Here is a 576,716-nt window from a genome sequence, read left to right as displayed (position 1 = left end):
TAAACCGTTTATAGTCCAAACCGATGCTTCTGCATCCGCTGTCGCCGCGGTGTTGTTGCAGGAGTCAGAATTTGGCAGACGCCCGATTGCCTATGCATCCAGGACCTTGTCCGCCCAGGAATCTAAATACTCGGTGTACGAGCTTGAAGGTTTAGCCGTGTTGTTTGCCCTCGAGAAGTTCCGGATGTATTTAGAGCACGTTAAATTCCAACTTGAAACGGACAACCAGGCGTTGAGCTGGGTTCTGGGTCGTCCTCGTAGAACTGGCCGTTTGGCCCGGTGGGCGATCAGGATCTCTGCCTTTCAGTTCGAAGTGCGCCACATCCGGGGGTCGGATAATATTTTGGCTGATTCTTTAAGCCGTATGTACTCTCCCGAGGGGGTTCAAGATGATCAACCCTTTGCTGTTGAGTCCCTTGCCCTGCCGATTTCTGCGGCGTTTCTGTCAGATACCCCCATATTGTATCATGACATTGGAAAAATTCAAAGAGAAGACCCTTACTTGGGACCCATCATCCAAGATTTAGAGCTAGGTAAACCGGTTGCTCCCTACGAGTTACGGAACGGAGTTCTGTGTTGTACGGCTCGCCATGATAAAAGGATGAAGGTGGTGGTACCTGCCGTTCTCGTGCCCATGATTTTTAAATATTTTCATGAGTCTCCCCTTGCGGGCCATCTCGGGGTCTTTAAAACAAGAGAGAAAATCCGTGAGAATTTCATTTGGAAGGGATTGGATGGTGAAGTGCGCGAATTGGTTAGAGCTTGCAAGCTTTGTAAAATTAGCAAGCCACCGCTGAATACTAAGGTCGGATTTCTATCTTCTTCTCAAGCTACTCGCCCTATGCAGCGTATGTTTATAGACTACGTTGGGCCCCTCCCCAAATCGAAAGGGGATGGTAATAGGTTCATTCTTGTTTGTGTTGATGCTTTCACTCGCTTTACCTGGATGTTTCCTACCAAGCTTGCTACTGCTGACACCACGGTAAGGTGTTTGAAAAACATTTTTTCTTCGTTTGGGCCTTGTCAAGTTTTAGTTTCCGATAATGCGAGGGCTTTTACGTCCAATTGCTTTAAAAAATTCTGTTTCGGCCTTTCTATCTCTCACGTTACGACCTCTGCTTACTATCCTCAGCCGTCGTACGCGGAGAGGGTAAACCGTAATTTGCGCTCTGCGCTTATCGCCTTCCATCATGAAGATATTTGGAGGTGGGATACGACTGTTCCTTGGTTAACCTATGCTTTCAATACTGCTGTTCATGAGGCGCATAAGTCCTCCCCGTTTTCTCTCATGTTTGGTTTCATACCTAACTCACCCTTGTCAAATTTGTGGAATATAAATGATCTGTTGCCGGAGAATATCGATCCTCCTAATGTTAGGGCTACGTGGAAACGTGCTATGGCTAACCTTAAGGTCTTTAATTTAAGGAAGCAGCAACGTTACAATCAGGGGCGAAAACCTGTCAGCCTGGCCGTCGGTGATAAGGTTTTTGTGAAGAATTTTGTACCTTCGAGTAAGCTCTCCCCCCGCTTTTGGGGGCCTTGTACTGTCATTAAATTTTTGACTCCTGTTATATTGCTCCTGAGGGACCCCGTGGCGGAGAGGGTGTTTAGAGTCCACCTCTCTCAAGTCAAGCCTGCCTAAATTGTCGGTGCCATTTGCACCAAGTTCGCCTCGCTTCGAATCACTTGTGGAGGGTTTCCTTAGTTAAGGATGATATCTTGTTGTATTTTAAAATGTTTACCATTGTTAAACGGTATCTTTTGATTAATTGTTCTTGTATTTCCCTTTACCTCACGCCCCTTCCGGCCTTTCTCTCCCTCCCTTCTTGATTTCCCGCCTTACCTCCGCGCTGCTGCCGGGTCCTTATGCGGCCTGGCGTTGTCGACCTACCCCCGGTCCTTCCTTGAAAAGTGCAAAAGGACAGACTTCTGTTGGCTCTGTTATTTTTCCAGTCATTTGGTGCATCCTGTTGCCGAGCTCTCTGAGAGGGCCCCTCGGTGGAGCTGTTGGTACGTCTTGCCCTGGCTGTGACCTGTTTTTCGGCTCCTCATGGACCATGTTACGCCTTCGGAGCCCCTATCTTCGTGCCTATCTGTTCTTATGGCGCACAACTCTTTCTGGTTGCTCACCTGCTGCGACCTAGCTATGTGAAGGACCGAGTGGGAAATTCGTCGCTGTCACTTATTCGCCAAGTTCCTGTGCCGCTTATGAACTTTTGGTGTGGCTCAAATTCCTTCTTCCGAGTCCACTTGTTATTCTACAAAAGTCTGCTCCTAGTAACAGGAAATTTTTAAGGCACAGAACCTCTTTATGTGCATTTCTATTCAAATTTGAATTTGAAGTTTTGAAGTGATTTTGGGAATGTGTTCTCCTTGAACTGGGAGTATTTTCCAACTGCATGGAACTCTTTTTAGAAGAACTGCATTTATATTATATTTTTAAGGTCTACTCTCATCTTCTCCGGCGTCGGCTTTTAGGCGGGGAGGATCTGAACCGTGTAAACTGTGATCCCCCTCCCAGACTATCTTTCTCCAGTGTTTTTACAGTGTATGTGCTTGCAAGCTGTACTATGTATTGTGTAATTTGATGTATTTACATGTATTTTATTTCCTATCCTTGCCCCTCTTATGGAATAAATGTATTTTTGCCCGTTCCGCATGTCTTCAGGGAAATGTAGAAGTATTCTCGCCCTGAAGAGTCCTCCCTCCCTTCCGAGCTCTCTCTATCTCTCTTGCTTCGCGCCCCTCTGCAACTCCCTTCTCTTCTAGAGGGGAGTTTCGGTCCACGTGACCGCTGCTCGGCTCGCGGTCGTTCTCGGCCGGCCGGGCGATTCGGCTGTTGGCACTCTGAGCAGTCTGTTATCTCCTGGGCTTGCCTTCTAGCCCCTCGAACCCGGCACGCTAGCGCGGAGGTAAGAGAGAAAGAGGGATCTTGCTATTGTACTGTCCCCTTAAGATGTCGAAATTTAAGGTGCCTGAGGTAAAAATGAGGCTTGTCACTGTGTAATGATAGGAACTTTGTGCTTTGGATTCGATCTTTATTTAAGATTTCTAGTTGATGTGTTTGATTCAGTTTAAAGAAAGTATTTTCATGGCCGAAACATTCCATTGTGGGGTTAAGTAGGTGTTGCTTTTCTACGTTATTGTAATCCACTACGGATTCTCTATGTGCCTTCGGGCGTTGCGTTGGTTAAGAATTCGGAAGGCCATGCTTAATTTATTCTCAACCTTATTGTAATATTAGAAGGTCTTTCATATTATGTTCGGAAAGTTGCAAAGCGAAACCCTTCACGTATGCATGTGAACTTGTACCTGGTAGAGAGGGCTGGCTCCCTCATTAGTGTTTTGTAATAATTCTGAATGTATATACGGGTATTATCCTCTTAATTGTAAATTGTTGTTACTTGATGTTTTTAAAGCAGTTAAAGTTTCCGAACTTGTAATTAAAGAAGCTTGGCGAGATATCGTTGTTAATTGCTGTTGGTATCTTTCGCTTAATGCGACCTTCATCCAGCCCCTTCGGGCCGCCGCTTTTCCTAGCCCGTACCTGCCGTCCCAAAAACAAAAACGAAAAATAATTCATGCAGTAGAGGGTTAAATGCATAATAATAATAATAATAATAATAATAATAATAATAATAATAATAATAATAATAATAATAATAATAATAATAATAACATGCAGTATTACAACTCATTTTAAAGGGCAAACTCGAAGGACAGCGAGGAGTAGGCAGAAAAAGAACGTCATGTCTCAAGAACATTCAAGACGACTGGAAGACGAACCGTGTTGCTGAAGATCGAAGAACACTGTACATACTGATCGCCAACATCCTGGAGACTGGGCAAGGCATATTGAAGAAGAGGAAGCAAATGAATGTCATTTTTCTTTACGTCCCACGAACTACTATTACAGTTTTCGGAGACATCAAGGTGCCCGAATTTAGTCGCGCAGGAGTTCTTTTACGTGCCAGTAAATCTACCTTGTGCAGTACATAGCACGGAGTAGGAAATAAATTCCAAGATAAGATCGGATTGTTAATCCGAAATTTAGACTTTTTTTTTTTACTCCACTAGGTTCCTCCGCTCTCTCCACACTTGGGAATCTGAGATTCCTCTTCCCCCTTTTTCTGGGACCGTTGACCGGGTTTTACCTGTAACTCTAGGCAGGGGCCCCTACAGGGTGCTACCATCCGGAGCCAGATGGACCCAGGCTTTTTAACAATGTGCTACTCCTCCCCCGCTTCCTCATCACTTACAAGATGAGGCCCCAGGCTTGGGACCGGCAGTGGCGGAGTTATTATTATTATTATTATTATTATTATTATTATTATTATTATTATTATTATTATTATTATTATTATTATATGGATGGACTAGGCAAATTATGTTCCTTATGAACGGCAGAGAAATCATATTTTTCGAAAATGTCCGGCTCCTTGGTTGAAGGCTCAGAGTTGAGGGGTTCACAGGGTTTCGGGTTCGATTCCCGGTGGGATGGGCGTTTTTAAACGCATCTGACTATTTTTTCTGGCTCGGGAACTGTATGTTTGTGCTTGTCCTTGCATTTTTCTCTTCCTATAGACAGAATACACCACATCCCTTCATATAGTGTTGGCGTCAGGGAGGGCATCGAGCTGTTAAACAGATCCAAATTCACCCGTGCGACACAGTTCATACCCGCGACCTCACAGGTGAGGAAAAAGCGGTAGAAGAGAAAGATGTATTGTTTCAAAAATATTTGAAGTTGAAATAAAGTATTATATTCACATACTTTACTATTGTTTTGCTTTCTTCTTGTATACCTATAGGAGCTGCCTTGCCGAGGCGTTCGGTTGACCCGGAAGGGCGTGGGTTCGATTCCCCGTCGGGAAGTCCAAAAGTTAAGAAACGGCATTTTCATTTTCGGAGGTGCACATGGACCTGAGGTTCACTTAGCCTACACCAAAATTGAGTTCCAGGTTAATTCCTGGGGTCAAAGATGGCTGGGCGTAGAGCTGACCACTCTACTCCATCAAGTGCCGAGGTTATGGATAGTGGAAGCCTTTACCTTCCACCCCTCCAGGGGCCTTCATGGCCTGTACGGAGATGACTGCTGTACGTATCAGCGGATGCTTTTCTAGACTAGGGTATATTTTAAGCTAGAGCAGGTGAACAGAAGATGTTGAGATGTGAATATCCAATTGAGCTGCAGGACTGATCACAATGGCAATGACAGGATTTCAAAAGAAGGAAATGAAATGTTACAGCCCGAAGGAGGGAGGATACTCTTGACACACAATAAGAAACAGCTTAACTCGAGAAAAATGTTATGAAAATATATATCACAACGGACAAGTGAGAATGAGACACACGTTTCAAATGTTATCGGGGTAATGACTCAGATAACGCAACAAAGGCTTTAGAGAAAAAGTGAATGGAGACATAATTCTTCTTGCGCATGAATGCCTCTTCCAGAGGAACGGAAATAAAGTAATATAATATTCAAAATGCACACCATCTCTTACCACTAACGTTCTACTTCTCATTGTAAGTTTTCAGTCCAACATCACACTATTTGTGTAGAGTGGAATGAATGCCTTCACCTCACATCATAAGAGAGTACTGTGACCCGAGAGCTTCGTTGCGGTGTTTATTAGCCAGCTTCAATCCTCACCGGCCTCTCGCTTCCAGGCGGAAGTCAGCATGGCAAATCAAATTGTTCGTGATGGCGGTGGTTACTGTTTTCTCTCGAAGACAGAAATTGATTTATACACTTGAGAATTTGAACTTCGGAAAGCATGGAGCCTTCCATAAAACTTTTGGGAAGTGCCCCATCAATCAGAGAACAGCATAAAGTTACTTCAGACCGAGTTGCGAATCATATTAACTCAATATCACGTGTTCCATCCAATAAGAAACATACAAAATATGTCAGACATCAGTTGAGGATTTTGAAGACTGCAGATGCCCCTATACCACGCTTTGTCCAACCTTTCTCGGTGGAAGAAATTTGTATTTCTTTAAGAGAGCTAAAATCTGGAAAAGCTCCTGGACTTGACGGCATTCACCCAGAGTTCCTAATACATTCAAGTCAGTATACAAGGAGTTGGCTTCCTCAGTTTTACACAGATGTATTCCAGACTGGAATGCTACCTCGAGATTTCAATACAGCTAAGGTAATCGCCATACTAAAACCGGGAAAATCAATTGATCTTCCAGATAGTTATAGACCTATAGCACTTCTCAGCTGGTGCTATGAACTGTTTGAAAGATTTATTTACCACAGGATCAGAGCAGGCAGGTTTTAGACTAAATAGAAGCTGTTGTGATCAAGTTCTATCGTTAGCAACATGCACTGAAGCAGGATTTCAAAGGCAAACGAAAACCGGCGCAGTATTTGTTGATCTTACTGCAGCCTCTGACACAGTTTGGAGAGAGGATCTTATATACAAGCTACTGACATCATTAACAACATGCTAAGCGACAGAAAAATTCGGGTCACTATGGGAAATGAAATGAGCACTGTAAGGAAACTAAAAACGGTTTACCTCAGGGATCCATTCTCTTTCCACTACTATTCAACCTCTACATCAGCGATCTTCCAGACACCATTTGTAGAAAGTTTTGCTATGCTGATGATATTGCATAAGCTACTCAACACAGTCAACTACACCATGTTGAGGAAAGCTTGGAAAGCGATCTAGACACCTTGGGAAAATTCTTTAAACAATGGCGGCTTTCTCCTTGTGCCAACAAAACTGAAGTTTCATCCTTTCACTTGAACAACAAACTATCACAGACAAAGCTTAATGTCACCTTTTGCAACAGAGCTCTCAGGTTCAATCAGTTCCCAAATATCTAGGAGTCACCTTTGATCGCACATTGTCTTTTAAGAAACATCTTTCAAATGTTGCGAACAAGCTTAAAACTAGAAATAATATCATACATAAATTGTGTGGATCTACTTGGGGAGCATCGGCAGACATCCTACGCCGTTCATCTCTGGGTTTGGCTTATTCGTGTGCAGAATACTGTGGCCCTGTCTGGCTTAACAGCCCATACACGAAACTCAATGACTCGCAGCTTAACACCACTATGCGTATGATAACCGGCACTATTAGATCTACCCCAATAAATTGGCTCCCTGTACTGACTGGAATTGCACCACCAGATTTACGTCGCTCATGTGCCCTTGTAAGAGAGTTCCAGAAAATTGAGCAAAATCTACACCTTCAAGTCCATCAAGATGTTCCATCTATCAACAGAAATCGGCTAAAGTCACGTCATCCACCCATACGAGATGCTCAAAGCATGCTGGGAAGTGACGGTGGGAATCACAGACAGAACACCTGCTACATAGTTTCTTCCACCAAGGGCAAACAGTTGCAGGGTTCAACTTATCTCATCAAACTCGGATAACCTTGAACCGATTAACGAAAAAACATGGTAGATGTAGGGACTCCTTGTTCAAGAAAGTGACTAGTTCTGAGTGTGACTGCAGGTCCCCCCGTCAGACCACTGATCGCATTGCTCATGAATGTGAGCGGCAAGCTTGGACTGGTGATTGGAAGGATATCATCATGGCTACTCCTGAGGCCGTGGTATGGATCAACGAACTTGATGTACAACTTTGAACATTATTTGCATAATTATGTAAGGTAAGGTAACGGTGTATTCTGCCCGACGGCAGGTCCGAAACTGTGCAGTCGTCTGCCTGAGCCGGAGTTTACGTACGGTAGAGTGGCCAGTACCTTTCCCATCCTCCATTCCCTTACCCCCGCCAACAGCGCGTGGCAACCTATCCAAATCTTGACCACGCCCGATGTTGCTTAACTTCGGAGATCTCACGGGATTCGGTATTTCAACACGGCCACGGCCGTTGGCGCATAAATATTCTACCCTAATATTTTGTTTTATTTATGTATTTAATTAATTGTTTATCACTACATGTCATGTTAATAAATATTAAATAACAACTGTTTTACATCACCATCCCCTCGAAACTCTAACCAGAAGGGATAGGTATGACCCTGAAGTAATCAGCAGTATAAAGGAAAGGTCCATGAAGGGCATGCGAATAAAATAATATATAGAATATCTACCTAAATAAGTACCTGAAGGGGACGGCAGGCCTCCTAGACGGTGATGCCGTCCCTCTGGCCAGGAGATTTGTTACGGTGAAGGAAATGTTCGGAGAAGGTGAGAGGGTTGGTGGCCGTGGCCTTTACTAGGAAATGTTCCGCCATTCGCCGTAGTGTACGAGAGTGGCAAACCACAGAAAACCATACTCAGGGCAGCGGACGGTGGAGACCAGCCCCTCTCCGTCCCCCGAATCCAAAAGCATAGAGCCACGGCAGAGCTGTGCTCACCCTTCCTCTGCTCGATTGGTCGGTCGGAGTTCAGAGCTCTCGGACCATGGCAACTTGTGGTCCGAGACCCACTCTGTATCCGCCGATCCGGGCAGCCGGCGGTGGAAGCCTCCTATGTAGGACAATGCAGTGACGGTGCCCTATGGGAAGTACACTCATATTCATAAAAAACAGAACACCTTGAAGGACTAGAGATAGGAAGTTCATATTCACAAGACATGTTCATTAGTATGTTCTGCAGAAATGATTACCATTTCAGTCAACAAGGTTTAGCATGTGTTCTGTTACCTAGTAGGCACTGGGTCCTCCACGGGCACTGATAACTTGGCCTATGCGTGATGGCATCGACGCGTATAAGGCGCGAATGGCGTCTTGGGGTATAGCCATCCATGCTGCATTCACCTGGTTCTGCAGTTCATCTTCTGTGGTTGGCATTGGGTCACAGCGCCGTACCCATCCTTTCACCATATCCCACACATTTTCGATAGGTGACAAGTCCGACGATTGGGGAGGCCAGGCAATCAATCTGACATCCTGTGACAACAAGAAGGCACGTATTCGTGCAGCAACATGTGGTCGACCATTGTCCTGCTGAAATATGGCGTCTGGAGTGTCGTGCAGAGCGTATGTCTACGAGTTGCAGGATGTCATTCACGTAGGTGAAACTGGTCACAGTGCTCTGGACACGCACCAATTTTGACTTTTTGTTGTTGTACCCAATAGCACCCCACACCATAAGTCCTTTGTATGTTTTGTGCGAATCCAGTCAAGGTGATGCCTCTCCCCCTGTCTGCTGCGAACAGTTTTCAAACAAACAGAACTGGATTCGTCTGGAAACACTATTTGTTGCCATTCGTGTCCCCAGAGACGTCGTTTCATACCCATTGCAGTCTAGCATATTAATGCACATTAGTCAAAGATAGGCGGAGTGGACGATGCCTTGGTAACCCAGACCGTAAAAAACGGCAACGGACTGTCACTTCTGATAGTGTACGGTGTGTTACACTGTTATATTTTTGCGCCAGAGCCGAGGAGGACGCAGATCTATCCTGCAATGCCATTCGGATGAGGTGTCGATCGTCTCGGAGGATGGTCTGGGTGGTGCGACAAGACCCATCTCGTCGTATTCTACGGCCTTCTATGAACCGTTCTTTACACACCCGTTACACTGTCGACACACTTCGTCCCACACGAGCAGCAATTTCCCGGATGGATGCATCCGATCTCTCATGCCAATAATGCGACCCTCTTTGAAACTCAATCATTTGACGGTACGATTCTCGCATACGTCTGCGAGGCATCCTGTACGTCTGCTCAAGTCACACTGATCCATTACCTTAGGTTCATAGCGACAACGAGAGTCGCAGACACATTTTACCAGTCGGTGGTGGTACGCCGAGATATCGATGTGGACCTTGAACCTGAGAGCCGACATGGTTCAAATGCTAATAATTTCTTTAGAACAAACTAATCAACATGTTCTGTGAATATGAAGTTCCTATCTCTCGTCTTTCAAGGTGTTCTGGTTTTTATGAACATGAGTGTATATACCTCCCCTTGTTTTGCCTGTTTTACCTTTTACCTTAAAAAATCACATGTTCCCAGAAGGAAACCATATATTTCATCGATTATTTTGTTCACTGTGTGAGAGAAACTTTGTTAAGGTAGAAGGTGAGCTAGGATAGAGGGGAGAGGATGGAAGAAAATGTCAAGCAATCCGTAGGAAATGTACGTCCGGGAACTGTAAAAGAAAATACTCTGCCTAATCTGTTATAAGTTGTTTCGTGTTTACAGGAACTGACACGCTAATTCATGTGAATGCTGAAGAGAGAGGTGAAAGTTTATTTCGAGTGCAATGCGTTCGTAAAAATTAAATATGCATTGAATTCGCTCACAACTGGCAAGTTGCGCGCATTTCGCAGTTGTGTTGGCAGTAGTATGTCAGACACATTCCAACAGACCAAGACGACCTAGGCCACCGTAGCTTAATGGTAAGAGCATCCTGAAAGTTGTGGGTTGAGATAACACCGGTGTCCAGTTGGCCAATTTTGTTTTGTGCTTAACATCACTTCGACACCGAATGGTCCAGCAGCCCCTTGCAATATACAGCAGATTTGTGCTTCCCGCCACTTCTACTACAGTTCTCAAAAACATCGGTCCCTCTCCTTAAACCGGGGTAATACAACGAGATGTGTGGTTACGGGCTAGAAGACAGCAGGAGTCGTCAGTACCACTATTAACTCGAGTGAACCCGTAAAACGAGCATAGATACGAAGAACACGTACCTTACAACGGGAGGTGCACACACACACATTTGTATAGAGGGAAACTACCTGCTGCATGTCGCGGATGAGCTGAGATGAATTTATATTGCATGTTTTTACGGCCAGATGCCCTTCCAGTCCCTACCTTCATTTGAGGACTTGTGAATGAAACTTGGTTAAGGAGATGGAAGAAATCGGCTTGGCCTGTGAAAAGGAACTATACCTACATTTACCTGTAAGTGAAAATGGCAAAACGTGGTGGTGGTGATTATTGTTTTGAGATAGGCAAACACTCTATATAACACCAGAGAGAAAAAAGTGGGGGGGGGCAGTGGTTCTCAACTTGGAAGCGTGTGTTGGCAACCACGGGGCCCTGCGCTGAGTCCTGGCATTTATTTTACTTACTTGTGCCGGGCTCCTCACTTTCAAACTGTTTTATCCATTCTCCCTTGGTCAACTATTGTTCTTTTCCGATCCGACGGTATTAAGTATCGAGGCGTAGCGAGTCTTTCATTTTCACAACCTACATCACCCTTGCATTGCTTTGGCCGATACCTTCATTTTTCGAAGTGTCGGAGCCCCTTCCATTCCTTCTCTCTGATTAGTGTTATACAGTCTTTCCGGACAGGCTGGTGCGACCCCAGTGCTAGATTATTTCAGCCAACAACGTCACAAAATATTATCGCCATTTCCAACATAAAATACTAGCACTAACTACAGAATAATATTTTAATACGATATTTTAACTCACCCTTTTTCCTACAGTGTAGGAGACAATTCATGTTTGGGATCCAGGGTTCTATTCCACACGAAATGGCGAAAATTTCGTCCATTAGGAAGATGCTTAGAACTTTTTCATTTGCATTATGGGCTATGTCTACTATATTTACGCATAATATGAAACAATACACACGATTAACAGCAGAAAAATTAAATTAAACACACAATATTGATCAAAGTAGAGTGGAACTTAGTATCAGGTGTCTGTTTATAAAATCTGTTTGCTTCGTCCGCTACCCTCGCCGACATTTCTTCACAAATGTATTTATTTATTTATTTATTTATTTATTTATTTATTTATTTATTTATTTATTTATTTATTTATTTATTTATTTATTTATTTATTTATTTATTTATTTATTTATTTATTTATTGCACACTACAGGATTTCTAATCCCAATTATCGTGGGAAATGTTTACATGTATTTTTAATGCTTCGACTTAAGTCTAATAACCTAATATCTGAACTATTCTAATATTATATTTACAATGAGAAAAGAACAGTATCTCACATCTAATCTAATTTAATCTTTACAAGAAAGAGTAAAATAATAATTTTAAAAATAAAAATCGTAATTTTATATCTAATCTATTATTTTCTTCTAGCTCTAACACTTATAATTACATTTATGGGATAGTGCTTAATGTAGAATCTATATATATAAAAGCAAGTCGGGCTGGAGCGATGTATATATAAATATTTAAAAATGAAAAAAGACGTGAATTAATGAGGCACTTCCAGAAATCTCAGAAATTTGAAACTTGGTACGGTGGAAACTGATGCCCCCAGGATCCCTAGAAAAATCGGAAATTCTCAAAATTCCCTGAAGGGGGCACGCTGGGGGGGCTCAAATTTTGGGCTCAGCATAAGAACACAGTCGTATAGTATATCCAAAACGATAACCTATAGGTTTCGTGGGCTTAAAAATTTTCGAGAATTTCCTCATTTTTATCCCCTATCCCCCCAAATCAAAATGGCGGCACAACCTGCCAGACGAAGTAGACAATTGAAATTTGGTGAAATTATAGCTTTTGGTCCCTAAGCGACGGGAAAATTCCAAGATGTTCAAATTTTTCACTTTTTACCCCCCAAAGATATCGAAATATGGAGGCAATTTTAATGACTGTGCAGACATTCCTTTTGAGCTATTTTTTGGCTAAACGGTAAGTCGTATCACAAAACGGATGGCACAATGTCCCTTCAATTCGGAGTGATCTACAACTTTGGTCCTGTGACATTTTGTCGTATCTCTGTCCCTTATACGTTAAATTTGGCCGTATTTCTGGATTGTTCGTAAATTTGGTGATTTTTACAAGTATATTTCATTGTTTGACACACTTATAAGAATGATAGGATCATCACGTTGTGTGCGCACATTGCCACGATTAAGGGACATATGTGTACCAAATTTCATGATTCTAGCTTATACATAAGTAGGCAAAAAGTAATGTAAAATGTTAAAAATGCACCCAAATTTCACCCTATTCAAAATTTGATCTCAATTTACCCCCTTAATATGGGAGATACGAGGAAATGGTTTAGAAACAAACATGTAGAGCGATAAATGCGGCGTCTGACGGCGCAAACCGTTTCTTAATATCATAAACCGTTTAGGAGATATGAATCTCGAAGTGGAAGTCTGCACTTTTCAACGTGCTCATGCTTACCTGTCATCTATATATATAAAAGCAAGTCGGGCTGGAGCGATGTATATATAAATATTTAAAAATGAAAAAAGACGTGAATTAATGAGGCACTTTGTATATTTCATTGTTTGACACACTTATAAGAATGATAGGATCATCACGTTGTGTGCGCACATTGGCACAATTAAGGGACATATGTGTACCAAATTTCATGATTCTAGCTTATACATAAGTAGGCAAAAAGTAATGTAAAATGTTAAAAATGCACCCAAATTTTACCCTATTCAAAATTTGATCTCAATTTACCCCCTTAATATGGGAGATACGAGGAAATGGTTTAGAAACAAACATGTAGAGCGATAAATGAGGCGTCTGACGGCGCAAACCGTTTCTTAATATCATAAACCGTTTAGGAGATATGAATCTCGAAGTGGAAGTCTGCACTTTTCAACGTGCTCATGCTTCCCTGTCATCTTTATATATATAAAAGCAAGTCGGGCTGGAGCGATGTATATATAAATATTTAAAAATGAAAAAAGACGTGAATTAATGAGGCACTTCCAGAAATCTCAGAAATTTGAAACTTGGTACGGTGGAAACTGATGCCCCCAGGATTCCTAGAAAAATCGGAAATTCTCAAAATTCCCTGAAGGGGGCACGCTGGGGGGGCTCAAATTTTGGGCTCAGCATAAGAACACAGTCGTATAGTATATCCAAAACGATAACCTAAAAGTTTCGTGGGCTTAAAAATTTTCGAGAATTTCCTCATTTTTATCCCCTATCCCCCCAAATCAAAATGGCGGCACAACCTTCCAGACGAAGTAGACAATTGAAATTTGGTGAAATTATAGCTTTTTGTCCCTAACCGACGGGAAAATTCCAAGATGTTCAAATTTTTCACTTTTAACCCCCCAAAGATATCGAAATATGGAGGCAATTTTAATGACTGTGCAGACATTCCTTTTGAGCTATTTTTTGGCTAAACGGTAAGTCGTATCACAAAACGGATGGCACAATGTCGCTTCAATTCGGAGTGATCTACAACTTTGGTCCTGTGACATTTTGTCGTATCTCTGTCCCTTATACGTTAAATTTGGCCGTATTTCTGGATTGTTCGTAAATTTGGTGATTTTTACAAGTATATTTCATTGTTTGACACACTTATAAGAATGATAGGATCATCACGTTGTGTGCGCACATTGCCACGATTAAGGGACATATGTGTACCAAATTTCATGATTCTAGCTTATACATAAGTAGGCAAAAAGTAATGTAAAATGTTAAAAATGCACCCAAATTTCACCCTATTCAAAATTTGATCTCAATTTACCCCCTTAATATGGGAGATACGAGGAAATGGTTTAGAAACAAACATGTAGAGCGATAAATGAGGCGTCTGACGGCGCAAACCGTTTCTTAATATCATAAACCGTTTAGGAGGTATGAATCTCGAAGTGGAAGTCTGCACTTTTCAACGTGCTCATGCTTACCTGTCATCTATATATATAAAAGCAAGTCGGGCTGGAGCGATGTATATATAAATATTTAAAAATGAAAAAAGACGTGAATTAATGAGGCACTTCCAGAAATCTCAGAAATTTGAAACTTGGTACGGTGGAAACTGATGCCCCCAGGATCCCTAGAAAAATCGGAAATTCTCAAAATTCCCTGAAGGGGGCACGCTGGGGGGGCTCAAATTTTGGGCTCAGCATAAGAACACAGTCGTATAGTATATCCAAAACGATAACCTATAGGTTTCGTGGGCTTAAAAATTTTCGAGAATTTCCTCATTTTTATCCCCTATCCCCCCAAATCAAAATGGCGGCACAACCTGCCAGACGAAGTAGACAATTGAAATTTGGTGAAATTATAGCTTTTGGTCCCTAAGCGACGGGAAAATTCCAAGATGTTCAAATTTTTCACTTTTTACCCCCCAAAGATATCGAAATATGGAGGCAATTTTAATGACTGTGCAGACATTCCTTTTGAGCTATTTTTTGGCTAAACGGTAAGTCGTATCACAAAACGGATGGCACAATGTCCCTTCAATTCGGAGTGATCTACAACTTTGGTCCTGTGACATTTTGTCGTATCTCTGTCCCTTATACGTTAAATTTGGCCGTATTTCTGGATTGTTCGTAAATTTGGTGATTTTTACAAGTATATTTCATTGTTTGACACACTTATAAGAATGATAGGATCATCACGTTGTGTGCGCACATTGCCACGATTAAGGGACATATGTGTACCAAATTTCATGATTCTAGCTTATACATAAGTAGGCAAAAAGTAATGTAAAATGTTAAAAATGCACCCAAATTTCACCCTATTCAAAATTTGATCTCAATTTACCCCCTTAATATGGGAGATACGAGGAAATGGTTTAGAAACAAACATGTAGAGCGATAAATGGGGCGTCTGACGGCGCAAACCGTTTCTTAATATCATAAACCGTTTAGGAGATATGAATCTCGAAGTGGAAGTCTGCACTTTTCAACGTGCTCATGCTTACCTGTCATCTATATATATAAAAGCAAGTCGGGCTGGAGCGATGTATATATAAATATTTAAAAATGAAAAAAGACGTGAATTAATGAGGCACTTTGTATATTTCATTGTTTGACACACTTATAAGAATGATAGGATCATCACGTTGTGTGCGCACATTGGCACAATTAAGGGACATATGTGTACCAAATTTCATGATTCTAGCTTATACATAAGTAGGCAAAAAGTAATGTAAAATGTTAAAAATGCACCCAAATTTTACCCTATTCAAAATTTGATCTCAATTTACCCCCTTAATATGGGAGATACGAGGAAATGGTTTAGAAACAAACATGTAGAGCGATAAATGAGGCGTCTGACGGCGCAAACCGTTTCTTAATATCATAAACCGTTTAGGAGATATGAATCTCGAAGTGGAAGTCTGCACTTTTCAACGTGCTCATGCTTACCTGTCATCTATATATATAAAAGCAAGTCGGGCTGGAGCGATGTATATATAAATATTTAAAAATGAAAAAAGACGTGAATTAATGAGGCACTTCCAGAAATCTCAGAAATTTGAAACTTGGTACGGTGGAAACTGATGCCCCCAGGATCCCTAGAAAAATCGGAAATTCTCAAAATTCCCTGAAGGGGGCACGCTGGGGGGGCTCAAATTTTGGGCTCAGCATAAGAACACAGTCGTATAGTATATCCAAAACGATAACCTATAGGTTTCGTGGGCTTAAAAATTTTCGAGAATTTCCTCATTTTTATCCCCTATCCCCCCAAATCAAAATGGCGGCACAACCTGCCAGACGAAGTAGACAATTGAAATTTGGTGAAATTATAGCTTTTGGTCCCTAAGCGACGGGAAAATTCCAAGATGTTCAAATTTTTCACTTTTTACCCCCCAAAGATATCGAAATATGGAGGCAATTTTAATGACTGTGCAGACATTCCTTTTGAGCTATTTTTTGGCTAAACGGTAAGTCGTATCACAAAACGGATGGCACAATGTCGCTTCAATTCGGAGTGATCTACAACTTTGGTCCTGTGACATTTTGTCGTATCTCTGTCCCTTATACGTTAAATTTGGCCGTATTTCTGGATTGTTCGTAAATTTGGTGATTTTTACAAGTATATTTCATTGTTTGACACACTTATAAGAATGATAGGATCATCACGTTGTGTGCGCACATTGCCACGATTAAGGGACATATGTGTACCAAATTTCATGATTCTAGCTTATACATAAGTAGGCAAAAAGTAATGTAAAATGTTAAAAATGCACCCAAATTTCACCCTATTCAAAATTTGATCTCAATTTACCCCCTTAATATGGGAGATACGAGGAGATGGTTTAGAAACAAACATGTAGAGCGATAAATGAGGCGTCTGACGGCGCAAACCGTTTCTTAATATCATAAACCGTTTAGGAGATATGAATCTCGAAGTGGAAGTCTGCACTTTTCAACGTGCTCATGCTTACCTGTCATCTATGTATATAAAAGCAAGTCGGGCTGGAGCGATGTATATATAAATATTTAAAAATGAAAAAAGACGTGAATTAATGAGGCACTTTGTATATTTCATTGTTTGACACACTTATAAGAATGATAGGATCATCACGTTGTGTGCGCACATTGGCACAATTAAGGGACATATGTGTACCAAATTTCATGATTCTAGCTTATACATAAGTAGGCAAAAAGTAATGTAAAATGTTAAAAATGCACCCTAATTTTACCCTATTCAAAATTTGATCTCAATTTACCCCCTTAATATGGGAGATACGAGGAATTGGTTTAGAAACAAACATGTAGAGCGATAAATGAGGCGTCTGATGGCGCAAACTGTTTCTTAACATCATAAACCGTTTAGGAGATATGAATCTCGAAGTGGAAGTCTGCACTTTTCAACGTGCTCATGCTTCCCTGTCATCTTTATATATATATAAAAGCAAGTCGGGCTGGAGCGATGTATATATAAATATTTAAAAATGAAAAAAGACGTGAATTAATGAGGCACTTCCAGAAATCTCAGAAATTTGAAACTTGGTACGGTGGAAACTGATGCCCCCAGGATTCCTAGAAAAATCGGAAATTCTCAAAATTCCCTGAAGGGGGCACGCTGGGGGGGCTCAAATTTTCGGCTCAGCATAAGAACACAGTCGTATAGTATATCCAAAACGATAACCTAAAAGTTTCGTGGGCTTAAAAATTTTCGAGAATTTCCTCATTTTTATCCCCTATCCCCCCAAATCAAAATGGCGGCACAACCTGCCAGACGAAGTAGACAATTGAAATTTGGTGAAATTATAGCTTTTTGTCCCTAACCGACGGGAAAATTCCAAGATGTTCAAATTTTTCACTTTTTACCCCCCAAAGATATCGAAATATGGAGGCAATTTTAATGACTGTGCAGACATTCCTTTTGAGCTATTTTTTGGCTAAACGGTAAGTCGTATCACAAAACGGATGGCACAATGTCCCTTCAATTCGGAGTGATCTACAACTTTGGTCCTGTGACATTTTGTCGTATCTCTGTCCCTTATACGTTAAATTTGGCCGTATTTCTGGATTGTTCGTAAATTTGGTGATTTTTACAAGTATATTTCATTGTTTGACACACTTATAAGAATGATAGGATCATCACGTTGTGTGCGCACATTGCCACGATTAAGGGACATATGTGTACCAAATTTCATGATTCTAGCTTATACATAAGTAGGCAAAAAGTAATGTAAAATGTTAAAAATGCACCCAAATTTCACCCTATTCAAAATTTGATCTCAATTTACCCCCTTAATATGGGAGATACGAGGAAATGGTTTAGAAACAAACATGTAGAGCGATAAATGAGGCGTCTGACGGCGCAAACCGTTTCTTAATATCATAAACCGTTTAGGAGATATGAATCTCGAAGTGGAAGTCTGCACTTTTCAACGTGCTCATGCTTACCTGTCATCTATATATATAAAAGCAAGTCGGGCTGGAGCGATGTATATATAAATATTTAAAAATGAAAAAAGACGTGAATTAATGAGTCACTTCCAGAAATCTCAGAAATTTGAAACTTGGTACGGTGGAAACTGATGCCCCCAGGATCCCTAGAAAAATCGGAAATTCTCAAAATTCCCTGAAGGGGGCACGCTGGGGGGGCTCAAATTTTGGGCTCAGCATAAGAACACAGTCGTATAGTATATCCAAAACGATAACCTATAGGTTTCGTGGGCTTAAAAATTTTCGACAATTTCCTCATTTTTATCCCCTATCCCCCCAAATCAAAATGGCGGCACAACCTGCCAGACGAAGTAGACAATTGAAATTTGGTGAAATTATAGCTTTTGGTCCCTAAGCGACGGGAAAATTCCAAGATGTTCAAATTTTTCAGTTTTTACCCCCCAAAGATATCGAAATATGGAGGCAATTTTAATGACTGTGCAGACATTCCTTTTGAGCTATTTTTTGGCTAAACGGTAAGTCGTATCACAAAACGGATGGCACAATGTCGCTTCAATTCGGAGTGATCTACATCTTTGGTCCTGTGACATTTTGTCGTATCTCTGTTCCTTATACGTTAAATTTGGCCGTATTTCTGGATTGTTCGTAAATTTGGTGATTTTTACAAGTATATTTCATTGTTTGACACACTTATAAGAATGATAGGATCATCACGTTGTGTGCGCACATTGCCACGATTAAGGGACATATGTGTACCAAATTTCATGATTCTAGCTTATACATAAGTAGGCAAAAAGTAATGTAAAATGTTAAAAATGCACCCAAATTTCACCCTATTCAAAATTTGATCTCAATTTACCCCCTTAATATGGGAGATACGAGGAAATGGTTTAGAAACAAACATGTAGAGCGATAAATGAGGCGTCTGACGGCGCAAATCGTTTCTTAATATCATAAACCGTTTAGGAGATATGAATCTCGAAGTGGAAGTCTGCACTTTTCAACGTGCTCATGCTTACCTGTCATCTATATATATAAAAGCAAGTCGGGCTGGAGCGATGTATATATAAATATTTAAAAATGAAAAAAGACGTGAATTAATGAGGCACTTCCAGAAATCTCAGAAATTTGAAACTTGGTACGGTGGAAACTGATGCCCCCAGGATCCCTAGAAAAATCGGAAATTCTCAAAATTCCCTGAAGGGGGCACGCTGGGGGGGCTCAAATTTTGGGCTCAGCATAAGAACACAGTCGTATAGTATATCCAAAACGATAACCTATAGGTTTCGTGGGCTTAAAAATTTTCGACAATTTCCTCATTTTTATCCCCTATCCCCCCAAATCAAAATGGCGGCACAACCTGCCAGACGAAGTAGACAATTGAAATTTGGTGAAATTATAGCTTTTGGTCCCTAAGCGACGGGAAAATTCCAAGATGTTCAAATTTTTCACTTTTTACCCCCCAAAGATATCGAAATATGGAGGCAATTTTAATGACTGTGCAGACATTCCTTTTGAGCTATTTTTTGGCTAAACGGTAAGTCGTATCACAAAACGGATGGCACAATGTCGCTTCAATTCGGAGTGATCTACATCTTTGGTCCTGTGACATTTTGTCGTATCTCTGTTCCTTATACGTTAAATTTGGCCGTATTTCTGGATTGTTCGTAAATTTGGTGATTTTTACAAGTATATTTCATTGTTTGACACACTTATAAGAATGATAGGATCATCACGTTGTGTGCGCACATTGCCACGATTAAGGGACATATGTGTACCAAATTTCATGATTCTAGCTTATACATAAGTAGGCAAAAAGTAATGTAAAATGTTAAAAATGCACCCAAATTTCACCCTATTCAAAATTTGATCTCAATTTACCCCCTTAATATGGGAGATACGAGGAAATGGTTTAGAAACAAACATGTAGAGCGATAAATGAGGCGTCTGACGGCGCAAATCGTTTCTTAATATCATAAACCGTTTAGGAGATATGAATCTCGAAGTGGAAGTCTGCACTTTTCAACGTGCTCATGCTTACCTGTCATCTATATATATAAAAGCAAGTCGGGCTGGAGCGATGTATATATAAATATTTAAAAATGAAAAAAGACGTGAATTAATGAGGCACTTCCAGAAATCTCAGAAATTTGAAACTTGGTACGGTGGAAACTGATGCCCCCAGGATCCCTAGAAAAATCGGAAATTCTCAAAATTCCCTGAAGGGGGCACACTGGGGGGGCTCAAATTTTGGGCTCAGCATAAGAACACAGTCGTATAGTATATCCAAAACGATAACCTATAGGTTTCGTGGGCTTAAAAATTTTCGAGAATTTCCTCATTTTTATCCCCTATCCCCCCAAATCAAAATGGCGGCACAACCTGCCAGACGAAGTAGACAATTGAAATTTGGTGAAATTATAGCTTTTGGTCCCTAAGCGACGGGAAAATTCCAAGATGTTCAAATTTTTCACTTTTTACCCCCCAAAGATATCGAAATATGGAGGCAATTTTAATGACTGTGCAGACATTCCTTTTGAGCTATTTTTTGGCTAAACGGTAAGTCGTATCACAAAACGGATGGCACAATGTCGCTTCAATTCGGAGTGATCTACAACTTTGGTCCTGTGACATTTTGTCGTATCTCTGTCCCTTATACGTTAAATTTGGCCGTATTTCTGGATTGTTCGTAAATTTGGTGATTTTTACAAGTATATTTCATTGTTTGACACACTTATAAGAATGATAGGATCATCACGTTGTGTGCGCACATTGGCACAATTAAGGGACATATGTGTACCAAATTTCATGATTCTAGCTTATACATAAGTAGGCAAAAAGTAATGTAAAATGTTAAAAATGCACCCAAATTTTACCCTATTCAAAATTTGATCTCAATTTACCCCCTTAATATGGGAGATACGAGGAAATGGTTTAGAAACAAACATGTAGAGCGATAAATGAGGCGTCTGACGGCGCAAACCGTTTCTTAATATCATAAACCGTTTAGGAGATATGAATCTCGAAGTGGAAGTCTGCACTTTTCAACGTGCTCATGCTTCCCTGTCATCTTTATATATATAAAAGCAAGTCGGGCTGGAGCGATGTATATATAAATATTTAAAAATGAAAAAAGACGTGAATTAATGAGGCACTTCCAGAAATCTCAGAAATTTGAAACTTGGTACGGTGGAAACTGATGCCCCCAGGATTCCTAGAAAAATCGGAAATTCTCAAAATTCCCTGAAGGGGGCACGCTGGGGGGGCTCAAATTTTGGGCTCAGCATAAGAACACAGTCGTATAGTATATCCAAAACGATAACCTAAAAGTTTCGTGGGCTTAAAAATTTTCGAGAATTTCCTCATTTTTATCCCCTATCCCCCCAAATCAAAATGGCGGCACAACCTTCCAGACGAAGTAGACAATTGAAATTTGGTGAAATTATAGCTTTTTGTCCCTAACCGACGGGAAAATTCCAAGATGTTCAAATTTTTCACTTTTAACCCCCCAAAGATATCGAAATATGGAGGCAATTTTAATGACTGTGCAGACATTCCTTTTGAGCTATTTTTTGGCTAAACGGTAAGTCGTATCACAAAACGGATGGCACAATGTCGCTTCAATTCGGAGTGATCTACAACTTTGGTCCTGTGACATTTTGTCGTATCTCTGTCCCTTATACGTTAAATTTGGCCGTATTTCTGGATTGTTCGTAAATTTGGTGATTTTTACAAGTATATTTCATTGTTTGACACACTTATAAGAATGATAGGATCATCACGTTGTGTGCGCACATTGCCACGATTAAGGGACATATGTGTACCAAATTTCATGATTCTAGCTTATACATAAGTAGGCAAAAAGTAATGTAAAATGTTAAAAATAACCCAAATTTCACCCTATTCAAAATTTGATCTCAATTTACCCCCTTAATATGGGAGATACGAGGAAATGGTTTAGAAACAAACATGTAGAGCGATAAATGAGGCGTCTGACGGCGCAAACCGTTTCTTAATATCATAAACCGTTTAGGAGATATGAATCTCGAAGTGGAAGTCTGCACTTTTCAACGTGCTCATGCTTACCTGTCATCTATATATATAAAAGCAAGTCGGGCTGGAGCGATGTATATATAAATATTTAAAAATGAAAAAAGACGTGAATTAATGAGGCACTTCCAGAAATCTCAGAAATTTGAAACTTGGTACGGTGGAAACTGATGCCCCCAGGATCCCTAGAAAAATCGGAAATTCTCAAAATTCCCTGAAGGGGGCACGCTGGGGGGGCTCAAATTTTGGGCTCAGCATAAGAACACAGTCGTATAGTATATCCAAAACGATAACCTATAGGTTTCGTGGGCTTAAAAATTTTCGAGAATTTCCTCATTTTTATCCCCTATCCCCCCAAATCAAAATGGCGGCACAACCTGCCAGACGAAGTAGACAATTGAAATTTGGTGAAATTATAGCTTTTGGTCCCTAAGCGACGGGAAAATTCCAAGATGTTCAAATTTTTCACTTTTTACCCCCCAAAGATATCGAAATATGGAGGCAATTTTAATGACTGTGCAGACATTCCTTTTGAGCTATTTTTTGGCTAAACGGTAAGTCGTATCACAAAACGGATGGCACAATGTCGCTTCAATTCGGAGTGATCTACATCTTTGGTCCTGTGACATTTTGTCGTATCTCTGTTCCTTATACGTTAAATTTGGCCGTATTTATGGATTGTTCGTAAATTTGGTGATTTTTACAAGTATATTTCATTGTTTGACACACTTATAAGAATGATAGGATCATCACGTTGTGTGCGCACATTGCCACGATTAAGGGACATATGTGTACCAAATTTCATGATTCTAGCTTATACATAAGTAGGCAAAAAGTAATGTAAAATGTTAAAAATGCACCCAAATTTCACCCTATTCAAACTTTGATCTCAATTTACCCCCTTAATATGGGAGATACGAGGAAATGGTTTAGAAACAAACATGTAGAGCGATAAATGAGGCGTCTGACGGCGCAAATCGTTTCTTAATATCATAAACCGTTTAGGAGATATGAATCTCGAAGTGGAAGTCTGCACTTTTCAACGTGCTCATGCTTACCTGTCATCTATATATATAAAAGCAAGTCGGGCTGGAGCGATGTATATATAAATATTTAAAAATGAAAAAAGACGTGAATTAATGAGGCACTTCCAGAAATCTCAGAAATTTGAAACTTGGTACGGTGGAAACTGATGCCCCCAGGATCCCTAGAAAAATCGGAAATTCTCAAAATTCCCTGAAGGGGGCACACTGGGGGGGCTCAAATTTTGGGCTCAGCATAAGAACACAGTCGTATAGTATATCCAAAACGATAACCTATAGGTTTCGTGGGCTTAAAAATTTTCGAGAATTTCCTCATTTTTATCCCCTATCCCCCCAAATCAAAATGGCGGCACAACCTGCCAGACGAAGTAGACAATTGAAATTTGGTGAAATTATAGCTTTTGGTCCCTAAGCGACGGGAAAATTCCAAGATGTTCAAATTTTTCACTTTTTACCCCCCAAAGATATCGAAATATGGAGGCAATTTTAATGACTGTGCAGACATTCCTTTTGAGCTATTTTTTGGCTAAACGGTAAGTCGTATCACAAAACGGATGGCACAATGTCGCTTCAATTCGGAGTGATCTACAACTTTGGTCCTGTGACATTTTGTCGTATCTCTGTCCCTTATACGTTAAATTTGGCCGTATTTCTGGATTGTTCGTAAATTTGGTGATTTTTACAAGTATATTTCATTGTTTGACACACTTATAAGAATGATAGGATCATCACGTTGTGTGCGCACATTGGCACAATTAAGGGACATATGTGTACCAAATTTCATGATTCTAGCTTATACATAAGTAGGCAAAAAGTAATGTAAAATGTTAAAAATGCACCCAAATTTTACCCTATTCAAAATTTGATCTCAATTTACCCCCTTAATATGGGAGATACGAGGAAATGGTTTAGAAACAAACATGTAGAGCGATAAATGAGGCGTCTGACGGCGCAAACCGTTTCTTAATATCATAAACCGTTTAGGAGATATGAATCTCGAAGTGGAAGTCTGCACTTTTCAACGTGCTCATGCTTCCCTGTCATCTTTATATATATAAAAGCAAGTCGGGCTGGAGCGATGTATATATAAATATTTAAAAATGAAAAAAGACGTGAATTAATGAGGCACTTCCAGAAATCTCAGAAATTTGAAACTTGGTACGGTGGAAACTGATGCCCCCAGGATTCCTAGAAAAATCGGAAATTCTCAAAATTCCCTGAAGGGGGCACGCTGGGGGGGCTCAAATTTTGGGCTCAGCATAAGAACACAGTCGTATAGTATATCCAAAACGATAACCTAAAAGTTTCGTGGGCTTAAAAATTTTCGAGAATTTCCTCATTTTTATCCCCTATCCCCCCAAATCAAAATGGCGGCACAACCTTCCAGACGAAGTAGACAATTGAAATTTGGTGAAATTATAGCTTTTTGTCCCTAACCGACGGGAAAATTCCAAGATGTTCAAATTTTTCACTTTTAACCCCCCAAAGATATCGAAATATGGAGGCAATTTTAATGACTGTGCAGACATTCCTTTTGAGCTATTTTTTGGCTAAACGGTAAGTCGTATCACAAAACGGATGGCACAATGTCGCTTCAATTCGGAGTGATCTACAACTTTGGTCCTGTGACATTTTGTCGTATCTCTGTCCCTTATACGTTAAATTTGGCCGTATTTCTGGATTGTTCGTAAATTTGGTGATTTTTACAAGTATATTTCATTGTTTGACACACTTATAAGAATGATAGGATCATCACGTTGTGTGCGCACATTGCCACGATTAAGGGACATATGTGTACCAAATTTCATGATTCTAGCTTATACATAAGTAGGCAAAAAGTAATGTAAAATGTTAAAAATAACCCAAATTTCACCCTATTCAAAATTTGATCTCAATTTACCCCCTTAATATGGGAGATACGAGGAAATGGTTTAGAAACAAACATGTAGAGCGATAAATGAGGCGTCTGACGGCGCAAACCGTTTCTTAATATCATAAACCGTTTAGGAGATATGAATCTCGAAGTGGAAGTCTGCACTTTTCAACGTGCTCATGCTTACCTGTCATCTATATATATAAAAGCAAGTCGGGCTGGAGCGATGTATATATAAATATTTAAAAATGAAAAAAGACGTGAATTAATGAGGCACTTCCAGAAATCTCAGAAATTTGAAACTTGGTACGGTGGAAACTGATGCCCCCAGGATCCCTAGAAAAATCGGAAATTCTCAAAATTCCCTGAAGGGGGCACGCTGGGGGGGCTCAAATTTTGGGCTCAGCATAAGAACACAGTCGTATAGTATATCCAAAACGATAACCTATAGGTTTCGTGGGCTTAAAAATTTTCGAGAATTTCCTCATTTTTATCCCCTATCCCCCCAAATCAAAATGGCGGCACAACCTGCCAGACGAAGTAGACAATTGAAATTTGGTGAAATTATAGCTTTTGGTCCCTAAGCGACGGGAAAATTCCAAGATGTTCAAATTTTTCACTTTTTACCCCCCAAAGATATCGAAATATGGAGGCAATTTTAATGACTGTGCAGACATTCCTTTTGAGCTATTTTTTGGCTAAACGGTAAGTCGTATCACAAAACGGATGGCACAATGTCGCTTCAATTCGGAGTGATCTACATCTTTGGTCCTGTGACATTTTGTCGTATCTCTGTTCCTTATACGTTAAATTTGGCCGTATTTCTGGATTGTTCGTAAATTTGGTGATTTTTACAAGTATATTTCATTGTTTGACACACTTATAAGAATGATAGGATCATCACGTTGTGTGCGCACATTGCCACGATTAAGGGACATATGTGTACCAAATTTCACCCTATTCAAAATTTGATCTCAATTTACCCCCTTAATATGGGAGATACGAGGAAATGGTTTAGAAACAAACATGTAGAGCGATAAATGAGGCGTCTGACGGCGCAAATCGTTTCTTAATATCATAAACCGTTTAGGAGATATGAATCTCGAAGTGGAAGTCTGCACTTTTCAACGTGCTCATGCTTACCTGTCATCTATATATATAAAAGCAAGTCGGGCTGGAGCGATGTATATATAAATATTTAAAAATGAAAAAAGACGTGAATTAATGAGGCACTTCCAGAAATCTCAGAAATTTGTAACTTGGTACGAGGGAAACTGATGACCCCAAGATCCCTAGAAAAATCCGAAATTCTCAAAATTCCCTGAAGGGGGCACGCTGGGGGGGCTCAAATTTTGGGCTCAGCATAAGAACACAGTCGTATAGTATATCCAAAACGATAACCTATAGGTTTCGTGGGCTTAAAAATTTTCGGGAATTTCCTCATTTTTATCCCCTATCCCCCCAAATCAAGATGGCGGCACAACCTGCCAGACGAGGTAGACAATTGAAATTTGGTGAATATATAGCTTTTGGTCCCTAACCGACGGGAAAATTCCAAGATGTTCAAATTTTTCACTTTTTACCCCCAAAGATATCGAAATATGGAGGCAATTTTAATGACTGTGCAGACATTCCTTTTGAGCTATTTTTTGGCTAAACGGTAAGTCGTATCACAAAACGGATGGCACAATGTCGCTTCAATTCGGAGTGATCTACAACTTTGGTCCTGTGACATTTTGTCGTATCTCTCTCCCTTATACGTTAAATTTGGCCGTATTTCTGGATTGTTCGTAAATTTGGTGATTTTTACAAGTAAATTTCAATGTTTGACACACTTATAAGAATGATAGGATGATCGCGCTAGGTGTGCAAATTGGCACCATTAAGGGACATATGTGTACCAAATTTCATGATTCTAGCTTATACATAAGTAGGCAAATTGTAATGTAAAATGTTAAAAATGCACCCAAATTTCACCCTATCCAATATTTGAACTCAATTTACCCCCTTAATATGGGAGATACGAGGATATGGTTTAGAAACAAAGATTTAGAGCGATAAATGAGGCGTCTGATGGCGCAAACCGTTTCTTAATATCATAAACCGTTTAGGAGATATGAATCTCGAAGTGGAAGTCTGCACTTTTCAACGTGCCCATGCTTATCCGTCATATATATATAAATAAAATCGTAACGACCGTGTGTCTGTACATTGATTATTTTGGCGAAATTTCCGTACAGTTATCCGTTTCAGGTGTAATAATGACCATCTGCATCATTTTTGGCTTTGGTGTCTGTCTGTTTGTTTGTCTTTTTGTCTCTTTGTCTGTTTGTCTGTTTGTCTGTCCTTCTATAATTTGAAAACTACTAAATATATATTTCCACCAAACTTCATATTTAGTATCCACCTGTCCTTGGGTAGGTTTTAGCGCAAATATCGTTTCTAAATCCCTGAACTGAGTGGGGATTTTTACGAAACCGAAACCGTGAATTTGCACTCCCTCAAAGTATACACAACCGAACTTAATGGAAATCAACCTGCCTTAATGAAAATTAATTTCTAAACCTTTTTTTCTCATGTGCATCATTTCGATAACAGGATTTAGTAAGGGAGATATCATTAACGGACCGTTTTTCGGTACAAATCCCAGCGGACTTAACGCAAGAGCGGGTGCGTGTAAAGCGTACTTCTTACAACTTGAAAACTAACAAGATATTTGAACCAAACTTTATATATAGCATCCATCTGTCCGAGGGTAGGTTTCCTTGGTGTCTGTTAGTTACTTAGTTTGTTTGTTTGTTTGTTGGTCTGTTTGTCTTTCTCTAACTTGAAAACTACTGGATATATTTCCACCAAACTTCATATTTAGAATCCACCTGGCCTTTGGGGAGGTTTTAGGGCAAATATTGTTTCTAAATCCCTGAACTAATTGGGGGTTTATACGAAACCGAAACCGTGATTTTGCACTCCCTCAAAATACACACAACAAAACTTAATGGAAATCTACCTGCCTTAATGGAAATTAATTTCCAAACCTTTTCTTCACATGTGCATCATTTCAATCACTTACAGGAAAGATAGTATGATCAAACTCTACACGAACATTGGCCCGCCCAGTACCCATATATGAGCCAAATGCTATGTCACATAATTATCCGAAAAGTAATGCAATGTAAGATATTCTTACACAAATTTCAACCTATTCAACGTTTCTGATTCAATCTGACCCATGAATAGATTAGATGCGAGAAAATATCATAGGACCAGCAATTTAGATCGCTAAATACTGCTCCTTACGGTACGATCCTTTGTCGATATGACGTACCGTTTAGCAGCAGTTAATCTGTAAATGAAGGTCCGCAATATTGTAAACATTCATATACTTTCGGATGTCCATCTGTATATATTCATTGATGTCGATTTGTAGCGATCGAGAAAGGATGTGTCTGCTATTGTAATCAGTACTCCCTACAACGACTTTGACTGCTGGCAGTAGGAATGGGGTCCTTCTCCAACTCCTGTGTAACTGGCATTAGTAAGGAGGGCCTACCATTTTAATGAATAATTCACTTTTCGATTTGTCTTGCAGAAGGCAAGGGATCATGCAGTTTTGTTCGAAAGTCCCCTACTCTATTGTGTTTGGCTCTAGGCCAGGGTGCCCGCCATTATAAACAAATGTTCCAATCTAAAATTTGACTAGCATTAGGCATAGTGGCCTGCTATTTTCATGGAAACTCACTAATTCTGTGTGACTGGCAGTAAGCTGGCTAGCAGCAGTAAAAAGGGACTGCCATTATAATGATAACTGCACAACTCAATTTTGACTGGTGGTAGGGAAGTTGCCTGGTATTATAATAAAAACTCCTCAACTGTAACCTGTCTGAAAGTAGGAAATGGGTCTGCCATTGTAACTAAAACTCCCCAAAACGATTGTGACCGCGCAGTAGGCATTGGGGCCTGCAATTATAATGTAAACTTGCCAACTCGATTGTGAATGGCAGTAGGCAAGTGAGCCTGCCGCTATCATCACAACTCCGCAACCCTCACTTTACATTGGAAACAACGTATGTGGACCTCCCCATGCTATTTCTCGGATAAGGCTAAGAGACATGCAATTTTAAAACAATCTCATTTGATGAACGCACAGTATTTACGTCGATATCCGTATACAATGTAGAATACCGTAGCGAAGCACGGGTACATTTGCTAGTGTTTATAATACATTTTGTGGTTCAAATCAGCATTACAAATTAGAGAGTTTTCACGGAGATGGTGAAATGTTTTAAAAACAGATCTAGAGGTGCACAGAAGTCTAAAGAATTATTTTTCTGAACTGCACTGTTGTAGACATTGCATAGCCTGTAGAGTAGTGAATTTTTGTGAGTGGTTGTTCTGACTTTTTTTTTTTTTTTGAAAAGCTACATTTATACTTGCATTAAAGCGGGACACGTGGAAGCTCAAGAGGCATAAAATGTCAGAGTTGTCATTAACAGAATTTACACTTTTGTACAGAAACTTCATGTCATCCATTTGTCTCCTCAGTTCCAAGCTTTCTATTTTAAAATTTAGGATAAGTTCGTTGTATGCTATGTGTGGATAATTACCAGGTGTTTTTGAAATGTATTTTAAATATCTCTTTTGAACTTTTTCGATCTGTCTAATATGTATTTTGTTTGCTGGATTCTACACAACGCTTGCGTATTCTACTTTGGGCCTGACGAGAGAGCTGTAGAGGTGTTTACAGGTTTTTAGGAGTTTAAAGGGTTTGACATTCCTCATCACAAATAATAATGTCCTGTATGACTCAACAACTATCTTCTCTATATTTGGGGTGAAGGTAAGTTCTCGGTCTAATAATATACCGAGGTCTTTAACCACATTTACTGGTTTCAGGTCATCGTAACCTAGTTTATAGTTAATGGAAATACACGTTTTATTTCGGGTGAACGACATCGATACACATTTCTCTACATTTAGATATAGTTCATTTTCGTTCGTCCATTGTAGTAAATTACTTAAGTCAGCCTGGAGAAGTTCGCAGTCATTAATGGTGATAATGAATTTGAACACCTTAAGGCCTTCGGCGTATAAGAGAGAGAGTCCGAGAATTGTATTCATTCAGGTAAGTCAGGAACATCCACGTCCCTAGATTAGAGTCCTACTCCGAAATAATCCATGTCAGGGCATTCAGAGGTCTAATTATTATATTTGACACAGCAAGGTTTGGCGTATGAAATGTATGCACCTTCGACGAAAACTTGTCGTCCGACCATGTCGGCATGCCTAAGTAACCGTCAGTTTTTCTATCTCTGGCAGCAAATCATTATTATCACTTCACTAATATCTTCAATATCACTTTGGAACCGTCACTATAAAAATCCACATCAGACTAAATCTCCTCTAAAAGTGTATGATTTCCTCCGGACGCATCTTACGTTCGTACGCGGCAGCCGTGATTCGAGAACGCTGTTTACAACTACTTAGTTTAAAGTATGACTCAAATTCTGGGATGGGTCCTAACTAAAGGTCACGGCCGCTTCTTTGCTCTTCCTTGTCTACCCCTTCAAAACTTCCCATCCCCCACAAGGCCCCTGTTCAGCACAGCAGGTGTGACCGCTTTGGTGAGATACTGCTCCTCCTTCCCAGTTGTATCCTTCGACCCAAAGTTAGCTCCAAGGACACTGCCCTTGAGGTGGTAGAGGTGAGATCCCTCGCTGAGTCCGAGAGAAACCAAGGATTAAGAAAGGAAGATAGAAAGATTGTAAAAGCTCTTTAGGTTAGATTTCATTTCATTCATTATGAAGCAGTTCATCTGTTAATGAAAAATGTATCATCTTGCCTACAAATTCACTTGGCCCTCAATTACGACATTGTATTACGACTTTCAACAACGGCAAGTTTATTTTTTCAAACTCAAGTATTGCTTCATTAAAAGCTACTGTAAATAGATAATTTTAACCACGCCAGAAGTGAGTTGCTTAAATATGGGGGGGGGGGGGGGAAGGGCGTTCCTTATGCCGTTAAAACAGGACAGTACTTCAGTCCTTAAAACACGAGAAATATATATAATAATTAATTACGTGTTTGCCTTTTGCCAGGGCTAACGGCTCTCCGGAAGCGAGTTGACCGTGGGCCATTTGATTATATGCCTTTTAACTATACTTTACTTAAATAGCATATTCTGGAAGACAATAGAAATATTTAAGGGAGAATTTGGACGTGGCATGAAGAGACCGAGGATGGCTGCTGTGGTGACCCTCATTTTGGGGGTCACGTTTCCGGAGTATCCGACGGACTTCATGGCATGTCCAAGGAGTATTTGTCCGATTGCCTTTTATTTTATTTTAGTGTCGTTTTATTTCATTTTGCTGGTTTCTTATTTTATGTCGTTTACTAGATTCTAATGTACTGTCCTTTTGCATCCTGTAACTGGCTTAGGCTGTTCCAAATTTGAACCATGTATTGGGTGGAAACCTGTGAGGTTCAATAAACTACTACTACTACTACTACTACTACTACTGTATAAAATAACATCTCCTAACTGACTGACTGACTGACTGACTGACTGACTGACTGACTGACTGACTGACTGACTGACTGACTGACTGACTCTATTACAGAACTATTTAAAATAGTTTTACTTGAGTCCGAAGGGAATGGCTGACTTCCCGAAACATGTATGCTAAAATAAATAGTTTCCTTTCATTATAAGGTGTAATGAAAAGTAAAGTAAAACTATTTAAAACAGATTCAGACAATAGGGATCGAACAACCATATTAACCTATCATGGTTAAGTTTATCAACAGTGACTAACTGACAGATTCATCAACGCCGAGCCAAAACTAATAGACATAAAGAAATGAATTTTTGGAGATACATTTATATTAGAGTGTAGGTGTTCACTAAGGGAGAATTTCTGGACATTCCGTTGCTAAGGGTGTGAAAATGAGGATGAAGTTTTAAAATGAGCATATTCATATCTCAAAAATAGAACAGTTCAAAGACTTGAAATTTGGTATTTGGAATCTCCTTTAAAAATAAAGAAACAAGTATTTTTTGTGTTTCCGCAAAATCTACTTAAGGGGAGATAAAATTAAAAGAAAAGTGGGTTGAATCCCTTTTATGAGGATACTTATATCTTAAAAATTGAAGATGTTACAGGCGTTAAAATAGGTATTTGGAATATCCTTTAAATATAAAGAAACACGTCTTTTTAGCTTTCTGATAGTCCACTTGAGCGGAGAGGGGCGTAAGGAGGGGGGTGGAAGGAAGTGAAGGAGTTCAAATGATGAAATCTACGCGAGCGAAGCTGCGGTTAACAGCTAGTCCCGTATAATACGGAACACCTGGCAACCCAAGTATTTAATAATATGTCGTAATACTTCGCTGTATTGCATCGAAGTATTGCTGAGACGTCCTTACACTTTCTCCTTTGCATTGTTAAATTGCATTTAACTCACGTATCTTGATCCCAGTTACGAACTTCACTGCTATTATGGTTCGGAACTGACTTCGCTCACAAACTACGAGCTGAATTGAGACGCTACTTTACCACACAAAACTCGAATGGAGAACTTGGATCGAAAAGGAGACAGCTAACCAGTCTGGAGTGTTTCCCAAGTTCTCTAACGGGACAGCCACAAGACTAGAGTGATTACCTCACTGTCAAGACATTGTGGCGTGTTCTATCGACAGTAAAAACTAGGAAATAATGAAGGTTCTTCAGTTACTTCACCCGTTATTTACAGACACGTTCCCGCGTATGTGCAAAATATTATTAATTTATGCAGTATGTCTCTTGATTCCTGGGCAGTAATGCTTAAAAGAATCGATTCTAATGGATGTCGAATTGCAAATAAGCGCATTCTTCGTAGACCTATATGTTTTGGGCTGATGGTCTATGTGGATTAATTTTTAGACATAAATATATCATATAGGTTGGGGGCCATCCGAAATTTTATGTAACGTGACGCGATAAAATTTGTGATGAAGTGTAACCATAACAACCGTGCAGGCAGTGATGGTCAGACAATGTTACCTAGCAACCGTACATGCTATGTCTTATGTTTGGTTGCCATCAGAAATTAGCAGCTGCTGATGAATGGCCATGACCGAGAGATATATTTATGATAATTTGATTTTCGCCAAGTGAAAAGTGGTTTATTTAATTTTTTGTCACTTTACCATCCAGGTATAGTTTCTCCCCCACCCCCATCCGGACTCAGCGATGAATCCCACCTTCACCGCCTCAGGGGCAGTGTCCTGGTACGTGAGACATTTGGTCGGGAATAGAACGGGGAAAGAGGACCAGTATCTCTCCCAGGCGGCCTCCATCATCTGCTATGCTGAACAGGGTCCTTTGGGGGGATGGGAAGATTGGAAGAGATAGGCAAGGAAGAAGGAAGGAAGCGGCTGTTGTTATAAGTTAGGTACTATCCCAAAATTTGCTTGGCATAGAAGTGGAAAACCACTGTAAACCATTTCGAGGATGGCTGAGGTGGGAATCGAACACCCCGCCCCCCATCTCTGTACTCATTTGACCTCCTGAGATTGAGGGGATCTCGTTCCAGTCCTCGTACCACTTCTTTAATTTCGTGACAGAGTGGAGAATCGAACCCGGGCCTCCGGCTGGCTGGCAGCCAATCACACTAACCACTACACCACAGAGGCGGGCCTATTCGGAATTAGCGTCATCAGTTTCCCGATATCATTGCAACCATGGCAACCTGTGTTTTTATATGCTAGGACAGTGGCGTCATCTTCTCACTGTGCGCTTTCTTCCTGTAACTAAGAGCTTGAGAAAATCTGCTATAAAGTGACCCCCGTTCTACTCTTAAGCCCAGAATTAAAATCCTTGAACTGGCCAGAAAACGAACCCAGGACCTTGAAATAGGAGACAGGCACACTACCTCTACACCACAAGGCTGGCTAACTAATAATAATAATAATAATAATAGTATTATATTCACGAGTTCTAGAATGTATTTCATTTTCTCACTATTCATTAGCCTTATCATTATTTTGTGGATATACTCAAATTTCTTTCGATTCAAAAACTGCATCATCTCTTAGCGTTGCCGATAAACACCATGAGGAGGTCAGCATACGTCCGAGTTGGAGAGTTTTCGTCACAATGGTAGGCCCCATGTCCTACTGCAAGTCTCAGTCGAGTTTTGGAGTTTAGATTATAATGGGAGGCCCCCTTGCCTACTGCCGGTCACAATCGATTCGGAGAGTACAAAGGCAGGCCTATTTCCTACTTCCAGTCACATTCCGTTTCTTACTGCCAGTCGCAATCGAGTTGGGGAGTTTTCATTATAACGGCAGGCTCCCTTGGCTACTGCCACTCACAGTCGACTTGGAGAGTACAAAGGCAAGCTCCTTTCCTTCTTCCAGTCACATTCCAGTTGAGGAGTTTTCATTATAATTGCAGGCATCCGTTTCCTATTTCCAGTCACAATGGAGTGGGGAGTTTTCATTACAACAGCGGGCCTCCTTGCCTATTGCCAGTCACAATCGATTTGGAGAGTAAATGGCAGGCACCTTTCCTATTTCCAGTCACATTTCAGTTGAGGAGTTTTCATTATAACGGCAGACCCTCTTGCCTACAGCCAGTTACAATCGAACTGGAGTGTTTCTATTGTAATGGCAGGGTCCCTTGCGTACAGCCTACAGCCAGTCACAATTGAATTGCGTAGTTGCTATTATAAAGGCCGTTCAAATTATGTTGTCGAGGGTTGTTGTTTCGTGAAAATCCAATAACCCATTCCCCGTGAGGCTGCAAAAAACAAACAGACAAAATATAAACTGACCCCGACATAGGCTATTATCGGTGCAAAAACCTAGTATCAATTCAATAATCAAAAAGTACATACGGAAAGACGGATTTATGTATACAAAGGAATTCGTTAATTTATAACTTCATTCACACAAAGAATAAATGAGCCACCTAGTATTAGAAGCCGCCAAATCAATTTACCTGTATTTTCGGCAAACTGCAAAAACAAAAATTTAAAAATATAAAAGTCTTACGGAATATGATTTTTTAAACATTTAAGACACAAAGCTGAGGAAATTTGGGTGTGGTGGTATTGGATAATGAAATTGGATAATGAGAGATTTGAAAAATATAGATAACTCTGAAAGGGGTGTTATTACCTGTGCAATACAACAATAACGTATAATAATTAATGGTTACTAGTTTAAATCAGTTCAACTATCTAAAAACAGAGTTTTATTACCACTTTATAAAGGAAGGTTTTACTTTATTAGAAAAGTTCAAAAAGCATTATGAAAATGAAACTTAGATGTTTACACGTTTCTTGAATCCACGGTACATCTGTGTCTATTTCTTCCTCGTTAACTAATACGTCTTCCTCATTTTCTTCAGTCTCAACTCTTAGACATTCCTGTTTCCCTAAAGCGGAATAAAAACTGAAGCGGCTCGTTATTCCTCCATTTTTCTTCAAAATGTTTTGATCACGATTTTGACACCTCAGCCATCCTCAAATAGAAGGAAAGGCTGCATAGTAGTAGTAAACACATGTCCGAAATTATGGTTGTATTGTATTCCTCGGGGTAACAACTGTCAATAGCCATATTTAACTCCATTGTGTCATGAAATGGATTTGGCGACTTTTGATACTACGAGACCCATATATGGAGTTCATTTATTCATTCAGAGCCAGGACTGAAAGATTTTCCCCTTCGTTTTGTAGACCAACAAGTAAATATTCAGAAGTTACTTCCACAGAGAGGAGTCATTAATTTACAATACCAGATTCTAGGAGACACAAAATTGAAGAGTTTCTGAGAAGGACACGTAGTCAATTCTGGTTAACTTTTCAGGAGAACAGAGAAACTTCTTTAGTTCCCACGGTAAAGAATGGCCGCTTTTTGGGAGCAAGTTTGCCACAGATACGTTCAGTAAACACAATATTTTAACTTCTTCATCATAACTGACTGTCGGCGTTAGAGGCTTCCTACTCTGGAAGTGTTCGGGATTTGTTCGAGGAAACTCCAGAGGATCCACAATTAAAAAATAATGAAGATATAAAGTTGTAAAACTCTCAGGAATATAACCAAGCTTTTGATTTATTAATCCTTGTGTTATGTGCAGCGTTCCACCCTTCTCGTTACATTTCCTGGCAACGTATTTGCCTGTGGTCTGTGCAGAGGGACAGATGAAAAAAAAAAATACTGCACCCGTCAAGAAAAACCAAAGACATCATTACAGGCGCAGTGAAATCAACCCAAATCTTCCGGGTAGCCAGGCCGAAATCGTATTTAGAGATTGGAATTTTAGGCACAAATAAGTTAGAATGTACTGTAAACGTACATTGAACAAGGCGCAAGTGTAATGTAACCGCATTACAGTTATGTCGACGAGTTGCATAAATTTCAGGGGGTTCTGATAGCTCATCTCGTTAATATCCATACAAATATCAATGCAGAACCGTTGTGCGGGTAGAAGACAGTTGAGGGGTTCTGATAGTTCAGATCGATAATATTTATACAAATCTTACTAGAGAACTCTTGTGCGGGTAGAAGACACTTCAGAGGTTCTGATAGTTCAGATCGGTAATATTTATACAAAAGAGAACTGTTGTGCGGGTAGAAGACAGTTTAGGGGGTTGATAGTTCAGATCGCTAATATTTATACAAATCTTACTTGAGAACTGTTGTGCGGGTAGAAGACACTTCAGGGGTTCTGATAGTTCAGATCGCTAATATTTATACAAAAGAGAACTGTTGTGCGGGTAGAAGACACTTTACGGGTTCTGATAGTTCAGATCGCTGATATTTATATAAATCTCACTACAGAACCGTCGTGCGGGTTGAATACACTTTAGGGGTTCTGATAGCTCAGATCGCTAATATCATGCAAGGCATCTTGGATTAAAGCTAAGAAACCCGAGATAACAGTTAAATTCGTATTCGCCAACAAAATTATCTCGAATAATGAGTAATATAATCTGAGTTTAAAATTTCAGTTTGGTCGGCGAAATAGGAAATCTGAGATAATAGCCTTTCAAGATGGCACCTCGTAGACGACTCGAAATTTAACTGAAAGAGAAAATCACAACGACAAGGAATATGGCCAAGATTATGCAATAAAACGTCCTAGATTGATAACAGAACGCGCTACATATTGTACATTCAGGACCACAACATGAGTGAATTTTGAAACACATCATAGGTTCTCTAAAGCTTCGACTCTGTTAGTCATGACCATGATCCAACCAAAGCTGGAATTCCCAACAAATAAGTGACATGAATTCTTGATTACAGCTTATATCCCGCACGGTACACGATTGGGTATAATTTTTAATGAATAATTAAAGAATATTGCCTTCCTTTTAGTGAAGTAAATGTTTAGGCGGTAAACCTTTACCAAACTCTCACCAGCGGAGGTACCGCTGTCTGATGATCATTTGTCGCTAGGGAAGACACTGCGGGCCAGAAATTTCCGGACAACAAAAAATACCCCGATTTTTAAAGAAGCTTTATTGGGTTTAGGTTGGGGGACTGAGCTGGCTATTCCATGTTTATGAGTTCTCCTGCTTTCTGATTAACCCTTTTCTGCTGCGTTCCTCCGGACATACGGTTTTCTCAATGCTACCCCGCCCATTAAATTGCCTTCCTAAAACAGTGTGGCTATGTCAAGAGATAAATTACTAGTTGCTATATTAATAAATAAGATATTCGTTGGTATGGAAATCAATAATATATTGTTAAATATGGATGTCGTGTGTGAAGGTTGCTAATTAAAAGGGGGAGGGGTGATGGAATGTAGAATAAATTCCAGATAATTTTAAAATGTATGTGTTCCTAACTTAAAGAAACGTTGGTAGGAACAGACATTATATTCTTTAGCATAAATAAGTAAATACATATCACAATTTATTTTCATCGAAAAATCCTCCCTTTGCTCGGATTACACTCTTCACTATCTTTTGCACCGTTTCACAAGTTTCTGCAAAAACTGATGAAGATATGTCATCCCGGGCATTCTGAAGAGTCTTCCAGAGAACTTTCTCAGATGTAGGACATATTCTTCGCACCCTGCAATCCAGTTCTTCCTACAGAAGCTCTATTGGGTTTAGGTCTGGGGATTGAGCTGGCCATTCCATGTTCATGAGTATACCTCGGATTTGTAGGTGGTAATAGGTTAGAATGCAACTTAATTTGGTTTGCAGGAAGTGTCATGCAACCCGTTGTACCGTAATGTAGGAAGAGTAGCATAAATTCAGCGAGTTCTATAGGCTGTACCCCTAATGTGTATGCAAATCTCATAGCATAACCGTTGCACAGTGTAGGGTATACTTGTTACTGGCTTAAGTAAGTTTGCATTCTAACCTATCAGCACCTAATAATCCGGACTCTATTCATGAGTTCCTCTGCTTTCTGTTTTACCCTGAGATAATATTTCAGAGTATTGACGTGTATTTGGGATCACCATCTTGCTGCAAGATGACACCATGGTCTATTAGTCGCTTGCCAGATGTTACTGCATTCCTGGAAAGAACGTTGTATAGATTTATTTCCATAGGATTCTAACCTAGAACATTTCATTGCATAATCTTGGTCATAATACAGTCGGGATGCATCTTTTCTGCTGCGTTTCTTTGGACATACGGTTTTCCCAATGCTACTCTGCCCAATAAATTGACTTTCCTAGGAGGGTGTGTCTATGTCAAGAGATAAATTACTAGTTGCTATATTAGTAAATAAGATATTCGTTGCTATGGAAATCTATGGATGGCGTGTGCGAGGTTGCTGCTTAAAGACCACTGATTTTAATTATTTAAAACATAAATTCGAAAATTTATTGACGTCTTACGAAACTGACTTTACGTGTGTGTATGAAAAACAACGACAGTGTTCATTTCCCTTGAACCAATAATACTACTTTACGACTCCTTAACAAATTATGGCTAGTTCTGTAGTCCTGGACTAATAGCGCAATTTATATTACAAAGTGTTGACATTTCTAATTAAGTCTTTCTCCCCGAGAATTTTATTCATATAATAAGTGTTTAAAACGTATGGCTAGCCCTGGACCATTTAAAATTCATAGCATCAGAACGCATTCTATGTTTCACATTGTTTAAATCTCTAATTAAGACATCGTAAAGGCTTTCTCCCGGAAAATCATTTAAATCTAACAGCGACAATAGCAGCGCACTCTATGCTTTAGAGTGTTCAGATTCGTCATTATCTAAATTTATTATTTCTTCCGTAAATTTATAAAAGTTATGATAAGACTGACAGCAGCGCAATGTATCCCTCACAGTGTCAAGAATGTTCATTAAGGAATTAAGAATTGTGTCTCATTTACCTGTTCTTATGCAGAACGTCTTTTGTGCCGTAGTTGGACATAACATCTCGCTGTGTCGAATTATAGTAGAGACGCTACATTGGTAAAATCTTCAGCCAATGGCAGAGCTTTATCATGTTATTCATACTGGTGAGAGTTTCGTAAAGTTTTCTTGCTTTCTACGATGTTAATGATTCTGCCACCAAATTCGATAAACATTCCTTCTCTTGGAACGTCGTAGTAGACTTCTTTCCTCGTTCATCGTCAATAGCGGATATAATTTATGATAAACTATTTGCCAACACAGAACCTACTTAAGAACTTGTTTACTATTCGATAATGGCGGCATAACGTAGTCATTTGTTTTCCGTGCGTCAGTATATGAAACGAGCAAGGTTCAAATCAAGGTTGAAAGGAAAACTTGGTTCCAGTAAATAAACCGAGATAATAAATTCTGTGGTGAAAAGAGAGGTGAGCGTTATCCGAGTTTTGGAAATCTAAGATGACAACAAATGTAAATGAGGTTGGAGAATACGGGTCTTAATGTTTCGAGTAACGCTGTCGTGAATATGCTGTCTAAATTAAATTATCTGGAGAAATTATTTGTATATGGTTCTGATTAATGGAAAGAAAAGGTGTTGAACGTGTTTCTCTTTCAAAGAGTGAAGTGATTATCGAAGTGCTGAAATATCAACATCGTGAAGTAAGAAAGTATAAATATGATGCCTGACTCTGGATGCTCTTGGTTTTATCCCCTCACGTTCTGTACACCAGTCAAGGCTTAGAGCAATACACTGGCACACATATGTAGTATTCGCGCAATAAATTCACACACAGTTCACATTCCAAGTAGTAGTAGTAGTAGTAGTAGTATTTATTCATTCATCATGTCGTTTACATATTTACAGGACTCTGTTTTATATATACATAACTCTTCTAATAACATTATTACTTGAGAAATATTAATCTTGTAACTAAACCACATATATTACAGAAGTAGTAGTATTATTATTAACATATTAATACTTAGAATAAATTGTACTTGTAATTATCTCTTGCACACATTAAATAAATTATTATTATTATTATTATTATTATTATTATTATTATTATTATTATTATTATTATTATTATTATTATTATTATTATTATTATTATTATTATTATTAGAAAAGTGTTAGAAATACTTCCACCTGATGACCAAAAAACACTTCTCACATTAAACTCAAACCAATTTCTTGGAAATAAACAGCCAACAAAACAGGTTTGAGAATCTCTGTAGATAAAACCAAATGTATTACAAACATAAAAATAAACGCACCGGAATATTTGATGAAAGATTTTTGTCGAATGGGGACAGTATCTGGGAGAAATAATTAAAGAATGTTGTTTAGAAATATCTGTTGTAGAAGAAAGGTTACACAAGATGGAAAGAACATATGGCATCATTATGAATTTTAACAACAAGAAAAGTTTGTCTAAAAATCACAAAATAAGGCAATATAATCCAGTAGTGAAACTAAAATGTATTTACGCAAATAAATGTCTGGTTTTAAACCTTTCTTCCTTTTTTACCACTTTTCCCACACCAGTGCACACTGTGCGCACATGTCGATTTGTCCCTGTTTTATCGGCCGGATGCCCTTTCTGGTGCCAACCCTATCTAGAGGGATGTAATCACTACTGCGTGTTTCTGTGGTGGTTGAACTGTGGTGTGTTGTATGAAGATGAAAGTGTTGGGATAAACACAAACACCCAATCCCCGAGACAGAAAAAATAATCAGAGGCGATTAAAATACCCGACCCGGCTGGGAATCCAACCAGGGACCCTCTGAGTCGAAGGCCTCAACGCTGGCCATTCAGTCGATGAGTCGGACATGTCTAGTTTTGAACTACATTTTAGATAAACTTGAAGTACTAGAAAGAAGAATCATGAGAAAAATCGGAGGTACAGTGAAAGCAAGAAAACAATGGAAATTTAGAAGTAATAAGGAGATATCCAAGAACATATAAAATACAACAGAAACAAAAAAAGATATTTCTATTTTTTGAACATATCTATAGAATGGATGATAACAGATTGACAAAAGCGATATTCAAGTACCTCTGGGAGAAAAAGTCAGCAACAAACTGGATACAAGACATTAATAAATACTTAAATAGAATCAAAATAAGAGAAGACTATGAAATGAGAGAACTTTAAATTTTAAATTTTAAGTATAAGAATAAGGGGGGTGAAAGAATTGAAAAAATTGTTGAATTATTTGTATGAGGATACTTAATCTAAAAGAAACTAGCGATTATTGGTATTTGGAATCTCCTTTAAACATAAAGAATTTTTCAATTACCTAGCGCATACTGAAAATCTGATCCTGACAGCCCCTCTGTGGTCTGAAACCACACTGGTTTTCATCCAACTTCCTCTCAACCACTGATCTCACCCTCTCTTCCAAGATACCAGTGAATACTTTGCCTAGTATACTAATCAATGATACCTCGATAGTTGTTGCAATCCTTCCTGTTCCCTTGCTTATAGATAGGTGCAGTTACTGCTTTAGTCCAATTTGAAGGTACCTCCATGATAATCTTATTACTCTATAAAGCCATTTCATCCTTGCCTTTCCACTATAGGTACTTCACCATTTCAGGTCTAATTTCATCCATTCCTGCTGCTTTATGACAATGGAGTTTTATTTACCATCCTTTCCACTTCCTCAAGCGTAATTTCACTAACATCGTTTTCCTCCTTCCCATGAGCTTGGATGTTCGCAACACTACCAGGTAGATTTTCTTTTACGTTGAGAAGATGTTCAAAATATTCCGTCCACCTCTCCAGTGATTCCCTGAGATCTATTATGAGTTCATATGAACTACTCAAAACACTGTTCATTTCCTTTTTCCCTCCCCTCCTAAGATTCTTTATTACTCTCCAGAGTCTTTCCACGTTCTTACCAAAATCTTCCCATTACTTCTTTTCGGATTCAATAACTATTTGTTTCGCTCTGTTTCTTACATTTACGTAGAATTCCATGTCTGCCTTGTTTGTAGCCATTTCTGATAAGCCTTCTCTTTACGTTTACAAGCTACTCTCACTTCATCATTCCACCAAGATGTTCGCTTTTTCCCATCTTTACACACAGCTGTTCCTAGGCATTCCCTTGCTGTTTCTACTACAGCATCCCTGTATGCCACCCATTCTCTTTCTATATCCCGAACATCGTTCAAATTAAAAAAGATACGTATTCTTTATTTTCGGAAAATCCACTTAAGGGGAGGGGTGAATGAATTAAAAAATTAGTTGAATTCCTAGTATGTGGATACTTATATCTCAAAAACTAAAGATGTTACAGACGTGAAAGTTGGTATTTTGAATCACCTTTAAAAATAAATTCGTATTTTTTTCGGAACGTCCACTTAAGGGGCAAGAATGATGGAAAGAAGTGAAAGAATAAGTTGAATTATTTTTATGAGGATACTTAAATCTCAAAATCTGAAGATGTTACAGACGTTAAAACTGGTATTTGGAATCTCCTTCAAAAATAAAGGAGTACTTTCTTTTTTGTTAGTTTTCGATTTGAGAGAAGACTGTTTCACACAGTTCTATGTCGCATGGTCATCTTAGCCTCAAAAGGCAATAACAGAACCGTGAGTTTCTGGGGTAAATGAAACTCAAATTTTCGGTGAGATTTTATACTTTAGGGATTTTCAGATAATGCCTTAGTACCGAGGAAGGATTACTTTTATCAAATTACGAAATCCACGCGAGCGAAACCGCGGGTAACTGCTAGTATATATGTAAGCCTGTCATTAGTGGAGGCGGCTTTCCGATAATCTGTGTCATTACTTGCAATTCCAGACCCAATAACTGTCAACAAGAACGGTAAGTCATGTAGGGGCATCCTAAAGAGAATTTTGAAAGCCTGCTTCATCATGAATTAAAGGTTCTGACATAAGTGTTCCTTCCACACTTCATTCTACTCGCCTTTCCAGTATTTTTCTTTACCACACTTCGCGTCTTTAATATTGTACTCGCTAAAATAATGAAAGCTGTAGCTGTATTTTCTTCTTCCTGACTGTATCAGTTGCAACCTCACAAACAGCTATTTTGGTATGGACACAATGCTGAAGACGTTTGTTAACAAAACTTTATTAACATGTTGAGAAATGTTTTCATTAACATTGTTTACTAACTTTGGTGTGGACTACTGGTGTGCTGCGGGGAATGGATAGGAGTGCTGCTACTTGCAGAGTTCGTGTATTGGCGGTAAGGACAGTTTTGGGCAAGTTGCGGCAGTAGTGGCGAGGGGGTGGGCTCCCCCATTCTGTGGGGAAAACTTTATGTTTTTACTCCATTTTAGCCAGCTGAAACTAGGAATTATGGGAATTATTTTAAAAAGCAATTTGTACAACAAGCTCTGTTGTCTTATCAGCTAATTCTTTCCTTTATTTTCTTTAATTATTAGGATAATTATTGGCGGAAATGCGCAAAAAATGTCGTTCGTCGCGGCCAACCGACTTGCATAGCGCTACAGCAAGTAGTGGAGAGTTTGCATGTGCTGTGACGAAGGGTAGCAAGGGGTATATGGACACTAAGATATGATTTACCTGCTTGCCGCGCGCATTCGACAGTCTGCAAGTCTCTTTAATAGGGTTGCCAGACGTCCCGAATTTTACGGGACAGTACCGTATTCGTGTTAAATGTCCCGCGTCCCGGACAGTTCCTATTCAGTACGGCAATTGTCCCGTATTTTGAACCTCGAGAGAAATACGCCAGTGTTTCCACCTCTGATAAGTATCAAAAGCTTTTCTTCTCTCTTTCAAAGAGGACAGATTTCTTCACTCCTTGGTTTCTTTATCTGGTGTGAGTTCATAGATATTTAAAATTATTTTTATGTTGTTGTTTGCAGTCCTCGGGTTGTCCATCCTGGCGAATAATACGCATAATAGTGGACTGCTACCTGAGGTAGCCTGAGCCCACCGCATGTTCGTGTATTATGTTCTGTTGACATGATTAGGTCTCAGCTGTTCATTTCTGTAAATTTTTCTTCAATGTCATGCGGATATTTTTATGAAATTGCTAAGAATGACGAAAATGCTGTTAACAACCCGTCAAGAGAAATGAAAATATATTGAAATTGAAAAAACTGCTATGAATAATTAAATAAACTATTTTCCTATTTTCCTGGTGTAAAATGGGGAATCACAAAAAACCATCTTTAGGGCTACCGACAGTGGGGTTCGAAGCCATCGTCTCCCGAATACAAGCTCATAGCTATATGACCCAAACTTGACTTGCTCGGTACTTTAAGTTTCAGTCTGTGTATAAATGTTAAGGCATGCTTCAATAAACTGCACTATGATGTCAACAAAATAATAAGCGTATCATTTTGAAACGAAGTTTATGACTTGTAGAATACGAGCCCGTTGATTTCCTCGATCACACGCTTGTCCCGTAGTTTGATTTCGCGTAGCTGACAACCCTGCCCTTTAGTGTCTGTTAATTCCTCAGTGTGTAGTCTATTATTAAATGATCTTTAATTGTATATTCACGCCGTACGTCTATTTAATTGTAATACATGTGTAATATTATTCCTTCGGTGGAAGTTTTATTCTACATTCAATCAAAATCTTAAAAAGCTATTATTTCCGCAACCTTTACCTCTCTGTCGAAATTTGCTCAGAGAGCACCAAGAAACTTAGCACTTTGTAGTTTGTTTTCAGCTTTGAAACATATAACCCCCGCCCGCTATATCCCACAAACCCGGCTACTTTTTGTATATAACTTCATTACAACCAAATATATATTATTTATTTATGTATGTATTTATTATTTTATTTTATTTTCTTCTACATTGTATACAAACAATCCTGTATAAAATTCTGTATATAACTTCATTTCAACTATATATGTATTATTTATTTATTTATTTATTTATTTATTTATTTATTTATTTATTTATTTATTTATTTATTTATTTATTTATTTATTTATTTATTTATTTATTTATTTATTTTCTACGTTGTAACCAACAATCCTGTACACAGCAATCCCGTATATAACTTCATTGCAACCAAATATGTATTATATTATATCTATTTTTATGTAATTATTTTTATTGTAAGCAAATAAATATTAATTTTGTATTAATTTGAAGTAGATACAACTAACATCTGTATATATTGTAATATAAAATATGTATTTATTTATTTATTTATTTATTTATTTATTTATTTATTTATTTATTTATTTATTTATTTATTTATTTATTTATTTATTTATTTATTTATTTATTTATTTATTTATTTATGACACGTATCTGTAACAGAGTTGTACTCCAATTACAACAGACATTACAAAATATAGTGCAATAATATATATTGCAAAACAGAAAAAGATCACACAAAATTAACAACAGATTTTGAAAAATTATAAGAAACAAATTTAGAAGAAAAATGACAAAAACAACAATAGGTTATATATAGATCAGGATTATATAGTGCTGTAATTACTGGCTCATGATTACATAAGCAGGAAGAACTAATACTTTATGTGCGGGCACACACATATGCGAACAGGTCAGGTGTATGATTAACAGTGTAAAAATAGTATCTCGAAGTTTATAGACATTTGGATTATTGACAAAGAGATAGTGTAATGAATTCTATTTTCTTTTTATGAGATGATATTTGTTAAGATTGTTTAAGTATATTCACTAAAGAAAATCACTAAACATTTTTTGAAGTCTGTTAGGGACATTGAGAGATCTACCTCGTGGTTTCTGAATAAGCCATTAAAAAACGTACTACACATCATTACTAATGGCGAATTTTTATGAATTAATATGTTGGATAAGGGATTGTAAAAGTTCGTCCTGTTACGCAAGTTAGATTTGCTTACGTTAACATTTATTCTGGCTAGTAGATCAGTACTATCTATAATGCCATTTATAATTTTCTGTAGAAACAGTTGTTGGTATAATTCTCAGCGAGCGCTTAATTAACATTGTAGTTAAATTCTTCTAATAAGTGACTATATGATATTCTCAACATATATGCTGACTGATTATGCTTCTTGTAATAAATAAACCGAAAGAATTTCTTTTGAAACTTTTCAGTTATATATATTTATATATATTTTTATAACAATATAAGCTAGTAGCTCTTGTATATATTGTATTGTAGAATATTATAATTAACTCGGTATAGCGCATTGTTAATGTACCTCTCATCCAGAAAATACCAATATCAATTGTATAATATAAATTGTATCCGACTCGTTGGCTGAATGGTCAGCATACTGGCCTTCGGTTCAGAGGGTCCCGGGTTCGATTCCCGGTCGGAGATTTTATCCTTCATTAGTTAAGTTAATTCCAATGGCTCGGGGGCTGGGTATTTGTGCTCTTCCCAAGATCCCTGCAACTCACACACTACACATAACAGTATCCTCCACTACAGTAACACACAGTTACCTACATATGGCAGGTTGGCCGCCCATCAACGGAGGGTCTGCCTTACAAGGGCTGCACCCGGATGGAAATAGCCACACGAAATTATAAATTATAATATATAAATTGTAACCAGCTCAAGGAAATTACGAAATGAGGGGTAAAAAGTCCCCTCCTCTATCAAGTCAAACAACACCACCCCTCACCCTACTCGTACAACCCACCAAACCCGCCGAATCTCCTGCCCAGAGAGAAGGCATCCCCTTCTAAGTGGCCTGCCCTACCCCTCGAGGAGGGAAATGAAAATCTCTCAATTGAATTGAATTACACCCCCAACCCCATCACCCCGCTAATGAATCGCGGAGTTCGGATACTGAGCAAGTAAAAGTTGCGGAGTCCGTGAGAGCCGTGTACGAAATGTCCGGGATTCTAATATTTTCCCTAGAAATCCGTAGCGGGGCACGGGTCATGAGCTAGTCGCTAGTATACGTGTAAACGTGTTGTTTCCTGTCCGCATTGGGCAATCGATAAGCCTCGGCATAGTAAGAATACTTGTTGCTTATTCATTGCAACACAGTTTAACGTTATCAACACCGGAAATGACGCCTGGCGTCATTCAGCGTTAGACGACCAGCTAGGAGACTGCATCCATCCACGCCTACGTGATTACTGAGGTATATAAACTAGATTCCTTTGTTCCCAGTAGTAACATTCTGCACTTCAAATGGTCTCTTAAGCAATTACGCATGCTTCAGATGCTATATCGTCTGTTGCTATCGATCTGCTTACCTGCCTTTCTTTGTTCTACAGAGCGCTGAACATGCGCCGATGATGAGTGTCTTAACCCTCCGCAGACCTTCACCTGCGACATAAATCTAGAAAATTTGCATATCACCAGTAATTTATCTAGCCATCGTAAGCACTGAATTGTGATTGCTATCAAGTATGCTTGACTAATGAGAGCGTTAGTACTGCTGAATCATACGAGGATCATATCAGGTCATTAGCACCATGCGGAACCATCACCTAATATCCTGTGTAATTGCAGTTTCTGCACATGGGTGCGTGTGGCTCCGTATGAAAATTGTTGATCACGAGGTTGGTACTACCCTAATTTTAATTGTCCTGATGTTCTCTATAACCACCAGCGGTTATTGGACGGGATGTTTTCAACACCATATATTTTACATTCGCAGTGGAGATTAAAAAATGTTTTGCCCCATCACTTATGAATCGACCCCTAAAATAATAATACAATTACCGAGCGAGTGGGCGCGTGGTTGCATTTGGGAGATAGTGGATTCGAACCTCACTGTCGGCAGCCCTGATGAAGGTTTTCCGTGGTTTCCCATTTTCACACCTTAATTAAGGCCACTGTTACTTCCTTCCGAATTCTTCCTTGTGTTGCCGAAAAACTTCGATGTTCAGTGCGACGTTAAATGATAATGAAAATGAAAATCTACGGTCTGTTTCCAGTCATTCGACCGGGTCAGGAATGGAATGAATGACGCCCCATCTAGCGGCGAGGATAGGAATTCTGACGGCTGCCGAGGCCTGTCGCACTCCTATGGGGCAATGATTAATGAATGACAGATGAAATGAAATGATATTGGATACTGTGCTGGAATGAAAAATGACAGGGAAAACCGGAGTACCTGAAAAAAAACCTGTCCCGCCTCCGCTTTCTTCAGCAAAATTCTCACGTGGAGAGACCGGAATTTGAACCACGGAACCCAGCGGTGAGAGGCTGGCGTGCTGTCGCCAGAGCCACTGAGGCTTTTGATAATAATAATGATATTAATAATGATGATGCCGCCTCTGTGGTGTAGTGGTTAGCGTGATTAGCTGCCACCCCCGGAGGTCCGGGTTCGATTCCCGGCTCTGCCACGAAATTTGAAAAGTGGTACGAGGGCTGGAACGGGGTCCACTCAGCCTCGGGAGGTCAACTGAGTAGAGGTGGGTTCGATTCCCACCTCAGCCATCCTGGAAGTGGTTTTCCGTGGTTTCCCACTTCTCCTCCAGGCGAATGCCGGGATGGTACCTAACTTAAGGCCACGGCCGCTTCCTTCCCTCTTCCTTGCCTATCCCTTCCAATCTTCCCATCCCTCCACAAGGCCCCTGTTCAGCATAGCAGGTGAGGCCGCCTGGGCGAGGTACTGGTCATCCTCCCCAGTTGTATCCCCCGACCAAGAGTCTGAAGCTCCAGGACACTGCCCTTGAGGCGGTAGAGGTGGGATCCCTCGCTAAGTCCGAGGGAAAAACCGAACCTGGAGGGTAAACAGATGATGATGATGATGAATAATGATGATGATAATAATAATAATAATAATAATAATAATAATAATAATAATAATAATAATTACTTATCCTGGAATGCCAAAATAAAACATTACAACACCGTGGTGAATGCCTGTCCATGAACTACAGGGTGGAGAAACTAGAGGTCTTGGAAAGAATAATCCTTTGAAAAATTATGGGAGTTGTCAGAACTTCGGAGAACAAAGAAGTTTACCAGAAGGTGGAAAGAATCTCGCAGATCATGAAGACAAGGAGGCCGGCGTTTCTCGGACATCTGTACAGAATGAACGCAAACAGACATTTGATTACTTCTGGAGAAAAATTACGACTACAGCATGGATTAAGGAAACGGAGAAGGATATGGAAAAGTTAAACATTTGAGAGGTACATCTGTTAGAAAGGAATACATTTAGGACCACAGTGAAAAATTTGGAAGGGTTTCAAGCCGCGCGAAGAACTAAGAAGAGCGGATTAACCTGGACGGATAAAGAACGAGAACAAGCCAGCGAACGCATGAAGGAGTATTGGACACAGAGAAAACTGCGCACGAAGAGAAAGAAATAAAATAGCGTGATCCTAAGTGGTCCATTCGCTTGCAAAATAGTTAATAATAATAATAATAATAATTTTGAGAAAACTCTATTCATAACTAACATGAAGCCAGCACCAAGAGCGCTAAAAGTAAACCAGAAGGTAATGAAATGGATGGATAAGTTTAAATATCTTGGCGAGTGGATACAACCAAACATTTCCGAAAGAAAGAAAGAAGCCTTAGCGTCGCGCATGAATAACATGGAAATGGCTTATCAACTGACCAAAGAGTCCAAAAAGTCCATATCCTTGAAGGAAAAACTCAGACATATTGCACTGTTATAAGACAAGAGGCTTTGAAGAGTATGCAGCGGAATGCCCTGCTATGACCAAGAAAAGCCTGATAGAAAATTTGGAAATTAAGGAAACAAAGATCTTAAGGAAAATTCTTGGTCCAGTTAAAGACAAAGATGACCGGGCGAGTTGGCCGTGCGCGTAGAGGCGCGCGGCTGTGAGCTTGCATCCGGGAGATAGTAGGTTCGAGCCCCACTATCGGCAGCCCTGAAGATGGTTTTCCGTGGTTTCCCATTTTCACACCAGGCAAATGCTGGGGCTGTACCTTATTTAAGGCCACGGCCGCTTCCTTCCAACTCCTAGGCCTTTCCTATCCCATCGTCGCCATAAGACCTATCTGTGTCGGTGCGACGTAAAAAGCCCCTAGCAAAAAAAAAAAAGACAAAGATGAATACAGACGTCAGCATAATCGTGAGCTGTATACTCATGTCCAGAAGATCTCTGATGTCATGCGGAGAAGGAGAATTGCATTTTATGGCCACTTGCTAAGAATGAAATCCACACGATTATTGAACATCCTTACCTATTTCGGAATTTTGTTCAAGGAGGTGGAAAGGGACGCACAGGATACGAGGATCACTTACGAAGATACACAAGAACGCAACCCACTCAGGCGGAAACTAAAAGACAACCAGGGTTTTCAAGAAAGGCCAAAGTTAATAATAATAATAATAATCGTATGGCCTCAGCTACCGTGTGCAGACATTTCAATTTGACGCCATCTGGCTGTCTGCTCGTCAATTTCGACGTTCCGTTTTACTCTAGGCCCACTAGGTGGCAGACCGAGTAAACCGAAACTCTCTTGGGCGTCCATGGCTGAGATTTAATGATTTTTTTTTCGGGTAAACACCAAATGTGTCACCAGAGATCTTTTACATGCCGACATCGTACGTACGACATGGAGTGTCGAACGGACTTTCTTCCGCCCTTCAAAAATCCGACTACCTCTGCCGGGTTTGAACCCGCTATCTTGGGATCCGGAGGCCGACACTCTACCACTGATCCACAGAGGCAGCTAGGCGAAAGTTGAAGATGGGAAAGACGTGGAAGGTGGAAAGAAAAGAGCAAAACCGGCAACGAATGAAGGAGCACTGGGCAGAGAGCAAAGCCCAGAGAAAAAATAACGTGGTCGTTAACAGTCCGTTACGAACAAATAATAATAATAATAATAATAATAATAATAATAATAATAATAATAATAATAATAATAATAATAATAATAATAGACATGATACTGTATAGGCTTTTGGCCTTATGCCGTGTCAAGAAAATACGAGTAAGGTGAAATCCTTTTCATTTCGCAGACAACTGTGCTCTGCATCATCAGAAGAAATATCGACTGTCCACGAGAAAGGCTTCTTAAACAATGACTGTTTAAATTTAGACGTTATAATAGGAGTGGAAATGGTACGTTCATTCGCCACCAGATGGCTCGCAGGACGTGGCGCAGCGCTAGCGTTCGAAGCGGAAGCTGACCGAACCATGAGAACGCTAGCGCTGTGCAACGTACGGGGAGTCATCTAGTGACGAATGAACGTACTATTTCCACTCCTATTATAACGTCTAAATTTAAACAGTCATTGTTTAAGAAGCCTTTCTCGTGGACAGTCGAGCTTTTCGTCTGGTGACGCAGAGCACAGTTCTCTGCGAAATGTAAAGAATTTCACCTTATTTTCTTGACACGGCATAAGCCCAAAAGCCTATACAGTATCATGTCTATAAGTACGGGCCGTGAAAGCATCAAGCAAAGCAAAAGCAAAGTCACCTCCGTACAGGCCAGGAGGGCCCTTGGAGGAGTGGAAGGTAAAGGCTTCCACCATTGTTAACCTCGGCACGTGATGGGGTGGAGTGGTTAGCTCTACGCCCGGCCGCCTTTGCCCCCAGGAATTAACCTGGTACTCATTTTTGGTATAGGCTGAGTGAACCTCAGGGCCATATGCACCTCCGGAAGTGGAGATCTCGTTTCTTAAATTTTACGACTTCCTGACGGGGATTCGAACCCACGTCCTTCCGGGCGAACCGAGCACGCCTTTACCGCCTCGGCCTGGCAGCCCCTGTGAATACTTTTTTAAACTTTAAAAAATGTGTCTGTTACTTTGTTGCAGTGTACTCAGATACTAAATGATTTTAACTGTGTAATCACTCCGTACTTCTATTTAGTTGTAATACATGTGCGATTATTGTTCCTTTGGTGGAAATGTTATTGTATAGTCTTCCCTCTTCTTTCTTTCTTTCTTTCTTTCTTTCTTTCTTTCTTTCTTTCTTTCTTTCTTTCTTTCTTAATCTGTTTACCCCCCAGGGTTGGTTTCTCTCTCGGACTCAGCGATGGATCCCACCCCTACCGCCTCCAGGGCAGTATCCTGGAGCTTCAGACTCTGGGTCGGGGGATACAACTGGGGAGGATGACCAGTACCTCGCCCAGGCGGCCTCACCTGCTATAACAGGGGCCCTAGTGGGAGATGGGAGAATTGGAAAGGATAGACAAGGAAGAGGGAATGAAGCGGCCGTGGCCTTAAGTTAGGTACCATCCGGCATTTGCCTGGAGAAGTGGGAAACCACAGTAAATACTTCCAGGATGGCTGAGGAGGGAATCGAACCCCCCTCTACTCAGTTGACCTCCCGAGGCTGAGTGGACCCCGTTCCAGCCCTCATACCACTTTTCATATTTCGTGGCAGAGCCGGGAATCGAACCCGGACCTCCGGGGGTGGCAGCTAATCACGCTAACCACTACACCACAGAGGCGGACAATTTAGGAATTATTTTTTTTTAATTGTAGAAACGCTGTTGTCTTATCAGCTAGTTATTTACTTTAATTTATTTAATTATTCAGAAAAATACTTGGCGGAAATACGGATAAAATGTTGTTCGTTGCGGCTAAGAGATGGATACAGCGCCACAGCAAGTAGCGGAGACTCGCGCAGCAGCATGTCGGATGTGCTGTGAGCAAGAGCAGCAGGGGTATACATTCGTCAGTCTGGCAGTATCACTCAGTTTACGTGTCTATTGCTTTGTTACTATGTAGTCAAATATTAAATTATTTTAACTGTGTATTCACGCCGTACTTCTATTTAGTTCTAGTACGTGTGTAATTACTGTTCCTTTGGTGAAAGTTTCATTGTATAGTACTGTTTTATTAACCCCACCAACCTGGGCTTAATATTTGGGAAACCAGGCTCTGCCTGTCACAAGTCAGGACAAAGCGTGAGTGATAGAGGAGTAACACCTCTTTAAGAAACCTTGGTCCAGCTGACCTGGCTGGTAGTCCCTCGTAAGGGTCCCTTGCCAGGGTTACGATGAAGACCTCATCGGCAGTAGAGGCGGAGAAGAGGGACGTCGGAACGGTGGAACTGGCGAAAGAGCCAACCCTCCTATTCTGGATAAATAGAACAGGAACTGCTGCCTTGCAGTAGAAGTGGGAACTTCAAAGGCTAAGGGAAGAAACCCCGACACAAAATCAGCCTGGTGCCTCAGGCTTAAGATGGCACTCGGAAGCAAGATTCTTAAATAATCTGATTATAGAAACTGAAGCTAAATTACAAAACCGGACGGTTAACCTGATGCAAAGATGGATAAGATGTGGATTGAAATTAAGAAAATGGCCAAGAACCGTACTGTGTGGAGAAATTTTGCCAAGAACCTATGCTCCAGAGAGAGCAACAGGAAATAAGTCACGGCACTTAAACTGGTAGACTGTCAGCCTTTACGTCTCTATCGAAATTAGCCCAGAGAGCATCAAGAAACATACCATTTTGTAGCTTTTTCTCAATTTTGATGTACTTCCCTCCCCCACCCCGACCCCCTCCCACTTCTAACTCCCAGTCGCCGCTACTGCTGCGCGGAGCGGTAGCAGCTGACAGTCGTGGCTCATTTCATCGTTACTTAAATGTCGTAAATCTGCTTCTGTAGAGCCGGGTGTTCTTGTTTCTGTTTATCAGTTTACGCCACCAAGATAGCCCGGTTTAACCTCCATGTACTCTTTATGGGACTATTTGCGCGATAAAATTTATGCAACCATTATGTGCAAGCAGCTCTACTTGTGCGTAAACCTCGTACAAGAGCAGTAATAAAGAGAGTGCGAGAGAGCGTAAGTGTTAGTGGCTGTTTCTAACATTTCTTGTCATGAAACTTGCAACAATATTCACACATAATATTGTGATTTTCCTTTCACTTACCTTTCCACACAAAGGCGCCTGCCAAGTGCGGCAACCCAACATACATAAACCAGAGTAAGAAGCACCCGGTACGTTAAACTCTACAATAATTTAAACCGAGCCGGCAATTTGTACATTTTACCTCCTGTGGCGATATCGAATTTTCTGTCCGATCTTTTCCTACCTTATCTTCCATATTTCCCATTCTCCGTTGATTGGCCCAATCCGCTTCCCGTTTTCGCCTCTCGAAGAGGGTTCACAGGCCTTCAGGGGGGAAAGGTTGTTATTTTTACGTTTTCTTTCGGGTCGATGGGGTATGTAAGCTTGATGCATGCGTTCCTGTGGTTGGGAATACGTGCTGAAGTATGTCTGTGTTTTGGTACTTATATGAAAAATTGCCTGAATTATTATTATTATTTCAGAAGTTGATTCATAAGTCATGGCAATTTTTAACTCCAGAAACTTCCCCGCATTAAGGCTTATAATAAATGATTAACGTCAAGCGTTGTATACAGCACCGAGTGAGTTAGCTGCGCGGTTTGAGTCATGCAGTTATCAGCTTGCATTCCGGAGACTGTGGGTTCGAACACCACAGTTGGAAGCGCTGAAGATGGTTTTCCGTGGTTTGCCATTTGCACACCAGACAACTGATGGGACAACGGTCGCTTCCTTCCAGACTCTCCCACAGTCACCTTACGACCTGTCTTTGTCGGTGCGACGTAAAAAACAGATATGAAAACTGAATGTACATAAGAGTTAGGAATGATATTTTCAATTCTTTGAAATATTTACATTTCGAACATCGTATTTTTCTGAAGGATGTATCATTTTTATATGAATTGGTAGTTAGATGGTTACCTTACATTCTCGTTGGAGTGTGTAATTTGGGGATGTTTCCCCCCCACAGTGAATCCTGTTAACCAATCAACTGCCATGGTCCCCATTTCGGGTTTATTTTCGTTTCATCAATACTTCGATTGGCTGTGCTGATTTGTTATCTCTACTGATGCTGAAAACCTTTTTAAGCCTGTGCATGAAGTGATTATTGAATTGTTTAAAACATATTACTTGTTTGGTTTGGTTTCATTTCATTCGATCTTTCTTTCTTTCTTAATCCGTTTACCCTCCAGGGTTGGTTTCTCTCTCGGACTCAGCGAGGGATCCCACCTCTACCGCCTTAAGGGCAGTGTCCTGGAGCGTGAGAGTTTGGGTCGGGAGGTGACACTTGGGAGAAGGACCAGTACCTCGCCAAGGCGGCCTCACCTGTTATGCTGAACAGGGACCTTGTGGGGGATGGGAACATTGGAAGGAAAAACAAGGAAGAGAGAAGGAATCGGCCGTGGCATAAGTTAGGTACCATCTCGGCATTTGCCTGGAAGAGAAATAGGAAACCACGGAAAACCACTTCGAGGATGGCTGAGGAGGGAATTGAACCCTCTTTCACTCAGTTGATCTCCCGAGGGTGAGTGGATCCTATTCCATCCCTCGTGCCACTTTTCAAATTTGATTCGATTTGATTTGTTCCTCAAAGTTTCTTCACCTCCATGTTTTTAAGCAGCTACAAGTCATAGTATTATATAAACACTATCCAGGATATAATATTAATTTTCATAGTCTATAGTTCACATAACCGGCCCCGCGATGTAGGGGCAGTGTGTCTGCCTTTTACCCGGAGGGATGGTTCCAGATCCACTCAGCCAACGTCATTACAATTGAGGAGCTATCTGACGGTGAGATAGCGGTCCCGGTCCAAAAAGCCGAGAATAACGGCCGAGGGGATCCGTCGTGCTGACCACACGACACCTCGTAAAATGCAGGCCCTCGGGCTGAGCAGCGGTCGTTTGGTAGGCCATGGACCTTCACGGCTCTTGCGCTATTGGGTCGGTCGGTCGGTCGGTCGGTCGGTCGGTCGGTCGGTCGGTCGGTCGGTCGGTCGGTCGGTCGGTCGGTCGGTTGTAGTTTACATAGGACATTAAGTGCAGACTAGCAAATTCAACGAAAAGGAATTCAAAGAAAAGGAATTTGCTTACTTCGAACATTGATATAGGAATTAGAAAGAGGTTTCTGAAGAAGTGAAAATTGCCGATAACCAGCTGAGAAAGAAAGAGAATAGAAGCTCTTGAAAAGTGGTGCTACAGAAGAATACTGAAGGCGAGATGCGTAGATTGAATCAAAAATGAAGAGATACTGAATCGAATTGGTGAGAGGAGATCGATTTCGCGAAATTTGACCAGAAGAAGGGACAGAATGATAGGACACATCTCAAAACAGCCAGGCTCTGTTCAGTTTGTTTTTGAGGGAAGTGTAGGCGGTAAGAACGGCAGGGTAGACCAAGGTATGAATATGACAAGCAGATTAGAGCAGATGTTGGAAAGAGTAGTTACATAGTAACGAAAAGGTTAGCACAGGATAGGGTGGCATGGAGGGCAGCATCAAACCAGTATATGCACTGATGACCAAAACAACAACAACAACAACAGATTACATCCAAGGTAACATTTTGTTTCCACAACTATTCCTTGTTGCTGTGGAGGGCACTTTTATAGTGATCCCCGCTTGGGGCTGATGATAGACGATAGTTGTTGAAAGTGTGTACTTGATGATATTTTTCCTTGTTAATAGAAGCTTTAGTCCGCCTCTGTGGTGTAGTGGTTAGCGTGATTAGCTGCCACCCCCGGAGGTCCGGATTCGATTCCCGGCTCTGCCACGAAATTTGAAAAAGTGGTACGAGGGCTGGAACGGGGTCCACTCAGCCTCGGGAGGTCAACTGAGTAGAGGTGGGTTTGATTCCCACCTCAGCCATCCTCGAAGTGGTTTTCCGTGGTTTCCCACTTCACCTCCAGGCGAATGCCGGGATGGTACCTAACTTAAGGCCACAGCCGCTTCCTTCCCTCTTCCTTGTTTATCCCTTCCAATCTTCCCATCCCCCTACAAGGCCCCTGTTCACCATAGCAGGTGAGGCCGCCTGGGCGAGGTACTGGTCATACTCCCCAGTTGTATCCCCCGACCAAGAGTCTGAAACTCCAGGACACTGCCCTTGAGGCGGTGGAGGTGGGATCCCTCGCTGAGTCCAAGGGAAAAGCCGAACCTGGAGGGTAAACAGATGATGATGATGATGATGATGAATAGAAGCTTTAAGCCTGGAACTGACAACTGTCGAATATTCAACATTTGTTCGTATTTCTTCTTGTAATTTCCTCATTTCTTCAACAGATTTCATGAGGGTGTACTTCTTGTCGTTCTCTATGTCGACAACAGCCGTGAGTTCAGTTTCATTCAAATTTACAACCTCTTTGGGCGCAATTTCACAGAAATAAGTGAGTGCAGTTTTCCGACGATCTGTTTAAACGCCATTTCTGTGGTGTTTGTAAACATAGTATTTCGTAGTTTTCCGATCAGTGCGAGTTATTTACTCCTGTATATATATTGTTTTTCCGGCCCCGTGGTGTAGGGGTAACGTGCCTGCCTCTTACCCGGAGGTCCCTGGTTCGATTTCCGGCCAGGTCAGGGATTTTTACCTGGACCTGAGGGCTGGTTCGAGGTGAGTAGTATAATAAGCGGGTTCGGGCGCCACCTCCACCTCGGGCTCCCAGAGGCCACCTCCACCTCCACCTCAGCCAGAGGCCTCCCAGATGCCTCCTCCACCTCCACCTCAGCCAGAGGCCTCCCAGAGGTCTCCTCCACCTCCCGCGGGAAATTTGAATTTGTAAACAAAGCCACGTGCTTTTTGACAGCTGTCATCGACAACAACGCATCGCTAACCTCAGTACTGCCATCTTGACGGGCCTAAACCTCAGTAGTGCCAACTTAACCTAACTAGCTCGAGATAAACAAAGCCACGTGTTTTTTGACAGCCACGTGCTTTTTGACAGATTTGTAAACAAAGCCACGTGCTTTTTTACAGCTGTCATCGACAACAACGAATCGCTAACCTCAGTACTGCCATCTTGACGGGCCTAAACCTCAGTAGTGCCAACTTAACCTAACTAGCATGAGGTAAACAAAGCCACGTGTTTTTTGACAGCCACGTGCTTTTTGACAGATTTGTAAACAAAGCCACGTGATTTTTGACAGACAACAACGCATCGCTAACCTCAGTACTGCCATCTTGACGGACCTAAACCTTAGTGGTACCAACTTAACCTCACTAGCGCGAGGTAAACAAAGCCACGTGCTTTTTGACAGCCACGTGCTTTTTTGACAGCTGTCATCCGCCATCTTTAAACCACAAAGCACTGTGCTGCCCTCTATATCGCAGTAGCTGCAAAATTCGTCACCTGTCATCGGCAGTGCTACCATCTTGACGGGTCTAAACCTTAGTGCTACCAACTTAACCTCACTAGCGCGAGATAAACAAAGCCACGTGTTTTTTGACAGCTGTCATCCGCCATCTTTAATCCAGAGAGCACAGTGCTGCCCTCTTTAGCTACTTACCTTTGAAATGTGGTGGCGGATAATTTGAAAAATGCTTTTTTGACAGCAGCCATCTTTGTGCACCATGCTGCCCTCTTTAGCTAGATACCTGTGGTGGCAGGCAATTCCACGTGACAGCAGCCATCTTTAATCAAGAGAGCGCCGTGCTGCCCTCTATGTGGTGGCGGCAAATTGAAAAATTCCACGTGCTCTTGTTTGGAAACAAACTCATGTGCTTTTTTTGACAGCTGCCATCTGCCATCTTTAATCAACAGAGCACAGTGCTGCACTCTTTAGCTAGATACCTTTGAAATGTGGTGGCGGCAATTTGAAAAATTCTATGTGCTCTTGTTGGGAAACAAAGCCACGTGCTTTTTTGACAGCTGTCATCGGCCATCTTTAATCAATAGAGCACCGTGCTGCCCTCATGCGGGGCAATTTCGTCAGCTGTCATCCGCCATCTTTAATCCAGAGAGAACAGTGCTGCACTCTATGTGGTGGCGGCAAATTCCACGTGCTTTACAAACCCATGTGCTTTTCTGACAGCTGTCATCCGCCATCTTTAATCCAGAGAGAACAGTGCTGCACTCTATGTGGTGGCGGCAAATTCTACGTGCTTTACAAACCTATGCGCTTTTCTGTCATCCACCATCTTTAATCTAGAGAGAACAGTGCTGCACTCTATGTGGTGGTGGTAAATTCCACGTGCTCTTGTTTGGAAACAAATTCTACTCGCTCTTCAGCTGTCATCCACCATCTTTAATCAAGAGAGCACCGTGCTGCCCTCTTTGTGGTGGCGGATAATTTGAAAAAATTCTTTTCGACAAGCAGCCATCTTTAATCCAGAGGGAACAGTGCTGCCCTCTTTAGCTACTTACCTTTGAGGCGGTTAATTTGAAAAATTCTTTTCGACAAGCAGCCATCTTTAATCCAGAGAGAACAGTGCTGCCCTCTTTAGCTACTTACCTTTGAGGCGGTTAATTTGAAAAATTCTATTTAACAAGCTGCCATCTTTAATGAAAAGAGCATCGTGGTGCTATCTTGCGAGTAATATTTTACGTCACAGCTGTCATCCACCATCTTGCATTGCTAACCTTAGTGCTACCCTCTTTAGCTACTTACCTTTGACGAGCTGTCACCTGCCATCTTGCATCGCAAACCTCAGTGCTGCACTCTATGTGGTGGCGGATAATTTGAAAAAATCTTTTTGACAAGCAGCCATCTTTAATCAACAGAGCACCGTCCTGCCATCTTTAGCTACCGCCATCTTACATCGCTTACCTCGCTGCTGCACTCTATGTGATGGCGGTTAATTCGAACAAGTTTAATCACGCATCGGGCAAGCTAGAGTAAGCACGTGCTGCTGTGATGACGTCATTGTGCATGTTTAAACCCGTTCGTTGACTAAAAGGTTTAGTCTTCGAGAAACAGTGATAGAGTGTAGAGTGCAAACATGACGAAAACATTAATAGTTGATGTGCAAGGCTTTAAAGTAAATAGAAACAAATTTGTGTTTAAAGAGGTGGCTGTGTTAGATTGCAGTGTGTTGTGGGCTCCCAAACTTGTTAGTTTAGTATTTAGTCCACCGTTCCCTTACTGTTTGCAAACAGATGAAGATAAAAAGCAGACTCAGTGGATTGAAAACAATTTAGGTTTGAAGTGGGAAGAAAAAGGAATACCTTATCGTTTTCTACCTTTAATGATGAATGCACATTTGTCAAGAGCAGATCTTGTTCTTTTAAAGGGTTGTGAAAAGAAAGAATGGTTGCGTGATTTTCTACCATCATCGTGTGAAGTTATCGACATGCATGAATTGGGGTGCCCATCATTTAAAACTCTTCCGAAAGAGCATAGCAGAGAAACAAGTAAACAGTCTTTACAACATGTAGGTATGCTCTTTGATTGGTTGTGTCGCAGTGCATGCCGGGAAGTGAACAACATATGTAAAGTGCAGTGTCGAAATAACCTTAGTGTAAAAGAAACATTTGTAGAGTAAAGACATCATGTCATTTCTAACAGATATTAAGTGTAACGCAGTTGAAAAGGCGATCGTAAAGTTTTATGCATGCAAAAAGAAACTAAACACTTTTACTGAAGAAGAGTTAAATGCATTACCAAAGGCATTTTTGGTTAATGTAGCTGCGAATGCTGTAAAGAAGATTTGGGAAAAGGTGCCTCGTGAGTGGACTCAAGATCCTGTTTTGTCAGAGCTTCAAACGTGTAGTTTACATCATGAACACGTGAGTTTAGCTAGAAGACCTTCTGTGAGACAGTGCCGTACATGTCAACTAATTAAACTGTATCACGGACCTAAAACTAACGAGTTGTCTTCGCTTATAAACACTTATCATGGCTGTGGAGAGAGTAAACAAGGAAAAGGTGAAGAAACGTTCTGGGAGAAAGATGAGGAAGCATGTTGGGCGTGGACTCATCAATAGAGTGATTGATCTTCTTTTCTTCGTGCTTCATCTCCCCTGCAGCCCTAGAACACATTCGCCTGATACGTAGTTACATGCTGCCTGCATAGAGTGTAGCTGTTAAAATCTGCTTCGTAAAGTTATGCTGTGTGTGTATGTGTTATTACCTAGTGCTTTAGCTGCTCAGAAGAATATAGCAGCACTTGCCGTTGTTGGTGCAATAAAACGAAAACTGAGTGTCAAAGACCGTAACATAAACAAAGGATAAAAATGTATGTATATAGTCTAAAATAAATATGAATTGTCAAAACATATTACAGGTGTTGTTTAATCCTACAGCATGTCCTAGTGACTTAGAAGAAAGGAAACGTAGAGGATTAAAAGAAAACACACACATAAGATTTAAAGTACATCCTCTTTATTAATCCATGAATTAAAGCTGTTATTAAAACCAAGCCATTTAACATACAGTTTATTACCACGACGTCGAATAACACGTTCAACTAAATAGTGATCAGGATATTTTGTTTTCTGCAGTTCTTCGATGTAGAATCCTCCTTCAATAGGCTGTCCTCTGAGATCGCGGAGTAAATACGTAACTGGATTAGTAAGCTTAACACTTCTGATTTGAAAAATTTCAGTGCTCCAGTTAGGTGTGTATCCTTTCGCAAAGATAGACTTGTGTTTGCTGATGCGAACGAAATCACCTTCTTTAAAGCGATAGCGACGTGGATCAGCTGTTTTGATTACAAGATGAATAGCATCTAGACGAGGTGTATTCTTTGTAACAAGACGTGGCTTTGTTCCGATAGTGCGATGAGGTGTATCGTTGTAGGTAGATAAAAGTCTAGGTAGCAGATCAATCCAACGATATGAACCTTGCGCTGTAAATTCTCGCCACATCATTGTTTTGAGTGTACGATTAAAGCGTTCTACAACACTCGCCTTGAGATTGCTGAACGTAGAGTAGTGTTGAATGCCAAGTAACTTGAGGTAAGAAGAAAAATCCTTGTTGTAAAACTCTTTACCTTGATCAGTTTGAAGAAGCCTTGGGCAGCGTTTCGATTCTTCAACAATATGTTTAAATGCTTCTTTAACTTGAGCTGCTGTTTTAGAACGCACGGGTTGTGCAAAAGCAAACTTTGAGTACACATCGATAACAGTAAGTAGATACTTATAGCCCTTATTACTAGAAGCATATGGAATCATTTCTACTAAGTCTGCTTGCCAGAGATCATCTTTTCCTCGTGTAATAACGCGTCTGCGACAGTAGGTGCGACGTGCTGGTTTATGTAACTCATGCGCGATGTTTACCTTTACAGGTGAGATCTTCTCTTGACGAGCCATTACAAAATAATACCGGCATAACGTAGTTCTCTTTCTATTTCTAGAATTTCTGATCCGTGACCAGTGTGACCAGCCTCTTGCGATGCTCTTAAAAGTTGTAATCGTTCAGCGAGTAAGTTTGGGTCATTCCAGTATCTTACATCCACATACGGCAACAAAGGCTTGTAGATAACGTCTAGACTACGTGCAGTCGGAAACAGCTTAGAAATAAACTCACGATACTTGTAACTCTTATTCGCATTTACAGCTTCTGTTCTCTTGTAATTACGTCGTGTTGCATCAGTAGCAAAAAGTATTGCTTTATACTTTTTAAGATCATCTTGTAAAATTATATCCTTATCAGGTATTCGTGAGAAAAGAAGTTCTAAGAGTCCTTTCGTAGGTTTATAGGTAACACCTTTTACAATGAGTTTGTTGCTATTAATCTTAACATTTGAATTTCCTATCCGGAAACAGTCATCTTCGTAGCGAATACCATAGGTAGTGTCAGTTTGTCCTGTAAAAAGTTTTTCTATATAAGGTGCAAAGAGAGATCCGTAGGTATCTTGAATAAAAGTTCTAAACTGATTGCGATACTCTGGTGTAATCATAACCTCAGACAAAGATGGTAGATTTTGCGTCGATGTAGTAGGTGTTTCTGCAATAACATCTGTAGTTAAAAACTCAACACGCTTAGATGGTGATGTATCATTAAGTTCTTCTTCTTCTTCTTCCTTATCTTCCTCTTCTTGATCTACATCCTGCTTCTTCTCTTCCGTATCTTCTTCATGCTTTTCTTCTTCATGCTTCTCTTTATGATATGATGTTTGCATAGAAGCAAAACTTGAAGTAGACTGCGGTAATGAAGTAGAATTAAAAATTTCTTTGAGTGGTGTACTTAGTTGTGTTTTTAAAAATAAATCCGTGTCTGCTTGAATACGTTTAAGCTCTTTAAATTTCCGTCGAATATTGTTTCGAGCTTGGATGATATGTTTTGTGATCTCCTTGCTAGATGTTAACATGATGGTGGTTTTTAATCAAGTAGTTACTGTAATTCTGTGTTAATGCATATAAAATGATCGAAACCCATGCGATATCGTCCATGCTGTACATCACTTTCTTTATCAATAACTAAAAAGCTGTAACGGTGTAATGACCAACATTTAGCACACATACGTTTAAAGTCATCGAATGTCATATCAGTGTTAACATGATCGTTATACACATGTCGCATGTTGCGCTCATCTTGCCGAAAAAGCACAATAACATTTGCGTTGTCGCGTATCAACTGCTTGGGCACACGAGAATAGGTTTGGCACAAATAGATGCAATCAACATATTTATGTCGACCCATACTAAAGAATGCACGAATAACGTTTTGCTGTTCTGTTGCGACATCATCAAAGATCATTAGAGAATTAGGAAGCACATCGTCTGGTGATGGTACTTGCTCATGTGAATTAAATTTAAAATATCTTATTCCATCTTTAACTAGATCGTGCATTACAGTTTGTAGAATAGTATATAGCGGCTGATAGAGTGACTTTGCGAAAACGTAAATATTCTCGAAGCGTACACCATTTACAGAAGTAATAAGTGTGAGTAAAAGATTTGTTTTACCGCATCCCGACGGACCTGATATAATACGTCGGACAGTAAAAGGAAACAACGTTCCATGACGTTTTCTTGTAGTTGTACTAGAACTAGGTAAGAGATGTGGTACAATGTCGGTAACAGGTAGCGTGTCTTGCTGCTTTATAATCTTCATGATAACTGAATCATAAAGTACGTAATAGTAATATATATATTAAACGAAACAAGAGGCAACGGTTAGTTTATGATTTGCTCTTGACTAGTAAAGTCGTGTCCAGCATGGTGAAACAACGATATCCAAACGACATGAAGAAGAAGAAGAAAGTAAAAACTGTTGGATGGAAAGATGTTATAAAGGCTGCGCAAAAAGCTATTCGAGGGGAATACAATCCTCGTGTAGCTATTACTAAGGCGTTACGCGCAGCAAGAGCGAGAATTTCTCCAAAGTGCAGAGCAATATTTAGTAAACGTGCGCGAATTATTCCTGTACCAAAACGAGGAGGATTTCTTCCTGCGCTGTTTGCTGGCTTAGCAGCTTTAGGGCCATTGCTAGGTGGTGCTAGTGCTGTAGCGAGAACTGTCAAAGCTGTAGAAGAAGCGAAACAACAGTTGAAAGAGAGTGAACGTCATAACAAGACGATGGAGACAATTGCGTTACGAGGCAAAGGTGTGAACATGAAGCTAGCGCCATACAAGAAAGGGCTTGGTATCTACATTTCTCCAAAAAACGTCTACTGAATGCACTGCCATATCGAGCTCTAACGCATGATGAAGTTTTTACGTTTGCTAAACAACTAGGAATTCATTATTTTCGAGGAGTGTATATGCGCGATCAACTACCAGCACGTCCACGTGAACGTGAAAGTGCCGTAATTAACTTGGACGACAGTCGTGGACCTGGAACTCATTACGTTGCTTATGTAAAACGTAAATCTAAAGTATGGTATTTTGATAGCTATGGAGATTTACCTCCTCCTTTTGAGCTCATACGTTATTTCGGAAGCAGTGCAGACATTGTTTACAATAAAAACCGTGTGCAAAACTTTAATACACGCATGTGCGGACGATTATGTCTTATGTTCTTATATCAAACCCAGACAGTAGAGAAAGTGTATTAGTATCTACGTGATGACGAACAGTGAAAGAACGTTTGCTGTACGTGGAGAAGGACCTGAAACAACCATCTATTTTAATCCGCCAATCGAACTTGGTTATCAGCCGCATAGTCTTGGACTAGTATCGTTTGAAAGCTACAATAAAATCTATAATGTGCGTGATGGTTTAAACAAGTTCTATTACGATGAGTATGTGCTAACACTACCCTCAGGTAGTTATACAGTAGATGATATTCACGACTATATTGAAAGTACGTTAATTGATCAGTTTGGGGAAGATAGTTTTAGTAATCATAATTACAAGTTCTCAATCACTATAAGCAACATTACGCATAAATGTGTTATTGAATCATCATTTAAGATTGACTTCAAATCACAACCTGATTCGATTGGATCACTGCTTGGATTTTCATCGAGGGAGCTCCTACCGAACGTACGTTACGAGTCTGATCAACCTATAAAACTCTTCGATGATTATAATGTGAACATTACTTGTAATATTATTACAGACTTGAATAGTAATCTACAACCTTCGCACGTCCTGCACGACTTTATTGTTACAGAGGAACGTGGATATACTATTTGTGAGAAACCAGCAGTAGTTCTTTATCATCCTGTGTCTGTAAAACACATTAGCAACATTACTCTTAGACTTGTAAATAAACATAATCAGCTTATTCATTTAGATCAGCACGCGTACGTAGCTTACAAACTACATCTTAAACCAGTATGAAAACCATCTATAAAACACGGTGTACATTCCGAAGACATACTACATGTGTGCAGAGACTCATCGAGTTAACAGATACCCATAAGCAGATACTCCAAGATTTAGGATATACACTACTACAACAGAATGGAAGAAATGCTAGACATTACGAATACAGTAGAAAGTCGTGAAGGTGTAGTACGAAGTGAGCTTCATTCCTATCAACCTTTTACGTTTGGATTAAATAACAATGATGAAATTCATTTTATTATTAATCAACAAGATGTTTACACCTTACCGCACGAAAGCTACCTCTATATTGAAGGACGATTAGAAAAGTCTGATGGAAGTGGACCAAGCACTTCACAACTAAACAACCATGCTCTAGCTTTTCTCTTTTCTGAAGCGCGATATGAAGTAAATAATGTTGAAATAGATCGAACGAAGAATGTTGGTATTACAAGCGCAATGAAACTCTACCCTTCTTTCTGTGATGAAGAAAGTAATCTTTTGCGGATGGCTGGATGGTGTCCAAAGGCTACTAACAACTGGATGATTAATGAGGATGGAACTTTTACGGGTATGTTATCACTGAAACATATTTTTGGATTCGCAGAAGACTTTACACGTATTATAATCAACGTAAAACAAGAGCTTATTCTAATCCGTGATCGAAGTGATTACAATTCTCTTAAAGCAGTAGAAACACCTGTAGAATCGAAAATAACACTGCATCGTATACTGTGGCGGATCCCACATGTAACCTTATCTGATCGTGAAAAACTTCGATTGCTCAAGATTGTAGAAAATGATACACCATTACCTATACGTTTTAGAAGTTGGGAGCTGCATGAATATCCTGTGTTACCACCTACAAACAAGCATAGCAGGGCTGTTAAAACATCACGTTTTACTGAGAAGCCCTTGTACATTATTTTTGGATTTCAAACTAATCGTAAATTCAATCACGAAAAAGATAGCTCACTGTTTGATCACTGCAAATTAAGACACGTTAGACTATATCTCAATGGAATTACGTATCCCTACGAAAACATCGACATTAACTTTGAGAAAAATAAGTTTGGGATGCTCTATGACATGTTTTGTAAATTTCAATCATCGTATTATCAGAAAGAAGATCGTCCGCTATTTACACCTCAAGAATTTAAAAATAAAGCACCGATTGTAGTTATAGACTGCTCTTATCATGAAGAATCTATAAAAGAATCTCCAGTTGATATTCGTTTAGAATTTGAAACATCTGAAAACATTCCTGCTAACACAGCAGCCTATTGTCTTATTATTCATATGAGTGATGTTACTTACCATCCGCTAACGAATATTGTTACGAGACTATAAATAAGAATAGATCTTTTTCATTTTCATTAGTGTGTGCTTCGACATCGTACGCTATGGAACAAAACTGCAAATGTGCATGCTGTTTGCATGCTCTTACGCAACATCTTATTTATGTTTCACGGGTGAGTGAGGCTATTAAGATGTTCTATAAACGTAGATCGTCGATGCCGAAACATCTTATTCAATACTTACCACCAGGATTTTTATATACGTACGCTGCCTCTTACGTACATAATTTTTGGGACATCCTTCCTCTACACAGTAAGATGTCAATCGAAGTAGCTTTATGCAGAACTTGTGAACGACATTACAAGCATCGAGGAGAAAATGGTGATGATGATTGGGATGGACCAAATCCGAGGATTGAACACTGTACACAGTGTATGAATGAACTTTCTCTAGTACTTCATGATGATGATGATGATGATTCCGAAAAGGAATAACAGCAAGGTAAGAAGTATATGATCTTCTCTGTAAAGCATAACATACTTAGTATAATATATTTCTAAATGCTTTGTTTAATTTGAATGTTGCAGGAGGCATTTCAGAAGCATACGTTGTTAAGAAGCACACCAACCTTGTCAGCAGCAAAAAACGAAGACTGTTGTAGTACATTTGTAAATAAATATTTGATCGCATTCAAAAATGTTGTACTTATTGCATTGCTTTACTCCGACTTACTCTTAAGAAAAACGATCAGGTCTAAACATGCACAATGACGTCATCACAACAGCACGTGCTTACTCTAGCTTTCCCCGATGCATGTTTAAACTTGTTCGAATTTACCGCTACCACATCCCTTTACATCGACTTACTCTTAAGAAAACGGACAAGTTTAAACATGCACAATGACGTCATCACAACAGCACGTGCTTACTCTAGCTTGCCCGATGCGTGATTAAACTTGTTCGAATTAACCGCCATCACATAGAGTGCAGCAGCGAGGTAAGCGATGTAAGATGGCGGTAGCTAAAGATGGCAGCACGGTGCTCTGTTGATTAAAGAGGGCTGCTTGTCAAAAACATTTTTTCAAATTATCCGCCACCACATAGAGTGCAGCACTGAGGTTTGCGATGCAAGATGGCGGGTGACAGCTCGTCAAAGGTAAGTAGCTAAAGAGGGTAGCACTAAGGTTAGCAATGCAAGATGGTGGATGACAGCTGTGACGTAAAATATTACTCGCAAGATAGCACCACGATGCTCTTTTCATTAAAGATGGCAGCTTGTTAAATAGAATTTTTCAAATTAACCGCCTCAAAGGTAAGTAGCTAAAGAGGGCAGCACTGTTCTCTCTGGATTAAAGATGGCTGCTTGTCGAAAAGAATTTTTCAAATTAACCGCCTCAAAGGTAAGTAGCTAAAGAGGGCAGCACTGTTCCCTCTGGATTAAAGATGGCTGCTTGTCGAAAAGAATTTTTTCAAATTATCCGCCACCACAAAGAGGGCAGCACGGTGCTCTCTTGATTAAAGATGGTGGATGACAGCTGAAGAGCGAGTAGAATTTGTTTCCAAACAAGAGCACGTGGAATTTACCACCACCACATAGAGTGCAGCACTGTTCTCTCTAGATTAAAGATGGTGGATGACAGAAAAGCGCATAGGTTTGTAAAGCACGTAGAATTTGCCGCCACCACATAGAGTGCAGCACTGTTCTCTCTGGATTAAAGATGGCGGATGACAGCTGTCAGAAAAGCACATGGGTTTGTAAAGCACGTGGAATTTGCCGCCACCACATAGAGTGCAGCACTGTTCTCTCTGGATTAAAGATGGCGGATGACAGCTGACGAAATTGCCCCGCATGAGGGCAGCACGGTGCTCTATTGATTAAAGATGGCCGATGACAGCTGTCAAAAAAGCACGTGGCTTTGTTTCCCAACAAGAGCACATAGAATTTTTCAAATTGCCGCCACCACATTTCAAAGGTATCTAGCTAAAGAGTGCAGCACTGTGCTCTGTTGATTAAAGATGGCAGATGACAGCTGTCAAAAAAAGCACATGAGTTTGTTTCCAAACAAGAGCACGTGGAATTTTTCAATTTGCCGCCACCACATAGAGGGCAGCACGGCGCTCTCTTGATTAAAGATGGCTGCTGTCACGTGGAATTGCCTGCCACCACAGGTATCTAGCTAAAGAGGGCAGCATGGTGCACAAAGATGGCTGCTGTCAAAAAAGCATTTTTCAAATTATCCGCCACCACATTTCAAAGGTAAGTAGCTAAAGAGGGCAGCACTGTGCTCTCTGGATTAAAGATGGCGGATGACAGCTGTCAAAAAACACGTGGCTTTGTTTATCTCGCGCTAGTGAGGTTATGTTGGTAGCACTAAGGTTTAGACCCGTCAAGATGGTAGCACTGCCGATGACAGGTGACGAATTTTGCAGCTACTGCGATATAGAGGGCAGCACAGTGCTTTGTGGTTTAAAGATGGCGGATGACAGCTGTCAAAAAAGCACGTGGCTGTCAAAAAGCACGTGGCTTTGTTTACCTCGCGCTAGTGAGGTTAAGTTGGTACCACTAAGGTTTAGGTCCGTCAAGATGGCAGTACTGAGGTTAGCGATGCGTTGTTGTCTGTCAAAAAGCACGTGGCTTTGTTTACAAATCTGTCAAAAAGCACGTGGCTGTCAAAAAACACGTGGCTTTGTTTACCTCATGCTAGTTAGGTTAAGTTGGCACTACTGAGGTTTAGGCCCGTCAAGATGGCAGTACTGAGGTTAGCGATTCGTTGTTGTCGATGACAGCTGTAAAAAAGCACGTGGCTTTGTTTACAAATCTGTCAAAAAGCACGTGGCTGTCAAAAAACACGTGGCTTTGTTTATCTCGAGCTAGTTAGGTTAAGTTGGCACTACTGAGGTTTAGGCCCGTCAAGATGGCAGTACTGAGGTTAGCGATGCGTTGTTGTCGATGACAGCTGTCAAAAAGCACGTGGCTTTGTTTACAAATTCAAATTTCCCGCGGGAGGTGGAGGAGACCTCTGGGAGGCCTCTGGCTGAGGTGGAGGTGGAGGAGGCATCTGGGAGGCCTCTGGCTGAGGTGGAGGTGGAGGTGGCCTCTGGGAGCCCGAGGTGGAGGTGGCGCCCGAACCCGCTTATTATACTACTGAGGTCCACTCAGCTTACGTGATTATAACTGAGGAGCTATCTGACGGTGAGATAGCGGCCCCGGTCCAGAAAGCCAAGAATAACGGCCGAGAGGATTCGTCGTCGTGCTGACCACACGACACCTCGTAATCTGTAGGCCTTCGGGCTGAGCAGCAGTCGCTTGGTAGGCCAAGGCCCTTCAAGGGCTCTAGTACCATGGGGTTTGGTTTGGTTTGGTTTGGTATATATTGTTTTTGATTTATTGTATACCGTACTGTTTTTTAACACTGTCTGTCTAAATACGGCATCTTCACTTCTTTATGGAAAATTAGTAAGGAAGTAGTGCGAAATTTGTTGGACGATGAAAGTGACGCGTCTGAGAAGAACCGGCAGATTCAGGGTCAGATTTGGAAAGTTTGCCAGCTATTTCTTCTCATCATATATCGGAAAGTGATGACGAACCCATCATAACAATGTCACGCCTCCAAATGATTGCATGTCAATATATTTCCTCTCAGATTGATGACACATTGGTAAATCTCCCGAAAAGGCTCGCCAGAATGACACATTTGCTAGTGCATTATAGACACATTATCTACAACCTGCACATCTCATTTTGTTTGTGACATGTTCCAGTTTTGTGTATATATGATCGAAAATGTTGTTATTTTGAATTCAGGAATTACACTTTTTTGAACAGTCTGTACATTTTTCTAATCAAAACATTTATGCAATTTCGTGTCACCACTACAATCCTCAGTGTATTTACGTAGATATGTAAAACTTCGTAGATTTATTTCATATCTTGCCATATTTTGTATTTTATTTAGACAAGTATGTATGTTCAGTTTTCAGCCCTAATGCTGGTTGTATCCTCAACAGCTCTGCCATCAGCTGTCATATATGGCCTAAGCATCACTGAAGAGGCGTACTAGAGAAATGAGGAGTGAGGTAGTTTCCCGTTGCTTTCCTCACCGTGTCAGAAGTTGTTATTACATAACAGTCTGCCAAGCCCACTGAAATGCATGCACCAACCGACCCTATGAGCAACATTTTCACACCATTCATAGCACGGACTGGCTGCATAAGGATTGGCATTACTAGCATCGCTCATACCTCAGTCACTTTCATATTGTCAAATCCGAGGTTAAGACGGAGACAGGTCATTGAAAGTAATAAAATTACTCTAGCCCATACCAGAAGACATAGTGCACTGTAAACACTAGCAAAGGCATTTAGACAAGTAAATGTTGCCAAATATGTCACCACAGGAATTAACATTGTCAGTTTCTAATGTTAGGAAAATTAGGAAATAGTTTAAATTTCAGGAAAAAAGCTGGCAGTTAATGGGGCGATAAAATTGCATTGTTTTAATTTCTAGCGTCACATTATCGCATTCAAGTACTTTTGGAAGGACTGTGGTACTAGATAGACTTTAGAAGCTTCCTTTCTTTTTGTCTTAACTGATTTTACGTTCGCCAATTTAAATTATAATTCGAGGCGTAATACTGTTCTCCAGTGTGGAGGCATCGAACTCGTTCCTCTCGCTTCATACGAGTCTGCTTTATGCTGGTGAGACTGTAATCTCATTGAGCATGCATTAAGCGCGGTTTAGCGAACTTCATATAGCAGTACTAGCACTGGAGAGAGACTCGCAATTCTCAGTCCTCGCTGTTCCATCTCCTAGTCCTTACCATTAACGCCCTCTCACATTCGGAATCAGAGACAAGAAGGAATAAAAACAAATGAGTCATTCTACCAACATTTTAATTCAGTGAGTTAGAGAGTGAGCAAGAAAATGGTTTTGTATCAGAGACCTGTATGACCAAATATGAAGACCATAGGTTAAGTTAAATAATCTAACGCCTGGCTGTATCGGCCAACCACCAAACGTTTCTGTGAAGCAGAACTGTATACAATAACAGAGAATGAAAAATCCGACCAAATGTGCACTGTATATGTTCCCTCCTTTTGGTCTGTATCGAATCTGTTACTTTAGGTATTCCTTTATTTCCCGTAGAATCTTACCACCACCACTACCACCAGCAACAACAATCTCATATCGAGAACACGTTCAAAAATGTTCGTAGTATGGCAAAAGAGACGGATTGGCCTGTAATTTGAGCAATCAAATAATTATGTCTCCTTTTCCTTTCCAAATTGGAATTGTGATACTGGTCTGCTAGGCCTCGAGTACTGCGTCCTCCTTAATAATCTTGTTGAAGGCGTCCTTAAGCCATACTAGACCTTGTTCTTCAAAAAGATTCCATATTGCAAAAATGGTCCAGAAATAATAATAATAATAATTATTATTATTATTATTATTATTATTATTATTATTATTATTATTATTATTATTATTATTATTATTATTATTATTTATTATTATTATTATTATTATTATTATTATTATTATTATTATTATTATTATTATTATTATTATTATTATTATTATTGATTTAAGCCCACTAAGGAGCGCTGATGACTAGTTCTTCCTTGATGCTCTTCTTCGTTCCCAATATCTCTTGAGCCCTGCTGATAATTTCTCCCTTCTCTCCTGTGAAAGGGGCTTCCGACTTCTAGGAACTCTAGGTGGTGGGGTCCAAGACTGTACCATAGCACAAAATTTGGAACGATCTTCTATATCAATGTCTGAAATCCCAGCCGAATCCAAGTGCCTCTGTACTTCATTAAGCCACAAGCTTCCAGTCTTGTAGCTTTTAACCAAAGAAAAGATCTTCTTGGTAAGCCTGTTGCTGTCCATTCGTTGTAGGTGTCCGTAGAACTTAAGCCGACCACTTAAGCCTCCTACGTCGCATGCTGGTATTGGCTGATTCTAACTGTCGATACAGCTCAGAGTTCGATTTAAGTCTGTAGGTTCCATCTGGGAGCAATCTCGGTCCATGAATTTTCCTGAGGATACGTCTTTCGGCTTTCTGTAGATCATCCATGGTGCCTTTTTTGTTCATCAGGAGGGTCTCTGAGGCGTACAAAAAACTGTGGTCTGACAACAGTTTTGTAATGACAGATCTTAGCATTTTTCGAAGTGCGCCTCTTATTATAATGGTTGTGGGATAGTTGGTACGCTGCACTGAGTTTGTTACACCTTTCTAGGATGGATGTACCGTCTCTACCATTGGGGTGGACCCATTCACCAAGATAGCGAAAGCGATTGACTTTCCCAATCGTTCCATGTATGGTCGTCAAAGGGGGGTTTCCGGGATGCCGAGTCTCAAAGTACTTAGTTTTGTCGTATGATATGTGTAAACCTGCCCTCACCGCTATCTCGTGCAGGGCTTCAATAGCAATGACAGCATCCTTAGAGTTGTTGGTTAGGATTGCAATGCCATCTGCGAATGCTAGGCACCTGATCTCAATCTTTCGGGTCCCGGCTCCAATGGTAACTGGTTTGATTTCTAGATTCCTCAGTATACATTCCCAGTTCTTGATGACTTTATCAAGCACTAGATTAAACAGAATAGGTGAGAGGCCATCACCCTGTCGTACTCCAGTTTTTATCTTAAAACTCCGAGATAGTTCTCCCCTGAACTTCACCTTAGATGTTGTATCCGTAAGAGTCTGTTGGATGAGGGTGCGTGTGTTGTAATCAACACCTCGTTCTTGCAGTACGGAGAAGAGTGTCGGGCGGTCGATGGAATCATAAGCTTTTTTAAAGTCGACGAAAACCACAGCGATGTTCATACTCCTTACTTGTTTTAGTTGGAGAATGGTTTTTAGGTTGAAGATCTGCTCGGTACAGGACCGTCCCCGCCGAAATCCTCCTTGATATTCACCAATCGTTCGATCACATTGGCTTTCTACATTGTCCAGTAAAATCCTTGACAGCACTTTGTATGCTACTGACAGCATAGATATCCCTCGGTAGTTGTTGACATCACTGCGGCCACCTTTTTTATGTAAAGGGTGTATGATAGCTGATTTCCAGTCATCAGGGATCCTGCCAGTCTCCCAGCAGTCGATCAAGATCTGGTGTATGGTCTCTGTGATCGTATTTCCACCTGCTTTTAGAGCTTCCGCAACGATGCCATCTTCCCCGGGTGCCTTGCAGTTCTTAAGATGTCCGATGGCATTAGCAACTTGCTGCTTTGTTGGTGGGTTAGATGGGAGGTGTATCTCTGGAGGGTCTTCAACAGGTAATCTTTCCGTGGGCACTTCGCAATTGAGCAGCTGCTCAAAGTAGTTTGCCAAAAGTTCCACGTTCCGGCGGTTACAGGTGACCAACTCCCCGTCCGTATTCTTAAAGTGAAGACATTTTGGTTTATAACCCGAGAGTTCCTCTTTGAAGGCCCGATAAAAGTTTCTGGTGTTGTACATTTTGAATTCTTCATCTAACTTCTCCAGTCTTGACCGATCGTAAGATCTTTTCACACGTCTGATGGTCTTACTCGACAGTTTCCGCATCATTCTGAAATTTTCCCAGTCTTCCTTTCGTTTAGTCGAGTACCACTTCGTCCACGCTGCGGCGCGCTCATCAACTGCAAGATCGCATTCAGTATTCCACCATCTATGTCGTCTCTTCCTTCGAGGTTGTCCGAGGTTATTGGTCGTTTCGCATATGGTGGACTTCAGTTGGTTCCAGTCTTTCATATCTTTCTGCAAGATGTCAGTTGCAAAACGTTCTTTATTCTCCGACAGGAATTGGGGATCAATACTTAGTGGAACTGTGGTAGAAGGTATATTTCGTTTGGGCAGTAATCTGGTCTTTATTTGTGTGAAGAAATTTTCAGAATCAACTTTCCAACCTTTACGAACTCTGACATTCATGATCTCTTTCCTGCATTTTACACTGACTGCAACATGATCGATTTGAAATGATCCTATAGCTGCGTTCGGTGATTGCCAGGTGGTCTGGTATTTAGGCTTTCTGGGGAAAACTATGGACATGATCTTATCTACACATTTCAATTAAGCGCTTGCCGTTGGTGTTTGTTCATCTATGTGCTGTGTAAGGTCCCAGTATATCTTGGTACTGTCGTTCTTTTCCCAGTTGAGCGTTGAAGTCACCTACGAGTATTTTGACATGGTGACCGGGGATCTTACCGATCTCGTCTTCTAGCATCTGCCAGAAACTTTGGGCCTTTTCAGGGTTCTTCTTATTGTCATCATTAACTGGAGCATGTGCATTTACAATAGAGTATCCCTTGTTGCCACATCTTAGAGATAACACAGAGATGCGTTCGCTAGCTGATGTAAATCCAATGACAGAATCCATTATATCACGTCGTACTAAAAAAGCTGTACCAAAAACGCTGCAGCCATGTGTGTTCTTAGACGCTGGTTTCCCCTTGATTACTCTATAACCTTCTGACTCAAAAGCCACATCATCAGTAAATCGGGATTCTTGGACTGCTGTTATTGCAATTTTGCGCTTATGCAGGATGTCGGTCAATTGCTTGAGTTTTCCGGTCTTACAGAGGGTTCCAAAGTGTTTGACAGTTTTGGGTCTCAATAGGTTGGTGATATTGGGGAACTCCGACTTTCCCCGCACGATGAGGTCAGGCTCCCCAGAATCCGAAGGCCTGAATGCGCCACCATTGGTGACGGGAGATTGGATACTCCCTGGGGTAGTGACATCTGCGTCGTTGTTTATCATCGTATGCGAACTAGTAAAGAAATTTACTAGGGGTGAAGACTAAACGCCTTCAGGGTTCGCCACTCCGAATCTTATTCAGGAGCGTTGATTACAATGGGGTCGCCACTCCCAAAGGCATTTTAGAGCTACTGCCAGCAATTATTTAGGCCGCCCCTTACATGGGGAACAGACGCCCTTGCAGCCGCCCCTGACATGGGATACAGACGCTGCTGATGCCAAGCGTACTTATATTATTCCCTAAGCACTGGGCTGCCTCTTCCGCAATCTCCACCATTCAGAAGTCCATCTTCTCTGCTGTAGATTCCGTTGAGGGCTTCATCGTAACCCTGAGCTGGGACCCTTACCAGATGCTACACACCGGGTCAGTGTGCTCTGGGACTCACATAGGCAGGGGCGCCAATCCCTGGGCAGGGCTACCTCCGACGAGGGTCCCTACCTGCTACCTGAATAATAATAATAATAATAATAATAATAATAATAATAATAATAATAATAATAATAATAATAATAATAATAATAAAGCAAGATACATCTAAGATGGTTACAGGTTACAATCATTCAAAACAACAGAAAAGTTATCGAAAATAAGGTTCCTAGAAGGAAACCATAATTTAATATCATCATTGCTAATATTAAAAGTGTATTTAACAGAAACATAAAAATAGGTGCAACGAGTATGGTATGAAAATTAGCCTTTCGAACACAAAATTGATGTCGGTAGATAAGAAATCTGAGAGAAATGAGTATCAGATTGGTGATACAAAGCCGGACAGGTAGATAATTTCAATTATTTAGGATGTGTTTTCTTACGATGGCAATATAGTAAGTGAGATTGAATCAAGGTGCAGTAAAGGTAATGCAGTGAGATCGCAGTTGCGATCAACAGTATTCTGTAAGAAGGAAGTCAGCTCCCGGACCAAATTATTTTTAGATCGGTTGTTTTCAGACCACCCTTGCTTTACGGGAGCGAAAGCTGGGTGGACTCAGCATATCTTATTCATAAGTTAGAAGTAACAGACATGAAAGTAGCGAGAATGATTACTGGTACAAACAGTTGGAATAATGGCAGGAGGGTACTCGGAATGAGGAGATAAAGGCTAAGTTAGGAATGAACTCGATGGATGAAGCTGTACGCATGTGAGGCGAATGGAGGAGGATAGGTTACCTAGCAGAATAATGGACTCTGTTATGGAGGGTATGAGAATTAGAGGGAGACCAAGACGACGATGGTTACACTCGGTTTCCAACGATTTAAAGATGGAGGTATAGAACTAAATGAGGCCACAGCACTAGTTGCAAATAGAAGATTGTGGCGACATTTAGTAAATTTACAGAGGCTTGCCGACTGAACGCTGAAAGGCATAACGGTCTACAATGATGTATGTATGTATGTATGTATGTATGTATGTATGTATGTATGTATGTATGTATGTATGTATGTATGTATGTATGTATGTATGTATGTATGTATGTATGTATGTATGTATGTATGTATGTATGTATGTATGTATGTATGTATGTATGTATGTATGTATGTATGTATGTATGTATGTATGTATGTATGTATGTATGTATGTATGTATGTATGTATGTATGTATGTATGTATGTATGTATGTATGTATGTATGTATGTATGTATGTATGTATGTATGTATGTATGTATGTATGTATGTATGTATGTATGTATGTATGTATGTATGTATGTATGTATGTATGTATGTATGTATGTATGTATGTATGTATGTATGTATGTATGTATGTATGTATGTATGTATGTATGTATGTATGTATGTATGTATGTATGTATGTATGTATGTATGTATGTATGTATGTATGTATGTATGTATGTATGTATGTATGTATGTATGTATGTATGTATGTATGTATGTATGTATGTATGTATGTATGTATGTATGTATGTATGTATGTATGTATGTATGTATGTATGTATGTATGTATGTATGTATGTATGTATGTATGTATGTATGTATGTATGTATGTATGTATGTATGTATGTATGTATGTATGTATGTATGTATGTATGTATGTATGTATGTATGTATGTATGTATGTATGTATGTATGTATGTATGTATGTATGTATGTATGTATGTATGTATGTATGTATGTATGTATGTATGTATGTATGTATGTATGTATGTATGTATGTATGTATGTATGTATGTATGTATGTATGTATGTATGTATGTATGTATGTATGTATGTATGTATGTATGTATGTATGTATGTATGTATGTATGTATGTATGTATGTATGTATGTATGTATGTATGTATGTATGTATGTATGTATGTATGTATGTATGTATGTATGTATGTATGTATGTATGTATGTATGTATGTATGTATGTATGTATGTATGTATGTATGTATGTATGTATGTATGTATGTATGTATGTATGTATGTATGTATGTATGTATGTATGTATGTATGTATGTATGTATGTATGTATGTATGTATGTATGTATGTATGTATGTATGTATGTATGTATGTATGTATGTATGTATGTATGTATGTATGTATGTATGTATGTATGTATGTATGTATGTATGTATGTATGTATGTATGTATGTATGTATGTATGTATGTATGTATGTATGTATGTATGAATGAATGAAAGTTGGTTGAACTTAGAGACCTATCAATGTCTCCTGTTTCACCGACAGGTAATTCCGGAGAGATTAAAATACAAATAAAGCTAATCGATCCAGTAGAACGGACGGACGGAATTGCCAAAGCTGTTTTAAGTGAACTCTTTTAATATAAGATAACAATAATAATAGTAATAATAATATTTATAATAATAATAATAATAATAATAATAATAATAATAATAATAATAATAATAATCAGGGAAAGAATGAAAGTGTTCCAACGCTTCAAAAAATGAGGCATCAGCAAAAGACGAAGACCCACGAAGGGCATAAAAATGAAAGAATCCCTAGATCTCACAATCCTGACATCGTCGGGGTCCGAAGTGAGTGAATAAGAGTTGACCAAAGGAAGTTCAATATTTATTTATTTATTTATTTATTTATTTATTTATTTATTTATTTATTTATTTATTTATTTATTTATTTATTTATTGAGGATCAGCAACGACATGGTACCGTATTACAATGTGCAATTTTTCCCGTTTTTTTAAGGGGTCAGGTATGAAGGGAGATGGTTCATGGTAACAAGGTTTTACGACTGGATGCCCTTCCTGACGTCAACCTCATCAGAAGAGTTAACGAGATGAAATGAATGACGTAATGTATGATATTAGGAAGGGAGCGGGGAAACCCGATGACGGAACACAGCCTACTCCTGTCGAATAGCATCAAGGGGTCTACTCAAGACTTAACGTCTCCATCCGACGGACGAATCACCATCACTAGCGTCATATGTTCTCACTCCATATAAACAGTGCGGGGAGATTTTTAATTTATTTTTTTTTATTTTTATTTTTTTTGCTAGTTGCTTTACGTCGCACCGACACAGATAGGTCTTATGGCGACAATTGGACAGGAAAGGCCTAGGAATGGGAAGGAAGCGGCCGTGGCCTTAATTAAGGTACAGCCCCAGCATTTGCCTGGTGTGAAAGTGAGAAACCACGGAAAACCATCTTCAGGGCTGCCGACAGTGGAGCTCGAACCCACTATCTCCCGGATGCGAGCTCACAGCTGCGCGCTCCTAGCGGAGAAGTTCGTAATTGAATCCAGGCTTTTGGCACGCAATCTAGTCGGCCAACATTCTGATGGCGAAAATTTTTCGACCAATGGGACTCGAACCGGCTAACCATGGATTCACACCGCATAGACATGACGGCATGACGATCATGGCCAACAGGCAGACTCAAGTATTAGACTAAAATAAGAAACATTAATTTACAAAAGACACAAATATATCCTTTCTTCATCCGTTTACCCTCCAGGGTTGGTTTTTCCCTCGAACTCAGCGAGGGATCCCACCTCTACTGTCATAAGGACAGTGTCCTGGAAAGTGAGACAGCGGATCTGGGGGATACAACTGGGCAGAAAGACCAGTACCGCGCCCAGGCTGCCTCACCTGAACAGGGGTCTTGTGGGGGGATGTGAAGATTGGAGGGGATAGGCAAGGAAATGTGAAGGAAGCGACCGTAGCCTTAAGTTACGTATCATCGCGGCATTTTCCTGGAGAAGAAGTCGGAAACCACGGAAAAACAATTCAAGGATGGCTGAGTTGGGAATCGAACCTCCTCTACTCAGCTGACCTCCCGAGGCTGAGTCGACCCCGTTCCTGTCCTCGCACCACGTTTCAAATTTCGTGGCAGAGCCGGGAATCGAACCCGAGCCTCCGGGGTTGGCAGCTAATCACTCTAACCACTACACCACAGAGGCGAACGCACAAATATATACTCAAAATAAATTTTGCAAGCCTCATGTAACTAAAGCGATGATATTTTACAGCCAGAGAATGGGAGATCAGGAAAGAACTGGAAAGAAAAGTGAGGCTAAGTTATATGAGAAATATCACGCCAGAAGGAAGACACGTGTCCGGGTACTTTTGATCAGGTTGTATGTTCTTTCTTTCCTACCCACAAGGGACAAGGTAAAGGCTTCCACATCTCTCAGCCGTGGCTGTCAGGTGGAGACAGTGGTTAGTTCTACGCCCGAGATTGGTCTCGTACTAATTTCTACTGTAGGCTGAATGATCCCAGGGTCATGCATGTCTCCATAAATGGAAGTCTTTCTTCCAGATTCTTCGACATTCTAGGTAACCGAACCCACGTTATTGCAGGTGAACTGAGCACATCTTTTCCACCTTGACTGGACAACCCCCTGTTGCTTTATTCACACATAAGAAATACAATTACACTGCACAAGACTTTGAGTGACATTTTTTGATAACTGTCTAGACGACGCACGCACAGTTGTATGGCTCCCACCACGATCACGTGTTGCAATTGTGAATCGTAAAGCTATTTTTCAGCAAGTGAGAGAATCGATAAATGCACTTGTCAAGCAAACCCTGCCAGGAAATTAACTGTTGTACGTGTTTTGTGAGCTAAGACTTCACTCGTTCCTATTGTATTCTTAAACTTACAAAGAGGTCACTTTAGTGGAGTGAAACATTTGTAATTACTTTCAAGGAAACGTTTTTCTCTGCCTAATAACAACCAGTTCTAACTTCTGACTCTAAAGACAGAGAAAGTCGCAGAGAAAAAGTAATAGACCTGTCGTGTCTTACAAGATTACACAACATGAGAAATAAATATATTTTTATGAATAACGAAAACTGTTGCTATAATAAGTTTTCATAAATGTAATAAAACATTTAATAAAAGCTGTGACTGTAACAGTTTTAAGTATTCATAAGGAATTAACCAACATTCACGCTCTCTCCCCAGTTGGTGGCTATCCGTGACTGGATGAGAACACGATTCAATCATGAAATCATTCGCTCACCAAGCCATATAGTCATTCTTTCATTCAAAAGGTATATTGTAATTGTAGGATAACAGTATAAAGACTTGTGACACAAAATGAGTACTAATTAGGGTTGCCACCTGTCCCGTAATGTACGGGACATCCCATATTTCAGGTGAAAATTTTGCGTCCCGTATTATGAACTGTTGTCCCGTAAAAACGAGGGTTTGTCTTTTTTTGTCTAAATATTTTAAAATCCGTATTTGATTTGAGCGCCATTGAAGTTGAAAGTAGCTTCATTGTATTTTTTTTTTCGAGCCTCAGAAGAAGGAAATCTCGTGATATCTCGCCATTTGTTGGTAAGGCTGAGCGTGCTGGGTTATTTAGCTCATCTTGTGTCGCGTACTTACATACGACTTCCATTCCAATTTCCAACGTGATTGTTCATGTTGTTTGAGACTATATCTACGGAGGCCTCAATTTTGAAATTATCAAAGTTCATTGAAGACATCAGTGTTAAGATGTCAGATGCATTATACTGTATGTACTGTGGATTGATGGCATCAAGGAAGCCACGGCTCTCAATTTAGAAAGACTACGGAAAATAGTATATGACAGGAAGAAATTGCGCACTTTGGTCTATGGGGTCACGGAGATTCGAAAGCGACTAAACGACTAACAACAACAACAACTGTTTAAAGGGTGCAAGTTAGTTTCTTTTACGAATTTCAATAATTATCTTATTATATTAATGAAACTAACGTTTAATTGTCTAATATTTATTAACTGTCCCTTATTTCTGTAAAAAAATCCCGTATTTTAAAGTAAATATCCTTTATTTTTATATAAAAATTTGGTCACCCTAGCACTAATACAACGTAGGGACGGTAAGATCCATGTTTGTTCTGGAATATATAACTGTGTTAAGGTCTAGGAAAAAATAAATAAATAAATAAATAAATAAATAAATAAATAAATAAATAAATAAATAAATAAATAAATAAATAAATAAACTGTTTAAAGAAAAATACTACAATTTAGAAACTGGCTTAAAATCGTTAATAAGTGCAATTGTCATGTTTAACGTACTAATAAGGAAAATAATGCATGTATGAAAACACATTACAGTAAATGATTAATCCCTCCCCAGTTTGAGGTGATCCGAAACTGGGGGATGGGAGTATTTTGTTCTCTTCTAACTCACATTCACGGACCATCGCGGCATTTGCCTGGAGAAGAAGTGGAAAACCGCGGAAAACCTCTTCGAGGATGGCTGAGGTGGGAATCGAACGCCCTCTACTCATTTGACCTCCCGAGGCTGAGTCGACCCCGTTCCAGTGCTCGCACCACTTTTCAGATTTAGTGGCAGAGCCGGGAATCCAACCCGGGCCTACACACCACAGAGGCGGACGTTATTATTATTATTATTATTATTATTATTATTATTATTATTATTATTATTATTATTGTTGTTGTTATTATTATTATTATTATTATTATTATTATTATTATTATTAGCCCGCTTGGTGGCCATGATCATTGTTCCGAGGTATCTGTGGAACAGCAGAGGTGAAAGAAGGTGCTGGGTGGAATAGGTCTCAACTTACGAAATTAAAGTTAATTGAAAACTTTAACAAAGGTTATATTTTCTTTTCAAGATAAATAAATAACAGAATATAACAGGTACCAAGTAGCAGATCAACAAATTAGGAAAGTACAATTTTAGTTCATTACAAAATTTGGGCTTCGAGCCCGACACTCACGAACCTTGAGCTATAAGCCCAACTTTACCTATATACCAAGTTCAAACAAAGGGGCAGAAAACCCCAATCATGCCAAGGAGCACTGGCTCCTGATTACCATATTAAGCCTCCTCGAGGCACACAGAAACCAGATTTAAGAAAGAGCAAACCCGCTCTCAAGGTTCAAGCCCATCAAAGGCCACAACAAACAATACTTCAAACTGCCCTCAAGGCATACTAAGAACAGGGGTAATAAATACCCAACCTACTGGGCCTATTCAATAAAGAAGCAGGTTAATTACATGGCCCAAAATACCAACTTGACTGGAGGCGTAACTTGCACTCCTAATACACTTTTAAAACCTACTTGGCACTAGGCCGCATACACAAGGGCTAATCCCATACTAAAGAAGTGACTTGTATAAGAAGACTTAATTACATTAAGAAAGGAAGAAACGGTTGTGAAAAAAAAGTCACCTCAAAACAATAGGAGTGGGAGCTCGAGAGGGTATAGCACTCTCTATCCCAATTTATAGTTAAAGAGACGAAGTTTTACCAAGTGTTTATTACATTTTAAATATAGGTTACATGAGAAAAGTTTTCGAACCTGCCCCGAAGGTTAAACTGCTGAGCTAGCGAGAAATGAAGTTGTTAAATGGCCATTACCTTATGGATGAACAGCTGCCCGAAGAAAGAGGCGCTTCCCGCCCCCTGATACATAATCACACTAGGAGAGATGTTACTGAAGTGGCCAGGAGACCAGAAAATCAGCAGTTTATATACCCTCGCGGAAAATTCGAGACGTTTCATGAATGATAAGACACACCCACAGCAGTTTACTGGTTACAGAACATAGTTACAGAGCAGGTTGGGGTGGAAAGCCCCGATTGGCCGAAAATTTATTTAAGAAATTCGGGATTGGCTGATTTCAAAACTGGCGAAAAGAAAGGATTAACATTGCCAACTCTCAAACCACAGAACAAAATTTAGCAAAAACAAAACTTATGAATGTTAAATTTCTTCAGGACAGTTCATTCCTTTACACCAGAGTGCGTTATTATAGTTTTTGTAGAGACAACTGTTAGAGAACGTCAAAATTTCTTGATCCGGAGGAAACAAACACAAATCGAAAAAAACACCGTTCAGACACTTCAAAATTACCAAATTTACTGTGGTGACATCTTTCGAGAAACCCTCGGATTAATATAGTTTGTTAAAGTTCAGGCGTTCTCCTGTAGAGGAGTTTAAACTGGCGCAATATTTGAATTTGCATTGTGGAGGTGTACCGCCCGGTACAATCATTAAGGCGTTGATACCAAACGGTCTGATTCACCTGTGGGTGGGGGCGGTAGAATAACACCTACGGTATCCCTTGCCTGTCGTAAGAGGCAACTGAAAGAGGCCCCAGGGGCTCTGAACTTTGGATCGTGGTTTGGCGACCACGGGGCCCTTAGCTGAGACCTAGAATTGCTTCCACTTAGTTATGTCAATTTCATCTATTCTATCCGACCTCCCTTGGTCAACTCTTGTTCTTTTCCGACCCCAGCTGTATTAGAGCACTCGAGGTCTAAGGATTCTTTCATTTTCACGCCCTTCGTGGCCCTTGTCTTCCTTTGGCAGATATCTTAATTTTTCGAAGTGTCAGACCCCTTCCATTCTTCTTCTCTGATCAGTGTTATATACTGTAGAGGACGGCTGCCTAGATGTACTTCCTCTTAAAAAAGAATCGTCACCTCCACCACTAAACGGTCTGACACGGTGGTTAGCCGATCCCGTTGGTCGAAAACATTTTCAGCATCAGCATGTTGGCCGACAGGGTAGGGGAGGTGGTGGTATACAATTTCTAATCACTAGATTGCGTGCCAAAAGCCTGGATTAAATTCCAAACCTCTCCGCGGTGCTCATATGGAGTGAGGGCATATGACGCTGTTGATGGTGATTCCTCCGTCGGATGGGGACGTTAAGCCTTGAGCACACCCTTTGGTGCTACCCGATAGGAGTAGGCTATGTGCCGGCACCGGTTCACTCTCTCCCTTCCTACTATCATATGACACCTAATTCATTTCTTCTTATTAACTCCTCCGATGAGGTTGACGTCAGGAAGAGCATCCGGTCATTAAAAAATCGCCACGACAGATTCATCTCACCTCACACCCGACCCCGTAGAGGAGCGGGACAAGAGTTGAGCAAACAAACAAACAAACAAACAAACAAACAAACAAACAAACAAACATTATTATTTATCCCCCAAAAAATCTTTTCTCAAAAGTTCTTCTAATGTCGTATTTTAATATGTGATTGATTGTGATTGTACGGAGATTAAGGTAGGTAGGTGTGTGTGTGTGTGTGTGTGTGTGTGTGTGTGTGTGTGTGTGTGTGTGTGTGTGTGTGTGTGTGTGTGTGTGTGTAAGTTAGTATCAGTTATTCAACAGGGGAAGTAGAACGCGAGCTTCGCTTGAAAATTTTCGCCATTTCAAACACGCAAAAAAAAGAAAACCTGTTTCTTGTAAAGTACAGGATGACCCAAACGTTCGTTAACATTTGACGAGGCAATCCTTCAGGAAATATTGGAGGTAGAGAGGTAATAATTGACACACATGATTAGCATGACATGGGGTTTTATTGACGCCAAAATAAAGTGCAAAAAATTAGCAACAGATGGTGCTTCATACGTTACACCAGCAAAAATTAGCATAACAACCGAGATTTAGCAAGGACGATGTTCTTTACAACACATGTTCAACATGTCGGCCGTCATTCATCAACAATACCTGCAGTCGAAGGACAACGTTGTGAACAGCACTGTACAGCATATCGATAGGTATGGTGAGATTGCGCCTATTGCTACTACTAAATGTTTTCATTCCTCCCCTGAAGGGAGAGGCGGGCTTCCTAGACGGTGACACCATCTCACAGGCCGGGAGATTTGTATCGAACAAGGAGATGTACGAGAAGGTGAGAGGGATGGCGGCCGTGGCCGGCATTCGCCTTACTGCAGGAGAATGGAAAACTACGGAAAATCATTCTCAGAACAGCCGACGGTGGGGGCCAGCCCCTCTCCGTCTCGCGAACACAGAAGCGTAGAGCCACGGTAGAGCCGTGGTCACTCCTCCTCTGCTCTGCTGGCCGGTCGCAGTGCCTAGCTGTCGGACCACGGACCATCCGTGCCTACTTGTGGGCCGAGACCCACTCTGTACCCGCCGACCGAGAAAGTGCCGTCGGATGTTGTCGTTTAGCATCCCTACTGAGGTCGGACGATCGCGGTAGACTTGCGACTTCAGGTAAGCCTACAACTAATAATCACATGGATTGAGGTCGGGGAACCGAGGAGGCCAAGCAAGACATGCCGCTATTACAGGCGCATCTGACCCCCCTCTCTTACGACAGCTTCTTTTATACCGTAAACGGGCCTCATGCGACAACACTAACATACTATATGCTGTATGCTGTTGCTGTTCAGCGCCATCTGTTGGCCTGTTTCTGCACTCGTTGTTGGTGTAATAAACCCTTTTTTCGGGGGTCCCCGAAAATCGCTGCCCCCGCGTGACCATCGACTCAACCTACATGTCTTCCGACATGCTAATATTTCTAAGAAGAAAGTGATAACAGGGAAGAGTGGGAAGTGATACAAGGAGTATCTACCGGTTTCCGAGTTAGACTTGCTTACCACGGCAAGAGTTTGTGTTGGTAAGGTAGTGTTAAGGTGTGGTATTGAACGGTCAGGGAAAAACCACATAGGCAGAAAGAGAAAGAGCCTACATGTAAAACCTGACATCTTGTGAAAGCACATGCAAGGATGTGGGCTGGAAAGTTCCAGTGGTAGTGTTAGTTGAGAAGAGGTATCATGCACCAGCCATGGACCGTAGTCTCGCCATTCCATCTGCCAGGGGATCAGTCCGTCTGGGCACTGCCGTGACTAGCGCGGGCCTTGCCGGTTGCGGAACCATGCGTCGAGTACCACTACGGCCCGCCGCACAGCGCCACCTCCTTGGGGTCCCTCGTACCCAGTCTCCGATCCCGTAGAATGAGGCCAAGCCCGCCGGGGCGGAGGCCTCCTGGAAAGGGGTGGGTCATGACGCCGGGCCTCCTTCCTCTCTGCCCGCGCCATGGCCCGGTAGACTGGGCAACTGCGATGGGAGGCTGGGTGGGCCCCCGCGCAGTTAGCGCACACCGGCGCCTCCTTAAGTGTTGCGCAGGCCGTGTGGTGGTGATCACCCCCACAGCGGTTGCACCTCACTTGGAGCCCACACCTCTCCTGCCGGTGGCCCCACCTCAAACAGCGAAAACACTGCAAGAGCTGTTGAGGGGGGGGGACGTTTCGATCTCACCTGATAGCCGCTAACCGCTGAGGTCCTCTCGTGATTGGCTCCTCGCTCGGCTGCTCTCCGGGGGCCAGGGATCATCACGCCGATGATCTCGATGTTCGGCTCCCCGATGAACTCCGCGATCGCCTTAAGGAGATCGAATATGCGGAGCGTCTCCTGGCAGGTGAGCTTCCCCCACCGGTTGTACACCACCAGAGCCGGGAGTCTAAGATCGGGGGCGACCACCGAATTGATCGCCACGTGTAGTCTTGCTATGGCTCCCTTGCAGTCGTAGTCGGCCGGCCTCTATGGAACAGATAGCTTCTCCATCATGGTCCTCCTGAAAAAGAAATCCTGAAAGAGAAACAGAAAGCGAGCACTGAAAAGTGCTCAGCTCTGACAGGTGCTCTTTCGAAATTGTACTAACAAGTACAGCTGCCGGAATAGCACTTAGAAAGTACAGATCGCCTGGCGAGGAGAAGGACAGCAGAGCGAAAGGCACGTACTTCCTTCCGCTTCAACGGTCAAGCTCATCCTCTAATGCAACACCGTGTCATCACAGTCTAACCTACGCAGTCGCGAAGCTTGGCGCATTCATCCATACGACTGCAGCGATCCACGTGATCAGCAAGCTAACTGTCAACTGGGATGTGTAAGATGCTGTACGTTACGCGATGTAAGCATGTGGTAATTCTATTAAAGGTGACTGGTTTTCTATTAAATTAACATGGTATTTACAAAAGGAGGTGTGTAGAGCGCAATAAACTACTAAATTGAAGAAAAACAGCAGAGCTATCATTCTTTAGGTTTCCTAAATATCCTGAAAATTAAAGCTTGAACTACTGTTTACGTTTTCGGATAGTAGAACAATATTTTGAAGACGTAGAAATGTAACTCAATCGGAAATCCATCTAATTATAAAATTATATAAAGTTTTAGCGCAATCGTAACCACTAACACGTAACGGTGTTTTAATTTTCCAGATGTAGAAAATACCTTGCAAATAGTAGGCCGGGGGCTGATTTAATGAAGAAAAAAGTTAACTATTTATGCAATAACATAAAATTTTCTAATCATTTTGAAGAGAGCCAGTTTATGTCAGCAAAGAAGAAGAAATTAGCATGGAATGCAGTTCCATTCCAAATAAACCTCCGCAGATTTCTTCAGAACGAAAGTTATTGATTAGAGATTATCAACCTGTGTGAGAAAAGCAGAAATTGTCTTGTAGGAAGTCGAGAACCATTGAGGGAACAGGGCCTGTTGTTAGGGCTTTTCTGTAAGTTTAAAGATGCTCACAAGCTTGGATGTGTACACTGTTAATTCCCTAATAGAAGTACCTGATTTGTACATGAATGGTGTGAAGGTCCAAGACATTACTTGAAATTATTTGTGAAACCTAGATTATAACAATGAAATTGTGCAGTGATGGTTTTCAGTTCCATAAAAGAAACACGAAGTACTTAAAATGACTCGGCTGAGATTTGAATTGATTTTAGTTCATTAGTCTATAATTTTCCTGATTTATGTGAAATTACCAAATTCATTTCAGTAATAGGGTTTCGAAAATGGCTAAGACCTTTAACCACAATAGCATCATCAGTTGTTCCTTCGAAAATAAACTATTGTCGATTTCCTTCGGTATTATTACTACGCTGTAGTAATAAGCAGTCTAGTGTATCAGTTGTTGAGGTAGTTACAGTTTATTTGCGTGGGTTTGAGTGTTGGGTAGAGAAGTTGCATCTGACAGTTGTAGCTTGCTGGCCGCTGCGTGCGCTGGCGTTGTTCCGCCTGTCAACAGGATGCCATTTCATCACTAAGGAGCTTCGTGACTGTGTATATATTAGACTGTGGTGTCACGTAAAGCATGCGAGGACGAGCTTGACTGCGGAAGTGGAAGGACGTACGTGCCCCTCGCTCCGCTCTCCCTCTCCTCGCCAGGCGATCTGTGCTTCCTAAGTGCTAGCCAGGCAGCTGTATTTGTTAGTACAATTCCGAAAGAGCATTGTCTACTGTGTGTACTTTTAAGTACGCAGTGAGCTTTGTCAGGAAGCACTTTTTAGTGCGGTTTCTCTTTCAGGTTTTATTTTCAGGAAACAACAGGGATGACGGAACTGCGAGAAGACCTACCAGAAGGCCACAGGGAAGCAGTGGCGGATATCGTACAGGGTCGTCTCACTGAACGTGGTCCTCCCTGCTCTAATGGTGCAGTATGTTGCAGTACTGACCGGGCCACGACCCCAACAGGAAGGCCTACCTCATCGTCGACCTTTTCACCAGGCTAGAGGGGGCTCCAGGGAAGGACCTCTCAACCGACGCCGTCGAGAACATCCTGAACTGGGCGATAATCATTCGCACCATGGACCCAGGCCAGATCAGCCGCTACGAGAGGAGCTTTTCTGCTTACTTTCAGGTCACCCGACTACCAGGAATGGGAAGCTGCCCCACTGGCAGTCAGGAGGTAGCCACCCAGACGTCACAGGGGACGTATACAGTTGGAACGCGGACAGCCAGGAGGCAGAGGCACAAGCAGGTGGGAACGGACCCACGCTTCTTGGCTCCTCCGGAGCCGAGGACCGAGGACGACGGCGGCGCTCCCGAGTGCTGCGACGGTGCGACCCAGGTTGATTTGCTGTACTTCACGAAGTACACGCAGATCAACAAGGCCGCCAGTCAGGAATGTCCACCATCTGCCCGAGCCACCCAGGGAAGGCCTACCACCCGGGCGCAGACCAGGAAGGCGACCCGGACGGCGGAATGCGGCATGGACACGGACGACCCCGGGTGTTCAGAGGCTACTACCCAGACCCGGCCTGCTAGCACCTCGTTCTCGATGCAGACATCCATACGTGCCCTACAGGACAGGGAATGCACAGAGATGCCAGCAACGAGCGAAGCCGCCGCCAACCAGGAGGAGGGAGAAGACGGCGACGCAGTGGGGCCACCCGCCACCTAGGGGTCGCCAGACCGGGAGGAGGGCCACCAGGGCGAGGCCTCTTCCCCTGCCGACAAGAGACCCTCGGGAAGAAGACGCCACCCCCGGACCAATAGAAATAAGAAGACGCAGGCCCACTAGGAGCGGGCCGCCCAGCCGCAACGCAGGACTGCTCTTTTCTGCCTATGTGGTTTTCCCTGACCCTTAATACCACGCCTTAACACCACCTTACCAACACAAACCTTGCCTGGTAACGCGTTTAACGTTCAAACAGGCTGGTACTCCTGTAGTACCTTTCCCACTCGTCCCTGCTATCTCTTTTCTTCTTAGAAATTAATAGCATATCGGAGGCAATGTAGATTGTGTCAATTACTTCGGGGGCACCCCCGAAAAAATCAAGCTTATGTGGCCATTTGTCTCTGTCGTATTGCTGTCCAGCGCCATCTATTGGTCATTTTGTGTACTTTATTTTTGTGTCAATAAGACCCCATGTCATGTCAATCATGTGTGTCAATTATTATCTCTCCACCTCCAATATCCCGTGAAGTATTGCCTCGTCAAATATTAATGAACTTAAGGGTCACTCTGTATAACTATGGGTTATGATACACGGGCTTAGAAATTCACTCAAAAGGCAGAAAGAAGTGTTACGTGGTGGAAATTTTCTGATCAATCACCTTCCAAAGAATTCAAAATGTCAGCAAATAATAAAGTAATTGAAAACGACACCATCATCTGGAATTATCAGGCACCAACCACAGCTATTAATAATCACCGCCCTGAGGAAGCCTTGGAATAAATTGTATGGAAGTAAACGAGCTCATGTCGGTTAGCCTTCGCAGTGAAACCTCTGCGTGAAGAAGCAGGATCTCACAGACGAAACCATACACTAGCTTGGTTAGAAAAGTAGAAAGTTCTGCTACATCCACCGGATCTGGCCCTATAAATTTTCCACCACTTCGCTCCACTCAAGGGCTTCTTACCTGGACAGAGATTCGAAGACAGAAATGCATTTCAAACAGCGGTTGTGCAATACGGCACCACCGACATACAGCGAAGGAATATTAGAAATTGTGAAGCACTTTAACAGATGTTTTGAATGTTCATGGTGACTGTGTTGAAAAGTAGTGTTCATGTTGCAGAATGATGTTTTTTCCAGATTTTTCGAAATCATTCGAACGTTAATGAAACTGACACAGTATCAGGCCGCTCTTCTGTTGTTGAATCAGAGTTTTCGAGAAAGTGGCTCCCTGGTTTGGGACACATTTCACTCAGGAGATAGTGGGTTCGAACCCTACTGTTGGCGGCACTGAAGATGGTTTTCCGTGGTTTCCCATTTACACACCAGGCAAATTCTTGCTTCCTTTCCACTCCTAGCCCTCTGTCTGTGCGACGTAAAGCAAATAATAATAATAATAATAATAATAATAATAATAATAATAATAATAATAATAATAATAATAATATTAATAATAATAATACCCGTGTGGGGATTTACCGGTTACCTCCATCGGACGCGTCCCATGGGAATCGGGGAAGCTCGCTGGCTCTGCCGCCAGCAGAGTCAGAGGGTAGTAGGGAAATAAAATACCACCGTGAAAAAAAAACTGGTCCCTTGCCAGGGTTACGGCGAAGACTGGTAAATGACCAGAAGCCAGAAAACATCTTGAGGCAACCTCTAGGGCTAACAACCCTAGTTGTAAAAGGATGGGTACCCGTCCACAGCAAAGTCAAGTCAAAAAGCATGATGGCACAACATTTCAAGAAACATACCCCAGGGGGTAAATCTTCGGATAAATCCCTCGTCGTGAACACCACGGTGCACGAGTCTCGTTCGGATTCTAGGGGAGACTCGACATCATGCAAGAGACGAGTCGGGGCGTCTCGGTGTACCCCGAAAAGTCAAAAACTCAGGCCAAAATCTAAAACCTTTCTAGCAACTTTCAACATAAATTCACTTACACAAACTGGCAAGCTGAAAACCCTCACCAAACCTCTTCACGAAAATCAGATATCCATAATGGCCCTACAGGAAACAAGGTACCCAGATGAAGAGATTTTTGAATCCGAAGGCTACCGATTTTTCAAGAGCAAAGTGCAAAGAGGAATCCTCACTGGAGCTGTGATGCTTGGAACCGCGTTTGCTGTTAGAACCAAGATCTTAAATCGGTTGCAAATTTCGAACCTGTGAATGACAGATTGTCTATACTCACAATTAAATGCGCGAACAAAACCTACGCCCTAGTTAACGCACATGCTCCTACAAACGATAAGAACAAGTCTGATCCAGACGAAGTTGATAATTTCTGGGACCTACTGGATGAAAAATTAAAGAAAATCCCCAAACACCATGTCAAGCTTCTTTTGGGTGACTTCAATGCCCAACTAGGTCGTGAACAGAAGTACAAGAAAGTTATAGGAAATTACCCTGCTCACAAAAGAACCAATCCCAACGGCAAAAGACTGGTGTCCATTTGCGAAAATCACAACCTGCAGATCATGTCGACCCACTTTCGCCATCTACCCAGAAAGCAAATGACTTGGCGTTCTCCCGTCCAAGCTCTCGGAGAGTTCCAAATTGATCACGTTGCAATCTCCAGGAGAAACAGCCCTGAGATTATGAATGTGAAGGTAAAGAAAGGCATCAATGTGGCCTCAGATCATTATATGTCTCTTATCAAATTCAAACCAATTCCCGCAAACACAAGGAAGACAACCAAACAGATCACACGCTTCGACAATGATAAACTTCGGCAAAGGTTCGAGGAGTTCCAGGAGAAGACTAGACCAAATGACTGTGACTTTAACAACGCCAAAAGTCTCCTTATTGAGGCCGCCAAAGACGTTGCAGAAATCAAGAGAAGCAAAAAGCATGCTTGGTGGAATGGTACCTGCGAATCAGTCCTCCAAGAAAGACTCAATGCATGGAAACAGTACTACTCTACGAAATCAGAAAATGATTGGGAAACCTACAAAACGCAACGTGCCAAAGCAGCTAGGGTGTTCACAACTGAGAAACGTAAATACGAAAAATCTCTCACTGAAAAGATAGAACAAAACTTTAGGAGGAATGAAAGCAGAGAGTACTACAGAGCCTTCAGACGCAAACTCACTGGCTATAAACCACCATCTCTATGCTTTGAGTGAAACGACGGCACACTGGCGACGTCAAATGAAGAAAATTGCAGCATTCTGGCAGATTACTTCAAGAATTTACTTAATTGCTCTAAACCGCAAAGCGCCATTGAGACCAAGGAACCCTTACTCAGGTACCCAGATTCCAGACCACCCGACAGAGATGAAATCAAGCGCCACATTGCCCGTCTCAAAAATAACAAAGCGCCGGGTGAAGACTCAGTAGTAGCAGAACTATGGAAATATGCCCCAGAGGAATCACTTGATATCTTGCAAAAGCAAATAGAAGAAATTTGGAACGAGACCCTACCCGAAGATTGGAAAATAGCTTTGATCCATCCACTACACAAAAAAGGCAGCATGAAGAACATCAACAACTACAGAGGAATATCTTTGCTACCCGTGACTTGCAAAATTCTATCACTTGCCATCCTGGAGCGTTTGGAAGCACAAGTCGAACATCAAATAGGTGAATACCAAGGAGGGTTCAGAAAAGGTCGCTCAACAGCTGAACAGATCCAAAATCTCAAAACGATCATCAGATATTGTACACTAAGGTCCAAGCAGTATGTGTTTGTCTTTGTGGACTTTAAGAAAGCGTACGACTCCATTGACCGGGAAGTCCTGCTAAACATCTTAAATGAATTTGGAGTTGATTTGAAACTGCTGGCATTAATTAGAGCCACCCTGACCGGTACAAAATCCAAGGTGAAGTTCCGCGGATGTCTCTCGCATTCTTTTGACATCAAAACAGGAGTCCGACAAGGTGATGGGCTATCCCCGATACTCTTCAACTGTGTTCTTGAAAAGATCATCAGAACCTGGCGGGTGAGATTACAGGAAACTAACTACAGTCCATTGAGAATAGGAACCAAATCCAAGGGGATCGCAACAGACTGCTTAGCATTTGCCGATGATATTGCTGTTCTCTCAAACGACATAGAAACCGCTAGAGCTCAAGCTGAAATTTTAAAGGATATTGCGGAGCAAACTGGTTTGCAGATATCGTTTGAGAAAACAGAAGTAATGACTAACATCAAAGAGGCTCCACCAAAACTCCATACAAAATACGGGGACATCACCCGAGTAGACAAATTCAAATACCTGGGTGAGATCATCATGAAAAATGGACTGGACAAAGAAGCACTTCAGGAGCGAGTACGCAAACTGGAAATAGCCTACCAAACATCCCGCACAATCTACAACAAAAAATGCCTTTCCCAAAACACCAAGATACGTCATTATGAAACAGTTCTGAAGCCAGTAGTTCTATATGCAGCCGAAACCCTGTCTCTAAATGCCAACAAAGGACTCCTTGAAGAACTAGAGAAAAAAGAACGCAAAATTGTGAGAGGAATCTTGGGATCAAAGTACAAAAATGGAATCCATCAAAAGAGATCCAACAAGGAAGTCTACAGCAAAATAGAGAAAATTACCGACACAGTCAGAAAAAGACGGGCAGGATTTTATGGTCATCTGAAAAGAATGGACGGAAGAAAGTTAACTAAAGAAATCTTTCACTTTTTTTATTCAAACCCCAAAACCACAATTTCCTGGTTTGGAAATACCAAAGAAGACCTGCAAATGCTACATATCTCAGCTGAAGACGCCCTTAACAGAGATCTCTTCCGCAAGAAAATATTGACGAACGGGCTAAACCGAGACGAGCAACCGAAGAGAAGACACGGTGCCCCTTGGACAGAGGAGCGTAAGCAGGCCCACTCACAAAGAATGAGGGAAATTTGGGCTCTAAAGAAGGCCAAGTTCAGTGTCAAATGCAACAAGACTTAACGTGGTCCTTGATGGCCCCAGCGAATTATATATATATATATAATAATCATAATAATAGAAAAGGTCACCCGAAAATGGGAAAGGGTTATTGAACAAAGTTCACATTAGAGGCTCAAGAACGGCATGAGAGTGAACTGCCTTTCCTTCGCCGATGACCTGGCAAGAAACACAGAGACAGCCGTGGAACAAATAAACACGTTGAAAGAGCAGGCAGAGAAAGCTGGCCTCCAAATTTATTTCGAGAAAACAAAGTACATAACCTATTATTTTTATTTTTATTATTATGATTATTATTATTATTATTATTATTATTATTATTATTATTATTATTATTATTATTATATTTAATTCCATTTTTGAATTGTGTTTAATGAGTAGCCTATCAACTTAGCTCTCAAAATGTATTTTCCATTCGTATTGCACCAAGACAATAAAATAAAATCTGTCAAGAGTTCTACAACAGATTGAAAATATTAATTTCTTCTTCTGCTTTGTTTCAGTCCGCTGTGGATCACGTCACATCACCTTATTTCAAGTGTTTGCATCCTTCAGCTTTAATTCTTTCCCTGTATTCCCGCATTTACTTTCTGTGAGCCCCTCTCTTTCATCAGTCTACGTCTTGCCTGTTTTCAACTTCGACTTTTCTTGGAATCACTTGTATGCTCGAACTTTCTTCTGGAAATAAACACGTTCCTGAATGTCTTCCTGTGTGATCCCTATTTCTGGAAGGGCTCTTTCAACTTCTGTGAACCAGGGTTCCTTGCTTTTCTGGTTTACAAAGTGGGAAAAGGTCCAGTTTGGTCAATCTCTGCGAACTCATACGTGTTATGTGGCCATAAAAATTAACCCTCCGTTTCCGATTTGTGTCCATTATTCTTTCCATATGCAGGTGCAGTTCGTTATTATGCCGTATTATGTACCTACTCCCTTTTTTTCTGATTAGTCCCAGGATCTTCCTCAGGATTTTTCTTTCTTTGGCTTCTAACTTTTCAATCAGACCTTTCCTGCTGCATACAGGGCCTCTGGACGTATGACTGAACAACAATGCCTAAGCTGGCATTTCATGGACACAGATATTTTGCTCTAGATAGCTCTAGATAGGTATCTTGTTGATCCTAGGTGTGAATACTACTTTCACAAAATTGTTAGGTACTATCCATTCGACTAAGTACTTAAAACTTTTCTTCCAGCTTTTTTAGTTCCTTTGGGCTGTCTGAGGACCACGGTGTTTGTGCTTTATCTCTGTTGTTGTTGTTTTCGATTGTTGTCACTTCTGGTGTTCTTAATGGTAGGTTTGGCTGCTGCCTTCTTCATGGTACCTTGACCTTTTCTGTTGGCCCAGCATTCCTTCCTTTTCTTGCTGAACTCTATTTCACGTTTCTCGGATCATTTCCTGGTCTAATTGTGGCTTGCTTCTGTAACGAATGTTAGTAAGGGTCTGGTTTTGATAGTTGAATAGTAGTTAATTCTGTTAATAATGACGGCATGATTAATATTAAGTTCGGCCAGATCCTTCTCTACCTGCTGGATCCATAGCGATCCAGTGGCTTTACCCTTGCTGGCTACTTTGAAGATCGTATAGGACAGCCTCTGGGAATCCATTCTATACAGGTGTCCGTAGAAAGCCAGCCGTTTTCTTTTGATGGCATCTGTGAGGGTTTGTTGGTGCTGGTAGAGTTCACGGTTTGGTTTGAACCATCGCCTTCCATCTGATAGGATCCTTGGTCCTAATATCCCTCCCATGAACTTCCTTTCTTGCACTTCGAGGGCTCTTAGTGGAGTCTTCTTGGTTAGAGACAGGCACTCTGCTGCGTAGAGAACAGACGGTCTGACTATTGCATTGTAGTGTCTTAGTTTGACATTCATCGATAGGTGTTTTGAGGTGTAGACGCGGTATGCCTTGTTTAGTTTGATTCTCCTCTGCTCGAAAGCAACCATTTCATTTATATATTTACTTATTTATGTATTTATTTGCCTGTCCCGAAGTAAATGAAATGGCGTATGGCTTTTAGTGCCGGGAGTGTCCGAGGACATGTTCGGCTCGCCAGGTGCAGGTCTTTTGATTTGACACCCGTAGGTGACCTGCGAGTCGTGATGAGGATGAAATGATGATGAAGACGACACATACACCCAGCCCCCGTGCCAGAGAAATTAACCAATGATGGTTAAAATTCCCGACCCTGCCGGGAATCGAACCCGGGACCCTGTGACCAAAGGCCAGCACGCTAACTATTTAGCCATGGAGCCGGACTGCCCCGCGGTGTAGGGGTGGTATGCCTGCCTCTTACCCGGAGGCCCCGGGTTCAACTCTCGGCCAGGTCAGGGACTTTTACCTGCATCTGAGGGTTGGTTCGAGGTCCACTAAGCCTATGTGATTACAACTGAGGAGCTATCTGACGGTAAGATGGCAGCCTCGGTCTAGAAAGCCAAGAATAACGGCCTACAGGATCCACCGTGCTGACCACAGGACACCTCGTAATCTCAAGGCCTTCGGGCTGAGCAGCGGTCGTTTGATAGGCCATGGTCCTTCGGGGTTATTTTACATTGGGATTTATTTATTTATTTATTTATTTATTTATTTATTTATTTATTTATTTATTTATTTATTTATTTATTGTACAATCTTTCAGAAAGTTATTTCTTCAATTAATTGTAAAGAATATATTAGGTTCAGACGGCATATTTTAAACTAGCAAGGTTGTAAAATATTTGTCTCATCTGGGTGAAAATATTTCCTTCGATAACGTTGATCGTACGTCTTCGAAACTGGCCCATATGCAGGAAGTACAAACAAACAAACAAATCTTGAAGAAAGAAAGAATCGTCTCCTTCTTATGCAGCATTCCAACACGCATTTCAAGACGTCACCCGAAGAATATTAACAATGGCAGTGTACAGCCCGCTCGACGGCTAGCGTCCGGCCTGGCAAGAAATCAATAGCAACATCTCTCACCTGCGGCTCTTGGGCTGAGTGAGTCATGGGCCACAACCGCGTGACATCACCCTTAAAGTTTCCAGCTCATAATCCGGATACATTTAATCTCCTGGATACGCTCTGTGTGTATGGGAAATAGAAGTACTTTATAAAGTCCTCCAAACCTCACGCTTGAACTTCCAGGAATTACTTAATATAACAGAGTGTGTAATTGAAGGAGTGCTCTTCATAAACTCTTAATCTTCCTGTTTGCTTTCCATGAGGCTCATCTCCCAGTTCTCTCCCTCTCTCTACTATTTTTTTTTAAGACTTGCTTTACGTAGCACTGACACAGATGTTATATGGAGACAATGAGATAGGAAAGGCCTAGGAGTGAGAAGGAAGTGGCCATGGCCTTAATGAAGGCACAGCCTCAGCATTTGCCTGGTGTGAAAATGGGAAACCACGGAAAACTATCTGCAGGGCTGCCGACAGTGGGACTCCAACCCACTATCTCCCGGATACAACCTCACAGCTGCGCGCCCTTGACCGCACGGCTCTTTCTACATTTGACAATAGATCCAGCAGAGGAGACGCACTCGCTATGATTTTGTACCCAACGATCATTTTTATTCATATTATTTGAAAGCCGCTAAGTGAAAAACTACCGAGGCTTACGAGATTATATTTACGTGTCTTTTTTTTTTTGCAGATCTAGAGAAACAATAGTGGAAATTAGGGAGGGGTGAGGGGTGTCAGTCTCCCCCAACCCCTCCCCACGCTGTGGAGTAAAAGTAAATAAAGTTACTGAGCAAGTATCTGTGCGGTTTCGGTCACGCAGCTATCAGCTTGCATTCGGGAGATGCTGGGTTCGAACCACACTGTTGTCAGCAGAGGCGTAGCCAAGGGTATATTCTGCCCGAAGGCAGGTCCGAACCTCCGCAGAGGTGTGCCTGAGCCGGAGTTTAATGTACGATAGGGTGGCCAGTTCCTTTCCGCTCCTCCATTCCCTTACTCCCCCCCCCCCCCCGCCGTAGAATTTTTTTACAAAAATAAACAGAAATTGACAATAAACAATAAAGATTCAGAGACATACAAACCAACAAATCTGTGGAATCATTTTTCTAAGAAGTCTCGAAAGTTGGATTTTAGATTGTAAACTGAACATAACATTCGCTGTAAAACTGTTGACCTTGATCATATTGTTCTTGTTCTGTATTGCAATTTGTATATGAACATAATGCACTTGTTCCAGTGTCCTTATAATGTCAAGTCTTGTATGCGAGCACCATCTATCATCATTTTGTAATTATAACCAACCCCTCACCCCTATCGGGCGATCCTGGCTACGCTACTGGTCGGCGGCCCTGTAGATAGTTTTCCGTTGTTTCTCATTTTCACAACAGAAAATGTTGGGACTGTACCTTAATCAAGGCCACGGTCGCTTCCTCCCCACTCCTAACCGTTTCCTATCCCATCGTCACCAAAAGACCTATCTGCATCGGTGTGACGTAAAGAAAATGGTAAAAAGAAGGTTGATTCCATTTCAGCCGTCTAAAGCTAGGAGTCAAACCACTTTGAAGACGTGTGCCGTACGTCGATGGTAATGTTCCGTGGAGGTCGAACGACGTACACCGTACGGCGTTTAGTTCCAGTGCTTAATCCGCTTCAACGTACTCAAACGTTAGCAGAGTGTTCGAACATATTCCGCAGTGCTTGTAGTTCATTAAAAAAAATACGAGGTTGTAGCACGAAGTTGGTACTACCGAAGCAGCTTCATAGCCACATGGTCTCGCGCGGCCGACGAGTAGAACCATTTTTTTTTCTTCTTCTTAATCTGCTTACCCTCCAGGGTTGGTATTTCCCTCGGACTCAGCGAGGGATCCCACCTCTACCGCCTCAACGGTAGTGTCCTGGAGCTTCGGACTCTGGGTCGGGAATACAACTGCGGAGGATGACCAGCACCTCGCCCAGGCGACCTCGCCTGCTATACTGAACAGGGACCTTGGTATGGGATGGGAAGATTGGAAGGGATAGACAAGGAAGAGGGAAGGAAGCGGCTGTGGCCTTAAGTTAGGTACCATCCTGGCATTTGCCTGGAGGAGAAGTGGAAAACCACTCCCAGGATGGCTGAGGTGGGAATCGAACCCACTTCTACTCAGTTGACCTCCCAAGGCTGAGTAGACCTCGTTCCAGCCCTCGTACCACTTTTCAAATTTCGTGACAGAGCCGGGAATCGAACCCGGGCCTCCGGGGGTGGCAGCTAATCACACTAACCATTACACTACAGAAGCGGACAGGGCCATTTTCCATAATTTTTTCATTTCTCAACGATTAGTATGTATGTTCTGTTTTATAAATTTATCATTGGTGTGTGTGAATACGCAACATTTTATGTTTTAATATGCATTGTGAAAATTTTAAAAAAAGTAACTAGAACATTTGTTTTTAAATATTGCACCACTCCCGCGTCCAGGTGGGGATACACGAGTTCCAGACTAGCTCTTAATAACAATTTCATCTGCCAAATATTGCTGGGTTGTGAGTTCCGCGTGAGAAAGAACACCGATGGCCTACGGTAAATCCCAACCTACGTAGATGAACGTCTTCAACACGCTATCAGTCGGTTACCGAACATGTATGATGCCGAAATTTAACGTAAAAATCAGATTGTCATGGCTTGTCAAGAGTTCCGTGCATGTCATCATCATAATCGCAATCAGAATTAGTCATTATTAGCTTATATCTAGTACTTACTCTAAGTAGACATTGAAAGAATTTAATGTTTTCCACTACTCAGCTTTTATTAATAAATTGGTCTAAGTATGATTTGAAATTAAGGTAGAATATCTTGAAAAATTATTTATACACTGTGGCTGGTTTCCTACGCAATCAGCTTTTAAATAATGTACTTATGTTACGTTGGAGAAAACAGGTTTAGGGAAACCTCTAACATAAAAAAGAAATGAAATCAGGCCTCATTTATCTATGTCTTAATCCTGGCCTATCGAAGAATTGTATCATAATTAAGTAGTATCCAGGAAAATTAAATGAAAAAAAAAATAAATAAATTATATAATCAAGTAAAATTATTCAACATAATTGTAAAAATTGGATGCATCCAAATGATTTAAGTAAAACAAGCTGTACGCCCTACTATATACAATGTTCAAACTGGGTTTCAATTGAAAGTGTGAAAACGCAAAGAAAGTGGCCAATAATTAATCAATCAATTAATTAATTAATTAATTAAGATCTGGAATCTTTCCATATTAAACTGGATTGTTCCTTAAAATTACCAAAATTCAATCGTCTGAACCTAAATTCACATGCAATTACAGAAATGCATATCACTCGGCTGAACACTTCACATCAAAGTCCACGCATAGTAGAAAAATCGTGTGAGAAGATTAATGTATGTCCATTAGGGTTTTTCTCTAGTTGAGGTTCCAAATTATTTTATGTTTCATATTTCATCCTAACTGACCTCCATATAAGCAAATCTAAGTCCACTTTAAGTCGTAAGCAATCTCAAATTAATTCCATCGTAAGGATTATATGGCTAAATCATTCAATTATTATTTTAATTCATGGTTGAAATTCAATTAAAGTGCGTATATAACTTAATATAGCATTACCAAGTGTATTTAATTAATCTTCCAACGAATAATACCATAGGTGGAAAAATTGACACATAGGAAGACTCTATCTTCATCTAAAATCCACATATGAAAGACTAAGTTACCAGTGATGTGTTATACTGCTCTCATAAAATCATAAGTTAAATTGCCGTATGTGAGAATGTATGAAAACATTCGTAGGTATGTCAGTGAAGGCCTAAATATTGACGTAGGTGGCCTCTCGGCTCTTCTGATGATCCTACTCACTCAATTAATTCTATACTGATGGCATTGAGATCGTATCCTAATCTGTATTATATATATATATATATATATATTAGGGAATAAAATAGCAATTGAAAACAGTACGTTTCAATACCTATATCTTAGCATGTGCAACCTACACATACTACCATCTCTCGAAGAAATACTATGACCAACTTCCTAAATAACAATAACTATCACCATCAAAAATATACTATCAACTCATATGCTAATTACATTCACAATTTAACATTTCAATTATCGCGTAGCATTCATAATCACAACACTCGTTTCATCAAAATGCGCAACATGTGTGCCATAACCTACACATATATAAATCATTATCATTACTGTCATAGTATCAAAGAACAGCACATCGTAACCTTAAAACTGTGCCACTATATTTTATTGTAAACATTCCCTAAATACGATCTTTACGCATGTTATTTTGTTAAAGCCATCACGCATATAAATATTAGCTTCCTCTTAATACTCTAACACTTCACTGACAACGAATCAAGAAAAATATCACTCACTTCTCCACTACCATATTGACAAACTTACGAACGGCATTCACTGGAATTTTACACCTATGTCTGGGATTTACGGTAACTTCAGATGAATACCTATTTCCTTGTAAGTACACTCGTATATTAACTACGCACACACAATGTCATAATGCACATTATATATTAACCAAAAGAATAAGGTTTTCTACTTACGACACTACTCAAATCGGGACTTAACTTTGCTTATTGGGTATTGACTTCCATCTCACTGTTGATCGTCATGGGATGGTAGGCCTCGCTCCATGGTTCGGCTTAGGTAATCGGGTCCATCTCGTCCTCACAGCTGATTACCGCCCTCCTGGATCATCGATCTCGTGAAGCGTCACCATAGCCAGAGTAGTCTTTGCCTCAGCTTCTTAGAACATCATGGTGGTCTTCATTGCGTCAAGGACAGAATAACACAAGGCATTAGTTGATTTATACATGCTGTAATCTGCTTAGTAGTGCTAATGCGAATAGTATTATGTAATTTGGTACGTCTAATTTGCTTATAACAACTCTAAATATCGTCTTATTTCAACTGCCTTGCTCGCCGAAACGGTGTGAATTTTACGTGCTTTTAGAATTGCACTCTATTTTCCGTTTAATTCAGCTCTCTTGACGTTATGCAGTATCGGGCAAATACAATGTTCCGAGCCCAACCGTGACGTAGTACAGATCCAACTTGACGTTTCCTACCAGCTGGTCTATAATCTCACGTATATGTGTCAAACACAGCTGATGTTAAACGGGTTATCGCAGATTTGATCTTATCTCCAATAATTGATTAAAGAATCCGATAAGTAGCTGGTTTCTTTACTCGACTCCGCCCTTTCTTCGATGTAGTGCTGAATTGAGGTTTGTTCTAATGGAAGACTTTTTTTTCAATAATCGGTTTAAATAATCCGCTCTCGTCATTCTTTCGCACCGCCTTCTAAAAGTGGTTCTTTCCGTGATTGCCGGTTGAATTTATTGTCTCTTCAGCTCGTACCGCTGCTAATTGCTTTATTTTAATTCTTTAATGGCTGGAGCGCCATTTTTGTTCCAAATACTACAACTATAGAACGGTGAAATGGCACAATATATTTATAAAAGTTAGTGGTTTTGCTCCAATTTTGAAAAAAAAATACAAGGTATGCATGCGTAGCTCAAACGTTGCTGAATCCAAATTGGGTTTGTGACTGTAAGTAAGGTTATCAGCTAATTTTGTATAAAAATATGAAAACGCACTAAAATGCTCAGTGTATGATCTAACTTCACCTGCTCAGTCTTCAATGTGTTAAGGAAAAGCAATTTGAACTGTTGTCTTATCAGCTAGTTCTTTCCTTTTAGCCTAGATCTTGAATTATTAAGAAAAATACTTAACGGAAATACGCACAAAATATCATTCGTCTCGGCTAACCGATTTGTACAGCGCTAGCTGAAGCTATACCGCGTCCGGGGAGCCATCTGGTGAAGAATGAACGTACCATTTCCACTTCTGTTATAACGTCTAAATTCAAACCTCATTGTTTGAGAAGCCTTTCCCGTGGTCAGTGGAGTTTTTCTTCTCATGACGCAGTTTTATTTATAGCTTTGAATCAATATGTCAAAACACGTATTTCCTCACTTAAGGGGAGTATCAAAGGCCTATCCTGATAATGCTAAATTTAAAATATTTATATCCCGGTTTCTCTGGAACTGTCCAAGATAAAACAAAATTTTGATAACGTAGAGATTCGGTATTTAGTACATTTACTGATCTCCTTCCTTGGTTCTATATTTATTACAAATCAAGATAAGGGTTTAAAAATTCAAGTTTTAAATTTTTAACAGTTTAAACGTATTTATGATCAAACTATGTGTGATATCTCTACCATTGTAGATCCATATAGAAACAATAATACTGTTCGTGAGATATAAACATTTCAGAGCTCTAGCTTAAGTAGTTTCTGAGAAAATGTCAAATATTCGCAAAAGGCAGGGGGTTTTTTTTAGAAATCGCACCTGAAAGTGTAATGCCACTTACAAAACGTGGATGCTACCATGTTCATTACCACATAAACACCAGATAAGACGTCATATCATAGCAAACAGTGCAGCTAACTTATGCAGCAGAATGTTTACTAAATATCACCCTACATTACCGCCTTCCAGAGCAAATAGTTCCCGATATATCTTGTCTTAACTGAACAAATGCCCATTAAATCTGGAGAAATGGATTGTGCAAAAACTTATTTTTTTAATATTCATGCATACTTGTAGTCATCCAAAAGCAATGGAACATACATCAAACTAGCAAGATACCCGTGCTTCGCTAAGGTATTATAATGAAATTTATAATTGAATGCTTAACGTTTTATATATTATCCGCCGAAATTCGCGATCTGACTCGTTTTCTGAGAGAATCCGCCAAAATTCGTGATCTGACTCGTTTTCTGAGAGATTACGGCAAAATTCCTCCCATTTTTCATTCTTTCCAGCAATCGATTTCGTACTTCCCGGGCTAGATCAGGGTATTCCACTCGGTCAGTTGGGTCCCTAAATCTTTGCCATCTTTTCCTATAAGCATTCTTAATATGGGTCAAATCCTTGAGGAGATCCGGCGTGGTGTCGTCTTGGGTGCCTTGGCGGTACTGAACCCGCGGCCGGACTGCATTCGCAGTCATTACCCGGTCAGGACCCGTTTCCAGAGCGGTGCGCACATTTTGACGACGGTCCAGAACATTATTATTATTATTATTATTATTATTATTATTATTATTATTATTATTATTATTGTTCCGAGGTAGCTGTGGAACAGCAGGGGTGAAAGAAGGTGCGGGGGTGAACAGGTCTCAGGCTACGAAATTAAAGTTGATTTAAAACTTAACTAGGTTATATTTTCTTTGCAAAATCAAGAACTAACAAGAATGGCAGGTACAGAGTAGCAAAGACACTATTCGAGAATGTACAACTACAGAGTTACAGGATTTGGGCTCCGAGAGCCAGACACACAATTGTTGAGCAATTTAGCCCAATTTTACCCCAAAACAAGTTTCAACAGAGGGGCAGAAAACCCCATTCATGCCCAGGAACACTTGCTCCAAATTACACAGTAAAGCCTCCTTGAGGCGCGCAGAAATCAAAATTTTCAAGAGAGAGCAACTCGCTCTCAAAATTCAAGCCTGTCAAAGGCCACACCAAATTCCACCTTCAAGCTGTCCTCTAAGGACATAAACACAGGGGTAATATACCCAACCTACTGAGGCCTATTAAGTGAGAAAAGGTTAATTACATGGCCTCTAAAATACCAATTTGAGGGGAGGCGATCTGCACTCCTAATACATTTGTTTAAAACCTAAACTGGCTCTAGGCCGCTAATGCAAGGGCTAATCCCATACTAAAGAGGTGACTTTAGAAAGAAACAATTTACATTACGTTAAGGAAGAATTGGTTGTGGAAAATAAGTTCACCTCAAAACAATATGAGTGGGAGCTCGAGAGGGTTAAGCACTCTCTATCCCAACTATCCCAATATGTAGCTTAAAAGAGAATAGATACTAAGAGTCTTTACATTTTAGGGAAAGTTTACATGGTGGAAAAGCTTCGGACCCGCCCCGAGAGTTAAACTGCTGAGCTAGCAAGAAAAGAAGTAATGAAACGGCCATTACCTTATGGATGAACTGATGCCCGGAGAAAGAGGCGCTTCCCACCCCCTGCTACGTACTTTACACACAGAAAGATGTTACTGAAGTGGCCTGGAGACCCGAAAATCAGCAGTTTAAATACTCTCGCGGAAAGTTCGAGGCGTTTTAGGAATGAGAACACCCTCCCACAAAAACTTTATTGGCTAGGGTTAAGCAGCATATCCCCGTTGAGGAAGATACACCTGATTGGTCATAAATTAATTAAAGAAATTCGGGATTGGCTAAATACAAAACAAGGGGAAAGAAAGGGGTATACAGCCAACTTAAACAATAACAGAAAGAAATTTAACAAGGAACAAACTTTTGAAATAAAAATTTCTCCAAAAAACAGTTCTTTCACTTCGCACTAGGGTGCACCATTGTAGTTCTTCAGTAGTGCCCTCTAGAAGAGAAAGTTCACACTTCTTACAACAGGTAAAACAAAAATACATCGAAAACGACCCAGTTCAGAAACTTCAAAATTTCCAAGTAGTGACATCTTCTGAGAAACTTGAAAATTAATACAGTAGATAGAGTTCAGACTTCCTCCAGCAGAGGAGTTTCAACTGGCGCAAGGTTTGAATTAGCGGCGTGGAGGTGTACCGCCCGCTTCAGACCTCCCCCCCCCCCCAAAAAGTCCCTCCAGGAGTGACACATGAAATTTGTTTGATAACAAGGTCCAAGTTATGATGCTGATATGGAGATTAATTGCAGAAGAATTTATAAAAATTTTGTAAATTTGGGTTTGTTCCAGTTTCAAAATTCTTGTAGTAGCTTTTGAAGTAATGTCTTTATGTTTGTAGAAGTTGCATTCAGAAGGAAACTTTTAGTTTTTAAAGTTGAGGAAAAATTTTCTAAGTCCACCAGATATTGCGGTAAAATCCAAAAAAGGGTAGTAATGTTGAACTGGAATGTCCATACAGCTGTATATGTACTTTAAACGTTGATCAGTTTGACGGCCAGACCAGCCGCCGCTGCTTGAGTTCAGAGGAGGCCGCTCGGACCCCTCAAGTACCCTGAGATACCGCTCGCCCGCACTATGAGAGGAGTAGTGGAGTTGAAGCACGCCGCGCCCGCGGTGAACATGCAGGTCGCGGGCCAGTTACAGGTTGTGCGCCGCACGTCAGCCTTGGCCGGGAGGAGGACTCCGGCTCGCCGTACACAGGTTGGCCTCACTGGGGAAGGGCGGGCCCGTACCCTGCCTCAGGAGCGGTACGGCGCCGCGCTGCTGCGGGGGCACTGAAACATTAAAGCTCGGCGGCAGAATTTTGTTGGACCATCATCATTTTTTTGAGGGCACAGGCATTGTGGAGTGGTTGAGGGGCCAGCGGCGTGCAGATATTCATGGCATTTATAAGCCACTTTGTGTTGTGGAGCAGGAGACGGGAGCGTGGTAATGGCCGTGGCAAGGACAGGATGGCAGTTTAACAGTGCGGGGAAGGTTTACAATAAATAATCACACACAAAGGAAACAGATTCCAAGAGCAGAAGGCCTTAAAAGTGAAACTCCTCAGAAAAAAATATAACCTTCCTATTTCTTTCAAAATTATATGAAGCAAGTTAACAGAGAGATTACACCGGTTTCACCTGTGACAGGTGAACCCTAAATATCCTCTCGGTGGCTGGATTGCTTAATAATAATGTGACCGGCGTAAGAAAATCGAGAATTATACACGGCCCATGAAATCTGGGGGCAAGCTTGCCCGCGGGAACAAAATTCTTGACCATCACCTGGTCACCTATCTTCAAATTTGTGGGTCTCCGTCCACGATCATATCTTTCCCTAACCTTTTCATGAGACACTTTAAGATTGGCTTTAGCCTTCTTCCAAAGATCTTTAATGTTATCTGGGTCTATTGTCTCAGGTAGAATGTCACTCAGAGACCAGAGGTTAGAGAGCGGCGTGTTGGGAACGAACTTGAACATCAAAGAAGCTGGAGTAAACTTATAAGATTCATGAACCGCCGAATTCAAAGCAAAAGCTAACCAATGCAGGGACGTGTCCCACCTGGAATGATCTTCATGATGATAGGCAATAAGCGCGGACCTGAGATTACGATTAACCCGTTCAGCCAGAGATGGTTGAGGGTAATAAGCAGAAGTTGTCACATGAGAGATGGACAGGTCGAAGCAGAATTTACGAAATAAATTAGATGTGCAAGCCTTAGCATTATCAGACACAATATATTGACACGGACCAAAAGAAGCACAGATAGAATTTAGACAAGTAATGGTGGACTGAGCGGTAGCCAGCTTAGTCGGAAATAACCAGGAAAATCTTGTAAAACCATCTACACATACAAAGATGAACTTGTTGGCATTTCCCTTCGACTGGGGGAAGGGTCCTACATAATCAATATACAGGCGTTCCATAGGGCGCGACGCTTGATGAGGAGACAACAGGCCTACCTTGGTGGACATGGTGGGTTTACTAAGCAAGCAGGATTTACAAGCCTTTACTAGTTCACGGATTTCACCGTCCATACCTTTCCAGATGAACCTTTCACGAATCTTCTCACGAGTTTTAAAGATTCCAAGATGCCCCCCTAATGGGGTCTCATGATAGTACTTGAAGATCATAGGTACAAGAACAGCTGGAACGACAACCTTCATCATCTTGTCATGCCTCGAAGGGCAACATAAAACACCATTCCTCAGTACATAAGGGACGACATGTTCCCCAGAAGAAAGGGTTTCCATTATCGGAGCCAGCGTCGGATCTTCACGTTGATACTTCTCGATATCCCTAAAGAGCATGGGAGCATCTGTTAAGATGGCATTAACATCAGATAGTATGGACTCGGGAGGTGATGAACTGTCGACCGGTTCATGGTTCTCAACGTCGTTGGAAAACATACGGCTGAGTCCATCACCAACAACATTTTCGGTACCTCTGATATGCCTGACATCGAATTGGAAGGCAGAAATACGAATGGCCCAACGGGCTATACGACCAGTACGACGCGGCCTACCTAAGACCCAGCTTAAGGCTTGATTATCTGTCTCCAGGTCGAATTTGACATGTTCCAGATAGAGACGGAACTTTTCTAAGGCAAATAAGACTGCCAAACCTTCGAGCTCATAGATGGAATACTTGGCTTCTTGAGCCGACAGAGTCCTAGATGCATAGGCGATGGGTCGCCTCCCTAGTTCAGTCTCTTGAAGAAGGACTGCAGCTACCGCCGACGACGACGCGTCGGTTTGGACGATGAATTTCTTTGAGAAATCAGGCATAGCAAGGACAGGGGCATTACAGAGAGCTAATTTAAGATCTTCAAAAGCGGCTTGTTGAGAAGGTCCCCACTCGAATTTGATGCCTTTCCTACGAAGAAGGTTTAAGGGCGCCGCTCTATTAGCGAAGTTAGGAATAAATTTCCTGAAGAAATTCACCATACCAATGAACCTGGCGATACCTTTGATGTCCTTGGGAGGTTTAAAATCACGGATGGCCTGTGTTCTAGAATGATCGACTGCAACACCATCAGGTGAGACAATATGCCCTAGGAATGACATGGAGGGCTTAGCGAAGGCAACCTTGGACAACTTAATAGTTAACCCGGCCTTACGAAGGCGATTGAGAACTTCTCGCAGATGATCTATATGTTCTTCAAACGTCTCCGAAAATACGACGACATCATCCAGGTAGTGATACAAGTACTCAAATTTGATGTCGAAGAAGACCCTATCTAGCAGTCTAGTGAGTACAGCTGCTCCCGTGGGGAGCCCGAAAGGCACGCGGTTGTATTCATACAAATTCCAGTCCGTGGCAAACGCTGTAAGATGTTTAGACTCTTCGGCTAGAGGAATTTGATTGTAGGCCTGATTCGGGTCCAAGATAGTAAAGAACTTGGCCTTACGAAAACATGAAAAGCAAGAATGAAGGTCGGGAAGGGGCACAGATTGTAACACCACCTTCCGATTGAGAGCCCTATAATCAATGACAGGCCTGAAGCCACCTTGGGGTTTCGGGACTAGAAAAATAGGTGAAGAATACGCCGACTTAGAGGGCCTAATAATACCATCCTTCAACATCTGATCGATGATTTCTTTCAGAGCCTTCATTTTAGGTGGAGATAGCCTATAAGGTGGAAAACGGACCGGAATCGAATCCGTGACCTCAATTTTGTATTCAATAAGGTCAGTAACACCAAGAGTATCAGAGAACACTTCTGGAAACGACTGACACAACTTACGAATACTATCAGCCTGCTCCTCAGGTAGATGTCTAAGGTCTAACAACATCTCATCCTGGGTAGTCGAAATAGATGAGCATGATGCAGAATTACATTTCAATAATGGGATTTTACAATTAGACGCAAATTTGAAAGTGCACGACCTACTCTGAAGGTCGAGCACTAGACCGGTGTGAGAAATGAAGTCAGCTCCCAATATGATGGGGCAAGACAAGTGCTTAGCCACAAACAATTTGATTTTCCATGTAAATTTAAAAACACGAATTTTGACCTGTAAAGAACCTAGAATTTCCAATGGAGATGAATTAGCCGAAACATATTGGATCGCAGACAAACAATAGTCAGGAAGCTTACAAACAGATTTCAATTTTGAATACCATTCAGATGAAATAATAGAACAAACACTGCCTGAATCTAATAGAGCTGTTATAGGCTCATTATTTAACTCAATTTTGAGAAAAGGCACAGGTGCGGGGGTATCCGCCGCAATCCTAAGACATTCTTTGGGGCATTCAAAAGATGAATTTGAGGACTGAATTTTTCCTGAATTTTCGACCTGTTTACCAGGGGCTGAGCCTCGAGAAGATGGATTAGTCGACTCAGCCGAAGCCACTAGTCACTTTTTATTATTGGCATTGGTGGAATTTGCACCAGAAGTTGAGCAGGAGGGGGTGCTATCCGAATTTGGGCAATTCTTGGCGATATGTGAGAAAGCCCCACATTTAAAACAGCCTTGTGATGAACCAGCTCCATTATTTGCCCTACTAGATTTGATCAATGGACACTTGTTCCGAAGATGGTCAGGCGACCCACAAGCATAACATTTACGAGGTGTGACTGGTCGGCGAGGTGGAGGCCGAGGATTACCAAAAAAAGGAGGGGGTTCTTTCGCGACACGCAAGGAATCGGTGTATCTAACTCCTTCCGCCGAAACAGCCAATGCTTCAAGTTCAGAGAAGGTTTGCGGGCACGCCGCGAAACACAAATATGACCTATAGGATGGTGAGATACCTTCCACAATAGCTTGTACAATCTGATCCTCAGGGAAGTGAAGAGCAAACACCCTAGTATAGAACTTAATATCTTGGATGAAATCTGCCAAGTTTTCATCCAACCGCTGTACACGATAATAGTACTTCTGAATAAGGGAGGACCTTGCCCTAGCCGGGATGAAGTTAGCTAGCAAGTGGGCGTGGAAGTTCTCAATAGATGATTGCTCGGCAATGGCTCTTACTATTTTGTCTGAGAGAATACCAATTGCATAGGGATAGATGATTTGCAAAATTTGACGTGGAGAAAGAGAAAAAACAAGAGCATGGTCCTGGAACTCAACTAAAAACCTTAAAAAAGAAATAACTTCACTGGTGGTATTAACAGAAAACTTAGAGATACCTCTGAGCAACATTGCTAATGGATGAGGCAAGCTGCTGAACCCAGGTGACATAGTAGGCAAAGGTTTAAGTGGCAAAGACGTTAATTCAGAACGTACATTATTCAACGAGGTTCGGCGTTCAGACTCATTGTCCAATGGGGCAGAGGTTGTTTGAGCTGCAACGGTTTTCCTATTGACGTCTCCCTTAGGAGGCTCTACCTCGCTACCTACATTCACCGTGACGGGTTGATCAAGTTTGGGAGGAACATCCCCAGTTAACAATTGGGTACCTTTACTGGACAATTCAGAAAGATTTTCAAGAACCATACTAGCTTCCTTCCTCTGAACGTCATTCAACTTCAGAGACAACAGATCGTTAACCCTATTTGAAAAATGAAATAGCCTGGCTTGCACACGCTTAATTTGATTAGGAGAAGGATCATTTTCTTCAAAAAACTAACTACAGATGCTAGCTCAGTAGTATTGTCAGTGATCGTGGAAAGAGAGTCGTCAATTTCTTTCTCTCCCAAAGTGGGGATGGAAATGGGCAAATCAAGGGACTCTCTAAGCTTATTTGTGTCTACCGCAACCGTGCCTCCAGATTGCACATTTCTAATAGTTAACTCATAGATCAACTCCTCCTTGCGCAAATAGTTGAGATGGAGAACATCGCGAGGGCCGGGCATGATGACAGAACAATTTTGAAAAAGGAAAAATCAAAAATTCCAGCAACTGAGAAAATTGTTAGAGTTCGGATCAAAGCAATGTTTAGCCGTCAAAAGGGGCTAAATTGAGACCCATTCAAACCACGCTGTGCTACCACTTGTTCCGAGGTATCTGTGGAACAGCAGAGGTGAAAGAAGGTGCGGGGGTGAACAGGTCTCAGGCTACGAAATTAAAGTTGATTTAAAACTTAACTAGGTTATATTTTCTTTGCAAAATCAAGAAATAACAAGAATGGCAGGTACAGAGTAGCAAAGACACTATTCGAGAATGTACAACTACAGAGTTACAGGATTTGGGCTCCGAGAGCCAGACACACAATTGTTGAGCAATTTAGCCCAATTTTACCCCAAAACAAGTTTCAACAGAGGGGCAGAAAACCCCATTCATGCCTAGGAGCACTTGCTCCAAATTACACAGTAAAGCCTCCTTGAGGCGCGCAGAAATCAAAATTTTCAAGAGAGAGCAACTCGCTCTCAAAATTTAAGCCTGTCAAAGGCCACACCAAATTCCACCTTCAAGCTGTCCTCTAAGGACATAAACACAGGGGTAATATACCCAACCTACTGAGGCCTATTAAGTGAGAAAAGGTTAATTACATGGCCTCTAAAATACCAATTTGAGGGGAGGCGATCTGCACTCCTAATACATTTGTTTAAAACCTAATCTGGCTCTAGGCCGCTAATGCAAGGGCTAATCCCATACTAAAGAGGTGACTTTAGAAAGAAACAATTTACATTACGTTAAGGAAGAATTGGTTGTGAAAAATAAGTTCACCTCAAAACAATATGAGTGGGAGCTCGAGAGGGTTAAGCACTCTCTATCCCAACTATCCCAATATGTAGCTTAAAAGACAATAGATACTAAGAGTCTTTACATTTTAGGGAAAGTTTACATGGTGGAAAAGCTTCGGACCCGCCCCGAGAGTTAAACTGCTGAGCTAGCAAGAAAAGAAGTAATGAAACGGCCATTACCTTATGGATGAACTGATGCCCGGAGAAAGAGGCGCTTCCCGCCCCCTGCTACGTACTTTACACACAGAAAGATGTTACTGAAGTGGCCTGGAGACTCGAAAATCAGCAGTTTAAATACTCTCGCGGAAAGTTCGAGGCGTTTTAGGAATGAGAACACCCTCCCACAAAAACTTTATTGGCTAGGGTTAAGCAGCATATCCCCGTTGAGGAAGATACACCTGATTGGTCATAAATTAATTAAAGAAATTCGGGATTGGCTAAATACAAAACAAGGGGAAAGAAAGGGGTATACAGCCAACTTAAACAATAACAGAAAGAAATTTAACAAGGAACAAACTTTTGAAATAAAAATTTCTCCAAAAAACAGTTCTTTCACTTCGCACTAGGGTGCACCATTGTAGTTCTTCAGTAGTGTCCTCTAGAAGAGAAAGTTCACACTTCTTACAACAGGTAAAACAAAAATACATCGAAAACGACCCAGTTCAGAAACTTCAAAATTTCCAAGTAGTGACATCTTCTGAGAAACTTGAAAATTAATACAGTAGATAGAGTTCAGACTTCCTCCAGCAGAGGAGTTTCAACTGGCGCAAGGTTTGAATTAGCGGCGTGGAGGTGTACCGCCCGGTACAATTATTATTATTATTATTATTATTATTATTATTATTATTATTATTGATGGTCTGGAACCCACAGCAAAATGCAAGACCGTTACTTGGCGGTAAATTACATCTGCTGCCGTTGGCATTGCTGAAAATGTGACCAGCACCATCGTTGCGCAAATGCGCGAGATTTCTGGCGACACGAATGATATGCTTCCGTCCATTATTGACTTTATTATAGAGGTGAACAATTGCGCGGTCAATGTAATTCCTATTGTTTACTTCAAATGTGTTTACATTTTTATTTATATGTCAGGAGAATCTACTCTAATCTAACTTTATGTTCTCCAAAGGAAAAGATGGTTCTTGAAAACGAACCCAGGAAAGATTAAAATGATAAGTTTATGATGAGAATATGTGCATTATGAACAGTAAAATCAATTGGTCTCAACTCCTTTCTCACTCTGCCGCCGTAAAGTTGATTTACCCCCCACCCCCAGCCCCACCCCTCCCGATAAAAGGCTTGGTTCCTTATGTTTAAAGGAGATTCCAAATACCAATGTTCACGACTATTATCTTCAGTCCTGAGATATAAGTATCCCCATAAAAGTAATTCACATTTTTTCACTTCCTTTCATACTCCCCGCCCCTTAAATGAATTTCCCGTTAAAAGTAAAGTTTCTTTAGTAGTGAAGGATCTTCTAAATATCAATTATCACGACTCTAACATCTTCAGTTTTTGATATATGTGTCCTCATCAAAGGAATTCAACACGTTTTCACCCCCCCCCCAAAAAAAACGCTTCTTTCTTTGTTTTTAAAGGAGATCCAAATACCGACTTTCACGTCTGTAGCATCTTTAGTTTTTATTACTTGTAAGTATCCTCATACAATTAGTTCAATTCATTTTTCAAATCTCTCACCTCCCACCCCTTCATTGGATTTTCCGAGAATACGTGTTTCTTTAATGTGAAAGCAGATTCCAAATACCAATGTTCACGTCTGCAAAATCTTTCGTTTTTGAGACAATACAAATAATTCAAATAATTTTTCAATTTTCCTCCCCCGTTAGGTGGATTTTCAAAACAAAAATACGTATTCCTTTATTTTGAAAGGAGATTACAAATACCAAATTTCACGTCTGTAACATCTTCAGCTTTTGAGATATTATTATCCTAATTAAAGGAATTCAACCCCATTTTCAGTCACTTTTACTCCTCCACCCAAGTGATTTTACAGAAAACAAAAAAATACGTGTTTATCTTCTTTTTAATAGGGATAAAAATACTATTTTTCACTTCGGTAACATGTTAAGTTTTTGAGATATACTGTAGAAATGCTCATTTTGAAATTTCACCCCCTTTTTAGTCCCCTTAAGTGGAGTTTAAAAAAACAAATCGCCTATGTTTCTTTACTTTTACAGGATATTCCAAATACCAGTTTTTACGTCTGTAACATTTTACGTTTCTGAGATATACTGTAGATATAGTCTTTCTAAAAAATTCACCCCAATTTGTCATTCCTGTTTAACTCCCATTAATTTGATTTTCCAAAAACAAATAAATACGTGTTTCTGTATTTTCAAAGGACATCCCAATACCAATTTTCAGGTCTGTAATATCTTCAGTTTCTGAGATATAAGTATCCTCATTAAAGGCATTCAACCAGTTTTTCACCCATTTTCACCCCTCCTATTGGGATTTTCCGAAAACAAAAAAGTACATGTTTCTTTATTTTTAATTAAGATTCTAAATACCAATTTTTACAACTGTAAACTTTCAAAGGTTTGAGATATTGATACACTCATTTTAAAAATTCACCCACTTTTCACCCTCCCATTAATTGGCTTTTCCAAAAACAAAAAAATACGTGTTTATTTTTAAAAGAGATCAAAAGTACCAATTTCCATGTCTGTAATATCTTCAGTTTCTGCGATATAAGTACCGGTAACCTGATTAAAGGCATTCAACCCCTTTTGCGCCCTTTTACACCCCTCCTAATGGGATTTTTCGAAAACAAAAAAATACGTGTTTCCTTATTTTTAAGGAAGATTCTAAATACCAATGTTTACATCTGTAAATTTTTAAAGTTTTGAGATATAGATATATTCATTTTAAAATACCCCCCCCCCCCCCGCCTTTTCACCCCCTTAGCGACGGAATATCCAAAAATCCTCTCGTAGTGAGCACTTACATCTTAATATGAATGTATCCGCAAAATTTCATTTCTTTATTTCCAGTAGTTTTGGCTCGCCGATGATGAATCAGTCAGTCAGCCCTGAAGATGGTTTTCCGTGGTTTCCCATTTTTATACCAGGCGAATGCTGGGGCTGTACCTTAATTAAGGCCACGGCCGCTCCCTTCCAACTCCTAGCCTTTTCGTATCCCATCGTCGCCATAAGACCTATCTGTGTCGGTGCGACGTAAAGCCAATTGGGGAGAAATATGAGGGGATTCTCAAGGACGTGACAAAGAATGACCTGCATCAAGTGTTCGAAGATTAGCAGAAACGCTATACGAAGTGCATTCAAACAGAAGGGGACTACATTGAAAAAGGCCATGTAAACATTGGAGTATAGTAAACAAAATGAAAATCCTCAGCCTGGTTCCTCTCATCCGACCGGGTCAGGAATGCAACGAAACTCCCATCTAGCGGCGAGGATAGGAATTGTACCGGTTGTCAATCCTGTCCCACTCTACTAGGGCAATGATTAATGACTGTCAGATGAAATGAAATGATATCGAAGAGCGTTGCTGGAATGAAAGATGACAGGGAAAACGGGAGTACTCAGAGAAAAACCTATTCGCATCCACTTTGTACAGCGATAAGAGACCGGCACACTGCCGCCTGAGCTACGGAGGCTCCCTACAGTAATCAACATCTGTCAGTCTCAGTCGGTTTTGATCAGCCCTTGTATCAATGTCCAGCAAGTACAGTTCCAACTGGATGTGGAGCTTCGCTGTTGGAGATGGTGTCCATGAAGGATCAGCGCTCAGCTCACTGCACGAATTACTTGATGGAAATGTTAATGTCAGCCTCGCCTTGGACCATGCTGTTCGCAGATGGCATCATCTCAAGCGGCGAGAGTCAAGGACAGGTCAAGGTAGTTTTAGAGTGGCGTCAAAGAATACAGAGAACATGTGGTGTATATTTTTGGACCAGGCTGGACCACAGTATACTGTTCTCTTGGATGGCAAACCGTTAACTGTGATAGAGAAATGCAAGTACCTACTTAATTCAAGTAATTAGTTAATTAACGCTGTGTGTCCTCTGGAGAGCTCTGGTGCAGGTATTTAAAGTTGACGCCCTGTAGGCGACCTGTGCGTCTGTGAGGATGGGGACCTATCTACAATAAATTCTAATGGTGAAGACGACACACGTAGAAGCGTAACGATTGCGAAACGAGCCCACCTGCAAAAACAGAATTCGGGCCCCCTTAAATTAAATGTAAAACCTATGAATAAATATAAATTTATGTACAGCAGGTGGAAGTAATGCAATGTGTTGTCAAGTTATATAAACAAAGATGATATTCGTTATTGTATTTGTAAGATTGTTCAAAAAAATGTTTATTAGATTATATGCTCGATGATGCCGATATATAAATATTATATGCTCGATGATGCCAGAAAACTGAATCTTAATGAGGCTCGTTATAGTTCAAGTTTCATTATGAGACAGGTTCTCCACCAATCAGAGATCAGATGTTGATTATGATACAGGTTCTCCACCAATCAGAGTTCAGATGTTGATTATGATACAGGTTCTCCACCAATCAGAGTTCAAATGTTGATTATGATACAGGTTCTCCACCAATCAGAGTTCAGATGTTGATTATGATACAGGTTTTCCACCATCAGAGTTCAGATGTTGATTATGATACAGGTTCTCCACCAATCAGAGTTCAAATGTTGATTATGATACAGGTTCTCCACCAATCAGAATTCAGATGTTGATTATGATACAGGTTCTCCACCAACCAGAGTTCAGATGTTGATTATGATACAGGTTCTCCACCAATCAGAGTTCAGATGTTGATTATGATACAGGTTCTCCACCAATCAGAGTTCAGATGTTGATTATGATACAGGTTCTCCACCAATCAGAGTTCAGATGTTGATTATGATACAGGTTCTCCACCAATCAGAGTTCAGATGTTGATTATGATACAGGTTCTCCACCAATCAGAGTTCAGATGTTGATTATGATACAGGTTCTCCACCAATCAGAGTTCAGATGTTGATTATGATACAGGTTCTCCACCAATCAGATTTCAAATTTTCATTATGATACAGGTTCTCCACCAATCAGAGTTCAAATGTTGATTATGATACAGGTTCTCCACCAATCAGAGTTCAGATGTTGATTATGATACAGGTTCTCCACCAATCAGATTTCAAATTTTCATTATGATACAGGTTCTCCACCAATCAGAGTTCAGATGTTGATTATGATACAGGTTCTCCACCAATCAGAGATCAGATGTTGGTTATGATACAGGTTCTCCACCAATCACAGTTCAGATGTTGATTATGATATAGGTTCTCCACCAATCAGAGTTCAGATGTTGATTATGATACAGGTTCTCCACCAATCAGAGTTCAGATGTTGATTATGATACAGGTTCTCCACCAATCAGAGATCAGATGTTGGTTATGATACAGGTTCTCCACCAATCAGAGTTCAGATGTTGATTATGATACAGGTTCTCCACCAATCAGAGTTCAGATGTTGATTATGATACAGGTTCTCCACCAATCAGAGTTCAGATGTTGATTATGATACAGGTTCTCCACCAATCAGATTTCAAATTTTCATTATGATACAGGTTCTCCACCAATCAGAGTTCAGATGTTGATTATGATACAGGTTCTCCACCAATCAGAGTTCAGATGTTGATTATGATACAGGTTCTCCACCAATCAGAGTTCAGATGTTGATTATGATACAGGTTCTCCACCAATCAGAGTTCAGATGTTGATTATGATACAGGTTCTCCACCAATCAGAGTTCAAATGTTGATTATGATACAGGTTCTCCACCAATCAGAGTTCAGATGTTGATTATGATACAGGTTCTCCACCAATCAGAGTTCAGATGTTGATTATGATACAGGTTCTCCACCAATCAGAGTTCAGATGTTGATTATGATACAGGTTCTCCACCAATCAGAGTTCAGATGTTGATTATGATATAGGTTCTCCACCAATCACAGTTCAGATGTTGATTATGATATAGGTTCTCCACCAATCAGAGTTCAGATGTTGATTATGATACAGGTTCTCCACCAATCAGAGTTCAGATTTTCATTATGAGACAGGTTCTCCACCAATCAGATTTCAAATTTTCATTATGAGACAGGTTCTCCACCAATCAGATTTCAAATTTTCATTATGAGACAGGTTCTCCACCAATCAGAGTTCAGATTTTCGTTATGAGACAGGTTCTCCACCAATCAGAGTTCAAATTTTCATTACGAGACAGGTTCTCCACCAATCAGATTTCAAATTTTCATTACGAGACAGGTTCTCCACCAATCAGATTTCAAATTTTCATTATGAGACAGGTTCTCCACCAATCAGAGTTCAGATGTTGATTATGATACAGGTTCTCCACCAATCAGAGATCAGATGTTGGTTATGATACAGGTTCTCCACCAATCAGAGTTCAGATGTTGATTATGATACAGGTTCTCCACCAATCAGAGTTCAGATGTTGATTATGATACAGGTTCTCCACCAATCAGAGTTCAGATGTTGATTATGATACAGGTTCTCCACCAATCAGATTTCAAATTTTCATTATGATACAGGTTCTCCACCAATCAGAGTTCAGATGTTGATTATGATACAGGTTCTCCACCAATCAGAGATCAGATGTTGGTTATGATACAGGTTCTCCACCAATCAGAGTTCAGATGTTGATTATGATACAGGTTCTCCACCAATCAGAGTTCAGATGTTGATTATGATACAGGTTCTCCACCAATCAGAGTTCAAATTTTCATTATGAGACAGGTTCTCCACCAATCAGAGATCAGATGTTGGTTATGATACAGGTTCTCCACCAATCAGAGTTCAGATGTTGATTATGATACAGGTTCTCCACCAATCAGAGTTCAGATGTTGATTATGATACAGGTTCTCCACCAATCAGAGTTCAAATTTTCATTATGAGACAGGTTCTCCACCAATCAGATTTCAAATTTTCATTATGAGACAGGTTTTCCACCAATCAGAGTTCAGATTTTCGTTATGAGACAGATTCTCCACCAATCACAGTTCAGATTTTCGTTATGAGACAGGTTCTCCACCAATCAGAGTTCAAATTTTCGTTATGAGACAGGTTCTCCACCAATCAGATTTCAAATTTTCATTATGAGACAGGTTCTCCACCAATCAGATTTCAAATTTTCATTATGAGACAGGTTCTCCACCAATCAGAGTTCAGATTTTCGTTATGAGACAGGTTCTCCACCAATCAGAGTTCAAATTTTCATTACGAGACAGGTTCTCCACCAATCAGATTTCAAATTTTCATTATGAGACAGGTTCTCCACCAATCAGATTTCAAATTTTCATTATGAGACAGGTTCTCCACCAATCAGAGTTCAGATTTTCATTATGATACAGGTTCTCCACCAATCAGAGTTCAAATTTTCATTATGAGACAGGTTCTCCACCAATCAGAGTTCAGATTTTCGTTATGAGACAGGTTCTCCACCAATCAGAGTTCAAATTTTCATTACGAGACAGGTTCTCCACCAATCAGATTTCAAATTTTCATTACGAGACAGGTTCTCCACCAATCAGATTTCAAATTTTCATTATGAGACAGGTTCTCCACCAATCAGAGTTCAGATTTTCGTTATGAGACAGATTCTCCACCAATCAGAGTTCAGATTTTCGTTATGAGACAGGTTCTCCACCAATCAGAGTTCAAATTTTCATTATGAGACAGGTTCTCCACCAATCAGAGTTCAAATTTTCATTATAAGACAGGTTCTCCACCAATCAGAGTTCAAATTTTCATTATGAGACAGGTTCTCCACCAATCAGAGTTCAAATTTTCATTATGAGACAGGTTCTCCACCAATCAGAGTTCAGATTTTCGTTGTGAGACAGGTTCTCCACCAATCAGAGTTCAGATTTTCGTTATGAGACAGGTTCTCCACCAATCAGAGTTCAAATTTTCATTATGAGACAGGTTCTCCACCAATCAGATTTCAAATTTTCATTATGAGACAGGTTCTCCACCAATCAGAGTTCAAATTTTCATTATAAGACAGGTTCTCCACCAATCAGAGTTCAAATTTTCATTATGAGACAGGTTCTCCACCAATCAGAGTTCAGATTTTCGTTATGATACAGGCTCTCCACCAATCACAGGTCAGATTTTCATTATAATACAACTGTTCGACCAATGAGGTAAGGATAGCATCGCACCTGCGCTCGACGCACTAGCTTCGCACTTGTTTCCAAAATCAAACATGTCGGACACACATATTAACATCAATGCACCTTCTACTTCCAATATTCCACAAGCACACGGCACATTCCCGCAAATTCACTTCACCAACTGTGCAATAAACAATTTGTATTTGAAAAAACAACCTAGGTTATGATAACCGTCTATCAAAGCTTTGAAAACATGACATTGTCAAGGTCTCTGCTCCACTCACTCTGCACTCTGTTCAATAAAATCAACTGTCAAGCGACATCTCCACAGATCTTCTTCTTCTTTTCCTGCCGCTTTTCCCACACCTGTGGGGTCGCGGGTGCGAACTGTGTCGCACATGTGGATTTGGCCATGTTTTACGGCCGGATGCCCTTCCTGACGCCAACCCTCTATGGAGGGATGTAAGCACTATTGTGTGTTTCTGTGGTGGTTGGTAGTGTAGTATGTTGTCTGAATATGATGAGGAGAGTGTTGGGACAGACATATACACCCAGCCCCCGAGCCAGAAGAATTAATCAGAAGCGATTAAAATCCCCGGCCCGGCCGGGAATCGAACCCGGGACCCTCTGAACCGAAGGCCAGTACGCTGACTATTCAGCCAACGAGTCGGACAAGCGACATCTCCACAGATATTTATGAATATTTTAAAAATAGAGTTATAATTATCGTAGAGCATACACAGTCGTATGCAACTCACCTATAAATGTAATTAAGACACTCGTATGGATATTATAAAACTAGCTTCGCTCGCTTTATAAACATAGTCTCGTCTTAATTATTGGCATTATAAACTTGTTACATAATGAACTATTATATTACTGTCTCCGTGGTTCAACGGATAAGCTGTTGAGCTGCCAACACAACCGTACACCACTGAGATATTCGTACTGATAGTTTCATTTTTAAGTAACTCTAGAACTATATCCTGTAACCGATACCGAAGTCTCGGTTCTATTAATTTATTCGATTACAACACAAATAAAATATACGAATAAAATTAAATCAAAAACTGTTCTAATAGAGTTCAAAAAATATCGGACCGCACAATTGATAAGTCTTGTCTACCGGGCAGAGAACCCGTTCCAAACTGAGTTGACTGATTGTTACTACACCGACTTCTTGTTGGCATTGTACGTTGTTGTCAAATAAATGTGTGACAGAAGTTCAGTGTTCAACGAAATTTGTGCGTAATACTGAACCCATAATTAAGTTAAAGGGTTCACTACGATCTCAGGTGCACTACACATCAACAAAGTATCATTTTCAAACTAAAATACGATATTTCGGCATCAATTTTCATTGCTGTAATCAAGGATCATGTAAGAGAAATAAGTCTTATGGCGACGATGGGATGGGAAAGGCCTAGGAGTGGGAAGGAATCGACCGTGGCCTTAATTAAGGTACAGCTCCAGCATTTGCCTGGTGTGAAAATGGGAAACCACGGAAAACCATGTTCAGGTCTGCCAACAGTGGGGCTCAAACCTACTATCTGCCGGATGCAAGCTCATAGCTGCGCGCCCCTAACCGCACGGCCAACTCGCCCGGTGCATTAGGAATCATCCTCACAGACGTCACAGGCGTCAACTCGAAAGACCTCCACACAACTAGCCGCCGACCCATCAGAATTAACCAATTAAGGTTAAAATCCCCAACCCTTCCGCGAATCGAACATTCGAACCGGGGTCAAGTTCACAAGCGTTCTCAGACGCCCTTGACATGGACAGTTGTTTTTAGGCTTTGAGCGGTGATTTTTCAAGGGAAGCTCGTTTTTTATTTGTCATAGTAAGAGGCACCAACTCCCAAAAGTGTCACAAGCTATTGCAAGAGAATATTCTCATTTTAGATCCCGTATTGAAAATCAATTGAAATAAAACTTTGTTTTTCACCTATTCAATACTTAACTAGCATACAAAATTAGGATTTCATCCTTATTTTATTGCCAAATTATTAAAGACCTAGTACATGTTTCGCTCGTTTTCTCAGCATTTTCTGCCATATTATCATCACAAGGCTAATTATGAACATTGACCTTGAATTTGTATATATGATTTGTCATTAGCAAATTTAAATGATACAATTTTTAAGAAACCTGATTAAATATAATTATCTTATATATTACGGCATATGGCTGTGATATAGGATATAACAACTATTAACAGTGAAATTTAAACTATTACAATATTGCCGCGTGTGACGTCAATTGTTTGGTCTAAGTGTAACAATTTTTCACATTCTATTAAAACTATTATTAAGCTTTAAATGTTTTATTAAAATCTTGACGAATGAATTGTGACTTCATATAAATTTGAGAAAATGAACTATATTGCACTCTAAAAACAAATTAAAACAATCAGGCGCAATTATCATTGTATTTGTAATCATAATATCTGAAACTCTAATGTGCCGGGTTTTTTTTTTTTTTTTTTTTTTTTTTTTAATAGGTGATGATGTTGCACACTTTGAAATTAACATTTGTTGAAACTTGTTAAATTCAACAGTCAACTATCAACATAAAGCTTGAGAGTGCCCATCAGACCTAGGCCCTGCTCACTCACACAAGATATTCAAATCTTGAATAATATAATAGCAAATGAATAGTTTATATGAAGTGGCAATTGATTCCTCAAGATTTTAATAAAATATTTGAAGTTTAAACAACAAACATTTAAGATAATAATAGTTTTAATAGAATGTCAAAAATTGTTGCACTTAGACCAACTAATTGACGTCACACGCGGGAATATTGTAATAGTTTTAATTTCAGTGTTAATAATTGTTATATCCTATATCACAGCCATACGACGTAATATATAAGATAATTATATTTAATCAGGTTTCTTAAAAATTGAATCATTTAAGTTTGCTAATGACAAATCATGTATACAAATTGAAGGCCAATGTTCCTAATTAACCATGTGATGATAATATGACTGAAGATGTTTAGAAAATGAGCGAAACATGTACCACGTCTTTAATAATTTGGCAATAAAATAAGGATGAAATCCAAATTTTGTATGCTCGTTTAGTATTGAATACGTGAAAAACAAAGTTGTATTATTCTCCGTTTAACCTAACCTAACCTAACCCCATGGCACTTCAGCCTTTGAAGGGCCTTGGTCTACCAAGTGACTGCTGCTCAGCTCGAAGGCCTGCAGATTACGAGGTGTCGTGTGGTCAGCACGACGAATTCTCTCGGTCATTATTCTTGGCTTTCTAGACCAGTCACAACCTACCTACCAGTTAACGGTAAGTTATGCGACTTAATCGGCGAAATCATAGACTGCGAAGGAACAAAATGCACGAAAGAAATAGTGCATAGTATCACTGAAAGGAAAGAGAGTCCAGGTTTGAGGATTAGCACTCACATACGGAGAAATTAAGGATGAAAGTAATACAGTTAAGGAAGTTTGACATTAATTTAAAATAGGCTAATAACTGAGGACAGACGGATAGGACTAATATGTAAATATCATATGGATCGGATGTATTGGAAAAATGAAATGTTCCTCACTAAATTCCGAAGGACCGGGCGAGTTGGCCGTGCGCATAGAGGCGCGCGGCTGAGAGCTTGCATCCGGGAGATAGTAGGTTCGAATCCCACTATCGGCAGCCCTGAAAATGGTTTTCCGTGGTTTCCCATTTTCACACCAGGCAAATCACCTTAATTAAGGCCACGGCCGCTTCCTTCCAACTCCTAGGCCTTTCCTATCCCATCGTCGCCATAAGACCTATCTGTGTCGGCGCGACGTAAAGCCCCTAGCAAAAAAAAATCTGAAGTTACGAGTTACGGATTTAAGAAAGCGGTAATAGAGGAGAAATTCAGGCGCAGGGATTCTTATATATTCAGATAAGAAGATTATTTATGGTGTTATTACTTAAACCTGAAGAAGCAAGGCAAAGGTAAGGAATTAAAGCAGAAAACGAAAGTAGAAGAGAAATACAATAAAAAATTATAGCATATGCCATAAAACACTTTACGGTGTGAAATAATGGGCTACATTCCATCGGTAGTGTTGAAACATTAAGAGCCACGCTTAGTACTATTCGAGAAGATTGTAAACTCCAATGGTATTCCGCAAATATCCCGCAGAATGACAGCTTGACGTCTCTCTCGCCTTCTACCCACCGAACAACCACGAGTTTACGGGAATGATGACGAAAATGCCATTACGTTAGTTCCCTGCTGGCAGGCAACCAGAAACGTTGCCATGGTAACCGTTAGGTTTGTTGTTGTGCAAGGGTGTCCATCAGTCGGCGCAGAGTATGAAACCCGTGGGAAATTGTAATTTTCCCCGTTATTTGAAGAGTAAGCGAAATGATGTAGTTAACAAACTGAATTTGAAATGAAGGGACGTTTCAAATACAGTCTACATATCTTACAGTAAATCAACAGTGTAGGAGAAAATATCAAATAACTCGTTTGATCTCCCTATAAACCCCAAGTCTAATCCGTTATTTTTAAGTCACATTCATATCAAAACCTGCTCCTGAAAGATTACACTCGAAATATGAATTTTGGACGAGCTCTATCCAGCCGTTTCACCGTGATAGTGGAACAGACAAATAAAAACACAGACACGAAAGCTAAAAACCGCTGATACGGCCTAGAGTTGACCTAAAACGGATAAAAACGTGAAAAATTGGCAGCATAAACGAAATTACGGACAGTGGACCCCCTACAAATTTGTTTATATAGATTATTATTCTTATCATTCTTCTTATTATTATTCCTTTCTTCGTTATGCCCGACTAAGGAGTGCGATTTATTCAACTGATGTCGTTGACTTTTTTTCTCCCTCAGTTTCTTTACCTTCTCGCTGTGGCTTTTCCTGCGATCTTCTGACAGGTTTTGTTGGTGGTAGTACTTGGATGGTGCGTAAAGTGGTGATTGTCGACTCATTTTCAGAACTTAGATCTCTCTAATACAATATCATCTGTGATGCATATTTCCTTGAGATCTTTTCCAACTTCGAGCAGCCAATTGTTGTTTTACTTTCATTGATAAGGCAAGGTTCAGAATTCTTTTGTTCAAATTATACATACAGTATATCATACGCCATCATTATAGACCGTTATGCCTTTCAGCGTTCAGTCTTCAAGCCTCTGTGAATTTACAAAACGCCGCCACTATCCTCTGTTTGTAACTAGTTCTGTGGCCTGATTAAGTTCTATACCTCTTATCTTCAAATCATTAGAAAATGAGTCTGACCATCGTCGTCTTGGTCACCCTCTACTCTACTTACTCTCTATAACAGAGTCCATTATTCTCCTAGGTAACCTATCCTCCTCCATTGGCCTCGCATGGCCCCACTACAGAAGCCGGTTTATGCGTAAAGCTTCATCGATCGAGTTCATTCCTAACTTAGCCTTTATCTCCTCATTCCGAGTACTCTTCTGCCATTGTTCCCATCTGTTTGTACCAGCGATCATTCTCGCTACTTTCATGTCTGTCACTTCTAACTTATGAATAAGATATCCTGAGTCCACCCAGCTTTCGCTCCCGTAAAAGAAATTGGTCTGAAAACAGACGATGTAAAGTTAGTTTCGTCCGGGAGTTGACTTCTTTTTTACAAAATACTGTTGATCGCAACTGAGAGCTCACTGCATTAGCTGTACTGCACCTTGATTCAATCTCACTTAACATATTACCATCCTGGGAGAACACATTTACCGGGCGAGTTGTTCGTGCGGTTAGGAGCGCGCAGCTGTGAGCTTGCATCCGGGAGATAGTGGATTCGAATCTCACTGTCGGCAGCCCTGAAGATGGTTTTCTGTGGTTTCCCATTTTCACACCATGCAAATGCTGGGGCTGTACCTTAATTGAGGCCACGGCCGCTTCCTTCCAACTCCTATGTCTTTCCTATCCCATCGTCGCCATAAGACCTATCTGTGTCGGTGCGACGTAAATCCACTAGCAAAAAAAAACTCACATCCTAAATACTTGAAATTATCTACGTGTTCCAGCTTTGTATCACCAATCTGACATTGAGCTCTCTTGGATTTCTTACCTACTGACATCAATTTAGTCTTAGAAAGGCTAATATTCATACCATACTAATTACACCATTTTTTCAAGTTCCAAGATATTAGACTGAAGGCTTTCGGTACAATCTGCCATTAAGACCAAGTCGTAAGCACTGACCAGACTGCTTACTACATCTCCACCTAACTGAATACCTCCCTGCCACTTTATACCTTTCAGCAGATGATCGATGAAAAACACCACAGTATCTGTATTTTGCACTGACATGAGATGTTAAATAGGCATGAAAATTTTCATCGACGGTTCTGTTGTATTAAACTACAGCTGAGGATGCCAAAGTTCCATCCTGAAACCTTAGGCACATGAGGAGAGAGTATAAACAGCTGCGACACACAGCCATGCAAGAACAAGTTCATAGACCTTAATTATTCTGACCGGACTTGTGTTTAAGTTGTTAAAGAAAAGTTTTGCGAGAGGAGTGGATGTTGCAGTATCTGTACTAGAGCGGCAGGGAGGGAGGGTTGTTAATATCCAGTGGGCAGGGTACACACTCAGTGTAGTAAAACAGGAAGCTTAATATCCTCGCAAGCTGCGGATCGTAAACCCGGAGGGCGCTACTTTAATTAGAGAGACGTAAATCAATGTGTTTCTGGCGGGAACACTGCCTGGCAATATGTCGAAGATCGCTGAAAACCGCAATCGACACTTTACAACCTTCCCAGTACACAAAATGTAACACTGGGGGTGAATACACATTGCTGTTTTGTGAGATGGAATGGTTTCTTCCAGCAGTAACTGCTTCATAACCATACTGGGACTTTGCCGATGCCCTAACAAGACTAGATGGACTAGACAGAAGAGTGATTCAATATGTGGTTAAATTTCTACAATAAACTATTTAATTTCTTCTTGGGAAAATGAAATGATCATTGGTGAGGGCGGTAAAATAACACCCACGGTATCCCCTGCCTGTCGTAAGAGGCGACTAAAAGAGAGCGTGGGTTGGCGACCACGGGGCCCTGAGCTCATTCCTAGCATTGCTCCCACTTACTTGTGCCGGGCTTCTCACTTTTATCTACCCTATCCGACCTCCCTTGGCCAACTCTTGTTCGTTTCCGACCCCGACGATATTAAGTTTGCGAATCCTAGGGAGTTTTTCATTTTCACGCCCTTTGAGGCCCTTGTCTTTCTTTGGCCGATATCTTCATTGTTCGAAGTGTCGGATCCCTTCCATATTTTCTCTCTGATTAGTGTTATATAGAGGATGGTTGCTTTGTTGTACTTCCTCTTGAAACAATAATCACCACCACCATCTTTCAATAAACTGTGCAGCGCAATGTTACCTAGCAACCGTGCAGGCTGCGATCTGAAGTATTACTCATACAGATCCATGGCCTGTACACCTCTCAAGGTACCGTTGCTAGGTAAGATCACGTCACACATTTGGTTACATGACACTATTATGTTATACAAGGACACCCAACTCTAATGCTCGGGTGCACCATTCTCGGTAAATATCAGGCGTTACGAAACCGTGATATTGTCATTAACCTGTTGCACCATCGCTAATCTTTGGTTTCAAAACCGCGCTTTCTTGACGCACATTTTTCTCGCTATTATTCACCTCGGAAGTAATTCAGAGTAGTATTCAGGAGGCAATGATATTTTCGACAGTCACATGTCTAGTTTATCCAGTTCCAGCAACGACATTAAAAATATAGACTGCTAATCTGATGGCCATCTTTGAATCTACTTGAACCACTGGTAGCCATGACACTTGCAGGCAAAACATATGCTTACTTCCTCTGAATATGCCATAGAAAGTATCTGCAGAAGTTGTTGTATGATGGAGTACGGTCTTTGAGAGGGTGTGCAAGATTAAACTAAATAAATAAATAAATGTAGGCTATGAATTCAGTAGAATGAAGTCAGGCGAGGTTTGACCAAGAGAGGTCCGGTAGAAATATTAAAGTGGTAAAGCTGGTAGGATACCGTATGTGGAAGGAATGCTACACTCAATCAGGGGACAGGTATTCTCAACTTTAGAATCTGGGGTTACCCCATTTAGTGGCCCCTTACGACAGGCAGAGGATGTCGTAGAGATATTCTACACCGCAACCAACGGACGTATGTGCTGCATGTCACACAGCAGTTGTTAGAAAGTAGCCATAAGTAGCGAAAAGCATAAAACATAACAAACCAGACAAAGAAGAAAAATTCAAAAATTATACCAGAATGACACTGAAGGTATGTCATGAAAAGGCAGTGGTATCTTTCTCTACGCGTGTCAATTCCTCAATGGACTGCTGTACGTATAACATGTCTTTCTGTAGTGAATGACTTTATTGTTAGTGCATGACACCGAATTATCCATTCTTCTACATACGTAATTCTCGTTTTAACCAAGCAAATGCTCACCATATTCACTGCGCTTGTTTCATTATAACATCAATGCAACATTAAGCATGTTTGAAAATGTCGTGTTTATTCTTAAATATAGCTTTAATTTGAAATAACGTATAATCAAATACAGCAGAGACAATACGCGACACTTACGGATTTCGCCTTGCTAAAATGGGAGACAATTCGAGGGTGGCGCTCCTAGTGACTTGACCTGAACAAATCGCGCTAAATTCAAATATCAATGAAAATGTATATACGAAAATGGATAAATAAATTACGTCTAGAAAGAAAGTGTTAATGAGATATTAACTTCGAAGTTGCTAAAGCAATTCTGGATAAATGAATGAAGAATTATTTAAAAGGTTATTATTCAAAGACTGAAATTAGACACATAAACAAGATATGAAATGGGCTGCTGTGAAATGGCTTGATCTTTCATTTATGCATTACATTTTTAGCTTTAGCATTCCTGCCTGAACTTTTACGGTTGGATTTGGTTTTTTTTTTCTCATTTAAAAAACATTTTATCATCGCATTAAGACACTTGTCAATAAAAATATCAGCACATTCCTTACACACATGATGCAAATGAATAAACAATTAAAATCTGGACAATTTTCCTCTTAATATGAAGCCTACTAACAGAAAGAAAATCTATAAAATTCCGGCTTTAATCTGAGAAGATGGATAAAAGAAAGAAAAGTATGAAAATGTTGTCGATAGTGATGATTTAAGGAATATTTACTTACAATTAGAGCAAAAATGTAACATACCCTTGGCTGTATTGTCGAGGATTTCTAAAGTCGCTGGCCTGGAACTGATCTGAACAGATCCTATAATTCTTATATAAGCGTAACGTCCCTTCTTTCTTGTACACCTTATCCAAATCGCTTCTGTGACATTTCAAAACCCACAGATCACACCTACAACAACACATCGGTATTGAAGGTTAACGGCTGCACTATAGAATAAAATATGCGTATTACATTTTATTACAGTTAAAATATGGGTCGAGCAGGTCAGAAGATTATGAAGTACTATAAAAATCTCTGTCACTGGAAGAATATATATGCAAACACAATATTACTTACATGTTCTTGTCACGAGGGAACCTGAAGAACGACCGCGCATTTTTCTCTACTTCGTAATTACTGCAACCAAACACAGCACATACCTTTCCCCTCATGTTGAGAGGAGATATCAAGGAATGACACACGCTACTATTTAATTACTTCAACTCACTGAAAACGCATAAATAACACCAAAACTTCACACAAAAATACACGTGCTCTTATGAGAGAATCAGTACTGTTCAGGTCTATCCGCTAGAGTGAGCTCCAATATCTGTCCCTCGATATCTCGCTCAGTGTCGCGTATTATCTCTACTGTATTTGGTATAATCTCATCAATTCATTGAACTGATAAGGGCTAACTGTCAAGACCAAGAAGTGGCAGCCGCCATGACAGTTGCAGGCATAAGTTAGTTCGCTGTGCTTCAACCAGGGGCGCTGTAACGAGTATGTTTAGCAGTCTATATCTTTCATGTCGTTGAGTTCCAGTTGTTTATGTTTTGTCTGTAACCATCAGCTGTCTTTTTATTTTTAGGACGAATATTAATTAAATTATTTTAAACTTGTGTAAACAAACGTGTTATAAACATTTTTCTCCTTGTCAGGATCATTGTAGTCATGTTTATATCTTCTATTACAGCCCTTTATTTCTAAGATTAATTAATTTGGTTTCGTTAGGTTAGTTTAGGTTATCATCAATATCAGCCGATATGGAAAGGTGAAAGAGAGCGTCAAATTTTAGTGCATTTGAAACCATTCACTTAGATTACTTCTTGGCGAGACAGGATTATTTCTATGAGTTGGGAACTCGAGTTGATTACCTATTAATTGTAACAAGGACTCCAGAGTCTCTTTCTCTCTGTTCATCATCTTCAATATATTGTAGATAAATGATATGTGGTGCCAAGTCCATTTTAACGATAAGATCACGGCACTTGGATGTACGCAATGTGAGGTTATATCGTTCACCCAGGATCCTGGCTATTTTGATATTACGTAGTAAGAACAGTGGCTGAAGATGCCTAAAAAAATAGGCGAAACATGTCCCACTTAAGACATAACAATAATGTAAAAATATTTATGTAAATCAATAAAAAAAACATAATGTATTGAAAAAGTGGACTTTCAAAAACGTTCTTTTAGAAAGGTATACGTTGCTCAAAGGCCTTCCTGGCCGAGGCGGTAAAGGCGTGCTCGGTTCACCCGAAAGGACGTGGGTTCGATTCCCCGTCAGGAAGTCGAAAAAATTAAGAAACGAGATTTCCACTTCCGGAGGTGCACATGACCCTGAGGTTCACTCAGCCTACGCCAAAAATGAGTACCAGGCTAATTCCTGGGGGCAAAGGCGGCCGGGCGTAGAGCTAACCACTCTATCCCATGAAATGCCGAGGTTACGGATAGTGGAAGCCTTTACCTTCCACACCTCCAAGGGCCTGCATGGCCTGTACGGAGATGACTTTGCTTCGCTTTATACGTTGTTCAATACGAACCCAACGATGAGATTTATAACTTGTAATGTTGTGATTAAGTCAAAGAAAAAAAAAACAGGCACATAATTATCGTCAAAATACGGTAAAGCGATATATGATTCGTCCGTCGTCTGAACAGAACATGTGTTGAACAATAATATTACAGCGTCAGGCTGAACTCGAAAGTGGAAAAGAACGCTTTGTTTGAAATCCCAGTTAACTCGCGTTTGGGACAGCGGGAGACATGTTCACATCCGAGTTAACTCGGGCATGGGCTGGAAAATGTTAAAGTAAAAGAGAGGCCATATAAATCTCTGGTAAGACCCCAATTAGAGTATGATTCCTGTAATACCGTGTGTTGACATTTCAGTTTGACGCCATCTGGCTGTCTGCTCGTCAATTTCGACGTTATGGTTCCAGTGTATGGAAGCCACACCAGGTCTACTTGATATGAGAACTGGACAAGATCCAGACGAAAGCAGCATGATTTGTTTTGTGTGATTTCCGACGAAAGAAAGTAGCGTTACGAAAATGTTGCAAACTGGGAGTGGGAAAGTTTGGGAGCAAGGAGATGAGCTACTCTACTAAGCGGTATGTTCCGAGCTGTCAGTGGAGAGATGGCATGGAATGACATTAGCAGACAAATAAGCTTGAGCGAAGCTTTCAAGAGAAATATCATAGTATGAAGATAAAGTTGGAATTCAAGAGGACAAATTGTGGCGAGTATTCATTTATAGGAAGAGGAAATATTTGATAACTTTCCAAGTCTTCGAAATCATACAAGGAAAGACTAAGTAAACAAGTGATAGTGAATCTACCACCTGGCAGCCCTAATTGCAGATCTATTTATTTATTTATTTATTTATTTATTTATTTATTTATTTATTTATTTATTTATTTATTTATTTATTTATTTATTTATTTATTTATTTATTGTGTAGTGGTTAGTGTGATTAGCTGCCATCCCCCGTGGCTCGAGTTCGATTTCCGGCTCTGCTACGAAATTGAAACGTGGTATGAGGACTAGAACGGGGTCCACTCAACCTCGGGAGGAAAACTGATTATATGGGGTTCGATTCCCTCCTCAGCCATCCTCGAAATGGTTTTCCATGGTTTCCCACTTCTCCTACAGGCAAATGGCGGGATGGTACCTAACCTAATGCCTCGGCAGCTTCCTTCACTCTTCCTTGTCTGCCGGGCTGAGTGGCTCAGACGGTTAAGGCGCTGGCCTTCTGACCCCAACTTGGCAGGTTCGATCCTGGCTCAGTCCGGTGGTATTTGAAGGTGCTCAAATACGTCAGCCTCGTGTCGGTAGATTTACTGGCACGTAAAAGAACTCCTGCGGGACTAAATTCCGGTACCTCGGCGTCTCCGAAAACCGTAAAAGAGTAGTTAGTGGGACGTAAAACAAATAACATCATTATTATTACTTCCTTGTCTATCCCTTCCAATCTTCCCATCCCCCCACAAGGGTCCTGTTCAGCACAGCAGGTGAGGCTGTCTGGGCGAGGTGGACGGGATGTTCCCTCGCAACCGTGCAGGCTGTAATGTGATGAACTGATGGATTGCCATAACTGAGAGATCTCTTGTATCAAAGGAGGGCCCATTTCATCAAAATCTAGAGAACTTATAATTTATTATTATTATTATTATTATTATTATTATTATTATTATTATTATTATTATTATACCGTTTTTTCCGACACCTGTGGGATCGCGGGTGCGAACTGTGTCGCACATGTGGATTTGGCCCTGTTTTACGGCCGGATGCCCTTCCTGACGCCAACCTTATATGGAAGGATGTAATAAGTATTGCGTGTTTCTGTGGTGGTTAGTAATGTAATGTGTTGTCTGAATATGAAGAGACCGGGCGAGTTGGCCGTGCGGTTAGAGGCGCGCGGCTGTGAGCTTGCATCCGGGAGATAGTGGGTTCGAATCCCACTGTCGGCAGCCCTGAAGATAGTTTTCCGTGGTTTCCCATTTTCACACCAGACAAATGCTGGGGCTGTACTTTAATTAAGGCCACGGCCACTTCCTTCCGACTCCTAGGCCTTTCCTATCCCATCGTCGCCATAAGACCTATCTGTGTCCGTGCGACTTAAATCTACTAGCAAAAGAAAAAAAGAATATGAAGAAGAAAGTAGAGAACTGATAATTTCATTCGTGGTAATTTCGTAGGCCCTTAGTCAGTTTCTCCCTTTCGATGCACTAAACGCTATACTTGTCGACTTCACATTCCATACACACATCTCTTGAAAACGATTCGTGAGATGCAAATCTACTTGAGTTTCAATTATTGAAAGACATATTTATGATTATTTTATTTTCGCAAAGGGATATTTGACCCATGTTATTTTTCTTGTTTCGTTTTGGCCAACTAAGGACCACGTCATTTCAACTGTTTCCCTTGAACTTTAATGTTATTTTAATGTTGTTATTACTATTATTATTATTATTATTATTATTATTATTATTATTATTATTATTATTATTATTATAAACAATTTCATTCCAAAACAGGATTCATGAACTATCAATACCCTTCCTGTAGTTGTGTCATTTGCAGGACATCGTTCTCGTTACATGAGGGAAAGTCTTGTGTTTTACATTGTAAACGACAGACAAAGCGCCCTCTAATATTGAAGTCTGGTATTAGAGCCCAGGGCCTTAAAACTCAACTTAACGATAAACCCAGCTTGATTATAGCAAAGACTGTGAAAGAAGAAGAGAGATACCCAGTCGATAAGCTGCTGAAACGAGGTAATAACATCCATTTCCTTCCTTGTCCAAACTATAGGGAAGGAGTCCAAATTACTATATTTAAACGGTACATTCTCTGATCATATGGTTTAACGTCAAGAGCGTACCTACTCCTTAAACGTCAAACTTACTGAGAAGAAATGATTATTTGCGAATAATACCTCCCATTAATATACAGTCAGTAATAAATACATATCCACCCGTTAAGTCTAAAAAACCGATTCCGTATTACCTCATAAATAATCTATATATAGCCTACGTATATAAAATAAGAGTTTTGTCTGCACATTGCTCAAAACTTAAAAAGAATTATATTCCTGTATAGGTCGTGACCACAGTAACAAGGAAATACACCTTTTAAAATTTTCCATAATGTCTGTCTGTCTGTCTGTCTGTCTGTCTGTCTGTCTGTCTGTCTGTCTGTCTGTCTGTCTGTCTGTCTGTCTGTCTGTCTGTCTGTCTGTCTGTCTGTCTGTCTGTCTGTCTGTCTGTCTGTCTGTCTGTCTGTCTGTCTGTCTGTCTGTCTGTCTGTCTGTCTGTCTGTCTGTCTGTCTGTCTGTCTGTACGCGTATCACGAGGAAACGGCTGAGGAGAATTTAATGAAAATCGGGTTATAAAGTCGGGGAATAAGTCGCTATAATTTAGGCCATAAATAATTGTATTCACGCTGAGCGAAATGGTAGTTTAAGGGAAGGTTTAAAACTTATTTCGTGGCTGTGAGCTTGCATCCGGGAGATAGTGTGTTCGAATCCCACTGTCGGCAGCCCTGAGGATGGTTTTCCGTGGTTTCCCATTTTCACACCAGGCAAATGCTGTGGATATACCTTAATTAAGGCTACGGCCGCTTCCTTCCAACTCCTAGGCCTTTCCTGTCCCATCGTCGCCATAAGACCTATCTGTGTCGGTGCGACGTAAAGCAACTAGCAAAAAAAAAAAAAACTTATTTCTCAAATATTTATGTTATTATTGGTCGATAAATACTACATAACTAAAGTTATATAGTATTAAATTTTCGATCATTTATGTCTTATACATTTTTAGCGTACCGGTTATGATAACAGAGATATTCATGAATTTGTATTTCTGTTGCTAAATCCATATCAACGCCAAGCCACGAGAAAATGGGTTAACAAAATTTAATGAAAATCAGTATATAGAGTCGGGGAATAAGAAACTACAGTCTAAGCTATAAACAATTTTATTCACCATGGATGAAATGGTAGTTTAGGGGAAGGCGCCTAAAATTTCTTTCTTCTTTCTTTCTTAATTTGTTTACCCTCCAGGGTTGGTTTTTCCCTCGAACTCAGCGAGGGATCCCACCTCTACCGCCTAAAGGGCAGTGTCCTGGAGCTTGAGATTTTGGGTCGGGTATACAATTGGGAGGAGGACCAGTGCCTAAAATTGAATTTTTAAATACCGATGTTATTGGTCCTATCGAAAAGTACTACAAAACAAAATTTATAAAGAATACAATTTCCGATCATTTAGGTTTTATTCAGTTTTACCATACTGACTATGATAAGAGTGGTATTTCAGAGTCGGAAGAAAACTAAATGTGAAGGCCTACAATATCGAAAGCTCATAAAATTGATCAACAATAACATTACATTGACCACTGTTTGTTGTGATATTCTTTGTTTCTTATGCTGTTACTCATCTCCGACAGATGGGATTACTGCTGCGTACCGAGTATAACAGCCTGCCTGAATATTGGCAGGAAATAGCTGGGGAGTTGGATAATTTTCTTCTTTAGCATTCCATTCCTCTGGTTCATACATTTTCTGATACTGCTGATACGTAACACACTGGTTCATTATAGTATTCCAGCTATTCGATCCCTACTCTGATGCTCTGATTGGAATGATCAGTGTGCACACTTAATGTAATAATGGCAGAGGCTCACTTATGACCTGTCTAGAATAACAATTTCGGCCTATTCCAAATGATAGCACTACAATTCACTAAATAACTCAAAATTCAACCCTGAAAAGAGTCGTTTCTTCTTCTTCACTTTTATTAAATTCAACATTCATTTTATTCCAAATTGGCAGCGAAGAGGAGGTAGGGATGGCTTCTTTTAAAATACCGATATATTGATATTGCGATATATTGAAAACTTATTTTCGTTAATCCATATTTATTGCACATAATATATCGGTATATTCAAAAGAGATCGATATATTGCTAATGATAACCCAAGAGTCCAAGACCAACTACAATATCATCAGCCATCAATGCATATATATCAATATTGGTTTATTCTGCCTGTGCACGCGACTGGTTGGTTGAGTTTATCTTGCTCCAGGAATTCGCGGTTTAATGGAATATATCCATCAACGGTTGCTAATTTCAGATGACCACCAGCTTAGGGTTATACTTCCGAAACACAAATATTCATTGACCCCCAGCCACAAGACACAGGAGCCACCAGTCGAGGCATAGGTCCTGAATAAATAGCTTTTGGGGAGAAATAAGTACACCTGTAAAAGAAAGTGAAAAAAATAGTGTCAGTAATGCTTAATGAAGTTCATATAAACCTCGTAAATTAGTAGGAATGGCTGAAAATAGTTAAGAATATGACCCATCATCTACTGTGGAAGTATTTATGGCTTTATCATTGCATTCTGGGAATAAAGATGCCATTGGTATTTTTTCTGGTGAATAACATTAACTCAGACACTTAAGGTGTTAGAATTCATGCTTGAATTAGGTTTTGATGTTTTCTACTTTATTGCTGATATCGCACCGACAGAAAAATGTTCGAGCTTCTGCGTTGTAGAAATAACTTGAAACCCTGCATACCAAATCCAGCATATCCATTGAAGTCCCTGTTTCTTCTTTTTGACAGTGTGCACATATCCTCATGTGCATTAAAAATAATTGGTTAAACACGTCAAATGAAACCTTTATTATACCAAACGTTGATGAGACATTTGCTGTTTTAAGTGAAGTAGTGAATATTGATAGCCGGTCCCGTTGTGAAAGGGTCTGCCTCTTACACACATGCCCCATGTTCGATTCCCAGCCAGGTCAGGGATTTTTACCTGGATCTGAGGGCTGATTCGAGGTTCATTCAGTCTACGTGATTACAATTGAGCAGCTATCTGACGGTGAGATAACGACCCCGGTCTAGGAAGCCAAGAATAATGGCCGAGAGGATTCGTCGTGCTGACCACAGTACGCCTCATAATCTGCAGGCCTTCGGGCTGAGCAGCAGTCGCTTGGTAGACCATGACCCTTCGGAGCTGTTGCGCCATGGGATTTGGTTTGGTCAATATTGATGTTGATACAGAGTCGGTTTGTAAATTTACAACTACGGAGGCCAAATTTTCAGACCTGGAAGAGTTGTTTTATTCAGAGAAGAGATTGTTGCTAAACATTGCTCCAAAGTTATCTAGGAAAGCTCTCAACACCAACAGAGACAGAATGTATCATTAGCAAAAAGCTATGATTCTAAGAATGGAGCTGGATGCCTTACTTGTTTAAACATATTAGATGTGTTATTAGCAAATTTCAAAATTTTCAAACACAAATTACATCGAACCGTTTGTTTAACTACCCTCTTGAAGTATTTCCAAGCCTTGCTTTTTGGAGGTGCCATTCTTTAAACTACTTACGAAATGAATATGTGTAAATGAATATTAAAACAGTAGTAGATAAACTAATATCTCGTACATTACCGGTAAGTTAGCAAACGTTGCTTTTGATCTGAATTCGGTGCAGAGGGTAACAATGCTCTAAACATGTCACATTATCGAATATACAGCAAATTTTTATCATGATTTTACGCAAAATATTTTGGTCATTATATTTGATTCTCTTAATTATCTTGTTTTTCTTGGAACTACCATGATTCCCGTTTTATAGAACTTCAATATAATTTCAAATCCTTGTATTTTGGAAAATATTATAATTTGATATCGAGATATATCGATATTTTGTTTTGATAATAGGATAATATCGCCATGTCAATATCGAAGGCAATATCGATATTTTAGTTTATCGGAATGTCCCTAGGCGTTGCCTACGAGATATACAAGTCCGGGACATAACTACTAATTTACCGCTGAAAAGACGGCCCGACCGTGTTCACGGTTTGGCCGCTAGATATCAGGTTTCTATTCTGCTCTTGGCGGATTTTAACAATGTGATGTACGGAGTAATTGTGATGTTTTGATTTTGTTACGGGGTTACCCGTGGAGCAGAAAGAGGCGAAAGAAGGTGCCGGGGTGAATGGGTCTAACTACAATGCCAAGAATTGAATTTAAAATGTAAACTGAAGGTTATATTTTCAAAACACAAAATTTAACAATTTTACAGGTACAAGTAGCAACCGTTAATCAAGATGGGGGAAAATCTAAGATTCAGAATCATAATACTTTGGACTTTAATCTCCTAGCTTTACATTTGCTGAGCTACTAGCTCAAATTTACAAAAGAGCACAAATTTATACACGGGCAGAAATCCCCCAATTCAAAGAGCACTTGCTCCAAAAACTACAACACCGAGCCTTCAAGAGGCATACAGTAATCTTACTTTGAAGAAGAGCTAACAGGCTCTCAGTTTTCCAAGCCTATTCAAGGCGACGAACTTACAATTTCTGGATTATACAGGGCTATTTAATACCCAACCTACTGGGCCTTCATGGAACAAGAATAACGGCTAACTAAATGGCCCAAACACAAAATGAATGGAGGCGAATACTTGCACTCCTAGATATGAACACTTAAAACCTAAAGGGCACTAGGCCGATGAAAAACGGGCTATTCCCAAACTATGGAAGTGACTCGTATAAGAACAAGTTAAAACATTACAGAAATGAAGAAAACCAGTTACAAAATGTAGTCACCTGAAACCAAGATGAAGGGTAGCTCGAGAGGGCACATCACTCTCTATCCCCGATTTACAGTTAAACATTTTATGAAGTTATTACATTAGCCGGCAGAAAGTTACATTTTTAGAAAAGAAGGTTACATGGTTAACGATTCGGACCTTTCCCTCAGGTTAAACTGCGGAGCTAGCAAGAAATAAAGATGTTATGTGGCCAATACCTTGTCGATGTACTGCTACCCAATGAAAGCGGCCGCCCGCCTCCTGCTTTGACACACACACTTAGTAAGATGATGGTCAATTGGCCAAGAAACAAGAAAATCCGCCGTTTATAAACCGTCGGGAAAAGTTCGAGACCATTCAAGATTAAACTAGACACACCCTCTCAATTTTATTGGCCACTTTAAAAGTTACATTCAAAATCGAAGAAGAAGAAGAAGAAGAAGTAGCAGACTGTGACTGGTAGAAAAATTACAAAAATTGGGGATTGGCTAGATCCAAAACTGGCGGAAATAAAAAGGAAATATTGCCAACCCAAAAACAAATGAACATCAATCAGAAAAAAATTATGAATACAAAACTTCTTTGAATTATAAGTTCTTATACCACCCACCAGGGTGCATGATCATAGTTTATTGGTAGTGTCATCTATGACAGAATGTCTAAACTTCTTGGTGAGTGGAAAACAAAACAAGTAGAACTTCGCACAGTTAAGGAAACTTCACAATAACAAAATTATATCAGATTTTCGTGGTGACACCTTCAGAGTAAAGTTCTAACCAGGTATATTTTCAGTTTCACTGTTTTGCCAATAGAGGAGTTATTTAGGCGCTTAATATGAATGCGCGGCGTTGGGGTGTACCTCCCTGTACAGGCCTCCCCCCCCCCCCAAATGTCCTTCCTAGGGGTGACACAGAAGAATTTAAATTTCCAGTTGAAGAAAATTTTCTAAGTTTTTTTTTTAAGTTGATAGTTGAAAACTTGTTTAACTTCAGTTTTAGAGTGTCCTTGTAGTCATAGAAGGTCAAATACATGTGAATATTTTTGACGGCAAGTCCTGCCGCCGCTGCCGATATCCAGTCGAGGTCGCCCGGACGCGTCAAGTACCCTCAGATACACCTCTGCCGCTACTATGAGAGGGGTAGTCCTGGTGATGGACGTCGCAGATTAGAAGTATTTATACAGTCCCCAGATGAGTTGGCGGTAGAGGATTGGAGTCGGTCTTGCTCCATCAGACCTTAATGAAACTCTCGATCGTTCCAAGATGGCAAATTGAGTAGCCGAAATTGTTGGAAATGTGGGTTTGTTTTAGTTTGTTGTTATCATATGTAGTCTGTGTAATTTTATGAAAGTTGACGATAAATGTTAGTTTCTTTGTAGAATATAAGTGTGCAAATGTATTTATATGAGTCAGTGGACACATAGGATCTGTAATTATACGCAGTAATGTGAGAATCTGCTTGTTTTGATCGTGCTTTTACCCATTAAAAATATGAGTACACTAGGTAGACCAGGTTTTAGTCTAACTATGGCAATGCCTCTCATACAGCTATTTTTAAGTTTCCTACGGAATAGAACATTAAGAGAGAAATGGATTAGGAATATGCATCGTGATTATTTTGAAGTCCATCACAAAACTGTAGCGTGCATACATCATTTTGAGAATAAGTCTGAGGTTAGGGAAGCCATTTCTCTACTTCCAAACTATTCGTGCTCCTCGACAAATACACTGACTGACAGAGCAAATGCAACACCAAGAAGGAGTGGTCAGAACTTTATGCCAATTGCAGGGTAGACTGACGTCACTGAGGTATGCTCATGATGTGAAATGCGCCGGTGTGCTGCGCACGTAGCGAACGATAAATGGGACACGGCGTTGGCGAATGGCCCACTTCGTACCGTGATTTCTCAGCCGACAGTCATTGTAGAACGTGTTGTCGTGTGCCACAGGACACGTGTATAGCTAAGAATGCCAGGCCGCCGTCAACGGAGGCATTTCCAGCAGACAGACGACTTTACGAGGGGTATGGTGATCGGGCTGAGAAGGGCAGGTTGGTCACTTCGTCAAATCGCAGCCGATACCCATAGGGATGTGTCCACGGTGCAGCGCCTGTGGCGAAGATGGTTGGCGCAGGGACATGTGGCACGTGCGAGGGGTCCAGGCGCAGCCCGAGTGACGTCAGCACGCGAGGATCGGCGCATCTGCCGCCAAGCGGTGGCAGCCCCGCACGCCACGTCAACCGCCATTCTTCAGCATGTGCAAGACACCCTGGCTGTTCCAATATCGACCAGAACAATTTCCCGTCGATTGGTTGAAGGAGGCCTGCACTCCCGGCGTCCGCTCAGAAGACTACCATTGACTCCACAGCATAGACGTGCACGCCTGGCATGGTGCCGGGCTAGAGCGACTTGGATGAGGGAATGGCGGAACGTCGTGTTCTCCGATGAGTCACGCTTCTGTTCTGTCAGTGATAGTCACCGCAGACGAGTGTGGCGTCGGCGTGGAGAAAGGTCAAATCCGGCAGTAACTGTGGAGCGCCCTACCGCTAGACAACGCGGCATCATGGTTTGGGGCGCTATTGCGTATGATTCCACGTCACCTCTAGTGCGTATTCAAGGCACGTTAAATGCCCACCGCTACGTGCAGCATGTGCTGCGGCCGGTGGCACTCCCGTACCTTCAGGGGCTGCCCAATGCTCTGTTTCAGCAGGATAATGCCCGCTCACACACTGCTCGCATCTCCCAACAGGCTCTACGAGGTGTACAGATGCTTCCGTGGCCAGCGTACTCTCCGGATCTCTCACCAATCGAACACGTGTGGGATCTCATTGGACGCCGTTTGCAAACTCTGCCCCAGCCTCGTACGGACGACCAACTGTGGCAAATGGTTGACAGAGAATGGAGAACCATCCCTCAGGACACCATCCGCACTCTTATTGACTCTGTACCTCGACGTGTTTCTGCGTGCATCGCCGCTCGCGGTGGTCCTACACCCTACTGAGTCGATGCCGTGCGCATTGTGTAACCTGCATATCGGTTTGAAATAAACATCAATTATTCGTCCGTGCCGTCTCTGTTTTTTCCCCAACTTTCATACCTTTCGAACCACTCCTCCTTGGTGTTGAATTGTCACTGTCAGTCAGTGTATTAATTTAGATAGAATATAATTGATATTGTTTTATTCTGTCAGTGTCTATGTGCTTCAAAGTGTCGAGTGATTTAGATGCAAGTGTATTTTACAATAATCTGTGCTTTGCCTGCGGAAATATTTGGCTGGATCTTGGAGTATAACAAAACTTATAAGTGTGACAGATGTAGCAATCTGTATACTGTTACACAGAAGGAATAGTGACTCGGGTTTGTAACGTAGAGTTTTACACCACCAAAACTTTCCGATTCATGCTGTGGTTATCTGTGATCATGCAGACTGCGCCGAACTGAAGCTCGTCCATGTCGTTAAATATCAATGTTTAGTCAATAGAGTTTTTGCACTCATGTTCTTTAATGGGTAAAAACCTTTAGCGTCTGAACGTTTCATTACTAAGGTTAGTATCATTGTGTGAAGTGCTGTTATGCCATATGTCAACATTATGTTAACATTACCAGGGCCGTTCATTGGGTTAACATAATCATTTCCGGTGTACTTGGGCTGAGTGGCCCAAACGGTTAAGGCGCTGCCCTTCTGACCCCAAGTAAGCAGATTCAATCCTGCCTCAGTCCGGTGGTATCTGAAAGTGCTCAAATACGTCAGCCTCGTATCGATAGATTTACTGGCACGTTAAAGAACTCCTGCGGGACTAAATTCCGGCACTTCGGCGTCTCCGAAAACCGTAGAAAAGTAGTTAGTGGGACGTAAAGCCAATAACATTATTTCGGGTGTACTTCCCTTTCATTGCGTCCTGAATTTAAGAAATTGTCCACCACTTCAAAACTAAGGCAACGAATTATGTTTCACAGTTCTCATGAGGGCGAATAAATAGAGGAATTTCGCACCTTAATTATTCTGAAACATTCAAGATGATGTTAGAAATATCATTTTAACAGTTTTATCATAATATTTTCATATATCCAGCGAAGTAAAATCTAAGAGAAAACGTTATTTGACGAATTGAAATTTCTAAATAATCAGCTTGTTGGTCTCTTTTCTAGTAGAATATATGTGATCCTAGTTTATTATATGTGGTGCGTACTTGTTGGCGAAGCGTTTGCATACGTGTAAAAGTGATTTTCCCTATGTTCTTACATTTATCATGTTAAATTACTGCCGTTTATATAATATGTACGTGATGTTTCCGTGTTAGCCAATTCCAGCAATCCGGCTACTTCGGCGGCCATGTTTTTTTTAATATTACGGTCTGAGGATTGGAGTCGGTTTTGATTGGAGTCGGTCTTGAGAGGAGGTTCTTCTCTGGCTTATAGGATAAATTAGCCTCCAAGTAAGATAATTTTTTTTCGCCGGCTCGTGTAGTGAATTGAGATTTTCCGACTCATCGGGTGATCTTATTAAACTGATGAGGCTAGAAACTTGGACTGTTAGATAGGCAGCGTAGGACTGTTCGTTAAAAGTGAGAAAATGTGTTGTTTTTCATTTGAACGAATATTTCATATTATAGCATTGCTTTTAATCGCGGCATTCCTACTAGCGTCATTGTAATGACCGGTGTTGATTTCAGTTGGAAAAACCACTAAGACAGCCTTTCTGAGGATGTAAAAAGGCACGTGGAAAGTGAGTGTCTGCCACTGTAATGAAAACTCCCCAGCTTGATTAAGACTTATGGTAGGCAAGAGGGCCTACCATTACAATGAATATTCCCTAACCTCCTCTTCACATAAGAAAAGACGTTTGGTGATTTCCCCATTTCGTTCCTAGGGTAACGTTAAGAGCTATGCAATTTAATACAATCTTACTCACAACGTGTACACTACCTAAGCTAGTATTCTGTGTACAATGTAGAATTCCGCAGCGAAGCACGGGTATATCAGCTAGTAGATTATAAAATACTGTGAAAAACGCGTTTCTAATAATTTCGAAGTGATGAGACTACACAAAATGGCGGTGAATGGACATGTCTGTAATTGGTCTTAACCTATCACGTTTTCTATGATACCGTGACCAACCTTTTCTGTCGAAAGAAAATGGCCTCTTGAACCAATCAGGTGCGCAATTCTCTACCGACAGTTAAAGGAGTGGCTGTGGTTTGTACAGTACAGTAACATTTCCTAAAAATGACTGGAGTATTGGACTCTGCTCTACATAAAATGGCACAGTGTTTCTGAAATGGGCCTCACTTAGTGCCACTTGTACCGGTTTTGCATTGTGCGGGGAAGTCCATATGGGGCTAACTGCACATAAAATTTCTGTAAGACGTCGCACAAGATAAGACTATTTAATTCCTAGCTGGTTGCATATGTTCGGGAAAAAGTAGGAGCAGCTGTACCACCCGGTATATCATATACTTTTCTTCTTCTCCTTCTTCTTAATCCGTTTACCCTCCAGGGTTGGTTTTTCCCTCGGACTCAGTGAAGGATTGCACCTCTACCGTCTCAAGGGCAGTGTCCTGGAGCGTGAGACATTGAGTCGGGGGATACAGCTGGGGAGGAGAACCAGTACCTCGCCCAGGTGGCCTCACCTGCTTTACTAATCAGAGGCCTTGTGGGGGTATGGCAAGATCGGAAGGGATAGACAATGAAGAGGGAGGGAAGCGGCCGTAGCCTTAAGTTAGGTACCATCCGACATTTACTTGGAGGAGAAGTGGGAAAACACGGAAAACCACTTCGAGGATGGTTGAGGTGGGAATCGAACCCCCCTCTGACTCAGTTGATCTCCCGAGGCTGAGTGGACCCCGTTCTAGCCCTCGTATCACTCTTCAAATCTCGTGGTAGAGCCGGGAATCGAACCCGCGCCTCCGGAGGTGACAACTAATCACGCTAACCACTACAACACAGAGGTAGACATATCCTATACTACTCACATATTTTGAAAGCATTATGTACAACATGTACTCTGAAAATAATTCTTTACTTCCACAGTCATGTGCACTGCAGCTGTTGCAGTCGTTGGTCTCATCAACATTTTTTAATAAAATGGTTTGTTCTCACATGGAATGTATGCAGGTTGATCGGAAACGACGTGAACCGGGAATATGAGGGTTAGAGGATTGGTCATACTGATAATTTCGATATCTCACGCCGTTGTCAGCTGCTGAAGTTAGCCAATCAGATCGCTTCGCAGGCGAATTCAAATGGGCTTTGCGAGGCGATGTTACTACCGTAGGGGCTGCCTGGCCAAGGCAGTTCATCCGGAAGGACGTGGGTTCGATTCCCCGTCAGGAAGTCGAAAATTTAAGAAACGAGTTTTCCAATTCTGGAGGTGTACATGTTCACTCAGGCTACACCAAACCTGAGTACTGGCTTAATTCCTGAGGGCAAAGGTAGGCGGGGTAGCGTGGCTGCCTCTTACCCGGAGGTCTCGAGTTCGATTCCCGACCAGGTCAGGGATTTTTACCTGGATCTGAGGGCTGGTTCGAGGTCCACTCAGCCTACGTGATTAGAATTGAGGAGCTATCTTACGGTGAGATAGCGGCCCCGGTATAGAAAGCCAAGAATAACGGCCGAGAGGATTCGTCGTGCTGACCACACGACACCTCGTAATCTGCAGGCCTTCGGGCTGAGCAGCAGGCGCTTGGTAGCCCAAGGTCTTTCAGGGCTGTAGTGCCATGGGGTTAGTTAGGGTTAGTTAAATGATGATGATGATGATGCTTGTTGTTTTAAGGGGCTTAACATCGAAGGTCATCGGCCCGGGTTAGTTAAAGCAGCCGGGCTTACGGATAGTGAAACTCTAACTCAACATCAAAATTTAAGACTGCATGTACAGTAGAGATTAACTGTTGAATACCGCTGATTGTTTCGTGTGATTGGTGACGTATGATACGCTGTGTGATTGTGATTATTATTATTATTATTATTATTATTATTATTATTATTATTATTATTATTATAGTGTCATCATCATCATCATCATCTGTTTACCCTCCAGGTTCGGTTTTTCCCTCGGACTTAGCGAGGGATCCCACCTCTACCGCCTCAAGGGCAGTGTCCTGGAGCTTCAGACTCTTGGTCGAGGGATACAACTGGGGAGTATGACCAGTACCTCGCCCAGGCGGCCTCACCTGCTATGCTGAACAGGGGCCTTGTGGAGGGATGGGAAGATTGGAAGGGATAGACAAGGAAGAGGGAAGGAAGCGGCCGTGGCCGTAAGTTAGGTACCATCCCGGCATTTGCCTGGAGGAGAAGTGGGAAACCACGGAAAACCACTTCCAGGATGGCTGAGGAGGGAATCGAACCCACCTCTACTCAGTTGACCTCCCGAGGCTGAGTGGACCCCGTTCCAGCCCTCGTACCACTTTTCAAATTTCGTGGCAGAGCCGGGAATCGAACCCGGACCTCCGGGGGGTGGCAGCTAATCACGCTAACCACTACACCACAGAGGCGGATTATTATAGTGTAATTGTGCATAATATTTAGCTTTTTATTCATGTACATAGATCACTTTTTATAACCATAATATTTCCATTTACTTTATTACGTATTGTGTTCTCTTTATGCATTGCTTATATTTTTCAGTGTGTATCTTACTTTTTCATTCTGACCTTGTCTCTTTCTTTTACCTTTATGCTACGGATTTGTTTTATTTTATTCTATTTTAATTGTTGGACTTTGCTTTCTTTCTTCATTATGTGATGTCCAAATCTGTAATTTTTAGGTTATCTTTGATTTTATAATAAAATAGTACATTTCTTTTATATATATGTATATATCGTCGCTATAAGACCTATCTGTGTCGGTGCAACGTAAAGCAAATAGCAATATATATATTCTGTAAATTACGTAGTTAAGTGTAACAGAGAGCCACGAACCCTAACTTCGCTTAACTCAAATAAATAAGTAAATCAATAAATATTTAAATAAGTACATAAATAAATAAATTAAATAAATAAATAAATACATTTATACTCCACACCTACCGGGGCTAGAGGGCTGTATAGAGATGACTTTACTTTGCTCTATCGTGATTCTTCTTGTCTTATATTTCGTTTCTTCCACTGTAAGTTTTTTCTGTTGGAATCTGCGATAGGTACTTCCATGTTCGGCTTTTGCAACAAGGAAGTATTTTTCACCAAATCTTCAATGAACTTAGATGTGGTTAGACAACCCTTTGATAAGGAGCATTCTAACTGTATATAACAGTCCCAAACTTGCAGTCACATTGCAGAAATTAGTGCCCTCAGACTGCGAAATACCGTACTGATAAAACTTTCTAACTCACCCAGCAGTAACCAATGCAAGAAAAAAGCGCACTAAAGTATTGTTGCGGATTTGGTCTCCGCAGGCGTCACTCTAAAAATGTGAAGTTATTTTAATGTCAGGGTACATATTTTTAATTTTCAATCACAGCATGTTACATGCTTCGTTAGATCCACGTTTAGGTTCTCCCTCCGGGTAAACGTAGAAATCGGCAGTCTGTTTTCATATCAGCTATGTAGAAGATGAACAGAGTGTACCATAACTATGCCGATAAAAATATCATGGATACTCTTCGTGTTGTCCGCTTCTGTGGTGTAGTGGTTAGCGTGATTAGCTGCCACCCCCAAAAGCCCGCGTTCGATTCCCGAATCTGCTACGAAATTTGAAAAGTGGTACAAGGGCTGAAACGCCTGGGGAGGTCAACTGAGTATAGGGGAGTTCGATTCCCACCTCAGCCATCCTCGAAGTGGTTTTCCGTGGTTTCCTACTTCTCCTTCTGGCAAATACCGAGATGGTACTTAACTTAAGCCACGGCCGCTTCCTTCTGTCTTCCTTGCCTATCCCTTCCAATCTTCCCCTCCCCCCTAAAAAGGCCCCTGTTCAGCATAGCAGGTGATGCCGCCTGGGCGAGGTACTGGTCCTATCCCCAGTTGTATCCCCGGACTCAATGTATCACGCCCCAGGACACTGCGCTTGAGGCAGTAGAGGTGGGATTCCTCGCTGAGTCCGAGGGAAAACCCTTCACTGGAGGGTAGGCCTAAACGGATTAAGAAAGAAAGAAACAAAGAAAGAAAGAAAGAAAGAAAGAAAGAAAGAAAGAAAGAAAGAAGATGCTCTTCGTATTATGTAAAGAACGATGGTGTAATCGGATTTGCGAAGAAAGTTCTTTTTGAGAAAATGAGTTTTCTTTGTTACTTCCGGGCGCACGATTCAAATTGACGAACTTGCCGTATTTACTATGTCAGAGAACCAGCCCCTGTCTGTTGCTGTGCGTCATAGGAGGGAAGGGAGGGGAAGGGAGGGGAAGTGGGAAGTGGGAGACTAGGATATGCGCGACACACCACGAAAAAGTCCAAAAGTCACTACTACACCAATGCGAACTGTGCATCGTGGTGGTGGTGGTGGGGGGGGGGGGGGCAAATGGAACATCTACTGTAATCAAACCATTGTGTGTAGTGTTCCTTCGTTCATTATTTCAGTCCATATACAATGCTGTGAGTGAAAGAATACACAATCGTGGAGCGGCAGGTTGCACCTACTACTACTAAAAAGTTTTCATTCCTCCCCTGAAGGGGGAGGTGGGCCTCTTAGACGGTGACGCCGTCTCTCAGGCTGGGAGATTTGTGGCCGTGAAGGAGATGCTCGCAAAAGGCGAGGGGGTTGGCGGCCGTAGCCTATACTAGGAACTGTCCCGGCATTCACCTTAGTGCAGGAGAATGGAAAACCACGGAAAACCATTCACAGGACAGCCGACGGTTGGAGCCAGCCGTGAGGTCCAGCCCTGTCTCGTCTCCCGAATGCAGAGGCGTAGAGCCGCGATAGAGCCGTGGCCACCCATCCTCTGCTCAGTTGGCCGGTCAGAGTGCAGAGCTGTTGGACTACGGACCAGCCGTGGCCAATTATGAGCCGAGACTCACTCTGCATCTACCAACGAGGTTGCATCTTCGAGCGTGTTAAATAATAGAGAACGTTACAGACGAGAGGAGAAACGACCTGGTGCATTCCTTGACTGACAAGTGTGTCTTAATTACAGTGTGTCCTTGTACTGTATGTACAGTTATGACTGTTTAATACACGAACTGTGGATATTGTCTGTAAGAGACAATGACAATCCTATGCGAGTCGAATGAGGAAACTTGTGCTTACACGCGGAGCATTATCTCTCTTTCTATCAGACAGCCACTTCCCCGCACAGCAGCGGCTTGTGTGGACTTCTAATCTTTACAGTTACCTCCTCCCATTGTCTCCATGGCTAAATGGTTAGCGTGCTGACCTCTGGTCACAGGGGTCCCGGGTTCGATTCCCGGCAGGGCCGGAAATTTTAACCACCATTGTTTAATTTCTCTGGCACAGGGGTTGGGTGTATGTGTCGTCTTCATCATTATTTCATCCTCATCATGACGCGCAAGTCGCCTACGGGTTTCAAATCAAAACACCTGCACCTGGCGAGCCGAACATATCCTCGGACACTCCCGGCACTAAAAACCGTACGTCATTTCATTTAATTTCATTTCATACCTCCTCGCAAGTACTACGGGTACATCTATTCTGAGGACGTCTCCAAATCTATAATCATGATTTTCCTGGAAGTACTTTCTATAAAAGTCATGTTTTACCTTATTGGCAAGATTAGAATGTTTTTCTTACAAATGAGTTCGCACGTAGTTTTAACGTTATGTTGGTTTCTTCCCCCGGAAATGTTGTCAGGTATTGCATTACCACGGTGTCCGTTCTTGCCCCTATTATCCACGGGAGCTTGGCGTATAGTTGCCAATGAAGTTGGCCGATGACCTGTATGTTAGGCCCTTTTAAACAACAAACTGTTTTATTCTTTATGGAGTAGAAAGATACTAAATGCATTTGTATAAATAAGCATAAGTTCTTTGGCTATCATTACACGAAAAAGCAGAAGTGCTATCTCGTTTCAGTGGTGCTCTACTTTTAGATCGCCTCCTTAATGGTGATTTTCGACCAATTGGCTCCATTAATAAAGTGTCTTGCAAATATTTAGAACGAGCGTGAAGCAAAGTTTTCAAACAAAATTTGTTCAAAATTCAAACAAAATTAGCCGTTCAGTACATTTATGTTTTACTAGCAAGATACCCGTGCCTCGCTACGGTATTATACTGAAATTTATAATAGAATGCTTAACTTTATATATAATCCGCCAAAATTCGCGATCTTACTCGTTTTCTGAGAGAATCCGCCAATATCGCGATCTGGCTCGTTTTCTGAGAGATTACGGCAAAGTTCCTCCCGTTTTTCAATATTCCTTTCCACCAATCGATTTTGTACTTTCCGGGCTAGGTCCAGGTATTCCACCCGGTCAGTTGGGTCCCTAAATCTTTGCCATCTTTCCCCATAAGCATTTTTAATATGGATCAAATCCTTGAGGAGATCCGGCGTGGTGTCGTCTTGGGTGCCTTGGCGGTACTGAACCCGCGGCCGGACTGCCGGTCAGCCAGGACCCGTTTCCAGCGCGGTCCGCACATTTTGACGACGGTCCAGAACATTATTATTATTATTATTAGGGTGGGTGATATTAGTTGAATTTAAGTCATTATTATTAGCCAGCCCCGTGGTGTAGGGGTAGCATGCCTGCCTCTTACCCGGAGGCCCCGGGTTTGATTCCCGGCCAGGTCAGGGATTTTTACCTGGATCTGAGGGCTGGTTCGAGGTCCACTCAGCCTACGTGATTAGAAGTGAGGAGCTATCTGACGGTGAGATAGCGGCCCAGGTCTACAAAGCCAAGAATAACGGCTGAGAGGATTTGTCGTGCTGACGACCCGACACCTCATAACCTGCAGGCCTTCGGGATAAGCAGCGGTCGCTTGGTAGGCCAAGGCCCTTCAAGGGCTTCAAGGGGTCTTGTCTGGTATTATGATTTATTATTATTATTATTATTATTATTATTATTATTATTATTATTATTATTATTATTATTATTATTATTATTGATGTTCTGGATCCCACAGCAAGATGCAATAACGCTACCTGGCGATAAATTACATCTGCTGCCAATGTCGTTGCTGACAATGTGACCAGCACCATTCTCGCGCGTAGGCAAGTGCGCGGGATTTCTGGCGATACGAATGATATACTTCCGTGCATTATTGACCTTATTATAGAGGTGAACAATTGCACAGTCAATATCATTCTTATCGTTTATTTCAAATGTGTTTAAATTTTTATTTATATGCCAGGAGAATCTATTGTAATCTAACTATAAGTTCTCCAAAGGAAATGATGGCTTTTGAAAACCAATCCAGGAAAGATAAAAAATGATCGGTTTATGATCAGAATAAGTATATTATGAACAGTAAAGTCTATTGGTCTCAACTCCTTTTTCACCCCACCGCCGTTAAGTTGATTTACCGCCCTGCCCTGCCCCCCCCCCCTCCAAGAATAAAGAAGGCATGTTTCTTTATGTTTAAAGGAGATTCCAAATACCAATGTTCACGCCTGTTACCTTCAGTTTTGAGACATGAGTATCCTCATGAAAATAATTAACTTTTTTTCACTTCCCTTCACACTCCCCCCCCCCCCCCCTCCCAAGTGAATTTTCCGGCAAAAAATACTTCTTTAATAGTAAAGGATCTTCTAAATACCAATTATCACGACTCTAACATCTTCAGTTTTTGAGATATGTGTCCTCACAAAAGGAATTCAACTCCTTTTCATCCCCTCCCCCAAGATGATTTCCCTCAAAAAACGCGTTTTTCTTTGTTTTTAAAGGATCCAAAAACAAATTTTCACGTCTGTAACAACTTTAGTTTTTGTTAGATTTAAGTATCCACATACAATTAATTCAATTAATTTTTCAATTCCTTCACCTCCCCCCACCCCCTACATTGGATTTTCCGAGAATATGCGTTTCCAAAATTTTAAAGCAGATTCCAAATACCAATTTTCACGTCTGCAAAATCTTTCGTTTTTAAGATAATAGTTTCTTCATACAAATATTTCCAATAATTTTTCAATTTCCCTCCCCCCTTTAAGTGGATTTCCGAAAACAAAAACTACACATTTCTTTATTTTTAAAGGAGATTTCAAATACTAAATTTCACGTCTGTAACGACCGACTCGTTGGCTGAATGGTAAGCGTACTGGCCTTCGGTTCAGAGGGTCCCGGGTTCGATTTCCGGCCGGGTCGGGGATTTTAACCTTCATTGGTTAATTCCAATGGCTCAGGGGCTGGGTGTTTGTGCTGTCCCCAACATCCCTGCAACTCACACACCACACATAACTCTATCCTCCACCACAATAAAACGCAGTTACCTACACATGGCAGATGCCGCACAGCCTCATCGGAGGGTCTGCCTTACAAGGGCTGCACTCGGCTAGAAATAGCCACACGAAATTATTATTGTTATTACGTCTGTAACATCTTCAGTTTTTGAGATATCAGTTTCCTAATTAAAAGAATTCAACCCCATTTTCAGTCACTTATACATGTTTCTTTATTTGTAATAAAGATAAAAATACCATTTTTTACTTCTGTAACATGTTACGTTTTTGAGATATACTGTAGAAATGCTCATTTTAAAATTTCACCCCCTTTTTTAGTTCCACTTAAGTGGAGTTTCCAAAAACAAATCACCTATGTTTCTTTACTTTTACAGGAGATTCCAAATACCAATTTTTACGCCTGTAACATTTTACGTTTCTGAGATATACTGTAGTTACAATCATTCTAAAAATTCACTCCAATTTGTCACTCCCGTTTAACACCCATTAATTGGATTTTTCAAAACAAACAAAAAAATGTTTCTTTATTTTTAAATGAGATCTCAAATACCAATTTTCAGGTGTGTAATATCTTGTTTCTGAGATATAAGTATCCTCATTAAAGGCATTCAACCGCTTTTTCACCCTTTTTCACCCCTCCTATTGGGATATTCCGAAAACAATAAAATACATGTTTCTTTATTTTTAAAGGAGATACTGAATACCAATTTTTACATCTATAAACCTTTAAAGTTTTGAGATATAGATACACTCATTTTTAAAAAATCACCCCCTTTTCATCCCCCATTAATTGGATTTTACAAAAGCAAAACATACGTGTTTCTTTATTTTTAAAGTAGATGCCAAATACAAATTTTCAGGTCTGTAATATCTTCAGTTTCTGAGATATAAGTATCCTTAATAAAGGCATTCAACCCCTTTTCCACCCTTTTCACTCCTCCTATTGGGATTTTCTGAAAACAAAAGTATGTGTTTCTTTATTTTTAAAGGAGTTTCTAAATACCAATTTTACATCTGTAAACATTTAATGTTTTGAGATTTAGACACACTCATTTTGAAATTTCACCCCCCCCCCCCCTCCCCCATTTCACCCTGCATTAATTGGATTTTCCATAAACAAAAAATATGTGTTTCTGTATTTTTAAAGGAGATCCCAAATACAAATTTTCATGTCTGTAATATTTTCAGTTTCTGAGATATAAGTATCCTCATTAAAGGCATTCAATCTCTTTTTCATCCTTTTCGCCCCTCCTATTGGGATTGTCCGAAAACAAAAAAATATGGGTTGCTTTATTTTTAGAGGAGATTCTAAATACCAATTTTTACATCTGTAAACATTTAAAGTTTTGAGATACAGATACACTCATTTCAAAACTTCACCCCCTTAGCGACAGAATATTAAAAAATCCTCCCTTTTTTTATTTAGCTAATATATTTACAACCAGTGTTTCATCTCCCTTAGCAAGCACTTACATTCTAATATAAATGTATCCTCAAAATTTCATTTCTTTATGTACAGTAGTTTTGGCTCGGCGATGATGTGTCAGTCAGTCAGTCAGTCAGTCAGTCAGTCAGTCAGTCAGGACATGTTCTTTTATATAGATATACTTTTCACCACGAAGTCTTTTGGTTTTCTGCATTTTATAACTACAGTATATTGTTATAAATAAAACACAGTCTGTGTTATTATTGTATTATTTGTTTTCACTTCAGGATAACCCAATAAATGCTTGCGTGCACACACACAGTTCTATTCAACCATGAATGACCACAGTCACTAATTGCTCCTATTTACAAGTCTCTGTCCTCTTCACACCGCAGATAGTCCGGCTCATTGGTATTACCTGAGACACAGTAATCCTGATTGACAGGCTCATCTTACTTTCACTTCTCCTCCAAGTCCAATTATCACACACAACAGCTGCTTGCAGACAGCTAGGTTTGAATACAGGCCTACTGACCACACATGATGACTGTACCTTGGTTCAACTCCAGAGATAGTCTAGTAATCCACACAGTCAAACACAGTGAACAAATAAACAGCAACAGCTAAACAGTGTCAAACAGCAGGACAATATTCCTCACAACAATGACCATTAACACTGCTGCAATTCTTCTCACATCACTGTTTCACACACAGACTCCAAAGCAGTCTACAACACATATACACATTGTGTAAATTTTGCATTCCTTACCCTGGGAGGAAGCTTGGTTTGGTTGGTAGCTACTTGGAGGTGGTTCAGAAACAGGGGTTGGTTGGAGGGATGTTAGAGAGGGAGACGGTACCATGTCATATCTTCTATTGTGGAGAGAGGGCACAGAGGGCAAGTTGGGGTGATTGGATGCCTACTGTCCATAAGAGAGCTACTATTTCTGGTTGGTTTTTGGCGGGGTGGGGGTGGGGGGGTTGCTGGCCGGGCCTTTCACTGTCTGGAGTACGTGGGATATGAATCACCACAGGTGTTGCAGCATGGTGGTTGTCAGTGATTTAGTTGGAACAAAATATTTACAGGAACTCACCTTATTAATTCAGCAATTTCCAAATGGACTCGTATTGGGCGTCAAAATCAGCGCCCTCATGTTTCTGACAAGTTGTTTCATCAGCTGAACGTCTCCCTCGTAGCCATGACTTGACATATGGTTGTGGGTTAAATATATGCACAAGAGGTCCAACGCTGCTTATGAAAATAAGTCCGCTTGATCTTGCAACCAGCAGCCTATATCTCTTTTCGGTGTGGATCTCATTCATGGTACTGAAAGCTCTTTCAGCTTCTGCTGAAGAGATGGGAATGGTCTGTACAGTCTTGATTAAAGGCATAAGCTCCACTGGAATTTCCTTGGTCTCGACATACTTTCCAAAAGCATTAATGTATCTCCTCTTGTCTGACATGTGGAAAAAGTCACAAAGGTTGCCAACACTCTCATCACCATAGCAGATATCCAAAGAAGAAGTGGAGGGCCAATTATTTTTGTATAATACCTTTGAATCACTGATAACTTTTGTCATTCTCTCATGTCTCTGCTGACTAGAGCTGGAACCTAGATGAGATGATGTGGACACATTTTCCATAAGCCTGTTATTTAAATTGTTCACATGACTTCTGAAAAACTGCTTTCTGTCAATGTTTAAAACTTTTTTAGAATCATGTAATCGTATGTTTCTAAACTGTTTGTTTTCTGCTGCTTTAGGAACTGTTCTGTAGTATTCTCCAGAAGCTGTTACACATAGATTCAAACACTTTTATAGTGCGCTTGATTGCATTTTGAGCCTCTGTCAGAGTTGTTTCTCTTTTCTGCAACTCTAATGACAAATCAGCTAACTCAACAAGAGAATCATACATAATTGCACCATTTTCTAGAAATCCTACACATGTTAACATATTTTCTAGACCTTGGAATTTTGCCCTTTCTTTGGAGTCTCTCTGGTGGTCATTTTTGGCCTCAATAAAATGTTTTACTAGTGCACTGTAGTTTTCCCAGACAGCTTTTACAGTTCTCTGGCTTGATGCTACCCATCTTATTGTAAATATTTTTCCAATCTTCTTAACTCTTCGTTCCAGTAAAGTAGCACAAATGTTGAGTTCCCTTTGATTTTTGGGAGACATTCTGTATAAAGAATACAATTCGTCAAAGAAAGAATGGAAATGGTTAACACCAGTAAGTTCATTTCTTGTATCAGAAACGGCCAATTCCAAGCGATGGCTTAAACAGTGCCAGATTACTACATCTGGAAATAACTTTAAAAACTGTGCTCCAACTCCATTTTTTTTTCTACCTAACATTACAGAGGCCCCATCACATGCTAGACCAACTAAATTTCTATCCAAAAGTTTTCATTCATCCCATATGAAGAAATATTCTTCAATATCTCTCGAGTAATAAGATCTGCTGTAGTTGATTCAAGTTCTATCAAGTCCCAGAAAACGAAACAACTTCAGAGTTATCTGAAAGTGCACATCTCAAACATAATACTGAAACAGATTTTACACTAACTGTTGCTGATTCGTCAATCATAATACCGATTCTCCTCTGATTTTCTGTTATAGATTTTGCTATTTTATTTCTCATTTCCTGTGAAATGTGTTCAATAATATTAGCACAACAAAAATTTGTATGAAGAACTCGTCCCATATGTAAACCATTTAATTGCTGAAGTTCAACATAAGCCTGTAGATCTACAAAGGGTCTATTTCTTTTCGCAATTGAGTATGCTGTTCGAAATACTGGAACGGTGGTTTCTAGGTATTTGACATTCATAGTGTCCAAGCAACTTTTTATTAGATTCTGATTTTTGTAACATAGTTTTTTTTTTGTGTGTGATTCTGAATTTTTGTGCTCAAATATTTTTTTCCGAAGACTTGGTTGTTGTTGATTAATATTACTTCCGTTGGGGTGAACCTTGCATTCTACCCATACTTTCATTAGCTTACGTCCTGCCCCTTTAGAAACTCCTAATCCTAATTTACTTTCCTCTTTACATATATTGCAGCCTAAATTTTTATTTTATGCAAATAACCACTTGATCTCTGACAAAAAATAATGGTGCTGAGACTCGTTCCAACAGTCTGGTAAACCTTGTTTTTGGTAGCTGGGTCCTTGAATTTTACAGTCGATGGTAGAAGGTGTAGAACCATAACCTAGATTCTCCCTCGAATCTACATCACATGTTTCAGCAACATTTAACCCAGGCTCTGTCTTTATACTCACGTCTTTAATGAAACTAATGTTCTTGGAACTCCATTCAGTTTCGTTTTTACTTGAGCCATCACACAACTTTTTATTATTCTTTGATTCTTCTTCATCCTTCGCACGCTTTTTTGAACCCAGCCACTTCAGTAAACTTATGGCCACACTCACAACTCACTTTCACAGCCACTGGAAAACTTGGAAGGTACTACGGGGCTACTGATGTTCATTAACTGCAGAGAGATTCCATAATATCTGCTTCACAGCAACTCATTGAGCAAAACATAAAATAAAACTTGGATTCACACAAACATAACGAGTGGAAGAAAGTTGTTGTGCTCACTTCCCGCTCTCTGAATCCAATAGCAGTGTAGCCAACCTTAAAGAACCAGAAAACCGCCCCGGAGTATAAAAGCGACCGTATCTCATGAACATAAAACCGTAAGGTTCGATATTAGTCCGCTAGAGTACACCCATGACATTTCAGCGCTATGTATAGATTATAAGATTTTCTTACTGAATGTAGAAATGTTACGTCATTCTAAAGCGGGAAAATATTTTCCGGAACGGCGTTCCGGCCCGTTCCGGTCCAACTAAACCACTGGTGGTTGTGCAGTATTGCTGCATTTCGGGGTGGGATGCCGCTGGAAGCAGTGCCCACGCATGCTATGCTATGTTGATTTATAGGTGAGACAGTGCTCACAGCAGATGGGTTGTGGTGAGATGGCTCGACCTTATGGTGATGCCTTCAGATGGTGACGCCGCTCGCGAGAACACGATCAATGACTTCGTTGGTGGGTAATAGGATCCGCACCATGCGTGTGGCACCAGAGAGATCCTTAATTCAAAAGGTCTTCCTGTCTGGAATACCCTTGGTGTTTAGTTCCTCAATGATCACCTCTTCCATTATGGAGGGATTGACCCCACAGATGAAACAACTTAAGAGGTTGTGTCGTGGAGGTGGGGGTAGAGTTTTGATGGTGGGGAAGTTTAAGCATTGGAGCGGGGAGTTGGAATCCAGTGGTGCCGCACCGATAGAGTGGGTGGTCCTGTGGGCTATGTTTTCACCATTAACCTTTATTATTATACCGTTGGAGGTGCTACTAATATCTGCCATTTCTTCCTGCTGCATGTTGAAGAGCTGAAGAGTTTTGGAGATTTGTGCTGGCGAACGGAATTCCAGGGTGGGATTCAGAAGTAAAAGTGAATGGGTGCCTGAAGAGGTAGGCTGGAGCAGATGGGGGTTGGAGATGGGGTGACGAGTTATGGAGGTAGGGAGTGAGGTTGAATGGGATGGCAGAGGCCAGAGGAGGCGAGGTGGACACACTGTCCATGATGAACAAATCCGATCATGGGGTGAAGCTGGGGCCACTGCTAGGCAGCGTGAGGCATGTGTGTGTGTGTCTGTGTGTGTGCGTCTTCCTACTGGGTGGCCAGCATCACAGGGAGGTCTCGAGCATAGTAGTTCAGGTCGACATATGACATGCGACGGCTGTGGCTGTGTCACTGCTGACTACAATAGACAGTGCTTCATGTGAAGGTGGTTATAATGGTGGTGGTGGTGGTGGTGGTAGCAATGTAATTAGAATATGGGTACATGATGTACGAGAAGAATACTTACTACATAGAGGAAAGCCATTCAGCCCAGCTGGCTGAAGGTTGGGGGTGGTTGGTAGATGGGAGAAGAGGTGGGTGATGTAAATCTGGGGAGGGAGGCAGGGGACCCACACAGTTAAGTACACCCTCCAACTGGAGTAGATATCCGGAGATGATACCTCCAAACAGTTACTTGGTCGACCTGGTGGTCCATGTTTTCAAACAGCAATTAATTGAGGAGCGTTTTTTCAAAACTTGACATTTGCAGCAAATGTATTGTTCCTATTGTAATGAATCAACACATTAATATCACACAGGTTAAATTAAAGTTAAGTCTTACAAAACAAAGTCTACTCAGGAAATGTTTTTTTTTTTTTTTCCACCTAGAAGCATATGCATGAAACATTTCAAATTTTCGTCAACGTTAGTTCCAATAGAGATAAGCATGATACCTGAATAGAACTTGTTGAAACATAAGGTGGATGAGGTAAGATTAGAAGATAATTTTCTCAAGTTTTTTCAAAAGTCGATATATGCAAATATTCTGGTAAAATGGAATTTCACAATAATACCCTACCTGAATGATATACTTTTGTTTATGGAATTATTTACTTATTTTTATTTTTGTTATTTTGTGAATAATATTTTTTGAAAATATATTTATTTATTTTTGAGCTCCATTGTCATACATTTTTTTAATATAGGCTACTTGGTATTGTAAGATTACATAATATTATTAGATTCTAATATACTTAACATCAAGCAGTGTAACAAAAACAAAATAAGGTATTAACCTATAATATCAATCCTATTGTAATGAATGAACACATTAATATCACACAGGTTAAATTAAAGTTAAGTCTTACAAAACAAAGTCTACTCAATTAATATTTAAGAACTCATCAAAACACATAGCCATCAGAAGGCTGTTACTTGTCTTCTAACACGACCCTGTAGAAATCCACAGCATCATCCGGTATTTCAAAAAACTTCAACAGAGCTTGAACATCCTTCTTCTTTTCTTTGCTCACCATATTTTTCTTTGGTAAAACAGAGGATTTTAGCAATACTTCATGGCTGGATTTCATTTTCAGAACTTCAACTTCCACTGGGTATACGAAGTAGGTATCCTATACTGATACGGAGACTCTTTTATGTCTCTTATTATATGTGATAACACGTTGACTATTCATTTTAAACGGCAACCTAGCTCGTAGTACCTTCTGTGAACTCTATCTTAGATCTTTGATTTCCCAGTCCCTGCTCAGAATTTTAAGGGTGCCATGCTTGTCTATGATATCATAGTATTGTTTGGGAGACAGTATGTTTTCCCGTCTTCTGTAAGATTTCTCAATTCTACCGAACACTCTGTCTGGAGCCATGTAGCTGTGTCCCCGAATAGGGAAGAAATGTAGAATATTACTGAATAATGTGCTTTTTTCCAAGAAAGCAGTAAGTGTGGCCAGGATGACACTGTTTTTGTGTTGGCTGCTACTTCTTTTTCAGGTTAAAAAAAAAAAGTCCAACAAAGCCGAAGCAACTTGGTTGCAACCTCTTGAATATTCTGTTTCTAGCCAAGTACAGAAAAATATGTCTTCCTTTCTCTGCTCCTTTGAGTGAATCATGATGCAGAGATTGTATAACCACACTTGTCTAGCATAGAAAACCTCACTCACTGATAACTTCGGAATTGGTTGATTCTGTTGCATGTCAAAACATATCTTGATGACACCTGGGTTTTCTTCTTTCGTTATTTGATAAAACCGCTTTGTACGAAGTTTATGCAATCTATAACTTGTCCTCAGTTCATTATTCTTCTCTAGGCATGTTTCTGTCTTTATTTTCATCAGACTAATTTTACAAGTGGAGCAGGTATCAGTGTGAGGAGTTTTGAAGGACAGATTGAAACACTTATAGAATATATACTTGTATTTTGACAGGGAGCACAGTTTCAATCCAGAACTTGTCCTTTCTTCACAGAATGTCCTCAACATCTTATTGACTGAGAGATATGACTGTAAATATCCTCTTTTAGACTTTCCACTGCCTTGATGGCTCTCTGCATTTATACCTTTTGATGTGATTCTTAATGGCAACCGTTATGTCCTTGTGTTCCTTGCCTGTTCTGTCACCACCTCGATTCTCCTTAGGTAACTTCCCAGTATGATGGAACCTACTAGCCAGATAAGATAATCTGTCCTTTGGCATTCCAGAAATTCCTTGAAAAGTTGCAGCACAGACAGGAAATATTTCACCAGTTTTCTTCCTAATGCTGCACTTCACAGAAACAGTTTTCTTCTTCCTAGCACTTTCACTGTTCACTACCCTGTGCTGAGGTGTGGAAATGTGCATAATAGAAACTTGTCTTGATCGACCTTGTTTAAAGAAGTCACATGATGATGGAATTCTGTGATATCTTCATAGCAGAGTTCAGCAGCTTTGCATTGTTTCATCGTTTTAGTTTCTGTACTTGTGGGCAAGTCTTTGAGTCCATGAATGCATTTAATATTAGGTTCGTTTTTAGTTCTAGCCAGCTTTCCAGGTACTCTCTTTTTGTATCTAGACTTTCTCCCACCGACACATTCCTGAACTGGCACACCAGCTTCAGAATCTTCAGATTCATTATTCATACTGTTGTAGAGTGAAATAGTTCCTCGCACAATAACTTGCTTAAAACTTCTCAAGAAGTGAGTTTTATTCTGTCGACGACGACAATGAGGGCTAATCGCGGGAACATGTGGCATGCAGTTCCAAGAATACATCCTTTCAATAAAGGAGTCCGGCGTTCCATTGTTCCACAGAATAACACTTCCGATTATGCATGAGAATGCCACGTGATTAATAGTTAACTGCATTTATCGAGTTGTGCTTTAACTTTCCGAGAGCATATATCGACTTTTGCAAAAACCTAGTGATTTCAACCACTTCTATACACGGTAAATATCGACTTATGCAAAGGATGATTGCGTAGGATGGTGAGCAAGGTCAAACTGATAACATTAGCAGGCATAACTCAATTTTGAAAATGTTTACATTTATCGAGTTTTGAAAAAACATTCCTCAACTGTTGTGGCCGCTTTTGATATGGGAACTGTTGCTGGACTACACAGAGTTGCCAAAAGGTCACTTCATTACTGCAGTGTCCGACTCGTTGGCTGAATGGTCAGCGTACTGGCCTTTGGTTCAGAGGGTCCCCGGTTCGATTCCTGGCCGGGTCGGGGATTTTAACCTTCATTGGTTAATTCCACTGGCCCTGGGGCTGGGTGTTTGTGCTGTCCCCAACATCCCTGCAACTCACACACCACACATAACACTATCCTCCACCACAATAACACGCAGTTACCTTCCACATGGCAGATGCCGCCCCCCTCATCGGAGGGTCTGTCTTACAAGGGCTGCACTCGGCTAGAAATAGCCACACAAAATTATTATATTATTACTGCAGTATATTGTTTCAAAATCATCGGACTCAGTCCAGCAAAACTTCAAGATTACATATATTTGCAACAAAATAGCAGCAAGCTTTACGTGATATACAGCCCACACATACTGTATCAGTTGTTCATGCGCCATCTGCTATTAATAATAGCTTTAGGCCATACGAAAGTTAGCATTAATTACAGAGATTGTGTGTTAAATAGAATTACTCGTCTGTACAAAACTGTGTGATTACTTTTTCTCTGTTAGGGCACATAATCACCAGTATCTGTCGTATATGTGATCACACCATTCACATACCCAGGAGTCATGGTAAAACTTAGTTTTGCGTATAGCAATTGAGGCTTTCTCGGCGGTGCTACAAATCAAGTCAGTGTTTTCCAGGCTTGTAGGCCGTGGTCCACGAGCATGTGATGGTCCTGACGTTTCACTGAAGACTGCATTTGGCATTGTCAAGTGTTCCGAATGACTTTGATAAAAGTGAAACTCTCAGTGGAATGGAGTGGTGGTGTAATTTCTCATTATATATGGCACGCTGCTCATCTATTGGTCCACCATTCTGGAGGGGCAGTCGCTGATTGGCTGTTTTTCAGCCAATGGTTGAAGCATTAAAGAGCCCGATTTCCAACCAATCAGATTCTTCATAGAAAAGCTGAAGAACATGCAGTCAGAAGTCAATGACCTGCTTATCAGCTTCAACCTGGTCTCAGTCTTCACTTAAGTACCTACATATGAGGCCCTGGACCACATCGCTCAGATTTTTCCCGAGGACATTACCAACTTGTTTAACCATTGCCTCCCCACAAGCTACTTCCTGTGGAATGACAATTTCTATGAACAAATTGACAGTGTCACCATGGGCAGCCCTCTGAGTGTGATCATCACAAATTCCTTTATGGAAAAGTTTGAACAAACAGCACTCGAAATCGCACCACTGAAACCTAAGGTGTGGCTGAACTTTGTAGATGACACCTTTGTGATCTGGAACCATGGAAAGGAACAATTACAGCTGTTTTTACAGCATTTACACCAATATTTAGTTCACTATGGAGACAGAAAACAAAGGAAAACTTCCCTTCCTCGATATCCTGGTAATGAAGACTGCCAATTTCAACTCGGTGTACCACACCTTGCGCCCTTATTTTTTACTCTCTACATAAATGACATTAAAGGTATACTTAAGAATACTGAATTGCTTTTGTTTGCTGACGATGCAAAAAAATTTATGCAAATTAATTGTCCACTTGATTGTTTAAAATTTCAAGAAGATCTACATCATCTGGAAAAGTATTCAAAATGGCTTGAAACTTAATCAGGAAAAATGTAAAATAATGCCATTTTTTAAAAACAAGAAGAAAATATCATTTCAGTACAAATTTTGTAATAACAACATTCTAACTCCTGTTTCACAATTTAATAACCTTGGTGTTATATTCAGTTATAACCTATCATTTAATGAACATGTTGAAAATATTTGTAAGAAAGCATTTCAAAGACTGGGTTGCAATACTAGATATTCCAGAGAATTTTCAAACTTAGCTACCTATCAATTGTTGTATGTATCTATGGTACACCCCATACTAGAATACTGTACACCTGTATGGAACCCTTCTCATCAGACCTCTATCCATAGATTAGATTCAGTACAACATAAATTCTTTGTTTATATTCATTTAGAGCAGGATTCTCATATGAATATGTTGATTATACAGCCCTACAACATCTTTAAATCTGCATAGCCTGTCACAACACCATAAATTCCTGGATACTATCTTCATTTTTAAATTGCTTCATTCCTTGGTGAATTGTCCACAACTCCTTGAAAAAATTAACGTACATGTACCAGACAGACGCACAACGTTCAAGAATACATTGTCTACAAATTGGCATAGAACTAACTATGCATTCACTGGGCCAATTGAACCAATGTCAAGATCTGTAAACAAAGTGGATATTGATATATTTAACTGCTCATTGTCAAAATTTAGAAATCACTTACATAATCTCCAGAATTGACTATTAATTTCCTGTGCTTACTTGTAATATGATCTGTGTATATATCTGTACATACTTTTCTACTTATACTCCACTGAACTTTCTTTTTAGGGTGTTTTGTTTTGTTTATTTTTCTCTATTGGTGTGTAAAATGGTATTACCATTAATAAAATATTATTACTGCAAGCCAACCAACACAGACTGCTAACCTCAGAAGATGTCCAATCACTACCCATGACAAAAATACAGAGAGATTAAGACACTAGCCGACCGTGCTAAGAGAATTTGTCACCCTGAGCACTTAAACGAGGAGCTCAGCTACTTCAATATGGCCCTACTTGCTAACGGGTACAACCCGACTTAGCACACTGGGGTGAAATGCTGGCAACCAGGAATGAGTTAGCTGGAAAATTTATAATGTCCAATAACGGACCATTTATGTTGGTATTATACATTTACTCATTCGGGACAAATATTTCAGGTTCCCTATGGGAATCAACATCTATTCACCTGATGGCCAGGCAGGCATCAATTTTTGGTAATGAGACAAAGTCTTTCATAGTGCATTGGCACTCCAAATATTCTATGCACTAGCCATGTATCTTGGTGGGTGTGCTATTTACCTACTGATGAGCCCGACTTAGCACACTGGGGCGAAACGTTGGCAACCAGGAATGAGTTAGCTGGAAAATGTATAATGTCCAATAATGGACCATTTATATTGGTATTATAAATTTACTCATTCAGGACAAATATTTCAGGTTCCCTATGGAAATCAACATCTGTTCACCTGATGGCCAGGCAGGCATCAATTTTTGGTAATGATACAAAGTCTCTCATAGTGCATTGGCACTCCAAATAGCCTACGCAGTGGCCTCCACGGTCTGACTGGCATCGTCCTCCGGGCCACCAAACCAGGCCTTTGGACGATGGGCAGAAAAATCTTACACACCTAGGAGTAATGCCCCCAGGTGAGAAGATTGGTAGTGTATTCGCCCCCAAAGGGAGTTAAAGCGAATACAAGAAAGAGAGAGTCCCAAACACGGTCAAGTAAAAACAAACATAACACAGCGTAAAGTCACCAAAAGTAGAAAAACACACTTACCGGAAACAGAGAAGGGAAGCGGCTTAAGGCCGTGGTCCCAAATACCAAAAGGGGACAGTGGCTGTGCTCCATTGAAAACGGTGAAATGAAAAACAACACCTTGGTAACACAATATGACTTTAATTTGTAAGGAATTAGATATAACAACTTCAAGAGAAAAGTAAAAATCCTAACGGAAGTTAAATCCTATGAAAACTTGGAATTAATAGGGAAAAGAAAAATGGTTTGCCAGAAGATAAATCCGATAACATGTTGACTTTAAATCAATTCAGAAAAGTAAAGTGATTTGCAACAAAATAAATCAGATAACATGTTGACTTTAAATCAATTCAGAAAAGTAAAGTGATTTGCAACAAAATAAATCAGATAACATGTTTGACTTTAAATTAATTGAGAACAGTAAAGTGATTTGGAACAAAATAAATCAGATAACATGTTTGACTTTAAATTAATTGAGAACAGTAAAGTGATTTGCAACAAAATAAATCAGATAACATGTTGACTTTAAATTAATTGAGAACAGTAAAGTGATTTGCAACAAAATAAATCAGATAACATGTTGACTTTAAATTAATTGAGAATAGTAAAGTGATTTGCAACAAAATAAATCAGATAACATGTTGACTTTAAATTAATTGAGAATAGTAAAGTGATTTGCAACAAAATAAATCAGATAACATGTTGACTTTAAATTAATTGAGAATAGTAAAGTGATTTGCAACAAAATAAATCAGATAACATGTTGACTTTAAATTAATTGAGAATAGTAAAGTGATTTGCAACAAAATAAATCAGATAACATGTTGACTTTAAATTAATTGAGAACAGTAAAGTGATTTGCAACAAAATAAATCAGATAACATGTTGACTTTAAATTAATTGAGAATAGTAAAGTGATTTGCAACAAAATAAATCAGATAATATGTTGACTTTAAATCAATTCAAAAAAGTAAAGTGATTTGCAACAAAATAAATCAGATAACATGTTGACTTTAAATTAATTGAGAATAGTGATTTGCAACAAAATAAATCAGATAATATGTTGACTTTAAATCAATTCAAAAAAGTAAAGTGATTTGCAACAAAGTAAATCAGATAATATGTTGACCTCCATACCTTTCTACCAAAAGTTACTAATAACTAACATAAAATGTGATCGATCACCAGTATAAAATAAACTAAACTAAATTCTAATTCCAGTAAACAAGACTACGGTTCAGCTAGATGCTGAGGTGATCACTTTGTCTTCGTCACCTTGAGTAATTAACACCATTACCACCAAGGGGCCATTCCAAAGTTAAGTAATAATATATCAAAGAAATTTAAACACGCGCCCCAACCAAATGAAAAAGAAAGATAAATAGGTGGTGAAAATGGTTTAACGAAAAACAAATATCATCAACAAATTACACTAAAACCAATAACATCGACTGAGAACAACGCAAAATGCACGTGTATTGGTTCACTCAATCCAGTTCCCAACAACAATCATATCAACATCCCATCGCTAAGGTAACACAAAACAACCTAAAGCCTCCTTCCCGAGCAAGGAGAAATAGAACCCCAGCAAGGTAAAATATATCCCGAAAAACACATAGCGGTAAAAAAAGGTACAAATCAGAGCAAAAAAGCACACTGAATTACAGACAAGAAACCCCAGAAAGAAAAAAAAGATGATAAGTTCAATACCTTGGAAAAGCCACCTTGGTTCACAAGAAAATATTACAATACAGGCCAAAAAACGAACATTATTAAATTTAAAATTAAATTTGCCAACCAGTTCACCATGCATTTTTCACGCTCCGAGGATTGGTTAGAAGAACACATCATTCAGAAACACATGAGCACTCACGATGCCAAGTCCGAATTCGATGATGTTGTTGTTATTGCTGTTGTTGTTGTTATTATTATTATTATTATTATTATTATTATTATTATTATTATTATGTTTCCGTTGTTTCCATTTTCACACCAGGCAAATTCTGGGGCTGTACCTTAATTAAGGCCACGGCCGCTTCCTTCCAATTCCTAGGCCTTTCCTATCCTATCATCGCCATAAGATCTGTGTCGGTGCAACATAAAGCAAATAGCAAAAAAAATTATTATTATGCTCGACCTGATTAAAGTACCTTTGGCATACATGAACACTTTTCTTCACTGGGTATCAGAAAATAATTGCACAGGTACATACCTTTTCCAGACACCAACATTTCTAAAGTGCAAACCTGGTCATTGTTGATAGTGTTACCACGAGACCACTCAACTTGATCTCTCCATGAAGAATGCAGAAGAAGCTTTTTATGAAAAATAAAGTAGTTGGAGTATATGGTAGAAGGTCAACCGCAAACATGACAGGTAAGGATCCCTGTTGAAGGTGAAATTCACCCAGGATCTAGTGTAAGATCCCATCCTATAGCGCAGAAAACGTTTCCACTAATACACATCATGACTTCTCAGTTCAAACTAACTCTTGGGCACGCTAGGCAGTCCAGTCTCGCCAGGGAGCTCCCAGCGTGTGCACACCTAAGCAGAGGCATTGCACATACACAATGCGAGAGTGAACGCCGCTTTACGTGAAATAATTAGAGTTCTTTGGCTTAAAACCGGTTGACACGAATTTCGATAGTTATCATACCAATCCAAAAAGGTTGTTGGGGAGGTTCTATATTGTTAATACTGTCACAATGGTATGCACTAGCCATGCATCTTGGTGGGTGTGCTATTTACCTACTGATGAGCCCAACTTAGCACACTGGGGCGAAACACTGGCAACCAGGAATGAGTTAGCTGGAAAATTTATAATGTCCAATAACAGACCATTTATATTGGTATTATAAAAATATCCAGCGAGCACTCCATCCCAGATGTCCAACAACCAGGGAGAAAGAAGAGGGGTGGCTGGCAGCTAAAGATTTTCTGCCATATATTGGGAAAACAACTGACAGAATAGGTAGGCTACTGGAGTCCCATGGGATGAAAACCATATATAGGCCAATGAAGAAAATCCAGGAACTACTTAGGTCTGCCAAAGACAAGTTCCATCCTCTCTCCACAGCAGGTGTCTACAAGATCCCGTGCAGTTGCGGCCAAGTGTATATAGGCATTACAAAATGCAGCATTGCCACATGACTGAAGGAGCACAACAGACATAGCCGGCTGGGACAAGGAGATAGATCATCAGTTGCTGAACACTCGCTGCTAGCAGGCCATGATGTACAGTACAGTGACACCAAAATGCTGTCAGCTGCTGTGTCCTGTCACACCTGGCTACAAAGGGAAGCCATTGAAATCCTGAAGCACACCAACAGCTTCAATTGTAAGGAGTAATCTGAATGGGTAAATAAATCCTGGTTTTCAGCCTTGAAAGCCTTAAATCCTAAAGGACATGATGGCCGACACAGAACAGAAAAAGTGGGTGATCTGTTGCCTGTCTCTGACAAGGCAGGTTGATGTACATAAGTCTCCTTAATGTTTCAACCACTGGCCAAACAACAGGCAATCAACGACTGCCCCTCCAGCATGGCTGACCAATAGGCGAGCAATGCTCCGTAGCCTGCACTATATAATGAGGTGGAATTACAACACCACTTGATTCCAGTGAGAGATTCACTGCTATCAAAGTCAGTCAGAACCCTTGATAATGCCGAACGCAGTCTTTGGTGAAACGTCGGGACTATCACATGCTTGTGGACAGCAGCCTACAACCTCAGAAAACACCGACATGATTTGTATAGTTTTGCATATCTCATATTGAAAGCCATGCACAGCCAGTCATGTCACTATGTGTCGCAGTTCATAATTTTCCCTCATCCATTTTTTGGTCATCATTGCATTTGTTAAATAGAAATCTCGCCATATGTCCAATCATTTTTAATGTAGCTCCATTAGCAATCTTCCGTAGCTGGTTGTGAATGGTAACTGCATTGCAAAACAAAGTTCCCCAATCCAAAAGGTTCCATTGTTAATACATACACTAATCTACTGTAACTTATTCATTTGGCTTTCCTGAGATACTTTATCTTTGGAAATATTTGCTCTCTGTCATCCTCATGTTTATGGAGGTGCTGTGATGTTCATCTGACAATTAGTTACTAATATAAACACTAGAGTACACAGGCCTGCAACAAAAAAATAAAAAAACATTATTCCTTTAGCACAGGGTTTTAAGGGTGTCTAAGCCAAATTTCTGTGTGCTGAATTCAAATCAGCTTACTATTTTCTCCGATCACATACAGTTTTCTTGCTATACAAAAAACAAATACAGTACCATTTGAATAATTTCAAATATATAAGTATAATGAATAATACATGAAACCATGCAACAAACAATTGGCTCTCAACTGTACAGATAGGACAGTTAAACATTAGTCACAAAACTTAAAAAATACCTTAAGAGAACTATTTTTCTCCTACGCTTTGCTGAAAATGAACACTGAATATACTTGCGTTTGTGGTCCTGACAAGGGTTATTGAATACTAGCAGCAGTCAGCCATTTTGGAAATGTCCCATTGACCCTGGTACCTCACTTCCATTTCTTTTATTTATGTCTTGAAGGAATCATTCACTCTGCTCCCCACTTCATGCTCCTAAGTTTTCAGGGAAATTACTGAAGATGAGAATGAAGAAAATGTAACTTGAAGTGCCTCGAAGTTTTCGAGCATGACTTTCACAATACGCTCACACTGATCATCTTTAACATTGCCCAGAAATGTGTTGATAATATCCTTGAATGAGTTCCATGCCTGGAGCTCTAAGTCAGTCAAGATATTTTTAAAATTTACATCCTTCATACTACACCCCTATCCTCACATACATCCTGGAAACTGCTACATTAACAAGAAAGGACAACTCAAAACTCCAAGCAGCAGAAATGAAGTTCCTTTGCACAATGATCCAGAAGACCAGGAGGGATAAAATCAGGAATGAAAAAGTCAGAGAAAACATAGGACTAGAAGACCAGAAGATCCAAAAGGCAAGATTGAAGTGGTTTGGTCATGTGAAAAGGATGAGTGCCAACACGTCTGCAAGAAAGGAGTATGAAAGAGAAATAAGGGGAAAGAGACCAGTGAGCAGACCTAGAGAAAAATGGACAGACTGAGTGAAGAAGGATGTGGAGGAGAGAGGTCAAGATTGGGAGCGGATTGTGAACGAAGAATGGTTCATGGACCAAACAAAATGGAAGGGGCTCGTATACCACACCTGGGAAACTGGAGTTGGTCAATGATGATGATGATGATGATGATGAAGACATCCTTGAGTTGGCGAATATGTGGCCCACCGAAAACACCTTATCTCACTTTTGATTTGGACAGCATTGGAAATTTCTCAATGAGGTATTGGGAGGAGGGAACACTTTTGTCCAAAGTTTTGACAAATTGTCTCATTGTCCCTAATTTGATATGCAAAGTGGGCAATAAAACCTTTTTGCGAGTTAATTAGTGGGAGATTTGTAACATTTTTTTATACCTGACACTGATTATTTTCTTCCCAGCCAAGCTGCAATTTCCCAATGTCTCTCTCTGGTTCTAGAGTCCAACTCACACAGGAAGCATGGAAATGTCATATTTGTTGTCCCAATAAAATACCACACACCTTAAGATCACTGCACACAGACCACTTGTGTTCATTATATTTAATTTTTTCTAGAAAGACAAATTTTGATACATTTTTTTCTTAAGAGATGTTGAATGAGCTATTGGAACTGAAGCAGGAATATTTTCATTGTGCAGAAGAACACCTGTTAGATTTCTTTCGCTTGAGTCTGTGAATAGATGCTCATCTTTTACTACATAAACTGATCTGAGGTGTCCAATCAAGCCAGCAGGATCAGAACAGTACACTAGTTCGCCTTCTTTCACAACATAGTTTATGAAATCTTCTTCATATAGTCTGTACGAGGATTTTTTTTTTTGCTAGGGGCTTTACGTCGCACCGACACAGATAGGTCTTATGGCGATGATGGGATAGGAAAGGCCTAGAAGTTGGAAGGAAGCAGCCGTGGCCTTAATTAAGGTACAGCCCCAGCATTTGCCTGGTGTGAAAATGGGAAACCACGGAAAACCATCTTCAGGGCTGCCGATAGTGGGATTCGAACCTACTATCTCCCGGATGCAAGCTCACAGCTGCACGCCTCTACGCGCACGGCCAACTCGCCCGGTGTACGAGGATTTAATCTAAGCTTGGGGTCACTTAATAACTTCTTTAAACTCTCTTTGAAAATAGCTATCTTTTTCGAATACTAGTACTGTTGTTTTAAAAGAGCACATAATTCATTATAAGTTTTATCTGTAGGTAGTGTCAGATCACTCAAACCCTTCAGTACTTTATACGCCTCCTCTCCAACTAGTGTTAGCAACACTGCTACTATCCGGTCATCATTAACGTAATTCGTTATGAAATACTGTTCCATTCTTTCTTAGTAGGTATACCAATCATCTCTGCAGCAGTGATATTCAGATAATGACCCAATACAGTTACCTGAAACAAGCATGGCACTTGACATGTGTCCACTATCGATCACAATTTCAGTTTCCGCATTTCCAACTGATGAGGTCATAATCTGTGTGCTTTATTTTTGCTTTACGCTGCACCGACACAGATAGGTCTTATGGCGATGATGGGATGCGAAAGGGCTAGGAGTGGGAAGGAAGTGGCTCCGTCTTCAATCTTTCTCTAGCATACTGCAAGCCTGCACAATAATATTACGTTGTCTCTCAGGAAAATTACTTCAGTACTTCTCAAATTTAGAAGAATCCAATAGCTTTGACATCTCTATGATAATTTGTAACATCTGAAGCCATCTTTTTTTTAGTTTTGGCTCAGTTAATTTATATTTGTTAGGTTGTTCAGTGTGCAAAACTGGAAAGCATTGAAAAGGAAGCCGAAGGAGCACCATGCGTTTCTATGTCGAGTGCTGCAATGGCATATATTGGAGGGTATTTGGTAAGAGTTGTCGAAGACCACATGCCATGTCAAGAGTGTGTTGATAAAATCAGTAGTATCCAGAGTCATCTCCACTAACGTCATTAATAAAAATCAAAGACAGAGGTGGTCTCGGGTATCCAAAGCCAAGTTTTGTTTCACTGCTGATGAAACTGGGGAGTGTAACGGACGAAATTATATCGGTAACGCAGGGCAGTCCAAAAATAGCACAAACATTAACCGAAATACTCTTGCCACATGTTGCTAAAAATCCTATTCTACAGTGTGGGAAAAGTGATCATCCTGAGGAACTAAGCAGAATAATACTGCAGAAGTTTCTGCGCCCCTCTGTCATTAACTGCCCTAATTGCATGACAGATGAGTATTGCCGAGAATACTTCTCAAGAAGAAAAACAATTTATGAGAAGAAAATATCAAGGAAAATGGTTAAAGTAATTCCTTTACACTGAAAATCTACAGTGCGGTAGTAAAAATATCTAGTGCAGACCTTATATCCTTTTAAATGCCAGACATAAATTATGACAATTATGTGTATTATCTGAAATGAAAATCCACAGCTGAATTGAACTCCTAGGGTTAAAAGGTGAACATTTATTATTTTCTACTTCATTCTGCTCAGTAATGTATATAATATATAGGAAGTATAGTGTAGAGGTAAATATGTGCTGGTTTTAACTCCCGTTCGCAATGCTAGTGAGTGCTGGTGTGAGTTGGTATACTAGCACTGCAGTGGTCAAGACGCGCACTGCCAGGCGGACACTGTTTCTGGAGAGCACTGTGAGTGAGCGGGCTTTGTATTCCTTGTAGGCTAAGCTCACTGTAAGGAAAGCTGAGTAGGATATAAAAAAATTAACCCAGATTTCTACCAAAATGATGATTATTTGCTAAACAAGTACATAGTTAAATTGAAATAATAAATATGATAGTTCAACCTATTCAATACAAGTAAATAAGAGATGTAGAGATTACATTCTTATTTAATTAAAAGTGGAAATGGTACCGGTTTTGACCCCAGTCTGGGTCATCATCAGCCGATTATAACTTGAAAAACAATGCATAAGTAAGAAAGAAGTTAACGGTCAAGTCCACACAATATCAGTTGAAGAGGCAATATAAAAATGACGGGGGTAGGCACTGTAAAATTCAGACGAAGTGGAATGTAAGACACTTAAAAGAAGTAATGCGTAATCTTCCGAGCATCAGCACGGCACATGCAATATTTGGCACTGTCTCACAATGTTCACGAAAAGCAGAGAACAGTTAAATGAGCCAGACTGCATACACCGTCAGGCACAAAGTCACAACACAATCCAAATATGAAGATCTAAAGTCATGAAGAAGCCGAAGACGAGCAGCTCAGCCGAAGTAACTTGCAAGCTCCAGAAGATCGGCGCGGTGTTTACAACGTCAAGTGCTGTAGTTTCATACACTGACGGAGATTGAAGGATAGATTAACGATCAAGTATTTGCTTAGTTCACGAAAATATACCTATATATATATACTTATAATACGATTCAATAGAATTGAATACATAATTATGATCTTGAAGATTTTTAGAACAGTTGACGTGAAAAAACAATAGTGAATAGAAAAAATGGTAAAAAGCGCAATACCGGAAACAAATGAAAACGTGTATGCACAGTGCGCTATTTCTTGAATATAAAAAAATTCAGGTCGTGATTGAAGTAGTCAAAGTTGGCGGACACAAGGCATGAGTTTAAATTTGAAAGTGAGGGCCCATAATGAAGGTGGCAATGTAGTTTTTTTTGGGGGGGGTGAAAATAAAAATAGGATAAATTAATAAAGAAAGAAGATTAGTGGATAAGAAAAGATTAAAAGGGTTTAAAGTATAAAGATGGTGAGAAAGGATAAGATAGGGATGAAGGAGGGGTATGGCGGAGAATCTGTTGTATTTAATGGCGTTGATATATTCGGAGTATCTGAGGTTGAAGTTGCGGCCAGTTTGACAGATGTACGAGGAGCTGCAGTTGTTACATTTGAATCTGTATACTTACATTCCACTTCGTCTGAATTTTACAGTGCCTACCCCCATCATTTTTATATCGCCTCTTCAACTGATATTGTGTGGACTTGACCGTTAACTTCTTTCTTACTTGTGCATTGTTTTTTGAGTTATAATCGGCTGATGATGACCCAGACTGGGGTCGAAACCGGTACCATTTCCACTTTTAATTGAATAAGAATGTAATCTCTACATATCTTATTTACTTGTATTGAATAGGTTGAACTATCATATTTATTATTTCAATTTAACTGTGATACTTTCAAATATGGAACAATGAAATTTTTATCTTTAAATGCACAAGCTAACCAAGCTAAACAAAAAGCCTTCTCTTACATGGGCCTTAAGATCAAGATCGCTAAATTAGGAAAAGATATAGACTTCCTAAAACAATGCATTTCCTATAATCTTACCCCCAAATTTCTTCAATGTTGCGTCAGGAAAACCCATTCTTCTCCTCACATATTAAAAACCCAAAGAATAACCAACAAAATTTGGTTAAAAAACGAAATTCGTTTCTTACACAAGAAAAAATCGTATTTAAACAACAGATTATATGAAACACATCTAGAAATTGCTAATCTTCTCCCGAGTGCTCAATGGAACCTCTTCCTAGCTCAAGTTGACAATAAATTATTTCATGAATTGTCAATTAAGCAACAAACCCTTGAGAAAAAGCTCAACATTCTTAAGAACATTTCCTCACATAATTATCAGTTTAAGAAAATTATCACACCCTCCTTTGGACAATTCCATCCTCCTATAGTCAATTTATCTAAAACAATTCTGAGTGATGATGAAAAATTAATTCTTTCGAAGGGCCTCAAACACAATTGGCCCAACCTCAACACTTTCAATATAGCCACCAATTTAATCATTGAATCTGAAATAGCCATTAACAAAATGCCAACAGAAGAACAATTCCTATGTATGAGCCTGCAGGCTCGTTGGAATTAATTGAAATAAATGAATGAATGAAATGAAAACAAGATGAAGTCAGATATGAAGTAAAAAGAAAACTTGAAAATATCTTCATCAATAATAACAAAAACACTTCTAATAATAATAATAATAATAATAATAATAACCTCATTATCACCAAATCTGATAAAGGCAACACCACCGTCATAATGGAAAAAACCAACTACATAGCTAAAACTAAAAATTTCTTCAATGGCTCTTCTTTTTCTATAGTAATAAAAGACCCAACCAATAAAATCCAATGCCTACTCAAACAAACCTTAAAAAACACTTCCTTTCTCCTCACTGATCAAGCAAAAACTAAATTAATTAACATGAACCCAGGCCTACCCACTGCCAAAGCCCTCCCACAAATTCATAAAACTAACATTCCCATCCGTCCAATAATCAATTACAGACCCAGTCCCTTATACAATACTTCTAAATTCATCCAAACATTTTTACTAAAAAAACTTTCTATTTTCATCCAACAAATCTATCAAAAACACTTCTGAATTAATCGACAAATTAAAGAACTTTGACATCCAACCAAACTTTTCTCTCCATTCTTTTGACATCGTAAACATGTACCCTAGTATTCCAATTTCCAAATTATTCCCCATAATAAACAACTACTTAAGCAAATTCAGTAATCTGAGTAAACTAGAAATTCAAGACTTCATGTCAATCTTAAAATTGGTTCTCAACAATAATTATTTTACCTTTGACAACACCATTTATCAACAAGATGGTTTAGCTATGGGCTCACCAGCTTCAGGCATTCTAGCTGAAATTTACCTTGACTTCTTAGAAAACACAAAAATTAATAATAATCATAATAATTTCTCTAACATCCTCTTTTGGGCCAGATATGTCGATGACACATTAGTAATTTTAAATGAAGAATCAACCAACGCAGCCTCTATACTTCTTCTCCTCAACAACATTGACTCTAACATTAAATTCACCCTCGAATCCGAACACAACAAAACTCATAATTTTCTAGACTTAACCATTACTAGACATCCTTCTTCTTTATCTTACAAAATTTTCAGAAAACCAACCAAAACTGCAACCGCAATACAACAGGATTCTTCGCACCCTCAAGCACATGAACGTGCTACTTATAACAGCCTAATTTTCCGTGCCTTCAACACCCCTATGTCTAAAAAGGATTTAAATAATGAATTAAACACCATCCATAACATCGCTAAATTCAATGGCTATAACAACTCCTTCATAAACCGTATCATCAACAAATTCAAACACCGTCCTAAAACTACTTTATCTAAAGAAAAAACCAAACCCACTGCATTTTCCACTTTCACTTTCACTCAAGAAGCTTATAAAATAACAAATGTTCTTAAAAAACATAACATGAAAATTTCCTTTAGAACCAATAACAGAAATTTTGATATATTACACAACTCTAAATCACTAAATAAATCTAATGCTTTTTCAAAATCTGGAGTATACAGATTCAAATGTAACAACTGCAGCTCCTCGTACATCAGTCAAACTGGCCGAAACTTCAACATCAGATACTCCGAACATATCAACGCCATTAAATACAACAGATTCTCCGCCATAGTACAACACATACATGACTCCAAGCACAATTTCACCAATATTGAAAAAAGACATGAAAATACTTAAAATCATTAACAAAGGGCCCCTCTTAAACACTACTGAAAATTGTTTTATTCACCTTGACCAATACTTCAACCCCAATTTCAACTTAAACGACATTTCTGAAAAACCCAACATCCTATTTGACTTCCTAATTCTTCTTCTCAAAAATTCTAAATTTCAAAACCTGAATTCAATTTTCCACGCCTTACAAAGTTCCTACCCACATTTTGTAACTCCAGTAACCCACCCTCCTAACCCACCATAAACTACCCCTCCTTCATCCCTATCTTACCCTTTCTCACCACCTTTCAACTTTAAACCCTTTTAATCTTTTCTTATCCACTAATCTTCTTTCTTTATTAATTTATCCTATTTTTATTTTCACCCCCCCCAAAAAAACACTACATTGCCACCTTCATTTTGGGCCCTCACTTTCAAATTTAAACTCATGCCTTGCGTCCGCCAACTTTGACTACTTCAATCACGACCTGAATTTTTTAATATTCAAGAAATAGCACACTGTGCATACACGTTTTCATTTGTTTCCGGTATTGCGCTTTTTACCATTTTTTCTATTCACTATTGTTTTTTCACATCAACTGTTCTAAAAATCTTCAAGATCATAATTACGTATTCAATTCTATTGAATCGTATTATAAGTATATATATATATAGGTATATTTTCGTGAACTAAGCAAATATTTGATCATTAATCTATCCTTCAATCTCCGTCAGTGTATGAAACTACAGCACTTGACGTTGTAAATACCGCGCCGATCTTCTGGAGCTTGCAAGTTACTTCGGTTGAGCTGCTCGTCTTCGGCTTCTTCATGACTTTAGATCTTCATATTTGGATTGTGTTGTGACTTTGTGCCTGACGGTGTATGCAGTCTGGCTCATTTAACTGTTCTCTGCTTTTCGTGAACATTGTGAGACAGTGCCAAACATTGCGTGTGCCGTGCTGGTGCTTGGAAGATTACGCATTACTTCTTTTAAGTGACTTACATTCCACTTCGTCTGAATTTTACAGTGCCTACCCCCGCCATTTTTATATCGCCTCTTCAACTGATATTGTGTGGACTTGACCGTTAACTTCTTTCTTACTTATGCATTGTTTTTCGAGTTATAATCGGCTGATGATGACCCAGACTGGGGTCGAAACTGGTACCATTTCCACTTTTAATTAAATAAGAATGTAATCTCTACATCTCTTATTTACTTGTATTGAATAGGTTGAACTATCATATTTAATATTTCAATTTAACTGTGATCCTTTTCAATACAGAACAATGAAATTTTTATCTTTAAACAAGTACATGGCACTTATTTTAATCATATGCACAAGTTAAACCTGTTGCCATTTATTGATGGGTGCAGTATATTTGTATCCATCTCTTGGCACAGGCCAGAGCAAAGTGTAGCTTCCACCGAAGTCCCAGTCTCATCCATGGCTGTGACAATATGGAAGCTGCTGGGGTATGGGTGGTGCTGAGTAATGACCTTTGGGGCACAACTAGTGTCCGAGTGTTATGAAAGGTGTTGCTCATAGGATCAGTCGTGCTGCAGTGGCACCTTCTGGTCCAGTGAGGAAAGCAATGGCAAACTACCTCACTCCTCATCTTGCCTAGTACGCCTCATTTGGGCTCTGCCATTGGTTTTTGCAGGTTCCCTATAACTGCACAGCCTTTGGTGGTGCTATTTGAGGATCCAACCAGCCTCTGAGCTGATGACATAACGGACAGACATGCACAAGTATGACAAGTTTTTCACATATAATTGCAGAAGGTAATGATTGTTAGAGTCTTCATAAATAATACACTATACCTGTTTCTATAAATAACAGTGTGTGAGGTGTTGGAATTGAATTAATTACCTGATGACAGATTTCATGAGACACATTTATACAGTTAATCTAACTTGCAGGATTTATGAGAGGAATGATATCCAGTTAATCTAACTTGCAGGATTTATGAGAGGAATGATATCCAGTTGAGCTATATAATGATAGTAGATATTAATCTAGAAGAGAGCTCATGATGTGATTGACTTAATACTTATCTTTTTGCTGATGCATCCATGAAAACCAGTTCCTAAATAATAAATTTATCCCCATCCTAAATATTATAAATATTTAAATACCTAAGACCTGAATAATTTAATTGTTAAATAATTAAAAGAACATATAAATTTAGGAAGGGAAGTGATTGATGCTGAAATGAATGATTTCCTAGGAAGATCTGTAAATATTTTTATAACCTTAACTAAAGCAGGAATACAGTAAAACCTCTCTATAACGGACATCTTCGGGACCGAAAGAAATGTCCGTTATGAAGGGGTGACCGTCCGAGAGAGGTTATGAAACTGGTACTATTAAACATAAGTTGGAACACAAAAACTAATGTATTGTATGTGTTAACAATTCCCGCAAATGTACCATTAACTGTATACTGTATACAGTATTGTACAATATACTGCACTGTACCCACATGAGAAAGTTGTAGATGCGCTGCTGCAGCTGTGATGTACTGTAATAAAGAGACAAAAACACTTCTATGGAAACCTCTATTGAGCACACTACACACTGTTACCATTCACCATGTTAAAATTAAGAAGAACATACGAGTTTTTCTAACTTTAAATCAATATGTGGATGTAGCAATTTCTAGCACAGTACAGTAAAACGTTAGCACTTGAAAAAATCCTTCATGTTCGTTTGTTTTTTCCATTTCCGTTTAGCAATGATATTTTCACTATGTGCAATTAAATCCTGGGCCAAACTTACACTTTTTTCATCATTTTGTTTATAATAGAATTCTTCCAGTCGCTTAACAAATCCGAGAGCCTCACTGTACGAGGTTATTGGCAGCACATTAATTTCCATATTTTCTTCAAAGTCGTCATTAGCATCACCTTCACTCCCGCTTTAGCCAGAATCTTCATTTTTGTCCTTCTTCCCTTGGATTGACTGAAGAATCGTTTTCATGTCTCCACTCTCACACTGCTGGAATATCTGAATCAATTTTGATATAGGTGTTCACTTGTACACTGTAACCTGCTGCATTAATTAACTGTTGTGTTGTTTCCATGCTGTCAGGAAGGGTATCATAATCAATTTTGGAATGTCCACCACTAGCAGGAAACCCAGCTTTCAGAAAGCAGTTACAAATTGTTGAGGCTGTAATGTTTTTCCATGCATGGTTATTCATGAAATTGGTTGTAGAACATTCAGTCCCTTTGTCAGTGTTTGAAGGGTTACTTCATTCCTGTTAAGTTCTGATACTATGTGCTTCATCACTAACTGTCTGTACATAACCTTGAAGTTCTGGATCACTCCTTGGTCAAGCAGCTGAGAAATGGATGTTACATTTGGTGGGAAAAAGACAATCTTCACATTTTGTAACTTTATTATATCTGGATGTGATGCTGCATTATCGAAGAATAACAACACTTTTCGCTCCTGGCGTATCACTTTTCTGTCCAATTGTCCTAGCCACTCTGTCATTATTTCTCTGGTCTTCCATGCTTTCCTATTCGCTTTCAATTCAATGCCAAACTTTGTAACGTTCATATTCTTAAAACACCTTGGTTTTGCAGTTTTTCCTATCACAAGGGGCTTCTCCCGTTCTCCACTCATACTTACACATAACAAGCCCGTAAGACGTTCTTTCGCAACTTTTCCAACAGTACAATGATTTCCTTTGAAACACAAAGTTTTGTCGGGTAAAGCACGGAAAAATAATCCAGTTTCATAGGCATTCAAAATATTTTCCGGAGTATACCCGTCTATGATTGAAGGTATTTTTCTTGCCAGTTTTCAACAATCTCCATATTAACACTGGATGATTATCCACAAATCACTCTGAAGTTGATACCATGTCACTTTCTGAATCTTTCTAGCCAGCCATTCGAGGCTTTGAAATCTCCAATACCTAATTCTGCCATGAATTATAACGCTTTTGCTTGTAACATTGGTCCTGACACAGGGACTTTCTGACTTCTTATTTTAGCGAATCACTCTAGCGTTGCCTTGTCAATGAGAGCTCCACTACCACTTTGAAACAGTTTAATGCGCTGTTCGTTGTCATTTAAATGCCATTCTTTCACTAGTTCCTCTTGCTTTTTCACAATTTCAGCTGCATCTTTCCAATCTTGAACACTTCGGACAGTTTACGCACACCACACTTCTCACGTTCATGATAGTCTATTATGCCTACCTTTTCTTTTAGAGTTAAAAACTTCGTTGGAGCCATGTTTACACCAACTTACTAACATAAAACTGAACATATCAAAAGCCCACGAGTCAATGAAAAGTAACCTGACAGTGAAGGTACGAATTCCAGTGCTGTCAAGCATGTCAGATCACACAACTTCCGGAAGTGATAGCATAGCTTAGTGTTGCCTTCCAAGAATACGTACAGCCTGGACCAAACGTTTCGGTATCTGCCATTCTTGGAAGTACCGCTTGTGCAAAAAGTAAACTAATAGATACTGTACAGGACACAAATACAGTACTTTTTTTAAAAGAAAGTGTCCATTAGGAGAGGTTTAATTGGAGTTTCTCGTGGCTATGGTGTGTCTGCATCCGTAATAAAGGGTGTCCGTATAAGGGGGGTAAATTACTCATACACTACATGGTATTTAATTACGGACCTAGAAAATCGTCCGCCAATGAGGGGTGTCTGCCAGTGAGAGGTGTCCATTAAGGCAGGTTTTACTGAATTAACTTTTACACAAATGAAAAATGAAACAATGATGTGATTTCAATTTACATGGGTAAAATTTTTCAGAATAATTCCAATTTTCTATTTTCCATTGTACATAATTATTAATATTTTAACATAATCAAAAATCTTTGATGAAAAGATAGAAGATAATTAATCAATTTTAAATGAAGATAGTCTTTTTATGACAAGGATATTTCATTCTTTTCTTCAGTTTTCTAGATTTCTTTAATAAATGGATGTGATGAAATGTTATTGGTATTTATATTCATATGTTAGTGTAAACATTATAGTTGCATAGTCATCTTTAGTTTAAGATTTGCAGGACTATTTTTACAAGAAACGTTAGTTGACACAGTAGAGACATCCATCGGCATTATCGATAGAGGAAATAGCCGTCAAACATAATATCAATTGCAACTCCTCTGAATCCAAAACAACAAGACAAAGTTTGATTGGAAACTAGATATAAACGAGCTAGTCTGGATTTCTTTGTGACCCGCCCTGGATGCAGGAACGGTGCAGTATATCTCAAAAATGTAACATGTTACAGACATAAAAATTGGTATTTGAAATCTCCTGTACAAGCAAAAGAACATGCATGATTTGTTTTCTAAAAATCCACTTAAGGGGAAATGTTAAAGAGGGTGAATTTTTTAAATGAGTGTATCTCAAAAACCTAACACATTACAGACATGAAAATTTGTATTTTTGATCTCTTTTTTAAAAAAAAGTAACACTTTTTTTGTTTTTGGAAAATTCACTTAAGGGGGTGTAAAAAGGACTGAAAAAGGGGTTGAATTATTTTCATGGGGATACTTATATCTCAAAAACTGATGATGTTACAGACATGAAAATTTGTATTTCATGTATTTTTGTTTTTTGTTTTTGAAAAATCTACTTAAGGAGGTGGGATGGTTGAAAAGAAGTGAAGAAAGTGTTGAATTATTTTTATGAGGATACTTATATATCAAATACTTCAGACATGAAAATTTATCTTTGGAATCTCCTTTGAAAATAAAGAAACAAGTGTTCTTTCATTTTCAGAAAATCCAATTAAGTGGGGGGAGGGGGGGGGTGTAAATTAATTGAAAAATGTGTTGAAATCTTTGTATGATGATACTAATATCTCATAAATGAAGGATGTTACAGACATGAAAATAGGTATTCGGAATCTCGTTTAAAAATAAACATGTATTTTGTGGTGGTGGGGGAGAGTCAACTTAAGGGGGGTAAAGGAGTTGAATTATTTTTATGAGGATACAAATAATAAGTGGACTTAAAACAATACTACCCCTAAGGGGTTTTGAATTATGAAGTTAAAATTTCAAATAATATCGTAGGTGTTAAATAAGAAAGGGTTTGAATCAAATTTCAGCGCTGAGAGAGTTAAATGCGGGTTAAGATCTGAAAACAAATATATCCATTTCTCCTTCCAAACTGGTTTAAACGTACGAAGACAAAATTCCAAATAGCGGTATATATTTTAAACCTTAGGTGTGAAATAGGAAGTATTTTTAATCGTTCCACTCCTAACGTGTTAAAGGAGGTTAGCTCAGTAAATTAAATTATTCATTCCTCCATAACGAGAAGGGTCTTCTTTTATGTCCTAAGTGTAAAATATTGTATACTTCAAAATATTTCTCCCCTGAGGGGTTTAGATGCTGGTTGACTCTCAAAAACACAATATACATTCTTCCAAAACTGTTTCAGGCACAAACTTAAATCTTTTTATGAAGGGTGTTCTTCTATATCTAAGATGTTAATAAATATTTTTAAATATTCACCCCTTAAAAAAGTATTCATTCCTTCATTACTGTTCGATGTACAAATCAAAATTTCACAGATTGGTCGCTTTCACATCCTAGATGTTAAATAAGATAGGGTTTTAAACATTCAAATTCTTCTGTTGTTGTTGTTTGTCCAACCCTTGTCCCGTTTCCCTACGGGGTCGGGTATGAGGTGAGATGAATTTGTCGTGGCGGTTTTTTATGACCGGATGCCCTTCCTGACGTCAACCTCATCAGAGGAGTTAATGGGAGATGAAATGAATGACGTGATATATGATAGTAGGGAGAGGGTGAAACCCGGTGCCGGCACATAGCCTACTCCTGTCGAATAGCACCAAGGGGTCTGCTCAAGGCTTAACGTCCCCATCCGACGGACGAATCACCATCAACAGCGTCATATGCCCTCACTCCATATGAGCACTGCGGAGAGGTTTGGAATTTAATCCAGGCTTTTGGCACGCAATCTAGTGATTAGAAATTGTATACCACCACCTCCCCTACCCTGCCGGCCAACATTCTGATGGTGAAAATTTTTTCGACCAACGGGACTCGAACCGGCTAACCTCGGTGTTAGACCGTTTTAGACTTCAGCGCCTTAACGATCATGGCCACCAGGCGGGCTATTCAAATTCTTCTGTATAGAGTACAAATGAGTGTTGGATCAGAAAATAAATAATCATTCCCCCAAAACCGTTTGACATTTGACTGACAATATAATTAACGTTTAAGTCTATTTGATTAAACTGTTCACATATTTTACTAAGTGGTGAATTTCTTCAACTAACGGACATAGAACGTCCGCAGTAGATTCATTGCCACGTCCTCAAATTAGTTAACTTTACACTGAAGTTCACCTTAGAAGACCTCAATGTCTTCAATATTATTCCCTATTTGAGGAGCATGTTCTTGAAAGATATCTTTTGTGCCATTTTCAAACTGCATCCTCATTACCATCCACTGACATACTCCTGTATTATTTTTTTTAATACCATTGAAACTCCATTTTTTTAATATTGAGGTCCTCTGCTGTAGAACAGCCTGTATCTAAGTACCACGTCTCCCTTCTCACTTATTCCCAGAATGGCTATGTCTTTTTCTTTCATGGAGTTGACAAGTTCTTCTGTCTTATCATTCAGGTTTTTTCAAATAGTTGTTTTGAATGAGTTTTGAATAAATACTTATGAAGGTCGATCAAATACAAACAGGATTTTTGTTCCTGAACATCAACAATTGGTAGGATTGGCCCCGCACTTCTGCTATGCTTAGGCGGGACTGTTAAGAGTGGGGAGAGTGTACTGTTAGATATTTCCTGCCGCTATGTCAGTAACGCTCATGATGTCAGAGCAACAGGTGCACCCCTCCACTGTGCAACACATAATTATAAAAAAAAATTGCTCGTGAAGGAGTTACAGTGGCGAGAATTTGCCAGAGACTTGACTGCACAGTTTGATGATCAAACATTGTCAAGGATGCGTGTGTGTAAGGAGTGGCAGAGGAAAGGGGAGGCAGCACCAGTGAAACCCAAGACTCGACTGTCAGCTGGCAAGGTACTTGCAACAGATTTTTTCAATCAGTGAGGCATTTTGCTGATTGATTCTTCTGCATGAGCGATGCACAATCAATGCTGCTTTCTACTGCGAGCTGTTGAATAAGGCAAGGGTTGCATATCGCCACAAAAGACGAGATCAACTGATTCGATAATGCTCAGCCCATACTGCAACTCTAACTGTCTCCAAGCTACAGGAAATGCACTGGACTACACTTGATCATCCTCCTTACAGCCCGGACTTATTGCCCTGCGATTTCCATTTGTTCAGACCACTTAAGAAGCTCCAGGAGGGCAACGATTTGAAGATGACGAAAGTGTGGAAGACTTTGTGCACAATTTGTGAATTTTTGTTTCAAATTGGTTTATACATATCTGATTTGTGAAATTTCTCTATGGTTAGTATTAAGCTGTCTTTACTAATTATTCCAATATACTGTATTGCTATTTACAGCACTTTATGTAAATTTTGTCTAATGCGTAGAGTATTTCTTATTACTGTTTTCCTTTTGCTGACAATATTAATTAATGCTGTTGAAATAAATAAATAAATAAATAAATAAATAAATAAATAAATAAATAAATAAATAAATAAATAAATAAATAAATAAATAAATAAATAAATAAATAAATAAATAAATAAATAAATAAATAAATAAATATTTGAATTAGAACTCACCATGTTTTCAGTGAAAAATCAAACCCTTATACCTTTCTTTTGGAATACCAATATAAATGGTCCGTTATTGGACATTATACATACCATGGAGGCCACTGCATAGGCTACTTGGAGCCACCGGCTAAGATCCTTGAAAGAATCTTGGATAAATTAATAAGACACAGAGTAGAGGGAAAATTGGCAGAACACCAGTATGGATTCAGAAGAGGCAGGTCCACATTTGACCCAATATTTACATTGCATCAAATGATGGAAAGGTATTGGGAAATGGAAAGGACATGGTAGTAACGTTTCTAGATATTGAAAAGGCATGTGACAGTCAAGGTACGTAGAATACAAGGTAGGGATCACGAGAGAGGTGCGCAGTAGCAAAGCAGAGCTGTGACGTCACGCAGGACCCTCGCGTTGAATCTGCATGAATGAGGTAGAGGTATTTCGAATAAGATTCGCTGTGCACGCAGAAGCTAGGAGCTAATAATACACGATAGTAATATATCTGTGGTATATAAGAAACCGTGTGTGTTTATTTTATGTGATAAAACGTAAAAAGCAGTAATAGTGTACACTTTTCAGTATGCTTTGTCATGCCATTGCAGTCTGCACAAATCATAGCAGGCATGTGAAGGAACGAAACATACACTTTAAAGCCACTGGCCTAAATAAATGGTGACAGAAGTAATCAAGACATTATCGAAAGCTATCTTTCTCAGCTTCGGAGGGTTCGGAAGGCTTTATGACCAACCTCTTCCGACAGCTGTGACGCGAAACGTGAAATAATTGCTTCTCAGCCTCAGTGCTTCCGATGCGATAAGAAATTGCAACTGTTCTCTGGAAGATTATGAAACATTACGCCCAAATATGTTACATGCTATTGATGATCTCGATCAAAACTCTGATATCGTGTGCCAGTCTAAGGCCAGCATTGAGCCCACAACATCCTATTCTTTACCGGAGGATGAGCAAGGGTTCGTTAAATCTCTTGAAGCGCTTGTGGAGCAGCTCGAGGACAGTTGCGAAACGAAGGATCGTGATGAGCTGCTTGAAAACTTCACTGGCTATATAGCTTTTAGGGTAAAGAAGAAGTACCTCAATATAGAAAGCAATTACAGAGAGAAAACAGCTCAAACTACAATGGATGGAAATTACATTTCAAAAAGAGTTCCTTTGTTTTTTTGCCAGTTGTACATTGCACCAACAAAGATAGGTCTTATGCTGACGAGGGGACAGGAAATGGTTAGGAGTGGGAAGGAAGTGTCCGTAGCCTTAATTAAGGTATAGCCCCAGCATTTGCTTGGTGTGAAAATGGGAAACCACGGAAAACCATCTTCAGGGCTACCGACAGTGGGGTTCGAACCCACTATCTCCCGAATACTGGATACTGGCAGCACTTAAGCGACTGCAGCTATCGAGCTCGGTAGTTTCAATTTTACCACGGGAAAGAACTGAAAGAGGGTTCTAACATCATCACACCATCATACACCTTACGGATATCCTGAAGAAGAAATTCCCCGAAATTTATGGGCTTGCAAGCTGCTTCATGAGAAGCTGTTCTTTTATTCAAATGGACACTTTAAACAAAAGTAAGACATTCAAGAGACTGGGTTTCAGTTAATATAATACTGATAAAGAAAGAAGAAAAGCAAAGAAATTCCACTGATGCTATGGATATTAGTGTGTTTGATTTTTTTTTTTTTTATCAGCATTATTCTTTGTGTATAACATACCTGTTATTTTTTATGACAGGCAATTTATTATGTTGTATATGAAACCAGTGCTAAGAATGTTAATGTACAGGCTCATTAATTTATATGGCCTATCCAATGTTAACATGGAATTTGTCATCCTGGCACTTGGAAAACATTTACTGTACTGTTTATGTTGTGGATAGTTTCCTAACATTTGCTGTTTGTGTTGTTGACAGTGTATACAGTTTCCCAATATTGCTTGTAGCAACGGACATATTTTTTGCAGTCATCAAGCTTTAATGTTCGAGTCTGTAACAATTAGAGCTCCTTGTTATTGTTATCATAGGTGTTGAGAACATGAACATGTGGAATGGGAGTGGAATGCCTTTTCTGAGGTGATGTTAAAATATCAATGAAGTTCTCTTATCTCTAACTTGTGGCTAAAACAGAATAGTTTACAGCTGTGTATTAGCCTACCTCATACAGAAGATAAGGTGCTGAGGGTTCACGTTGACGTCATCAACGGCCAAGAGTGGTGGGGAGACCTGCGCGTGATCCCTACCTCTTACTCTAACTACCTTGTGTGACAGTGTTCCAAGGAAATTTGGTATGGAAAACATTGACAGAGGCACAGATTGGGAATGAAACAATGCAGATGGTGATAGCATTGTACCAAAATTGTGAAAGCTGTGTTAGAACCAAAGTGGGTCAAACTGAATGGTTCAGAGTTGAGACAGGCTTAAGACAAGGAAGTGTATTGTCTCCCTTACTCTTCATTGTCATCATGGATAGAATTCTACATAATATCAAAGAGAAGATGATAGGCTAGCAAGTTAAGTCTATGCTCTTTGCTGATGACATTGTAGTTTGGGAAGATAATGAAGAGGAAGTACAGGCACAAGTTGATTCATGGAATGAGGAGATAAGAAATTTTGGAATGAAGATTAGTACTGTGAAAAGCAAGACTTTAATCATGACCAGAGGTAACAGAAAATCCAGGGTAGTGATAAAAATAGGAAATGAACCTCTTGAAGTAGTGAAAAAATTTTAATATTTGGGCAGCATGATGTCACAAGTTGGAAATTCGGATGGAGAAATTGATTTAAGAATACAGCAGTCTGCAAGTTTCTACCAGTGTGTGAGAGACATTGTATGGAACAAAGATGTGCTAATGAAGTGCAAGAAGGTTTTATACCTATACTGACCTTTATACCTATACTACCCTATGCTTCAGCAGCCTGGATGTTGACTAAGTGGAACCAAAGTAAAATACAAGCAGTTGAAATGAGGTTCTTGAGGAGCATACAAGGAAAGACAAGACAAGATAGAATATGAAATGAGGAAATAAGGAGAAGCATGGGAGTGTGTAAACTTCAAGAAGAGAATGATATAGCAAATCTGGAATGGTTTGTACACATGATGAGAATGCCAGGAGAGAGAATTCCGAAGAGAACATTCATGAATACAGAGACTGCAAAGAGGCCTAGGGGACGGCCTAGAATGAGATGAAGGAGCTTTGTTGTGGACTGTGTTGCAAATAGAGGAGTCGATAGCAATAAAGTATTAGAAGTGGAATGGTGCAAAGATCGAGTAAGGTGGAGGGCTTTGGTACACTACCCTACCCAGAGAGAGTCTGGAAAAGGAAATGGATGAAGGAGGAGAAGAAGAAGAAGACAATTGACTTAAAGTTGTACTGACACAGATAGGTGTTATGGCGATAATGGGTTAGGAAAGGGCAAGGAGTGGGAAGGAATCCGCTGTGGCTTTAATTACGGTATAGACCCAGCATTTGCCTGATGTGAAAATGGGAAACCAAATAAAACAACTTTCAGGGCTGCCAGTTATTCAGTGAAGATGTCCACCTCAAATAACTTGTGAATCGTTTAAGATACTGACATTCTGTTTCACTTTTGTTAATGGTATTAAAGAGCTCATAGTTGAACATGCACGAACATGTTACTGTGATCCTCATCGGTGACCTTTTCTCTACCGGGCGCAAACTTTCAACACCATTCTGCGACATACTAACAAGACATTACACTTTCTCTGTAAACCTCTACCAGCAGCTGATGAATTTCAGCCGCAGTTACATTTCGCCCACAGAAATTGAATAAATGAGCAGATATCTCTGCAAGAACAGTTTTCCAAACGAGTCACCATTTGTGTTTAACTACAACTAGAGCTGTAGGTGGCGGGTGGCTGAAACTCTGTATAGTTGCCACCCGCATGTATTAGAATTACTGCACATTACTAACTTCTCTATAATAGACAAAACTCCAGGAATATCAGCCTTGTAACCTTTGTTTTTGCTCATCCCTCGTACATGAATTCACCAGTTGTTTCAATTCATTTCATGTTTGCTTGCCAGTATGCCATTGTCAGTGTAGAGCAAGGGTGAGGCACCTACAAATCTGCAGTTACTGGTGCCATGCACAAGATGAACAGGAGTGGCGGCAAAGCTGACCCTCCAGTTCCCTCCTCTAGAAAGTTTCAGAGATTGAATTCTGTATTTGTTTTCGATGTGATTCTTCTTGCTTGTAAATTTCACAAGCATAAAGTTCCATGTTACTTTTTTTTCAGGTGTAGGATCGAAGTCATCAGTTGCCAGTACCTCATCCCTGAAAGTAGTAGAACCTAATGATTCCTCTGATTCCAGATTACAATCATCGTATGAGCTGGATATTTCATTTTCAGTTACAAATGAAGGCCTACATTTCTTCACCTTTCTCTCATTGAGACAGCTGCAATTCGGTTACCTTCTCTTTGCATTACAAGCTTCAAACTCCTGATGTATTTCTTTTCTTTTTACAAGAGTGTCCAACAAAATTCTGGATTTTTTTTAGGTTTCCTTCTCATAGTTTTCATTCTAGGACCTGCGTTTGGAAACTGCAGTGACGATTCTTCCAATTTCTGTGTTTTTGAAAGGTTGAGGACTAGATTCACCTGGTAGTGTAGGTCAATATGTGTCTAGTTGTGACACAATATTTGTAACAGATTCTTCTCTGTGGGTGGCACCTTTTCCTGAAGATTAGTGACATATAAACTAAAATACTCATCATCATGATATAAACTCCTCTTCAATGGACAGATTCCAGTATTTTGGAATCTACTTGTTATGGTTTGTGGGATAAATGCCAATGGAAATGATGAATTTAATTTATCAAACTCAGGTGAAATATTTACGCAAATGTTACTCGGTAAACAAGGTGAAAAGGATTGCAGACAGAATAGGAATGGGAAATTGTTGGGATAAAGAGACTCAAAATGAATTGAAGATGCTGAAAAATAGGGCATAGGGTGATTTTTGTGCATTCATAGGCATACTGCTGCTGTGTTTATATTATTTTAGTGACTCAAAGACTGTTTCAATTATAGAGGATGTAGTTTGCAGATTTTGAGTGATGATGGTGGTGGTGGTGGTAATGTAAGAAGGACAACTCTTCTTCTTCTTCTTCGTCTTCTTCTTCTTCTTGGCCTTTTCCCAATTACTTGGAGTTGGCACTTCGTGAGGATTTGGCCACCCTATGTAGAGGGATATATTCACAACTGTCTGTTTCTAAGGTGGTTGGCAGTGTGGTGTATTGTGTTACTGGGCATTCACAAGAATAAACTTCAAAAAGAGAAAGATCATGAGAATCACTGGTTGTTGTGCGGAAAGACTATGGAAGAGGCACATCTGTTGAAAAGCTGTAGGGACCAAGATTCACTCAGTATAAAATATCTTGATAAAGAATCTAAAGCTAAATTGGTAAAAGAGGAAGAATTTCATACAATTGTCTCATTATTAAACAAAGAGTGGATTGTGCTGGGAAAGACAGCAACATTATTTTGTATCATAAGAAATGTGTGACAAATGAAAATAAAAGAACTTGAAATAACCACAAATGGAAATAATGAAGGGTAGGATGTATATTTGTCCTCTAGTTTGACACCACTGAAGTTACAGATGGCAGTGATTCAGAGTTAGTGGCATGAATTCTACAGGACATCTGATTCAGAGCTGTCCCTCAAGTAATCAATTCGTTACAGTTTGCTGTGTCACTCTGGTGCCAGCTAAAGCTCTAATGGCTGCTGCAGAATATGGCGGTCTTCTTGAGACGGTGCCTTCCTGTGACCATTGCTGCCAACACCGATGCAGTATAACACTGTTTAATATGTAGTCCCCCCCCCCCAAAAAAAAGACTGATAACATAAAGTGGGTATATAACACTTCTTAGATTTAAGTATGTTTAATGTAGCAAAGTGACAGTAATAAGAATTATTTAAATACATGTATCAAATACGTTGATGTAAAGATTAAGAAGCAATGATACAGTACTGTACGCTATAGAAGAAATTATTTCTTCCTGCATTCAGTCAACTGAGTTCTGTAATCTATCCCTAAAAAGCGAGGAACAAGTGAAATGGCCAACGCTTATGTGACATAAGAAAACTAACAAACTAACTTTCTGAATGTGAAATAATGTTCCCAGCTCTGTTTATGTTTCAAATGAATAATTTACACTGGTCTACAATGATTTTGCTACTGAACAAAAACAAGTATACCAAACCTAATTTGAGTGTGCTAGTTACACATCTGAAGTCTGGTTTCTTTTTTTCCACCACATCACAATACATTTAGATACCTTTTATTTATTATTATTATTGCATGTTTAGTGAGATAATATACATGGAAGTCATGACCTTTCTGAAGATTTCATTAATTAGTTCTCAGGTACTGTGATCAATATGGTCTAAGCATGATTGCTGGTTCCTACAGTGATCAATCGCATGCCAGCGTAGTGGAAAAGCAAAGGTCTCAAAATACTTTTTTTTTTTTTTTTTTTTTTTTGCTAGGGGCTTTACGTCGCACCGACACAGATAGGTCTTATGGCGACGATGGGATAGGAAAGGCCTAGGAGTTGGAAGGAAGCAGCCGTGGCCTTAATTAAGGTACAGCCCCAGCATTTGCCTGGTGTGAAAATGGGAAACGACGGAAAACCATTTTCAGGGCTGCCAAAAGTGGGATACTTTTAACCGAGTGTTTAGTGCTTACTACATATTGTACATGTGTATCTTCTTATAAATGAATTTAAAATAATGTACTACAACAAACTGCAAAGAATATATGAACTAGACATAGTTTATATCTCTGACTCTGCAGTTCACATATCTACTGAATATTAAGATTTAGAATTAATGTTAAAGTCCCATAACTCAAAAGTCTGATATGCTATGATAAATCTGATTACAGATCTGGAATCAGCATATTAAATTCAGTATGAGACACTTGAAATTTTCTCAGCAGCAGACAAAAGTTTTTTTTTTTTGTAGACTGGTGTTGTAAACAAAGATGTATAATGTGCTTGGACTGCTTGGTGAGTAGAGAAACTCTTCCTGCCTTAAGTTTATCCTGTTTGTTGGTGGGAGTTAAGGATGAATTACCTTCAAGACACCTTTACAGTTGCAGGAAGTGTAACAAATGCCTGCCCTACCTGCATTTTCCTTATCCTTTCTTGCAAAAATATACTAACCATGCCAAATATAAAGGCATGCTTGCAATAAATGGTCTAACCCTCATTTTGCTTGAAGGGAGAAAGTTTGAATTTTGTAAATGGAACAAAAATGATAATACTGGAGTAATTTTATCTGGTATATTGTACATCAAATCAAAGTTTACTGAACCAGGAACACTCATACAGCACCCCTTCTCGAAGTATTTAAAGTTTAAAATACCTGCTGTGCGCGAGATTAGCTGACCACAGCTGACGAATGAGGAGCGAGCTCGGTGCTGGTCAGTCAAGGACAGGCTACGTCATATAGAAAGTTCTATAGTTCCATGTTTGATAACTCAATAAATAAAATTAGCATCATGATTTGAACTTCATCACCACATTGTAACCGTACAACAGGGTTACAGATTCCATTCAGTATTTATTATTATTATTATTATTATTATTATTATTATTATTATTATTATTATTATTATTATTATTATTATTATTATTATTATTGTTATTATTATTATTAACCCGATTCATTAGATTTTATATTCTGTTTCGCATCACTTAGACTGTAATAATTAGGTATCACGTATATTATTGTATTTAATCATAGGTTAAGTGAAATTTGTTTGTAATTATTCTGTATTGTAGTAAGTGAGATTTGTTGGTTTCATATTGTCATGCTGTGGCTTGTAACTCTGGCTAGATGAGCTGGCATAGTATTTTGCAATCGAGGCTATGTTTAACTGTGCAAGTAGATTTCCCGGTGACGCATTCAGCCTAGTCATTCTCAATCCGCTTGGGTACGCTTAGACAACACATGACTGATGACATCAGTGCGTGGGCACGTGATTGCGACCAAGTGTCAGTATTCGCCAGCTACTGTATGTTGAAGTGGAAGGGATGAACAGTGAGTAGGGAGATGAGTCGTCACCGCGAGGTTATATATAAGTCGATGCAACGGTGGGGAGAGGTATTCAGTTCATAGTATTCAGTTCATATTATTCAGATCATATCGTTCAGTTCATATCGTTCAGATCATAGGTAACAGTCAGATGTATCAAATGGAAGAAGTGGTCTTAGTGTGATGGTCAGAGCTAAGAGTTGTGTTTGAAGAAGTAATAATCGAGGAAGTCTACAAGTGGTGGTTGTATCCGAGCAGAGACGGGTACTATGCAGATAAAGAAACATCTTCTTGTGAGGATGGACTTCACAAGATGTTTCAATAATATTTTCCAATTTCTTATAATATATTGAGTGGACGTAATTACATTGGAGCCCCCTACACGCGTACATGGTATGTAGGCCAACTCCTTGTTATATAAGAAGATAACAGCAGATGGCTCCCGACTTCAGCTCAGAGGTTTTCCCAAGAATTTCAAGTTCAACAGCGGTGTATGCCGACATCAGGTAATTAAAGCATCAGACATGTTATGCATTCATAACATGAAGAACAATGTAATCAGCGGCGATATCACATCTCACTTCAAGTTCATGCCAATAGCTTTTTTTGTTTAAATTAAATTTTCCTTTTATTTGTACCGCAAATCTCACGATATATTTCTTTTGTTAAATTAAAAGACGTCAATGATTGTTCATTGTGACGTAAATTATAGTCATAAACTCAGTTTTATTTTAATTATAATAAGTGATTCCAGTTCCATGTACAATCCTCAATTGTGGAAATGCAACAGTAATTTAATATTTTCCTGATCCATATCCCTGTATATTGCCAGATATGTGAGTTTATCACCTCACGCCTTGAGATAATTGATATAAGAGGTATGCTCTACCGAATTTTGTTGTTTTTCTTAAAAAAGCAACTGGCGCTCAAACAAATGTCATTTATATTGTGTGGAAGATATGAAGGTATAAGAGTAGTGGTTGGAGTAGTCACAACGTAGCCAATGCTAAACTATGCATAATTACCAAGTCAATACGGATCAAATAACCATATTACGGGAGATTGCCATCATAGCCTTAAGGGGCTCACTGATAATTCTAAGAAATCACTGTTACAATTAGGTTACCTTCAACATTTCTCAAGTACAATATATCTATTTCTCTTCTAAAAATAAATGTAAAAGTATACTTTGTCACAAGGCAGCCTCTGCATGAGAGGAAGTATTTCATAAAATAAATAAGAGTTTGTAAACACAGCTCAAAAGCTGATTAACATTTATTGTACATTAGAGTTGAATAGACTTAAAACCAAGAAGTTTCAGTGTCGAGAAATTACTTTTTCGTACAAGTGGCTGAAAGTCATAACAAAACTATCTGTAGTATTCGACATAACAAAGTGGTCTCAGTGAACAAAATGTAATTTACCTTCGTAAATAAGTATCCCATATTATCACATGTGAACGCAACTAAATTCACATTCTGTAAAGATCAAGTGTCATGTTACCATAGAGTGTGAGCGGAACTAAATTCATACATCTGTACTTAACATGTTGTAGTCTCACCGACTTGTAAATAATTCTGACAATAGTAGGACGTAATGAAACTTCTTATGAATTTGTGTCCTCTTACTTTACTTTGAATTTATTTACAACTGTTCCAAGTGAAATGTTTCTTTTGAAAATCTTTAAAACTCTGTCAAGTGAATTTTGCTTTTGAGTGCGCATTTAATCCCATTAACATTCAAGCTGCAGAATAATCTCTCTATTTTCACAGTGCCATTATAGTAAAGAAATGTGATAGATTCTATTGACATTTCTTTACTCCCTTCATGGGAACCCTTCAAAACCATTCAATTTAATTTCAAACTGCACCAATAATCAGTTGAGTGTACCCAATCGTACCGAATGAGTGAACCCTGGAACTTAGACTCCCAGATGGTCTGCCAGAACTTCTAATTGTTGTGGGAATTCACATGGTCCCATGGTACAGAGAGCTGACCCATGGTGGGGAAGGAGTACTAGCAGTGAGGGACCTCGCCTGCCACAACACAAAGAACATTCACTCCTCTTTTCCAACTCGGCTGTACGAAAGGTGATATGCAATTTGTCTTTTTTTATGAATAAACAAACAGTTCAATTTAGAAAGTTTCTTTCAAAACCTCTCTCTCACTCTTTTTCTCTCTCCATACACATTCCAAGCATGGACTGTACATGCCTTGCGTAAATCCATACTCTCCAAGATAGCTAAAAACAGGCACTCCTGAAACAACACATTCAGGAGAATCTTTTCATAGATATTTTAAATTGTTTTATTTCAGACTAGCAATACAGTAGCTCAACGAACTTAAGGAAAGTTTTATGCTCAATGTGGTTACATCAGTTTTATAACATGTCTACCCGAATTTGTGATAAATAACATGAAATACTCTTAATTCTGACAATACATAATACAGTATACATAATGAAAGTGTTATTACAAACAAATGCAATAATCAGGTAGGCCTACAGGTACTTAATCCTGCACCATAACCATAATCAGGAATATCAAACAGTGTATCTTCATCTTCTTGCATGATTTGCATGATACACAGGAGCTATGTAATCTAGAAAGTAGTGATGGGCAACACACTCGCTCGAGACTCTCGAGACTCTCGCGAGAATCTCGAGACCGCTCCTCCTGTAACGCAAGCTGTGCGACGTACCAATAACTACGACTGTAAACTTGATAATAGGCCCTACATCATTGGCAGTTATTGCGTGAAATAACGTTCTCATACGAAAACGTGTGAGCCAGTACATTTTGTCAAAAGCCTGGAAAAGAGCTGCATGTTCAACTATGAACACCTTAATACCATTAACGAAAGTGAAAACCGAATGTCAGTATCTTAAACTGTTCACGACATATTTGGGGTGGACATCTTACCTGAATAACTCTGCATAATTAAGTGAATAGCTGTAGATAGGATGTACACCTACTCTGGATACTAGAGGCGTGCATTATTCGAACTTGAGACGGGGAAGATGTGCTTTGCTACATATGCAACCCCCATTACACATGAGTGGACCGTGTAAACTACCGAGTTTGCTCCAGTTCTTTCAGCAGGGGTGATGGGAAACACTCTCGAGACCGATTCTCGTGTGCTGCGAGCTGTGCGACGCCACGTCCAAGTAACTACGAATGTAAGCTTGATATTTATCATCAGCAGTTCTCATTATGGAAAAGTATGTGACGATAAATTTTGTCAAAAGCCTAGGAAAGCACTGCATGTTGAACTATGAGCTCCTTAATACCATTAACGACCGAGCTCGATAGCTTCAGTCGCTTAAATGCGGCTAGTATCCAGTATACGGGAGATAGTAGGTTCGAACCCCACTGTCGGCAGCCCTGAAAATGGTTTTCCGTGGTTTCCCATTTTCACACCAGGCAAATGCTGGGGCTGTACCTTAATTAAGGCCACGGCCACTTCCTTCCCACTCCTAGCCCTTTCCTGTCCCATCGTCGCCGTAAGACCTATCTGTGTCGGTGCGACGTAAAACAACTTAAAAAAATACCATTAACGAAAGTGAAGACAATGCAAGTATCTTAAACTGTTCACGAGTTATTTCAGGTGGACTTCTTAGCTGAATAACCCGTATAATTTGTTAATAACTGTTATTAGGATGTAAAGCTACCTGGATGCCTCACAATCGTTGTCGGCAGGGTAGCTTCTTGTGATTCAGACCGGGCCGGAGGTGTTCTGTGACTATTCCTCTTCATTTACGTTACCGGTATGTGCTTTTATGTGTCGGATCATCCCAGAAGTATTTCTGCCGACGTACGGTATTTTACTTCTTTTGAATAAACAACACAGCGGGCCTGTGCTATGTGGCATCTCTTCAATATAACCGACAACCACGGACATCGTCTTCAAGTTGTCGCGTACAACTAGACACAATTACACACTGCACTGTCATATAGCGAAGTACCTAATTATTATTAGAAAATACATCGCAAATATATCCCAGTGGTAATGGTCACTTTTGCCTGCTGCCATTTCTTGATGGATACAGTACTTCTGTATCCATCCCTTGGCACAGGCCAGAGTAAAGTGTAGCTTTCACCGAAGTCCCAGTCTCATCCATGGCTGTGACAATATGGAAGCTGCTGGGGTATGGGTGGTGCTGAGTATTGACATTCAGAGCACGACTAGTGCATCTGAGTGTTATGAAAGGTGTTGCTCATAGGGTCAGTCGTGCTGCAATAGCACTTTCTGACCCAGTGAGGAAAGCAATGGCAAACTACCTCACTCCTAGTCTTGCCTAGTACGCCTCATTTTGGTGCTGCCATTGGTTTTTGCGGTTTCCTTATAACCGCATAACCTTTGGTGGTGCTATTTGAGGATCCAACCAGCCTCTGGGCTGATGACCTAACAGACAATGGTCACTTACAGTAGTGTAATAATGACAGCATACTGATGTGGGCAAGTTTTCCTCCGTAAACAGGACCATAAGGGATTGGAATAAATTACCTGCAGCAGTCTCTTCCGGTATCAAATCGTTTAAAATGGTGATTAGTGCCAGTGTAAAGTGAAAAAAAAAGCTTTAAACGATGGACACTGAATTTGTGTTTTTCTGCTGGATTTAGAATGTTAAACTAGTAGTATTTCTTCTAATATTTTTTTTCTCCATGGAATTGCTTGCTGTACTCTTGTTGTTGTAGTTGTTGGGCAGTTATGTTTTAACTTTAATGTCACTTGTAGTGTTAAGCTAATAGTAAGTTCAACCTATAGTATTGTAAGCCATAGTGTTAAGTAATGGAAATACTTAAGTTGTGTGTGAATTTGTGAATAATGATGCTGGATTTAGAAAGTTAAACGAATAGTATTTCTTGTCATATTTTCTTTCGTTGTTGTTGTTGTTGTTGTCGGTGTAGTTGTAGGGTAATGATGGTTTAACTTCACTTTATTATCACGTGTAACGTTAAGCTACCGGTAGTAGAAAGCTCAAACTATAGTATTGTAAGCGGTAGCGTTAAGCATTGGAAATGCTGAATTTGTGTATGACGATGCTGGATTTGGAATGTTAAATTAGTAGTACGGGGTACTTCGTGTAATATTTCCTTTCCATGGAATTGCTTGTGTATTTTTGTTGTTGTTGGATAATTATGTTATCCTTACATATGATGCGAATACTCTATAACATTGTAAGGAATTATTTCCTTCGTCACCAAAATATCGGTAAACACAAGCAGTGGTACACCTACCTGTCGAAAGAATTGGAGCAAACTCAAGCATTTTAGATTACACATACTACTCATGCGTAATGGTGGTTACATATGCAGCAAGGCGCATCTTGCATCGTCTGGAGTTCCTCTAGTATCCAGGTACGTGTACCTACAGTAGCCGTCAGTTTCTGTACTTAACCTATTCATTCATGTACTTACCACTGCATACAATGCCAGAAATCGTATCCTTTGCAATTATGTTATACTGCGTCAAAATAAGACCTCGCTAGAAATTAGAGAAATGAACGCCCTCGTCGCTTGTTGACACGTATTTACGAAGTGGAGAAGGTGGGTGGTTTGCTAATGGAATACTCGACGAAAACAACATTCAGCTCCGTTTACCTGTAAGCCTACGACACGCTGCTCGCCACACAATGCGGGGACAACGCTCTCGAGATTTCTTGCGAGAAATAGAGTCTGCGCTTAGTCTCGGGAAATCTCGAGATCTCGTCTCAGACTGCCCGTCACTAGTCGACAGGGTTCAGGGTAGCTTCTTGTGATGCAGACCGAGCCGGAGGTGTTTTGTGTGACGATTCCTCTTCATTGACATTATGTGTTTGTACGTGCCGGATCATCCCAGAAGTATTTCTGCCGACGTATTTTACTTCTTTTGAGCAAGCATCATAGTGGGCTGTGCTATGTGACATCTCTTCAAAATAACCGACTTACGTTGCGTTTCGGACATCGTCTTCAAGTTGTCGCGTACAACTAGTACAATTTGACATTGCACCGTCATATATCGAAGTACCTAATTATGACGGGCATACTCTATAACCTTCTAAGGAATTATTTCCTTCATCACTAAAATATCGGTAAACACAAGCAGTGGTCATATGTTATTGAATGTGGGGTCTGATAACGCTGTACACTACCAGTCGAAAGAATTGGAGCAAACTGAAGCATTTTAGATTACTCATTCCACTCATCCGTAATGGTGGTTGCATATGCAGCAAGGCGGATCTTGCCCCGTCTCGAGTTCGAATAATGCACGCCTCTCGTAACCAGTTACGTGTACCTACAGCAGGGGTGTAGCCAGGGGGGGGGGGGGGGGTTACTGGGGGTTAGAACTTTCACAAAAAGAAAATAAATAGAAACTGACAGTAAACAATAAACTTCTTTTATGTGATCAAGATAAACTCCCTGCAATCTACTGCTTGTTGAGAGTGTTTGCCACCCTACCTGTCACCACTGCAGCCAGTGAGAGATCATTTTCAACATTAAGACGCCTTAAAACCTACCTCAGAAATACCACAAGTGAAAGTCGACTCAACGGGTTGGCTCCCTTGAACATTCACAGAGACATAGTTGTAAAACCAACAGATGTGTTAAATTTATTTTCTAGGAAGCCTCGAAAATTAGATTTTAGATTGTAAACTGAACATACCGTTTGAGATAAAACTGCTGACCTCGATCATATTGTTCTTGTTCTGTATTTTAAAGTAAGAATTTTGTAGTGTATTGCAATCTGAATATCACATACAGTAATTCACTCTTGTATCAGTATCCTTATGACAGTCATGCATGCGCGTACCAGACACGAACAAGCACAAGCACTTTCATTATGTTATATCTTAATTTTGTAACTGTAACCCCCCCCCCCCCATTGGCCGATCCTGGCTACGCTACTGACCTACAGTAGCCGTCAGGTTCTGTACTTAAACCACTCATTCGTGTACCTACCTGTGCATACAATGCCCGAACATCCATGTTTGTTGTTTACAAGCAACAGCAACATTGACACAATGAACATTCTGGAGTTCGTATTCACATATTTTCAGAGACATGTATTTTCACGTATGAATTATACTGCGTCAAAATAGACCTCGGTATAAATGAACACCCTAGTCGCTTGTTGACACACATTTATGAAAATGAGAAGGCCCGTGGTTGGCTATTCGCATATTCGGAACAAACAACATTCAGCTCCGACAACCAGTAGGCCTACGACACGCTGCTCGCCGCACATTGTGGGGACAACGCTCTCGAGATTTTTCGAAATTTCTCGCGATAAATAATGCCTGCGCTAGTCTTGAGAAATCTCGAGACCTCGTCTCAGACTGCCCATCACTACTAGAAAGTCTACAACATCCTTGACTTTGGCTGGAGTACAGACCTGGGTCCTTTGAACTTTTTTTTTTTTTTTGCTAGGGGCTTTACGTCACACCGACACAGATAGGTCTTATGGCGACGATGGGATAGGAAAGGCCTAGGAATTGGAAGGAAGCGGCCGTGAGCTTAATTAAGGTACAGCCCCAGCATTTGCTTGGTGTGAAAATGGGAAACCACGGAAAACCATTTTCAGGGCTGCCGATAGTGGGATTCGAACCTACTATCTCCCGGATGCAAACTCACAGCCGCGCGCCTCTACGCGCACGGCCAACTCGCCCGGTGGTCCTTTGTACTTACATGGTAGCTGTTCAATACAGAAATATGGTTTACCAGGTACCATACTTTCTTTCTGAGATACACAGAAACATGCTCAGTACTTAAAAAGTAATCTACATGCTGATTTACAACATGTAACCTCACTTAATAATATATTTTGCTTGGAATCAAATACTGTTCTTTTAATTATCTTTTACAGTAAAGGAGAAGCAGTGATAAACATGCCATGCATCATCTTTCCATCCATTGATATGGAATGTAAATTGATGCCACTTACCTCTTTTTCTTCTCTACAAGTCCCAAAGCTTTTATCACATGGTAAGTACCGGTATATATGACCTGGCACTAAATATTTATGTGCTGTTATATTAAATCTTCCAGTCTGAACTAAATACATCCATGTTTGTTGTTTACAGGCAATAGCAACATTGACACAATGAACATTCTGGAGTTTGTATTCACATATTTTCGGAGACATGTATTTTCACTTATAAATTTTTAATAATACCTAATAAGTTACATTAGAATGCTTATTGTAATGTTCAAAACAATAGCTGCTCTTGTTGAATGCATTGTTTTAATCATAGTTCACCACCACACTACACAATGTTGGTGCTAAGCCTTCAAACCTTCCTACACTTAATTTCTGCATTCTGACAAAGGCTCTCAGGTTAAACACTAAAATTTCCACCCATTGTATTTCCTCTAGATGATCGTTCCTGATGACAGGCCATTTGGGAATATTTACTATACATGCTGCTCAACAGATAGCAGCATTTAACTCGCTTTTTAAATTTTGTTGGTTAGACTGTTTTTGTGAGCAAGTCTTCATATGTAATGTAGCAGGATTTCAGCCAAGTAAATGTTTACCAAATTTACAAATGACAAGTTTGTGTTCCCTTCTCTTCCCCCATCATGTGACAGCCTTTTGAAATTAAGAACATTGAAAGTCTCTCTACTCGCCAAACACACTGCAACAGTGGGTGTGGCATAATATTGTGCAATCGGATAATAACTTTTGTGAGACTGTGTTCCTTTGTGTGAATCCCCTTTTAAAATAAAAGGAATTTGATACAAAATGAAAGCTAAAAGCAAGCTCTTTCTTATGCCAGAGAGCAGTATTTGTGCTCCAACAGAAGGGAATTATAGACCAAAGATGATGACCATGATAGTGCAGTGACAAAAGAAAATTTACTCTACAGTGTTCAGTGACATTACAAAACATCATTCAGGAATGCTGAAATTTTTTTTCATTTTTGTTTTGTTTGATCAGTTTTTCTTTTGTATAATATTGTATATACTTGTCCATTATGTAAATTCCATCCGCGTAATAATAATAATCGACAAAAGTACAATACCAATATTTGTCTCATATAATAATGGCAAATACAGACATTTTAATGTACATTATCTTCTCAGAAGTGCTGTGCAATTAATGTTACCGTACTATACAAATATTTAAAATCAAACCCCTTTTTTTTATTAGGTATCTGCAACGTGCACCACAAGTCTTGTTGTGTGTAAAAAGGTAAGTTAAATCTTTCCTTTTACAACTACAGCCATGCAGTGGGTTCATACTGTACGTAAAATAGTTGCTGGAATGTGCCAAAGACCTATCAGCTTTTGTTGAAATAATGTTAACACTAGAAAGACCAACCTGTCATTTTGACGGGTCGCAATATTTTATTCGTCAGTAACTTTCACAATTGAGGTTTTATGACATTGAGGCTATATGACTTTTCACCAATATTAACATTGTATAAACCCTGAAAGTTTGAAATTTCTGTATTTTCTGAAAAGGATTTACAAGTTATTTTTACTAATAGGACTGGTATCCATCATTTTGACGGGTGTGGTTTTACTGTGATTGAATTATTATTAACCATTTTTTCTAAGCAAACAATATTTTGTGTTAATGGTTAGTGTAGGTTTTATTTATTTTAATAAATGTTTTGTGTTATAACAGTGTTCTCACTTTTATTTCTAGCATTTCTTTTTTTTTTTTCCTGTGATTCAATATCAGGCCTTTCAAACAAGTCAACATGTACGATTGAAAGAGTTTATCACATCACGATGTAGTTTATTTACTAAGAAACATTTCAGATTGCGATTCTGAAGTGAAATTGATAAGTAGATGAACTGGATAAATTAGAGGAAAATGAAAGCAATACAACTGGTGCCAGCGATGTTCCTCTACGCACAGCAATTTCGTACCTTTTGAGGACTCAACTGATGATTCTGATGACTACGTTTATATCAAAACTCAGGACATTCAACGATCTACTACCGAGCTCGAAAGCTGCAGCTGCTTAAGTGCGTCCAGTATCCAGTATTCGGGAGATAGTAGGTTCAAACCTCACTGTCGGCAGCCCTGAAGATGGTTTTCTGTGGTTTCCCATTTTCACACTAGGCAAATGCTGGGTCTATACCTTAATTAAGGCCACGGCCGTTTCCTTCCCACTCCTAGCCCTATCCTGTTCTGTCGTTGCCATAAGACCTATCTGTGCTGGTGCGATATTAAAGCAACTTGTAAAAAACGATTGACTGATGCAGAGCCGTCTGTGTCTACTGCACCATCAACCATGACTCAAGCACATGACAACCTGTCCAAAGAAATATCGTGTACACACTACCAGTGCCTGGAACAACCAAGATATCAACAGATGAAAATACATGGATGGTTATTGCTCCTGGCAAAAGTCCTGGGAGGTGAGACACACAAAATGTTAGGTGAGAAATATCCAGACCAATTGGATATATGAAAACTAATATCTTAATTGGAAAAGTTTCATATCCATGGCATCTTCTTGTAAATGATATGATTGGAAACATCAAATCATGCACTGAAAGACATGCTCGTGAAGACCTTCAGGATGACAATTGGATGCTGGATATAGGAACGTTAGAAACTGTGGTAGATCTTTTATATGCAAGGGGCACATACGTTGCCAAGAACTTTCTGATAAAGTCATAAATAGAAATGTGTTTACTGAAATAGTGAGGTTTCTTAGATTTGATGACAGAAATAGCTGCCAGGTAAGACTAAAAATGACTGTTTTGCAGCAGCACTGCCAATGTGAACACCATTTGTGGACAACTGTCGATTGTGCTACAAACCAGGTGATTACATCAACATGTATTGCAGCTCTAGCCTTGCAAGGTCCATTGTCCCCTCATACAGTATATGAGCAACAAGACCAATAAGTTCAGTATCAAATTTTGGCTTGCAGCAGACTCCAAATAAAAGGTAAACATATTTCCATATCTAGGCAAGAATGAAGAACAGCCATTGACTAACTTCTTGTCAGAGCATGTGGTGCTAAGACTTTTAGAATCATACGCAGCCAAGGGAAGAAATAATTACCTGCGACAATATCTTTTTTTTTTTTTTTTGCTAGGGGCTTTACGTCGCACCGACACAGATAGGTCTTATGGCGACGATGGGATAGGAAAGGCCTAGGAGTTGGAAGGAAGCAGCCGTGGCCTTAATTAAGGTACAGCCCCAGCATTTGCCTGGTGTGAAAATGGGAAACCACGGAAAACCATCTTCAAGGCTGCCGATAGTGGGATTCGAACTACTATCTCCCAGATGCAAGCTCACAGCCGCACGCCTCTACGTGCACGGCCAACTCGCCCGGTTCGCGATAATTTCTCCACATCTAAGAAACTTGTAGATGGACTAAAGTGCAAGAAAACAAGTCTTGTTGGTACCTTGAAAAAATTAGAAGAGAGGTGCCTGCAATGGTCAAAAGCACTGCTGGTACCTTGTACAACAAAGCTGGTGATATAATTCTAACATCTCACCAAGGCAAAGTGAAAAAGGTTGTCCTCATATTGAATGCACTCCATGAAAACATACAAGTTAATGAACCTTCTCCTAAAAGACTACCAAACACAGAGAAATTTTACAATGGAACAAAATGTGGTGTGGTCATCTTGTATCAGATGGAAAGGCTCTATACAGTGAAGTATGGCTACAGGAAATGGGCCGTTCACGTCTTTCTCAATGTTTTAGATATAACAGCTGCCAATACCAGCCTTTTATACAGAACAGTAACAGGTGAACAAACTGCTCCACCAAAAGTACAAGGGGCAATCAAATGAAAACCAAACGCCCACTACAATGTGACCATGGAATGGTGTTATTCAAAAGCAATTACCAAAAGCGTTAATACATTTATCCAACTGGGAGACGAGACGATCAATTCCAGTTTTGTAGAAAGAGGTAGGACCTGATGGATCCACTCTTGCACTTCCTCACCTGAATAAAACCGACATCCACGAATGTCTTTCTTCCTCCATGATTCGTTGGTTTACCTGGATGAAGCCATCAATCCACCATATCACATCAGGAGTAATGGCCTGATGGGCCTGTCATGGGCACGCATCATCTTGCAGTGATCTCCTATTCCACTCGTGCAAACTCGTCATGGACATGCAGTGTTCGCTATACACAGCAGACGTGACGATGAGTTCTGTATACTCCAGCAACCTCAGCCACCAGAAAACGAACCACACTTCTCTGCTTGCCTCCCTCTCTACAGCTGGACGAACACATAGACCAGTCCACGCACCAACAAAGACATAACCCAACAACTGCGTGAACTTGAGAGTTGTCACTATGCAGTTCTCCTACTACAGCGATGGCAGTATCAATACGTAACAACAGTGTTGCCGAATGTGTGTTATGGTGAGTGTTCGGTCTTCATTTGACTGCCCTACATACATCTCCAAGTTGTCTGAGGAACTTGCAGCACCTTACGTTACCTCCTACAGTCCATTACTTGGCTGTTTCAGAAGTTGGAAATATTTGAAAACCATCCAAAATTGTAGATGCAAGGGCAAGAAGAAATCAACAAACAACTGTGTGGAGTGTAAAAAAAAACCTGTGTATGGTCCACGCACAGGCCAAATTCAGCACTTGTGAGTCAAGTGTTTTGATTCTGCATGTGGATTTGATTAATGTTGGAATGTTCGCTTAATTTTTTGTGTCAAATTTAAATGAGAAATTGACCAAAAATTTGACTGGATCATTGTTCTTATTGCCTTAAAGCAGCACTTACATATTTAAAAAAATCAGTCAAATTGTGATTTAAAGTCATTTAAGGCAATATGACTTTGATAATGTGAATTACTGTTTAAGAATAAACGACCATCGAATTGGCAGATGGTCCCCTTCTAGGTATATGGGAAACCTTCATCCTTCTACCAGGTGTATGCCTAAGACTTTTCCAGTTTCACTAAGAGATGGCGCCAGTGAACTGTACGCAGCGTATGAATTTGACACATAGGCCTACATCAGTTTGTTCGTCTGACATTAACCTACCAACACACAAAAGTTGACTCCGACAAACACTACCATCTGAGTTGTATCATTCAGTGATCATGTTGATGTATATGCCTGAGAAACAACATTGATTTTCTCATTTAAGGCTGTGGAAAGTCATTGTTTGCTGGTAGAACCATATGGTGAACCCGCTCCATCCATGAGAACATGTGAAACATGGTTTTGACAATTTAAACGTGGTGATTTCAATGTGAAAGACAGCGCGCACTCTGGTAGACCACAAACAAGACCACCAGCAAGTGCAGGCATCACTGGATGATGACCCAACTCAGCAGCAATTGGCACAAGCATTAAACATGTCACAAGAAACAACCAGCAGACATTTACGAGCAATGGGGAAGATCAGTAAGCTGAGTAAATAGGTCTCACATGATTTGAATGAACGGCAAATGAACTCTTGAAACCTGGCAAAACTGTTAATACACAACGCTATTGCCAACACATGATTAATTTAAACCACGCATTGATCGAAAGACGATCAGAATGGGCCAGAAGATATGGCAAAGTGATTTTGTTACATGCAAAACCAGTGAAAGACACCTTGAAATTGCTTGGATGGGACATCCTTTTGCACCCGCCGTTCAGCCCTGACCTGGCACCATCTGACTATCACCTCTTCGCATAAATGGGGTACGTGCTCTCAGAGCAGCAATTCATCAATTTTGAGGAAGTTAGAAAATGGCTCGACAAATGGTTTGCCACAAAAGACAAGCAGTTTTTCTGCCATGGTGTTCATTACTTACCTGAAAGATGGGCAAGGTGTGTAGAAGCCGACAGCGAATATTTTGAATAAACAAAATATGAATTTCCATTGAATATTATGTTTTTCTTTACCGCAAAAGCAGCAAAAACTTATGCATACACCTGGTAGTGTTAATGTCGCTTGGTTCTCTTTAGCGCAAAACCATTCATTTATTCTCTGTATTCTATTTATTTAAGTAAGGACTGTAAGCAAGACTTTTAATAGAATAATTCATTTATTGACAAAAGATGCGTCTGTTATTCATATCCAAATATACAATGCTTTTCCTGACTCACAACCAGCTTTGCACACACAATACATTTATTAGGTTGACACAAAAATTCATAGCATTTCTTTTTCATTGTGTGGCAAAGTTCTTTTTTTCCACACCTGATTTACAAGGGGGATACAAATTGATCTATAACATATTCCCCTGCATTACCAATGACTTTGTGCCAACAATGGGGCAATATTTTAATCCCATACCCAAAGATATCTGCTGGAATGGAGTTCAAGAGTTTGTCAAGCCAAGTTTGAAGAGCATTATCATTATCGAAGGAGTTTCACTGGATATTACTGAGTACAGAATGGTAAAGGTGGAAACTGGAGGTTACAACTTCTTCCCAGTTGGTTTTCATGCATTGTAGCTGCAAGGCATATGAGCTGTTGGCAATAAACATTATCATGACACCAACCTTGTCCTGTCAGATGCTTAACATTATCTTCTGTGGATCAACATCAGCTTTTAGAAGAAAAATTGCTTGTTTCTCCTTAGGGATCCATGATTCCTTTCTTCTTTAAATGTTCATGTAGAGGCACTATTTCTCGTCAACACGGGAAAGAATGATATGGTTCCTGAGCTAACCGATAATGAACAAGCAAAGAAGCACAGTTTGTTTGTTCCTCCTTTTTCTTTAGAGTGTACAGTATCCACACACTCAATTTCTGATCCTTTTCTATGGAGTGCAGAAGTCGACTGATGGTTGACCAGCCACAGTTAATTCATTTACCAATTTTCTGTCTGAATGATGTAATTCACGTTCCCTAATAGCATTTTCCTAGTACATGGTGCAACCACTCATCCATCTTAACATTTTCAATTCTGCCACTTCCATCTTTCTCTCTTGTGATCGGCCAAGTTTCTACACTATAAAGCATCGCAGGTCTCACCATAGATTTATAGAGCTTTCCTTTCATCCTGCAACTGACCTTTATATCACACAGTATTCCGCTCAATTCCTTCCAGTTCATCCATCCATTATTTACTCTGTGTTGTATTTCAGCCTCCAGACCTCCATCACTTTGTACGTATGAACTCAGATATTTAAAATTCTCGACTAATGGTAGTTCTTCCTCTTCAGGTTAACACATAGATCTTGTGCTTCTTTAGTACACATATATTCTGTTTTCACCCTGCTGATCCTCATTCCTCTTTCTTTCATAGCTTTCCTCCACTCTTCATGTTTCTCTTGTAGTTTCCTTCGGGTCGGTTCGCAGAGTAGAACATCGTCGGCAAACAGCATACTCCATGGCGCCACTTTCTTTACATCTTTAACCAGCACATCCATTACCAGATCAAAGAGATATGGGCTGAGAACAGATCCCTGACGTAGTCCTACTCTCGCTGGAAATTCCTTTGTTGTACCTACACTGCTCCTAACTTGTGCCGTCACACCTTCATACATCTCTTTCACCAAACTCACGTACTTTTCTGGCAGACCTTTACTTGTCACACTTCTCCATAGCTCTTGCCTGGGCACTCTGTCATAAACCTTCTCTAGATCAATGAATGCCATGTGTAGATCAGCCTGTACCTCTCTGCTCTCTCCATCAGTTGGTTTTTCTTCTCTGTTCAACTCAAATAGAAGGATATGTCAGAACTGTTTGTTTTGTTCCATTTCACACTCCATTATCTATAGTCCACAAATTACACTAACATTCTTCAAATCTGCAAAATTCAAAGCATATCTGCAAGCAAAACATCACTTCAAATGGAAAAAATAAACAAACTCTTAGTAACTGCAGGGCTACAAGGCCACAAACATGATCAACTTTTACATCAACCTGATATTATACAGATATTTTGTATTTATGCAAGCCAATTTTTCCATTAAACATGATTTCACAATTGCAACTAATGGTTCTGGGTGAGGATGGTTGGGTTTGGTGAAGCTTACGTGCTGGTCATTTGATCTCTTTGTGTCTGTGATGCTCTTTTTTAAACAGTTTGACACTTGCAGAAAGGTTTAAAGTCAAAGTAAGCAATCGTTGGCAAGTACATCACAGGTTTGAGGAATATTAACATTGGAGAATACAAATTTTAATTTATTACAGTTCATTCTCCCAAATGAAATGAATTTGTTAGCAATGAAGTACATTACCAAACAGGTTAACAACTAACATTTTACTAATATACATCATGTCCATCAATTATTGAACACACAGTGAGTAATGCAGCACCGTTATTCATACTTTATTATGGTGTACATTTTCTACCTCTTCCCATTTAGGAATTACTCCCTTTTCCAGTGGAGTTTCCATCTTCCCTAATTTTTCACTTATTATGGTCTACATTTTCTACCTCTTCCAATTTAGGAATGACTTCCTTTTCCAGTGGAGTTTCCGTCTTTCCTAATTTTTCACTTAACTGTTTCTCCATCTCTGTCCCTTCATACATTGTTACCTGCTGCAAAGCTTTCTGTATTCGAGCAAATTCAATTCGTCTTTTGGACCACTGGTATCGACAGAAGAACCTGAAATAATACAGTCAAAAGAGGTGCTTTTAATATTACAAGAAACAAAAGTACCTATACTGACAAATATGCTAGAGTGAAAGGTGAAAAAATAAGTTCTTAGCTCAAATAGTTCCGGCAGTAACAGGGGCTTGTAATCTTTAACTATACAAGGAATAAGGTTTGGTTGTTACACGAAGGATCAAGGGGTGCTTCTGAGGTCCATTCTAAAAAATATGTAATAAACCTGGATTCTACTGACATAAATTATGAAACAGCATTTAATGAATAAAATTTGTAAGGAACATTTCAGTATAAAATATTGAACTGAAATTCAACTCACCCAGATATTGGTCAGAAACACAAATCAATCAAGAATATCTTTCATGTATGCAATAAATTTCATTGTTAGCCCTGTATTGATGGATATGACTTGCTTTTTATACTAATTTTAATTTATTCTTCCACCTAATCAATACATATGCATTGAATAGGTGGAAGAAAAATTAAGATTTGTAAAAAGTAAGAAAATCTTTCTTGTCACTCAGTGCTATTTCCGGGCTCATATTTTAAGCAGATTAGGGTTTTATTAATTCTGTCACAGAGGTGTCTGTCAAGGAATGTCTCTTATTATAATAATCATCTTTATCATTAACATCATTTGACTACAAAATTAAATTCACCCAAATATTAGTCATAAACGCAAATCAGTCATGAATTTCTTCGTCTGAAGAATCAAAAATATTTTGTTCCACACCATCCTTCTCTTCCAACATTCTGTTTATTTCTTCAACACTAAATTTATTTTCAATCATGTTGTCTTTCAGCTTATACATCACCCAAGGATGTATGAAGGGAATGGTTGAATTCCTGAAACATGTTTGGTTGAATAAATAATTTTCTTTCATTAATAAGTGTATTGACAAGGCTGATTCAAATATAACTATTTTAAATATTTCTGTACAACTTTCAAACTAGTCAATACGGATCAAACAGTCATTTTAACCTATCATGGTTAAGTTATCAACAGTCATATGAAAGCTCACAAAAACAATCAGTGGAACAGTGTTCAATGAAGCCTTTCGGAACCTATAACAATCGCAAAAGCTGTTGACATGAACAACCAACTTGATGAAGCTCCATCTTTCAAAACAAGAATAAGCTCTCTCTTTTTCCTAACATTCTTCCCCATCAAATGGGGTCCACTATTCAGCTACATTTTAGCCATTTGGCCTGTCTAGGATGTATCAAGGGTTGGGGCCCAGAGCACACATATCTTCCATAAGTTGTCAATCCACCGCTTTGGCGGTCTCCCTCATGGTCGGCGTCCACCTGGGTCAAGCTGGAGGGCACATTTAATTACAGAATTGTCGTTTGTTCGCATGACATCACCATAACACTGGAGTTAAGCCTCTCTTGGGGCCACACGATGTCTACACTGCACATCTTCATTTCTGACATGGGCCAAGAGTCATCCCCAGTGACCATCGCAACTTCTTCATTTCCATAATATGGAGGATTTGTCCACGCTTCCTTGTCAAAACAGCAACAATCTATTCCATAGAGAACAACTGGTCTTATTAATGTCTTGTAAATTTTAGCCTTCAGGTATTTGGGCATCTTTTTATTGCAGAGGACACCAGTTACCTGTCTCCACTTGGACCTTGCTGCGCGGATTCTCATCCGTGTGTCTCAGGTAGCATCATTATCTGATGTGACTAAAGATCCAAGATATTTAAAATGGGTGACTTTTTGTAAAGTCTGGCCATTGATGGTAATGGCGCCATTAGTTTGGGGGCCACATTCTAGATATTCTGATTTTTAAAATGTTGAGTCAAAGCCCATTCACATCTAGCCCCTGTTTCCAGTTTTCCATCTGGTGCTGAACTGCAAGGCTGCACTCTTGAGTGAAATTACATCATCATCATCATCATCAGCATATAGGACTGTACAGAGATGGGGATACTGAATGTTAGCTGTTACCATATCCGTACAAAGGTTGAAGAGTACAGGTAAGAGGGATGAACCTTGATGAATATTTGACAGTGATGTTAAAAGGCAGTGAGAGCCCAGCTGAACATCGAATCATGCTTGTAACGTTACAGTACAGAAGTTGGATCCATCCTACTTAATACCCCTGGAATTCTGTGGCTGCAAAGTGCTTGCCGTATGAGATCATGTCGGCCCCAATTAAAAGCTTTTTTCATGTCTAAAAATGCTAAATGAACAGTCTTCTTCTTTTCTCAGTACCTTTCCATCAACAAACATGTGGCAAGGATTACATCTGTGGTACTGCATCCTCTGACAAATCCACACTGATCTGGTGTTATGGCAACAATACTTCTTAGTCAATTATCCAGTACTCTTCCAAATATCTTCAGAGTATGGCAAAGAAGTCGAACTGGCCAGTAATTGCTGCTTACTGTGACATCTCCCTTCCCTTTCCAAACTGGCACAGTTGTACTGGTGGTCCACACACTGGGAAGTTGGCTGGATAAATTTAATTTTTATTATGGTATTAAAACAGCTGGACATAACAGAGAAAAAAAAATGAGTGCAGATAGGGCACTGATCATCTTCTTTCACAATATTATCCATCTACTCTTATATCTGTCACAGCCTCGGTCCCGACCCCCGATATATACTTGAGTTTCTACTGTTGTAGAAACCACAAGTATTGCAAGTGATAGTAAACAGTGCAATTACATTCACTGTACCCACCAACAATGTACAATATTCCTGAAAAAAATGCAATTGTGAAATTACAAAGTTTGTGCAGGAAATTCCAGGTCGACTTATGGGTTTCGGATTGTTCTAAGTTTGGATCTGTTGGTTGAAACTTTATTTTGATTAGACGAGGATTCAATCAGCCTCTGTACACATGCAAATAAACCCCACATATGTCTTTCTAAATTTGGGGGTGAGAAGTTGGAGTGCACGTATTACTTGTGTTAAGGCTGATACAGTGCTCTTGAGATACAGAAATCTGGAAGTTGATATTTTTTCTGCCCAATCTGTAGGCAACTCTGCTCCTACCACAAGCGAGAAGTGTGCCGCATATATAATATACTGCATCAGTTGCGTGGCATCAGTTTAAGTAGTAGGTGTTCTGTGGTAGCATATGTTTAAGTTGGCTGGTGCGAGTTCTTGTCATATAATACCAATATAAATGGTCCGTTATTGGACGTTATAGATTTTCCAGCTAACTCATTCCTGGTTGCCAGCGTTTCGCCCCCCGTGTGCTAGGTTGGGCTCATCAGTTGGTACCTAGCACACCTGCCAAGATGCATGGCTAGTGCATATCGTGGAGGCCTCTGCGTAGGCTACTTGGAGCCATCGGCCGTGCCAATGCACTATGAGAGACTTTGTCTCTTACCAAAAATTATTGGTATTATAAATTTACTCATTCAGGACAAATATTTCAGATTCCTTTTGGGAATCAACATATATATCATTCTTGTCATATGTCGTTCACAGTTAAAGAAAAGCCCCATATTAATGAAGAAGCAAAGCAATTGATAATCGCACTACAGGAAGAAAGCATGATTTATGATTGGAGAAAAATATTAACCTCTTCTTGAATAAACAGTAACTGTTGGGCATTTCGTGGACAAAAACCAAAGTTTCCAAAACCAAAAACAGGATACATAATATGTAAAAAAAAGTTTGGATGTGAAATACATCAAATGAAAGCAATAGCAAGGGAATTAAACATTACAGGTTGTAAGTCTAGCCCACGTCTGTTCAGTTTTAAACAAAATTATTTCATATAAAGGCCAAAAGCAGACATTTATACAAGTGGAGGCACATGCTTCCCCTAGTGCACTGTCACTGCATTGTCCTACATAAGAGGCTTGCAGTGGTGTCTTAACGGCGCACTAGCCGCCAGCGTCTTGGAAAGGTGTAGCAATCCAACTGATGAGCCCACTGCTACACTGGGGTGAAACGCTGGTAATTTCACAATTGAAAAAGCCAGCTTAATTTTTTTAAATTATTTCGGTTTTCCTATTGTAGGAGAACTAGCATTGTGCAGAATCTCCCCACCAATTATGAGGAAAGGATTGTGGAATTTCCACTGATTTGTTTGTTATCAGCTTGCAACAGAGAAATTCGTATTTACTCCCGCAAATTGGTAATGCACACCAGACTACTTTGAAATAATTTTATAATTTATTGTAATGTAGCATTTGTTGCTTTCAATATAAATCTTCTTCTTCTTCTTTTATGACCGCATAGGATCATTTTAGTCAGTCGATTGTTCAGGTCTCTTTGAAGGGATTGTTCAAGCTTTGCGGTCCTCCCAGTACTTCTTCAGACGCTCCAATCTTCGTGTCCTTTCCTCAGTTGAAAATATGTGTGTTGGTTTGTTTCGTGTAAGGGTAAAGCGGAGGTTTGTATTCTTGAGTTTTATATTCAATTTTATCTCATTTGTGGTGTCTTTCATTGTAAGGCCTATTTCCTTCAGATCCTCTCATACTTCTCTGATCCATTTACTTCCTGTTGTGGTATTTTTTGAGACGAGATTGTGTTGTACTACCAGTAGTTGTTTCAGAAGTTTCGAATCCTGCATCCTTATGATACGTCCAAAGAATCCCAGTCTCCTCTTATGCATAGTATCTGTAATGGGTTCTAGCTCTTTGTACACGACTTTGTTAGGTATTATCTGCCACTTTCCATCTCTGGTATTTTTTGTTGATGCAGGTTCTTCCAATCCTCCTTTCAATTTTCTGAAGTCTGTCAGTCTTTGAAAGTTTATTCAGGTGAAAAATGTTTCTGCTGCATATGTAGCTTCAGGTTTTATAACTGTATTGTAGTTTTATTTTTGCATTTACTGATAGACATTTCTTTTTGTAGATATCCCATGTTAATTTTTGTGCTTTATCTAATCTATGTTCTTGTTTGGATTGAGATTTTTTTCATTTAGGTTATGTGTTATTACTTCTCCAAGATATTTAAACTGAGTTACTATTTTGATTTTATTACCATTTATGGTAACTTCTTTTAGTTGTGTTGGTTTTTGGGGCATAATTTCTGTTTTTTCAAATAATATTTTGAGGCCAATTTTATTTGCAATGTTTTGAAGTTCTTATATCTGTGTTTTTGATTATTTTATGTCCACTGCTAGAAATGCTAAATCATCGGCGAAACCCAGGCAATTTGTTTTGATTTTTCGGCCAATCTTTATATTAGGGGGACATTTCCTAAACCATTCCCTCATTACAATTTCTAGAGCACAATTAAATAATAGTGGTGAGAGCCCATCTCCCTGCCATAGTCCAGTTTTAATTTCAAATGTCTCTGATGTTTCAGCCCTAAACTTCACTTTTGATTTGGTGTTAGTAAGAGTAAATTTTATCATGTTTATTAATTTAGGGTGTAGTCCAAGGTGTCTTAAAATTTTAAACAGAGATTCTCTATGGATGCAATAGTAAGCTTTCTTGAAGTGTACAAATGTTATCCCCATATCTCTGTTTCTTCTCCTGTTATAGTTCATTATCAACTTAAGACTCATGATCTGATCAGGACAGCTCCTCGTTTCAATATAAATATTTGACAAAGCTAAACAAATATTTATTTTTGTGGCTTTGTGAGATGCGTGAAAAACTATGTCTGACATCATGAAGACTGATGTAATGTCGAGTCGATGTATAGTTGTCATAGCTGCAAATCGTTATGGACGAAAATATTAGACAATAGAACAGTACGTATATTAAGAAATTATTATACAAATACAGAATGTATCATAAATACACTGACAAAAAAAAAAAATCAGGGATGCTCTTCATGTTAAGAACGAAGGTGCAATCGGATTGGCAGAGAAAATTAGGTTACTTTGTTACCTCCGGGTGCGCGATCCAAACTGAAGAACTGGCCATATTTCCTATGCCAGAGAGCCAGCCGCTGCCTATTAATACGTCAGAGGAAGGAAGGGAGACAGAGGTAATGAGTGACACACCACACACCCTGAAAGACCAAAGGTCACTACTACATCATTGTGAGCTATGCATCAAAGTACGAGGGGGGCATATTGAACATCTACTATAATCAAAGCATTGGGCGTATTGTATCCTTCCTTCAGTATTTATCTTCAAGCATGTTAAATAACAAAGAACGTTACTGTGGCCAACAGATGAGAGGAGAAACGATTTGGTGCATTCCTTAATTGACAAGTTGTCCTAATTACAGTGTGTTCTTGTACTGTGTTTACAGTTACGGCTGTTTAATAAATGAACTGTGGATTGTGCCGTAAGAGACTAGGGCAATCCTGTGTGACTCGAATGAGGACACTTGTGTATACGCGTCCACCATTAACCATACATCCCACTTTCCCTCTCTCCCCTTCTCTTTCCTGAAGCACAGCAGCAGCTTGTGATCTGGCATAGCAAATACGTTGGGTTTGGCAATTTGAAGTTGTTGTGGGTTTAGCTTTTATGGGTATGTACTTAGGAACGAGCTCTAATTCTAGACATTTTTTATTAAATGTAATTGATTTGTCAATGTTCATGATTTTAATGGTCATGATAGAAAGGTGTCAAATTCAACTGCCAGGAACGTCATAACGAAAACAACATAAAACAGCTCATCACTGAAGTAGTGTTTGGTGACAACGGACTTAACATCGGCAGTCTAGATAATTACGTAAGTTTTTCATTATTTAATAATTGTATATATATATATATATATATATATATTTTTTTTTCTTTTGTCATTACTGTTTCACGTTATCACTAGTCTCTCTATCATTGACAAGTTTACGCTACGTAAACAATACTGTACATATATAAGCTTGTTTTTAAGTGATTTGATAGAATCTGAGGATGTTCTTGTAGAACGAAACATGTCATTCTTTGTATGTTAGTGTGTGTTTTACAGATAGATGTTTATAGTGTTTTAATTTACATTGTATTTGCTGTGTGTTTGACAGACTGAAAAGCCTTTGTTACATTTAAGTCAACACTGGAAAACATGGCATCATTTTTAACAAATTTTAATTCAGTGCAGTTATTTTACGTATTATTTTTAAACTTCCACTTGTTACCACATTTTTAAAAACAAGACATTCGCAAAAATCTATACACATTGTACCTCTTATTTAAGTATAAAAACAATCAGGATCCTGATCTATCTTTCTTTTAGGTATGAGATTTTTAGGCTGATGATGCCCTTAACATGGGTGAAACATGTCCCTGTATGTAATATCTTAAGAACTATATCTTAAATTTAAATAAAAAACACTTATGTATTGAACAGGTGGAATTTTTAATCTAATATTATTGTTTGATTTTAAGTACATTTCAATACGGAACATAATATGAGATTTATAACATGTAATACCATTACTATATGTCAAATTTTTTTCATACTATAACACTCTCCGCTCCAATGCAACTTCCAACAGCACTTCCAAAACATCGTTTAAAAAAAAATTAAAATAAAATTTAAAAAAGCTAACAGTCACATTTCAAAGCTGACACTATTACACAGAAAGCTATCACTGAGGACAGAATCAGCCATACTAATTCAAAGACACATTCATATTTGGGCCCATGAGATTTGGAATCTGACATTTGAGCAACAAGAGCAGCAACTCCGATGTCTGCTGCTTTGCCACATTTACCTCCACCTGCAGTATATCATCCTTTAATATAGCATCAGTGAATTTTTTTTTTTTTTTTTTACAAGTTGCTTTACGATGCACCGACACAGATAGGTCTTACAGCAACGATGGGACAGGAAAAGCCTAGGAGTGGGAAGGAAGCAGCCGTGGCCTTAATTAAGATACAACCCCAGCATTTGCCAGGTATGAAAATGGGGAACCACAGAAAACCATCTTCAGGTTTGGGGTTCGAACCCACTATCTCCCAAATATGGATCAGTGTTAAATAGAACATGTATGACTAATGGAATTCAAGGAAACTTTACCCATTTCTAAGCTTGTGCTAATAATTTCAGCATTTAAGTGATAGACATCGTTCTCAATAAATATTAGATCTCAATAATCAATAACGAAGTCATCAACTGTTGATAACACCACCAACAAACGCAAAAAATGAAAAGAAATAAAAAGCAGCCATGACATAACTTACATTCATCAATCAGTCACATGGAAGTTACATTATAATACAGAGTGGAACACTATCAACATTGATAGATGCATTAGTTAATGCCAATTGTTAATGGTACACTTCAAGAATAAACCATCATAGGAAGATGATACTTCGTCAAAAAAAAGGAAACCACAATTAGTCAGAACATGAATGAACAACAGGAGTGGATAACTTATCACCAAACAGTATTTCTTCTTACACACATGGCTCTGGCAGTACATTCCTGAACTTAGTTAAATGGGAAATTACCGGGCTGAGTGACTCAGATGGCTGAGGTGCTAGCCTTCTGACCTCAACTTGGCAGGTTCAATCCTGGCTCAGTTCCGTAGTATTTGAAGGAGCTCAAATACATCAGCCCCGGTGGGTATTTTTACTGGAACTCCTATGGGAATAAATTCTGGCACCTCGGCATCTCCAGAAACCGTAAAAGCGTAATTAGTGGGACATAAAGCAAATGACATTATTATTATTATTTATTAAATGCGAAATTTTACAACTAACCACTGATTAAGTGACAAAAAATAATAATTAGAAAACAAACACACAAAGGAATAACAGCTAACACAGTACCACAACAAAATATGCTGTTAATAGGGTGTATAGTTACCCCTAACGGCCACACATGCTTCGCAGCGACGTGGCATGCTCTCTATCAGATGGTCCAAGAGTTCTTGTGGCAGTCAATTCCATTCCTCCGATAGGGCAATGCGAAGGTCTTGGAGGGTCCTTGGTGGAGGCTGACGGGATACAATTTGCCTCCCCAATGCATCCCAGGCATGTTCTATAGGATTCAGATCTGCAGACCTCGCTGGCCGGTCCATGCGATGAATGTCTTCTCCAGCCAGAAATTCATCCACCAGAGCAGCTCGGTACGGTCGGTCGTTATCATCCATTAAGAGGAAGTCTGGACCAACCGCACCTCTGAAGAGTTGAACATGTGGTCTCAGTACTTCATCCTTGTACCTCCGAGTGTTAACAGTGTTCCTCAGACCACCTATGATGATGTGCAGGTCTGTACGGCCAATCAACATGATGCCGCCCCACACCATTACGCCACCACCACCAAAATGGTCCCGTTCCACGATGTTCCTGTGGTTGTATTGGCTACCCGGTTCTCTCCAGATTAATGTGCGACGGGAATCATTCTGCAAACTGAAGTGGGATTCATCTGGGAAGAGCACATGCCTCCATTCATTCATGGTCCAGTTTTGATGTTGACGGCTCCACAGTAAACAGGCCCGTCTCTGTGCTGGAGTGAGTGTGACGCACACCGCTGGACGTCGGGCAAACAGCCCTGCTGTTCTAAGCCTCCGGTACACAGTTTGCTGGGAAACAGCAACCCCTGAGACGGCTGCAAGCTCCGTCGACAATTGTCTTGCAGGTGCACTCCAATTTCGTTAGGCGGTTAAGGCCAGATATCAGTCCTGCTGTGGGTTGGTTACCCTTGATCGACCTAGTAGGGCCTACGACTAACATCTCCCGTGTCTCGAAATCGTCTCCAAAGCCTGGAAATAACACTTTGTGGCACATTCAAGGATACGGCGATTTTGGTCTGTGTCTGGCCTGCTTACAGGTGGCCGAGTATTCTACCCTGCAAAACGGGGTCCAAATGGCGTCGTTGTGCCATTATGCTGTCATCTTCACCACGAGGCTACACTCCGCACACTACAACAGGGCAAACACGACTGAGAGAATATGGGGCGCAGGCACTGGCTGTGTTTACCTTGCGGTTACATGGCTAGTCAAAGCAGGGAACACTCTTTTCTTATACATATTGAACACATAAGGCTGGTAGGTGCATATGTCGTGCGATTTGTGGTCTATTTCCTGTTGCCCTGCTTACTCATAACTTATGCTTAACTTTTGGACACTAGTGTATAAATGATATGAGTGGAATCAGACATAAGGCTTTTTGCAGATGATGTTATTCTGTAGAGAGTAATAAATAAGTTACAAGATTGTGAGCAACTGCAAAATGATCTCATAATATTGTGAGATGGACAACAGGCAATGGTACGATGATAAACAGGGTTAAAAGTCAGGTTGCGAGTTTCACAAATAGGAAAAGTCCTGTCAGTTTTAATTACTGCGTTGATGGGGTGAAAGTTCCTTATGGGGATCACTGTAAGTACCTAGGTGTTAATGTAAGGAAAGATCTTCATTGGGGTAATCACATAAAGAGGATTGTAAATAAAGGGTACAGATCTCTGCACATGGTTATGAGGGTATTTAAGGGTTGTAGTAAGGATGTAAGGGAGAGGGCATATAAGTCTCTGGTAAGACCCCAACTAGAGTATGGTTCCAGTGTATGGGACCTTCACCAGGATTACTTGATTCAGGAACTGGAAAAAATCCAAAAAGCAGCTTGATTTGTTCTCAGTGATTTCCGACAAAAGAGTAGCGTTACAAAAATGAAGATGAGCTGCTCGACTAAGTGGTATGTTAGAGGTAACTATTCTCATCTTAGAACCCGTATTGAAGATCAGTTATGATGTACTGTAAAAATACAATGGTTTATTACAATTCACCTATTCAATACATAATTAGCGTAGTTAGGATTACATCCTTACTAAATTGTTATACATGGTACATGTTCCGCTCTTTTTTCTGAGCATCATTAGCCACTATAGTTACTCTAGGTTGATCAGGATCTTGACCTTGAACATTGAAATAATTTATGCTACTTTACAAACAACAGAAAGGGAATCTGCCACCTGGGTGACTGCCCTAAATGCTGATCAGTACTGACTGATTGAACTTTTACTCACTGTTAATGCATCCCACTCCAACTTTACAAACATGTTTGTAAAGCAACTATAGTGGCTGATGGTGCTCAGAAAAAAAGCGAAACATGTACCATGCATAACAATTTAGTACAGATGTAATCCTAACTAAGCTAATTATGTATTAAATAGGTGGATTGTAATAAACCATTGTATTTTTACATCATAAGTGGTATGTTCCGAGCTGTCAGCGGAGAGATGGCGTGTAATGACATTAGTAGACAATAAATTACAGTGGTGTCTTTAAAAGTAAGAAAGACCACAATATGAAGATAAAGTTGGAATTCAAGGGGACAAATTGGGGCAAATATTAATTTATAGGAAGAGGAGTTTGGGATTGGAATAACTTACCAAGGGAGATGTTCAGTAAATTTCCAATTTCTTTGAAATCATTTAAAAGGCTAAGAAAACAACAGACAGGGAATCTGCCACCTGGGTGACTGCCCTAAATGCAGACCAGTATTGATCGAATGAACTTTTACTCACTGTTAATGCGTTACACTCCAACTCTCGTGGCCCCTATTATACCCATCCTTACTTGGTGACAACACTTTAAACTACTACTACTATCTTCAATGTCCAGTATTTACTGAGTAGTAACATGTCTTTATCACAATGAGCTCTCAGCATTCCAGGTGTGTCTAGGTAAGGCATTATAATTAACAACATAATGCATTAACACAACTACAGTAAGAAAGTAGTAATATATGATTTACCAGTAGGTAAATGATATGCCAACGAAAGATCCAAATCCCACATGTGAGGCCATTCCAACTCTGCTGGTGAAAAGGAAGTACGTAAGGCCAGTTGCAATACCTCCACTAATACTGTACAGGAAAGTGTTTCTGAAGCAGGGTATTTGCGACACATCTCTTCCAAAGAATACAAAACTCTGAAAGAACAAAACATATAATCAGGTATATATAACACTTTGAAAAAAAAATAAACATATTTATTTATGTATGGTACATACAACAAAGACAAACAGAAAAAAAATGTCAGAAATGGTCTAAACGCTTCATCATAACTATTAACCCTCAATAATATGCAAGAGATAAAATGAACGAGGTTATCGAGTTCAGTTCTTCTCAGCTTTAAATTATCATTTAAAAAGAGTAAAATCCCAGTAAAACATTCTTCTAGGAATTGTGTATTAATCGGGACTGCGTTAAGACATCCAATCATATTCAAAACTTTCTTTTTCTTTGCTTCTTCTTTCTTCGATTTTGGCCATCTAAGGACCATGGAAGTAACCCTGTGCATTCATCCTAATCCTTTGTTTCTTGACTTCCAATAGTTCCTCCTCTCTTGTGTCCAGATGTTCCTAGGTGGGGGACGTTTTTCATTATTCTCTTCCCCAGTTTTCGTTTGTATATTCTGTAATTTTCTGAATCTAACATATTACTGGCTGTATACCTGGTTTCCTGAAGAGCAAGTATTAAGATTTTCTGGTGATCTAGAATTTTGATTAGTTCTTTCAGTTTTCCAAATTTCAGAAGTGTAATAATATTTAGCGAGCCAAAGAAGTATTTTTGTTATGGTCTCAGTTTGTTGTTAGTTGATGGGTCACCAGTAGAAGGCTTCGACTCCTTCTTGCATGCTGTTCTGGGCTCTCCAGAATCTTTAGGCCCAGTTGCACGGCATACTGCCATGGTGGATTGACATTTCCGATTACCACCTGGAGAAGTTATCATGCAAAGGTTACGTGACTTTCTTGGGGAACGGTTTGTTGACCATTCCAAGATTAAAACTACGGTTGTAAGCCGTTGAGTTTATTTCTCAGCCGCACCTCACATGGTGTACATACGCTGACCACACCACCACTCAATGCGAGAACAGACGTGTGGATTTAAGTTTTAATGGCAGTTCATCCACCTCCTTCGCCATTGGAACTGTTGACTCCTTCATTTGATGGATTTTAGTGACATTTCCTTCACTAAGGATTATTTTCCGCCACCCAACACTCGGTGTTGAGTTTCTGGCAGTACGGTCTACTCCATTACCGTAGCAGGGTATCCTAGCCAGATCTTTTTCCTTTATTAAAGAAAGTTCCAAATTTCAACTTTTTAAAGATTTAAACAGAATTTAAACATTTCTGACTGTGATTTGATAGAATCTAATGATCTTTCAAGAACGAAATGTCATTCTAGTTTAATGAAGTTTCTTTTTCAAGTATAATTCTGTTACCATACATATTCTTTTTTTAAGGTAGTTTATAAATTTATTTATTCAAAAATTAGTTTTGGCAGGAATGTTACCAGACTCCAAATCAAGGGAATTAATCGTTCTAGATTAAAATCCCTGCAGACGGCCGGGAAATGAACCTGGGGCCCCAAGGACTGAAGGTCAAGGTGCTGACCACCCAAGCGTCGAGTCGGACTATATGGCAAATGAATGAGGGCTAAAAAATGTTGATTGTTCATCTAGATTAAAGTTACGTTGATAATGAATGAGGCTACCATGATTCAATTGCTTGATTCTTGTAGTTGCATGTACTGCTACATTACTTCCACGTCACGGTTCATCGTTTATACAGGTTATTTACTGAAAGGCATAGGAAACTGAATGCCATATAAATGGCACACTCAACTGAAACAAGTCTCTGTGAAAATTAACAAAATGCACCCCAGCTGCAAGTAGCCTCTCCGTGAAAATTAACAAAATGCACCCCAGCTGCAAGCAGCCTCACATACCGCGCTCTCTCTCTCTCTGTGTGTGTGTGTGTGTGTGCGTGCGTGTGTGCGTGTGCGTGTGTGCGTGTGTGTGTGCATTTATTTATTTTTTTAATGAGGGTAGAGGGGCAGGGGAATCACCACTGGTTAAGTTCACAGCTTACACTTGTTTATTTTGCTGTAGCTGGTGATGACATCTATTTTTGTTCAATTGTGGGAGTGATGCCACATTTGAGCTAATGGCAGTGGCTTTTGATGCAAGTGGTATGAAAAATGTTGCAAGCTATTAGAGGTAAGACTTATATGATTCACCTTAGGAGGTGTGTTACATTTACAGAATTGATAGACATGAATGACAGTACTTGTGCTGTGCAAATCCTCAACCCCAAAAGAGTACTAGACCACTCCAAGATTAGAAACCACAAGGTGGCAGTCACCTGTTGATTTTAGGCACACCCTGACTGACACACACTCCACGGTTTGATCTCATAAACCTTCAAGATCAAAACAAGGGTTGGACAAAGTGATGGACTTTCCCACTTCTCTTCAACTGTGTCCTTGAAGAAGTTGTGAGAGAATGGCACAAGGAACTGGTCAACATGTGATTTAAGAGTGGGGTCTACCTGGGTTGCAAGAGGGAAGGGCTGGCAGGAGATTGTCTGGCCTTTGCAGACAACATGGCACTGATCGCCAAGTCAATTTTCTCCGTAGACAGGCAGTCGAAGCAGGACTATGAGTAACAATGGAGAAAGCCAAGTACTTCACCAAAATCAAAGAGGTTAAAACAGAGATGTCACAAGAACAGGGTAAAATCAAGTGAGAGGAGAAATATAAGTACATCGGCGACTAGATTGAAACCATCTTGTCAGAGGAAGCAGCACTCTCCGCAAGAGTTTAAAAAACGCTGGAAATGGCCTATTGACTGACTCGAAACACCCACAACAAGTAATATCCATCATGCAATTTGCAACTGAAACACTAGGCCTACAATACAGTCATCTACACGGAAGCCCTATATGCCCTGGGGGAAGTGTCACTAAATAGAAAATGCTTGACTGAAAAACTAAGTCAGAAACACCCTACACTCAGTACAACAAGATGGAAGAATAATGGAGATGTCACAATTTAGAGTTTTACTCCCAGAGAGAAGGGCTCTCTATCACCATGCCAGGAAAAAAAAGAGACTAGATTTCTATGGCCATATGGCAAAATTGTTTCCCAACAGAATGACCAACTGCTGGTTCACCTTCTGGCAAAACAAGAAAGTCTGTACCACCCAACTGACGAAGACTGAGAAGGACATGCATCAACTGGAGCTGACAGATTTACAAAACAGGCAGGTTGTAAGAAAGATCCTCAACACAGAGTATGGTTTTCAGAAAAAAACCTTCGAAGAAGAAAGGTACTCCCTGATCAGAGGAAGGAAAGGAACTACACAGGGAGAAGATGTGACAATACACAATAAAGATCAAAGCCCAACAGATGAGAATTTCTCTTTTAGAATTTGCTTCACATCGCTCTCATACAGATAGGTCTTATGGCAACGATGGGATAAGAAAAGCCTAGGAATTGTAAGGAAGCGATCGTGGCCTACCATGTTTGCCAAATCGTGGATATCAAACCACATTCGGAGGCTCTGCGCCCGGGATGATCATCTCTGCTCACATCCAAGTTTCCCTTCTACTCCTTTGAACAGTTATATAGCTGTCATTTTTGAAGATGTGATTGAAATTGGCTGTTTTCTTGCATTCTGCATGGGTTAGAACTCTGCATGATATCTTGGCATGACAAAGTACCTCCTCGTTAGTGATGTGGTCCACCCGTGGGATCCTGAACATTCTGCAATACACCCACATTTCAAATGACTGCCATTGGTTCACTGATGAAGCCTTAAGTGTCCAGCCTTTCACATCTTAAAGCGGCACAGAACCCTTTACCATAGAGGACTAACAGAATGAAAGACCTATGAAATGTGGTGAAATTATGGATTTAAAGGTTCTGGTGACTGCTGAGGCTATTTCTTGACGAATGCAGCAATTTTGCATGTCTCATGGCAAGGTTAGAGCAAAATGTAACTTCCACTTAAATCCCATTCTCATCCATGGTTACCACAAAATGGAACCTGCTGTGGTATGTGTGGTGCTGAGTAACGACATTCAGAGCACAACTGGTTTGTCTGAGAGATAGGAAATGTGTCACTGATAGGATGTCATGCAGCAATAGCACTTTCTGGTCCAGTGAGGAAAGCAGAGACAAACTACTTCACTCCTCATCTTGTATTGTACGCCTTATTATGGCGCTGCAAGTAGTTTTTGCTGTTTCCCTATAATCTTCTGCAGTGCTATTTGAGGATCCTACTGGCGCTGGACTGATGACCTAACCTAACAGTGTCTGAAGAGCCCTTTGGTCTTAAGAATACAATCAGAAGAAAGAAGAGGTCTGTTAAAATGCTCAGTTTGTTCATTGTAGACTGAATAATGTACAAAACATACACATATCATGAAAAATGTACTTATGTAAGCCTAATAAGTAGGTTAAAATTAATTTCTACGGCACACTCTAGTGTTTAAAGAAACTCAATAGGACCTAAACACAGTAGTAACAGTAGTACCACTGTGTTTCAACTAGGGCCTACTTTATTTTTCGGGCCGGCAAGGTGGCAGGTTCAGGTATTATAATTATTATGTATAGGCCTAGGTACAAATCACCTGCAACGAAAGCAGTTTAAATCTTTGAGAACTGATACTAATCCTGGTTCATTACATGAATAATTTAGCTTTCAATTATAATTATGAATAGGCCTATTGATTTATTCGAGAAAGGAGGTGCATATGGACTTATACAGATTAGATTCAGACTAATATGAGAGAAGAGCTTTCATTAAAAAAAAAAGACTGACGTTTACCGAGATATATAGCAAATACGAGTGCACCAATTGTTAAACATAAAAGTATAAACAATGCATGAACACAGCCGACTTGCAACAATGTAAATAAACAATCTACGCTTTACTTACTCTGCTGGGTTCATAGTCGTCTGACATTTTAGGATGACAATGCTTGATAGTGTAGAAAAATACTAAATAACGTAAGTTCTGATGTGTCCTTCCAATGTCAACGCCAACACTTATTTCTATTATGTATTCGAAAAAATAACTAGAACATTCACACACATTTTCGAAGTTCGGTTTACCATGCGTATTCTGTTCGTGTTCATTTATATGCTCGTCATTTGTTTGTCATCCAACGTGCAGCTATCTACCGCTAGTTTTGCGAAATAACGGTCCGTTGACAGCAGTAGGGGATATCTTGTTTTTTGCAATATACGTAATTTTATGAATTATCGACGCATTTGTTGTTCTGTAACATAATAAAATTGGTAAGTGTTGACTCATTACTATTACGTTGATATGTGTCATGATTCTTTAAATACTGAATATGTTAAAACATCGTGTGTTAATGTGTTGTGTTTTACTGTAGGAATAAGGTTACTTACAATTAGGGATGATTGTATTTGTTTAGGTGGGTTTTCCGACGGAGCGCCCTGTACTCCCTTGCCATGCAATGGAGGGGCGTGTCGTTGACCCATACGAACAACAACTGTATGCAGTGTTTGAGAGCTGTGATGAAGGACAGAAGGGGAGCTTGGATAGAGATGGTCTTGAGCAACTTTGTGAACAGCTCCAACTGGAAGAGCAAAGTGTGGAGTTGATAGAATGTTTATTGGGGAGTACGAAGACTTCGAAGAGGGTTACCTTCCCCGAGTTTCGAGATGGCCTTCTTACATTGCTGGGAGAAGGTCAGAGGACAAGGGACTCAGGAGGCAGGGGTTCACCTGGTAAGCAACAATACATGTTTGTTTGGTTTTCGTGGGTATACATTCTTTTCCCTCTTGAACTTGTTAAACTCTGTATAAGTTACTTGGTACAAGTTTTAAGCTGAACACTTCATATGTTTAACTCGTTATTAGTTATAAATTTACCTTTCAAATCCTAAATTTGAATGAGCATACTAATCTCAAACAATACTGTACTTGAAGAATATCTTGTATGGCATTTTTATTTCATACGAGTGCATTCAATCACGAGTACTAGAAGACTCGCTTATCCTGACCACTGATATTTAAATGTATGCACATACACATAGGTACTGAACAAGTGGCTGCACAGTTTGGGTCACACAGCTATCAGCAGCTTACATTCGAGAGGTAGTGGGTTCGAACCCCACGGTCGGCAGCCCTGAAAATGGTTTTCTGTAGTTTCCCGTTTTCACACAAGGCAAATGCTGGGGCTGTACCTTAATTAAGGCCACTGATGCTTCCTTCCCATCCCCTATCCCATCGTCGCCATAACGCCTATCTGAGTTGGTGCGACGAAAAGCCAATTGAAAAAACAACCACACAACACACAGTTGATTGAAGTCTAACTCCGCATGCTTTAAACAGACCAGTGGTGGTAAATTAATATGCACAAAAATATAAATGAAGGTTGCTGAAACGAGACCAGTATTTTGACATATCAGGTAAATTATAGTTTTGATGACTGCAGTACCCAGTATTCATCATGACTTTGAAATGGCACTCACCGTCCAAAAGTTTTACTGTTGGGACCACCATTAATTGTCCTGTTTGATACTGGATATATCAAAGTTTTGAAACAGTGTGTTAATAGAAGTGAGATATACTTACATTTTTCTTCTCCTTTATTTAATGATTTGTACTGTACACTTTCTGTTAGTAATAATGTTATTGGTTTTACGTCCCACTAACTTTGATGGTTTTTGGAGTAAACTTTCTGTCTTAGTACTAATTGAAAATAATTATTTGGAAAACAACATTTTCCATGATTCCTGAAGACATCATCACCTATTTCTTCATCGGTGCTTTGGACAGCTGCTTAGGGCATTTCTGCATGCTAGAAGAGACCTTTGTAGGTATTCTAAATTACCGTTGAGGGTGGTAGCTCTACCAAGCAAGTGGCTGTGCAGTTTGGGTCACGTAGCTATCAACTTGCATTTGTGAGACAGTGGGTTCGAACCCCACTGTTGGCAGCTCTAAGGAGTATTTTCCGTAGTTTCCCATTTTTCTATCAGATGAATGCTGGGGTTGTACCTTGATTATGGCCATGGATGCTTCCTTTTCACTCCTTGTTCCTATCCCATCGTTGCCATAAGACTTATCCGGGTTGGTGCGACGTAAAGCAGGTTGCAAAAGAAAAGAAAGAAAAAATGGTAGCTCTCTTGTAATAATATCCTAAAATAATAATCGTATGGCCTCGGCTGCCTTTTGCAGGCATTTTGATTTGACGTCATTTGGCTGCCTGCTTATCAATTATGACTTTCCATTTTACTCTAGGCCGACTAGATGGCAGAGTAAACCAAATCTCTCGTGGTAGATTATGCCTGAATTTTAATGAATTGTGTCGGATCAACACGAAACGTGTCACCAGAGATCTTTTAGCCTACATGCTAACATCATTGAAAATGGTGTGTCAGAATGGACTTTTGTTTCCACCCTTCAAAAATCCGACTATCACTGCCGGGTTTGAACCCACTGTCTTGGGATCCAGAGGCCAAAACTCTACCACTGATATACAGAGGCAGCTGTATAGCCTAATGCAATGAAAATGCAAATATTTCTGTACATGTGTAGCATCAAAATACATAGACTATAGCAAATAGACACCAAAGCCCATGCCAAGCTTGTGTTGCACGCAAGCCTACAGTAATTAACAAAGTCATAATCAGGTGATTATTTTTTATTTATGTATCGTGTGACTTTTAGTGCCGGGAGTGGCCGAAGACATGTTGGGTTCGCCTGATGGAGGTCTATTTGACACCAATGGGTGACCGACGAGTCTGGATGTGGAATGATAATGAGGTAGGGAGAGGGTGAAACCCAGTGTCAGCACATAGCCTACTCCTGTTGAAAAAACCAAGGGGTCTACTTAAGGCTCAACGTTACTATCCGATGGACGAATCACCATCTGCAGCGTTGTATACGGTGCCCTTTTTTTCCATATGAACACTGTGGAAAGTTTTGTAATTGAATCCAGACTTTTGGCATGCAATCTAGTGATTGAAATTGTATACCACTTCCTCTCCTACCTTGCCAGCCAACATTCTGATAGTGGAATTTTTTTTTCACCAATCAGACTCTAATCGGCTACCATTGCGTCAGACCATAGAGACTTGACACCTTAACTATCATGGCCACCAGACAGGCTGCGTTGATCATGATGATTTTTGTTTTGGGAGGCCAAACATTGAGGTCATTGGCTGCAGATCGTAATCTGTTGGTCTCTGTGAAGTATGGTGTATGTCTACTCCTTTGTACCGTTTCCTGATAATGGTGCCAGGGATGAGGTGGTATGAAGTTATATGGCATGTTTTATGGCTGGATGCCTTCAAAACGTCAAGCTGATTTGGGGAGCTAGTGAAGATAAAATGAATGATGGTGAATGAAATTTGATAAGGAGGTGGAGGGAATCGATTGTGGTCTATGAATAGGTACTATTCTGGCATTGGCCTGAAATAAAAAATGGGAAACCGCAGAAAACCATTCTCAGAACAGCCATTGGTGGAGTTTGAACTCACTCTTCTTCCGAATGCGGAGCTTGGCTCCATAGTCATAATATATTAACATGCATGGCCACTCCGCTAAGTACGGTATTATGAAGTGTGGTACTAGATTGAAATGAAATGACAAGATTATGAATAACCAAAGGAGTTGCCCATGTAGCTGTAAGCTTGAATTCGGAAGGTGTAGCTTTGAACCCCCCCAGCAGTTCGAGATATGTGCCTATTAGCTTACATTCGGCGGATAGTGGGTCTGAGACCCATTGTTGGCATACCTAAAGTTGGTTTTCCATTTTCTTACCAGGCAAACGCTGGGATTGTGTGTTAATTAAAGGCCCAGTTGCTTACTTCCCAGTCCTAACCCTGCCCTATCCCATTATCATTTGAGCCAGAGCAACATAAAATAAATAACAAAATTAATCAAACTTGCTTTAAACCATTACTGGTGGCAAGTTTCATTTTCAGTGTTATTCCTTATTCACACTAGACAAATGCCTTATCATCATCATCAACTAGCAGAAGAATAAAGATAAAAGTTACATTCCAAGCAACATGCACGTGCTTCAGTAGGCATATAAAAGTGGATTCCATTGCACCAAAGCCACAAACACAATTAATTACGTAGGCAGATCATTGTTCGAGGCAGCAAAATAACTTCTTGCAACTAAAGTTATCCCCACAGAAATGTATAGGTTACAAATATTATAGAACTACATTAAAAACCGAGACCTCAAGCTCCTGAAAAAAAAAAAAAAAAAGAAAGCTATATTACAGATAAGATATCTACGGGTGTCAAAAATTACTCCCTCTAGGCTGGTGTGCAAATTTGTCTTAATACACATCTGCATACAAAATATCACACTACCAACCAGCATCGAAACATGTAATACTGAATACATCCCTTCATGTAGGCCGGGGTTGGCATCTGGAAGGGCATCCAGCCATAAAACTAGGCTTAATCCATATAAGGCTGACCCCAGATAATTGGGAAAAGGCCAGGAAAGAAAAAGAAGTAAGGGTTAAGCCTGTGTTGCTGTCACCTCGCCCGCTATCCATATTAAATCTGGTAATGTTTCTACAATCCACTATCTTTCCTGGCCTTTTCCTAGTTATCTGGTCGGCTTAGACCTTTCCTATCCTTTCGTCGCTGTAAGACCTGTTTGTGTTAGTGTAACGTAAAGCTAATAGGAAAAAAAAGAAACATTAGGATACTTGAGAAAAATTAAATTGTTAATGTTTGAAAGTACTGTACTTTTTGACTGCTTTTTGCATGTAAGCCCACCGGGCTGAATGGCTCAGATGGTTAAGGCGCTGGCCTTCTGACCCCAACTTGGCAGGTTCGATCCTGGCTCAGTCCGGTGGTGTTTGAAGGTGCTCAAATACGTCAGCCTCGTGTCGGTAGATATACTGGCACGTAAAAGAACTCCTGCGAGACTAAATTCCGGCACCTCGGCGTCTCCGAAAACCGTAAAAGAGTAGTTAGTGGGACGTAAAACAAATAACATTATTATTATTGCATGTAAGCCCTTCAGTTAATTAAATGTGAACATTATGGTTCTTCCTTGAGAATAGCTTTATTTGAAGAATTCTGCAAAATTTCAAGTGAACCATTAACTTAAATTATAAAATTTGAGCCAAAGAATAAGTTTAGCTTGATTCTTTGTTTATCCATTGTCCAAGAAAGTAAATAGTGAAACTCAAACACCGTGTGAAGTACAGATCAGTATTATGCAAATATGCAATACTTGCTATGCTGACGGGAAGATGAACCTGTAAAAGCAAAATGTTAATGAAGGGCAGAAAGGAAAAGAAAATGAAGAGTATAGAGTAAGAATTGCTACCTAAGAGAAGTTAATAACGTTATTTACTAGACGGTGAGTATCGCCATCTGTATCTCTGATATCTAACATTGAGTTAAAATTGAAATAATTGATAAATAGGTTGAATCTATTTATCAATTATTTCAATTTTAACTGTAATATTCTTCAGTACGGAACAATGAAATTTTTAACTTTAAATCTAACATTGACTCATTCATTTCAGACATCTCTTAATTGACTAAGACCATTAAATGGTTGAAATACTGGAGTGAAGGGACATAAACAGTACCAGATGTAGTTCCCAATATTTTGGAGTTGCTAACTTATTTCAGCTCTTTCTGAAATGTTGAATGATGGTTGGTGAGTTTTCTTTTCACCACCATTTTGCAAGAGACATCATCTTCTAGAACTTGAACTTATCAATTAGCATAACATGCCCATTTGCAATAATTGCAATTTGCAATAATTTTCTATGGTTTTTAATAAAAGCATGGTTTATGTTTGTGGGTTACTGTAGTCACGTCCTAGTTCGTGAACCATGGGCAACGGCTGAGTGGCCTAGTAAGTGGTCCTGAGAGTCGGGATACCAGTTACTATGGAATGGGAGTGGGCATCTCGGACATATTCTGAGTCCTGGCCCTCCTTGTGCTCAGGCGGCTAGGACTATATAATCCACCGGTGGTCCATAACCCGTTAGAGGCGAGATCCTCACTTGGACTATGTGTAAGTAGGGTAGCATCCTGCATCATGAATCTACCGAGCTCAGAACAGTTTAAGCAAGCCTCGGAACTATGGGAGTAACGGAGTCCCACTCCCATTTGACAGGCGAGGGACTCCTTGGAAACAACTTGGCGAACGAAATGGAATTCGATGGGGAGCTATCAATATTAATGGGGCTTATTTAAGAAAGAAGGTAGAACTGGCTGTGTCAGCAAAGAGGATGAATCTGGATGTGCAGGAGTAAGTGATATTCGGGTAAGGGGAGATAACGAGGAAGATATAGGAGATTATAAAGTGTACTTGACGGGTGTTAGAAAGGGAAGGGCAGAGTCTGGGGTAGGGCTCTTTATCAGGAATACCATTGCACGGAACATAGTTTCTGTTAGGCACGTAAATGAGCGAATGATGTGGGTAGATTTGTCAGTTGGAGGAATTAGGACTAGAATTGTGTCCGTGTATTCACCATGTGAGGGTGCGAATGAGGATGAAGTTGACAAGTTTTATGAAGCATTGAGTGACATCGTGGTTCGGGGTCAACAGCAAGGATAGAATAGTGCTAATGGGCGATTTCAATGCGAAAGTTGGGAATAGAACTGAAGGATACGAAAGGGTGATTGGTAAATGTGAGGAAGATATGGAAGTTAATGGGAATGGGAAGCGTTTGTTGGACTACTGTGCTAGTATGGGTTTAGCTGTTACGAATACATTCTTCAAGCATAAGGCTATTCACCGCTACACATGGGAGGCTAGGGGTACCAGATCCATAATAGACTATATCTTAACAGACTTTGAATTCAGGAAATCTGTTAGGAATGTACGAGTTTTCCGCGGACTTTTTCGATGATACAGACCACCACCTGATCTGTAGTGAACTAAGTATATCTAGGCCTAGGGTAGAGAAAGTGAAATCTGTCTGCAAACGAATAAGGGTAGAAAATCTCCAGGACAAGCAAATTAGACGGAAGTACATGGATATGATTAGTGAGAAGTTTCGAACAGTAGACAGTAAGCAGGTTCAGGATATAGAAAGTGAATGGGTGGCATACAGGGATGCTGTAGTAGAAACAGCAAGGGAATGCCTAGGAACAACTGTGTGTAAAGATGGGAAAAGGCGAACATCTTGGTGGAATGATGAAGTGAGAGCAGCTTGTAAACGTAAAAAGAAGGCTAATCAAAAATGGCTCCAAACAAGGGCCGAGGCAGACAGGGAGTTGTACGTAGATGAAAGAAACAGAGCGAAACAAATAGTTGTTAAATCCAAAAAGAAGTCCTGGGAAGATTTTGGTAACAACTTGGAAAGGCTAGGTCAAGCAGCAGGGAAACCTTTCTGGACAGGAATAAAGAATCTTAGGAAGGGAGGGAAAAAGGAAATGAACATTGTTTTGAGTAATTCAGGTGAACTCATAATAGATCCCAGGGAATCACTGGAGAGGTGGAGGGAATATTTTGAACATCTTCTCAATGTAAAAGGAAATCATCCTGGTGGTGTTGTGAACAGCCAAGCAAATGGGGAGGAGGAAAATGATTTTGGTGAAATTATGCTTGAGGAAATGGAAAGGATGGTAAATAAACTCCATTGTCATAAGGCAGCAGGAATAGATGAAATTCGACCTGAAATGGTGAAGTATAGTGGGAAGGCAGGGATGAAATGGCTTCATAGAGTAGTAAAATTAGCGTGGAGTGCTGGTAAGGTACCTTCAGATTGGGCAAAAGCAGTAATTGCACCTATCTATAAGCAAGGGAACAGGAAGGATTGCAACAACTATCGAGGTATCTCACTGATTAGTATACCAGGCAAAGTATTCACTGGCATCCTGGAAGGGAGGGTGCGATCAGTGGTTGAGAGGAAGCTGGATGAAAACCAGTGTGGTTTCAGACCACAGAGAGGCTGTCAGGATCAGATTTTCAGTATGCGCCAGGTAATTGAAAAATGCTACGAGAGGAATAGGCAGTTGTGTTTGTTTTGTAGATCTAGAGAAAGCTTATGACAGGGTACCGAGGGAAAAGATGTTCGCCATACTGGGGGACTATGGAATTAAAGGCAGGTTATTAAAAGCAATTGAAGGCATTTATGTCAACAATTGGGCCTCAGTGAGAATTGATGGTAGAATGAGTTCGTGGTTCAGGGTACTTACAGGGGTTAGACAAGGCTGTAATCTTTGACCTTTGCTGTTCATAGTTTACATTGATCATCTGCTGAAAGGTATAAAATGATAAAATGGCAAGGAGGGATTCAATTAGGTGGAAATGTAATAAGCAGTCTGGCCTATGCTGACGATTTGGTCCTAATGGCAGATTGTGCCGAAAGCCTACAGTCTAATATCTGGGAACTAGAAAATAGGTGCAATGAGTATGGTATGAAAATTAGCCTCTTGAAGACTAAATTGATGTCAGTAGGTAAGAAATCCAACAGAATCGAATGTCAGATGGGTGATACAAAGCTAGAACAGGTCGATAATTTCAAGTATTTAGGTTGTGTGTTCTCCCAGGATGGTAATATAGTAAGTGAGATTGAATCAAGGTGTCGTAAAGCTAATGCAGTGAGCTCGCAGCTGCGATCAACAGTATTCTGTAAGAAGGAAGTGAGCTCCCAGACAAAACTATCTTTACATGGGTCTGTTTTCAGACCAACTTTGCTTTACGGGAGCGAAAGCTGGGTGGACTTAGGATATCTTATTCATAAGTTAGAAGTAACAGACATGAAAGTAGCAAGAACGATTGCTGGTACAAACAGGTGGGAACAATGGCAGGAGGGTGCTCGGAATGAGGAGATAAAGGCTAATGTAGGAATGAACTCGATGGATGAAGCTGTACGCATGAACCGGCTTCGGTGGTGGGGTCATGTGAGGCGAATGGAGGAGGATAGGTTACCTAGGAGAATAATGGACTCTGCTATGGAGGGTAAGAGAAGTAGAGGTAGACCAAGACGACGATGGTTAGACTCGGTTTCTAACGATTTAAAGATAAGAGGTATAAAACTAAATGTGGCCACAACAGTAGTTGCAAATCGAGGATTGGGGCGACGTTTAGTAAATTCACAGAGGCTTGCAGACTGAACGCTGAAAGGCATAACAGTCTATAATGATGATGTATGTATGTATGTATGTTTAATAAAAGCCAGTAAAGCCTCTTCCTTGTTTGTTCTTGTAGCCGTGGTAGTGAAAGGAATGGTGAGAGAGCTGAGTAACGGATTGAGTAAACTACACATTGATCATTGATAAAGTGGCCACCGACCAAGTTGGCCGTGCGGTTAGGACCGCACAGCTGTGAGCTCGCATCCGGGAGATAGTTCGAATCCCACTGTCGGCAGCCCTGAAGATGGTTTTCCGTGGTTTCCCATTTTCACACCAGGCAAATGCTGGGGCTGTACATTAATTAAGGCCACGGCCACTTCCTTCCCATTCCCAGGCCTTTTCTGTCCCATCGTCGCCATAAGACCTATCTGTGCCGGTGCTATGTGAAACAAATAGCAAAAAATAAAATAATAAAATAAAGTGGCTCTTTTGCTCAGTTCTCAAACCTTTATTATTATCTGTATCATCTGCACACAGTTTATTGTTCAGTCATGAAGTCATACATGTAAATCATAACTGAGCATATAGGGATCCAAATCATAGTCATACACATGGTAGATTTTGTTGACACAACGAGATGCCTTGCGTGGTGCTTTATATGATTGTTAATCATTTGATCCTAAGTCATGGAAACTACTGTTTTACATGGAACCCAGTTAAAGCACATGTATTTCCAGTTTGAAGATCATTCTTATATTGCTAGAGGTTCAAACTAATCTTTGTGAGTTGTAAAAAAAGAAACTGTAAACTCTTCATCCAGAGAATAATCATAGCGCATGGAGTGCTCATAAAATATTATTCTTGGGAAAAATTTAGATGTTAGATGTTGACAATTTCGTCCTCTGTAATTGCGGACTTGGACATGATATGTAACAGATTGTACAGTACAATACACACTGAATATTTTTTCACGGTAGTACTATAACAAGGTTGTGTAACGATCTGAAACAGTGTGAAACATTTGATAGTAATAACAGTTGTCAACAGGCAGAGCAGTTTTTATTCTGGAGACATGAAAGAACCAGTTTCAACTACTTCTCCATTAATACTGAAAGTTCCATATGCAGATGTACGAGGGTAGCCCAGAAACTAATGCACCCCATTTTTTTTTCTTCAGCAGTTATTTACTTAACACAATGAAACTTATACACAAGAAAGAATGATGTTTCTTCTACACTCCCTATTTTGCCACATAATCTCCTTCCCGTTCTATGGCCTTTGACAAGCGAGACACAAGGGCATGTATGCCCTGTCGGTACCACTTTTTGTTGTGTTCACGAAGCCATTTCTTCACTGTGAGGATCACCTCTTCATCATCCTCAAAATGTCTCCCACGAATGGCATTCTTCAATGGCCCAAACAAGTGAAAGTCTGAGGGAGCTACGTCAGAGCTATAGGGTGGATGGGGTACACTGTCCAACCCTGTTTCGTGACGTGTTCTGACGTCCTCAAACTTTTGTGAGGGTGTGCTTTATCGTGTAGAAACAAACCATCACGTGGGTTGTTGTGATGTCCAAGTAGCTGAAAGTGCTTCTTGAGTTTGTTTAATGTGTTCACATATGCCTCAGAATTAATGGTGGTGCCTCTCGGCATCACATCAGTGAGTATGATACCATCACATTCCCAAAACACAGTGATCATTAGCTTACCAGCGGAAGCAGTCGCTTTGAATTTTTTCTTCTGTGGAGACTCAGGATGGAGTCATTCCATCGATTGCCGTTTTGTTTCGGGATCAAAGTTGTGAACCCAGGTTTTACCACCTGTCACAATCCAGGACAAGAAAACTTCCCCTTCATCTTTAAAACATTGTAGCAACTCAGAAGAAATGTTTTTCCTGAGAGTTATATGTTCCTCCATAAGATGGCATGGAACCCATAGTGAACAGTTTTTTGTGTAATCAAGAACACTGATGATTCCACTCACATTTCCTTTGCTGATTGACAGCTCCCACACCAAATGCTGAGTCATTCTGCATCATCAGTATGCTGCATTTCTTGGTCCGCAGTGAGAAATTCAGTGACGGCACACTGCTTGTAACGTACATCACTTACAGACGCCATGTTGAGCCATTGCTGCAAGTACGCTATCTGTAGGAAGAAACGGAAACTTTGTGCGCGCACTCTGAAAACTTCCAAGAATTCATATCTAAAGTTTTGCATTCATACCATTGTTGAGGACTGTGTCATCTGTGTTTTCGGCAATATACAAGTGACTGAGGTATAAGCAATGCTAGTAATGCCATTCCTTATGCACCCAGTCCCTGCTATGAATGGTGTGAAAATGTTGCTTATAGGTTTGGTTTTTACATGCATTTCAGTGGGTTTGGCAGGCTGATGTGTAATAGTAACTTCTGGGTCAGTGACAAAAGCTACAGGATTTCCCCAGTTTTCATCTTCAGTGACGCCTAGGCCATGTATGACAACTGATGGTGGAGCTGTTGATCCAACTGGCCTTCGTATTCACCCTTAGATGAATCATAAGGGATGGGAGAAACGAACAAGTGATGAAATAGGATAAACACAGTGACAGGTCAGCATTGGAAGAACAACAACAACAAAGGAAATCAGGACAAACATGATAACACAAAAGGATGAGGACTGTGTCCATATCTTTGTACATCTTCATACTGAATGAATGCTAGGCTGAGTAACTTAGGCAGCATAGCACTGGGCTTTTGAACCCAACTTGGCAGGTTCGATCCTGACGCACTTCGACGTCTCCAAAAACTAGAGCCCTGCACAGATACGGATATCCGCTCAAAGTTAGTATCTTGGTGGATACAAACTGTATGGCAGTGCAAGTGATAAATATTATTATGGATCCATACTGAAGATACTATACTGTAGGATGCTAATTAGTTTATTAATAATATTACCTATTCAATACATTAAAATTTCTAACAATTAGAAATTTATCATTATTACCATAAGAATGCGAGACATGTTTCACCTTTTACAGAAGGCATCATCAGTCACTGTACCTCCTCAAGGTTAAATCAGGTACCTGATTTATATTTAAAATATAATTACTAAGAATTAATATTAACATATTTACAGTAGGAGCAAGGCATATAACAGCGTTCATCAGCAGAGGACTGACTTGAAATTCTGACACTACCCTTTTTGAAATGTTAGGAAATGTAATTACAAAGATTTATTTTGACATATTTACATGGGAGGAGTCTAAGAAAGAAGATACAAGTAATCGGCACAAATGAGTAAAACAACAATATCAGCCATTGGCTGCTGATCATTAGTTGTGACAAGGGTACAATACTCAGTATTACTATGTATTACAACTTATCAGCCGTTGGCTGTTGGTTGCTAGTTGTGTAAGGCACATAATGGCGTCTAGTAGCGGTGGTTCGACATGAAACTTAGGAAAAGTAATTACTAAGATTTATATTAACATATTTACATGGGAGCAGTCAAAGGAAATAGAATGCAAAAGTCCCGCACCAGTGCGTATAACTATTTTTCTGCCGTTGGTTGATGATCACCAGTTGTGACAAGGTAACTACACAGTGTCTAGCCGCAGTGTTATGGTTTTAGAATTCAAAAATTATATTGTTTGGAATGCTAGGAAAAACATTCCAGCACTTTGAGGGATACCAAATGAGGTCCCATTTAGGAGCGTAGTCGTGAACTGAAAAATTTATCTGGTTGAAGTCCCAGGTTCGAGAAATTAGGCTCTCGATAAGCAAATGGTGAATTTTACTGGCGTGAAAGGAAACCTGTTAGGAGTGTCTTAAATTGTTTAGGCTTAATTAAGGTGTAGTTGAAAAGAAAGGTCGAAAAAGTACATAGGCGCATTGTGAGTGACAACAATGGCAGCCGTTACTTGTTAATAATGTTGTTACAAAGGAACTTGTTCTGGGGTTTTTAGAATCACTCGCCTAAATTTTAGTTTATATTTTATAGAATGCTATGTAAAAATGTTCTAGCGTGAGAATGGTTCATTTAGACCTTGATCGGAGGTAATGTCGTAAATTTGAAATATGAAGAACACCAGGTCGAAATCTTTGGCTTTTGATGCTGGCCTTGTGAAATAAAATGTTCATTTAACATTTGACGTAGTCCCTAGCGAAGGAATTATATACTAAAGTACACTACAACTGGTCGGAGTGTCATGGCTAAGGAAGAGTCATCATCAATCTTTCGGTGAAGAGAAGTTGTAGTGGCCCAACATGATGGTGTTGGTGCGTGCTGGATGCTAGCGTGTTGATCGTAATCTGTGGTGGATGGTGTGGAAGCCAAGTGTTTGTAGAATGTCTGTAATTGAGATAGTATTAATGAATTTAATGTTTAAAAAGATGATCTAGGCTGTAAAGATGAGTAAATATTAGTATCAAATACCCGATAGGCCACTGAGGAGCTACTTGCTCGGGTTGAGTGTTGTCGGACTAATGAACTAAGCTTGGCTAGTACTCCGCGCGTTGTGTTTGTGAGGTCATAGTGGAGGGGGAAGCGCTTGGGAGGGAGGAGCTATGGGCTTGTTGTCGCGCAGAGGAGAGTTGACGGAAAGGTGGGAGGTAGAGTGGAGGGGTGCGTCTGCATATGTGTTGGGAGTGTTGGCTGATATGGTATTAGAGATTTTTATAACAAAGTTGGGTGGGGGGGGGGGGGGGGTGTTCGGTTCTGAAAGTTAACAATGGGTAATGTTAATATCCATTATTCTTGGGGCTGTTAAGATGTTATTTAATTTTTGTTGGGTGTTATCATATTTTTTAAGGTCTCTCCGTTCCTACTTCTCGTATTGTATCCATGAGGCCGTAGTGGAGGGGAAAGCGCTTGGGAGGGGGGAGTTATGGGCTTGTTGCCAATGTGTAGAAGAGAGTTGATGGGAATGGGGGAGGTAGAGGGGAGGGGCGTGTCTGTCAACTTGTTGGGAGAGTTAAATGATGTAGTGTTAAAGATTTTAAAAAGTTTGTCATCTTGGAAATTCATTTTTTGAAGCATATTGGGAATTTGGTCATAAAGGGGGATTTTTGTGTCTATCATTCAAGTTTTTGTCTTTGTTGAAGTGTTGGTCCAGAAAGATGTATAGGTTCTCAAATTTGGTCATTAGTCTGCCTTTCTTAATTCTTTTTAAGATTTTTAAATCATGTTCTATTGTGGTTAAGTCGTGGTCAGTGTCTCTCATGTGAGTACTTATTGCAGAAAATTTATTATGTTTTTGGGTGTTGAAGTGTTCTAAATATCGAGTTTGGAAGCTACGGCCTGTTTGTCTGATACAAGAACAATTACATTGTGAACAACTGAGTCTATAAATACTCGAGCCTGTATAGTGGTTATTTTTTAGGTTGACAGAGTTTTTTTTTACAAAATATGTTTTGATTTGTGTTCTGCGTTTTGATAGCGATATTGACTTCAGGTTTTTTTAGGGGGTTGGCTATCTGATGGATAACTGGATTAGTATATGTGAAAGTTGCGAACTTTGGTTTACTGGGGTTTATTGGAGAAGGTTGTGTTGTTTGTTTTAGTTTTACTTTGTTAATAATTTTATTAATCATCTTGGTGTTGAAGCCGTTGAATTTGGCTATTATTTTCTTTTATGTAATCAAGTTCTTTTTTAATTGTTAGGTGAAAGGGGAATTTTTAAAGCTTTATATATTAAACTGTAATATGAAGCTTGTTTGTGGGAGTTGGTGTGCAGTGAATTATTATTGTTAGCGGAGTGAAGGAGGGTTTTCTGTAGATCTGAAAATCAAATTTATTGTCCATTTGTGTGATATTGATGTCTAAAAAGTTAATAGAGTTCTTGTTCTCATCTTCCTTTGTGAATTTTATATTGTTGTCTAAAGTGTTTAACCCTAGAACACTAACCCTTCGTAAATTTTACAACGGTAGGTAGCAGAACGGTATAGTTTATTGCCTCTTGCATGCCGCTATTTTTTTGTATCTGATTTTTTTGAGCAGTTATTGACTGTGGCATGTGCGATTGTCGATATCTTTGCTCATTCTTGTAATAATTGGGTGGGTGTCGTCATATTGACGAACGGTTAGTGATAGTGTGAACTTATAAATGGCCTAACAGCTAGGTCATCAGCCCCTAATGGTACAAGGTGCAACGAAATTAAAACTAAAACTTCAAAATGTATCCACTGACTAGAAGCTAAAAGGAATGATGATGAAAAAACGATAGTGAAACAAAAATGATCACTGGATCCAATCCACAATGTCTTGATTATTGGGATGATGCTTATTATCTAAAGGGGTCGAAAATCCAGGTCACTGGCCCTTTATAATGGTACAAATCACTGGTAAAGCAGAACCATGGTGTTCCTCCTATAGTGGTACTAATCACAGTTAATGCAGATCCATGGTATGTCAAACACAGTGGCACCACTCACAGGTAACACGAACCTATGGTGTTTAGCACATAAGGGTACTATCACAAGCAACACAGACCAATGATGTTCTTCACATAGTGGGACTAATCACAAGTGCGGATATTCCCGTGATGTTCCTCACTTAGTGGAATTAATCACAGGCCACATATATTCATGGTGTTGCTCACCTAGTGCTACTATTCATAGGCATTTTAGACCCCCGGTGTATGACACATTATGGTAATGCCCACAGGTAACACATCCCATGGTATCGTTCACATTTAATGGACTACTCTCAGATAACGCAGACCCGTGGTTTTCTTCACATAGTGGTACTAATTATGGGTGCCAGCCAAACCCGTGGTGTTTCTCACATAGTGTTAGTAATTGCAGGCAACGTAGACCCATGGAGTTTCTCAGAAAGTGGTACTACTTCAAGATAGCGCAGACTCATTGTGAACACAGGGGAACTAACATATTGCAGCGCAGCATTGTGGCACATAGACATTAGTCTGCGCAGCCAAATGCCCCCACAACCCCCCACCTCCCACCTTGGTGGAATACACATAATAGTACTAACCACAGGCCGTGGTGTTCCTCGCATAAGGGTACTACTCCTAGGTAACGTAGACCCATGGTGTTCCTCATATGGTGGTACTAATCGCAGGAAAAGTCGACCCGCAGTGTTTCTCACATAATGGTACTCATTACAAGTAGTCTCATGGTTCAAAAATCATCATTCCTTGGTCGCCCCTTTTAGTCGCCTCTTACGACAGGCAGGGGTTACTGTGGGTGTATTTTTCATCTGTGTCCCCCACCAACAGGGGGTTGTGTGTTTGGTCTGCGAGAGCTATTTTATTTTGCTTAAGTCCACCAGCTAGCCGGTTAGGACCCCCTATCCACCACCTGGGACGCTCCACGTGGAAGTATCACCTCTCCCCCTGCTACGCCAGTGTACAGTAGTAGGTTCGTGGATTATTATTTTAAAAGATTTAAAAGAACTTGGAAATTTATCGGACATTTCCCTTGATAAGTTGTTTCAGTTGCTAATTCCCCTTCTTATAAATGAATATTTGCCTGAATTTGTCCTTGAATTTCAGTTTTATCTATTATGGTCTTGCTTACTTTTAGAAGCTCCAGTCAAGCTTATATACTAATGTAATTCCATGCCATCTCTCCATTGGCGGCTTGGAATATACCGTGTAGTAGAGCAGCTCATCCCCTTACTCCCAAGTCTTCAGTTCAAAATTTTAGTAAAAGAAGAAATTGGCGTTCTTTTGGTGTTCCAAGAGTTTCGTAAGGAAATATCCAAACTCATGGTGTATACTGGTGGCCATAATTTTGGAAACTTTGTAAGAAATATGGTCATTTTCATTCTTTCAAACACTTAGTTCTTTTTCTCCAAATTGAAATAGCATATAACACACCAAAAATATAAAATAATTCATACTTCACCAAAAAGGGTATTTAAGAATCAACATTTTTTCCTATCTCATCATTGCCATAAGACCTATCTGTGGCTGTGTCTGTGTGATGTAAAAAGGAAGTTCTATGAGGCTTTGATTCCACGAGGCACTGTGTACCCTTATTGATGACCCAAAACCAGTTGTTGATAATAGCTTCAATCAGCTGTACTGCATTGTTGGAATTTCTTTTTGACACTAAAATTTTCAATTTTGACCACAAGTCTTCAACTGGATTAAAGTCTGGGGTCTTACCATGCCACTTTGCTCTTCTTAAACCATTGAATCCAATAAAAATATGTGTAACATTGCACCTGTGGCTACATCATCATCATCATCATTATTATTATTATTATTATTATTATTATTATTATTATTATTATTATTATTATTATTATATTTGGTTGATTATCTGATCAATGATCAATGTTTCTGACCATAGTCAGGGTTTACCATTCCAGATGTTATCTGGAAGGATGATTGATGAATGATGAATTTGTGGAGTGGGTCTTTAATGGAGTGGTTTCCCGTTGCCTTCTCCATCGTATGCCGTTGGCCATCTAGTGGCTCTTCCGCCTTTAGAGCAATTTCTCACTCCAAGGGCAAAAGAGTGCCCTTCCTTATATCCGCTCATCCGCCCTCCTAGGAGGCGTTGGCACTTGATAGAACACCAAAGCAACAACTGATACACTGCAAAAAGTTGACAGAAAGATACTCAGAACAATCATTAATAAAAAACATCAGGTGGATGGACAATGGAGATTATTGCCTAATGCAGTGGTTTATAGGGAAAGTGAACCTATAATAGATACGATGAGAAAAAGAAGAATTGCCTTTTTCTGTCATCTTTCTATATTAAATGATAATAGGATAATAAAACAACTATTTAATTACTTTTGGAAAAGTAAAACAAAAAATAATTGGTTTAAAGAAGTTCAGAATGATTTAGAAGAGCTGAATATTACAATGAAGCAAATTGAAAAGAGAGAAGAAAAAAGGATTCTCAAGAACAAACAAATAAGATTGTCATTAAAAACTGTACAACACAAACAATATGCCATATCTGATGAAGAAAGGGCAGCCAGGTTTTGGGAAAGGAAGAAGATGATGCATGCTAAATCTTCAGTTAATTCTTTGTTAACATAAATGTATTTGGGTTTGATTTAAGTGCTCCAATGTGGGCATAAACTATGTAAATAAATAAATAATAATAATAATTATTATTATTATTATTATTATAATTATAGTCATCGTCATTATCATCATCATGGCTTGTGTTTTATATTTGAGCTTGCATTCAGGAGATGGTGTCTTCGAACTTCACCATTGGCAACCCTAAAGATGGTTTTCCATGGTTTCCCATTTTTACACCAGGTAAATCCTGGGTGTGTACCTTAATTAGGGCCATGGCCATTTCCTCTCTTTCCCACCCTTGAGTCTCCAAAAATGTTTGATGTGTTAGTGCAACTTTAAACTACCAGCAAAAAAGTATGAATACTTGGCTAGATCAAGTGAGTTTAAAACAAACAGAATCTATGTTGATCGTATTAAGGCGGGTACTCACTAGGAGGCTGCAAAGTGCAACGCAACGGTTGCTGCAACCATATTTTTCTAATGAGTATGCCTTGAGGTTCGTTGCAGCAACCGTTCGCAGTACGGCGCGCTGTGATCCATCTGGTTGTTGGTATTCCGGCGAACACAAAGCGGCGCAGTGTGTCCCGACACAGATAGGTCTTACGGCGACGATGGGACAGGAAAGGGCTAGGAGTGGGAAGGAAGCGGCCGTGGCCTGAAGTAAGGTACAGCCCCAGCATTTGCCTGGTGTGAAAATGGGAAACCACGGAAAACCATCTCCAGGGCTGCCAACAGTGGGATTCGAACCCACTATCTCCGGAATACTGGATACTGGCCGCACTTAATTGACTGCATCTATCGAGCTCGGTATAAGACCTATCTGTGTCGGTGCGATGTAAAGCAAATAGCAGGAAAAAAATTACTTATGACTTGCTTGAATATTCTGAAGAGATACTGCAAGTTGGTGAAGCCGTCACCGGTGGCCAAAAATCTCAAAGTAAGTGCCAATTTATCTTGAACAGATATAGCTTTCCTAAATTTCGTGTCCCTTGTTTTTATTTTAGGTTCAACCAAATTTAATAAATACTCGAAATCGGTCGGTGATATACGAGTGAAATTCTTACAATATCCGCTTATTTCTTGCGATTTCAAATCCAGAAGCAAATTGGAATTAACTTTACCTTTGTAAAAGTCACCTTGCCACCAACGACTGGGATGTTTACAGTCCTCGATTAGGTAATAATAATAATGGCATATGGCCTCCGGAGAGGCCTGGTGTAGGTCTTTTTCTCGTAGACGGTTAGGCGACCTGCATGTCTGTGAAGATGACCTAGGATGATTTCTAATGCTGAATACGTCACACACACACCCACACCTCCTGAGCCATTGGAATTGACTAATTAAGGTTAAAATCCCCGACCCGGCCGGGAATCGAACCCGGGACCCTGTGGACCAAAGGCCAGCACGCTAACCATTTAGCCATGGAGCTGGACCTCGATTACGTAATGCAGCAGAATATACACAGCACTTATGACGAGTACACTGGACGACATGGTTGCATGTGTCACAACGAACGCTGCGGAGCTGCTGGTGATCGCATTGAGGTTTGAAGAACGTACACATTATACAAGGTTGCAGCAACCATTGCGTTGCATATTGCAGCCTCCTAGTGAGCACCCGCCTTTAGAGGAACCTATAACATATCTGAATGTTATAGAAACTAATGCAATGATAAGTTCTAAAATTATGTGACTGAACAGTATAATTTAGTATATTTTCTGTACTTTGAAATATCTGTGAAGATGTAAGTTCATTAATGAACACTGATAAGTGTCCAGAATATATTGTGATTTTGGCAAAATGAGTATTTCAACATTTTGTTGTCAAAGCATTGATGATGTCCCTTCAGAATTAATTTTGTCATCTTGGATATTATCTTATAATGTGAACTGTAAGTTTGTTTGTTTAATTTTTTGGATTAATGCATTTTTTTAATGTTGGTGTCAGGATAAGATACATTAAGAAGTTTTATGCTTTGCACTGAAGAACCGTGTGGTGTATTTGCAAAGATGTCAAGGAGTTTGTGAGTATTGCAAATATGAGGAGAGCACTGAAAGAGATATCAGAATGTTACTTCTGGAAATACACTTAAACACTTTAAACATCCTGGCAGAATGGATGGTTTAGAAGATGAATTTTGGAGAGGGACATTATATCTGAGTGGCATAGTTACGGAACTGAGTTCTCATCAAGGCAGCCATGGTTTGAATCCCAACCAGTGCATGTGGGATTTTTGAAATGAAACGTCACGTCCCTCTGATTCAGATTCCACATAAAGCTGAAGGTCATATGGCTACGATCACAATATCAACAGTCACTTAACACTTTATAAACCAATTGTGTGTTATCATGGATTATGTATCTGTGAAAGTGTAAAAACAACAGTCACTACAGTTGATGTTGCATATTTATGTTTCATAGCCAGGCTGAATAGCTCAGGTGGTTAAGGCGCTGGCTTTCTAAGTCCAAGTTGGCAGGTTCGATCTGGGCTCAGTCCATTGGTATGTGAAGGTGCTTAAATTTGTCAACCCCATTCATTAGATTTACAGACACATAAGAATTCTGGCACCTCTTCATTTCCGAAAACTGTACAAGTAGTTATAATTCCATTTTTATGAGTTTCGACTTGACAGTTAACCAGATGTCAGGCATTGGTGCCAAATTGTTACTAGTACAAACAGCTGATCCACGACACACAGCACGAACAGAAATGTATATACTCGAATATAAGTCCAGAATCAATTATTCTTTGTAACATCTTATATGTATTTATGTTGGGTATTCAGCCCGAAGGCTGGTTTGATCCTCTGCAGCTCCGCCAACAGCTGTCATAAATAGTCTAGGCGTCACTGAGGAGGCGTACTAGGGAAATGAGGACTGAGGTAGTTTCCCGTTGCTTTCCTCACCAAGCCAGCCGTTGCTATCAGGGGCGGCTCTTCAGGTGAAGTGCCACTTCACCGCTTATTTTTACCATGATGAATTGCTTAAATTGATTTTTCTTATGACATTTGTTGGTTTTATGGAAAGAAAATGTTTTATTGTATGGCGTTTGGAGCACCTCATCACCTGATGAGAACCAGGGGAACTTGTGAAAGCGCCGGCTGTCGGCCACAGTACGGCGCGTGAGACTGAGTGAAGACGAGAGATTCCGCAGCTGCCTCTACCTCCCAAGTGCTCCCTCCTAGCACTTGGCCTTGGCGGTTGCCATGACAACCGTGACATCACCCGCTTACTTTCCACATAGCGGAATGTGCTAGTGAAGTTGCCGGAAGAGCGGAATGTTTCATCTTCCCTGTGTCATCCTGTGTGAAGTACGAGTACTTACGCATCGTGGTTCATTCTTAGTGTTGTGCTGTTTTATTTAAATATGTATCCTATTTATGACATAGTGTGCATTTTATTATAAACACCATTTTCACGTTGGAGAAACGAGATCAGAATGAAGTTCTACGTTTTGATCACTGCAAATTTGTGCTACAAAAGAAGTGAAACATTCTGGTAAATCTTACAATCTTAGTTTCAAACGATAGTGGTTTAAGGAATTTCCATGGTTGTGCTCCTCTCCAGCTCTACAGAAGTTGTTTTGTTGGGCCTGCTTGCCTTTTATCAATAAAAATAACGTTTCGAATAAAGAAGGATTTTCAGCCCTTTTGAACATAACACGTTCTTTACATAAGCACTCAGACTCTGCAGAACATAAAATACGGCAGCTAGATTTCAAGACATTGGAAACAAACGAAAATACGATCTCTGATGTCCTGAAGGAAAATGCCAGACTGTATAGTAATCGCCACGTAACGAAATACCCCAGAAAGTAAATATCGCCGCCCGATGCTCTTCTTTTCTCTTTTTTGTAATGGCTGATCACTGCTGCCAACCTGCCTGGTTACATATTAAAATCACCAGACATAACCATAACACACTAACCTCAATGTAAACACCGATAATAAATGTTTCCCTACCCTAGTAAATGATAAAAGTTAAGATGAAATAAATCAAGATATTCATAATTAAGTCGGTTTCCACGCTCAATGAGAAATTTAGGAAATAAACACCCTTTCTCACTCAAATTAATGTTACATATATCTGTCTTTATTTTGATATGCAGTAGGCGTACTATAACCATATTCTTGAAAATAGGGGCGTTTTAAACGATGCAATTTGTTTAATAAGTCTTTGCAGTGTGATTTTCGAAAGTCCAATGACTTCCCTTTCTTTTGCGCGAACATTTCCTTCTCTCTTCAATACCGGTAACCAGTAGCCTAAGGAGAGAGATTGGGCATATTTTCAGCCTGCAGGCTGGTTATATCTTCACGGTTATCAGGAAACATATAGGAATACTAATGTGCCAAGCTACGTGAACGGAAATTAGGTCAGCTTCAAGCTCACTGCAGAATTGAATATTAGTTCTACTATCTACTTCTATCGTTTTCACATACACCGAGGTGCCAGTATTTCGTCCCGCAAGAGTTCTTTATGTACCAGTAGATCTAGACATGAGGCTGGAGTATTTGAGCACTTTCAAATACCGCCGAACTCGAATCCGCCAACCTGAGCTAGTCATACATTCTCTCCTTCACTCGCTTAAAATAATGTTAAACATTTCCTGCCTTTATTCTGATTCTGATGTATGCATTACTATAACTGCATTCTTAAAGGAAGGGGGGAGGGAATATAGATTGAATAATTCATTGCGATTTCTGCAAGTTCACCACATAAGACATATGTCCTTCCTTTTAATAATAATGCTAACAGCTTTACATCCCACTAAGAACTTTTACGGTTTTCGGCATTTGGCATTTTAAACATATTTTCAGCTTACAAGTTGGTGTATCTCAAGCTTTCAACATTACGGAAACCAATGTACAGGAGCACTATGAGTCAAACAACATTACCAGATTTTTACATATATATTGGCTTAAATCACATGAAGACAGGTTGTGATGCAAGAATTGGATAGGAAAGAGGGCTAGGATTTAAAATGTAAATAAGCGTACAGACACAGCACTAGCCTGAAATGAAAATGACGGGCAAAAAAAAAACTTCAGACCTGCTAACTGTGGGGTTCGAATACATCACCATCTCCTGAAACCAAGCTAACAGCAATGTGATCAAACTGCACAGCCAGTTCACTCAGTTTCCTATGACGCGTAATAGGCCTACCACATGGGCGACCCACTTACCTGTATATGGATCTTCAATTCTTCAATTATACATGTATGCAAAAACATTATGCACCTTAGTAAGAGGTACTTCCGTAGTTGGTTCTCTGATTGGTGCACGTATAACAAATATGTTTGGGAAGAAATACTTTTATTTTATATTTATTTATATCATAAAGAAGTCATGTTGTCATAGCAAAACGAATATGCAACGAAGAAATGAATCCGAAGAGATAAGCATTATTTACTGCATTAAATATTAGTTTATTTACATGTTAAGCGATATGTAGTAGTAATAATAATAACAACAACAAACGTGTGCAATAAGGAAAAAGGAAATAAATACAAGTAAATATAAATATAATTTACAACATTTAGAGCCATTCCATGGTCACTGAATTACAAAGCAGGGGTATGAATAAACAAACATAATAAACATGAATACTAATATTTAAAAAGCAAAAAGCAAAGTCATCTCCGTACAAACCATGAAAGCCATTGGAAGGGGGGAAGGTGAAGGCTTCCACTATCCATGACGTTGGCACTTGGTGGGGTGGGGTGGAGTGGTTAGCTCAACGCATGACCGCCTTTGCCCCCAATAGTTAACTGGTACTCATTTATCATACGCAAAACATTCCTTCCAAATTAAGTTAAACCTCTGTCACTCATTATTATTATTATTATTATTATTATTATTATTAATAAATTGCAAATGGGAAATACCCCGGTGGCAACGGTCACTTACAGTAATGTGATAATAAAGTTAACATAATTACCCAACTACAACAAACAAACAAACAAACAAACAAACAAACAAACAACAAGAGTACAAGAAGCAGATATATGGAAGGAAAATATAACAAGAATTACTGCTAGTTTAATATTCTAAATCGAGCAACATCATATACAAATTCACACACAACTTAAGTATTTACAGTGCTTAACAATTTGGCTTACAATATTATAGGTTGACCTTACTACTAGCTTAACATTATAAGTGATAATAAAGTGAAGTTAAACCGTAATTACCCTACAACAACAACAACATTACAACAAGCAAGAAATACTACTAATTTAACTTTCTAAATCCAGTGTCATTATATACATATTCACACACAACTTAAGTATTTCCGGTACTTAACACTACAAATTACAATACTATAGATTGAACTTACTACTAGCTTAACACTACAAGTGATAATAAAGTTAAATCATACTACCCAACAACTACAACAACTCAAGTACAAAAAGGAATTCCATGGAAAAAAATATTACAAGAAATACTACTAGTCATTCTAAATCCAGCATCATGTACAGTTTCATACACAATTTAATTATTTACAATACTTGCTACTATGGCTTACAAAACTATAGATTGAGCTTACTACTAGCTTAACGTTACAAGTGATGATAAAATAAAGTTAAAAACATTGTTAAATAACCAAGAACAACAACAATTACAAAAACATGAGTACAGCAAGCACTTCCCTGGAAAGAGAATACCACAAGAAAAAGCCTCCCAGTTTCACAATCGAAACCAAGCAGAAAATCACAAATTCAGTGCCCGTAATTTACAACTTTTACTTTTCATTTTACACAAATGGTCTTCTTAAATGACTTGATACCAGAAGGGAATCTATCAAAGACTGCCGCAGGTAATTTATTCCAATCCCTTATGGTCCTGTTGACGAAGGAAAACTTGCCCACATCCGTATGCTGGTTTCTGGCCCTAATTTTATGCTTATGATAATTTCTCGATAAGTATGAGAGAGGTTATAACCTATTCCTAATACAACTCCAAGCAGCCCTTCCCGTATAGCTCTTATAAAGACCACACAGGCGAGCTCTAGTTCTTCTAGATTCAAGACTTTCCCAATTAATGGTATTCCTTCTATTCCCAGTTACGAAACGCATCGCTCTTCTAGGGTGGTGAGCACATAAATAAGAATTCCAATGAAAGTATTTTCCTTCTGGACCTTCATGCCAGACAGATATTTTTTTTTAAACAAATTTTTTTTCACTATAATATGATTTATCTATAGAGCAAAACCGCTATGCAGTGTGCGAATCATAGCAATCGAGATGGAATTGGTAATGTACTATGTATCTGTAGAGCCTATATACGACTTTTTACAATTACTTCTAAAGTGAATTTCAGCTGTGTGACAACGCTGAAAAGACTGCAGAGGGTTTTCTACACTTTCCCATTTTCACACATTGATTCAAGAGTCTGTATTGACTTGTGACAAAACCACTGTATTCTTCCGAAAACCACTGATAGGGACAGGTTTGGTTGTGATCCACCGAAAACAAATTATAATGACCGGTTAGGTAGTGATCCATCGAAAACCACTGATTGTCGCAGGGTTAGGTTAGGTTCGACAGGATTTGTAATTGAGCGACTGTTGTCATTGAAAAAACTGTCGTGACGACTGAAGGCAATAAACATAAAACTGAATCCATTGGTCTACAAAGTTTTCATTCAGTAGATACGCTAGGAACTGGCGAACCAAAACCGTACATACAAAGTTTACAGGAATCAACAAAACAGGATATTAATTCGTGGTACTCACTGTTCTTTAAAGAGAAGAAATATCCTGTCAACAATAGCTGCAGTGAACATGCTTTTTCACTATTATTGTCTGGCCCCATGGCTAAATGGTTAGCGTGCTGGCCTTTGGTCACAGGGTGTGGGTTTGATTCTCGACAGGGTGGGGAATTTGAACCACCGTTGGTTAATTTCTCTGGCACGGGGGCTGGGTGTATGTCGTCTTCATCAACATTTCACTATTATTGTGTAAAATAGAAACTTACTAGTTTTGACAAGTACAGTATGTTCAACAGCGACTCCTGAATGATGACGGGCAGGATGTCCAACCTCACTAATCTATGTTCCAGACTATTTCTACTTAAAAAATTGTATTTGTCCTTTAATGTGATTTTGCAATTTTTGCTGAATATTTATGTGGCTGAAATGAAGGTGGATAAGCTACATGGTCTCCTTTATACAGGAAGAATGTATCGTGGAAATTAAACTCAATTTCGGTTTCATGTACATTACAGTTTCTCTAAGATATATTGATAGTAATTCAGTCATGTACGACGACGATGTATTTCATGGTAAAGACAGCTGCCTCTGTGGATCAGTGGTAGAGTGACGGCCTCCGAATCCCAATATAGCGGGTTCAAACCCGGCAGAGGTAGTCGGATTTTTGAAGGGCAGAAAAAAGTCCATTCGACACTTCATGTCGTACGATGTCGGCACGTAAAAGATCTCCGGTGACACATTTGGTGTTTACCCGACAAAATTCATTAAATCTCAGCCACAGACGCCCAAGAGAGTTTCGGTTTACTCGGTCTGCCATCTAGTGGGCCTAGAGTATAACGGAACGTCAAAATTGACGAGCAGACAGCCAGATGGCGTCAACTTGAAATGTCTGCACATGGTAGCTGAGGCCATACGATTATTATTATTATTATTATTATGGTAAAGACGAATTACTTTGCAATGCTATCTATCTTAATGGTAATGTACTATGTACCTCTACTAGTGTAGGCTACTGAGTGCATGATTCGAAGCAGTGTATCGATTCATTCAAGTGTCCGAGTGAATCGATTCACAGGAACGGCAAGCTCACGGCACACAAATCATGCACAATCACGGCTCAGTGAGCCACACGACACACACGGCTCCTTATAGGCACACTGGACACTGGCGGGGAGTCGAGCTTTCGCTGCAGCGAGCCACAGTGAATCATGGCTCACTGAAAGAATCGTACGCAGTCATGGATCAGTGAGACACAACACACACACGGTTCATTATCGGTACACTGGACATTGGCGGGGAGCCGAACTTCCTCTGAAGCAATACATACAGAGTCATGGTACACTGAAAAAATCGTATGCTATAATGGACTCTCGAGCTCAGCTCATTTGAAAATAATACCTATTCGCATCCACTGTCCTTTTCTTACAGGGAGTTTTAAACAATACATGGATTTATTTGCAGTGTTAAAAAGATAGAACACAATTCCAAAGTACCTAGGTTGTAAGTAGGTAGTCAATTAGGTTATTCTAATTACTGTATTAGTTTAATCAATCAGTATCTTTATAACTAGTTGACGTTCAACAATTACTTAAACTCAGCTCTCTAGCCTCCACACCTGGCTGAGTGGCTCAGACGGTCGAGGCGCTGGCCTTCTGAACCCAACTTGGCAGGGCCGAGCTCAGTGCGGTGGTATTTGAAGGTGCTCAGCCTCATGTCAGTAGATTTACTGACACATAAAAGAGCTCCTGCAGGACTAAATTCCAGCACCTCGACGTCTCAAAAAAAAACCTAAAAGTTGATAGTGGGACATAAAGCCAATAACATTATTATTTAGCCTACCCTATGACTATGAGTCATGCTCATGACCACTCGAAATTGTCTGTTTTATATTTGGAAGAACCACTCGGTATTCTCTTAGTTTGTATGTCGCATCATTGCACAATACTTCAATAATCGAATCACGAGGTTACCGATGTGCGTGGACAGTGAGTATGTAAGTAGACTGATGCAATAGCTTAAATAAATGATGTTTAATCAGAAAACCAGTGGGCTACTGTACATCTCCTGTAGCCTATACAAAATATGACGATTTTAAAAAAGCCTCTGCTGATAGAAAAAGACATTTTCAAAGATGACCGAGTTAGCTGGCCGTGCGTTTAGGGTCGCGTAGCTATGAGCTTGCATTCGGGGAATGGTGGGTTCAAATCCTACCATCGGCAGGCGTTAAAATGGTTTTCGGTGGTTTCCCATTTTCACACCAGACACATGCTTGTGCTGTACCTTAATTAAGACCACGGCCGCTTCCTTCCCACTTCTAGCCCTTTCCTATCTCTTCTATCCTCTTTGTCGCCATAAGACCTATCTGTGTTGGTGCGACGTAAAGCAAATTGATTTATATTTAATATGTGGGCTACTTATTGTGGACACAGGTATTTTTATATGTAATTCTCTCTATATATATATATATACAGTATATGTGAGTTGTGACTTTCAGAGAACTGTGGAAAACCATTAGATAGTGTATAAAATTTAAGTTATGTCAGTATTTTAACAGGCGTACAATGTTTACATCGTGTATTGGTGACAGAGTGCTGTCTCCCTCTCTCTCTCCCCCCCTTGCCCGCTCCTCCTCACATTGCGCCACAGCAGTTCTAGATAATTCCACTCCGATTGGACACTGATCCCCACCTGCACATCTATACCGCCCTGTAACTTGTAGATACACAATTCCCACAATTTTGAAATGTAACTTCGTTATATCAGAAAGGACGGGGCAATCAGAAATGTATTATTTCCCAGCAAAGTTATAACATTCTTAATCTCATGGAATGGCTCTTACAATGGTACAGCTAACTCCTCGGCTTCTCTTCTTTCTTTCTTTCTTTCTTCTTCTTCTTCCTCATCTTCCTCCTCTGATTCACTGCTTCCATGATGAATGACTAGTTCCTCCACTTCAGGAAGACCTCTCACCTCATTATTGTAGAACTCGACAATCTTCTTCTCAGTGTGTTTCACTTCATTTCTCCACATCTCTGCTGTCACCTATAAGATATATTGAAGTATCACAATCTGACAAGTATATTATAAACTCCACTTGCCTATATCCAATAAATAACATTTCCACTTGGCCTACCTGATCAAGAGATTCTTTCCACACAGCTGTAGCTCTGTCCAATCCGTGACCAGGTCTTGAAGCCACTGTTTTGTTATAATACTGTTTTGCCACAGACCATACAAATTCGATGGCATTGAAAAATGAGTGGTATGGAGGAAGTCGTAAGACAGTATGGCCTTCACTGTGCAGCATCTCGTCAACAATGTACCTGGTTTTAAAGAAACAGAGAAATATTGTTATGCATACATGAAAGTCAAATACACGAGTGTAAACAACATTATCTAAACTTATGTTTACGTGCTTCTGTACCTCTTTAAGTGACTTCGATTCATATTACACAACCTTTGCAGCTCATCTTTTGTAGCATTTTCTGGTGGAGAAACTCCATTCTGCCTTAACCATGACTGTAAATTAAAGGAAAAATAAAAATTAATTTCTGTAACATCATTAAACATCATTCAGTAGAAGGAAATATTCAATTAAGTATAATTACCACTAATTGATCCTTCCTCCATTTCGTTGTTAGTTGATGCTCAACAAGCTTACAGTGATATGGTGCATTATCCATTACAATAACACAGGGTCCTATATTTCTTAATCCTACGATTAATTGCGTCTTCACCCACATCTGAAATTTCTCGCTGTTCATAGCACCATGGTAATCCTGATTTCTCTTCAAGTTTGTAGCAAATATCAAATCAGCACCTGTAAGAATTTTAAGTTTTAGTATGAAGTTATTTCTTCTAAAAAAAGTATTCCCTAAAAATGAGATCACCCCTCTTCAAGGATAGGCCTATTAATAAAAATTGTGATTTCTGTTGAATGATACAAAAAGCTGTCTGATTTTAAGTGAAACCAACTACTGTGTAGCAAAGTCACCTGATGATGAAGTCAATTAATTACTACTTACACTACTTTATCGTAACATCTCTCATGAATGTATCTCCATTAGTAGGCCTATATCTGGATTAGAAGTCCACGATCACTTGCATTAAAGATATAAGTATAAACACCCATTTCAATACCTTAGAACAAATGTAATTGCTGCGAACACTGAACCTATATCAGGCAGTAAGAAATAAGAAGCTTGGAAGGTGTTTAACAGTCAGGTATCAAGCACTGATTCAGGTGGAGATTGTCGAATGCAGAATAAACATAATAAATAGGCCTACAATACAAGTAATTTACTGATACAAATATCCAGTAATATATGAAAATACACTGAGTAAGTTTTAATTGAAATACCTCTCTAAGGTTAATCATTGGCCTAAAGTGAATACCTGCAAGTCTTTTTAATAACAGTGGAGAAGTCAAAATCAAAAACCACGTACAGAGCTCAATGAGCGGTAAGTTATAATGCCACTTCCGACCTAGTGCCAGTCAATTTCAATCAATCAGTCACCACTGATCTGCACTTAGGACAGTCGCCCAGGTGGAAGATGTAGTTTCAGGGATAGGCCTAGTATTTTCTTCAATAATTGCAAAGAATTTGGAAATTTATTGAACATCTCCCTTGGTAAATTATTCCAATCCCTTACTCCCTTCTTAAAAAAAAAACAAATATTTGCCCCACTTTTCATCAACTTTATCACTGTACTGTGATCTTACCTACTTTTAAAATACCACTGAAACGTATTCGTCTACCAATGTCATTCCACACCACCTATCCACCAACAGCTCGGAATATACCACTTAGTCCAGCAACTTGTCTCCTTTCACCCAAGTCTTCTCAGCCCAAACCTGACAAAATTTTTGTAACGCTACTCTTTTGTCAGAAATCACCCACAACAAATCGTGCTTCTGTCTTTTGAACTTTTCCAATTCTCAAACCAAGTAATCCCAGTGAGGGTCTCATACACAGGAACTGTACTTAAGTTGGGGTCTTATCAGAGACTTATGTGCCCCCCCCCCCATCATCCGTACTACAAACCCTAAATACCCTCATAACTATGTAAAGAGAGATCACCTCACTACAATAAAATGAAGTAAAATAAAGTAAGAACATACCAGGTACAAAGCCATCCTTCGTTCCAGCATGAACAATAACCAGTCTTCCTCCCTCAGACACAGGTCGACGAATTACTCCTTGAACATCATGTCCAGATTTGTGTGGTTTATTCCAGGAGTATGTGGGTGATCCTGAAAGACAAATGCACAATTGAAACCAAAGACACCTGATGAAGATAAATTATTCCAAGATTTTTTTAATATAAAATGTAATATATAACATATATATTCACCATTCATAAAAATCCAAGTCTCATCCAAGAAAACAACAGGTTTTGGTTTCTCACTGTCCTTATTACGCATGTATTCCCTCAGAAAACAGGATGTCTTAAAACAAATGTCTTCATTTTCTCTAACATACGCATAGGGATCACCTTTACTCCACACAAACCCCATGGCCTTCAAAATTCTTCTTAATGATGTTTCGGAGCCCTTGTACAAATAAGTGTCATAATTTGCTTTCATGTGGTCGAAAACCTTTCTTACAGTTACGACTTCTCCTGTGGGAAGAAAAAAGAGAGTTACAAGGGACTCAAAAGAGCTGTATGGCAATACATGCACAAAACATTTCTGGGAGCTTATCTCACCTGCGTGCCAATTTCTATAAATAATGTTGCAATAGATTCCTTATGAAGTCACCTTACCTTTATGTAATTTATCATAAATAAACCTTGCTATCGCTTCCTTAGAAAAACTGTCTATGCCGGTCACTGGATGTTCACGCTTTCGGCGTTTACCTGGTGTAGAAAATTCAACTCCCTTCTTGAAATTTCCTATTACTTTTCGGACTAAACCGAAACTACACTGTAAGAATACACACACAGAAATATATTACATACACATATACCGTAAGTCAACATGAATACACAAAGGTTAAGTCTACGAACCGTATCAAAGTTGACACAAGACATGGTATAGGCCTAGGCCTACATGATCAGGTTAGGTTAGGTTAGGTTCAGAATGAAATACTGCTCCTTTTCAACTGATTGTCATTATGCCAGAAACTTATCATAGAAACAAGATAAAAACGAACACTTACCCCATTTAATAATGCAACTCTTGCCATTAGCTTCGTATCACTACGACTGATACCTTCTTCGTCGTCTTCCTGTTTCAATTGCTCGTAGCAATGTACAAGCATTTCTTGACCTGAAGCTTGTAAAGGACGTAACCTTGGTTTCCTTTTCGGAGGAGTTTTTGCAGATTTTTCTTCCTTCTTAGACATCCCAATCGAATTCTGTTCGTATAAGTATGGGACGAAATAGGAACGTAATTAATAAAATGATGTGCTCATCATTTCACACAAACTATGTTATTAAATGCATTATCCGAACATGCCACAATTCTACTTACCTGGTATTAGCCAAATAGATTTACAATCCCACAGAAAAAGAAAATATGCTTTAAATATTCTCGCAAATGTATCGCTAGTGACTTTAGAGGCAATGCAGTGGCAACACGCAATTCACGCTAGAACAGTGACTGAACGTTGCCAACGTGCCAGATTAACGGTAACAGTAATAATAATAATTATTAACGGTAACAGTAAGACGTCGTATCGGCAAGTAGGGTCCCTAAACTGTATGGTTACCGACACTGAAAAAGACCCAACAGCAAGAAAAGTACCTATAAATCAATACCTTAATATTACAGGGGAGAAAGGGTAAGGTTGCACCCTTAGTGTACGTCCTTACACGCCCGGGACTATATATTGTAATTGTACAGTTCAGTGAAAATGTACATTTAAATAGGCTTTTCCTTCAGTTGGTAATTGATGCAGTGCTCTGTTTAAGTAAGCAAGAACTAGCTTTTCGTGGTAATGACGAAACATTAAATTCAATAAATCGTGGTCACGTGCTGGACCCTCCGCCAGTCACAGGTACGAGTACAAAACAACCTAAAACAACACATAGTTCCTAAATCTTGTTCTCCACTGTGGTGTAGTGGTTAGTGTGATTAGCTGCCACCCCGGAGGCCCGGGTTCGATTCCCGGCTCTGCCACGAAATTTGAAAAGTGGTACGAGGGCTGGAACGGGGTCCACTCAGCCTCGGGAGATCAACTGAGTAGAGGTGGGCTCGATTCCCACCTTAGCCATTCTCGAAGTGGTTTTCCATGGTTTCCCACTTCTCCAGGCAAATGCTGGGATGGTACCTAACTTAAGGCCATGGCCGCTTCCTTCCCTCTTCCTTGTCTGTCCCTTCCAATCTTCCCATCCCCCACCAAGGCCCCTGTTCAGCATAGCAGGTAAGGCTGCCTGGGCAAGGTACTGGTCATCCTCCCCAGTTGTATCCCCGACCCAGAGTCTGAAGCTCCAGGACACTGTCCTTGAGGGAGTAGAGGTGGAATCCGTCACTGAGTCTGAGGGGGAAAACCAACCTTGGAGGGTAAGCAGATTAAGAAAGAAAGAAAGAAAGAAAGAAAGAAAGAAAGAAGTTCCTAAATCTGTCGCTTGAAACCAAAGAGGTAATAGCTCTTCACCATACTTTACAGCCACGAGCCGCCACTGGTTGCTATTACATATCAGTCTGCCAAGCCCACTGAAATGCATGCACCAACCGACCCTATGAGCGATATTTTCACACCATTCATAACAGGGACTGGCTGCATAAGCAATGGTATTACTAGCATCACTCATACCTCGGTCACTTTCATATTGTCAAAGCCAAGGATGAGACTGAGACAGGTCAATGAAAGTAACAAATTTGATATAGCCCATACCAGAAGACATAGTGCACTGTAAACACTACATCTCGCCAGCAAAGGCATAACATCTTATATAACTCGCATATAATTAACAAAACACACCACATATTTAGGATAAGGCTATAAGATAAAAATATATCAATGCTCGAACAGGTAAACATGAAAGAATGGTATGGTGGAAGGCGAACAACTTTATGCCCATGCCTTGTGGCTGTTTCATCCACCACATAAACTGGGTATTAGGGCTTGTTTTGTTTTACAAGATGCATGAGATCTCCCCTTCCTCATGACAGTGCAAACCAAAATATTGTACTCCTTCAGCCTCTCAATCAACTCATTATTTCTGGCCGCCATTGTTGGTTCTTTGTCAAGAATGACCGAGTGAGCTGACAAAGACCGCTAAAAGAACTGAGCACAATACAACACACAGCTGATAGCACGTAGTTTCAGTAGACAACACTGTTAACCAGAAGTATATTCTAACGCGCTCTATCTGATCAATCGGCTGCCTATGATTGCTGTTTATTAATTCACTTTGCCTCTGCCAAAAGGCAGCGCTCAAATGTCAAGTCGAAACTCATAAGAACTGAAATATAGTGGGACGTAAAATCATTATTGTTGTTATTGTTGTTGTTGTTGTTGTTCCAGGATATCTGTGGAACACAGAGAGGTGAAAGAAGGTGTGGGCTTAAATGAATCTAACTACAATATCAAAAATTAATTTAAAACTTTAAATAAAGGTTATATTTCTTTTAGAATCTCAAACTTAACAAACAATATTTTCAGGTACTGGTAATCAGGTACAAAATAGCAACAGAGATACAAAATAGAAAACTCAAGGATAGGTAGTTTACAAGTTTTGAGCTTCAGGTTCCAAATTTACAAGTTTTGAGCTTCAGGCTCCAAATTTACAATTTGCAAATGTTGCGTAAGACAGATAAGGAGAGATATCTCCCAATACACAGTGTTCACGAGCACTTGGCTCCAACAGTAACAATTTATGGCCTTCCAAAGGCACCTCTCAATATTACAGTAAACTTAGAAAAGAGCTTACATGCTCTCCAACATTAACCAATTTCTTACAGCCTGCTTAAGGCAACATTACACAAAACCTTGCAATCTCTGGCCTCTCTACGCACAATTTAAAATTTAACATTTTTACACAGGGGTATCTATTACCCAGCCTACTGGGCCTTCGTGGAAAAAGAACAGGTTAAATTAATGTCCTGAACACAAATTGAATGGAGGCGTACACTTGCGCTACTAGAAAATTTAGTATAAAACCCTAATTGGGCTCTCGGCCTGATGATCCAGGAGCTAATTCCCAGCTATGCGGTGACTCGAATGAAGGTTAATTTAATGCTTTATGGAAAAGAGAAACACTTACAAAATCGTAGTCACCTCACGATAAATTAAAGGGGAACTCAAGAGGGTAACGCACTCTCTATCCCCAATTTACAGTTAAAGACTTTTATGAGGTTTACATTAGAAAGAAGACTATTACATTTCAGTTTGAGATGGTTACATAGTTAAAGTTTAGAACCTTCCCCTCGGATAAGTTTGCGTAGACAGCTAAAAAGATAGAAAATTGGTAGCCATTACCTGGGCTGGTGTTCTGTCTGCCGAAGAATGAGCATCCCGCCTCCTCTCTTTACACACACACACACTCAGAACTTCGACGATCAGTGAGACAAGGTAGCCAGAAAAGCCTGAGCTTATATAGCTGAGGGGAGTGTTCGAGAGGATTCTGGACTAAATCCGGACCCACCCTCTCATTTTTATTTGCAGAATCACAAGTTACACCCAAAAACCAACAAGAAGCTTGTGATAGGCTGAAATGAAATTTCCGAAAAATTGGATTGGCCAGACACCAAAGCTGGCGGGAAGAGAAGGAAGTGTTGCAAACCTTGAAATATATAAAAAGTAAATGAAAGTTAATTTCCTTGAGAAAACCTATAAACACAAAATTTCCTTCAATAACAAATTATTCCACCTTGCACTAGAGTGCGTGACCTCAGTTTTTGTAGAGACATCTATGGAGAAAAGTTCAAACTTCTTGATGCACACCAAAACAAAATAAATCCAATCAATTTAGGAAACTTAGAAATGACAAACTTCTCAGTTATTCAGTAGTGACATCTTCTGACTAATGTCCCAACTTCATGCAGTAGCAGTTTCACGTTTTATTTGATAGATAAGAGTTCTTTAAAGCGCTTCTTTTGAATGTGCGGAGTTGAGGTGTACCTCCCGGTACAATTATTATTATTATCCTGTTCCATAAATCAAGACCAGTTTTTTTTTTTTTTTTTTTAATCTTCTACTTTTCTTGTTTACATTTGTCTTGAAGATTTGAGAAAACTCAATATAAGTTAAAACCAGAGTATTGCAACAATATGAAATAATAAATCCACTCTCCAATCAAACAGTTGACCGGGCGAGTTGGCCGTGCGCGTAGAGGCGCGCGGCTGTGAGCTTGCATCCGGGAGATAGTAGGTTCGACTCCCACTATCGGCAGCCCTGAAAATGGTTTTCCGTGGTTTCCCATTTTCACACCAGGCAAATGCTGGGGCTGTACCTTAATTTAGGCCACGGCCGCTTCCTTCCAACTCCTAGGCCTTTCCTATCCCATCGTCGCCATAAGACCTATCTGTGTCGGTGCGACGTAAAGCCCATAGCAAAAAAAAAAAAAATCAAACAGTTGTAAAAGAATTGTGTGTAAAATTAGATCAAAACTCTCTGTAGTACTGAGAATCTGAAGTCACATTTATTGGGCTGAGTAGCTCAGACAGAAGAGGGTCTGGCTTTCTGACTCCAAGTTCGAACCTGGCTCAGTCTGGTGGTATTTGAAGGTGCTCAAATACCCTGGCCTCGTGTCTGTAGATTTATGGGCATGTAAAAGAAGTACTGTGGGACAAAATTCTGGCACTTTAATGTCTCCAGAAAAACATAGAAGTAGTTAGTGTGATGTAAAACTAATAACATTAATTAAGTATTGAAGTCAGATTCAAGCTAGTTCAGTTTTGTAAGAGAATGGCATTCTCAGCCTATCACTTAAGAAGCTCAAGCTTCTGATATAACATTTACCGAGCTAGTTGGCTGTGTGGTTAAGTTCGCGCAGCTGTGAGCTTGCATTCAGAAGATAGTGAGTTTGAACCCTACTGTCGGCAGTCCTGAAGATGGTTTTCCATGGTTTTTCTCACCAGGAAAATGGTGGGGCTGTACCTTAATTAAGGCCGTGGCTGCTTCCTCCCCACTTCTAGCCCTTTCCTATCCCATCGTCACCATAATACCTATCAGTGTTGGTGCGATGTAAAGTAAATTGTAAACAAAATTATGTAACATTTAAGTGCAAGAAACAAGGTTAATTTCTTTCCCTCTGCTCTTCAACTTATCGTCCCTGGAAAGGCATGACAAAATATTAATTTTCCAGGAGTTGATAAAGACAATTAGCAAGTTAAATACTTACAGTTTAGGCAGTTTTTTTATTCTACTCCAGAAATGAATTTTTCACCTTATTGTATCAGGTCGGGTATTTATTCAATCATTGTAAACAGGAACTTATTTTAAAATTTATGAATGTTGCTTATGATTGTTTGCAGGTCGTTATCAAGTGCATTGTTTAACAAAGTGATCCTCTTACGATAGCATTTGTAGCGCTTACAATATTTTGGAGGGATTGGTTTAAAAGAATGGAATGCATGAAAATAATAAGAGATTTTCTTAAATGATTGAATTAAGAAATGTAAATTTAAAAAAAAATTACTTTCTTCACTACAATAAGAGAATGAAAGTGGAAATTTACCCTGATAACAGTGCAGAATTTAGAAAGTAACATTTTTATAAGTCCTCCTTATTTGTTTATGGTAATATCACTGAGTTTGGAGTTGCAGATAAGGTTTAGATACTCGTTGTGACACATTGTATGTATGTATTTAGTCTCCGCACTTAACTCAACACCCTGTCTTGTGTCACCTGCTAATCTCCTTGTTGGATATCACCCATCAGTCGTCAGAAGTACACTCAGTTTCTGCAGCAACTCACTAGAAATTTATTCTCAAGAAAACTACTATCATGGCATGGCATGTGGCCTCCAGAGAGGCCTGGTTCATGGGCTTCGAGTTGACACTGTATAGGCGACTTCGATAAAAACCCTTGTATTATTTCTAATCTTCTTTCAGTTGGAGCCTAACTCTTTTACAATACTTCTCAAACTGATACAGCCTCCTTGGAAACCAATCCTCTCTCCACACACTGGTCATAATTTGTTTTCTGAAGAATGTAAAATTCATGGATTGTGTGTCAAAATCTTAAAAATCTGATACAGTTTTTTTCTCTTTCTGTGTTTTTCATGGTGTTCCAAATGGAGTTTCTTCAGTCTGGTACCGTCTTTGTTCTACTAACTTTTTTGCTACTTGTTTAACGTCACACTAACACATTGAAGGTTTTTGGCAACGGAAGAATGGGAAAGGGCTAGGTTTGGGAAGGTAGCGGAAGGTACAGCCCCAGCATTTTCCTGGTGTGAAAATGAGAAACCATGGGAAACCATTTTCAGGATTGCCGACAGTGCAATTCGAACCCACTACCTCCCGAATGCTGTGCGACTATAACCGCATGGCCAACTTGACCGATTAAAATTCTCTTGACCGACCTCTACAACACATCATAAAATTATGAACACTGAACAATCTCGCGTTTGTCCTATTGTTGCAAACTTCAGGTTAGAATTTTCAGCAGAATAATTCATTTTGTGCACAGATGGTAGGAATATGTACTGACAATGAACTGATTTGTTTAGCTACTGGCCATACTTGCTCAGTCAAGTCTGTCACAAGAAGCAGCCCCTCCTCTTCCCTTCCTGCCCCTCTTCTGCATTTCACTGGTATACTAGCTGTCAATCAACATGCGATAGGTCCACCAGCAGGCTTTGCTTTATGTTTCAAGTGCCAAATAGATCTGAGGCAGTTACAAAACGTGTACTACAGCAATGACTGGCAGTGGACATGAACAGTGAAAACTGACTCAACTCACGTTCCCTCCAGAATTAAAACATCTCGCTTACGATAATTACAAGATTCTAACTCAAGCGCTTAAGATGTAATGACTGGTGCTTATGATAACGTGGTGTTCGGTATGGTGGTTACGATAATTTCTTTTTTTACGTTGTTTTTATCCTCTAGATTCATTTGACGCTTGCGATACTTTGCTAGCATGTGCATTGGAGTCCGTTTGAGTATAATTATCGGAACCTCAATTTTGACAAAATTTTGTTTATGATACTTTGCCTTTCCAAGGATGATATACATCTCAGACCTACCTCTCACTTGCTAGAAAGTTTGTATATACTGATGATCTTGCTGTAACTATGATCTCTAACTTCTTTGATACCTGGCGATTGAAATCAAACATAACTAAGACTGTGGTCAGCTGCTCTTACTTATTCAATAAGCAAGACAGTTATGTTCCCCAGGTACAATTTAATGGGCAGCTAATTGGGTTACAAACTGAAAATTTCCAAATGCAGGACATTGCTCAGCAAGAAGCACACTTAAAAAAAACCCTGACACCTTCAGTCGATAACAAAATGATACATATATTACAAAGAACTTTTTCTTGCATAAGGAAATACTTTTCATGATCAGTCCTTGCTGCTGTTCTTTTACTTGAAGCTGTATTTTTGGTAGAACTCCAGTGGCTACTCCGCAAGGATTATTACATAATATATTACTTTAAATGCTGCTATTCTCATCTAAAAATGATTGTGGAAGAGAGATGTGTTCAATACGCTTGCCAGGGACCAATCCCCCTGCCGCTAGAAGTATATTTACTTTTAAAACCTAAAGCAGTGGTCCAGACACCATTATCCATTGCTTCTTCCAAGGATCACGGGCATTGGCCGACGTTACCAACCATGGCAAGCGAAAAAAGACTAAAGAGGCCCGCGAAGTTTGAAAGTGTCATGGCGTCGGATGGTAACCTTACACTTTCTTAATTCCTCCTTTAATCTCGAGGCTTACGGCAAAAAATAAAGGTCATTTATTAGCTTTAACGTATTTTTCACATCCAGGCCAATTTCTATCATGAGAACAAAAGGGGTCACACTCCCTTCGGGAGGCTCTTTTCTATTGTCACTGCGCATACTGTCCGCCCGGCAAGGAAAAAGGTATAGCCACATCAAACCAACATGCAACAGTTGGCAGCATTGCTATTCTACTCGCCTCTACTTACCTCAGCGCTACTAGTGGAAACCTAAGTATTAAACAAAAGACAGTCACTTCACGCCTGCCACATAGTGTTGCCTCGTGTTTCTAACATTACAGAGTAGCCTCTAGAGCTTTGCTGTATTTTTCAACGGAACTTGCTTTTGAAGAAAGACTTGAGTTATTTTCTTGAAGCACATGCTTATAAAATTCTTCACACAACATATCCTTGAAATTGAACTTCACAGGTAATATTCCTTTCACTGATTCTAACAAGAAACAGCATTTTTTTTTTTTTTTTCCCCTTATGAGTTAAAGCAGAGAAAAGTCAAGAAAACCTTCCTAGTTACTAGGTGAGAGGTTGATAAGCGAACAAATTAATTTGAATAAAGCATATCATAACAAAGGGTACACTTCTTATCCTAACAGTCGTGGTTTGATGTCAACATCATTAAATCATATTGAATAAGAACGCAACATGATGGATGCCAGTACCGGGTGAAAGGCATCCGAGAACCCTTACAGTGATTAGGGTAGCATGCCTCAGACCATTCTCCATGTCACTATGAACTACTCAATTTGAAAATTAAATGGGACATCATTGGACATACATGAGACCAGGGACGAAGTAGTACAGTGCTTAGAAATACTGTACATTGATCAGGAATCTAATTCGCCTTTCTATTGTTTTATGTACTGTACATGTGTGTCGTAAAAAGTATGCTGGGACCTGGACAATGACAGTTAGGGATTAGAGTAAAATTCAAGCCAGCAATATGAAATACCTAAGAAGTATGATGGGAAAGACAGAGTGAGAAACTATTTTAAAAAGGAAGTCGAAGTAGAAAACCTAATGAGAGAATTGAAAGGAATAAATTAGGATGGTTTGGACATGTGAAGAGGATGAATGAGAAAAGAACACCAACACAAATTATGGAGATGAAGTGTGAAGGAAAGAGAGTGAGAGGCAGACCTAGAACAGCGTGGATTGATTCAGTAAAAGAAGCACAAGAAGAAAAAACGTGGACTGGGACAAAATGATGGAAGAGGAATGGTGGAAGGAGAGAGGAAAGTGGAGAAGTGACAGGAGCTGGATAAGGGGAAAGGAGGAGGATGTTTGTAAATATGTAATTTAATTTATATCCTTATGCCATAAAATATTTATAAATAATGTTATTTGCTTTACGTTCCACTAACTACTTTTACGGTTTTTGGAATTAAATATTTATAATTACTACTGATAATAATAAAAAGTATAAGAAAATTAGAATGCAACATGTTCCTTGTTGGTCGAACATAATTTATGAATTATAACACAAAAGTTGTGGTGTAGGCCTATAGTATTTTTGTAAGAAGGAATATTATCTCTACATCACTTTGATAGACTCTACCATGCAGAAGTGAAAACAAGCTGGATGAACTCAAGGCATTTTTGGATAAGATGAAAGTTGTAGGGATGAGAGGAGTGAGATTGATTGCTTATCTAAACAGGTTGGATTACAAGAGGGTATTTATTGTGACTTCCTCTTGCTATTTAGTTTATTTTTAGTTATCATGGATTATTGTAGAAGTGTGTTTATTTTGCAATCTCATGAAAATGTTTAAATAGGTAAAAGCTAAGTTAGAGGCTGATAAATTCATTGGATGACCCCCTTAAAACTAAATTGAAAACTAACACTTCACATGATACAGTTTATCTTGCCTTCCCTCTCCTCTAAGCCATTTTAATTTTTTGTTAATGCCTTGTTTTAGTGTTGTGCTGTGTTTTAGTATTGCCCTATGAAATGCCAATAAGTGTAAAAAAATTATTTTGATTGAGCTCCATATTTTTTTTTTTTTTTTCTATTTCAGATGTGAGGTCCTTAGAAAGTGAAGAATCTGAAGGTCTGTTCTGTATTAAAAAGATATATATTTTATCCATTTTTAAAATTCTAGTTATCTTTTAACAAGCTGCTGCAAGCTTGAAATTTAAATTAAAAAAGAAAAATTATTTGGTGGCAAACTGCTATCATTGCATGACATATATTACGAATTCACTAAATTTAAAATTGTTGACTTGGAGCTAAAACAGAAATGCACCTGGTTGCCAATTGCATCAACATGTTTTAACATGGAGGCTAGCCCCTCCAAGTTTCCTTGAGTAACTTTTTCCCCCTTCTGTTACCAGCAGGATTAGAATAGTGTGATCTCTCAAGTCTTTAAGTTTGCCACCTTCTTGTCACTCTTTCCTTCGCTGATGCCCTCACTCCCCTGGGATTGGAACTTTTTCTTCTGTGACAGAGAGCATTTAGTTGTCATGAATACTCTGGTGGCTGTCAATCAATACAGCAGGCTGTAGGCAGCTGTGGACACAGATATTAAAGTGAGGTTAAGAATATCTTAGTAAACAGAATAAATACATTACAAGATAGAATTAAATTACCAAATGTTTAATACAGTGGATCTCTATCACAGAACAGTTTATCTCCTATTCTTTACGTACAGTGTTGACTTTTTTTTTATGGGGTGGCAGTGTGACTACTTTCATAATTCTCCCTCGTGTAATAATAATAATAATAATAATTGTTTTGGGGTTTCCGTGGAACGCAGAGGTGAAAGAAGGTGCCGGGGTGAATGGGTCTATCTACAATGTCAAGAATTGATTTAAAACTTTAACAAAGGTTATATTTTTTTCATTAAAAAAAAAACCAAACTTAACAAATTTCCACAAGGAAAAAATAACAATCAGGTACAATGCCAAACTAGAAACCAGATGAGGAAAATCCAAGATTCAGAACCTTAACCCTTTGGGTTTTAAGCCCCTAGATTTACAATATTACAAATGGAAGAAGAATTATTTGGTTAAGGGCAGAAATCCCCTAATTCATGGAGCACTTGCTCCCAAAATCGAATATCCAGCCTTCCAGAGGCACTCTTTACAATTACAAAATTTTGGAAAAGAGCCTCTCAGTTTCTCAAGCCTACTCAAGGCAACATCAACTCCCAATCTCTGGCCTTTCTAGGCACAACTTACAATTTGAAACAGGGGTATCTCGTACCCAAAAGAACAGATTAAGTAACTGGCCCGAAACACAAAATGAATGGAGGCGTGTACTTGCACTCCTAGATATGAACACCAAAAAACCTAAGGGGCTCTAGGCCGATGAAACAGGGGCTGTTCCCAAACTACTGAGGTGAGTCGTATAGAAATTACATTAACCAATTACAGTAGGAAAATAGTTAGAAAACGTAGTCACCTCAAACCAGGATAAAGGGTAGCTCGAGAGGGTATTTCACTCTCTATCCCCGGTTTACAGTTAACGATTTTATGAAGTTTTTACATTAGCTGGAAGAAAGTTGCATTTTAGAAAAGTTGTTACAACATACTAAAGAGTCAGACCTTTCCCTCGGGTTAAACTGCGGAGGTAGCAAGAAAGAAATAAGTTAATGTGGCCATTACCTTGTAAATGTTCTAGCTGCTGACGAAAGAGGCCGCCCACCTCCTGCTTACCACACACACTAAGAATGACGACGATCAGTTGGCCAAGAAACATGAAAAGCCGCAGTTTATAAACCCTCAGGGAAGGTACGAGATCATTCAAGATGAAACCAGCCACACCTTCTCATTTTAATTGGTCCATTTCAAAGTTACACTCAGAGTCGAACAAGAAACCTGTGATAGGTTGAAAATTAATTACAGAAATTTGGGATTGGCTAGATTCAAAACTGCAAGAACTAAAAAGGAAATATTGCCAACCCAAAAATAAATGAACATCATTCAGCAGCAAAAACCTAGAAATACAAAACTTTTTAAAATTATAACTTCTTACACCTCGCACCATGAGGAAAGCAACGTTAAACTACCTCACTCCTCATTTCCCTAGTACGCCTCTTCAGTGATGCCTAGGCCATCTATGACAGCTGATGGTGGAGCTGTTGAGGATCCAACCAGCCTTCGGGCTGAGGACTAAACATACACACACCTCGCACCAGGGTGCGTGATCATAGTTTTTAGTAGTGTCATCTGTGGAAGAATGTCCAAACTTCTTGATAAAGGCAAACAAAACAAGGAGAAATTCACTCAGTTTAGGCAACTGCACAATAACAAAATTACATCATATTTCTGTGGTGACATCTGCTGAGTAAAGTTCTAAGTTGGTGTAGTTTCAGTTTCACTGTTTTGCCAATAGAGGAGTTTGTTTAGGCGCTGAATTTAAATGCACGGCGTTGGGTGTACCTCCCGGTACAATAATAATAATAATAATAATAATAATAATAATAATAATAATAATAATAATAATTGGTACTAGTAAGGTTGTCAGTGTACTGACATTTGGTTCAGAAGGTCTTGGGTTTGAATCCTGGCAAGGCTGAGGATTTCATCTGTGTATGGTTAATTCCTTAGTTTCTCTGTCTCGGGGACTGGGTGTTAAGGTTCATCTTCATATACTTACATCATCATGGATGCATACATACATACATACATACATACATGCTACCAACTACTGCAGAAATACTCAATAGTGAATTAATCCCTCCTCGTTGCGTTGGCACCAGGAATAGCATCTGGCCATAAAAGGGCCAAATCAACATTGAGTGCTGAACTCAAGTCATTTGGAAAAGGAAGAAGAAGAAATAAGTGTTGATATGAATTAACAATCTTGTTTAGCCCCTTGAAATAATAGTTACCACCATTGAGGATAGTTGAGCATTTTTAACAATTTCATCATTGAAATGTGCATGTAGGAACTGATATAATAATAGTGTATAACTAATACAGGTGGATATGAAACCTGGACATTAGGGAAACAGGAAGAAACTAAACTTGAGGCTGCTGAAATGTGGTTTTAGAGAAGAATTACAAAAACAAGTTCAATGGATTAAAGAAAAAGATCTTGATTTTAAAAAACGTAAGATAGGATTGATGTTTATTAAATGTGATAAAGAAGAGGAAAACAAAGTTCCCTGGATACATAATGAGACATTGCTCTTTTCCCCAAACCATCATTGAAGGTAAAGTACTGGGAAAGAGGCCCGGGGGATGACCAAGGATGTCTTACATCAGGAACTTCATTGGTGAACTGGTATGTGGTTCATATAGCAACATGAAGAGGCTAGCAGAAGATCGTCAGATGTGGCTACAGAGACAATGCATTGCCTTTAGTAGTTGATGAACTAATACAGTATAATGTTGTATGGCCTCAGCTATTGAAATAAAAGTGTTCTCTGTTGGCTGAGTTAACTTTTGTGTCAAATTTGATGTCTGTTTTCTTCACTATGTCACACCTCTGCACTTCGTTGATGCTCCTATCAACAAAATTGAAACTCTATGTAGATAGAGTAGAATGTGGAATTAATGTAATTAAATGAACAGCTAATGTACTCACCAGAGTTATGTACATGCTGGCATAGACAACATAGCTTGTCTTCAAAGATCCATTGACCTCAGCCAAATTCAAATCCATTATCATGGGTATGAGAGTATGTTGCTTGATTTTCTTGAAAATATCATGCACAAGAATTGACTGTACATGAAATGTAGGAGACTGCCTGTTTTCCTACCCCTCCAGCAGGTCCAATCCTCATAGTATGAAGAAAAGCATCTTTCAAGCATTTTTTGAAGCAGTTGTCTGACTAGGGCTACCTGCAATGGGATGAAGTAAACCATACAGCCAGCGACTCAGTGCTGAGTGTTGGGCAGCTGTAAATAACCTGACTCTCTAAAGGAGTCAACGGCTTTGGATGTAGAGGAACTCCTGTAAGTGGGTGTTAGTTGCCCGCTGAAATCCAGCATGCAGTATCTGTTCTCCATATTAGGGGCAGCCTCATTGAAACCTGGTAATTAAGTATAAAATGCCTTTAATAATAGCCTGGTTGAGGCATCAAAGGGAATCAGGGTCAATGATCCACTGCCTGACTTAGGAGCTCCCTGGATAAGAATGATGGAAGAAGAAGAAGAGGATAAGGATGACGGAAAAAGTGAAGTAGAAGGAGAGGATCAGGATCACAGAAGAAGAAGAAGGAGATGATAAGGATCACAGGAGAAGAAGAGGATAAGGATGATGGAAGAATGAGATCATCAGGATCACAGAAGAAGAAGAGGAGGAGGATAAGGATGATGGAAGAAGAAGGAGGGAGGATCGGGTTCACAGAAGAAGAAGAAGAAGAAGATAAGGATGATGGAAGGAGAGGATAAGGATCATAGAAGAAGAAATGAATAAGGACGATGGAAGAAGTAGAAGAAATAGTGAGAATGGGGATTTTGGAATGAAATTCAGTAGTTGCAGTCTGGGTATGCTTGGGGTAGTTTTAAGCTATTTGCCAATTTAAGCAGGGTGCATTAGGTCTCAAGTATCTTCATTAACATGATGCCTATTTAAAAATTCTACACTGCATAACAAGAGTGGTACAAATTTTTTTTGTTTGTCAATAACTTTTTTAACAAGTTATAGGCCTACCATTTTTAAACTGAATGTAATTCTACTAATGTACATTTTTGAGTTAAGAAAAATAAATGCAGTATAGTCTGTTGAAAGACCGAGAAGAAGGTGGATGGATCACATTTGGAAGGACATTAAACAAGCTGGATTGGATGTGGTGGAAGTAATGGAGCAGGAAAAGTAAAAGGACAGAAAGGAGTGGAGGAGGCTTGTTAACCACACCCGGGCGACTGGAGTGGGACATTGATGATGATGATGATGATGATGATGATGATGATGATGATGATGATGACGATGACGATGATTATAGACTACATCATTTCATTAGTGCAAGATAGGTGTAGTTTACTGGAAGATCAAAAAATGAAATCTCATATACCCTCATTAATATTAATGCTATCGAAAACCACTATACACTGACAATAGGTGTAGAAAATATAATTTCTTTCTACCAGCTTCTATCGAAAACCACCATACACTGACATTAGGTGTAGAAAACATCATTTCTTTCTACTAGCTAGTTTAGTAGATCATTTACCCTCATTTTTTATTTACCCTTTGCACTCGGCAGACAATGGACTTGATAAAAACTAAATACCAGCACCTTAATGTTTCACTGGTATATTTTTGCTTCCGTCCATATGAGTGGTAATTATTACTGGTCTGAGACTGGACTAGGAGCCCCACCCTGTACATGCATAGTCATTTACACCACACTACCAGACAGGACACACCTATTGATAACTTAGAAGGACCAAACTATACTGCACTAATTACATGGCCATTACATCAATGAAGTATGTGGGTCACGTGCCCATATGTGAGCACACACAAGATTGCACACATTATGAGTTGGTTTTTTTTTTTTTTTTTTTGTTAGAATGTTGGAAAGGAACAACCAAGTGGCAAATGAAGTCATGTATACAGGGCCGAATTTAACTACTGCAACTCCTCTAGCCCCAAATAATTTTTTGCCCCACTTCCTTAATTTAATGAGACAAAATTGCAATTACTGTTAGTTTTATGTAATGAATTAAGGCTGATTCCAGAGAATGGTCCACCCAAGTAGGAGAAAGTAAAGTTTAAAATAAAACTCAACAATTTGTTTTTATGATCGATAAAACATGGCATTTTATTAAGTTTATTATATGTATAAATTTATTGATGTCTTTCAGTTTTTAATTGTGTGCTTAATTGAACCTTTATGTAGAGGCTAAATTCATTTGATATTTCTCAATATTTTTAGGAATGCCTGTTTATTATGATGCAAAGTTATGTAAATAATAATAGTAAATTTTAATTCTAATGGTTTTACTCTTCGTACAAAGTACTTATTTAGGTTATTAACAGTTTATATAAGGTGTAATAAAGCAACAAATTTATTGCTGCAGGCCATGTAAACATGCTTCGAAAAAGGTATAAATGTTTCTGTAGACAAAAAGTGTGTGGCTCAGTTTGAATAAAACTTAGTATGCAAAGCCAATACTGCATACCCTTTCAAGCTGTTATATCATTCGTTTAAAATTTCAAGTGGATTCATATGAAGCTGATAGTAAAATACGTCACGTGTTTACGGCATTCTTACAAACAGGCGACCAGGAATTTTCCCGTTGCCCACAGGATTCAGTTTCTGCGTCACATTCACTTGTAAAGGACGTATTTTAGAATAGCAGTTGGTGTTCACACTGAGGTGATATTTAATAATGCCGCTTACTCACAAGGAACATTGTAAACGTCCTGCCCAGTTATGTGTACGCTGCCAACAGGTATGAGATTTATTATTTATAAGTTTCATATTCCGTATTGATTGGATTCAATGTAATAGACAAGAAAAATGTTCCACCGATCAATACATTTATTGTGGATGAACTACTACACTAGTACCGGTTTCGACCTATCTTGGCCATCATCAGCTAGCACACAAATTTACAGTCATGGGATAAATTACAAAGAAGTTACTTAAGAGCATCCGGATGTCTGATAAAAAATGGAAGTAAAATATATTGCAGTATGTTGCGTTAAAATAGCTCTGATTAAAAGTAGTGATGGTTAGAATAAACTAAAACCTATTGATTGAGCATGGATATGAGTACATAAACACATTAAAATATATATGCCACATCATAAGACACTAAAAATATATAGCACATTAAACACATTAAAACATGGTATATTTTAAAAACGTCTATTAAAATTTGAGTTCATGTTGCGTTGCATTCATTCTTCAATCCTCTTGTAGTTCTTGTGTTGATTAAGTTGAATATCGAGAATGTTCTGTGGTTGATATACTTTGTATTGGTATGTTATAAGAACTCTTGTCAGTAAAATTTGAAAATTAAGTTGAAGTAGCAAGATAGGTTTTAATATCAGAGTAGTTGGTGGTGACACTTCTCTCGTCTATGCACGTTATATGGTCATTATCTGTAAAGAAAAGCTAATATGAGTATAGCGTATGTATGAAGGAATGCCTGGATGTATGTGTGAAATGAAAAAAGTACTTACTGTTGTTGCTGTGGAGGTTGTGTACCGATATGTTTGGATATTTGTTGTGCTCTGCTGCGAGTACGTCTGGGGCTCATGTGAGCTGTGTGGATGGATGTTGGTGGAGGGGATGGAGGAGTGGCTATTGTGAAGGTAGGGGCGGGGTTAGGTTTGTGATTCGTCGGTTTGTTATGACATATGTTTACTAATTTGAGATAGTCGTTTTTTTATTGCAGGAATGACTTTGTCAAAAATATACCATGTTTTAATGTGTTTAATGTGCTATATATTTTTAGTGTCTTATGATGTGGCATATATATTTTAATGTGTTTATGTACTCATATCCATGCTCAATCAATAGGTTTTAGTTTATTCTAACCATCACCATTTTTTATCAGACATCCGGATGCTCTTAAGTAACTTCTTTGTAATTTATCCCATGACTGTAAATTTGTGTGCTAGCTGATGATGGCCAAGATAGGTCGAAACCGATACTAGTGTAGTAGTTCATCCACAATAAATGTATTGATCGGTGGAACATTTTTCTTGTCTATTACATTGAATTCAATCAATGCGGAATATGAAACTTATAAATAATAATACGGAAGCCAACCAGGCAAAACGTAATGCATACAAATACCAAAACCTAAAAATCAAGCTAATGAACGCAACCAAAAGCATTGCCTTCTTGAAGGAATGCCTTTCAAACAACTTAACACCGAAATTTCTCCAGAAATACAATAACAAACATAGACGAACTGCTCAGACACGCAAAACACTAAACAAGACTAATGAAATTTGGTTAAAAGAAGAAATAAAATTCCAATATCGTAAGAAACAACATCTCAATAATGAACTTTATTCAACACATCTCAAAGTATCCCATGAACTCCCACATAGCTATTGGAATTACTTCCAACAAATTTCTAGAAATAAAATAGAAGATTTAGCCATAAAGAAACAAAACACATTAAACAAAAAACTGGAAACACTGAAACAACAAAGCAAACTGAAACCACTAACCATAACTGAAAATAAAGATCCTTCCCAACATAAATTCCATCCACCCGTAAAAAATCTCACACTAACCGTATTTGACGATCTAGAGACGGCCATGTTGAGCAGGGGACCCAAACATAACTGGGGTAATGCATCATCCTATCAGAATATAATAAATGCCGTTACTGAAACAGAACTCGCTTTACAGAAAATTCCGTACGATATACGAGACGAAGTTAGACACGAAATCAGTAGAAAGATCCCGCAATATATCAATAATGTTCACAATAATAACCTGAACATGAATACCGCCAATAAATCGAACCTAAACAAACTCAAAAACAAAATAAAACAGAACAATCTACTAATAACAAAAGCCGACAAAGGCAACACTACGGTCATTATGGATAAGAATGAATACATAACTAAGACTAAAGAATGTTTCCAGGACAACACTTTTTCAATTAAACGCCGAGATCCAACCAATAATATACAAAGAAATTTAAAAAATCTACTCAAGAACACACTTTATTCTCACCGAAACAGAATCTGCTAAACTTATAACTATGAACCCCCAATTACCATCCGCAAGGGCCTACCCTAAAATACACAAAGAAAATGTACCCATGAGACCGATTATAAATTATAAAGCCAGTCCAACCTATAAGTTATCACAATTCATTCAGAAATTGTTGAAAAAGCATTATTCATTTTTAGCAAACAAAACAATACAAAACTCAATAGATTTTTGCAATAGAACCAAAGAACTAAACATTGAAAAACATCATACCCTTACTTCATTTGATATAACAAACATGTACCCTAACATTCCTATTAAACAAACAGTCAAAATAATTGAATCTAACCTGAAAAAACCATAGTAACTTGAGCACCTTAGAAATAGAAGAATTCGTGATTCTGCTTAAATACGCCTTAAACAATAACTACTTCAATTTTTTCATGATACCATATATCAGCAACAAGGATTACCAATGGGATCTCCTGCTTCCGGAATATTAGCAGAAATATGTATCAACCACCTAGAACACACGTCAATTAATAAAATAGATAATATATATTTTTAGTGTAGATTTCTCGACGATATCTTCGTAATTATAGATAATAGATTCACTGATGCAAATACTATACTAGACAAACTTAACAATTTAGACCCCCAAATTAAATTCACTAAAGAAACAGAAAATAACCGTACCTTGAATTACTTGGACTTAACAATAACCAGACATGACACTCACTTATCTTACAAGATCTATAGGAAACCCACACACACTTTAAATACCATAAAGAATGACTCCGTTCATCCCAACACACATAAAAAAGCAGCCTATTATAGTATGATACATAGAGCTTTCAATATCCCAATGACAATAGAAGATCGAAATAATGAATTAAAATTAATCCACGACATAGCCAAATACAATGGATACAGCAAAGAAATGGTCAACAAAATCATCCACAAAATAAAATCCCAACCTAAAACTAAATTAATCAAAACAGCCAAACCGAAAAAAGATTATGTTCTATTTACCTTCAACAACACCAATATATATACTATAACTAATATCTTTAAGAAGCACAACCTGAAAATAGCATTCAAAACCACACACAACTGCACCAACACTATACACAACACCAAAACAGTCAATAATAATAATAAATACAACCAATCAGGTGTCTACCGCATCAAGTGTAACAACTGTGACACAAGCTACATTGGACGTACAGGTAGAAACTTCACCGTCCATTATAATGAACATGTAAATGCAGTAAAGCACAACCATTTCTCATCAATAGGCCAACATGTAGAAGAATCTAAGCACAACTTCACAGACATCAATAATGACATGATGATATTAAACATAAACTCTAAGGGCCCCCTGCTCAACATAACCGAAGATTTCTATATTACTTTGGATCAATACGCTAACCCCAATCATAACATTAACGACATTACAGAGAAAACCAGTATCATTTTTGACAAAGTCATTCCTGCAATAAAAAACGACTATCTCAAATTAGTAAACATACGTCATAACAAACCGACGAATCACAAACCTAACCCCGCCCCTACCTTCACAATAGCCACTCCTCTATCCCCTCCACCAACATCCATCCACACAGCTCACATGAGCCCCAGACGTACTCGCAGCAGAGCACAACAAATATCCAAACATATCGGTACACAACCTCCACAGCAACAACAGTAAGTACTTTTTTCATTTCACACATACATCCAGGCATTCCTTCATACATACGCTATACTCATATTAGCTTTTCTTTACAGATAATGACCATATAACGTGCATAGACGAGAGAAGTGTCACCACCAACTACTCTGATATTAAAACCTATCTTGCTACTTCAACTTAATTTTCAAATTTTACTGACAAGAGTTCTTATAACATACCAATACAAAGTATATCAACCACAGAACATTCTCGATATTCAACTTAATCAACACAAGAACTACAAGAGGATTGAAGAATGAATGCAACGCAACATGAACTCAAATTTTAATAGACGTTTTTAAAATATACCATGTTTTAATGTGTTTAATGTGCTATATATTTTTAGTGTCTTATGATGTGGCATATATATTTTAATGTGTTTATGTACTCATACCCATGCTCAATCAATAGGTTTTAGTTTATTCTAACCATCACTACTTTTAATCAGAGCTATTTTAACGCAACATACTGCAATATATTTTACTTCCATTTTTTATCAGACATCCGGATGCTCTTAAGTAACTTCTTTGTAATTTATCCCATGACTGTAAATTTGTGTGCTAGCTGATGATGGCCAAGATAGGTCGAAACCGGTACTAGTGTAGTAGTTCATCCACAATAAATGTATTGATCGGTGGAACATTTTTCTTGTCTATTACATACAAACAGGTATGAGAATCGATGAAGAAACACAGAGCGTAGAAAATACTTCAGGGCTTATCAACAGTTACTTCCTGTTCTACAGGTCCAACAACACAAACATCAACATCGATTGCAAAGCAGAGTACGCCAGCGTCTGGTTATAAATACAAACAAACATTGGGGAAAGCTGTAAAGCGTTCGGAGCAGGCTTTACCAGTGAGTCCGCGGAAGAAACGGGAAGTTGTTTCTGCGCTGAGTGTAAAATGTGTATGTTCATCTACCTCCGGCAAGCACAGGAAGTCTTCACTTCCAAATCAAGATGTTCATATATTTCTCAATCCAGATTATATCAGTTGGCCATCTCCTCGAGCAAGAGATTTATCTCCATAAAGGAGAGTTATGGAGATATATATTTTCTTTTAATGAGTCATGTGCGACACAATGCAAGGCACACACTAAGTTTTTAAATAAGAATACCCACATCACGCAATCGGTCGGTCTTCTTTTTGTGGACTTCGACCAAAGTACATTTCTGTGCACTACCAGGAACACATGATATTCATTATGTGGATCCATTCAAAAATATATAGTTCAGCCAAGAAAATATTATTCTGAAACTACTACCAAACACTCTCTACATCCAGACTACAAGATTGAAGCAGATGACAAAAATCCATCCCGTGATACGGCTTTTGAACTGGGTGACTTTGTACTTGGTAAATACAGCGGAAAGAAACATTCAAAATAGTAGGTTTGTACCATAATTGAAAGTAATGGTGATCTTTATCTTGTAACCAATTTTTGCAAGTGCAACGATGAAGATGAACTATTTTCTGAACCACCGACGAAAGACGAGTGCTTTTTAAATGTAAGTGAAATCGAAAGAAAATTACTGGTGACTCGTTTTACTCGTGGGAAATAGTATTTTGATGAGTCTATGTCAGAAGCAGAATGAACAAAAGTGTTTTCATTTTAATATATTTTTTTCTGACCAAGCTTTCATTCAAACTGTAGGCTACTTAAACGTTGAATGTTCAGTTGTTTTTAAATATTTTAGTTCAGTTTACATTCACTGTTATTACCGTTAAATAAATGTGTGACAATTCATAAAAACACTTTACTGTATTAAGTAGGCCACATGTCAATACCAGAATCTGTAGTTATATATTATTATTATTATTATTATTATTATTATTATTATTATTATTATTATTAAAATTATTATTGTTGTTGTTGTTGTTGTTGTTGTTAGGAGGAGGAATGAAGCTTGTAGATTTATGTGACGGATAATCTCAGTATCATAAGCCATGGGACCTCAAATTTTATGCAAAATCCCAACCACCGGACGTGACTTTCACCTCAAAAATCACACATGCATTAATTGGGACTCGAAACCAGTCCGTCTTGATGGTTCCACGCAGCTTGACCACTACACCATCACACTCCTTCTTTATTATTACTTTCTGTGATATTTAATATACACATTATCATTCAGTGATCGTATTTAATGTAGAGTTTAAGATTTATTAGCCCCTCGTGCCATGTCACTATACCACTGATTCGCATGTACAATCACGCTGCGCTGTCGAGTAAACACGCAACGATCGGCTTTAACTATATTACGTAGACATTTCGCAACTTACACATTTGGTTTTTTTTGCAAAATGTACCTTTGTCCTTCTTGTAAACAATATCTTGACATTATCAGTAAAAATTGCCATAATTTTCAGAATTTAGAAAAAACCTGAAGGTATGTAAAATCAAAAGTCTGTTCCATGTAAACACCGATTGCTACGTTTAAAATTTTATAAAATCACAGACATCAGGTTTACAACAATGAAATTTGTGGAGGTTGTTAAGTATCATGTAGATGTTATTATGCATAAATCTCAATTAGTTTTGATGGTAAGTTTACCGGGCGAGTTGGCCGTGCGCGTAGAGGCGCGCGGCTGTGAGCTTGCATCCGGGAGATAGTAGGTTCAAATCCCACTATCAGCAGCCCTGAAAATGGTTTTCCGTGGTTTCCCATTTTCACACCAGGCAAATGCTGGGGCTGTACCTTAATTAAGGCCACGGCCATTTCCTTCCAACTCCTAAGCCTTTCCTATCCCATCGTCGCCATAAGACCTATCTGTGTCGGTGCAACGTAAAGCCCCTAGCAAAAAAAAAAAATAAAGAAAAGATGGTAAGTTTCATATATATGTTAAAAAGAAATGTGCAAATGTAAACATGCGACACCTGGAATTGGCCTTAAGTAATACAGTGAAATGCCTCCAAAGTAAAATAGCAGACATTAACGTCATTAAATAATAATCATCCAACTGACAGAGCAGACGGCTGTCAACTCTGCACAGTTCACTACCCCGTCTTTTAATCATTGACATATAATCATGATGAGAGTGGAAATTCTCATGTTCCGTTAACTGCTGATTTCCATACTTCCAATCATTGACGTCACTTGTTGCAAATTCGGATGTCCCTCCAAAAGGTTTACAAGGAGCACAAAATCAGATCGTTGGCTGCAGGAATAAACCAGATATTCACGTTTCATAATGTCTCCATTTAAAAGCTTTCTTTCAATAAGCACGCTGTCAAAAATGGCTAATTATCTGGATACATTCACATAGAATTACAGAAATTGTCCTGATTCTGTTTGACTCTAACTTAGTAATCTCCAGTAACACTATTCATAAGACAAAAATAAGGGAATCATTTGGTTTAAAAATACCTTCTCTTGATACTACAGTAGATCGTTTTCATGATTTTCACTTACAGTTCCACCAGCAAAGCAATAGAAATGCAACTCTTCAAAGTTCTCTATGCTGGTACCATCATTTTTATTTTTGTCATTGCATGAGAGGAAGTGGTTTGAGATATAGTTTGGACCCTGTGGAAAAACAAGTCTTATTTTTGTGTTTGAGAGAACAATTCAGATTCCCTCCTCTTCTTCTCGTCTGCTAGTCTGCAATGTCTCTAGGTAGTGTTGATTCACCGCCCGCTTGATTAAGTTGCACCCCGAAGTCATCCTGATACTTGTACACAGAACCTAGGGAGCTGTGTATCAACATTATGGTGGTATTTATAATATTATTACCTACAGCTTTCACATAAGCAGAATGAAAATTCTGTTATTCATGTCGGAAGCTTTCGCTTTTGAATAATACAAAAGTGCGCGCATTCGACAAACACGTTTTCGAACTAATAGACATTTTAAGTTTTGCCGCCCCATAAATTTGTCTCCCAGGTCCTTAAAACCCATGTCTAAATGTGGCTCTAGGTAGTATATTTTTTTGTATATTTCTGGATCTGTCACTGTTTTGTTCCTTGTCATTACTTATGTTGGCCCATTGATATCCACTCCTCCTCTTGCGCTTGTAATGTATTCCTGGTCTTTTAACACTTGTATTCATTCTTTAGCATTTTGCCTCTTCCTTTTCTTTTCTTTATTTGGCTTTCTTCTTATCCTACTCTTCCCTCATTAACAATGAAGATCTGTCCAGAGTGTTGATGCCCATCCTCCTGATGAAGCTTGGAAGCAGAAATAAGCTCATTGGGGGCAGAGAAGAAATTGATGTATGTTGAAGAACTGGGATTGATGAGAGGAGAGCCCATCTCTTTGAAGGCAACAGTGTCTGTAGACGTGGGGATTTTCCATGTCTCGTCTTTCTGTTGCTCCCTATTCCCACAATGACCTGTCATTGTGTTTGTTTTATTATTATGTTCCTGTTCTTATTTATAAGAGTGTTAAAATACAAGAGATCAGTGTTATTTGATTTATTTACATTTTAAAGAATTTTTTTTTCCTTGCATATTTCCAGCATTCTTCTGTTTGATAAGGCCATTAAACACACACATTCATTCATTCATATATTCATTCATCATTTTACAGCTCCAGTTTCCCGGTGTGGTGTACAACCAGCTCAGGGTTACCCATGCTGGATTGGCGTTGGTGTAGGGCCAGACTAACAAGGTGTTCCCCGATTGCCTGAGAGGTGGCTGTGCTCTTTATTCTTCATCACAATTTCTACCCTTCTATTCTCACCTTCTTAAATTTCATTCATCTTCCTGTCTGGCCACCCTCTCTGCCTCAGGTGGAACAGGTTAGTACGGAGATTTTATCCTCCCCCAGTAACAAATTTCAGGTCGTGGCAAGGTGATGCATGGCTACTGGGAGAGTAGTTCTTAGCGACCCCCTCCAGATACCGGGCACCCTCTGGAGTATATAGCCTTGCCTTCAGTACAACTCCTTGGCTCTCCCGAAGGTCGACTTCATATTTCTGGTGTACTCGTGGGACCAAAAACGGAACCTCTCTCTTCTCTTCCTTCCTTTTCAGAGGGTGGCACCCTTCAGAAAACAGCATCCAAGATAGGTAAAACATGTAGGCGGTATAATCCAGTTCCAGTAGATTATATAAGTGACAAACGTCTTCCTCGATTCCTGGTTGCTTCCAGGGTCAATGGTAAAAGTTTCCTTGACGAATGTCCTTTTATGATAAGCAATTCACTCGAAGAAATTGTTGCTGGTGAAGTCAACGAGACACACAAGCTCCGCGATGGATCCGTACTTATCAAAACATCTACGGCTGAACAGTCCAGACGGCTACTTAAAGCCAAGTTATTTGCAAAGGTAGAGGTGAAAATCGAGAAGCACCAAACCCTTAACTCCTGCAAAAGAGTTATATTCCATAGGGATTTGGTTAAGTCTTCCGCTGATACTATGATCCGGTACCTAGCACGTAGGGGTGTAATCGACGTGAAGAGGTTGAAGGTGTGTGGGTGATAAGCTATACTCGATATGGGTGCTTTCATCCTTACCTTCGACGCCAAGACCGTACCTGAACAGATAAAAGTGGCAATGTATCGTCTGACTGTTCGTCCATATATTCCAGCACCAATGAGGTGCTATAACTATCAAAAGTTTGGCCACACCTCATTGTGTGGGAAGTACGAGCATGCTGGGGTTGACTGCACACCACCACCTGTGTGCGTCAACTGCTTGGGTGCACATGCTCCAATCTTCAAGGAGTGCCCCGCATTCAAGCAGGAGAAGAAGATCCAGAAGATAAAAACGCTGGTTAAGCTATCTTATCCAGACACCCGGAGGAAGTTCATGGCTGCTCCGTAGCTCTCCATCTCCTTCGCTGAAAAGGTCGCAAATGTGCGGATCACTCCACAGAGTTTTGTACAGAGCACTAGTACTGAAAATGCATCGAAAAGTCAAAGCCAGCAACAAAATGTAGTAACTAAAGAAACTGGAGTTTCACTACGTGAAGCATCGAAAAGAGCGTTACTGCCGACGTTGCCTGGGATGGGCCCTTCCCAGGAACGTTCGGCTGGGAAGTCCTCCCCCAACAGGGCAGGAGGAAAGACTTCCCCAAATAGGGCTGGAAAGTCCAGCCCTCCTTCCAATGACCAGACCACAAAGGAGGAGAATGTGAAGCCACAGACCTCCTTTCAGAAATTGGAGAAGAAGCCTTCTCCAACTCAATCGGGGGTCACAGGATCCCCGAAGAAATCCGGCAAACCATCTGCCAGTTCTCCTCCAAAAAAAGACAGAAACGGTGGGCAAGAGCGAGAGTCCCTGACACCCTCTTGCTCGATCGCTTTCTGGAGAACCTAGCTCTCCCAGGAAGAAGGCCCACTGTTCCCGATCCATGAGATCACCATCCGTGGAGTGCACAGTCACCGCGTCTCCGTCTTCTGAGGAGACAGTGGTGAGTAAACCACTCATTGTCGTGGATGGTGATGATAAAAAGGATACCAACAAAGACTGCGGAACCTAGGAGGTAATGAACCAAATAAAGGGCAAGAAATTGCTCTGAATTCGAAGTTTTACCTATCCACACAATGGCACTGTTGCAATAGAACTGCAGTAGTTATCACTGTCACTTAGCTGAGTTACGTCACTTCATATCCGTCTATGCGGCCTCCATAGTTTGCCTACAGGAATTACATAAAATCAGCTTCATGGTCCGTATCGCACTTCGACTAGGTGGAAAATAAATACTTAATTGTGAATGCCTACAGGAATCTCGTTTGAGACCTGGACACGACGCGACTATGAAAGGATATCGTCTTTATTCCAAAGACAGAGTAGCTGTGGATGGCGCAGCAACTGGGAGAGTTCGTACCCTAGTTCGCTCCGATATCTTCAGTGAATAAGTACCACTCTGTACTCAGCTAGATGCAGTTGCAGTTCGCATTCCATTACCGGTAATGACAACGGTGTGCAACATGTACCTTCCACCGGACTATGATCTGGAAATGCGTGCACTACAAGATTTAATTGCTCAGTTGCCTCCTACTTTCCTCATGCTGGGAGACGCGAACGCCTATCTGGGATTCTCCGTCTTTCTGTGCTAGGGGGAGGATGTTCGAGCAACTGATCAACCTGTTTGATCTTTGTGTGCTTAATACAGGGGAACCGACACATTTCAGCATCGCACACGGCACATTCTCACACTTGGTTGTCACTTTGTGCAGCCGTGTGCTAGTTCCCCTGCTACGGTGGCACATTCACAACGACCTCTGTGATAGTGACCACTTCCCGATAATTCTATCTCTCTTGAATCAAAGACAGTCCGAAGTACCCAAGCGCTGGTTACTTCGGTGGGCAAATTGGCCAGAATTTTTGAAACGCACAGTGATGGCCGAAGATATGCTGGAGTCTGTTGACGACCATGTTTCTTCCATGACTACTGGAATTTTGACTGCTGCAAAGGAAACAATTCCATCCTCGTCCGGTATTCGTCACCGGAAACAGGTCGCATGGTGGATGGACGAAATTGCAGCAGCATTACTTGATTGCCGACGGGCTTTTAAGCACTATCGTCGGAATCCAACGATGGCCAACCCTATTGCATTTAAGCATCTGTGCGCGAAGGCCCGTTTCTTGATTCGAGAAAGTAAGAAAGCTATGTGGGGAAAGTATGTGTCTTCCATGATGGCACAGACCCCGTCATCATAAGTGTGGACAAAACTCCGCCGTATTGTCGGTGTACAGAATGTGCCCTCAGTCCCCGGTATCTCCATTAATGGAGATATTGTTACAATTCCTTCAGTCATTGCCGACCACATTGCATCACATTTTGCAGATACGTCCAGCTCTGGGAGATACGACCCTGCATTTCTACCAATTAAGCACGAAGCAGAATCACACCATCTTTCTTTCGCCTCTAGTGCTTCGCATCCTTACAACGTGCCTTTCACGGAGTGGGAGTTGTGGAGTGCACTCACACTATGCAGAGACACGGCTCCTGGACCGGACAAAATCCATAATCAAATGCTTAAGCTATTTGAAACGATGGTTAACCGGCATCTCGTGTGGGTCATGGAAAAGGAAGGTCTCTTGTCTAACTACCAGTGTGGTTTTCGCTCTCATTGGTCTGCCACTGATCATCTGGTCGGACTGGAGAGTGCCATTCAGGAGGCCTTTCTCCAGAAGGAACAGCTAGTCGCTCTGTTTTTTGACCTGGAGAAAGCTTACGATACTACCTGGCAATATGGAATTCTCTCCACTATACACCAGTGGAGATTTCAGGGAAATTTGCCAATGTTTATTGAGAACTTTATGTCCCTCCAGGTCTTTCAAGTCCGTGTAGGGAATGCCTTTTCTCAATATTACGTTCAGGAAAATGGAGTACCTCAGGGATATGTACTGAGTGTCACGCTGTTCGCAATCGCCATCAACAGCATAGTTGCCACTGCTGAGCCTGCAGTCCTTCCATCGCTGTATGTGGACGACTTAGCTCTACATTACAGCTCCGGAAGGATGGCGTTTGCTGAGAGACAGCTACAGCAAGCTGTTAACCGAGTCGACAGATGGGTCCTGCAACATGGTTTTCGATTTTCAGCAGCGAAAACCTCAGTTGTACACTTCTATCGTCGTCGGCTTGTACATCCTCAACCAGAACTCCGCTTGCGTAACAGTGTCTTATCAGTGGTAGACACCTGCAGATTCCTGGATCTCCATTTTGATTTGAGACTAACGTGGCAGCCCCACATCCGTCAGTTGAAGGTTGCCTGCATGAAGTGACTTAACATGCTTATGTTTCTCAGCGGCTCTTGTGTCCATTTGTAATGTTGCTGAAGTGTGTTGAGGTAGTCCTTATACCATATTTTCCAGAAGTCTTGAGTCATTCTTTGTATATGTTTCCATTTAGAGAGACTATTGATTGAGCAAGGTTTGAGATCATGGTCGGGATGTGCCCTGAGTTGCTCACCGATAAGCAATGTGATGGAGTGAGATAGGATGAATCTGTCGGATCATTGCTGAGTCTGGATAAAGGGCGACTGTTGAGCCAAGCTTCAACCTGTGAAGATAGGGGAGTGTTGTTGTTCCCATTGTTCTTCGAAGATGATATTTAAATGCTTTTACCATGGATTGCCAGGCACCTCCAGATTGAGGTGCAGATGGAGGGATGAAGTGCCAGGTAATGCCTATTCCTTCTGCGATCTTCACAATTTCTTTCTCTTGCTTCCCATCTTGTTAGAACTTCTGAAATTCTTTCAATCCCCTCGCTGCACCAATGAAATTGGTGCCATTGTCGCTGTAGATATTGGCAGGACAACGTTGACGTGAGGTGAAACGACGTAGTAATGCTATGAATGCATTTGTTGTAAGATCTGAGATGATTTTGATGTGCAAAGCTCTGATCAAAAGACATATGAAGATCCAAGCATAAGCCTTTCCTGTTGTCTTGCTTCATTGTGTGGCTATCCGTATTAGGAATGGGCCAGTGTTAGTCTACTCTGACATTCATAAAGGCTCTAGTAGGTGTAACCCTAAATCTTGTGAGGTTTGCCATTTTCTGTTGAGCTGCTGATTTTCTCAGTCTGAAGCTTGTGTAGCATGAATGAGTGCATTTCTTAATGACTTGACGAATCCTCAGTATCCAATATCTCTGTCGTAGTGATGAAATGAGTAGATGAGGTCGTGTGTGTAGTAATCTCACATGTTCACTCAGGCAGACATGTTTGGTGTAATGATGTTCAGGAGGAAATATAAGTTGATGCTTTGCTTCGTATGGAATTGGTACGTTTTGTAGTATCCTCCGACTCAAAGAAAACCATTTTGGTCCAGAATAGGGCTCAGACTCTTCAGTGTACTATTTGCACAACAGTCTTGCCTTGTTTGAGGCAGTGTATTTCTCTTTGATAAGAGACAGATTGTACGATTTTGGTACAGATATTGAATGCATTACTTATCTCTTGTGGTTTCAGTGGTGATGTATCGCGCTCACTGCGAGTCTTCTTGCAATTGGAAGAGAATCTGAGACACTGACCAACTGTTCTGACTGTTTAAGGATGAGAAGCCATTCAGGAATGTATCATTGTGTTGTATGACAAAAAATGATGTTATAATTCTTTGGTCAGGGATCTTCGAAGTGTCGCATCCTGATTGTGATGGCCATGACACAGAGTCTAGACACAGCCAGCTGGGGCCTTCCCACCATAGTGTACTGTCTTGAAGAAGCAATGGCTGTACTCCTTGTGATGTAAGATCTGCAGGATTGTCCTGTGATCCTACATGACATCAGTGGGAGGCTGGTACAGTGTCTTGAATTTCGGCCACCATGTTTGCCACGAATGTTTTCCATTTTGTAGGGCATGCGTGTTACCAAGCCAATACAATTGCTGAATCAGTCCAAAGTAGTACACCATCAGGGGGTAGTGCATAGGGTTTCAAAAAGCATTTTCTTGGTGAGGCGAGCCAAAATTAGGTCACCACATAATTTGAAATGGGGGATTGGAATTTGTTTAGAGGTGCAACCCTTGATTTTGCACAAAGATGTCTTGTGAGAATCTCGGCTATGTGGTTGACAGATCTTATGTACAAGGCAGCCCCGTAAGCAGTCTGTGAAGCATCGCAGAAGCCATGTATCTCGATGTTCTTCACTATCCCTTCATTGAGGACCAGTCTTGGAGTTTTAAAATTATTAAGTAGTGATATTTGTTGATATAGGTCAATCCAGGTATCATGCAAATTCCCTTGGAGTTGATCATCCCATCCTGAACCTTCTTGCCACAGGTGTTTCATGAAGACTTTAAAGAGAAGAACTATGGTAGTTATCAGCCCTAGTGGGTCGAATATTGATGATATTATGGAGAGTACTTCTGATAGAGTGATACGATGATTGGAGTGTGTCGTTACTCTGTGGGTTTTGTGCCTTAGTGTTAGTTTGCATTAGTTGATTCCTCATTTTGATTGTTTAGGTGTAGCAACATGTGCTGGTATTTGTTGCATACCTTACATGCGGTTACTGCAGTGCTTGATATCCTTGATCAATTTGAACCTTTCATCAGAACTCAAATTGAAGAAATCAGGACATTTGTACAGTCTGTGCTCTTCTGAGCAGATGTAACATCTCTCTGCTGTCAAAATCTATGATTGTTGTTATCATGCGTGGCACTGATTTGGGGCATTTGTTAAGATTGGCTGCAGGTGGTTGGGTAGAAGACCAGAGTTGTAGTGTCTGACAGCATCTCTCCAAGAAGCTAATGGGCTCCTCATTTTTAATTGCATCGGAATGAGAATTCTCCTTTTCAAATTCTAACCTTAGATTTTTGTCTAGTTGAGAGAGTAGGAGTTCATTAAGAAGTAAATCTGGGATACTTGGCTGGGTGTTTATGGCATTAAGAGCCTCTATACTGCCCTTGAAAGTGTTGATCAGCTTGCATATTTACTCTCCATTGAACCTATTTTATTTGAAGCTTCCGTAATTTGCCTAATATGTTCATCTGCAATTAATTTGGGTGAATGATAACGATTAACTAACCCCCTGTGGGTGGGGGATGCAGACGAAGAATTCACCCACGGTATCCCCTGCTGTCGTAAGAGGCGACTAAGAGGGGCGACCAAGGGATGATCAAATTAGAACCATGAAACTGCTTGTGATTAGTACCACCACGCGGGGAACACAATGGGCCGCTTTTACTTGCGCGTAGTACCACTACGTTGGGTACCAAATAGGATTGTGATTAGTAGCACTATATGAGCGACACCATGGGATGAGAAAACCCATGGTTCCGGCTTCCCACCACGGGATAGTACGAGTCCCTGTGGTTAGTACACTTATGTGATGAACACCATAGGTTTGCGTTGCCTGTAAATTCTGCCGCAATGTGCGAAACAGCGTAGGTCTGTAATACATGTGCGAATTTCATTACCTGTGAGTAGTACCATAATGTGTGGAATACCGCGAGTCTACACTACTCTTGATTAGTACCACAACATGACAAATACCATGGTTCTACCTTCCTAGCTATAAGTACCATTGTGAGGGGCCGCTGACTTGGATTTTGGACCCATTTTGACTACAAGTATCATCGATTCAGTATTGTGCTATAGAAGCAGTCCCTTGGTCAGTAATACTATTGTTCTATGCCAGCTTCTGGGCATGTGAGGCACTGTGGGTTGGTTCCACTGATCGTTTTAAATTCCCACCCATCCATCCCATCCATCCCATCCCAACCAATCCAGTCCATCCGTCCGTCCGTCCATTCATTCATTTTGAATTGTGGTCAGTGGATGTTTTTGGGCTTTTAATTTGTCATTTCATTTCATCTCATTCCGTACCGTTAGGGGCCGATGACTAGATGTTAGGCCCCTTTAAACAACAAACATCATCATCATCATCATCATCATCATCATCATCATCATCATCAACGATTGGCGTGAGAAATGCTGATGTTTCTTATGCTGTCCTTGGCTTCGTCTTTCAGAGAGGAGAGCAAGTAGGTGGAATTTCTCTATGTTTAATAGGTCATTATTGTGGAGCACCAGGCCTTCAAAAGTATCTATGAAATGCAGCCAGGTAATTAGAATCCCACTAAAGGTGTGGAGATTTATTTTTGGTTCCATGGTTCATGTTTGTGGGTTACTGTAGTCACGTCCTAGTTTGTGAACCATGGGCAACGGCTGAGTGGCCTAGTAAGTGGTCCTGAGAATCGGGATATCAGTTGCTATGGAATGGGAGTGGGCATCTCGGACATATTCTGAGTCGTGGCCCTCCTTGTGCTCAGGCAGCTAGGACTATACAATTCACCGGTGGTCCATAACCCGTTAGAGGAGAGATCCTCACTTGGACTATGTGCAAGTAGGGCAGCATCCTGCTTCATGAATTTACCGAGCTCATAACACTTTAAACAAGCCTCGGACCAATGGGAGTAATGGAGTCCCACTCCCACTTGACAGGCGAGGGACTCCTTGGAAACAACTTGGCGAACGAAATGGAATTCGATGGAGAGCTATCAATATTAATGGGGCTTATGGAAGAAAGAAGGTAGAACTGGCTGAGTCAGCAAAGAGGATGAATCTGGATGTGCTAGGAGAAAGTGATATTCGGGTAAGGGGAGATAATGAGGAAGATATAGGAGATTATAAAGTGTACCTGACGGGTGTTAGAAAGGGAAGGGCAGAGTCTGGGGTAGGGCTCTTTAACAGGAATACCATTGCACGGAACATAGTTTCTGTTAGGCACGTAAATGAGCGAATGATGCGGGTAGATTTGTCAGTGGGAGGAATTAGGACAAGAATTGTGTCCATGTATTCACCATGCGAGGGTGCAGATGAGGATGAAGTTGACAAGTTTTATGAAGCATTGAGTGACATCGTGGTCAGGGTCAACAGCAAGGATAGAATAGTGCTAATGGGCAATTTCAATGCGAGAGTTGGGAATAGAACTGAAGGATATGAAAGGGTGATTGGTAAATGTGGGGAAGATATGGAAGCTAATGGGAATGGGAAGCATTTGCTGGACTTCTGTGCTAGTATGGGTTTAGCTGCTACGAATACATTCTTCAAGCATAAGGCTATTCACCGCAACACATGGGAGGCTAGGGGTACCAGATCCATAATAGACTATATCTTGACAGACTTCGAATTCAGGAAATCTGTTAGGAATGTACGAGTTTTCCGCGGATTTTTCGATGATACAGACCACTATCTGATCTGTAGTGAACTAAGTATCTCTAGGCCTAGGGTAGAGAAAGTGAAATCTGTCTGCAAACAAATAAGGGTAGAAAGTCTCCAGGACGAGGAAATTAGACAGAAGTACATGGATATGATTAGTGAGAAGTTTCGAACAGTAGACAGTAAGCAGGTTCAGGATATAGAAAGTGAATGCGTGGCATACAGGGATGCTGTAATAGAAACAGCAAGGGAATGCCTAGGAACAACTGTGTGTAAAGATGGGAAAAGGCAAACATCTTGGTGGAATGATGAAGTGAGAGCAGCTTGTAAACGTAAAAAGAAGGCTTATCAGAAATGGCTCCAAACAAGGGCCAAGGCAGACAGGGATTGGTACGTAGATGAAAGAAACAGAGCGAAACAAATAGTTGTTGAATCCAAAAAGAAGTCCTGGGAAGATTTTGGTAATAACCTAGAAAGGCTAGGTAAAGCAGCAGGGAAACCTTTCTGGACAGTAATAAAGAATCTTAGGAAGGGAGGGAAAAAGGAAATGAACAATGTTTTGAGTAATTCAGGTGAACTCATAATAGATCCCAGGGAATCACTGGAGAGGTGGAGGGAATATTTTGAACATCTTCTCAATGTAAAAGGAAGTTGCAAACAGCCAAGCTCATGGGGAGGAGGAAAATGATGTTGGTGAAATTATGCTTGAGGAAGTGGAAAGGATAGTAAATAAACTCCATTGTCATAAGGCAGCAGGAATAGATGAAATTAGACCTGAAATGGTGAAGTACAGTGGGAAGGCAGGGATGAAATGGCTTCATAGAGTAGTAAAATTAGTGTGGAGTGTTGGTAAGGTACCTTCAGTTTGGACAAAAGCAGTAATTGCACCTATCTATAAGCAAGGGAACAGGAAGGATTGCAACAACTATCGAGGTATCTCATTGATTAGTATACCAGGCAAAGTATTCACTGGCATCCTGGAAGGGAGGGTGCGATCAGTCGTTGAGAGGAAGTTGGATGAAAACCAGTGTGGTTTCAGACCACAGAGAGGCTGTCAGGATCAGATTTTCAGTATGCGCCAGGTAATTGAAAAATGCTACGAGAGGAATAGGCAGTTGTGTTTATGTTCCGTAGATTTAGAGAAAGCATATGACAGGGTACCGAGGGAAAAGATGTTCGCCATACTGGGGGACTATGGAATTAAAGGTAGATTATTAAAATCAATCAAAGGCATTTATGTTGACAATTGGGCTTCAGTGAGAATTGATGGTAGAATGAGTTCTTGGTTCAGAGTACTTACAGGAGTTAGACAAAGCTGTAATCTTTCACCTTTGCTGTTCGTAGTTTACATGGATCATCTGCTGAAAGGTATAAAATGGCAGGGAGGGATTAAGTTAGGTGGAAATGTAGTAAGCAGTTTGGCCTATGCTGACGACTTGGTCTTAATGGCAGACTGTGCCGAAAGCCTGCAGTCTAATATCTTGGAACTTGAAAATAGGTGCAATGAGTATGGTATGAAAATTAGCCTCTCGAAGACTAAATTGATGTCAGTAGGTAAGAAATTCAACAGGATTGAATGTCAGATTGGTGATACAAAGCTAGAACAGGTCGATAATTTCAAGTATTTAGGTTGTGTGTTCTCCCAGGATGGTAATATAGTAAGTGAGATTGAATCAAGATGTAGTAAAGCTAATGCAGTGAGCTCGCAGTTGCGATCAGCAGTATTCTGTAAGAAGGAAGTCAGCTCCCAGACGAAACTATCTTTACATCGGTCTGTTTTCAGACCATCTTTGCTTTACGGGAGCGAAAGCTGGGTGGACTCAGGATATCTTATTCATAAGTTAGAAGTAACAGACATGAAAGTAGCAAGAATGATTGCTGGTGCAAACAGGTGGGAACAATGGCAGGAGGGTACTCGGAATGAGGATATAAATGCTAATTTAGGAATGAACTCGATGGATGAAGCTGTACGCATAAACCGGCTTCAGTGGTGGGGTCATGTGAGGCGAATGGAGGAGGATAGGTTGCCTAGGAGAATAATGGACTCTGTTATGGAGGGTAAGAGAAGTAGAGGGAGACCAAGACGACGATGGTTAGACTCGGTTTCTAACGAGTTAAAGATAAGAGGTATAGAACTAAATGAGGCCACAACACTAGTTGCAAATCGAGGATTGTGGCGACGTTTAGTAAATTCTCAGAGGCTTGCAGACTGAACGCTGAAAGGCATAACAGTCTATAATGATAATGTATGTATGTAGTTTTATATTCCTAGGCATGCCACGTATGACTCAGTGAGCACTTCAGCATTTCCTGTCATATTTTGTAGATTGGTGGACTTCCTTAATTTGGCTTCCAGCAAGTCGATTGTGTCTTTGAATTCTTCTTGCTGGATCGTGTTACATTCCTCATTTTCTTCATCATACGACTCTAGTTGGCTTTGAATTTGCTTGAATTCTTTCTTGGTGGAGAGCAATCTGTTTAATTTAACCTGAATGATTTTATTTCCGACTCAGCAAAGTGTTGAATGCGAGTTACACAAGCCCTCAAGGTTGCTCGTCTTTTGGTTAATGTTCATTTGTTGGATTCTTCCATATTTATAGAATATCGTGGGGCTATAAAATGTGTAATTGTTGGATAAGTTATTACAGTGTAGTGAATAATAATTATTCTGAGGTAACACTAACTTTCTGGATGAACGGAAGAGTAGGTGGGAACTAATTACAAGATTTTATAAAAGTTTGTGAATTTGTCAATAGATGGTAGTAGCCGGGGTAGTTGTGTCAGTGGATGATTGTAGACCTTCATTGCAAGCTGATTAGAAGTTATAACTTTGGGCAAAATGTAGTGCTAGTTGTATCATAACCTAGCTGCGAGTTGCTTGAGAAGTTGTAACTTTGGGCGAAGAGTAGTGCTAGTGGTTAAGTGCTAGGTTCACTTTGGTCAAGCATCTAATATTCGTTCGAATTTGATCAGAATCTTAAAATTGTATACTTTAGTGACTGTAATCCAGTGGTTATATTAATTGCCTTACATAGGATGCTGGATTGTAGGAGTTTGAGGCAAATTTATCCAGGCTGTGAGGACTATAAAATAAATGTGAACTAAACTTTCCAACATCTTGTATTACAATAATGCACTTATTTTATGCATTTGCCAACTTACAAGATAAAGTTTACTATAAGGATTAAATTTACTTAACACCGAATGTGGGGCATGTTCTGGGAGAAAGGATTGGAATAGGCTACTTGGCCAACACGCAATTTCATTTTAATGATTCTGTTGCACATATAACTGATGTCCGCCTGCACATCAACAGTAATCTCCCTTAGCCTTTGGCAGTCCCCTGCCACATCAGCCAGGCAGCAGTGTTTTGGTGAATTATGTGTCATTTCCTACACAAAGGCTTCACCAAGCCTGCTAAGGGAGAACTCTTCCGACCTTAGCCATTGGTTCGTTCGCCTCGTTAAAAATTCTCCTGGGCATAACCGAGAGTGGTAGAAAATAAACATTTTCCTGCACTTTTATAAACAATAACAGATCATTTTTAACGTGTTAACTATGGACCACGTCATTTCAACTGTCTCTTTCCTTGGGCTTGTTCCTTTCTTTCTCGTTTTCTGGAAACCATACCATGCTCGAAGTTCCTTCCTGAGATGGACACGCTGTAGGATGTTATTAAAGGTGACCTCAAGGTTTTTGAGATCTCTTTCTACCTCAATGAACCAGGCCACTTCCTTTGATTTTCTTGTCCTGAAATTAGTTGATGATCCAATAGGCCAATCTTTGTGGGTTCATTCACATCACATGTTCATAAAAGTTAATCCACCTTTTCTTTCTGGATGGTGTCAGTTTGCTCCACATGGGTGTATATTTTGCAGTTGTGCAGTCTGCTGTATTCATCATCATCATTATTAGTAGTAGTAGTAATACATTATAATCAATATGTTTTTCTTTATAGAGCGAGAAGTTTCTCCCAAATTTGTATTTGGGAAGAAAAAATATGGACGTCGGTCCCGTCCAGAGAGTACAGATCAGGAGTTGGAACATGATAGCTCTCTGGAGGAATCGGAAACTGAAATATTTGTAGCTGTGGGAGGTGACAACAAGGAGATTATTATGGTAAGATGACGAAATTTTCTTATTGACTAGAAATGTTCTTGAAGCAGTTATGTAGAGGAGCCTGTGTCTCACTGGGTTGTTTCATTATTTCATTATTTCAGTTGTATATTGGTTCACAGCTTCCTTAAGTTCCAGGAAGATTTGTTGTAAATATTAATCCATAGCACCTGTACCGTGATGTAGGGGTAACAGTAAGACAAAACCAGGACAAACTTGAAAACACAAAAGGACCACCATCTTCACATGGATAATTTCCTCATCAGTCTCAGTTCTTCTGAATCCTTGTCTTCTCTTCCCACGACAGTACTGTTTCCGCTTCTCAGTTTCATCAACAGTTACTGAGAATTTTGACAGTTCCTCTGTTTTGATGTGGGAAGTGTCAAATAAGTAGGAAGTATCACATGCACAGGAGAGTGGAAGAGACAAAAATATTGGACATGAATGCAGGAACTAGGAACAGTATTCAGAAATGATTCTTAATGAAAAAAATGAAAAAAAAAATGAAAAAACTTTGTCAAATTAGAAATGTTTGTGAATGAAATCATATAAATGTCAGCCAAAGATGTTAACAAATGACACAAAATCCTAGTACAAACAGTAATCTTCAGGACTCCCTAATCAGTTATTTCAGCTGACCTGTCTGCATGAACTATGATTTATAAGTTAAAATATTATAGATTCCATCCACATCATGTATATCTAAGTACTGTCTTCTGCCTTTGTATTACTGGAGTGTATATACATAAATTATTTCATTCCTTTATATAAGTGTGTGATTTTAAATAGAATAATTTAAAGTCTATGTTCATTTCTAGTGTATACTGGAAAGTGTGTTCAGTTTTAATATATTCACTTTTTTATTTTGTGAAAACTAATGTACATCTTCTTTCTGCAGAGATCAATCTCTGAACCATCTCCCACTGATGACAGTCAGCATCCAAAAAAGAGGAAAACAGGTGCTGAGAAGAATCATACCCTGAAAAAATCATCATCAGAGTCCAAAGTCTCAAGTATGTTAATTCCTTGAAAATTATCTTCATCACTGTATATTTTGCTTCTTGTGCTATGCATATATTTTCATTATAGACAGTAATGGTTTTCACTGTTGGAGATATTTCATGTATGAGGTGAGTTTTGGTATTATTGTTCCTTCTACTCTTAAAATTATATTTTTTTCATGTTTTTTTTTTTTTTTTCCGTCCATGATTTAGGAGAGCTACTGCACACAAAATCTATATTAGTAATAAATTTATAGAGCCACAGAACACAAATCTATATCAGTAATAAATTTATACTTTTACTAGCATTTGTACCCGTTCTTCATGTGGGAATTTGCAGTGGATTACATGTTTCCTGTAGCCTCCGTGACTCAGGTGGCAGCGTGTTGGCCTCTCACTGCTGGGTTCCGTGGTTCAAATCCTGGTCTTTCCATGTGAGATTCGTGCTGGACAAAGTGGAGGCAGGACAGGTTTTTCTCCAGGTACTCTGGTTTTCCCCTGTCTTCATTCATTCCAGCAACACTCTCCACTATCATTTCATTTCATCTGTCAGTCATTAATCATTGCCCTAGAGGAGTGTGACAGACTTCGTCAGCCGGCACAGTTCTTATCCTCGCCGCAAGATGGGGGCTTTATTCATTCCATCCTGGACCCGGTCATTGACTGGAAAACAGGTTGTAGGTTTTCATTTTCACTCCGGTTTTCCCTGTCATCTTTCATTCCAGCAACATTCTCCAGTATCATTTCATTTCATCTGTCAGTCATTAATCATTGCCCCAGAGGAGTGCAACAGGCTCGGCAGCCGGCACAATTCTTATCCTCGCCGCAAGATGGGGGCTTCATTCATTCCATCCCTGATCCGGTCAATGACTGGAAAACAGGTTGTAGGTTTTCATTTACACTTTTCCTTCAGGAATTCATACGAAGTAACTTGGCTCTATTCACACGTTTAATGTGACATGTTAAATGATATTTTCCTACAAAAGCGCGTGGCAGTAACGTGAAATATGATGAAGCTGGAGCAAAGTGAAGAGAGAATAAGGATGATTTCTGAATTTATTGTACGGTACAGTTCGTGGTCCGAAGTTGTGCGAAATTCACCGTGGTTTTCAGCTTACACATTGCATCTCTGGCGCTCCGACGTTGATGATAACTCTCTTAATATCTGCCCTATTGAAAAGAGTAAAATGGCTCTTTAGTTTTTCCCATTACCCACCTTGAAGTAATGTACACAACATGTCTCACAGGACTTGGACTGAAAATCCAATTTATCATAATAATCTGCAATATTATCCATCATACGATAAATACATACATCGCATAAAGAAATGGAAATAGCATATTTTGGGACATTTGTTATATACAGTCTTTTGAATGACCTAATGTTAACAAAAATATTTGAGAATTATCTTCCTATATATACCAACTCCATGTGATTACCATAACATCATATGCACCTGATGACACAATCCTGAGTGAGTAGATTCCAAATACATAGTTTGGTAGAAGCAAGTCCAGTAGTTTTTCAGTTTTAGGATTAATAATAGTAATGTTATTTGCTTTATGTCCCACTAACTACTTTTATGGTTTTTGGAGACTCTGAGGTGCCGGCATTTTGTCCCGCAGGAATTCTTTTGTGTGCCAGTAAATCTATCAACACAAAGCTGGTGTATTTGAGCACCAGACTGAGCCAGGATCATACCTGCCAAGTTGCAATCAGAAGGCCAGTGCCTCAACTGTCTGAGCCACTCAGCCCAGCACTTTTACGAATATACAAACTGATAGGTAACGAGACAAACTGACTGACTGACACCAAAGGAAAAAGTTCTACCTCATGTTTCCTCAGTGTTCAGTTACGTTATATAAGGTTAATTTTCAAGCCAAGTGAAATATTGTGCATCCTCTGATTTTCTCCTCTTATGGATCCCTTGAATAACTGTATGTCTGTGAGGGTGTCTGTCACTAGCTGCAGAGCATGAAGCCCATAGAAAATAGTAATTTTCTCCATCATTTAAAGAGTAAGCAAAATCATGTACATAACGAGGATTATATAAAATGAAAAAAGTGTACAGATTTTACTCATAATCAATAGTGTAAAAGGAAATTGAAAAAAAACTCTTCTGGTCTTCGTATAAACCCCGTAAATATGAAGCTTGGTGAAGATATAACCAATAGTCGTCGTCATCATCATCATCATAATTTCTTCGCTCCAGCAAGCCGGATGCGGTTGTGTACGAGCTTCCTCCAGTTTGTTCTATCCATCCACAGATGCTGCTCATATATGCGACACCAGTTCACATCTCTAATTTCAAGGTCCTTCATTATCTGTTTTTTCCAAACATTATGAGGTCTTCCTCTTGGTCTCTTCCCAGGAACATTGTGGTCAAAGTATGTTCGAGGAGTCCTGCGAGGGTTCATTCTTTTCATGTGACCATACCATTGTAATCTCTTCACTTCTAGAGTCTCCAGCAAGCTTCTTTCCAATCCAAGCTGTTGCCGGATATCCACATTCCTTGTTTTATCCATTTTTGTTTTTTGTAGACAAGAACGGAGGAACTTTATTTCTGTTGCCTGAAGACGACTCTTTATTGGTCCAGTAAGTGTTGCTGCTTCAAGGCCATACGTCAGTATAGGTACTAGATATATTTTGTACAAGCTGATCTTGGAAACTAACGGAAATGTTTCATCCCAAAGTATTTGACATACAGCGTGATAGAATTTGGAAGCTTTCTGTATTCTGTTATTAATCTCTTGATTTTGGGTATTGTCCGATGCAGAACACTACCTAAATACTGGAAGTTGTCTACAATATCCATCTCCTCATCTCCAATTCTTAGATGAACAGTTGGAGAGTTTCTACTCAGAACCAAGCCAACTCTTTTTGTTTTGCTGATTTTGAGACCTAAGGTTGTAAAATGCCTTTGCTGGCGAGATGTAGTGTTTACAGTGCGCTATGTCTTCTGGTATGGGCTATATCAAATTTGTTAACTTTCATTGACCTGTCTCAGTCTCATCCTTGGCTTTGACAATATGAAAGTGACTGAGGTATGAGTGATGCTAGTAATACCATTCCTTATGCAGCCAGTCCCTGCTATGAATGGTGTGAAAATATCTCTCATAGGGTCGGTTGGTGCATGCATTTCAGTGGGCTTGGCAGACTGATACGTAATAGCAACGGCTGGCCCGGTGAGGAAAGCAACGGGAAACTACCTCACTCCTCATTTCCCTAGTACGCCTCTTCAGTGACGCCTGGGCTATTTATGACAGCTGTTGGCGGAGTTGCAGAGGATCAAACCAGCCTTCGGGCTGAATACCCAACAAACATACATACATACATACAAGGTTGTAAAAGCTTTATCCCAGAGATCTAGTCTAGTATGTACTTCTGCTTCGTCTCACCCCATACCATTACATCATCAGCAAAAACCAGGGCATTAGTTGTTGGATCCTTTCTCTTAACCGCTTTTAAAACTTCATCCATTGTGATTATGAAGAGAAGCGGTGAAAGACAACTTCCTTGCTGGACTCCACTCTTCGTTTTAAACCAACCAGACTAACTGGCCATGCTGTTAGGGGCACGCAGCCGTGACTTGCAGCTAGGAGATGGTGGTTTCGAACCCCACTGTCAGCAGCCCTGAAGGTGGTTTTCCATGGTTTCCCCATTGTCACACCAAGCTGTACCTTAATGAAGGCCATGGTCATATCCTTCCCACTCCTAGACCTTTCCTATCCCATCGTCGCCATGAGACCTATCTGTGTCGCTGCAACGTAAAGCAAAATTGTAAAAAAACTGTTTTGGTTTTCCTATAAAACCCAAAACCCCCACTTTATTCAGTGATTTTTAAGTGATGTGCATATCGAAACCTGCTTCTGGATGAGTGAACTTGAAATATGAAGTTTGGTCGATATATAATCAATAGTGTAAGAGAAAATAAAAAAATAAAAAATCTGGTCTTTGTTTAAACTCCCAGTCTGTTCAGAGATTTTTAAATGACATGCATATCAAAACCTGCTCCTGGATGAGTAAACTCTAAATATGAAGTTTGGTCAAGATCTATTCAGCCATTTACCTGTGATGGTGGAACAGACAGCCAGACAGACAGACAGACAGACAGACAGACACGAAAACTAAAAACTACTGATGTGATCTTGATTTGACCTAAAACAGATAAATATATCAAAATATGCAAAATTGACATTACAGACATTACAGACAGGGGATTCCCTACAACTTTATTTATAAGATTACCTTGTGGAGAAGGGTTTAGGTGAGTATATTGGTAATTATACAATATTTAGAGTTTTCAACAGGAATGTGCAAAGTATTGTGAATTGGTCTGGCGTTCTAGGGATATTCTGAACATCTGGTCTGGCATTAAGGAGGTATTTCATTAGCATAAATCAAAATTAAGTTAATTAATATTCTACATTTTCTGTTTATTTATTTTAAAGTATATTTTTTGCATTTTTCAACATCTGTTTTGTATATACACTATACTGATACGATCTTGAGTTGACCTAAAACAGATAAATATGTCAAAATATGGAAAAATAATAACTCTTAACTGCTTGTCCAGTTCATTTCTTTGCTAATTTCCATGAATTACAGCTGTTTGATGCTTTAAGACCCCAGAAATTCAAGAATAGATACATCTGTAGAAGAAATACTAATATTTTGTGTTGCGTTAAGAGTCACAAGTATGTGCCTTTATTAATTTGCACTTTGTATGTTGGCTAGATGTGTCTCTGTCATGGAGTACTCCAGTCAATGATGCTGGCAGTGAGAACAGTGCACCAACCAGTTTGGGTCCTATGGGTGACAGTGAGGAAGAATGCTTGCGAGCAGCCTGGGAACGTTTAGGTGTAGGTCGGGATGGATTTCTGGACCGTAGCGAGCTGGCACTCGTGTGCGAATGTATTGGCATGGAACGGGTTGCAGAGGAAGTGAGTATGGCTTAATCTTTATTTATTTTACTTGATTTTAGAACTGAAAATCTGAAATAAATGTTTGCACTCAAAAGCGGGTTTATGGATTTGTGAATCAAATCTTTGAAGAAATCTGTTGGTGTTAATGATAAAAATTCATAAATTATTTTGCTTACTTAGGACTCTTACATACAGTATGCAGAAAAACAAACAATACTGAAATCACACGCATACTGTGAACATCAAATTACGTTATTATTTCATGCAAGGTGACGACAGCAACATGTTTGTAACTGCATGTGTTCAGAATGTGCACCCTCACGTCTCACACATTGTTCTTTTTTTTTTACGACGCACCGACACAGATAGGTCTTATGGCGATGATAGGACAGGGAAGGGCTAGGAGTAGGAAGGAAGCAGCCGTGGCCTTAATTAAGGTACAGTCCCATTATTTGCCTGGTGTGAAAATGGGAAACCACGGAAAACCATTTTCAGGGCTGCCGACAGTGGGATTCGAACCTACTATCTCCCGAATACTGGATACTGGCTGCACTTAAGAGACTACAGCTATCGAGCTCGGTTATTATTCATAAGGTACTGTAGATTGCCATTTAAGAATATCATATTTGGGTTTTTTCCATATTGACTGTACAGTAAAGACAAATACTATATTTCTCCAAATCCAAGACAATGGATTTTTCTCAGAATCTCATGTGAAAAATTAAGGGTGGTCTTGCATTCGCGAACTAACAGTAATGAACAACGCTGTCAACTACCACGGTATATCATGCTGCTTCTTTTCACCTGCCTGCGTGCAGACATACACAAAACTCGACAATCAGTGATCGCCTCTTTATTATATATCACTAGTTGCTGCAACCGGTCGTACAATACCTCTGTGTAACGTCACTGGATCTCAGGAAATAGTGAAGAATGACGTTCTGTTAGCCTCTACAAAAACGTTTCTCAAATCTGCAGAATGGCATCAAAACTTGTGAATTCTTAGAAAGGCCACGTCTACTCAATTTGCAGACTTATAATACGTCTACTGTAACTGACGCTTAGTTAAATTGAATTTTATAGACAGCAGGAATAATTTTGTGACGATTCTCATATTATAAAGATATGTGGAACAGGTATTGCTGGCAAATTCTCAACGGGTTCTTGATTATATTATGATGCCAATTTTAAGTTAATGATTATTAAACACCCGGAAGTGTAGAGTAATTGTGCAGACGCAAGAAAATACGGCATAGGCCTAACTAAAGCTAATATTCTGAGTTATTGTGAAGACAAAGATAGCTAAAAAAAATTCATTCAGTGGCCTGCAACAAGGATGTTTTAAAGAAGTTGAAGATGAAATTGTGGGGTATGTGCACGAAAAATGCAAGGGCGGTATGCCCGTACCACGGGTCAGCATGGTCATTCGTTGATCTTCAACGTCCGCGGTTAGGCCTGTACATCGCTAGCCACTGAAGATCCCTCAATGAAATGGCGACTAATGAAGTGATCACCCACCATGCCACACAACATATTCATGCCACTCTGTACCTGAAAATCTGCCTGTTGTACTCAGTGGGGATTACCGATACTCCAGCAATGTATTTCATGGGGATTAATGGTTCCATTGTTGTGAAACCGCGCTTTGTCCATAAATATGATGGCCGTCAAAAAAAAGGCAAGATCAGTGTCCACATGGTGAAGGGATAACACTAGCACTAGTTGCCACAGTACGCACTTGAGAAGCTACTGTACAGATGTGGAACCAGAGTTAACACTTTCACACGATTCAGAGGGGGTAGACACTTGAACCTCAGAACTAGTGTTAGTCAACTCATTCCCTTCAAGCAAGCCAATGATTATGTCCAATATTCTTGAAAACTGTACTAATAAAGATTCACATTCCTGCCGCTCTTTTGCCGGCAAATTTAGAGACAACAAATCCCTAATTCTGTCCAGGTAATGTAATAACTGGCCATGCGAGGGCTCAGAAACACAAAAAGACACAAAAATGGCATTAAATTCTGCCAATTTATCTTTAACCACGGCCAAAGACTCACGCAATTCGTCTGCAGTTAACTCTGGAATGGTTACAGGTAAATTAAGGAACTGTTTCAATAGGCTTGTGTCATCTGTGACATTGCCTGTAGAATTCAGTTTGTGGATACGAAGTTCATAAATTAGTTCTGACTTTCTCAAATTGAAAGGATTAGGAACAGCACCTGCCATCCTGACAGGTAGAAACAAAATTTGAAGGCGATTTACGAATTTCAAACTTTAACCTTTTTTAGTTTAGGTACAATCACCGTTCACTTTTCTTTCGTCCGCAATCAACCATGCTCTGCTACCAATATGTAACCGGTTTCCAGTGGTTACATGATACACAGTAAAGAAAAGTGGAAAATGAAACCAATTGCACGGCACTTTAAAACCTTAACGTACAATAAACATCAGATGAACTGCGCCAATACACACAAAATACATGTCAGGTTGGGCAATGTGACATCTGTAGTAAAGGAACGTGGAGCGGGTCTGGGCAAACCTACCGGGGCCATAGAGATACGAAAGTTGTGGGTTTCCAGAAAAATCAACGGTGATCTCTTAATTCAAGATATTATTTTCCGAAACAAACATTACAAGGTAATCGAAACCGACTTTCAAGGTATTACGTCGTGTTACGTACATTTAGTACGTGTTGAAGAGATGTTAAGTACAGAACAAAAATGGCCATCCAGACACCAGTGAGATCCAAAACCACAACCTCCCGATTTCACGTCGGTTGCTCTACCAACACGTACTAAATGTACGTAACACGACCTAATAGGTTGAAAGTCGGTTTCGATTACAATGCGGTCGTAAAAATTCAGTATTCATTACAAGGTAAATTTTGAACAAAATTCATCTCTCCAAACAATCCAGTTACCGATACATGTTTTACGAATACAAGATTAGATGTTGTTTGACAAGAGCTTTGCTATTAGGGCAAGAGGTCAACTAAATATATCTTTGCATAATCCAAGTTCTACAATACAATTTTGAGGATAAGAGGAAATACAATATGTAAATGGAAGTTAATGTGCTTTCTAAGACATCTGAAAAATAGTGTGGCGGGTCTGGGCAAGTAGGCCAAACTCCTATGTGAAAAGACAAGCAAACATGAAATGTAAATTAAGGCGGAACTGAAATCAACAGTGCTTACCCCAAGGTAGCCCATCTCGGAAGCGAGGATACGCTGACATGCGTCTGATCGCTGGACTGACGAGAGAACAAAAGACTGCGAAATCTTGCCTTGCTCTCGTAAAAAAGGGAAGTCTGGCCTTGTTGTGATTACTGAGTGACCAGTCAGAGCACAGGAGCTTGCCTGTTGCCACCCAGATCCACCAATCAAAACTCTTTATCAAGTCGTGATGTTTTCACCATATTTCCAGAACATAGGCAGACACTAATCGCGAACTTTCCATCTTCCAGAATTGGAAAGGACATGCATCTAGAATCGACAGGGGCCAACACACCCTGTTCCAAAAGTCCGCATCACCACTTTTCCGGAATGTTACAGATATCACAGAACAATAATTTACAATCTAGTAGTTACTTAAGTAGACAAAGGGAATATAAACAAAACATTCCACAATGATCTTTTACACCACACAGGCTATGTAGGTTAATGGAATATGAACAAAATATTGTACCACAACATTCCACATCATACAGTAAACATTCCTTAAAAATTGACTCTGCACAGATCTCAGAATACAATCTATGAATGCCAGAGAAATTGACTAGAACACCTAATTGGGATGGACAGAAGCATGCAGTTGCATCAAAATCTTCATTGGTAGGCCTATGGTCCAGCAGCAATTCAAAATTAAAAATTAACTGGCATCTGGTCTGCATTACCAGTTTTCAATAGTAAATATGAATTTCTCCAGCTCAAATCCATAACAGATCTGAGGAAATTCATGATCTTTCCTTCATACGAGTTACTGACTGGAGACATTGCAAAATACTAGTTTAAGAAAAAAACTGAAGTTACTTGGTTCAAAAACACCCATGAGCCATCCACAGCTGTGGCCGGTGGACCACCTGGTATATATAAATTATATGAAATGTTACTCATTTGATACAATGTCAGGGAGAGTGAAATTTGCATAGATGTTCCTCATAGTTCATAACAAGTCATATTTTCAAATAATTCAGCGAAGTAGTAAAAAAATTCCTGCAGTAATAAAACCACAAAAAATAAGCGCTGTTACCAAGCAATGCTGCTTGATACTATTGTGTTGGGTTTCTCCCTGTTGTGGCAGGCATACCATATTTTGAGATGAAGCATTTGGCAACTCGGCTTCTTGTTTTGTTTTGTTGGTTGAAAGTGAAGGATTTTATTGTTTGATGTACAGTAAATTGTGATAATCCATTATTTAAATGTGCCTGTGGAATGTGTATTTATCGACCAGGTAGCTATTCTTCACTATCCGACTCCTTGGCTGAATGCTGAGTGTCGCACTCTTCGTTTCAGGGATCCCGGCTTCAATTCCTGGGGATTTTATACTTGCCTGTGTAATTCGTCTGGCTTCGGGACTGGATACTTGTGTTTATCCCCAATACTTGTTTCTTCATACACCGTATTTTCTCACTAATTAACGCACCTTTTTTGACGAAAAATACAGGCGAAAACTTCGGATGCTTAAATGGAATTGAGATATTTAAAAAATTATTTACAATTCATTTACATTTAAAAGTTACATCAAGTATAAAGGCCGGTCTCCACTGATTAACGTACAGCAACATGTTAAATGTTAAAACAGTTAAATGTTAACTGGTGACACCATCAATATGTTAACTGTTAAATACTGTTTCATTTAACATTGTGTCCACATTTATAAACGTGTTAAGCTTGACTTCACCAGGCGAGTGGCTCATACGGTTGAGGCGCTGGTCTTCTGATCCCAACTTGGCAGGTTTGATCCTGTTCAGTCCGGTGGTATTTCAAGGTGCTCAAATACGTCAGTCTTGTGTCGCTGGATTTACAGACACGTAAAAGAACTCGTACGGGACAAAATTCTGGCACCTTGGTGTCTCCAAAAAAAAACGTAAAAGTAGTTAGTGCGACATAAAGCAAATAACATTATTATTTAATTTGACTTCCTTTTGTTTATATACAGGTAGTTCAACATATCAGTTTGTAGTAATAAATTCAGGTGGTGTCTTGTATTTTCAAACAGAGACAATAGACTCAGATGAAGAGGATTTGACCTTTATTATTGACACTGTTGCTTCTTACAAGTTCTTGAGAACGAAGGAAAGGAGAACGTGGGTTGACAATATCTCAATAAAAGGCACAATGTTGATGACATTCTGAAGAGCTAAAAGTAGAAGACACGTTTGGATTTAAAAACTTTCTGAGAAAGTCTGAGCATGATTTTAATGTAGTTTTGGAAAAAATACTTCCTACCACAAGAAAGGAGGAGACACAGTTACAAGCAGCTATTCCACCTACCTGCATCTTGGGATAACTTTGCGTTTCCACACAGTATAAACTTTGTCCACGCCCATCCCCAATTTCCGACTTTTCTGAACCTTTTGCTATTCTTGACTGCACTGGGAGCGGAGGGAGTTTAGGGTTGGTTTTTTTTTTTTTTTTTTTTTTTTTTTTTTTTAGTGCACTCGCGGGAGCAGTTATAGATAATTTTGAGTTCCTTGAAACTGTCGACTTCCCTCACTTTATGTCGGTATTCCTTCGATGAGAAATTCTATAAAGAAGGCCTTTCTATTATATCATTAATTAAGTCCAGAGTGATCTCCTCACTTCACTCCATTTCTGATTGTTATAGCGGAGAGAGAATGACACTGGTGCTACTGTATTTGAAGCTTGTAACTATAATCCTACTTTTTTGCTTTTTCACGAGAAGCATGGCGTTTAAGCTATCAGTTGGCATGGAAACAGCACGGAAGTTGCCCAAGCTGTGCCGACATCTCACGAACAACGAATTGACTTGACATTTTTTCCACTTGGAGCAAAAAACACGCCAAAAGTTTTAACCTCAACATTCTGAGTTAACATGCAAAGTCAGTTGAAAGACGCAATGATATCATACATGTCAATTCTAACATGTTCGATTTAACATGTCAGTGTTAAATGTTGATCAGTGGAGACCGGCCTTTGTGTCCACACAATTGGTTTAAATAATTTGTGGTTATCGTCAAAACTGTCCAACGCAAGAAGGGCCGGGTATCGAAGGAGGGACCCTGCTAGATTTCCCCAAACCGTTCATGTCCAGGCTCGTACGAATGACGTGTTCATCCACCCTTTTTCTTGGATACAAACGTGAATTCCTAGCAGAAATTTTACTTTAGGCATTGTTTTTTGTTTTAGATCAACTTACAGTGCAAGCTTTCTGCTATCACCTGTTACAGCAAGCATTGCAGTACACCATTGTTTTTCACTTCCGGTAGTGCGTACGATCAAGACCTACTTAATATTGTAGTTGGTCTTGGTTCGATAACACTCGATGTCCCTTTCTTATTGTTTGTTCGACTTTGTGGAATATTGAAACGGATTGGCGTCTCGCCTGCGGTTCCTATTTGGGAGAGCAAATATTCCTTCACTTTCCGCTTTTCACTCACAAAGCAATGAAAATCAATTACGTTTTGGTTAAAAGCATTTGGCATTTTTTGGCATAATGTTCTTCGTCGAAGAGAAAGTCTATTTCCAGTCTCGGCTAACCTTCAGATCCGAGACACTGATTCCATGTGCAGCAGCTATTTCTCATTCTTTAAAATACAGCATTTTGTGAGAAACGGCATATCCAATGTTGCATAACAACGTCATATTTAAGCAGATCCTCCTCTACATTCAGAAAACTGACGCTGTTTGGTATGCGAAATGCTTTGTGTGAATTGTTGGTCGCTTGAAGTGCACTTCTCTGTCACCGCGGTAATGCACGTTGTGTTTGGACACAGAATGCTTGTGGCCCGCTCTCCTATTCCTGTATGTTTCAGCGTAATTGATCACCGCAAGTTTATATGATGCAGTATTGCTTGAATACTTACTCACTGTGGGCTAACAAACAATTTTGAGATCACAGAAAACGCATGTCCCATTTCCAAAACACTCATAAAATTATGTTTGTACCAGACTGGAATAGAGCATCACTAGTCACTCCCATGCGGATTCTCTCACTGAACAAGTGCAGTGGTATTTCCTACCCACTGATAACAGCACGTTGCCCAGTATATGGAATGCCCAGTTTTGCAGTAGGAAGGCTGCTACCTGAGTAATTAGTATCTTTATGTCGAAACGCATCCAGAGCTGCATGATGCATGTCCAAAGAAGTGGGTGCGTCAAATACGTAAACATTTCTTTTTTCTCCACTTTGAACCCAAATATATTGGGATGCATAAATTATTGAAGGACGTCAATTATGCGAGAAAATACGGTACGCACAGCACACCAGCATGCGTGGTGGCCATGATTGTAAAGGCAACAAGTCTCTATAAACTGACACTGAGCTGGTTCGAGTCCTGTTGGTGGGGGGAGGGGAATCATCATCATGATGTTGGCCGGCAGGTGAGAGAGGTGGTAGTATGCAATTTCTAATCACTAGATTGCATGCCAAAAGCCTGGGTTCAATTCCAAAGCTCTCCACTAAGTTCATATGGAGTGAGGGTATATGATGTTGGTGATGAGTGATTCAACGATCGGATGGGAACCTTAAGCCTTGAGCAGGTGCATGTGCGCGCGTTCACACACACACACACACACACACACACACACACACACACACACACACACACAGAGAGAGAGAAAGAGAGAGGTAGAGAGGTACAGGCACGCAGGTCGCCCATCATGGGCGTTAGCTAGAAAGGCTTGTACCAGGCCTCTTCGGAGGCCACATGACATCACATTGCACCGTACTACCAATAACCACAGAAACACACAGTATTGAATACAGTACATCTTTTTTTTTTTCATACGATTGGCAGGAAGTGCATTGGGCCATAAAACTGGGGTATATCATGCAGTTCACACCTGCAATCCCATGGGAAAAACCAATCATAAAACAAGAAGAAGCTAAACTTCACTCTGTGGTTGCTATCACGGGAGACAGTAATTGTCTTTTCTCTTCACTTTCTTTTATAATATACAGTACACATGAGCATAGGCAAGAGGGTAGTGTGAAGTTATTAAACCAGTACGCAAATAAGTACGCAAATTTTTTCAGAATTAGATGGCTAAAAGTTGGAATGCGGGTATTATTTGTATCAAGGTCGGTACATTGCTCCTGATATACAGAAATCCAGAAGCTGGCATTTTCCCTGAGGGAATCTATATCCATATTATCTGATAGCCTGGCAAGTTTCAACTTTTGTAAAGGAGACAAAGTCTCTCTCATAGTGCATTGGCACTGCCGTTAGCTTCAGGTATGCACTAGCCATACGTCTTGGTAGATGTGTATCCCTGTAGGTGGGGGCGATAGAATAACACCCACAGTACCCCCTGCCTGTCGTAAGAGGTGACTAAAAGAGACGCCAGAGGCTCTGAACTTACGAGCTTGGGTTGGCGACCACGAGGCACTTAGCTGAGTCCTGGGATTGCTTCCACTTACTTGTGCCAGGCTCTTCACTTTCAGCTATCCTAGCTGACCTTCCATGGTCAACTCTTGTTCTTTTCTGACCCCAACGCTATTAGGTTTCCGAGGGCTAGGGATTCTTTCTCGCCCCTTTCATGGCCCTTGTCTTTCTTTGGCCAGTATCTTCGTTTTTCAAAGTGTCGGATCCCTTCCATTCTTTCTCTCTGATCAGTGATATATAAAGGATGGTTGCATAGTTGTACTTCCCCTTAAAACAATAACCACCACTACCTCCACCACCACCACTACCACAACTTGGTAGATGTGTGCTATTTACCACCTGACAAACCCAAAGTGGCACACTGGGATGAAACGTGGCAACAGGATTGAGTTGGCCTGAAAATTTATAATGTCTAATAATAATAATAATAATAATAATTATTATTATTATTATTATTATTATTATTATTATTATTATTATTATTATTATTATTATTATTATTATTTATCGTATGATGAATCTATGTGCACACATGTATATAGTTCAGGGTAAATGTGCGTAGTCACAAGTCCGTACAGTACTATGACTCTAGACGTAGCATTTTGACCCAATCAACTGCTTCATCCGATGTGCGTAGGTTTAACCACTACACTGCCCTACACGTGTCCCCCGGGTGGTGCTAAGAAAGCAACAGTGATAAGATGAGACTATACTGTCGGAAATGACCTCTCGGTCAAAGAGCGAACAAGAAGGAGATGTGTGGTCCTTTTCAGGACCTTCAAGTTCGTAGAATTGGACCATCGCTGCGCATTTGTCAATTGTCTAATAATGGAACCATTATATTGGTAGTGGAAAACAGATAGCTGGGATGTGCAGTCATGAGTGAAATTTGGAGGTAGAAAGCAAGAGCAAGAGCGTTAAAAATTATGGGTTGTAAGGCTTGCTGTGGATGGCTCATGGGTGTTTTTGAACCTAACTTCAGTTTTTTTTTTTTTTCTTAAACTAGTATTTTGCTATGTCTCCAATCAGTTACTCGTATGAAGGAAAGATCATAAATTTCCTCAGATCTGTTATGGATTTGAGCCGGAGAAATTCATATTTAATCTCGCAAACTGGTAATGTAGACCAGATGCCAGTTAATTTTGAATTGCTGCTGTACTATAGGCTTACCAATGAAGATTTTGATGCAACTTGTTGCATCATGATTTTATATTGTATTGTTCTACAGTATTTTTCTCAATATAAATAATTAACAAATTTATAAAAAAAACAAAAATCTCCCTCCCTAAAATTAGGGTGGGGGGATTATTAGTGCTTATACGGTTTGTATATTTAAAGTGGTGTAGGTTCAAGCTGACTCGTGATTTCTGCAAGAGTCGAGTCGAGTCCTTAGCTGAGATGTCTAGGCCTAACGTGTTCGGTGCTTACGAGTTTCATTAACAAAGGAAACCTGTTCAAGGAATAGGAAATTCTGCTAGCATTTATTAACTGAAGTCAGTTATCATGCTTTCTGTTGATTATAATTTCCTTGTTTATTTATTTATTTATTTATTTATTTATTTATTTATTTATTTATTTATTTATTTATTTATTTATTTATTTATTTATTTATTTATTTATTTATTTGTTTCTTTATTATTTATTTATTTATTTATTTATTTATTTATTTATTTATTTATTTATTTATTTGTTTGTTTGTTTCTTTATTTGTTTGTTTGTTTATTTATTTATTTATTTATTTATTTATTTATTTATTTATTTATTTATTTATTTATTTATTTATTTTCTTGAACATGCTTGAACGTGACCTTCTCTACATGCTAGAACTTTATTCGACATCAACTTAATCAACTTATAAATAAAAGGCTTAGTAGTATGTTACATCCTCTTTTTTTTGTCTTTTAGGTGGTCCAGCAGCTGTTTGAGAAGCTGGATATTGATCGAGATGGGCGAATCAGTTTTGAAGAGTTCTTACTGTTATTCCGTAGTGGGGGTAGTTGGTCTGGTACTGTTACAGTACCGCCAAGTCCGAAGACTTCTGGTCGACTGCGAAATTTTCAACAGTTGTCGGGTGCATCTGAGGAACACCAGCCTTTGAGCTCTCTGGATCCAAATAATGCAGGGTAAGTCTTTAATTAATCATAGTGATGGTTCACTCAATGCATTCAAGAGTTCAAAGTTCCTTGCTGGTATATCAATGCAGTTGTACTAAGGCACCATGAATTGGTGTGTATGTAGAGCAGGGTGGTTGTTTTTATTTCTGTATGGAACATAGTGAACATATCAAATTAAAACATACACTGAGTGGCCAAAAGTCACGGGAAGGGGTGTCCCGTTAGAAAATATGCCGTGTATGACCCCTGGGCGTTGCGGCATAGCTGAGTAGTTTGTCACAGACGCCAGTGTCGTGAAGTTGGCAACACGTTACGAGTTAACCGACTTTGAACGTGGGATGATCATTGGCACATGGTTCATGGGTGATTACACATGAATTTGGGTTTCCGAGGTCAACATTGTTGAGGGTAGATCTTCAATATCGCAGAAAGAATATTACCAACCGCGTAAACCACCGCACAGGAAGACCACAGGTGTTTCACGAATGGACATCATGTCGCCTCCGCAGAAACATACTGGGCGCTCATTTGGCTACTGGGAGTCAGATCACAGCCCAGTTGAATGTTGAGAGTCAGGAACCCATTTCTTCCAGGACTGTAAGGAGGCAGCTGCACCGCATAGGCTTCACCAGCCAACAACCAACTCGTGGCCCTTTGCTGACACCTCAACACAGAGCTCAACGATGTGCATGGGCTCACAAACATCAGCAATGGACCAGTGGCGGCATGCGGTATGGTCCGATGAATCCTGGTTCCAGTTGTATGGAGCTGATGGGTGCTTGAGAGTGTGGTCTTCGCCCCATGAAGCTATGGATCCTGCGTGTCAACAAGGTTGTGTCCAGGTGGGAGGTGGCTCATTTCTTGTCTGGGTGGCGTTCTCATGGCCGCAGTTAGGCCCCACTGTCTGGCTGCAGGGAGCGCTGACAGGTGCACCTTTTGTGGACATTCTTTCAGACCATCTGAATCCCTTTCTGTCCCTAGAGTACCCTGATGGAGATGCCATGTTTCAACAGGACAATATGTTCTGTCACCGCTCTGTGGTGGAATGCAGGTGTTTGGAGGAGCACTCCAGTGAAGTTACGACCATGTATTGGCCCACCAGATCAATCACTATCAATCAGTCACTACTGATCTGCATTTAGGGCAGTCGCCCAGGTGGCAGATTCCCTATCTGTTGTTTTCCTAGCCTTTTCTTAAATGATTGCAAAGAAATTAAAAATTTATCGAACATCTCCCTTGGTAAGTTATTCCAATCCCTAACTCCCCTTCCTATAAACAAATATTTTCCCCAATTTGTCCTCTTGAATTCCAACTTTATCTTCATAGCGTGATCTTTCCTACTTTTAAAGACACCATCTAAACTTAATCGTCTACCGATATCCTTCCACGCCACCTCTCCACTGACAGCTCAGAACATACTACTTAGTAGAGCAGCTCGTCTCCTTTCTCCCAAGTCTTCCCAGCCCAAACTTTGCAACATTTTTGTAACGCTACTCTTTTGTTGGAAATCGTCCAGAACAAATCGACCTGCTTTTCTTTGGATATATTCCAGTTCCTGAATCAAGTAATCCTGTTAAGGGTCCCATTCACTGGAACTATACTCTAGTTGGGGTCTCACCAGAGACAAATACGCCCTCTCCTTTACATCCTTACTACAACCCCTAAATACTCTCATAACCATGCACAGAGATCTGTACTCTTTATTTACAATTCCATTTATGTGATTACCCCAATGAAGATCTTTCCTTATATTAATACCTAGGTATTTACAATGATCCCCAAAGGGAACTTTCACCCCATCAATGCAATAATTAAAACTGAGAGGACTTTTCCTATTTGTGAAACTCACAACCTGACTTTTATCCCCATTTATCATCATACCATTGCCTACTGTCCATCTCACAACATTAACAAGGTCATTTTGCAGTTGCTCACAATCTTGTAACTTATTTATTACTCTGTACAGAATAACATCATCTGCAAAAAGCCTTATCTCTTATTCAACTTCTTTACACATATCATTGATATATATATAATAAAACATAAAGGTCCAATAATACTGCCTTGAGGAATTCCCCTCTTAATTTTTACAGGGACAGATAAAGCTTCACCTACTCTAATTCTCCGAGTTCTGTTTTCTAGAAACAGAGCAACCCATTCAATCACCCTTTTGTCAAGTCCCCCGATCTTAATCTTGAGCTTTTATGGGATGCTGTCAATGCTGGTGTACACTCCATGAACCCCGCACCAACTACACAAGACCAATTGTGGATAGCAGGGCAAGATGCGTGGGTCCAGATTCCTCCAGAATGATTCCAACACCTTGTAGAGTCGATGCCTTTCTGTATTGCTGCCGTTTTGAAGTCTCACGGTGGAGCAACTCATTATTAATATCACATTCATTGTCTTGCCGTGACTTTCGGCCACTCAATGTGTCGTTGTCGGCTTTAACTCTTTTCTGAGTATAATCTTCTTCCGTGTCGCTTCATTCCTAACTCAAGGCTGTCTGTGGATGTGTTTACGGTGACTAAACAGTCCAATCTTAGCATATAGTAGATATTTGAAATCAGAAGTGTTTAATAACAAGGAAGAAAACAATTTACTCCCACAATAATTTTCTTTTATAAAGGACAGATTTTAAAATTATGAGAACCTGGCAGTTTGTAAATCAGTTTTTAGTTGAGTTTCTAAATACACACTGCAGATTATTAGACAAGTTTGAGAAGAAAAAAGAAATACAGTTTTTATAAATCATCACAACAGTTTTTAAGGATTTTGTCTGTATTAAGTATTATGCAGTGATGATAAAAGGAGGAGTGCCATCCGATCTTCAGCAGAATGTTGTTATACCTATTCCCAAGGACGGTGCTGACAAGTATCGTTATAATTGACTTGATTTTGTTATCAGTTTGTACATCGCCGTCGTAAGATTATTTTTTTAGAGTGATAATTTTCTAGAACTCTTATTAGAGTGAATGAAAACTACCCCACCATTAGTTTAGTATCGCAAGCCTGTAAAATTTTAGCACGTATTATTCACAGTTGAAACTGAGTTGGGAGAAGATCCGTTTGTCTTCAGAAAAGAATTTAGGAACATATGAAGCAATCCCGATTTTGTCTGATCGTAAAAGACCGAATTAAGAAGGAAAAGCCCACATACATGGTGTTCATAGATGTAGAAAAGGCATTCGACAATGTTGATCGGACCAAGCTATTTGAGTTTCTGAAGGTGATCAGGTTTTGATATCGAAAACAAAGAATTTTCTACTAGGTGTATAAAAATCAGTCTGCAATGATAAGAATCAAGGGCTTAGAAAAAGAAGCAGTAATCCAAAAAGGAGTGGGGCAAGGCTGCAGTTCGTTTCCCCCTTCTTTTCAGTGAAATGAAATGGCATATTGCCCGTATTTCCCAGACAGACTCAGCCGGTGAACAAGAGTCCCAGAGGTGGACTGTTCGCAAACTGGCTTTGCTTATTTTTAGGCACAGTTTTAAGGAAACAGGGACTGACGACAATGGAAAAGGCTTGACATTTATTACAAATAGCACTCCTTTAAACAAAGTGAAACAAAATATTATAATGATAATATAATATTATGATTGGACATCAGCTGTTATCCATCCAATCCACAAGAAGGGAAGCAAAACAGATCCCAGCAACTATAGAGGAATATCACTCCTTTCAGTATCGTATAAAGTCTTTTTCCAAGATTCTGGAACAGCACATAACAAGACAACTGGATAAAGAATTAGGAGAATATCAAGCAGGGTTCAGAACTGCAAGGTCTTGTGCTGAACAGATACAAAATCTGAAGACCATCCTTCAATATAGCAAGAAAAGATGCCGACAGTGGGTAGCTATCTTTGTCGACTTCCAGAAGGCATACGACTCCGTGGATAGGATCACACTCTTCAACACCTTAAGAGAACTGGTACTAAACGAAAAAGTTAATAGGTTGGTGCAAGCCATCCTGCACAACACCACTTCCAAAGTTAAGTTTAGAGGTCAATTATCAGAGAGCTTCGCAATCAAAACTGGGGTAAATCAAGGAGATGGTATCTCATGCATATTATTTAACTGTGTCCTGGAAAAGATCATAAGAGAATGGACCAGGTCATTACCTGAGAACACTGGATTAAGGATGGGGTTTAAATCAGACAACCTGAGGATTCCATGCCTGGTCTTTGCTGATGACCTTACTTTATTAGCAAACGACATGCATGAGGCCACTATGCAGCTTCACACACTGCACTCTATAGCAGCTAAAGCGGGCCTCATGATCAACATTGGAAAGACCGAGTTTATGACCAACATCAAAGATGCCCCTACAACAATGGGAGTCAGTGATACAAAACACATCAAGAGAGCTAAAAATGTGAAGTACCTCGGAGAGTGGATATCAGAGGACCTAAATGAAACGATGGCTCTTGAACAAAGGAGATTCAAATTAGACAAGACCTACCATGCCTGCAGAAAACTGTATGCTTCAAAGCATTTATCAAAGAATGTGAAACTGAGACACTATAATGCAGTAGTCAGACCATCAGTCGTCTACGCAGCAGAATGCCTATCCCTAACTAGAAAGACCCCATTGAGAGCCCTGGAAGTGCAAGAACGGAAATTCCTGAGAAGAATAATAGGGCCAAGGATCCTACGAGATGGAAGGCGATGGTACAAACCCAGCAATGAGCTCTACCAGCATCAAGAAAACCTCATAGATGCCATCAGAAGAAAACATCTGACTTTGTATGGACACCTATACAGAATGGATCCTAATAGATTATCCCATAAGATCTTCAAGGTTGCTAACAATGGCAAAGCTACTGGATTCCCATGGACCAAACAAGTGGACAAAGATCTTGTAGAGCTTAATATTAATCAAGCCGCCATTACTGACAGAAATGCATACCGTTTAATGGTCAAAACTAAACCTTTCCTAATATCCCGTACATCAGTTAGCCACAAAGGAGCCGGGAATTGGTCAGAGGAGCGCAGGAAAGAATTCAGCAATAAAATGAAGGAATACTGGGCCAACAGGAAGGCTCAAGAGGCCACTAAGAACACAATCCAGTATGCTAAAAGGGGCAGACGATGACAAAAACACAGCTAGAACACAAGCACCATGGTCCATAGATGGCCTAAACGCAAAGAAGAAAAAAATCTTGATGTTCTTAAATGTTATCTTCTCGTAAGACAGTTTTGTACAATTCTGACTATCTGGTCCTTCCACACTGAAGCCTGATTTACACTGAAATGTAAATCAAAATCAAAATTAGCCTCATCTGGCCTGATGAAAACAAAATTATTGAGGATGTACTTCATCTTAACCTCATTGAATTAATTAATTTAACAAAACTTGCTAGTACGATATCATAATTCCAACTCAGGAAAATAGAAATTTTTCTTCAATCAAAAGTAATTTTAAAATCTGGAAAATAATGTTGAAAAATTTACATCATGATCTCATTTTAATTATTAGTAATTCCCATATAGTTAGAGTAATTTATGACCCAAATTTAAATAAATTACATTCTCAACATTTTTTAAAAAATATATAATTTTAATCAATTATGTTGATTCGAGATTTCTCAAGTTATTTCTATAACCTTTGATAAATATTCTTTCTATGAAAATCTTTCAAAATAATTCAGAATTATTTCTGCCATTTATAAGTTAACGTTACACAATGGTTTAAAAATATGTTATAATGTTTAAATATTTAATATAACAACTTTTTTCATACGAGGTTGAAATAATACGGGCCTATTCACTTTTAATAGCACGTTAATGTAGAGTATTCTTAATTATCGTATAAAATTTTCTAAACATAATAAATTCAACTAAATAAATCAGCACAAACAACGCCGAAATAACCTAGACCCATCGTGATGAACACGCGGTCTGGTTAGAACCACATTTTAATAAATCACAGTAAAAATATTCCTAGCTACTGCAATCACTCCACACTCACACATGATACACAAATTTATTTACATTATTTACAATCGAATTCTAGAATTTTAATTTTATGTTCTGACTTTTAGTCATAATCCTATCAATGGAATATTCAGATGATAGTGTTTGGTAATGTTGTCGTAATGTTCGACAATCAGTAGCACGTGATTGAATATTGGCAATCACTTTTAAAAGAACTAGCAGGATTAATACAATGTTGAACACATAAAGATTCTTTTTACTATTCAGAAGTAATAGATAACAATTATCACCCACATTACTAACGTGGTCTATGAGTAGTGATAAATTATTTTTATCCCTAAATCTGATTAATACTATTTTACACGTGCTCAAAATTCACAGAACACGCGGTAACCCAAGACACGCACTTCTCCAAATAAATCCATAAATTAATCCTACAGGATTTTGCTGTATTCCATGCTCATGATTCATCAACAGAGTACACATTAAATATATCACAATTACAATAAATATTATTAGCACTCAAGACCATTAATTTTTCATTTAAAATATTTTATTATCATCAGTGGTGTATGCCACAAGTCTGAATTTAACACTGAATTTGATGAGACTATCCTGTATAAGTCCACAGAAATGCATAAGATAAAAAGCACATTGAAATTTTGTTGAATAAGACTCAACAAAATTCTGTCTCGCACGAGTTTACAAATCCAAGATCATTTTAATTAAATTATTTTTTTATCGGAATGGTCCATTATTTTTATATACTAGGTTTAAGTATTTGCAGGAAATTAGAATGAATCTCAGAAGACATTCCATAGCTAACTACGCTAATAGAAACCAAATAACATTCATACTCAACGTAACAACACTACCGTGACACCATAAGAATGAAGAATGAAAATATTGCAATAATGCACTAATCTAATAGAAATACTAATGCAAATGAAGAGACACATATTACTTCTACATAGATGGACAGTAAAATGTTACAAAAATGTACTTAAATTTTCGATGAGACTCGATCTCTCCAGATGATTGAAAACTGATCATGTGCTGATCGTCCTGGTCGTATTCTCCCCCATGTTAGAAAGTGCCTACATTTAGCATGACATGATGACAGCAAAGTCCATTTTCCTAGATGAATTACTTGCTCCTCTTGAAAATAGGCAAAGCTCCTGTTGTAGCTGGATATTGTGAATTGTAGAGGTCCTCTTCTCTCTTGAAGTTCCAAACGTAGCTGAAACTGACACAAACAGTTTTAGGAAAAATTGTCCCCCCTTAACTTTGAAGCTCACGAAAATCTGCAGCATTACGGAGTCAGAAGTAAAGAGAGATTTTATGCATTTCACTCGGGCTTATATTCCCTCAGCTAAGGAGGTGTGACCCTGTCCTGACACTTCATTGGTTGTCATGACGTTCGATGATTTGCTGTAATAATTTCCAGAAATTACTGGTGCTCCAAGCGAACTCTGACACGTGCTCGTATACGGCAGCGATCTTGAAAAATTCCTGGCTGGCCCCGTGACTAACATTGTCGTTGTCGATTGCTGGCTGGAAAAATCAATAGTCTGGCCTTGCCCAAAACTCGTCGAACTGCTTCTGGGAACGCGAACGCAGCTATTCATGAATAAAACTTGACACTGCACTCCCACTAAAATAATGATGTTGGCCATTGAGAATACCTAATAAAATGCTTACTACGGGCCAAATTTGAAGGGGTCAGTATGGCTCTTAGTGCCGGAGTGTTCGAAGACATGTTCAGCTCACCAGGTGCAGGTCTTTTGATTTGACGTCCGTAGGTGACTTGCACGTCATGATGAGGATGAAATGATGAAGATGACGCATACATCCAGCCCCCATGCCAGCGAAATCAACCAATGATGGTTAAAATTCCTGACCCTGCCGGGAATCAAACCTGGGACCTCTGTGACCAAAGGCTAGCACGCGAACCATTTAGCCATGGAGCCGGACTTCATTTCAGTGTTTATATAAAACAGATGATAAAGGAAATCAAAAGAGGAATTTGGAAAAGATTTGCAAATGATTTTGTTATTTTATCTGAGTCTGCAGAAAATCTGGAGATATTGCTGAATGGTGTGGATAGAGTCTTGGGAAGGTGTACAAGGTGAAAATAAGCAAGTCAAAAGCAAAAGTAATGGAATGCAATAGAATGAAGTCAGGTGATACAGAAAATATTAGATTAGGAAATGAAGTCTTGAAGGATGTAGATGAATATTGCATACCTGTCAACCCTTCCAATTTACCCAGAAACTTTCCGTTTCTTTTTTAACTCGTCTTCCGACTTTCTGATTTATTTTTTACTTCTTCCTATTTTTTACCAATATAACCTCCAGTACGGTCAATACTCATCCCTTTATGTGCTTGTGCAATTTTCAAGTGTATTTATTTGATGCTTAATTTTTTGAGTGTATCGTGGTTTCCGTTCACTACAGCAGCGTGTGTGCTTTACAGCTGAGAATTTAGGATGGAAATCGTCCTACAAGCGAGAGAGGCTAGCGACTCCCTTAATTGGGACGAAAGAATGAATTTGTTACTTTTTTATTCTGTGGTTCATGCGCTGTTTTCTCTGCATAGTTTCGTTCGAGTTGTACGCCACGAGTTTTTTTCTTGCGGTTCTGTGCTTTTCTTCCTGTCAAAGGCATATGTTAATAATGTATGAGACATATTGATTTGTTTCATATGTGCTTGTTTTGCATATTTCACTGTATTTGTGTTCATTCTTAGTTCATAATTTTAATGATTTGAATGTATTTCTGAGAGTTGTCTTTGTGACAATTTCTGGTATTTTCTCTTCACATTATGGCCACAAGACCTATAAAATTGAATATCCTTTCATTTTATACTCTAATAAAATAAACTATTAAGCATTTTCTTCCATGTTTGTTACATTTTTTTGTAACCATTTTTATGTTTTCTTAGTTTAAGATTTTAAATTTAATGGTCAATTTGTATTGCAACAGTATACCGGTGACCAAATTACAATGGAAGATTAAAAAAAAAAAAAAAAGATTTCACCATCATGTTGGGCGCTTTTGTATCCAATGTGCTTTATTTTATTAGATAGGAAAATTACAAACTACTTGTGCTCGATTGTTGTTTGGCTTGGTTTTATTAGGTTTTTCAAACAGTTTGACTGATCAGAGTTGGTGAACTGAAAGAATTTTCAAAGGAAACTGATGAAGTTTCCCAAGTAAAACTGAATGTAAAGTTTTGAGATTTTAAAGTCGCGTACCGGTAATTAATGTCTGAAGCAGTCGAACTTACCTGCCTCTCACCCGGAGGGCCCGGGTTCGATTCCCGGCCAGGTCAGGCATTTTTACCTGGATAGGCGGGCTGGTTCCCAGTTCACACATTCTACGATTACCTTTAATTGATGTATAGACAAGAAATGTGCTTTTCCACCAATCAATACTTAATTTATTGTGAATAGATTACACTAGTACCAGTTTCGGCCCTTAACGGCCATCATCAGCTAGTACATGATTAGTTTCCAGCCATTAGACAAAATCACAAGTTGTTATTGTGTTAGACATCCGGATATCTAATGGGGGATGGAAATGCAATATACAGTAGCATGAAGTTAAAATATCTGTGGTCAAAGGCAAAAAGTTACAATAAGTTAGAACATGAGTATACGGAACATATTAAAACACATGGGCCCAATATCAAACACTTAAAAAGTTTTAACACACTAAAATTCGGTATGTATAGGTTAGACACTCATTAAGTTTTAAGTTCACGTTGCTTAGATGCCATTCTTCTATCTTCTGTGTAGTTCCCTTTCTTCTATGTCATGTTGGTTTAGCTGTGTGAGGTAATCTTCGAGAATGTTCTGAGGCTGATATGTGTCATGTTGGTATGGACCTTTGTCATGAAAGAAATTTTGTGTGTTATATAATCCAACTGTGATGTACTAAAAATGACTCCATTCATCCCAATACATACAAAAGAGCAGCCTATTATAGTATGGTATATAGAGCTTTTAACATCCCAATGACAACAGAAGACCAAAATAATGAATTGAAATTAACCCACGACCTAGCTAAACATAAAGGATATAGCAAAGAAATGATCAACAAAATCATTCACAAAATAAAATCCCAAACTAAAACTAACTAAAACAGCCAAACACAAAAAAAGATTATGCCCTATTTACCTTTAACAACACCCATATACATTCCATAACTAATATTTTTAAGAAGCACAACATGAAAATAGCATTCAAAACCACGCACAACAGTACCAACACTATACATAACACTAAAACAGTCAATAATAACAACAAATACAACCAATCAAGTGTCTACCGTATCAAATGTAACAACTGTGACACAAGTTATATTGGACGTACAGGCAGAAACTTAACCATCCACTATAATGAACATATAAATGCAGTAAAACATAACCATTTCTCATCAATAGGCCAACATGTAGAAGAATCTAAGCATAGTTTCACAGACATCAATAACGATGTGACGATACTAAACAAATTCTAAGGGCCCCGTGCTCAACATAACCGAAGATTTCTATATTTCTTTGGACCAATACGCTAATCCCAATCATAACATTAACAATATTACAGAGAAAACCAGCATCATTTTTGATAAAGCTATTCCGGCATTAAAGAATGATTACCTCAAAATATTATTATTATTACCACAAAATAGTAAACACACGCTCTAACAAACCAACGAATCACAAGCCTGACCCCACTCCTACTTCCCCAATAGTCACTCCTTCTTCCCCTCCACCTACATCCCCCTCCACAGCTAATATGAGCCCCAGACGCACTCGTAGTAGAACACAGCAAGACTTCAGACATATTGGTACAAGACCTCCACAACAATAGTAAGTACTCTTTCCATATACACACCAGGCATTCCTTTATACACACACTATATTTATATTAGCTTATCTTTACAGACTACAACCACAAAGGAACATAGACGAGAGAGGTGTCACCACCAACAGCTTCTAAATTCAAACTCAAGACCTGCAGTTTATTATATTTAAAAAATTTACTGGAGTACATCACGGTTGGATCATATAACACAAAAAAAATTTTTCATGTCAAAGGTCCATACCAATATGACACATACTAGCCTCAGAACATTCTCGAAGTTCACCTCACACAGCTAAACCAACATGACATAGAAGAAAGGGAACCACACAAAAGATAGAAGAATGGAATCTAAGCAACATGAACTTAAATTTTAATAAGTGTCTAACCTATACATACCGAATTTTAGTGTGTTAAAACTTTTTAAGTGTTTTATATTGTGGCCCATGTGTATTAATATGTTCTGTATACTCATGTTCTAACTTATTGTAATTTTTTACCTTTAATTGAGGTGCTATTTAACCCTTTGAGAGTCAGGTTTCTTAGTCCACTGCACACCCCAAAATTTAGGTTATTGCACGTTTGCAAAACAACCCTCAAGAGGCATTATACTTTAATGAAACGAATAAATTTAGCACAGTATGTTAACAAGACATCAAACAACTAGTTTGAGCACAAAAATTGTGAAACATCATTTTTAGTAATGTTTTTTGGTATGATAATCCTCAAAACAAGGTACAGGGAACAATTTTTTACTTGCTTACTTAATCTGCTTACCCTCCAGGGTTGGTTTTTTCCTCGGACTCAACGAGGGGCCCCACCTCAAGGGCAGTGTCCTGGAGCGTGAGACATTGGTTCCGGGGATACAACTGGGGAGAATGACCAGTACCTCACCCAGGAGGCCTCACCTGCTATGCTGAACAGGGGCCTTGGTGGGGAATGGGAAGATTGGAAAGGATAGGCAAGGAAGAAGGAAGAAAACGGCCGTGGCCTTAAGTTAGGTACCATCCCGGCATTTGCCTGGGGGAGAAGTGGACGACCACGGAAAACCACTTCCAGGATGGCCGAGGTGGGAATCGAACCCACCTCTACTCAGTTGACCTCCCGAGGCTGAGTGGACCCCGTTCCAGCCCTCATACCACTTTTCAAATTTCGTGGCAGAGCCGAGAATCGAACCCGGGCCTCTAGGGGTGGCACTAACACACTACACCACAGAGGTGGACAACAATTTTTTGAAAATGTCAATTTCTGAAGAATTTTTCGTCAGTGAAACATTCTGAATTCCTGACTTACTGCCATTGAAGCTAAAGCGGTTGGCGTGAATTGGTTATAGTCTCGTCTTCCCAAACTCTGTGATTACTAGGCGCTTTATTTACGTTCGTTCTCTTCGGACGTGGCGGCTGTAAGACCTCATCCTCAATTTCATTTAAGTCATCGCCACTTGAATTATTTCCAGATATACCTCCTCCATCGTCTTCATTACTGTCTTCAAATACTGAACAATCCCTTTCAGTATTCATAAGAATTTCACGAACTGTATCGTCGCTTGTAAGCAAGTCAGCTCAACTTCGCGCAGCCATGTTCAACTGTTTGCAGTTGACTTGCTAAAGCTAGACATTTGCTTAAAAACATTTCATTTCCAGCGCTCCCAGTGGTGATAACCTAACAACTTCAAAATAGAGCCAACAGATGTAGGGAGCTATCCGTTTTTCAATCTTTGTCCAAAGACATACAGTTACGAAGATATGTCACTTCAAATTCCGACACGCAATATATTGCGCCGTAACCACAGCAGCACTTACTGCTACACGCAATATATTGCGCCGTGACCTTCAAGGGGTTAATGGTGAGATGGCGACCCTGATCTAGAGAGCCAGGAATAACGGCTGAGAGGATTCGTTACACTGACCACGTGTCACCTCATAATCTGCAGGCCTTCAGACCGAGCTTCGGTCGCTTGGTAGGCGGAAGGCCAATTGAGGCTGTAGTTGAGTTTAAGGGTGTTTGTAAGATTATAAGATTTTTTGTGATGTTTAGCCACATTGTTGATGGTTCATTTCTTCCCAGATTTTCCGTTTTCCCATGTTGTACTTTTTTTAAATTCGTGGTCCCTCCAAAAACGGAGAATCGAGGGTCCATTTTACATTGTTTATTTTTTCGATATATTTGATTGATTTGCTTTAAGGCTGCTGATAACCTACAGTTAGGTTGAAACTAGGCCTAGTCCCTGAACATAAATGTAATGTGAAACATTGTACAGTTTGTATTGAAAAGGGTGACCTTAAAATATTTAAATACTATTGTATGCTAGTAATAACCGCAGACAGAAGAAAATTGCCACTGTACGTTATTTTCAAAAGAAAAATTATGCTTAAAGTGAAGTATCCCAAAGGCATTCATATACTGGTTCAAGAGAAAGGATGGATGGATACAGCTCTTGTCCAGGACTGGGTCTGTACGGTGTGGGAAGCATGGCCAGGGGCACTGCTTCGACGCCCAGCAATGCCTGGAATGCTAGTGCGGGACAGTTTCCGCAGACACTTGGTGAAAGACACGAAGAAACGTCTTCAGGAAATGAAAACTGATCTCGTAATTCCTGGTGGACTCATACATTATCTTACAGCCCTTAGATGTTTCCACCAACAAGCTCTTCAAGGACAACATTAGTAAATTGTATGCCGAATGGATGGCAGGAGGGGAGCTTGACTGATGCCAACAGGCAAAATAGAGAGGCTATCAGTTGAACTCGTGTGTGGTTGGGTTATGCGGGTATGGGTTATGGTGTCGACAGACGTTATTGTGAAGAATTTCTTGAAGACGGGCATTGCAGATGCGTTGGACGGAAGTCAGGATGATGCAATATGGGATGGTGACCAGAATGATCATGTGAGAGAATAGCTCGGAGATTGAAGGCAGTGACAATGAATAGGGGAAGTATGCCAGTTGTCTTGTTTCAATAGCCTAATGCAAATTTTACATTTTTTCAGAAATACGATCTTTCGCACACAAATCCCCGCATATATCATATACCGAAAATGTTCATACTTATCTTTTTGCAAAAAAAGTGCGAGTTATATTCAAGCAAATACGGTAATGTACCATATGTATGTGTAAAGTAATCCCATGATTTATATGATTATTTAAGAATAAATCATCATAATCATCATCATCAATGTCCCACTCCAGTCGCCCAGGTGTGGTTAACAAGCCTCCTCCACTCCTTTCTGTCCTTCCACTTTTCCTGCTCCATTACTTCTGCCACATCTAATCCAGCTTCTCTAATGTCCTTCCAAATCTGATCCATCCACCTTCTCTGCCATTGGTTGTGGCATCATACGCAACCGTTAACCCAGCTTAAGGGAGATATCCTTCACTTGAGTAATTCTTGTCTGGTGAATCCACGTTGCGAGGGTGGGTATCCTCCACATCAGTAGGCCGGTGTGAAGCAGAGCTAAGTTCAAGCAGGGACCCACAGCGTATAACGAGGAACCCATGCCCAGGGTTACGGGTGAAGACCTTAACAGCATCTTAGGCAGAGAAGGAGACCTTCGGAATAGCGAAGATGGTGGATGAGGCAACCCATCCTCTCTGGGGAAAATTAGAAGAGGAAACCACTCCCTTGTGGAGAAGAGGGATCTTCAAAGCCTAATGGAGTAAACCCTGAAAGAAAATCCTCAGATGCGTTAGGCTTAGTAGGTTAGCAGATGAGTAAATTTGTACTTGCTTTCAACTACAATACAAGCCTCGGATGGGAGTTTAAGAATAAATGTGTCTTATGAACTATCATTAGAAGCACACCAGTATTCATGTGACGTAAAGAAGCTTAAACTATTAGATTGATGTTTCTCTTCATGTGTATTTTCAAAAAATAACATTTATTACAGCTGGTGAAACAGTTTGTTAACTTTAAAGATTTGGTGGTCTATTTTATGTATTCATATTCATTGGCTAATAAAAACATCTGTTCTCTTCTACAATCCCCGTGTGGGTAGGGAGGGTATAGTAACATCGCGGTATCCCCTACCTGTTGTAAAACGTGGCTGAAAGTGGCACCAGGGGCTCTGAACAGTGGAACATGTGTTGGTGATCACTGTTTCTCCCGTATTCAACTTAAGTTCTCTTCTGACCCTGACAGTATTAAGTTTGTGATGCCTAGGGAGTCTGCATTTTCACGCCCTTTGTTGCTTTCCCTTTTGCTGATATCTTCATTTTTCAAACGGTCTGACATTTTCCTTCTGATTAGTGTATAAAGAGAATGGTTACCAAGTTGTACTTCCTATTAAAACAACAATCACCACCACCACCACCACCGCCACCACCACCACCTATTCTACCTACAAACACAACTTTCTGGGGAACTTCTTCTTTAACCAAATTATACCTAACATTTCAGATCCCATTATGTTACTTGTGTTTGTCCAGTGCAAGCTGCATTCTTACCTGCCACCTTACTGCTGTCCATGTGACATTGAGCTATCAGCACTCTGTAGTATTCATTCTTATTAAAATTGCAACAGTTTCTTTGGATTTTTTTCTTTGCAGTCTGTCAGTATGAGCTTTTAATTTGTTGTATTCTTTCTCTAGTATTGTAAGTTCAGATGCTGTGTTGGAGGCGTGGGAAGCTGCAGGTGTGCCAAAGGCTTCAAACCTTCTTCACAACCTGGGTCTTGGTGAGCCTCAACAGCTGAGTGTGTCTGAGTTGGCTGCAGTGCTAGAGGAGGAATTAAGAGTGATGACTGATGAGAGAAGAAGTAGGAGTGAGGAACAGGGCTCTATGGATGTGTCTTGTAGTCCTCACGAGACTCTCCTACAGGCCACTCTAGTGCTCTATCAGCTGGAAGTGCGCTGCCTCAAGTAAGTGTTCATTCATTTTGCAACCCAATGAAAATGAAAACAGGAATGATAATAAAAACCCATAAATAGCACAAAATGAGTTCAAGAAGCAAACAACTTACCATTGAGCAGTGGCAGCATTAAATATACTAGCGTGGAGGGCACAGAACATAAAGAGGAAAGGGCAGGATAATAACTAGCTACTTGAGGTGTTGCCAGGTTAACAACTAACTACTAAATGAAAGCAAAATTAAATTTCAATAAATTGAACTTTATTTAAAGATTAGGAAAAATTTAAAAAAGTTGATGAATGAAAACTGAAGACCAAATAATTGAATTGTAAATAACCTCTTTGAATTATGGATAAAAATCAATTCTTAAAGCAATAAAACTATGAGTGCGCATTGGATAACAATGTAAAATAATTTTTATATAGTAATAAATAAGTAAATAGAAGAACATATACCCCATAAAAGAAAAATATTCTTATTATTCAATTCATTAAAATAAGACAAATGTCTATTTTTAAAATAATTAAAATCTTGAAAACACACTCAGATTACAACCGACAGCTTGCATTAGAATCAATAAATGATAAATGTTAGAACGGGTCTGTGCTTTAGAAAATTCATTACACCAGTGACCAGTGTTTTTGTAAGTGGGTGTACTACAATAAACCTCACTAAACTGAAATTTGTTTCTAGACCCTCTACACAAGGATTTGAATCGTCCTAGAAACACGGAAACACACCGAATATTAAAAGCAGTGATAGCCAACCAAATATTCCACACGTAAATAATAAAAGAACACAAGAGAGAATAGCACGAACCCCAAAATGAAAAAATATTTCCCAAATTATTTACAAATTATGAAGGGAAACACAATTAAAATTCCACAGAAAAACAGAACAATGGTCCACACGAAGCATGCAGCTTCCTAAAACCAAGCCAACATCCGACTTAAAAACAACAGGCAAGGCCCACACAAAATTAGCGTGCCGGAGATAAGATAAAAATATGACATGCAATAATGAAAGAAAGAAAGAAAGAAAGAAAGAAAACACGGACGCGAATTGTCTGAGGAGGGCAAAAGTAAGTATCATCAAGAAATGGGGGAAGCAAATTTCAGTTTCCTACAACCTCGATGTTACAATAATATAATTATAATATTTTGAATTTAACATTTCCTCCAACCAAATATTAATAGAGGATTTAAATGCCGGTTATTAAATTTTAATTTTAGGAGGCTCTGGAAAATGATAATGCCCGAATGAAACCGGAAATAAACTATCGCATTAAGTAATTAAACAATGATCCATTACGAAAACAATACTAGCACAAAACGACTTTCAAAACATTGATAACAGTGCAATGGATACCACAAATATGAACCAAGAAAAGTAGAAGGAAATCCACCAACTAAATTAATAATAATAATAATAATAACTTTAAGAAACAGAAAAAGGTACCACAACGATAATCTCAATAAAATAAAAGGAATGGAAAAATTTGCCTCTCAGCCGCGCATATACCAATTAATTTCCAGAGTTACTCCATTATAATAATTTCGATATAGAACTTTACAAAAATCTCGTTAGGTTACATTTTAATAATTTGAAGGTACAACTTATATCATTAAAATGTCCGATGTAGAAGATATTCCAGCTTCATTTAATGAATAAACGGTGGTCGACACATATCCATAAACTATAGGCCTAACTTCAATTACAGATAGCTTGTTACACACATCCGGCAGTAGAACAGTTTTGAAACAATTAAGAACATACTTGTACTTACATCCTTGGGTGTACAATTTAATATACGGTAATCCAATAGCTTACATTCCCCCTTCATATATTCCGGTCACACAAATACAGGACTGTGAATATGAAACACACTAAAACATAATTACGCTACAACTAAGGCAAATGCCTTAATTTCACATGGCTATTAGCCTGAAGTATCATACTCCATTCCAACAACTTTCAACCGCATCTTGTACAGGACAGCTTTACCCAATGCGTCAGTCATGGCGGTCAGCCGGCAACAGACTGGCGTGCAGGCGAGCAAGCTGTGCATCACTCAGTTCAAAGGAGAAGTGCGCTTGCGCGCTCGAATCAACTAGCTTATTGAGCAAATCAAAAAAATCGAAGGACCGACGTAACAATGGCAAAATATGCATTTTAAATAGGCATAGTTCAGGCACATAAATTAACGGCAATTCGAGCAATGGCCGAGAATGGTAGATAAAGTCCACACACACAAATACATATGTCCAACAAATGAGGGTAGCGTAAATTCTTGTCACAGATAACTCCCCTCCAAAAGCCAAAACATGGGGAGGTGAAGGGTCAAGACGTTGGATACAATATTATATGATACAATTTCAGTGTCCAAAGTAAATCTTCACACGTTGATTACAGAGGTGATAGTCCAACATATTAAGTACAGTAAACTCGGAATGGTCTTACTTGGTTGAAGGATAGCAGAACTTCACCATATACTAGTGGATAAACACGTTAAGTATGACCAGAAGAGATACAACTGGGCCAGTGTTACATCACACACCACACAAGTTGACAGTACATAACGTAGTTTAATCACGCCAGCACATAGCGTAGTAAGCAACCATAGGTGTTTCACACACTAGTTCTCCGTTCAGCAGGTGCATGGGTGTAACACCGCGTGATTAAAACTGAAACACCACACACACACGAGCAAAAGCGAGGGACCGAGTGCATATTTACAGACCACAATGAAACAAAATGGTTTCCAAGACACATAAGGGACCACAAAATTTTTCTAACTAGGGTTCCAAGACACTTTTGTAATATTTCAGTATGTTTCGAGGGATTATGCAAGTTCCACACGCCTAAAATTACCAGAGATAACTCCTCCAATTTTGAGCTGAAGTTGAACGCAGATGTAACATCGTTAACGTAACTATGTCAGACCACATTGTTGGTATTGGCATCTGAAGGATTACCAAAATAATGAAATGACTTTACATTATTTGTTGCTTAGTAAGCTAATATACACTAATTTTCTTGAAGTACCAATTTATGTGCTGTAGTATTAACAATCCAACCTTTAAGTAAGAATTAAATATTAAGAAAATGGAAAAGAAACTTAACTGAAATATTCCAAGACTTCAGTATACTAGTATCGAGACTAAACGCGAGAGATCAAAGAAATAATTTATAATGTTTAAGATGGCTCATGGAATCCAGTGGCAAGTTACAATAGTTTTAGTCGCAGCAAATTAAGTAAAATACAATAGACTCAACAAATTAATAGGTCGAAGACCATTATAGTTTACACATTCATTTACATGAAATACTAGCATTCTTCCACACATTAGATAATTCCACAAGACAGTACAGATACCAGAAGGATCCCAAGACAATAAACAGAAAAGATAATTGACCAGTGGTTACAAGGAGGTAACAATGGAAAAGCATATTACTAGAGGGATGTAGCAGTACACATACCGACAAACCATCTATAGAAATCAAGTAACCCAGAACATGAAGATTAGGAAAACAGGTCACAAAGACACAGAAAATTTACAGTAAACAGAACCATCCGTAACCATAACGCAGAGACCACACGGATAATCGACAAAGAATAAGAAGCAAGCAATGGCAATAACTGGAGACTTTGCATGCATAATAATAGATGGTGGGGAGATCTTAAAGTGTGTCCGCAAGAGATTACCATGCAACCATTACCAAGGTCAACAACCATATGATAGCCATCAGTTACAGTCGGGACGATAGGGAACAACTGACAAGACATGGAAATGACATTACATCAACCAGAACCAGCTCCACGCAGCATAATAAGGCCAAAATTCAGGGAAAATTACATCTCCATATAAGTAATCTTTGAATGTACTGAGCACAGGTGTATTATCACAACCATAAGTGTTCTAAAGAACCTCTGGATAACCCAGGACTAATAATATGGTGGCAATACAACAATCCACCTGTGTGATCATGCCAATCACCACAGACACCCTACCAGCCAGTCGGAATACACGGGATATAATGAAACGTAAACGATGAAGAAATGATAGGTTACATGATGACAAAGCGCATGAGTCAATCAGTTGGGTCCCATACCCCAACGACAGACAAGGAATTTAGGAACTGTCCCAGAACTACCCCAAATGATCCCATACTCACTGGAATAGAACCCAGAACAGTCAGATGACAACCAGGCAACAATACAGAATTGCAAAAACATGCAGGGTAGAGCCAGAAACAACAGGATTACAAGAGTTTAGGGTACTAAACCAGATAATGAACTAGCAAAGGCACCAACTAAGGAATACCTTATGTAAATAAGCTAAGTTGGAAGAGGTTACACAGAGACTACCACCAGGTGCAAGGAAAATTTCTCGTACACAAATTTTTCATAATAATACCAGATCACATACAACATCTGATCCACAGATACAAATCAAAAGAGACATAAGCTCTCATATCACTAGATCTCAAATGAAGACATGATCGGTTCAGTGTACATTCACGAAATGATAAGAATTACAAAATACACTCCCATAACCCATAGAAAATGAACAGGAAGAAAGATTTAACGCAGAAGGTTAATTTTAGAACAGATTCCACAGTTATTAGGTAACGAGCAGAACGAACACCCACACGACAATTGCGAGACCCATAACCAAACTCCGAACATGAAGACACAGTAAAAACGAAGGGTCGTTTCAGCAATAAGCCAGCTGTACTCCACACCAGAACTCAGAAATGAACCTACACAACCACCATGAAGCACCAGCAACAACACGTAGGCATAGCAACAAGAGACAAGGACAACAAAGAATCAACACATGCCGCAACCAACCAGGACTAGCAATGAAAAATCAGGAAGAATGAAAATTTCACTCAAGCACATGGCCAAAACTGACATCATTAACCAGCACCAGAAGATCACACACATGTGTGACACTAGTCACACATCATAAGCATCAGAGAATGAAACCCAGAGCAAGAATTTAGTATACAGACATCCAACAGAAAGTATGCAAGGGGAAGAAGCTAATCCACAATGACCACAATTAACCAGGTCAAGGAAATCACAGATTCACAAAGAAATTAAGACCACACCTCATTACAACAAGACCACATGAGTGAAGTACATGCACATAGCAGAAGAAAATGAATAAAGGGGAATGAGTAGTACCAAGAGAATTAAGACATGAATCACATGAGCTACAGAAATTAATCACTCCACAACAGAACTGACGGAACTACCTGACATGGGCACATCAAATTAAAAAGATAATATAATCTCAGATGAACCATGCAGACCTAGCCTATCACCGTTCAATCAGGAAACGCTTTTCAGAGCACATGACAACAAGAACACTGCCCAAGGTTACACTAATAGCATTAAACACAACAGTTCCAAGTGAGATTCCCATCGACACAGCATAATCACATGACATACTCTTTCAAGAGATCAATACAGACACACATCAACACCATATCAAGAACGGGAACATGCACAAGGCCACATAAGGCAAAATAGGAAGAAACTCCCACAGCACATGCCCCAGATATGAACCTATATACACAAGCAAGAATTATCAACAACATGAAAACTCACAATAATAACACATGACAACCTGGACAAGGCAAGGCAGTAGAAATAAAGGTGGAAGGAGAGAGTCACCATGGGTCAAGATTGTAAATCAATTTCACATGTTCAGGCCAAACAGCGATGTGGGTACACAGTCACTGAAAGAGAAAATGTAATCACAATACAAATTTGTAACACTCAATCTGGACCACGAGTGAAGCTGAAATAAAAACATCATTTAGAGATTAAATTAGGTTACAATAGCAGCTCCAACACCCAACACAATTAATCCAATTAAATCCCTCCAAGGACAGGCACTGCAATTCCAAGAAAACCTACAGTACAGCAAGAGGGTGCAGATAACAAGATCAAAGAACTTCATTTCATTAGGTTAAATGTGGAAGAAATTTTCAATTATTTAAATCTGAAAGCAGATTAAGTAAAGATTTCACAATAATGATTAATAAAAGTGAGAATAATCTTCAACTTACCCCTACATGGCAGGTACAGAATAAGCAGACCCCAAAACCCAACAAGATTCCATGACCACGGGATATGGTAAATAAAACAAGCTTCAAGAGCACAGATACCGAGCCACTCCATACTCCAAGGCCAAGAAGGCAGCAACAAGGAAGTCTCGATTACACATGAAACAAACATAGAGAGGAATTACTTGGGTCCATTTCAGTTTTACAATTTTTTCTTTTTTTTTTTAACTTAAAAGGTTGGTCACTTTTGGCAGCTAACAACCTTGACCTGGGCAACTATCAAGTTGTTTAGAACAACAACCACCACAGCGAAATGCTACCACAACACTACTGCAACCCGATGAAGATAAAAACAGGAATGATAATAAAAACCCATAAATAGCATAAAATGAGTTCCAGAAGCAAACAACTTACCATTGAGCAGCGGCAGCATTAAATATACTAGCGTGGAGGGCACAGAACATAAAGGAGAAAGGGCAGGATCATAACTAGCTACTTGAGGTGTTGCCAGGTTAACATTGCTAACTACTAAATGAAAGCAAAATTAAATTTCAATAAATTGAACTTTACTTAAAGATTAGGAAAAATTAAAAAAAAAAAAATATTGATGAATAAAATTTGAAGAACAAATAATTGAATTGTAAATAACCTCTTTGAATTATGGATAAAAATCAATTCTTAAAGCAATAAAACTATGAGTGCGCATTGGATAACAATGTAAAATAATTTTTATATAGTAATAAATAAGTAAATAGAAGAACATATACCCCATAAAAGAAAAAAATTCTTATTATTCAATTCATTAAAATAACAGAGATGTCTATTTTTAAAATAATTAAAATTGTGAAAACACACTCAGATTACAACCTACAGCGTGCATTAGAATCAATAAATGACAAATGTTAGAACAGGTCCATGCTTTAGAAAATTCATTACACCAGTGACCAGTGTTTTTGTAAGCGGGTGTACTACAATAAATCTCACTAAAGATTTATAGAACGCATAATTTACAAGTTCAAACACCAGCCCAGGACTAAGTTACAAAAAGAAGCAACTAAAGCAAAAACCTATGCAACATTCCCGTTTAAAACTGACATTTTCCGACTAACGAATATTTTTAAGAAGAGAAACATCAATATTTCCTTCAGGACTAACAACAGAAACCTTGATATTTTTCATAATTCTAAATTGGTCAATGTATCCAATCCGTTTGATAGATCAGGCGTTTATAGGTTTCATTGCAATGACTGCTCGAGTGTTTATATCGGACAAACCGGGAGATCATTTAATATTAGATACAACGAACATATTAATGCCATTAGGGACAGGAAATTTTCAGCAATAGGCCAGCATATACAAGAATACAAACATAATTTTCACGGTATTAGCAACGGTTTGGACATTATTGAAACAATGAACAAAGGCCTACTGTTAGACCTGATGGAGCAATGTTACATTACATTAGATGAGTATTACAATCCTAATTACAATCTCAATGATCTTTCGGAGAAACCTACAATTTTATTTGATATGCTTATTTTAGTGATAAATAACTTAAAAACACCTAAAAATCAATTGGTACACAAAACATTACGCAGCACGCTGGCTTATTATCCCCAGCAAAGCCCACGTCCCCCTGACATACAGTCCCACGCTACCGTATCCCTTCCCCTACCTAACACGCCCCGCCTAACAGCTGACGCTTGCTGGCAGTCGCTTGACACTTCACAATCCAGTTCCTCACAAACACCACACGCAGTTACATCGAGCTACAGGTGAGTTTCATACCTTATTGTTCCCTTCTTTTCTAAAGCACCGCTTCTGATTTTCGGAATTCCAACACTAAATTCACAATTCGTTCTCTATTTTTAGGTCGGTGCTGGTTCGAGATCAGTATTAACCTGTCCAATTCCACCTGACATTGAAACAATTTTTCAAGATCTCAGCCATAAACATACAACCTCAGCTATACATTATTACATTTTTTGAACAATATTATGAATGCAGAGTTCAACTAGATGTTTTTACAACAGTCACACAAAGACTGTGATATTTTTAAAAAAGGAAGAAAAACTTGTATACGATATTAATATTACAATTATATATTGTGAGGGACTGTTTTACATAAATACGTACAACTCGCACCTAATCAAAGAACAATGTTCTAGAAATTATGTATTCAACACGTCAGATGTTATTGAAGGACTGATAATAAATTTTATAAGGAAATCCTTGTACTTTTCTAGGCCTGTTACAGACATTTTAAACTATTAACAGATTTTTTGACATACAAGATAATATTGTGTTTTAAGACGTATTTAACTTTCTAAAGATTAATTGGTCTTTGCTACTTAGTCACATATATTTTAATGTATATATATATAAATGTAAGACTCGGTAATCAGAATAGTGTGCTCTGTATATATTTTATATTGTACTAATAGTTTTTTATATATTCTTCCAACATACCTTGCAGTTATTTTCTCAATGGCTGATGATGACACGCGAGATGCCGAAACCGGTACCATAATGTACCATATTGGTATAACCATAATGTACACCATAATGTTTATAATAAATATGTGATGTCTTAATTGAATCACTATATCAGTGTATTGAATAGGTGGAAACCTTTTATCTTCAATAAGCATTGTAAAGCTGAACTGCTGTCAAGGATAGAATAATAGAAATGAGTGAAGAAGTTTCGGAGCAATTGGAAGCTAATGTGCATAACTCCCAGATATGCAGTATGTTTTAATGAAAGCATGGATGTGATCTTACAAAGGTGTTTTCTTCATTTCCTTGCAGAAATGTGATGAGGTAGAAATTAGTTAAATTGTTGAGCATACGAACTACGACAACATGGGAAGATAATGAAGCTAATGGAGGAAGTGAAGTCCATTGGCAGTATTAGTACTTTGGATTTTTATATATAATAATATTTATCTTTTTATAATTCGTTTTAAGTTGCACCAACACAGATATAGGTCTCATGGCGACGATGGGATAGGAAAGGCTTACGATTGGGAAGGAAACCGCCGTGGCCTTAATTGAGATACAGTCCCAGCACTTGGTTGGTGTGAAAATGGTAAACCATCTTCAGGGTTGCCAACAGTGGGGCTCGAACCCACTATCTCCCGGATATAGGTGCGCGCCCCTAACCGCGCAGCCAACTCACCCGGTAATAATATTTAATGACGAAGTGTGTTAACAGTGGGAGCTTATTATTTATTTACAAATAATAATAGGTATTCTCAAAACTTACATATTTTAAAAATGTATTTTTTGCAGTATTTGCAAAATACAACCACGGAACATGCAATCAAATATATTTACAAGATATATATCTAATAAATAAATAAATAAATAAATAAATAAATCAGTAAATGAATAACATATTATGAAACATAGTTTGGAATTTGGGAGGGGGGGGGGGGGGTGTTATAGGTTGTAGCCATTCCTTAAAGGAAAATAGCAAGTGGCACAGTCAACAGTTGATAATAAACCAGACTTAAAATGGCACACTTGTTGGAAAAGGTTCGCCAACCCTGATGTAGGCCATAAATAATTGTACTCACGCTAAGTGAAATGGTATTTTAGGGGAAGGCGTAAGATTTAATTCTCAAATATTCATGTTATTAGTGGTCATATCGATATAAATACTACATAACTAAAGTTATATAGTATTAAATTTCTGATCATTTGTGTCTTATACATTGTTACCGTACCGGCTATTATCACAGAGATATTCATGAATTTGGATTTTTCTTACAAAGTCCATATCTGCGCCAAGTCGCAAGAAAATGGGTAAACAGAATTTAATGAAAATTGGTATGTAAAGTTGGAGAATTAGGAACTACAGACTATGCTATAAATAATTTTATAAGAGGCCCTAATGTCACAAAGTCAAAAGAAAACTAAATGTGAAGGCCTAGCATATAGAAAGCTCATAAAACTGTTCAACAATAACATTACATTGACCATTGTTTGTTGTGATGTGCTTTGTGTCTTCTGTTGCCACTCATCTCTGATAGACAGGATTACTGCTGCGTACCGAGTATTTTTTTAAAATTTACCATACATAGCACCGTCACAGATGGTGGGACAGTGGGCGACAGTGGGATAGGAAAGGGCTAGGAGTGTGAAGGAAGCGGCCTTGGCCTTAATTAAGGACAGCCAAAATGGGAAACCACGGAATACCATCTTCAGGGCTGTCAACAGTGGAGTTCGAATCCACTATTTCCTAGATTCAAGCTCTCAGTTGCGCGCCCCTACCACATGGCCAACTCGTCCTTTCATACCGAGTGTAACAGCCTGTCTGAATATTGGCGGGAACTAACTGGGAGTTATATAACTTTCTTCTTTAGCATGCCATTCCTCTGGTTCATAAATTTTCTGATACTGCTGGTACGTAACACACTGGTTCATCTAAGCATTCAAGCTATTCAATCCGTACTCTGAGGTACTTATTGGAATGAGCAGAGTGCATCTTTAACGGAGTAAGGGCAGAGAAGTGTTTACGGCTGTCTGCTGCCTGGTCATTCCAGCTCTGGAACTTTGGACTGTTAGATCGGCACCGTAGTACTGAATGTAGGATGCTAAAGGGTTTATTGTGTCACCTATTCAATACATTATAAATTTCTAAAACACTTAGGAATTTATTATTAAATCCATTTGAGACATGTTTCGCCCTTCGTTGAGGGCATCATCAGTCATAGCACCTCTTCAAGGCATAAATCAGGTACCTGATTAGTAAATAAATTGTAAACATTAAGATACATTACAATGGGAAAGTTACAGTTAAACAATATAAGTTTATAGACACACTAGTCGGCACCAATGTGTAAAATCACTGGGTATTTTAGCAGAGTCCAGCAGTGGTGGTCCGAAGAATAATTGACGCTACTCATTAGAAAATTATAGGAAATTATAAAGTTTATACATATATTTACATTTTAAACAGTTAGGGGAGAAAGGGTATAAAGTATCTGGCGTCAATGTTCATGGCACAGGTTGACAGGGTAACTGTACAGTAAATTTACAATATCCATTTGAACAGTTGAGAAATTACAGGCTTATACACATATTTACAAGAGCGCAGCTTGGTGAGAAAGGATATAAAATGTCTGGCATCAAGTGCGTCCCGTTGTTTTAGTTGTTGGTTGACGATTGCAGCATTAACATATCAGTAATATGCAGAGTGGTCCAACCTTATTTTATAATCACAGGGGGCAGGGAAAAATATTCCACCGTTTTTTCAAGAATATCGAATGAGGTTCTATAGGCGTAGTCATACTGGAAGTTGTCTGGTTGAAGTCCCGGGTTCATGAATATGGCTTAATAAGTACGGTGAATTTGGTCGGCATGGACGGAGACTCATAGGGTGTCACTGAGTACATGGTGCATTTGAATGGCAACAATGATGGCAGTTATTTGTTGGTAATTGTATTTAGTGGGAGTATGTTGCAGGCTAGAGTCTTTCGCTTTTTAGTTCTGTTAACTTCATGTAGCTTTGAATACTATGTGAAAACATCAGTGTGAGATGCTAGTGAGACTTTAAATTGATATTATTCCGTAAATGAAAACATTTAGGACCTCGGGACGAAGTTATTGTTTTGTGCTGCTGGCCTGGCGAAATAGAATGGAGTTGCTTATGGTATAATCTGCAGTGGAGGGATTAAAATACATTACTACAGAGCCAGAGCGCCATAGCTGGGACAAGGCATCTTCTTTTTCTGTTTGTGAAGGGGAGCTGTTGTGGCATGCCATGTTTGTGCCGGTGTAGGCTGGATTCTAGCATGTTGTTAAAAGTTGTGCTGTATGAAGTGGAAGTTATCTGATGTGTCACTGAGAAGCCTTTTGTTGGTGAGTGTTGATTGACTATGAAGGAGGCTCAGCCGGTGATACGTAAACCCTTTAGCATCCTACATTCATTATCTTCAATACGGATTAACAATGATATTTATCACCTGCAAAAACCGTAGTACTGTTTGTTAAAAGTGAGGAAATGTGCGTTTCTTCATTTGATCAAGTATTTTATACTATAATATTGCTTTTAATCACTACTTTCTTACTGGCGTTTTTATAATGACCTATGTTGACTTAAGTTAGGAAAACCACAAAGTCAGTCTTTCTGAAAATCCCGTAGCGAAGCACGGGTACATCAACTATTCCAGTATAAAACTTCAAGTACGAATCTTTGTAACGTGTCAACCTTATTAAATCATCATCATCATCTTCCTTCCAAGTATTGGGCCATGTGTCCCGTTACGGTCTTCCATTTTTCTTTTTGCAAGACTTGAAAGCAATCAAATGTCCTTCCGACGGGTTGCTAGCCTGAAGGAAGTAAGACCGTTGGTGGGGCTGCCACCTCTCAGCTAATGGACTAGCTGAAATTACAGCATTTCCTCCGTAATTGATGTAATGGTTATACCGCCGTGACTCGGTCGACAGGGCCTCGTCTGTGGTAACAGGTTTGCTCATCCCGGGAAGGTGAGGTTGGCATTTGGGTAGGAGAGGTTATGTCATCATCATCATCATCATCATCATCAGCATCCTTCCAAGTATTGAGCCATGTGGCCCGTTACGGTCTTGCCTTTTCTTTCCATCGCTTCATTGGACGTCCTATAGATCTCTGTCACCGAGCTCGATAGCTGCAGTCGCTTAAGTGCGGCCAGTATCCAGTATTCGGGAGATAGTAGATTCGAACCCCACTGTCGGCAGCCCTGAAAATGGTTTTCTGTGGTTTCCCATTTTCACACCAGGCAAATGCTGGGGCTGTACCTTAATTAAGGCTACGGCCGCTTCCTTCCCACTCCTGACTCTTTCCTGTTCCATCATCGCCATAAGACCTATCTGTTGCAAGTAATCAACTTCATTTTCCGTATCAAAATTTAATCACTAAGTTTTACAATATTTAAAATTCTTCCACTGTTTTGATACTTTTTTTGCCTTTTGGCAAATTTATTTGTCAACAGTACATGTTTCGTTCCTTATTTAGGAACATCCTCAGCTGTTATTGTAGCTTAGGTGAATTGCTAAGATTTTAAACACGTTAATTTGCAGGTACATTGATTCACTTAAAAACTACTAAAAATACCAATGAGAACGAATGATTACATATTTGGTCAGCTTAAAAACTATGTCTATTAATTTGAATAGTTGTTAAAAATCTCATTTTGTTACATTAAAATGTCTGTTTGCGGTTAAAAGTTTTAAAAATGTTTGACTTCGTTACACTGTTCAAATTATTGAATGTTTTATCTTCTGTTCCTTCCAGGTAAGTTGTTATATATTATGAGTTTGCTTATGGTGCCTTTGATTGAGTCTAATGTGGAACTTTGAAGCTGATTGCTGATCAATTTTTGTGAAGGGAGCTTCGTTTCAATTTCTAAAATGAAATAAAATAAGGAAATGGGAATTTGTTAAAAAAACATGTGTCTTTACATAATAACTAAATGTATAAAAAAGTTCTTTACCTTACTATTGTTAGACTCCAATTCTACTGTGACCCTGGAGGGACGTTTGTTGCTGCTTTGCGTCTTGTATAGTAATGGTGTGTGCGTTCCGTAGTATGCTCCTCCTTACGGTGAGGCAAGGTTGCGGAGAGGGGAGGGGGCGTGTCGGTTACTGTCACGGCATCAACTTTAGAAGGGCTAGGGAGAGGGGATGTACAAAATGGTGGAGGTTCGGTCTTATTTATCCTTTTACTATTTGTATTGCGTCTTTTTCCTAAAGTTTCAAGACTTGATAGTGTCCCTTCAAATATAGGGTTTCTAATGTCAATAGTTTCATTGAGGTTATTGTCCTGATTGCTTTTTTGTTCTAAATAAATGTATAGATTTTCTAATGTATTAAGGAGAGCTCCTTTGTTTATTTTATGCAATATAGTTAAATCCTGGTCTATGGTTATGAATTGATGTCCGGTTGAATTCATGTGTTGGCCCATCGCGGAAATTTTTTTATGTCTTTCAGCGTTGACATGCTCCTGGTATCTTACAGTAAAACTGCGCCTTGTTTGTCCGACATAACTTTTTTTGCATTGGTGACACTTCAATTTATAAACTCCTGATTCAGAATGTTTGTTTTTTCCTAGGGAATTAACACTATTGTAATTAAATAATTTATGCTTTGTGTTATTGCTGGTTGAATATGAGATCTTATAATTATATTTTCTAAACAAATTGGTTACTGTGTATAAGTTAGGGTTATTGAACGTGAACTTGGCGTATTTATCTTTCTTTTTTCTTTTGGATTTTAGGTTAGTTTGTAATTTCTGTTTGAATTTACCGATTATTTTGTTTATTATTTTTGGTTCAAAACCGTTGTATTGGGCTTGTTTGCGAATAAAGAGCAGTTCTTTTTCTCTTTCTGTGTGTGTAAGGGGTATATTAAATGCTCTATATATGTAACTGTAATAAGCTGACCTTTTTTGCGATTCTGGGTGTAATGAGTAGTTCTTTATTGTAATGGGAGTAAAAGTGGGTTTTCTGTGTATCTTGAAGACAAACTCTTCCTTTTCCGTGTTACATTTATGTCTAAAAAGTTAATGGACCTTTCTTTTTCTTTCTCTAATGTAAACTTTATTCTGGAATCAAGTGTATTTAATTTATTGAGGATATCGTCACTGTTATTCTCTCTTCGATCTGTTACGGCAAAAGTGTCGTCCACAAAGCGTATCCATAAATTGAGACCTTCTATTTGTCCTATTATTTTGGTATGTTCGAGGTAATGAAGATAAATATTTTCTAAAATGCCCGAAGCAGGAGCACCCATTGGGAGGCCTTCTTGTCTATATATTTTTTTATTGAAAGTGAAGTAATTGTGTTTAGTAACGAATTTAAGCATATTAATGAAATCTTCTACTTCTGGTATGCCGAGTTGTTTATGTTCTATAAGATTCTTCTTGATAATTTTTATTGTTTCGTCCACTGGAATATTTGTATACATGTCCTTGATATCAAAGGAACATGTTACTTGATGAGGTGTTAATTTAAAGTTTATGAGTACTTTGCAAAAGTCTACTGAATTTTTTATTGGTGTCTTGTTGTGAAAAACATAATGTTTGGTTAGGAATGTGTGTACGTATTGTGATGTTTTATAAGTAGGGCTATTGCGGAAGTTTATTATAGGTCTTATGGGAATTCCTTCTTTATGTAACTTTGGTAAGGCTCTTGCTGTTGGAAGGCCAGGATTCATGTTTATCAGTTTTTGGACGTCTTGTTTACTTAAAATAAAGGTTGCGTTTCTTAATAGTTTTTTTAACTCTTTCTGAGTTTTAGTTGTAGGGTCTCGATCTATTTCCGAAAAAGTGCTATTATTGAAGAAAGTTTCTGTGGGTTTTTTTATTTTTATTTTTTTATTATGTATTCCTCATTATCTAAAAATACTGTTGTCCCTCCCTTGTCCGCTTTGGTAATTACTATTTCCTCTTGTCTTATTTTATGTGATAAACTTGAAGTAGGTTTATTTCTGTTATGGGAAACTATTAAGCCTTTTACTTGGTTCGGAATTTTCTTTTTTACCTCGTGTCTGACGTCATTCTGAACTTCGTTAGGGAGTTTTTGTATAGCTGTTTCTACTTCTGCAATGGTAGTTATTAGCTCTTTTTCTTTGTTTCTACCTATCCAATTGAAATTATGGCCTTGACTTGGGGTTTTCATTTCCTCCTCAGTGAGATTAACCTTAGAAATATTCTTAACGGGCAAAGGGTATTCTTCCAATTCATTTTCTGAATTTGAAGAGTAATCTTTGCCATTTTCATTTTTTATATCGGCATTTTTTAACGATGTTAATTTGTTATTAAGGGTTTCCTGTTTTTTTACTTAAAATGATATCCATTTTTTCATGGATGTATCTTTGAAACGAATCCCACTCTAAGAGTAACAGTAGTGTTGGACTTTGGAGATGTGCCAAATACATTTTACCATTGAGAAATGCTTTCTTTCTATAAAGGTATTTTATTTCATTTTTTAGCCATATTTGATTGACTCTCTTTTGTGTTTCAAAGTGGTGCCTGGAAGGTACATGTTTCTTTTGGGTTTTACTTAGAAGTTTAGGAACTAGGTTGTCTTTAAGACATTTCTTTAAGAAATCTATGTCCTTATACTCTGCATGGCCTTACTTCTAAATTGAAGTTTCTCAGAACAAATGAGCATCGCCTTTCCTCTGTTGCCAGCGCGCTACGCCCGTGAGAACAGCTGATGCAATACGACCGCGGTAAAACGCCCTTGTAAAATGTAATATCGTACTCAGAAAAACGAATGAATATGGATTGAAAACAAATTCACAAAAACTACACTTACTAACAACATCTGACACTAAAAGAGAATAGATTATTAAGAATAAAAGAGAATGAGGAAACAACACATCACTCACCGCTAATGACTGGCAAAGGAAGGAGGTTACGGTCTATAAAGGGAACAGAGTCACTAGAACCCTCCAACAATATGAAAAACACACTAATTACTGAAGGAAAATGCAGAAGATCGTGAACCGTACCGAATAGCATACACGCTGAGCGAGATAGGTTAACCACGTGGTGAATGTAAATATTAGAGATGGCAACTAAGTTTCGAGATCGTGCTCTGCCGATATGAATCGATATTAATGACAGCTTGGGATTGGTTGGATGTCTATGCTTCAGCGCATAACCACCAGACAGAGCCAAAATCTGCCAAAACGTCAATTTAGAAGTAGAGCCGTACGGAGTATAGTTAACTTAGCTACCTTCACCTTTAGATTAAAATAGATGTTGCCTTGTTTATTTGCCTTGTTGTCCTTAGAATTGCAAGTAATCAACTTCATTTTCTGTATCAAAATTTAATCACTAAGTTTTACAATATTTAAAATTCTTCCACCGTTTTGATACTTTTTTTTGCCTTTTGGCAAATTTATTTGTCAACAGTACATGTTTCGTTCCTTATTTAGGAACATCCTCAGCTGTTATTGTAGCTTAGATGAATTGCTAAGATTTTAAACACGTTAATTTGCAGGTGCATTGATTCACTTAAAAACTACTAAAAATACCAATTAATTTAAATGATATTAAAAACATTGTAGGGGTTAGTGTGTTAATGATATGAGAACAAATGATTACATATTTGGTCAGCTTAAAAACTATGTCTATTCATTTGAATAGTTGTTAAAAACTCATAATATATAACAACTTACCTGGAAGGAACAGAAGATAAAACATTCAATAATTTGAACAGTGTTACAAAGTCAAACTTTTTTAAAACTTTTAACCGCAAACAGACATTTTAATGTAACAAAATGAGATTTTTAACAAGTATTCAAATGAATAGACATAGTTTTTAAGCTGACCAAATATGTAATCATTCGTTCTCATATCATTAACACACTAACCCCTACATTGTTTTTAATACCATTTAATTTCATTGGTATTTTTAGTAGTTTTTAAGTGAATCAATGTACCTGCAAATTAATGTGTTTAAAATCTTAGCAATTCACCTAAGCTACAATAACAGCTGAGGATGTTCCTAAATAAGGAACGAAACATGTACTGTTGACAAATAAATTTGCCAAAAGGCAAAAAAAGTATCAAAACAGTGGAAGAATTATAAATATTGTAAAACTTACAGACCTATCTGTGTCGGTGCGACGTAAGAAAACAACTAGCAAAAAAAAATAGATCTCTGTCCTTTTGGTTGATAGCGTAGGATCTCCTTTGGTAGTATTCCAGATTCCATCCTTTGAACGTGACGTTTCCAGTTTTCTTGGTAATCATAGATGTAATTGATTACTGGTTTCACATTCAGTCCCTTAAGCACATCTTCATTTCTTATACGATCCCATTTCGTATAGCCTGCTGTTCTGCGCATGAACATCATTTCACGTGCTGTAATTCCGGAAATGTCTTGAGTTCTTATTGTTCATGCCTCACTGCCGCAGCGAAGGGTTGGTCTGGCTAAAGTGTTATAAAGACGTAAGCGAATGTGTTTTTGGACAAGAGATGGCTTCATGATATGATATGATATGATATGATATGATATGATTCATGTTGTTCTGGTAAATTTGGTTATTTTTGCAGAGATATCAATTTCCCCTGGGGTAGATAAATTGTATCCCAGATAATTGAATTTTGTTGACTCTTTCCAAAATTTTATTATCTAAACAGATTTTACTGGGGATAGGGTCCGTCCCCTTAAAGGCCATTATTTTGCTCTTTTGTGGTGAAATGATCATGTCGAATTTTTAAGAGACTTCCTGGAGATTAAATACTGACCACTGAAGATCATCTGATGATGATGCTACCAATGCAACATCATCAGCAAAAGGTATGGCATCTAGATGTGTGAGATATTTGCTGACTGGGATTGATCCATGCCTTTCATGTCACCATTCCTGTATTATGTTGTTCTTATAAATTATGAACAACAAAGGAGAAAGTCCACAACCTTGTCTCACACCTCTGCTGATCGGTTCCCATTCAATCTGATGATTCCTGTTGTTGTGGTAAATTTGGTTATTTATTGCAATAAGGTTGTCACTGTACATGTTGTATATGTTATCTATTAACTGTTGTGGGACATTATCTTCTGCTAAGATATTAAGAAGTCTGTTCCTGTTAATTAGGTCAAACCGAGCTCGATAGCTGCAGTCGCTTAAGTGCGGCCAGTATCCAGTATTCGGGAGATAGTAGGTTCGAACCCCACTGTCGGCAGCCCTGAAGATGGTTTTCCGTGGTTTCCCATTTTCACACCAGGCAAATGCTGGGGCTGTACCTTAAGGCCACGGCCGCTTCCTTCTCACTCCTAGCCCTTTCCTGTCCCATCGTCGCCATAAGACCTATCTGTGTCGGTGCGACGTAAAGCAACTAGCAAAAAAAAAAAAATTAGGTCAAAGGCTTTCTTAAAATCAACAAATGCTATGTGAGTTTCCAAGTTAAATTCTCTGCATTTTTCTACTAAGATTTTCAAGGTAAAGTAAGCATCAGCACATGAGCGTCCCTCTCTAAATCCATGTTGTTCATCACATTTTCATAATACCTGAATAATTTTTCTTTGACAATATTAGAGTAAATTTTGTAACCTGAGGTGAGTATACTTATCCCTCTGTAGTCCGGCTCCATGGCTAAATTGTTAGCGTGCTGGCCTTTGGTCACAGGGGTCCCGGGAATTTTAACCATAATTGGTTAATTTTGCTGGCACGGGGGGCTGGGTGTATGTGCTGTCATCATCATTTCATCCTTATCACGACGCGCAGGTTGCCTACGGGTGTCAAATCAAAAGACCTGCATCTGGCGAGCCGAACTTGTCCTCGGACACTCCCGTACACCATTTCATTTCATCCCTCTGTAATTTCCACAGTCTTTCACACTGCCCTTCTTATGAAGAGGAATAACTATAGCTTTTTGCCAATCCTCTGGTGGTCTGTTGCCACTCCAAATTAAATTGATGAATTTGATAAATCATTGCTTAAAGATGTCACTTGAGTACTTGAATAGTTCTGCATTTATTGAGACTTCTCCAGATGTTTTTTCATTTCTAAGTTTTCTGAGTACTAGTTCCAGTTCTTTGAGTGTACTGGTTTCTGAAGACTTGTTAAGAGATGTTGGCAGAAGAAATGGCTCACTATTTGAACCTCTCCATAGGTTCCGAAAATAAATGAGCCACTCCGTTAGAGGTATTGCATTAATGCGTATGTCTTCTTTTACATCATTATTCAGTTTCATGAGTATTTTATAGGTCTGTGGTTGTGATCTTGTTATATCAGTCTCCAGGTGTGAAACAAAGTTTTCTCAACTCTTTCTGTGCTTTTTTCCCGCACTTCTGTTTTTGCTATTGCTTTCTTGTGGTGATACTATATTTTATCTTCTAATTTAATAGTTGACAAACAAAAATTTATAAACATTTATTTTGTCTGAAATAACTTTTTCAATTTGTTCATCCCAGATTCTTAATCCCTTTTTGCTCTGCCATTTTTTCTTAACTCCCAAACTCTCAAAGGCAGAGTGCTTTAAAATTGAACACAAATTAGACCACTCCATTTCCACGTTGTCACTAATGGGTGTCATCTGTGTAAGATTATTAAGTCTGTTCTGGTACAGCCATTTTATATTGGGGTCTCTTAATAGGTTAACCTTGTAAGAAGTTTTAATTTCTTTTATACCATCTAGGCCTCAGACGAATAGGTGCTACTAATAGATAGTGATCAGTTTCCAATTCAGGGCCTCGATAGACTCTTGTATCCAAGACTAAATCTGCCAGTTTACCATTACAAATTATATAATCTATAATCGATTTCTGATTTCATGCAGACTACGTGTACTTGGGCTGTCCTTGTGTGGGAACATTGTGTTCATGATCTTTAACTGATTGAAGACAGCAAAATATATTAATTTTGTTCCATTGTTATTACGGGTTGTTTCTCCATGAATTCTGATGTGTTTCTGAATTTTCTCATTACCAACTCTGGCATTGAAGTCTCCCAGTAATAGTAGCATATCTTGTTTGTTAATTTTATTGAGACTATCTTTTGCAGATCATTATAGAACCCATCACTTTCTTTTGAATTGCCCTCCACTGGAGCGTATACCCCTATAACTGTAAGTTAACCCCTGGATAGTGGGATATTCCTTTCATTCCAAAAAGTGTAGCTATCTTAATCTTTTGTGTACCATGAGCAGTACACCCGCCTGTGCTCTAGTATCTTTGTCAACCCCACTATAAAACTGTAAATAATTTACTGTCTCTTTTGATCCCTGAAGCTTTCTTTTTGTTTCTGAAATTGCTGCAATTAAAATGTCTTTTCTTGTGAGAATGTCATCCAGCTGGTCATCTTTATGTGAGATACCTTGTACATTCCAGGTAACACATCTAAAAGTATTTTTGTTCTTCCAATCTTTGTCCATTTCACTGTCCTTTTCTTTGCCAGGCGAGGTAATGTATTCCACATAAAGTTAATGTTGGATGTTATACAGAACAATAACAAAAGGGTTAATATGCCAAGTTCTTCATGGTATAGATAAAATATATATAAATTGTATAAAATTTCATAATTTTAAAATATTCACTGTATAAGGAAAATTTTATCTTCTAAGAATATAAATGACTTGTTTATAATAACCATAGCAACTGTCACTAATCCTTCACAGCACTATAATTTTCATATTTTCCACACACACACACACACACACACACACACACACACACACACACACACACACACACACACACAAAAAACCTATAAAATTCCGGACACCAGTAAGTAGTAAGTGTATATTTCAAAGATGACTTTTAAGTTTCATAACAACAGCATCAAATCTATATCAATTCGGCAAAAACAATTATAATAGTACTAATACAAAGCTCTTCATATATGTAATGATACTAAAAATACTGGACACACCATGGTATCCAGCGCTGCCGCCTGAGCCACAGAGGCTTCTTACAAGGCATATATTAAACATTATTATGTTCATGTGGCGTGCCACCAAAATAGTGTTCTCTCTGTGAAAGTTGTAGAATTTCATTGGTATTTTTGAAAATTAAAATCACAAAAAACATATCTCCCTCCAGTTTTTGAGGTTAAAAAATGCTAAAACAGTGCATGCAGATATGGTATTTTGTCAAGTTGCTAAATAGGGAGGGAGAAGACGAACAACAAGAGATCCATAAGGTCGCTGAACCTGAGGATGGGTAGATTGGTAGAAGCAGGAAGTGCCCTGAAACTGAGGAAAGGAGAAAAATCATCAGGAACAGATGGATTGTCAGCAGATGTGATAAAAGCAGCAGGAAAACATGATATGCATGGTGGCTACACTGAACACTAGCAGCAATATAATACCAGATGATTTGGAAGAAAGGAATTAATACTGTATATCATTATTCAAGGAAGGAAGTTGGAGGAAGGTCATATATAGGCAAGAAAGAAGATAGCATATCACTATTACCAAAAAATATAGCCCCTAGGTATTTACTTATCAATATGTACCAGTATGAAGAAATAATTAGCATTGAGACAAGTACATGTTACAGACCAACATAAGGAAGTGCACCAACTATAAAGGGATTACTCTGCTGTAACAATGTCATAAGATAGTGGAAAGGATCATAAATGAGAGATTAAGTGCAAAACAGAACACCATTTTGAAGAACAACATGGTTGGAGATGCAACAGAGGGGCAGTAGATGTTATCTTTTCCAGTAGGCAGAAAATGATAAGTATTGAGAAAGAGGGAAAGAACTTATTGTTATGTTTTTAGACTTACAAAAAGCTTATGACAGCATGCTGAGAAGTAAAATATGGGATAGCCTTGATGAAGTAAAGGTTCCAAAAATCTCTACCTTGGAAGATTTAGATGATGTATGAAGGTTGTGAGAGCAGTGTGAACATAGCAGTTCACTGCCCCACTACTCTTCATCATGCTCGGATATATTAATCGAGGAAATTAAAGCAGTGGATGCTGGAGATTAGAATGCATTTGTTTTTGCTGATAATTCTGCCATCTGGGGAGAGTCAGGGCTGCAGATACAGAGGAGGTTGGATTGTTAGAGCAGCAAGTTTATAGAGAATATAAGTTCTCTGTGAGCAAACAGAACACAGGGGTAATAAAAATGAGTAGAGCCTTCACTCACTGTAAGCTCACACATGAAGAGAGAATTGAATGTGTGAAAAACTTAAGCTGTCTTGGAAGTATTGCCTCCAATAATAGAAAACTAAAATTAGAAGTACAAAATAGTGTGTCCAAAGGATCTGACAAGGTAGTTCTTTAAGATCATAACAGACAATTTTCAAATCTTACCTGCTGCTAATCATGGCATACTGCTTGGAGAGTTGTGTATTAAACAGGAGACATTAGTAAATTACAAGTACGTGAAATGAAGTTTCTAAGATCAGCTATGCAGAAGACAAGAAGGGATGGAATCAGGAATGGTTACATACGAAGGGATATGCAGTTAACCTGACAACGGAGGAAAGGCAGAGCTGCATGGCTGAAATGGTTTGGTTATGTAAAGCAAACACAGGAGGCACAGATTCCTGTGAAGTATTTAGAGAGTATGGTGTCTGGAAAAAGAAAAAATGTCCCAGAAAGATATATTATGTTGACCTTAATTAACATTTTATTTTGTAACTGATTACTGTTAATACAGATTACAATGAAGTTTGTAGCGATTAACAGAAAAAGGTGGTTGGACCAAGTTAAAGATCTAATAAAACAGAGGGAGAGACAATGGAATATGTAATGAGAGAATTAATTTACAGTGACAAGAAAACACATGGAGACATGTCATTCACACAAATCTTACCTGGCCGCTGGTATGATCTGCTGATAATGAGGATGATGGTGATGACCTTGGAACGATGGGTTTTAATTTTCCTTTCACTGGTCAGTAGCGTAGTGTTCATTTTTTTCATTCTGCTTCAGTATTTACATGTGTTATTTCTTCTTATACTTTTATCTGTAACACTTATTTATGTTTACTAGTTGGTCACTGATTTCCACTTATTTCATCTTCTTTAGTCATGGTTCGCCTTTCAACTTTCTTACTTGAGTCTTTGTTCACTGAATGTGTTTTAACATCGTAGATCCTCACTGGAGCACATGAGTGCAGAACGAGACAAACTACGGGGAGATATTGCTGATGCCAATGAACGTGCCTCTCTGCTGGCTCAGGAGGTCGATGATCATCACGCACGTCTCGAGGAGTCCACTCAGATGCAAGTCAAGTGAGTATACATCTTACACAGGAATTCATGTATTCAGATAAAACTGTTTAAGTCAAATATATTGAGTGCCTATGATAAGCGAGAAAATATACAATGTTGTTAGGTCATTCTGTAAACACCTGGTCTATTTTGCAATTTTTAAATGATATTCAAGAAAAAAACAATCCTGATGCGTGATTTGAGGGAAAAATGCCTTTAAAGTTTTAATTCTAAATATAGCGGAACCTTGATTATACATTCCCAGAAACTACGTTTTCCCGGATTATTTATTCAAATTATGTAGTCCCACGAGCATTCTAATTAAATCGTATTCTAAAAATCCCACATTATCTGTTCCGTGAAGAAACTATTTCCCACATCAACCATCCAGAAATTTCAGTACCATCAACACTGAATCCTCGATCAAGTGATTCTCAAGAAACAGTCTCCACAAAAAGATGCCTACAGCATACCTATGGATCTTGGCATTAATCTTCTGCCATTGCAGTAATTAGAGCAAGTACTGTACTATGAAAGCAATCATGGCGAACTTACATAAGGGACTATCTTCACATCGCATTTGGCTAGTATTATTTAGGGAAACCTTGGAAATCATAAAGCAGAAAATGGTCTCAACAGTCGTATTCCAACAATTCTACTTGAAAACGGAACAAGTTTCATCAAATGATCGTACTTGTAAAACATCTGCATTATGTTCAGGTTAGATGTTACTTTTGACTGATTTATTTTTTATTGTATCGCCGAACCGGTTATCGATACTTCTCTCAGGGAACTATATAGTCACTGGGCTTTCAGACAGAAATCAAAATTGCTCCTTCGTAACACGAATCTGGTAAATGCAAACTCGTGTCCTCATCCTGAGGTGGTGCAGCTCTTTTCAGGTACACTCCCATTGGAGGTGAGCTGAATGTACCATTTCAATCAGTCAATCAATCAATCAATCAATCAATCAGTCAATACTGATCTGCATTCAGGCCAGTTGCCCAGGTTTCGGATTCCCTGTCTGTTGTTTTCCTAGCCCTTTCTTTAATGATTTCAAAGAAATTGGAAATTCATTGAACATGTCCCTTGGTAAAGTGATTCCAATCTCTTAACTCCCCTTCCTATAAACAAATATTTGCCCCAATTTGTCCTTTTGAATTCAACTTTATCTTCAAATTGTGATCCTTCCTACTTTTAAAGACACCGCTCAAACTCATTTGTCTACTAATGTCATTCCACGCCATCTCTCCGCTGACAGCTCGGAACATACCACTTACAATGTAAAAATTACAAGTATTTATTTATACACCCACCTATTCAATACATAAAATTCTTTATGATTCGGATTTAATCCTTGTTACAAATTCTGTCTTTGGAACATGTTTCGCCTGTTTTTCAGGCATCATCAGCGATCATAGTGCCTCAAGGTTAGATCAGGATCCTGACTCTAATCTTTATATGTTATTTGTAATTTAAATTTTAACATTGTATATTGAATTTCAATACGGGTTCATAATGAAAATGATTACTTGCAACATACCACTTAGTCGAGCAGCTCGTCTTCTTTCTCCCAAGTCTTCCCAGCCTAAAGTTAGCAACATTTTTGTAACACTACTCTTTTGTCACACATCACCCAGAACAAACCAAGCTGCTTTTCTTTGGATTTTTTTTCCAGTTCTTGAATCGTGTAATCCTGGTGAGGGTCCCATATACTGGAACCATACTCTAGATGGAGTCTTACCAGAGACTTATATGCCCTCTCCTTTACATCCTTACTACAACCCCTGAACTCCCTCACAACCATGTGCAGTGATCTGTACCCTTTATTTACAATCCCATTTATGTGATCTTCCTTATATTAACACCTAGATACTTACAAAGATCCCCATAAGGAACTTTCACCCCATAAACCCAGTAATTAAAACTGACAGGTCTTTTCCTATTTGCGAAACTCACGATCTGACTTTTAACCCCGTTTATCATCATACCATTGCCTGCTGTCCATCTCACAACATTATCGAGGTCATTTTGCAGTTGCTCACAATCTTGTAACTTATTTATTACTCTATACAGAATAACACCATCTGCAAAAAGCCTTATCTCTGATTCCACTTCTTTACTCATATCATTTATATATATAAGAAAACATAAAGGTCCAATAATACTGCCTTGAGGAATTCCCCTCTTAGTTATTACAGGGTCAGATAAAGCTTTGCCTACTCTAATTCTCTGAGATCTATTTTTCTAGAAATATAGCAAAGTCAATTGTGATACAGTCCATTTGACCTCCTGAATCCAAGATATCTGCTATATCTTGCTGGAATCCTACAAGTTGAATTTCAGTGGAATAACCTTTCCTAAACCCAAACTGCCTTCTATCGAACCAGTTATTAATTTTGCAAACCTGTCTAATATAATCAGAAAGAATGCTTTCCCAAAGCTTACATGCAATGCAAAGTCTAACATTGATAAACTTACTTTTCATCAGTTATTTCAATTCTGAGCAAAGGGAGGAAAAAATGCCCAGAAACAATGAGTTTGGAAAGGATGTGATCTCTAAGGCAGTTAATGTAACATTTTTATGTAGAACTAGCTGTGTATCTTTATCATTGACGGGTTAGTTTTTTAAAAATTGGAACAGTATTGCCATCTAGTTAAATAGAATGGCAGCAGAAGAAAGGGAACACCACTCAGCTAACGACAGGTGTACCAAGCTCGATAGTTGCAGTCGCTTAAGTGCGGTCATTATCCAGTATTCGGTAGATAGTGGGTTCGAACCTCACTGTCGGCACTCCTTAAGATGGTTTTCCGTGGTTTCCCATTTCCACATCAGGCAAATGCTGGGGATGTGCCTTAATTAAGGCCATGGCCGCTTCCTTCCCACTCCTAACCCTTTCCTGCCCCCTTATCGCCATAAGACCTATCTATGTTTGTGCGACGGAAATCAGCTTGTTAAAAAAAAAATAGCTAGCCTGTTTGGAAGAGGAGGGAGGTCATCTTGCCGTGATGACCCAGAACCAAGAAAGTGGGGAAAGGATGCTTGAAATCACATGGATATAGTGGAATTGAATTTGAACGCACATGCCACCTCATGCACCACTAGGGACCCAGGGTGCTGGCGAAAAGTAGGCTACTGGTCAAAGACGGGTATTGTCTCGTTGAACATACATATTGGTCTACCTTTGGTCAAAATTAAAGAATTACAAAAGGAATTTTAAGCATGCGACATCTCAATTGCCACATTGAGTTGCGACTTACTGGTTCTGGGACAATGAAAGTACAACTACTAACTTCTGATGATACAGTGATGATCTGCTAATCTGGTAGTGAGAAAAGAGAAGCTAGAGTAGGTTTTATGGTGAACAGCCGAGTCATCAGGAGCATAATAGTTTTCCAACTGATCTTGGGTCACATTGCAGTTGCACTGTCAGTGGAGCAATCAAGATCTGCATCATTTCAAAATATGCTCCTGTGAATCCAAAGACTATTCCTACACCCAGCTCGAGCATGTTCTAGACTAGATTCCACAAATGGACTTGGTCATCTTGGTTGGTGACTTTTGACACCCACATTAGTTCAGACAAGAACAGTTCGGAAGAAATAATGGATCGGTTTGGCCATGGAAAAATCAACAACAATGGACTTCATTTTTTATCCTTTGCCTCTTGTAATAATCTATTGTTAAGTCCTCTTTCTGTTGCCACCTTCTCCCTCACTGACCTGCCATTGTGTTCCTTTTCTTGTTCCTCTCTCTCCATATAGATGACTATATTTCGTGTAGGTTATACCATAATGTAAAATAAAACAAAAATAATTAAAAGTTAAGGCAAGATATGAATTATAGATTAATGATTTTGACTGATGACAGTCTCTAGCAAGACTGAAACCAGTGAAACTTTGTTAAGAAGTTTTTCAAGGGACTGCAAAAAAATAACTTCTTAAGCAGAAAACTTCTTAAAAGGGGTAATGCCCAAAAACTTATTCTGTACTTTGAAATACATGTGAAACACACAGCCAACAGATTTCCTTGTTTGTGAGCAATACCAAAATAGGCCGATATATAAGAGCTGCTAACAGAAAGCCACAATATAAAAATTTGATTATCACGACAATATTTTTAGAGATAAAGTAAAATAATTGAATATATCATATGAGTAGCCCATTTGCAAAACCCGCTATATGCACTATAAGAACTTTTTGGGTATTGATGAAAAATCTGTATAAAGTATCATAAACCTGATAGAAAGTTGATTCCTTTTCCAAAAATTCACAAAAAAATAACTTGAAATATCTATATAGGAGCCCATAATCTCATGAACGTAGGAAGTCAGCTATTTAAATATTGATTCCACACATAACTGGTTTTGCAACTGTATAATGCATATAGCAGGTTTTGCAACTCAATGGGTAGCCATTTTGTTTTTCTGATAGTTTGCAAAACCTGCTATTTTATGATGATAAGGACTTGCAAAAGGATAGAGACGGGCTTAAAAACACAAATATTAGTGAAAAAATGTTTTTCGACGATATATTACCTGTTGAATAACATCCATTAATAAATTACAACCAGTTCACAAACTAGTTTCAAAATTAAACAGGAATAATGTAACATAAAATATGACGAGTTGAAATCTATTGACTTCAAAACGTGTTAGTTAAACAGTCACTTTGCAAAAACTTGCAAATTAAATAAAATAGTCTTTCATATTGAGACAAAACAAGAAAAACTTGCAAACTAAATAACATATTCTTTCTCATTGAGACAAAATAAGGAAAACTTTAATTGTTCATTTGGCCGATAATAATACCCATCAGTGTGAAAACATCAGGTGAGCATCCAATAAATCCTTGCTTATGTGAAATCAACATCCTCTTCCTCCATTAGTTCAAAATCACTCTGACTGTCGTCTTCACAATCGTCATCCATACAGCCTTCTTTCGTAGCAATAACATCGGCTGCAAGGAGCGTATTGTAGAACTGCAACTTTTCATTTTCACCCCAGTTTCCACCAATGTGGAGGCACAAAAGTCGCCTGATATCCTTCAGTTTTGCTGCCTTTACTTGAACAGTTTCTTCAACGTTTTCAATACAAGCGTTTTGCCTGATGTTTTGTCCCTTCCTGCAAAGACTTTTAGGTTTACAAATGTCAGTGTTGTACAACGGATCGCCTTGAACTAACGTAATGTTCTTGCTTTTGCCACGCGTGATCGTAATTTTCTTTGACTTCTGGAATTTGAAATACCATTGCCCTGGCTGTTTGAGGATTCCATCACAGTAGGATTTCCAGTTACGGACTGAACAACTTCGACCCAAATGGATTACGGTAACATAGCTCTCTAACACTTTTGTGTAATCCTCTGGGCTCTCGATCACATCCCTTTGCCTGAATTCCCTCTCCAATTTGCCGAAAACTCTGTCTGGTGGAATGAATGAGTGCCCAACAACAGGGAACCAAATCTCAACAGCTTTAACATGCTGAGGAGCTTCAAAAAGCAGCCAGTGAGACAACATTCCGAGCATTGCTTTATTTTTATTCTGACCGCCGTATCCGTCAGAAAACAAACGTACAGTTGTAACCTCATCTAAAGCAGAGTTGCATAGTCTGTGAAGCTGTGCTGAAGCAATTTGGTTACATCCCTTGGGATACTCATTTTCGGTCCAAAAATAGCTAAAAGTGTTGCTTTTATTTTGTGGTGATAATGATGAACGCTAGCAAATGGTGAAATTTTAGAGGGAGAGTTGGTGGGAGTAGTAAGCTGCCTCATCTGGAGTTTCTGACACTCAGTGTTAGTGCATTTTTCACTTCAAGCCGAATCTTATCGTAGAAAGCATTTGCTCGTTTCTCATGTATTTTTAACTGGAATTTTAAACCATCTCTCTTCTCTGGAGATATTTCTTGCAAAATCTTGTTCTGAGTGCACATGCAAGTAGAGCAGAGCGATCCAGCCACCCAATCGATGCGGTAAAAGGTACCCGTAATTTGCATGCAATCGTAGCTGAGCAGAAAAGAAACACAGGTTCGAAGTTGCAGAAATGAGTGCATGGAAAAGTATCTGGAGTATTACATGGGAGTGATATAGGCGCAGTAGCAACGCTAGCACATCTTAACGTTTCTTTCCCCGCGAGAATTTTATTTCATGTCTCCTCATCCTCAGTGTTAGTGCATTTTTCACTTCAAGCCGAATCTTATCGTAGAAAGCATTTGCTCGTTCTGCTATGTTCTAATAATGCGATGTAATAATTACGAGTGACGCGATAATACAATGTTTAGCTCGTATAAAGGTAAAATTAAAAACTTTTAATTTTATGCCAACACATGGTATTGCAATGCCTCTGTGTGCCTCCCACCAACACCCAGTTGGCTATCAACATTCGTTCAACTTCGTAGACGATCGGGATCTTTCGGCTGGCTGTTTGGCAGCATGTGTATCAGCTGGCTGGTGGCAAGTCGGCTGTTTCCTGCATAGAGTCGGGAAGTTGTTTTTGTTCACCTCACTAATAATGGACGTGGAAAATCTTATCAGTTTAGTTCAAAAACGTCATTTCCCCTACGACAAGACCCATATTGCAACAACGTAAGAGAGAATGCCTGGAAGGAAATAAGCAAGGAAATGAACAATCAAACAGGTTAGAATGTTGTGGACAAATACACTTTACGGTTTTTAAATGTTTAGGCCACCTCGATTAACGACTTCACCCTGTCGCGGCCCGCAAATTACTGCATTAAAGTTTTATCAAACCATCCATTGCGTGCTTTATGTTTCCCACGTAGAATCCTGTTCAGTTCTATTCTGCTAGATGGAACGGTGGAGTAAATTCAACTGATGAGTTTGATTCAATTCCACAAGGTGAGAGTGAGCATCTGGTGTCCGTGTTGTCATAGCATGACGTTGTATGGCCTTGGCAAGCCCGCACAGGTTCCGTGACACCAGAGACACACTGCGAGCGTGCGAACGGTCTAACACAGGGTGCAACTTGCGCGGAGACTGGAGGGTTCTAACCATGGGCTGCTTTGAGCGGACGTTTTCTATCTCAAGGGTCTCTAAAATCTGAACTGTTTAATCGGGAAATATATTTACAACAGAACACTTTAAACAGAAAAATTATACATATATCTTATGCAACTGATCAAGGGACCAAGAACATCACACTTCTTAGGTGGGAAAACTTCTTATGCGAGAACTTCTTAACTGAGTTTCACTGTAGTTTCATCAAATATATGTAACATTTTTAGGTTACAAAAAATAGTATTGAGTATGTGGAAACTTTTTAGCTTTTATTTTCAATGCAGAATAATATGGAATTTATTACCTATGATAAGGTGATATCAAGCATTAATCATGAAAAGTCGTTAAAATACCCTATGATGGCTGTTCTCACAATTGAGTTTGGAAAACATATAGCAGTCATTTTGACTGTTCTGATGATTCTAATGTTAAGATACACTTTCTCAAGAATTGTGGACTTTTAGACGGTCTTTCTACTTGATCTACATAATGGAATGATGTTTCTGTTTCTGAAGATGCTGAAGTTTCTTGTTGCAGTAAATGTGGTATAACTCCCTTTGGGTGGGAGACACAGATGAAGGTTACACCCACAGTATCACCTGCCTGTCGTAAGGGGAGACCAAGCGATGATGATATTAGAACCATGAGAATACTTGTTATTAGTACCACTACGTGCAGAACACGTGAGAACACTACAGGCCTGGGCATTGCTGGTGATAAGTATAATCGTATAACTTCTACCGGTTGGTTCCATTGTCTTCAGAATATGTCTGCGTTACCTGTGAATAAACCACATTATGAGAAACATCATGGGTTCCATTATGTGAGGTACACCCTAGGTCTCTGTTGCCGGTGGACATTGTCATAATGTGTGTCTACATTGTCTACGATTAGTACCACTATGTGAGCGACACCATGAACATACGTGGCCTGTAATTAGTTCCACTAAGTGAGGAACACCATGGGAATACCGGTGCCCATGATTAGTCCCACTATGTGTTGAACACCATGAGTCTGTGTTGCTTGTGAGTGGTGCCCTTATGTGCGAAACACCATAGGTTCGTGCTGCCTGTGAGTTGTGCTATTGTTGAAGATCCCCAGGTAGTTCCACGCAGTTTATGAAGGATGTTATTTCGAGACTTCAACTTTTGTGTTAAGTTCAGGAGGTGTTGTTTGAAGGATAGTGTACGGTCCAAGATGACACCAAGGTATTTTGGGTTCCAGTTATGACGAAGAATTCTCCCTCTGAAACTAACATTCAGTTTCACGTTCGCCAAACGATTATTTAGCTCTTTCCAGTCTAACTGCGAGCATAGCTCTCAGCGTCCGAAATTACGTTCAGGCCGCGCTGCAGGCATAGCCCGTAGTAAGGTTTGACACTTCACTAAAAATTGAGAACGAGCTATGCACGCATTCTGGTGGTTACACCATTTTTCTTCATGTATTAGTTACGAGAGTATTTAAGCAGATGGCAGTATTATATGTCCAAGTCTAAGAATTTACGATATTTTTGAACAGCATGCATCAGTAGATGTTGTCATTCAGTGAGCTTTAAGACATGGCTTCTCGTTGCAAACATGTGCTTGACGAAAGTGATATTTTCGATATTTTATGATATATTATACGTTTATGTGCAAATGAACATATTATTGACATATGAATCTGAAACAACTTCTTGCATTTCGTTATGATTGGTGTTCGTTTTACGGCCTAGCGTGTGTTCCCGCGTATTTCATATTTGCGTGAATACGTAAGATTGTCTACATATTAGTAAAGTTGTCTGTTTAGAAGACTTATTTTCTCTTTCTCAGAAGTCTTTTGTGGTAAATGGAACAATAATTTTACATTTGAGTAAGTTTTAACAAAATTTATCAATTAAGATAAAGTTTCGTAAGAGCTACCATTTTCATTATTGTAATTATTACTATTATTATTATTATTGAAAAATTTTTGTTTTTATATCGTACTCATTAATGTTGTTGTTTTGTAATTGCAATGCACATTTTATATTAGCGAAATAGGGTAAATATAACTGTATTTCAGAAAACTGTACTTGCTTAGTTATCCATCAGACCTTTCCTCCATTCGCAAAACATGGTATAATATATTAATAATTTTAAAATCTCAAGTGATAGTTGACATGATACAAAGAGCGCTTTTGAAAATTAAATGCTCAAACAAGTACAAAGAAAAAAGAATCATGCCAATATCTCCTACAGGTACAGAGATATAATGTTTTAAAGATCCTTAAAAATGCCCAGTCCAGAACGTTTGTTAGGGATATTAAGGCCCAGACTGGAATGGGTTAAATGGAAGCAAGACACTTCTGTTTTACTCACACTGGGTTGAAGTCTCCAGATTTTGAAGTAATTTTCCAGTAAAGACAGGTCTTTGGTCAGAATCTCTTCAGTCTCTTCATGGTGACTGTTGAAGTCCACTATATAAATTGCAGGATATTCTGCAGTTTGTAAGACAAAATCGGGCCAGGGTGTCTTAGGTGGCTTATAAACATTTGTTATAGTGAATCATGCACTTGTATGACAACCATATGTATTTCTTCCTTCGCATTAACAGAAATTAGTGAAGCCTCGTTTAGGTTGCTTCGAACGTATGTAGCAATACCGTATACCTCGTGACAGAGATGCCAGCTTTTACGATTCAATCGTAATAATTACGAATTACCCATCATAATTGCGCCTTTACGAATGACACACCACAAATTACGATTTTTTGTTGATTTAAAAATCTAAGTGTGTGAGGTGTTCAAAAGGATACACAAGGAATGACATTACAGCTTGAATTCTCAGAATATTCTTTTCAGATTTGTCAGTAAACATTTATAATCTCTCTCCCCCCCCCTTGCTTTCCTGTCCCTTGTTTAAGAATATTTCAAATTCTCACGCACCGAATGCACTGTGTGCTTCCAGTACCGGAAAAATATCCGCCTGTTAAGTGGTATATATTGCGGAGATGTCACTTCCATGCAAGTATTTGAGTTGTTTTGGCGGCAAGGTGGTGACAAACTCAGTTTCATTGTGAATACTGTGTGCGTGACTGTTGAAGTATTTATTGCGATTTTGGTTGCTATTCTAGGATATCCTAATTGTTGGTTATGAAATGCAAAAAGTTTGAAATAAACAGTGAAGCGCGATTTTTGTGCAGGAAAGTATGTGTGGTGACATTACCGTGACTAGTGACGTTAGTAAGAAATCAAAAATAGTTCAAAAATGTAGGGAGGAATACTCAAAAGATGGCCCTGTTTAGTGCGTTCCTCAAAATCACCTTCACACGTGTTTTGTAGTGTGTGTAATCGCGATTTTTCAGTTGCGCATGGTGGACAAGACTTTACAGAAAAACAATATATATACAAATCTCCACCTTATCAATACAAATTTATTTTACATTAAGCAAGTAAATATAGTCAAATAGTCAAGACTAGTTTCGACCCCTAGGGGGCCATCCTCAGTTGACATGCAATAAAAATTGTATTGTTCATAAAAACATCACATATAGTGGTAAAAGTTTGGACTAATTTAGACTGATCATTAATGTTGGTATGTCTAATGCATGACTAGTGTGCGTCGTTCATGAAGACACATATCACCTTACTGCTACTACCATCCAATTTCTAGGTTATATAATATGGAACACACATATGTTTGTGTAACTCAACAGTGGCAAGTTCAACTATGTACACAATTGGCTATTGATTAGTCACCTGAAAGTACAGAACACTGGCTTGAACATTTCTGATTGAGATATCAATGCAACACCTTACTTGCATACATCCTATAAGCTAAATTCAGTTTGTAAGGCCCATTACTTCTGATTGAAACTTAGTATGAAGTTAAAATTTGAATAAAAATATTTGCTAATGCAGACATTAAAATGTTGTTAAAATGGGCATATAGTCAAAAACAGTGGTATGTATGCCACACATGTCTAGTTAAAAATACATTACATTGATGTTATTTATGTGCGGTACAACATGTACACTGATTAGGAATAAATGAGGTTTGTATATATAGTGTTCCAACAAAATGGATCCATAAAAATATTAGTAAAGACAATTGGTATTATAATGATCCGCTGCAGATCAGGTAATGCTGTTTATTTGTCTGGAGATATTATTGGCAGCTACAGATGTTGGAGTTATTGGAAAAGTTAATGGAGCATGTTTTCTTCCGTAGTCGCGATGTTTATAGTTGGTGGCATTAGTCAAATATGTTGAAAGTTATGCGTCTTGGTGCACGTTGATTTGTCCTGGGAGCTTATATGTTGTAAAAAACAAGGTGGAGTATCTGGAAATAGAAATAATAGTGTGATAATGTTGTGGATAGAAAGTGTAATAGTGAATCGTATGTCGTTTTACTTACGTAAAATGTTGGAACCGTGCGTTCTTTGTAGCTGCCTGTTGGGATCTGATACGTGTAGCTCTGAGATTGTAGTTAGCGGCGGTAGAGGGGAGGTTTGGGGGGATGGGTGGAGTGTTAGTGATGGGAGTGGGGTTGGAGGGGAGAGGGTTTTGGGGCGGTTGATTTGAACATATCGATTTTTGTTTACTTATTCTTTTGATGTAGAAATCTTTTAATAAGGGAATTACTGCATGGAAAAGAATATTGTTTCTGTCTATACTTTCATTTAGGTTGGAGTTTGGATTCACGTATTTGTCTAAATTTATGTAAAATTCTTCTATTATACTGAGCAAGGGACTTTTTGGATTCATGTTAAGGATTTGCATGTCGTTCTTAATGTCCGTGAAATTATGTTTTTGATCGTCAATATGCTGACCCATAGCTGAGAAATGTCTGTGTTTGACGGCGTTTACATGTTCATTATATCGTATTAAAAAACTTCTACCGGTAAGTCCTATATAGCTGGCTCGGCAGTCGTTGCATTTTAGGCGATAGACTCCTGAGTGATTGTATTTATTTATGTTATTAACTGATTTGGAATTGTATAGTATGTTGGTGTTATTGCGTGCCGTTTTATATGCTATTTTTAGGCCTTGTTTTTTGAAGATATTTATTATGGGATGTATATGGTTATTGTTGTAGGTAAACAGTGCATATTCTTTTTTATTTTTAGTGATTCTGGTTAGCTTGGTTTTAGGTTGGTTTTTGACTTTATTGATGATCCGGTTTATCATTTCTCTTTTATATCCGTTTTGTTTTGCTATTTCATGGATTGTGTTTAGTTCTTTATTTAGATTTTCCTTTGAAAGTGGAATGTTGTATGCTCTATGAATCATACTATAGTATGCAGCTCTTTTATGAGCATATGGGTGGGTGGAGTCTATCTTTATTGTATTTGATGTGTGGGTAGGTTTTCTATATATATTGTATGTTAGGTGGTTGTTATGTCTGGTTATGGATATATCTAAGTAGTTAATAGTATTGTTGTGTTCAGTGTCCATGGTAAATTTAATGTGGGGATCTATTCTATTTAGTTGTTCTAGGATTATGTTTTCATTAGTATGTCTATTGTCCATGATTATAAATGCATCATCGACAAACCTGCACCAATAGATGATATTTTCTATTTTTTTAATTTCTTGGTGTTCTAAGTAATCCATATATATATCAGCTATTATGCCTGATATTGGTGATCCCATGGGTAATCCTTTTTGTTGATAGATAGTGTCATGGAACTTGAAATAATTGTTATTGATAGCGAATTGTAAAAGTTTAATAAATTCATCTATTTCCAATTTGCTTAGCTTACTGTGGTTATAAAGGTTGGATTCTATGATAGTGATAGTTTTTTGTGTGGGTATATTGGGATACATGTTTGTTATATCATATGTTGCTAGCTTGTAGAAGTGTTCTATTCTTATATTCTTAGTAATGTTGCAGAAATCTATTGAGTTTTTTATGGTTTTGTTTGCTTGAAAAACGTAATGTTTTTTAAGGAATTTTTGTATGTATTTGGATAATTTATAAATAGGGCTTGGTCTATAATTTATTATGGGTCTCATAGGAATATTGTTTTTATGGATCTTAGGATAAGCTTTAGCTGTAGGTATCCCTGGATTCATGGTGGTTAATTTTGCAGTTTCCTGTTCGTTCAAAAGAAAATTGGTGTTTTTTAGGAGAATTTTTAAGTTTTTCTGGATACTGTTAGTAGGATCTTTAGTCTTGATTTGAAAAGTTTCATCTTGAAAGCAGGTTTTTGTTTTTGTTATATATTCCTCTTTATCCATAATAACTGTAGTGTTTCCTTTATCTGCCTTTGTTACTATTAGGTTATTTTGCTGGATTTTATTTTTGAGTACCTTAATTTGTGTTTGGTTTGTGATATCTTGATTCTGAGGTTTTTGAGTGATCTTATCAACATATTGTGGTAGTGTTTTTTTAATTTCATATCTAATTTCATTTTGTTTTTCTTGGGGTATTTTGTTTAGAGCATCTTCTGTTTCAGTAATAATAGTGGCTATGTTTTCAAATACTGAATTGTTTTTCCAGTTATGTTTTGGTCCTTTGCTCAGTATAGTTGTTTCTTTTTCATTGAATGTTGTGTTAGTTAGGTTTTGGAGTGGGGGATGGAAAATATGTTGGTTGTTATCTGTAGAAACAGTAATATGTTGTCTATACTGTGTATGGTTGGTTTGGTTTAGTGATGCCTTGAGTGCGTTAAGTTTCTTGTTTAAGGTATTCTGCTTCTGTATGGCTATGTTTTCTATCTTTTCGTTAGTTATTTGTTGGAAGTTGCTCCAGTATGTGTGTGGTAGCTCATGTGAGGCTTTAAGGTGTGCTTCATACATTTGTATGTTGAGGTGTTGTTTTTTCCTATACATGAATTTAATTTCTTCTTTAAGCCATATTCGATTGGTTTTGTTTTGGGTATTTTGGGTTTGATATGTGCTTCTATGTTTATTATTATATTTCCTAAGAAATTTAGGAGTTAGATTATTAAGTAGGCATTGTTTTAAGAAAGTGATGTTTTTGACAATATTTGTGATCTTAATCTTCAGATTTTGGTATCTGTGTGCCATTTTTCTTGCCTGGTTGGCTTTTCTACTGTTATTTATAAGTTTCATTTCCGTATTGATGGATATTACTTTACAGAAAAACAATATATATACAAATCTCCACCTTATCAATACAAATTTATTTTACATTAAGCAAGTAAATATAGTCAAATAGTCAAGACTAGTTTCGACCCCTAGGGGGTCATCCTCAGTTGACATGCAATAAAAATTGTATTGTTCATAAAAACATCACATATAGTGGTAAAAGTTTGGACTAATTTAGACTGATCATTAATGTTGGTATGTCTAATGCATGACTAGTGTGCGTCGTTCATGAAGACACATATCACCTTACTGCTACTACCATCCAATTTCTAGGTTATATAATATGGAACACACATATGTTTGTGTAACTCAACAGTGGCAAGTTCAACTATGTACTTTCAGGTGACTAATCAATAGCCAATTGTGTACATAGTTGAACTTGCCACTGTTGAGTTACACAAACATATGTGTGTTCCATATTATATAACCTAGAAATTGGATGGTAGTAGCAGTAAGGTGATATGTGTCTTCATGAACGACGCACACTAGTCATGCATTAGACATACCAACATTAATGATCAGTCTAAATTAGTCCAAACTTTTACCACTATATGTGATGTTTTTATGAACAATACAATTTTTATTGCATGTCAACTGAGGATGACCCCCTAGGGGTCGAAACTAGTCTTGACTATTTGACTATATTTACTTGCTTAATGTAAAATAAATTTGTATTGATAAGGTGGAGATTTGTATATATATTGTTTTTCTGTAAAGTAATATCCATCAATACGGAAATGAAACTTATAAATAACAGTGGTGGACAAGACGTCGGTCGTATACACGTGGCTAGCAAATTACACATGGATAATTGGATACAGTCAAGCTGAGGGACACAAACAAGAACGTTTTTGCTAAATCCTCGGAAGATGAAAGCTCGGTAACAAACACGGAGTTGTTGTTTACGACATTTCTTGTGGAACACAAGTTGCCTTTAGCCTGCAGTGACCATGTGGGGCGTTTGTTCTAGAAAATGTTTTCCGATTCGAAAATAACTTCAAAGTACAGTTGTGGGAGAACAAGAATGGAAGCACTAGTTAAAATTTTGGCTTCTGCAGTTGAGGGAAAGCTAACAGAGTTAACGTTTATATGTCAGCCTTTGAATATGTTACATCTGGTTGAATTGTATGTTGTTCATTGATATATCAATGATGTGTAAGTTAGTGATATCTCGGGGAAAATAATCTCCCCCCCCCCCCCCCCCGGTGCACTAAGGGTTGCATTACTAATTGTTTTTCTTGAAAGTTGGCATCTCTGTCGTGATAAGTTGCACCAAGAGCAGTATATCCAGGAATTCGATCTCTGCTTCAGAATGCTTCTTCGTTTCCTGAATGGCGACAATGTCGATGCTATTGTCCAACAGGAATTTTGACAGATAGTCACACTTTGCCTTGCTAATGCTCTCGACATTCAGTTGTAGGAGTCTGATAGATGGACCAATATTTCTTGTTAATGAGTTCTGAGAAGAACTGTTTCTATTATTTCGTCGAAAATATGTCATTGGCAGGAGATCCTGTGGATAGTCTGGCTGCCTGTTTTCACTGTTGCTCATTTAGCACCACCCAGGAGGCACATGTAGGGCAATTAGAGGTTAAACCTATGGATCTGAGCAACGCTACCACTTTGCGATCTTCAGCCCTGGGTTTGGTGTATTCAAGTGCTGAGTATTGTGCACCTGTTCGGATGAACAGTCATCATACAAGGCTTGTTGACACCCATCTTAATACCATAATGCGCATCATATCTGGCGCAATCACATCTACTCCAGTTCATTGGCTTCCGCTGCTAACTGGTATAATGCCACCTGATCTACGCCGATCTAATGCCCTTTTGAAGGAATTCCACAAGATCTCAAGAAATCCTAGACTACCCGTGAATTGTGACCTGCCACTTCTGAATCTTAATAGACTAAAATCATGCCATCCAACTCTGTGTGATGCTGCTAACATGGATGCTAAAGATTTTAAATCTCTTGATGAGTGGAAAAGTAGATGGGAAGCAGCAATGGATGTGCGCCTTCATACCTTCTTCTCAGGTCCCAGACTTCCAAGTGGATCCCACCTACCACGCAAGACCTGGACTGCCCTGAACAGAATCAGAACAGGACATGACCGGTGCAGAGCCGCTCTCCACAAGTGGAAAAAGCTACCTAATCCAGACTGTAGCTGTGGAGCTCCACACCAGACTATTCGTCATATCGTCGGGGAGTGTGAGATTCGAGCCTATCACGGTGATGAAGATGACTTCCTGCTGGTATCTCCAGATGCTGTACGTTGGATTGAAAAACTTGATATACAATTGTGAAGCACAAATTACTTTGTTTCTCAGCTGTAAATATGTATATGTACTACTGATATTGTCTGTATAAGCCATACGTTAAATAAAATGTGCTATTGTGTGTACATACCATGTGTCTACATTACCTGTGATTAGAACCACCATAGGAGGAACACCATGGTTCTGCTTTACCAGTGGATAGTACCATTATGAGGGGCCGGTGACCTGGATTTTGGACCCATTTAGATAATAAATCATCCCAGTAATTAAGGCATTGTGAATTGGATCCATTGATTGTTTTTGTTTCATGATCATTTTTTCATCATTCGTTTTAGATTCTAGTCAGTGGATACATTTTTAAGTTTTAATTTTCATTTTGTTGCATCTGGTACCATTAGGGGCCAATGACCTAGCTGTTAGGCCCCTTCAGACAACAAACATTATCACCATCATCATCAAATGTGGTAATGACCAAGTTCTGAACTGTTGTTTGGAAATTATTAAAAACCAGTGATTTATCTGTTGCAGACTGTTGGAGCAGCGCCATGCTGAGCAAATCAGACAAGTGACCGAGCAGTTGGGCCTGGAGAGAGAGCAGCTTACTTTGCAAAGCCAGGCCTTGGAGAGACAAGTGGCTGCCCTTCAGGATGAGGAATCTCGTATTCGTAACGAGCTGGCAACCCTTCTGGAGGTGAGTAACATACAGCAGGTAATCCTTATCTTTTTGTAATACTGTCTTATATTGCACATAATAATATATCATGGTAACTTAATTGATAATGATTTTCTCATAAGAATTCAATGTAATTATCATCATTATATTCCACCTTCTTCCTGGGTGTGGCAAAATTCTCTGTAGTATCTGATGGAAAGGAGAACAAACAAATTTATCAATATGTATATTAGTGAGAGAAAGTTTGCAAGGAGAATAAGAATTTATTTAAAGAATAACACAATAACAGACAGTGGACAGAAGGATTTTCTTCTTCTCCTCCTCCTCAAGTTATTGAGGTTAGCACTTAATGTGGATTTGGGCCACCTTTATAGCTGGATGCCCTTCCTGACACCATTCTGTGTTGAATGTTCCATATTGACTACTTATAACACACAAACACCCTCCCCCCCTCCCCCCTCCCCCAATAATTGTCATTTTCAAAAGTAGGGGAGGGTAAAATAGGTGAAAATTTCACATAATATAGGTTAGGCTAGCATGGTTTAACAGCACATAAAGGAACATCTGCTGCCTTTACATCAACTCACAAAATATTTAAATCTATACTTTATTTACACAGAATGTCATATTAGCACATTTTGAACAGTTTTGCATTAGCCCGTCTCACATTAACATAGCTGACTGGTCATGTGACTAATGCCACTCAGAGTTCAGGGCTAAGCAAAGTCCGAAGTCTTGCAACAAAGCAGCAGAATTCTACCACTTTTTCTGTATAATCTAATGGAAACTGCTGGCACAGTGATTTCCTTCTTAGTAGACTTAGTCTATTTCACTGCATAAAGCATTCTGACCTACCTGTACTCGCTTTAATATCCTTCCCAGTAATTGTGCAATTTTACGCACTTTAAACTGCATTATTTCATTATTTACAATGCTCTCACTCCAGAAATTTTATGTCCACATTTTCTTGTTTTTTCTTTCTTCTTAGAAGAAGAAATTAGATTTTTTCACTTTTCATTGTTTTGTGTTATAGGTCACAGGGTGTTATTGGCAAATAAATATGGTATTCACTGAGTTTCTGTGGTGGTTGATAGTTTGGTGTTTTTTATATAGATGAAGAGAAGGGTGTTAAGCAAGAGGAAATAACCTTTCTTCTTCTTCTTTTTTCTTTTGCCGCATCCGTCATTGGATGTTGGCGATCAGTTTGGCTATCTTAGTTTTGTTGGTGGCTGCGTGGAATAGTTTGCTCAAACCACTTGCGGAAGTTCACCAACCAAGATGTGCAGGGTCTCCCAGGACCTCTCTCTGCCTTGATCTTCCCTTGTAAAATTATTTGGAGCAAGGTGTAATTTTCTGGGTGCCTCACAATATGATCAAATTAGGAGAGCTTCTTGTTCTTACCCTTACACAGTTCTTTTTCTTTACAGGTCCTGGTCAATACATCCTCATTGAATATTTTGTCTACCCGGCTGATAGGAAGCATGTGTGGTAGACCCACATTTCAAATGTTTCTAATCTTCTCATGGTGGGTTTTGTCAGTCCAGGACTCTACTCTGTACGCCACAATGGAGAACACATAGCACTGTGCTATCCTAACCCAAAGCTGTAATGATAGTTCTCTGCTACAGAGCACGTGATGGAGGCTTGTAAATGCTGCCCTGGCCTTCTCAATGGGGGCGGCTTTTATTTCTTCAGAATGGTCCCAGTGTTCATAGACGCTGCCTAGGTACATGATTTTCTCGGCCCTCTGTATCAGAACTCCGTTGACCCACAGTCCGGGATCTATGACAGAGCCCTTGCTGTCAATCATCTATTTGGTCTTCTTGAAGTTCAAGTTTAGACCAAGATTTTTGCATGTCTCCACCACTTTTGACAAGATATGCTGCAGGTTCTCTGCACTGTTGACCATAAGGACAGTATCTAAGATGAAATTCTAAAAGAATTTAATTGTATAAAGTCCACCTGTTCAATACACGTTTGCCAATTAATAAATGTGCTACCTCAGACTACAGGGGTAACACAAAACAAGGCACAAACAGAGTTAAAAGGGGAAGGTAAGAGCAAACTACACAATATAAGCAATCACTACACACTCGGAAAAACAGTAGCTGGCATTACTCGGATCTCCAACAAAACATGTATGTAAATATCAGTAGGGCCAACTAGTGAACAACAAATCGGGAAGATGAAAAGGCTGGGAACCTACCAAAGGCATGGACATGGCTTAGATAGCGGATTCCGAAATAAATCATCGTGATCCTTAGATTTTAAAAATATTATTTACAAGATAGTTTTACGAATACATTCCAAGTTATGAGCTATAAGTTCAGCGATATACATAGGTTATTTCGTAGCAGTGTAAATTCAAATTTCAAATCCACTATACATCTAGTTACCAATGCAGTAGTACAATGCAATTTACAGGTTATCCAAAATCTAGCGTACCTCAAGTGATACAGAACTACCAGAGGGAGATGATGTTAAACTACAATATACATATTTTAGTGAAACAAGAAATGGGAATGCCTCGGAAACGAACAGGTAAGTCCAGCTGAAAAACTAAGGCGTCAAAAGTAACTAATTTGGTGAATCTAGGCGAGGTTAGGGCGGACTCCTGTATGAAAAGCAAATCGGAACATTACGGAAATTTTAGCAGGAACGGAATTCAAGAGTGCTTACCCGAGGAGAGTGCCATCCCAGAAGCCGGGGGACGTCAACCAGATAGGCTGCTCGCAGTTAGATAAACCGAGACCGACAGAATTCAGGATACAGAATTAATTCGAACACTGCCTCGCTCACTATATATAGGAAATTCCGGCCTTGGAGGCAGCCAATCAGCGTGCACGAGTTCCCTATCGCCACCTAGACTCACCAATCACAACCTTACTTTCGATCGCGAACTTTGACTAACATTCTAGAATACGCATTATCGCGAAAGTCGTATTTTTCCAGAATAGACAGAACACATTTTCTAGAACACATACCAACAAGGTAACACACCCTGTACAAAAGTTATGTAACTTTCTGAATCTTTCCAGGAACTATAGACAGAATTCTTCTATTTACAAATGCCTATGTTACAACATTATACAGTACAGGTTAGGTCAATAAAAATAAAACATCATATCATATTTTACAAACAAAGTCTTAAAAAAAAAAAATACATTCCACTTGCATTACATAGTTCACTTGTAACAAAATGGTATGTTTAAAAAGCTACATAGTTGTTTATAAAGCTACCTAGGACATGCCTAGAGGTCATCATCAGCTAAAATAACATAAAGTAGAACAACATATAACAAAAACAGTGATACATAAAAAAATTCAATATCAAAATATACTCAACAAATACCATGGAAATCTGTGTTAAAAATGTACATAGATTCAAACTTGGACAAATTTAGTAGCAAGTGTGGGTCCAACCGTACTTAATACAATATTGGTTGGCTGGAGGAAATACTTAAAAAATTGTGAAGGCAGTTGTTGTTGTAATTTGTCATACTTCTGGAAATGGAGAGAAGTTTTGAAAAATCCGTTACATTTCTTCACGGGGAATACAAGTATAGCCCTGCGTTTGTATACAGTAGCGGCGACAAAGGGGGGCGAGGGGGGGGCGGAGTGGTTGCCACCACCCCACTTTGTGGAGAAAACATTACATTTTAATTCCATTTTAGCCAGCTGAAAGAAGGAATTATTGGAATTATTTTTTAAAAATGTATGAGCCTCATTATCTTAACAGCTAGCTCTGTAGTTTATTTTCTTTAATTATTAACGGAAATACGTACAAAATGTAATTCGTCGCGACTAACCGATTTGTGTAGCGCCTCATTTAAGTAGTGGAGATGTTGCATGTGCTATGAAAAAGGGTGTCTTTTTGTCGAGATCAAGGACACTGAGGTATGAATCACCGATTGTCCCATGCATTCATTCGTCTGGCAGTCTCTTTATCGTCTGTTAGTTTCTTAGTGTGTAGTCAAATACTAAATAATTTTTAATTGCATAATCATGCCGTACTTCTATTTAATTGTAATACACGTGTATATTGTTCCTTTGGAGAAAGTTTTTTCTGTAGTCTGGTATTGAATCAATATCTCAAACTGTTATTACTGCACTTAAATTGGTAAAACCTTTTACCTCTTTGTGGAAATTCACTCAGAGAGCATAAAAAAATGTACCACTTTGTAACCTTTCTTCCAGTTTACATGCATATACCCTGCCCTGACCCTTCCCCGCCTTCTATATCCCACTAAGCTGGGTACTTTTTTTGTCTGTAATTTTGTTCCCCCCCACTTTTAATTCCCAATCACCGCTACTGTTTGTATAGATCAGGTTTTGTCGGTGTTGACCTCCACACAGACTGGCGACAGGGCCCTTGCTCAGAATCATGTATTTGGTCTTCTTTAAGTTCAAGTTTAGACCAAGGTGTTTGCATGTCTCCACCACTGGTGACCGTCGCCAGTCAGTGTGGTAGTCGATGTGAGCTTGCGCAAGAGACCTAATTCAAGAGAATACAAAGACCACTGTATAATGAGACTGATGAGCACTGCACTGAAAATCCTCCTATGGATATTTCACCAATGTACCTGCAGAAAAAATTGTGAAGAGAGATGTTGTAATTTGTCATCTATTCTGGTGGAAGTTCATTTGGCCCTAAAGCTTTTGCAGTTTTCAACCTCTTCTTATTCAAACAGCGTCATATATCCTAACTTAACCGTACTATACGTATGATGAAAACACACTTCAAGCGCCAGTAGAGAAATTATAATTTTCTCGCTATAAATTTTCACAATAGCCTTTCCGTAATTTAACCAGACACAACAAAATGTAAACTAACCTCTGAAATAAATTAATCACTCTGTTATATCTCGAGGTTTTTCCCATTCTTACTTAATTGCAGTATTTAGCCTCAAAATTAAGTGGTAGTTTAGTCAGCCTTAATTTTTAACGAGTTAACAACCGTTACATAAAATCAGCTTCATGGTCCGTATCGCACTTCAATAGATTCACAATGAAGTATTTATTTATTTTCCACCTAGTCGATACAATGATTGCTTAAGGCAATTTTTAATGGTCAAAAGTGGTACATGTTTCGTATATTATCAACATCTTCAGCCACATAACACTGTTTAGATGAAAAATATATAAAATTGACAAAGTCAATGCTTAAAGCATTACTTTGCCTTAAGCAATCATTGTATCGACTAGGTGGAAAATAAATAAATACTTAATTGTGAATCTTAACAACCGTTATCGGACACGTTATTTACGCATTTATTACGAAAATATGTTCTCTTTCATTTCAAATTTTCTTTACAAAACAGCTGACAACGGGTATTACTAATCGACTCAACATCGCCTTCGAATGTCGACGAGATAAATCGCTAGTGCACATAGCGAGGAAATGATGCCGAAGGTAATCTATCGCATGCTGGGGTGTATAAATATTGGTAACGGAAAAAATCGTGCGCGCTTAATCGCTTGTAATAACGGATGCGCCAGTGATAGGGTTCTCGCTGTAACCGAAGGACGATACACAGTTTAATATAGGAATTTTGAAGGGGCAGAAAAAAGTCGTCGCTATAACGGAGTTCTCGTTATATGTCGAACTCGCTATAGCGGACTTCTACTGTATTTGCTAGGAAAGAATGCAGATAGGCCCATGGAAAAACGACATCAGGGATAGCCGCCATCAGTGACAGGATAGGAACCTATGATATCTAGGTGGTGTAGCTTCCCATTCCTAATGTGGAACGAATGAATTTGTAAGTTACTTAATATAACATTTATTTTGTTCTGATGGATGTCTATAGATAGTACTGACCTTCTGAGCCCGAATTAGCAGGTTCCTAACTCATTCCAGCTCACCCAGATATAACAGCCTAATGTTGATAGATTTACTGGCACATAAAAGAACTGCAAGACAAAATTCCAGCACCTTAGTGGCTCTGAAAATCTAAAAATTAGTTAGTGGAATGTAAAACCAATAACCAGTAGTTTCAAATAACCCCATTTAGGACTTTGCAAAGTACTTGGAGGCTTTGTTTGTCTTGCTGTGTGCCCATATTTCTGCCATCCTTTTGCCAGGGCTTCTTTTCTCTCAAGAGTCCAAGTTGTTCTGTTAGTTTCCTTTGGTTTGTCCTCTTGGTTAACTTGCCATTATTTTGTGAATTTTGGATCTAAAGATCTGCCTGTTTTGGATGGCTTCTTGTGTAATTGCTGCCAGTTTAAAGGCTGCTTTTTTTATTTTATAGTATCTGTATCTGCTTTACTCCTGTTTTTGTAGAATTTGACCATTTGTTTTATCAGTCTGTAAATGTTCATTTTTTTCATGTTATTAGTATTATTATTATTATTATTATTATTATTATTATTATTATTATTATTATCTTTTTGTGGTTTCATGTTTGTCTTTCTGTTGTTCCACCTTCTCAGTTCCTAAATCACAAAATATCATATTTCGATATTGGCTGACGTATTATTTTCTGTTCTTCAGGAGAATAAAGCCATGGACAAGGAGAACCAAGGTCTGCTTGAACAGTTGTCAGCATCAAAGCAGGCACAAGCTCAGCTGCAGGAAGAGGTTGAGTCTATGGCCACTCTACAGCAGAGGGTATGCTGCTATTCTTAAGCACTTCAGATAAATTAGTAATATAAGCATTACTAATTGACTTTTCATCTTGCAGCTGAGTGAATTGGAGGGTTCCCATGAACAAGAGCAGGTTCTGCCCCTGCTCGAGAAAGTGAATGAATTGCAGGCAGAGAACACAAGCCTTCGGGATCGCATCGATGAGCTCACTGTTGAGATGGAAGACATGACTGTTAGATTGTCTGCTTCTAAACTCAAGAAGTAAGTAACAATGTAATTATTCTTCTAGATTTAGTGACCTATCATCTATGAAAATCAACTTTATCCAAAGGTACAGTTGACGGAAGTCTCCCCAAAAGAAGAAGAAGAAGAAGAAGCCTATATTGGTCCCTAAGTTCCATATTTATATATTAAACTCCCTCACTTATTAGACCTCCATGGCTTTAGCGATAGGGAAAAAGATAATTTGTCAAAGAAGAACAAGGTTTCCATTTCATAGCAGAGGCTTTCATAGAGTTACAGTATGATGGGGAAATCATATTTCACAAGTTAATGAATTGATGACACTGATACCATAACTTCATTTTCATAATGACCTGTGTTTTGTAAAAAGATTGGTGCTAAATGAGTTGGTTTTTTTTTTTTTTTTTTTTTTTTTTAAATATATATATAACATGAGAAACAAGAAATGTAGTTTCACTGCAGCTTTCAAATTAAAAGCGATGTATTTTACAGAAAAGCAAGGCGTGAAGTCAGCAGCCACAGTATATAATGTGCAACCTATTGGTGCAACCAAAAAGAGAAAACTGAAAACAACAAAAGTGCGCAGTCTTTTCATGATACCAAAAATATCCTGATATCGATACTGAAGTGCGGGAGTATGTAACTAATTTGAGAAATGATGGTTTTGCAGTAACTCATGATATGATTCAACTAAGAGCATTTAAAGCAGGAAAAAAAGTTGTATTTCCGTCTGCATCAATAGATGCACTTTCTGTTACCAATTTTTATAACTAATCTTAAGGAGCATCTTTTATGGGAGGAAAAATTTATAACAGAAAAATTCGATGTATTAAAACATGTAGCATCTGAATGTGAAATAACTATTACCATGAATAGCGGTATAGCTAATCATTAGCGACTGTAAACGATGTATTGATGGTCTCACTACAAATGAGTACACATTTGGTCATTGGAGCAAACACTAGCATTACGTTTGTAACGAAATACAGATGGCAAACAGCGCTCTGTACCATAACTTAAAATTGGAAATAAAGTACAGCAATATTGGGGGAGGAAAAAAATTTACTAGCTTGCTGTTCAAGTTGAATATTTTGAATTATTCCTATCCATTACTAAAACATTGTTAATCAACACAACCGACTATTGCAGGCATTCTGTGTTAGTAGTTAAGTGTATCTTGTGCGCTTTAAAAAGAATCTGTTGTGATTGGAGTTTTTCATGCTTAAAACCTGAAATTTGAATATGACTACTCCATCCTTCATTTAATTACTCATTATTGCCAATCGTTACAAAAGGCACTTGGAAAGAAACCAACCAGAAACCTATCGATGTAGAAATAAGGTTAAGAAAGTGGGAATGTATAGGACACGCATTAAGTAAACAGGACTGAGCCTTTGAGAAGTCTGTCTTAGAATGGAACCCAATAGCAAAGAGGAAGTGTGGAAGACCTAGGAACAGTTTGAGAAGAACTGATTGGAATTGAAAAAACATGGGATGACGTAAAAAAACTGGCTGCAGAACGTACCAAATGGAGAACCTTCCCATATGCCCTTTATTCCAAAAGGGGAAATAGGAATTAGATTAGATTAGACTGCACACGTTATAAAAAATACTGCGTACTGTCATCCCTGTTACACATATGCTATAGAAATAATTGCTATCCTTTGCAGAAAGTGTATGGTATTGTGAGGTGAGTACAACTGAGTCTCCAGCCATTTGATTTCCATTTATTAGTTTTATTGCATACTGCAATCCATCCAGTTTTAAGATTTCAAATATTACTACGAGATTTGTGGGGAAATGAACTGCATCTATTTAGTGAGAAAATGCTATTTTTCCAAAATGTTAATGGGAAAATTGAAGGATATCCTTTATGCAGTGGTGTCTATTGTGTATGAATAAATACGATATGTAGGTCTAAAAGTCGTGTTCATCCATTTACCATTATGTAGACCTAAAAGTCATGCATTCATCATTTACCATTATGTAAGCCTAAAAATTGTGTTTGCCACATGAAATGGAAGGTTCCCTCATACAGGATCTCCTCCCTACTCTTTTGTGGCTTTAAAAATTGAACAAAGCGGTCTGATATACAGGTAAATATTGTATTACAATAAAGAAATTGTTTAAACTTGTGTAGCATCTAACAGACTTCTTAGAAGATGAGAAATGTTTGGTGTTGAATTTAATATGACGGGGAAAACAAAACGAACAATGAAGGCATTCAGCTTGACTCCATATTATTCCAGTAGAAATGTCACCGAGGTATGATTTTTAAAATGGCTCTGATTTATTTTCTTAAAGTGAATCCATTTATACAGATGGCTTTATTGTGAAACTGCTTGTGATAGGTCGAAATATTGTTGATTTTAATTCCTTAAGTGTTATGTCTTCTCCACTTTGTATTACAGTGTGGAGGTTTGGACGCTCACAGCCGTAATAATTAAACGGTTAAATACCTTTGAGCTCTGGTGTTATCGCCGTATGCTCAGAATATCTTGGTTGTAACACGTAGCAAACGACATTGTTATGCAGCACGTGCCAGTGGTCCAGTTCATCATCATCTGGCTTATTTAGAGCAGCTGTTAGAAGGGAGGCCTGGACTAGATTCACCGCTAACGTCCATAGAGGATATGGCACTTCCAGAAGAATATACAGAGCAAATTGGGTTCACAGTAGGATTCCTTCACCTCTAAGCTTTCAGTCGGGAGATGTTGGGTTCAAACTCCTCAACTGATAGCTCAGAAGATTGGTTACCATGATTTTCTGTTTTCACATCAGGCTAGTGTTGGGCTGTATTAAGCATCACCAGCATGACAGAAAATCTGTTGGTCTGATGTTAAATCTGTAACAAAAAAGAATAAATATTCATAAATTTCTCATCTAACTCCCATCATTTTTAGTTTGTTGCTGTATTGGTCTTTGATAATCAGATTTGCCCTCTTGCATCCATGAAATAATTTGTAATCATTTGCATCTTGGATAATAGTTTGAACCCTAGGACTTAAGTGTTAGTTTCAAAATGAAGAGTAAATATGCACAGAGGTAGGCACCATATTGGAAAGTCAAGGCACATATCAAGAACAGAAAATATTGTGAACTTTCCAGGTAGCATGAGGTACAGCCTTAAGATATACAGTGAGCACTCTTATCTCAGATGCCCAACAACCAAGGAGAAAGAAGACGAGTAGCTGGCAGCTAAAGCCTTTCTGCCGTACACCAGGAAGATAACATAGAATAGGGAGGCTACTGGAGTCCCATGGGGTAAAAGCCATATATAGGCTAACAAAGAAAATCCAGGAGTTGCTAAAGTCTGCTGTAGACAAGCACCATTCTCTCTCACACAGCAGGTGGTGTCCGTAAAATCCTGTGCAGCTGCGTCCAGGTGTTCATAGAAACTACGAAACGCAGCATCGCCACCCAACTGAACGAGTACAACCGGCACAGCCTGCTGGGACAAGGAGAAAGGTTATCATTTGCTGAACGTTCTCTGCTATCAGGCCACCACATACAGTACAGCAACACCAAAGTTCTGTCAACTTCTGTGCCTTACCCCACCTGGCTTCAAAGGGAAGCCATCGAAATCCTGAAGCACACCAACAGCTTCAACCATAAGGAGGAATCTGAATGGGTCAACAAAGTCCTGAAAATCTTCAATCCTGAAGGACATGGTGGCCGGGGCAAGCCAGAGAAAACAACGGGTAATCAGTTGCCTGTCCCTGCATAGGCAGGTCAACCAATGCCGGGCTTCACACTGCTTCAGTCATTGTACAAAGAATAGTCAGTCAGCAACTGCTCCCCCTCACCGTGGTGAACCAATAGGAGAGCAGCGCACCATAGCCTGTGGTTAGAAAAGAAGCTGGGATTGAGATATTGTTAGATCGGCTCAGCAGGTTCAGACTGAGGTGGTTTGGGCATGTAGTGAGGATGGAGCCAACAAGGACAGCTTGGAGAGACATGTGGCAGGAAAACGGATGGTGGAAAGATCAAGAACCCACTGGATGGATATTGCAGATCTGGGAAGGACACTGGAGGACATCATTAACAATAGAACTTACCTCAATATTACAGAGTGGAAGAGGCTCACCAACATATCTGGGAAACTGGAACTATAAAACAATGATGATGATGATGATGATGATGATTGTATGCAAATTAAGAGATTGCAATACAGTTTAATACCCAAATCTTTTATACCGTTTATCCTTTCCACCTCATGGTTATTTATTTTGTATTTAAAATGTTTATACTGGTTATCCCAGAAAATGCAATTGTAAAACATTTTGTTCATATAAAATGGAAGTCTGTTTGCTGTGCTTCAGGTATAGGTATCATGCTTTGGATATTTTTAGTTTGTCAGTAGTTTTAGGAATATTTCTTTCCTCTTTTCCAGATCAGCACATGTGCAGTGTGATCCTTTGCCTGAAGAGGGCAGTAGTAGTTTAGTCGGAGGTGGTGGCACCAAACGACGTGGTGATTCTCCCCTAGCCTTACCTCCAGAGGAGAGTTCGGAGGAGGAAAGCCCACGACTTGGCAAAGTACGCCGTTGCTGTCGTGGAAATGGAGATCAAGGTTGTCGTGAAGAAACTCTTGATTCTGTCAACATAGAAGGTAAGGATTGTTCTCAGTATCCCAAGATCGCAGGTACAAACTTTGTTGAGGTTGTTGAGATTTTGAAGGGCAATTAAAAGTCTGTGGGATCATGTCGTACAATGTCGATATGTAATAGTTCTCTGGTGATGTATTTTGTGTTTATCCAATAAAGTTAATTAAAATTCAACAATATATCACGTGATTGAATTTCAGTTTTCCTGTTTTTTGATAGAATAAAATGAAACCTCAAAATTTACATGCATGCAGCATAAATAGTAATAATAGATCTTAATGCCCCCACATTGTAGATTAGGCTACGCAGTTATTACAAAGTGGTTCAAATATAATTGTCTCTACATTTTTTTAGAGAATCTTTCTATGAACTCACTTGTTTTACGTATTATCCTTTGAAGTAATCCTCTTCGGTTCCTACACTTTCTTTTTTTTTTCTTTTTTTCCCCCGAACATTCTGTCAAGTTTCCCTTTTTTTGAAGTCTTGTAACTTCCAATTTATTGTTATATTATTCATGTATCATTATGATGCTTATATGTATTACCTAGTATATATTTTTACAAATATGTTGCACAAAATGAAAATGTTTAAACTATTAATTGAAAAGTATATACCCAGCCAAAAAAAAGTAAAAGGGGGTCCAGTATGCGATAACCTCAAATTTTGTGCAGTGAACACATGACTTTTAGTCTATAAAGAGCTATAAATTGTACATGTAAACATACCACACTGCTCTTTAACAAACCTATGAATGTATTTGAGTTATACTGGCTATTTTCGTTGGAAGGTAGTATTTCTAAATGTAAAAAGTCAATAAATGGTGAACACGACTTTTAGGCCTACATATCAAGTAAATATGATCCGTTTTAGTTACTCATATCACGTCATTTGTTTCATCTCATTAATTCCTCTGATGAGGTCAATATCAGGAAGGGCATACGGTCGTAAAAACTCGCTATGAAGATTCGTCTCACTTCATACTTGACCCCATGGGGAAAAGGGATGAGGGTATCGTATTATATTATGCAATATTGATACAAAATAACTCAATGGCAGTCATTTGTCTCTGTCAGTTTAGCAGTAGGCCTACCTCACAGTAAACCTGATCACTGCTTTCATTTTAATTGTCTTGCGCCGACCGGCGTGTTGTCATTCCAAGTAACATCCTTTTCACTGCCATCTCATCATCCATGCACTGCAATTGAGACCGAGAGGATTCGAGGTCCCGTCTTTTTCAACCTTTTAAAAATAGTTTCGTTCCCGACTATACAGGCTGAAGCGAAATTCGCGCACTCGGGCGTCGCAGCGCGACTCCTCACATGCCAGCAATAAAAAAATGTATCTCACAAAAGTTCGTCCTGTGAGTATATCCGGCAGAAAAAGAATGTTGAAAAGTGGCAATCTGGCAACACTGTAACCACATGTAGGGTAACTACCTCTGTCAGCACATACTAGCCGTGCTGTACAGTTGGTGCAGTGGGTAAAGTTTTGGGTTAGCATGCAGGAGCTCAAGGGTTCCATCCTGGGTTGAGGCGCACTTTTTTATTTGCTAATTTCCATCGGACACTACATACTGTAATACAGTAAGACAACGTTTCTTAGGTCACATGTATCCTACATTTACAAAATTTTGTAAAGCTGAACATGTTGTAACGCATCTAGTAGATGAAGAGGTGCGAACAAATTCACGTCCACGACGTGGAAAGGGCGTATTTCAAAGCTGACCAATGAAAACGAATGTTCATCCATTTCTGGCTAGTTGCTTTACGTCGCATCGACACAGATAGGTCTTATAGCGATGAAGGGACAGGGAAGGGCTAGGACTGCGAGGGAAGCGGCCGTGGCCTTAATTAAGGTACAGCCCCAGCATTTGCCTGGTGTGAAAATGGGAAACCATGGAAAACCATCTTCAGGGCTGCCGACAGTGGGATTCGAACCTACTATCTCCCGAATACTGGATACCGGCCGCACTTAAGCGACTGCAGCTATCGAGCTCGGTATGTCCATTTCTAGGATCGTAGTGTGTAAGTGCAAATGGTTTCTAGAGGGCGCGCTGCAATCGCTGTTGACGATTAAGATGCCAGATACCATACCACCTGGACTACATTTACGAAATAAAAAACATACGCCTCAAACCAGGCTCGACCCCCTCGACCTCCTGCATGCTAACCCAGAACTCTATCCACTGCACCAACTGTACAGCGCCACTATTGTGTGCTGACAGAGGTAGTTACCCTACATGTGGTTACAGTGTTGCCATATTGCCACTCTTCAACGTCCTTTTTCTCCCGGATATACTCGCAGGACGAACTTTTGTGAGAGACATTTTTTTATTGCTGGCATGTGAGGAGTCATGCTGCGACGCCCGAGTGCGCGAATTTCGCTTCACCCTGAAGAGTCCAAACTGTGTGAAGCTATTCCCAAATGGTTTCTGGAGATTGTTTCTGATATTAGCAGCTGGTGTATATGTAGCAGAAGCCATTCCTGAATAAAGCCGTGTTGTTGAAAGCGTGCCATACCACCAGCTGATAACTAGCGTATGTTATGAGTTGTATTTCTAAATGTAATACATAGTGACTGGAAGCATTTTTTTGATACCTGTGGCTGTTGAAAGCTAGACCCTTATTTTTAAGTATATTTTGTACTTGTTCTCTACATTTATCACATCAGGATTTACGTAAACAGCTGTAAATGAGATAAGAGAGACCGCATTGTTTGGGTTAGGTATGGTATCGCCCGGATAGTGCCAAAAGTTCCACGACGGAAAGAATAAAAATAAATAACAGGAAAGTTTTCCGCATTTACGGTTATCTACAAGTGTGGAATGTTTAATTTCGTATGTTCGTTGTCTCCCATTTTTTTTTTATTAATGCATACCCTAGTATGGTTTTTTTTTCTGCATCTCCAAAAATCGTTAAAAGTAAGTGGGGACATAAAAGATCAATATTATTATTTGTTTGGTGCGTTGGTGAGTAAAACAATTGTGATTGTTTTTATCACGTTTTAAACCTATTTCTCTCCCAAAAAACCCTATATTGGCCCGAGTTAAAGATATTAAATGATCACTTTGTTAATGATCTCACCTGCATATATTAATAGGTCTAGCAACAACCGTGAATATTTCTTAATTAAAGTAAACTTGTTTCCTCATCCCGAAGTGGTGCAGCTCTTTTTTAGACAGGCCCCCCAGTGGAAGGGAGTTTCATGTACCATTTTTACCGCAAATCAACCTTCCTGCTATTCACATACCTGCCGACCCTTCCTATTTACCCGGAAACTTCCCGTTTTTTTACTCGTCTTCCGATTTTCCAATTTATTCTTCTTCCTATTTTTTTTACCAATATAACCTACGGTACGGTTAATAATCTTCCCTCGGATAAAGGATAAATTCTTATGTGTTTGTGTAATTTATGCAACCTTATTTTCAAGTGTATTTATTTGATGCTTTATTTCGCGAGTGTATCATCCGTCGCCTTCATGTATCGTGTTTCTCGCTCACCACAGCAGCGCGTGCGCTTTACAGCTGTGGATTCGGGACGGAAGTCGTCCTACAAGCAAGAGAGGCTAGTGCGTGCTAGCGACTCTGTTAGTCAGAACAAAAGAACGAGTTTGTTATTGCGTGGTTCACGCGTTGCTAACATCGTTTCTGCGCATAGTTTCATTGGAGTTGTAGGCCACATGTTTTTTCTTGCGGTTCTGTGCTTTCCCCCCCCTGTCAAAATTGTATGTTAATAATGTATGAGACACATTGATCTGTTTTGTATGTGGTAGTTTCGTATATTTCTGTGCATTTGTATTCATTCTTACTTCATAATGTTAATGAGTTACACGTATTTCAGGGAGTTGTGTCGGTGTCAGTTTCTGGTATTTTATCTTCACGTTATGGCCAAAAAACATAACAAATGTTATCTCCAAGTGTTCAGAGATACTCGTAACATTAAATTTCCATTCATTTTACAATCTAATAAAGGGAACTCGTATTATGCATTTTGTTGCGTATGTCGGTGTGATTTAAATATGATCAATCGTATGTATGTGTCATAAATGGGAATGATTAGGTACATTTTCTTGTAACTTTTTTATGTTTTCTTAGTTTAAGATTTTAAATTTAATGGTCAATTTGCATTGTAACTGTAGATATGCATGCCTTCTATCCTGTGCTTTTTTCACCTAGACTGTGGCGCAGTACATGTGATGAAATCCAAGAATTAAAAAATCTTCCTATTTTAAAGATCTGAATGTTGCCAGGTATGTGTTCATAAATCTCTGGTAATACGGTACTGGGAATCAAACTCAGGCTCCTGAGAACGGAAGCTAACTGTGCTAACCAATACGCTGGTGGACATTCTTAACTACAAAGCACAATGTAATAATTTCTTGTGGCTATTTCTAGCCGAGTGCAGTCCTTGTAAGGCAGACTCTCCAATGAGCGTGGGCGGTGTCTGCCATGAGTAGGTAACTGTGTGTTATTTTGGTAGAGGATAGTGTTATGTGTGGTGTGTGAGTTGCAGGGATGTTGGGGACAGCACAAACACCCAACCCCCGTGCCGTTGGAGTTAACCAATGAAGGTTAAAATCCCCAACCTGGCCAGGAATCGAACCTAGGACCCTCTGAATTGAAGGCCAGTACGCTGACCATTCAGCCAAAGAGTCGAACACCACAAAACAGAGACATACATACATGACTGATGTGCGGGTCGGACACGAAACTATTCACCTATTTGTGCAATGTCATCAGAGCTGCAATAGGCCTACGCAACGGAGGCGGACATTTCTTAACTATGAAACAAACATGTACCGCATGACTTCAACGCGTGTTTTCATTGCGTGGGTCGTACAGACGAAACTATTCATAAATTTGTGTGATGTCATTAGAGCTGCATAAGGCTTGTAGCCACTTCAAAGCGGAATCGTTGTTCTTCTCTGACGAATTACATTGGAGGGGTCTTGTATGCGAGATTTATTTTTTTCATTTTCTTCATTTTGAAAAGCCATGCGGGTTCTAACACGCGAGGGGGTCTAATACACGAGTAGGTAAGGTAAGGGTTGTTCTGCTCGAAGGCAGGTCCAAACCTCCACAGAGGTGTTCCTGAGCCGGAGTTTTACGTGCGGTAGGGTGGCCAGTTCCTTTCCGCTCCTCCATTCCCTTACCCCCCACCAACAGCGTGTGGCAACCCATCCAACTCCTGACTACACCCAATGTTGCTTAACTTCGGAGATCTCACGGGATCTGGTGTTTCAACACGGCTACGGCCGTTGGCAATACACGAGTAAATACGGTATTAAAGATTTTAAAAAAGCTGAAGTTATGAAATGGGAATTTTTTTATTAACGCATTATAATTAAAAGCGGCTGCTTCTTCTTCTTGAATTAAAGCTGTCAGCGAGCATCAGTGGTTGAACACCTTGGGAGACAATATTGTGTAGTCTAAACATCTCTGGCTGCATGTTGCGGATCATTTTTGTCTTCTTACGGCTGACCCTGAGTCTATTTCTCTCCAGTGATGATGCACTTCATCGTTCTAAAGCTGCCTCAACCTCTTCATGCGTTTCACCAACCAGAATAATTTTATCCACGTATACAGTAAATAGTAGTTCTGGTTTCAGTTGTTCTGTCAAGTAGCCAATGACAACGTTGAACAGAATTGGACTCGGTGCTGATCCCTGATGCTTGCTGACTTCAACAGGAAAACTTTCAGAGATACCTGACCTAGCTTTCAGTTTGATGTCCTGAATTTGCTTCACATACTACTCAGGAACATTTTAGTGTCACAATGCCACCCTGATGATCTCTCGTGGAACGCGGTTAAAGGCTATCTCCAGGTCGATGAACACGATGTGCAGTTCCTTACATAGTACACGGTGCTTCTCCATCAAGATTCATAGAATCTAAATTGCATCACTTGTTTCTACTACTGTAGATGTGAAACTGCACCATTTTGATGTATGTTTTTGATATTTCTGAAGCTGTTTATTATTACACGAGAGTGTTGGTGCTGGAGAGTCTTGGTAGTGAGGATATCCTTTTCAGGATTTCCCATGAAAATTGCCATAGGAGGGGGCCATCCTGGTGCCCATAGCATTGCCTCTAATCTTGTGGAGATTCATCAGTGATAGCTTTCTCCTGTGGAATCACAAAGCAAACCTGCTTCAATCATTCTTGCACCACCTCAACGCTAATAATTATAGTGTCTATTTCACTTGACAGTTCTCCCCGACTTTTCTCACTTTCCTTGATGTTGACCTCCACCTATGATGGCATAATTGATACCTCTGTTCATCAAACCCACCAACCATCACCAGCACCTCCACTACAACTGTTTTTACCCATATCTCATGTAACGATAAAATCCCGTTCAACCTTGCCATCTGGGGCAAACAGATGTGTTCTACCCCCTTAAGCCCGTGCCTCATGCACTAACATCCTGAGGAAGGACTTTCCAGCTACGGGTTACTCCACCCGATTGGTTGACCACCAGATATCCTGAGCCATGAACTCTGTGCACAGACTTCCCAAGCAATCTAACCCATACCCTTCCATACTGCATATCATCCTAGTCTCTGCAAAATCAATCACATTTTAAAACAGGTATTATTCAGTCTTCTTTCATCCTCGCCCCACCACCATGATCTTCCAAAAAATCACACTGTCACAAACCTCAGAAACATTCTCACTCACTGTGAACCACACTAACCACCTTCTGGTTATTTCCCTTGTGAACACAGCAGTGGCTACTACTTATGAGTCTATAGCGTGTTGAGGCTGAGAGTTCACGCTGTAGTTCCACTAGTATGATGCGTTTGATGCAGTCTCTCCGAACTTGTCCAATTGTATACCCGCACAGATTCAGCTTCACCTGTCTCCATACCTATACATACTGCTGTATGTGTATACTCTCGAGATGTCAATTGGCTTGCACTGGCATTGAACTCACGTGTTCACCACGTGGGTGGAATGAGTCTTGATGAAGACCACAGCCGAAAACTTCGGACTCTTGTCTTTCTTTTGCTACACAGTAAGCTGCTTCTTTGCATCTGTTTCTTATATGCATATGTGTGTGTATTTTGCTCCTACTAGCTTTCTTACCTAAGCATTTATAACACTTTATTGAGTCATTTTAATCAATATTTATTTTAAAGTTGAAAATTTTGTTGTGGCAGGCCTCCAGATCCACCCAATGATTCACAGTGTTACTGGAGTTGAAGCTGACATTGATGTGGAGGATTCAGAGAATGTATTTGGTGAACCGGGATACAGGGTTGGTAAACTTATTGATATTCTGAGCTTAATATATAGAGTAAAAATGTATGATTGTAAAGTACTTTCAGATATTCTCTCATGGACAGAATGCTGACTGTTTATTTTTGTATTGTATAATGATTCTTCTCTTCATCGTACCCAGATTTAAGGGTGTATCTCATTAATTTACTGCTTAAATGAGTACAGTAAAATCTCATTAGTGCGTTCCTCATTAAGATTTTTTCTGGCTTAGTACATTGTAAAATCTAAGTCCCAGTTCCCATCATATTAAATCTATACAAAATACCTCACTTATAGCATCATGAATTTTTGCTATTAACGCTTAGTATGATTACATTTTTCCCATCCCTCAAAATGTTCTTTCTCATCCCTTGTGAATGGAACATGATAACCAATTCAGGTAAGAGCCCTCAACCACAGGAGGCAGGTTGGGGAAAGTTATGGAATAACAGAAAAACGCCTTGAATTTCTGAACTTCACAAGGTGATTTGCACCTTCAGAAATAAATAAATATAACCTTCAATTTCTAAATACATGAAACAAGAAACCAGGAAGATTTTATGTATGAGGCCTCAGGAAAGTAGTTTTACTTGTTGGTTAGCAGCAAGATTGCTGAATAACTTAGTTAGCCTGTTTGTGCTTGTATTTTGCAGAAGGCTGAAATTTTTTCTGTGTTGAGTGGTACAGTGAAAATGAAATGGCATATGGCTTTTAGTGCCGATAGTGTCCAAGGACATGTTCGGCTCGCCTGGTGCAGGTCTTTTGAAGTGACTCCTGTAGGCGACCTGCGCGCCGTGATGAGAGATGAAATGATGAAGACAACAAACACACCCAGCCCCTGTGCCAGGGAAATTAACCAATGATGGTTAAAATTTCCTATGCTACTGGGAATCGAATCTGGAATGCCTGTGACCAAAGGCCAGCATGCTAACCATTTAGCCATGGAGCCGGGCAGTGGTACAGTGAAATGTAATGAATAATGTAATGATAGCCTACCAGTAGATAATGAACATAATAGAGAATAGTTGACTAGTGTGGTGCATATTATTTTTGTGATAGCCTAATTATTATGGACCTAGAAAGGGTGAAATTGCTTACTAGTGAAGACAAAATTAAAATCCTTTAGGAATTAATTCTGTATATTAAGCGCGAATGTTAATACTTGCACTTTCGATTGTGTCCGTCTGAACCAATGCCAAGTAATGCTGAAATGTTATCGTGTTCAGGATGGCAACCAGAGACATTCTTTTGCACATGGGCAAGTGTAACTTCAATTTCTAAATACAAGAAACCAGGATGATTTTGCCGTGAATGACCTGCATAAGCAGAAACACACCAGAAAGAAGAAGAAGATGATTTTATCTATGAGGCATTCATAAGATGTCTAGGAATTTCACTAACTGATGAGTGGGACACAAATATCATCTCACTATTTTCATTCAGTTATCTTTTGGCCTGCATAAACTAAAAGTTCTGTATGTTTCAGTTCACAATATAAGTAGCACAGTAACAGACTAATTCATGGTCAGAGTATGTGATCAGAATACAATGTTTAATAGCCCCCTGGTTGTAAGATAAGGCTTAAACTATTTGTTTTAGAAAGTGTGTGACCTTTAATAATACATTGATACTCTCATCGACCCAGGTGCAGATGTTTTTGTATTTGTTGTCTCGTGTTTTTCACACTTTTTAATACACTGTTATTTTATAAGCCCTTGTTCTCTTATGTTTTTCTCACTTTATAATACTCTCCTCTCGTCTTCAGAAGTGGTAGATACAGCTTTCACTGTACTCTTACATATATGACGTAAAATGCACATCACAAAAATCTCACATCTCTGTTAGATAGTTTTTATTTGAGTATTCAATAGTTACATTTTCTCGTTTAACACGCTCTCTTTCCTTGTCACCTGCAGAAACATGTTTATGAGGTTTTACTGTAGTACTAAACCCCCAATATACAGTTCAATCAATTTATGGAAGAAAATTGTTGATCCCTTGGGAAACACTAAATTGGAGATTCATGATTGTTTTTCCATAACTTTAGTGAGTGCTTGTAGCAGATTAATTACTCAAGTGGTGAAATAAGCACCTAGCATCAGTTATATAGTAAGTAATTACTGTGATATAGTTCATTTGATTCACTCAATTAGCATCAACAGAGTCAGTACTACTACAGTTACAGATGTATAATAAATAAAAGTTGTCGATCAATTAAAAATATTGATTGGTTAACCAAATGCCTTTAATTAGTTAATCGGCAGATTAATCGAATTTTAATCACATTCATACTGTGTAAGTTCAAGGAAAACAACTGGCATAATATAATTTTATAATTTGATATGCTATAAAGAAGACATGTTTTATATTTAAAATTTTAATTGTATTGGTGGCATGGAAGTAATAAAAAAATCAAAAAGCAGTTAATATTTTTAATATATTCCAATATTGATTATTTAATGATACAAACATTTGAAACTGTGAAATTGACAGTTACTTACAGCCACCTCTCTTTGCTCCAGGACTCCAGAGATTTCAGTATGTTGGCATGTTCAGAACTAAGGACTGCCCTACTCTTAGTAGCAATATTTCCAGAATCACTGAACACACCCTCACAGGAAATTCAAGTAGCTGGAATGCAAAGCAATTTTTTTTTTATGCGTGCGAGGTGTGAAAGCTTGACTGAATGTATTTTCCACCATTGCAGAGTGTCTGCAAAGTCATCTAGTTCCACCAACGACTCTCCATCACAGATGACATAGATGTTGATTCCCACAGGGAATCTGATGCCAAACTTGAATTCAAAATGGTATGACCAGAATCCTGTTTGTCTTCGTTGGTTTCAAAATTCAGTTTCCTCTTCTTGCTGTAGGGTTTTACTGGAACTTGTACTCTATCTGCGTGTCTCTCCGAAATTATTTTCGACGTGGATTCCCGGTCCTTTTTTGGTGTGTGTTCAAATTACACTAATCTTTTATCCTAGCCATTAAATCTTCTACAAGAGTCCTTTTAAATCTAGCTATGTACTGTACCTGTCCCAGACATCGACAGCATATTAAGTATAAAATCCTGCTTCACAAATATACGGATGGAGATCTTATGGTTGAAGAACTTCGAAGAATCAAACCTGGGCATCGAAGTCCCATCCTCCCTACTTTCATTCAGAGCAACAGCTACGATCGAGAGCATATGGGTCATGGTTCTGTCCGGTGGAAATAAAATGGGCATGTCACATAAATATCTTTAAAGTAGGGCACTATAATAAAAGGAATACATTAATCTAAGAAATGATAAGAATGAATTTTTACCGAATTCAAAACACAATTTTATTCACTGAGAGATCATTGGTGAAAAGTCTATATACACATGAGATGCCAAATAATTGCCTGCATGGCAATTTTTAATATCTACTACACTTAACTTATCGCTTGGATAATGACATTTAATGTCTTTACGAGTTCGTTATACACTCTTGAATTGCATTCTGACATTCCCAACCCAAAACCACTCAACACTGCATATATTACAAATTCACTGCCACATATTAGAGATTTTTCCCTTTCCCTTTGATACTCATATCATTTGGATATCCACTGTATTGTGAGAGAACAACATAAAATACATGAAGACGGTAGCATCTCGAGTGTTTCTTTAATGAATACATTCCTTATCATCAACAAATTACCCACTCATGAAAATCCTGCCGTCACCTATCATTAATGGTTCCTATAATATCACATTACACATTACCATGCTGCTGAATATACGTGTCTCTCCGGGGTAACAAACTTATTTCTAATACTGTATTTACAATGCGAACATTACAACGCTGGTAAACCTGTAATGCTAAAATGAATCATAATACAATTATGCAAGACACAAACAATAAAATGCATAATATGATGGAGCATTATCCCTGTAAACAAGACAATAAATACACTCCAATGGTGTCCAGAATCTGTGATTCCACACAGTCTTGGACTTCGATACTAGTCGAGCATCAAACCACGCCCTCTTGTCTTCGTGGTGCTAGCTGAAATTCCCTAACTACGACTTTATTTTAATACTCTAATTGGAGCAATTCATCAACTACCAGCTTATTAAACATAAAGCCTTCCGATGGTCAAGACAAATTACTACGCAAGCGAATATTTAAATACTTTGTTCTAAATTGGCGAGACTATCTGCAGGTCAGAAGCACCACATGCTTGGGGACAAAGCTCTGGTCTGGAGCCTCCCCTCCTTTTCACCCCTCTACTCTGAGGCCATATATCACTCACCTAGGGAAACACGCCCTGGCCAAAAACAGCTGGGTGGATATACACAATTCCATCCGAAATAAACTATTGATTATTAATTCATCTGCATACCTGTAAAAAAAAAACATTATTAAACAAGAGATAAAAAATACATGCTATTAAACTATTGTTTTGTGTGTTCAGCAGACTGAAGAGATTTTAAGTTACACTTAACTGAGTCGAAACTGGAAAGTATGGCTTCCTTCTTAACAATGTGTACGAGCAAGGCAAAACATAGAAACTCTCAATTTAGCTATAGAGGATGGTTGCCTAGTTGTACTTCCTCTTAAAACAATAATCACCACCACCATCACCATCTCAGTTTAGCAAGGCAAAAATTGCAGATTGTTTCTTTGAAAAATTTAAAATATTGCTGTGATACAAGTCAGAATTTCTACCAGTAGAGTTGTACAACCATTTTACATAAATACTTTGTGACATGTATTTAAAATTTAGAAACACCCCACAAAAAATTATGAATAAGAAATGGTTCCTCAAGAAAATCAAACTTAAATCAGCACAACATTAAACAAGAAAACCAAGAACAGGTACCAAAATAAACCACAGCAAAACAGCATACAATCACAAGACTGAACCCCAACTTAATGTCAAATAAACCACTATGAGGCACTCAACCTTTATAGTACCAGAAGGGTAACATAAACCTTACATTCACTGAAGAGAAAATAAGAAAACATCATGTCATTAGGTAATTTACACAACTGTTATATCGAGTTCTGATGAATAATTTACATCACAAAACTTAGGTCCGCAGCATTAAACTCGCTTCTACAAAATTAAATAATGAATACATTTCGTGATGTTAAACAGTTAATTCCAGGACATAACTTTTTGACACGCACTTTGGTTATGGTCAAATATTAAGGAAAACATGGTCTGATATCTTGAATTTATAGTTCATGAAGATGATTTCGTTTCATAAGAAATTGAATTTCTGTGGTAATGCATGCAACTTCTGAATTTTTCTGACTTGCCAAATCGATCTGTTTTCAGACCAACTTTGCTTTAAGGGAGTGAAAGCTAGGTGGACTCAGGATATCTTATTCATAAGCTAGAAATAACAGACATGAAAGTAACAAGAATGATTGCTTATACAAACAGCTGGAAACAATGGCAGGAGAGTATTCGGAATGACGAAATAAAAGCTAAGTTACGAATGAACTCGATGGATGAAGCTGTACACATAAACTGGCTTTGGTGGTGGGGTCATGTGAACTGAACGGAGGAGGATAGGTTACGTAGGAAAATAAAGGACTGGTAGAGGGCAGTGTTCTTCCCAGAAATTTTTGTCAGCCAGGTGGCAGGAATGAGTAGCCAGCATAAAAAAAATGAAGATGGTAAAACAATTTATTCCCCTCAGGGCATTAAAAAATATCAGACAGGTAAACATTATGCAGAATTGAATTTTTTAGTAGTATTATCAGGAACAAGATATAACAGAGTATTTTGAACTTCTAGTGTTCTACTGCTCGTTTATAATCATGTACCGGGCAAGTTGGCCATGCGATTAGGGGCGCGCAACTGTGAGCTCGCATTCAGGAGATAGTGGGTTCGAATCCCACTGTCAGCAGCACTGAAGATGGTTTTCTGGGGTTTCCCATTTTCACACCAGGCAAATGCTGGGGCTGTACCTTAATTAAGGCCACAGCCACTTCCTTCCCATTCTTAGGCCTTTCCTGTCCCATCATCGCCATAAGACCCATCTGTGTCGGTGTGACATAAAGCAAATAGCAAAAAAATATAATTGTGTACCATTGGGGCTTTCCACTCTTGTTGTGACATGTTTGTGACGTCATGCAGAATAGAATGCTTGCATGCAATTCCACGCTAATCCAGACACCGCTCGCGCAGGACACTACGTGATAGTCAAGCTAAACATGTAAACTCTGATGTAATTAGTGCAATTATGCTGACAATGATATATAATTTAAATAAACAGTTTTACACTATTTACACTTTAATTCGGACCACCCAATAACTCAAATATGTATTAATATTATGTTACTAGCACCCTAAGTAGGTTATGTTAGCCGGGCATTCCATAAAAACGACAGGGCAGTGCGCCCATTATAAAGATCCTAGAGAGAACACTGGAGAGAGACCGAGACAAAGATGGTTAGACTCAGTTTCCACTGATTTAAAGATAAGAGATATAGAACTAAACAAGGCCATGGAAATAGTTGCAAATGGAGGATTGTGGTGATGATTAGTAAATTCACAGAGGCCCTCAACCTGAACGGTGAAAGGCATAACAGTCTATAATGAAGTTGTATGTATGTATGTATGTATGTATGTATGTATGTATGTATGTGTGTATGTATGTACTGTACTGTATATATGTATGCCAAATGAAGAGTAGAATATCCACAAACACACTCACAAACGTTGAGAGGTGAATATCCAAACAGGTAATAATTCACATAGCTGAAGATTTCGAAAAAATTATTCATCCCAAATACAGCTTCTTGCTTATCCAATAGAAACAAGTCAACATGTCACATAACTGATGAGAAGACTCGATCAAACCACCCACAAAATGAAATAAACCTTTAAAATATTAAAAAAAATTCACAGTTCCAATCACAATCGTGGTTTTAAGTTGCACCTTAGCCTAGAACTAACCATTGCGATACAACAGATATCTGCTCAAAGCATAAATCCGAGCTTATACAACAAGTTCCCGGGGGAGTGCTGCAGTGACATTCAAGATCGTTTCATGCTGCAACCAGAAAGGGCATGATAGCAAACAGTTGATTAGTAAGTAGCCTAATGACAGATCCACAGTTCAAAGGACATTATTGCGTTACAAGTTTGAAAATTTGCAGCTACTGTGTTACATCGTTGATGATAATAATTTCAAAATAAAATTGTCTCGTTGCATTACGAAATTGCTGGATGTCCAATTTAACCAGTCTTTTTGTTATCTGCCCAAGAGTTCAGACCTAAGTAGGCCATTTAATTGGGTGTCCACTGTACCTTAATACTGTGATTTTTAGTAGGTTGAGCAGTACACTGATTTACTATTACCTTAAAATTAAAATACACCACCACCACCACCACATAGAAATTTACACAAAGTTTATTGGACATTAGAGTCTTTTCTTGAAGCAGCATATAATATTTCTGGGAAAGACCATCAGTCCTACTTACGTAACAGGGTTTTTCTTGTCAATTGTACAACTCTCTCTAAACTGGCTTATTCATATAGGTATTGTACATGGCACATAATTGTGCTAGTTTCCTTCTAGCCTCCAGCATCTCCCACCCAAGTTTCTCTTATTATTCCTGTAACACTGCTAGGATTATCAGTAGGCCTTATTTTCTTGATTCCTCCTTTTTCTTAAAGATGTACCCCCAACCTTTTCTTTCCTTTCCTTTTCGGTAATGCCGTATATACGTGAATACTTCACACATATTTTTTCCGGAGTTCAGCATAGAAAAATTTGAGTGCATGCATGGTTTGAAATAAGGTTGGTATCTGCTAGTTTGCCTATGTGTTATAATGCTTCGCCTCAAACAATAGATCCTCTTATATTGTAGTGTTGTTTGGCCTTGGTCCTGTGTAGCATCAGTAGCACGTTAGAAGAAAAGTATGAAACACTTATTAAACATGACTGCAAGTTCTTGTAATTGCTCATTCACAGCTAAATATGAGCTTATTGTTATTGAAAATGCAGAGAACATTGGAAAATGTGCAGCAGGACGAAAGTAGGCTTGTTGATGTCAGAGAAAGTTGTATGCACGACTGGCCGAAAACCAAAATATGACTTCAAAAAGCAAATAGTAATCACTGGGCATTTTGTACAGCACATTCCTGTACAGCTAATACCAGACACCATGTTCATTACAACACATAGGCGCAACTAGTCAACTACAAATATCAGGGGAAGGTAAGCAAACCACATGACAGTTCTGATCAGCATGTTGCCTACCCAACAGCATGTGAAGATTATGATGCGTTTCTTAAAACAGATGTATATTTTACTGTATTTAGTTTCAGAGTACATCGTTTTGTAGGATTAATTTCTTATTAATAAAACACAAATTAAAGTTAGGTGTTTTTTTTTCATTTCCCTCCTTAAATTTGGGTGTGTATTATACAGTTGCACGGATTATTCATGTATACATGGCAGTTTGAAGCAACTGCCTTCGTTGAGATATTGGAAATCCTTGAAACTAATTTAAATGTAATTGGTTGCATGAGCTGTGCTTTCAGCTTTGGCCTGCATTATTTGCTTTCCCTCCCGTTCAGGAGAATGAATGCAACAGCAAGTGGACATCGTCAGCTACATCAGGTTGTAATGAGGAGAGCAGCGCAGAACTTGCAAGATTGCGTTTGCGTGTTACGGAGTTAGAACGTGAACTGAAGCTACAGACTGATAGGCTTTTGGTGAGTTAGTTCTTCTACAAGGAGAAGGGTAGGGTTGGATATGGTTGGATCTAAATGCCATACTGCTACTATGTGTTGGGTTTGTGAAGTAGTTTGCATGTAATAGGGAGTCTGTGTGTAGTGTTTTGATTTGTAAACTGTAGAGCAATAAAATATTTATACTTGCAGACAAGAAATCCTTATTTTTTCTTTTTCGAATGAACGAATAGCTCATTCATTTACCCCCTACCACTATGTTATTAATTTATTTTTCCCCCAAGGCAGTCCTTCCTAATTAACAAATTTGGACAGGGCATAATACAAGTTTTCAAGCTGGAAATATAGAATTTGTAAACAGAGTGGCTTACTTCTGCTAGAATACAACTGAAACACGCAATTACCTAGAGCAAGGTTTCACAAAGTATGGTATGTGCATGCTTGGGCTTAATAGCAGGGTATGTAATCTTGTAGGAAGAGAGGAAATATATGATCTTTTGCTAAATTACTTCACTGCTACAGCAGAATTGTTATGAACCCTTGAAGCCAGCATTCAAGTATGATACAAGTACCGGGATAAAGGGTATTAAAATTTACTTGTTGAACAAAATTTCATTATTCAGTTTAATTTGTTTTAAGGCAACATGCAACTTACATACTTTACAAGTCTAATTTTAACTCCGAGTTTGTACTTGCAAGTCTGATAAATGACAGAATTCTTTTTTTATTCTTCTCTCTTGTTTTACCATAGATACATGCTAAACTCCTGCCAGAACCTGTGTAAATAGAATTTGAACTTCATTTTGCATCAGACATTCATATAATGGCTAATAAGCTGTGCAGTCCTTGAAATTACAGGGGTAATTCATAAGTGATGGCAACTGTGCTATTATCTTCCAATAAAACAAAGTACTTCTCAACAATAACACCAAATTGGGTCCAAGCACACGAGCTGATGACAGGGCACAATCAAATTAAATTTAAATAGAAATCATTACCTTTTCTTGCATAAAATGTGAACTCAAAATGACTATATTTCTCCAGATCCACAATGACCCTGAATGTAAGACGACCCCCACTTTGTCCTTCAAAAATTTTCAATGAGGCCCAAGAACTGCTTTAGTAAATCATAATCATACTTATAATTAATTAAAATTTTAATTTGAAGGAAAAATAAACACATACATATATCGCGAAGGCATATCAAATTAAACTACTGTCTTGTCAGTGTTACCAATCTGCCCAATCAAATATGAATGTTACTTTCACAGCTTTTTCAGCAAATTGTTGGAACTCCGTGAGTTTTTCTTCATATGCATCTGGCAGATGTGTGACACTGCATTACTAGCTTGTTGTGATTCAGCATTCTTGTGCACCATTCTTTGTTCATTTGAAAATTCCACAAATTCCTCTTCACTGTGCCACTTGTGAGCCCTCTTCCTTATTTCATCTCATGTGATGACACTTTTCCCTCCTTGCGTTTTTCATGCATATAGTTCACAGTGTCATCTTTGACTTCTTTAAGGGGTCCTTTTTGCTGGTCACTGAATGCTTTTCTTATATAGCACAGGTTTGTAAGCGATCTTTATCTTTATGACAGCGCCGAACATTAGCTTCAATTAAGCCATATTTTTTCGCAGCTGCACAATTGTTTGTGATTTCCATGTGTTTAATTACCATTATCTTAAAACTGACATAATATTATCGGTGTGAACCCGTTGAAAACTTGCCAGTAATACTTGTTCCACGTGTATCTGCAATATAGTGGAGATAGTGTGTTCAGACTTTCCTATTGGCAGCTGTGAGGAGATGGTTTTCCTGTGGCTTCTTGTTTCCTCACTAGGGACTATGATCACTTTCTTTCCAGTCATAACCTATCCTGTGTTACCATCGCCAAGAAATCTGCCAGAGTTGGTGCAACCTTTAAACCACTAACAAGGAAAACAATCCTGTTCGGAAGGCTCAATGGCTTATGATCCATGTAATCGAGATTTGATTCTTTCTTTCTTTTTATTTTTAATTCTTCAGTGGACATAAAATAATCGTATTCCTTGCATAAAAAATATTTTTCATTATATTCTTTTATACTAAAGGATCATTCCATACACTTGTTAAGGGTACTCTGGAGGGAAAATTAGAAAACAGTGCTCTAGGACATTGCAAAATGACTGTATTTCAAACATTCATCACTGTAAACCTGAGAAGAGGAATTGCTTTTACCTCTTGTCATACCCAACTTTATCCTTTCCTTCTTTCCCTATCCCTCATCTCACTGTCTACTCTTTTAACTGTCCCCATGAGGAGTTTATGGGACCAGAAGTTCAGCTTATTTTGATGTTCTTTCCTCTTCATGCTAATAAGTTGCTTATCCCAAGATACATATTTTGTGATGTACAACTCTTTGGTACAGTATGTGTTTTATCACATCCTTGTGACAATAAATCAGTCCCTTTTAACGTATGTTATGCTCGACAGTGCTTCCAAGCTAATATTCTTATGATATATAACCATGGTTAGTAGTTGTCCATTATTAATGGTTTTTGATGTAGATTTATAGTATTTTACAAATTAGTAGGGTAGATAGTTCAGTACAGTATTCCATATTTTTCTCATGAAAATTTGTGTGCTAATGGGTTGATAATAATTGATTATATGCTGTTTGCTTCTATGATAGAAATAAAGCACCTAATATTATTTCTTGTTATTTGAAAAGAAAGTTCAAGAGCATGCTTTTATACTAAATCTCACTAAAGCACTTAACTGTTAATGTTATTTTTAGTTTAATCTAAACCCCTTATAGGACCAACTGACAATATATCGTCAATGCTCACTTCTACAGAAAGAGACTGACTAACTGGCGATATTTTGTTGATGGAATAAATCTAAAACTTTTTAAAATAATTCTTTTACTCCAAATTTTATTTCAATTCCTGTGAAAGAGGATAGTTTTCTTAACATTTTTGGAAAAGATCGTACAGATTGATTTATGAAAGGAGAGCTGAAACATATGCCTTGATCCTTTTCACCACACCACCTGGTAAACAGCTGGGCTTTTTCGATGCTCTCTCTTTAAACTTACCTGGTCCTAAAAGGTTAATGAGCTCAGTGTGTGTGATGCAGATTGTGTGATTCTAACTAGATTGCAATTTCATGAATTTTTTTTGCATGATGCTTCATGAATGATAGTTGAATGGTTATATTTTTATTATTAGTAACCAAATATAGTTTTACTTTTAGTTATAATGTAGAAAAATGGTGGAAACACTACAGTCCAAGAAAAAGTGAAACTTTATCCTGTTGGTCTTTTATATGAATGATTATTGTATGTAAGTTAAAATGAGAGTATTTAAGTTAGATAAATCGTATTTTCTTACATGTAGGACACTGGCTGGTTGGTTGTAAAGGCTCTTCTTTATGTTTCCAGTAAAACTACTCAACTTTTCAATATGTTCATACAAAGCCTACCTCTTTAGTACATCCCTAAATAAACGTGTACAAATAATATTCTTTCCTTCTAATTTTCAGCTGTCATTTTTAATGGGATACCATTTTGAAAATATTCTTTACAAATATTGGTAAATAAAGCTTCATTGACAATAGAAATGACCCATCATGATAACTAGGAGTACTTCATTTTTCTCTTATTATTGGAAATTGGAACATTGAAACTAAGTTCTTTTCAAGTGTAGTGTAATATAATTTAGATAATGCTCATCTGTGAATAATGTATATGAAAAGGAAATTGTATTTCTTTTAGAATCTCTCCTGCTGATGTAATTTGTGTGGTGTGGTTTCTTGGAATTTACTTCTGTGTATAAAAATAATATTGTATACTTTTAAGTTATGTATATATGTGAAAAGAAAGATATAAACCTAAAAAGTTATTGTTTACAGAAACATAAGTATTACAGAGTGGTAGAAAAAATTTGCATTGAAAAGTTCTATATCAGTAGAAAATCTAGGAAATTATAAAAGTCAGCCTTGGTCAGCCATTTCAGTGTAGTGATGTTCTATTACAATTGGTATAGACTATGAACCAAGTAAAGTGGCTGTTCATGAGATGCAGTCAAGAGATGATGAGTTTGAACCCCAGCATTGGAAATCCCTGCCCGAATTAAAAAGAGCTAATTTGCTATGTTGGTTAGTGTGGTACCATTATCAAGAATAGCCTTTGTTTCCTATTTTTGTACCAGACAAACACTGAGGCTCTACCTTAATTGAGGCCTGTTGGGGCTGTACCTTAATTAAGGTCACGATCATTACTTGCCCAGTCCTAGCCCTCTCCTATCCCATCATCACAATACGACCTGTCTGAATCGGTGTGACGTAAAACCAATAGCAACCAGTCTCTCTTCCGTTTGGATCAGTGACCTAGAGGGGTAGGCAGCTTTAAACAACAAGCAAGCAAAGATTCTTTTCCATTTTGTGTAATGCTTCAGAACTTCAGTTGTGTTGCCCTTGGTATCATTGAAATGCATTATTGTTTTGGAGTTTCCTATAGCTGTGAAGAAACAAATCCACATATCAATTCCAGTAGGTTGTTAAAACAAGATGATTCATTTATTTGCTGAAAATTGTTTGAATATTGTTTATATATTTAGTGTCTTTTGATTTTAATATTTTCATAGATCGTTTGTGGGACTTTAAATTAGTAAACATTATAACAGTTTGTCCTTGTCTAAGAAACTCTCAGTGCACAATTCCCTGAACATTAGTAAACAGTAGCAGAATAATCTTCACTTTCCCCTTAAAATGACATTTATTTTATTTTTTCTGGTGAGAGAACTTTTTGTTATGTAATGCTTCATTTTGAAGTTATATTTGGTCTACTGTTTATCTGGAGGCTAGTCCATGGTTAGCACACACAGTTCTGCAGACAGTTTTGTCATAATTTATTTTTATCTCTTTCTAAACCCTCGTCATAAGAAACATTTTCAATATGCTTAATTTTACTGTATGTACTGTAGTAATCCAGTGCACTTTGCTTGATATTTTTCATATACAATATAATAAATTTCAATCTCAGTTGTTCCTAATACCAAAATAAATACTATCGCAACCTAACCACTTTCACACGTTAACTGCAGTAGAGAGCTACCATAACGTTCACAATTATGTAACCATATTATAATATTCTTTTGTGTTGGTTCACTGACTTAATTATTTGACCTTGTGAGTAGATTGGTAAAGGTACCTAAGAGATAGGTAGAGAGAAACACGGTTCCAAAACCTTTTTGGGCACTTAATGACTTTGCCAGTCAGAGAAGTCTGCTGTCATCAAACATGCTACCCATCATGACGGTCAGATTTCTTTTGATGTACATTTGTCATTTGTAAAAAAAAAAAAGCATTTGGCACCTAAAAGCATGAGGTGGTAGAAATTGCTGAATGCCAAAATAATTTCAACAAAGTTGATAACTAACTATATGCTTAGCATATCATAGTTTATAGATGAGTCAGCTTTGATTCTGGAGTACATTTCTAATATGGCTGTCTTGTCTTGAGTCATATTATCTGTAGAGATCTTACACCATTACTCTGATGAAAATCTGAGTAGTACAGAGGGAGGCAACGAAAAGTTACTGAGCTATACGGAGGATGTCGGGGAACATATTGCCCACAATTCACTTTCAATACGGTAGGCCTAAATTATATTAGTTGACAGTTAATTTATGAATTAAGTTGAAAACTGATGTAGGTCTTGCCTTTCATCAAAGCAGAAAAAATTCCAAAAGACTTTGTACCTCCACCTTTGATGTTTTACATATCAGTCGTATTTCATTCTCCAGGGTTTCAAGAGTACATGGATTGTTCTTGTACACTTTCTGTTTTAAGAGTTCCCCACAAATAAAAAATCACTGACACTTAAATCGGTGGGGCCAAAAGAGAAATGTCTCGACTAGATATACCCATACATTGTCCAATACTAGTGTCCCCATACTGATAGCTGATAGCTAACACAAATAATTTTCAATAAGTGTAGGAATCCAACTCTGATAATGCTGGTAACATGCGTTCAATAAGAACTCCACTCTTAAGCTGAACTTACCGCTAACCATGCTTGCTGCACTGCTTGACAGCGCGCTCTATCCCCACCACTCTGGAACAAAGCAAGCATTTCCCCAATCCATCTGCCCGGCAGCACCAATAACTTTTCACAGCCCCTCCCTATAGAATTGAATTGTTGATATTTGTAATACACTATTACACAGGCTGTTCATAAAATAACCCAAATTTGAAAATAATCATTAAAAAGCTTATGTGCAGCCTCATTAACTTTGTTTCCTGTGAACTACTCCCAGTGCATTTTCATTTCAATCTCGTATCCACAAACCCATGTTTCATCACCAGTTGTGATAGTCTTTATGAAGTTCTCATCTTCATTAGTGCATTCCATAAGTTCCAGACGGATGGAAACTTTAAACGTCTCCCACCGGTGCTCTGTGAGGAAATCATGGAACAAGCTTTAAAGCTTTTCAGCACATTTATATTTTCTTGTAAGAATTTTATGTCATTATCCTATCAAGATGTAAAATTCTTCTGCTACTTCCTGAACTGTCAAATGACGTTTAGAATGCATGACATCACAAACTTGTACAACGTCAGCATCATCAGACGACATTGAGGGCTTTCCTGAATGCGGGTCATGATCTGTTGACTGTCAACCATCCTTAAACGACTGGAACCACTCGTAATACTCATACAACTCGTGTACTAATTGTCATAAACTGTCTTCATCATTTGGTACGTCTCCATGGAAGTTTTGCCCAGTTTGTAGTAGAAACAAATGCTGATAACACTGCTGATAATATTTGGACATCTCGATGCATACACAACACACTTGCAAACTAACAGCTGCTGAATAATTTAGAAATGCATAGCAGATGACTCGTTACCAGTATACAGCACCATGTACCAGAAACTGCTAAGACTTTGCATTTGTATTTTGCTATTTTTTGAGCAGTCTTTATTATCATAGTTCCAATATTTTATTGTTGATATTATCTCTTTCAATGACTTCCTTGACACTCTTTGAGTTGTAAAAGTTAAAATATGTAAATTATTATATATAAAATTTGGGAATCATCTTATCAGAATATCTTACTGGCTGGTAACGATCAATTTTACACTTTTTCTTTTTTTCCTACCCCTCTCCCTCCTTATTGATATTGTGCTTTCCCTCCATTATGTTCATTAACAAATGAAATTCATTAAAAATTCTATTTGACTATCGTATGGACTGGATTGCTAAGATATTAGCTCAAAATTTCTGTTTTCTGAAGTAATGTGTTAGAATAATTCCAACTTCCTTTGGAAGTTTTTGGCATAATCTTTTTTCTCCTGTGAGCTCCCTTTTCCTTCCTTTACATTATTTATATTGATGTCACACCATGTTGATCATGAGGAGCTGTAGACCGGTGTGATGAATATTACTCCAACAGCCAGTCTTCAGGATCAACTGACCCTCCCGTAGCATCTGTATTAGAATCTAGAGAAACTGGTAAGTACTCCCATTGGATTGGTATTTGCTTGCAGTTTTTGAAGTTAACAGCATGGAATTGAATGTGGAATGATTTTCTTAATTTAACTATGTATCATATGTTTGCAAGTAAATGGTTTTGTATTCTGTAAGTTGAAATTGGGTGAACTGTAATGTAAATTTAACCTGCAGGTATAACATTATGTACAGTGTATATACCAAATCTCTCAACAGTGAAGGACAGCAGCGACCGGAATAATTGGGGCAATAGTCTTGTTTTTAACACTGTCAACAAGCTTTGCCACTGTAGGATTTAGCTTTGGGAACATTTTATGTATGTATGTATGTATGTATGTTTTTGAATAGTGTTTGAGGAGTAGTTGCTGTATTATCAGTTAAATAGAGGCCTTTCAAAATAGTAATTCCATGCTACCAATGACAGCAGCCAGTCATATCACTGCTTTCCATTTTCAGTAGAGAGAATTAGAATGTGCACTGCATTTTTATTTTTATTATTAACCTCAATATACAGGTGAGCCATTAGTCACCCTACCACTGCTTACTTATCTACAAATATTATGGGTCTTTTTGAGCTCTGTTATGGTCTCTGTGCATTTGAATACATCTCCAGATCCTTCTCGATATCTTACATAACATCTGTAGTGTTACGTTTGCTAAGGCAGCTCTCGCAGCATCTGTTAGTCCATCTCCAATATATCACCACAGGCTGTTGTCATGTGTGGTCAAATTGCGACTTCTTGGAGGTGATGTTGGGATCCAACAGCCAACATTCACCTTCTTGAAAAGTTGTTGTTTAAGAAATCGTGAACGTATAATGTGAAATTGGCCAGCACCCCATCTTAATGTAACCTCGCCAGATACATTACCCTTCTTTCAGTTAGTTCGAGTAGTAACCAATCTCAGAGCATCTTTAGATAGGTTGTTTCATTAACAGACCCTTCAAAAGAGTGTGGCCCAACAACATAATTTGTAGCAACTCCTACCCACAACATAACATGGTGGATTGCATTCCAACTCCAGTGAGAAATGTGGATTCTCCCTAGCCCAAAACGTGATACTCCTACAGCAATTGCTGCATTAGATTGCACTCTCATCACTAAAGAGAACATGTTGCTGTGATATGGGTGGAAACTGGGTAAGTAATAGAGCAATTTTAGCTACTTTTGTTCATATTGCCTTCACTAAGTTCATTGATTAAAGAAAGGTCTCAGGTTTAATTTCTTCTCCGTGTGATGGCTCATTTTTGAACGTGGCATTACCTGTTTATGTATCGGCTTACAAGTTGATCATTCAAGAGATTCAGCAAATTGAGGACATAGTGAATCTGATGACTGGTCGACCACTTCAAGAACTGCCTTTGACTCTGCCAGAACCGAACGTCCATTTCTCAAACTAATAGTATTGCTTTTCTTGGAGGTGGCTTCCCAAATCTCAGTCTGAAATGTGTCATAATTTGTTGCATTTTCTGCCCTGTGTGCAGTCTTTCATGAACCCAAACACTCACAACTACAACACACTCTTCGATCGAATAATTACTCATATCTGCCAACTTGCCCTAATTGCACTATCATGATATTCAGCTGCTTGTTACTGACACTGCTACCAACTTCTTCCTCTTCTTCCTCTTCTACTTCTTGGCCTTTGTCCTGCTGGTACAGGGTTCTGTCTATGGTACACCACTTACGATGTCAATTGTACAAAAATTGATCTTCCCCAGATACAGGTATGGTGTCTTGCCAACGCTATTTCGGCTTTCCCTCTGGTCGATGCCTATCAGTTTTAAAGTTGTGTGTGATACTGGCTACAGTAGATGGTGTTGCTCGTAAGGAGTGGCCATACCTCTGAAGACACTTTTTATTCATAAAGTTTTTAATGGATAAATACAACACACTCCTCCTGCTGCATGTCATCATTGGTAGTATTGTCAAGGCTGTGAAGCCCAGTGTCCGGCACCACATTCACATCTGCATAATATGGAGCTGGTTCTCTGTGATCTCAGTTGCTGGTCATCACATGGCTTCATACAGTACAAATCACTGTTCGAAGTTTTTGGACTTTAGGTGGACTAGGATTTTCCTGTCACAGAGCATCCCAGTACATGTTTTCCAGTGCATGCAATCAGCCCACATCTTGCTGTTGATCACACCTTGCCACAGATGTTTTTATTGTTACCAAAGTATAATTATTTTTCACAAGATGGTGTTCTAGTTATGTCTGTCTGTTAGGTCAGGTCTGTTAGGTCATCAGCCCAGAGGCTGGTTGGATCCTCATATAGCACCACCAAAGGTTATGCGGTTATAAGGAAACCGCAAAAACCAATGGCAGCACCAAAATGAGGCGTACTAGGCAAGCCGAGGAGCGAGGTAGTTTGCCATTGCTTTCCTCACTGGGTCAGAAAGTGCTATTGCAGCACGACTGACCCTATGAGCAACACCTTTCATAACACTCAGATGCACTAGCCGTGCTCTGAATGTCATTACTTAGCACCACCCATACCCCAGCAGCTTCCATATTGTCACAGCCATGGATGAGACTGGGACTTTGGTGAAAGCTACACTTTATTCTGGCCTAAGTGATGTAAATAAGTCAAATAATAATATATATGTTGTGGTAATAAGTAGGGGGTATTGTGACTTATAGCCCACTCTGTAGGTAGCAAATTTTCAGTATTTATTAGATTATCAGAATAGTTCTTTATTCCTTTGTGAATAACGGATTTCTATCATTGTAATACTGAAAGAAAATTTGATGAAAATTTCTTCTTTCAGTTTTTAAGACAGAATTGTTTTCAGTGTAAATCTGGTGATTGGGAGATCACTTGGGCAGTTTGATATAATAATGCACATAAAATTTATGTTTTTGCCTATTTGCTTTGTTACAATTTATGCTGATGACAATTTATTCAGATAAAGAGTTCGTGATCAAAGCAATGTAAAGCTGATTTATGTTTGTCTGCAGTGAAAATATAATGTTTCTTTTGTATCTCTGTGCTTAGGAAGACAGTATAGAAGTATACCAAGATATCTAACATCTTATCACAGTTTTGGTGTGAGAAATGAAGTAAAGATGAGCTTTCAATGCCTTCGACATTTTTCCTTGTGTGTTTCAATTTGAGATATTACCTATTGGCTATTAACCAAGGGAGTGACTATGTGGTTTGAGTTACATAGCTATCAGCTTGCATTTGGATGATAATGGGTTCGAACCCCACTGTCAGCAACCTTTAATATGGTTTTCCATGGTTTCCCATTTTCACACCAGGCAAATGCTGGGGCTGTCACATAATTTGGGCCACGAGCACTTCCTTCCCTCTCGTAGCCGTTTCTATCGCATTGTCGTCGTAAGGTCTGTGTAACATTAAAAAGTTTGTAATAAAAGACATTACCTGTTATATTATCCAATACTTTAACGTTTAATAGTGATCTGTTCTCAGCGTTATTTCATATTAAGTAAAGCGAAGCATGGACCTGTGGGAAGAAAATCAATGAATGTGAAATAGAAAACCCCAGTACCTGCAAAACAATAGGTACAAAATTAATTTGACACATCATTCAATGTTTTTAACACCATTATTGCAGTTTTTTGCTCTACAGGCTTTAACGACAATTGCCAAGCAAGTCCTGTTACGTATGACCCCTTTCCCTATCACCCACCATATGAAAGCACGTAAATGCACCCAGGTAATATTTCATTTGTATGTATTGACTGTTTGCCGTTCCCTGTTTAAGGGCACCAGCCCGGCTGGAATTACTGTGTTTTCTGACAGGGGGCATTTAAATCCCAATAGATGCAGCAGCATAAATGTCACCCTTCAAAGAAAACAATAAAGAAGTCAGATGAATAAAGATATGATTGTAATTTCTTTTGCATTTTGTTTCTAAATGATCAATACATATATATTTCTATTCACCCTAATTTTGAATCTAAATATTGCCCAAGTTTCCTAAACCAATTCAGTGTCATTGCCTGCCTTACTAACGGGAACACTCAAAAGTCTCGTAGGAAATAATCATCACATTTCTGGTTTTAAATATATATATATATATATATATATATATATACATATACACTGTAAAACTTATGCCCTTATATCGTCTGTGTAATGTTTTGCCAGGTAGTATCAACAGTACCTGTTCTTCTTTGTAAATATTTGGCATGGATAAAATTCCCATCCCACAAATAATTTTTAAAATATTTTTCTGAACTTTTGGAAGGTAAATCATGGATTTAAACCAGCATTGTTTTCCCATATTTCCAGTTCATTATAACGATTATCATAATATTACTAGTAATGTTTCCCTGTAGAGGGGCTGCCTGGCCGTGGCGGTAAAGGCATGCTCGGTTCGTCCGGAAGGACGTGGGTTCGAATCTCCGTCAGGAAGTCGTACAATTTAAGAAAAGAGGTTTCCACTTCCGGAGATGCGTATGGCCCTGAGGTTCACTCAGCCTACACCAAAAATGAGTACCAGGTTAATTCCTGGGGACAAAGGTGTCCGGGCGTAGAGCTAACCATTCTACCCCATCACGCGCCGAGGTTAACAATGGTGGAAGCCTTTACCTTCCACTCCTCCAAGGGCCTTTATAGCCTGTACGGAGGTGAATTTGCTTTGCTTTGCTTTTGTTTCCCTGTAGCCCTGTCCATCATTCTTTACACATTATTTGTTCACATTTTTCACGATTCCCGGAATCATTATCACTACTGCTTGTGAAATACATAGAGGAAAGACTATCAACTGGGTGCTGAAAGCTTGTCGAGTCATGGGAATGCACTGTTGTTTCGTGATTCCCTTCAGTATTTCTGTCAGTACACTTCTAATGACTGCATGTGTGACGAGAATTTTGGAGCATTCAGCACGGCAAGCGAGTCATAAAACTCGAGCACTCTGGAACGCTAGGAACTTCATAGTGTTAAGTCCTCAGCCCAGAGGCTGGTTCAATCATCTCCAGCCCCATCATTAGCTGTTGTAAATAGCGTGGGTGTAATTGAAGAGGTATGCTAGGGAAATGAGGAGTAAGGTAACTTCCTGATGCTTTTCTCACCGAGCCAGGTGGCGCTATAATATATCAACGTGCTAAGCCCACCAAAATGTATGTACTAACTAGCCATATAACTAATTTCACAACTGGAAAGCCCTAAGGAGCTTGAAAGTGTTTCTAATATTTTCAGTTGATAAAATTAAATTATGGTTTCTGTTTGGGAACTTTACTTTGAGACAGTAAAATAGATTCAGTGCTTCTCAGGTTCTGAAGAATACTTGGACAATAGCTGAAAGGCTCGGAAAATGTGGACCAACATGACCCTCTGGGAGAAGATATATAATTTGTTTAAAAGAAACATTAAACTTCTCATTTTTTGGACAATTTTGTGTGTCATTACTATTATTATTATTATTATTATTATTATTATTATTATTATTATTATTATTATTCTTGGCTGAGTGGCTCAGACAGTTGGGGCGCTGGCCTTCTGACTCCAACTTGACAGGTTCAATCCTGGCTCAGTCCAACTCCGTGGCTAACTGATTAGTGCTCTGGGTTTTGGTCCAAGGGGTCCTGGGTTTGATTCCTGGCCAGGGTGGGGATTTTATATTGGTTAATTCCTCTGGCCATGGGCTGTAGCGCACTCAGCATTAGATTTCATCCGAAGGAGAACCCTATCATCACAGATGTGCAGGTCCCTCATTGACATCAACTCAGATGAACCTGCACCAGACCTCTTCAGAGGCCACATGCCATAATATTACAGCATCTAAAAGATTTCTGGTGGCACATTTGGTGTTTACCCAACAAAATGAATTAAAGATGCTCAGCAGAGATCCGATTTGCTGCCATCTGGTAAAGTAAAACAGAACATCTAAATCGAAATACAGGTAGCGTAAATGGTATCAAATCAAAATGCCTGCACATTATAGTTGAGGCCATTCATAAATGAATTAATAATGCAGTCTATGACAGTACAGTACATTGTGACTTTCAGCAAAGGATGTTACCATTATTTCATAAGATGGAATAATCCTTTTGGTAGTCTGTATTTTCTTATGTGTTTGCTGTAGCTTTTACTGTCAAATATATAAGAATATTAGAGAAAGGATTTACTGCAGTAACTACGCAGAAGAGGACACAAGCAGGACCAAATCGTCATTGCCTGATTCAGTTGCGGGAGCGAAGTTCTGACCCATGTGTACTGGGCCAAAGAAGATAAAAAGAAATGCAGAATATGCAGACAAAATGAAGAAACAAGGAGACAGCTGTTATACGAGTGTACGTGGATAAAGAGGAAAGAAGAATTCATCAAGAGGACATATTGTATGAATGAGGGGCAGAGAAATGTGAACAAGAGAAATCTTAAACAAACAGGGGAAAAAATCATTGTATAAATTCTTACAATTTTTTTAATATATAAGCATCACGTATTAGTTAAGGATTGTATGTGCCGAATTTCATTCAGTGTATTTTCTGTGTTAACATTTTAATTGGAATATTTTCAATACCAAAAAGCAAGAAATAAAACTACTACTACTACTACTACTACTACTACTACTACTACTAAAAGAGAAGTCTTTGTTCCTTCCTTTCATCTTCCAAGCATTTTTTTAAAGCTGAGAAGTACTGACGTGCTTTGGCCTATTAATGTTAAGAATGCAGTAATCTACTTGATAGGTGAAATATTACTTGGTCACATACAGGGTCGGTCTTACAAACCCAGAGTGAGCGCATGGTGTTTGTACTCTGCGCTACAGCAGCTGCCTCAGCCCAATTTACGTCACGTGCTGTGTGTATACAATCTTATATGAAATCTTACCTTATAAAAGATGCTGGAAGTGTCATCCTTCATAATGAGGGACTTCATAAACACCATTAGGATTTTCTGTACACCAGTAGCAAGAGTTATGACTGTTCACACATCCATTAAGATGAAACTAGGCCTCATCGGAAAAAAAAACACAAGCTGTGGGTCGAGTAAACGATCATTCAGTGATGCAAGATACCACTCACAATATCTCATTCTTGTGGCTGGATCAGCAGGTTTTAAACAATGGGCGCATGTAAACCTGTACGGTTTGAGGTGTAACAGTTTTGTTGCTCTGTGTGCAGAAGAAACCGAAACCCCTACATGTGGTGGGTGTCGTGTTACTGTCGGTGAAGATTGTTAATTAGATTCGCACCAATGTCTCCTAGCTTTTCGTCTGTTAAAACTTTCATATGCGCGAATGTTTTTTATTGAGCACTGAGCCAGTAGTTCCAAATTTATTTTCAATTCCATGAATCTGTGAAGATTGCACTTCACCAGGAAATTGCTGAACAAAAGCATCGCATACCTGTCGAGCCGACTCATACTTAAAATAACTTTTACGTACGAAAATACGGTGTTGCAATGATGTCTCACCCTGTTAACAGCTGAGATTCAGACTGGCTATTGATGCTAGGTCAAATACGTGCATGCTCCTTACAAGGTCAGATCTATGCGCGCGCCTTCCGTACAGCTCCTTAGGTCTCGGAGAGTAGAAACGTCGCTGGATGGTCTGGGTTTATAAGAGACGCTGTATATGGACTCCAGTGTGGTAAGTTGTAGCGTAGAAATTTCTGATTAAAGAGCTCTGTATTCAATTATTGTTGTGAAAGCTTGCAGTACAAAGAACTGCAATAATGGTACTAGAAATGTAGAACAATGTCTATAAGCTAAACAAATTTCTTTAGCAAATTTTTCATTGTACCATTGTTTTGTGTTTTGCATTATGTAATTTTGTTTCTTCCTGTAATCATTGGTTATTGTTTTGCTTTGTCTTATTTAATTAGAATTATTCTTGAGAATACATTGCTGTTTCATATTAAAATAATTATGGTATAATAATGTCTTGTCCTGAAATATACAAGGAAAATATCCAAAACTCTAAACCCCACCATTCCTCAACAAATGTTATGTATGCCTCCCCCTATGGCTAGTTATAGCTTTTATTACAAGACTAGCAAGTATAAATAGATTAATTTAAGGGATTGGAGGTGTTGAGTAAAGATCAAACATCAGAAACCATCTAGACATTTCTGGCAATCTAGATGACTTATAATCTCTGTAATGTGATTAGTAGCAGACAGTATAAGGAATACAACAGAGATAACAGTCAGCCTGACTTTTTAAGGAAGTCATTGTTTTGCAGGATCATACAGTAAAAAAAGGTTTGCTAAATAGTTTTATTAGCTCAGCATAGAGGTGGTGGGTGTCATGTTACTGTTGGTGAATGTTGCTAATTAGATTATTAGACCTGTGTCAACTGTGGAGGTAAGAGAAATAAAAGAGCAAAAGCAGTTGATAATATTCATCATTTCAGCATGAGTTGATTAACTACAGTTCTCAAGTTGTATTAGTTATTACATGGTGACTGGCAATAACTGAAAAACTGAAATTGTAAACAGAAAACAATTTTATTCTGAGTTTAAAGCTAAATTTATCAGAAGGGCTCTCCATTACCATTGTAAGTTTCATCAGCAGTATTCAGTGTTGAATGTGTATGTAGTGTCAGCGAAGTAGTCTTTAGCTCTGATTGCAAATGTAAACAAATACTTATGTAGTTATACTCCTTGCAACCAAAATAGATTTGAAGAAAATGAAGTGTACAGTGTGTAGGTGTACCATCAGCAAGGAAGCATTGTCATCCTGCTGTGAGTGTGGTATTGAAAGTTAGGTTATTGTGAGAACGGCGATGTTAAAGTCTGCATTTACTAAGCGAGTAGCTGTGTGGTTTGGATCTATAACTGTCAGCGTTCATTTGGGAGATAGTGAGTTTCACAGCCCTGAAGATGGTTTTCCGTGTTTCCCATTTTCACACTAGGCAAATGCTGGGGCTGTGCCTTTATTAAGGCCACAGTCGCTTCCTTCCCACTCCTAGCCCTTTCCTATCCTGTTGTCTCCATAAGATCTATCTGTGTTGGTGCGGCATAAAGCAAATAGTAAAAAATAAAATCTGCATAGTAGTCATTAGACTATAGTTGAAGGGCATTGGTAATTATAAAAGTGAACTTACTGAAAGTTACTGTTGGCCAGTACTCTTGTAGAGTATGGAGGCATGTACGCTAAATTCTTCCTTTTTCACAACGAGCATTACAATAGCCAGACTTTGTGCACTCTTGTAGCCCCAACATAAGGGTGGTGACAGAAATTTAATCGTTTAATATATAATGTTGTTTAACGAATAAAGACTTCATTGAACTAGGAACACCAGATCTACTTGAATGGAATTAAATCAGAATAGTCCAAACATGAGGATTTGAGGAAGGAGAACAGGAACCTATGCGAGGTAAATGGTCAGAGGAACGGAAACTTGCACAGTACTTGAGAGTGAAGAACTACTGGACAAGGAGGAAGATCAAAAAAATGTTGGTTCGATGTGGTCCTAGGTGACCTGTTTGTGAAGAAGAAGAAGAAGAAGAGTTTATGGACACTGCCTTGCAGCAAGAATTTTTAAATCTTAGCAAATGTCTGCTGTACTATTATGATAGTTCACTGAAAGAAACATTCAAATTACTGAACCTGGGAATATGGTGGGTATTTTGTTTATCTGATCCATTTTATTGTAAATTTGATTTTTACAGCATTTTCTAAATAAATTCTGAATTTCTGTGACTACAAGTTATGTATAATATGCTTGCTATAGTCTGCAATGTCATGCTGGTGTTGGCTGTAATCTCTTGTGATCTCGTTATTTTCAGATCCTTTCCTGAAATAGCTGTGTAATATGGCATCTCAACTGTTCTTCAACATGTTATTTTTCCAAAGTTATGCTTTATGCTTGTGTAAATTGAACTGTTAAATGGATGGTTGGTTGGTCTCTTACTGTGATGTGCTGGGCTGCAAATGGTTTTATTGATGTGGTTATTATTCTCATTGCACGATTGGTGGAGTCATTTTCTTTTCTCACTTTGTTGGAAATCTAATTAATTACAGCCCTGATGTGCCCACTGTTCAGTTTATATCTACCTCACAGGATGAATCTAAAGCTGATGAGATTTTATTTCTGGTATCCCTTTCAAATAATAGACCATCAATTATTCATTAGTTCATATAAAAGACTACTAGGTTTCAAAACAATGAGGATTAATAATGCTGGTTACAGTTTCTAAGTAATTGAGATATACAGTGTCAGGCTGAGTAGCTCAGATGATAGAATGCTGGCCTTTTGAACTCAAGCTGGTGGGTTCGATCCTGCCTCAGTTCAGTGGTATTTGAAAGTGCTTAAATGCACCAGCCTTATGTTAGATTTATTGGCACATAAAAGAACTCCTGCAGAACAAAATTCTGTCATCTCGGAAATCCTTTGAAATAGTAAAACCAGTAACGAAACGAAAATCCACAGCCTGTTTCCAGTCATTCGACCGGGTCAGGAATGGAATGAATGATGCCCCCATCTAGCAGCGATGATAGGAAAATGTGCCAGCTGCCGTAGCCTGTCGCACTCCTCTGGGGCAATGATAAATGACTGACAGATGAGATGAGATGTTGATGGTGATTGTTGCTGGAATGAAAGATGACACGGAAAATCGGAGTACCCAGAGAAAAACCTGTCCCGCCTCTGCTTTGTCCAGCACAAGTCTCACATGGAGTGACCGGGATTTGATCCACGGAACCCAGCGGTGAGAGACCAACGCGCTGCCGCCTGAACCACGGAGACATTCATGTTGAGAGTGAGGTGATTGTGGAAGTTGATAGTAGAATAATAATAATCATATGGCCTCAGCTGCTGTGTTGCAGGCATTTTGATTTGTTGCCATCTAGGCTTCCTGAGCATCAATTTTTATGTTCCATTTTACTCTACCAGATGGCTGAGTAAATTTGATCTCTCTTGGGCAGTCTATAGCTGAGTTTTAATTGCTTTTGTCGGGTAAACACCAAATGTGTCACCAGAGATCTTTTACATGCCGACTTCTTACGACTTAGAGTATCAAATGCTCTTTATTCTGCCTAGAGTATCAAACGCTCTTTATTCTGCCCAAGAATCTTACTACGTCTGCAGGGTTTGAACCAACGATCTCGGCATCCAGAGGCTGACACATTACCACTGATCCAGAATGTGTAGTTGAGGTTGCTGGAGGCAGATAGGGCTGTAATCATTCAGTCTTAAATGTTCATGGTTTAGATTAATTATATTGAAAGGAATAGATTGGCAGAATGGGATTCAATTGGGTTATAACATTAAAATGTACATGGAGAAACAGCCGAAGAGCAGCGACTTACTGTGATAGTACGCATGGATGGAGTACACATAAAAGAAAGACGTGGATTCAGAACTTCCAGCTGCAGCCTTTATCGGTGGTGGCTAACATAAGAATAGCCCGCCTGGTGACCATCATCACTATGGCATTAGATTTTTATAGTCTAACACTGTGATTAGCCTGTTCGAGTGCCTTTTGTGGGGGGAAAAAATCACCATCGGAATGTTGGCTGGCAGGGTAGGAAAGATGGTGGTATGGATTTTTATTCACTATATTACATACCAAAAGCCTGGATTCAGTTCATATAGAGTGAAGACGTATGACACTGGTGATGATGATTCGTCCATCAGATGAGAACGTTAAGCCTTGAGCAGACCTCTTGGTGTTATTCAACTGGAGTGTCGACACTGGCAAAACTCAAAACTACATTTAAATTCTAGCCAGATTGTGGATTAGACTTGATATTATTTGATTGGCATAGCTGCAGTAAAAGCAAAGCAAAGCAAAGCAAAGCAAAGCAAAGCAAAGCAAAGTCATTTCCGTACAGGCCATGAAGGCCCTTAGAGGGGGTGGAAGGTAAAGGCTTCTGGCATCCTTAAGCGCGGCACTTGATGGGGTAGAGTGGTTAGCTCTACGCCCGGCCGCCTTTGCCTCCAGGAATTAACCTGGTACTCATTTTTGGTGTAGGCTGAGTGAACCTCAGGGCCATGTGCACCTCCGGAAGTGGAAATCTCGTTTCTTAAATTTTACGACTTCCTGACGGGGATTCAAACCCACGTCCTTCTGGGCGAACCGAGCACGCCTTTACCACCTCAGCCAGGCAGCCCCTATAGCTGCAGTAAGGGGACAAAAACCATACAAGGAATAATAATAATAATAGAGATTTCTGAGATTTTTACATATTTCACAGACTACCAAATGTTGTTTTGTGGTTGCTGTTGTGATAGCTTTTATCAATAACCTATCACTGACAGGTACTAAGCTTGTATTGGAGTATTTCTAATAAAGAGGTGAATCTTAAATTTAGAGTGTACTCTTTAGGCTAAGCTGGTCATATGATTCTACTTTAGTGGATTTTAGCAGCAGGAGGAGGATTACCATATATAGGTCTACTTATGGACAGGATTATAGAGAGTTAGAGAAGAAGGGGCAGTGGTAACCATTGTTGATAATCGGGTTACAGTGAGAATTGATGGTGGAATGGGTTCTTGGTTCAAAGTAGTTACAAGATTTAGACAAGACTGTAATCTTTCACCTTTGTTGTTCATAGTGTTCATGGATGCTTTGCCGAAAGGTATACAGTAAAATAGCAAGGAGGGATTCAGATAGGTGTATTTGTAGTAAACAGTTCAGCCTGTACTTGTAACTTAATTTCAATGGCAATCTGTGCTGAAAGCATACAATGTAATATTTTGGAGGTTGAAAAGAGATGCAGCAACTATAATATGAAATTTAGCATTTCCAAGACAGAAGTGATGTCATTTAGGAAGAAAAAAGGGATTGATTTTCTGTTCAAGAATATAAAACTGCAACAGGTGGATCATTTCAAGTATTTAGGATGTGTTATATCTCAGAATGGTAGTATAGTAAGTGAAATGGAATCAAGGTGTGTCAAAGCTAATGCATTGTGGCTGCACTTATGATCAGCTGCGTTCTGTAAGAAACATCAACTCTCTGACAAAACTATCTTTAACAATGGTCTGTTTTCAGACTAACTTGCCGTATGGGAGTGAGAGTTATGTTGGCACTGGATATCTTATTCATAAGATGAAAGTAATGACATCAAAGTAGTGAGAGTGATTGCTGATATGAGTAGGTATGAACAGGAGGGTTCTTGGAATGAGGAGATAAAAGCTAAGTTAGGAATAAATAGACGATTGTGAAGCCACTAGGTAATTCACAGAGGCTTACATACTGGGTAATACCCCTTGCACAGATATAGTCCATTTCTGTTTTTCTTCTGGTTTTGCCAAGAAGAAACATTCTGAACTGAAACAACTTGCTCAAGGCATAAATAAGAGATCGTCTAATAGCAGTGCAAGCTAAACAAATCATCACAAAAGTGTATTGTCTGCATTATTACAGTATGAGTTATTCATCACGGCTGTAAATGTTGGTCATAGGTTCAAGTCTTGACTGTATGCCATGTTTTAAGCTCAGTATATTAGAAATTCCAACATGATAAATGTATGGAACAAATGTCTCGTCCCACAGAAATGTATTCTTCATCATAAAGAGTTCATTGTAAATGTTTGCCCCAATACCTTTCTTGAGTGCTTTTACCTTGGTCACTGCTACAGTGCCGACTGGTAGCCTGGTCAAGATGGGCTGATAATAACACAAACCGCATGGGACTGATTTAGCCATTCCTTAATGTACTGTACAAATATGTATGTGGTATGTTTGGGAGATTTATTAAGGGGAAAAAGAAATCCTTTTGTTATAACTACCAAATATCGATTGGGGGTTCATTTTTGTAGAGAAGTAGGAAGTTTTCCTTGTATTGTTGCTCATAATTGGAATACACAGTTTGTAGAATAATTCTAAATTATAGTGAAGTATAAGGTTGTTATTTATTATTTATTTATTTAGTGTATGGCTTTCATTGTATATAGTAATTTATATACAAAGCACAACCATGCAAAAAATGCTCAAGAGGCTGACATCTAGTTCATAGATCCATTTTATTGCCTCAGGGGAGGCTATGTTATCATCAGTCCACTCACCAGACTAGGCTCACAGTTTGCATTCACGTGTGTGATTTTCTCCGTAGTCTGTCAAGGGGCTCAACAATCACACTCTGGATTAGCTACCATACCTTCCTGCACTTAAATAGCAAGTCCTTCCATCTACTGTGCTCTGTTCTAATCTGATTCGAGGTTGCCCATGTTTGACGAGGAAGATTGAAACTGTCGTCAGTCTGTACGTGACAGAAGATGGTATATAACTGATGTTCCTCTGGAGCTTCCCCACTGTTGTTTCCAAATTGTTATACTGTAGTATAGGATGAGAAGAGGCTACAGGGCTAGGTGCAAATAGAGAACCGTTGAGGTGCTAAGGTAATTCACAGAGGCTTGCAAACTGAATGCTGAAAGACATAACTGTCCATAATGAATGTGTATCTATACATATCTCACCTTCCATCTCTAATAGCATAGAAGCTTAAAATGTTTTACCACATTTTAAAGAATAAAAAGAGAAAGATATAAAGCAATAGAGAGAAGCTTCTTTTTATGTCACAAAACATTACAGCTGCATATTTAAATATAATAAATCAAATCTGAGTGTTCTATATCACACCGTACTTACTGAATTTCGCTTTAAGTTCCAACATACTAGGCTGGAAGTTGGGTCATCAAATGAAACAAATTTGCAAGATTTCCTCTAACCGGGTTGAGCGGCTCAGACGGTTGAGGCGTTGGTCTTCTGACCCCAACTTGGTAGGTTTGATCCTGGCTCAGTCTGGTGGTATATGAAATTTGCTCAGATATGTCAGCCTCGTGTCGGTAGATTTACTGGCATCTAAAAAAAAGTCATGCGGGACTAAATTCTGGCATCTCAGCATCTCCGAAAACCAGTAAAAAGTAGTTAGTGGGACGTAGAGTCAATAACATTATTATTATTATTATTATTAATAATATATTTCCTCTACTAGAATACCACCCTGCCAATTCATGCTTCTAGCGATAGATTTATGTGTATAATGAATAATAATCATGAAATATGATTGCCTTGAATGTTTTCTATACTATAATTAGTAGAAACCTGAATTGGAACATAGTTAAGGAGGAACAATGATGGTTGGATAGAGGAAGACCGAAAGGTACCATAAACATCCCAACCCGGTGGGAGCTGAATGAGGGAAATTGATGATGATGATGATGATTCCTAAAGTACTTTGAACTGTGAACTCATTCTGCCACAAGCCATCACTGTTTTATTTTTGTATATTATCCTCAACATGAAACATAATGTTATTAATAGAATGTGCTGGTTTAAAAATGTTCATTTCCAGTTATTCTTGTCTATTTTATCTGGCTTTGTTATAAAAGCTTCAAGTCTCAACCTGTAAAATATGAACCTTCAAATATGGTAAAGCACCTGCTTAGAAATTGGGAGGTGTTGTATTCCTACGGTCTGTGGACACCACTTTTCTGCTTATTTCCATCTAGTATAAGGTGACTCTGCTTATGACATTAGAATATGTTTATTTTTATCATAAGAATGTAATACAAAGTTCTCCAATGAAGTACATCTTAATGACTGTCTCTAGTTTCTCACATTCGTCCAGTGTAAGTCCCCTTTATATTTGGAATGATGATTCACGAGCCTGGCCAATTTTAGACCCTCTAGTATTATTCTGCAGCTCTTGAGGCTCCTGCCAGTGTATCGAAAACCATTTATTTTATCATGGTACACTAAGATATAAAAAACTTATGAAATAGTTGGTTGAATCCCATTCTACCACTACTGCACTGCTTTTCTGAGTTTTTCTTGCCTTTGTACAATAGGATGAGGCATTACTGTATTTCTTGGCTGTAGTGCACCATTTTCAGACTTCTTTTACTGTAGTTACATCGTATCTTTAGCTCTTGCTTGTCTGCATGACAGCTTATCATGCTATGTAGTGCTTGTGATTGGCTTGTTTCTACCTGTTGACTGTTCCTGTGCAAAATAAACAAATCACAAGATCTCTGTTGCTGTTTTGATGCAGATGTGCGAGTCAGAGGTAAACCAGGAGTCTTCATCGGATGCCTTCTGGAACCACAGGAAGGTCTTCAAGGGCCAGCTGAAACAGGTAAGTCTATATATTTCTTTTTTTTTTTTTTTTTTTTTTTTTTTCACAGGGAGATTGCAATTGCTGGATAGTTTGGGTCATGGCCTCTCGGCCTCTTACTGCCCATCCCCATCCCGTCCTTTCTTATGAGTATTCTTGAGTTTTTCATTTGTTTTGACATATCCATACCATTAAATTTAACATTTCTATGCTCTCTCTTCTAAGGATTTCTCTTTCAATACTGCCTTTATCTTCTCTCTCTCTGATGTGTAGATTAATATTGTAACATACAGTAAAACCTTGATAGGTTGCTGTCCAAGGAACCCTATGAATATTGTGTTTTAAACAGGACCCCGTATTAAGCAGGAAGAAACTAAACAATGTAATGACGTAATTTGAATGTTCCTCATTGTAATTGAGACTACCTATTGATGTATCATTTAATTAAAATTCAGTAATTAAATAAAAAACAGTGTTATATCTTCATGATGTTATGCCTACAGTCATTGTATCACAGATTTTTAATGTCAGACGATGGAATTCTTAATGAATCAGCGAGCTGTTTCTGGTTGCTTTCGCAAAATTTCTAGTTTATCTGATAAGGAAAGTGCTTCCCTTTTCTCGCACATAATCGCAGACAAGCTTCAATACAATGAACACAGCTGAAGAGCAATCTTAGAACTGTCCAGGTAAACCAGCCAAGGATGTGATGAAAAGGTTTCTTCTCTCACTTCCTTGTCTGTGATTTCTACATTGGTATGTAGCAATTTCTTTCCAAGAAGTCATAAATTGGTCTCTCCTCACCTCTGCCTGTGTGTACTCTGTACACACCGCAGACTTCCCATGGTGAGATGGCAAGATTAAGATAAGCTGACTGCAGGGTCTGAATGTCAGATTACTCTTCCTACCCTTTAGCAGCAGGTAAAGTTTACAGTTTTCTTCAGGTCTGTAAGTACACTTGCGACGAGGGAGCAACCTTTTCCATTTCTTCTGAACTTTACTAAAAGTTAACCAAATAATATTCCCTCAATAAAGATCATATTAAAAGGGAGCAAAGCACTGTATATCAGGGTATTTCATAATGGGTTGCTGTAGGAAATATCTATGGACCAGGCAAAAATAAAGCAAATATTACCTCGAATACTGTAATAAACGAGAGCATCTTATCAAGGTTTTTCTGTAATAGGTATGATATATAGTGCACAGATAATGTTAAACCAGTAACACAAAAGATGTAAAAAGAAAAAACTTTTTATACTTATCATGCTAATATTGTTAAGGATTCTTTTTTGTTTTTGGCAGGTTTTCAAACTTGTTCATCAGCAAGCTTTACAGGAGCTTCTGGAAGATAAGGAGTTGATGTCTAGTCTACAGCACCGCTGTATGAACCAAAGAGTTACCACAGCAGTGATGACAAGCGGGCCGTTTGTCGAGCAGCAGGAGAATGCCAAAGATGTAGAACAGTTAGAACAGCACTGTAGAGACTTAAAGTCTCAGTTAGAGCAAATTAAGGTAGAAATAGTGAAAATATTGTCAGAGAAGGATGCTTGTTCCAAAGAAAATTGTGCCTTGAAGATTCACATATCAGATTTAAAGAATCGTCTTCCTTTGGAGGATAGTGGTTCCATGCGCTTGTTAGAAGCAAACAATCTTGTTAGTGTATCTGAATCTATGTTAATTGACAAATGTGTTTTGCCTAAAAGCAGGTGTGTGGAAAGTGAAACATCCCAGTTTCTTGCCGATAATAGTAAAGCTTGCCCCCAACCTAATGAGATCGGTAGAGTTGAAAGTGGGATAGTGTCACAAAGTGTTGAGTCCAGTATTAGTATTCATGTTAGGGACAGTTCTGTAGAAAGTGCAAAGCAGGGAAGTTCTCAGGGAATTGAGCAAAAGAGTGGTGCTATAAAGGATTCGCAGCGTGAAGTGTTATGTGTTGTTTCAGATCAGGGCAAGTCAGGACATTCTTTAGTTGATAGGAGTTCCTCGTCTGTAGGTAAGGAAACAGAATTGAAGAGACTGAGTAAGTTAGAAGATGGTAAGGTTCAAAATTTATTGAACGAAGTTGGAAAGTTGTCAGTAAAGCTTGAAAAGACAAGTGAGTTTCCTTTGGAGGAAGTACAAAAATTACATGAAGAAATGCAAAAAATATCTGCTGCTCTTGGTGGAGCAAGTGCAATACAGAAACTGCATTCTGAGGTGCAGAGCTTAACTACAAAGTTAGGTGAAGCAGAAGAACGATGCGCAGATCTGGAAGCAAGCCTAGAACTTCTTCGGCAGGAATATGAAAAGTGTGAAGATTATTGGGCAAATAAACTAGAGGAGGAGCGTCGTCTTTACGATCAGGAACAAAGACTGAGTGACGAGAAATACGCTGAATTGATGGCCAAGATTCAGGAGTATGAAGAACAGTGCAACGACAGTGATGACAGTGATGATCGACTTTCTACCATTGAGGAACGTGCCAGTTTGGAGAAGCAGGTATGTAGCCTGCCTCAGCAAAGTGCATTGTGGGTAACATTAATGGAAGCCCTTTTTAGGGGTCTGTACAATATACTGTGATGTTCTTGTAACTCTCTGTGTTTGTGATACAGTGAAATTTGTTTTTTGTCACAATCTTTGTTTTGAAGAATGCTTTTAACTTCTTTTCCCAGCATTTCAATAAATGGTCCATGTTTAAGGATAAGTTTTTGAGAATTTCTAAAAGAACTTATTCAAATACTTTCATGGCATATCAGTTGCTACTAACTACTTTTCCAGTTAGTCTAGCCATAAATAATGTTGCACACTATCTTGGAATAAGTTAAATATGGTTTGAGATGTATTTATTTCCTTTTGCTGTACTACACTTACATGTACAGCACACATATTACACTAGTCAGATTTCAAAATGCTCACCTTTTGCCTTCACACAGGCTGAAAGTTTCTCTGGCCATTCGTCTACTGCAGCACAAATGGTCTTGGGAAAAAACACCGCTGCTGCCATCAAAGAATGCTTTAAGGTTTGAGTAGCAGGATGCCATTTCCTGCAGGCATTTTTCTCTTGGCACTTACCACAATTTGTAGTCAAGGAAATTGAGATAAAGGCTACGAGGTGCTAATCAGCAGTGAAGATGAAATCATGTACCTTGAGCCATTGTTGCGTCATCCTCACCTTACGAGCTGGGGCAGAATCTTTCTGGAAGCATCAGGGTTTATTGTTAAACATTATTTGGTTCAACGAACACTTTCCACGTACATTTTGGCATTGGTTTTTAAGACTTTTTCACAAGAACAAAGTCCGGCGGAACCCTCATTGCTTATCCCCCACCAAACCAGGATTGAAGAGGGGTGCTGGCCTCTCTGGACTTTAGGAATCTCTCGTGAACTTCTCGAGAGCTTCAAGCATATACCCTGTCATTTTGGAAGTTAAAACTCTTCACCGCTGAAGAGAGTTTTAACCTCCAAAATGACAGAAGAGAATTCTGCAATGTCCATCACTGCTGTACTGCTGCAGGAACCATTTTGATTTCAGCTCCCTCTGCTGCTTCAGTTGTGGTGCCCAGAAATATTCAGTACTATGCCAATAAGCTGCAAGTCCAAGGTCTCCATTAGTTACCACCGACATCAGTCATTGCACCATAATTAATTACTTCCTCAGCAGATGCGGGCCAGCCCTGCTTTAACAGCAGCCGCTGTTCGCACCATGCAAGGTCAACCAACTTTTGCACGATTTCTCATGCTGCCAGTCTCAGTAAATCTCTGGACTGTCCGATAAGCAAACCTTTTGCTGATCTTCAAAGCTTTTTTTGGTCTGTAGAAATCTCATTATGATAGGTAACTTCCCTGCCCCATGCAGAGCTGTTACATCTATTTTATTTTCATATTTCCCCCATCCCATGCTAACAAGATGATGATACTCAATCTCTCTTTCACAGTTAAACACACAAAGAGCAAACTTGAGCACATGTGTAGTCTATGACCTTGACAACTGGTTGTTCAGTAAAAGCCAAAATGTGTGACTATTTATGTCTAGAATTGCTAGTTATCTTCTTTCATAAATGTGATCTGTAAGTAAGAAGTGCTAATTCAAAATGATATTAAAAGATTAGTGATATTAATATTTGTATGAGGAGTGGCAGGGCAAAGTGATGTAAGTGCCCAAGGGATTTATTTGAGAGGTGGGGGGGAAGCTGTCTACCAGTAAATCTTTGAACAAAATCTTTTCATAAGCTGTTTACTCTCACAAACACCATTGGTATAAAAAATAAAAGAGAGAATGTGCCAAAAAAATCAAATTGACGCTTTTATAAATGTTTTAGTTTAGGAATTAACTAAGTCGTCTTTGAAGGAAAGATCAGAGTCCAAGTTGTTAGTATAATCTAATGATCTAAATTGTGTTCAGTTGTTGTTGGGCACATGGAACTTCTTCAAAAGACATCTTATTTTCTTCACTCAAAAATTTGAGCATAGTTCCAGTGTCTGTTTACAGACAGGTTCATTGTCTGGTGAAGTCAAAACTTCTGCTTTCTTCACAAGATTGATGGTGATAACTGGTTTAGCACGTTTTGTTTTTATCCCAAGACTCTAGCTCAATGTATGTTGTCCTCTAGGAAATCATACCAAGACTTTTAGACATGAAGCCTTACTTATTCCAATTTTGAAGGTGTCAGGATACAGTATTTCGATGAGGTGCTATTGATTTTGAAAATATTCTCCTTTCCATCACCTTTTGAGTTTTACAGTTTCATACTTATTTCCTTTTATTCTAGCTTCACTTTCCACTATTCTTCACTATTTTGGAAAGCTTTCCCATCCTTTTTAATGCTGAACAGGGAAAAAGAAGAAAAAATAATTTACTACACTAAATTAGAAAGCAGTCAACACACATGTAACTGCGAGTTGTGGCAATGGCGTGCATGGCCTGTAGATCACTCAGAAGTGCAAGTTGGTCGTGGACATAGCACAGTGTCATTTGTTAATAAATTTTTAAGATGGAAGGAGGGAGCATCTGGTCATAGATCACTTAGCACAACACTGGCTGGCATTGGCAAGTAGATAATTTTGGAAGAAATTTGAAAAGCTAGATTTGACACAATTTGACACTTTGGTCCCTTCGCCCACCACTCTTCACATATATTGTATCGCAGTTCTTAGTATAAATATTCACAGCAGTATATCATTTGTTTAGAAATAAATCCATATTTAGGAATTTCTAATTACTTTAGCAAGCAGCAGTTAAACTGTGATTGCAAGGTAAGAAAGATGTCCTCCCTTAGATTTTAAACCTCTTGACTTTAGTTTCAGTTGGTATACACTCTAAGCACTTACTTTTGACAACTTTAAATTAGTTGCTGAATGTATTTGAATGAGTATAATATGAGAGTAATTTTAATCTTCTTGCCTTTGACGGGATTGTTCAAACATCTGCAACTGTAACAGCTTTAAGATACAATAGTAGACTTACTGTTTATAATCTTTCCTAAATAAAGTAAAATGGTTGGTCGATTGGCTGTGTTTCATTATGTTGGTGACTAGAAAAAATTTTAATTTTGTAATGTAGTATTTTACCTCAAAATTACGTTGTTGTTTTTTATGCAAAAATGCTACTGACATGGACCATTATTTTCAAGAACTTGGACTGTGTATTCTCCCAGGATGGCAGTGTAAGGGAAAGCTTGAGTCAAGGTGTAGGAATTATCCATACCTTGCTTGATTGTCAGGTTAACTTTGCTCTGTGGGAACGGTATCAAGGTGAGAGTTGACTTGGGATATCACGGATATTAGTGAGCTGAAGATAACCACCGTGAAAGAAGAGAAAATGTTTGTTGATGTGAAGAGCTGGGAACAGTGGCAGGAAGAAATTCATTATGAACAGATTAGAAATGAAGCTGAGTGAATGAACTGGGTGTCATGTGAGGCAAATTGAGGATGATAGTTTTCCTATGGGATTAATGAACTCTGCCTTAGAGAGTAAGATAAGCTGAAGTGGATGGTGGTGTTGATGATGATGATGATGATGATGATGATTATTATTATTATTATTATTATTATTATTATTATTATTATTATTATTATTATTATTATTATTATTATTATTATTATTATTATTATAGGATTATGGAGACAATTCTGTGTACAAGTTATTTGGGTCCAGAAGAGATGTAGTTCTCATGAGTCTGCTCTCTCCGAAGGACAGCTGTGGTCTCCTGACATTTCACTGATGATTACATTCAGCATTGACCTTCAGGAAGAACAAACCTTCGAATGCAATTTTTCATGAAATGTCGAGAGGCCACAGCCTAAGCGCTAAGCTGTTATATTGTGGAGGTACGTAGTTCATTCACAAGGCTTACTGACAGAACAAGGCAAAACTGTCTGTAAATATATTTGTATGCATATTATACCTTTTATGGGAAAGCAGGTTGCTAGTTTATTTCATTTATTCATTATCTCTTGTGTAAGTAGCATAGTGTTTCAAAAGATCTAGTTCTTCAAATTTCTCTGCTGAATAGGTTACAGATCTAGAAGAAGAATATGAGGAATTAAGAGCAAGAACTGAACAGGAGCAATCAGAAAAAGATCAAGAGCTTCAGCAACTTAAAGAACGGGTACAATCCTTGGAACAGCGTCTTCAGATGGCTGGAGGTAAATCTGTGTGATAAATTAGTTTTTAATATATAGTAGAACCCCACTTATCTGGATCCTGTTTATCTGGGTTGATTATGTAGATAATATTTCTACAGTAATCTCTTAAAAATAATCATTTTAAATCTAAGATACAGTAAATGGTGTTTTAAATTTAAGAGAATTTCATGGACAAAATTTGAATTAGTTTGAAGATGATTATTCTGGAATGATTTTCAGTTATAATGAATCATTTTATAATTAAAGTATTTTGTTTTTCGATGAAATCCTCTTGATCTGAAAGAATTGTTTTAAGAGGGCTACTTTGTTATGCCTCTCTGTGTATGTGAACCCAAATTTACTCTTTTGACTCGGTAGGTTTTTGTCAGTGGAAATATTCCAGTGGTATAAACAAGGGCTTCCTTAGTTGAAATGATGTACAGGCTCGAACTGAAGTTGAATTTATACTGTATGTATTTGCATTCATTGTTAAATTCAGATATGTCCGTTGCTTTGTACTATTAAGGGTTGTAAAAGTATGTAAAGCGTACAATAGTATTATCGTATTCACAAAGACGCACACATGAGATGCTGTCAATTGTGTACACTGCTTTATTTACAAATTATATACACATTAATAGTTGCACATCAAATGAACCACCATCTTGAACTCAATCAACTACGGAACACTTCACAAGATCACATGTGGTACCTACACAACATAACCACTTCAACAGTAAAACCACAACATGAGTTCACATACTTAACTCAACTCAACTGAACAACTCAAGACTGTCCTCTTATATACCTTGCCTGGCCAGGCTCCAGAAAAGTTTGACACAACATGCTTTCTCGTATCTTGTCAAGTCTCCAGTAACCTATATACAAATGGATAGAACATTCTGTAAAACTTGAGTGACAAAGGTGCGTTGCTCTAGACTCTTACCCTGTGTTGCACAACATTACATCGGATTTATACATCATATTTACATCATAATTTCTTCACTCCAGCAAGCCGGGTGCGGTTGTGTATGAGCCTCCTCCAGTTTGTCCTATCTGTCCACAGATGCTGCTCATATATGCGACGCCAGTTCACATCTCTAAGGGCCTTCAATATCTGTTTTTCTCAAACATCACAGGTCTTCCTCTTGGTCTCTTCGCAGGAACATTGTGGTCAAAGTATGTTCGAGGAGTCCTCTGAGGGTCCATTCTTTCCATGTGACCATACCATTGCAATCACTATTATATATTATATTATGGGATAATTCCAGGCAGGGCGTGTTTACATTTGTACATTTCTTTTTGACATATATATGAAACTTACCACCTAAACAAATTGAGATTTATGCCTAATAACGTCTAGATGATACTTAATAACCTCCACAAATTTCATTGTTATAAACCTGATCTATGCGATTTTATAAACTTTTAAACGAAGTGATCGGTGTTTACATGGGACGGACTTTTAACTTCGCATACCTTTACGTTTGTTCTAAATTCTGTGAATTGTGGTAACTTTTATTAGTAATGTTAATACACTATATTGTTTACAAGAAGGACAAATGTACATTTTGTGGGGGGGAAAAAAATGTGTAAGTTGCATAATGTCTGCGTAATATATTTAAAAGCGATCGTCGCATGTTTACTTGACAGCATCGCGGGATTACACACGCAAATCTGCGCTATGGCGACATGGCATGAGGGGCTAATAAATCTTTTTAACTCCGCATCATATACGATCACTGAATTATAAAATGTATATTTAATATCACAGCAAGTAATAATTAATAAGGGGCAAGATGGCGTAACGGTCAAACTGCTTGTAACCATCAAGACGGACTGGGTTCAAGTCCCGATTAATGCATCTGTGATTTTCGACGTGAAAGTCACGTCCGGTGGTTCGGATTTCACGTAAAATATGAGGTTCCGTCGCTTATGATAGTGTGATTATCGGTTATGTAAAACTACAAGCTTCCTTCCTCCCAATAACAGTAATAAGATATATAACTAGGTACGGACATGTGGCCTAGGTAAAGTGTTTTTATGAATTGTCACGTATTTATTTAACACTAACAGTGAATGTAAAATGAACTAAAATATTTAAAAATTTCTGGACATTCAACGCTTACCGGTACATACCTACAGTTTGAATGAAAGCTTGATCAGAAAAAAATATATAATAAAAAAAACAATTTATGTTCATTCTGCTTCTGGTATAGACTCATCAAAATACCATTTCCCACGAGTAAAACGAGGCACCGGTAATTTTCATTCAATTTCACTTTCATTAGCACTCGTCTTTCATCGGTGGTTCACAAAACAGTTTAGCTTCATCGTTGCACTTGCGAAAATTGGTTACAAAAAAACATCATCACTTTCAGCTATGGTACAAACATAATACTTGGAATGTTCTTTCCGCTGTATTTTCCAAGGACGAAGTCTCCCGCTTCAAAAGTCGCATCACGGGGTGGATTTTTGTCATCTACTTCGATCTTGTTGTCTGGATGTAGAGAGTGTGTGGTAGTTGTTTCTGAATAATATTATTTTCTTGCCTGAACTATGTATTTTTTTATTGACTCCACATAGTGAAAATCATGTGTTCCTGGTAATGCACAGACATCAGCGAAGCAGCTTTTCAGAAGGGGTTTACTCCTTTCAACATCTTCAGAAGGAACAAATATAACATTTGTGTTTGCTGAATTTCTTTTCGCTACTTCCACGACAACGTGCACTTTTATAAGGTCTCTTTTTGCACGTAGAGCAACAGTCAAATTACGTTTTAGTGTTCCGCCAACACCGTCAACAGCACCTTTCCCATGACCAGACGCCAAAAAAAAAAATCCAAGTTACAGTCATTCCAAAAGTTTTCTTAAAAACGTTAGGTTTGCTTGAACTGGCTCGCCGCCCCGTTGATGTCTGTTAATACTCTGCTTAAAAATGAGTGTGTGGCATATTTCTCATGCTCCATATGGTCAGACATAATCGTATATGAAACATGATTTCGTCCCGCAAACCACGCAACAGGAGTAAATATTGTAATTTGTCGGTAATGCCAATAACAACTCTGAGTTTCATCTTGTGGAAGAATAGTGAAATTCTCCACGAAATCCACTTGCAAAACCATTTAATTTTCAGTCGTTTGTTTTTTCTGCACTTCGAACATTTTGCTTTGCATTCTTTTAATAAATGTGTGTTTCATAAACAAGGGACACGATTTTACTGGTTTATCAAAACACTCTTGAACTGTGCCTGATTCTTGAATTAGGGATACGTAATTTTCGTCATCAGTTTGCCACTGGTACCACTCAATTTCGTCTCCAGCATTCCTGTACACATGGCTCCATGCGACAGGGAACTCCCCGGCCGCACGCTCACGAGAACGTCTTAAACGCGCGACGTATTTTACTATCAGCTTCGTATGAATCCATTTGAAATTTTAAACGAATGGTATAGCAGTTTGAAAGGGTGTGCAGTATTGGTTTTGCATACCAAATTTTATTTAAATTGAGCCACGCACTTTTAGTCAACAGAAAATTTTATACCTATTTCGTCACAGCATTTTTTTTTTTTTTTTTTTTTTTTTTTGCAACGGGCTTTACGTTGCACCGACACAGATAGGTCTTATGGCGACGATGGGATAGGAAAGGCCTAGGAGTTGGAAGGAAGCGGCCGTGGCCTTAATTAAGGTACAGCCCCAGCATTTGCCTGGTGTGAAAATGGGAAACCACGGAAAACCATCTTCAGGGCTGCCGATAGTGGGATTCGAACCTACTATCTCCCGGATGCAAGCTCAAGCAATAAATTTGTCGCCTTATTATACCTTATATAAACTGTTAATAATCTAAATAAGTACTTTACTATGAAGAGAAAGAGCATTAGAATTAACATTTACCATAATTATTTTGATACCTTTTCATCATAATAAACAGTCATTCCTGAAACATTGAGAAACTTCAAATGAATTTAGACTTCACATAAAGGTTCAATTAACCTCACAATTACAAATTGAAAGACATCAATAAATAAATACATATCATAAAATTAATAAAATTTAATGTTTTATTATCTATCATAAAAGCCAATTGTTGAATTATTTTAAACTATACTTTTTACCTTCTTGGGTTGACAATTCTCTGCAATCAGCCCTATATACATTTAATTACATATTCTTACCTTAAATAAAGTCGCTAATAAACATACAATGGTTCATGCTTGTGGATTACTGTAGTCACGTCCTAGTTCGTGAACCATGGGCAACAGCTGAGTGGCCTAGTAAGTGGTCCTGAGAGTTGGGATACCAGTTGCTATGGAATGGGAGTGGGCATCTCGGACATATACTGAGTCCTGGCCCTCCTTGTGCTCAGGCGGCTAGGACTATACAATCCACCGGTGGTCCATAACCCGTTAGAGGAGAGATCCTCACTTGACTATGTGCAAGTAGGGTAGCATCCTGCTTCATGAATCGACCGAGCCCAGAACATTTTAAGCAAGCCTCGGACCTATGGGAGTAACGGAGTCCCACTCCCATTTGACAGGCGAGGGACTCCTTGGAAACAACTTGGCAAACGAAATGGAATTCGATGGTGAGCTATCAATATTAATGGGACTTATGGAAGAAGGAAAGTAGAACTAGCTGAGTCAGCAAAGAGGATGAATCTGGATGTGCTAGGAGTAAGTGATATTCGGGTAAGGGGAGATAACGAGGAAGAGATAGGAGATTATAAAGTGTACTTGACGGGTGTTAGAAAGGGAAGGGCAGAGTCTGGGGTAGGGCTCTTTATCAGGAATACCATTGCACGCAACATAGTTTCTGTTAGGCACGTAAATGAGCGAATGATGTGGGTAGATTTGTCATTTGGAGGAATTAGGACTAGAATTGTATCCGTGTATTCACCATGTGAGGGTGCAGATGAGGATGAAGTTGACAAGTTTTATGAAGCATTGAGTGACATCGTGGTCAGGGTCAACAGCAAGGATAGAATAGTGCTAATGGGCGATTTCAATGCGAGAGTTGGGATTAGAACTGAAGAATACGAAAGGGTGATTGGTAAATGTGGGGAAGATATGGAAGCTAATGGGAATGGGAAGCGTTTGCTGGACTTCTGTGCTAGTATGGGTTTAGCTGTTACAAATACATTCTTCAAGCATAAGGCTATTCACCGCTACACATGGGAGGCTAGGGGTACCAGATCCATAATAGACTATATCTTAACAGACTTCGAATTCAGGAAATCTGTTAGGAATGTACGAGTTTTCCGGGGATTTTTCGATGATACAGACCACTATCCGATCTGTAGTGAACTAAGTATCTCTAGGCCTAGGGTAGAGAAAGTGAAATCTGTCTGCAAACGAATAAGGGTAGAAAATCTCCAGGATGAGGAAATTAGACAGAAGTACATGGATATGATTAGTGAGAAGTTTCGAACAGTAGACAGTAAGCAGGTTCAGGATATAGAAAGTGAATGGGTGGCATACAGGGATGCTGTAGTAGAAACAGCAAGGGAATGCCTAGGAACAACTGTATGTAAAGATGGGAAAAGGCGAACATCTTGGTGGAATGATGAAATCAGAGCAGCTTGTAAACGTAAAAAGAAGGCTTATCAGAAATGGCTCCAAACAAGGGCTGAGGCAGACAGGGAGTTGTACGTAGATGAAAGAAACAGAGCGAAACAAATAGTTGTTGAATCCAAAAAGAAGTCATGGGAAGATTTTGGTAACAACCTGGAAAGGCTAGGTCAAGCAGCAGGGAAACCTTTCTGGACAGTAAAAAGGAATCTTAGGAAGGGAGGGAAAAACGAAATGAACAGTGTTTTGAGTAATTCAGGTGAACTCATAATAGATCCCATGGAATCACTGGAGAGGTGGAGGGAATATTTTGAACATCCTCTCAATGTAAAAGGAAATCATCCTGGTGGTGTTGCAAACAACCAACCTCATGGGGAGGAGGAAAATGATGTTGGTGAAATTATGCTTGAGAAAGTGGAAAGGATGGTAAATAAACTCCATTGTCATAAGGCAGCAGGAATAGATGAAATTAGACCTGAAATGGTGAAGTATAGTGGGAAGGCAGGGATGAAATGGCTTCATGGAGTAGTAAAATTAGCATGGAGTGTTGGTAAGGTACCTTCAGATTGGGCAAAAGCAGTAATTGCACCTATCTATAAGCAAGGGAACAGGAAGGATTGCAACAACTATCGAGGTATCTCACTGATTAGTATACCAGGCAAAGTATTCACTGGCATCCTGGAAGGGAGGGTGCGATCAGTCATTGAGAGTAAGCTGGATGAAAACCAGTGTGGTTTCAGACCACAGAGAGGCTGTCAGGATCAGATTTTCAGTATGCGCTAGGTAATTGAAAAATGCTACGAGAGGAATAGGCAGTTGTGTTTATGTTTCGTAGATCTAGAGAAAGCATATGACAGGGTACCGAGGGAAAAGATGTTCGCCATACTGGGAGACTATGGAATTAAAGGCAGATTATTAAAAGCATTCAAAGGCATTTATGTTGACAATTGGGCTTCGGTGAGAATTGATGGTAGAATGAGTTCTTGGTTCAGGGTACTTACAGGGGATGATAGGAAAACTTAAAACGGTCCACCTTTTCAATACAAAATGTTATAGTTTATTTATAACATGTATTTGTACTTGGAACTAGTTTCAACGCTGATCTGCGTCATCATCAGCCAAAATGTGGGAATAGGCAAGCATGCAAGCATTTATATTACACAAGGCGTTACATTAAACAATACACATCTTACAAGGAGATAAAAACAGGGACGAGTATAGAAACAAATGAATCGTTGAGAAAACAAAAGTTATACATATTAAAAATAACCTTAACCACACATCCTTGCAGTGCAAAAGTGTTCTTCTTGAATGATTCCTGAATATAAAACACACGTGCACACATTTCTGAAGAGCCAGCAGGCAGGACAACGTAAAGAGAAACCTTAAGAGTTCTCATTATTCTATGTTCTGAATAACTAATGAAGTCTCCCTTGAGTTCCTGATAAACATACAAAACAGGAAATTTTCCTTCACTCTCAACAATAGCTATAAAGACCAACGGTAAAATTTCATTTTAAATATTGTGCAGAGACGTGAAAGCATGATTTTGAGCATGATATAATAACTCCTTCATATAACCCAGTTTTTTACACAAGGTGTTACATTAAATAATACACATCTTACGAGGAGATAAAAACAGGGACAAATGTAGAAACACATGCATCGTTGAGAAAGCAAAGTTATACATATTAAAAATGAGCTTAACCACACAACTTGCAGTGCGAAAATATTTGCCTTGAATGATTCCTGAATACAAAACGCACGCGCACACACTTCTAAAGAGCCAGCAGGCGGGGGTTCGTAATTTACATGGATCATCTGCTGAAAGGTATAAAATGGCAGGGAGGGATTCAGTTAGGTGGAAATGTAGTAAGCAGTCTGGCCTATGCTGACGACTTGGTCTGAATGGCAGATTGTGCCGAAAGCCTACAGTCTAATATCGTGGAACTTGAAAATAGGTGCAATGAGTATGGTATGAAAATTAGCCTCTCGAAGACTAAATTGATGTCAGTAGGTAAGAAATTCAACAGAATTGAATGTCAGATTGGTGATACAAAGCTAGAACAGGTCAATAATTTCAAGTATTTAGGTTGTGTGTTTTCCCAGGATGGAAATATAGTAAGTGAGATTGAATCAAGGTGTCGTAAAGCTAATGCAGTGAGCTCGCAGCTGCGATCAACAGTATTCTGTAAGAAGGAAGTCAGCTCCCAGACGAAACTATCTTTACATCGGTCTGTTTTCAGACCAACTTTGCTTTACGGGAGCGAAAGCTGGGTGGACTCAGGATATCTTATTCATAAGTTAGAAGTAAAAGACATGAAAGTAGCAAGTATGATTGCTGGTACAAACAGGTGGGAACAATGGCAGGAGGATACTCGGAATGAGGAGATAAAGGCTAATTTAGGAATGAACTCGATGGATGAAGCTGTACGCATAAACCGGCTTCGGTGGCGGGGTCATGTGAGGCGAATGGAGGAGGATATGTTACCTAGGAGAATAATGGACTCTGCTGTGGAGGATAAGAGAAGTAGAGGGAGACCAAGACCACGATGGCTAGACTCGGTTTCTAACGATTTAAAGATAAGAGGTATAGAACTAAATGAGGCCACAACACTAGTTGCAAATCAAGGATTGTGGCGACATTTAGTAAATTCACAGAGGCTTGCAGACTGAATGCTGAAAGGCATAACAGTCTATAATGATAATGTATGTATGTATGTATGTATGTATGTATGTATGTATGTATGTATGTATGTATGTATAAACATACAGCAGAAGTATCGTGAAATAACCTCACATGTTCTGTTACACAAGACAGATTATACATCACCCAAATAATAAATGATATGACCACGATTATTACCAAATAAAATCTGTACTGACAACCTGTCTTACATAACTACGTACACTGCTGTTTGTTGAAAGTGAAACACCAAGACCGAGAGCTGTGATCACAATGCAATTTATTCCACATATTCGGGACATGACAAGACACAAATGATTACAATTACAGAACTGTACATGCACGGTGACCGTGGAAATTCACCACCACGCGCTGCAAACAGAGCCGTTAGTCAGCGTGGCATGGAATCAAAGAGTGCCTAAATATGCTGCTTGGGAATACTCTGCCACGCGGTTTGTAGGCGTGTCAATAAATCATCAACAGTGACTGCAGGAGGACCTGAACGAACAAAGTATCGACCAACCATACCCCAGACATGTTCAGTGGGTGACATATCCGGTGAACGGGCAGGCCAGGGAAGCAGTTCTTTGCAGAAGGCTTGCACCTTCCTTGCCGCATGTGGCCGGGCATTGTCCTGCTGGAATATGGCGTCTGGAACGGCCTGCAGGAGGGGCAGTGCCTCGGGCTGTAAAACCTCCCTGATGTAGCGGTAGCTGTTCAGATTGCCCTCAAGACGTAGGAGGCGGGATCGCACGTTATAGGCAGTTGCGCCCCAAACCATCACACTTCGCATTTGTCCGCTATGCCGCTCAACTATACAGTCTGCCTCATGGCATTCACTACGGCGGCGTCTAACGCATATGCGGCCATCACTGTAGGACCAGTTGAAGCGAGACTCATCTGAAAACACTACATTTTGTCACTCAGCGGCCAGTGTCGGTGTTCACGTGCCCATTTCAGTCTACGGGGTTGGTGGTTGCTTGTGAATGGAAGCCAGCGCAATGGCACGCGTGCCACCAGTCCGGCCCTCAGAAGACGGCGTCAAACCATCGATGCAGACATCCCCACACCCGTTGCAGTGCTCCAACTTCGAGCGAACACCGTGGACGAAGCTGTTCTGTCCGTTACAGCCAAGCGGACAAGATTACGGTCATCTCACTCTGTGGTCACATTGTGTCGTCCAGTACCCTGTCGGCTCTGTGTACGGCCCTCTTCTCTCCATTGGTTCCACATACGCCTCACTGTTGAAGCAGCGTACCCTGTACGAGCCGCAATGTCACGGAACAACAAACCCATCTCCCGGAGCACTATCATTCTGCCCCGTTCAAACGCACTCACATGCTGATATTTCCTCCTGTGATGTCAGCGAGGTATAGTGGCACTGACGTACACGTTTCCACTTCGTATGACGGCTCCTCACTGACTCAGCGTTGCGTAACACTGCCCTGGTCGGTCACACACAGAAGGCCACTGCTGGGCCTACGTGCAAGCCATCTCTCTGCAATTTAAATCACTTCTGGCGGGACCTAGTGTTTACAGTGCACTAAGTCTTCTGGTATGGGCTAGAGCAATTTTGTTACTTTCATTGATCTGTCTCTGTCTTATCCTTGGCTTTGACAAAATGAAAGTGACTGAGGTATGAGCGATGCTAGTAATGCCATTCCTTATGCAGCCAGTCCCTGCTATGAATGGTGTGAAAATATTGCTCATAGGGTCGGTTGGTGCATGCATTTCAGTGGGCTTGGCAGACTGATATGTAATCGCAACTTCTGGCTCAGTGAGGAAAGCAACGGGAAACTACCTCACTCCTCATTTCCCTAGTACGCCTCTTCAGTGATGCCTAGGCCATCTATGACAGCTGATGGCGGAGCTGTTGAGGATCCAACGAGCCTTCGGGCTGATGACTAAACATACACATTATGGTTCCACTCTTCTACACGTCCTCTGATTTTGGCATGTTTCAGACCATTGCTTCTGAGTGTTTCACTTTCTACAAACAGCAGTGTAGATGATGATAATAATAATAATAATAGATTTTTTTTTGCTAGGGGTTTATGTCGCTCCGACACAGATAGGTCTTATGGCGACGATGGGATAGGAAAGGCCTAGGAGTTGGAAGGAATCAGCCGTGGCCTTAATTAAGGTACAGCCCCAGAATTTGCCTGGTGTGAAAATGGGAAACCACAGAAAACCATCTTCAGGGCTGTCGATAGTGGGTTTCGAACCTACTATCTCCCGGATGCAAGCTCACAGCCGCACACCTCTACGCGCACGGCCAACTCGCCCGGTAATAATAGATGTAAACAACCTCATAGCCATACCTCACAAGACAATAATAATAATAACAATAGATGTAAACAACCTCATAGCCATACCTCACAAGACATAATAATAACAACAATAACACCTACTAATCGAGGTTGATATTTTCACTATTTACCCGTGGATTTAGAGAATTGTTTCCAAGTTATACTAGTCCATTACACACTTGCATCAGTATGAGCAGTAAAATGTGGGGGGGATCAAATATAAACGGGATTTTATTTTGTATTTAAATTCATTTATTTAAAAACACAAGGCAATAACAATTTATTTTTCCACATAGTTTCCTGCATTGAAAATGCATTTGTCCCAGCGTTTGGGTGGCTTTTTGATGCCCTTATCATAAAAAGAACAGGGTTGTTTCACCAGCCAGTTGCGCACAAAGTCTTCCACACTCTCGTTATCTTCAAATCGTTGCCCTCCTAGAGCTTCTTTAAGCGGTCCGAACAAATGGAAATCGCAGGGCGATAAGTCCGGACTTTAAGGAGGATGATCAAGTGTAGTCTTTTGCATTTCCTGTAGCTTGGAGATATTTAGAGCTGCAGTATGGGGCCGCGCATTGTCGTGGAGGAGGATGACCTGTCAGATCGGTTGGTCTCGTCTTTTGCGGCGATATGCAACCCTCGCCCTGTTCAACAGCTCACAGTAGTAAGCAGCATTGATTGTGCGTCACTCGTGCAAAAAGTCAATCAACAATAATGTCTTTAACTGCACGAATGTTTTCGTCTGTAATGCTGGTCCGAGGACGGTGATCGTGTTGCTGATTTTCCACACGTTCTCGTCCTTCCTTGAACTTTTTATGCCAGGCAAACACACGCCCTTGACAATGTTTGATCACCGAACTGTGCAATCAATCTCTGGCAAATTTCTGCCGCTGTAAGTTCTTCACAAGAAAGAATTTTTTATAATTATGAGTTGTGCAGTGGAGGGATGCACTTGTTGCTTCAACACCGTGGGCGTTACTGATGAAACTGCGGGAAATATCTAACAGCACGCTCTCCCCACTCCTAACTGTCCCGCCTAAGCATAGCAGAAGCACGCTGCCAGTCCTCTCAACTGTTGATGTTCAGGAACAAAAATCCTGTTTATATTTGATTGACCTTCATATGTTATTTGTGTTGTAAGTGAATGACCTGCGCCAACTCTTGAAGGCTGTCTTCTCGAGTTTTACTGCAAACTGATCCTCCTCATTCCACCACCAGATCTCTCTATCAACAAAAGTCCTTACTAGTGTTGTTATGCTCAGGACATCTGTCACACTCGCCCGATGTTTCTGCAGTTGGGGTGGTTTTCGTCTAGGCATTAAAAAAAACATTTCTTTGATTTTGACACAGTTACAGTTGCATTAAGTTCTTTCAAATTCTTTTTCAAGACCTCGCCAAACAAGCTTTATTTATGATCCCAGCAAGTGATGTGAATGAAATGTTCTCGTATAATTCCCTTCAGTAATCCACAACATTTTAACATACTGTATATAGGGCAGAATCACTTACCACATTCTCTACGTTGTCACGGTAAACAATTGCAAGCACTGAGGATTGCTTGAGAGCATGTTCTGCTGTTTATGGCATCCAGAAAAATAGATTCTATGTAAGTATTTTATGTTCAGATAGTGTGTCTTGAGTTTTAATCAAGATTACATACTCCACAGCGCCCTGAAAAATCAGTAGTCTCAGATTAGAGCTTAATTCATTTTCCCTTCCAAAGACCATTTCATGCTCACTACTGGTATTTCACTTGCGCAACTTCGGGGTACGGTTTCCTTAGTTGGTTAGCTGTGGAGCGATCTCCAGATCCCAAAGAAACAATTGGAAAGAAAAGCCACAATCAGGAAAGAGGTCTTAAAATCCCAATTTGACCATAGCCGAATACAGGCTACTGATATTTTATTGATATGCATACCTAGAATGTATTTTTGAAGCCATTTCCATAATGCAGGGTCATCCACGTTTTCCAATGAGATTTTGGCTTTGAGCAGAAACGTTATATCTTGAATAAATTCTTTTATTTTATTCTTAGCTTTCTTTTTGCGACCGAGCTGAGTAGCTTAGGTGGTAGAGTGCTGGCCTTCTGATCCCAACTTGGCAGGTTCGATCCTGGCTCAGTCTGGTGGTATTTGAAGGTGCTCAAACCCATCAGCCCCGTGTCTGTAGATTTACTGGCACATTAAAGTTCTTTAGGAACAAAATTCCGGCACCTCAGCTTCCACAAAAAACCGTAAAAATGTAGTTAGTGGGACGTAAAATCAATAGTATTATTATTATCATCTGAATTTGGCCATCAATGGACCGCATAGAACTTAAGGCTTCCTGGCCTTCTCCTCTCTTCCCTTCCCAAAACCTATATTCTTTCGCTTCTCATATTTCTCTCCTCTTCGGAAAAGATCTGTTCGGGCCTCAGTTTTAGTGGTTTCTCTTCAAATGATTTTAGACTGTCGACTCTTCTCCTGAACTCTCTTCTATTGTGGATCATCTGCAGTGTAATTCCAACTTCTTCCGCATCCATCTTGACCTCTTCTACCCACTTGGAGGTGGCCTTGAACCCCATGATGTATTGGAAGATCCTTTTGTTCAGCCATTTGTCAACCATTCTTACTGTCTGTCCATAGAATTTCAGCCTTCCTTTCCGCATTGTGTTCATGATCTTTTCAGCTTAACCATGAAGGGCAGCTTATATGATACAAGGATATTCTAAAGTGTAATCACAAGAGGTGTCATATTGATACAGTCAACTGGGAAATTACAGCTGAGGATAGGCTCAAATGGCATAGCATTGTATACAATGGAGTTGAACATCTAGAATAGTATAGGAGAAGATTAGAAGCTGAGAGGAGGAACCGCAGGAAAGAATGAGCGAATACGAGGGATGGTGTTCTTGCACAACCATCTGCTGCAACAACTAGTGTGTGCTGTGACTGCAATAAAATCTGTGCATCCAGAATCGGATTGTTCAGCCATCTGAGACGACACACTTAATACGTCCAAATGACATTGTATTTATTTACTATATATTCATTAACAAATAAATGTGTATGATGATGATTAATTATTGTTATTATTATTACTTTCTTTTGCTTATGTAGTGAGAATTCTATAGTTGCCGGCCATTTTGCTGTTGGAGTGTGCAGCGGGTATTACACACGTTAAGGAAAACATTACAAAATTCCACTAACAATGTTTATATTGTAATACTCCACAAATAAAGAAGAAAGGGAAGGAAAGAGAAACACAACACAATGGGAACAAAGAGCACAATGAGGTTACAGCACAAGAGAATCAAGAGAGGTGGAAATTGTGGAAGGGAGCAAATGAAAGGACAAGAACAGAGGGTGGACACAGTTTTACAGTAGGCTCATAGGAACAGGACAGTTTTTCTGAAAATAAGAGTGGGCAATAAAAAAACAATTTAATAAAATAAAGGAAGTGGTGGTGAGATAACAAGCCAACCCCACGGTGTAGGGGTACCGAGCCTGCCTCTTACCTGGTGGGTCCAGGTTCAATTCACGGCCAGGTTGGGGATTTTTATCTGGAACTGAGGGCTGGTTGAATCAACATCTATATCACCTGCTGACCAAGCAGGCATCAGTTTTTGGTAATGAGACAAAGTCTCTCATAGTGCATTGGCACTGCCGGTGACTCCGAGTAGCCTATGCAGTGGCCTCCACTGTATGCACTAGCCATGCGTCTTGGTACGTGTGCTAGGTACTAACTGATGAGCCCAACCTAGTACACAGGGGCAAAACGCTGGTAACCAGGAATGAGTTAGCTGGAAAATTTATATATATTTATATGACCGGATGCCCTTCATGACGTCAACCTCATCAGAGGAGTTAATGAGGTGAAATGAATGACGTGATATATGATAGGAAGGGAGAGGGTGCCGGCACTTAGCCTACTCCTGTCAAACAGCACCAAGGGGTCTGCTCAAGGCTTAATGTCTCCATCCGACGGACAAATCCCCATCTACAGCATCATATGCCCTCACTCCATATGAGCACTGCGGATAGGTTTGGAATATAATCCAGGCTTTTGGCACACAATCTAGTGATTAGAAGTATTCCACCACCTTCCCTACCCTGCCAGCCAAATTCTGATGGTGAAAATTTTTTTGACCAACGGGACTCGAACCAGCTAACCACGGTGTCACACCATTTAGACTTCAACGCCGTAACGATCATGGCCACCAGGCAGGCATTTTTTGTTAATGAAAAATAATCATGCCTCTAGTCATCGGTGTTTACCAGACTCCTTACTACACTTTCACCTGTATGTTCACTGTTATCCAGCAGTGGGGAACTTGGGAATAAGACCTTTTAGTATTAAGAATCAAAAGTATAAGATTCAGCTGATAAGTAGGGAACTTATAATCTTGTAGTAATGTTCTATTTAATTGTTCTTTTCAGGTTCTCATCTAGATGTGGCAGTTCAGGTGTCAGATTTGGAGAATGGCAGTTGGGAAAGTGACCGTACCTTTGTTGTCGAGCTGGACGGTGCAAGAAAAGTGTCTCATCGTACAAAAGTAAACTATAAGACCAGTAACTTTAAGTTATGTATGAAATAACATTTACTGTTCACTTCAACTTTGTTTGTATATATTGGAAGCTAACGAGTTGGTTATGCTGTGGAAGTCGTATAGCTGTAAGTTTACATTCAGTAGATAGTGGCTTCAAACCCACCTTCAGGCAGCCCTGAAAATGGTCAGTCGTCATTTCCTTTCTTCATACAAGGTCCATACCTGCCAGCTCTCCCGATTTACGTGGAAGATGTTTTGAAACTCCTGTCGTCTTAGGGTGTTCCTTCAATGGTTATAGGTCCTTCTCTTATTGGTCACTGTGAATGTGGAAAGTCCTTCGCTTTCTAACCATTATGAGTTGCTAAAAATGCATCTGGTAGCTGCTGTGAGGCTGAAGTCTTGTTCTCAATGTCGGCTTTAAAACAAACAGTGAATATCGTGGTGCTCAATCTGGTGTTCTTTTTCTCCCTTGCGTTAGATCGTATTTTTGTTTGCCGTGGTTATGATTGTAGTTTTCACGAGATTGATCAGTGTGGCTTAAATAAGTTGAATTCTGATCATATACTGTATTAATGCAGTTTTGTTTAGAGAAGGCCTTTTGAAGTGTTCATTCACATGATAGAGCAAGAGAGAGTGCTGCTTTTTGTGTGAGTTAATTTAGTATACCATATTGGTTGTAAATATGACATGGTGTGCTCTTTCAAGGTTTAATTTTTTAAGATGGCAAAGAAATAATTCCGATTTTTCTGAAAAAAGCTATTAAAAACTTTTTAAAATAGTATATGCTTGGTCCACCTTGTCAGTACTCTTATATCATTGACAATCATTTATTCAGACATGTTTTGGGAACATAATACATTCCCTTAATCAGTGATTATTAAAGTCTTGTCTTATTTACAAATATCAAAGAACAGAAACAATACTGTATGCAGTGAAACCTCAGTGTGTTCCTCAGTAACACGTTTTCCTGCTTAGCACATTGTAAATTCAAAGTCCCAATTTTCATTGTTTTAAATCCATATAAAAATACCTCACTTATCGCATCATGAATTTTCGCTATTACCACTTAGTTCAATCAGATTTTTCCTAGACCTGAAAATGTTACTGTATTTGTCATCCCTTCGGAAAGAAACTTGATTTCCAACTTACGTAAGAGCCGTCACCAAAGTTGCGTGATTTCAGGAAAAGGCCTTCCTGAACTTCAAAGGATAAGTTGCACTTTCGGGGAGCAAGCTGTTAGTTTCAGGAATGTTCAGTTTTGCTTGCTGGTTAGCAGCGAGATTGCTAATAGCAGAGTTAGCCTGTTTGTGCTTTTATTTTGCATTCTGTTTAGAAGGTAGAAATGTATATTTTGCTGAGTGGTACAGTGAAGTGTAGCTAATATTTGTCACATGATACAGTAGCCTATATCTGGATTAGGAACATAATCCTGTGAAACTGACTAGCATGGTGCATATTTGTCTTGTGATAGCCTAGTTATGGGCACAGAAAATGTGAAATTCCTTAATAACTTAATGAAGTCAAAATTACAGAAAGTGAACTGGCATAAGCGTGCAGAGGTCGCAAATGTTGAAACTTGCACCTTCAAGTTTCGACTCGATCACTCAAGTTGGTCAAGTTTTGTTCGATTCAAAATGGTGGCCAGTCATTCCTTGCAGTTGCACATGGTCGAATGTAATCTCCATTTCATTGTCTAAGAGTGTGACCAGAAAATAATGTTTAATAACCCACTGCTCCAAAATAAAAGGCTTCTACTAACATTTGTTTTAGAAAGAGTGTGATCCACAGTAATACTTCAATATTGTTGTTGGCTCCTGTGCATATGTTTTCATATTTTTTGTCTGGTATTTTTCCCAACTTTCAGTGTACCGGTACTTGTGATTTTATAATCCACAGCGGAAAAAGTTTTCATATTTGTTCTCTTGTGTTTTTCACACCTTTTAATACTTTCCTCTCATCTTTAGAAATGGTAGATAGGCCTATAGTTTTCACTCCACCTGCGGATACATGACATAAAATGCCCTCGTGCCCGAGAGAATCGTATCTAGTGTTTCCGCATCCCTCTTGGATAGTTTTTATTCTTATATTCATTAGTACGTTTTCTCGCTTAACGCGTTCTTTTTTCTTGTACCGTGCAGAAACGTCTTAATGAGGTTTCACTGTAACACTTTCTTTTGTGTAGACCAAAATTGAAAGAACTATTATATCATAATAATTGGAACAGTTCTCGTGTATTAGTGAATTCAGGGAATTGTCATGTTTTATATTTAGGATTGTTTGCCGGGGTAATTTTTTGGCATTACGTTACGAGAAAAGTGATGCTTCAATAATCTCATGATTTTTGGTTTTCATTGGCAGATATGAGGGCAAGTGCTGGGGACGTACATTAATCAAAGCTACAGCTGCTTCCTTCACAGGAGCCCCAGGGGCTCTTAACTAGGGAGCATTGATTGGCAACCACAGGCCCTTAGCTGAGTCCTGGCATTGCTTCCACTTACTTATGCCCAGGCTCCTCACTTTCATCTATCCTATCCGACCTTCCTTGGTCAACTCTTGTCATTTTCCAACCCTGACAGTATTAGTATTGATATCTATGCCTAGTATTAGAGTATTCGAGGTCTAGGGATTCATTCATTTTCACACCCTTCTTGGCCCTTGTCTTCCTTTGGCCAATGCCTTTTTCCTTTCGGAATGGCAGTTGACAGGTATTACTAATCGACTCCAACATCGCCTTCGAATGTCAATGACAGAGCTGGCAAGTGCACGTAGCGAGAAAACTGTACCCTTCCGAAGATGATCGATCACATTTCGTGGCTAATGTTTCAGTTTTCTTATTCAATCAGTGTCACCTAACCTAACTTAACCGTACTATATGTATCATAAAAACCTATTTCAAGCACCAGTAGAGAAATGATAACCTTCTCACTATAAATTCAGAAATGTAACCAGGCATGAGGAAATAGGAACTAACCTCTGAGATAAGTGATGCATTCTGCCATATCTTAAGGTGTATTCTTCTTACTTAATTGCAGAATTTAGCATTGAAATTAAGGGATTGTTTACTTCAGCCTTTATTTTAATGAGTTAACAACTGCTATCGGATGCGTTATTTATGCATTTATTATGAAAACACGTTCTCATTCATTTTCATTTTTCTTTACGGCACAGCAGTCGACAGGTTTTACTAATCGACTCCAACATTGCCTTTGAATTACATAAAATCAGCTTCATGGTCCGTATCGCACTTCAGTAGGATCACAATTATGTATTTATTTATTTTCTAATCATTGTATCGACTAGGTGGAAAATAAATAAATACTTAATTGTGAATTGCCTTTGAATGTCGGAGTGAGAGCTCACTAGTGCATATAACGAGGAAATGATACCAAAGTTAGTCGATCGCATGCAATATAATGGCTGGGTGCACAAATATCAGTAACGGAAAAAAATTGTGCACGCTTAATCGCTCGTAATAATGGATGCTTCAGTGATAGGGCTCTTGCTGTAACCAAAGGATAATACACAGTTTAACACAGGAATTTTGAAGGTACAGAAAAATCAGACGTTATAATGGGGTTCTCGTTATATCCCGTACTCGCTATAGAGGATTTCCGTGAGCTCACATACATCGTGTTGCATTCTAACCTGTCCAAAATGATGTGCTAAAGGATGTCCATAAAGCTCCTCCTTGAAATCAGGCCTTTTAAACCTGCTACCTGTCTATTCCAGGAAAGGGAAAAAAGTATATCTACTTCACTATTTGTAAACTTGATGCAGATAACACGTACCTTGTTAACAACTCCTCAATTTAAACAAAAACGCTGAAATAACCAAATATGACATATCACTAAAATGAGCAAAATATAACAACAACAAAAATGGGCATTTATACACAACATCAAATTGCTTTAAACAGGGTCAGGGACCCGTCATTCATACTTATTTTTCAGATTTCCAGTAAAAGGGGCTCAGGAAAGAAATATGACTTCCTTAACTTCTGAACCTTAGTCATCACTGCTCCAAATATTGTTGATGATGTCTCCATTTTTTATGCCTTACTGAACATCATCTTGAAAATGTGTTCAGAGTACAGATTGAAAATGAAGCAGAGAAAATATACAACCCTGTCTTATTCCTTCTATACATTTATATATTGCAGTATAATAAGAAACCTGGACTAGAAAACCAAGAATTACAGCTTAGATGATTCTTCACATTGACCATTCATAATCTCATGATCTGCAGGCCTTTGGGCTGAGCAGTGATCACTTTGTAGGCTAATGCCCATCAGGACTATAGTTCTGTGGCATTTGTTTTAAGGATATTAATAAGTAATGAAAAAAGGAAACAAACTAGTTAATTAATACAGTGAAACCTCGTTAGTGCGTTCCTCAATAACACATTTTCCCGCTTAGCACGTCATAAATTCGAAGTCCCGATTCTCATTGTATTAAATCTATATAAATAATACCTCACTTATCGCGTCACGAATTTTTGATATTGCCACTTAGTTACAAGTAACAACTCTCATTATTGTTCCGTATTGAAGATGACGCTAGGCATAGAATCTCAAGGATAATATAATAAAACCACCTATTCAATACTTTCCACTTTTAATGTGGTTCGAATCTACATGAATTTATGTAGACTTATCAGGTCAGGTACATGTTTCACCCATTATTTGGGCATCTTCAGTCTGTAGACAACCTTTAGGTCAAGGTTTGGGACCTTTTTAACCATATATAGTATAGTACACAAATGTTAATAATTTCTTAAGACTAACATGCTAGGATAATAATTTTCAAAATGTGAACAAAACATAACTGTGGGTAACAAATTAATGGTGTTTTAACACAATTAAAACTTATCAGTCCTATTCTATCTAACTTAACATATGTGGAAAGTACTGAATAGGTGGTTTTATTATATTATCCTTGAGATTCTATGCCTAGCGTCATCTTCAATACGGAACAATAATGAAGTTGTTACTTATAACTAAGTGGTAATATTGAAAACTCGTAATGCGATAAGTGAGGTATTATTTATATAGATTTAATACAATGGGAATCGGGACTTCGAATTTACGACGTGCTAAGCGGGAAAACGTGTTACTGAGGAATGCACTAACGAGGTCTATATATATAACAATCAGGTTTAAATCTCCACTAGTGTTTGACAACACATCTCAACATTAGTTACGTCAGGAACTGAAAATGAAATATGTGGGTCAAATAAGCCCCAGTATCAAAATTCCCTTTTCTCAAGACTCATGTTAGAGGAAGAAGATCCATTTTAGTTTTGAACATATTTTTAAGCTAAATAGAACAAGACTGACAAGTTTTAACTGTGTATAAAACACTGTTAATTTAACCCCCACTGGTCACACTTCCTTAAATGAAGCTCAAAGGTCATATTGGGGTCTGATGAACCCCACTATTTTAATGAATTCTAAATAAAAAATTTACGACATATTGCACAAAATAGAATGCATGGATGGATTTAGAGACTAATTAAGAATGTCCTTAGTGATTTGTGTCATTGTTTTATAATATGAAATCGATACTACAATAAAAAAATAACAACACTGAAATAATCTTATGTCTAATGAAGAATACTGAAAACATTCTAATTTTTTGCGGTCTTCCTCAGTAATAAACAATTCACTTGTGTGCACTTTGCTAACAATCACCACTGGTCTAGTAAAAGTAACAATGTGCGTAATTAGGTTATTACATAATGTTACAGGGGTGTTCAAACTTGAGCGTTTATTCACTACAGTCAATGCACAACACTGCCCAATGTTCGTCGCATGTCGCTCGTTGGCAAGACGAGCACATGAGTTTTGTCTTCCGATCTTTTACCCGTGGACAGAAGGAGCACCTCTGCTTACGAGCTAGTTCGTCACGTGGTGGAATTTTGGGATTAATCTTCAAAATATCACTGATTGACAACCGAAGAGACCTGCTGTGTGTGGGTACATCCAGACGTTCTTTTAGGAAAGGTTCAATCAATCGTCCCGAAGCCAGATTCTTTATTACGTAATCGTCTATCAAAAGTTCCCATGCTTGTAAGGGTGTTTTTACATGTCTTGCAGGTCCCCTGCTCCCAGGAAAATGAGTGACAATGTTCCTTGCAACAACTCTTCCTTGTCTACCTGGTTCATCTGCACTCTACAAATAACCATTCTTGCCCTTCAAGACAGAAGTATTTCTTATTCTCGCTTGTACATCTTCATCTTCTACCACACTCATTTCGCTCTCCGAACTCAATTGCACAACTACAAAATCATCATCAGCATCAGAATAGTCTGATCCAAAATCACTCACATTTTCATCGTTATCTTCTAAAAACACCTTACGGATATCTTCATCTGACCTAAGACGCCATCTTCAGTTTTACTAATCCTGAAATGAACAACACTCGTTAAATATTTCGCTCCATTCTAGTAACGAAAACAGACAGCAAAACAGGAGTAAATCGAGTAAATTTCCAACTCACATAATATATAAACTTACCCACAAAATTCACACTGGGGTCCGACCAACCCCATGCACGATTCAACCACCTACTAACCGCTACGCACTTAAACAATGAAGCTGCTGGTTTGGCCTTGGCTCCACAATGGTGCCAACTTCATTTACGTAGAATGGCAAGGCCGTAATTCCCGTGCTATCCAATTCGTTACGAAAAAATAAATCGCCAGGGTCTGAGGGACCCCAGTGTGACCATTGAGGGTTAAATTTTATATTTTACATTCATAACAATCTTGACCAGCCTGCAACTAACAATCAGTTCTAAATCTCCACTTTGTTGTTGACAACACATTCTGACATTAGCTACGGTACGTCATGAACATGAAATGATATAGGAGGGTCAAATGAACCCCGGTTTGTAATATCCTCTTTACCCAAAACTCATGATAAAGAAGCTCCATATTAGTTTTTGACATATGTTAAGTTAGATAGAATAGGACTGGCAAGTTTTAATTGTGTTAAAAACACCATTAATTTGTTACCCACAGTTATGTTTTGTTCACATTTTGAAAATTATTATCCTGGCATGTTGTTGTATGTTGGGTATTCAGCCCAAAGGCTGGTTTCATCCTCTACAGCTCCACCAACAGCTGTCATAGATAGCCTAGGTGTCACTGAAGAGGCATATTAGGAAAATGAGGAGTGAGGTGGTTTCCCGTTGCTTTCCTCACTGAGTCAGAAGCTGCTATTACGTATCAGTCTGCCATGCCCACTGAAATGCATGCACCAACCGACCCTATGGAGCGATATTTTCACACCATTCATAACAGGGACTGGCTGCATAAGGAAAGGTGTTACTAGAATCGCTCATACCTCGGTCACTTTTATATTGTCAAAGCCAAGGATGAGACTGAGACAGGTCAATGAAAGTAACAAATTTATTCTAGCCCATACCAGAAGACATAGTGCACTGTAAACACTACATCCTGCCAGCAAATAGTTTTAAGAAATTATTCACTTTTTTGTACTATACTATATATGGTTAAAAAGGTCCCAAACCTTGACCTAAAGGTTGTCTACAGGCTGAAGATGCCCAAATAATGGGTGAAACATGTACCTGACCTGATACTTACATACATTATCATTATAGACTGTTATGCCTTTCAGCGTTCAGTCTGCAAGCCTCTGTGAGTTTACTAAATGTCGCCACAATGCTTGATTTGCAACTAGTGTTGTGGCTTCATTTAGTTCTATACCTCTTATCTTTAAATCGTTAGAAACTGAGTCTAACGTCGTCGTCTTGGTCTACCTCTACTTCTCTTACCCTCCATAACAGAGTCCATTATTCTCCTAGCTAACCTATCCTCCTCCATTCGCCTCACATAACCCCACCACCGAAGCTGGTTTATGCCTACAGCTTCATCCATAGAGTTCATTCCTAAATTAGCCTTTATCTTCTCATTCCGAGTACCCTCCTGCCATTGTTCCCATCTGTTTGTACCTGCAATCATTCTAGCTACTTTCATGTCTGTTACTTCTAACTTATGAATAAGATATCCTGAGTCCACCCAGCTTTCGCTCCCGTAAAGCAAAGTTGGTCTGAAAACAGACTGATGTAAAGATAGTTTCATCTGGGAACTGACTTCCTTCTTACAGAACACTGTTGATCGCAACTGCGAGCTCACTGCATTAGCTTTACGACACCTTGATTCAATCTCACTTACTATATTACCATCCTGGAAGAACACACAACCTAAAGACTTGAAATTATCGACCTGTTCTAGCTTTGTATCACCAATCTGACATTCAATTTTGTTGAATTTCTTACCTACTGACATCAATTTAGTCTTCGAGGGGCTAATTTTCATACCATACACACTGCACCTATTTTCAAGTTCCAAGATATTCGACTGCAGGCTTTTGGCACAATCTGCCATTAAGACCAAGTCGTCAGCATAGGCCAGACTGCTTACTACATTTCCACCTAACTGAATCCCTCCCTGCCATTTTATACCTTTCAGCAGATGATCCATGTAAACTACGAACAGCAAAGGTGAAAGATTACAGCCTTGTCTAACCCCTATAAGTACCCTGAACCAAGAACTCATTCTACCATCAATTCTCACTGAAGCCCTATTGTCAACATAAATGCCTTTGATTGATTTTAATAATCTACCTTTAATTCCATAGTTTCCCAGTATAGCGAACATCTTTTCCTTCGGTACCCTGTCATATGCTTTCTCTAGATCTACGAAACATAAACACAACTGCCTATTCCTCTCGTAGCATTTTTCAGTTACCTGGCGCATACTGAAAATCTGATCCTGACAGCCTCTCTGTGGTCTGAAACCACACTGGTTTTCATCCAACTTCCTCTCAATGACTGATCGCACCCTACCTTCCAAGATGCCAGTGAATACTTTGCCTGGTATACTAATCAATGAGATACCTCGATAGTTGTTGCAATCCTTCCCGTTCCCTTGCTTATAGATAGGTGCAATTACTGCTTTTGTCCAATCTGAAGGTACCTTAACAACACTCCATGCTAATTTTACTACACTATGAAGCCATTTCATCCCTGCCTTCCCACTATGCTTCACCATTTCAGGTCTAATTTCATCTATTCCTGCTGCTTTATGACAATGGAGTTTATTTACCATCCTTTCCACTTCCTCAAGCGTAATTTCACCAACATCATTTTCCTCCTCCCCATGAGCTTGGCTGTTCGCAGCACCACCGGGATGATTGCCTTTTACATTGAGATGATGTTCAAAATATTCTCTCCACCTCTCCAGTGATTCCATGGGATCTGTTACGAGTTCACCTGAATTACTCAAAACACTGTTCATTTCCTTTTTCCCTCCCTTCCTAAGATTCTTTATTGCTGTCCAGAAAGGTTTCCCTTCTACTTGACCTAGCCTTTCCATGTTACCAAAATCTTCCCACGACGTTTTTTTGGATTCAACAACTATTTGTTTCGCTCTGTTTCTTTCATCTACGTACAATTCCCTGTCTACCTCGGGCCATGTTTGGAGCCATTTCTGATAAGCCTTCTTTTAACGTTTACAAGCTGCTCTCACTTCTTCATTCCTGACCTGGTAAGTCTACATAAATTCATGTAGATTCAAACCACATTAAAAGTGGAAAGTATTGAATAGATGGTTTTATTATATTATCTTTGAGATTCTATGCCTATTGCCACTTGGTACGATCATATTCTTCCTAGCCCTGAAAATGTTATATGACATCCCTTGTGAAACAAACGGTATTTTTAACTTGGGTAAGATCCGTCGTCACAGTTGCAGGGATTATGGAAAAAGACCTTAAATTCCTGAACTTCACAGGATAAGTTGCACGTTCAGGTAGCAAGCTGTTAGCGTCAGGAATGTTCAATTTTGCTTTGCCGCTTAGCAGCAAGATTGCTGAATAACATTACGAGTCTATTAATTTTTACATGTATTTTGCCTTCCATTCAGAAGTTCAGTGTGTTGAGTGGTACAGTGAAGTGTAGCGAATATTTGTAGCATGATAGGTAATCTCTATATCTGGATTAGGAACAAATAAACATACCTATCGCATCACTAATTTTTGCTATTACCGCTTACTACGAGTACGATCAAATTTTTCCTAGCCCTGAAAATGTTATTGTGAAAGAAACGTGATTTACAACTCGGGTAAGAGCCGTCGCCACAGTTTCATCATTATGGAAAAAGTGAGCTTATTTATGCTTGTATTCCATTCAGAGGTTAGAAATTTATTTTGTGTTGAGTGGTACAGTGAAGTTTTTTCGCGTGATACGGTAGTCTCTATCTGGATTAGGAACATAATCGTGTGAAATTGACCAGCGTGGTGCATATTTGTCTTGTGATAGCCTAATTGGTACAGAAAAAATGAAATTCCTTCCTAATGAACACAACATTAATTAAAATCTTTCAGAAAACGGACTGGCATCTGCATCTTTAAGCGCGCAGTGGTCGCAAATGTTGAACTTGCACCTTTGAGTTTTGACTCGATAGATTTGACGTGTCAAAGTTTTTCAAAATGGCGACCAGTCATTCTGTCGCAGTCGCACATGGCCGAGTATAACCTCCAATTCATTGTCTAAGAGTGTGATCAGAAAATAATGTTTTATAACCCACTGCTCCAAAATAAAAAGCTTCTATTAACAGTTGTTTTACTAAGAGTGTGATCTGCAATAATGTTTGGATATTTTTATTGGCCCCCGTGCATCTTCTCCTTCATCCATTCCCTTTTCCAGATTCTCTCTGGGTAAGGTAGTGTACCAAAGCCCTCCACCTTACTCGATCTTTCCACCATATGTTATCATATATGTGGCCATATGTTATCATTTTATCAAGTTTGTTGTTTGGTGTTTTTCACACCATTCATTGCACTTGTTATTTTATGAGCCCCGGCAGAAAAGGTTTACATTTTGTTCTCTCGTGTTTTGTTCAGCTTTTAATACGTTTCTCTTAACTTGAGAAATGGTAGACATAGTTTTCACTGTTCCCACGCATACATGACGTAAAATGCATCATCTGCATCTTCATACATCAAGCATATGATTACAATACTGATCCTCGAGCTATTTATTCTTCTTCTCTTCAAGATTTTAAAAACTTTTAAAACACAGTGCTTACAGGCATGTGTGTTATACTGCTCCACACGAACTTACGTCTGATAACGATTACAAAATTGTTCCTCAAGCTATTTATTCTTCTTTTCAAGATTATAAAAACCTTTAAAACACAGTCCTACAGTTACATGTGTTATACTGCTCCACACGAACTTATGTCTGATAAAAAAACTATATCTTCTACATTGCTGTTTATTTACCTGTGCATTGTTTTTTTTGTTTTAAAGTGATCGGCTGATGATGACCTGGAGCTTAGGGTCAAAACCGGTACCGTTTATGATCAACTAGGGATGTAACCTTACATTACTAAGTTTATATGTATTGAAAAGGTGGAACCATTACAGAATTATATTCATTTTAATTGTGATCTCAGTTCAATACGGACCATAATGAAATTCTTATCTTTCAATCAAATGCCAACATGTCGGAAAAAATCGTATCTAATATTTCCATATCCCTGTTGGATAGTTTTTATTCATATATTCAGTAGTACGTTTTCTCGCTTAACACGTTCATTTTTGTTGTCCCCTGCAGAAATGTCTTAATGAGGTTTTACTGTATTTACCCAAGACAGGAAACTAGGAAGGACATACACAGTTAATTGTTCCATGTGTGTTAGAGAGGACAATAGATAGATGAGAAAAGATGTCCATTTACATCTTCACCCAGTTCTAGTATCATTTATGGACCTTCTCTTCATCAATCAATCTAAACAACTATAATATTAGTATTAATACTAATATTAACAGAAAAAAGGAAATATTTTCTTTTCACTTCTTATATCCTCCAAGATATTAGAAACTTAATAATTGGCCATAAAGTGAGACAATAATATAAAGAAATCTTATTCTACAGGATAGCTCACGAAGCAGCAAATCAAGTTCACGGGCCATGGCTGGACTCTCCAATGGCTACAGTAGTTCGAGTTCTCCGGACATAGAGATTCGTCGCTTGCAGGAGCTAAAATCACAGCTTGATGAAGAGTGTCAAATTTTGCGTGAGCAGAAAGAAACCCTGATCGGCAGTGTTGAGTTGCAGCAGAATGGAGTAAGTTCATTGTAATGTGTAACGTTATGAGATGTGTGTGTTTATATATTTAATAACAGACTAAGAGAACATTAACTGCTTACTAATATTTCAGACAGTACCAACAGCCTCATTCCATGGATACAGCAAAAATTCAATAATATAGTTCTAGCATATCATACTATTCATGGTTATGTTTATCTCTGCATATAAAAATGTGCACAATATATGTATCTGGGAAAGGAATATTTGGACGCAGCTATCTTGTCAACGCAGTTTAATTTTCTTTCTTCTCTGTTTATTAATCCAAATATGTTATGCTGCTGCTGTTATTACTACTACTTACCCCACACTCCCTTCCTGTTGCTGGGTCGACATTTCTTGCAAGATGTTTCCATGACCTTTGTGAAGTTGTTCTTTATTCAGTCCATTGTCTAAACACCACATATTTGGTGCAGCATTTTTATTTCGACTACCTCCAGCCTGTTGCATAGCAACTTCACTGTTCTCCATAAATTATTGCAGGTTTCATAGTGCACTTACAGTATAGGTGTGGGGTGTTCTTTTTAATGTCACAGACACAAGGCAGCCTTTTGTTCGACCAGCCAGCCTGTACTCTATGAATTATCTCTAAAAACCTTTCACCATACATTTAAAAAAAACACAAATTCTTCTTCGTCTTTGTCTTATTCGTATTCTTCTTCTTTTATGACCGCATAGGATCACTTTAGTCAGTCCATCATCCAGGTCACTTTGAAGGGATTGTTCAGGCTTTGGAGTCCTCCCAGTACTTTTTCAGATGCTCCGATCTTCGTGCCCTTTCCTCGTTGAAAATATGCGTGTTGTTGGTTTGTTTCGCATAAGGGTAAGCGGAGTTTTGTATTCTTGAGTTTTGTATTCAGTTTTATTTATGGTGTCTTCTGTTGTAAGACCTATTTCCTTCAGTTCCTCTCATACTTCTCTGATCCATTTACATCCTGTTATGGTATTTTTGAGATGAGATTGTGTTGCACTAGTTGTTTCAGAAGTCTTGAATCCTGCTTCCTCATGGTATGTCCGAAGAATCCCAGTCTCCTCTTACACATAGTATGGGTTCTAGCTCTATGTACATGACTTTGTTAGGTATTATCCACCACTGTCCATCTTTCTGGTACTTTTTGTTGATGCAGGTCCTTCCAACCCTCCTTTCAATTTTCTGAAGTTTGTCAGTCTTTGATTGTTTATTCAGGTGAAAAAGTGTTTCTGCGTCATGTAGCTTCCGGTTTTATAACTGCGTTGTAGTGTTTTATTTTTGCATTTATTGTAGATATACCATGTTAATTTTTGTGCTTTAGCTAATCTATTAGTTCTTGTTTGGATTGAGATTTTTAATCTAGGTTATGTGTTATTACTTCTCCAAGATATTTAAATTGAGTTACTATTTTGATTTTATTACCATTTATGGTAACTTCTTTTAGTTGTGTTGTTTTTGGGGCATAATTTCTGTTTTTTAAATTATATTTTGAGGCCAATTTTATTTGCAATGTTTTGAAGTTCTGATATCTGGGTTTTTGCTTCTTTTATTTCCACTGCTAGTAATGCTAAATCGTCAGCGAAACCCAGGCAAATTGTTTTGATTTTTCGGCCAAACTTTATTTTTGGGGGACATTTCCTAAACCATTCCCTCATTACCATTTCCAGAGCACAATTAAATAATAGTGGTGAGAGCCCATCTCCCTGCCATAATCCAGTTTTAATATCAAATGACTGATATTTCACCCCTAAACTTCACGTTTGATTTGGTGTTTTATCAGTTTTATTAATTTGGTGTGTAGGTGTCTTAAAATTTTAAACAGAGATTCTCTATGGATGCAATCGTAAACTTTCTTGAAATCTACAAATGGTATCACCATATCTCTGTTTCTTCTCCTGTTATAGTCCATTTTCAACTTAAGACACATGATCTGATCAGGACAGCTCCTCCAGGGTCTGAAACCTCCTTGATATTCTTCTAGTTCTTTCTCAAGTTGTAAACTTATCCTATTAAGGATGATTATTGAAAAGATTTTGTATGTTATGTCTAGGAGCGAGATTCTCCTTTTGTGCAGTGGGTGAATGAGGGCTGTTGTCCAGTGTTCTGGTAGTTCTTCTTTAATCCAGATAGAGACAAGTTGCAGGAATTTAATCTCATATGAATTCTTTTACGTGCCAGTAAATCTACCAACACAAGGCTGACGAATTTTAGCACCTTCAAATACCACCGGACTGAGCCAGGATCGAACCTGCCAACTTGGGGTCAGAAGGCCAGCGCCTTAACCACCTGAGCCACTCAGCCCAAGTACACCCAAAATTATTAAGTTAACCCAATAAATGGCCCTGGTGATAGTATTGACGTATGGCATAGCAGCACTTCACACAATGATGGTAACCTGAGTAATGAAACGTGCTGTAAAACCCTGCATTACACACCCAGCTAATCTCTCCAACTCTGTGAACAGATTGCTCCCCCTGTCACATTAAAAAGTTTTGTTATACTCCAAGATACAACCAAATATTTCCGCAGGTAAGCACAAATTATTGTTAAAATACACTTGCATCTAAATCACTCGACACTTTGAAGCACGCAGACATTGATGGAATATCACAATGTCAATTACATTCCTTCTAAATTAATGTTTTTTGAGGAACACGAATGGGTTCACAGATTGGAGTTAGAGAAAAGTCTTCCCTAACCTCAGACTTATTCTGAACATGATGTATGCACACTACAGTTTTCCAATTCAAAGACAAAGCTTCATTATTGTTTCCATACTGAACTGAGATCTCTCTGACACTACAGTTTTGTCATCGACTTCAAAATAATCACGATGTATATTCCTAATCCATTTCTCTCTTAGTGTTTTATTCTGTAGAAAACTTAAGAATAGTTGTATGAGAGACATTGCCGTAGTTAAACTTAAACCTGATTGACAACACGATCAAAACAAACACATTCCCATATTACTGTCTATAATTACAGATCCTAAGTGTCCACCGACTCATATAAATACACGTGCACACTTATATTCTACAAAGAAACTAACATTTATCGTCAACTTTCATGAAATTACACAGACTATATACGAAAACAAGAAACCAAAACAAACCCACATGTGTCCGGTTACTTGATTCGCCATCTTTAAACGATCGAGACTAGCATTAAAGTCTGAGGATTGGAGTCAGTCTTGGCGAAAAATCTATACCAAAAATGATCAGTCACATTCAGTATAATCCCTGGAGTTCAAAAATAGTGATAATGGAAAAAATTATGCATGCTTAATTGCTTAAACGCCCTTTATGGCCCTTCCCATTCTTTCGCCAATACCTTCATTCTTCGAAGTGTCGGACCTCCACTTTCTCTCTGATTAGTGTTAAGATGGTTACCCAGTTGTATTTCCTCATAAAATAACCACCACCATTATCTCTATTTCCTCTTCAGTTTACCTTTCCCTTCTTGACCTCGTTTGCTGATCCTTTTTGTAATAGAGGTGACATGGTTTTGAGAATATATTTTTATAAAATGACTCCTCAGTGGGAGCACTTACCATTTTATGTTTAGAACTATCAGTAAGCAAGGTGTTCCCCTATTTGATTGCCTTTCTTCTTAACTAGGATATATTTTGTCATTCATTTCAGGAGTTGGGTCTAAACGGCAGCAAAACTGCCGGACAGGCATGTCGGGTAGATATAAGTGTACTTCAGGCTCTCAATTCCCGTTTGCGCCAGCAGGAGCAGCGCTGCCGGCATTTGCAACAGGCCCTGAAGCAACAGCAGCAGCACACAGACACACTGTTGAGGCGTAAGTTATATATGATATCTGATCAATTTGTATCTGTTATTTTCCTCTACTATATGGCAGCTGTCCAAAGGAAATACACTGGAAATTTACCAGTGCTCAGAATTATTAATGTTTATGTTTCCATTTTTTAATTCTTTATATTAATTCTTTAATTTAACATGTTCATTGTGGAGGCCATATCAGAATTTAAGCAAAAGACCAAAGGAATTAAAATTAATGGACAAGAAATCCACTGTATAATGTTTGCCAGTAACATTGCATTAATTGCAGATTTGGAGAGGGAACTAAGTAAAATGCTGTAAGTTTTCACATCAACACTACAAGAATCAAAATTGAAACTGAACACTTCGAAAACAAAAGTACAGTAGAACCTCGATGCATTGTTCCCGGAGCTGTCGTTTTCCTGTATTCGTCGTTCAATTTATTCGGTCCCAAAAATATTCCATATAAACCAGTGTTAAATTTCCCCGCATCTATTGTTCCTCGAACTATCGTTTTATTGCATCAATCCTCAAAAAAATATTTGTCCTCGGCCACAATATTCCCACATTGATCGATCGTATGTAAAAATATACGCAAAAAAAAGTTTGAATTTAAAGCAACAGCGCAATACTCTAGCATAGAACAGCAGCAACCTGGTACTCGGAACGTGTGAGCAATTCTGAGTTGCTAGCCTTGAGCAAGGATCTTGTAAGCTGGAGTGCTGTGTGCAGGTTATTCACGCGCAACCTCGCAACGAGTCTCCTGGCATCACTGCTTTGCTGCGACTCACTAACAGACACGTAGAAGTATTTTTATTTACAGGAATTAAAATGGAGGGACTGTATATAATCACATTTGCCACTATTTTGTGTGTTGCTATTGGCCGGCTAGGGCTGCCACCTTCGTTGAAAATAACTAAAATAACTAGTTACAGGGTGATTAATCATGTCGTACATTGTGGAGTGTCTGGATGCTAGATGCCTGTTGACCACTTTGTTGCCCCCTGCCCAATTGTCTTATTACAAGCCGGACCTAACCAAGCCAGGCCAATAATCTTTTTGCTAGCCTGGTCTTGTAACTAGTTCTTAACCCGTCAGAGCCCAAACACTATGAACGAAATTAATCTATGTATTTCCCTTCAGATTATGTTACATTAGGTATATTACAAAAAAACAATGCAAAACTAAAAATCTACAGGAAACGTGTTCCACAAACAAAATATATGGGAGTCACCTGTAGGTGACATTGGTCAGTAGAGTTACAGTTCGCAGCTTGCTGGTAGCCTACATTCTAGTGCAAGGACAACTGCTGCCCCCTCATTTTGGACTTTCCAGGATGCTGAGCCAATTTAGATCCTTGTTAAGACTCAAAGGCTATGAGGTAACCGAATCGCATAGCAATTGACCACAGTTTATGGTCGAACCATAGAGGTTTTCCATGGATATGTTGCTTGGTACTGTGACGGCTGTAATAGGGAACCATTGCTTCATCCACTGCAAGATCACTTCAACAAATTTCCTCAAATTACCAATCAAAGTTTTGATTTCACTAATAAGTTAAACGAAAGTATAAAATGGTTCAATCTTTCAATACTGTTAAAATAAGGAATGTATGTTTACATTCCTATTTGATTAAAATTGGTACTGGTTTCGACCAGTATTTTTGGTAATCATCAGCCGATCAAAAATAAGTGTAAAACAATGCACAGATAAATAAATTGAAAGTCTCTTAAGTTAGGTGTGTTAAGAGAGCACTGTGTGTGAAGAAGTCCAGAATCAAATACGTATCTAAATGTAGCACGGAGTAAATTCTTGAATAGTTCAGCTGCAGATGCATGCAATCACCTTGATTCACAGTTTAAACCTTTTGAATGCTGTGAAAAAAACTGTTTCCAAAAAGGGTCCAACAAGATGCATTTATTCAAATAACTGTGCAGGTGCTTTATTCATTGAATTACTGTAGTGTATGCATTTTTAGATGCCTTATACATGTATGGAAAGTGCCTGATGCCCTTGAAACATCGTGGCTTATCGAACTTGTCTATGACCAGGGAGGGGGGAGTCTTTCACTTCTGTCTGCATTGTAGCACAGGACAGTGGCACTATCCTTGCATGATGTTCCACCATGGTCCTTCTCTCCTTAAAAGCCATAAGTCCATTTGGGGTTGGCATTAAAAATAATGTAGGTTCATCGGCATTGGCGGTATTGTTTGGTCATTCCAAATTGATGGTACGAGCCCTGATTCTCCACACACTGCCTGCTACATGATATTGTGATATTCCTTAAACCGCTGAAGCATCACATTTGAACACTGAAACTCCAGTCCCATCTTTAACACCAGTTCATTTGCATTCCCCTTAATAACCTTGCCATCAACGTGGATGTTGTTCTCTCAAACATGCCGAAACCACTCAATCAGTTCCACTACCAAATCACAGTATTTAGCTCCTCAAATGCACATTTGCTTTGCAGTATTTGCACCCTGCATTTCTTGACCTTCTATGCTCTCAGGATTTTTAAAAAATGTTGAAAGCGTGGACACAGAATTTCCAAATTCTTTACATATTTCAGTTTTTGTTTTTTATCCTTTGTCGACCATACTGCATTTTTATCTTCTCACTCATTGTCTTGGAAGAATTATGCTCCTTAGCCGTCTCACAACACAAAAACAAACACGTGTACCACGAACTAAAATACCGTAACTAACAATAAACTAAAATACGATGTTAATATAACTACAAAGTACATAGATGTACACTAAAACTTAAGTAAAATGAGTACCGGCTGTAGGAATACAAAAGAACTACGATTTCACTCAAACTTAGGAACTCTGAAGCACACTGTACAGTAGATATACCGAAGTGAGTGAAGGTGAAAGTGCAGAAAGCGTGTTCCAGAAGATGCGTTCTGTCGTGATGCAGAGAAATTTTGAATTTAAATTACTCTGTAAAATACTATTTTTTAAACATGTCAAGGCTATTTTGAATTAAAAATCTGAATTTCACTGTGAGACCGACATTGTTCGTCGAATTACAAATTATCCATTTTTTCAAATTAAACAATTTAAATACAGTAGAAGTCCGTTATAGCGAGAATTCATAACAGCGAAAAATTTACTCGCTATAACGAATTGTTGTTATATCCGATTTTTGTATAAAAGTCGGAAAACCCTTCATGCACTTTAAAATCAGTATGAAACTGCAATAAATTTTTTTCAAAACTTGCGTTTCTGCAGATGATATCCACACTACGGCTTACTTGATTGTTATTTTTTGTAATCCAATACTACATGAAAGTGTATAACTAATTTCGTTCTGAAAAAAATATAGCACCGTATTTCTCCGAATTCAAGATGAACCCCACTTTTTCCTTCAATAATTTTAAATCAGGCTCAAAAAGTAGTTTGTAAAATCATATGAATGCCTTGTTGTACAGTAGGCCTACGCATTTTTAGACGCCGAACATTGACTTTTGTCACGCCGTATAACTTTTTTTTGCGGCTGCACTATTATTCTTTATTTCCGCAGGTTTAAGGACCACTAACTTAACATTGGCATCATAATACCGAAGACAACTTGTTGAAAATTTTCCGGCAATACCTATTCCATGCATCTCTACAATACAACGATCCATCAGGAAATTATTCTTGCTGTCTATAAAACTGTTACTTTTATGCAGCATCAGATATAACCGGCTGCCGCTACACGCACGCCTCGCTTGTCGGGTTCGTCCAAATTCAGCGGCTAGCGATGTATAGGTCTAATCGCGTACGTTGAAAGTCAACAAACGAGTTTATTGCGCCACGGTATGGCCATTCCGCCCTTGCGTTTTTTGTGCACATACCTAACAATTTCATCTTCGACTTTTTTAAAGCGTCCTAGTTGCGGATCACTGAATGCATTTTTTGTACATCATCATCATCATTTCCCTTTATCCAGCTGTAGCCGGGTAGGGGCAAATATGGTTCCTCTCCACTTTCTTCGGTCTTTCCACCACTCCTCCTCCAACACTGTGTCCCAGTCCAGGTTTCTTTCTATAATGCTGCATTGGATGGTGTCCTTCCATCTCAATTGTGATCGTCTACGGCCCCTCCTTCCTTGGATTTGCATTTCCATCACCTTTTTTGGCATTCTTTCGTCGCTCATTCGCTTTATGTGCCCAAACCATCTTAGTCGGCTCTTCTCTATTCTATCATTTATTTTTTCGACTTCAATTTCTTCCCGGATTTTCTCATTCCTTATTTAGTCTCTTCTACTCTTCTGTATCATACTCCTCAAGAATTTCATTTCGGCTGCCTGTATTCGACTCTCATCCTTCTTTGTCATTGTCCAAGTTTCTGCTCCGTAAGTTGTTATGGGTACGTAATACATCTTGTACATAGTATCCTTTGCTTCCATTGGCACATCTTTGTCCCATAACATGTTTCTTACACTGTGATAGAAACAACTTCCAGCTTGAATCCTTTTACTAATCTTAGCATCGAGTCGAGCATTCTCCATTAATTCACTCCCCAGGTATTTAAACGTTTCCACTACTTCCAGGGGCTTGTCTGCAAGTCTAATCTGACCTTTCCCTTCTTTCTCCCCTCTAGTTATAACAAGAGTTTTACTCTTTTCTACACTTATTTTCAATCCACATTCTTCAATCTTCCCATTCACCACATTCAACTGTTATTGAACCTTCCTGTCGTCTTCTCCCCAAATCACAATATCATCTGCAAATAACATCATGTTCATTTCTCATTCTCTTCCTCCATATGCTGCTTTTGCTGTTCTCATGATGTCATCCATTACTATTGTAAACAGGATTGGTGACAGAACACTTCCCTGTCTCAGCGCACTAGTTATTTTGAACCAACTTGTCCTGCCAACTTGTGTTTGCACGCAACAACAACATTCCTTATACAATGCCATGATCATTTTTATTAATCCCTGTCCAATTCCCAATTCCTTTTTGCACCAGACTGTCCCAAACTTTCGTCCTAGGGACACTGTCATATGCCTTTTCAATATCAATGAATGTCATCACCATATCATTCCCGTACTCCCAATGCTTTTCCATTAGTTGTCTCGGTACGCATTTTTTTAGCTCTTTGTCTTCACGCTAACGCCAAATACTGGCTTTAGTTAGGCCTATGCCGTATTTTCTTGCGGCTGCACAATTATTCTACATTTCCGAGTGTTTAATAAACATTAACTTAAAATTGGCATCATAATATCGACTAGAACCTGTTGAAAATTTGCCGGCAATACCTTTTCCACGTATCTTTACAATATGACTATCCATCACGAAAATATTCCTGCTGTCTATAAACCTTAATTTTACTAAGCGTCAAGTACAATACACGCGTTATGACTCTGCACTGAGTAGCCATGGCTTTTCTAAGAATTCAAAGGGTCGCATGCTTTGATGCCATTCTGCAGATTTGAGAAACACACAGGCTGTGTACAACCAGTTGTCGCAGCTAGCGATGTGTAGTATAAAGGCGGTCGTTTATTGTCAACGACTTCCGTGCGCGTTTGAAAAGAAGCAGCGTGGTTACCGTGGTAGTTGCCAGTGGTATCCATTAACTTACTGTTAGGTCGCGAATGCAACAACCCTTGAGTTTTCGCATGAGATTTTGAGAGAAAAAAAAGACTTGGATTCGGAGAAATACGGTATAACTCCAGAGATTTCTGTGGCAAACACCTCAGCTTTCTTCTTCAAACAGTGTTACCTAACCTAACCATATATGTAGCCTATCATGAAAACATATTTGAAACGCAAGTAAAGAAATAACCTCCCCATGAAAAATTTACATGTAAATAGCCGTAACTAGACGCAAGAAGATATGAAATATCCTCTGAAATCAGTAATGTACTCTGCCATATCTTGAGGAGTATCACATTCTTACTTAATTTCCGTATACAACATTAAAATTAAGATATCGTTTACTTCAGTCTTTATTTTTAATGAGTTAACAACTGCTATCGGCCACGTTATTTATGCATTTATTACGAAAACATGTTATCCTCTTTCATTTAGAATTTTCTTTAGAGAACAGCAGTCGATGGATATTACTAATCAACTCCAACATCGCGTTTGAATGTCAACAGGAGAGCTCGCAAATGCACAAAGTGAGAAAACTACCGTACCGAAGACGATCTATCTCATTTTGTTGCAAGCGTTTCAGTTTTCTTATTCAAACAGCGTCACGTATCATAACTTAACCATACTATACATATGATGAAAACACACTATAAGCGCCAGTAGAGAAATTATACCTTTCTCGCTATAAATTTTCATAACAGCCTTTCCGTAATTTAACCAGACGCGACAAAATATAAACTAACCTCTGAAATCAATTAAGCACTCTGGTATATCTCAAGGTGTATCCCATTCTTACTTAAATGCAGTATTCAGCCTCAAAATTAAGCGGTCGTTTAGTCAGCCTTAATTTTTAACGAGTTAACAACCGTTATCGGACACGTTATTTATGCATTTATTACGTGTTCTCTTTCATTTTGAATTTTCTTTATGGAACAACTGTCGACAGATATTACTAATCGACTCCAACATCGTCTTCGAATGTCGACGAGAGAAATCGCTAGTGCACATAGGGAGGAAACGATGCCGAAGGTAATCGATTGCTTGCAATATCATCGCTGGGGTGCATAAATATCGGTAACGTAAAAAATTGTGCGCACTTAATCGCTCGTAATAACGGATGCACCAGTGATAGGGTTCTCGCTTTAACCGAAGGAAGATACACAGTTTAATATAGGAATTTTGAAGGGACAGAAAAATCTCGTCGCTATAACGGGCTTCTACTGTAACATGCAAAACTGTACCTAATGTTTTCGGGTACGAAATATTCTTTGAATTAGGTGGGATTTTGAATTAACCTGTTTTGAATTATTGAGGTTGTACTCTTATTTTAAATTTTATGTGTGAATTCAAGAATATTAGGATTACCATGTCTGGTGCATGGTCAGCCGTGCTAGCATGATATTGTCTGTTTATTGTTATGTTTCCTAAAACAGAACCAGAGCAGTCCTTGAACGCACATACGCTGTTTCTAAAGTTGTAAACTCAGATGAACCCTTAGTTTTTCCTATCCTAAATTCACATTTCTAGCTTAATATTTCCGGTAAGTTACATTTGTTAATGGAATATAATTTTGCTTCTACAGAAACCTGGAAACAGCACAAGGAGGAGCTTTCTGATTTACAGTTAGTTCTGACCACAACTCAGGATCGTCTTGCCCAGCAGACTTCTGCTTGTGAGAAACAGGTAATAGATAGAACACATGATTTCAAGGCCATGCACGAGGGTTGGAACTTCACTAGTGGCAACTATTTAATTATAACTGATACAAAAGAGATACATGTACCAAGTTTTACTTTCCTTCCAAGTTGTCACCATCATTGTATACAACCAGTTGCCAGCAATGTAGAAGTCGCAGGGTATCTTTAGCAGCGCCTGTTGTGTTGATAGGCCTAATGGAGTCGTCTACTGCCGGACGAATCTCCAGAACAGTTCTGAAGCGAAAGCAGTTGAATGTGCCAGAGGTCATATAGCGCGGCAGTGTTATCAAGATATTCAAGAGGCTTGCGGGGAATCTGCATTGCGTTACAGAACAGTAGTACGGTGGGTAAAAGCTTTCAACAAGAGACACCAGAATGTGGCAGACATTCATCGGCCAGGTCGTTGTGGTGTCAATGAAGAAGTGCATGCATGATCTTACCGCATTACTGGACACTGATCGACGCCATATGATATGCTGTGCATACAAGTGTGCTTCATATTCTGAAGGAATGCCTGGGCATGAGAAAAATCTATGAAGGCTTTTACCCCACCGTGCCATTCTTCTGTAAGGTAATGTAGATTCCCCACAAGCCTCTTGAAGACCTTAATGACACTGTCATGTTGTACGTCTTCTGGCATCTTTAACTGCATTTGCTTCAGAACTGTTTCAGAGATTCGTCAAGCAGTAGACTGCTCCATTCAAACTATCAATACAACAGCCGCTGCTAAAAGTATCCTAAGACTTCCACATCTCTGGCAACGGGTTGTTCACGATGCTGGCGACTACTTTGAAGGACAGTAAAACTTAGTACATGTATCTCTTTTGTATCAGTTGTAATTAAATAGTTGCCACTATTAAAGTTCCAAACTTCATATCATATGTACGATATAGTATCAGGTTTGTACACTATTTGTTTTCACTGACATGAAAATCTATTATTGTTCTATATAATCACCATCTTCCTTGTAAACCATGTGACTGGTCGTTGTGAGGAAGTTTGCATATCCCTGTGCAATAGATAGCTAAGGTTTAGGTGGAACTGTATATCCCGCACAACAATTACTAAGTGATAGAAAAGATTTGGAAGGATATTGGAGAAGCTGGAATGTGGCAGAAATAATTGAGCAGGAAAAGTGGAAGAACAGAAAGGAGTGGGGGAGGCTTGTAAACCACACCCGGATGACTGGAGTGGGACATTGATGATGATGATGATGATGATGATGATGCTGATGATGATGATGATGATGATGATAAAAGATAATACAGGGTGGATGAAAATCTGATTATGATGGGAGAGTGGAATATGCAGTATTAGACCACGGAAGAGATCATCATCATCATCATCATCATCATAGGCATTCACTGACTGGGGAGTATAATGATGTCTATGGAATATATTATTGTTGCTGATTAAATGTTTGTACATGGCTGAAGAAACCAGTTGTAGATCCACAAGCTCTGTCACATTGTAAACAAATATATTTTTATTTATTTATTTACTACAGTAAAACCTTGTTAATTCAAAGTCATTGGGACTGAAAAATCGGACTTCGAATGACGTGATTTCGAATTAACCGGCAATTCAGAAGTACCAACCCTTGCCGCGTTACAAAATATTCTAAGGCCCGTTACTGCATGCAGTTAACCTTGATTCACAGTTTATACCTTTCAAATGCCATGAAAAAAGAACTATTTCCAAAATGTATCCAAGAAGGTGCATTTACAGAATTCAAATAATGCACTCAGATATCTCATTGGTAAACACAACCTCACGCAACGAAAAAAGGAAGAAAAAAAAAAAGCACGATTCAAAGACGAGGGGAAATCTACGCTGGCACCCATGTGCAAGTGCTTTATTAATTGGATTACTCCTCCGCGAACCATGTGACCTTGCCGCGGTGGGGAGGCTTGCGTGTCCCAATGATGCAGATAGCCGAGCCGCAGGTGCAACCATATCGGATGGGTATCTGTCGAGAGACCAGACGAACGAATGGTTCATCGAAAGGGGGGTAGCAGCCTTTCGGTAATTGCAAGGGCGGCAGTCTAGATGATTGACTGATCCGGCCTTGTAATAATACTCAACATGGCTTAGCTGTGTTGATACTGCGACACGGCTGAAAGCGATGGGAAACTACAGCCGTAACCACCTCCCGAGGACATGCAGCTCTCTCTGTATGAATGATGTACTGATGATGGCTTCCTCCCGGGTAAAATATTCTGGAGGTAAACTAGTCCCCCATTCGGATCTCCAGGTGGGGACTTCACGAGAGGGGGCGATCATCAGGAAGATGGATACTGACATTCTGCGAGTCGGATCGTGGAATGTTAGAAGTTTGAATCATTGTGGTAGGTTAGAGAATCTGAAAAGGGAGATGGATAGGCTAAAGTTAGATGTAGTTGGTATAAGTGAAGTACGTTGGCAGGAAGAACAGGATTCTTGGTCAGGCGACTACCGAATTATCAACACGAAATCAAACAGCGGTAATGCAGGAGTTGGTTTAATAATGAATAAGAAAATAGGGCAGCAGATAAGCTACTACGACCAGCATAGTGAAAGAATTATTGTCGCCAAGATAGACACCAAACCAATGCCCACCACAATAGTGCAGGTCTATATGCCTACTAGTTCAGCGGATGATGAAGAAATTGAAAGAATATATGAGGAGATAGAAGATTTAATACAATATGTCAAAGGTGACGAGAATCTAATTGTGATGGGAGACTGGAACGCAGTGGTAGGCCAAGGAAGAGAAGGTAGCACAGTAGGAGAATTTGGATTGGGACAAAGGAACGAAAGAGGAAGTCGGCTGGTTGAATTCTGCACTGACCATAATTTAGTCCTCGCCAATACTTGGTTCAAACACCACAAACGACGGCTGTATACGTGGACGAGACCTGGAGACACTGGAAGGTATCAAATAGACTTCATTATGATTAGGCAGAGATTCAGAAACCAGGTGTTGGATTGCAAAACTTTCCCAGGAGCAGACGTGGACTCTGACCACAACTTGTTGGTCATGAAATGCCATCTGAAGTTGAAGAAATTGAAGAAAGGAAAGAATGCAAAAAGATGGGATCTAGACAAGTTGAAAGAAAAGAGTGTGATGGATTGTTTCAAGGAATATGTTGCACAAGGACTAAATGAAAAGGCCGAAGGAAACACAGTAGAGGAAGAGTGGAGAGTCATGAAAAATGAAGTCAGTAGGGCTGCTGAAGAAATATTAGGAAGGAAGAAAAGATCAACTAAGAATCAGTGGATAACTCAGGAGATACTAGACCTGATTGATGAACGACGAAAATACAAGAATGCTAGAAATGAAGAGGGCAGAAAAGAATACAGGCGATTAAAGAATGAAGTGGATAGAAAGTGCAAGGTAGCTAAGGAAGAATGGCTGAAGGAGAAGTGCAAGGATGTCGAAGGCTGTATGGTCCTGGGAAAGGTAGATGCTGCATACAGGAAAATCAAGGAAACCTTTGGAGAAAGGAAATCTAGGTGCATGAATATTAAGAGCTCAGATGGAAAGCCACTTCTAGGGAAAGAAGACAAAGCAGAAAGATGGCAGGAGCATATCCAACAGTTGTATATAATTTTGTTCTGGAACATGAAGAGGCTGTTGATGCTGATGAAATGGGAGACCCAATTTTGAGGTCAGAGTTTGACAGAGCTGTGAGTGACCTAAATAGGAACAAGGCACCTGGAATTGATGATATTCCCTCCGAATTACGGACTGCCTTAGGAGAAACCAGCATGGTAAGGTTATTTCATTTGGTGTGCAAGATGTATGAGATAGGAGAAGTCCCATCCGATTTTCGGCAGAATGTTGTTATACCTATTCCCAAGAAAGCCGGTGCTGACAGGTGTGAAAACTACCGCACTATTAGTTTAGTATCTCATGCCTGCAAAATTTTAACATGTATTATTTACAGAAGAATGGAAAAACAAGTTGAAGCTGAGTTGGGGGAAGATCAATTTGGCTTCAGAAGAAATGTAGGAACACGTGAAGCAATCCTGACTTTACGTCTGATATTAGAGGATCGAATCAAGAAGGACAAGCCCACGTACATGGCATTCGTAGATCTAGAAAAGGCATTCGATAATGTTGATTGGACCAGGCTATTTATGATTCTGAAGATGGTAGGGATCAGATACCGAGAACGAAGAATTATCTACAACCTGTATAAAAATCAGTCTGCAGTGATAAGAATCGAGGGCTTTGAAAAAGAAGCAGCAATCCAGAAAGGAGTGAGGCAAGGCTGCAGTTTTTCCCCTCTCCTTTTCAATGTTTACATAGAACAGGCAGTAAAGGAAATCAAAGAGAAATTTGGAAAGGGAATCACAGTCCAAGGAGAGGAAATCAAAACCTTGAGATTTGCCGATGATATTGTTATTTTATCTGAGACTGCAGAAGATCTCGAGAAGTTGCTGAATGGTATGGATGAAGTCTTAGGTAAGGAGTACAAGATGAAAATAAATAAGTCCAAAACAAAAGTAATGGAGTGCAGTCGAACGAAGGCAGGTGATGTAGGAAATATTAGATTAGGAAACGAAGTCTTAAAGGAAGTAGATGAATATTGTTACTTGGGTAGTAAAATAACCAACGATGGCAGAAGTAAGGAGGACATAAAATACAGACTAGCACAAGCAAGGAAGAGCTTTCTTAAGAAAAGAAATTTGCTCACTTCAAACATTGATATCGGAATTAGAAAGATGTTTTTGAAGACTTTTGTGTGGAGCGTGGCATTGTATGGAAGTGAAACATGGGCGATAACTAGCTCAGAAAGAAAGAGAATAGAAGCTTTTGAAATGTGGTGTTACAGAAGAATGCTGAAGGTGAGATGGATAGATCGAATCACGAATGAAGAGATACTGAATCGAATTGGTGAGAGGAGATCGATTTGGCTAAATTTGACGAGAAGAAGAGATAGAATGATAGGACACATGTTAAGACACCCAGGACTTGTTCAGTTGGTTTTTGAAGGAAGTGTAGGTGGCAAGAACGGTAGGGGTAGACCAAGGTATGAATATGACAAACAGATTAGAGCAGATGTGGGATGCAATAGTTACGTAGAAATGAAAAGGTTAGCACAGGATAGGGTGACATGGAAAGCTGCATCAAACCATTCTATGGGCTGATGACTCAAACAACGGGTAGTAAAAGAACAAACAATGGCAGAAGTAAGGAGGACATAAAATGCAGATTAGCACAAGCAAGGAAGAGCTTTCTTAAGAAAAGAAATTTGCTCACTTCAAACATTGATATAGGAATTAGAAAGATGTTTTTGAAGACTTTCGTGTGGAGCGTGGCATTGTATGGAAGTGAAACATGGACGATAACTAGCTCAGAAAGAAAGAGAATAGAAGGGTTTGAAATGTGGTGTTACAGAAGAATATATTAATAATAGTGCTATTTGCTTTACGTCCCACTAACTACTCTTTTACGGTTTTCGGAGACGCCGAGGTGCCGGAATTTTGTCCCGCAGGAGTTCTTTTACGTGCCAGTAAATTTACCGACACGAGGCTGACGTATTTGAGCACCTTCAAATACCACCGGACTGAGCCAGGATCGAACCTGCCAAGTTGGGGTCAGAAGGCCAGCGCCTCAACCGACTGAGCCACTCAGCCCGGCACAAAAGAATGCTGAAGGTGAGATGGATAGATCGAATCACGAATGAAGAGATACTGAATGGAATTGGTGAGAGGAGATCAATTTGGCTAAATTTGACAAGAAGAAGAGATAGAATGATAGGACAAATCTTAAGACACCCAGGACTTGTGCAGTTGGTTTTTGAAGAAAGTGTAGGTGGTAGGAATAGTAGGGGTGGACCAAGGTTTGAATAGGACAAGCAGATTAGAGCAGATGTAGGATGCAGTAGTTATGTGGAAATTAAAAGGTTAGCACAGGTGGCATGGGAAGCTGCATCAAACCAGTCTATGGGCTGATGACTCAAACAACACATACTGTATGCATTTTAGATGCCTTGTATTTACACAGAAAGTACCCGATGCCCTTAAAATCGACTCTATCCTTGTACGATTTCCCGCCACGGCACTTCTCTCGTACTTCAGAAATGTAAACACTTGCCGCATCACAAAGTATTCTAAGACCCATTAATACATGCAATCACCTCGATACACAGTTTAAACCTCTCAAATGCCATGGAAAAACTATTTCCGAAATGTATCCAACAAAGTGCATTTACAATGTTCAAATAATGCACTTGGATAAATCACTGACAAACATAACCTCACGCAACGAAAGAAAAAAATCGCACAATTCAAAGACGAGGATAAATTATGCCGGTTCCCCTGTGCAAATGTATTATTTTTGGGATATCTGTACTGTTTGCATTTTTAGATGCTTTGTACTGGCATGGAAAGTGTCCGACGCTCTTAAAACATTGTGGCTTATCAAACTTTCCTATGACGAGGGGATAAAGTATCTCGCTTCCATGTGCATTGCAACATACTACTATGACCCCCATCCCTCACACTTGTACGATTTCCCGGCTGGCAATTTTTCCTTTAAAACCATAAGACCGTTTGGGCTCACATTAAAATAAAGCAATGCAGTTTCACCGGCAATGACAATATTGTTCGGTGCCTACGGTACGAATTTATTATATGAGCCACGCTTTTACGTTAACTGTCGGCATCGCCAGTGTTCGCGGATTCTGTTTTCCCGCACACTGCCTGTTGCGTGATATTACGGCGTTCCTTTAAAGGTTGAATACAAAAGAATTCCGATTTCATTCAATTTAGCAATCATGAAGCGCACTGTAGACCCACCGAAGTGAGTGTAAGTGCGGAAAGCTACCCCTCCACGTTCCGGAACGAGTGTTCTATTATGACGTGGAGCGGATACATTTCGAGTTGGAATTACTCTGTAACATACTATTGTTTTTTTTTTTTTTTAATGTAAAGGCAGTTTCGAATTAAAAGTCTGATTTTCGGTAATGGGGCCGACATTGTACTTCGAATTACGAATTATCCGTATTTCGAATTAAACAATTGAAATAACATGCAAACTGTATCTCATGTTTCCGGGAACGAGAGCTTCTTCGAATTAGGCGGGATTTTGTATTAACCGATTTCGAATTATCGAGGTTCTACTGTATTTGCTTTACATCATACCGACACAGATAGATCTTATGGTGACGATGGGGCAGGAAAGAGCTAGTAGTGGGAGAGAAACAGCCGTGGCCTCAATTAAGGTACAGCCCCAGCATTTGCCTGGTGTGAAATGGGAAACCACGGAAAACCATCTTCAGGGCTGCTGACAGTGGGATTCGAACCCACTATCTCCCGAATACTGGATACTGGCCGCACTTAAGCGACTGCAGCTATCGAGCTTGGTAAACAAATATCTAAGGCAAAATTCTAAAAGAATTCAGTTATATTAGGTTCACCTATTCAATACACTTGTGCTCTTTATTAAGTGGTCTGTTTAAAAGTTACATAGTTGTTTAAAATACCTTGGACATGTTTCGACCTAGCTTAGAGGTCATCAGCTAAATAATAAAGAAGAAAGACTTACAACAAAAACAGTGATACATAAAAATCTGATATAAAATACAGTCAACAAATACAATAGGAGTTTATGTTAAAATGTACATAGCTTCAATATTCAACAAGTACAATGGAATGAATGAAGTTATTTACTTGCTTCTAAACAAAACATCACCCCATCAGATGCTACACTCTCCCAGTTGTTGATGTCAATTTGGAAATTCTTCTTATTAGACTGTAGAATAGAATACTCTCATCCCCTAGTTCCAGTTTACCTTAAACTGGGGAGAGACGATTTATTACAATCAATTTTTAGTACATGCATTTGATTTTCCTTGTTACCTATTTTAAATGTATTACTAATTAACCCGTTAATGCATATGATCCGAAAAATCAGATCTTGGTGTTTCAGGCTTTAAATTTTATAATTGTGTGATTATCTTTTCTTTCCACTTTCATATCTGTTCAGTAATTCCTTCCGAACAAGTCAGTACCATTAGTTAGTGCATGCAGTTGGCCAGACTGATACAGTATTAATTAGAAGACAACATGGCGTCTCAGAGGAGCACTGTTCAGAGCATGTGGTAAGTATTTTGCAAAAATATCACTTATTTATAACATATTTGAACTCTTATTTGTTGTAGAAGTATTGTTGAGAATCCATGCTTTTGTTTGATACGTATTTTGGACAAGTACATTCATACGTTTTGGAAATAACGTGATTTATTTTCATGGATCCGAAAAATCGGATCACATGCAAAGCTGTCTTACATTATTCTCCTTATACAATACCAACTAAATGTTGTAATCGTTGTGGCATGTTTCTGATCTCAACATAATGAGTACAATATTTGTTTTTCATTTTGTTTCAGTCTTCCTGTGGCCAAGATAATTGAAATGCTTGAGGAAGAGGACGAGAAAGACAGTGATGACACTGAGAATGTAATATACGCTGCAGTTCCAGCAGAGGGTAGGGAGACAGACACTGACAGTGATAAAACTGATGACGAACATGAGGGTAACCTTAACCACCTTGGTTGGAGGATGATGATTAGCTCATGTGAAATACAGACTAATGACACAAACCTTGAAGAAACCGAAAATTCTCTCGGACTTACACCAGAACCTATCGCGTCTGGTTCAAAAGTTGTTCAGGTACCTGAAACAGATGGAAATGGCAGAATCCCACGAAAGAAAAAACGTGTTCCTGTGGGAGTAAAACAAAATTTTACGTGGAGGAAATCGGATCCTCATCCTGTCTTGAAAACTCAGTGCGAACCAATACCTGTGTCTGAGACTGCAGAAACGTGCCAAATACCATTGCAGTTTTTTCAGTTGTTTTATTCAAAGAACTTGGTAAAGAAAATTGTAGAAGAAAGCAATAAATATGCAGCTCAGAAAAATTTTATTCTCGGCCTAACAGAGTCAGAATTTTGGGTGCTGATAGGAGGCGTGCTTTTATTAGGGTATGCTAAATATCCCAACAGAAGGATTTACTGGTCAGCAGATGAAAATGTTCCCAAGCTTTCAGCCAACTGCATCCGATGTAATAGATTTGAAAGTATTTTCAACTATCTGCATTTCAATGATAATGACAATATTGACCCGAATGATCGCCTGTACAAGCTGAGACCTTATCATTGATATACTGAACGAAAATTTCAGGAGCCATGGTGGACTTGAAGAGCACTTGTCTACAGACGAAAGTATGATTCCATACTATGGGAAACATTATGCTATGCAATATATAAGAGGTAAACCAATCAGATTTGGTTTCAAGAACTGGGCACTTTGTTCTTCATCTGGTTATATGGTGTCCTTCAAAATTTATACAGGGAAGGAAGAAAATGATGAGAAGCAGTTTGGCTTAGGTGGTGATACAGTTATCTCACTAATAAAATCTGCAGATGTACCCCTACACAAAGGGTTCAAGCTATATTTTGATAACTATTTCACGTCAATAAAATTGTTCAAACACCTGCCTGATCAAGGTTACTGTGCAATGGGAACTATACGAGAAGGCCGTACTGAGAAATGCCCTCTCATCAGCATAGCAGAAATGAAGAAACTGCCACGTGAATCCAGTGATTTCCGCTCTTCGGGTGAAATACTTGCCGTCAGGTGGAAGGATAACAAGGATAACAATGTTGTTACCATAGAAACAAAACCACGGTGAAAATAGAGAGGGAACCTGCTCTAGATGGTCCAAGGAAAAGAAAGGAAAGATGACAATCAAGCAGCCTACACTTTTTTGCTCCTATAATAAAGGAATGGGGGGTGTAGATCTAATGGATCAGTTAGTGGCAACATACAGAACCAGAATACGTAAAAAAAAAAAAAGAAAGTACTTACTGGATGTTTGTATTGTCAATGCATGGCTGATAATGCGTAAAGTCTTGCCGGATGATGATAAATCGCAAAGTCTCCTGAAGTATCGAAGGGATGTATGTGTTAGTTTGCTGAAGACGCATGGAACTGTTTCTAGAAGGGGTACACAACCCTGTGATCCCAACAGAGATAGTCGCTTTGATGGACGGAACCACTGGATTATTTCCGTGAGCACTGAAAAGAAATGTCGCCAGTGTTCAGGTAAAGCAAAATTCATGTGCAACAAATGTGATGTAGGCCTGCACCCGAAATGTTTCAAGGCCTACCATTCATACTAGAAAAACAGTGGTGGTATTATGCCTTCGGCAGTTTCTTTGAAGAACTCAACAGAAGTGTGATAGAAGTACAGAATATTGAGCAAAAAATTGTTTGTATCAACATTAGAGCATGTTTCTTGTATGTGAGTCAATTTGTAACTAATATTCTGACAAAATCAACAGTAAAGAAATTATTGTTGTGTTGTACGGGTCTTCTATTATTGAGTCTTCTCTTTCTCTCCCTCTTCCTCAGTGTATTTTATCCCTGCATGTCATCCGATTTTTCAGATCGCACCTCCCTACCAAAGTATGCAATATCCCGTGTTCTATGCATAATATATATTTAATGTGCATACATATGGTTAGGAAAACACAAAAAAATTAACTAAAATGCGACCAGGAAACTTCATGCACTAATGGGTTAAATTGTACTTAAACACAATGATGATTATTGCCTCTTCTGATTTTTACTTTTTTTTTTTTTTCTTCTTTGATCCTAGTTGTTACAGTATTACCGTATTTACTCGCGTAGTATGGAGTATCGAAAATATTTTTTTACACACATTCTTAATATATTCAGTCCAATTTTTTTTTTTTTTTCCCACAGTTACTGCCAAAAAAAGTAAGGAGGGGAGCCAATAAGCGATGACCTTAAATTTTGTGCAGTGAACACATGACTTCTCCACTATAATGAGCTATAAATTTTACATATAAACATTCAACACTATTCTTTAACAAACTTATGAATGTATTGTGAGTTTTACTGGCTATTTTTGTTGGAAGACAGTTTTCTAAATTTAAAAGAATAAATGGTGAACACAGCTTTTAGGCCCACATATAAAGTAAAGTCAGTTTTAATTATGGTACTCTTATATCACGTCATTCGTTTCATCTCATTAACTCCTCTGATGAGGTTGACGTAGGAAGGGCATCCGGTCGTAAAAACTCGCTACGAAGACTCATCTCTCTTCATACTCGACTCCGTAGAGAAAAGGTATAAGGGTATTGTATTTTGCAATATTAATACAAAAGAATGCAGTGGCAGTCAGTTGTGTCTCAGTTAAGCAGTAGGCCTACCATACAGTAAACCTGATCACCGCTTTCATTTGAATCATCATTGTATTGTGCCTCCAACTTCCCTGCTACCAGCGTGTCGTCATTCTAAATGACGTCACCTTCACGGCAGTCAAGAGTATTCGAGATCCCATCTTTTTGAAACTTAAAAAATAAGTTTTGTTCCCGACTACAGAGTCCCAACATTCAGAATCTATTCACAAATGGTTTCTGGGAATGGTCTCTGTTATTTCCAGTTGGCGTATGTGTATCAGAAGCTACTCCTTCCGAATAAAGCCGTGCTGTAAAAAGCGTGCCAACCCATCAACTGACAACTAGCATATGTTACGAGTTGTACTTCCGTATGTAATACATAGTGACCGGAAGCATACCTGCCAACTTTCCCGATTTAGGCGGGAGACTCCCGATTTTCGACAGTTTTTCCCGCCTCGCGATTATTCTATCTTTTCTCCAAATTTTAGCTAATTTTTTGATGAATTTCAAACATTTGTTTTCAAATCCCGCCATTTCAGCCTTTTTACGCCAGTGGCCAGAAGTCCTTCGCTCATTGGCCGCTTTCAAACAAAATATCGAAGTTTATTAATGCGAGAAATGTGCGCGAATGTGCGATGTTTATTGAAACCTGTATATCGCGACGCGTATATCCATTGTCAATCTCTCGTTCTCGCGTGCTATATTCGTGTTCGTTCACGTCAGTCTAGTCGATTCCATCCCCTTTGGTCGATTCTAGAGACTAGTTGCTTTCTTAGTAATTTAGTGACATAATTTCAATGATAACGACTAGTGACTTTTCTAGAGATTTTAGGACCCATTTGGAGACAATTGACTAATTTTAATTAATTAATTCATTGATTTATTTATTTATTATGCCTTTGTAGGTGGCGAAGTTAGGGCTCTTGGCCCTCTCTTACACTTAACCACTGTAGTGATACAGTTTGAGTACATCATATTATACAGTAAATATTAACCTACACAAAAATACATTACACTTTTCTAACTCACATTCATTCGATCTTCCAGTCATACAAGTTAGTCAGCTGCATTTAGCAGGTAGTCTCGGCAAGCAGACTTGAATTTAGGTAATGAGGTGGAATTTCTGACACTGACTGGCAGGGAATTCCAAAGTCTAGAACCCGCCACAACAAAGGAATTGTTGTACATAGAGGATCGGTGGACAGGAATAGAAAGGGAGGAACCAGAGCGGGTATTACTGCTGTGAAAGGAGGACAAATATTTAAGCTGGGAAGAAATGTATAGTGTGGTCTGTCTTCAGAGAGCAGTCTGTATATCTGTATCAGTATGTGATACGTTCGTCGTTTGTCAGGTTTCAGCCATGAAATAGTGTGATAGTATGAGGTGACATGCGTATCATAACTCAGACTGTATATAAATCCAAGGCAACAATTAAGCGCTCGCTGAAGTTTCAAAGTCTGCTCTTTTGTTGCGTCTACCAGAATGACGTCACAGTAGTCGAGGACGGGAAGCACTAGCGTTTGCATGAGTTTGACTCTCACATTACAAGGTAGAATATCGCTGTTTCTTTTAACCGAATGGAGTATCGAAAATATTTTTTTACACACATTCTTAATATATTCAGTCCAATTTAATGTTTCGTTCATTGTCACTCCAAGATTTCTCACAGTTCGGCTGAATTGAATAACTCTACCATTCAGTATAACTGGAGGAATAGTTTCGTACCGTAGTGTGGCCAACAATTTTTGAGAGCCAATAATGATTGCTTGTGTCTTGGAGGGGTTAAGAAGGAGGGAATTTTTCAAGGAGTAAGCATTAAGTCGCTGAAGGTCAGCATTGATGCCTGTTATGGCATGAGGCAAGTCAGAGGTCTTACAGTGACAATAAATTTGTAAGTCGTCCGCATAAAGATGGTAGCTACAATTCTTTAAATTAGATGAAATGTCGTTTATGTACAAAATAAAGAGCAATGGACCTAAAACACTACCCTGTGGCATGCCTTCCTTCCTGGTTAGCCAGTGAGAGGTTTGATCATTCGTTTGATGATTCGTTGCGCGCGATTTTTGAGGTACAATGAAAAGAAATTAATAGTTCGTTGATTGAAGTATTAAGATTGCATCTTATTTAGTAGAGTCTGGATGTTTATAGTATCAAATGCGCTACTGAAATCGAGGAGAGTAAGTACTGTCAGCAGTCTTTGGTCCATTGCGTGTCGTATGTCATCAGTCACTTTAACAAGGGCAGTTGCTGTGCTGTGTCCCTTCTTGAAGCCAGATTGCAATTGGTCTAGCAGAGAATGGTTGTTTAGGTATTCCAACACCTGCTCATGAACCAGACGCTCGAGTGCTTTGGAAATCGCAGGTAAGATAGAAATTAGTCTGTAGTCGGATGGTAGGGAGGGGTCAGGCTTCTTAGGCACAGGGATAACATTGGCTAGTTTCCATAGTGAAGGAAAGGTTCCATTTTTAAGGCAGTAGTTCAAAATGTGGGTAATAATTGGTAAAACAGCACCAATAATGTTGTGTAAGAAAGTTATAGGGATATCATCCACTCCTCTAACTTTTGATTTGATAGAATATAATACATTTTTAACTTTATTAGCAGTAACGGGGTGAAATGTAAAATGTTCTTGGTCAGGTAAAGGGTTCATAACGGAGTCGGGTACTGAGTTTGGGGAATTTAGTACATTAGGTGGTGTTCTTGGGTACGAGAACATCATTGGTCCACATGGATTTGGACAAAGGAACCCAGAAGGAGAACAACTATTAGATCTGTGCAGAAGAAATGATCTTATAATCAAAAATACATTCTTCAAAAAAAGAGACAGTCACAGAATAACAAGGTACAGTTGGAATGGCCAGTATAGAACATTGATTGACTACGTAATCACAAATAAAGATGATGGCAGGTACATCACAGATGTAAAGGTCATCCCTAGTGAAAGCATGGACAGTGACCACAGATTGTTGGTAGTAGACTTCAAATATAAGACAAATGAAACGCAGAAACTTATTACGAAAAAACCAAGGATTAAAACTTGGAAGTTGCAAGAAGTCCAAATAAAGGAAGAATACAAACTAAGGATTCAACAGAGTTTGCCGAAGTGTGAAGTAACCAGCGTTAATGAAGAATGGAAGGCCTTCAAAGACACCTTTGTGGGAGAAGCCAGAAACCTATGTGGAGTTACAAGAGAGTGAAAACAGCGGTGAAAGAAAGAAACCAAATAAAGAAGGCACTGGACAAGGAGAAACAAAAACAGGGACAAGAACGAAATGAACAAGAAATACAAAGACTTCAAGGAGTATACAGGAACAAGAAACTTGCTGTAAAGAACATTGTAAGGGAAGAAAAAGAGAAGAAATGGAATGAGTTTGCAGACAAACTGGAAGAGGACAGTAGAGGAAATATGAAATTGCTATACAGAGTAGTGAAAAACAAGCGAAGGGATCAAGAGACCATAAAAGCAATAGAACGTGATGATGGAACTCTGGCACAAGAAGAGGGAGAAATTAAACAAGAACTCAAGATCTATTTCGAAAAGTTGCTGAATGGAGATACAGAAAACATAACAACGGATAGAGAAGAGCCAAGTCGAGGAACCACAACTGAACCACCAATTACATGGCTTGAGGTTGAAAATGCGCTCAAGAGCATGAAGAAAGGAAAGGCAGTGGGCGTAGATGAACTAAGTGCAGATATGCTGAAAGCAGCGGGAGTTTCCAGGAATCCAATGGCTTTATAGACTGCTCAACAAGATATGGGAGGAAAATACTATTCCTGAGGACTGGAAGATGGGCATCATTGTACCTCTGTTCAAGAAAGGAAGCCGACGAAAATGTACTAATTACCGTGGTATCACACTACTGTCTCATGTCCTGAAAATATTGGAAAAAATAATAGAGACCAGAATCAGAGATATTGTTGAACCAATTTTGGAAGAAGAGCAGTATGGTTTCAGACCAGGAAGGTCAACTACAGACCTTATATTTGCAATTAGGATGCTAATGGAAAAATACTGGGAGAAGAATAAGCCTTTATTCCTAATATTTTTGGACATTGAGAAAGCATACGACAGTGTACCAAAGGAAAGAATTTGGCAGTGCATGAAAGAACTTCAAGTGCGAGATAGCCTCATAGACAAAGTGAAAATGTTGTATAGTGGGAACAGAAGCTGTATTCAAGTAGGATGTGGTTTGTCGGACTGGTTTGAAACAAAGAGAGGAGTGCAGCAGGGCAGCTCACTGTCACCACTTCTATTTATTATTGTAATGGTTGTAGTAATGAAATCTATTAAAAGGAAAGAACATGGAGATATCAAAGCCTTCACATTTGCAGATGATGTTGCGATCTGGAGTGACTCAGAAGATGAATTGGGAGAGAGAATACAAAGTTGGAATGAGGAGTTTAAGAAATATGGTTTAAACATCAGCAAGACCAAGACGGTGGTGATGAAAGTGTATGGGGAAGGAGCAGAACCAATAGTCATGTTAAATGAAGCTCAACTGGACAGCGTTCCAGTTTTCAAATACTTGGGTAGCGTTATATCAAATGACAACCTAGCAAAACATGAGGTGAACAATCGAATCAATAAGGCAACACAATTCTACCACCAGGTAAGACACCTGCTGTGGGATGAGCAAATACCCATGAAAACAAAAATGACATTGTACAAGTCCTATTATACACCAATTCTTACATACAGTCTCAAAACCACAACACTGACCAATAGAGATAATTCCAAACTTCAGGCAGCTGAAATGAAATTCCTACGCACTATGATCCAGAAAACCAGGAAAGACAAGATTAGGAATGAGAAAATTAGAGAAGAAGTAGGAATAGACAATTCTCTCCTAAATAAGATTCAGATATCAAGACAAGTGGTTTGGTCACATGAAGAGGATGCCAGTAAACAGAACTGCAAGGAAGGAATTTGACAGAAAGGTAGAAGGAAGACGACCCGTGGAAAGGCCACGAAGGAAATGGATAGATTTAGTTAAGAGCGATGTAATGCTGAGAGGTCATGATTGGGACAAGTTGGTGGAGGAAGAATGGTACAAGGACAGGATGAGATGGAGGAGGCTCATATACCACACCCGGGAAACTGGAGATGGTTTAGGATGATGATGATGATGAGGTGGTGGTCTTTCTTCAGTAAAAAATTCATTTAACTTATCGAGTGGTATGTCTGGCACATGAGGTTGTTGCTGAGGTTTCCGTATGCCTAGGGAGCGAAGCGTGTTCCAAGCACTGCTAGAATTCATGTTTGCAGTCATGTTTTGCAGGTAAGTAAATTTACGGTTTCTAACGAACTGTTTAACTCTATTTCTAAGGACCCGATAATTTTCGAAGTCACTTTGGTCACGAGTTCGTTTAAAGCGGCGGTAAAGTGCATCGCGGTGGGCCATCATGTTTTTAATTTCATTATTTAGCCAGGGACAAGATGGGCGAGTAACTTTTATCTGTCGCTTAGGAGCGTGTTTATTGTACAGAGTGATTACAAGGGAGTTAAACTTGTCTACTTTCGCGTCTATATCGTCCAATAAGAGTATGTCATTCCAGGGTAGATTGTAAGCGTCATGTCTTAACTCGTCCATATCAATGTCTTTTGTGTTTCTGTAAATAACATACTTAGGTTTATATTTTGGCATTCGAAGGGAGTAGGATAGGTAGATAAGGTCATGAGTGGAGATGGCTGGGACTGGTAACTGGCCATGAGTTATAACTTTGTTTGGGTTATTTGTCACAATGTGGTCAATGAGCGTGTGTGTTTCGTAGTTTTCTGTGTAAATGTGATTAGTAGGCTCTAAATGGAGGATGGTCATATCACAGGAAGAAAACATGTCAATAAATTGTTTAGTTTCGTGCGTTTTAGTAAGTAGGTTAATGTTGAAGTCACCTATGGCAATAATATGCTCGTAACTAGGCAGTAGGTCAAGTAAACGAACTTCGAATTCAGTCATATTTGTTATTTTGGGCAGCTTGTATACAATAACTATAAGGAGTTTCTGTTGGTTAATAATGACTTCAACAAACATGAATTCTGGCCCTAGCTGTGCATTGTTAGATACACATATCACCCGGCTTTTTAAGTCGTTTCTGCAGTACAAGGCCACCCCACCTCATCTTCTGCCATCGGATCTATCATGCCGTAAGAGGGAATACCGGTCAAGTTGTACCATACCAGAGGGTATGCTCGGTGTAAGCCAGCTTTCGCTAATAGCAAAAATATGGATATTATTTTCCCTCACTATGGCTTGAACTTCGTCGAAGTGCGCTACCAAGGAGAGTGCGTTGACATGGCAGCACTGTAAACAGTTGGTAGAGGGAGATAATGCCTGTTTGAGGAGCAACCCGGTGGTGAGAGGTGACGGGGTGAGAGGGGGGATGTTGGCAAGGTCAGTGTCAGGTGCAGAGCTCTGGATCAGCTGAATAACGGAATGTTGACGAAATAGTAAAACAGTAATATCATGCAACTTACCTCGACATCCTGATAAATGCTTACACTGACTACCACTGACACACACACAGACGCACACATAATACACTTACAAAAACACTTATTCATAACAAGCAGTTGCACTATCGAGCTGTGCTGTTTCATATCTCTATATATGTATTGCCAACTTATACTTGCACTCAAACACACACACATAAAAATTAACTGAACTGAGGCACACGCACTATAATATAAACCTATCCTAAGATAACTATGGTATAATACAGCCATTGTGGACTAATCAGTTCATCTCTGCACCAAGCCTTTGTAGAACAGAATCTAGTTCAGCAGGTGTATTTACAAAATACTTTTTGCCGCCACCGTCCATTAAAATGATACATCCATCCTGTGACCAAGCTCGCCTGCCCACACATTCCCTGGCTTTGCGAAGCATCTCCTTCCTCATCTGAGTAAGGGACTCTGTTATTAACAACTGGGTACCCTTTAAAGCTCGTTTAGCACGCCACACTGCTTCTCGCTCATGGTACCTAACAAATTTTACTATTATGGGTCTCTTCCCATTAGCCACTGCGTCTGCCACTGACCTCTTACGACCTCCAAGCCTGTGGCACCTGTCAATCCTGGCCAATGTCAGTTCAATGTTCAGTTTCTCCTTCACAGTGTTTAGTACCTTTACAGCTGTATCCTCATTAGGACACTCATTAACACCGTGAACAAGACAATTCCTCCTTGAGTATTGCTCCTAAGCATCCAGTATTTCGTCTTGCTTGTTAGCTCTCAGCTGAAGTGCCGAGAGTTCTTGCTTGATGGATTCAAGCTCAGCACTTATAGATGCCTGAAATTCACGGAAGTCTGAGTACAGAGCGTCCAGTTGTTCCGTGCGGTTGGTGTCCCTGCCTGCAGCCATGGTCGCTTGTTCCAATCGTTTCTGAAACTCGTTCATTCATTCTTCAAATGAAGATACCTTGGATTGTACTGCCTTTAGGGTCATGATGTTAACTCAAGGCGGTGACGTTACACTTACTCAACAGTTACTATCACTTGCAATAACTAATTGTTAGTTTACGTGAGGATACGGCTGCTGATAAGCGGAGCGACTTCACAAGTAAACTACACTATGCTCTATCTTGCTTGTCTCAGTATAAATAAAATGTTTTGTCTGTACATTGCCCAGAATTTAAAAGGAATTATTTTTTTTTCCTTTTTCTTTTTTTTCTTATAGTTATGAATTTCATTGGTTCCGTATTGAAGTGGGATTACAGTAAAATTAAATTCTTTCAAGCTCCACCTATTCAATACAATGACATTTTATTGTGATTTAATCACATGTCAAATAGTCAAATGGTACTAGTTTCGGCATCTATGTGCCATCATCAGCCTCGAGTACAAATTAAAACAAGATATATATTCCTAAAACATCTAAAACACATTTTAACTCATTATAAAATAACATACAATTAATGTGGTGATACATGAAATACGGTAAAATTATGATACAATTGGTGTGATATAAAATTCTTAAAATTCCGGCTGTTTGTTACATAATTCAGTCTGTGTGCATCCGGGATAAGTGAATTTTTGCAGTTGTATGCTATCTATGTGAATGACATTTGTTCCTTTAGATCTAGAATTTAATTTTACTGTAAGGAATGATATTTCCGTACCGGTCGTGGCCATAGTAACAAGGGGAAATACAAGTTTTAATTTTCCGTAATTTCTATCTGTCTTCCTGCCTGTCTGTCTGTCTATGTATGTACGTACGCAGGCTCATCACGAGAAAACAGCTGAAGAGAATTTAATGAAAATCGGTATATAACATCGGGGAATAAGTCGCTACAATCTAGGCCATAAATAATTTTATTCACGCTGAGTGAAATTATTAAATTTCCTACCATTTATAACTTTTACATTTTTACCGTACCGGCTGTGATAACAGAGATATTCATGAATTTGGATTTTTTTTTTTTTCTTTTGCTAAGTCCATATCAGCGCCGAGGGGTACGAGAAAATGGGTGAACAGAATTTTATGTAAAGTCAGGGAATAAGGAACTACAGTCTATGCTATAAATAATTTTATTCACTCTGTTCGAAATGGTAGTTTAGGGGAAGGTGCCAAAAATTTAATTTTTAATTACCTATCTTAGTGGTCATATTGAAAAGTACTACATAACAAAAGTTACAGAGAATGCAATTTCCTATTATTTGTCTTATTTAGGTTTGCAAGAGACAATTCTCATGATTGATCTGTGTTGAAACTGACTTAAGCATATTGTCACAAATAATTTATTCTATTATCACCACCTATGCAATACAAGCCACGTGCTACGTGGATGAAATCTACATAATACTATATACACTTCTCAGGGACATTTTTCGCCCCTTGTTAAGGGCATCATCAACCTTTAGGTAACCTTAAGTTCAAATGTCTGAAATATTATCTATTCATACATGGATTAATGTGTAACCTTCTTTTATTCCTTGAATAACGACAGACTATGTTTACTTCAATGTGTCACTGCGCCAGATTTAATTATTAAACCGTTACTCTTCTGTTATGACGCATGGTGTGAATAGTCAGTTACAGATTGTGTCCTTGCTTATATATTGTGATCTTTTTATGGCTGATGATGACATTATATATGTTGAAACCGGTCCCAAAGTTGAATAAAAGGTATTTGTAACATAAACAGGTACCTAATTAGTATTGAAAAGGTTGAACCTAATAGATATCTTACCGGGCGAGTTGGCCGTGCGCGTAGAGGCGCGCGGCTGTGAAGCTTGCATCCGGGAGATAGTAGGTTCGAATCCCACTGTCGGCAGCCCTGAAAATGGTTTTCCGTGGTTTCCCATTTTCACACCAGGCAAATGCTGGGGCTGTACCTTAATTAAGGCCATGGCCGCTTCCTTCCAACTCCTAGGCCTTTCCTATCCCATCATCGCCATAAGACCTATCTGTGTCGGTGCGACGTAAAGCCCATAGCAAAAAAAAAAAATAGATATCTTATCGTTATTCATACTGGCGTCGTTGTAATGACATGTTGACTTCATTGGGAAAACTATAAGGACAGTCTTTCTGAGAATTCTGTAGCGAAGCACGGGTACATCAGCTAGTTATTTGATCCAAATAGCATTGCGCTTCACATAATTGCGTGGGTGCTTGATGCAGTATATTAATCCGTGCATTTGCTAAGTAATGGCATCTAAGTGCATGACTGATTCATACATGTGGAGCATGAGTTCATACTATTTTCGGTAGGTTTATCAGAGACCGATCATCCCACTCACGTACTTCCTGTGAGGGAATAGAGATGTGTAATTTTTAGCCTTGTAGCCTCATATAGCAACAGTCGGGCTTTGAGACAATAAGTGTTATAAATATATCGTAGTATTGTGTTGCACAAGACATGTAGAATAAGCAATTTTGACCAATTGTATCTCCTAATTTCTCCTGATTTTTCCTGATTTTCAAAACAAAATCTCCTGATTTTTGGTTTTGTAAAGTTGGCAGGTATGCGGAAGCATTCTTTGGATAACTGCAGCTATTAAAAGCCAGACCTTTAAGTATATTTCTTGCTTGTTCTCTACATTTATCACTTCAGGATTTACCTAAACGGCTGTAATTGAGATAAGAGAGACCGTATTGTCTAGGTTAGGTGTGCTACTAAGTGCCCGGATAGTGTCGAAGTTCCATAACAGAAAGAATAAAAATAAACAACAGGAAAGCTTGTCACATTTATGGATATCTACAGATGTGGTGGTAATGCATTTTATTATCATAACTAGCTGATGTACCCGTGCTTCGCTACGAGATTCTCAGAAATACTGTTTTTGTGGTTTTTCTATCTGAAGTCATCAGAAGGAATGTAGTGATTAAAAGCAATGTTATATAAAATGCACGATCAAATTAATAAACCACACATTTTCTCACTTTTAACAAACTGTACTACGGTGCCGATCTAACAGTCCAAAGTTCCAATGCTGCAATGACCAGACCGCAGACAGCCATGAACACTTCTCTGCCATTATTCCGTTAAATATGCACAATGCTCATTCCAATCAGTGTCTCAGAGTAGGAATTGAATAGCTTGAGCGCTATGATGAACCAGTTTGTTACGTATCAGTAGTATCAGAAATTTATCTAACACCCCAGCTACTTCACGCCAATTTTCAGACAGGCTGTTATGCTCGGTACGACCGGGTGAGTTGGCTGTGCGGTTAGGATCACATAGCCGTGAGCTTGGATCCGGGAGGTAGTGGGTTCAAACTCCACTGTTGACAGCCCTGAAGATGGTTTTCTGTGGTCTCCAGTTTTCACACCAGGAAAATGCTGGGGCTGTAACGTAATTAACGTAGGGGCTGCTTCCTTCCCACTCCTAGCCCTTTCGTATCCCATCGTCGCCATGAGTCCATCTGTGTCGGCGCGACGTAGAACAAATTTTTAAAAAAAACCGCGGTATACAGTAGTAATCCCATCTATCGGAGATGAATGGCAACAGAGACACAAAGCAAATCACAACAAACAATGGTCAATGTAATGTTATTGTTGATCAATGTTATGAGCTTTCTGTATTGTAGGCCTTCACATTCAGTTTTCGTTCGACTCTGTAATATAAGGCCGTCTTATAAAATTAATTATAGCGTAGACTGTAGTTCCTTATTCCCCGACTTTACACACCAATTTTCATTAAATTCTGTTTATCCATTTTCTCGCGACGGCGCTGATATGATCTTAGCAACAAAAATCCATATTTATAAATATCTCCGTACAGAGTTCGATAGCTGCAGTCGCTTAAGTGCGGCCAGTATCCAGTAATCGGGAGATAGTGGGTTCGAGCCCCACTGTCGGCAGCCCTGAAGATGGTTTTCCATGGTTTCCCATTTTCACACCAGGCAAATGCCGGGGCTGCACCTTAATTAAGGCTACGGCCGCTTTCTTCCACTTCCTAGGGCTTTCCTATCCCATCGTTGCCATAAGACATATCTGTGTCGGTGCGACGTAAAGCAAATAGCAAAGAAAAAAAAAATTATCTCCGTTATCATAGCCGGTACGGTCAAAATGTAAAAGACATAAATGATCGGAAATAATACTATGTAACTTTATTTATATAGTAATTATTATCAATAAGGCCACTAATAACACAAATATTCGAGAATTAAATTTTGGGCCTTCCCCTAAACTACCATTTCGCTCAACGTGAATAAAGTTATTCATGGCCTAGATTGTAGCGATTTATTCCCCGACTTTGCATACCGATTTTATTTACGATGGGACAACTAATAAATATTTGAGAATTAAATTTTAGGCCTTCGCCTAAACTACCATTTCTCTTAGCGTGAAAAAGATTATTTATGGCCTAGATTGTAGCGAATTATTCCCGGAATTTACATACCGATTTTCATTAAATTCTCTTCAGCCGTTTTCTCGTGATGCGTGTACATACAGACAGACAGACAGACAGACAGAAATTACGGAAAATTAAAAAAAGCATTTCCTTGTTACTATGGACATGACTGATACAGAAATACCATCCTTTTTGAATTTTGAGCAATGTACAATGTCTCCATATTGTTTTTATTAACGCATAGTATGTTCTGTTTGACGTCTCCGAAAATTGTAAAAGTAGTTAGTGGGGACATAAAATCAATAACATTATTATTATTATTATTATTATTATTATTATTATTATTATTATTATTATTATTATTATTATTTAGGTACATCGGCAAGTAAAACAGTTGTTATGATTGGGTTGTTTCTATCGTGTTTCAATCCTAATTCTCTCCAAAAATTACGTAGGCTACCTTGGACTGAGTTACGAGATATTAAACGATCACTTTGTTAATGATCTTGCCTGCTATATTAATAGCAACAACCGTGAATATAGCAACTGATTTTTACATATGTAAAGCCATGCTATAAGACCGGGAATTTTCCGTTTTTATATTTAAATGTCATAAAAACTGCAGTTGTTTAATTTGTGCACATTTCATTTAAAAAGTTTGTATCATTTCCCCCTCGTACTGACTTGTGCAGCAGGTGCACTTACCAGCTAAGCTCAAGGTCACAAATAACCGTTATTTTGGAAATTTTGATACTTTTTCCAGTTTGTTTGTGATTAGTGACGGGCAGAATTGAATATAGTGCATTCTCGAGTTCAGCATAACCTGTAAATGTTGATGTAGGCCTAATTTGCACGGTGTCGGGCTGAGTGGCTCAGGCGGTTGAGGCGCTGGCCTTCCGACCCCAACTTGGCAGGTTCAGTCCTGGCTCAGTCCAGTGGTATTTGAAAGTGCTCAAATACGTCAGCCTCATGTCGATAGATTTACTGCCACGTAAAAGAACTCTTGTAGGACAAAATTCTAGCACCTCACCGTCTCTGAAAACCATAAAAAGTAGTTAGTGGCACGTAAAGCCCAATCATATTATTATTATTATTATTATTATTATTATTATTATTATTACTACTACTACTACTACTACTACTACTACTACTATTACTATTATTTGCACGGTACAAGATTTCCAGAAACTAACTATAAACATTACACCAGTGATCAAATTACAATGGAAGATTAAGAAAAGAAGGGATTTTGCCATCATGTTGGGCCCTTTTTTATCGAATGTGCTTTATTTTATTAGATTAGAGAATTAAAAACTACTTGTAGTCGATTGTTGTTTGGCTTGGCGTTATTAGATTTACCCATGACTAATCTTGATTTACGAATATAATGGTCCATTATTGGACATTATTGGACATTTCATGTTTCCTATGTGAATCAATATCTATATAATCTTGATTTTTCGAAAAGTTTGGCTGATAAAAGTTGCTGAGCTAAAAGAAGTTTTTCACGGAAAACTGACGGCTGTTTCTCTGGTAAAACTGAATATAAATATAAGAAATGTTTAACTTGCGTACTGGTAATTAATGTTTTAAGCCGATCCCGCGGTCTAACTTGCCTGCCTCTCACTCGGAGGGTCAGAGTTCGATTCCTGGCCAGGTCAGGCATTTTTACCTGGATATAATGGCTGGTTCCAGGTCCACCCAGCCTACATGATTACCTTCAATTGAGGAGCTATTTAAGGGTGAGATGGTGACCCCGGTCTAGAGAGCCAGGACGTTGCCTGCAAGATATACAAGGCCGGGACATAGCTACTCATTTATCGCTGAAAAGATGGCCCGACCGTGTTAACAGTTTGGCTGGTAGATGTCAGGTTTCTATTCTGTTCTGTTCTGTTCTGTTCTGTTCTGTTCTGTTCTGTTCTTGGCGGACTTTAACATTGTGTTGTGCGGAGTAATTATGATGCTGTGTTGATCTTGTGCAATTCATTGTGAGTATTGTTTCTGTCGATGAGTGTCTGTGACAGTCTGTGAAGGTGAGAATAATTATAATAATAATAATGTTATTGGCTTTACGTTCAACTAATTTTACGTTTTTCGGAAATGCGAAGGGCCTTGAATTAAGATCAGATAAAGCTGTGCTGAGAAGTATATGGATTTATTAAGAACTAATGCCTCAGTTGTGGTTCTAAGAGCTATCCGGGGTGTGTTTATGTGTGATGTCCATGTGGTGTTGTTATCTTGTGACTACAATCTGTTACGAGCGATATTATGTTCATATTTTTACTATATTTGTGTGCCCTAAGCGTCCAACATCTTGTTTTCCTCCATTCAATCCACAGTAAACTAGTTAGAGGGGGAAGTTATTATTATTTTTTTTTTTTCTGTATCAATCATACTGCCCTAAATGTCGGCCATTTTACACAGCCTTGGAAACCACGATGCAGATGGAAACTCTACCCTACATTTTATGCGTTGCCTAGGCCACAGAGTTTAATTGTTTATTTACACCTTCTGCCCTTACTTAGTCAGCCATCTTTAGGTCGGGGTTGACATTGCTTCACGTCCGTAGGTATTAACCACAAAGTGCCCTACATGTGACCCCCAGGTGGTGCTAAGAAAGCAATAACTGTGGCTGCTGGACCTATCTTTATAAAGATCTCCCAGCAATGACAAAGGTTTTTCATGGAAATAGCTCTTCTCAGAGCTACCAGACAAGAAACATTGGACCTTTCATCTGTGTCTTCCAGCTTAACGTAGAAAGCATCAGTAGAGCAAAATGTGACTACCTATCCAAAATTCTCCTCGATAATATTATAGATGTTATGGCTATACAGGAAACCCATACAGCCAATGAAGAAGAGTTTTGAAAAAGGGGCCACATTAATGGTTACACAGCTCTTGGTGCAACATATCACAGTGCACATAGTATAGCTACTTATGTTCGTAATAATATCCAAGATGCCTCATTGCTCTTTCAAAACGAAGACGAAGACATCCATTGTATTGCTGTGCGAGTGGCAGATAATACTATTTTTAACATTTATAAACCCCCAAATGCACACTGGCCAAGTATCGTTCTACCTCCTGCTCAACACCCTGCAGTTTATATAAGCGATTTCAACAGCCATCATGAACTATGGAAGTACTCGAATAACAATGAATGTGGAACAAAACTCGTAGAATGGACAAAGATGAACAATCTCCATCTGATTTTTTACCCAAAAGATCTTGGTACTTTCCAGTCAGCTGCATGGAACAGGGATTCCAATCCTGACCTGTGTTTTGTTAGCTGCAATGAGGGAGGACAGCCCTTACATACCAGTCGTAAAGTGTTAAGACATTTACTCCACAATCAACATCGCCCCATTATAGTGGATATTGGCATCAAAATTCCTGTTGTACGGTCAATACCACATGCTCGGTGGAACTTCAGAATAGCAAATTGGTCAACATTCACCACTGAACTGGATAAATGCGTTTGGTGGATTGCTCCCAAACACAACAATTACAAGTGTTTTGTAGCTGCAGTTACAATGGCGGCTAAGAAGAGTATGCCTAGAGGCCATAGAAAAGAATACATCCCTGGTTGGAATGTTGAGACTGATGCATTCTATAATGAATATCTGCAGAGTGGTGCTGAAGACATAGCTGATGAACTTCTTTCCAGCATGGATACTATCCAAAGAGAACGGTGGATTGAAACAGTGGAGAATATCGACCTAACTCATTCCAGTAGAAGAGCTTGGTGGCTCCTCAGAAAACTTGGAGGAAGCACACCTTTCGTGAAGCAACAGCCTGGAGTTACTCCGGATGAAGTAGCATCTCACATAGTCACAACTTCCCAAACTCCATCAGATAAGAATCATACCAAATACATACGGCGCCAGCTCCGAACTCTGAAATCAAGAACACCATCCACATCAAGGTATTCACAACCGTTTACAGTGAAAGACATCAATGCTGCTCTCAAAGATGTTAAACCAAATAAAGCTCCAGGTTTTGATGGCATTCATTTAGGGAAGAATGCAAGAAGTTGGCTAGCAAAGTTTTATACCGACCTTCTACAGAATGGACAACTCCCGGCAGAATTCAAACGAACGAAAGTGATTTCCATCTTGAAACCAGGTAAGCCTGCCAATGACCCAAGCAGTTATAGACCAATTGCCCTTCTTAGTTGCTGTTATAAGCTTCTTGAGAGGCTAATCTACAACAGAATCAACGCAACTATTTTTCAGCATATTCCAGTTGGATCAAGCCGGATTCAGGCCAAATCGCAGCTGCTGCGATCAAGTGCTTTCACTGACATCCCACATTGAAGCAGGTTTCCAGAAACAACTCAAGACCTCAGCTGCATTCATTGATCTTACAGCAGCATCTGACACAGTCTGGAGGGAAGGATTAATTTACAAGCTTCTTCGAATTGTACCCTGTAGGACCATCGTCCAGGTTATAAATAATATGCTCAATGACAGAAGATTTCGAGTGTGTATGGGAAACAGTATGAGTAAAGAAAGGAAGCTCAAAAATGGGTTACCTCAAGGATCAGTACTGTCTCCCCTAGTGTTCAATTTGTATATCTCCGATCTTCCAGAAACAACATCTGTTATGCTGATGATATAACACTAGCCACTCAACATCGAGACCTTAGTGTGACAGAAGAAGTGCTACAAAGAGACCTGATTTCACTTGAAAATGTACTTCAGGAAATGGCGACTGAATCCTAACTCTAACAAAACAGAAGTATCATGTTTTCACCTGAATAATTGCCAAGCTGGCATTAAACTTCACATACGTTTTTGTCATCGTGAACTTCAGCACAGCTGGTATCCAAAATATTTGGGCATTATACTTGATCGCACACTATCTTGCAAACAGCATCTTATGAATCTGTCCAAAAAGCTCAAAACACGTAATAATATCCTTCAGAAATTGTGTGGCTCAAGTTGGGGTTCATCAGCAAAGACTTTAAGAACTTCTGCTTTGGAACTGGTTTTCTCGTGTGCTGAGTACTCTGCACCAGTTTGGCTGAATAGCCCATATACAAGAATCTCATTGATACTCAACTGAATGCTAGCATGCGATTAATATCTGGTACTTTCCAGTCCACACCACTTTATTGGCTCCCAATTCTGTCAGGTATAATGCCGCCTGATTTAAGAAGATCAAATGCTCTCATTCGAGAGTTCAAGAAGATAGAAATGAACCCTGAACTGCCTGTTTTGGATGATATCCCTGTTCTCAAAATAATGAGGCTCAAGTCACATCATCCATCTTTGCATGATGCTCTCACATTGGCTGATGGGAATTTTCACCCTTTCGAAGAATGGAGAAGTCGTTGGAAAATTGCCACAGATAGTTCCTTACACAACATCTTTTCTGGTGAACATCTTCCTGGTGGACATCATCTACCACATAAGATTTGGACCCCTCTGAATCGGGTGAGAACAAATCGTGGACGATGCAGGGATGCCTTTTATAGGTGGAAATATATTTCATCACCAGAGTGCGACTGTGGTGCATCTCGGCAGATGATCCCTCATATTGTAAGTGAATGTACACGACGTTCCTACACAGGTAGCGCGAGTGACTTTTTGGAAACAACAGGGTAAGCCATACAGTGGATCACCCAACTGGACGTTCTGCTATAAATCATGTTTCTTGTCTGTGTATATTTGTAAATATTATATACTTGTATATATGTATCTAACTTGTATCTACGAGATATTAAAGGCTGGGAAATACAGCACACTGGACACGGCCTCGAGATGCTTCCAACTACCGTCACTAGAGTTCTCTTTACTGAGCTGTCTCGCCCACTAATTACCACATGTTCGAATACAAAATACGCCAATAATAATAACCACAATTTAATCCCAGAGTAGTTCTTTAACGTGCCAGAATATCTACTGACACGAGGCTGACGTATTTGAAAACCTTCAAATAGCACATTACTGAGCCAGGATTGAACCTGCCAAGTTGGGGTCAGAAGGCCAGCGCCTGAAACTTCTGAGCCACTCAGCCCATCAGAGATGTTATGTACCTTGGATACCGCTAAAACGCCAGAAAATGTGACATTCCATAGTTTTTCTTCAGAGTGCGGTTTAAGAGAGAAATGCAGGCAAGCAAGGTGGTAAAGTAGGATCTCTCTGGGTACCTAACAATTATTCTCGAGTATTTAGCTTGCATTTTAATACATCAGATTTCAGTGTAAGTACATTAATCAAACGAACTCTTCCCAACAAATTTCCTTCTGATTTTAATGTGTATCCTGTTAATAAACAGAAAAAGTGTCAAATGCAGAAATGATCCAGCTCCCTGAAATGACTTCTTGCCAGCAATATTTAGTGAAATTTCTGATTCAGATAACGATGAACATGTCATATCTTCAGCAAATAACTGTTCTACGTCAGCCACAAAAGAAAAAGGAGTACAAGTCTCACTTCTGTTAAATCTAAATATATTGATGAGAAAATTAAATATCTCATTAAGAAAAACAGTCTTTAAATTGAGAAATAGGATATGGGTAATGAAAGCAGAAAAAAGTTTTAAGGTATCTGAACTTCCCCAAAAAGTAAACCAAATCGGAAAGAATGGTAAAAATGGTAATTTAGGAGCTTGTTTCCCTGGCAATGATAGCTGACTATTTGTTAAAAGTGGCTGAGGAGCATACACACTGTGAAACCTGCCTACCTATCATCAGCCACCAGTGATAGTCCTCTATTAAAAAAGTTTCTAAAACTGATTCTGGACAATCATGCAGAGGAAATTTCCGATCAGTCTTCAAGAATTTCAGAATGAAATCCCTGAACCGCAAAGTGCTGAAATTATGATAGCTTTCAGCAATTCATCTAAACTAATCTTAGGTACCGGTATGTCACACAATAGGCCTATGTACAATACCGATATTTCTATGAGATGAGATGAAATGAAATGAAGTGGTCCTTATGAACATTAATGCTGCTGATATATGTCTTAATTTATCACAAAGTTTTCGTGAATTATTTATTTCATTTTAGCATAGTGTGAGAAATACGTTGTAGAAAACAAGTGATACCATTGTTCTTAGTCCATTTTTTTTATCTCATGTCTGTTTAGTGTCCTCTGAAATTTCTAGTTTTAATGAATTGTTATAGTTTTTTGTATCCGAACATGTAATTAGCGGGTGAGACAGCTCAGTAAAGAGAACTCTAGTGGCAAGAAGTTGGAAGTATCTCGAGGCTGCGTCCAGTGTGCTGTATTTCCCAACCTTTAATATCTCGTAGGCAACAGCCAGGGATAACAGCCGAGATAATTCGTCACATTGACCATGCGTCACCTTATAATCTGCAGACCTTCGGGCTGAGCAGCGGTCGCTTGGTAGCCAAAGGCTCATTGGAGCTGTAGTTTGGTTTGGTTTGGTTTAGGAGTGTTGGTAAGATTATAATTATACATATTTCATTTTTGTAATGTTTAGCCAAATTGTTGATGGTTATCATTCATTCCCAGATTTTCCGTTTTCCTGTGTTGTACCTTGTTTTTCTTGGTCCCTCCAAAAACGGAGAATCGAGGTTCCACTGTATTCCAGTATAAATCTGCTGAGTATATCCAACAGAGTAATGCCCCTATGTGTATTTGTATTGGATCTCTCTCTCCCTTCCTTTTGTAAATGGGACCTATTATTCTCAGCATATGATTGTTGTTGCCTCTCTCTTTCCAAAATTTCTAAGTAATTCCACTAATAGCACCTGATTTCCCCGCCTTTCCTTTCTTCATTAACTCTAGGATTTCATCCATAGTTACTAGATCGTTTAATAAGGGTAGAGGGTTTTCTACGTGTGTAATCTATTTTTATATTCCATTTACCGCAACTCCCTAGTAATTCCTTAAAAATACTCAATCCACTCCTTGTTGCTTATGTTTACTTGGTAACTATTTGGGTTTTCTTTACAAATTTTGTTTATTCTCTTCCATACTTTCTTGGTTTCAATATCTTTACAATATCTGTTTGAAAATTGTACCTCTTTGGCCTGCCAGTTCTTCCTATTTTCACTCGGTAAATCTTTGTACTTTTTCCATATGCTACAAAATTCTACCCTTAACTTCTGCAGTCCCTCATTTCTGTTCGCTTTTAGTGCCCTTATCACTTCAGATTTCCTTTTCTTACACTCATCATTAGGGGGCGGATTTCTACGACAAGTCATATTTTTTTCCTTAACATTATATCTTATAGTCTTGTATTTTCAACACATTTCCAAGCATGATAATAAAAAATAAACAGGTTTTATTGGGCATATAAATGCATATTTAGGCTTTCTTAAGTTTTATGGCATATTTTGAACAAAATATCATTATAACGGCATATTTTGGTCATTTTCATTTTAATTTAGTTTTATAAAAATCAGAATAAGCTCTAGAAATTATTTTTCAGGATAGACTGGAATATACTACTGAAGAACCATTCTAAAGTAGTGTATGGAATGTTTCTAACAGGTAGGAGCTATTGTTTGCTAGCTGGGTCAATTCCTGGAAACCTGGCTATTGTTTACACGGAAGCAGAAGTTCTGCAGTTATTTGTCATTGTTCTTATCTCTCTCCTTCGCCCTTCCCTCTTCCACCTTCAACACACTTACGACCGTGGTCATTAGGGAGCTTCAGTCATTCAGTTCCTTTCAATATGCCTAAAACCAGGCGAGTTGGCCGTGCGCGTAGAGGCGCGCGGCTGTAAGCTTGCATCTGGGAGATAGTAGGTTCGAATCCCACTATCGGCAGCCCTGAAAATGGTTTTCCGTGGTTTCCCATTTTCACACCAGGCAAATGCTGGGGCTGTACCTTAATTAAGGCCACGGCCGATTCCTTCCCACTCCTAGGCCTTTCCTATCCCATCGTCGCCATAAGACCTGTCTGTGTCGGCATGACGTAAAGCCCCTAGCAAAAAAAAAAAATATATGCCTAAAACGAAAGTCTCAATTTGTGGGAAGTTGCGAAGTTTTGTTCGCGAGTTCGGTGAAAACATATTCAGTATGGATGGAGTGATATTATTCTGTAACTTGTGTGAGGTAAAAGTTACTGCCGAAAAACGCTTCTCTGTGCAACAACACCGTAATACTGTAAAACATAAGAATTGTGTAACTAGATATTCTGCACTCGAAAGTAGGCAACGTCTGCTGTTCGAAACCCCGACCTCAAGTTCATAGTGTTCACAATTTCCACAAGATCTCTGTAAGATGATAGTTTCGTCTAATAATACTTTAAAGAAACTTAACAGCCGAAGCTTCAGACAGTTTCTTGAAAAATATACAAAGTATCCTGTTCCCAACGAATCTACTCTCAGGAAGGACTATCTGACCCCTTGTTATGAAGATATGTTGGATATAATAAGGCGTGGCACCGGAGAGGAAATAATAAGGCATGGCACGGGAGACAGTAAGATATGGGTTTCAATAGACGAGCCAAAGTATAAAATGAAAGGGAAGATATTAACAAATGTTTGATCACTTTGGAATGTTTAAGAAGTCTCAAGCGTAGCACTTCTAAACACTAGGTGAAAATAAAACACGGACATCTAAAAACTGACATAGGATGCAGTCCTTCCACAAAGTATTGATAATAAAGTAACATAAGTAGGTTTGATGGTGGCTTGTAACATAAACTCATAAAAAGAAGCCATCATTTGTGAGGTACTCAAAGAAGACCATTGCAGTTCTCTTCAACAATTCAATGAAACTGTTGTGGCCAAACAGGGCAAAGAGAGAGCACATTTTTCTATTTGTAACTGACGCTGCTCCGTATATGGTGAAGGCAGCCAAGGGACTTAAAATGCTATACCCGAAAATGATACATGTGACATGTCTTGCACCTGCCTTGCATAGGACAGCTGAAGAAGTTAGAAGTAGCTACCCTGAAGTTGATAAATTAATATCGTTCTGTAAGAAAGTGTTTGTCAAAGCTCCACTTCGCGTTCAGAAATTTCAAGGAGAAGCACCTTCACTACCCCTACCTCCCCAGCCAGTTATAACGCAATGGGGGACTTGGCTTGATGCCGCAGTGTACTATTGCAACAACTTACATGTCGTGGGGAAGATCGTGAAGTCTTTTGATCCTGCAGAATCGTCCTCCATAAAAACCACTCAAGATTTATTTTCAAGCACTACATTAGAAGCGGACCTGGCTTACATAAAGTCCAATTTTAATTTTTATCTGGAGCAATCACGCAACTGGAAGTTTCAGGTGCAGAACTGGTTGTAAAGTGCATTGAACAAGAATTAAAGCATGCGAAAGGAACAGTAGCATCTAGGGTGTGTAGAAAATTAGAAAATTTACTGGAAAAAAATAGTGGACTTGTGTACCTGCATGGAATAAGTGACATTCTTTGTGGAAACCCTTCATCTGCAGATTTCCAGGAATTTTCTCCAAGTGATTTAACTCTATCCAAGTACGCTCCCCTTACATCATGTGATTCCGAAAGAAGTTTTTCTCGCTACAAGACGATACTAAGCGACAACAGGAGGGGATTCTCATTCAACAATCTTAAGATGCATGTGGTCATAAATTGCAACAATTCTGATAATGGAGACTAGATCAGGTATGAAAGTTACATTCAAATAACATATGTTTTGTGTATAAATTAAAACTGATTGAATATTGAACAGTGAAAGTAACTGTAGTGTTTATGTCTTCCTCAGAGTCCATCCTTGCCTAGGAGTATGCAGTGTAACCTTAACGAGTTCATGAAATATTCATCATTTTAGTTGATTTTGGGTTAAAGATTTCAAAGAATTAGAACTTTTTAAACTCTAAATTAATTGTAGCCTGTAGCAATCGTAATAGAAGTGTTTCTGTGTAACGTAGATGCTATTCATTAAGTCATATTTTGAATTTTATAGGTCATAGAAATTCGCCCCCTACTCATCATTATACCGAAAGTTTTGTTATTTTCCCATCTCGTTCTTACAACCGTTTCGTTTCCAGCTATTATTAATATTGATCTTTCAGCCATTTGTATTGCTTCATCTATGTTATTATTCTCTATCTTACTTTCAATACCTAACCTCAAAATTTTCACCATATAATAACCTCTAAATTCATCTCTTATGTTCTGCTCTCCATCTATACCTTACCAGCTGTTTCTGTATATTAGTAATTTGTTGTTTTATCTTTGATATTCCTTCACTTCTTTGTAATCAAATACCAACTGGGAAATAATGAGATGCTGTCCAGTTGTGTACCTTTATTTGGTTAATATAATTTAGTGCCTCTCTAGATATGTTAACAAGATCTATAGTACTCCCTCCTGAATCAACTGTATCGTTTAAATTCCCTGTTTTATTTCCTGACCACCAGTCATTCAGGATGTGTAGTTCCTCTATTTGACACATTTCTAGTAATGTAAAATTTGGAATTAGGAAGAAATTTGTGATTTTTGTTTATAAATGCGTTCCGAAGCTCTTATGTATTTTGAAAGCAACTACAAATAAGTCTCTACGATCATCTTGAGACTCTGGCAAAAAGGGGGTGTGATGCGAGTATAAGAACTCAACAAGAAAGTTCTCTTAGCCTCTCTCACCTCAATCCTCCAATTTCCGACCTACTCGCGGTGCCCTTATTAAGCTGAGCAACCCAGTGGAAGGCTGGGTAACCAACCTTAGCGGGAAACTGGGTCGGTGAGCCAATGGATTTGGGGGTGGTGGAAGGCAATGGGAAACCACCACTGTACTTTTCCCTTGACAGCCCCATGATGGCTTTGATTAATTCCAAATGTTCCGGAGTAAGTCTCCCAGTTGGATCTCCGGGGGAGACAGGATTAAGAGAAGCCCCTATTTTAACCCGTCACAGTAAATTCACTATGAGAGTCATTAGAAGGATTGCAACATAGAACGTCCGTGGTGCCCTACAGCCAGGGAAACTTGCAATAATAGAAAGAGAAATGAGTTCACATGATGTGGATATCCTTGGCCTTAGAGAGACTCATTGGTAAAGATATGGACATTTTGTAACTCATGGAAGGAATGCTGTATACTTTTCGGGAAGCGATGGTATGAGTCTAAATGGTGTTGCAATTGTTGTTCCTGAAAAACTGAACAGCACTGTCCTAGGCTATGAACCCATCAGTGATAGAATCATTACCATCAAACTGAATGCTTCCCCTTGCAGGATTAATATTATCTAGGTCTGTGCTCCCACAGCTGCAGCATCAGATGCTGAAATAGAAGAGTTCTATGAACTATTAGAACAGGGCCTCTCAAACGCCCAAAATTCTCACGCGTGCAAACTGAGGCGCAGAGGTCCTGTGCGGTGCATCGGTCCCACTCGGTTCGGCTTGGACCAATGCTTCGTCTCTGGGCTACTCGGCTAAGCTTGGCTCATTTACAATAAAAAAGTTTTATTATGATCCATCTGTTCAATACATTATAATGTTGTCACATTTAAAATATCTTCTTTTATGACCACATAGGATCACTTTAGTCAGTCCGTCGTTTAGGTCTCTTTGAAGGGATTGTTTGGGCTTTGTGGTTCTCCCAGTACTTCTTCAGAAGCTCCGATCTTCGTGCTCTTTCCTCAGTTGAAAATATGCATGTTGTCGGTTTGTTTTGTGTAAGGGTAAAGCGGAGGTTTCTATTGTTGAGTTTTGTATTCAATTTTATCTTATTTGTGGTGTCTTCTGTTGTAAGGCCTATTTCCTTCAGATCCTCTCTTACTTCTCTGATCCATTTACATACTGTTGTGGTATTTTTTGAGACGAGATTGTGTTGTACTAGTTGTTTCAGAAGTCTCGAATCCTGCATCCTCATGATATGTCCAAAGAATCCCACTCTCCTCTTACGCATAGTATCTGTAATAGGTTCTAGCTCTTTGTACACTACTTTGTTAGGTATTAACCACCACTGTCTATCTTTCTGGTATTTTTTGTTGATGCAGGTTCTTCCAATCCTCCTTTCAGTTTTCTGAAGTCTGTCAGTCTTTGATTGTTTATTCAGGTAGAAGAGTGTTTCTGCTGCATATGTAGCTTCTGGTTTTATAACTCTGTTGTAGTGTTTTATTTTTGTATTTATTTCTTTTCTTTTTGTAGATATCCCATGTTAATTTTTGTGCTTTAGCTAATCTATTTGGTCTTGTTTGGATTGAGATTTTCTCGTTCAGGTTATGTGTTATTACTTCTCCAAGATATTTAAACTGAGTTACTATTTTGATTTTATTACCATTTATGGTAACTTCTTTGAGTTGTGTTGGTTTTTGGGGCATAATTTCTGTTTTTTCAAATGATATTTTGAGGCCAATTTTATTTGCAATGTTTTGAAGTTCTGATATCTGGGTTTTTGCTTCATTTATGTCCACTGCTAATAATGCTAAATGGTCAGCGAAACCCAGGCAATTTGTGTTGATTTTTCGCCCAATCTTTATTTTGGGGGGGCATTTCCTAAACCATTCCCTCATTACCATTTCTAGAGCACAATTAAATAATAGTGGTATCTTCATTAGTTAAAAAGTTATATGTGGGACATGTTTCACTTCCTTACAGAGCATCATCAGCCAAATCTGAATCTCGAAGAATGGTTATGTTCGTAAATAATGACTTAAGAACTATTAGACCATTTTTCACAAACTTAAAACTTACTCTATTAGAATATCATAAAATACAGAATATTTGGAGACATGCCTTAATTACATGTGCTTAATAGGAAAGATACATTAAAATTGTGGAAGAATGAGTTCTAAAATATTTAAAACAAGTAGCATGTCTAAAATCTTAGAAAGATGTGAAAATCAATCTTAAGAACTAAATTTGAAGATTTTCTTGGCAATGAGATCTGATAAAAAAGTTTTTAAGCCCTTGTGGATAAGAGCCTATAAAGATTCAAAAATCTCGTCAATTCGATAATTGAACTTGTGACAGGATGAATGTTGGTCTTCAAGAAATTTAAATGCTTGTTGTCATGTGACCTCGGCGAATGCTGTTGAATAAATATGCTCTTGTTGATGTCAGTGACCATACTGTATGGATTTAATAAGACATGATTGAAAGGGACGTAAATCGACGACATTCCCCTTCCAAAACCACACCCACAAACATTTCTCCCCCTACCCCTACTCCCGCCTCACAACTCCCACCACCTCACTCTTACAACACAAGGAGTAGACACGGAACAACAGGCAGTCACCGCACAACCTCGGATAACACCAAACTGACAAACGGCAATTGGAGGGGTAAGTGATTCACTTCACCCAAAATCACATAAACAGGCAGCTTTTTTCAGTTTGATTTATAGAGCTTTCAAAATCCCCCTTTCAGATAGTAACTTAAAAGAGGAGCTCAAATGTATAAAAGATCTGGCCTCAATTAATGGATATCAAATAAATATGGTCAATCGGACCATCAATAAAGTAAAACAAAAGTAGGGGTAGGGGGAGAAGTGAAATTCACAGGTGGATCATAATAAAACTTTGTTATTATAAATCAACAGATTTCAATACGGATTAAAACATGAGATTAGTCACTTGCAATAAGCTTGGCTCTACTTGGCTCAGATTTGGAGCACTACGGAGCAAGTGAGGAAGAGGGAGACAGGTGGAGCGAGCGAGTCAGGCGTGGGGAAAGAGAGAGGCAGCGCTATTGCTCCAAATCGAGGAGTGGGGTCTGCACTCTGGTCAACCAAGCGAAGTCGTCTTTTGCTCCATGCACAGTGCATGCACCAGCACCCTGAGAGGCCTTGTATTAGAACATACCATGAATCTGTTTGCAAATAGGGAAATAGTAATAATCCAAGGTGACTTCAATGCTAAGATTGGGGACACTACTGGAGACACTGACATCAGATCTGTGATTGGTCGTTATGGCCTAGGCGAAAGGAATGAACGAGGAAAGCAGCTACTGAAGTTTTGTGTTGGCAATGTCATGGTAGTTTGCAACACCCTCTTCCAGCATCACCCAAGGCATCTGTACACTTGGATATCGCTTGGTGGTAGAGTCAGGAATCAGATTGATTTTATCTTGGTGAGACAATGTTGGGAGATATCTGTTCTAGATTGTAAGACCTTTCCTGGAGGGGAATGTGGCAGTGACCACAATCTGTCATCCATGAAAATACAGCTAAAACTCAAAGTCACCAGGAAGATAAGAGCAAGACAGTTTAGACTCACTAACCAGGAATCTCTTGCACGCTTCGGACAACTTGTATGGCCAAAGCTCCCAGATTTGCTACTATCTTGTTATCCTACAAATAAATGGCAACTCTTATATTTTGGGAAGTAGGAATCTCTCTGAGGAGAGTAACAAATGCCTACAAAATCTGCACATTTCACCATGCGTCAGCTTATTAAATTCCAAAAATGGTCTTTTGGATTCCAAGAATATAAGACAATTACTGAGAAATCAGGAATTCCAAAAATAGTGTCAGCTTCCTCAAAAGGGAAAGGGTGTTATCTTATTTAAAGAAAACCTTTCAGCGAACAGTTGGATGATCCACCATGATGGCCTGTCTTGCAGTGACTGGTGTGATGCTCTAAAGATGACCGCTAATATCACAGCTGTGCCAGGCAGGTCCCAGGACAATAACCGTTGTCGGCATTGCCACAAGATAGAAACCCTTTCTCATGTCCTGGGATACTGTCCATACAGCGAAACCCTGTGACTTACTAGACACCATGCCATACGAAGATCCATCGCTCAGTCTTCGCGAAATTAAACAGTTCACGAAGAGGCCAGTACCCATATGATTGATATGGTAGCCTTCAAAAATAACACCAATGGATATACAGTATTATTGATCCTAGGGTTTGGTTTGAATCGCACGCTAATCAGCCCAGTAAAGTGCGCGAGGAAAAGAAAAGCATCTCTGAACCAACTATCCCCTTCCATACGACATGAATACGGACTGGATAACATCGCCTCATGATCAGTGCGAGAGGAACAATTCCTAAGTTCTTCTAAGAATTCTGATCAAGTTCAATCTATCAGAGTTGTTAACAAAAGATGTGGTCCTTAAAGCCTTGAAAGGTTCATTATCCATACTCAGAAATCATTTATATAATCATAAATGAATATAGTATACTTTGTCCTTAAGAGCAACTTCCTTATGGGGGAAGTGTTTATTCTTTCTGAATAAATGTATATAAAAGTTTAAAAGTGGCTTCATCAAACCTAACAACTAAACTTTCAAGATCCACGAACCTACTACGCTGGCGTAGCAGGGGGAGAGGTGATACTCCCACGTGGCACGTCCCAGGTGGCGGATAGGGGGGTCCTAACCGACTTGCCGGCGGACTTGAGGGAAATAAAATAACTCTTGTGGATCAAACACACTATCCCCTGTGGGTGGGGGACGCAGACGAAGAATACACCCACGGTATCCCCTGCCTGTCGTAAGGGGCGACCAAGGGATGATTATATTAGAACCATGAAACTCCTTGTGATTAGTACCATCACGCGTGGAACACCATGGGTCGCTTTTACTTGCGCGTAGTACCACTATGTTAGGTACCAAATAGGTTTGTGATTAGTAGCAAACTAGAGCGCAACGGCTTTTACAGTACCTGTTATTAGCAGCACTATATGAGCGACACCATGGGATGACGGAACCCATGGTGCTGGCTTGCCTATGATTAGTACCCACTGTATGAGGAACACCACAGGTTAGTACGAGTCCCTGTGGTTAGTATGTTTAGGTGATGAACACCATAGGTTTGCGTTGCCTGTCAATGCTGCCACAATGTGCGAAACACAGTAGGTCTGTAATACATGTGCAAATTTCATTACCTGTGAGTAGTACCATAATGTGTGAAATACCGCGAGTTTACGCTACTCTTGATTAGTACAGCAATATGACAAATACCATGGTTCTACTTTTCTAGCGATAAGTACCATTATGAGGGGCCGATGACTCAGATTTTGGACTCCTTTTGACTACAAGCATCATCGATTCAGTATCGTTCTATAGAAGCAGTCCCTTGGTCAGTAGTACTATTGTTTTACGCCAGCTTCTGTACATGTGAGGCACTGTGGGTCGGTTCCACTGATCATTTTAACTTCATATCCATCCATTCATTCTTCGTCCTCACGTTTTGAATTGTGGTCAGTGGAAGATTTTGGGTTTTTAATTTGTGATTTCATTTTGTCTCATTTCGTAGCATTAGGGGCCGATGACCTAGATGTTAGGCCCCTTTAAACAACAAGCATCATCAACATCATCATCATCATCATCAAACTTTCAAGATCACCATCCTGAGTAGCTCAGATGGTTGAGGCGCTGGCCTTCTGACCCCAACTGGCAGGTTTGGTCCTGGCTTAGTCCGGTGGTTGTTGAAGGTGTTCAAATACATTAGCCTTATGTCGGTAGATTTACTGGCATGTAAAGGAACTCCTTGGCACTAAATTCTGGCACCTCGGCCTCTCCAGAAACCGTAAAAATGTAGGTAGAGGGGTGTAAAGCCAATAACATTATTATTATTAAACTTTCACAATCAACCCATGGCACATGTTTAAGAACCTTTCACACTTTTCAAGGGACCTATCTGGTCCGTTCTCATTTATGACATGAAGGAATCTCAAAATATACGACTTCCACTTCTCATCCTGTATAATATGATTGATACTGGATCTACTGATATCTGTGTTGCGAGAGCATTGGGGATTGTGAAAGTCCTGGTATTATTACTACCTTAATCCTTTCATTGTCTGTCTACATTTTCTTCCTTCTACCTCAAACTTGTTGTGGATTCATTTAATTGATTGACACAAAGGTGTTGATGTTCCATATTTGATTCTGCATCATTCCAACTCGCTCACACTAACCATTTTCCAGTAACCCTTCACTAGCCATTTATATTGCTCAGATGATTGTGTCAGCACTGTGTTGTTTGTTTACATTGGTTGATATAAAATGAAACAAAATGATTGAAATACATTGCTTTCAGAGTTGTGCTGCCTTCATTTTGAGATTTGGTATAGATGTGTAAATGGTGGATACATTATTATGGGAGACTTAAAACTTTGAACACACTGTGGGTGGGGGACACAGACGAAGAATAAATACACCATGGTATCCCCTGCCTGTCATGTTGACTAAAAGAGGTGACCAAGAGATGAGTACTTTAAAAACATGAGACTACTTGTGATTAGTACCACCCTGTAAGGAACACCATGGATGTGCATTACCTAGGAGTAGTACCAGTATGTGAGGAACACCACGGGTCTGTGGTTAGTACCATCGTGTGTATTCCACTGAGGCAGGGGAGCGGGCATTCGGCTGTACTGACTAATGTCCATGTGCCGTTCGCTGTGCTGGAATATGTTGGTTTCCTTGTGTTCAAAATAGGTCTGCGCTACCTTTATGAGAAACACCATGCGTCTACATTGCCTATGATTAGTACCACTATGTGAGAAACACCATGGGTTTGGCTGGCGCCCGTGATTAGTACCACTATGTGAGGAAAACCTTTGGTCTGCATTACCTGAGAGTAGTACCATTATATGAGGAACACCATGGGTTTGTGTTGCCTGTGAGTGTTACCATAATGTGTGATACACCGTGAGTTTGTATTGTCTATGATTAGTACCACTATGTGAGCAACACCATGAGTATATGTGGTCCACTTGTGAGGAACATCACGGGAATACCGGCGCCCATGATAAGTCCCACTATGTAAGGAACACCATTGGTCTGTGTTGCTTGTGAGCATGTGCGAAACACCATGGGTTTGTATTACCTGTGAGTGTGCTATTGTGTGTACATACCATGGATCTACATTACCTGTGAGAAACACCATGGGTGTACATTACCTTGTGATTAGTACCACCCTGTGAGAAACACCATGAGTCTATGTTACCTGTGATTAGTACCATTATGAAGGGCTGATGATCTGGATTTTGAACCCCTTTAGATAATAAGCATCATCCCAGTAATTAGTCATTGTGAATTTGATCCACTGATTGCTTTTGTTTCACAATCATTTTTTCATCATCATTCATTTTAGATTCTAGTCAGTGGATACATTTCGAAGTTTTTATTTTCATATGTTTGCACGCCGTACTGTTAGGGCCCGATGACCTAGCTATTAGGCCCCTTTAAACAACAAACATCATCATCATCATCAAACTTTGTTTATCTGTGGATCAATAGTAGTGTTTTGGCATCTAGGTCCCAAGATCATGGGTTCGAACCCTGTAGAGTTAGTTGGGGTTACGTAAGGCAGAAAAATGTTTGTAACGTGTATCTGTGAATTGTCTCTTCATTTTAATGTCCTTCATTCATTTATGTTCTTCACATATTTTTATTCAATAAGCTATACATTACTGTATTTTAACAGATGGAACGACTGGCCCGAACGGACCTCCTAGTGAAGGAATTATATGTCGAGAATGCCTATCTCACAGCAACCGTCCAGCGATTGGAGCAGCGCTGCCATGTCCTGGCACAAATGACAACAGACTCCACTTCTGTATAATGCTTGTAGCTTCTTCTTGGCACACTCAAAAATGAAAAATAACGCTTATGTTTCCTGTAAGTTCTGCTTGCTTTGCTGATCCTTAACAAAACCTTGTGCCAATTACATAATATATTACAGCATAGGTAAGAATTACTTCTCTTCTTTCCAGTGCCAAGTGCAAAACTATTTTGTAAGGTTACTATGAAAGTATTGTCTCATCATTGTTAATTATGGTTCATCTTGCAATATATAAGAGTTTACTAAAAGCAATTGTAGTAGAAATCTAAGGAGACTATATTGTGGTTGTGAATTGTTATTTGATTGCTTACATTGTATTTGCACCTTAGAGATATATGATATTTGTAGTATTATTCGCAGTCAAAAATATAGAGAAGATATTGTTAGCATTGTAGTTGGTAGTGAAAGATTCTGCTTGAAAAATTTTTGACCCTTGATCATCACTCTCTTAAGTGTATGAAGTGAAGGCATTTCTGGCAGCAGATATTATTATTATTGTTAATATTACTACTATTATATTCTATTGTCAAAACTAAGGTGTTTGGTCTGAACAAACAGACCATTTTGCAATAGGAAAAGATTTTGTTCCTTCCAGAAGCTGTGGTATGTTTGATATATCTCATAGTATTTAACTTCTCAAGATTGTTAAGGTTCTGCAAAGCATGTGAGATCATTTCATGGCCTCCACTCAGCAGTGTGGAAGTTAGTGATATTTGAGGTTCCATTTCAGTACAGAATGCTTTTTGCCTTTTTTCATTTATATCGCGTACTAACTGTCATGTACCCATCATTGAGGGATAAGTTTTAATGGTTAAGGATATTGTAGACCATCACATTCTGTCTTCTTACGACTCTGCAGTATTAGGGCATTCAAGGCCCAGACTTTCAAATAATTCTGCTCCTCCCCTGTTTTGTCTGTTAAGTCTTCAGGTTGAGGGCTAGTTGGATCCCCAAATAGCACAACCAATAGTTGTGTTATTATAGGGTAACCATGAAAACTAATGGTGGTACCATATTGAGGTGTACAAGACATTATGAAAAGTAAGGTAGAATGCCAATACTTTCTTTGCTGTGCCAGAAAATGTTATTGCAGCTCAACTGGCTCTGTGATCAGCACTTTTCATAACTTCCGGACGTACTAATCATGCTTGGAATGTCATTACGCAGCACCTCCCATACCTCAGAGGTTTCAGTACTGTCAAAACCATGAATAAGACAGATTTTGCTGAAAGGTATATTTTTCTGTGATCCATGCCAAGAGATAGATGTAAAAATACTGTACCTACCAAGAAATAGCAATAGGGGTCATCGATTGACTTAGCAGTAAATATCTAAAATTAATGAATATCTCCATTATCTTGTCTTGTACAATAAAAAAAACTATTGGACAGAAAATATTGGAAATTACAAGTTTTATAGTGTTTGACATGTACAGGTTTTAGATAGAATTGTTATTTGTGGAGATATTTAGAAGTTTGTGAAAAATGTAATAATCATAAATATCTACAATATTATTCCTCTCACTGTAGAAAAACACATGAATCAAAAGATTGGAACTCATATTTGCACACTGTACGTACAGTTTTTGATATAGCTTATATTAACAGGGTAATTTTACTTTTTCTGTTTTCTCCCCTTTAATATTGCTAGACTCGTGTACATGTATACTAATCGTATATATCCTAGTACACAACCTCCCAGTTATCCCTGAACTTAAAAACTAAGTTTCAAGAATTTCTGTTACCCTGTTTTCCCGTTACGTTGTAACAAACAGACAGGCAAAAGTGTAACTGAACCTGCTTTCAAATTTAAATCACCAAATCCGAGATAAAAATGAAATGTGAAGCAAACTTTTGAATTGAAATATACTGACATAATTATAATTTTTTTTATTTGTATAAATGAGAATTATCAAACGAACAGTAACTTAGTTGTTCAAGAATATGACATACAAAGACATAATAGGTTAGGGCAAATAGAAATATTTCTTCAGTACACTTTCTTCAGAGGGGAAGAACAGTACACTTTCTTCAGAGGGGAAGAAAAGTCCTGTTTGAAGTCGCACTGCAGTTTACCATAAATGTACATATTTCCCACATATCTTTCTTTTCTTTTTTCTTACCCTACTTGTGGATGGTAGTTATTTTTTCTGAATCTGTAGAGGGTGTTGAAAATTTGCCGAATAGTATGCACTCTGAGAAATCACAGCAATAAAAACCAAGCTCTTGGGTTTAATAGGCTGTGTATGTGCAGCGCTTCGCCTTTCCAAGACGCTGCTTATCAGTGGCAGACTCTGTGCACTGTCCTGCCACATCAGTAAATAAGGATTGCTAACCTGTTAAAGGAGAAGTAATTCTCCATTATTAAAATATGTCTAGTCCCCATTGAGGTACAATACCAGTTAATTGGTAGGGACACTGCTTGGAAGAAGGGGTTGCAAGGTGAAAAGGAATTATAAACCAAAAACAAAAGTAGTGGAATGGAGTAGCATAAAGTCAGGTGATCCAAATATTAGGTCAAGAAATGAAGTTTTGAAATAAGTTGGTGAATATTGCTGTTTGGATAACAGAAGTAACTTAGCAGACTAAGTTCATCCCATGCCTAGTAGCATATCAGAGCACGAGTTTCTTTCAGCAAGTCCTGTAAGTTTCTGGACCTTTACTTCATCCCAGACTCATTTCAAGATCATTTTGGAACAAACTCCATCCTCTCTACCTATATCCGCTTCATGGTTCCCATACCTCAGTGCCAACTTCAGGATTTCTTTTTTTTTTTTTTCCCTCCACAGAACATGCCCTGCAATCGTAGTCATCTTTTGTCAACATTATTGTGTAGGCTCCAAGGTCCACTTCTTTGGAGAACTACTTTGTTCATAATATGGTCATAGCAGCTCATTTTAAAAATCTGCCTCAGGCGCCATTGATATAAGACATTGAGCTTGTGTCATGATTTTACTGACATCTTCCAGGTTTCACACAATTATAATGCTATAGGCAGACCGATAGTCTTAGCTTCGTGAATTTGCTGATTGAAGGTGTTATCCATATGCATTGCATTCTTCTTCTTCTCCTTCTTCTCCTCCTCCTTCTTTTGCTTTTATCGCCTCATTGGACCACTTCAGTCAATCATTTTCTGGTCATCTTCTTTGATAGATTTTCTTTCCGAATTAGCTTTTAATTCGTCCTGATCTTTTCTGTCATTCCTCATTTGTAAATACCCTTTTGATTATATGTTGTTTGTCTACTTTTAGTTTAAATCTTATTTTTATGTTTTCAATTTCTTTAAATTTTCTTCCACATCCTCTCTAATTTCCTTAATTCATCCTACTTCTTGCTTCAGAAGAATTTCTCTATAATTTTTCTTGGTTATCTGGTTTCTGGTGTCCGCTTAATGTGACCTTTCATTGGTAGACTCCAAAAGCTTTTTCAATTTTGCTGTTAATACCAGCTTTTCGATCGCCATCATTTTAGATATGACTGCCAAGGTATGTGAAATGGTCAGCTTCTTCCAGCACACGCTTTTGCACTGTAATTTGGTCAATTTTTTTATATACATGGTTTTCACTTTATCTGAATTTATTCATAGTCCCACACGACTGGCCATCCCATCCATCACAGTGGTCATTCACTTTAGATTTGCTGTTGTTTCAGATAGGAGTTAGTGACATCTGCAAAGTGTAAGTCAGTAAGCCTAGATCTTGCATTCCATCGAATGTCCATATCATCACCACCCATCGTCTTCTTCATGATGAACTCCATGGTGAGTAGGAAAAGGAATGCTAACAAAATGCATCATTGTCTTGACACCCATCAAAAAATGGGAACGGTTCCTTTGTTTGATTTTTTGCAACAGTCTGAACCTAGATGCAGGTTTCAGAAAATGTTGAAGAAATATTCAGGAATTTTCCACAGGCCTTGCAATTCATTCTTTCAAATGCCTTTGTAAAATCAATTAAATAAAGCCACGCTGGACAACTGGATAAATTAACTCAATGCATTGTTCAGTATCAACACGTAAGAATGAAAACGTCATATGTCCAAACTAATTTTACAGAAGAAGCAAAACTTTTTTTTATATATATAGATTTCAAAGTTACTCGCAATAGGTTTATTGATTTTTAGGCTGCATATTGCAGTATCTTGGAAATATGCATGTATTGACAACTTACAAAATGTCTACATAATATGGCTGTTACTGAACATACAAGTTTTTATATGTACTTCTGTGGTTAAGAGTTATGTGGTTCTATTATATTTCAATACATTTTTCAGAGACTAGTGTAACTCATATACATGAAAGGTAGTAAAAATAGTTTTGTCTTGAAAATATTTCTTAATGTAGGTGAGTGAAACAGGCATTTTTACAATTTGATCTTTCTTTAGTTGTTTCATTTTATTAAATGAGCATTATTGCAGACAACCAAATCTAAATTCTTTTATCATTATTAATGGCCAAAGGGTGTTTCACACTAAATTCTGCCTGCTTAGATATAAATGGTACTAACTGATCACAGGAGGGCAGTATAATTACGTTTTTCTATTTTTCATCATTGACCAGCTTGAGATATGGCAGTTTCAACCTTTGGTCCAAATATCGTAATTTTAGAAAAAAATACAACTTACGAGATTTTCATTCTTAGGATCCAATACACATTTTTGAGGATGAACGGTAAAAAAACAAACATGCTTTCCTCTTTGCTTTTGGTCTGCTGCCTCTGTATATTCGTTTTTAGCAGAACTGTGCAAAAGACTTTGTGGCACCAAGAGAAGTGTGGTACCTCTGTACTTAGTACACTACTGGGCGAGTTGGCCGTGCGCGTAGAGGCGCGCGGCTGTGAGCTTGCATCCGGGAGATAGTAGGTTCGAATCCCACTATCGGCAGCCCTGAAGATGGTTTTCCATGGTTTCCCATTTTCACACCAGGCAAATGCTGGGGCTGCACCTTAATTAAGGCCACGGACGCTTCCCTCCAACTCCTAGGCCTTTCCCATCCCATCGTCGCCATAAGACCTATCTGTGTTGGTGCGACGTAAAGCCCCTCAGTTAAGTTCCCCTTCTTCAGAAAGTCAGTATTGACACCATGTCTCCGGTCTTTTGTAACTTGTTCTGTTTGCCATCAAGTGTTGCACAGTCTGGTGAGATGTGTCAGATCTAAACCTCCATGTTTTAATGGTTCACCTGATATTTTGTCCAGACCAGCTGCCTTTTTATGTTTGAACACCCAGATCACCTCATGTACCTCAGTTTATGTAATCCAGGTGTTTACAGCAGATCGTTCATATGCCTTTCATTTGCAAGACTAGCCCAAACAAGGAAGGGTTCTAATTTTCTTTTTAACTTATTTAAAATAATCATATATTCATAAATTAAGATTCTGTACTGAAATAGTATTTTTTCATCAGCTCATTTTTGAAATGTGTGTTGACTTGGAGGCCAGGAAGCTATATAACTAGAAAAATGTGTAAAATTAAGTTTTTAATAATTGAGATATTATATAATATAAAAATAGCACAAATAGCAGCTTTGAATTTATATGTGTAGTTAATATCAAGATAAAAGATTTGTATTATACTAGAAGAATTTAAACTATTTTGAGACATCGAATATTTATTTGTATGACAAAGAACTGTAAGTAGTTATACCCATGTAGTCAGTGCACCTCTGTAATTGTTGTAACATAACAGATTTGTTGAGTATGCCTTGCTTAATTTAATTGGTATGATGTTACCAAGTAATGGTTGATGATTGAAGTTTTATAAAAGTACTGTAATGGAACTTTAATCCTTGCATTCAGTTTGTATATATGTGTACATGTTTGTTTGTAAGGTTACATACAGTGCTTGAAGTGAGATGTTTCCACTTGCTCTTGATCAGAAACTGAAGCAACCTGTCTCCAGGTTAGAATAATTGATAGTTGTCTGGATGGTTCTGGCTTTGAGGTTTTTCTTTAAAAATATGGATATCTAAGGTTGACTGGAAGTCACATGGTTAATACAGAAAAAATCTGATAAGATTCTCCTGTCATTATCACCAAAATGTCCTTTTGGTGTCCGACTCGTTGGCTGAACGGTCAGCGTACTGGCCTTCGGTTCAGAGGGTCCCAGGTCCGATTCCCGGCCAGGTCGGGGATTTTAACCTTAATTGGTTAATTCCATTGGCACGGGGGCTGGGTGTATGTGTTGTCTTCATCATCATTTCATCCTCATCACGACGCGCAGGTTGCCTACGGGCGTCAACTAGAAAGACCTGCACCTGGCGAGCCGAACCCGTTCTGGGATATCCCGGCACTAAAAGCCATACGACATTTCAGTTTTCCTTTTGGTTACGTCACTGGCCGTTGAACTGAAAGTTTAGGAGACATTGGCAGGTGTTCTTGGCACTCCCCATAAGATGTGGCCATACCTTTGTAGAATTGTTGAGTTTTGGCCTGTAGCTCTCATGATTGTGGGTTTGAACCCAGCACTGTACAGAAACATGTCCATTCGACATTCCATGTTGAATAACTTCAGCATGCGAAAGAGCTACAATGACAATATTAATTAAAACTCAGCTGTAGATCCCCCAAGAGAGTTCTCGTTTCTCTCCACCTGGTAAGGTGAAACAGAATGTCGATTTGATACCCAGTTAACCTAAATGGTACCAGATCAAAATGTCTGCACATGGTAGCTGAGGCCATATTATTATTATCTTCACCATTGTAATTGCCCTTAACTCAATTTCTCTTGAATAGTGGGTATGCCAGCCTGTCACCTGACTCATATATGGTCTGGGAGGGAAATGCCAGAATCCATTGCAGTGCTCGACAGCTTTGGTCCTAGCTAGCGCCCGCATCCTATTCCTTATAATGCTACAGGAGAGACGTTAGTACAGTAGATTTTAGAATTCACGTTTTTGGGCATCTTGCATTCATTCAGAGTTCTCTTAATTTCTCTCCACTACATCCAAGGGGATGTTATAGTTGAGTAGCAATGTCGCAGCTTCTCACCTGAGTGGCTATGGTTCAAATCCTGGCCAGTGCACATGAGATATTTAGAATAAAAATCACATGGCTTTGGTTCATGTTCCATGTAAACTAGAAGTCCCAAGGTTATGATCGTAATAATATTAACAGTCACGTGAAACTAAAAGATTTTCTTTGTTCCTCACCTCATGTAAGTCCCATATACTCAATCACGCACACTGTCATTGATTCCAGAATAACTATGGGGGTTGCATCCCACAATGACAGACAAGTATAGACAGAGGTTGCAATAGAAAGATGAAACGTGGACAAAGTTGAAAACACAAAAAAGAATTGCACAAACTCTACAACCTCACCTATAATCAGCCTCTCAAATTTGGGCTCTTCGCTAGTCAAACCAAACCCTCTCAGATCCATCCCAACTCAGCCCACAACAAGATTGTTTCAGCATTTTAGCTACGTCAGGTGAGAAAGAGTCTACACTCATTAAAGGAGCTATTTCTGGAGAAATCTTCAGTCTTGATGTAAAAAAATGTAAGATAAAGAGAAACCTAGATAAACACAAGAAATAAAAGGGAGGAAAGATAATGTATTCAGATAGTAGGAGACAAGGATCACAAGACTTAACGTAGAAGAACCCAATCAACTTCCTACATTAAGATTGAAGTTTTTCTAGAATTTCTTGTCTTAGTGAGTGTGGATGCTTGTCAGTTAAACTGAGAAGCATTATAAACTCGTTGGGGGCTGAGATGAGGTGGATATGGAAGGAGTGGATCAATGAGGGGGAGAGCCTTCCTATGGGGACAGCACTACGTGGGGTCTTATGTATTCATGTCTGTCTTTAGCTCTCATTTCTGTTGCTCCCTTTGCCCATACTAACATTTCATTGTGATTATACTTTCTTTTTGTGTATGTTTGAATCCTTCTTCCTGACTTCCTTTCTTTTATACTTATTCAATAGAAACATGTAAAATGCTCAGTATTTTGAAGTCTAGACTGAATCAAAGGTTTCTACTCAAGCACCCAGCTCAGTGAGTATTTGAAGGAACCAAACTCGTTAAGATGCTCGAAAAGATGCTCAGCTTCACTGAATAATTGAGTTTACCAGAATGTCTATGAGAAATGAGTCTGGACATATCAACTAGTCAGGAAATTCAGGAAGTTCAAGTGACTCGCTCATTAATACACTGTTGCCAGATGCATTTGTTCTCGGTGCATCTTTATTGTACAGCCTTCTTTGCACCTTTACTACATTTAACCCTTTTGATGCCAGGCTGTAATGTAGTGGTTGCGCTAAGAATGCCAAGACAAATTTAATGAAAATGCACACACTAAGATAAAACATTCTCCTACTTACATTTTTGGAGGTGAATCCCTGGGTTTTTTTCACAGCACACACATGAATAGAGAACACATGGGTGTCGCTATAATTACAATAGTGTTTCATTTTCTTAATTTAAAAATGATTGAATTTTTTTTAAATTTAAATTTCAAATTTGACCTAATTTTTACTTATATAGTGTATTTTTATCACGGGTATGGTGCCTTTGTGAGAATATTTACTTCATTTTGAACAAGAAACTAAAGTTTTGTGTAATTCTTGATGGTAGTTAAAATTATGCACACGCAGATTAAATACACAATGACCGGTATTAGGCGGATTATCTGTGTCACCTGTAAATTCCTCCCATTCACAGTTTGAACTATCAACAGAATCTGAGGAAATATCTGTCAGTTTACATTCACTATCAGAACTAATTGAAATTATTCTTACCTGCGTCGGAGATACTTTCATCACATGGCATTGCCTAGGCAGCACACTTGCAGAAATATCACTGTTATCAGAAGATGCAATGTCGTCGCTGTCATCGGGCGATAAATCACTCTCTAATGAATCACTAAATGTTAAAATATATAGGTTAAATACACAATGACCGGTATTAGGCGGATTATCTATGTCACCTGTAAATTCCTCCCATTCACAGTTTGAACTATCAACAGAATCTGAGGAAATATCTGTCAGTTCACATTCACATACTCATATACTTGGCCACTATCAGACGCAAATAAACAAACGAGATAACAAGCAAGTGACACAAAGCGGCAGAGTGCAGGGCAAAACTTGCAATGCGTCGAAAGAAAGCTTTCATAAACTTCATTGATATCGCACGTTTATTGATATTTCCAGAGAGTTAAAATTTCAATCTTTCCATTGGTATTACTTATGCTGCCATCGTGCAACAGGCAATGAAGATGCTGGCGAAAGAAAAACATGGCCGATAGATCGGCCGCCTGGCAGTATAAGAGTTAAGTCACAATGCACACACACACACACACACACACACATTGTTGACATCTTAATTCTCTCCCCTTAACCAGCTCCTGCTGGGTCGGGGCATTTATAACACTTCTCCACCTTCCTCTCTCTTTCTACCATTCTTCTTGCATCATTTTGTCCCAGTCCAAGTTTCTTCTTCTTGCACTCGTCTTTACTGAATCGATCCGTCTTGTTCTAGCTTTCCCTCTCGCTGTCTTTCCCTGGAACTTCATCTCCATCACCTGTTTTGGTATTCCTTCCTCCTCCATCCTCTTTACATGTTCAAACCATCTTACTTTACTCATATCAGTTCTCTCATTTAGGTCTTCCATTCCAACCTGCTTTCTCACATCTTCGTTCCTCAATCTGTATTTTCTTGTCTTTCTTATAATACTTCTTATGTATATCATTTCACTGGCTTGAATTCTACTCTCCTCCCTTCTTGTCACTGTCCAGGTCTCAGTCGCACAAATCAATATGGGTACAAAATACATTTTATACATTATCTCTTCCGTTGCACAGTACTTCCTTATTCTAGACACACTCTGGTAGAATGCTTTGCCCTGTTCCACCTCTTGCTAATCTCCATGTCCAGCCATGTATTCTGCATTAATTCACTCCCTAGGTATTTGAAACTGTCAACCACCAAATTTCACAATGCTTTTCCCTTGTCTCTTTATATCACGATGATCTTGCTTTTCACTGCAGTGATTTTCGTACCATACATTTCGATTTTCTTGTTCAGTGCATCAAGTTGTTGTACTTTTTTGCTGTTTGTACCCCAGACCAGATTACCGTCTACAAAAATAATAACTTCATCTCCCTATTCCCCTATGCTTCCTTTGTCTCTTTTACAACTAGCTAGACTAATGCATCAGCATATAAGTCCAAAAATTGCATTCTGCACAGAAATCTGATGAAAGTTGGAGAATTGTGAAATTATAGTACATTCTAAGAGCAAGCCTTAAACATTCCTAATATTTTACTGCAGAAATGGCACTCTAAGCACTGTATGTATGTAATGTATGTATGCATGTATGTATGTAAGAGGATCCTGATAGGAGACTTCTCCTGTTGTATATATATTCCTCAAGAAGTGGTTTACTTAAGTGTTGCAACACAAGTTTCTTTATAGTATAGTTTTTTAATTAATGTTACATACTGTGTTATAAATGTGTTGTTATTACTAGAATAGTCCTAGTTTAACAGTAAGATCAAATATCTCCTTATTTTCTTATATTACTGTCTCTTTTGTATTTGGTATTTATGTGGAGTTTATTTGCTCCAATACATTTGTAATTCCTTTTCAGATATTCTCATTGATAATCTGTTTGTCTTTATATTTTTCAGTATTAAAAAGCAAGAACTGTTGAACCCATTAGTTGTCCTCCTTAATTGGCCATATAAAATTGTACATACCAGTGATATTCAGCCTCTCTTTTGTTTGCATCCCTCCTATAGTGCCCTGAATATTATTCTTCAACATGTTTATATATCCATACATAGGGGCCTACTTTAAAAATAAATTCCCTTCCCCACTCTAAATTTGTGTGGGCTACTCTCGAGAACCACCAAACGGATTTTGGTGCAGTTTTCACCATTGTATAGAATTTATAGACATATAGAATTTAGAGAGGAAGGTTTAGAAGTATGAAATATTAATCTCTGATAGAAGTGTTTTTAAGTGAAAGGAAAAACAGCCATTCTGCTTTAACTGTCAATAATAGACCCTCGAGGATGTGTGGAAGAAATGATGGATATAAAATGCTCTAGAAAAATGTTAGCCCTCAATAAGCATTTTTTAATGTTTTAGTTTACAGTAAGAAACAACCTTAAAAATTACAAACCATATTTTGAGATTAATCCTTGTCAAAATAAATTGCTTATTAACCTCAATTATCTTATTACAATAAATATACACTTTACAGTATGTAATTTGCATAAATGGTTTAGGAGTTATCGTTGTTCCAGTGAAAGTGCAGGAATAATTTAAATATCGCATATGAAGAGAGGTATTAGTATCATTCCATATTGACGGTTTTCACTTCACAATAGAAAAGTTTTTGATTCGTCCTCCTGTTCAATACATGGAGTGATTTTTAATCAAACATGTTTCAGCTCATTTTGAGCCATCTTCAGTGAAAAAAAAAATAAATTAAAAGCTACATGAATTGATGTTGAAAGAGTATCATTAAAACCAATGAGAAAGAATATATATAAAAACCAACCAAAGACAAAATAAATATAATGAAAGTATGATAGAGTATACTTGGTTTTTATATATTATCTTGAGGATAACAACTAATGCTGTCTACAAGAAATGTTTGTGGTTGTTGTTTTTTTTTTTTAACAAAAATAGAATATTCTTGGCTTTGATCTCTCATAGTGTTCCGTCTTTTCATTTCTAAATGTTTACATATCCTATATCATGTCCATGTAGGTTGAATATTACTGGTTTATACTGCAGTACATTTCTAGCTATGATGATAATCATTGTAGTCTAAACATAGAATTAGTGGTATTGTTATCAAGTTGCTTTACTAATAATAGCAACCTAATGTATCCAGGTTTCTCAGTAACATAATCCCATTTAAGCTCAACTTATTCATAAAAATCTTCAATGGAATGTGGCTATTTTTGTGCATTTGTATTGCTGTGTCTGGAAAGTCAAAATACAGTTTGAGCCTTTGAATAACTTCTTCCTTTTTAATAAGGATCTATCTGAGATTTTAATCAGTGACTCAGCTGTACTTGACATTGGTCTGCTTCATGTGTAAAGGTTGTGATTTTTAACTTTCTGATTAACTGCAGTTTTTTCTTCTTTTCCATTTCAAGTATTCTTCATGTGAATTTTTCTTTTTCCCTCCCTAAATACTTCAGCATATGAAACTGGAAACTACGTGAATAGAGAGGTTAAGGTACACCAGTGTCTTAAAAGGTGGAAATCTTCAGTTCCTGTGAGGCCTTTAAAATGAATGTAAATATGAAATATTGTGATATAAGAAGAAAGCAATGTATGAACTTGACAAAATAGGAAGTGGCAGAAGTCCTTATATGTACTCTGTATGAGAGGATATAAACCTAATCATAACCTGATCAGTTTAATCCATAAACTAGCCCACTGACATAGTATTTACCCATGAGTAAACTTATCTGAAGGAAGATAGTAACGACTTGAATAAAATGTCCAGGAATAAAAACATAGCTCTAGTATATATGCACTATCGTAACAGATCCAAAATATTTTGCGCAGCTTTGATCAGAAAACTCTCAACAGACCTTTTAAATACAGTAGAACTTTTTTTTTTAAAACACTTTTCCAAGGGAATGTGTATTAAGTGGAAAAATGTTATAAGCGGAAGACAGCTAAATACATAAAAATGTGAAGTATAACAGACACAAGCCATGTTCAGTTTGTCTAGCATTTTTATTGATAATGTATACTAGGGTACAGTATCTTTTACAACATTGGAGCTGTTAATAACATAGCCCTACTATGTTTAATTCTTACAGGGAAAAACTCATTAATCATAGTCTCTCTCATACACAACCTGAATAATGATTAACTTTTTCTGTAGAATTTTACAGCATTATTAAGAATGCTTTGTTTTCCAATTTATCTGACAAGGAAGTAGCTTTTCCTTGAACATTTATTTTTGTCACACAAACACTTCAATACACCGAGTATAACATGAAACTGTCAAGCAAAAGTTTTCAGAACTAAGAAATGTGAGTGTGAGAGAGTAGTGGTAACAAAACACCAGCAGTCACTATATTTTTGTGTACAAGTGTATAGACTTAACCCTTAGCCCTCCAATTTCTTTCTGAACTCTCTTGCCTCTCCAGCTCCATTTGAAAATCTGTTTACAGAGGGATAAGTGACTACACAATCATATGGGCAGCATATTTATGAAAATCAAATAAAGCAAATACAAAATAAATATAATGGAAGTATAATACAATACTCAGGTACAATGTTCAGCATTTTTAACCCTGAAATTATCTTAGACAGTCACATTTTTGTCAGTAATTGTGCTTTGTGTGGAACTTCTCAAAACATTTGCCAGGATGTAATCCAGGTTTTCTTGTACATTCAGTACAGAAATACGCTGTCTCACTTTGTCATCCCTTCACTTCTCGGTCACTGAAAATTGCAGTCTTTACTTCTCTCTGGATGACAATAAATAAAGTGTGAATGATCATTTAGGGGCGTAACATTCTGATTGTTTACATTAGCATACCAGTTAGTTTCACTTACAATTCCCATCAATAATCCGTCGGTCATGAATAACTGAAAATAATCAAGCTTGTTCTTAAAATTTAAGTCCTGTGGTGTGTTTTATAATTACACGTATCTATGAACCTCCCGGGAGGTTGTGGGTTCGGATCCCACTGGTGTCCGGCTGGCCATTTTTGTTCTGTACTTAACATCTCTTCAACACGTACTACATGTACGTAACACGACCTAATACATTGAAAGTCTGTTTCGATTACAATGCGGTCATGAAAATTCAATATACATTTGTGGGGTTGTAATAATTTTACTTCCCTCAAGTAAGGTCTCCCTAATATTTAACTTGGCATAACTGTTTTTTACTGCTGTGTGCTTCATAAGAAATAACATCATTTAGACTGCCTTTGCTGGTAATACCGAGAGTTTACAGGGCATTATGTATTCCGGTATCGGCTAGATCAGATTTGTTACTTTCATTGACGAATCTCAGTCTCATCCTTGGATTTGACAATGTGAAAATGACTCAGAAATGAATAATGTTAGTAATGCCATCCCTTATGCAGCCAGTCCCTATAATGAATGGTGTGAAAGTGTCACTCATAGGGTCAGTTGGTGTGTGGATTTCAGTGGCCCCAGCAGACTGATATGCAATAGCAACTTCTGACATGGTGGGAAAAGCCTTTCCCTAGTATGCCTCTTTAGTAATGCCTAGACCATCTTTGTCAGCTGATGGCAGAGCTGTTGAGGATCAAATGAGCCCTCTGGCTGAATTCTCAACGTACATACAGGATATATAGGAGTTGTGATTCCATCATGGATTAAAATCACTGATACCACATCATTCTATCAGTTCATACTGCCGCTCATCATTATAGTTTGTTTTTTGTTCCCTTGTTTAAAATGAATAAATCCCTACTTCATATGCAAGCAAGGGAAATAATATTTTCAGCCATTGTGGAACCTGCTTATAAGCGAGCAAGTGAAAGTCAGAATGCTGCGTAGGGATCACAGACGTGCCAACTCCCCCGATTTAAGTGGAAGACTCCCGATTTTTGGTCCTTCCAGTCTCCTGATCGCAGAGACTTATCTCCCGATTTTGAGAGCAGATTTCTTTATTGTTTGAAAATTGCCATGTATTTCCTCATTCTTTAAGTAGTTGGAGAGAATTGATTTTTATTAGGCACTGGCGGGGCAGACGCAATCAGCTGGCGGTGATCTTAAATGTGACAGAATCTCTCAGGTAATACTTTTTATTTTATAATTTCTACATAGCAGTGCAGACTCTGAGACTTTTTAGCATATTTACAAGGACAAAACCACAGTTGAGATCAATGCTTTCCGAAAAAGAATTCTGGAAGAAACTTAACCTTAAAATTCATTTAACAATGCAAGTGCTTTGAGCAAATAATTTAGGGCAGAATTTTTGAAGAGGTCTAGGGCAGTTATGATGAAGAGTCATGTGTTCTAATGTTCAGATAATGTGCAGTATAAATAAATAAATAAATCAATATGAGAAATGTTGTAATAGAGCAGTATAATGTTTTAAATGTTGATTCAATCATGGGTTGTAACAACATATTGCAATATCCTGTTGGTTTTTTTTTTTCTGTGATTCCCACGCAGTATTCTGACTTTCACTTGTTCCCTTACAGGCAGGTTCCACAATGGCTGAAAATATTATTTCCCTTGCTTGCATGTAAAGTAGGGGATTTATTCAATAGCACGGGAAATTTAAATGTTTTCTGGGGGCTTTTACCTCTCCTCAAAGCCCATGATATGCTTAATCTGTTCCTACCATCTACCTGTAGATCGTGGTTGATGTGTTGCTGGCCCATGTATTACATCTTCACTAAAATCTTAACCCAAGTATGCCTGTTTTCAATATTACGTGTTATTTTTCTGATATTACATATTTCAGTATATAGTTTGCTTGCTTTTGTTACATCAGTATGTATATATTTCACACCTTGACATTTCATAAAAATCCTAGCCCTATTAATGACCCCAGTATGAGCAAGTAATGAAATTACTGAAAATAAATAAATATTCGATGCATGATAAATTTTGAAGACTATACACTGTATATCACCCGGAAGGACATGGGTTCGAATCCCTTTCAGGAACTCGTAAAATTTAAGAAACGAGATTTCCGCTTCCGGAGATGCACATGGCTCTGAGGTTCACTTAGCCTACACCAAAAATGAGTACCAGGTTAATTCCTGGGGGCAAAGGCGGCTGGACGTAGAGCTAACCATTCTACCTCATCAAGTGCCGGGGTTACGGATAGTGGAAGCCTTTACCTTCCACCGCTCCAAGGGCCTTCATGGCCTGTACGGAGATGGCTTTGCTTTGCTTTGCTTTGCTTTTATACACTGTGTATGAGACATGCAGTGACCTGAGAAAAAGCAGGCACATATTATCGGAGTTTCACTGTATAGGACTTCTGGAAAATAATGGCGTAAATGAGTTTCCTAATACATGGAATTGCAGGACGACTTAAAATTACTTTAAAAATCCAGGGGTTTCACAGAATACTCTTTGAGAAACACTTCTATAAAGGAAGAGGTTTTAACTGTAATTCCTTGGGGTAGATATAACATGTAAAAATAGTATTTTCAAAGAATATTAGCAACAAATTAAAAACTATTAAGAAAGGTCACAGACACTAGAATAACATGGCCAAGAATTGTGTGTACTGATGAAGCTTGGTGAGAGGTCCTGTCTATGCATAAAAGTAAAAGGAAGTAAGTCATCATTACAAATTAACTCCAGTTTCTCCCTTCAATTATTATATACCACTTCTTTTGTTGTAAAATGATTAAATTACAGTTGGAGATTCTCAAATATTCTTGAATTCTTAATCTCCGAAAAGTATATAATAAAACTTTCACTTCGTATTAAATCCTTTCTCTGGCACATCAGTTATTTGTATGAAAATAAAATAAACATAGTGTGAATGACAACTGTTATGTTTTGATGTGGAATATATTGTTTGGTTAATTATTCATACCTTCATCATCGCTTAATTTCTTTTTAAGTTAATTTTTACAGAAGATAATAAGTTTTATAAAGGAAACTATCAAAGACAATAAAACATGCAATTTTGTACTATGTGAAAGTCTGAATCAGAAAAACATTGTTGCATGTTCAGTATTCTCATACAGAACATAATCTTTGTAATCAAATCATTCCGTATGGTAGTGCAGTCAGTTTTGTATTCCTGTTATGCTGACAAATACTAATGAAAATTGTGTATTATCATTCCATCATCCAGAATATTACATCCTGTATTTACTGCTATTCCAATTATTCACCATACAGTTAGTGAATTTACATCTTTATGTACACTTAACATATGGTAGTTATGAACTATTTTTACTCAAATAAAATTGAGCAATACTTGATGTCATTCCATTGTAAATTTAGTATGTGGTTCAGAAAAATGTGTTTACTTTAGTTCTTAACCAAAGAGTGAAAATTATAGTTGAATTCAAGCTTTATACTATCTGTATGCTACTCCTCATTTGTGAAATTAAATGGGTCATGGATGGGAAAATCTTCTTCCCATTCTGATGTAAACTAAAACAGAACTAAAGGAAACTCAACGAGGCTCATTAAAGATTAATTAAAGTAATTGATTGTGGTGTCTCTAGGTACAGATACAGATCTTACTTTTCATCACTGTAGGTGCTCACAGGGCAGTCTTGAGTGATATGCTTCACTATTTGCTCCTCAGTGCTACAGTCATAACAGGGTGAAGTTCTTCTTTTTTACTTATGCTGGAGATCTCTGCATACCCCGTGATTTGTCCATATCCGATTTATTTTCGTCCATTCTCTTGAGGGTGATTGAAGCCACGTAGCCTACCTGTCATGGACGGTATTTCAGAAAGATTACGATTATATGTGCAGTATACTACCTGAATATCATGCAAGTAGGGGTAGAAATTATAGGGCCCGCACAAAACACAGCTGAAGTACGTTCCAACTCTGATAGCTTAATGCTCTTTTGTTCTTGTCGGTTTAGTTAGTTGCTTAGTCATGATACAAACCATTGACTGGATGTATACTTGACTGGTCCAGACAGACTGGTTTGTAGTGACACTCCGTGGGTCTAAATCTTCAGGGTATATAGTAAGGAGCCTTGAAAATGAAAATCCACAGCCTGTTTCCAGTCATTCGACCGGGTCAGGAATGGAATGAATGAAGCCCCATCTAGCAGCGAGGATAAGAAATGTGCCGGCTGCCAAAGCCTGTTGCACTCCTCTGAGGCAATGATAAATGGCTGACAGATGAAATGTTAATGGATAGTGTTGCTGGAATGAAAGATGACAGGGAAAACCGCAGTACCCGGAGAAAAACCTGTCCTGCCTCCGCTTTGTCCAGCACAAATCTCACATGGAATGAGCGGGATTTGAACCACGGTATCCAGCAGTGAGAGGCCAGTGCACTGCTGCCTGAGCCGTGGAAGCTTCGATAAGGAGCCTTCCCAGCAATAAATTGAGTGGTATTTTTATTGTGCTGCAATTGATAATCACATCTATCTTCATTGAATTTGGGGAGTTTGCCTTATTTTATGAATTTCAGGCAGTAGCAGTGGCTGTTTATGTGGTATGGAAAATTTTGCACTACTTCTTCTTTGCCTTACTCCCAATGTATTGGTGTTGGCACTTACTTTGAATGTGGTACTTATGATGACAACCCGGTGTGAAGTGATCACTGTGGCACGCTTCTGTGGTGCTGTGTAGTGTGTTGTGTATACTTGAAGAGAAGTGTACTAACAGTCAAACACGAACACCCAGTCTCCAAACTAGAGGTATTAATCAGACTCTATTAAAATCCTGATACGACAAGGAATCGAAATTGGGACTCTGAAAAAAAGGCCTCGATGCTGACCATTCAGCCAAGGAGTCAGTCATCTAGTTTCTCCTCTCTTTTCATTAATTCAGTAACTCTTTTGATATGCTTTATTAAGAAGACATCCGGGCTAAGTGGCTCAGATGGTTGAGGCGTTGGCCCTTTGACCCCAACTGGCTCAGTCCGGTGGTATATGAAGGTGCTCAAATACGTCAGCCTTGTGTCAGTAGATTTACTGGCACCTAAAATAACTCCTGCGGGACTAAATTCCGGCACCTAGGCATCTCCAACAACTGTAAAAGTAGTTAGTAGGGCCTAAGTAGAAATGAAAATATTCCACTTCAAAGAATGGGCAGATTTTTCCCATTTTCATGACAAGGCAATTTCATAAATGGGATGTGTTGTGTTTTTTATCCTTACATGTACAAGGTGGTGCAAAAATCATGCATGGGTTGAAATACCTCATAACTTGTATCTTTACAGTCACAGTCTTGTTTATTTTTGCTGTCTTTTTAAGGACATCTGGAAAGAACTAACCATGGAGGAGTTCAGCATGGAACAGCAGACAAAACTTAGTGAATTTCACTTCCCAAATTAACAGTCCAATCATTCTGACTTATCCCCAGATTTGCCAGCTCCAGTTTTTTTTTTTTTTTTTTTTTTTTTTTTTTTTTTTTTTTTTTTTTTTTTTTTTTTTTCAGTTGATGCATTATAGCTGCAAACTGTGGATAAAGTAATGAAAAATCCTCTGGAAGTAGCCCTCTTTGACTTAGCAAATTGTGGTCATTTGAGAACATAATTTTTCTTGTGTTCACACATTTGCTAAGCCCGTATGTGATTTTTTTCAGGAAAAATATAGACATGTCTTTTTTCAAATCAAAAGGTTTTAATGATTCACTCACATGCATGATTTCTGCGAGACACTAAATATTTATGCTCTAAAACTGAATTGATCCTGGAAAATTAAATGATCACTCTGAAATATGAAAGGATGTGACATAACCGGTAATAATTTCTCGGTAAGTGGTTGTAATGTAAGTAGGTAGTGCATTTCTGGAAATGTTACAGTTCACTTGACAGAAATTATGTGCACTTAATAAGGCTTAAATTTACTGGCTGCCACATAGCAAAAAATATACTAAGTTTTCCATATCATAAAGCATAATGTTGTTTGCTAGTGCTTGATTCTTTAGAAATAATTCCTTTACCCATGCTGAACTGAGCAGTTTGCTATTTTTGTAAGGGATATCTTTCATCTTAATGTTCTTTGTTTTTTTGGGCAAGTTCTAATGTATTTACCAGATTTATCTGTACTGCAATCAAAAAAATGTGTAGCGGTAGAGTGGTGAACTATCAGATTCTTTCATAAAGTTGCTGTTTGTAATTTTCATTAATTGTTTCTGCATTGCAGGTATGTGAGATGGAACCACTTCCAGGGGAAATAATACCTCAAAAGTAGTGCCTACAATTTGTCAGAGGGCAGTGTTTATAGGTGCAATTCTTAGTAGCTCAGTTTTATTTTGAAGGCCAGCTTCATGAGATCTACTGTAGAGTTTTCTGCTATGAGAGGCAGTGAACTCAATAAGGAAAACCAAGCAATACGGCTGCGAATGTATTCATTCAGCCATCAGTCCTGGATATTCTTTTTTGGTGATTTATATAATAGTTTGTGAAAACACGGCGAGCCCCTTAATGTTCAGTAGCATGCCTGCCTCTTATCTAGAGTCTTTGGTTTTGATTTCCAGCTAGTCTGGGGTTTTTCATTCTGAAGCAAGGGCCAGCTTTATGAGACCTACTGTAGAGTTTTTGCTGTGAGAGTCAGCAGACCCAGTCAGGAAAGCCAACCAATACAGCTGAAAAAGTCGTCATGCTGACCACATGGCACTCCAGTTTTCTGCAAGCCATCAGATTGGACAGTAGTCATCTTGACAGGCCCAGACTCTAATGGGCCATTGCACCACTGGGGGAGGTTGTCAAAACTTACTCTACCTAACTGTGAAATAATTTGCATAGTCCTTGGCAGATACTCATTTACGAGTGTACTGTACCTTTATTGCCTTCAGTTCCGGTCATCGTTTATTCATATTACTCAGGCTCATTTGAACTATTTTGGTGTGCATCTTTGCTTGTAGGGACAGTTGGAAGTGAAAATTCGAATTTTCAGCTTTCCAAAACAAGTAAAAAGTTGATTAGGTTATTACTTCATACATTTTGACTAGTACTGTTGCTGTGTGAAATCCTATGCTCATTTTTTATTTAATTTTATACAAATGCACAAATATGCACTAAAACTGTGTACAGACAAATACAGTAGAGACGATACGCGACACTTACGGATTTACCCTTGTTAAAATGGGAGACAATTCGACAGTGGCGCTCCTATTGACTTGACCTGCATATATGAAAATGGATAAATAAATTACGTCTAGAAAGAAAGTGTTATTGAGATATTAACTTCGAAGTTGCTAAAGCAATTCTGGATAAATGAATGAAGAATTATTTAAAAGGTTATTATTCAAAGACTGAAATTAAATATATGAACAAGATGTGAAACGGACTGCTGTGAAATGGCTTGATCTTTCATTTATGCATTACTTTTTTTTGCTTTAGCATTCCTGCCTGAACTTTAACTGTTAGATTCATCTTTTTTTCTCATTTAAAAAACATTTTACCATCATATTAAAACACTTGTCAACAAAAATATTGGTACATTCCTTACACACATGATTCAGTGAATTTACATTTAAGAGCTGGACAATTTTCCTTTTAACTTGAAGCCTACTAACAGAAAGAAAATCTATAAATTTGGCCTCAAAAACATTCAAACTTTCCCTATAAGCAATACTTGCCATAATGCCATTACATTAGGGTAAAGCAAATTTGCATCATCATATTGTTTCAACAGAACATGTACATTTCTTAAATCACCCATATTTTCTTCAGTGCTTGATAACGTATTACGGCATTCCAAATGGGGTAACTTGGAGCACAACCAGCCACACTCATATGCATATGTATTTTCCTGAATTAAATCAAACCCACAGGTCACACCTACAACAACACATCGGTATTGAAGGTTAACTGTTGCACTATACAATAAAATATGCGTATTATATTTTAAGCCAGTTAAAATATGGGTCTAGCAGGTCAGAATATTATGAAATACCATAAAAATGTCTTTGTCACTGGAAGAATATATATGCAAACACAATATTACTTACATTTTTTTGTCACAAGGCAAACAGAAGAAAGACCGTGCATTCTTCTCTACTTCATAGTTACTGCAGCCAAACACAGCACATACCTTTCCCCTCATGTTGAGAGGAGATATGAAGGAATGACACACGCTACTATTTAATTATGTCAACTCACTGAAAATGCATAAATAACACCAAAACTTTCACACACAAATACACGCACTCTTATGACAGAATCAGTAGTTCTCAGGTCAATCCGCTAGAGAGAGCTCTAATAGCTGTCCCCTGATATCTCACTGAGTGTCGCGTATTGTCTCTACTGTATTTGGTACAGACACACCCACATACAGGCAAGCGCACCACTCACTGCAACTCAAGCCTCTTCAACTGTTGAATCGGCTCCAGTATGAAGTAGCATTTTTGTCACCGACTGCATCAAAACCTCCTCGCTGAGTTTCCACAGGACAGTTTGGGCAATAGTGCAGATGCTCCAGGTCTTGAAAAGCACTGCAGTCGCAGTAGCATTTTGTGTATAGCTCCATTTTCTTAGGATGGCCCCAGTTCTTGTCATGCCTGTTCTTATCCTATAAAGCATTCTCCATACAGGCCATGTTCGTGAGACATGAGTTGGAGTCCCCTCTGTTAGCTTATTCCAGTCCAGTAGTGTCGACTGTTGCTGCTAATACTGGTTCCTGAGAGTGCTTGGTGTAGCTGTTGCAAGCTTGACACTGTTCATGAAACTCTTCTTCAAACTGAGATGTTGTCTTACAGCTGATGGTCATGTAGAGGATGACGATTATGTCTCTTGTTTCAGTTTCAGCTGCGTTTTGCCGTCGAACATGTGATATACCTTTTCGAATTTAGTTGGTCTGAGGCACCCGAAGACGACACGGTACGTCTCATTCAAGGCAGTATGCACTTTCTTGGAATGCACAGAGTTGGCCTGCACAGGACAAGCAGAGAAAGAGTTCATACAGTTGTTGAATGTGCTCCCTAAATAGACCTGTTAACATCTCAAGTTCACACTAGGCAAATGCTGGGGCTGTACCTTAATTAAGGCCACAGCCACTTCCTTTCTACTCCTAGGCCTTTCCCATCCCATTGTCACCATAAGACCTATCTGTGTCAGTGTGACGTAAAACAAATTGAAAAAAAAAAAAATCTCAAGTAATCTGCTCCTTGCCCTAACCTTAATACCAATGGAATGGCATTGTCCTTTAAATGTGAGCCAATATTCGAACTGAACTCTAAGGTATGTGGCAGTTGCAGAGAACTCAAGTTTGTTTTCTTTCCCAACTTTTTTTTCTGTTTATGGTTTGCAGATTGGGTGTGAAGATTAAGCAGTATCCACAAATTCTTAATACATTATTAATAAAATAAATAACACAAGTTCATATACAGTACATTTTATTGCATATTTTATTTACTTTCAAACTCTGTTAACAGTACAAAGCAAAAAGCATATCTAAATGTAAACAATAAATGCAATTACTGTTCTTAAAGTACAAATTTGAATTCAATTTCAGTACTGTATGTCATTTCAGCATCATTTCATTTCTGCTAATAGAAACCACAGGCTAAAATTCTTTGAATTCTTGGGTCAGATGAATTGCTCACCACTTGTTGGTAGTTTTCAGTATGACAGCATGTTTCTCTACTCTTTACAATGAAGATGGCATTTAAATGCAAAATAAGATGTCCTTATCTGTGAATTGTATGGGCAAGTCAATGATTTCAAAACTATCCTTTTTATACAGCAAAGATGTTTCACATGTATTAAGTTCTACCTGAACCTCTGTCCTGAAATTGTTGTAGGAACTATCAGTAAAGTTTTGGGAATTACGTAGTAATTGAGGAGCAGTTCAGAACTTATATCACAGTGATATAAAAGTAAAGGACAGGTGATTAAAAACTTATTTACATGACTGAGAACCAACTATTGGACGTACAGGAGACTAACTTTCTGAATGGGATTTTTGTTTCTTTTCCTTTATATTTCTTAAACTCTTTCCATGTATCCGTCTCAAGAAACCCTAAAGCTGCAGCCTAACCAACAACATTTACTGCTGTAAATTAGCAACAAAATAAAGTATCTGCAACTGTCATGAATGAGGTGGCCTCGTAGCATCGAGGGTTGCGACTATGTGATGGCCATGTGTAGCTGTCAAGATCCATTCATCTTGCTGCAACATCGTGTCACAGTGTATAACAATTGTGATAAATAGTGGACTACAACAACAGTATCAACAATAGATTTACTACTCTAATTATTCATCGACAACCATTCTTTTGCAGTAAGTGATTTAGAAATAGAAGTGTATAATTTCATGTGACGATCTTTGTATTGTTCACTCTTCATGTTGTAAATATATGGATGTTTTTGGACCTCCAGAATTAAAAGTTTGCGGTCTGTAAACTCCATAGCAATTCACTGTCTAACAAAAACGAGACTCAAGTATCAAATAAAGTACATGATAAATTAAGCTCGTGTGGCCCACAACATGACCTTGAAATTTGCTCTCTTAACAAGAAACTAATGTTATTTACTTCTCTGTGTAGTCCCTCGTCTTTACCCATGTGGTACATATTTTTTGAGATTCCTGTCTCATATTTCAAACAAATGTTGCTCATGTGGCCATAGCCTACCTATATTGTAAAGACTAACTGTCATGTGTTTTTTTTTTTCCAGATTAGTCCATTCATACTAATCATTAGCAGAATGAGGACTTACCAGGGTGTGGTTTTGATCTTACATAAATGTTTAGTAGATACTTATGTAATCTGTTCTTCATAATTAAGCTCAGAAAGCCTTTTCTTGTCAACATAACATTTCCTCCATAGGATAAGAAAATCTAAGAATGATATTTGGAGCTTTGTATAGTTCCTCTATATTCTTTTGATATACCGTGTATTTTTTTTATGATAGATTTTTTTTTAAGTCTGTAACTTTTCACGAACATAGATGTGATACCTGTTTGTCTTGCCATTGACATATATTGTTTTATTGATATACTTGTGAAAACGTGGAAATATTTGATATGTTTTTGACACACTGTGAGTGTAATTTCTCACACATTTAAAAACCATGATAACTGTTTGGTTAAATATGGCAATAACAGCAGCACTATTTAATGAAGTTGTAATTTTTTACATTGCTGTGAATTAGCTTTATATATTAAGTGAATATATTTATCTACCTTGATTCCCTGTGCTGTGTGTTAAAAGAGGAGTTGGGTGCTAAACCGATCCATTGGAAAGTGTTACTTGTGAAGTGTTGGTTTTTGTCTGTAAGAAAGTTTATTTTTCATTATACTATGTATACATATTACTACAGATCTGTGCCTTGCAATTCATATAATATATTGTATACAAAGTTCGTGTTCAATTATCACATTCTAAATGTGCTCTAAGAAATATTTTTTTCTGTGTATATACTTTTTCTTTTAGATTTTTAACATGAGCTTATTAATGGAAGATTGAAAAAAGTCAGAAAACATTGGTGATGCCCTTAAAGGTAAAATTTTATGTTTTAAAATCAAATATGCCAAAGATGATGTAAAAGAATATTGGTTTATTCAGAAGTCTATATTACCAGACAGTTTATTTATTCATTTTGTCTTCATATATATATATATATATTAGTTAACTTTGTTTGTTTCTCATGTACTGATCTCAAACAGAGCTTTGTAAAAGACATGACGAAGACATCAGAGTAATATCCTGTAAATACACATTTTTTTAGGTAAGCTGTTAAAACATCTTCCAAATGATGCTATTATGATGGTCAGAAAGTGTATTTTATTTTATTTCTGTACATGATCACATATTCTGAAATATACTCCTTATGTTTATATGTTGATATTTCTTTTAAATGATACTTTTTTTTCTAAAATGTGGAATTTCCTTAATTTGATATAAAGTATTAGGCTTCTGTGTGAAAAGTGAACTGCAAAGGAATATACAGGATCTCTCATATAAACGAAGACCGAACGCACGGTGTTTGTACTCTGCACTACGACAGCTGCCTCAGCCGAACTTATATCGCGCGCGGCTGCCCTTTAAGGCGTGTATACAGTCTAATATAAAATCTTACCTTATAAAAGATCCTGGAAGTGTCGCCCTTGCTGGGTTATACAAACATTGTATCAGGTAACCACATTTTGGCTGGCTGATGCGAGTGAGTTCTGCCACTGTAATGTTTCTATTTAATTCATAATGTTTTCTTTCAGTTGCTCCAATGTGAGGGGATTAGTTCAATACACTTTTTCTTTCAGTTTGCCCCACAAGCAAAAGTCATACACTGGTAGATCTGGAGAACGAAAGGAAATAGACCAGCACTTATCACTCTGTCTGCAAACACTTTCGAGATTGTAAGAAGAGAATCTTTTGCTGCATGAGCAGGGACTCAATTTTACTACCCACGCCATTTTCCTTCTATTAACTGATGAAAGAATGGTGTCAAAATGTCATCTTGGTACCTCTCTGCATTTACTGACATCTCGAAAAAAAATAGGCCCAATTATTCATCTTGCACTAACAGCACATCAAACACCAATTTCCTATCATAATGAGGGGCTTAATAAACACCATTAGGATTTTCTGCACATCAATAGCGCGAGTTATTGTTCACACGACCATCAATATGAAACCAGAACTTTTACATACTGCACTGGCCTCCTTGCTGTTTTCAAAGAAATGGCAAGTGTGTGATTAAATGCATTGCATTTCAGATATTGGCTCAAATATGAGAGTAGATATTATTGCAATCAGCCAGTATCACTACAGCCTACATGTTAGACCCAGTGGTCCAGTTCGAGATGAACTTAGAGCAGGCAAAGATGGTTGACCTGCAGAAAAAGGGAAATATATGTGCCCTGCCTGCTCTGCCTTAGCCAACACCATAATATTCCATTAAACATGTGGGAAGTTTGGAGCCAGAGGTGATGTAACTAAGTTTGTCTGCAAGATACTGACAATTAGGTCTCCCTAATGTCTTCAGCAGCATGATTTCAGATGTGATAAAAGACTCCACAAGTACCTCTACTTCTAGCTCTCATTTGGCCAATCAGTTTATCAGCTGTGTTTGTAGTTGTTTGTCTTATTTCAAATGGCAGACATTTTACCCTTGTAGCATATAATTGGCATATATTCTGGGTCCGTGTGTGTACCTGCAGTTCCGTGCAGATCGAAATTAACATTTCTGTCAAATTATGGTTGGGGAAAGATGAATTTTCAGTAACATAAGAAGCTATTTCCTGTTCACTGGGGTCGAGCTCATCAGGGACTCAGAAGAAATGGATGTAGAAGAACAAGAAATGTCGGAAAAAGAGCCAGTCTGTTTGAAGACACAAATTTATAAAGATATGAAGAATGCTGTTGTCTGTACAGTATGTGTTTTCATGTTTGTCTTTTTCTGTTGCCTCCTCATTGACCTGTTATGGTTATCTTGTTCCTCTCTTTATATGAGTTGTTTGTTCCTTGCCATTATTTATATTGATCCTTTAGGATTATTTTGTGTTTTTCCAATGTTCCTCATCCAGAGGTGCCAACTATTACGTATTGTCCGTAATTATTACAGTTATTACAGTCAAAGGGGAAATTATTATGGAAAAACAACATCGCAAAGAAAAAAGGAGGGAGGTTTTCAATCCTTTCGAACGTTACTCCATAACCCTCCTCGTTTCAATAATTGTGAGTTGTCAGTGATGCTTATTCGATTGCCACTTCCTTTTGCTACTCATAAGCATTGTGAAATTCATTGCGAAGGAAGGAGCTTTACTCTGCTTTTCTCCATTATAAACCATTAAGTATTCACTGTCGGCAGCCCTGAAAATGGTTTTCCGTTGTTTCCCATTTTCGCACCAGGCAAATGCTAGGGCTGTACCGTAATTAAGGCCACATCCATTTCCTTCCCACTCCTATACCTTTCCTGTCCCGTCGTCGCCATAAGACATATCTATGTCGGTGTGACATAAAACAAAACAATTCATATCTAGTTTGCTGTAAAAAAGAGTGATTGGTTTTTTGTATTACCCTGCTATCTCCTTGACATTCTTATCCAATTTGAAGTTATGTTCATCACTTACCTCAGTCAGTTCTTCGCACTTTTCTCCCATCTATCTTTCTTTAGCTATTTCTTTTTTCTTCTAGTTTGTCTTTGTATCTGCCACTATCCTTTTCATTGCCGTTTTGTATCTGTGTTGTACTTCGAAAAACTCATTGGTTGGTGTAGTAGAAAGCATGTCTTTTTTTCTCTGGCTTTGTGTGTTAACAACATTTGTGATTGTGCCACCCTCTAGTTTATTGTTAAACACTTCTTTTATTGCTTCTTTTGTTGTAGTATCCTGTAGTTTAATGGTGTACATTCTGTTTGAAGTGTGTTTTGTTTAACCATTTTCAATTTCAACCTTGTATCTTCTATCAACAGGAAATGATGTCACTCGTTCAATCATGGTTTTTTTTTATAAATTAGAATATAATCAATCTAGTTTCTTACAGGGTTTGTTAGATTTTGTTTCTAAAGGTGAAGTCCATGTGTACAAGTGACATTTTGGGGTTTGTACAAAGTGTGACTACTAGTTTGTTTTATTGACAAAACTCAAATAGCCTTCCTCCCCTGTTGGTAACTACACCTAGCGCACAATCATCAATTAAGTAAACTCTTCGCCTTTGTCCAATTTTGGCGTTAAATTCCCCTGTTATCATGATGCCATTGCTGTTAAGTCTGCTTTATACATTGCTCAGCATCTCATAGAATTCCTCAACTTCATCATCATAAACTTTGTCTGCTGATGGAATATATACTGTACAGTCCTTGTATAAGCTGTTGAAGGACTGACTGAATCTGTAATTTCATCTCCATTCCAGTGGTTACAATTTAGTGTTCACTGCCAGAATAGTAAAGCTTTCCCCTGTTCATGATGACCAATTCTAGAGTCTGACCATCGTAATTTACTTATTCCTAATATGTGAATTTGCATTCATCTGGCTTCTTGTATCAGGTTACCAAACTTTCCTGCTACTACATAAAGTCATCTAACATTCCAAGTAGCAGTGCAAAATCTAGACTTAACTGCATTGCACTGGGATATTCTTAGCATCCCTTGTCCTCTCAAAGACTGCAATGGCTTTGTGAACTCTCTCCAAGTAATTTTCTATAGGTTCAAACCCCACTATTGACACCCCTGAAGATGGCTTTCTTTGATTAGTTCAACAACAGGAAAATGCTGCAACTGTACCTTCATTAAGGCCATGGTCACTTCCTTCCCACTCCTAGCCGCACAGTAATTTGCTGAAACCTACCTAAGTTGGTGTGAAGTTAAGCACCTAACATGAAAATATCTCAGCGGTGAAAGACAAATGTTATGCGCCCCAGAAAACCACAAAAACATGTCGCGTGGAGAAACTTCTCAGTATAGAGGAAAACGCAAATCTGGATTTGCGGATTCCTGGCTTTTACCACCATTCATTAGTTAAAATACAGCCTATTAAACAGCTTACATTAAATCAAAATTAAACGATGATCATTCCTTTTCTTGAACTTTGACTGCCATTTTCCAGAAATGAGTAAAAATGTACATTTAAGTCTGATAAACTATAAAACGTAATTTTACAGCTAAACTTCTTTAAATTCAGAATTTTATTCTGTATAGGAAGGAACAAAAAACAGAAAAATGATTTTGGTTACACATGGCATGGTTTCCTGGGCTGCATCATGGATAATACAACAAATTGTATAGTACAGAACATATTTATTTGATGGCTCTTTTAACAACCAGTAACATACAATGGTTAATTTCACAGTTTTATTGCACAGTTGTATAATAACAATTATTATTAAAATTAACATATAGATACAGTAGGATATATAAACTGAAATTAAAAGAATTTCTGATAATGTTTTATTCCGTTAAAACTAAATTGTGATTAGCATAATTACACAACATCCAAACGTACTATACTCACACACACAAAAATGTTAAAAACTATCAGGATTTTGTTTTAATTTACACTAGTAGAAACTGTATGCATCTAAAAAAAATTAAGTACCACCTCTTTTTTTACCTTTTTATATGTAAATTATATCACAATGTTCAACTGTTTTTTAAGTAAGCAGTTCTGTTAGTGAGTATATTTTGTTAATAAAACATTCAATAGACAAAAACCTTGCCCTAAGACTGTTTCCACATTCAAACCAATGGTGGCCAGTGCTTTAAAATTAATTTGCTAAGTTTTGATCCAAAAAATGTTTAGGTTTATCTGCTTGCTGAATGAGGTAGGAAGATGGGCGGAAAAGCATCTCTGTATTTTGCGGAAGAAAAAAATCACTTGCTTCAGAAGGAAATGTGTTACATATATCTAACATAATACCGCAAGATCTGATCCATCCTTAACAGAATTCAGGCAAACTGTGGAAGATGTGCTGACTTCATTGTTTAAATGGAATTCTGAATCCTCGCCTGACTGTGATTGTGCTGTATAACTTATCACTAATTAAGACACAGTCACAAATAAAAGACAATCACAGCAATAAGAACCTTTTAAGTTATTAAACTGTGTTTGTGTGCATTGTTTTGACCATTGCACTCATTAGTTGGACTGGCATGCTTTTCAAAGACTGCCTTAATTGGCATTATACCTACTTTTTTTTTTTTTTTTTAATAAATGAGAACCTTCTCTCATCTAGTACAGTAATTTAAGTCTGCCAAACTGCTAGGCAGCATCTTGGAAAGGCATGCCAGTCCAAGACAAGTGCAGTGGCACGCTGGGAGTGAAACACTTCACAAACATATGTGGCCTAATAACCAAAAAGGTTATTATTTCTATAATTTTTTGTTCAGCATATCATCCTGGCATTTCCACTCCAAATATTTCCTTATGACCCAGAGGAGTTTGTGTTGGACATAGATAAATCAATTGAATACAGTGAAAACTGTCCTGAAGACTACCCTTATTAGCACCAAGAACTGTTTTAAAACTGCATAAGGGCAATGTAATTTGTACCCCCAGACCTCTCTTTCTGATAAATGGCAAGGCATTTTCTTGGTCTGACCTCTTTTAAAAGACACTTTCCAGGGTTAAATCTACTCTGTACAGTGTGGATCTAAAACTGAAATGACATTTGTTTATCTGGCAGCCGTAGTGTTAGGGTGCGCATTCCAAGATACGCGACCATCCAGCATTGTACGAGAGGGTATTTAAATTATTTCAGTCAGCCTATCAAGGTTCTGCTAGTGCGGTATAAAGTAGCATGCAGGAGTTAATGAACTGGCGACTCTTAAGTCCATTGCCATTTTAACAACTCTCTTGTTAGGTAAGATAGGATCTGGGTGTTCTGCCTTTGTGAGAATACAGTGACTAGGAGGATTATGATCTCAGCAGGGGCATGGTGTCTACGTTACCGGCAACGTACAGAAAAATATAAATTAAGTATATTCCTTACTATATAATTTCTTTTTTTCTATCAACAGTATAATTCCACCAGATTCCCGTTGCACCAAAAAGATTTGATTGCCATCTAGCTGTGAAGAATTTAACTGATACATAGTACATACATAAAAATTCTTCAATGTTTCTGATTTCCACCACATGTTTTCTGCAGTGCTTCAATGGCAAACTCGCTTAGACTGGATGTCAGTGACCTTCAGTGCCGAGGTGAGAGTGTGTCATGCATTATTTGCCTTTTAGACATTAAGACAAACTGTGTTTTTCTTCCTTCCCCCAGCATGGCTTCTAAACTGACTGGTAAAGTGTTTTCCTATGATTGCAACTGTGTTATAAAGAGACTTTTAACACTTTTGATGCCAGCATAATGTAATGTTTGCGCTAAGAATGCCAAGACAATTTTAATGAAAATGTATGCACTAAGGAAAAATATTCTCTTACAGTTTTGAGGAAAATCCTTGATTTTTTCCATATAACACAGGAGAATAGAGAACGTGTAAGTGTGACTATAACTGCAATATTTCATTTTCTTCATTTAAATCTATGAATTTTTTATTATTTTTTGAAAAATAATTGTAACCTAAGTTTTTCATTTATAGTGTATTTTTATTATGGGTATGATACCTTTGTGAGAATACTCAGGTAATTTTGAATAAAAAACTAATGTTTTAAGCCATTCTTAATAGTACTTTTTGAGGATTACAAATTTCTTACAAAATTATGCGTGTGCAGTTTAAACACACAATAACCTCTTGTTTACTTCGAACACTTGTCAGTACATAAATTATTCTCTAATGAATCACTTAATGTTATTTAATCATCTTTCATATACTTATCCATCCGTACACTATTGGAAGTTAATAAAGAAATAAGATAAGCAATTGTCTCGAAGCGGTAGAGTGCAGCGCAATCATGCGCGAAACTTACAGTGTGTCGAAAGAAAGCTTTTATAAAACTTCACTGATATTGATATCACATGTTATCAATATTTCCAGAGAGTAAAAGCTATCTTTCTGGCGATATTACTTACTCTGCCATCGTGCAGCAGGAATTGAAGATACAGGGGGGAAGAAAAACGTGGCTGACAGATCGTCCCCCGGGATTTTTAGCAGCAGTTCGCATGGCCGATAGATCAGTTAAATCATTCCTTAGGATTGTGAACATATAGTGAGAAAAGTAATGTAATTTCCAATGGCAGGCCAGCTCCTGAAGACAAAATCACATGGAAGGTTTGAAAGGCTTTTTAATGTATCGTGGTATACAGAATCACCATGACTATATGATAGTGATAAATTATCAAGATTGGATATCGTCCCTGCTCTGGCAAACTAACGAATCTGCAAACTGTCAAAATGTTAGGAGAGCTGAAAGAAGTTGTGATTACTCATGTCAAATCAATTTTTATATTTAATTATTGGTTTTATGTGTTAGGTATACAGAACGAGCTGCAGGTGTGAGACTTTTTCAGAGGGTAGTCAATATATAAATAACAAAATCTAGACCAGAACTTCAGAACTACACATTCCTTAGTTTGCCAGTTTCGCTAGTTTGCCAAAGTGGGGACGATATGTTCGTGGAAAAGGATCAACAAATTGAATTGAAGTATAAGTAGACGCAACACAACTTCTGAAGGATCTTCAACGACGGTATTATGAGGAATTTTTTTCACATTTATTATTACTATTCTTATTATTCTTTGTTTAATTCTGTATATTGGATATTGTATTTGGTAAAAAGTTTTTTTCTGTGTAAATATCAAAAACCACTTCATCTCCTCAACTGAATCAATTTTGAACCAGCAACATTCAGGACATTCCCACGCCATGCCACATCACTGGAACTCAGGGTTTTCCAATTCAGATATGATCTGGATTCAGTTAGGAAGGAAACCTAAAGGGGGTAATGTTTATCAGAAGCTTAAATACAAAAATTGGTTTTGCTGAAAGATTGTGTGAATATTCATTGTATCTACTGACTTTACAATTAACTTGGAGTGAGTCTGAAAAATGATTTTTTTTTTTTATGTGTTAAAAGAAGCAGAGTTCACTTTACCTTTTTTATAAAGCAGTGATAAGTAAAGACCAGAATTATAAAGACTAACTGCATTACATACAAACCAATGTAAATACTGTATATTACAATTAAATATTGTATACATACTATAGTATTAGTATTGCTACTAAAAATTATTTTAAAATACCTACCCCTTTCAAGAGACCACCCCTCTAAATGTTTATTTCTTCGTGTAACTGTCGCCAGTTGCTTAATACAGGTTTCACTCTATGTTCACAATTTATGTATCTATCTGTGTCCTTCCTGAGTATTGTAAATAACAATGATCTATGGCCATTAACATACCATTTCAGTATAATTTAGTTATAAGCACTGTGGATGCTTACTGTCCAGTTGTTGGAAGTAACTTAATGACGTAAATGCTAGCCATATGCTAAATAAAGTAAATCTCGATCGTAAGCACCAAGGCAGAAAAAGAAAAGGTTCCTATACTTCAAAGAAATAAGAATAACAGAGTACTCAAGATGATTTGTTTTGAAGAGCCTCTTTTCAGGAGCACATGTATTCCTTTTCTCTTTTGCGATACTCTATACAAAATATGGCTTTATAAAGCATACTTTAAGCTAATTCCGAGAAAAATAAAATATTGTTTATAAATACAGTCAAAACAGGGTTAAGAATCTCTTTCGAGAAAACAGCATTCATGGATTCTATAAAAAAAGGCGACACGGACAGACTTGTTACATTGTATGGGGATATCCAGCGTGTGCAAAAATTTAAATACCTGGGAGAAATACTCACCCCCAATGGAGATGAAAAGGAGGGATTAAAGGAGAGGGTGAGAAGGATGGAGCTGGCATTCAGACTATGTCATGACACCTATAAGTCCAAGTCTCTCTCAATTCAGGCCAAGTTAAAACATTACTGCACAGTGGTTAGAACAGAGTGCCTTTATGGAGCAGAAACCTTGACGAAGATGGCTGACCCAGTCCTTGAAAAAAGAGAAAGAAGATTCTTGCGAAAAATCTTAGGCCCTAGAAAGTCGACGAGTGACCCAAACACATTCCGGTTAAGATCGAATTTGGAGCTCTACAAGACAGTAGAAAGAATCACGACTGTGATGAGAAAAAGGAGACTGACATTTTATGGACATATCAAAAGAATGAACCCTGAGAGATTGACCAACAGAATACTTCTTCTGCAGGAAAGGTGGAAAAAACAACCGGGATGGCTTACACACGTGCACAAGGACTTGGCAGAAATAGGTATCAAGGAGGAGGATATAAAAGAAAGGACATCATTTAGGAAGAAGGTTGCGGGATTGAGGGATGCGTCTGAAGAGCAACATGCAAAGCCACGGAACATCTCGGTGGAAGAACGAGCAAGAAGAAGTCAAAGACTCAAGAATCTTTGGCGAGAGTGTAAAGAGAAGGGTATCAGTCTGCGTGACAGAAGGAAGATTGTGTAAACGTGGCCCACAGGTGGCCGTATCGATTAATAATAATAATAACAGTAACTTACGTATTTCTTTTTTTTTTACATAATATGTTTACAATCGAATACTCAAGTACTTGTTAGCTTTTTCACTGCCGAGGATAATGTACCATTCACAAAAGAGATCATGAAAATACAAGTATGTAATTTTTTTTTTTTTACTGTCTTCTTAACCAAGTTTACATTTATGCTGAAGCACTGGCCATCACTGAATTTTTCCCTGAAACGTTTTGAGTTTAAGAACTGTTTCAACCATTGAAGCGTATAATTATTGTTTGTTTAAAATCTGAATAGTGGATGAGAATCTTAAATGTAATTCAGTCTTGGCAAGGCATACAAGGCCTTTTTCAAACCTTAGAAGTATTGTCTTTATTACCGTGCCCAAAAATGAAGTGTTAGCAATCTGCTTTTGAGACATTTTGATATTCATTTGTAATTATAGCGAGAGAAATTTGCTTGAACTTATTATTGTCTATACTTATTATCTTTTGATCAAAGATTTTGAATTGAAACTCACTATAAATCTGTACTTGTTATGTTCACTAGGATGTTACTTTCACTTATTCCAGAAAACTTTCTCATACTGTATTTTACATGGAGAAAAGCAGGGTATTATGTTATGAAATTGAGACAGGTAGAAACAGGTAGGTACACTACATTGCCATTAATCACCCCCCTGAAAGGAAAGCAGAATGATCGCATACATCACTTAAGCAGGTCATGAGTCTATATGAGGCTTAGGCTAGCTACAGTGGTCAAAATGAGCATGCAGCAATAGCTCAGCGAGGCTGAAAGGCATAATTATTGGTGCTCATCAATTCAGTCATTCCATCCTTGAGATTTCTGGCAAGTTCCTTATACCATATTCAACAGTGAGTGATTTTGTGGTGAAATGAAAATGGCAGGGAATATAAAAACCCTACCTCGACCAGGGATGCCAAAACAATTAACAGATAGAACCATCAATGCCTTTGACATGAAGTTGAACTGGCAGGCTTTATTAGAAAGCGTGGCCATAGACTTTCGATTGGCATCTGTATGCGATTCCAGTACTTGTATCATTTGTTAGGAGTTGTTTGTACTTGGATTCCAAGGGCTGCTGGGGCACATAAACCAAAGATTGGTAAACTGAACGCTCGCCGTCTATTAACAGTGGTGCAAAATACATTGCCTGTGGACTCTAGAACAATGAAATAGCATCTTTTAGAGTGACAAATCATATTACACACATGGCTGCCCAACTGATGTGTATGGACCTGGGGAATGCCAGATAAGCGTTGTTTACTGGAGTGCATTGTTCCCACTGTGAAATTTGGCAGAGGCATTATAATGTGCACTTGTTTTTTATGATTTGACCTGATCTACTGGTTTTAGTTCCTGGAACTATGAATGTTGAATCCACTCAGGCAATATTCAACAAATCTATGCTACCCATCCTGTGTCAACAATTTGGAACTGGCCCTTTTGATTTTCAACACAGCAATGCACCCATCGATAAAGCAAATTATTTGTTGAAACGGGAATTAATGAAATTGAATGGAGACACCCTGAAACCTAATTGAGCATCTCTGAGATGAGTTACAGCAACAGTTGGCAGCCAAACCAAAATAGCTACAGAACTGTTTACCATGTTCCAGGAAGAATGGAAGAAAATACCTACAGACAACTACTGAAACTCAGGAGAAGGTTAGAGCAATCCAACAGCATACTGACAGCAGTGTAGTGTATGACTGCAATCATACCCCGACCCTGTATTGCGAAACGGGACCAAGGGGTTAGTTGTAATCGTTACTAGTTAAGGGATGAAGAAGAGTGGATCCTCAGGTTCACAACTGCTGAGCTGACCTACACAACATGCTAGCTTGGCTCACGAAAAATAGTTGTCAGTCTTTAGTTCAAGATATTTTCTGTACATTTAATTTTTTAAATTTTTTATTAACGTTACCATAGCCAAGCAAGATTAAGTGAAAATAACAAATTTTTCTAACCTTTTTGCTTAGTAATATGGATAATTTTGATGGAATTCTTTGAATTTCTCATCAGATGTCTCTCTCATGCAGTCGCAACACACTGTATCTGTCTATACATTTGAAAATGTTATCATACATTCTTTTATTTTTTTCTGTTGATAAAGTTATAAGATAACTGGAGTATCCCATTATTTTCTTACATTTTAAGATGTGGGTGTGGTATTTTAATATCAAGAGAGGAATAACATACTTCACAAACTGTTTTTTTTTTTTTTTAGTACCAAATTGTGACTTGTTTTGCTTGAACAGTAGACTTCTGTCAAGCTGATCTTATGACACACAGGAAGGCAACGCGATTTGACAGAATTAAAATGAGCTTTTGCTGTTCTTTATCTTTGTATTTTTAAATTCAGTAGAAAAGCACCTATAGGTGGAAGTATTCTTGGAATTTTTAATTTGCAAATACAGTGGATGCACAACTGTCTCTTGATTGAATAGAATTATACTTCCCCAGAGTTATAATAATAATAATATAGTAAAAAATATTATTCTATTCCAGCCTTTAGCTTTCATAATAAAAAATGATGTTACAAGTAAAGCAAAGCAAAGTCATCACCGTTCAGGCCATGAAGGCCCTGGAAGGGGTGGAAGGTGAAGGCTTCCACTATCAGTAACCTCAACACTTGGTGGGGTAGAGTGGTCAGCTCTATGCCCGGCCATCTTTGCCCCCAGGAATTAACCTGGTACTCATGTTTGGTGTAGGCTGAGTGAACCTCAGGGCCATATGCACCTCCGAAAGTGGAAATCTCATTTCTTGAATGTTTCGACTTCCTGACTTGGAATCGAACCTATGTCCTTCCGGGTGAGCCGAGCATGCCTTTACCTGCATTGGCCAGGCAGTCCCTATACAAGTAAAGCACCATAATTTAATTTCACTGTTTGAGAATATCATATAAACAATAACTGGAAGTAATCAAGCATTCTGGGCTTTCTCAATCATGAAATACTGGTCTTTTTAGGCAAAGTGTTCCGGTCGAACTAAATATATTGGTATAACCCTAGACTGAGGACTTACATATAAACAGCACATAATCCAAATTTTGCTCCAGACCAATAACTGCCTTTCAGGTATTATTTCAATTCTGAAAGCTGACACTAGAAAACAGACTCTTTCCATACAAGGCCTCACTAAGACCTACACTGGAGTATGGCAGTTCCATTGAGGCAGCGCAGCTAAAACTCACCTGGATAAAGTCCAGCACATTTAGCTTTGGCTTACAACGGGGGCACAGTGGTTCAAACCTAATCAAGACCTGCACCTACAAACAAATCTGGACTACATCAATACCATAATTACGAAGACTTCCAGGAAATTCTATTTTGGTGTGAATATAGCTCCACTTTAGAACATGATGAAACTAAATGTCTCTGTAGCTCTAAATTAAACCCACCTTAATTGAGTGCAGGACATAATTTGGACAGTTCAATTAAGTAAAAAAGTCCTACCACTTAACACCATTAAGGCAGTTTTAGTTAACAAATGCCATGAAAAGTTTTATTGAGAATGGTGGCTGAGAGAGTACTAGCTGCCAGTGTCTTGGAGAGGTATAACATTCCAAGTGATGAGCCCACTGTGATACTGGAGTGAAACACTGATTATTTATGACTGAAATATCTGAAGACTCAGTTTTTGTTGATTTGATATTCTCTAATGGTAAACTTATTTTTTTGAATTGTAATAATGTCTAGAATATTCAAACAGAGAGAATCTTTCATCATCAAACCTCACAGAGTTCTTTCATTACATCTCTTGATTGCTGCATTTTTATCAGGGTGCTCACTGGCTCTGTCAAAAACAAAAAAGACAAAATAGTTTCAGCTACCAGTAGATAAAGTCTTTTTTCTTATTTTTGTGGGCCAAGAGAGTTGTCTGCGTAGTACGTGCCACGTAGCTGTAAGCTTCCATTCAGGAGATGGTGAATGTGAACCTTATCATCTCCTCCATGGGGAGGAGGCAGTGGAATACATCCATAGTATTCCCTGCCTATTTTAAGAGGCGGGGCTCTCGACTTCAGAGTACAGTTTGACAAACTTGGGATCATAAAAAACAATCTGTTGAAACATAGCACATTGAGTAAAATCGAAATTGATGAATGGTTAAAATTACTTAATTTCGTTTTAGACAACAACTATTTTACCTTCAATAAGAAAATTTACAAACAAGAAGGTCTAGCGATGGGAGACCCGTTATCTGGAATACTAGCCGACATATACTTAGATAATCTCGAACATAGTAAGATTATTAATAACATCAACGGACTCTGTCTTTGGCATCGCTATGTTGATGATACCATAGCTATCATTGATAAACAAATCAACAACAGCAATAACATACTATCATTCCTCAACAACTTAGATAATAATATTAAATTCACTAAAGAAGATGAGTTCAATAACTCTCTGAACTTCTTAGATATCAAAATCACACGAGCATTGAACAAATTCGACTTCCAAATATACAGAAAACCCACCTTTTCTCCAACAACCATAAAAAATGATTCTTTACATCCCAACTCACATAAAAAAGCCACTTATCACAGTTTAATATATAGAGCATTAAAGATCCCTATGTCCTCTACTAATTTAAAGAAAGAATTACTATTCATCAAGGAAATAGCTAAATTCAATGGATTTAACACGAATATGATTGATAAAATCATCAATAAAACCAAACTAAAACTAGCTACCAATTTAACTCCATTAAAACCCGTCAAACCAAAATACGCTAAATTCACGTTCACTAACCATAGCATTTACCCGATAACCAATTCATTAATGAAGCACGAAATAAAAATAGCCTACACAACAAAAAACACTAATCGCAATTTATTCTTCAATCACAACTCTATCAACATCACAGACAATAGTTACTCTGGATCAGGAATATACAGATTGAAATGCTCTACATGTAATTTTTCTTATGTTGGCCAAACTGGCCGCAGCTTCTCTACCAGATACGCCGAGCATTACAATGCCCAAAAACACAACAAATTCTCCGCAATGGCCAACCATATGAGGGACACCGGGCATAAATTCACCACAATAGAACAAGACCTCCATATCCTAAAAAGAGTTGATAAAAGCAAACTCATGACAGAATATGAAAACTTATTTATTTTCCTCGACCAACATTTTAATAAAGATAAAAATCTAAATGACACTATTGATAAAAAAAGCCCCTTGTATGAACAGATTCTTATTTTATTACGAGAATCAACTTCCCTCACCAACAAATTCTTAAAAATCTTCAACCTCACATCAATTAGAGTTCCCACCTCCCCTACAGCTAATATACCCCCCTCCCTTCCCCCCACCGCTAGTACCTCTAATTCAAATACAACCAATAAACCCATAGCCACACCCACCGGAACATCGCTCCCTCCAATAGCCTTACACCGTTACAACACGCGCAGTAATACACTCTCTTCCTTCCCTCCCACCAATAGCAGCCCCCCTCTAATAGTTACGTCAACGCAAACAGATCCCCCTCCAACACAAAACTTCAGTTATAACACACGTAGCAAGAAGTCTACTGTTGCAAATACTTCTTACTCATAATATTACAAGCTATCTTTGTCACCGTCAAGTGGTAAGTGCATACGATTCTACTTCAAGATTTTTCAAATATCTTTTCACACAATTAACTCTACGTTTCTTGCTTCCATTTACAGATTCCACTCGTATATGCTTTTTCAACTAGAATATCTACAAACTCACAATTTACAACATTTGAACATCACTTCAAATTTTGAGATGGTCCATAGTGATCCTATTTGAAACTGTTCTTCAACTTCTATTCACCAACTTCATATCCTCAACGTGTTCTACAACTTCACCATATGCATCTGACTTTCATCCTTTATCTTCTAGATCATAATGAACTTCGGATCTCTCGACTAACTTTGACTTTTACTCTCTCCTCTTTACTTTGATTACATAAGATTTTTCGCCATCGTCTAATTATAACCGCCATTACTATCAACTTTACTTTTATGCAATCTTACTACTTGTTGTATAACAATCTGTTGTTTTATTCCATTGTACTTATTTTAGCAGCCTTCTAAGGTTAATTTTGTTAATACTTCCACTATTGTATCTCATCACATTGTATTTTCAAACCATCATTGTTATTTTTAATGTTATTTTACTTCAAATCTCTTCAAGATTTTAAAATTCATTTCATCACTACATGTTATTTAGACGCTTATTTTTAATTTAAGGTTAAGACTATGGCTGATGATGCCTTCAGAGAAGGCGAAACATGTCCCACTATTAGCTAACAAATTTATGTAAATCATCCAAGACGATTTTGTATTGATTAGGTGGTCTAATAAATAACTTAATGTTATTATTTCAAACTTGGGATCTTCGTTAAAATTCACAGTGTCAACTTAGCCGGCATACAGGCATGATATGACGTAAACATAGACCTGTTATTTCATATTGCACAACATGACTAGACGGCAGTTGATTTCCACTCAATGGCCTGGCTGGCATTAAAACAATTTTACTGAATCAACTGTCATTATTTTTGCATGAAACAAATTTTAAGGACAGAAGAAACTTTTAATTACATCATTGTCATTTTACGTAGAACTGTTCTGACTTCATCACATTACATCTAGTGACTTCTTCATCTGATGATGATTCAACAACCACATATTTTCATTTATAAATACCGTACATCCATGTTTTGTTGTATATTAATTTTAAGTTAATTCTAGGTAGCTGAAGATAGCCTAATGTGGCCAAAACATGTCCTGTTATTTCAATAAGATGCTTTTACAACTTTGCTAGTGGCTTTACGTCGCACCAACACAGATAGGTCTTATGACGATGGTGGGATAGGAAAGGCCTAGGAATTGGAAGGAATCGACCGTGGCCTTAATTAAGGTACAACCACAACATTTGCCGGGTGTGAAAATGGGAAACCACGTAAAACCATCTTCAGGGCTGCCGACAGTGGGATTCGAACCCATTATCTCTCAGATGTAAGCTCACAGCTGCGCGCCCCTGACCTCACGGCCAACTCGCCCAGTTTTACAACTTTGAATTCTAAATAAACTTATAGGTATTGACTAGGTGCAACCAGTGTACTAGTTTTGTAATTTATATAATTTTAAAAAACAAAGGAGAAAGTGTAAAGCATGATATTTTCTCTCTTGATACAGTAGAAGTAGTGAGTATTGCCTCACCTTCACTATTATATTATTTGACCTCTACACCTAACAGTCAATGCAAATAGTATGTACACAGCTTATCTAATGCCTTAGATATGGTTACATATACACTTTACACATTCAAATTCTTAACAAAACCATAAAAACATCAACCCTTCTAACCGTGCACACTTGAGTATAAAAGAAATTAGGTACCTAAGAACATATTGTTAAGTGTGGTGTAACATTACATATATCATTGTTATGTAATTAAGCACCTTGCTACAAATACATGCCATTCACTAGGTAATCTGCATCATGAGCATAAGGAGACTTTCCACGGCGTAATCGTCTCCGGACGAGGCGGAGCCGACATGCAACCAGTATTATCATGAACACTGTGATGCATAAACCTGCAACAGTTATATTAACTGTTAACATCACATTCTAAAAATAAATGTTAGATTATATTGCTGAAATGTAATATTTGTTATGAATATTGTTTATGGAGAATTATTATAATTTTCAAAATTAATCACAAGAACTAAACCACTTTTCCCTTTGCAAAAATCAAATAATCATAAATATATCTCTCAGTCATGGCCATCCATTAACAGCTGCTAATTTCAGATGACCACCAGCCATGAGATATAGCCTGCACGGTTGCTAGGTAACAGTGCCTGGCCATCCATTCATACCTTACTTCACAGCCTGCATGGTTGCTATGGTAACACTGCCTGGCCGTCCATTCATACCTTACTTCACAGCCTGCACGGTTGCTAGGTAACAGTGCCTGGCCGTCCATTCATACCTTACTTCACAGCCTGCATGGTTGCTATGGTAACATTGCCTGGCCGTCCATTCATACCTTACTTCACAGCCTGCACGGTTGCTCGGTAACAGTGCCTGGCCGTCCATTCATACCTTACTTCACAGCCTGCAAGGTAACTAGGCAACAGTGCCTGGCCATCCATCTATACATTACATCACAACCTGCACAGTTGCTAGGGTTGCACGTCTGCCACGCTAACTTTCGTAAAACAAATTTTCAGATGACCCTCCGACATAAGACATATTTATGTCAAAGAGGTTGGTTATACATTGTTTAAAAAAGACGGGCAGGTGTAAAGAAACTGAGATACTTCAAGAGAAGCACGACTATTTGAACTTGCATAAGAAAGTGAAACTTGGTGGTTTGCAACGGAGAAATTTTGAGAGATGCCAGTAATGAAATCATCTTGGGTGTGGAAAGGAAACTCAAACAATGGAAGGAATATATAGAAAATCTCTTCAAAGATGACAGAAATGATCCTCCTTCACCTGACGAGAGAATAAATGAAAATACCCCTGAAATAACAAAAAGTGAAGTTGTAGATGCCGTAAAACTTCAAAGGAATGGTAAAGCAACTGGACCTGTGTACGCTGAAGTTCTCAAAGTAATAACAGAACAGGAATCTACCGGCCTCACTATCTTAACATCATTATTCAATCAAATATATGTATCAGGAGAAATATCATCAGACTGGCTGAAATCAACCTTCATACCACTACCAAAGAACCCTAACTCGTCTCAGTGCGAAGATTATCGTATGATTAGTTTGATGTCTCACGTGCTCAAAATATTCTTGGGAATCATTCACACTAGAATATACAAAAAATCTGAATCCCACATGTATCAGAATCCGTTCGGTTTCCAAAATGGCGTTGGTACACGTGAGGCACTGTTCTCGTTAAATGTGTTGTTACAGAGGTGCAGAGATATGAATGTTGATGTCTATGCATGTTTTATGGACTATAAGAAAGCTTTTGATTGTGTCAGGCACAATAAGCTGATAGAGATTCTGAGATCAACAGGTATTGACTCTGGTGACTTACGTATAATCAGTATGGTAACCTGTACTGGAATCAGTTTGCAAATGTCAAAACTGATCAAGGAACTTCAGAAACTGCTTCGATCAGCAAGGGCGTCCACCAGGGTTGTGTACTGTCACCTCTATTGTTTAACATTTACTCAGAGGCAATCCTTAAAGAAACATTGGCAGACTATGGTGGGATCAAATTTAACGGGAAAATCATCAACATCATCAGATATGTAGGTGATACTGTTGTCATAGCTGATGACATGCCTACCCTTCAGTGCATGATAAACTCCTTAGTTCAGCACAGTGAAGAGTTTTGATTATATGTTAAACCCTCAAAGATGAAACTGATGGTGTTCTCTAAGAAGACAATTCGGACAAATCTCACAACAAAAGATAAAATCTCTCAAATATCTAGGTACCATCTTGGATGACCAGCATAACTCCAAACGGGAGATAATATCTAGAATTGAGCAGGCCAGGAAACAATTCATTACCATGAAGAAATATTTTGTGAGGTCAGATCTCAGTCTCCAACTACAAATTCGTGTGATCCGCTGCTATATATTTTCTGTTCTGTATGGATGTGAAAGCTGGACTCTGGATCCAATCATAGAAAAACGTATTGATGCCTTCGAAATGTTCCTGTATCGTCGTCTCTTGCAGATATTCTGGGTAATAAAAATCTCAAATGCCAAGGTCCTTCGTCGGATGAATAAGCAAAAAGAACTACTGCTCACCATAAAACAGAGGAAAACAATACCTAGGACATATCATGACAGGTGAGAGGTATAAGTTATTACAGCTTATTATCAAAGGAAAGATACAGGGGAAGAGATCAGAAGTGGCATTCCATTCTGTGCTGTCAAGATCAGAGCTAGTTACATGGATCGCCAACCTCCACTCGGAGACGGTGTCTTACGAAGGAGATACAGGGTGCAAGGAAAACTTGTACCAAAAATATGTAGTGTGTATAGGAAGTGCATATGCTACCGTATGGTAAAGCTGTCAATGTCCTGTTATTGTCCAGAAGGATAAAAGTGGATGTTTTCTGTTTTGGTGTGCATCACATGCATGGTAAGTGTTTGTAAAATAGGTTCTTATTTCACATGGGTGACCATCAAACAACCAACCATGGTACTGGTGTCTGTCTATATCACACAGAGAGAGTTTGTAAACTTCAGGTTATATAATCAGTTTATGAGCTTGTGATTCATTCTACTATGCTGGCCTTCATTCAGAGGTATTAGCCACAACAGGTCACTTGCCTTTGTGACTGAGCAACTCACAGCATACAGAAGCAAGCCACTGTAGTGCAGCACATCTATTGTATTACCTCACGTAAAACTATTGTGTTTTGCAATGTACCATCACAGTACCTACAATATGTCCAAAGAATAAAAATGGTTTTCTCATATGCCTTACGAATATACACTGAGTGGCCAAACGTCACAGGAAGGGGTGTCCCATTAGAAAATGTGTCGTGTATGACCCCAGAGCATTGCGGCTAGCTGAGCAGTCTGTCACAGACACCAGTGTTGTGAAGATAGCAACACATCGCGATTGCACACGAATTCGGGTTTCCGAGGTCAACAATGTCGAGGGTAGATCTTTAATACACAGAGAGAATGTTACCACTCACGTAAACTGCCACACGGGAAGACCAGAGGTGTTTAATTGAACGGACATTACACCGCCTCCGCAGAACCATATTGGGTGCTCTACGGGCTACTGTGAGTCAGATGAATGTTGGGAGTCAGGAACCCATTTCTACCAGAACTGCACCACATAGCCTTCACCAGCTGACGACCAACTTATGTCCCTTTGCTGAAACCTCGATACAGAGCTCAACAACATGCATGGGCCCGTGAACATCGGCAGTGGACCACAGAACAGTGGCGGGGTGTGGTATGGTATCTCTCTAGACATGAGTGGCCAAAAGTCATAGGAAGACAATGAATATGATGTTAATAATGAGTTGCTCCTCCGCGAGCCCTCAAAACTGCAGCAAGACGGCGAGGCATCGACTCTACAAGGTGTTGGAATCGTTCTGGAGGGTGTTGGTAATTGGTGCAGGGTTCATGGAGTGTATACCAGCATGAGAGTGTGGCGTGTGCCCCATGAAGCTATGGATCATGCGTGTTAACAAGGTTGTGTTCAGGCAGGAGCAGGCTCAGTTCTGGTCTGGGCGACGTTATGTGGACATTCTTTCAGACCATCTGCATCCCATTCTGGCCCTAGAGCACCCTGATGGAGATGCCATGTTTCAACAGGACAGTGTGCCATGTCACTGATCTGTGGTGGCAGGCAGGTGGTTGGTTGGAGGAGCACTGCAGTGAAGTTACGACCATGGATTGGCCCTCCAGCAATTCATTTGAGCATTTATGGGATGCTGTCGATGCTGGTATACACTCCATGAACCCCGCACCAATTACCAAGACCCTCCAGAACGATTCCAACACTTCGTAGAGTCGATGCCTCGCCGTCTTGCTGCAGTTTTGAGGGCTCGCGGAGGAGCAACTCATTATTAACATCACGTTCATTGTCTTCCCATGACTTTTGGCCACTCGGTATAATTATCTCATATGTCTAGAGAGATACGAACAAGAAAAGGAAGACAGATAGAAGGACGGGAGTGTGCAGAAAGAGGGAGCACAGAAAGAGAAGACAAGGACAAACATAAAAACACAAAAGTACAAGGACAATGTCCTAACTTCATACACTGCCATCATCAAATACATAGGTTCTCTCCTCATCATTTCTTTTCAGTTCTGACGAGCTAGTATTTTGCTTCCCAGCTTCATCAAAGTTGGCCCCACTCCTAGACCTATCCTATCCCATCCCATCGTTGCCATAAGATTTACTGTGCCGATGAGACGTAAAGTAAATTGTAAAAATTTCACATTCCAAAAACGAGAACGCGCCGGAAAATGTCAAAATTTAACCCTCATGAAAATGTAGTTTTAGGTGTTTTGAATGAGTGATACTTGAGGTAAACATAAATTAGCTGGGCTGAGTGGCTCAGACAGTTGAGGCACAGGCCTTCTGACCCCAACTTGGCAGGTTTGAACATGGCTCAGTCCAGTGGTATTTGAAGGTGCTCAAATACGTAAGCCTTGTGTTGGTAGATTTACTGGCACATAAAAGAATTTCTGCGGGACTAATTTGCGGCACCTTGGCATCTCCAAAAACCATCAAAAGTAGTTAGTGGGACATAAAAACAATAACATTATTATTAAACGTAAAATAAAGTCCACATAAATCCACATACATTCCACATAAAAGGTAAAGGTGTGTTTTAATAATGGGAAAGGAAGAGATTTTACATTTTAAACACGTGTGAATAAAAAGGATGAAAGCAAAAAAGTATAAATTGTCTCTCTAAAATCCTGAGTAAAAAAACAGAATATTCTAGTTTTCCCATAGAATTATACCAAACAGAGTTTTAAAAAAAAAAAAAAAGCAAATTTGGCATTTATTATTAGTATAATAATAAAAGAGAAACTGAAAGTCAAAGTACAAAATGTAAAATCATTGCAGAATGTCTAATTCTCACTTATAAAGAGTGTGTTCCCTTGAACAGTCGATTGTTTGATGAAAATGTGTTTGCCACAGTCTTGAGATTCTCAGTTATAAAGGTTGGATGTTTCCACCTAATCAATACTATATAAAATGATAAATATATGTATTTATGTTTAATACAATGCAATCATTCCCTTAGTCGAAAACTTTTAATCCAATAAAATTGTCAATCAATACCGAAAGCGCATGCTCTGGTCCCTTCAATCCACACCCCCTCCCTCTGCACACTCCAAGCAATAGCTCGCTAGAAGCAAGAGACAGTACGCAGTGCACCGCCAACAAGGTGACGGGAAGCAGGCCCACAAGAACTCAAGGGAGCAAGTCTCAAAAATTCATGTTCACATTTGACAAAGCATTCTCCAATACTACCTTATCTTCTTTTTCAGACATCATACATCTACTATACTACACGCAATAGGCCAAACTTGTTATTCTACAGGTCACATCTATATAAGCCATAGAAATCCGATCGTTCCCTCCCAGACAAAACTACTTAGAAAGAAACAACAACTAGCATTGGGCCATCACACATCACTTCGCAACTAGAGTTTCACAAGTGTTTGACTAGTGCAAAGAGTTTCGATGGCCCATTTTACCATGACATTGATTCAGAACAGTAGAATATTAGTTTGTGCTTTTTCTAAGATGAGAAAAGTGACATTTTAATAATAGTGAATGATATTTTACTTATTAGAGGTATGATGTATCAGGTGAAGATGAGCTATCATCATCATCATCATCATCATTTCCCAACTCCAGTTTTCCGGGTGTGGTGTACAAGAGCTCGCCATCTCATTCTGTCTTCATACATCTTCTGTTCCAGTACATCCTCCCATTTGTGTCCTCTCTCCTCCACATCTGATCTTACAGTCTCTATCCAACATTTTCTTGGTCTTCCCTGTAGTCTTCTTTCTACGAGATTAAGGTCAAAATATTTTCTGGCAGGTCTTTCTCTGTTCATTCTCATTATGTGCCCGTACCACTGAAGTTGCATTTCTTTATGACACTCATAATAGGAACCTCAGTACCAGCTACTTTCCTATTCATTTCATTTCTGATCTTGTCCTTTCTGGCCCACAAGAACTCAAGGGAGTAAGTCTCAAAAATTCATGTTCACATTTGATAAAGCATTCTCCAATACTAATTTCTCTTCTTTTTCAGACATCATACATCTACTATACTACATGCAATAGACCAAACTTGTTATTCTACAGTTTACATCTATATAAGCCATAGAAATTTGGTTCTAATGAATCTCATTTCAGTTGCTTGGATTCTACTGAAGTCTTTGTTTAGCAGGGTACATGTCTCTAAACCCTACGTGAGGATTGGTACGAAGTAAGTGTGGTACATGATTGTTTTCACTTTTTGTGGTATTTTTCAGTCCCAGAGAAGATTTCTGACTTGACTGTAGAAGTTTGATGCTTTCTGTGTCCTGCTGAGTATTTCCTGCCTAACAGTGTTGTCTTTCGAGATTGTGCTTCTGAGGTACTTGAAGTGGGGAGCTGATTCAATTTTTGCTCCTTCCAGAAATATATTTGAGCTTGTTCTTTCCCTGTTGATGGTCATTTCCACTGTCTTTGTTTTGCTCATCTTCAGTACAAAATTTTTGAATGTGTTGTTCCATTCATTAAGTTTCTTCTGAACTTCAGCTTCTGTCTCTCCCCATAAAAGCACATCATCAGCAAATACCAGGGCATTTGGTTCACTGTCCATTTTCTTGATAGATTTGATGACCTTGTCCATTACTATTACGAACAGAAGTGGTGACAGAGAGCATTTTGATGTCCGTTGCCTATCTGGACACAGTTGTAGCGCTTCTGGTATAGCATCTTGACTTTGTCAATTAAGTACTTTGGCACCTCTAGGTCTTCCAGACATTCCTATATGTTGTTTCGAGGAACACTATCATATGCTTTTTCAGTGTCCACAAATGCAATCACAAGATTTCTTCCGTACTCCCAGTACTTTTCTATCAGCATTTTTACTGCAAAGATAAGATCCACAGTACTTCGACCTTTCCTGAACCCATGTTGTTCTTCCTCAAGCAAAGGTTCCACTATCTTCCTAAGGCTCATTTCTGTGATCTTTTCCAGCAGCTTCAGTGAGTGTGACAACAGCGTGATGCCTCTGTAATTTCCACATTTCCGTCGGTTGCCCTTTTTGAACAGTGAGATGATGAAACCTTTACTCCAATCTTCTGGGATTTTGTTTCTTTCCCAAATCACTGATCTAACTCTATATTGCCAATTCAAGCCTGGTATTCCAGCTGCCTTTATCATGTCTAAGCTGAGATCATTAAAGCCTGGAGACTTCCCATTTTGCATGCTCTTTAGTGCTGTTTCTACCTCAAGCCATGTTAATGGGTATTTGTTGTTTTTGGCTTCATCTACACTACAATCATTGGTGGTGGTGTTGCCCCCACCTCCATTTAACAACATGTTGAAGTACTTCTTCATTTCATCCCTGATCCCTTCCTTTGTTTGTATTAAGTTACCATCAGCTGTTTCCAGTGCAAGGATGTTTATATTTTCATTTCATTTACTGTTTACTATTTTGTAAAGTAGTTTCCTACTTCCTTGACAGTCTTCCTCTATCCTTGTAGTAAAGTCATCCCAGCACTTTTCCTTTTCTTCCTGGATCAGCCTTTTTACAGCCAGTTTATTTTTCCGGTATTCCTGTGCTAAATGTTCAATTTCTAATTCATTTCCGTCTATCATCTGTTTTCTGTTTTTCCAGGTCTAATTTTCTTTTCAGTATATTTCTATCTTTTACTGCTGTCTTCACTCGGTCATTCCACCAAGGTGTTTCCTTCTCTTTTGGTGTGGCACTTGTTTTTCCACAAATTTCCATGGGTTCTTTTACAAGGGTTTCTTTGAATAAGGACCATTCTTCTTCTACTCCCCCTTTCTCAGTTTTGGATAATCTACCTGTTATCCTCGCTTCATAGTTTCCTTTCTTCTCCATGTCCCTCAACAGCCATGTCTTAATCTTTGATATTTTCTTTTGTTTAATTTTGGGCACATGAACCTCTTTTAGGTCAGTGATTAATAGCTGATGGTCACTATCTAGGCACTCGCTGGGTATGACTTTAACATCTGTAACATACTGACCCGCGTTTCTATCAGTGATGATGAGATGATGAAGTCGATCGTAGTCTTGAGCTTTCCATCCCAGCTGTATCTCGTTATTTTATGGCTGCCCCTCCTTTGATACCATGTGTTCTGTATGGTTAAGTTGTTTCACACACAGAAATCAATCAGGTTCTCTCCTTCAGAGTTTCTGTTACCATAGCCATGGGGGCCAACAATGTTTTCACAGCCTAGTCTTTCTTTACCAACTTGGGCATTCAGATCACCCATAATGATTGTGTTCTCCTCTGTTATTTGTTCAAGTTCGATAAAGAATTGTTCCTTCTCTTCTGTAGTACATCCTGTCTGCCGTGCATATACTTGCAGGAGAGTTTGATGTGCATTATCAACACTTAGTCTCATATGGATGATCCTATCACTCACATATTTGACATCTGTCTGTGTGTCTATATCTTTATGAAGGAGGAAGCCAACTCCATTTTTGGATTCATTATTGTTCCCACTCCAGTACAGCAGATATCCATTTCTCAAGGGATTCTTCCCATATCCTTTCCATTTTGTCTCACTCAACCCCAATATCTTGAGCTTACGTCTCTCCATAAGATCCACAAATTCTTCGTATTTGTTGGTGAGAGTAAGAATATTGAGTGTACCAAGTTTGAGTCGCTCCTTCTTGGGAGGGATTTGTGTCTTTTGGTATCTTCGATGAGCATCAGGCTTTTGAAGATGATCTATATAGATCAAAATTAGTCCTGTAATGTATTTTTAAAACATAAATACATATATTTGTCATACTGTATATATAGCATTGATTAGGTAGGAACATCTAAACTTCGTAATCGAGAACTGTAGAATTATCAGTATGGGAAAATGAAACTAATATCATATGAGACAGTTTTGAGGATTAATTAATTTTTTTGTTTCTTGATTATGGACATACATGATTGCATTCTTGTTCAATTTTCCTTGTGTCATGGTACTGCGCAGGTAAGTTTTAAATCTTCTCAAGGTAGAAAAAGAATGTTCTGATGTAGGCTACATATAAAATTGTGTGTAACAAAAGTGACCTTTAGTAAATGTAACTACGTCTAGAATAAATTACCCTTTATGAAGTTTTGGATGAATCAGAGCTAATTAAGGAAATAAAATATCCATATACCAGTAACTTACTTGTGATTGAGAATAAATAAAACAAAAGTTTCTTAATGGGCTCATCAGCTATTCCCTTCTCCCCATTGGTAATTTAGGGACAAAAATACTTTGGTATTGCCCCCTTTTTTCTTTGTTTGTGGGCACCCCCACAAACATTTTTTGACGGGGTGCTCAAGCAACTTAGCACCCCCAGAGTTGGTGCCCCCGGTGCACAGAACTTCATTTCAGCTGCCTGAAGTTTAGAATTATTCTTACTGGTCTATGGTTTCGAGGCTGTGTATAAGAATTATTGTATTATAAGAGTGTCTGTCATCTTTCTTTCTTCTGAGAGAAACTTGTCCATTGCACAGCAACTGACTTACTTGGTCAAAGAATTGCATCACCTTGTTGATTCAGTTGTTCATCTCATGTTCTGACAGGTTGTCTTTTGACACAATGCTGCCCAAGCACTTGAAATCTCGGACGCTGTCACCACTGTCTTTGTCTCGATGCTGTTTAGCCCATAGCTCTTAAATTCATCACTCCAGCTTTACAGTCTCTCTTCCAGTTCTTCTTCTGATTCACTCTAGACCATGATGATATCTGCAGATTAGGTCACCTGGCTTTTTTCTTTCAAGCATCTTCATTATGATGAATAGAAGAAGTGACAACAAACTGCTGCACTGCACTCCTCTTTTAATTTAAAAGCAGTCTAAAAAATCACCACCAACTTGAATATAGCTTCTGTACCCACTGCACAACATCCTCACTTAGTCTGTGAAGTTGTCTCAGACTTGCAGTTCTTTTATGCATTGCTAAATTCTTTCTGTTGGTCAGTTTTGTCAAGGTCCAAAAATACTAAAACCAAAGGCTTTTCCTTCTTGCAGTATTTGTCCATTAGCATCCTAAACACAAAATTGAGGTTTTTAGTTGCTCTTCCTGGTCTAAAACTGCACTATTAAAGTACTTGTCCCGGCCAGGAATTAAACCTAGGTCCCTCTGCACCGATGATCTGTACACTGACCATTAAGCCAGGGATTCACATGTGGAAATCAAATATTGCTTTGATGAAGGACTTTTTAATCACACCAGGCTTCATTAATGACTAACCAAGCTCACCCAGGTAACTGATTGTCAGTATGCGGATGATAATGCTTCTCCAGCTCATACAGCTGTGGAGCTGCAACTATCAGTCCACTGCATCAAGAATGCATATGAACGGTTTATTCAAACATAAATATTTGGGAAACTAAGGTGCTTGCACAACCTTTTCCTGGAACTACTTTCTAAGTTCTTAATATTATCATCTCAAATACATTTCTGGAACAAGTAGAACACTTCTCCTTAGAAGTATCCTCTTGATATGATATGCTTTTGAGAAGGATGTGGAGAAAAATACAGAACTGAATCCATGCTACCAATGTAGCTTTTGAATGTCTTTCCAATCAGGATTTTCCCAAATAAAGATCTGAAGGTAGGTACCAAGTTGATGGTGTATCAAGCTGTTGTCATTTCTACATTACCATATGGATGTGAAACCTTAACCTTCTACTGTTGTGACATCAAGACTCTGTACTACTTTCATCAGCAAAAGCTATAGACCATTATGAACATTAGATGGGAGGATTAAGTAATTAATGTGTCAGTTCTGGAAAGAGCACAGACTGGTCATATCCAACGCATGAATGGCAATTGATTCTCTCAACAAATCTTGTACAGTGAACTTAGCACTGGCATGAGACCTCGCAGTGCTTCTCTGAAGTGTTACAGAGATCAGCTCAAGATGATCATGCTGAGCACAAGCATAAACCCTTGGCATGGTCAGGCAGACTGCACTCACTGGCGTGCAAACATTCAGCTGGCATTCAAACTGCATCGAGAGAAGAATCCACAGGTTCATGAAAGATGAAACTTAGCCATATTCAGCCACACCCTCCACCTTCCATTAGATATAACACGTGTGACTGCATATGTCAGATGAACAAAAGAAAAAAACAGGCGCGAAACATACACTTGGATACAAGTATTACCCGACAACAACTAGATTACTAAAAATCCTCCAATAAAATGGATACTGGTAAGGAATCCTGTTTGCTTAATTTAAGTTCACAATCAACACTAGAAAGTGTGACTACATACTATAGTTTGTCTCACCTAGAGATAAGGAGAGGATGGCTCCACTGGGCTTGCCTGCTTCTCCGTCAATAGGCTCTATGATGACACCTGTCTCCTCCAGACTCACTTCAGGCTGGGGATGTTTCCTGTGATGAGATGTGTGATGCTGTTCGTGAGTGGTCTTCTGAGCTGTTAACAATAAAATGCATGAAATTATTTCATATTTTAGTGGGAAATGAGGTCAAAAATGTATAGAATTACTGATGCAATAACAGAAAGCCCATGCAAAGAAAGAGTGGTACATGTATGGTGTATGCCAATAAAATAGATTAGAACCCCATTTATCTAGTAAAAATGGGACCAGATTCAGTCCGAATTGTAACCTTGTGTTACAGAGTGTTGATTCTCAGTGGGTAAACTTAGCATCAAGATAATTACAGAAATAGCAGGAGCAGATCAGTAAACTCTGATGTCACATTTCAATAACTTTTCCTTGTTCATTTCTACTGTTGTGTAGTAAAGAAGTATTGTTCCAGATCTTTCTGGTAATTTTGATTGGCCTCCTCAAGCTACTATTACTCGCGAAACTTTGTGATACTTGGTTTTACGGTGTGAGGAGTAAGGAGGGAGCTACCCCAGTTCCGGTAATACTGCCAGCTGAATGGAGATGAAATCTGAATTGAATAGATAATATGATCAATCGATAGGAATTTCCTAAACCTTTATTATCTTACACCAACAACTGTGTCACACACACACACACACATTATATAACATTTCCCTATGCGAATCTTGTTCCTAGCATGAATTCTACAATTTGGCTTTGCTGTGTAAACAAGAGTACTAGTACGTAATGTGTATGCCAGACGTCTCATGGTGATTCATAGTTTGTGTGTCAAAGGTTGCCAATATGGATCTCAAAGATAAACGAGGTCTACCGATTCAGCACTAGGGAGCCAAAGTTTCACTAAAAGTTCTCGTCTTTAATGTGATGTCATGCTTTGGTGTGGTGGGGCATGCACAACTGATGTGTCACCTGTCTATGCTTGGTGCCGATCATGCCTAGAATCAGTCATTATTCTCTGAAAAATTTTCACCTTTGAAACTAACTTTTATTAACCCCTCAGCGTCGCAGCCGTTTAAAGAGCTTCCTACTCCGCAGCCGGATGAGATTTCAACTATGCGCGACTGAAATACATTGATTCAAGTGTTACTACTAGTATAAGAGTATTTTTTTTTTTTTTAAACATAAGAGTTTCATTTTTGGTCCGTATTGAACTGAGAATGGAAGATAGGAAAAAAACTAGAAAGGTTCCACCTTTTCAATACAAAAATGTTATAGGTTTATTTATAACATGTATTTGCACTTGGGACTAGTTTCGACGCTGTGTTGGCGTCATCATCAGCCAAAAAATGGGAAAATAGGCCAGTGTGTAGGCATTCATATTACACAAGGTGTTACATTAAACAATACAAATCTTGCAAGGAGATAAAAACATGGATGAATATAGAAACAAATGAATCGTTGAGAAAGCAAAAGTTATACATGTTAAAAAATAACCTTAACCACACATCTTGCAGTGCGAAAATATTCTTCTTGAATGATTCCTGAGTATAAAACACACGCGCACACATTTCTGAAGAGCCAGCAGGCAGGACAAAGTAAAGTGAAACCTTAAGGGATCTTCTGAGAAGAGTTCATCATTTTTCTATGTTCCGATTAAATAATGAAGTCTCCCTTGAGTTCCTGATAAACATATACAACAGGAAATTCTCCTTCACTCTCAACAATAGCTATAAAGACCAACGGTAAATTTCATTTTTCAAAGACGTGAAAGCATGATCTTGAACGTGATGTAACTCCTTTCATTTAACCCATTTTTTACACAAGGTGTTACATTAAATAATATATCTCACGAGGAGATAAAAACAGGGACGAATGTAGAAACACATGCACCGTTGAGAGAGCAAAAGTTGTACATATTAAAAATAAGTTTAAGCACATAACTTGCAGTGCGAAAATATTTGAATTTGAAAGATTCTTGAATAAAAGACGCACGCGCACACACTTCTAAAGAGCCAGCAGGCAGGAAAAAGTAAGGTGAAACCTTAAGAGTTCTTCTGAGAAGAGTTCATCATACTTTCAATGTTCCGACTAACTAATGAAGTCTCGTTTTGAGTTCCTGATAAACATAAACAACAGGAAATTAAACAATATACATCTTACAAGGAGATAAAAACAGGGAAAGTTATACATATTAAAAATAGTCTTAACCACAAATCTTGCAGTGTGAAAATATTCGTCTTGAATGATTCCTGAATACAAAACACACGCGCATACAATTCCGAAGAGCCAGCAGGCAGGAAAAAGTAAAGTGAAACCTTAAGAGTTCTTCTGAGAAGAGTTCATCATTTTTTCTATGTTCCGACTAGCTAATGAAGTCTCCCTTGAGTTCCTGATAAACATATACAACAGGAAATTCTCCTTCACTTTCAACAATAGCTAACGGTAAATTTCATTTTAATATTGTGCAGAGACGTGAAAGCATGATTATGAACATGATATAACTCCTTCATTTAACCCAATTTTTACACAAGGTGTTACATTAAACAATACACATCTTACGAGGAGATGAAAACAGGGCCGAATGTAGAAACAAATGCATCGTTATGCATATTAAAAAATGAGCTTAACCTATCTTCCAGTATAAGAGTAGCCCAATATTCACGAAATTTGGAATTCCTTATGGTAGAACTATGTACATGAAGATAATTACATAATTATTTCACATTTCCTTAGTAATTTAGTTCCGTGTGATAGAGTTCGAAGCACTCTTCGAGACAGAGACCCAAGGCACACTCCTGGCAGCAGTACACCAATGTCTTCTTTTCACCATGTTTTGAACACGTGATACAACGTCTCTGAGGTTTGGATTTCTCACTCTTGGGTGCTAATTTCTTGATAAAACGTATTTCCTGTAACCTTGGAACTGTATTATCTGATGCGCGCCGGCCTTGAATATTTTGTTTCCCGCCCGAGAAGCGTATTTTGTACTATGGAAACAAACCTTCCATCAGCTGAAACTGATAAGATAACTGTTCAATGTTAGTCCCTGTGACTTGTCTAAATATTATTAGAGAATTCAGGAATCAGAATTCACTGTTGAAAACTTCCCTTTGACCTGTATGCGTATCTATAGTCTCCTACACGAAATTTCCAAGTACTGGTTCCTCCTCATCGTCACTCTCATCATTTACCACTGCATCGGCCACAGCCAAATCATCTATTTCATTATCACTACTGCTAATACTGCCACTACTACTTCCGACTAAACTTTCATTTGAATTATACAATATTTCAAGCACGTTACTCTCAGCAGGAGCTAGCCATTGAGCGCGGTGCGTCACACAAGCTGATGAAGCTGCAGCGGGACCGAAAAAGGCAGGACGAAACTGAATGAGGGGAATAACATTTATGACGAATCAAACCAACTCGATACGTATTTCAGATTAAAAGGTTGATACATCGTCTTTCAAACGAGGTATATACCATGCACAACTGCTTCTCGTGTTGTATGACAGAAAGCAGCACTAACTGATGCCTATACAGAGCACTCGTGGAGAGTTACGAAAAGACTACAAGGTGAGAAATAAAGACAAATATAATAAATAAACCGCACTCTTAATACAAAATTAGAGCAAAGAACATCACACGAAAAGACAAACTTCTCAGATCACCATTTCTTTATTTTATTCTGTGGGAAAGAATGAAGCAAACGGGACTATTAATAAAGCAGGGATTGGTGCTCAGACATAATTGACAAATACTTATCCTTGCAAAAGCAATTACACTTTAACGATTTTCAATTCTTATTTAGAACACTGATAAACCTGAAAATGTCTTCTTGGAAACAAAACAATTTGCATATCCATAACACCAAAACTCTTCGCGCTATAGCCGTAAATGCGAAACCATGTATGGGTCTATACCACGTATAGAGGTCGGCGGCTACGGAAGAAAAGGGGGTCTATACCACGTATAGAGGTCGGCGCTGAGGGGTTAATTATCTTGTGGAAAACTTGCTCAAAATTATTATGTAAGGCTTTTCTAAATTTATCACTACTTGTAGACATGATATAAGCTTTTTTGGGCTTATGCCATGTCAAGAAAATAAGATGAACTTCTTTACATTTCAGAGAGAACTTTGCTCTGCTTCTTCCGAAGAAAATCTCAAATGTTCACGAGGAAGACTGCTCCAATAACGAAGGTTTGAATTTAGCCATTAGCAACAGGAAGTAGTACGTTCATTCGTCACCAGATGGCTCACCATACGCTAGTACAACACTAGCATTCCAAGTGGCAGCTGACAGCACTATCTAGAGTTGGTCTGGGAGGGGAGCTTAACAGGTGTACATACGTTATGAAATTATAAAACTAATAAAATGCCAGTTGCACCGAACTGCAGACCGAATTACAGCTGCCTGTGTATCTGGCATAATGGCAGCACATGATGCTACGATGTGAATGGTTTAAGTACATGGTTCGTGAGGATGAGGAATTTGCAGGGAAATTTGTGTGATTTGACAAGTCGCAATTCAAACTTAATGGTACAGTCTGCCACAATGTGTTTACTGGTCTCCTGTAAATCCGTGCCTTTATGGTGGTGGTGGTGGTCATTATTGTTTTAAGAGGAATTATAACTAGGCAACCATCCTCTACATAACACCAATCAGAGAAAAACTGGAAGGGATTCGACACTTCCAAAAATGAAGGTATCAGCCAAAGAAAGGCAAGGGCAATGAAGGGTGTGAAAATGAAAGACTCCCTAGGCCTCCAATGCTCTAATACCATCGGGGTATACCAAAGGAGATCAGGGAGGATCGGTGAAAGTGAGGAGACTGGCACAAGTAAGTGGAAGCAATGCCAGGACTCAGCTCAAGGCCCTGTGGTCGCCAATCCACGCTCTGAAGTTGAGGGCCCCTGGGCTTCCTTTTAATTGCCTCTTATGAAAGGCAGAGGATACCATGGGTGTTATTCTACCACCCCCAACCACAGAGGAAGCTTGCGTTTATGTGGAGAAATCTTTGTTTCATACTGCCATTGCACCAGATACACAGGCAGCTGTAATTCACTCTGCAGTTCGGTGCCATCGGCATTGTTTAAAAGCTGCTGGTGGTCATTTCAAACATATAACATTACTCTCTCTCACTGCCAAAAGTAGTATCTGCAAGTCAAATTTGTCAGAAGATATGGACTATCAAACAGTAAGTATGTTTTTTGGACCCCTCTGTATTTTATTTCAGGGGCTACCTAGCTGAGACTCTAAAGGCTTTCTCACTTGACCTGGAAGGATGTGGATACAGCTTATTAGGTCTTGTTGAGTACATAAATGCTTAAGAGCTGGTAAGTATAGAACAAAAATGGACAACCAGACACTTTCAGAATCAAGAATGATTTTCCATCAGATGTTCTCCCAATTGAGCTACGGTGGCCCTATCATTCTTCTTTTGTTGACAGGAATCTGAGCTACAACCAGCTCGACTGTAATGTGTGTGCTAGTCATCCACCATGAGCTAAGCTCATGATATTGTCAGTGAAATCTTGCAGCAGTATCTGATGTCCAAACAAGAAGCGAGCTTGCAGTTTTACATAACTGTTGATACTGCGATCATAACTACAGAATCAATTTTGTGAGAAATACAAACCACATGGACATAACTCTTTGTTTTTGAAAACCCACAAGTATTTGATGGGATTCAGGCCATGGCCATCTGATAGTTACCAGTTGGTTTGACTGTTGTGGAGTGTTCTTGTTCCTTGGCATGTGTCTTTACTGGCTCCTTGTGTTCTTGAGTGGTATCATCATGTTTGTTATCTGTAGTAGTAGCAGCAGCAGTAGCAGGGGGAGCATTCTTATGGTGATGTTGGTGTGATGCTGGTGGAGGGTGCTTCACCTGAAATAAGAATAGGGCATAGTGTAGCTTTATTGACTTAAATAAAGTCAATTGAACAAACAAACAAATCTCAAATCAAGTCTTTTACAGAATTATAGGAACAGGAATAGAAACATCATCGTCATGTCTAATCAGTCTTGTGACCTGTTTCCCTCTACAACGATTCTCCTTCAAGCGAATCTATACTGAGTTGTCCTCTTGCCTCTTCATAGTTCTTCAAACCAATAGTGTACCAAGCTGTTGTAATCTCAATGCTACGTTATGGCTGTGAAACTTGAACCCTTTACCATCATGACATCAAAAAACTAGTGTGTTTCCACCAGCAAAAGCTTAGATCTATCCAGCCGTACAGTTCTGCAGAAAGAGCATATCAGTAGCATAGAAGCTACCAAGCCATAATCATTGGTGGATTAGACAGATAGGGTTTGTATATCGTACTGATGACACTAGGTTTCCTCGTCAAATCCTTCATGGTGAACTTCCAGCATGAGGCCTAAAAGAGCTCCTTTGAAGCACTACCATGTCATGAAGTTTACAGGTATTGACCCGCAGTCCTGGAATGGACTTGCTGAAAATAGTTCACTTTGGCTCTCCGCTGTCTCTGCTACCATTAATACATTTGGAGAAGAACACCACAGACAAGAAGAGGCTAAACAACAAACTCAAAAGCAGAGTCAAACTCAACCTTTCAATATAACATGTCATCGCTGGTTTCATGTTAAAATTGGCCTACCGGGTGAGTTGGCCACGTGGTTAGGGGCAAGCAGCTTTGAGCTTGCATCCAGGAGATAGTGGGTTCAAACCCCACTGTTGGCAGCCCTGAAGATGGTTTTCCATTTTCACACCAAGCAAGTGCTGGGGCTGTTCCTTACTTAAGGCCACGGCCGCTTCCTTCCCACTCCTCAGCATTTCCTATCCCATTGTCTGAGTTGGTGTGGCATAAAGCAAATTGTAAATAAAAATAATAAAAAAAGGCCTGTTTAGTCATTGGAACCATATCCATAAACTAAATTGAGTATAAAGAAGATTGCTGGAGAAAGATGTATACTCAGACACCCAAGTCACAGCTGACGACAAATTCTTCAGCCATGCACTAGTGAATAATGTCTTTATAAGTGTGTTTCTTGGCCTTCCATGAGGGTGTTTCCCAAGTACATTTTACCCTCTAGTACTTTGAATATCAGACTGCCATATCGCAATCTGTGTCCCAGCCACATCATCTTCCTTTTCTGGATTTGGTTGATTAGCTGGTATTCCTCACCAACTTCATCTGGCACATCTGTACCCATTTTATTTTCCCCAAATGGCACCAGCACCACATCTCAAAGGCTTCTCATTTTGCAAGAATAGGTCTCACATGAGTATATCACTACTGGCCATATGTAGGTTTTTACAAGTTTAAGATGAGGGACATGTTGCATTAAGTGGCCGTGCAGTTAGAAGCGTGCTGCTGTGAACTTACATTCCGGAGATAGTAGATTCAAATCCCTCTCTCAGCAGCCCTGAAGATGGTTTTCTATGGTTTCCCATTTTCACACCAGGCTTTACCTTAATTAAGGCCATGGCTGCTTCCTTCCCACTCCTAGCCCTTCCCTATCCCTATCTGTGTCAGTGCGACAAAAAAACATATCACAGACTGTTTTTCATGAAATGACTGTTTAGTCATAGCGGCTGGGCTGAGTGGCTCAGACGGTTGAGGCACTGGCCTTCTGACCCTCAACTTAGCAGATCCGATCCAGGCTCAGTCCGATGGTATTTGAAGGCGCTCAAGTACATCAGCCTCGATTCGGTAGATTTAGTGGCACGTAAAAGAACTCCTTCAGGACTAAATTGGAACACCTTGGCAACTCCGAAAAACCATAAAAGTAGTTTGTGGGACATAAAGCAAATAACATTATTATTCAGTAATAGCTATATAACTCACGATTTCAGTTTCACACTCAAGATGTCCTGTCAGAATTTTTCTAAGGTATCTGAACTATTTCACTTATTGGATTTTTTCTCTATTTAAGGTAACTTGGAGTACTTCTGGGTAGAGTTGTTCGATTAATCACAGCCTGTTACTTTGTCGCCAATATTTCTCTGTCACTGATACATCAGTTATGCTGTCACAGAAGTATCTGTGACAAATTATCGTTTGAGTTGTGTGCTTGGATCATGCTCACATATCTGCTGTAGATCAAGGTCTACATCCGTTTTTCATTTACCAGTTACCTACGGCGATATTAAAGGTGTTAAATCATACATTGTATCATAGTGTATTTTTGTCCAACTCGTTGGCTGAACGGTCAGCCTTCGGTTCAGAGGGTCCCGGGTTCGATTCCCGGCCGGGTCGGGGATTTTAACCTTAATTGGTTAATTCCAATAGCACGGGGGCTGGGTGTGTGTGTTGTCTTCATCATCATTTCATCCTCATCACGACGCACAGGTCGCCTACGGGCGTCAAATAGAAAGACCTGCACCTGGCGAGCCGAACCCGTCCTGGGATATCCCGGCACTAAAAGTCATACGACATTTCATAGTGTATTTGTGAGAACTGTAGAGAGAATACATGTCTAGCAACTCTATATGTCAATAGCTAGCTCATGTTTGAATACATAATATTTTTTCGTAAGTACTTGTCCAATTTTCAAAATAATCATGGTGCTGAATTTGTAATGTTTGTAGATTTAAGGCTATGTTTACAAAATAGTGTGGTACCGTTTAAAAAAAAAAAAGCAACACCGAAACTGGTACTGAATAATAAATGTTGTGATCATATTAACAACATATTATGTATTGAAAACAAGGTGGATCAATCAAATTTCCCTCTATTGTATGTTATCTCCTTTCAATACGGACCAGATATTAAGTTTTTAATATTGAATTTATTGCACATCAAGTTAACCAACCTTTTCCCTCTGCATTATTAAAAGTTCAAATTATAAATGTGAATATTATTTTTCCCACTTCTAATGTCCTGAATCTTCCGAAAAATACTACCCACCTTTGTCATCATATCAACTACAAGTATTTCCATACTGGCCACCCGCGACCAAAGAGTGACCATGACGATAATCATATGCTCATACTTGCTGTGACTGAATCACCATAGATCAAAAGCCGATAATTATATTTTACTATAAATATATAATACAAAAACAGAATCTCTTTCAACAAGTCATTCTTTTTAACTAGAAATACTAAGGTGTACACCTCATAGAAATACGATCATTTTTATCTCACTGACCATCAATCTATATATGTAAATACTATTTTAGCCCTATCATGTATATTTTTTAAACTACTATTGTAATCTCACGATAAGAGTCATGATCAATGTAATTTGTCTTTGTATAATTGTCCTTGGCTGATGATGACAGAGAACCTTGTCGAAACTGGTACCAAATGTACAATAATCGTGGTGTTTTAAGAGAAATGTAAAACTTTCACGCAATATATAGTATTGAAAAGGTGGAACTTATCGTGCTTTCTTTAATGTGAATCTTGATTCAATACGGAACCTAAGAATGAAATTCTTAACGTTAAATACTGAATCACAGATAAAAGTCAGATATTTTTGTATCACTGATACGCCAGTCACAGATATTCTAAAATATCATTTAGGCTCATCTCAAACTGTGAAAATAATCATATGTTTGTGCTTCCTGTGACTGAATCACAGACGAAAGTCACAGATATTTTTGTGTCACAGATATGCCTGTCACCAAAATTCTGAAATATGGATGCTCACTTATTGTCAGAATTCTCATCTTTTTGAAATTGATTTTCATACCATACTCTGTGACTTTATCATTCAGGCACTGTAGTAGTTTTGTTGAGTGTTTGAACTGCCTGTCAACAAAGCCAGGTCATCAGCAAATTTAATATTCTGGATAATTCTTTCTCCGACTTACAGACCTGTATTGGTACTTTTTATATACTGAATCCTGATCAAATCAGCAAAGGCATTTAACAGTCCCACTGAGAGCACGAAGCCTTGTCTAACTTCTTTACAGATCTTCACATAATCTGCTTTTTTAAATAGAAGAATAAATGCACTGACAGGTTAGTGTCAAAAGAAAGAGCAATGAGAGCAACAAGAGGAGGAGATGAGAACAAACTTGGAAATACAAGAGGACAAGGACAATCTTCACATCTTAAAATAGATATTTTCTCTCCTCAACAATCCCACTTTTTTCACAGTGGAGGCAGGATGTTCTGTCAGTCCCAATTTATAAGTGACATCATCAATTTTTAATATTTGGATGAGACAACAATGTGAATTTTACATTTTGTTAAAACGAATTTTAACATATCCACTGGGGATAAACAAAGATTCGAAAAGCTGGTTACGATTTACATATTTGATAAAATGCGCAGAAGTGTAGATTACTCCATGTTAAGAAAACAGTACTGCTCTTATAGACCTACAAGGAGTGAACACACTTCCCTCTTAGACACCCATAATTCTTCGTAATTAAGGGAGATGTAGTCAAGGGGTGAAAGTTCCTTGCAGGCATCACTGTAAGCGATAACATTTACTTGGAACTAGTTTCGACGCTGGTGAGCGTCATCTTCAGCCAAATATAAGAACAGGCAATTGTAAATATACATGTATGTATGTTCAGTCGTCAGCCCTAAGGCTGGTTGGATCCTCAACAGCTCTGCCATCAGCTTTCATAGATTGCCTAGGCATCACTGAAGAGGCGTACTAGGGAAATGAGGAATGAGGTAGTTTCCCGTTGGTTTCCTCATTGAGCCAGAAGTTGCTATTATATATCAGTCTGCCAAGCCCACTAAAATGCATGCATCAACTGACCCTATGAGCGACATTTTCACACCATTCATAGCAGGGACTGGCTGCATAAGGAATGGCCTTACTAGCATCGCTCATACCTCGGTCACTTTCATATTGTCAAAGCCAAGGATGAGACTGAGACAGGTCAATGAAAGTAACAAGTTGCTTTAGCCCATACCAGAAGACATAGCGCACTGTAAACACTACATCTCGCCAGCGAGGGCAAATCAATTGATTACCTGGAGGAAATACTGGTCACTTAGTTTCATTTCCCCACCGGACCAGGCGAGTTGGCCATGCGGTTAGGGAGATAGTTGGTTTGAACCCCACTGTCGGTAGCTCTGAAGATGATTTCCCATTTTCACACCAGGCTATACATTAGCCAAGGCCATAGCTGCTTCCTTCTCACTCCTAGCCCTTTCCCATCCCATCATCGCCATAAGACCTATCTGTGTCGATGCAACGTAAAGCAAATAGCGTTACAGCTATTGTCACGAAATAATAATAATAATGATATTTATCATTTGTAATAAGACCTATCTGTATTGGTGCGATGTAAAGCACATTGTAAAAAAAATAAAAAGTTTTATTTCCAAGAATGATTAGTGGCTTGACATTAACAGGGAAGCAAGACAATTGCATTTATTTGTTTTTGCATATGATGCTGAAACATGGTCCCCAACCAAAAAATGGGTCAACCAATCTTCTAAATATTTCTTTGGCTTATTCCAGTTATTTGTGGAGTCACTCAAGTCACCCAGGCTCATTTTAGTTGTAACCAGGGTTTAAGACTGGATGCCCTTCCTGACTCCATATGATTCTCAACTCAGGATTGACTGGGATTTGATTCTGACCCTTCCAAGTGAGAAGTCTGTAGCTGAGCCATTGAGTTAAACACACCTCTCTCAACTTCTAATCTGTCAGTCAAGGTTGAAAATAAGCTTACTGGATGTTTACCTGAGGAACTATCTCCAAACCACTGTTGTAAGGCACAAAACTGGGCAAAACCATGTTCAAAAGGAGGTATGGTCCAAGAAATGGAGCCGGGCATGTAGCAAGATCTAATCATAAAAATGAACAAAGGCAGTAAGAGAGTGGTGCTCATGCATTGTTTAGGTGGTCAGATATAGTAGGGCAAACTGTGAGACCATTGTGGATAAGAATTGCCCAAGATAGAAGAACATGGAAGGAGATGAGGGAGGCCTTTGATCCAAAAGAGGATTGATCAAGCTCTGTTGATGATGTTTATAATCAAAAATTTATGACTTGCCCAAAAAAGTTTACATGCTAATTAGCACACGTTATGTGCCTCTCTTGTGTTTCAATTCAGAACTATTCCATGTTACTTTACCTGAATGGGAGTAGCCCCATCAGTTATACTCTCCCGTTCTCCGTGAGGTATACCAGCGTGTTGTACCAGTTCTTGCTCGTGAGCTGGTGGTGGATGGTACCGGGCTTCTTGACTGTCTTCATAATAGTAGTCTGGTGGAATGGGTGGGCCATTGTATGGGTTATCGGGTGGTAGTTTTTGTTGCCGAGGTACGTCTTCCAACCCATGTAAATTACTCAGATCTGAAAGAAAAAAAAAGAGTTGAAATGAATTATTTAAATGTGTTATAATAAATAAGAACAGACTTCAGTTTACTAACATAGTTATTCTAGGACACCAAGAATGAGGTTCCTATATTCGCTTAAATTTTCAATACACAGCTCCCACTGTCATAAAATACTCTCCTGGTTAAATATTAAACTACAATATTGTCACATTGCAGCATAAACTCACCAGATAAAAAAATTAGTCACCCCTGGAGAAATCATTACAAGCATCATTTAATACTGTGTATCTCCACCTGTGGATTTGATAACCACCTGGATTCGGGTAGAGAGTGAGTCCACAAGATTGTGTAGGTACATCGCATCCAGGTTAAGCCACTCATGAGGATTTGATCATGCAATTCCACCAAGTTGCGGGGATGCTGGTGTTGGCACTTTACCCGCTGTTCCACCATGTCTCACAGATTTTCAATGGGGTTCGAGTCAAGGGATTTGGCACGCCAATCAATATGTAATAGGGTGGGGGAGTGTTCATAAAATCAGTTACATATGTGTCCAGTCCTATGAACTTCGCTGTTATAATCTTGAAAAATCGGGGTATCAATAGCAGATGTTGACTGATCATTCAGAATGTTAAAATAAACATGCTGGTTCATGTTAGTGGTCACCTCAGTAAGTGGGCCCAATCCATGATACGAAAAACACCCCCAAAATATCACTGACCAACCTCCGGCTTGAACCTGATCTTGCACATATCCAAGATGAAATGCTTCATTTGTCACTCGATGATGTGCGTTGTTGGAATACAGGCAGAATCGTGATTCGTGAGACCACATTATGTTCCGTCAGTCAGCTACTGTCTACGTTTGATGATTTCTAGCCCATTATGTGTCTGTGTGAGCAATGGCCTCTTGCAAGGTGACTGACTCCAAATGTTAATTGCATGCAGTTTCTGTCGCAATGTTCTCTTGCTAACAGGTTGCGATGGACCTTCATTTGCTGATTGCAGCAATTTCTGTCCGGTTTGGAAGTAATTTTGATTCCCAAACCGTGAAACGCATCTCTGGTCCCTCTCAGTCAGGATCTTTTTCTAACCACAACTCTGCCATCGTGTTTTGTGGCCAAATGTAGTACACCACTGCTTGTAGACACGTTGAACAGTCCGCTGCGGAACACCAAGAAATCCAGCAACTTCACGCACCTTACGGCCATGGCCATGGCCAAACACAATTGCCCCTTTTTTCCACTCTGTCACATCCTTAGATCTACCCATGCTGTCTGGCTCCATGGCTAAATGGTTAGCATGCTGGCCTTTGGACACTGGGGTCCCGGGTTCGATTCCCGGCAGGATCAGGAATTTTAACCATCATTGGTTAATTTCGCTGGCAGGGAGGCTGGGTGTATGTGATGTTTTCATCATCATTTCATCCTCATCATGACGCGCAGGTTGCCTGCGGGCATCAAATCAAAAGACCTGCACCTGGCTAGCCGAACATGTCCTCGGTCGGACACTCCCGGCACTAAAAGCCACATACCATTTCATCTACCCATGCTGATGTACACTCTCCGCTTGAAACATTAATGTCTTGCTGATCGCTACTGCTTTATGCTCATGTAGAGGCAGTGCGCATGCAGTTTAGCACAGGACTCATTCACTGCACCATCTGTACAGGCTTAACGATCCATCTGTGCGTGCACACTAAGGTGAGCTTATATTGACTACCGAACGAATCAGTACTCAAATATCTATCCTCAAAATTTAGTTTCCTCTCCTTCTCTCATGAACATAATGCACAATCGACTTGCACACTTGCAATACCTGTGTATCATTCATCAACATATAACTGCCGCTTTCAAGTGTAGTATGAGACTTCCAAGTAGTGTTAGGAATTACATTCATTTAATTTCCTTTTAACAGTCTTGTCAAGGTTACCTCTTAAGTATATAAACAAGTTGTGTGAATGTTAGAATGATTGTGTTATGGTTCTCGACTGATTTTCAATAATATCATCATGCTTTCTGAAGTAGCAGCCATTCGGTAGTTAGGGGGCGGCAGTCTAGATGATTGACTGATACGGCCTTGTAATAATACTCAACATGGCTTAGCTGTGTTGATACTGGTACACGGCTGAAAGCAACGGGAAACTACAGCCGTAACTACCTCCCAAGGACATGCAGCTCTCTCTGTATGAATGATGTACTGATAATGGCTTCCTCCCGGGTAAAATATTC

The 576,716-nt window shown here is 39.0% G+C and overlaps 2 protein-coding genes and 1 long non-coding RNA gene across 3 annotated transcripts; 1 reads left to right on the top strand and 2 right to left on the bottom strand.

The window, feature by feature from the left end:
• Positions 1 to 209,629: 209,629 nt before the first annotated feature.
• l(3)87Df (lethal (3) 87Df) lies at positions 209,630 to 228,037 on the bottom strand. The gene is made up of 3 exons (XM_067153700.2): positions 227,827 to 228,037; positions 222,855 to 223,030; positions 209,630 to 211,268 (listed from the first exon to the last, which is right to left on the bottom strand). The coding sequence occupies exons 1-3, from the start codon at positions 227,851 to 227,853 to the stop codon at positions 211,070 to 211,072; spliced, it is 402 nt and encodes a 133-aa protein (XP_067009801.2). The 5' UTR covers positions 227,854 to 228,037; the 3' UTR covers positions 209,630 to 211,069.
• Positions 228,038 to 228,083: 46 nt separating this feature from the next.
• Positions 228,084 to 508,712, top strand: LOC136880912 (ninein homolog). Its single transcript, XM_068229173.1, has 24 exons — positions 228,084 to 228,188; positions 228,332 to 228,647; positions 297,322 to 297,482; positions 298,378 to 298,492; positions 303,219 to 303,424; positions 313,883 to 314,100; positions 329,476 to 329,745; positions 353,370 to 353,510; positions 370,381 to 370,543; positions 377,019 to 377,135; positions 377,209 to 377,372; positions 381,748 to 381,965; positions 389,121 to 389,218; positions 397,792 to 397,933; positions 411,460 to 411,587; positions 421,326 to 421,409; positions 422,691 to 423,866; positions 425,992 to 426,006; positions 427,880 to 428,012; positions 442,967 to 443,082; positions 455,041 to 455,232; positions 458,866 to 459,028; positions 466,182 to 466,282; positions 508,575 to 508,712. Exons 2-24 carry the CDS (start codon positions 228,374 to 228,376, stop codon positions 508,710 to 508,712), a joined length of 4,533 nt encoding a protein of 1,510 aa, XP_068085274.1. The 5' UTR covers positions 228,084 to 228,188; positions 228,332 to 228,373.
• LOC137502175 (uncharacterized) lies at positions 256,726 to 257,270 on the bottom strand. Its single transcript, XR_011018698.1, has 3 exons — positions 257,246 to 257,270; positions 257,062 to 257,156; positions 256,726 to 256,960 (listed from the first exon to the last, which is right to left on the bottom strand). It is a non-coding gene; the product is annotated as an uncharacterized lncRNA (long non-coding RNA).
• Positions 508,713 to 576,716: the final 68,004 nt, after the last annotated feature.

Source organism: Anabrus simplex, chromosome 9 (assembly GCF_040414725.1).
Source record: "Anabrus simplex isolate iqAnaSimp1 chromosome 9, ASM4041472v1, whole genome shotgun sequence".
Taxonomy (NCBI): Eukaryota; Metazoa; Arthropoda; class Insecta; order Orthoptera; family Tettigoniidae; genus Anabrus; species Anabrus simplex.
This window is presented reverse-complemented; position numbering and strand designations above follow the sequence as displayed.

What these genes read in the sequence shown, in the direction of transcription:
- LOC136880912 (XM_068229173.1), top strand. Translation starts at nt 228,374, where the DNA reads ATGGAGGGGCGTGTCGTTGACCCATACGAACAACAACTGTATGCAGTG. An exon ending in TCAAGGGCCAGCTGAAACAG is followed by an intron (nt 421,410 to 422,690) that starts GTAAGTCTATAT and finishes TGTTTTTGGCAG; the next exon opens with GTTTTCAAACTTGTTCATCA. An exon ending in AAGTGTCTCATCGTACAAAA is followed by an intron (nt 443,083 to 455,040) that starts GTAAACTATAAG and finishes CTTATTCTACAG; the next exon opens with GATAGCTCACGAAGCAGCAA.